Source organism: Caretta caretta, chromosome 4 (genome assembly GCF_965140235.1).
Source record: "Caretta caretta isolate rCarCar2 chromosome 4, rCarCar1.hap1, whole genome shotgun sequence".
In the NCBI taxonomy this organism is placed as follows: Eukaryota; Metazoa; Chordata; order Testudines; family Cheloniidae; genus Caretta; species Caretta caretta.
In genome coordinates this window covers 63,876,980-64,453,695 of record NC_134209.1, presented here as the reverse complement: position 1 = coordinate 64,453,695, position 576,716 = coordinate 63,876,980, and the positions used below count along the sequence as shown (strand labels likewise).

The 576,716-nt window shown below is 41.9% G+C and overlaps 5 protein-coding genes and 2 long non-coding RNA genes across 20 annotated transcripts; 3 read left to right on the top strand and 4 right to left on the bottom strand.

Moving 5' to 3' along the window:
- The first annotated feature begins 108,066 nt into the window (after nt 1-108,066).
- On the top strand, nt 108,067-116,683 carry LOC142071889 (uncharacterized). Its single transcript, XR_012668097.1, has 3 exons — nt 108,067-108,374; nt 114,264-114,546; nt 116,574-116,683. It is a non-coding gene; the product is annotated as an uncharacterized LOC142071889 (long non-coding RNA).
- A 2,229-nt stretch (nt 116,684-118,912) lies between these two features.
- Nucleotides 118,913-234,638, top strand: FREM3 (FRAS1 related extracellular matrix 3). The gene is made up of 24 exons (XM_048847009.2): nt 118,913-123,408; nt 126,683-126,772; nt 168,155-168,301; nt 172,810-173,040; nt 174,550-174,675; nt 182,017-182,268; nt 198,824-198,973; nt 204,156-204,365; nt 205,944-206,141; nt 207,203-207,367; nt 212,153-212,335; nt 212,733-212,863; nt 216,075-216,233; nt 217,689-217,992; nt 219,367-219,498; nt 223,193-223,524; nt 225,940-226,132; nt 227,022-227,126; nt 227,371-227,498; nt 228,316-228,450; nt 230,090-230,216; nt 231,274-231,461; nt 231,547-231,693; nt 232,691-234,638. The coding sequence occupies exons 1-24, from the start codon at nt 119,019-119,021 to the stop codon at nt 233,195-233,197; spliced, it is 8,730 nt and encodes a 2,909-aa protein (XP_048702966.2). The 5' UTR covers nt 118,913-119,018; the 3' UTR covers nt 233,198-234,638.
- Nucleotides 234,639-235,607: 969 nt separating this feature from the next.
- SMARCA5 (SNF2 related chromatin remodeling ATPase 5) lies at nt 235,608-279,597 on the bottom strand. Of its 2 annotated transcripts, none has more exons than XM_048847010.2 (24): nt 279,215-279,597; nt 275,735-275,809; nt 273,441-273,607; nt 272,411-272,511; nt 270,705-270,805; nt 269,478-269,657; nt 265,328-265,483; nt 265,106-265,237; nt 263,779-263,847; nt 261,664-261,773; nt 261,112-261,338; nt 251,918-252,039; nt 251,684-251,836; nt 250,352-250,488; nt 249,203-249,347; nt 248,860-248,979; nt 248,515-248,625; nt 245,440-245,553; nt 245,082-245,204; nt 242,588-242,720; nt 239,547-239,665; nt 238,240-238,452; nt 237,211-237,321; nt 235,608-235,909 (listed from the first exon to the last, which is right to left on the bottom strand). In XM_048847010.2, exons 1-24 carry the CDS (start codon nt 279,347-279,349, stop codon nt 235,844-235,846), a joined length of 3,120 nt encoding a protein of 1,039 aa, XP_048702967.1. In that variant the 5' UTR covers nt 279,350-279,597; the 3' UTR covers nt 235,608-235,843. The 2 variants fall into 2 exon arrangements, with proteins under 2 accessions (XP_048702967.1, XP_074983815.1); XM_075127714.1 differs by lacking the exon at nt 279,215-279,597 and adding an exon at nt 278,329-278,452.
- Nucleotides 279,598-295,718: 16,121 nt separating this feature from the next.
- On the bottom strand, nt 295,719-446,725 carry GAB1 (GRB2 associated binding protein 1). Of its 8 annotated transcripts, none has more exons than XM_048847015.2 (13): nt 446,007-446,095; nt 428,318-429,036; nt 352,602-352,896; nt 338,295-338,508; nt 334,477-334,557; nt 329,428-330,017; nt 324,651-324,724; nt 324,163-324,466; nt 305,186-305,275; nt 301,998-302,091; nt 301,501-301,624; nt 298,632-298,754; nt 295,719-297,626 (listed from the first exon to the last, which is right to left on the bottom strand). In XM_048847015.2, exons 2-13 carry the CDS (start codon nt 428,570-428,572, stop codon nt 297,468-297,470), a joined length of 2,403 nt encoding a protein of 800 aa, XP_048702972.1. In that variant the 5' UTR covers nt 428,573-429,036; nt 446,007-446,095; the 3' UTR covers nt 295,719-297,467. The 8 variants fall into 8 exon arrangements, with proteins under 8 accessions (XP_048702972.1, XP_074983808.1, XP_048702973.1 ...); XM_075127707.1 differs by lacking the exon at nt 301,501-301,624 and adding an exon at nt 299,376-299,451; XM_048847016.2 differs by lacking the exon at nt 428,318-429,036 and having other exon boundaries at nt 446,007-446,725.
- Nucleotides 446,726-446,784: 59 nt separating this feature from the next.
- On the top strand, nt 446,785-458,627 carry LOC125635383 (uncharacterized). Its single transcript, XR_007356246.2, has 3 exons — nt 446,785-447,222; nt 455,294-455,328; nt 455,417-458,627. It is a non-coding gene; the product is annotated as an uncharacterized LOC125635383 (long non-coding RNA).
- A 26,737-nt stretch (nt 458,628-485,364) lies between these two features.
- On the bottom strand, nt 485,365-510,155 carry LOC142071888 (uncharacterized). Of its 4 annotated transcripts, XM_075127712.1 has the most exons (5): nt 509,972-510,155; nt 493,299-493,646; nt 492,085-492,182; nt 486,887-488,450; nt 485,365-485,943 (listed from the first exon to the last, which is right to left on the bottom strand). In XM_075127712.1, exons 4-5 carry the CDS (start codon nt 487,437-487,439, stop codon nt 485,672-485,674), a joined length of 825 nt encoding a protein of 274 aa, XP_074983813.1. In that variant the 5' UTR covers nt 487,440-488,450; nt 492,085-492,182; nt 493,299-493,646; nt 509,972-510,155; the 3' UTR covers nt 485,365-485,671. The 4 variants fall into 4 exon arrangements, with proteins under 4 accessions (XP_074983813.1, XP_074983812.1, XP_074983811.1 ...); XM_075127711.1 differs by lacking the exon at nt 493,299-493,646 and having other exon boundaries at nt 486,887-489,620; XM_075127710.1 differs by lacking the exon at nt 493,299-493,646.
- Nucleotides 510,156-536,648: 26,493 nt separating this feature from the next.
- Nucleotides 536,649-569,960, bottom strand: USP38 (ubiquitin specific peptidase 38). 3 transcript variants are annotated; one of them, XR_012668096.1, is made up of 12 exons: nt 569,099-569,960; nt 567,253-567,388; nt 558,286-558,415; nt 557,921-558,022; nt 556,876-557,034; nt 554,256-554,449; nt 553,408-553,501; nt 549,734-549,840; nt 546,803-548,165; nt 540,380-540,952; nt 539,486-539,590; nt 536,649-537,075 (listed from the first exon to the last, which is right to left on the bottom strand). XR_012668096.1 is itself a non-coding variant. In XM_048847012.2 (10 exons), the coding sequence occupies exons 1-10, from the start codon at nt 569,781-569,783 to the stop codon at nt 540,791-540,793; spliced, it is 3,132 nt and encodes a 1,043-aa protein (XP_048702969.2). In that variant the 5' UTR covers nt 569,784-569,951; the 3' UTR covers nt 539,878-540,790. The 3 variants fall into 3 exon arrangements, 1 of the variants encoding a protein (XP_048702969.2); XR_012668095.1 differs by having other exon boundaries at nt 536,649-539,590; XM_048847012.2 differs by lacking the exons at nt 536,649-537,075; nt 539,486-539,590 and having other exon boundaries at nt 539,878-540,952; nt 569,099-569,951.
- Nucleotides 569,961-576,716: the final 6,756 nt, after the last annotated feature.

The following is a 576,716-nucleotide window of genomic DNA, read 5'->3' as shown; positions in this document are numbered from 1 at the left end:
AAATTTGGGTTGAATACAACCAATAGTTCTGGCTGGGGAAAAAATGAAAGAAAAAGTCTACAAAAAATCAGAACACTTTATTTCAATATTTTCTAAATGGAACATTTCAATTTTTCATTTCAAATTGTAGATAGATTTTTTTTAACCACAAAAAAGGGGATTAAAAACACAACCAAAGCCAAAATGAAATTAAACATTTTGTTTTGGTCAAACAATAAATTTCAGTAAGGAAAAACTGTGTCCACCTGAAAGAAGATTTGCAGGTTTACTCAGTTATTCACCTAGTTCTACCTTCATTCTGAGTGAGAGAGAGATTATTAGCCACATGGAAGAGAGCAACTCAGAGTAAAAACCACCAAGGAGATTGCTAGCTGATTAGTCATTACTGAGGAGACCACAAGCTGCTGCTTTTTTTTTTTTTAAGAAAATTAAATTGGAAGACTAGTGAGAGAGCAATAATATGAGTGTCAAGGCCATTCAATCAGAGCATCTGGAGGAAGCTGTTATTGGAATATAGCAGGAAGGAGAGAGGACAAATATGAAAAAATCAACTCCCCCACTAGAAAGAAAATAGACTTGCTGAGGTAATGGAAATTCTGCCACAAAAATGTTGTGGCTTAACCATGAAAACGGCAGGTTTTAAACAGAAAAGAAATTATTTAAACAATAACTGCACCTAGCTTTGATAAGTGCTATCCTAGCGTCCACAGCAATCTTTCATTTCTTAGCTGAGAAGTAAAGTTGAGCCTGAACCAAAACCATGACTGTGGATACCCAAAACTTTGTGAGGTTCAGAATAATAACTGGCAATCAGATCTAATTTTTGCTAGCAACCACTATCTTTATAATGAGTCACACCAAAATCTCAGCTCTATACACTCCTGAAATTTGGTGTGTTCAAAATTTGGATCCAAATTCTGTGATTTGAAACCACTTCTGCTGAGAAGTTCTTCTTTCAGGAAATCTAGACTTGCTTTAGCTAGGAATTCACTCCCTTTATCCTTAAGCTCTTTCCTTTCATCGCTGGTTTTAAAGATGCCTTACTATCGAGGGAATTAATCATGTTTGTAACATGTACATTGTCTCTTTAAGAACTTTTCTAGGGCTGCTATTAGGTACATGCCTTAATTAACTACCAGTCTGCATACAGGTACCAACTGCTGCCAATCTCTATTAGGGCTTTGATTTTTTTCCCCTTCTAAGGCAGTGTAGTTCACAAACAATAAGTTTTCATAGAACACCAGTTTCACTTTGGTTTATTTCTGGTGCTCAGGGAACACTCCCCCTCCCCAATAACTCTGAATATAAAGAGAATGAGACTGGTCACAAAGAACATCACTCATTTGTTCACATGCATGCAGTTGAACTTTTAGGAACAGTTGTTCTCAAATCCAAATGACTTGTTTATTTCCAGCCTAACCTGAAGTAATCTTAGGTTAATAAAATAGTTTTCTTTCCAAGTTTTTCTGTTCTGAGAGGTGGTAGAAGCTTTTATTCTCCAAGTAGTTCCTTGAGACATTATGATCAATCTTGATATCTGTAGTCAAGCTTGGGGAGCTTTAAAAGCAATGAAAGCTTTGTCTAAATAGGATTGGGGCTGTAATTAGCAGGTAGGTAGAGGCAGGGTTAAACAAAGGGAGAGAGAGAAGGGGAGAGAGCTGGGATTGAGATATGAAGAAATTATAGGTAATTATGATCTTTTTTAGAGATGTATTGGGCATTCCAGAGACAACAAGATGGAGGGGAAGGAGGAGGGTGGGCATATGGTTATAAATGAAGGCATGAGAAAGGGGAAGTGGGGGTGGGGATGTGTGTGAGAGGTGGAGAGCGTGGGGATTGAAGGAGGGCCACAGTTGAGGTAAATGTCACCACAGGTGAGGAAGGGGGGATGTAAACTCTGGATTTGTGCTGATGAGCAGAGAGAGGAGATTGGGATGGAGGGGGAGAGGAGCTGGTGAGAACTGTAGAGAGGTGAGGGTAAAATGGAGCCAGTGGTGGGGGGATGGGAGAGGAATGGAGGAAGAGGATGGATGCTGAAAGGCTGAAGAGGGGTGCGGTAAGTGCCATGGGGGAATGGCAGATGGACAAAAGGGGGAAAAATGAAAAATATTGTGAAAGTAACATAAGCGTAGCTGTTCCTGAGGTAGCTGTACTGTGTTGCCTTTCCCTGCTTTTTACTGCAATAGCCTGTGCCATGGCCCTGAACCTACAATCAGATTTGTGTGGGAAGGCCTTTGTCCCTGAGAGAACACCTCAGGATGCCAAAAACCCAAACATGGTAATTTAGTTTCCACATTGTAATTTAAGATAATAACATAACAATCCACACTATACAGTGCTTAATTTGTGCCAGGGCTGAGGCCCAGCACCTCTAGGCTTGGCAATTCAGGTGGAGCAAGCCGCAGCACCTCTGGGCTTCATAGAATATCAGGGTTGGAAGGGACCTCAGGAGGTCATCTAGTCCAACCCCCTCCTCAAAGCAGGACCAATTCTCAATTTTTGCCCCAGATCCCTAAATGGCCCCCTCAAGGATTAAGCTCACAACCCTGGGTTTAGCAGGCCAGTGCTGAAACCACTGAACTGTCCCTCCCCACTGAGGCTTGCTGCATCAGTTATGAAAGTAAAAAAATTGCTTGAGCCCTAGCATCTTTTATTACAAATTAAGCACTGACACCATATAATTGTCTGAGAGGTCATTCCCATCACCATCCCTTCTCCATGAAGAGTCTTTCCACAAGGTTTTTTCTTTGTCAGAACCAAGTTTCTGCTTCATTGATCATTTCTAGGTCAGCCTATTGAGTAAAAAAACCTCTTCATGAAAGGAGGTCTCTTATTCTTAACAAAGGTCTAAAAGGATAGGGTGTTCTAAGCAGACCTATCTTATACTGTATTTCTGAAAATCACTTCTTCAGTTTTACGGACACAGGCCTTGTAAAATTTTACCACAGTTCCAATATTTCTGTGATATAATCAAGCACTTTGAATTAAAAAAAAATTAATAGACTTTGCTCCTTAACAGCTGGAAATGCCTTGATAGAAGAATCTGATTCCTGGCACATATTAAGATGGACACTGATCCCACAGTGAAATACATCTGGATATACTGTTGCATCTGCACAGGATGCCATTGCAGTAACTGGAGGATCAAAACCTTTTTCAGCTACTCCTAAATGTGTATGTCATATCTGTATATCACCATGAACATTTCTGTTCACAGAACCAAAATGAAACTGACAGGCACTTAAAATTAGATCTTTGTTAAATCTCATTGTGTGAAATAATATCCTTGTTTGTTTATACACAGCCATTAAAGGTTTTTAGTGTGTCACCTCAGCTAACCTGCAGATGGAAGGAAGTGGTCAGATGAGGATTACAGAAAAGCCTAAAGAAAAGGAGGACTTGTGGCACCTTAGAGACTAACAAATTTATTTGAGCATAAGCTTTCATGAGCTAAAAGCCTAACTAATTCTCTGAGTGGAAATCTCATAAAAAGTTTCCTTTTCTTTGTCTCTAGCTGTTCTTCTGGTCAATCAACCACAGACATGACTGACAACTTTTAGCGGCTGACAAATATCACACTTCTGATGTACCGCCATGAAATCGCAAATACATATTCAAACCACAGGTAAAAAAATATGCAACCAGCTGGTTATGGGTATATCGGATACACAACCTCTCAGGGGAGAGGTGGAAATCCAGATAGCTGCTGTACTCCTCTTTTTTGAGACTTAAGGAGGTGACATCTACTAGAAGTCAGGATGATAGTCCATTTACAAGGATGTGACACATGAGATCAGGAAAATAGCTGTGACCAGCACGCAACAGACCCTATCCTGTTCATACACACACACAACACACATACGCAATTGTTTATGTAACAACATGTCGGCAGGACAATTTCATTAAAAATTAAAAACTACCATACGTATCACCTTTTAGGTGCTGTTCACACTTTCATGCTTTTTTTTTTAATATATATCTTGCTGGTTTACTTTCCTCGGTCTTAAATTAAAGTGTCTTGCCCTCTATTTGTTCTATCCACCCTTTCCCCTATAGTCCCCTCACTACCAAATGTTCCTTTTATTTCCCCTCTCCCGCCCAACAAGTTGCTTTCAGACAAGTAGTATAGTGGCAGTGTGAGAGTGTGGGAAACTGTACCTTTGAGGAGGCTCTGGTGAAAGCTAGTTGAAATTGATTGTTATGCAAAGGGTCACATCATGCCATGCTGCTCAGTTAGAACTCAGACCCTGAATGAAGCAGACCCTTGTCAGACTGACTCCTTTGCTCCCAGTGGTCAGTGAATACCACCAGGAGGATAGGAGATGGAGGGAGATTAAGTAGGGTAATCCCCAATGGGTGAAGATAGGGATGTTGTGGGAGGGAGAAATCCAAGTGAAAGGGTAGGTGCGGGAGACTCAAATGAGGTGGAGGCAGATAAACAGTTGCAGTAAAAACCGCTCCCTCCCTCACTGACATGAGAGCACGAAGTCCTTGTGCCTGCTTCACCTCTGTCTGCTGCAGCTGAGTCATAGGAGTAGAGAGTTTCCCTGTCTAGTGAGGGCAAAGGCAGCCAAGCGGGCTGACAGGTACTTTCAGCCCGAGCAGCAGGCTAAGACAGGGAGCAGCCATTCTTAGCTGAGCGAGGATGGATGAAGACTAATAAAAGAATGAAGGAAGAAGGCCTTCTTTTCTTCAGCTTTCTGGTACCTTCCTTTCTCTTTCCCCCAGCTCTGCATAGTTTATTACTGAGCCTACAATTCGGGGGGGTTGGGGGGGAAATAGGCCTGACCTATCCCATTTGCCATGTCAGCCACTTTTATCATATTTTATGTCAAAGTTAATGTGGAACCCCAATGAACTGACCCTATGTGTATGTGAATAAAAAATGTGTTTAAAAAAACATGATGTACAGAGACTTCCTTGCAGCTGAAGATCTTAATTCTACAAGTCCTCATGCAGTATACAGCAGGAAGTGCAAGGTTTTTGCGCTTCCACCCAAGTGTGTGCTGAAGCTACATTTAGGTACAAATGTGGTTAATCACTTAGCATAGTTATGCACGCTGAGTTGAGGAAAGTCTCAAGCCCATTTGTGCCTGCTCTAGACTGAACTTGCTTTGCTTTAAGAACTAGTAAACTCTTCAATTTTGCTGCTCCAGACCAAAGAGCAGTGTCTCAGCAGCATCTCTTACCAGCCGTACCATTCACTTGCAACTAGAAGCCATGGCTTCCAGCACAACCCCTGCCTCCTGAGCCAACTAGCTGCAGCCAGAATGAACCAGTCAGACCAAGGTTAATGTGGTTTTCTACCCACAGAGGGCATGTGAAGAGATAGGAGTGTCTGCCAGCACTAACGAGGAAACATGTCCACTGCAGTCTCTTCTGGCATAGCATCCTGTTCTCTGGCCACTCTGGGGTAACAATAAAAAATAATAATAAATAGGAGGTGAAAACTATCATTATTCCCATTTTACAGATGGGGAAACTGAGGCTTGGGGTGGTAAAGTGACTTAACCAAGTCACCAACAAGCTAGACCTAGAACGTAGGTCTCCTGAGTACTAGTCCAGTGCTACAGCCACTTAGGCTACCTTGCCTCCTATATGCCTCTTTTCTTCTCTGTCTCAGAGTGACTCAAGCAAGAACCCAGGGACTTGTACACAAAAAAAGCAGATGCCTAAATTACCTGAGTAGTTACAGGACAAAAGCTTGGATATTTGCAGATCCAAATAGCCAGTTAGGTATCTTAGCATTCAGCTATTTGTGAAAATACCTAATTTGAACATGTAATAGCACAAATGCCCCTCAGTTTCCAATATTTTCAGTCTGTCAGTGTCTTTTCAGAGTTTTACCATCAGATGTCAGCTTTTGCTTTAGTCAACTAAAATAAGTTATCAGCAATGGATATTTTCAGTGTTGTCCTAGGCAGCTACTGTATTTTGGGATTTTTCCTATTTTGCTTTAGGCAGCCATTGTAAATATAACCATCTATTCCTAAAGTTCACAGTTGCCAGTGTTTTGCCTGCTAAAATGTCAAGCTCCTAATATGTGACCAGTTTCTATTATTCCATAATAGAATAATAATCAGACTATTAGTAAGGCAAAATGTTGGTTGCCAGCTTTATTGTCCTCAGAACTTATTTTGAAATATCAAATTGGGTTTCCATGGGTTGAAGCAGAACTTGTTTTTAAAAGAGTGATGGTGAGTATTTCACAAGGAAAGGTACTAAAAAGTTTTCCACTTGTATTAAATCATGGACTGTCCTTGGTAGCTTTGCCCATGTTTTCTAACCATTGCAAAATAATGATTAAAACCTGACTTAGAAAGCTGCTTAGCACTGATGTGCTACTCATATATTCATGAGTGGCTCCCATAAAAAACACTCCCCACCTAGCCTGTGATACACACCATGAAGGTTGCAGAGTGTAGGGTCAGGCAGCAGCCAGGACCTAGAGAACCCAAGAAAAGAGACTGAAATAGGGACCCTCCATGCATCTATTGCCTTAGCTGTCCCATAGTGTTGTGGCCACCTGCATCTATTGTAGGGACCCATCTCATCGTTTCTGGTTTCTCTTCAAGTCTTACCTAATATCTTGCTCTTTTTTCTTTCTCTTCTGGATTTTCTGCATTATTATTATATAATCTTATATTTTTTCCTCTTAATAGCTTTCAGGTCTGCTTGTGTCACCCATGCCTGCTTGGTGTGGTGCTCTGTTCCCCCTTAGTGGCAGCTAAACCAGCTAGAGCTTGATAAGTCTGCTACTGCATTGTCTAAGCAAGATGTCTCCTACCTCAAGTAGAACGCTCATGCAGTAAGCTCCCAAAGTCCAAGGTTTGATTCCCAGCTGCCGACAACCAGGATTTGTTGGCGTTAGGCTTGTTTTCCATTATCTCTTTCCACCAAGGGCTCTCTATCCCCCACATTCATTTATTCTCTCCCACTACCACCTTCAGCCACCCATTCACTCACTCTCACATAGGGGAGACTGTGGTCTCCTGGCCAGAGCACTAGACTGGATCTCAAGAGACCACTGCCCTGCTGGGTGATCTTGGGCAAGTCACTGCATCTCACTGTGCCTCAGTGTCCCCATCTGTAAAATGGGTATAATGAGATTTACCTCCTTTGTAAAGTGCTTTGAGTTCTAAAGATGAAAAGTGCTAATAAGCGCTAGGTATTATTATTATTTTCTATCCTTTCCTTCTCATCTACCCCATACTCTCTCCTCCACTCCCTCCTATATACATTTGACTGCCTATGCGGGGGGGGAAGGGCCAAAGGAAGGAGCTGTCTGCATGGAGGAAGGGGTCCCAAAACTCTGAGGCTACTCTGGAGTGGGGGGAGCTTAGGTGGCGCTATCTCTCTTGGAGTGGGTAATTAGGCAGGAGAGGAAGAGGAAAAGGAGGTTGAGTCCCAGGGGATACCACCCTCATAAATGTCTCAGAGGGAGTGTGGGGCTGAAGATAAGGATACACAGTCATGGGGGTGGGAAGAGTCCGTGAAGAGGAGCTGCTGCAGCAGCAACTGAACTAACAAAGAGGCAGAAACATGAGCAACTCCTAAGGATGGCCAATGGGGACTGATGCTGTGCAATAGCTCAGCACAATAGTGCCCTGAGGAGAGGAAGTCAGCAGGCTAACTAAGCAGAGGAGGTTGGCAGTGCACTGACCTACTGCATTGGACAACTTCCCCAGCTGTCCTCCCGCTGCCAGTGCCCCAGTAGGAGTGAAGGGGAATTTCCCATTTAAACAAAAATGTTAGCTTGTAACCACAACCAAGGAAAGAGGCAGCTTCACTCAAGCAAGCTGGTGTTAAATTGCCCTGTGCTGGAAATGTTGATATTCTTGAAAACTGTACTGAGTATAATAGTGCAGCTCAGTGTCCAACTTCTTTTATTAGAAGCAGGATTTACCATTCAAAAAAAACGAGGAGTCCTTGTGGCACCTTAGAGACTAACAAATTTATTTGGGCATAAGTTTTCGAGGGCTAAAACCACTTCATCAGTTGCATAGTGATCCATCCCCTGTCATCCAGCCCAAGCATTTGGCAGTCCAAGGCTTAGGGACACCAAGGTCATGAAGTTACATCCCTTCCAGTCCAAGGCTTTGTCTACACTACACAGCTTTTAGCGACATGGCCATGTAGCTAAAAGTTGGGCAGTGTAAATGCTGTTTGTTGGCACTTTTGCTGACAAAATACTTCCACCCCCTACAAGCAGCATTCACGTTGTCGACAGAAGAGCTCCTGCCGACAACTCACTGTTTACCCTGCCACTTGCCGCGGCAAAACTTTTGTCTTTCGTGGGGGGTGGGGTTTAAGCACCTGTGAATGACACAAGTTTTGTGGCTCAATTGCCAGTGTAGACAAAGCCTAAGTATAAAAGGAGAAACATCAGATGGATACAGTCAAATGGAAGTACAAGGAAACAATAAAATAATATTGGTCAGTTGTATGGGCAGTAGTTTCAGCACACCAGCAATGTACCCACTGTCAAGTTGTTTGCAGGCCTCACAGCAAAGGAGAGTTTTGAGGAGGGATTTGAAGGACAATAGTGAGGTAGATTTTGGTGGAAGTGTATAAGGTGCTCTTCCCGAGCATGAGGGGTACCGTGGAAGAAACCACGGAGACGTCTGTTTGAAAATTTATACAAGTGAGTGATGGTAGCTGACATCATAGGCTGATCAGAGGAGGGAGGTGACCTTTCAGTACTGAATGAGAGGTGATCTGGGGATAGGCCATGGGGAGCCTTGAAACTGAAGACATGTAGCTTATAATTGATGGGATAGAAAAGAGGGAGCCAGTGGGGGGATGCAAAGAAAGGGGTGACATGGTCAAAGCAATGATGAATGGATACAACTGGAGCAAGATTGTATTTGTCAAGGCCAGAGAAAAGGATGTTGCAGTAATTGAGATACAAGATGACCAGAGCCTGGATGAGAGTTTTAGCTGTGTGTGGTTGGATAGGAAAGGTTGTATTTTGGAGGATGTTGTGCAAAAAGAATCTGCAAGACGTATATGTAGCTTGGATGCTAGGATCTACAGAGAGGTCTAAGTTGAATATGACGCCCAGGTTACGGGCAGGATGATGTTTTTGTCCACAGTGTTCAAGAAAAGAGATAGCAGGGAGGGCTTGAGGGGAAAGAGGGAGAAGTTAAGAGTTCTGAACTTGAGCTGAAGACTAGACCACTGAAAGAAGACGTTTAAACGTGATCAGGAAAATATTTAAATCCTAATACTTCAGAATATACCATACCTTGCTGTCATTGTGGCATTCCTCAGTGGTGATGACACAAAAAGAGTTACTGCAGTTAATCTTGTGTGATTGCAGTCACTCCGTATACTTATTGTCATCTTCATATTTCTGATGCCATCGTTGTTGTTGTTTTTAATTGGTTGCACTGTAAGATGCCAGTCAGGTGCATGTGCTCTTCAATTTAAAACTGTTTTCCCCTGCCAGGAATTCAAAGGAAGAATGAAACTGGTTTAAATAAGGGTTCACAACTTCAGGGTCAATTCACACTATACTGTGAAACCTGCAGTTGCTGATCCTCAAGGACAGATTGAAAGGTTGGCATGACATTTCTTGCTCAAGCTCCAGTACCCATTTGGTGTAGAATATAGCATGAGCTGGTGTATATTGACTGAGAATACTGTGGTGATCACTTGAGACCCCTGGGGAATCAGAATTTCTCTGCTCTTATCTTATCACAGCTTTGGCTAGGGCACAACACAACTTTTCCCTCCTCCTCCTATTTAACAGGGAATTTCCACTTACTATTCCCCAACTCACTCTACAAATGCGCGCGCATGTGCACGCACACACCTGCTGTGAACAGGATCTCTGTTGCACCTCTCACAACTTCTCCTGGCTACTGCAACACAGGAATCTGGGGCAGATGGGGGAGGAGGAGCTTTTGCACTGAATCTTGGGCTTTGAATCCATGCTGGCCACAGAGTTGCTTCAACTGAGACAGCCCATTTTGTGTGCGTAGTAAAAGGACTGTCATAACTGATAATTAGAATTAAACTTGCATTTTCAAGGCTGCATTTTCAATCCTACATGACTTCTAAAATTTCCAGCACAAACCCCCTTTAATGGATTAAAATTTAGACCTCTAGAATTTTAGAGGTGTGGTGGGAGGGGATCATTTTTGTTTTGTTTTGAAGTGTCGTCTCATTGCTAAAAGTTCCCAAATGCACTTTTGCTGGTGCTGGTCAATGTTGTTTTAGAGTGAGGCAAAAAGTCAGTTGGATTTTATCTGCCAACTGCCATAAAAAGAATGACCAGAAAAAATATGGGCTTATCCACTCTGCCATAGACATATCTACACAACTTCTTTCTTCAGTAACTTAATTTCTCTCTCTCTTTCCTAACAAAAGCAAAGATATGTAGGAATCTAGTTAACCTGTAGTAATCTAATCTAGACAGGAAACATCATGAGGGCCATGTTAAACTGAGGACCATGACTGTTAAAATAGGGCTGCGTATTTCTCAGCAGTAGTGTTCCAAGAAAAAAAAAAAGTGCCATTCATTCTTTAATAGTCTGTGTGTGTGTGTGCGTACGTGTGTGTGTGAGATAGATACATACATACATAATTTAAAGCAAAGGCTTAAGTAGATGTATGAATCTTGTGCTGGCTCTCTGCATTGGAGTAAATTGCACCTTTGATGTCTTGCTGTATCAGTAGTCTGCTGCATAAAGTAGAATGCATTCTTCTAAAGAGAACTTTAACAACACTAACACCTGGTTGTTTACATTTGGAAAGTGTTATTTTAGAAGAGGGTCTGACTTATTTGAGCAGCGTAAATGTGGGACTGCACAGAATGGAATCTCTTCTTGTAGGTTCAGCTGTGGCATCTTTTTTTCTGGAGAGTGGGTGCTCAGCACTTCCTGTAAATCGGGCCTCTTCAAAGTGTCTCAAATTGAGCCCCCAAAAACTGAAGCAAGAAAAATCACAAGTCAGTTTTGAAAATCTTGGCCTAGGTGCCTGTACTGTAGGTAGTAAGAGTTTGGATCAGAGAAGGTGACTAAATGGACATTAAGTAAAGGAAAAGACACTTTCAGCCCAGGATAAGTGTACACAGGGTATTTCTCCATCTTTAAAAGGTAAAATGGTGGTTGATGATGTTTTCATATATGTTGAACAGATACTAAGTATTTTGAAATGGTAATAGTGACCATAATATAATGAAATTTAACATCCCAGTGGCAGGGAAAACACCACAGCAGCCCAGCATGGTAGCATTTAATTTCAGAAAGGGGAACTATACAAAAATGAGGAAGTTAGTTAAACAGAAATTAAAAGGTATAGTGCCAAAAGTGAAATCCCTGCAAACTGCATGGAAACTTTTTAAAGACACCATAATAGAGGCTCAACTTAAATGTATACCCCTAATTAAAAAACATAGTAAGAGAACCAAAAAAGTGCCACAGTGGCTAAACAACAAAGTAAAAGAAGCAGTGGGAGGCAAAAAGGCATCCTTTAAAAAGTGGAAGTGAGGAAAATAGAAAGGAGCACAAACTCTGGCAAATGAAGTGTAAAAATATAATTAGAAAGGCCAAAAAAGAATTTGAAGAACAGCTAGCCAAAGATTCAAAAAGTAATAGCAAAAAAAATTGTTAGTCGCTCAGAAGCAGGAAGCCTGCTAAACAACCAGTGGGGCCACTGGACAATTGAGATGCTAAAGGAGCATTCAAGGACGATAAGGCCATTGCAGAGAAACTAAATGAATTCTTTGCATCAATCTTCATGGCTGAGGATGTGAAGGAGAGTCCCAAACCTGAGCCATTCTTTTAAGATGACAAATCTGAGGAACTGTCTCAGATAAAGGTGTCATTAGAGGAGGTTTTGGAACAAATTGATAAATTGAACAGTAATAAGTCACCAGGACCAAATGACAGGTTTCAGAGGAACAGCCGTGTTAGTCTGTATTCGCAAAAAGAAAAGGAGTACTTGTGGCACCTTAGAGACTAACCAATTTATTTGAGCATGAGCTTTCGTGAGCTACAGCTCACTTCATCGGATGCATACTGTGGAAACTGCAGCAGACTTTATATACACACAGAGAATATGAAACAATACCTCCTCCCACCCCGCTGTCCTGCTGGTAATAGCTTATCTAAAGTGATCAACAGGTGGGCCATTTCCAGCACAAATCCAGGTTTTCTCACCCTCCACCCCCCCACACAAATTCACTCTCCTGCTGGTGCTAGCCCATCCAAAGTGACAACTCTTTACATAATCAAGTCGGGCTATTTCCTGCATAGATCCAGGTTTTCTCACATCCCCCCCACCCCCATACACACACAAACTCACTCTCCTGCTGGTAATAGCTCATCTAAACTGACCACTCTCCAAGTTTCCACGGTATACATCTGATGAAGTGAGCTGTAGCTCACGAAAGCTCATGCTCAAATAAATTGGTTAGTCTCTAAGGTGCCACAAGTACTCCTTTTCTTCTTCCAGGACCAAATGGAATTTTACACAAGAATTCTGAAGGAACTCAAATGTGAAATTTCAAAACAACTAAGTGTGGTTTGTAACCTATCATTTAAATCAGCTTCTGTACCAAATGACTGGAGGATAGCTAATGTGATGCCAATTTTTAAAAAGGACTTCAGATTTGATCCTGGCAATTACAGGCCAGTAAGCCTGACTTTACTACCGGGCAAACTGATTGAAACTATAGTAAACAACAGAATTGTCAGACACATAGATTAACATAATTTGTTGGGGAAGAGTCAGACACTCCCACAAGATGTCTAAAAAAAAACAAAAACAGACACTCCCACAAGATGTCTAACATTTTCTGCTTCTAGTCAGACCATAAATAACATGAGATTTTCTTGGGGTATTTTGGCAATTCAGTTTCTGGTTCTAGTGGACAATTATTTTTGTTCAGAACAATTATATTCTCTGTCTTAGTTTGCTCATACCTAATTCAGATGCAATTGGGTTTTTTTTAATTATTTGATCACTGCTACAGTTTAGAGACAAGAACTAACACCTTTGTAAGAGTTCAGAATTTAGACTGAATTGTACAGCTTGGGCTCCACCTTACCACAAAACATGGTTATTTTTAGGTAGTTTCTTGGTACATAGAAGTCTTGGTTAACACATTGTCTAGCTAACACATTTCTAACTTTCTTTTAGCATCTGAAGAACTGTGCCAAATATTAAGTCCTGCTAGCTATCAAAATGGTGCCTGCTATTAAATTCAAATAGCTTCCAGATTAAGAATATAAAATTGGCCATACTGGGTCAGACCAATGGTCCATCGAGCACAGTATCCTGCCTTCTGATAGTGGCCAGTGCAGATGCTTCAGAGTGAATGAAGAGAACAGAGCAATTATTGAGTGATCATTTCCCTGTCCACCAATCCCAGCTTTTGGCAGTGGGATATTTAGGGACACCCAGAGCATGGGATTGCTGACCATCTTGACTAATAGCCATTGACATACTCTATCATCTGTGAACTTATGTAATTCTTTTTTTAACCAAGTTATATTTTTGGTCTTCACAAACACGTTCCACAGGTTGACCGTGTATTGTGTGAATAAATACTTTCTTATGTTTTGTATTAAATCTGCCTGTTAATTTCATTGGGTGACCTCTGGTTCTAGTGTTATGTGAAGGGGTAAGTAATGCATCTCTATTCATTTTTCTCTACACCATTCATGATTTTATAGACCTCTATCATATCCTCCCTTTAGTAATCTCTTTTCTAAATTGAACAGTCCCAGTCTTCTTAATCTCTTCTCACAAGGATGATGTTCCATGCCCCTAATCATTTTTCTTGCCTTTCTCCGTACTTGTTCCAATTCTAATATCTCTTTTGAGATGGGGCAACCAGAATCACATGCAGCATTCAAGATCTGGGCGTACCATGTATTTATGTAGTCGCATTATGATACTTTCTGTCTTATTATCTATCCCTTTTGTAATGGTTCCTAACAGTCTGTTAGCTTTTTTTGACTGGCACTGCACATTGAGCAGAACTACCCACAATAACACCACTCAAGAAAGATTTTGGAAACAGCTAATTTAGACTGCACCATTTGGAATATATAGTTGGGATCATTTTTTCCAATGTGAGTTACTTTGCACTTATCAACACGAAATTGTATCTGTCATTTTGTTGCCTAATCACCCAGCTTAGTGAGATCCCTTTGTAATCCTTCACTGTCAGCTTTGGACTTAATTATTTAATAATTTTATATCATCTGAAAACTTTGTCACCTCACTGGTTGCCCATTTTTCAGATTGTTTATGAATATGCAGAACAGCACAGATCCCAATACATATCCTTGGGGGACCCTGATAATTTTCTACTTTCCACTGTGAAAACTGACCATTTATTCCTACCTTTTGTTTCCTATCTTTTAACCAGTTACTGATCCATGAGAGGACCTTCCCTCTTATCCCAGGACTGCTTACTTTGCTTAAGAGACTTTGGTGAGGGACCTTGTCAAAGGCTTTCTGAAAGTCCAAGTACACTATATCAATTGGATCACTCTTGTCCACATGCTTGTTGACACACTCCTAGAATTATAATAGACTGTTGAGGCATGACTTCCCATTACAAAAGCTGTGTTGCCTCTTCACCAACATATCATGGTCATATATGTGACTGATAATTCTGTTCTTTACTATAGTTTCAACCAATTTGCCTGGTAATGAAGTTAGACTTACCAGCCTGTAGTTGCCAGGATCACCTCTGGGCTTTTTTTTAAAAATTGGTGTTAAGTTAGCTATCCTCCAGTCATCTGGTACAGAGGCTGATTTAAGTGACAGATATGAAATTGCAGAACTACTAACTGTGATATGTCACCTGAGTTCCTTCAGAACTCTTGGGTGAATCCCATCTGGCCATGGTGACCTATTACTATTTATGAATTTGTTCCAAGGCCTCCTATATTGGTACCTCAGTCTGGGTCAGTTCCTCAGATTTGTCACCTAAAAAGAATGACTCAGATGCGGGAATCTTCACTATATCCTCTGTGGTGAAGACCAATTCAAAGAATTAATTTAGCTTCTATACAACAGCCTTGTCTTCTCTAAGTGCCCCTTTAGCACCTCGATCATCTGGTGGCCCCACTGATTGTTTGGCAGGCTTCCTGCCTCTGATGTACATCAAAAAATAACAACCATGTACTTATGAACCACAACTGATGTTTTATCAATCAGAAACTCCTTCTTTGTGTGCTAAGGGGTAAACCCATCCTCCCCAGCAGACAGAGGATTCACTGGCAGCAGAATCAGTGTGATTTGACTGCTTCAAAGTGGACAGGGTGCACAATGGCTACACTGGGAATCCTACACATGATACCTATGCAACCACTTAATGGGGAAAATTGTGAAGAGGCACATGGACAGTTCTGGAGGCTCTATTCATATCCTCTCACCCTGCTCCCCTCACCAGAGGTGACTATAAAAAGGCCTTGAGAGGCTTCTCCAGTATCCAATCTCCAGTATGATAAGATTGCTCTCCTTGGCATCCTCATTCCCCACTCATGATGATTAAGAAGTATTTATTTTATGGTAGCACCCATATCCCTATTGTGCTGAGTGCTGTACATATAAGCCTAGACATTATGGAAAATGTTGGATATTTGTGATGACAGTGCCAAGCACTGGAACTTACTGTTTTTGGGCAGACTTGTGATTTCTCTAAAATCGCATTTAAAAAAAAATGTTAGGTTTGACTCATAGAACCATAGGGTTAGAAGGGACTGCAAGGGTCATTTAGTCTAACCATTACCAAGATGCAAGACTTGTTGTACATAAACCATTCAAGACAATGCCTATCCAGCCTCTTTTTGAAAACCTCCAGTGAAGGAGCTTCCATGACTTCCCTAGGCAGTCTGGTCCATTGTCATACTGTTTTTACAGTTAGGAAGTTTTTCATGCGATTTAATCTAAATCTGCTATGCTATCATGTGAACCCATTGCCTCTTGTCCTGCCCTCTGTGGCAAGAGACAACAATTTTTCTCCATCTTGTTTTATGGCATCAAGTATTTGAAAATCGCTATTATGTCCCCCCACACACACCTTAATCTCTTTTTTTCCGAACTAAAATACCTAGTTCCTTTAGCCTTTGCTCATATGGCTTGTGTTCCATCCCTTTGATCATCTTTGTCACTCACCTCTGGATCCTTTCCAGTTTCCCTACATCCTTTCTATACAACAGTGACCAAAACTGGATACAGTAGTCCAGTTGAGGCCTAATCTGTCCCAAGTAGAGCAGTACTATCACCTCCCATGACTTACATGCTTTGCCTCTGTTAATGCAACCCAAAATTGCATTTACTTTTTTTGCAATAACATGTGCATCATACTTTAGAAAGCTCTTGGGAGCAATCTAAGGCCAAAGGAAATATCCACAGCTGCCAAAAAATGCTGTCACTGAAGTCAGTGGAACTAGAATGATTTACAGTAGGTATGGATCTAATACAAATGTGAACAATTCCTTCCTTTTTATTTATTTTTTGGTTTTAAGTGTGGCTCTTGGTGTGAAATGGCTAATGCGCTTGTGACTGGGATCCCAGTGGGGAGCCTGCTGAGGTCACTCAATTAGGGTGAACTGCAAAGAATGGGGCAGACAAACCCCAAAGCTGGTGGATATTCCAATACGTAAATTTACTAAGCCAGCATAAACCAGCTCTTTATTACCTTTATCACTGGTTGTCCAGAAACCAATAACACCGTTCCCATAAAATAACCCAGCCTCTGGCCTTCATCCAGGTATCCAAGTCAAATATGATGAAGATTTCTGAAAATCTTATTTCATCATATAAAAGAAAAGTTTCTACCAATCCCAAAGGATCAGACACATTACCTCCCAGGTTATTCCAGCTCTTACCCAAATACATGCATATAGCTAATTTTTATTAACTAAACTAAAATTTATTTTAAAAAATAGAGTATGGTTAAAAGATCAATATACATACAGATATGAGTTCAATTCTCGAGGTTTAGAGTCATAGCAGAGATGGTGAGCTTTGTAGTTGCAAAAAGTTCTTTTAGGTTATAGAATTTAGTTCATTGGACTATGTCCAATATCACCTTTAGGGAATACCAGCATAAATGGGACCTTAATCTTGTGGCTCAAACTTCCCCTGATGAAGCTTAAGCAGGTTTGAGATGAATACAGCAATATCCCATGTTTACAATTCATTTAAGTGCTAGGATGTTCTTTTGATCTTTGAATTAACAGAATGCATCATAGACAGGGACTGTTGATTACTTTGTTGACCACTACCCATATACAGAAACACAAACATTATCTCCCTATTTGCCTTTCAGGGTTGAATTTGAGTCATTTATTCTACAGGATGTTTAACCCTTTCTGGCTATGCATCACAGCACTTCGAACACTTCATCTTATGTCAAATATTCAATTTCTACTTACGTTAATTTCAAAACTTGCTGAGACCTTGTGAGGCTTAATTAACACCTGTAAATCACTTTGAGATCCTCAGGAGCACAAAGTATTAGAAAGTGCAAAGTATTTATTATGATGGTGATGAGGATTATTACTAATAAGACATTTCTATTATTCCTGGGATGATGTGGACTCCCCCGGTAGCTAATTTAAAGAAAATCTTGGTTGATATTTACTCAAGAATCTGTATAGTCTACTGCTAACTTTCATAAGGCAAATTATGGGATCTAATCCTGTTATAAAGTGTTTGGAGTTTTAAAATAATTATTGTTTCTCATAGTGTGAGCAGAATTACCATCACTTGATTGTTTAGAAAACTAGAGGCTATCTGTTCAACAGAATTAAAACATATCAAAATATTCAAGTTAAAAAGATAGTCCATCTTTCTAGGGCTATCACAGTAAAAGAAGCAAGGTGAAAAAAGTTACAAGCTGAAGTGGCTACAAGACACTAAATACAAGTAGGCCCTGATCCTGTAGTTGACTGCTTGTGAATCCACGCTAGCACCCACATAGAATTCCACTGACTTCAGCAGGCTCCAGCCCCGTCCACCATGGGTGCACCACCTGGAGTCAGTTGGGAGATCAGTGCCTTAGTATTACTGAGTCTCCCTCCTCCTCTTCTCCCAGCTGTGACTTTCTAAATCCTAGGGTGAGGAAAGAGGCTCAAAGTAGCACTGATTTTTTTTTTTTATTTTTTTTTTTATTGTTTGCTTTGGCCACAGTAAGAGTTTCAGCTTGTATTTTGGACCAAATTTAAAGTGTTGGCTTTGATTCACAAGCCTTAAATGGCTTGGGGACCTTGGCACTTGAGATTTCCTCATACCATAGGGTACAGGCACGCAAGCTGGACCATTCTCACTTTGAGCAAGGGGGATGACAGTAGATCATTCTCAGTGAGGGGCCCTCAGCTCAAGATTAGGCTTTCCTCAAACCCAGGGGACAACTTCCTATGCAGGCTGTGGAGTTGGGCTTTTGACAGACATCAGATCTGTGAGTGGGAGGAGAATTTTTTTTCAGTGTGCGGTCTAATTTTATTTGGTTTTGTAATTTATCTCAGGGGCACCTAGAACACTGGATAGAATATTTTATTTTTTGCATAAATCAAATAAAGTGGGTCGCTGTACTGATCCCTATCGCAACACAGTTTCCTAGAGCTGGTCAAAACATTTCAAAATATTTGACAAACTACAAGACAATTTTTTCATGAAAATCTTTGCAAAATATTTCCCCATTTTCAATCAGCTTTGGGGGTTATTTTTTATTAACGTGGGTGTTTTGGTTTATGTTACATGTGTTTTGCAGAATAGGAGCAACCAGAAACTGGTTCAATAAATAAATATTTTTCTCTATATGTGAGATTTTATCACTTATAAAATATATGTATGTGAATGTAGAAAATTGGGGAGAGGGAAGGAAAATATGAATTTTGATATTTGATTTCCTGGAGCCCTTTTATATTACTTTACTATATTCTGTTTAAAATAATTAATCTTCTAGTGAAAACGTTTCCTATGATCTAAATCAGTAACTTTATATATATATTTATAAATCAGTAACAATAATATTTATAACTGTCTAGAGATGCTACAAGGCTAAATTGTGTGGCCTGTGTGCATGTTAATCCTGGATATGGTGGAAAATGACTAACAATGATATACAAATTAAAAAAAGATGACTGAAACCAAGAGCTGATGTGATCAATGCACTCAAAATAGATCTCAGTGGCTCAAGTGCTCATTGTCTAAACACATGCTCCTAAGTGTAACCCTTCTGCCCGTCAGAGTTGGCAGCAACAAGGGCTGGGTTCAATATCTAGGGGATTCATTCCAATAACACAATGCAAACCGGCTCGAGCCCCCACCCAGTGACCTGGGGCAAATATATACCACCCCCGCTGGGCGCCTCCAAGAGGCAATACTTCCCCTCTCGCAAGCACATAGTCTGAGTGTAGCAAAAAGCCTTTTAATAACAGAGAGAAACAATGTGGCATTATGTTGGGGAAACACCACCAACAGGATTCATAACACAACCCATGAGCAAAAAAAAACCATCCCAAGCAAATTGGGGCGTGTCCTTTCCCTTTGGTTCTTGAGTCCAGCAACCCCAAATCACCCAAAGTCCCAAAAGTCCAATGACCCAAAAGTCTCTGTCCCTGGTCAGGGCAGCCCCAGAGTTCGAAAGTTTATCTGCAGAGGTTTACCTCCCAACCTGGGTGGAGATGGGGGGGAGAGGTAAGGGGCACCTTACATGATCTGAAGCTGACCTCCCCACAGCTCCATAGGCCTTCGCTCCGCCAGCCGCCCCACGAACTGCTTCGCTCGGCTCCGCTGCTCCACCAGCCAGTCCACGAACTGCTCCGCTCCACGTCCCACAAGCAGCTCCTGCCGTCCAATGAACTGCTCCACCAGCCTGTCCACAAGGCACTCCAGCCATCCCACAAACTGCTCCACAATATATCTTCAGGCTCCCCCACTACTTAACACAATGCTCAGTGATTTCAGCTCTTAGTCAGTTCAGCTCTTTGGTGAATTCAGCTTGTAGTAGGGGAGCCTCAGTGCTGGTGCACTATTAGCCCAAAGTGAGCTCAGCAGCCTATAACTAGACTCCTAATAGAATCAAAATTAGCTCTGATATTCCACAGTGGAGAGAGGAGGAAGTGCAATTATCATGTAAGGCCCTCACCCAGGGGCCCATGCCACCAAGTATTAATACTTGTCCCCAGCCTCTCTCCATTCATAGAGTTTTGGAACCCATGACCCTTGCGTAGCGAGTGCTACTTAGTTGATGGTGAGTCCCTCCATCATAACAAAAGGCCAAGTACAGTTCCAAGCACAGTTCCCATAATCAGGGTAACAACAATTTATTCTTCCTGCCCCAATAACGGAGACACTGGGGATCCCACAGCAGCCAAAATGACCATTTGGGCAGCTATGGCCTCATTCTAGGTGGGGTGGGTGTGCCTATGCAAATGAGATCAGCCCCTGAAGTTCTTTTCCACAACTTGCCACACCTCACCACCAGATGTCGGGGCGGAGCTCATCCTGACACTGCTTACATAAGGTTGGCAGTCCAGTGAAAATGATGTGTGGGAAATTGGTGCAACGTGCTGATTATTATATGCTAATGGGGAAATCCAGATTGTTCAAATTAAATCCTAAATCAGAAACAAATCATCCAGCCTCCCCCACCCTATGCAGAGTCATTGAATCATTTAGTGGCCTCTTCTGTGACCTCAAAGTTGTAAAAATTAAACAATGTTAGGGGTTGCTGTTGTGAAGGGCTTCTGGCCGCTGAAAGCGGTGCTGATTCTCCTACAGTTTGCTGTTAATTTAAAAGCCAACAGGAGGGATCACAGCAATTAGTTCTAACTGCATCAGGGTGAATAATGTTGGAGCCTCACTCTGCTTTTTCCCATTAGAAGCTGGATACCAGCAGTTCTTCTCATTTAAAAAAAAAATCTTACTGTGGACTTGAACCAAAAAAAAGAGAAGAGACTATGCAAGACTGGAGAGAATAAAATGGGAATAAATAAAATATTTAAAAGGAAAGAACAGGTCACTTGAAGGCATATCTTCGCTTTGTATTAGAATGCTCACTGCTACTTAACCATAAGCTGCCTCCCCATTGGCTTATCCCATGTTTATGCTGCAGTGACAGTATGTGTGTGACTCTCCTTTTCCCCTCCCCTATTTTGAGCCATGGAGAAGCGTGAAAGGACCTCAATGTTTTGCTTAGGACTAAGTGAGGGCCTGGCAGTTTATACAGTAATAATCTTAGAAAATGTTTGGAATTGGTGCTTGAAGAATGAAAATAAAATAGAATTCATACCCCTCCAGATAGGAATTGCTCACTGAGAGAACTCTTATGCATAACATATACAGAAATATTCTGTTCATACAACACACACACCTCTGTCCTAGTATGTTCTCCAGTGAATTATCTGAACTCCTATGTATCCAAATGTTTCTAATATCACTGAAACATCTTGGAGGAACGAGGTAGTACTGTGAGCCACTGAAGACAGCTCAAGTACTTCTCCAGTGTATTTCTTGAATTAGAATGATTTTCAGAAGTCCCCTTTAGTTTCTCTCAAAAATTAAGAAATGTGTAAAATTTCCTTCGGTTCCATTTAATAGAGCACAGACCTGTCATTCTGAAATACACCAAGCCCTGTAGAGGGATTTGTTTCACTGCCCACAATTATGCAAATATTTAGGATTTGTCTAAGTCATCTGAGGTGATATACATCTGATTCTACTTTGTGGTACTAAGTCACAAATGTCATTAGCATCATGGTAGCAGTGATAGGTAGACAAGTAGTTTACCAAAGAATTTTCTCTGAAAAAAGAGAAATAATGATCACTTACCTAAAGTTTATGATCAAAATTATTACAGCTTCTTTAAAGGTTCTGAATGAGGAAGGGAGAAGGTTGGAGCCTACAATCAATAAACCCAAACAGAGAAATCGATATATAATAGTCTTCTGTTCATAGTATTATGCACATGTGACAAAGGATCTGTTTTACAAAATACATTTATATCTAGAAGTTTTAGCTGTGTAGTTACTACCCTGCACAGTCATTTTATTTATAGTTCCTTGCATTTTCTCACAATATACATGTAGCTTATTCATTGAATTAGTGTTATAGGGATACAATTTCCTTTTCAGAGTAGCAGCCGTGTTAGTCTGTATTCGCAAAAAGAAAAGGAGGACTTGTGGCACCTTAGAGACTAACAAATTTATTTGAGCATAAGCTTTTGTGAGCTATAGCTCACTTCATCGGATGCATTCAGTGGAAAATACAGTGGGGGGATTTATATACATAGAGAACATGAAACAATGGGTGTTACCAAGTTACTTGGTAACACCCATTGTTTCATGTTCTCTATGTATATAAACACTGTATTTTCCACTGAATGCATCCGATGAAGTGAGCTATAGCTCACGAAAGCTTATGCTCAAATAAATTGGTTAGTCTCTAAGGTGCCACAAGTACTCCGTTTCCTTTTCATATCACATTACATACAAACAGACTTTATTTTAGCTGGAAGCCCTACCTCTTATCCTCCATGTATGCAATTATGCTGCATACATCCATAATCCAATATTCTTCTCAACCTCCGCTTACCTTTTTTAACACTATTCAGCATTCCAGTTTTTTCTGCCCTCCTTATCCCTGAAAAAGAAAAGCTTTGCTTTTATTCCCATTTTATCCTGATGGGGGAAGATAGTAACAAGTGGAGTGCCAAAAGGATCAGCAATATTAAACGGTCTTTTATTTAACTGTGCTATGTAAAATCACAAGGATGAGAAAATAATTCCCCAGGATGAGGAAATCAGAGGATAGCACAGATGTGGGGCAAAGGATAAGCAAATGAGTATTCTGGGATAAGATGAACAAATCCACAAAAGGTTTGGAGCCAGACTTCCAAATAGCTCCATGCTAGGTTTCAAGAGCTCAGGACCTGGGGTCAGGTTTTTCAGAGATCAGTGCTCAGTAGCTCCTGTTGTGCTGCTTCTGACCTGATTTTCAAAAGAGTTCTGCACCCACAGTGATGAGCTCTTGAAAATCCAGTCATTTATGTTAGTGCTTACATGGGAGTTGAACTCTTCTGAAACACTTGCCCCAATTGTGGGGCTGAGCCCTTCTGAAAATTCCATCCCTAGCAATTCATTGTAATTCATTTTAGCAATAATGAGATTAAGCACCAAAAATAAGTAGATATGGTCCCAAAACCAAATCCCAGATCTGAACACCTCAAACTTGATAAAAGTTTGAGTCCACATCTGAGTTTTTCTTTTTGACTGGATCTCACAGAAACCCTGGATCTGAGCTTTGGGGAAAATCCAGATTTGTACCCAAACTTTGTCATTTAACCATGTCTTTAACATTAATCAAAGGGGCTAGTTTGATACTGAGGTCAGAAAATGACAGACCTGCAAAGAGCAACTGTGGATAACACAATGAATCCATATGTAGCATGTTTGGCAGCAAACACTCCAATGTGTCAATGCAAAGTAGAAAACTGTAAAACTTATTTTGCCACTTGATGGCACTTGGTGACAAGCAGATAGTTGGAGCATGTTATTGGGTGTGCCATTCTGTGCACCAGATTTCCGAAAGGACACCAAAGAAATTGGATCAATGCATATGTGCACTACCAGACTACATCAAGATTTAGCAGTACCAAATATTACAAGTGAAAGTTCGCTAGGGCCACATAGGGAAGCAAACTTTCTGAGGAGAGTCTCATGCTGATTCATAAGCTCTTGAAAAGCATGGAATAAACTGCCAGTCAGCTGTTAGGGCTGATAACAAAGACAAGACTGACCCCTTGACATCACTAGTCAATACTGCCTGGCAAGAAATCTATTGCCAGCAATGGAAAGACTGGAGACAAGTGCTGATGCCCGCAGGATTTAAGGAGAAGCCTAGCCTAGAAGCAATTCAGGCAGAATTTACACAAAGGTCAGTTGAAATAAGAAACAAGCTACCAGAACTGGCAATAGAAGCAAGTGGTATAAATCAGTTCAAGAGCGATTTGCACAATTTATTATAAGGGAGGAGGAAATCTGGCAACATGCTACTTACCCAGTAATAAATCATATCTATAGTGATGGGGTGCAGATGAGGAAGAGAGGAGTTGTTTTTAGGGTTAGCAGAATCATTCTTCATGGACCATTTGCTATTCTCCTGGCACTTAAAAGATCTAGCATAATCAGTAGAGTCATATCCATTACTCTGTTATTTCCTGTGGGACATATATCATCCCTCTGCTTCATGGTATATTTTGAGACAGAATTATACCACTCATTTGTCAACTCTAGACATGAAGTCTGAGCACACAGACTTTGAACAGTGTTTATTATTCTCTCTAGAGCAGCAAAAGCTCCTGGTGTGCATATATGGCAAGACTAAGTCTCGTGAACCTTTGAAGTAGTCAACATATTAGTTACTTGAGCTACATTTCGACAGCACTTAGTAGAAGTCTTGCTATAGCTAGTGTTCTTGGGAATCCTGATGCTAGGGATATTTCTGGTGTATTCCAATGTGCTTTTATGAACTTCACTAGATTTAGCATCTGGACCATACTCCCTCCGGCACCAACCTGCTTTGCCTCCTGAGGCTGCTAATACCACTGGCACTTGCCCTCTTTCTCCATGCTCTTCCACTAATCTGACTAATAGGGGAGTGAATTTTTTAAATCTCTTGTTTTCCCCACGTTTTCTTTAAGAGAACAAGAATAAATCCTGTCCCGGCTTGTGCAGCAAGGGAAACTACAGATTTTCCTGCTGCCTGGTAGGAACCCACAAGGAGAACCAGAATACAAGACTGGAGAGCATGCTGTTGAATCTCTGAGCTCAGCAAAGTATGCCCACCCTGATGATATGAAATTCTTGATGCTGACCATGTTAGGCATGAGCCCAGCTGGCTGGGAGCTAGACAACCCCCTACGTCCTATCCTGCACACCAACAGACGACTTGCGCCTGGGATGATGGATTAGGACCTGTTCTCCTACAGCTCTCGAGAGCTATAGTGAAACACCAGCCTGCTTTTCCTATAGGTTTTGGAAAGAGGCTTGTGCCCTCATTCCCTTCTGCCTCTCTTCCTTGCACACCAGTATGGCAGAGAGCAAGATTTAGCCCATAGTGTTTTCAGGAGACGTGGTTTGAGCATTGGTCTGCTAAACCAAGGGTTGTGAGTTCAATCCTTGAGGGGGCCATTTAGGGAACTGGGGCAAAAATTGGGGATTGGTCCTGCTTTGAGCAGGGGGTTGGACTAGATGACCTCCTGAGGTCCCTTCCAGTCCTGATATTCTATGATTCTATGATCTCAGAAGCTTCATTTCCACTGGAAGATTTCAACTACATTAGGATGGAGTGGCGCTGTCTGGCTTGGATGTCTTAATGATGAGCTTTTTTAGAGGAAGGATGGTTTCCATGTTAGCTTTTCTTGCTGATGTGATGTGATGCTTGACACGTTCACTTGGAAATGAAATGTATGTTTAACATCGAGAGCACCCCAAGCCTTGAGATGTGTGGTCTTTTTAGTAGGTTAGTATAAATGGGAATAAATTCCATGTGAGCCATCTAACTTCCATTGGATCGTAATGAAACAACTTTCTCCTTCTCCCTATGAGGCTTTGCTAGGTTCTAAGCAGGTAGCTAGAAGGCTCTATCAGTACCATCCCCAAGTCATCCAGTCCACTTCAGTTATATTTTGTGACAGCCCCACGGCAAGTGAGTTTTCTGACACAAAGATCCATAGCATGTTTGTCTGTTTGCACTGGGCTAGATTCAGACATAGTGTGTGAGGCAGTTAAACTCACAAAGGGCTCAATCCTGCAAGGTTGCTGAAAACTCTGGCTCTGATCCTGCAAAGCAGTCTGCTTAAAGATAAACAAGTGCTCAACTGCCTGGCAAGATCGAGCCTGGAGTGTTCAGTACCTTGCAGGATTGAGTCCTTAGCACCTCATCAAAAAATGAATGGAGTTAATGAAAAGACTCCTGTTGACTTCAATGAGTTTTGGATTAGTTCTTTAAACATACTTATATCCACTCCTCTCATGTGAAAGTTGCTTTTACCCTATGGGGCCAGAAAAATGTACTTTAATTTGCACCTTTTTCCAGTTCATTAACAAGTAAGCTACATCAAACTTACATGTGAAGAGAGTGTGTATAAATAGGTCTAAAGTGAACTAACACACATCACCTCTGAATTCAATCCACACCACTACAAATTACTGTCCATTCATTATAGTCAGGCTGAAAGATATAACTATATAACTTATTTTGCTTTTTAGTTTTTGTTTTGTTATTTATATCCAAGAGCACACTCCAAACTAACAAGAAAGATGCAAACTATGCACAGGGTTCATTTAATCTACCATGAAAATGCAGCCAGCTCTGTAGTGAAACAAAGAAGCAATTTAACAATGCGCAATAACATTGCACAACAACAGAGACAGAAAAATACCTTACCCAGCTGAAGGGCTAAACATAATGATAAAAGTAGCATAGATGAGAATACCCAAGATGGAATGTGGCCAAGACAGAGAGGTTAATACACCTCTTCTTGAAGAAAGTGCCATGGAATCTTTAATAAAATTAAGTGGCCAGGACAGCAGTTTTTCTTGTCATTGGAAAGAAAGCACCTCCAATAGCACAGTGTAACTAACATGATGTGGCACAGTAGTTTGATACTGACTCAGAGGGAAGAGTGCCACCTACTTGCTGAATCATCAAGACCTTCCCAAAGCACCAGGATTTTTTCTCTTTTAATTTCAGTTGTTAATTTGGCCTGACTGTCTAATTTATGCACATTGATTAGATCACAGCTCAAAATTAATTCGGCTACAGATTCTTTTCAGGCATAGCAATGTTTTGTCTTATCAGTGACAGAGTTCTCATCTCCATACACTGGATGAAAATGTACATACTTATCCCTGTAGCCTGCTCACTAAAATAAAGTTAATGTATCTAATTTTTAGTTATCTACAAATATACACTATATAGTATTCTCCTTTAATTCAGTGTTTTGAAACTTGGTTCACAGTTACCCATGGCATAAATAACATAACTTCGATGCCTTATCCTAAAAAGCTGGTCACTTCAAATGATATTACTAGAGCTCTGTGGGAACTAGAATTTGTTTTGTGGGAAATTGTGCAGTTTTGAAACTTGATTAGTTTTGAATCGGAACAAAAACAACACTTTAAAATATCCTGAAAAATGAAATTTCATGTTTCTTTTTGTATCTATCAAAATGTTTTTGTTTTTTAGACTAATTTTGTATAATAGAAAATAAATTTCTAAACAAAGTTATTTCAAAATGAAAAATCAATGTTCCATTCCAAAAATGTCAAAAAGGAGTATTTTGACCTTATCAAAATGCTTTTCACTTTTTTCCAAAATGAAATTTGTCTTGTTTTTTGACAAAATAGCATTTTTGACATACATTCCACTGGAAAACATTCAACCAACTTTAGATGTTTGAGAAGCTAGAATTCTGACACTAATTAAAACAACAATTAAGTGATAACCATGCTGCCTTATGCTTTGATCCCTACCATTATTCCATCTAATTCTTATCTTCATACATTGCATCCATTTTGTCTCTTGCTTAGTATTCCTTTAAGAACAGAGGTCTGATAAATTAAACGTTGACCTAACACTATCCTTCTCTTTTTTTAAAAAAATCTTCTTTTAAGAAAACCAAGTTAAATTAAAATTGGTCTTTGTATAGTTACCAATGACCCACAACAAAAATTAAGGCCTAAGTTTAAACAAAATACACTAGGGGGCAGCATCTACTGGTAATAGCTCTCAATTCTTCTTAGGCACAGAGGATTTTCAATAAGGATGATTCTGTAAAGGAGAAGAAGAGTTTGAAATTAGTTTCGGTTTCAGAAGACTAAGTAGAATTGCATACCCAATGCTCAGGGCTTGTGTACCTGAAAATGTGTTTGAGCCTTTTTCCTTCAAAAAGAAAATAGCGGTTAAAATGTCATCCATACCCACGCTAATATCCATAAGGGTTCTGTGGAATGAGGCTTCTCCCATTTCCCATCTCAATACAGATTTATTGTAACTGGTTCAAGGAATTCAGATTGGCACCTTGCATACAGCACAAGCACTGTTTTATTGGCTGTTTTCTTGGCCTTTCTTTTACAGTGAAGATTCAGACCTTTAGGTGGAAGTCTCAGCAGACAAATGGAGAATTAGTAAGATTATGATGACACAACAGCTATAAAGGAAAGTGAAATATAACTAATTTAGAGGGGAAGTGAGTCGTCCAGTTTATCAGGCATTTGAGTTAAACTGAATACTAAAATGGGTTTTAAGCAGTGTAAATAAAAATCAAACATCCCCACTCTTTCAGTTACAGGCTGAGAGTTCCCAACCACATCAGAGTTTTCCAAGAAGACCTCCAGCAAAACCATGGAACATCAGAGAGTCCAGATATTTCATTGCTCCACCCTGCCCTAACACAACTAGTGTTCATTAGTGTTCAAAGTTCATTAAATAAAAAATCTAGAACTTTATACAAGATAATTCATAAAGGACACAAAACCAGTCTTTCACTCCTCAGCTCTCCTTTAAGAATAATGGAAGGTCCAAATATATCTGTACAGCTACTTTTCTGAAAACAAGAATATTTGGGTGGGGGGGATACTCAAATCCACATTCCTGTTTATTATTGAAAATTGCACACATAGCGGTATCACAAAATCTCTAATGATTTTTGTCATTACTAAAACAGTGCCATCAGTATTAAAAATCAAGGCTATAAAACTATATTTTGCAATTTTATCAGAAGTGATGGCCAACTTTTGACTTAACCATATGCAAGAAATGGAAAAAACTATGAACTTAGTGGTCATCTGACATCACAAACAACTCTTATCTTCTCTCACCTTCTCTCCACCCACTCTATCCAATCTCCCAGTTAGGGCTAGGGGAAAGTCCAAACCCCAGCTGAGCCAGCTGCATTTAGACTTCCCTGAGCTGAGCCTCAATGTTTGATCCAACACACAGGAAGCCAGATCCTCAGCGTAATTCTCATCAGGTCAAGACTTGTCCATTACAACATTAAGCTGAGGCATCTCATGATGCACAATGAGAAGAGGGCTGGATACTTCTCTTCTCAGCCCATGCCCAGGGAACAGCTCTCAGGAAAAGGCCAGTCAGGCAGGGAAGAGACTATCAGGAAATGCTTGTGACTAAACTATATTTAACATGAACCATGTTATTGCCCTGCAAATGTGCCAGAGTGTGGCATGATTCAGGGATATGGTCTGACCGCCACCTAAAGTGCAAGACAGAATCATGTTTTCACTCTGTCAGAGAATTACCATATTATTAACAAGGTCCCATAACATAACAGGAATTAGTGTAGACAGTTTCTTAGTGATTTTAGTAATCACAAAAAAATCATGACTAGCACCGACAGCAGTGAAGCCGGGCATTCTGCTGTCATCTCCATATAGTTCTACCAAATAATGCACCTAGGTCTTAACATATAGGCTGCAACATTTACAATGTGCCTACCCATTGGATCCTCTTAAGAACGCCACACTTGTTAGAAATGTGGTTTACAGATGTGAGTAGGCTGAGAATACCAGACTCATCTCACTTGTACCCTAAACAGGATATGAATTAGAGGCTTCAGAGACAGAAAGCTAGTGCATTAACCATTTTGTTACTTTCACCCAGGTTTATTTGATTTGTTCAGGTTTCTAATTTTGAGGGTCAGTTTATTACCCAAAAATATGCAGTTCCCTCAGTTAGTGGTATTAAATAGCTGCTAAAAGCAGGTTTATTACTTCCGTGCCGGTAAATGGGCCCCAGTAGGATTGAGGAGAATATTCTTAGCATCTTTAAGTGTTCCTACACCAACCATCTTCCACTACTGTAAGTGGTACAGATATAAATATAATATGAATAATCACATCTAGACTTAACAGCCAGCACTATTTACATAAGAGTGATATTTAAGCTTTATTTTCACCCTTTATAGCATCATGTAACCCTGCCGGGATCTAGATCAGATTACCCCAGCTGCAAACTGCTGTGTAAACAGGGTAATTTTGACATCTGTATTAAAATAAGCTCTTCTTAGAAACCACCTGTCTGTGGAAATAACTGCTTTTCCCCCACACACTTTGCCAAGTCAGATTAGTTTTAAAAGAATTATCAAATAGGCAATCAAAATAACTAGATAATGCAGATTTTTATATGCCAATGTATAGGCTTTTCTGTGGCAATCACCGCCATAGCTTCTGAGCCATTCATTAATATTATAGATATCCTCATGACTCTCCTTTGAGGTAGGGAAGCATTAGCCTCATTTTACAGATAAGGAATTGATACAAATTAAGGCCCTGATTTTCGGAAGTGCCATGAACCCACAGGTCCCATTAACTTCACTTGGAATTATGGGTGCTCAGAGCATCTGCAAATCAGACCCTATGGGTATGTCTATACTGGAACTGGAGCATGCCTCCCAGCCCTAGTCAACAGACATGCTCTAGCTCAACTCAAGCTAGCGTGCTAAAAATAGCAGTGTGGATGTTATCATCTGGGCAGTGGCATGGGCTAGCCACACGAGCACAGACCCAGGGGGCTGAGCAGGCTTGTACTTGGGTGGCTAGCTCATTCCACTACCATGCTGCAATAGCTACATTGCTATTTAGGTATGTCTGACTACCTGTGCTGGGACGTTCACCCCCAGCTGCAGTGTAGACATACCCTCATGTCTTGTGCAAGATTATGCAGGAAGTCTGTGGTGGTTCTGGGATTAGAACCCAGTTTTCCTAAATCCAAGGCCAGTGCCTTAGCCATAAAAACATTATTCTTATCTAATAAACCTATAATGTTATGGATTATTCAGATTATTCAATGTGGACAAGATGTTTCAAATAGAGGTAAATAAATCCATGTTCAATTAAAATAATCTAGATGTCCAGGCACCAGATTTACAGGTGCAATCATCTTTTTAAATACCAAGCATGTCCTTGCAAAGAACTGCGTGCACACAAATAGACATATTTTCTTGCCATAACACCTAGAGACACTAACCCCATTCTGGCAGGTGCTGTATTCTTAACATTGTGTGTCTGAAAAGGGAAGTAAGTAGACAGAATGTATTAGTGGAGTTGGAGTTCAACCAGGACACCACAGACAATGCCGTTAACTCTTAATAAAAGTGTCATGGGACACTTTTAATTACCTCCGCCTTACTTCTCATGCGAATAGATACAGCTCTAGCAGCAGAGTGTCCCAGGGCATTGGTTCAGTAGCAACTTGGAAAGGCGTCGCCTGAATCAACAATACCACATCCTGTGCAATCTAGGCTGGGGTTTCCCAAGCTGCGGGGAGGTGACAACAATAGTAGTTCACAGGGTGCACAAAGAAAAGGTGAGGACAGTGAAAACTGCATCACCCTTCCTCCCTCGCACCCTGCATTGCACTTATTCCTGAGTCTGTAGGTAACATGTCAGGCAGTTCCTTGTGGGCCACACTCTTCCTTCCCGTGTCTGTAAAGTAGCCCCCAATTCCCTTGATGCAGGAGCTAGTTATGTGTAATGAACTGGGGCAGCAACAGCTTTGCAGCCCGGCTTGGCTTGGCTTTGCTTCTCTTCTCCCACAGCTCAGGCATGGGAGCATATTCAGGCCAGCCTCCCAGAGCACCACAGAGTAGAGGAATATTTAAAGAAAATGGCTCAGTGGGCATATGAGCTATTAGTACCTTCCTGTGATATTTTGTAACTTCTAGGCCCAAGACTCCCAACCAGAACCAGGAAGTGATAGATTACAAGAAAGAAAAAACAGGAAACTTAATGCAATCTTTATAAACATCTAGAAAATAGGGCTGTCAAGAGATTTAAAAAATTAATCGCAATTAATCGCACGATTAAACAATAATAGAATACCATTTATTTAAAATAGTTTTGGATATTTTCTACATTTTCAAATATATTAATTTAAATTACAACACAGAATACAAAGTGTACAGTGCTCACTTTATATTTACTTTTTATTACAAATATTTGCACTGTAAAAACCAAAAGAAATAGTATTTTTCAATTCACCACATACAAGTAGTTTAGTGCAATCTCTTTATCATGAAAATTGAACTTACAAATGTAGAATTATGTACAAAATATAACTGCACTCAAAAATAAAACAATGTAAAACTTTAGAGACTACAAGTCCACTCAGTCCTACTTCTTGTTCAGCTAGTCACTCAGACAAACAAGTTTGTTTACATGTGCAAGAGATAATGCTGCCTGCTTCTTGTTTACAGTATCACCTGTGTCAAGGTTCCTCCCCCACTCTGAACTCTAGGGTACAGATGTGGGGACCTGCATGAAAAACCTCCTAAGCTTATCTTTACCAGCTTAGGTCAAAACTTCCCCAAGGTACAAAATATTCCACCTGTCGTCCTTGGATTGGCCGCTACCACCACCAAACTAATACTGGTTACTGGGGAAGAGCTGTTTGGACGCGTCTTTCCCCCCAAAATACTTCCCAAAACCTTGCACCCCACTTCCTGGACAAGGTTTGGTAAAAAGCCTCACCAATTTGCCTAGGTGACTACAGACCCAGACCCTTGGATCTTAAGAACAATGAACAATCCTCCCAACACTTGCACCCCCCCTTTCCTGGGAAATGTTGGATAAAAAGCCTCACCAATTTGCATAGGTGACCACAGACCCAAACCCTTGGATCTGAGAACAATGAAAAAGCATTCAGTTTTCTTACAAGAAGACGTTTAATAAAAATAGAAGTAAATAGAAATAAAGAAATCCCCCCTGTAAAATCAGGATGGTAGATATCTTACAGGGTAATTAGATTCAAAAACATAGAGAACCCCTCTAGGCAAAAACCTTAAGTTACAAAAAAGATACACAGACAGAAATAGTTATTCTATTCAGCACAATTCTTTCTCAGCCATTTAAAGAAATCATAATCTAACACATCCCTAGCTAGATTACTTACTAAAAGTTCTAAGACTCCATTCCTGGTCTATCCCCGGCAGAAACCAGCATATAGACAGACACACAGACCCTTTGTTTCTCTCCCTCCTCCCAGCTTTTGAAAGTATCTTGTCTCCTCATTGGTCATTTTGGTCAGGTGCCAGCGAGGTTACCTTTAGCTTCTTAACCCTTTACAGGTGAGAGGAGCTTTCCCCTGGCCAGGAGGGATTTCAAAGGGGTTTACCCTTCCCTTTATATTTATGACAACCTGAAAGTGAGAACAGGAGTTCGCATGGCCCTGTTGTAGCAGGCGTCGCAAGATATTTATGTGTGAGATACGCTAAAGATTCATATGTCCCTTCATGCTTCAACCACCATTCCAGAGGGCATGCATCCATGCTGATAATGGCTTCTGCTCGATAACCATCCAAAGCAGTGCAGACAAGGAATGTTCATTCCTGTATAAGCAGCAAAGAGTCCTGTGGCACCTTATAGACTAACAGACGTATTGGAGCATAAGCTTTCATGGATGAATACCCACTTAGTTGGATGCATTCCTGTATGTTCATTTTCATCATCTGAGTCAGATGCCACCAGCAGAAGGTTGATTTTCTTTTGTGGTGGGTTGGGTTCTGTAGTTTCCTCATCAGACTGTTGCTCTTTTAAGACTTCTGAAAATATGTTCTACACTTCATCCCACTCAGGTTTTGGAAGGCACTTCAGATTCTTAAACCTTAGGTCAAATGATGTAGCTATCTTTAGAAATCTCACATTGGTACCTTCTTTGTGTTTTGTTAAATCCGAGATTGCTATAACATGAAATATATGGCAGAATGCGAGTAAAACAGAGTAGGAGACATACAATTCTCCCCCAAAGATTTCAGTCACAAATTTAATCAATGCATTATCTTTTGAATTAGCATAATCAGCATGGAAGCATGTCTTCTGGAATGGTGGCCAAAGCATGAAGGGGCATACGAATGTTTAGCAAAACTGGCACGTAAATACCTTGCAGTGCCGGCTACAAAAGTGCCATGTGAACGCCTGTTCTCACTTTCAGGTGACATTGTAAATAAGAAGCAGGCAGCTCCGTAAATGTAAACAAGCTTATTTGTCTTAGCAATTGGCTGAACAATATGTAGGACTGAGTGGACTTGTAGGCTCCAAAGTTTTACATTGTTTTGTATTTGAGTGCAGTTATGTAACAAAAAAACCCCTACATTTGTAAGTTGCACTTTCATGATAAAGAGATTGCACTACCGTGCTTGTATGAGGTGAATTGAAAAATACTATTTCTTTTGTTTGCCATTTTTACAATGCAAATATTTGTAATCAAAAATAATATTATAAAGTGAGCACTGTCAACTGTGTATACTATGTTGTAATGGAAATCAATATATTTGAAAATGTAGAAAAACATCCAAAAATATTTAATAAATTTCAATTGGTATTCTATTGTTTAACTGTGCGATTAAAACTGTGGTTAATTGCAATTAATTTTTTTAACTGTGATTAATTTTTTTTACTTAATCACGTGAGTTAACTTTGATTAATCAACAGCCCTAATATGCACTACGGGGAAGAGTAGGCTCCATTCCCATAAAAACTGATTGTCCTGAAGATCTAGGCCATAAAAACAGTTATTTTTTTAAAGTAACTTTACTGTACAAAATTGCTATGAATTTGGACAATGTTTGGAGACTTTGAGGCAATATGATAATTAGCATATTAGCCATGCACAATATGCACTTTCAGTTAACCCCGGACTTCTCTTTTAGTGCTGCCCTTTGGTAATTAAGCAGGGCTGCGGGGTGAAAAGCTGAGCCTCACATTAATGGCAATACATGCACTGAGTGGGGTGTGGATTTTCAGCTCAAGGGGAGAAGAGAGTAAGAGGAAATTGAAGGTGTTGGTAGACAGGTCAGAGACAGACAAGCTATAGCCTCCAGGTGAATGCAGGCTTAAGAGTGTCTCACTTATGGCAACATCTCCTAAATACGGAACAGTCTCACCCTGCCCCCATGAACTACAGTCTCCTTTTTAATAGCTGGGTGCCATCACTTCCCAGAGATAACATCTGCTTTGTGGCTGCTGGTTACCCTATAGGTCAGAAATAAGCCTCCTTTACCAACCTGTGTTTACAAAATACTTTTTGATCCTTCATGAGCCCGGCATAGCCCTAAGCAATGAAAGAAACGAATAATTCTCAGACACTGCAAATACTCCAGGGGAACTTTCTTTTTCTGTATTATTTGGAGACATGGCTTGTTGTAGCCAAATATTCATCAAAGGAAAAGAAACTTGGATTGGCAAGTTATGTGCGTTTAGAGCATTGTTAATGACTACAATGAACCCTTTCATTAGGTACATCAACAAACTATAACTACTCTTTTCCCATGGAGTGCCTAAATCAGCATTTATTACAGGCAGAAATGTTAGTACATGAAAATGTATTTGACTTGTTATGTTTAATTGTATACGTTTTGTATTTAAAAGCACAGAAGCTTCATGACAAAATTATCAAAACTAGTAAATATGCTGCAAGTAATTACTACCCATGGTTCTGACTGTAAGACCATGAGCAGAAGTCTCTCTCTGGGTTGGCAGTACTTCAGCTCATGATGATGAGAGGCATACACAAATATTTCTGTTGCTGTTTGATTATCAGCAGTAAAAATTGCAAAGAGACTGAACTCTAATCCAGAGATTATAATGCCATATGAGTGATGAGTAACAACTGCAAAGCACTGCTAAACAAAAGTAGAACGAGTGCACCCCAAAAAGTAACAAGACCAGTCCTATCATATATTAATAAATTTATTAATTACAATCTCTAATAGATTTCAGAGTAACAGCCATGTTAGTCTGTATTTGCAAAAAGAAAAGGAGTACTTGTGGCACCTTAGAGACTAACCAATTTATTTGAGCATAAGCTTTCGTGAGCTACAGCTCACTTCATCGGATTCATCCTTTTCTTTTTGCAATCTCTTATAGTAAATAAAAAATATCAAGCCACACATGACACAGCACAGCATTCCAACCCTATGGTCTTTCTCCAGGTGAACCTAAATCAGGGGAGGGAAAACTATGGCCCGCAGGCCGGATCCGGCCCATCAGGGCTTTTAATCCAGCCCACAGGATTGCCGGCCCCGTGGTGCAGTGGGGCTAAGGCAGGCTCCCTGCCTGCCCTGGCCCCACGTCGCTCCCAAAAGCAGACGGCACCACATCCCTGCCTACCTTATCCCTGCTGCACACTGCTGTCACTCCGGAGCCACTCGAGGTAAGCGGTGCCGGGACGGAGCCCAAACCCCTCCTGCACTCCACACCCCAACCCCCTGCCCTGAGCCCCCTAACCCTCAACCTTGAACCCCCTCCTGCACTCTGCACCCCCTCCTGCACCCCAACACCTGCCACACTCTGCACCCCAACCTCCTGCCCTACGCCTCCTCCTGCATCCCGCACCCCTCCTGCACCCCAACCCCTTGCCCTGAGCCCCTTTCTGCACACCACACCCCCTCCCACACCCTGCACTCCCTCCCGCACCCCAGCCTTCTGCCCCAGCCCTACATTCATGGCCCTGCATACAATTTCCCCCACCCCACAGATGTGGCTCTCGGGCCAAAAAGTTTGTCCACCCTTGGCTTAAATGATCCAAACCAATGCTGAAAACACAACTTCAAAAGGAGTGCAAAATGAAAAAAATCAATCCACTGACAGATTTATATTGGTATCAGCAGATATGCACTACAGACAAGAACAACCTCAGAGCCAGTTATGCAGTGCATGGTACTTGGGATATGAATTTTGATATCACAAGATAAGAGATTTCTAGATCACAGTACTAAACATACAGGAATTGTTAAATTCAAATGCAAAATGCAAATCTGTGCTGGGTAAATAGTTAGCAAAGGCTGAGTGTTGTAATGAACTATTGAAGTTGGGGAAGCCCTGGAGAGGGCAGCAGCAACTGCTAATATAATTATGTTGCAATAAGTAAGTATTATAGCAAATTCATTGTCCTTTTTTTATTCTGATAACCTATTTGATTAGAAAATGCACAGAAAAGTGACTCATTTGTGTCATTTTCAGGAAAGTTTGGTAACATCTAAAATCCACATAGTAACTTATACAGGGAGTTCTATGGCAGGGGTTCTCACAAAATTTTTGGTGGCCTCAGAGTGGCTCTGACAATTTTTCCTAAAATACTTAATTCACTTTAGAAAAAACAAATGAATATTCACATATACATGTCTAAATCATTGTAATTTATTTATGTAGGGTTTGGGGTTTTTTGCAGACTCAATAATAAAAATAATGTACGGTTGTCTCTATTCTTTACTGGACCTAAACAGAATAGAAACACAAATAAGGTGCTTTGCATGTTCTTGTCTTTTTTCTTATTGTTTCTTTTGCTTTTTTTGGTTGCTTTTTTTTTAGACTTGCTAGCTACTAAGTCTGCTGTGCAAAGTGGTATTAACAAACACACAAATATCACTTTTCACAGCAGACTTACTCAGCTCCAGCAAGCCCGGGGACAAATTGAGCCCTAGATGGGGAGGTGGGTATGGAGGCAATGAGAGCCAGGGGCAACGGGGCACTAGGGGAGGCAGCACAGGCCAGAGGTGATGGGAGGGGTGGTGATCTTGGGGAACGGAGCCCAAAGCCCCGTGGCTGGAGCCTGCCACCCAAGGGCTGAAGCCCAACCCCACCGCCCCTGGGAAGGTAGGAAACTTATTGGCTGTCTGCTCCTCCAGATTTTGTGTCTCCAGAGAGGGGCCACAGCTTTGTCCCTTGCCCCTCCTCCCCCTGCCCCAATAACCACCCAAGAGGCTGTGGCCGCAAGAAAAACCCCCACATTGGCCGCATTTGAGAAATGCTCAGGTCACTCTAACTAGAATTACTATACTGTAAAATTTACAGAACATAAGTAACCATGTGATTGAAATTGAATGGGAACTGTATCAGATGACGGCAACTTCATTATCTTTATCTCCTGTAAAAAAATCCAGAGTTTATATAAAGTCATTACAACAAGAAGGCATCTTCTATGTCACATGATCAACTGCCAGCCACCAGAAGTTAGAATGAAATAGGTCAGCAAAGGAATGTCATTTGACAAAGGTTGATGCATGAGATTGGGCTTGAGGCAGACATTTTGCTGTGTGGGAGATTAACATCTAGTCTACTACTGAGAATGGGCTACGTGAATCACCATGTATCAGTGACCTCACCTGGATACTGCCTGTTGGAGACTGCAGTAGGTTTGGTAGCCAGTCTTAGAAATCTCTTTAGCTGCTCAGATGCTCTGTTAGACAGACAGCCGAGAGACTGCAGTTCCATTTTACTCCAGGTAACTGTAGGTTGATGACTGTGCTGAAAGGATGCCCCCCATCCCAGAGCCTGTCACCCTGCTGGTGAATCCAAGACCCTTGGATGATAGGTCCACCCCACTTCCTGGACCTTGCCGGTCCCCAGAGCCAAAAGGAGCTGCTGCCCAATTCAGCAGCTGGTTGGTGAAGGGCCAGCTGCCTGTGTGTGGCACAACACAGAGCTGGACCTGGCCATTGTGTGGCATGCTGCATTCAACATAACACACAGTGGGATCCAGCTGCCAGCCAGCTGGGCCAGTCCACAGCAGGCTCCCTTCCAGCCTAGTTTTCTAAAGGGGAGGTACAATGGTTCATACGTCCCCCCCATCCCACCCCACCTCAATCTCTGGAACCTATGGACCTGGTTATAGAGAGCTTGACTTGGGATGGTTGTTATTATGTGGTGGGTTTGTACTATAGGAGCATTGGCAATTTGAAATGTGTACTAATTTCTGTTTAATTACTACGGCACACTTAAGGTAGAAGGCTGGTGCTATAAAACCCAAAAATAAATCAGTGACAGAGTAGCAAAATAGCAGTATTTGGCCCTTGAAATGCAGTCTGCAAAGCCTTTGCTGGTAGTCTAGAGACAGCTGGTTGGTCAGACTGTACTCTCTTTCTTGTTTCCAATTGCTTAACCCCAAGAAAAGAAGCTAAAAATGTATTAACTACCTTGCTAATGCTTTCTGGGTACACAATTGGTATAGTTAACATGCCTGTGCCATGTGATTTAGGAATGGGAGAAGTGTCCAAGAAACTTACTCTGTAGTAAGATATGGTTCATACTATGAGAATATTTGAGAACTCCTTTTTTATCCCTAAAACAATAGTTATTAGTAGATTGCTTTGCCAAATGAATGCGTAGAAGAACTGAAGTATAGAACATGTGTGGGTCTTCAGCCCCCAAAGATTTTAGGAAACTATAAGGCTTAAGCAGACAACATTCAGCATGCTGAAGAGAAGACAGAGAGGTGATTTGATCATTGTGTACACATGGAAAAGATATTTGACAGTAAGAGGCTTTTCAGTCTTACTGACAAAAGGCAAAGGATCGAATGACTTGAAATCAAAGTTCGACAACTCAACCTGGAACAAGATGCAATTTCCTGGGCGGGAGGGTAATTAACCACTGGAACAGCTTTCCAGGCAGTGGAATCACCATGCCTTAGAGTCTTTAAAATAAGATTAGATATATATCTAAAAATATGCTGTCTGTGGGCGCAGAGGGTCAGGCAGGTCCCTTCTGGCCTTGGAGTCTATGAATCCCCCTGTTAATCTCCTTTTTTCATGGGCCCTAGGGAGAACAGGATGGCCTGCGCTGCTCAATGCTTGCAGCTCTGCATTAAGACAATGACTACAATTAAATCTCATGCTTCAGGGCTTCAGCAGGTCCCTTGCAGGGGTCAAATAGGAATTTTTTTCTGCAGATGAGTAATTGCCCAGATGTATTGGGGGGGGGCGGGGGGAGGGGACGGTGTTGTGTGGTTTTGTCTGAACCCAGTTTCAGGAGGAAGATAAGCCAATTCTTTCTAGGTTACTGTTTCAAGGTGTAACTGTCCTGCAGTTCCAGGCATTCCTGCCTCAGTTTCCCATCTCAGTAACTCAATAACTCAGGTCCTATGAGTCAATAATACCCTCATTGAGGCTATCCATATCCCCTTTCGGTCCTTATATTGGACCTTGCAAACCCTTAAAAGACCATGCCATGTGGTGGGCTGGGCTGTCCTCTAGGCACTACAGCCTTTAAGGGGCAGACTACCCCATCACAGTTACAAAAGGGCGAAAGCATTTTCTCCACCCTTTTGGCAGGTAACCTTTGAGTACAAATATTTCTCTGCATGGGAGCCTGGTAATTCAAGCAATAAAGATTCTGATTTTAAAGTATTTCTTGCTATATTCTAAACTTTGTAAAATTATTCTTTCCATCCCTACTTGACCCTGGTTCTTTAGTCTCTCATTCTATAGGCTAGATGTACTATTTAGAGAAGGAGAGGGCAAGCTTTTTGGACGGAGGGCCACATCGAGGTTCCGAAACTGTACGGAGGGCCAGGTAGCGAAGGCTGTGCCTCCCCAAACAGCCTTCCCCCCCACCCCCATCCACCCCCTCCCACTTCCCGCCCCCTGACTGCCCCCCTCAGAACTCCTGACCCATCCAACCGCCCCTGTTCCTTGTCCCCTGACAGCCCCCTCCTGGGACCCCCCACCCCTAACTGCCCCCCCACAGGACCACACCCCCTATCCAACCCCCCTGCTCCTGTCCCCTGACTGCCTCAACCCCTATCCACACCCCTGCCCCCGACAGGCCCTCCAGGACTCCTATGATAATCAAGGTGGGCCATTTCCAGCACAAATCCAGCAGGAGAGTGGGTTTGTGTGGGGGGGTGAGAAAACCTGGATTTGTGCTGGAAATGGCACAACTTGATTATCATACACATTGTAAGGAGAGTGATCACTTTAGATAAGCTATTACCAGCAGGAGAGTGGGGTGGGGGGAGGCATTTTTTCATGCTTTGTGTGTATAAAAAGATCTTCTACACTTTCCACAGTATGTATCCGATGAAGTGAGCTGTAGCTCACGAAAGCTTATGCTCAAATAAATTGGTTAGTCTCTAAGGTGCCACAAGTACTCCTTTTCTTTTTGCGAATACAGACTAACACGGCTGTTACTCTGAAACCTGTCAATTGCAGTAAAGAGCAGTATAGCCCAGCAGTTAGGGTACTTACCTGGGGGAAGGCAGATTCAGGTCCCTGCCCTGAGTATCTGGCACATTCTGTCTTAGAACTGGTTTTAATCTATGTTTTTGGTGATGATCAATTTATGGATCAGGAAGAAAAGTCTAGTTTTCTATAATCGTTCTGCAAACACTTGGAGTTATGAGGATGGACCCTTTTAATAGAGAAGATACAAAATAGATTTGAAAACAAATGTACATTCTTTCATGGTTTATAATTCTTCACTACGGTATGTAACCTTGGGGTGAGTTTGTTTATTTGTAATAAAACTTCTAAAAGAGATTGTGCCACATGCTGATTTCAACTATGCCAGTGTAAATCTAAAGTAACTTTTCTGGTGTCAATGGCATTACTCTGGTATAGCTGAAATCAGGATCTGTCTCTCTCTATAAGAGGCCTAGGATATATCTCCTTAAGCCTGAGTAAATGTTCTTGCCTGCCCCCAGTGATGAGAGCCTTGTATGTCAACAGTGTGCAGTTTGAAGCGAGGTGTGTGGAATTTCAGCTGGTTGGTCTTGCTTTTGCAAGTTTGGAAAGAGTGAAAAGAGTGCACCTGAAGCAATGATGTTTTTTTAAGCCGGCTTTGCCTGTTTCAGTAAAGCGCGTGGTCTGAGAGTCTTCCCTGTGGATGGGATTGATTGTCACTTTTGACGGAAGTTAGGATATATTTCCCCAGCCCAAAGAAAGGGGTGAAAATTGTTTTATCTTCTTTTGCCGCAGTTATTCTTGGCATGTTGTATTCATTGTAACGGTTTCAACCCACTCACAGTAGATAATAAAACATTCCAAAAATGTCCTTGATCCAGTCCTTCAGTGTGGGACTTCTAACCACAGATAGTAGCATTGTATTCTTCATTATATTTTACACTGTATTTAATCTACTTGTAGGAAAACTCTGCCAGCTAACATATTAGACTGGAAACATTTTTTTCAGGAAGAGATTAAAAATCCATTATATTGTCTCTCACACTCAGAACCAACTACATTGAAGGCAAGTCAGTTTTTGCCAGCTGAAACCTCTCCAACTGTAGGAATAATTCCCATCAGTTCACACTAGTCAAGTTGGAAGATGACAATGAAGTAGAAAATGTGTAGGTTAAATTATGAGTTTATCAGCAGTAAATGCTATAATATAGCAAAAGTTTCTGTTACACCCTGTACAAGACAGCTGAGAGTCAATGTTGCTGTTGGAACCTTGGCTTTTGCATTTCTTGGTTGTTTGAGATGACGACAACATTCAGTGTGCGTTGTTAATGTAAGGGGATGGTCCTTCATGTGTTCTGCACAACTTCCATTAATTTCTGGATCAGTTCTATGCAGAGGAATGTTTCAGGATCCAACCCTTAACATAACTAATGCCTACATAATACTCTTCATCTGTAGCTCTCATAGCCTGAGCTGGTTGGGAAGTTTTTGATTAAATGTTTTTCATTAGAAAATGCCAATTTGTCAAAACTGAAACTTTTTGCAGGAAAGTTTTAACTAAACTTTCTCAGGTCCAGAATGGAATTTCTGGTTGAGGGAGACTTCAGAGTAGCTGATTGCCCAGGGGTTAGGGTATTCACGTGGGGGCAGTGGAGATTCAAGGTCCCTGCCCTGAGTTAAGCAGAGCAGGGATTTGAATCTGGGTCTCCTACCTCCCAAGTGAATGCCCTAACCACCAGGCTATCAGCTAATCTTATTGTGGGGCCTCTTGTTGGAACTATTCCACTTTATATAAATAAATATTAATTCGGCCAGAGGAAGAAAGACTGACTCTATAGCCCCATGGCAAGGGTGCTCATGTGGGAGAGCCAGGTGGGAGAAATACAAGTTTCCATAGCCTTTTCCTAGTTAATTTGAACAGGTTGAATTAGAGTGATCAGCAGTGTCACAGGCATGTATCATCCATAAAAGAGCATCTCCCTCTGTGATGTTCACCTACTTCAGTCTGAATGGTGCTAAATTCAAGCACTGCTACTGATGGAATCTACACCAAATAGAGAAAGTTTTCACTTACTTGGGGCTAAATTTTCAACCCACCATCTAGTCTGAGTATCTAGGCTAGGTGCTCAGGTGATGGGTGTCTTGCCTGAACCCCTGGAGTGGCTCCACAGCCACTTCACTGAGGGTGCTTTAGCCCAATGTATGTTCTGTGGCCTGGAGGTATGGAACTCATTGTTACTATCTGTTAAAACAGGTGGACAGAAGCTTCATACAGAAAGGAGTTCTCTGCTCCCATCTTTTGGCGAACAAGGGGAAGTGAGCTGTAGCTCACGAAAGCTCATGCTCAAATAAATTGGTTAGTCTCTAAGGTGCCACAAGTACTCCTTTTCTTTTTGCGAATACAGACTAACACGGCTGTTACTCTGAAAGGGGAAGTATGGCTACAGAAGTTATTTGCATAAGCTTTATACCCAGAAATCCTCCAAGTGACACTTTGGGGACTCATAAGACTTGGACATTAACTCTTGGTGGGGTGAGATGAGACAAGGGTAAAGGAGTTTCTACCCTGTGGCAAGGAATGCATCCCTGGTGGCAAAGACTCTGCTCAAGGGTTTTATATCCTATTGATTCTCCTCCTCCACTGCATATTTTGTGAATAGATGATGGAGACAACCTTACTATGAGAGATGATGCAGAGCTGACTCTTCACTGAAGCAACAAAGCTGAGTGAACTCTGGTGAGGCCCCATCCCCTCCCCAGCACTAATAAAGCTGAAATCGCTATGGCTAGGTTAGGTGACAGAGCCACTGGGCTGGACCAGGCAGCACTTCCCCTAGGGACTAGAGACAGAGACGCCCAACTGCTCTCCCAGACTCAGGGACTATGCTATCCACTGACACCAAACTGTGAGTGAGCACAATGGAGGGGGAAGTGATGCGTTAATGGGGCATTTGCCTATCAGATATTCACACTGATGGGTGGAGTACTGAAGGAAAGGACAATAGGAGTGGATGTTTTGCTTATAATTCACTTTACATACTGTTGTAATTTCTCCCAAGCTCATGCCATGTCCCCTGAAAGTCTTTTCCTGTTTCACACACAAACTCAGTGCTGGTGAGTGGAGCAGTATTGCCTGTTAAGAGCAACCAGGGAAGGTATTTACTTTTCCCAGGTTTCTGGGTTGGGACTCAAGCTGGTGGTGTTTGTTAAGTTTTAAGAGGAATCCCTCTTGACCATTTGAACCCAGCCCTTGTTGCTGCTGACAGCTCCTGGCAGAAAGGTTATGCCTATGTCAAAAAGTAGCTCCACACACCCTGAAAATGGCTTAACTGCTGATGGAAGACCAGGGGATTTAAATAGCAGATTCTTTGATCCTATCCCAGTCTTCCCTTGCTCCATCCTTTCCCACATTTGCATACTGACATGAAAGGGCCCCAGAGAGCTTGGCTCAGTAGCTGTTGTGCAGCATCCTTGAACCCAACCGTCTCCCATCCGAGGTCGAACCATACGGACCCTACTGCTGGAGGGAGTGCTGTATCCTTGGAGGTGGGGCTGCACCTCAGTATAAAATTCTCAGGTCACGTGCACACTAGAGAACTTGACTCATTTTTTTTTCTCCCCACATGCTTGGAACTCCCTGGATGTCCTCTGCATGTAGGAAGTTGAGATCAGCCATTAGAGCAGATCCTTGAGGGGTGCGAAATGTGCTGTTGAATGTGACACTCCTCATTAGGCTAAATTCAGCACAAAGTGCCAGAAACTTGACAGTTGTGAAGGTATAGAAGGAGCAGTGAACTGAGTAACACAGTGGGTCACAAGTAGGTAGAAGTAACATAAAAAAATTGGCTAAGCATTTGTGTTTCAAGGGGTATATCCAGTGAGAGCCTCTCAACTATATGAGATTCCTGATTACTAATATTAGCATATTCTATTTCCTGTGTCCACATGCAAATACTAGACACTGCAGAGTCACATCTTTCTCTGCAAAGATGTAAATGTTTTAAATGTTTTGCCATAGCTTTGAATTTTTAATAGCATGTACTGAACACGAATCTTTTATACGATAACAAGGAAGTGGTAACTATTCATTGATTCTGTATGAATTACTCATGTCGAATATACCAGACATAGGGCTGTAATTGCAAATTAAAATATCTTGCAGTAGGAAGTAGTTTTCACTGAAAGCTCATGGAAATATATGTTACAGCTCCAGGTAGATACCTTATGGAAATGCCCCATATCAAATACCACATTTATCCTACAGCCACAATCTTGGTAGTGAAGTGAGCAGGCAATAACTCACCCTGGACAGCAGCAGCCACTGAAAAATTTCTGCAATGAGTCCTTCAGAAGTATCTCTACAATTCACTCACTGGGAATTTAGAAGCACCATGTTGCTACATGTCCAAATCCACTTTCTTGTGTATGTATTGGTGTGTTTAGATATTCTGGCCAAGAATAATCTCCATTTCTTGTGCAGCTGCCAGAGTTTCAATTCAGCTACACCAGGGATTAATTTGGCCTGGTACATTGCTGAAGTAAACTCTGAGTCAAGCAGAATCTCTCTGTTTCCTTTACAGATTGACCATGTGGGATTGTGTGGCAAGGTGGGATCACTGTCAAATACTACCCTTCATTTTACTTACACAAGCACACTGCTTTATTTATTATATCTGTTTGCAGTAGCATGTGTGTGAGGATAGAATATGGCCTGGTGAGAATATAAGGTCCATAGTTAACAATAACATGAATACTTTCCTCATGGGTCTAGTCTACACGCAAACTTGCAGCAGTTTTTAAACCAATTTAGTGCAAACCCCTGTACGCACACTTAAATCTGTTTTAAAAGACTTATAACCATTTAGCTTAATTCAGTAAGGAACTAACTTAAACTATATCAATATAAAGCAGATTTAAATTAATTTAAGAGTATCCACAGATGAGGTTTTGTGTCAGTTTAGCCAAACTGGTTTTTAAACCAGCATTGTGAAACATGGGGCTGTTAGATTCCATTTCTAACACAGCTCATGGCTAGAGAAAGAGAGGAATGGTTTTAAACATCTTTTAACACTAATTTTACCAGAGCCACTAAACAAGTTGTAAGTCAGTGTTCCATGCAGCAACTTTCCATTAAATAAGTTAGAATCACTTTATCTGTAATCTAGCTAGACTCTCTGAAATTCAGTTAAGCCTGAAAGAATACAATCTCTTAAAGCCCTTCCACCATTCAAAAACAAACAACTAAGCAAAAACAAAACAAAACCCATCCACAATGACAAAGGAAAACAGATTTCACATCACCAGCTGTACAAAATAAATTATCTTAAGAAATTCAGCTAAAAATGAACTTCTCAGCCACATTTCACTCTTAGCAATTAATAGTCCCTGAATAGCTTCCAAAATGAGGTACCTGGTTGTGGATGCATGGTTATAGCATACCTCAGGATACTCAGCAGTGGCAAATAATTCCAAAACAGCTATTATTCCAACCGCCCTCCTTTCCTAGTCAAGTTTGTGTTTCCCCAATATCTATTATTCCCCTGGTTATCTGAAACTACAGGTATCCAAAATTAATTTATTGTCCACATTCTATCTGAATATGCAATATACTCAATCTTTGAAACTTTTTACAACCATGACAAAAGCAGAACTGCATAAAAACAGTTTCCAGGTCAATGGAAAAGAAAATAATAAAGCAAAGATATAAGATGAATAGTATTCAAAATTTAATGCAATCATTTTGCTATTCAAAGTCTACTGTGATTCTTTTGAAAAATAATTTAGTCTGCTAACTTGTCCGTGGGTCATAGGGGACATTTTCTAAGGAGCTAAATATCCCAGAGATCTGATATCCATTGTCATGCCAGCTCTAGTTTTCAATTCAGAGTGGCTTTCCACTTTGCTAGCAATGAAAGCAAATGAGCAAACTTCTATTGATTTATGTCTAATGTGACATTATGATATTTTCTGTCATATGCATATGTCATATGCAACTAAAGAAGCTAAAGGACCTAAAGGAATATCTCTGTGGACTACTTTGAAGATGTGCCATATTCTTCCATATTAATATCCAGACAACTGTGGACAATGCCAGACTATACTAATTAAATTGCTTTCTGAATTTTGCATCTCTGTTGAAGAAGAACAAACAGCATTTTATAAGTCATTAGACATTGTGACATTAGACACGGTAAAATTTTCAAAAGCACCTATTTATTAAGGTCCAGGTTTTCAAAGGTTTTTAGGCACCTATCTGCATCTTTAGGTGCCTACATATTTCAGAAAATCTAGTCCTAAGACACTTCAGAAAATGTTACTCCAGTAAAGTTCCTTTATAAAAACAAACACAAAAAACCTGTTGCAGTAACTCATTATCTGCAGTAGGAACCATGCTTCCACTAAGGCCTTGTCTACTCTTGAGAAACAAACTAAAAATTCCTCACTGTTGCAAAATTGTGCATACCTCCTTCAGCATCAGAAACATTGGTAGTCATGGTAGATGGACTGTGGGGGATTTCTGAGATGAGGGTGATGGGTGAGTTAATTGAATTGAGTGGGGCATGGAAGGTGAATGAAGTTGTGTTTAAATTGTAGGTTTGGGGAACCTTACACTGTCACTTCCACCACTGTATTTGGGGCCAGATTGTGATACCCTTACTCATGTAAAGATAATACCTTTTTCACTCCTCATATACTCCAGTTGCAATCTGGTAGAAGAATCAATGGCCGTTCTTTCATCAGCACTAGATTCATTTAGAAATAAAAGTAATCTGCATCTTCTGGTTTCAAAGTCTGGGTACTTAAATTTCCACAGTGGGGGTGGGGGGGGTTCAGATTATAGAATACAAACCCTTTTCATCTGGATGAGACACAACATGTGAAACACAACTCTACATTTTTCCTACATCCAAATGTGCAAACTGGCAAACTACAAATAAAAGAGAAGAATTGATGAAGCCAGTAGGTTGTACAGCAGGGGAGTCTTTTGGCGAACACCAGATGTGTTTTGAAGCCATAAAATGATAGCTGGCCATGGTCATGGCTCTATGAAAGTGATACTGCGTATTATTCCTCCCACTGTGTGCTCTTTTCTTTTTTTCTTTTCTTAAAGATTTGTCCTACAGAATCAGGAGATGAAGAGTATTGGAGGAAAGCTCTGGGAAATGTCTATCATTCCGGAATGATTGCTGGCTCAGGTTTCCATCTTGAGCTTCCATCACACATTTGAGAACAATCTGTCTAGCTATACACAGGATACGAAAGAGATAAATGTATAGTGATAATGATGGCAAGACAGCTCTCTAGGCGTCACTTTAAAAGCAGACAAAAAACAGCCACAAAGTAGATAACCAGGCCCTCTTTTTGAAAGCTGAAAAGAACTTGTAAATAACATGTTCCTTTTTGTTGATGTAACACTAAACTAAACAGGTTTAACATCTTTAGCAGAATCGAATTCTTGTCAGATACAGTTAGACATTGTGCTCTAATGTAATAGCAGATTTTCCTTCTTTTACTTCATTTTTTCTTTTATCAACAGCTGCTCAAAGTTCTAATATAGTGGGCCAAATTGAAACCTTGAAGGGGAAAGGAGTCCAGGAGAGCTGGCTGTATTTCAAGGAATCCCTGTTGAGGTTACAGGGACAAACCATCCCGATGAGTCGAAAGAATAGTAAATATGGCAGGCGACCAGCTTGGCTTAATGGTGAAATCCTAGCGGATCTTAAACATAAAAAAGAGGCTTATAAGAAGTGGAAGGTTGGACATATGACCAGGGGAGAGTATAAAAATATTGCTCGGGCATGTAGGAATGATATCAGGAGGGCCAAATCGCACCTAGAGCTGCAGCTAGCCAGAGATGTCAAGAGTAACAAGAAGGGTTTCTTCAGGTATGTTGGCAACAAGAAGAAAGCCAAGGAAAGTGTGGGCCCCTTACTGAATGAGGGAGGCAACCTAGTGACAGAGGATGTGGAAAAAGCTAATGTACTCAATGCTATTTTTGCCTCTGTTTTCACTAACAAGGTCAGCTCCCAGACTGCTGCGCTGGGCATCGCAAAATGGGGAAGAGATGGCCAGCCCTCTGTGGAGATAGAGGTGGTTAGGGACTATTTAGAAAAGCTGGACGTGCACAAGTCCATGGGGCCGGATGAGTTGCATCCGAGAGTGCTGAAGGAATTGGCGGCTGTGATTGCAGAGCCATTGGCCATTATCTTTGAAAACTCGTGGCGAACGGGGGAAGTCCCAGATGACTGGAAAAAGGCTAATGTAGTGCCAATCTTTAAAAAAGGGAAGAAGGAGGATCCTGGGAACTACAGGCCAGTCAGCCTCACCTCAGTCCCTGGAAAAATCATGGAGCAGGTCCTCAAAGAATCAATCCTGAAGCACTTGCATGAGAGGAAAGTGATCAGGAACAGCCAGCATGGATTCACCAAGGGAAGGTCATGCCTGACTAATCTAATCGCCTTTTATGATGAGATTACTGGTTCTGTGGATGAAGGGAAAGCAGTGGATGTATTGTTTCTTGACTTTAGCAAAGCTTTTGACACGGTCTCCCACAGTATTCTTGTCAGCAAGTTAAGGAAGTATGGGCTGGAAGAATGCACTATAAGGTGGGTAGAAAGCTGGCTAGATTGTCGGGCTCAACTTGTAGTTATCAATGGCTGCATGTCTAGTTGGCAGCTGGTATCAAGTGGAGTGCCCCAAGGGTCGGTCCTGGGGCCGGTTTTGTTCAGTATTTTCATAAATGATCTGGAGGATGGTGTGGATTGCACTCTCAGCAAATTTGCGGATGATACTAAACTGGGAGGAGTGGTAGATACGCTGGAGGGGAGGGATAGGATACAGAAGGACCTAGACAAATTGGAGGATTGGGCCAAAAGAAATCTGATGAGGTTCAATAAGGATAAGTGCAGGGTCCTGCACTTAGGACGGAAGAACCCAATGCACAGCTACAGACTAGGGACCGAATGGCTAGGCAGCAGTTCTGCGGAAAAGGACCTAGGGGTGACAGTGGACGAGAAGCTGGATATGAGTCAGCAGTGTGCCCTTGTTGCCAAGAAGGCCAATGGCATTTTGGGATGTATAAGTAGGGGCATAGCGAGCAGATCGAGGGACGTGATCGTCCCCCTCTATTCGACATTGGTGAGGCCTCATCTGGAGTACTGTGTCCAGTTTTGGGCCCCACACTTCAAGAAGGATGTGGATAAATTGGAGAGAGTCCAGCGAAGGGCAACAAAAACGATTAGGGGTCTGGAACACATGAGTTATGAGGAGAGGCTGAGGGAACTGGGATTGTTTAGCCTGCAGAAGAGAAGAATGAGGGGGGATTTGATAGCTGCTTTCAACTACCTGAAAGGGGGTTCCAAAGAGGATGGCTCTAGACTGTTCTCAATGGTAGCAGATGACAGAACGAGGAGTAATGGTCTCAAGTTGCAGTGGGGGAGGTTTAGATTGGATATTAGGAAAAACTTTTTCACTAAGAGGGTGGTGAAATACTGGAATGCGTTACCTAGGGAGGTGGTAGAATCTCCTTCCTTAGAGGTTTTTAAGGTCAGGCTTGACAAAGCCCTGGCTGGGATGATTTAACTGGGAATTGGTCCTGCTTCGAGCAGGGGGTTGGACTAGATGACCTTCTGGGGTCCCTTCCAACCCTTATATTCTATGATTCTATGATTCTATGAAAGGAGATTGCTCTCTGCCTTAGTCTCTCTAACTCTAAACTCTGTATATGATGGAAACTGATTCAAGCCAGGGGGTGTGGCAGCATCCCTAGTTCCAGCACCTATAGAATAAGGCGACAGAGAAAATATATTTCTGCTAAGGCTCTGCAAATAGGTTTTTTGGCTGCTTCCCTTAAGGTAAAAGTGTATATTTATAGCCAGCTGCTCCAGTGATGTTCATCATTTCCTCCCTCTGCTACATGGCTCCAGATTTCAAATGCAAAGTGGCAGGATCATTGAGGCAAATTGATCTCTGGTGTAACTTGCCCTTGATGAGCAGCTTCCAAATGTGAGATCTTTCATTAGCCAGTGGCTTGATAAACTCACACCTTCATAGGCTATTGAAACTGGACAGCAGTTAAGTATATTGTAATAAAGTTTGTTACTTGAGCTGGGTATTTGCCAATTTCCTAATCTAGAAAGGCCTTGTGCAGGGAAATGTATTCTCCTTTCCTTTGCTGTGTTTCCTATGGCTCTCATGGTACTATTATGTCACTGGGGGAAATTTTGCTAACATTCAGGATTGCTTTTCATTTCATTCTAGGGTCAGATGGACATAATGACAACTCTGAAATGAGTTCATTTGCTCAATCAACTAAGCATTCAGTAATGCTGCTCCTGGTAAAAACAGCTTAAGTTACTTGCAAAATATACTTCATTTGCATTCACCAAATAATGTGGAGATGGCAGGCCATTTCCAGGCTCAGCAACCTTTAAAACATGGGGCCACGTTCTGTCTGGGAATTCAGTGGGAATTGAACAGACCTATCTAAGGGCAGAATTTGGTCCAAACAAATGGTTCCCAAACCAGACTGTTCTTGATCATTATTAATGGAGTAATGCCCAAATCTTTTGCAGTCCTTTCTCAGTCCATTGCAGGACAAACAACTCCCATTGACTTCAAAGGAGATTTGGCCTTGAGTAAAGAATGCAGGCATGAGGGAAACATATTAGTTCTAGCATTGCTACTTTCCTTGGGTTGGGGAGGATGGTGTTAAATACAAAATTAGAAGAGAGGTGAAGAGGAAGCAATGGCATTTGTCAGTTTTCTCCTGTTTTTGCTTTCTATCAATTGTACTAATAAAAATAAATGTTAATATAATTGGCTCCTATACCTGAATTCAGCAAAGGATACAAGAGCGTAGAAGTTCCATTTCTTTACCTGGGCAGCCCTTTTCTAAGTGCTCAGTTGTGAGCTGCCTACATTGTGCCCACAGTAAGAAAGTAAGAGAGCAAAAGATATCACCTTACAAGGGGAAGGGGAGTACAGCTGAGCCAGCATGTTTGGGGAAGTAAGTTGTGCCAGAAAAAGGGTTGGTGCAGCTTACTTCCCCTGCAGAGAAAGTGGGAGGGAAGGCAAGGACCAAAGAGTGCTTGAGCCACAATTCAGTACATGGTGTGAACATGAGGAAGCACAACTATGTGCTGTCCCTACTCAGGGTGTCTTGTAAGGTGGTGGTGTTATCTATTAATGTCACCGAGGTGCAAGTGTAGGAAATCACGGCCTGCAGATCTTCCTCTGTACACTGGAAAATATACACAGTGCAAGGACCTAATGGGAAGTAGTTGTTTTAAGTTCAAGTGAACAGGAAAAAGCAATTTTGTGTGTGTGTGTGTAGTGACACAGAACCTGACCTCTCTATGCTACAGAGAGTTGCATTTCCATCTTGGTGCCCCATGTAGCTAGTCAGTGTAGGTGCTCCTTGTAGTATTAGGAATTGTGCCTTTCAGCAGGGGTTGTGGGGGGTCTGGAGCAAAATCTGAGACTGAAGCTTCCCACCCTTCCAAAAAGCCTTAACCCCACCCCACACCTGGCCCATGGGCCTGTAAACCCACCTCCTCCCAGAGCCCTGGACTCCCCTCGCCTACTCCTTACATTATCCCTCCCTGCTGGTGAGCTTCACTCTCCAGTGAGAGAGGTCCATCCAGCTTCCTGGCTGGTCCCCAGTGCTGAGAGAAGCCTCCATGGTTTCTGCAGCTGGCAAGTAAGGCCCCAGTGTGCTGCATGCAAGCGCTGATCTAGCTACTGTGGAGCTGCAACTCCACACCCCAGCTTGTAAAGCTACTCATGCAAATTTGGCCTAGTCACCCAGGCCAAACCTGATGCTGTGCTGTGACCCTGAGTGCCAGGTCACAGGCCCAGCCATCCACATCACCCCCTGTCATATTGTTCCACTGGTTTGGGGGCCCTCTCAAACAGAGATACTGGGGCAAAGAGCCCCTTTTGCCTCCTCCCTCCCCACAAAAGCAGCCCTGCCTTTTAGTGGCCACCCTGAGTGAAGGACAGCACTGTCCCAGAACCATGGACCCTTGAAATCTGGGTTCCCCAGCAGCCTGCATGTCAAGATGGTTGGTTTGTTTTTTTGTTTAATTTTCTAAGCAGTTGCATAGAGAAGCAATGCAGAGAAAGGTGACATTTACCACTGTTCAGTATCATGGTTCCATACTGAGGAAAGAATAGGAATAAAGGCATGAGTTGTTAAATTGATTTATGAATCCTTGAATTCCTAGTCTAAACCCCATTCCTGCAAAGGGATCCATATGGTCATGAGAGTCCTTCCACACAGATTCCTTTTCAGGATCAGAGCCTGCTTTTGGCATAGACAATAGACTCATGTACTGAGGTTCTGTGTCCTGGTGATTTAGCATGTCTTGTGGGTAAAAACTGGTGTCAGGATGAAGTGTACCTTCCACTCATGTATTTTTGTTCCAATTGTCTGAATATTATAAACAAAGCCTCCTGCTGCTCTATTCCTTGCCGTTCATAAACATTCACTGACTTCAGTGGGAGCTGAAGACCCAAAATCCAACAAATTACTTACGCACACTGTAACAGAGTAGTCTGCCCCTTTAACGGTCAGGGTGCTGCGGAGTTACCAGCTCTGTTCTGAAAAATAGCTTGGCAGGTAGGTGTTAGGCCTCATTAAACCCAGCTGGATGGCAACAAGAGATTGGGTCTGATGATTCCCAGCTGGGGGATACAAATGGGGGCCTGAGAGTGGCTGCAGCAGAGGAGTATGAAGGGGAAAGAGGCTCTGTAGACCTCTTAGCGTGGGTGGCAGCTACAATCTAGGTTAGGAACAAGATATTACCTTTTTTTTTCCTGTTGGAGAATAAACAGAGGCCTAAAGTAAGGCTATACATTGAACTGGACATGATTTTGCATCCTGTGTCCACTGGACATCTTTTGCAAGGTAGTGCTCTTGGGTTGCTGGTTTGAGCAGCTGGATTAATTTCCCTGTGTAGTTCACCATTCCCTGGAATTTTTGTACTCCTTCCTTGTCTGTTGGGGCAGGCATGTTGTGGATGGCCTCAACCTTGCCGTGATCTTATCTGTGCACCTTACTGTATTCACTTCTCTCCTGGATATGCTATTTGCATTATAAGAAATTCACATTTGTTTGTTCAGCTTTAGCCCAGCAGCTCTTGCTCTTTTCAGAGCTGCCTGGTGTAGCCTTTTATTTTATTTAAAATAAATTTTGTAATGTGGTGTTACACCACCCTGGGTTCGGCTCTAGCAGCCACAGTTTCAAGCTTAACAGAGTGAACATCACCTCTGCTACTTGCTTCAGATCTGGAGTCTCTAGGACCACACATAAAGACCAAAAGTAGTGACCACACATACATTCACAAGTACAAGGTCTAGTCTGCTTTACAAGTTTTATTACAGTTTACAATTAAAGTTATGATTACCCAAGCATATAGAAATTCTATACAGACCTATGCACAAGTTACAAATATAGTTATACTCCCAACCTTAACAACAGTGTTAGGATCTGATGGGTCCTTCATGGCTTAATCATCAGTAGAGGGATGGTCTCTACGGGAGTCTCCCATAGGGAGCTCAATTTTCCTGTTCTGGGCATCCCCTTTTTATAGTGTGATTCTGGCTATACCTACATTCTGTGCATGTCCATAAAAGTGTCAACCCTCTTCTCAGTCTGTGTCCCCTAGAAACTTAAGGGACCCCAATTTTATATAGGCTGTGTAAATTCTCTTTATTCTCATTAGCACTGATGCCCAAGCTGTATCCTGTGATTAAGACACATGTCAGAGACATATGCTTCTTTACAGTATTTTTATGATTTAATATTAATCTTCTGGGTAATCTTTCACAATATTACCACTTGGTACCTCTTTTCCCATAATCTTAGGGCATCGAGTTATTTTCCGGTCACTTATGATGTAATTTCTTGTTTCCAAGGCCTAAAATAGCTAAGCTAAAGTCTTGTATGCCTCAACCTACAGGTTCTTGTGTTTCAGCTTGTCTGACTCATGTCTAATACTTGGTTCTTCTAAATACTGATCAATCTTATACCTTTATAATCCTACAAATTAACTCTAACATACAATGAATATATGTAATATAACCTTGATTAATCATAACATCATACAATAAATGGATAACAAACTAAAATCGTTGGCTACACTGGATCTTTGATCATGCTTTTCTACTGACAACATAATCTATTTTAGAGCTTAGTACCCTCTATAGCATTTAAAAAATTGTTGTTTCTAGTGAAACATGTTGGGTGCAGAACACAATCTAAGCAATGGTCTGCGGAAATGATGTTTACCAACGGGGATGTGGAATGTGCACAAATATGTGCTGTTTTTCTCAAGGCATCTGCCTGAACCCTCCTGGCATCCGACATCTCCCCCAAAATGTCTCCCCTTGTAGATAGTGAGAAGTGTTCCTTTTTAACATTTAATTATTTTGGATTTACATGTAAGAGGAGGCTTCTGTTCTGTCTTTTTCTTTTTCTTCTCTCTCTCCCCCACCCCCTCCCCCCACCCCCGAAGACTAAGTGCACCTGTTGGTTCTTTTACTCACTCTGATTCCCAGAGCAATAGGCCTATCCAGCTATTCTTACTAGCCTCTCCCTCAGGGCGACTGGAACTTTTGTAGGGGTGTGAATTGTGGAATAGTTGGGCTCTTTTGGCTCTATTCTGTACTCTGTTGAGAGCTTTCGTTTCCCCTGGAACATATCCTCAAACTCTTTCTCAAGTATTTTGGTCCACTGCCCCTCCAATGAGTGTACCCTCTTGGTGAGAACAAGGGCTTGACACACTCTTAACCCAATAATGGGGGCTCTTTTTTTTGCCAAGTACTATTACAAGTCTTATCACTTCCAGTTGCTTTACCCATATATCTAGTTCTCCTATACCTTTAGTGAGGATGGGCTCACCCTGTGAGCCTTAGTTTTCCCAAAGAAAAAGAGTACTTGTGGCACCTTAGAGACTAACAAATTTATTTGAGCATGCTCAAATAAATTTGTTAGTCTCTAAGGTGCCACAAGTACTCTTTTTCTTTTTGGAAATACAGACTAACACGGCTTCTACTCTGAAACCTGTCATTAGTTTTCCCAGTTTACCTTTCATTACCTGTGGCTTTTCTTTTAGTGTTATTAACAGTGGTGTCTGGAAATACAGTGGCTTGTGTACCTGTTTCCAATTTAAAATGAATAAAGGGACTATTTGCTTTCAGGCTGACAGTCCAATCATCTGCAGCTGCAACAATGTCCATTGCTCCTATGAAAAATTCACCTGAGATAGTGGTGCTGCTGTCATCATCCCATTGGTCCATGCTTTGCACACTCTGCTGGTGCTTGCAAACTCTTGCAAAGTGATATTTGCATCTTTTCCCACATACTGAGCATTTTCCTGACTTGTGTTGGATGACAGTGTGCATTTCCATGTGCTGGTCTTGCTTGAGTCTGACTTTGAGCTCCACTTGTCTTGCGGCCTCAAGTCTTTTGTCATATTTTGGATTTTCAATCATGTCTATAGTGTCATCGCACTTCTATGTTCATAAGCTTTTGTTCCAGATGGGAGGACTTCCCTTGCTTGGCAAATACTCCAGGACTAATTCTGACCCAGTAGTCTCTGATTTTTATTTTATTTTTGTTCTGTATTCCAGCTATAATCTGGTCTCTAATAAAATTACAAGATTGGCTGTTCAGCCTTAGATCAACCATACACTCATGTATAGTTTTCATGTTCTTTGTGTAACCTCTGGCTAAAAATATCTTTGCACTTAATGTAAAATGAGAGCTATGTTCCCCAAATTTCTGCACTATGGTTTCATAGGTAACTCAGGCAAACAGGGCTCACTGAAAACTGTTATGCACCTCAAGTGCATCAGAACTTGCTATTGTCAGAAATGACTACCTTCTGATAGTCTTCCTTGTCACTGGTTCCCAGAGCTTGCAGATACAGACTGAAGCTCAACTTAAATGTCTTCTCACTGTCTGTTTCCAGAGAGTTTCAGCTCTGGTGGAGCTTTAAGATGCTCTCTTCTTCCATTCTAGTTATTTAATTTCTATTTACTCCGAATCATAGAATATCAGGGTTGGAAGGGACCTCAGGAGGTCATCTAGTCCAACCCCCTGCTCAAAGCAGGACTGATCCCCAACTAAATCATCCCAGCCAGGGCTTTGTCAAGCCTGACCTTAAAAACTTCTAAGGAAGAAGATTCCACCACCTCCCTAGGTAACGCATTCTAGTGTTTCACCAGCCTCCTAGTGAGAGAGTTTTTCCTAATATCCAACCTAAATCTCCCCCACTGCAACTTGAGATCATTACTCCTTGTTCTGTCATCTGCTACTACTGAGAACAGTCTAAAGCCATCCTCTTTGGAACCCCCTTTCAGGTAGTTGAAAGCAGCTATCAAATCCCCCCTCATTCTTCTCTTCCGTAGACTAAACATCCCCAGTTCCCTCAGCCTCTCCTCATAACTCATGTATTCCATAGAATCATAGAATATCAGGGTTGGAAGGGACCTCAGGAGGTCATCTAGTCCAACCCCCTGCTCAAAGCAGGACCAATCCCCAATTAAATCATCCCAGCCAGGGCTTTGTCAAGCCTGACCTTAAAAACTTCTAAGGAAGGAGATTCTACCACCTCCCTAGGTAACGCATTCCAGTGTTTCACCACCCTCCTAGTGAAAAAGTTTTTCCTAATATCCAACCTAAACCTCCCCCACTGCAACTTGAGACCATTACTCCTTTCCTGTCCTCTTCTACGACTGAGAATAGTCTAGAACCATCCTCTCTGGAACCACCTCTCAGGTAGTTGAAAGCAGCTATCAAATCCCCCCTCATTCTTCTCTTCTGCAGGCTAAACAATCCCAGCTCCCTCAGCCTCTCCTCATAAGTCATGTGTTCCATACCCCTAATCATTTTTGTTGCCCTTCGCTGGACTCTCTCCAATTTATCCACATCCTTCTTGTAGTGTGGGGCCCAAAACTGGACACAGTACTCCAGATGAGGCCTCACCAATATCGAATAGAGGGGGACGATCACGTCTCTCGATCTGCTCGCTGTGCCCCTACTTATACATCCCAAAATGCCATTGGCCTTCTTGGCAACAAGGGCACACTGCTGACTCATATCCAGCTTCTCGTCCACTGTCACCCCTAGGTCCTTTTCCACAGAACTGCTGCCTAGCCATTCGGTCCCTAGTCTGTAGCTGTGCATTGGGTTCTTCCGTCCTAAGTGCAGGACCCTGCACTTATCCTTATTGAACCTCATCAGATTTCTTTTGGCCCAATCCTCCAATTTGTCTAGGTCCCTCTGTATCCTATCCCTGCCCTCCAGCATATCTACCACTCCTCCCAGTTTAGTATCATCCGCAAATTTGCTGAGAGTGCAATCCACACCATCCTCCAGATCATTTATGAAGATATTGAACAAAACCGGCCCTAGGACCGACCCCTGGGGCTCTCCACTTGACACCGGCTGCCAACTAGACGTGGAACCATTGATCACTACCCATTGAGCCCGACAATCTAGCCAACTTTCTACCCACCTTATAGTGCATTCATCCAGCCCATACTTCTTTAACTTGCTGACAAGAATACTGTGGGAGACCGTGTCAAAAGCTTTCCTAAAGTCAAGAAACAATACATCCACTGCTTTCCCTTCATCCACAGAACCAGTAATCTCACCATAGAAGGCGATTAGATTAGTCAGGCATGACCTTCCCTTGGTGAATCCATGCTGACTGTTCCTGGTCACTTTCCTCTCATGTAAGTGCTTCAGGATTGATTCTTTGAGGACCTGCTCCATGATTTTTCCAGGGACTGAGGTGAGGCTGACTGGCCTGCAGTTCCCAGGATCCTCCTTTTTCCCTTTTTTAAAGATTGGCACTACATTAGCCTTTTTCCAGTCATCTGGGACTTCTCCCGTTTGCCACGAGTTTTCAAAGATAATGGCCAATGGCTCTGCAATCACAGCCGCCAATTCCTTTAGCACTCTCGGATGCAACTCGTCCAGCCCCATGGACTTGTGCACATCCAGCTTTTCTAAATAGTCCCGAACCACCTCTTTCTCCACAGAGGGCTGGCCATCTATTCCCCATGTTGTGATGCCCATCTATTCCCCATGTTGTCACTAGGTTGCCTCCCTCATTCATTAAGGGGCCCACACTTTCCTTGGCTTTCTTCTTGTTGCCAACATACCTGAAGAAACCCTTCTTGTTACTCTTGACATCTCTTGCTAGCTGCAGCTCCAGGTTGGCCCTCCTGATTTCATTCCTACATGCCCGAGCAATATTTTTATACTCTTCCCTGGTCATATGTCCAACCTTCCACTTCTTGTAAGCTTCTTTTTTATGTTTAAGATCCGCTAGGATTTCACCGTTAAGCCAAGCTGGTCGCCTGCCATATTTACTATTCTTTCGACTCATCGGGATGGTTTGTCCCTGTAACCTCAACAGGGATTCTTTGAAATAGAGCCAGCTCTCCTGGACTCCTTTCCCCTTCATGTTAGTCCCCCAGGGGATCCTACCCATCCGTTCACTGAGCGAGTCGAAGTCTGCTTTCCTGAAGTCCAGGGTCCGTATCCTGCTGCTTACCTTTCTTCCCTGTGTCAGGATCCTGAACTCAACCAATTCATGGTCACTGCCTCCCAGATTCCCATCCACTTTTTCTTCCCCCACTAATTCTTCCTGGTTTGTGAGCAGCAGGTCAAGAAAAGCTCCCCCCCAGTTGGCTCCTCTAGCACTTGCACCAGGAAATTATCCCCCACGCTTTCCAAAAACTTCCTGGATTGTCTATGCACCTCTGTATTGCTCTCCCAGCAGATATCAGGAAAATTAAAGTCACCCATGAGAACCAGGGCGTGCGATCTAGTAGCTTCTGCGAGCTGCCGGAAGAAAGCCTCATCCACCTCATCCCCCTGGTCTGGTGGTCTATAGCAGACTCCCACCACTACATCACTCTTGTTGCTCACACTTCTAAACTTAATCCAGAGACACTCAGGTTTTTCTGCAGTTTCGTACCGGAGCTCTGAGCAGTCATACTGCTCCCTTACATACAGTGCTACTCCCCCACCTTTTCTGCCCTGCCTGTCCTTCCTGAACAGTTTATAACCATCCATGACAGTACTCCAGTCATGTGAGTTATCCCACCAAGTCTCTGTTATTCCAATCACGTCATAATTCCTTGACATCACCAGGACCTCCAGCTCTCCCTGCTTGTTTCCAAGCAGGGAGTCCCCTAATCCAGTCCAGTCCCCTAATCATTTTTGGTGCCCTCTGCTGGACTCTTTCCAATTTTTCCATATCCTTCTTGTAGTGTGGGGCCCAAAACTGGACACAGTACTCCAGATGAGGCCTCACCAGTGTCAAATAAAGGGGAACAATCACGTCCCTTGATCTGCTGGCAATGTCCCTACTTATACATCCCAAAATGCCATTGGCTTCTTGGCAACAAGGGCACACTGACTCATATCCAGCTTCTCGTCCACTGTAACCCCTAGGTCCTTTTCTGCAGAACTGCTGCCGAGCCATTCGGTCCCTAGTCTGTAGCGGTGCATTGGATTCTTCCATCCTAAGTGCAGGACTCTGCACTTGTCCTTGTTGAACCTCATCAGATTTCTTTTGGCCCAATCCTCCAATTTGTCTAGGTCCCTCTGTATCCTATCCCTACCCTCCAGCGTATCTACCTCTCCTTCCAGTTTATGTCATCTGCAAACTTGCTGAGGGTGCAATCCACACCATCCTCCAGATCATTTATGAAGATATTGAACAAAACCGGCCCCAGGACCAACCCTTGGGGCACTCCACTTGATACCAGCTGCCCACTAGACATGGAGCCATTGATCACTACCTGTTGAGCCCGACAATCTAACCAGCTTTCTATCCACCTTATAGTCCATTCATCCAGTCCATACTTCTTTAACTTGCTGGCAAGAATACTGTGGGAGACCGTGTCAAAAGCTTTGCTAAAGTCAAGGAACAACACGTCCACTGCTTTTCCTTCATCCACAGAGCCCGTTATCTCATCATAGAAGGCAATTAGATTAGTCAGGCATGACTTGCCCTTGGTGAATCCATGCTGACTGTTCCTGATCTCTTTCCTCTCCTCTAAGTGCTTCAGAATTGATTTCTTGAGGACCTGCTCCATGATTTTTCCAGGGACTTAGGTGAGGCTGACTGGCCTGTAGTTCCCAGGATCCTCCTTCTTCCCTTTTTTAAAGATGGGCACTACATTAGCCTTTTTCCAGTCATCCGGGACTTCCCCCGATCGCCATGAGTTTTCAAAGATAATGGCCAATGGCTCTGCAATCACATCCGCCAACTCCTTTAGCACTCTCGGCCCCATGGACTTGTGCACGTCCAGCTTTTCTAAATAGTCCCGAACCACTTCTTTCTCCACAGAGGGCTGGTCACCTCCTCCCCATGCTGTGCTGCCCATTGCAGTAGTCTGGGAGCTGACCTTATTCGTGAAGACAGAGGCAAAAAATGCATTGAGTACATTAGCTTTTTCCACATCCTCTGTCACTAGGTTGCCTCCCTCATTCAGTAAGTGGCCCACACTTTCCTTGACTTTCTTCTTGTTGCTAACATACCTGAAGAAACCCTTCTTGTTACTCTTAACATCTCTTGCTAGCTGCAACTCCAGGTGTGATTTGGCCTTCCTGATTTCACTCCTGCATGCCCGAGCAATATTTTTATACTCTTCCCTGGTCATTTGTCCAATCTTCCACTTCTTGTAAGCTTCTTTTTTGTATTTAAGAGCAGCAAGGATTTCACTGTTAAGCCAAGCTGGTTGCCTGCCATATTTACTATTCTTTCTACACATCGGGATGGTTTGTCCCTGTAACCTCAATAAGGATTCTTTAAAATACAGCCAGCTCTCCTGGACTCCTTTCCCCCTCATGTTATTCTCTCAGGGGATCTTGCCCATCAGTTCCCTGAGGGAGTCAGTCTGCTTTTCTGAAGTCCAGGGTCCGTATTCTGCTGCTTTCCTTTCTTCCTTGTGTCAAGATCCTGAATTCGACCATCTCATGGTCACTGCCTCCCAGGTTCCGATCCACTTTTGCTTCCCCTCCTAATTCTTTCTGGTTTGTGAGCAGCCTGTCAAGAAGAGCTCTGCCCCTAGTTGGTTCCTCAAGCATTTGCACAAGGAAATTGTACCCTACGTTTTCCAAAAACTTCCTGGATTGTCTGTGCACCGCTGTATTGCTCTCCCAGCAGATATCAGGGTGATTGAATACCATGTGGATGTTCAGGAATCACTCTGGGGCCCAAAGTCCATGAAGGAGATACAGGGACTTAATTCCAAAATGCCTCTGCATAACACAACATGGCTTCTTCAGCATCTCTTCCCCCAGACTTTCTCTGGGAAGCTAAAACCCTTGACCACACTCCTCACCTCAGAACAGCACTTTCACTATTACATCCATAAGTAACCAAAAATGATAACTCAAAAGACCAAATGCAGTGCTACTAGACTACTGCACACCAAAGGGAAGAATGCTAAACAGAAGAATCAGACTGCAGCTAACTGCATGCAGCTCAGTATTTAAACTCTGTGTAGTGGCCTTTGGTAATGTGATCAGGTTTCCAAAGGAAAAATGGGTCACCTGTCACTCCCCACTGAGCAGGGAGCCTGTGCTCTTGCCCTCCTCAACTCTCATCACTGCTGACTGAGCCCCATTCTTGCCAGCATGATAGGTCCCACTGCTGTCAGCCTGGTGGCCACAAGCTGGTGATGCTGTCCTGGTACCACTGACAGTCTCTTCCCTGAAGAGCTGCTGCTGTCCACAGGAGTTAGAGAGAACAGCTTCCTAAAGCATATACAGCACTCCCTACCCAGACACGCTCCTGAACACAAAACAGATGCTTGGTATCCTGTTTTAAGTTCTTAAAGACTGGGACAATCAATTGAAAAATAGCCATGTACCAGAAAAGAACATGTCATGTGGTCACTTAAGTGAAGGTGAAACAAGCAGGAGAATCCTCTGTGCTAGGAGAAGTCAGTGTTTGACCTGAGCTCCTGAGATTGGAAACTGAGAGCTTGGTGTATTATTTATAAATGGTTCTGCTCAGACACTAGCTCCTGAGTATACTGTAAGAATAAAAATATCTGCAACGGGTGGGGAGATGCACTAATTTATAAAACTATTAAACCTACAAAAGTTCAAGTTTTAACTCTCAACTATATGTAGTGACATTTTTATTTCATGTTGTAGAATCAATCTGTTCTTAAAAGGGACTATCAAAACAGTTTAAATGTGCATTGGATTTTTGTATCTACAAAGGCCCTCAGACAAACCTATTTAAAGTTAAACTATTTCTATTTCATGTACTAAAAATTCTTTAAAGAGTGGAAGATGTACAATGAGGCATGAAACTTTCCTTTACTACTACTACTACTGTTCTGTCACTGAGTGGTGAATATGCACATATAAAGCAATTTAATAAAAATAACTTCCTAACAAGTAAAAGGACCATATGCTGTCCATAATCTGCATCCTCAATGGCCATTAGTTAACATTACTAGGAATTCCACATATGAAAAAATATGACTTTACAGTTCCATCATAAATATTACAATAGTAGCAATGAAATTTTTTCTATACCAAAACAAAAGCATGATTCGAGGGGGGGGGAATAAGCATGATAAACCAGTCTCCTCACTTTTCTCCTATGACTCAGTATTTTCTCTTGTATGTACAGTACTTTCCTCACCTTGAATAGGTAGAGCAGGCTCTGTTTCGTATACTGTAAGGATCAAATAGCTTAAACATAGTTTTCCAACTCCTGTCAAGTTATCCCTGCTGGAAAAAAATTGGATGAATGGATAAATAGACTGAATATAATGGATATATAGACTGAGACTGAAATAATTTAGGTGTCGAACATCTGATACATTTTACTGCATCAGATTTCTCTGATAAATACCGGGTGAGGCCATCCTGTGCCACATTTTATAAGTTTGGGCCAGTGTGTGACACGCTTATTCTGTGCATCCATTTCTCCATCTATAAATGGTTAGAGTGCTATTTACCTCCTTTGAAATCCACTGATGGGGAAAAGTGCTTTATGATAGGTAAGTGGTATTATTTTTGTATGTATTTTGACAATTATGGGATTACTTGCAGTGTAAGGTACTATTCAAGGTACCTTGTGCCGCACAACCTGGCCCTTTCGGATTGTTAGTCATTAACAATATTGTATTTCTTTTCTAGACTTTTTTAAAGAGATTTGCCCTCACTAGAACAGTGGACTGTGTTTATAATTATTCTAGAAACAGCTGGAGGAAATGTTAAAAGAGTAGAACTGTCCCATTTTCCTGAAGGTATTGAAATCCAGAAAAAAACAGGTTCCATTAATATTTTTGTAAATTGTAGTGTTTGCACTGTTTTCATGATTGGTGCTGCTTGCACCATTAGTTGCAATGTTTCACTTATGAGAAAGTTGAAATGATCGGTCTAATTTTTAAATTAGTGTGGAAAGTTATGTATGTTACAATTACAATACTAGTACTCTGATACTGTGATTTTCTGCAAATAAAAAGTCTGTGTGTTCATGGTGGTTGGCTTTTACAGCACTTATTCACAGGCTTTTCTTTGGTACTTATCATTGTGATATCTGAACACATCACAAATATTAATGGATTAATTCTCAGAAAGCCCCGTGTGAGATAGGAAAGCATTATTCCCATTTCATAGACAGGAAACTGAGGCACAAAGTTAAATGGCTTGTCCAAGCTCTCTCAGCAATTCTGTGAGAGACCTAGGAATAAAAGCAAGATTCTGGAGTCAGAGTCCAGTGCTTTAGCCCCAACAACATCCCTACTCCCTGATATCGCACACCTTTATTTGTAAAGATTTGGAATAATAAAAAGCATGACCCTCTTCATATTTAAGTATATTTCTCCCAGACTGACTATTAACATGCTAGTAGTGGGCATCTCTTGAATACAACTGTTCATTATCAGTCATCAGTGCAGCTGGACCTTCTGTCAGTCCATTTTTAACAGATTATATTTGTGCTCTGAACCTAATAATTAAAGCTCAGGTATAAATTAGACCTGAATGCTGTTACTTTGTGTACATCTGATTTCCTGCTTGATGTTGTACACGATGTCTGTTTTCTACACATCTGTTTTCTAGCAGTGGTTCAATAATCCTAGTCTATATTAATTTAGCTGAGACATTCAAGATCCCAATTATTTTCTAATTCAAAATGTTGACATGTGATGCAAATGTGTGAGGAAGAAAGTATAATATGGGGTTCTGTTCTGGCAGTTCTGAAAAGTCATTGTGGGTGAGGACAGGCGATATCTTAACTCTGGTGTGAGGAACTCCCTCAGATCTCTGAGACTGTCCCCTACCCCACTCTTTTTTCAGCTCTCCCCCAAGTAGAAGCTGGGAAGGGGGCATTTTTCAGGACACTGTATAAGGAAGGACATTTTTGGGGTGGGGGGGTAGTCTGAGAGGGTATTACTTGTTTTGTGGAAAGGAAACTGGTGACTCTCTCAGCTGGCAAACTAGGAGGTTCTCCAGCTGAAGGATCTATCAGCTTTCTCAGCTGTCAAAGATAACAGCTGTGAGAGATGACTGCACTGATTGTGCTAATGGGATGCATCCACACTGGCACTCAACTGAGACTGCCCCTACAAACTTATTGAAATAACTTCTATCACTTTTTTTTGCCTTTCCGGGAATCAACTGAATAATTTTCAGGGTGCATTCCAGTCAATTGGGGGACATATATAATACTTAGTCCTGCCTTGAGTGCAGGACTTAAATGACCTCTTGAGGTCCCTTCCAGTCCTACAATTCTAAGATTCTAACTGATCTCTCTGATGTGGATCAGCTCTTTGTGCAGGTATGTAATATGACCAGCGTGTAGCAAATGTCTATGGGAGTACAAAATTCTGCCAGCTGAAATAGGGAACAGCAGAATCTGGCCCAAAGGGAGTATTAATATCAGATTGGTAGACAAAATGTCTTCCTAATTTAAACTGTCTTCCAAAATAAGATTAACCTTTTAATATAGGAGTAAGCTTTTGTTCCAGAGTACAAATAATGCCCACTGCTGAAAGCAGGTAAATTCTGGCATTCTAAAGAGCAACCAGACAGCTGTCAACCCTTTTACGCTGCTCTTTTTTTATAGTATTTGTTAGGATAACAAATGTATTTGTATTGGAGTAAATAAGAAGTAATTCCCTTGCAGTCTAAGGCTGCAGGTTTTGATCAATAATATTGGTCAAGTCGTGTTGTGGTTTTTTTTTTGTTTGTTTAAAAAAAAAACCACATCCATTGCCTGTAAACAATATTGTCAAAGGTAAAGGATATGTGGAAAGAACCAGATGCTTTTTTTTATTCCATTATGACAACATCTTCATAATGAACTGGGCAAAATGCAACCATTTAGGCTGTTAATCCCATATAGAAATCCTTTGGCTGACCTCTCATTGCTGTTCCTTCTGAGTTATAATTGAAATGAGTGTTACAAAGACCATTTGGAATATTGATCCCCCTTCTGGGGAAAATGAAGGACTGAAGAGGGGTACCATGAAGATTTCCATACAGTAATGCCTATGGCGCTATGCATGTATAGACTGACAACAAGAGGAAGGGGAAAACATTCAGCTCAAAGCAGTTCAGCAAAGCTAATCAGTCAAATAATACAGAAGACAGAGGAAAAAGAACTGCCTTCTAAAAATGTATGTTTGTAGGATTCTTACCCAGGCCAGTGCTCTTGCAGCATTAAAATTTTGTTTCATATAAATCCTACTTACTGAAGATTGCTTTCTTAAGTAGAGACTAATGGTGCTTTCAAACCCTCAAGCATGGTAGCAGCTGCAAAACCTGGGCACCTGCTAGGGTAATATGCCCATTATTCATTCATCTTAGCTTTTGAGCAATTCCTGAAGTCGTTTTTTCTTTTGCAGTTTTCTTCAGAAATTTACTACTTCTGATTTTAATTGTTTTAAACTGTCATTTGCTATTGACTTCCTCCTTCACTTGATTAAGTTTAAGTAAAAATGTAGACATGGTGCCCTATTTTAGGATAGGGACTTAAGACAGGATCTTGCAAACATACACTAGTATCCCCACTGAATTCAATAGGATTAAGCACGTGCATTCAGGAGCTGACTCTGATAAGGTAGAGAGGGAAATCTGATTGTTCATACTCACATTTTGTTAAGTAGAAAGTAGATGTGCTTTCATCCTGCCACCTATTTATTAAAACTGTGTGTGGAAGAATTTTGGCTTTAACCAAACAAATCTTCAAAGTCAACCTTTGTTGAAGTTTGTCCTGCATTTGCAAGCCAGCCGATGTTTTGTTGAACTATTTTAAATTCATAAATTGCCCTTCAAAGTTATTTGAGAACTTTTTTTTTCTTTATCTGGATGTCCATAAAGAATTTCCTATTGAAGTGATGTTTGTTGGGATAGATCCAATGGCATATGTCAAATGGTACTTGTTCTGCATCCCTAATTGGCTGAGCCTGCCCCAAATGACTGGGGAGGTCATTTCTGCTCAACAGATGCTATTTTCATTTGGTTTCTCAGAGAGAGTGTCTGTCTGAAATACATGCACCTGTTATGAATCAGGCTTGGAAAACTTCATGAAGTTTTGGTCTTTGTGCCCTGCTTTTACTGCCTAACAGTAACAACTAAGAACTATGTGATGTTCTACCAATTCTTTCCTCTGAAATTGATTTGGCTAGAAATAGCAGCAGAACACTAGAAATGTCAAGTTGCTGGTGTTGTGAGGTCACTCTTTGACCTTCCACCTTCTGAATCTAACCTTGCCCCACACTATGGACTGCTGTGCCCAAGTGTAGTCTGTATCTCCATGGCTATTCTATGCTGTCTACTTTCACACTTGAACTCTTTTGCTTTATCTGAACGTCAGTAACATATGCTTGTGGCCAGTCTGTTTTAAAGCATGTTAGAATACCCTGGTTCTGTTTTTTCTGAAGACAGTACATTTTGTCTTTGAATTCAAATGTAGTTTTAACTGCAACAATGCTTTTGTTTTAACTAATTTTGAAAAGCAAACTGACCAGGGAAGGAAATTCCACAAATAAACTGTTCTCCCTTTTTCTAGATCTGTCACCAAAACTCATGTGTTGACAGTTCTATTTTTATTATGACTTTCGAGAAGAAAGAACACAGAAAAATCTGTCAAGGAGTCTGTGTATGTTTAACTTCTCTCAGGCTAAAAGTCTTAGAGAACCCCCCCCTTTTTTTTTTTAAAGATGATCACAACTAATTACTATCCCCACTCCCATCAGAAAACAACTCGAGGTGGCTCAGTCGTGGAGAAATTTACAAAATATATTTTTAGGTTCATCCAACATTGGTTAATCAAAAATATCCCCAGATGCTTCTGGAACTACATTATATACATAGAGCACAACTGGAATATAGCCCTCTGTGGTTAGAGTGGCAATCAACCAGGATATCAATGGAGGGAGGGGAAATTTTCTTAAGGTTCTAGGGCAACTCCTACTTTTATAGTGATTTTTTTTCTTTTTAAATCCTTTCATTTTATTTACTGTGCATGACACCGTGGTGGTCTTCACTACCATCCTAGTGACTAAATGTAGGATAAAATTCTGTCCTTGTTCAAGTCAATGGAAACTTTGCCATTGACTTCAATGCGGGAGGGTTCTGCTTTTTTCATAACATGAATAAATGTTATATCTTTGAATACACTTTATCTAGGCCTACAGTATATCCAGAATGGACTAATTTTCTCATTCAGGCTTGCACTTTCCGAGCTTAATAAACTGTTGGACGTCCACAGCAGACTTTCAACAAAACATAGTTCTATATAAAATTTCTTATTCCAAGTATACTGCAATATCTCTGACATTTTGCAATCAATGTGGACTACTGTGCTTGTAGGTAGCACTGGTGACAATGTTGGGGGGGGGGTGTTCATAAATTCAATGTAAATTTTTAAGAAAATTTTTAAAAATATTTTAACAATCTCCGCGTACAGGTAAAGTAGATAACTGGGGGATGAGGAAACAAATACAAGCTGCCAGCTAGGTTCAGTCATCCAATCGTATTTTCTTGCTTTGTTTGTGAATGTTCAAGTCAAAATCCTATCGTTCTTTATATTTTTCAAAAAATGTGGAGTTTGTTTTTTCTTGGCATTCCATTGTCAGCTTTGAGATGTAGGACAGTGACTGTTTATTACATTCTAGAATACTCTGGTTTTAATTGCTACTTTTTTGTTTTACATGGGAGAATAACTGGAACTGTGCCTAACATGCTTAAAAGTGGCCATGAGCAGTATTTAATGCACACACTTATCTGTTTAAATTGATCCAAAATGGTTTCTAAATTGGATGTAGTTTTGGCTTCTTAATTAAAAAGAAAAAAAATTAGCCTCTTCCCCTTTTTCAAAAAAAATACTAATTAAAAATCTCTAATCTAATTGTTTACATAAATCCCTTCATTGAACACTCCGATCTTCTTCAATACAAGTTGTTCTACTATAGAACAATGAGTAGCTAGCTACTACTTTTCCACAGGCTCCTTGACCTTTGCTGGCCTAAGGCACTGGTATACTCATTAACTCATGATTAAAAAGTTTTGAACTAAGGAGAATGGGCAATTCTTGGACTGTGAGCAGCTTCTTTGCCAGATAAATATGCTTGTCAAATAGCTGTCCAGTATCCCCAGCACTAAGCTCCTGTCAGAAAGTGCATTATAATAATATTAGATGTGTGACTCTGGTAGGTGACTATGTAAATAGTGTGCACTAGCCTTTGGTCAAAGAGCTGTATTGGTGAGACATAAGGGAAGTAAGATCTTGCAACACATAGTTATGGTGGGTGTGTTTACACTGCAGTCACAGGTTTTGATTGCAGGTCAAGTTGACATACCCAAGCTAGTTTTAATCAACTAGCTCTGGTTCCAGAACCTTGAAGCTGCTTCAGCCTGAATTATACAAGCCCACCTGAAACTCTGGGAAATTACTCACTGCCACACTTCACTGTTCCAAGATCCAAGCTAGCTCAGGTATGTCAGCTGTCAGGTGGTAAGAAGTGAAGGATCATTGTTGTTTCAATAGGGACATGGAAAAACTCTCTGGGATGAGGGGACAAAATCTACCATACCTACAGCACCACAGGGGAAAAAGTGCTTTAAAACAAAAGACTAGATTTCAGACCTTTTCCCCAGGCACTTGTCAGGCATGGCTCATTTAAAGAATAATGGACTAAAAGGGAATAAAGTTCAGATTCATAACTGCGCCTTTGGAATGACAGTTTAGGTAAAGCTGAATGAGAACCGATGCCAAACTAATCCTCAGATACATGGTCAGCCTAGAAGCTAACAGTTAATCATTCACCACAAAGCTAGAAGCTTGCTGAAGGAAATGGCCCTTATGAAAGGCAGTGCACCATGAGTCTAAACTCCTGATACCTAATTCACAAGGCTTGAAAAGCAAGCAATGAAGAGAAGAGTACTATGATGTAAGCAGAGTCAGGGTGGGCTCCACCCTGACATCTGGTGGTGAGGTGTGGAAAGTTGTGGAAAAGAACTTCAGGGGCTGATCTCATTTGCATAGGCACACCCACCCCACCTAGAATGAGGCCATAACTGCCCAAATGGTCACTTTGGCTGTTGTGGGATCCCCAGTGTCTCTGTTATTGGGGCGGGAAGAATAAATTGTTATTACCCTGATTATGGGAACTGTGCTTGGAACTGTACTTGGCCTTTTGTTATGATGGAGGACTCACCATCAACTGAGTAGCACTCACTAGGCAAGGGACATGGGTTCCAAAACTCTGTGACTTGAGAGAGACTTGAGACAGGTATTAGTGCCTGGTGGTGTAGGCCCCTTTGCGAGGGCCTGAAGCACCAATTGCACCTCTGTCTCTCTCCACTGTGGAATGTCAGAGCTAATTTTGGGTCTATTAAGAGTTTTGTTACAGGTACTGTGCTGAATTCACTTTAGCCTTATGGTGCACCAGGACTAAGGCTCCCACTACTATGAGCTGAAATCACTGTGTCAAGTAGTGGGGAGCTGGAAGATCTAGTGTGCAGTGGTGCTATTTGTGAGACGGCAGGGTGAGCAGAGCTGTTTGTGAGACAGCGGTTTGTTCATGAGACGGTGAGCTGAGCAGAGCTGTTCGTGAGACGGCGAGCTGTGCAGAGCGGAGTCGGTCGTGGTGGAGCAGAGCGTGGTCGGTCGTGGTCGTGAGACAGCGTAGCGTAGCAGAGCAGAGCCCTGTGGGGCAGTCAGCTTCAGGACACATAAGGTGCCCCTTACCTCTTTCCCCCACACCCAGGCACATTTTAGCCAGACTGGGGAGTAACACTCTGCAGATGAACTTTTGAACTCTGGGGCTGGACTTTTTGGACTTTGGGTGATTTGTGGATTGCTGGACTCAAGAGACGTTTGGGTTCCGGGATTCAAGAACCCGAGGGAAAGGATGTGGTCCAATTTTTCTGGGGTGGGTCGTTGCTCATGGTTTGGTTAATGAACACTAGTTGTGGTGTTTCCCCAATTTAATGCTGATGTTGTTTACCTCATGTTATTAAAGATTCTCTACTACACCAAGACTCTGTGCTTGCGAGAGGGGAAGTATTGCCTCTTTGAGGCGCCCAGGGGGTGTGTAAGATTTTCCCAGGTCACTGGGTGGGGGCTCGAGCCAGTTTTGCATTTGCTTTGATGAGAGGGAACCCCTGTGTACTGAACCCGGCCCTTGCTGCTATCAACTTGGCCTGGCAGAAGGGTTACATTTTTGGGGGCTCGTCCGGGATCGAGACTGGGTCAGTACCCCTCGCAAGCACATCTTAGATGAGTCATTAAATTGGGAAAACCCAGAATCTGGTTGTTGTTGTTTTGATCTGTTATATTTGGGAAAGAAATTACAGTTTGTATAATGGCCCTACATTTGCTAGAGGATTGGTGCAGGGGGATGAATATTAACCCTAGGAACTGTGTCCTGGTGACCGGGGTGCCGGAGGCATTCGATGAAGGCTCAATAGAGCCTACCTTAAGGGCATCCACTGAGTACCTGAGTAAGTGTAAAATGCGTGGGCGCATGTCTGTGAGGGAGGATGGAGATTTTGCTGTACTGTGTGAGCTGCCATCGGCTGTGGACCCTCTACAGGTTCCAGGCACGATAGCAGTGGAAGATGGTGAGTGGAAGGTAATAACTACTGGGAGCCAGCCCTCACCGGCCCCTACATCTGAAGTGGAGTTTTTAAAGAAAATGTCAGCCTTTTTGGGGAAAGAGGGAAAGACCTTGGCTGATATGCCGGGTCTGTTGGGCCTTGACCCAGGAGTCCCAACCCAGGAGGCTGCTCCATCACCTGATGAGTGGGTGAAGGCTTTGGGGCAAGCATTAGAGAAGGTTGTGCCACCCCACCCTGACTTAAGCCCCTATCATAAACTAAGGTTGTTTTCAGGGGGTCCCACCCCAATACCTGGGGAGGAAGCATTTGAACCCTGGCTGGAACACACCACTGAAATGCTGCAGGAGTGGGCAGTACCTGATGCTGAAAAGAGAAGGCGACTAGTAGAGTGCCTCAGGGGGCCAGCCCTAGATGTGATTCACACCCTGAAGCTTAGTAACCCTGGGGTCAAGGTAAAGGACTGCCTAGAGGCCCTTGATCATGCCTTTGGGAGAACCGAGGGCTCAGAGGATGTTTATTGCAAGTTCCTCAATGCCAGGCAACAAAAGGGAGAGAAAGTTTCTGCCTACATACAGAGGTTGGAGAAATTATTACAGAGAGCCATCATGAGGGGAGCAGTAGCGGTTGAGCAAATGGACCGGACTAGATTGGCTCAGATTGTGAGGGGAATTCAATATCAGAACCCAATCCTTCTCCACCTTCGATTAAGGGAGCGCCAAGACAATCCACCGGGTTACTCTCGACTGATAAAAGAGGTCCGAGAGGAGGAAGAGAGGCAGGCAGCTGGTGAGGTTTGGGAGGTTCAGCCACCCCAGGCAACTGCCACAACATCCATACGAACGCCCAAGGCGCTGATGGTGAATCCTCAAGAGGAACTTACCCAACGAGTGCAGGTCCTGACACAGAAAGTGGCTGAATACTATCGATTCAGCAAAGACTTCAGCGTACAAGGAACCCCCCGTTACCACGGTCCAGAAGACTACATTTAGAACCTCTGCCCCACCCCGGCAACACGGGAAAGGGCAATCCTTCTTCTGCTACCGGTGTGGCCAGGATGGGCACATTGCTGCCAGGTATCAGAATGCAGAGAATCCCCCGCTAGTATACCAAAAGCTGAGGACCACCTGGGGAAAGTCGGGAAACGGCCCCAGGGCCTGGGAAGGGAGCCGCCTAGGCCTGCAGGGTTTGGAGGCTCCCCTGCGAAGAACCATGCCACCCGAATCCCACCAGGATTGATAGGACCTCGAGCTGAGGTCACTGTAAAGGTTGAAGGGACAGAATGTAGAGCAGTGCTTGACACGGGATCCCAAGTGACTATCATATTCCAGTCTTTCTACCAGCAGATGCTTATGCATCTGCCTGTACAGCCCTTGACAGGGCTTGGCCTGTGTGGTCTCAGCATGGATGAATACCCGTATCAGGGGTATGTCATTGTACACCTGGAATTCCCAGAAGAGATCGCTAGGGTAAGACAGGAGGTGGACACTGCAGCTTTAATATGCCCTGACCCTAAAGGTGTCTCTGATGTGTCCGTGCTAATAGGGACCAACTCCAGCCTCTTTAAGGTACTTGCAGATTACTGCAGACAGCGAGCAGGGGACCAATACCTGAATACCTTAGTGATACGCACACATTGTGCCACAGCCTACAGAAAAATTGAGGACGCAAAAAGAGTGATGCCTGATTTGCCGGTGGGAGCACTGAGGTACGCAGGCCCGGTCCCCTTAGTGGTGCCTGCAATGACAGAAAAGGTGATGATTGTCATGAGTACCTGCCTGAAAGGCAGTAAGAGAACATTAGCAGTGGTAGAGCAGCGGACCGAGGGAGGGCTCCCTGAAGGAGTGCTGGTTCTTAGTGGAGTCATAACCCTACCTGCTGAAGCCCAGGAAGAGGTGACTATACTGATTGCTAATGAAACAAGTCGTGATATTTTTGTGAGGCGAGGACAAAAGATAGCAGACCTCTTTGAGCCCGAGTCAATTGTAACCCCCCAGTGTGAAACTCAAGTTCCGATGATAGACCCAGCAAAGTTTGACTTTGGAGATTCACCAGTGTCCGAGGAGTGGAAAGATCGCCTGAGGAAGAAACTTTGTGAAAGATCCAAGGTGTTCTCACTGCATGAGTGGGATGTGCAAAAGGAGTAGAACACAATATCAGACTACATGACTCTCGACCTTTCAGGGAGAGATCTAGGAAGATTGCTCTCTCTGAGATGGAAGACGTGCGACATCATCTTCAGGAGCTGGCTGCGAATGGCATCATTACAGAGTCCCGCAGCCCATACGCCTCGCCCATTGTGGTAGTCCGTAAAAAGAATGGGAAAATCCGGATGTGTATTGACTACCGCACCCTAAACAGCCGTACTGTGGTCGACCAGTACACTATGCCTCGAGTGCAAGATGCCTTAGACTGTTTGCTGGGAAGCCAGTGGATCTCTGTGTTGGATCTTCGAAGTGGGTACTACCAGATCCCTCTGGGAGAAGAAGATAAGGAAAAGACAGCCTTCATCTGCCCATTAGGGTTTTATCAGTTCGAACGCATGCCCCAAGGGATTTCTGGAGCACCTGCCACCTTTCAACGTCTCATGGAGAGAGTTGTGGGAGACATGAATTTACTGCAAGTGTTAGTTTATTTGGATGACCTGATTGTGTTTGGAAGAACCTTAGAGGAGCATGAAGAAAGACTTCTTAAAGTGCTTGATAGGTTGGAGGATTATGGTCTGAAGCTTTCAATTGACAAATGCCAGTTCTGCAGAACCTCAGTGAAGTATGTGGGTCACATCGTATCCCAAGAGGGTGTGAGTACTGATCCTGATAAAATAGAAGCACTCACTACATGGCCACATCCAAGTAACTACAGAGAACTCAAGACCTTTCTTGGATTTAGTGGCTACTACCGCAGGTTTGTGAAAAACTATGCTACGATTGTAAAGCCTCTGAATGATCTTACCAGGGGACATCAGTCCAGCAAGAACAAATCTAAGACCAAGAATAAGGGGAGGTTCCCAAAGCCTCCTGTGCAGAGACACTATGGCCCCTTTGCACCATTTGGGCCACGGTGGGATGAGAGATGTGAAAGGGCTTTTCGAGAAATCATTACTTGCCTAACTCATGCTCCAGTCCTAGTTTTTGCTGACCCAAGAAAACCATTTATCCTGCATACTGATGCCAGTTTGGAGGGTCTGGGAGCAGTCCTGTACCAGGAAGTGGAAGGCAAACATAAACCTGTAGCCTTTGCCAGCCGAGGATTGTCTGATAGTGAAACTCGTTATCCCACCCACAAGCTGGAATTCTTGACCTTGAAATGGGCCATCACTGAGAAATTTCGAGACTACTTGTATGGTGCTCAGTTCCAGGTGTGGACAGACAACAATCCACTGACTTATGTGTTAACAAGTGCTAAGCTGGATGCTACAGGGCAGAGATGGGTGGCCGCCTTGGCTAGCTATGAGTTCAGCATTCAGTACCGATCAGGGAGAAGCAATGTAGATGCAGATGCATTGTCCAGGTGTCCGCAGGCTCCAGAAGTTGCTGTGATACCCACAGATGGAGTGAGAGCTATTTTCAGTGTGAGTCGTCGAGAGCCAGAGGCCTGTGAGAGCCTTCAGGGATGTGTTGCAGAAGCTTTGGGCCTGCCCCCTGAATGCATGCCTTCTGCCTCAGTGAACTATATTGCATTGGACCAATCTCCTTTGCCCATGCTCAATGCGGCTGACTGGCAAGAAGCCCAGCGGCAAGATATTGACATTCGTGATACACTACTTGCCAAAAGGGAGGGGCGAAGCCCAGCTGCGGTTGTCCCACCTAACCCGGAGGGTAAACTACTATTGAGAGAATGGACCAAATTAAAACTGATTCAGGGAGTGCTACACCGAATGACCACCGACTCTTTACAAAAGCAACAAGCACAACTAGTACTGCCAAAAAAGTACAGAGCCCTGGCCATGAGGGCCCTGCATGATGACTTTGGGCATTTAGGGATGGAGAGGACCCTGGAACCTATTCGTAGTAGGTTCTATTGGCCCCGAATGGCTGAAGATGTTCGCAGGAAATGTGAGACTTGTGCTCGATGTGTTCAAAGGAAAACTCTGCCCATGAGGGCTGCATATCTCAAGAACATCACCAGCAACAAACCTTTGGAATTGGTATGCATTGATTTCTTGTCTGTAGAGGTAGAAAAGAGGAATTTGGGAACATTCTAGTAGTGACTGACCATTTTACACGGTATGCACAGGCATATCCCACACGTGATCAGAGGGCCACCACCGTCGCTCGAGTATTGTGGGACAAATATTTCTCAGTCTATGGATTCCCGGCTCGGATACACTCTGATCAGGGGCGGGATTTTGAGAGTCCCCTTCTGAAAGAGGTGCTGAAGATAGCAGGAATTAAAAAGTCTAGGACAACGCCTTATCACCCCCAAGGTGATCCTCAGCCAGAGAGGTTCAACCGAACCCCATTAGATATGTTGGGAACTTTGCGACCAGAGCAGAAGGCAACCTGGAGCCAGCATGTCGCATTTCTGGTGCATGCCTACAATGCCACAAAGAACGATGCTACGGGAGTCACCCCATATCTCTTGATGTTTGGGCGAGAACCAAGATTACCCATAGACTTGTGCTTTGGTGTATCAGAGGATGGAGATAGCTATGAAACTCATCAGCAATATGTATCCCGACTAAGAGAGAGGCTGCGGGATGCTTATCGCTTAGCTACCGCTGCGGCTCGGAAGAACGCAGACCGCAACAAACATCGATATGATGCTAGAGTGCAATCGCAGGAGCTCCAGCCGGGGGACAGAGTCCTGCTGCGAAATTTGGGTATTGCTGGCAAACACAAGATAGCTGACAGATGGAAGGCAATACCTTACCTGGTGATGGGAAAGCTGGGAGATCTGCCGGTCTACAAGATCAAACCTGAAGACAGTCCAGGGCAAATAAAGATGGTGCATAGAAACCTTTTGCTCCCTGTGGGGGAATTGGTAAGCACCCCTTATGAGATGGGCCATGACAGGGCAGCCGGGCAGAACAGAAGTGCTAGACCAAAGCTGCCATCCAACACAGACAGTGAGCCCCCTGCAGCTAACTTACCCCTATTCTGCACATCTGAGAGTGAGTCTGAGGAGGAAGACACAACCTGGTGTATCCTGGGATGGAGACAAGATTTCAGTCTCGACCAGCTGAACCAAATGAGAGTTCTCCCTCTTCCACCCTAAACCCTATGGCGGAATTATTTAGGTCCATTTCTGACACCCCTGTGCCGCTGATGAGACCCCCGTGTGATGACACACACAGGTTATTGGCCAGTGGAGACACACAGGTAGAGGATGTCCTGGGGACCTTGGACCCTCCCGCGTTAGAACTAGGAGTGCAGGGGCCTTCGCCAGTAGCCAAGGGACTCTCAAAGGAAGCCTCTCCATCCGTCAATCAAGAGGATGTTCCCCCTACCTCGGCAACAGAGATTCTCAATAGACGAGACAGGGTGGTAAGATCAGTAAAACAGTTAACTTATGATGCACCTGGGGTGACTAGTGAGGAGCCAATACATTTAGCACACAGGATTGTGGAAGCCAAAGTGGGCTTTCTGAGGCCCTTTGGAGGAAACCAATGAGTTGGTATAAAGGGAGTATGATTTGTCGGGACGCCAAATTCTCGGCTGGGGGGAGGACGTAAGCAGGGTCAGGGTGGGCTCCACCCTGACATCTGGTGGTGAGGTGTGGAAAGTTGTGGAAAAGAACTTCAGGGGCTGATCTCATTTGCATAGGCACACCCACCCTGCCTAGAATGAGGCCATAACTGCCCAAATGGTCACTTTGGCTGTTGTGGGATCCCCAGTGTCTCTGTTATTGGGGCGGGAAGAATAAATTGTTATTACCCTGGTTATGGGAACTGTGCTTGGAACTGTACTTGGCCTTTTGTTATGATGGAGGACTCACCATCAACTGAGTAGCACTCACTAGGCAAGGGACATGGGTTCCAAAACTCTGTGACTTGAGAGAGACTTGAGACAGGTATTAGTGCCTGGTGGTGTAGGCCCCTTTGCGAGGGCCTGAAGCACCAGTTGCACCTCTGTCTCTCTCCACTGTGGAATGTCAGAGCTAATTTGGGGTCTATTAAGAGTTTTGTTACAGGTACTGTTCTGAATTCACTTTAGCCTTATGGTGCACCAGGACTAAGGCTCCCACTACTATGAGCTGAAATCACTGAGCACTGTGTCAAGTAGTGCGGAGCTGGAAGATCTAGTGTGCAATGGTGCTATTCGTGAGACGGCGAGCTGTGCAGAGCAGAGTCGCTCGTGGTGGAGCAGAGCTGTTCGTGAGACAGCGTAGCAGAGCAGAGCCCTGTGGGGCAGTCAGCTTCTAGGACACGTAAGGTGCCCCTTACCTCTTTCCCCCACACCCAGGCACATTTTAGCCAGACTGGGGAGTAACACTCTGCAGATGAACTTTTGAACTCTGGGGCTGGACTTTTTGGACTTTGGGTGATTTGTGGATTGCTGGACTCAAGAGACGTTTGGGTTCCGGGATTCAAGAACCCGAGGGAAAGGATGTGGTCCAATTTTTCTGGGGTGGGTCGTTGCTCATGGTTTGGTTAATGAACACTAGTTGTGGTGTTTCCCCAATTTAATGCTGATGTTGTTTACCTCATGTTATTAAAGATTCTCTACTACACCAAGACTCTGTGCTTGCGAGAGGGGAAGTATTGCCTCTTTGAGGCGCCCAGGGGGTGTGTAAGATTTTCCCAGGTCACTGGGTGGGGGCTCGAGCCAGTTTTGCATTTGCTTTGATGAGAGGGAACCCCTGTGTACTGAACCCGGCCCTTGCTGCTATCAACTTTGTTGGATCATATTAAAGAAGTTCTGTATTAAAATCACAAATGAGTTTGATTCCCCATAGTTTAAATTCCAGGGTATTACTAATTAAGAAGTCTCTTGGTTTTTGGTACTGTTTCTCTCCCTCTATGTGTGAAACTTGCAAGCTGCTAATTGTGTTAGTACATTCTAAGACAGAGTCTGTTCTCAAAGCAATTCACAAAGAGAGAGACTCAAAGCAATACTCTAACAACAGAAACAACACCCAGAGACTCCCCACCCTTTTGTTGTATTAACAATTGTGATTAAAATAGAGATAGAGGATGTATGTGGATGGATGCTTGGTGTGGATAATAACTGAATGATCAGGGAGGTGCCAGCCTAAGAATCCAGTGTCCATCGGCTGAAGAAGGCGTCAAGTGGAAATAACCAGAGGACCCCCCGGAGGGCAGACTGGAATCCACCCAACAGCCTCAAGAATGGGAGAACCAAAGAACAAGATAACATCTTGGAGCCGTCAGGAATGTGCTATCTGCTGATTGATTCAGCAACAGCATGATGAAGCAATTCCCATAGACTGGCATAGGAAGAAATTCCTATAAAAATAGACTCTAAAAAGTGAGAACTTTGGGGGGGGTCTGATTCTGCAAACCAACTTCCAGGAGCATCAGATGAGCATCTGACAAGGCCCTGCTCCCTCCTCATGTCCAGGCCACCTGGCCAGTGGCTTGGCATGAGCAACTCTAAGGCTGGTAACTATGATAACAACCTTGCAGAACCTGTGTGTGTGTGTGTGTGTGTGTTTGTATGAATGAATGTGTGAATAAATATGAGATTGAATGGAATGTTATAACTAGAACTAACTGCTTTCTATGATTCTTTCTGTATTCACAATAAATGTGGTATTTTGCCTTTTTCCCTTTAATAAGATCCTGCTGGTTTTTATTTTATTGGTACAACATTTTGGTGGAGAATTGCGAAAGGGGGAATATTGGTAAAAAACCTCAGTTATTGTAAATATTGGTGTGCACACCGCCAGCTCTAGTGAGCTAGGCATTTCTATTAGGTTAAACCAGACCTGCTGGCCTCCGAGAAGGTAGCAGGAAAAACAGATTAAACCAGACCTGCTGGCCTCCGAGAAGGTAGCAGGGGACCTGCTGGCCTCCGAGAAGGTAGCAGGAAAAACAGATTAAACCAGACCTGCTGGCCTCCGAGAAGGTAGCAGGGGACCTGTTGGCCTCTGAGAAGGTAGTAGGGAAAACAGATTAAACCAGACCTGCTGGCCTCCGAGAAGGTAGCAGGGGACCTGCTGGCCTCCGAGAAGGTAGCAGGGAAAACAGATTAAACCAGACCTGCTGGCCTCCGAGAAGGTAGCAGGGGACCTGCTGGCCTCCGAGAAGGTAGCAGGAAAAAACAGATTAAACCGGACCTGCTGGCCTCCGAGAAGGTAGCAGGAAAAACAGATTAAACCAGACCTGCTGGCCTCCGAGAAGGTAGCAGGGGACCTGCTGGCCTCCGAGAAGGTAGCAGGAAAAACAGATTAAACCAGACCTGCTGGCCTCCGAGAAGGTAGCAGGGGACCTGCTGGCCTCCGAGAAGGTAGTAGGGAAAACAGATTAAACTAGACCTGCTGGCCTCCGAGAAGGTAGCAGGGGACCTGCTGGCCTCCGAGAAGGTAGCAGGAAAGAACAGGTTAACCGGACCTGCTGGCCTCCGAGAAGGTAGCAGGGAGAAATAGGTTAACTGGACCTGCTGGCCTCCGAGAAGGTAGCAGGGAGAAATAGGTTAACTGGACCTGCTGGCCTCTGGGAAGGTAGCAGGGGACCTGCTGGCCTCCGGGAAGGTAGCAGGGGAAAAACGCATAGATTAAGCTATGATTTCAGAATCTAGGCTGTGTCACTTGCTAAGTAATACCAGCAGTGACAAAGAGATTGAAATATCCATGTTAAAGATGTTTAAAAGAAAACAGGGTAAGCCAGTACCAGAGGGAGGAATGGAGTCAGAAGGAACTCCAACCTCACCTTTTGTTAAAGAAATTACACCTTTTAAACAAATCCTTCAAAAATGTGGGCACAGTCCTTGGACTAAACAAGCCCTAGCTGATGTCTGCACTATTTCGGACCTAGAGGATAGATTGGCTCAGTATATCCTCATATACAAACCTTCTAGTGCTGCCAAAAGAGATGCAGCAGCAATTTGGTTGTTGTGGGAGGCATGTAAGGATTCTTCCCTCCACTTGTCCTCATGTAAAGAGGAAAAGGCACAAACGGAAAAGGGAGCAGACAATTGGAAGGTGCTGGTTACAAATACCCAAAGCCAGCTGAAAATAGTGAAAGAGGCACTCCAGGAATACAAAAAGAGTGAAAAAGTTAACTCTGCAGAGGCTGGAGGGACGCAGGTAAAGGGGGAGAAGGCCCTATGTACGGCACCCCCAGGCATAATTACAAAGAGAAAAGAGAGTAAAAAAAAAAAAAAGTTAACTCTGCAGAGGCTGGAGGGAATTAAGCAGTTAAACGTGTATGTATCTGTCTGTGTGTGTGTAAATATGTAAAGTTCTAAGGACCAGTTAGTTTTGTTTTTGTTTTAAATAATGCCACTAAAAATCCATTTGACTCTTTAATTCAAAGTTGCAAAACTGACAGACCTTTTTGCTAGACACAGGTAATTAGTGTTGTTTGGCTTTGGGATTTGGCATTTAACCCTTAAAAGGTAACTCAATGCTTTACAAAATTTAAAATGTTTTTAAGTTGTGGCTGCAGCAGGGCAGTCAAAATCAGGAGAACATAAAAAAAAAATTTTGGATTCTTTTTGTTTGTTTGTTTTTTGTTTTGTTTTTGTAATAGCAGATGAGAGTTGTAGTAAAAAAAAAAAATTAAAAAAAGACAGTGCCCCTCTGAAGCAACAGCAGGGGTGAGGTGCACAAAACAAAAAGAAGCAATGTTAGAAACACTGAGTCTTAAAATGGCTCTGAGTAATCAGACTGTCACTTTGATAAAGGTACATGAAAACTCTGTAAGCAAAAAAAGAAATAGTGACACCTTATGTAAAAATGGATCTGGATAATGTTATAGAAGTTAAACTATGGAAGGAATGTGCATTTGCCCCAGAACATGTGCAGGGTATATTGTAGAAGGGGCAAAAGAAATGCAAACATACCATGCTACTTAATTAAAATGCTATTAGGGCTCCAAAGGGAGCCACAATATGTTGGGTTTTCTTTTTCAGATTGCTGTGTGTTTTGGAAGCAGAAGTTAAAAGTAATCAAAACTCTGGTGAAAGTTGATTGTGTCCCTTTTAAGATAGAGTCTCTGAGCTGCTGATGGCTTTAAATCCAAAAGCAGGAAGTTTCTGTGAAAATGCAAATTACCTAAATGATAAAGGAAGGAAAGAACTAGCAGCACAAAGGAGCTGCAGATAAAGGACATACCTGGTCAGCAAACAAATTGTCTAAATAAAAGGCATGGGATAACAAGATAATTTTAATAAATTTAATGATAATAAGTATCCCTGTAACAACGTATAGTGTGTATGATTTTTGGAAAAATCCTTTAAGGTTGTATGGTAATGATGCTTCTCAGTTATTACCTGTAAATAAAACTTAAAGCTTAACACAGCAGGAAAAACATTATAAACTTGGTCTGCTGTATAAGAAGGAAAACTCAGGGATTTAATGACTAAACAGTGGGATAATTTCCCCATAACCCTTAAAAGATAAAAGCCATTGAAACCTGGCCTGCCTATAGAACAAAAACAGGAAAATATGGGGGCAATTTCTCTGTTTACCTGCAATCAGCAAGGGTATTTGTAAAAGAAATATTTTAAGCAATAATCTGCCACCCCAAAAGGGGTAGAAACATGTTCTTTTTGTCTTTCAGAAAATCAGGAAAAGCTGATGCCAGCTGAAAAGCAACCCAATACCATGAATCTACTGTCACAACAGAAATTGTGTTCTGTGTTCTATGTTTTGTCTTGTGTTTTGTCTTGTTGCTAGCACTGTTGTGTGTTTAAAAAAAAATACTGAAGACCTGCAGGAACTTAAAAATAAATTAAGCTTTCTGTCCCAGCTACAGGACAGCCTGATACAAAAACAAGTACATGCCAATGTAGACTTGGTCCAAATTGGTCTGGGTAACCTAAAAGGCCGATGGAATCTTTAGTAATGGCTTAATACTACCACATGGCTTATCCATAAGAAAAAAAAAATATTAGAAATAGGAAACTATACAGCCATAGCTATGGGATGCACTGAAATGCAGATACTTGCACTAGCTACTTTGGAACACAAAATGTTCTGGGTCATATTGGGAAATATTAAGGTTTTGATGCATTTGTTAAAAAAAAAAAGAGAGAGATCATTGTTTGACACTTATCAATATGAATGGATGCAATATGTTTCCAGTACTGTAAACCAGACTTGTTAATGGGAGAAATTGTTGTCAAAATTGCACACCAACAGTCCCTGGAGGCAAAGGTATTGAAGGTTAACCCACTCCCCATATTACACATGGGATCCCTTTGGCTACCCTGGACCTTGAGCCAGTGGGCTGGGGAGGGAGGGAAGCTATTGGACACTAGAGGTTGTACCGAATGGACTCCTCAAAAGTGGGTGTGCCTCATCTTGCCTGTTGCCCCAGAACCTTGTAGTAAAGATACATCACTAGGATCATGTATGTGGCATGAATCGGAATCACAAACTCAAATTGCCTCACAGTACTTTCTCTTGAATAGGCTACATAGAAAGTGACACTGACGATTATAAATCTTAGTGTCAAAAGGGGGATTATGTTGGATCATATTAAAGAAGTTCTGTATTAAAATCACAAATGAGTTTGATTCCCCATAGTTTAAATTCCAGGGTATTACTAATTAAGAAGTCTCTTGGTTTTTGGTACTGTTTCTCTCCCTCTGTGTGAAACTTGCAAGCTGCTAATTGTGTTAGTACATTCTAAGACAGAGTCTGTTCTCAAAGCAATTCACAGAGAGAGAGACTCAAAGCAATACTCTAACAACAGAAACAACACCCAGAGACTCCCCACCCTTTTGTTGTATTAACAATTGTGATTAAAATAGAGATAGAGGATGTATGTGGATGGATGCTTGGTGTGGATAATAACTGAATGATCAGGGAGGTGCCAGCCTAAGAATCCAGTGTCCATCGGCTGAAGAAGGCGTCAAGTGGAAATAACCAGAGGACCCCCCGGAGGGCAGACTGGAATCCACCCAACAGCCTCAAGAATGGGAGAACCAAAGAACAAGATAACATCTTGGAGCCGTCAGGAATGTGCTATCTGCTGATTGATTCAGCAACAGCATGATGAAGCAATTCCCATAGACTGGCATAGGAAGAAATTCCTATAAAAATAGACTCTAAAAAGTGAGAACTTTGGGGGGGGTCTGATTCTGCAAACCAACTTCCAGGAGCATCAGATGAGCATCTGACAAGGCCCTGCTCCCTCCTCATGTCCAGGCCACCTGGCCAGTGGCTTGGCATGAGCAACTCTAAGGCTGGTAACTATGATAACAACCTTGCAGAACCTGTGTGTGTGTGTGTGTGTGTGTTTGTATGAATGAATGTGTGAATAAATATGAGATTGAATGGAATGTTATAACTAGAACTAACTGCTTTCTATGATTCTTTCTGTATTCACAATAAATGTGGTATTTTGCCTTTTTCCCTTTAATAAGATCCTGCTGGTTTTTATTTTATTGGTACAACAACTTGGCCTGGCAGAAGGGTTACAATTAAAACCTAAAACACAACAGTGCCTTCTATTGCCTTCTGAGAGGGCTAAGCAGAACACTTGTGGGGTGGGGGGGAGAGTCTTCAATTGGTTCTAGAGAGGCCAAGGCAGCTAGATGTTCACTTTGCAAAACTTTGTCAGCTGGGTTTTTGTTTTGCCAGACCAAACTAAGAAGAAGCTCATGGGATGTGGATTCTGTTTTTATCAGATGCATCGAAGTTTAGGGAGAGTTTAGATAAAAGTTCTGGGTTTGATTCTATCTCTGTGTACAGAATAACCCTCTGTGCTCTTTTTTTTTCTTCCCCTCTCCACTCATACTTTTACATTAATTTTTCACACTTCTGAATAACTTGATGGAGGGTGGTAGGTGAAGACAGATCATATCTAAAATAGGATGGAAATGAGTAATTTAAATCGTGGGCCAGGTAGAGCTAAACTAGTTAACATCATCTGAGAATGTGGCCCCATATTTTTATCTGGTGAGGTAGATTGTTACTGTATGGAGATTAAAATTTGCCTGCTAATTGTCACATGCATAAGTCTCTGAGCTTCCAGAAAAGATTATATCCCTGTATATTTGATATTTTTCCTGCAGTTTTATAATCACTATATCAACACAGTTGCAAAGAAGCACTTGGAGGGAGAGGAAAGCAGAGGAGGGACAGCGAGAAAAATTGTAAATTATCTTGCTTATATAAAGCAACTCCCATACAAAATAAAATAACTAGGAATTCCAGGCATATACCGAGATCGGGTCTTCAACAATCAACATTCTTTCTGGATCAAAAAAGAGACTGAATTGTATTAAGTCACAAATATTAAATAAAAACAATTTATCCAAATGGCTATTTTCAAAACAGCTCCTTAGTCAGTGATAAATTTGGGCAGAATTGTTCAGCCAAAACTATTTTCTGAAAAAAAATAAAAATAAAAAAAAATGCAGATTTGGCACAACAAAATTTTTTTTGTGAATTCACATCAGTGTTTCTGGTTTGTCATTTTTACACACACACACACACACACACACACACACATGAGAGAAATCAAAATGTTTCAATTTTGGGGCTTGAAATGACTGTTTCAAAAGTCTAACTTTTAATCAACTTTTAAAATGGTTGAAATTGAAACAAAACATTTTGTTTTGTTGAAATAAAATATTTCATTCAACCCAAAACACTTTTTCCCCCAGAATTTCCAGCACACTGAAAAATCTGTTTTTTGCCAAGCTCTAATCAATGGAATCTGATTTGATATGATGGAGCCAGGGTATAGGCTCTAATGTTTTAGAAGAAACTTTCAGCAACAAATTATTCAAAGTAAACCTACCAAATTTGAACTGAAAAGATGAAACTCTTGACAATGTTATAAGCAAATGAAAAAGGGTCCTTTTGCAATAAAAAGAAAAGGAGTATTTGTGGCACCTTAGAGACTAACAAATTTATTAGAACATAAGCTTTTGTCTGCTACAGCTCACTTCATCAGATGCATACAGTGGAAAATATAGTGGGGAGATGTTATATACACAGAGATGTTATATACACATATGAAACAATGGGTGTTACCATATAGACTGTAACAAGAAACACCCATTGTTTCATGTTCTCTGTGTATATAACATTTCCCCACTATATTTTCCACTGTATGCATCCGATGAAGTGAGCTGTAGCTCACAAAAGCTTATTCTCTAATTTGTTAGTCTCTAAGGTGCCACAAATACCCGATTTCTTTTTGCGGATACAGACTAACACAGCTGCTACTCTGAAACAGTCTTTTGCAATAAGAATACCTTAACTGTGCACCAAGTTATGAAATTGTATTCTGTAAAGATTTTAACAAAGTTTAAAATAGGACTTACTTTCTATCTGAGCTGCTATGTGTTAACTTGCACAAATTTGGTGACTACAGTTCAGAGGTCTGGGAAATATTTCTTTACGCTGACGTGTTGTTGCAAGGCTTTTGCACTTCACGTGGAAAAATGCTTTATGTTGACTTCACACCTGACCTTTGTTCTGTGTTGGTAGCCCTTAGTTTCCTTGCATGGTTGTAATAAAAATGTCATTGAGAGTTCTGATTTAAGCTTTCACAGTTGTCTCCAGGCTCACATTTCATCCTTATTCCCTAGATTGCTCTTAGTTGGATTTGACTTTTTGATTTATTTCCCCCACCCTTCCCCATGACTGGAAGATATGCTTCTAAAGTTTTTTATTCTCTGATTTTTAAAAGAGGGCAGGAAAAATACAAAAAATGTAGTAAGAAACTTTGGGAGCTAAAACGTTTTCCTCTACTGAGCAGAATTTGCTCTGAGGTGACTAGAATGTTCCCATGGAATGAATACTGTGTGTCATGCGGAGTGTTCAGATGGAAGAGAAAAGTCAATTTAAAGTTTATACTATCAAAGGTACTGTTTTGCATGGAATGAATGCTAACAATACTTGTTTAGTGTGTCAAGCTCATTCAGAATATTAAATTATTGGAAGAATCCTGTGCTCAAGGAAAGAGCATATGGTGCTCTTGAGTAAGATCTGGAAGCAGTGACAGTATGCTTTTTTTTTTAAGGGTACTTTTTGTCTTTCGAATTATTTTGTGATCTTAAAAATGTCACCACAAAAATGTCCTGATTTTATTTTGAAAATATTGTCACTTTCTCTATCAAGCTTTTTTACTGAGCACGCAACCTGAAACCGTTTAATGTAAGTGTATCCTTTACATTTTTCTCTGCAAAACCAAAAATCTTTAAATAATAGTTTGGCTGAGGAGCGTCTATCTCAGTCTTCAGCTAGCACATTGGTATGAGCAGCAGTAGGGTGTGTCTGTCACTTCTTGTTATCTCAGTCACATTAAATTCTCCCACCTCCCCCATCAGCATCTTGATGTCACAATTGCTCACGAAAGCTTAGGCTCAAATAAATGGGTTAGTCTCTAAGGTGCCACAAGTCCTCCTTCTCTTTCTGCGAATACAGACTAACACGGCTGTTACTCTGAAACCACAATTATCAGAGTAACTCACCTGATCAGAAGCCTGGTGTGACATTGCAACCATATGGAGTATCTTTAGAGGAATATATTGTATTAAGTTTTATGTATCACTGTGGATCAGGAATTATATGTAATTCCAGGGTGGGAGGTTGCCACAGCTCTTACAGGAACTAAAAACAATGGGGTCATTAAGGTGAATCACTTGGGTTCCAAACAGACAGGTACTACCCACTGGGAGGATTTGCAGATACTGCGTTTTCTGGAGACCAACAGACAAAGAGCTTTTGCCCTAAAAGGTTGCATTTAACTGACTCAGGACCTTCTTTCTTTCTAAGGGGGAGCCCCGACCTTTGGAAGGATTGGAAAGACTTTTTTTGGCCTACAAGAGCCCCATAAGACTGATGGGTGACCGCTGGTTATCTTTTAGCATGCATATAGGAAATTGTATTGGTGTTTTTTGTCCTCTCTGGAGGCTTTTACCTTAAAAATAAATATGCTTGCTTAGAGCTGTGTGATGAGGTGCAACTGCTAGAAATGCAGTGTTCATAGCACTGATAGAAAGCAATACACAGACACTGGCTGTTAGGCAGACTGGCTTGCTGGGAATATCCTAGTGTAAGGCAGAGACACTGCTGTGCAGCCTTAAAACTCCCAGGTCAGAAGGGAGTGGGACAATGGTCCCTGCCCAGATACAAGTGATGGCTGGAGGCCTGACAGGGTACTCCTGGATGGAACACAGATTGGGTGGGCAGGGAGGGTAGGAGGGAATACAGGTGCAGTTACCCAGAAACTGAGACACATGGAAATAAGCTATGGATTTTGGGTGGGACCCGCAAAGGCACTTAGGCGTTGGCACTGTGATACTCACTGTTGCTGTCTTTTAGTCACCTAGGAAAATCACAGGAACAGCACTGTGATCTACAGACCTAATTAGGTGAGTAGACTCTCCATACAATTTAATGGGGAAAGATAGACCCCTCAGCATCCACAAGCCCAGCACGGTAGGCATGGAGCCACCTAAATGAGCCAATGGGCGATGCCAGGAACAGTGATGAGGGCTAAGCCCCATCCCTCTCTGGGAGATAGGTGCCTAACTCTGCTTGGTGATCTATGAAGAGTGGTTGCAGGGCATATGAGTGGGACTGGTAGCGGTGCTGCAGCTGCTGTCTGTCCTACATCTTTCAGCCCAGGGATTAGAGCACTTGCTTAGGATGTGGGAGACCCAGGTTCAAATCCCCCTTCTTTTTCTCTCCCCTCTTTTCCCACCCCCCGCCCTCCCAGAGGGGAAGAGAAGGGTCTCCCTTTAGCTCTCCTGTTGAAGCTGTCCCACTTTGTACAGAGTCACTGAAGCCTGGGTCTCCCACCTCCCAGCACCTAAGTCCCTTTGTGGATCTGGGCCACAGATGTGAATGCAGCCCTGGGCCATAGTCCTAGAGTGCAGCTACCCTGGGGATGAACACTGTGTAACAGCATGTACAGCGGGGGTGCTAAACAATAAGTTAAAACCCAAATTAACTATAGGATCTCTAATGCAAAGTAAAGGGGAATTTTTACTGTAGTTAGGCAAAATGATGTAATGACCCACACATTGAATTTGGCTTGATGTTAGATAAATGGGAGCCATATAACTCCTCTGGTGGAGGCATAATAGTGTGAGGTGGTGCAATTTATTTTACAGAATGGTGGGAGTAATACTAGTAATAAACTTTTGCCTGCCCCCTTTCTCACAATTATAGTATGGCCAGACCTCCTCTTTGAACTGTAAATAAGCTAATCTTTCAGACTTTTCATTATCTATCAGGGATAATGCAGTATATATATAACACAGTACTATATTTGTTAATGCCTCGCTTTCATAACAGGAGTGGAAAAAACTTACAGGTTGTGTTGGTTTATATTTCCCTGTCTAGATATTCCCTTTTCACTTTTTTTCATTTCATTGTATAATCACTCAGAAGGTTGACATACATATTTGTACTGAACTGATCCCACTGTCCGCTCTATAATCTCTTACATATGTAGAAAGAACTAGCAGACAGATTCAAGCAACATTACTTAGTAAATACAATACTCTTATTGGCAATGGCACTTAAAGCATTTGTTTGATCTTGTTGCCCCTGACATGGCTTCTTTATGAGCGCAATATATAATCTCCTGTCTTCAGAAGACTTCCTGGATGTCTGAGTAGCTCAGCTTCACAGTTGACTGACTTTGTCATATCTTAAGCAGATGGCTTTAACAAATCCTACTTGTGCCTAATCTCTTCTCAGCCAGCCAGTGGGTCCAGTTATGCAGCTTAAAAATTTCTACAAAAAAGAACAAGACAATCCCCTGTTGTCGTCCCTCCATTCATCTTCTGAAATGACTAGTAAGGCTGCATTCCATGCTTAAGTGTGGAACCCAGAAAAGATATACCATATTTGTATTTTTGGACTATTGAATATTGGGACGCTTAATATCTATGGGGAAAATTTGAATCTGAAGCTGAATGATGGTTGCCCTAAACACTGGCCTTTACAGCCAGCCAAAGCAGTAAGTCAGTCCAGAACCTGCCTACCCTCCAAACTCTAATAAATCCCTGGTATTTTAGTGGAGCACTTAAGATGCAGGAGAGGATGATACAATCTGAATAAAACCTGCTCCGGCTCCCCAAGTTTCCTCATAGTTTGCGCGCTACTGGCCTACACTCTTTGAAAGTATCTTTTGTGTAGCTGGCTACACAAGGGTACTTGTTAAATAACACTGAGTGGGCAAAGGCTGCACTGATAGCTGAACTTGACTTCCTCTGAGAAGCTGCTTGGTTGGATGCAAACATCTGAAAGGGGGAGAGAAAAGTGTTGCAAACTCCACAGAAGAATTTAAATAGATAAACCTGTGAGACTCTCTCAACCAAAGAACTGGAAGGAGTCAGCTAAATGTTAGCTAGGAGCTGGCAAAAGTAAAATATTTTGGCTTGGAGAAGTTCCCTCATCTTCACATTTTAGGGTACAATTAGACAATGGAACAGTAGCAGGGAATAGGAAATCTGTAAGTCAAATTTTGGCCTTCCAAAATCTGAAACTAATATTCATCTCCATACACAACCCAATTGGTTAGTATTTTAGTTTGGGGTTTTTTTTTTCCTTTCCACTGAATATACTAAAGTCCCCAATTTAAATACTTCCTTGTATTCCACAGGCTGATTCCATGATGGATTTCCATAGCAGGTGTGACAACACAAGCACAGAGCAAATAATAAATAAAAGGAAGCATTTCTTAAAAGGAAGCATTTCTTCACACAAGGCATAGTCAACATGTGGAATTCCTTGCCAGAGGATGTTGTGAAGGTCAACACCATAATAGGGTTCAAAAATAGAACTAGATAGCCATTCAGATCCTCCATGAATTTATTAGCCAGGATGGGCAGGAATAGTGTCTCTAGTCTGTTTGCCAGAAGCTGGAAATGAGTGACGGGATAGATCACTTGGCTACCTCCTCTGTTCATTCCCTTTGGGGCACCTGGCACTGGCCACTGTCAGAAGACAGGATACAGGGCTAAGTGGACCTTTGGTCTGACCCAGTAGGACCATTCTTATGTTCGTATGAGCATAAGGAGATGAAGGGTTATACAAATTTCTGAAAGATATTAATATATGTCCTCAAATTTAAAATGATGTGCTGGATGCTTCTCTGACCCTTCCTATTTGGGGCACTCCCCATATCCTGTCATTCTAAAGCTAGTGTATTTTTCTTAATGCTGTCTGTAGATGTTCAAAATGTTACAAATCTGTTTTTAAAACACAAAAACCAGGAAATTCAGAGGGAAGGCTGAAATCCCCTCCTAAGCTTCTTCCTTTTATGTCTGTCTTCTAGGTATTATGGTACAAACATCACTCACCTGCAATATCTGGGCACAATGAGGTAGGTTAAGGATGGATTTTCAGTTTTAATCCTGATTTCCTGGCTTTCAGCAGTTTGACAGACTTTAACCCTATCTTCTCATAGTCCTCAATAGTAATAAAACTGACATGGTACATAGAAACAAGCAACTCACTTTGTACAAAGCTTGAAGACTCTGTTCTAACTAATTACAGAGCTTCTTAGAAATATTTGTCCACTTATTAGTAAACCAGGTGGCCAGATTGCATTTAGTCAATGTACTGACTAATAAACAGAAGTTGAACCTCTTAATGGGATTATTAGAAGATTTTCATTCACAAAAAAGGGCTCTTTTAGGTACTACAGCACTACGAACAGAAAAATCACACCACCAGTGAAAGTGCTTAAAGCCAAACAGGGATTTCTGGGACTGTAATGGGGATTTCTTTAATATTTCAGCTTCCAGTGTATATAGTGAGCCTACTGTACCACTCTAGGTGCGCACAAATTGAAGCTTAAAACACTGCCACCACCACCCATACCATGTATGCAGGGCTGGATTATGGCAATCCAGCCCTCATCAGAGCCCCGCAGAGTAGCCCTATGATCCTTGTCCCCTCTCATTGCCAATCTAGGGTAGTAGTCATTCATATAAAAGCCTTGTGCGGGGGTGAGGTAGGGGTCTGGGCCTCCAGCCTCTAGATAGAACATGGAGCAGGGGCACTCTGGCTTGCAGCTGCGACTTTTGTTGGGGTGGTGTGGGGCCTCCCTGGTCCCCAGTCTGCCACTCCCTAACTTCCTTAGCAGCCCTGAAGGAAGAAGACATACAGCTTCCACAAGTGCTCTGAGGAAGTGGAGTGATGGTGCTGCACTTTTCATGAGCTCTTGCCTGTTTTGTAAGCAGAAACTAAAAATAAAGTAGGGAGGTTGGGAGCCACCACTCACCCAGGAAGTCTCCTGCTGGCATGGGGAAAGAGTGAAGGCGTTCCTTGCAGCCCTTTCCATCCCTCTAGTACACTCACCTTGGGCCAGATGTGCTTTGGCAGACTGCCCACATGACAGCACTGGATAGCAAGTTGCTCTTCATGGTGTTTAGTGCACAAAAGGAATAAAATGTACATGCCAACTAGATGGCAAAATCCAAGCCTCTTCCTAGATCAGAGGCGGGCAAACTACGGTCCGTGGGCCACGTCCGGGCTAGCCCCCGCCCTGCTGTCCTCTTTCTTTTGCAGCTGCGGGAGCAGCACGGCTTGCGCCTGCCCACCTCCCAGGCTTTCCAATAAGCCTGTCCTGCCGCTCTGAGCAGCATGGTAAGGGTGCAGGGGGAGAGGGGTTGGATAAGGAGCAGGAGGTCCCGGGAGATAGGCGGGGGGGGGGTTGGATGGGGTGGAGGTTTGGGGGTGGTGGTCAGGAAGCATGGGGGGTTGGCTAGGGGGCTGGGGTTGGGAGGGGTTCCAGGAGGGGGGAGACAAGGAGCAGGGGGGTTGGATGGGTCGGGGTGTGTGTGGATAGGGGTCAGGGAGCAGGGAGAGTTGGATACGGGGTGGGGTCCCGGGAGGGGATGGTCAGGAGACAAGATGCGGGGGGGGTTGGATGGGTCAGGGGTTCTGAGGGGGGCAGTCAGAGGGTGGGGGCCAGTCTGTTTGCAGAGGCACAGCCTTCCCTACCCAGCCCTCCATACCGTTTTTGCAACCCTGATGCGGCCCTCAGGCCAAAAAGTTTGCCCACCCCTCTTCTAGATGGAGAATGCCAACCACACCTCCCTTCCCTCTCACTTCTGCCTCCATTGCTGTGGGCCAGCAACAGTTTGCAAGGTCTGACCAGAGGTGAAAGTAAGCTGGTACAGCGTACTGGCAAGAGCCGCTGCACCATACTGGGGCAGCCCGGCTTCTCCAGGGGGCAATTTAAAGGGCCTGGGGCTCCCAGCAGTGGCTGGAGCCCCAGGCCCTTTAAATTGCCTCCAGAGCCCTGCTGCTGAGCCCTAGGGTAGCGGCTGCGGGGCTCCAGTGGCTATTTAAAGGGCCCGGGGCTCCCCTGCTTCTACCACCCCAGCCCTTAAATAGCCCCTGGAGCCCCGGGCTGCTACTGCTACCCCAGTTGGGGGGCACTTACCTTACAGGGTGGGCTGGGGCTGGCTCTGACCCCCTCAGCCCTGCCCCTTCCTGGAGCTGGCCCCAGAGTTCTGGTAGGTCACTTGACTTACTTTCACCCCTGGGTCTGACTGATCTTTGCTGGGGCTCTCACAGCTAATGGAGAAGAGAACCAATTTTGTTGTGAGGAAATGGAAGTGCTGGTGCAGAAAATCAGTAACCCACACAAGTGGTTTAATGAGAAACCTGTTGAAAGAGAGCCTTATTAACAGTGCAGACCCCAGTACGGGAGTATGGTCCTAATAACAGGATTCAAAAGGGAGAAATTCATATACAAACATTCCCCTATGGCTATACTGATGCTCAAAAAGAAATCTCCAAAGGTGTGCCAGAAAGCCTTCCTTTGTTCAGGCCTCTACAAGTGTAAGCATGTATAGATGGAGAGGGCACTTGCTGACCCAAGGGTCAGCATAAGTATTTGTCTGTTTGAACTGCTTATTACCACAAAGATTGCAGAAGGAAGTAAGCCCATTACTGGTTCCTTGATACCTCTCTCATACGTCTCAGGTGTCATGAATGTCTCAACATGACACTGACACATTGGTGGTGTCCCAGAGAATCCCCTTCAATGCTTCTCCTCCAATAACTGCAAGGACAAATAAAATAAAACTAAGTATTTAATAGAAGAAAGGGGGGAAAGCCCCCACAGATTTCTCTCTGCCCCTCCCAAAAGGGTCGGGAGGTTAATTTTCATATCACTTTTTCCCAGTGTTTGAGTTGCCTGTTGCAGGTGCTTTGATTTCCTATACCTGGCATACCTAAGGACTGCAGAATGTGCTGTAAATGAGAACTAAGGGGAAATAACACATGGCATGCAGAAGTAATAGCATAGCAAAACATGAAAAGTTGTTAGTCAGGACCAAATTTAGGGATTTTTATTGTGTGCAAACCAGGCAAAATATTCCCTTCCCCTAGTTTATGCTTGGCCAGATAAACTATTACTATACAGCTTGCTGACCCAAGTACATTTCTGCCCTAGGTGATGACCTCCTGGATCTTGCATGGTACTGCTAGTTCTGTGGAAGGTCTCAGTGAATTTAGTGCTAAAAAGAAAATCAAGATGCTAGACTGAGGGAAGTTTGGAAACAAAGATAAGAGGAACCAGGACAACGGTATGAGGCATACGGGGCATGGAGGTGGGCTGGAGATACTTTTCGGGGGGGATATTGGACTTTGGAGTCGTGTTGCTCTGGAAAGGGGTGGACTCCTAGGGTTACCTAGTCTGGGGGCCGAGACTCTATCTACTGGAAGAGGGACCACCATTGCAGTGGAGCAACCACTGGCAGGAGATGCTAAAAATGGGGGAGGGTTGCTACCAGGGGATCTTAACCACTAGGCTGCATCACTCTTAAGCCTAGCCCAGAATATTACCTGGTTTTGCAACGGCATCACATTGTTGACTCTTATTCAATCAGTGATTCACATCAACACCCAGATACTTTTCAGCAGCACTCCTGCCTAGCTAATTATTCCCCATTTTGAATGCTGTGACGGGGCAAGGCCAGATGGCGATAGAAAAGTAGTGGGAGATAGATATATTAGCTCCAGGCTAAACTAATCCCTAGTACCAGGTTAAGTGAAATGGAAGCTGCTCCAGGTCAATTAAGACACCTGGGGCCAATTAAGAACTTTCCAGAAGGCAGGGAGAATGATGGTTGATTGGGACACCTGAAGCCAATCAAGGGCTGGCTGAAACTAGTTAAAAGCCTCCCAGTCAGTCTGGTGGATGTGCATGTCAGGAGCTGTGGGAGGAAGTTGTGCTGTTGGAGAGGCTGAGTAGTACACACCATATCAGGCACAAGGAAGGAGACCCTGAGGTAAGGGTGAAGTGGAGCTTGAGGAAGTGAGGGCTGCTGTGGGGGAAGTAGCCCAGGGAATTGTACATGTCATGTTTCTAAAAAGTCAGCTACCATAGCTGATACTATTAGGGTCCCTGGGCTGGAGCCCGGAGTAGAGGGTGGGCCCGGGCTCCCCCCCACCTTTGCCCTCTGATTAATCACTGAGACTGGGAGACAACAGAGACTGTACAAGGAAGGATAACTTCTCCTCACTTCCCTTGCTGGCTTATGATGAAAATGGCTCAGTAGACTGTGACCCTTGTCTCAAGAGAAAGAAGGGTTATGTGGAGGGTCACAGTGAGCCTCTGAGGCTAGCGAAATCCACCAGGAAATGCAGGACCCACGGAGGCAAGGACAGAGCTTTGTCACAATGCGTATATTTGATTTATCCCCCTTAAGTGTAGTACTTTGCACTTTACTGAATTTCACCTTGTTGATTTCAGATCAAATGTCCAATTTATCAAGGGCATCTTGAATTCTAATCCCATGTTCCAAAGTGTTTGCGACTCCTCCCAGCTTGGTGTCATTTGCAAATTTTATAAGCATACTCTCCACTCCACTATCTAAGTCATAAACTAAAATGTTAAATAGTACCAGACCCAGGACAGACCCCTGTAAGACTCCAGTAGATAGGACCTCCCAGTTTGAGAGCAAACCATAGATAACTACTCTTTGGCCTGGTATACACTATGGGGGGGATTGATCTAAGATACATCAACTTCAGCTACGCTATTCTCGTAGCTGAAGTTGCGTATCTTAGATCGACTTAGAATCACTTACTTTGTGTCCTCGCGGTGCTGGATCGATGGCCGCCACTCCCCTGGCAACTCCGCTTCCGCCTCTCACCCTGGTGGAGTTCTGGAATCGACAGCAGAGCGATCGGGGATCGATCACTACCTGCTGATCCAGCGGGTAGTGTAGACGTGGCCTTTGAGTATGGTTTTTCAACCAATATACAACAGCTAATCCGGTTCGCTGAGTGCAAGAGAAAATGAAACTATGGGACAGATTCTTGATAGTTGTAATTGTAGATACAATCCATTAGTGTTGTCACTTTACATCCACTAAGAATCTGTCCCCATTGTATTTTCCCACTCTGACTGTCTACATAGAACTCAAGCTGACTGGAAACTCTTGCAATGCCCTGCATAATTTAAAAGTCAGTAGCTGGTAACAATAACAATTACCATCATCTAAAGAAGTGGATTCCACTGACTTACAATTATCATCTGAGTTCACCACTACTGTAGCTAAAGAATTTCAATAGTATGATTTGGGAGAGATAAACAGAAGAAATGTATTTGATCTGTCTACAGCAGGGCATGACTCTAGGGAGTGAAATAAAGGATTTCTATGGGAGCGAAAGCCATAGTGTAACAGATTACATGATTGGTGTATTATGCTTACAGTTTAGGTATGTGTGGTTCTGTTTACAAAGGCAATGCGAGGTGACATTATTTTATGTGTGTACATTTGAAACTCAGTATTGTCTATACAGACATGATTGATTGATTGATCATGGAAAACCCAGATTAAAGGTAATAGAGAAGTCCTCCAGTTTAGGGAACTACAGGCACACTTTTGCTTAGCTTCATAAACTTCCCAATTGCTGTTAGCAGACCTAGGGCCATATCCTCAACTGGCATAAACTGACATTAGTGGCATTATGATTTCACCAACTGAGGATCTGGTCCCTATTAGAGTCTAGAGCAGCTTGTAGCTCTCTGAAACAAAAAATTACAGTTCTCAGTATGTGAAATCTTTTGATATTCATGGTGTTGTGATTGATACTATTCACCCCTGTCATAATAATTAGGCCTACAGATTTACCCTAGTTACACTGTAAAAAGTGAGTGAAAGTTAATAAGATGTCACAATAACATATAACAAATGTTGGTGGAAAAAGATGCGGGGGGGAGGGGGGGGAAGACATTGAATTAATCCAACCAAAAAGGCCTACTGATATGACTATGTGAAAATTATGGCTGGTAAACAAAAATAGTGAGAGACTGGAAACCAATGAACCAAAACTAGTGTGTTGGAAATTAGGCCTACCTGGGGGACAAAATGAAGGGTGGAATAGCCCCTCCTCTCACTGCCTTTTGGGGTGCTTTAAAAAGACTTTTGAGGGTGGGCAATAGCAAACCAGCTGGGGGAATTCCTGGATGAGGGGAAGGCTGTCAGGCCTCCATATTGCTCTGCTCCAGAGACTTTGTCCTTCACCTGAGGATGCTGAAAATCACTGCATCATTGCCAAGGCCAGACCTCAACACACCAGTGGGGACACCTGGTCATCACCATTGCACCAGTGGAGACTCCAGCCAGATACACATGCTTTTTTTTTTTTTTTCCCCCTTCTCTTGTGTGTTCCTTTCTGCCCCACTAATTTTCCTCCCGTTTGTTCGCGTGCTCTCTCTCCCCTCCAGCTTTCCATCTGATCTGATCTTGAGATCAGCTGTACCACATGGCACCAGCAAATGAGGTCAGACAGCCCATCAAGCTCTGTCCAGCATGAGAGAGACCGGGAAAGGAGGGGGACCAGACCAGACCACACTGGAGGACATTCCAGACCAGAAAATGAGCCAGAGCACTGCCATTGTGGCTGACTTGCCCACCCAGACCTGCTGCCCAGAATCGCAAGGACATTAACAAAAGCCATATTTTCTCCACCTTTACTGTCCTGTCTCTTCTAGCTCTCGTCTCTGTCGAAAGAATGATTACTTTTTCTTTCTTTCTTTACATCTCGAAACCAAGCAACAAAACTAGGCTTTTCCTCCCTACTAAAAAGAATTATCCAACTGAAAAGGGGACTGTACCTGATATCCTGTCTTACAAAAGCACTTTGGTAGGTTTTTGGTTAAGTTTGTCTCATATAATAATTTAATTTCAGACTGCTTTATAACTTGTCTTGGCTCTTTTTTTCTGTATTTTAGTTAATACACTAAGTAGTTTAGGAATGTATCTTGCTAAAAAACCAAGATCTCTGTGTATCAAACCCAAACTTTGTTCAAACTGTTTAATGTTGGACAGTTTCAGGGTTATGTTAACACCTTTGACTCTTTAGGCCCATTTATTTCATCTAAATTAATACAACGCCCTTTTCTTTAAGAAGAGTTGGTCTGATTAATAGAGTGTGACTCTCTAGTATTCTTAATATTAGAAGAACTTCCAGGTACTGTATTTGTGCTGAACAGTGAAGTTCTGACTTCACACTGGACCTTGCAAAGAAATACAAGCCTTAGGGACAACTTTCCAGCCCACCTGACCCCAACACATGTCCTCTTGAAAATCTAGCCATATATTGGCTAATGGAAATCTGCAGCACTGAACTATCAGAAATTTCAAACTGTTTCAAACCCTGAAACTGCAAGATGATCAGAATGAAATTTGTGCCCCATCTGAATCAGTCTCTAAATTGTCATAGCTCATTGATAGTGTCTATTTCTGGGAAAGAGATGTAGCTGTAGGAAGGACTGTTGGTTGTAGCTAGGAGAAATGTAGGCCCTGATTCTTCTCTCAATTAACCAGTATAAATCAGAAGTAACTCTATTGACTTCAATTAAGTTACACTGGTAAATACCAGAGTGAAAGTAGAATGAGGTCCATAATCTTTTCTTCTGTCTTGACTGGAGGCTTAGTTGTTATACTATCTCCTCTTAGTTAGGAGGAGCTAGAGAGATTTTTGTGAGCTCAGAAGAGAGAAAGTACATTGAGGGCAAAATTTTATTTCCATGATGACTTGACTAGTGATTGTATTACAGCCACTACCTAAGCAAAGAAGCTTGAAAGAGAGTTTTCGTTTTACTTTTTGTAATGAGTTTTGCTTTCCAGATGTGTTCTTAAGTTCACTGCAATTCACACAGCTGTCCCTTACAGAAAAGAACTACCAGTAAGAGCAACAATACCTCAGTTGAAAATGTATGAACTGGCCATCAAGGGCAGCTCAAATTCAAGTTGCAGGCACTCATATACCATGAAAATGAACAGCATAGAATGCCTATAAATGTATATTATTTTTATTTTTTAAAAAATAGGCTAATTTGAAACATTTACATGATTTTTTATATTCCAGGTGATTTAACTAAATTCAACATTCAGCATGGTAAATTCATAGTAGTAGTGCAGTCCAGTCACTGAGAATCAGAACAATGTAGGTCAGTTTCTGGAGTCCTGATGTGGCAGCACCCAGAGTTCCAGCACCTACGACAAGACTTGACACAACTACTAGCTGTCCTTTAACAATCGAACCTTGTACTTGATTTCCTAATGCCATGGTGACTCTTGCATAACATCACAAATTTTTAACTGCTTACCTATCTTTGATCCTCATAAACAGGTGAATGCAGCTGTTGCGCGCACAGAGCCCACGCTGATGTGTCTGAGTACAATCCCAATATGTCTGTGCATTCTAATGTGGAGTTTTTTGTGTCAACAGGTGCATGCGTGTATTTTGTAGGCATGGTTTTGGCACATAACTTTGAATATTTGGCCCTCTGAGAGATTTCTTAATTAGGATTGCAAGTGTTTGCTCTTTTCCCATACTTTACCATCCTGGTCAAAACTCTTACATGAAGAATGTGAGACTTTTCTTAAAGGCTCTGAATGCTTCTCTATAATTGTGCTGTGATCAATCAGAATCTTGTTTAATTGGCATGTAGACAGTGATAAAATGGCTTCATCATCTTTTGTTTTAATTTTTCTCCTAATTGTTCAAATGCCTTCTCAAAAATAGAGCTTTTTGGAATGGCTTAGTTTGGCAGATGTATTTCATTTAAATTCAGTTACCACCTCTTCTTCAGCAGTCCTAGAAATCTGACTAGATATTATGTACCATTAGAATCTCTCCCCCCACCCCCCATACACAAAAAGTTTGTGAAACTATAGCTTTTTTTTTTTTTTTTTTTTTCCAGATAACTGGTATCACTGACAGGGTATTAATACCTTTCTGCTTCTCAAAGGATCTAAATAAGGAGGAGATCTTTCTCCAAAAAAAATTGCGTGCGCTCTCTCTCTCTCTCAGAGAGAGCATGAGAGCAAGCGAGCACGTGCATATGTAACAGGAGATAAATGCCTACAATATATTTCTCTTCCCCCTAATTTCTCCTAACATTCTGAATTCTTTGGGCTGTGGCAGTAACTGTGAAGCTGTGAGAGGCTAGAAAAGGTAGGTATATAAAAGCTGAAAATCAGGGAAAATGTCTGAGTGCCAGCAGACTTCCTGAAGCAAGATAGCATTGCAATCATAAGCACTGCTGACTTGGAGCCAATTAAACCCTCTCCATATGCTAGCTACTGTATGCTAAATATAAACTAGATCCTCTAGTATATATGACAGAGCAAATGGTGCATACAGTAAGGGGAGCATTTGGTTTCATAGGTCCTTACCAAACATATCACTGCAGCAATGTGGCACATCACATGCCAAAAATCTATAGTGTGTTGTTAAAGATGAACTTGTGTGTAAAGACTGACAAATAAAATACAGAAGTTAGGGGAAGCCACAAGCACAACACATGGGCTGGGTATGGGTTTAGATAATCCTTTGGCAAACTGCTTCCTCCATACCAATGCAGAAAGAAAGGACAATGGGAATCACGGCCATTGGGCTTTGTAATCTTCAGAGCAACTTCAACTGGGACTCCTAATTATGCCAGTTTTGCACTCAACTCAGAAAAAGGACACTCACATAAATTTTATAAAAAAAAGAGAGCGAGAGAGAGAATGGCAGTGATTTCAGAAACTGAGCTGGCAATTATTCTGGTTTCAGTTTCCTCAGATTTTCTTCCCTTGCTCCTACAGCTCAGTTTCTATAGACGTATAACCTTCAATAATGCTATTGTCTTTTTTTCTTTTTATTACCCAGCATTCATTGAATTACAAGCAAAAATTGTCCAGTTATCCAGAAGATGTTGGACACAGTGGAATACCTGATGCAGCTGACTTTGGAGGCATTCTGACCTTGGAGGCTCAAGCTTGCATCAGCCAGCCCCTATCAGAGTAGAGACTATCCAATTCAGCATGAAATGGAAAAAGAAGTGTGATAGGAAAGCAAAATGAAAATGGATATGCAGACTACTCATGAACTTGGAGGTATGCAGAGTACTTTCATCTGGTTTCCAACTGGAAGAAGAATTTATAATGAAAATGGAAAAGATGTATTTGGGTACTTGATTTACTATAACTTCATTTCTTAAATTATAAAATGTGAAATCCTTTTACTTCCACAAGTACTTTGTTTTATGAAGATAATTTCTATCCCTGAGTTACTTTTTTTTTTTTAAAGTTATGGTAACATACACTGCATTCAGACCCAATGTCATCTAGAGCCATGTTCTCAAAGCCGGTCCACCGCCTGTTCAGGGAAAGCCCCTGGCAGGCCAGGCAGGTTTGTTTACCTTCTGCGTCCGCAGGTTCGGCCGATTGCGGCTCCCACTGGCCGCGGTTCGCCGCTCCAGGCCAATGGGGGCTGCCGGAAGCGGCGCGGGCCAAGGGACTTGCTGGCCACCCTTCCCACAGCCCCCATTGGCCTGGAGCGGCAAACCGCAGCCAGTGGGAGCCGCAATCGGCCGAACCTGCGGACGCTGAAGGTAAACAAACCGGTCGGGCGCACCAGGGGCTTTCTCTGAACAAGCGGCGGACTGGCTTTGAGAACTACTGATTTAGAGCTAGTTCAAGTTTAAACCTCAGCCTGTCCAAGGTTTCCGTTTCCTTTTCCTGAGGGCTGGTGGACTCTCATAATCATGTTTGGTACCTGCTGGCTCTCCTGGTGATGGGGTAGATCCTAAAATTGAAGATCTCTTCAATTGGGCTAAGAACCCAGGAGCCCAGGACTTTAAAACAATCCCTCTTCTTCTTGTGTACCCATGGTGTGACCATTGTAATGGCCACGCACAGAGAGAGCCTCCCAAATATGTTTGTCCAGTGTTCTATGCATTGGAGCTTCATGTCACAATTCTGCATGGAGATGTGTAAGCAGCTCCCTTAGTATACATGTGAAGAAGCACATGTTTCATAACCACTCCACCTGCTGCCAGAGTTTGGACCGGTATAGTCCAGAACTCCTGGGTCTTGACCCAATTACCCAAAAAGGCTAGCACACCTGCACAGAGCCATGAAAGTGATTCCTTGTGTAGGGTCTGATTCTGCAACCCTCTCTCATGTTGGATAGCACTTGTGATTAGTCCCACTGACCTCAATGGAACTTTTTCTGAGAGTACTACTCAACAAAAGGAGCTGTGGAATCAGGTTTTTAGTACATCTCTGAATCTATTCCTCAATGAGACCCTAGTTACATAAGAACCCGAAGGATCTTTAAGGTGGTGGTGCTGCTGCTGCTCCCACCTTTTTAAAAAAAAATACAGAAGTAAAAATTATTATGAAGAAGAATAGGCTAGAAAAGGTAGGTCCGGAGGACCAGATCAGAATGTAAGTAAACTAGTAACCTCATCCACCCCAGGCAATTAACACCCTTATTCTTGCTCAGTGCTTTTATAAAGAAAGATAGGATTTAATTATTTTTTTTAAAGGTCAGGAAATGTGTCTTACTACATAGGTCTGTGTGGGAGCGGGGAAGGGGAGCAGAAGGTACCTTTGCCATATCACACTGGGCTATGCAAGCACCGCTACATGACTGCTGAGCCATCCAATCCCCCACACAGCCGCTATATGGGACTGAAGCAGTGTGGAGGACTTTGAGTGGCACTCTGTGCCTAAGTGAATTGAACCATAGGATTATTATTTGTATTGCTGTACCTCCTAAAAGGCCTATTCAAGATTTGAATCCTGAAGTGCTTGTCATGGCGTGAACGCGCACACACAAAATTGTCCACTTTTTGGAGTGGAGACCATCTTTTAAATCTAAGTACAGCAAACTAATTGTAAGGAATATCAATACATGTAGTAGTTCCCCATTAAAGTATTGGTAATAATAATTATTCTGTAATTACACAAAATAATCTATGAATATCTATATTCTTTACTGACCTATATGGTTAAACCATTTATCCTCACTTTATATTTCCCAACATATTAATAGCTAGATAAATTTATCAGATGTTTAAAAATAATCTTAATTTAGAAAAGAACACAAGCTGAAACAGCCTTTCAATACAGCTGTATAGTGCTATCCCTATGTGAACTAACTGTAGGCCAATTATTTTAGGGAAGTTTGTCTGATAAGTAGTGCTGTCGATTAATTACCATTAGCTCACAAGATTAACTCAAAAAAAATTAATTGCGATTAATCGCTGTTTTAAGCACACTGTTAAACAATAGAATACCACATGAAATTTAATAAATATTTTGGATGTTTTTCTAGATTTCCAAATATATTGATTTCAATTACAACACAGGATACAAAGTGTACAGTGCTCACTTTATATTATTTTTTATTCCAAATATTTGCACTGTAAAAGGGATAAACAAAAGAAATAGAATTTTTCAATTCACCTCATACAAGTACCATAGTGCGACCTCTTTATCCTGAAAGTGCAACTTACAAATGGAGATTTTTTTTGTTTGTTACATAACTGCACTTGAAAACAAAACAATGTAAAACTTTAGAGCCTACAAGTCCTCATTAATTAAATTTGTGAATGAACTCCTAGTGGGAGAATTGTATGTCTCCTGCTATGTATTTTACTTGCATCCTGCCATATATTTCCTGTTATAGCAGTCTCAGATGATGACCCAGTACATGTTGTTTGTTTCAAGAATATTTTCACTGCAGATTTGATAAAACGCAAAGATGATACCAATGTGAGATTTCTAAAGATAGCTACAGCACTCGACCCAAGGTTTAAGAATCTGAAGTGCCTTCCAAAATCTGAGAGGGACAAGGTGTGGGGTATGCTTTCAGAAGTCTTAAAAGAGCAACACTCCGATGCAGAAACTACAGAACCTGAACCACCAAAAAAAAAATTTTTTTTTAAATCAACATTCTGCTGGTGGCATCTGACTCAGATGATGAAAATGAACATGTGTCGGGACGCAATGCTTTGGATCGTTGGTGAGCAGAACCTGTCATCAGCATGGACGCAAGTCCTCTGGAATGATGGTTGAAGCATGAAGGGACATATGAATCTTTAGCGCATCTGGCACATAAATATCTTGCAACACTAGCTACAACAATGCCATGTGAACGCCTGTTCTCACTTTGAGGTGACATTGTAAAACAAGAAGCAGGCAGCATTATCTCCCATAAATGTAAACAAACTTTTTTTTTTGTCTGAGTGATTGGCTGAACAAGAAATAGGACCAAGTGGACTTTTAGGCTCTAAAGTTTTTTACATTGTTTTATTTTTGAATGCAGTTATTTTTTGTACATAATTCTACATTTGTAAGGTCAACTTTCATGACAGAGATTGCACTACACTACTTGTATTAAGTGAATTGAAAAATAACATTTTGTTTTTTACAGTGCAAATATTTTATATTTATTTATTACAAGTGAGCACTTTACACTCTGTATTCTGTGTTGTAATTGAAATCAATATATTTGAAAATGTAAAAAAAAAAATCCAAAAATATTTAAATGGTATTCTATTATTGTTTAACAGCACAATTAATCATGCAATTAATTTTTTTTAATCACCTGACAGCCCTACTGATAAGCTAATTTTCTGATCTGGGGCTCGGAAATTTTTTACTCAGCTAATTCGAGAATGTACGTGGAGAGAAATGCTGGCCTTTCTGTCCTCAGCAGTACTGACATCCTTGCATACAGCAGAATAGGTGGTGTTCAACTGTGCAGAAGCACAGAATTTGGGGTGATCACCGGGTTTTCAGGAGGATCTCCACTCCTTCATGCTGCAGAGCCCAGGTCTAGGAGGAATCCCTGCACATGGCCATAGATGGACATTGAGGGTAAGACTGGTAGATCCATGACTATGCAGATCCACTAGTCACTCTCAGAGTTCTGGTTGTGGAGACTACTTTAGACATAAGATTACAAATTTAAAGATTTTAAACACTAACTTCTTACAAAGTCTTTTATCTGCACTAGTTGCAACCTTTGTTTGTCCCCTAGAGTACAATGTCCCGCTAAACAAGGGACAGCTTATCCACATGTTTAGCAGTCTTGTTTTCAATAGAGAGTTTCCCTAATGTTTTTCTGTCACTGCCCAATTGCCCCACCTTGTCAATCAAACTCAGTGGAGCTATAGGCTCCATAGTAGGAGAGGGGGATGGTAGGAAATGCCTACTGGGGCATTCCACAGAGAACTCTGGATAAAAGCTTCTGAACTGTATTTGTCCTCTGCAGCTGCAGAGCTAAGAAAACCAATATTCTTATATTCTTATATTATATTATATTCTTATATAGAAGTTGTGTGTGACAGCAGCTGCAGAGGCCCTTTAATAAATAAATTTTTTTTAAAAAGTGAACAGAGCCCTCTAAAAGTTGAGTAGTAGTTGGCCATTTTCAATATCAAGTTTGGAAATCCTCAAACTTTATCTTGTAAGTTGCAAAACTATTTCTAAAGAAAAAGCAATACACCTAGATTAACACTATTTACTTCCCTAATGTATTTCTCAATATTATTATTTTCTATAAACATGTGGCTTATGTTGGTCAGGTATTACATATATTAGCTTTTGTACTCAAAATCTTTTGATTAGGTGAACTTGTCATAGCTGCTCTAGCTTGGCTTATTTTCTTAAAAGTAAAGTTCTGTGATTGTTTCCTAATAATTCCATGAATCTTCATGCTAGAGCAACAGTATTTTTACACAAAAGAAAAGCAGCGGGGTGTGAGTGATGTATGTAAAAATATGATTTGGGAGTCATGAAGCAGCCGTTTTTACTCATGTGTAATGATAGAGGATTCTAATTCCTAATTAAAGAATGTCAGTCTATACATTGGCTTCACTAGACTTCAGAAATCATTCTAGAAAAGGACTAGTCTTACTGTTAAGCACCTCTGTACCTAATTGCTAATTATTCAGTTGCTTTGGTTTTGCACTATAATGATGAAGCCTTGAGCTCTAAAACAATGTATTCTATAGAACTTTGGTGCATTTTTTCTTTATTCCTATTTATAAAATGTGCTTATCCAGAACTCTAGACGCATATGCAGCTCAACATAAAATACATAAATACAAATTCAAATTGATCCAATGGTCACATTAATGTGTTTTCCAGTCTACCATGATCTTGCAAGGTCCCCTTTAGATCAATAGAATGTGACTCTGGTAGCCCAGGGGAGAGTAAGTTCCAAAGTCATGGGCCCTCTTTTGTAAACTCCTTCTCCAAACAAATGTAACTAAGGACCATCATCTTGAGCTTTCCAGTTGGCCTAAGTTGCACCTAGGAAGAGAGAGGTAACAGTTAAATGCAGGACCAAAATCAAAAAGGGCTTTATAGAATAATCATGCTGTCAGCCAGTTCTGTCTCTATAGCACAGGTCTAATACACTCATTGCAGGAAGTATTAATAAGCAAGTAATGAGGCAGTGAGCCAGATTCTGCACCAGCTGAAATTTCTGAGCTGCCTTCAGGAGACGGTATAAGTAGAGCACAGTGCAGTAATCCAAAAGCATGGGTAACTCTGGCAAACCATGGGGAATGGTGGTGAGGCCCACGTCCACAGAAAATACCATTCTTCTTGGCAAGAGTCGATTCAAAAGAGAGGATATAGCAGGATGCCCTAATTGTGAACTTGAATGACTAAATGTGATTTAGTAATTCAGTCAAGGAGCAGATGAGTTAAAATTTCATCTGAGTTTTAGTTTTTTCTTAAAACCAGCAGATACTAAAAATGATTTCAAGTATTTTCAAATAGTAAAGGTTTCTAAGCAGCATTTGGGAGCCCAGATTGTGAGGGTGAAATCCCCATTTAGGCATCTAAATAAAAGTAGTCCAGTTTTCAAAAGTGCTGAGCATCTTCAGCTCTCACTAGAGAGAGGAGCAGGCACCAGCTATGCCAACCAAAACATACCTGAATTTTTAAGCAATCAAAATTTAGCTGCCATGGCTCATCTTTACTGTGTTTTACACAAATCTCAAAATGGAATTAAAATTGCAGCTGGAAGATGAATAGCTCAGGAGAAGGTGCATCCAATTCTTCAATTCAGCATGTAGCCCAAATGGCTCTTTGTGCTATGAGCTGCTTCATCATGGCTGGGAATGAATTAATTCTGCTTCCATTCAGATTGCAGAATCTGGAGTATCCTTGACAGTTGATACATCCTTCCTCCATGCAAGGAAATAGCTGGTGGTAGTCCTGCATTCACTGGCCTTGGCCCTGCCTAGCCACAAAAACTCCATGTGCATTGAAGCACAGGGAGTCCCAAATCCTGTCTTCTTTCTGCAACGGAGACACTCTGGTTCGGGCCCATCCCCACCTAGAGAAGACCAGCAGGATTTGGCCTATGTACAGGCTTCATAATACTATTGAATAAACCTGGATTTAGGTTAGTAACATAGGCCCTGTCCTTAGTACTCTTACTAGTGGGAGTAATCCATATTCTCAAAGACAATGGGACTATTCATGTTAATAAGAATCAGTCGTGAGAGTTAGGATTCACAGAACTGACCAGTGTGTAGTTCTAAAATATTTAATTACCTAATTTTGTTTTAAATGTATGGATCTTGGCAATTTTGCTTCATCACAACACCTTGATTTTGTTTTAAATGTTAAAGCTGTTGAGCCCGAAATATTTGTATCAGTTGCTTTTTAAAATGCATCTACAGTATGTAGGTAGTGTGGTATACTGTAAGTGTCATCATTTTATGGACTATCTGCTTTACTTGAAACTACAGTTAGTGTAATATACTTCTATGCACATTTGGGTTTCTGTGTTGAGAGAAAAACAGCCATCTGTTAGATGAAGAGAGAAAGCTAACAGAACAAAGGGACGAGGCAGATCACGAGATCGTTGGTGTTTTGAGCAACCCCGAAAGCAAATGTAGCCTCATGGCTGGTAAGTAGACTCTGTGTCTGTGTCTGTCTGTCTGTCTGTGCTAATAAACCTACTGAACGCCCAGTGATTGAAAGCAGTGTAAAGTGAAAAGTAAATGAATGTGCATAGTGATAAAAGATGCAAACTCCCTGAGCATCAATACAAGATGTGCTGTTTATATATGTGTAGAGAAGTAGTAGTTGGGGTGAAAGAGTTAAACTGTGAATCTAATACATTCCTTCCCTGTACCAGAAGACCAATTATGAAAAAATATTAATTTTTACCATTTTGAAGGAAAAATTAAGTATTTAAAACAATTTTTTTCCAAAAGTAAACTTTTTTTTTCCCAGGTGGGAGGGAAATATATCTATTAACACAAGCTTAACAACACTGAAATCACATGACAGCTGGAGAAGTGCTTTTATAACTAGAGTGGAGAATAAGAGTATCATGAAAGTCAATTGTGTAAAAGTAAAAGCAAGCAGTGGTGGTTTCATTCTCAGTTTACAGCATAATCTTATTAGACATGTTCATTAGGTCAAGATGCTGTCAGCCAAATTCTATCCCAAAAAATCAGGGTCACCTGCACACGCACACAAGAGCTGGAAGTTCACCAAGTACCAGTCAAAATTGGCTCCTATACATGCTCAACACAGGAACTGTGCTAAAACAGATGTACTTATTCTCCACTTAAGACCTGTTCAAAATTTTTCTGTGGGTCTAAGGTGCTTGTATGTTCAGGGATCTCCTAGTATAGATGGGAGAGGTTGGGGGGGATAGTTGCATCCTCAACATCACCCCCCCTCAGAAGCCATGGAAACTGTCAACATCTGTCAGGGTTCCCTCCCCACTCTGAACTCTAGAATTCAGATGTGGGGACCCTCATGAAAGAACCCCTACGCTTATTTCTACCAGCTTAGGTTAAAACTTCCCCAAGGCACAAATTCTTTGCCCTTGGACGGTACACTGCCACCACCAAGTGATTTAACACAGAATCAGGGAAAGGACCACTTGGAGTTCCTATTCCCCCCAAGCCCTTACACCCCCTTTCCTGGGGAGGCTTGAGAATAATATCCTAACCAATTGGTTACAAAGTGATCACAGACCCAAACCCCTGAGTCTTAGGACAATAAAGAAATCAGTCAGGTTCTTAAAAGAAGGATTTTATTTTTAAAAAAAGTAAAAATCACCTCTGTAAAATCAGGATGGAAAATAACTTTATGGTGTAACAAAAGATTCAAAAACACAGCAGAACTTCCTCTAGGCTTAGTTTCAAAGTTACAAAAAGCAGGAATAAACCTCCCTCCAGCAAAGGAAAAATTCACAAGCAGAACAAAAGATAATCTAACACGCCTTGCCTGGCTTTTACTTACAATTTGTAATATGAGAGACTTAGGATGGTTTATAGGAGAAGGAGTTTTCTGACCTGATGCTTCTCTGCTTCCCAAGAGAACACACCAAAACAAAGCCTCCCCCCCTCCCCTACCCACAATTTGAAAGTATCTTCTTTCCCCATGGGTCCTTTTGGTCAGGTGCCAACCAGGTTATTTGAGCTTCTTAACCCCTTACAGATAAGGAGAAATTCTAGGCTACCCTTAGCTCTATGGTTATGATGACATCCGATAATGCTATTGCTCTCAACATTTTTTTTTTTTTAAATCCGAGATTTCCTACAGGCTAGGAGCACCACCATGGAGAGAAGCTGGGGACCACCAGTGGGTGCAACCACACACATTCCTTGGGGGTCCCACAGCCACCTTGAAGTAGGCATAAAACAGAATGGTAAAAAGTTGTGGAGGGCCATGTCTGTCTCCCCCCTCCCCATCCCACCCCCAAGGTTGCAGCTCAGAAGGTTTCCATGATAGCACAGTCCTAATGGAGCTTCAGCTGCTCCACTGGCAATGCCTTTCTCTTTTCAGTGGTCTCCTGAGGTCACCACCCTCTTCCCCTGATCATTCCAAAGGGACCAGACTCCACCCTTTTGACAGTCAGTGAGTCAGTTTCCAGTCCTCTCTGGGGGTTTCACTTCTGGGAGTTAATTTTTTCCCTCTACCCTGAGATGCCCACATGCAACTCCCTTTGATTTCAGTGCTGCTCAGAACAGCACCAATTTGTTAGGTACTGCAGTGTTTCATATTGCGGTTTTCGCTACTAGGATTAGAGGTACCTAATGCTGGTTTTGAAATAGGAAGTACTTATATGCATAATATTCTTGTCTTGCTCTTCATGTATCGGGTTAACAAACTCAGCTTCAGGAAAGATAAAGAGTTACGAGTCCTAAATCACTGACACTAGTAAATCTGACATCTTATTAAACCAGACAGAAAGTAATCTGTGGACAGCTGATCTAAATTATCACTTCCACAGCTTGTGTGTACCCTGTCACGTTACAGTGGGTTACGCATTTTCAGTTATATTTCGATTTTAATATTTTAGTCATAGTGGAAATGCTCTCAAAAGACCCAGGTCTGCATCTACAGATCTGTCCTCTCCACTCTTCTCTTTAAATAGTCTGATCACTTTTACTGTAAGATACAAAAATAATTTATTCCAATATACAATCTTTAAAGAGAAAATGGGTCGTTTTAAGGTAAGATTTGAAGAGAGTTGTCCAGAAGGGGGAAAGAAAACAGCACCCAAAACTATTGTTGTTTACTAGAACCCAATAGAATCTACTGAAGTTGTAAACTTTGGACAAAGGTATTGCAAAAGTCCCACCAGAAAGCTGCCAAATTGTCCAGTGCTCTTCAGACACCATTTTAATTATTCCCTATAATTCTGCATAGTGCCGTCAATTGAACAAAGTATAAAAGTGATGGTGTTTGCATAAGGTTTTCAGACTCAGGACTTAATTATCCAGTTTTCATGTACTGTACCATGTCCATACCAGACTCTTACACAACTATTGAATTTTACAAATAAACTCTGTTGCAGCTAATTACATATACTTTATGAGAATCAACAGCTGCTCCCAGTATAGAACACTTCAGGGGGGGATTTTAGAAGCATTCTACCAGAATTCTATACAAACTGAATCATATCCTGCAGATCTCCAGCAGCCTAATCTCGGATGCTCACCTTCTCATCAAGCTACATGGGTGGCAAGCCTTCTGCATGTAGGTTCCCAACCTATGACACACAACCTCTGTTTTACATTACCTTTTCTCATTCGTTCATATCCAGTTAGATAAATCACATGATACAATATGCCCTAACATCATGCAATACAAACAAGTGTACTAGGCATTTGTTTTTCCTTTTGCTGAAAGGACATACGCATAATGTTGCTCACACACTGAAGATTACAGGCCAAAACCCTGAGCCAAATTGAAAGCTAGTATATGTACCCTTTGCAACTTAATGGAATTGTACCTGCTTGATCCAGCAATAAATTTAGCACTCTAAGGATCTGAAATATCATCACATAAACATACTCTATACTGGATATGCAGACAATTTTAAGTACATTGCTTGTCATACATTAAAGATCAGTTATAGTTGTTAAATATTAAAATGCCCTCTTAACTCCTTCATGTGTGTCATTGCTGCAGCCAATTTGGTGACTTTCTTTGACTTATTGATGCTACACCGGAAGAAGACTTCCAGGGGGGAGGGATTTTGACATCCATATTTCTAATGATATGGCCCTTGCATGTGAAACTGTGGTATCTAGAGCACAGGCCTGTACATAAGAAAACCTGAGTTCTAGTCCACAAGCTCTCATCTGATGTATGATTCTGTGCGTGTTACTTTGCTCCTTTGTGTCCAAGTTTCCCTCTCTTTAAAAAGGGGACAGTGCTTTCATTATCTACTTTAAAGGGGTGCTAGGTGAAATGTTTGATCTCCTCAGATAAAGCTAGAAAAAGTGCATTATTTTCATGATTATTGCTCAGGTCCCCTCTTTTAAGAAAACCATATAATCCTCAACTCTAATGGATACAATGTGCATAGCACTGAAACTGTTCTACATACTTAGGCCCTAATTCTATAAAGACATGTGCACTGTGTGTAATCCCAGTGAACAGAATAGAGCTACCCACAAGGTGTAAAGTTAAATGTAAGTTTTTGCAGGATGGGGTCTTAGTCAGTTAAAGACTAACAGTTTATCAAAAATTTTATGTATCTCAGTCAGGTAACCATGCATAATTTGTGGTCACGTTTCAGATGTACACAATGTACTCCTGTTGTGAATTACACCTGGTAGGACACGCACAGTTTGAATCTGAGGCACATAAACAAAGTCCACAACTGCCGCGTTCCCAAAAAACTCCAAGTTTATTACGCTCGAGCGTGGTGCCCCCCTGCTAGCCAGGAGGGGACCCCGAATACAGACTATACAAAGGTTATATACTTTTTAGCAAAGCATCTTGCTCTCGTGCATTGGAAACCTTAGCCAATAAACAAACCCTTTTCTTATCTACCACCTATCCCTGCTTGGTGCATTCCTCGTGCTAAACTAGTATGTTAATTACACAGCATGGTCCTACAGCCATGCATCAGTAACTTTTATTATCAGGATGGGAGGCCTCACATCAAAGGCCAGGAGATAGGGAGTTTAGGGACTGACAAAGAACAGATACCGGGAGTCAAGGCAGGCTGGAGACAAGGAGGAGAATTTTCACAGGAATGCAATATCTAAGGAACACTCCTCCTGGTGCATGATGTGCTTGCTTTTAGACAATGGTGGGCCCCAAACCAAAATGGAGTCACATGTGCTAACTTTTCCTTAACACTCCTTTTAAAAACAAAAAAAAGTGGTTTGTCTAATGTGTATCTCTTTTTGTTTCAGAATTGAGAATTCAATTTTTAAAAACACTTCCAAATGTCCTGATGTAGGAGCAGGGTTAGTACTAGGAATTTGCAAACCCTATGAGAGCTAAAGTTTGCTGGGGCTCTGGCAAACATCTATAACCTGTATAGTACATCTAGGTGTGTCAGTTTGAAAGCTGGGTGGGGGATTTGCATGGGAGACTTTGCAATTAGGGAAAGAAGGTTAGGATGCATTGTAATTGTGGGGACAAGTCAAAGATTTTCATCAGCAAGGAAGGTGGGGAATGGAGGATTTTAGCACTTAAAATGGAGACTGAGCTACTGCAGTTCATTTTTTCAAGTTGGTGGTGGTCAAAGGGTCAATGTCAGTTGAGACCACTCACATAGCATGCATCAACAACCTCCTCTACTCAGTGTGGGAAAGAGAATGCTAACAAAGCAAGGCCCTGACAGCTGCATGCTTATCACTTACCTTGAGGCCCGACCTGTGGATGGAGTTTCTGGATATGTCTACACAGCAAAGAAAAACCTATGGCTGGCTCATGCCAACTGACTTGGGCTCACAGGGCTCAGGCTGGCTCATTGCAGTGTGGCCTTCCGGGCTCAGTTTTTTCTTTGCTGTGTAGGCATTAGAGTTTGAAATCTCATTTGTGCCTATGATACTACAATCAGAGGAACCAGGCTTTGGAAACCAGGATAAACTTTTTCATCTTGTCCTAATATCATTAGCAAAAAGGACAAATTATGCTCTCAAATGGCTATGTGTGGTTCCCAACTAAGTTAATATGAGCCCTACCTGCACATCCTCGGGCAGAATTTGCCTATTGTCTTATGGGGGCTATGTTGATTTTGTCCTAGTTGCTGTGAAAGATATCTCAAGTGAAAACATGTCCAGTGTGTGCATCCTCATAAAGCAATGGCTGAAGCTGCTACCCTGCATTGAGATCTCTTTGCCTATTTTAGGAACGTCTCATGTCATAATATCTATGCACCAAGATCAGCTCATACTACCACTCCCAAAAGAAGGGGATTTCATTTTTTTTAGCTAAAAAAATCTGCAAAAGAAAATAGTTCCATATTTACACTTAAATTTAGAAATATCTTTTATTACATGCCTCTTCTACCTTTTTTATTTTTCAGACTGCTTGGTACTTTTTCTATTCTGGATATCCATTAATAAAGCCTCCCTCCCTAAAACACAAATACTGCAGCAGAGCTTCATCCAACAAACCTCTTCATTACATTTTGTATAAAGAGGGATTTGATCTATGGAAAGCTTGAATGGGCCTGGAAGCTGAGTATTATCCTGATTCAGAAGACATGAACCAAGGCTAATATGGAAGCACCACTTCAATGCGCTACTCAGACAACCAGACCTTTTGATGAATGTCAGTTGAGAGTACTTCAACACCTCCTAAAATAGGTAAGGAGATGTATCTTTGGACATTCCAGTGTCCATTCAGTTTGACACCTGTGTAGCATTTGGTTTATAATCTGGAATTTTGTAGTGCTACAAAATAGCTACCTCTATTGAAAGACCTTTCCTCAGTTTCAGTGTTAAGAGGGTCATACCTACTTGTGCAACAAATAACGTTCTGTACATTCAGAGATCTTTCTGGCGATCAGCTTGATGCCTGTTCATCAAGGTGACTATGAAAAAGAATCGCAGTGTGACAACACGGTCCATTACCAGAAATCAGGTTTTGTTAAAGACCTTTCTGCTCACTTGGGCTGCAGTTTGTAATTGCCATGGTAGTCTGTTGTGAAATGTCAGCCCAGTAGTACATCAGAGTCATCACAATGGATTACTCTACCTAGCCACCTCCTAGAAGTTATTTCTGTGCAGCAATGCTTTCACAACAAAAAGCAAAATGTACTAGAGTCATAAGAAAACAACATAATTGATTCACATCAGAGAAGACTGGCAAATACTTTCATTTTTCCTGCTTAGCTTGCAAAGAACTTCTTACCACCACCCACGGCTAGTTTAACTCTCCATGGGAAGATTTGGAACACTGTGTCAGTATCTTATTTTCCTCTGACATGTTTTATCATTTACTAAACCCTCAAAACAGGTGTTACTCTTACTTCATCCTTCCTTAGAAATGATGGGCCAGACCCTTCACTAAAGTCAATGGAGCTACACTGACTTACACCAGCTGTGGATCTGACCCTGTATCTTGAGCTGCTCTAAGGGTTTTTTTTTTTTTATTGTTTAATTCCATCTGAGAACATAAAGAAACAAAAATTGTGAAGAACATAAAGAAAAAAACTAGATCCTAATCAGGGAATGTGTAGAATATAGATGCTAGATAGGTATTCAAGAAAATATAGGGGTTGATTCACCACTATGGTACACCTGTTTTTCAGTCAGTTACACAGGTGTACAACTGGAGCAACACAGTGGTGACAGGCCCTTTATATACTTTTTTCCTAATGCTTGACTAATATATATTCTGCACATTCCCTGATCACACAACACATATTACGTGGAACGCTGCTTATATGATGAATAGTAGACAACATAATAGCCAAGCCCTGCTCACCTTATTCAAGCACCTTATTCAGTGAAACTACTTGTGTGAGGACGGTGAGCAGGATCTGGCCTTCATTTTGGATCGCATTCTTAATACAATCGTTATTACAAATAATCTTCTTCGGGTGTAAACTCCAAAGCTGCTCTCTCTCACCAACAGAATTTGGTCCAATAAAATATCACCACACCCACCTTGTCTCTCTCCAAATAATTTTATGCATATATTGATGTACAATGTACAGCTTTAAGTCACTGAAAAGCAAATCCCAATAAAAGTTGATTGCTCCCAACCATGCTTTAATCTTGAAGTCTTAACTCCAAAGAACACTCCAAGGAGTGTGTAGAACTATAGCTTATCCTACTGTACCTTAAAATGCTATATCTGAGAGGAAAAGTTTTTACTCTTTACATCACCATTGGCAAATTTAAAAACTAACAGAAGCAGTAAATTGTATAAAGCTCTGGATAAAAGTAGTATCTGGTCTCCCAGTGTGCTCCCTACAGCTTCTACACGAACAAACTAGAAGTTTTTTGAAAGCTTTTCTGCTGCAAAAACCACAAATTAGACCAAAAATTTTTTTTTAAAACACAAAGACTTATAGGGACTAATCTTGGTCTCATTGCAGTCCATGGCAAATGACCAATTGATTTAAATGGAAGCAGTAGCAGGGCAAACATTAAAGAAAATAAACTGGGTTAATATTTTTAGTATTTTTTCTTCAAGCTCTTAAGAGGATATTACAGAAAGTAAATAAAATATAATGATAAAAGTATTTTATACTCTTGTCCCCTTAACAGAATAGTACTAGGATAAATCTAGTCAAAAACCTTGTTAAAAATGTGCTTTTAAAAAATGAAGACTGTGTTTTATTCCAATGGAAATTGATTTAAATAAACATTCATTTTCCCTGTAGGCAATCCTAGCATTGAGCTGGTACATGAAGATGGAAAGTGAAATTAACAAGAAACTTACTGAAAATGTAACACTGGCCAGGCTATTTTCACTATCCAAACTGCAAACAGTAAAACAGAATAAAGCATAAAACATAAATATGATTTTACAATTCTTTCCATTTTAATAATTAAGAAAAACTGAGCACATAATGTTGTGATAACTTTAGTGATCACTAAATGCATGTTTGCTTTTGATTTTTGTTATTTTAAAAAAAGACCACCATGAATGTAATTTGCGTACCAATATTTACAGAAAAGGCCCTTACAGTAGTTTGTCATGATGGTTGCATATGTTTGGGTAAGATCCTTCTTGTCTCTGTAAGAGTAGCCATTCAGTAAATTGGTTTTTCAAGCCTTCCTCTTCCCTCCCTAATGCCATAGTTTGAAAATCTCAGCCTTGTCTCATGTGGATTTGCTAGTGTTTGTTTAGCAGAACTAGATAGTGACTCAAAGATAAGCTATTACCAGCAGGACAGTGGGGTGGGAGGAGGTATTGTTTCATATTCTCTGTGTGTATATAAAGTCTGCTGCAGTTTCCACGGTATAACATCTGATGAAGTGAGCTGTAGCTCACGGAAGCTCATGCTCAAATAAATTGGTTAGTCTCTAAGGTGCCACAAGTACTCCTTTTCTTTTTGCGAATACAGACTAACACGGCTGTTCCTCTGAAACCTGTCAAAGGCAACAGAAATTTTCCAAAGTAGGCTCAAAACTTCACTTCTTAATATACACACCATGGAACTTGACACCAAACTAGGAAAGGGGCAAGTATGTTTTCTCCAGATGTATAGCATGCTGTATGGAAAGGCGTTGATAGTACCAGGTGTGGTTTTTTAAAAAAAAAAAACTGTCTGGAATGCCCTCCTGTTCCTTAAACACTGTTGGAGAGTCAGAGAAAGATGTTTATGATAATAAGGGATTTGAAGCAGGTCCAGTGTCACTCTCCCCAATTTGGACAGCACTTAGCAAGCTTAGTTATTTTCAGCTGTGGTTCTTATGTAAGAGCTTAGTATTAGTTGTATCATAGTACAGTTACATAGTTAGTTGATTGAAGGAGATGAGATGAAAAGCCCTATGCTGCTCTTAATGACACCTGTGTAAAGGTAGAGACATTGCGTTTAAACAGAGTGCAGAGTCTGGCTCTGAAAGCTGATCCAAGGAAGCATGGGGAAGCTGTAGTTCACAACAAACCATCTTATGTGAGGTGAGAGATTAGTATATCAGAGAATAAACTGAAGTCTTTGTGCCCTAGGGGGGTACACACTAACCTAGAGCCATTTGTGGTGGGACTAGAGCCCCAGTCAGTTGAAGTCACTGCAGTCCCAGAAGAGACGAGTGAGTCCCTGTAGTGGAAAATCAGAGCCCAGCAGGAGGGTTCCTGTCTCCTGGGGGCTGGGTCAGTTTGTGCAGGAGCTGCTTTCTCCTCTAGGCTGTAGGGCAGGCGCTGGGTCCCCGGGTGAGCTGTGTCAGGCTGCGCCGGGGCGGTGCTAGGAGCTGCCGCCCGCTTCTCTTCCGTACCTGCAGCCGGCTGGGGCAGAACAGAGCGCACCGCTCGCCCAGCCCCGCGTGCAGCTGCTAGAAGAGCAGGCGGCCAGTGCACCTTGCCGCGGAGCCGCCCCAGCCGGTGCAGCAGCCGGGCTCCCAGAGCAGGACACCCCGGCTAAAGGGGGCGATGGCTAGTGATCACTGCCTGGTGCTGATAGCCGGGCTGCTGCTGTGCAGCCTGGCGGCGCGGCGAGAAGCGCAGCAGGACCCGGACCCGCTTCCTCTCCTCCTGCCCCCGGGACTCGGTGGCGGAGGGCTGCTGGTGGCCGGCAGGGGGCTGCGGGTGCCCTGCGGCCGCTCCGTGGCGCTGGACCCGGCGCGGGACCTGGCGATCCGCGTGCCGCCGGGGGAGACGTGCGAGCTGACGGCGCTGGAGAGCGAAGAGCCGGGCCCGCCCCGCCGCCCTCTCCCCCAGGCGCTTCCCCTGCCGCTTCGGCCCCGGCCAGGTCACCTACACCCACTACGGCGCCCCCCGCCCCGGCCGCTACCGCCTGCGCCTCCAGCTGCGCTCGGGCTCGCCCCGCCGCCCGCGCCTCCTGCCCCTGGCGCTGCCGGTGGAGGTGCTGGCCCGGCCGCCGCGCCTGCTCCGCCGCCACCTGCCGCTGGAGGTGGAGTCGCGGCTGGGGCTCAGCCCGCCCCTGGACGCCAGCGTGCTGGGCTTCCCCGAGGGTCGCTGCCGCCTCACCGCGCGGCCCCCGTCGGGCGGCGGCGCCCCCCTGCCCGCCCACGGGCGCCTGGTGGACTCCGACGGGCGCCCGCTGCCCCCCGGCTACAGCAGCGAGTGCGGCCGCTTCCTGCGGGCGGGGATCCGCTACCAGCACACGGCGGCCGAGCCCTGGTCCCGCCGCGACGCCATCCCCATGCGGGTGGAGCTGCTGGCAGGCGCGGAGCCGGAGTACTTCCAGGTGGCGGTGCGGCTGCGGGGCGGCGCGGCCAACACGGCCCCCTCCCTGGGCTTCGCGGCGCTGCTGGTGGCCGAGGTGGGTCAGTTCGTGCTCACCGCCCTCACCCCCGACATGCTGGCGGCGGAGGATCTGGAGAGCCCCCCGGACCTGCTGCTCTTCAGCCTCACCGCGCCCTGGCCCAGCCCCAGCCCCAGCCCCGGCGGGCGGGAAGGCGAGGATCTCCGGCTGCGGGGCTACCTGCTCAGCACCGACGAGCCCGGCCGGCCCCTCACCTCCTTCACCCAGCGGGAGCTGAGGGAGCTGAAGATCGCCTACCAGCCGCCCACTGTGGACTCGGACCAGGAGCGCATCTTCCAGATGGAAATGAAGGTGCTGGACCCTGAGGGCGCCTCTTCCCAGCCCTTTGCCTTCATGGTGGTGGTGAAGCCCATGAACACGCTAGCCCCAGTGGCTACCTTCAGCCAAGCCGCTGGCCCCCAGCTCATGCTCTTTGAGGGGCAGTCGAGGCCTCTGTCTGGCACTCTGGAGATAAGCGATGAGGACAACTTGAGCGAGGTGAAGGTCTGGGTGACACGGGGCCTGCGACATGGCGAGCTCAGGGTACTGGGCGCGCCACCCGGCCGCGAGTACTTCACAGCAGCCGAGCTGGAGGCTGGGCAGGTAGTTTACCAGCACGATGGCAGTGAGCACAGCTACAGTGACAACACCGTGTTCCTCATGGAGGACGGGCAGCACCAGGTGGAGTTTCTTTTCCCCATCATCATCGCCCCTGTTGATGACCAGCCACCCCTGCTCAACGCCAACACTGGGCTGGTGCTGAGAGAGCGCCAGGCTGTCCAGATCTCACCCTTCGTTCTCAGCGCTACTGACATTGATTCTGAAGAGTCGACAATTCGCTTTATACTTCAGAAGGACCCTGAGGAGTCTGCCCACGCCTCACACTCCCACTGCCTGGGTGAGCTTCTCCTGTGCCAGGCAGAGACACCACCATCCTATGAGAGGGAAGAGGACATGGAGGAGGCTGGTGGTGCTTCCTCCTCATGGCCCTTTGTGGAAAGCGAGGGTGTGTATGAGAAGGTGGTGAGTGAATGGCTGCAGCAGGACATCCTGGATGGAAGGCTGTTCTGCAGGCACACAGGACCCCATAGCACCAGTCCTGTGATAGACCAGTTTGTGTTCCGCCTCCAGGATGACAATGAGCCCCCTAACCAGTCTGGGGAGCAAATATTCACCGTCAAAGTGCAACCAGTAGACAGTTTGCCCCCACAGCTATACCCAGGCACTAGCCTACAGATGACAGTCTTGGAGTACCAGGTGACCCAATTCAGAAAGCGCTATCTGTGCTACACTGACCTGGACACAGATGACAGCGAGTTGAAATACACCCTGCTTACACCCCCAACTGACATAGATGAGAACCACCCTCTGCTGGCTGGAGAGATCGTGCTGGCTGACAACCCTCTGGTGTCCATTACTCAGTTCACCCAAGCCCAGGTCAACCATCAGAAGGTGGCATACCGGCCTCCTGACCAGGAGCTGGGTATCACCCCAAGGGTGGTACAATTTAACTACAGTGTAGAGGACTCAGCGAGCAACTCTGTGCCAGGGACCTTCACAATCTTCCTGCAGCCAGTGGACAACCAGCCACCCCAGATCACCAACATGGGCTTCACTGTGCTCGAGGGGAGCAGCTTCCTTCTCACCACCAGTCAGTTGGATGCCACTGACCAGGACACGGACACAGACCAAATTGTCTTCATCTTAAACCAGGCACCCCAGCATGGCCACCTGCGCTACCTGGAGGGGCTGATGGTCCAGGGGGAATCTTTCCTGCTAGATGATATTGCCAGTGGGCGTATATCCTACCAGCACAGTGGTGATGAGTCCACCAATGACTTCTATCAACTGGAAGTGAGTGATGGCATTCACCATGTGCCAATCATTGTTAGGATCACTGTGCAGCCAGTGGACGATGAAAGGCCTAGCATCACTCTACCTGGTGGTAATGAGCTGCTGGGACCCTCTATTGATGTGCTAGAAAATGGTGTCACTGAGATCACTACTTCCCTTCTCCAGGGCACAGATGAAGATACTGATGATCTGGCACTGACTTTCTTTGTGAAGGATCCGCCCAAGCTGGGTGACATTCTGGTAAATCGGGTGCCCATGGAGAGATTCACCCAGCAAGACCTTATCAGTGGGACAATAGTCTATGCTCACACTGGTGGAGAGATTGGCCTGAAGAAGAGATATGACTCTTTCAATCTGACCATCTCTGACCTCTCCCATGAGTGGGTGGTGGGAGGCAGCACGGTGCAAGGGGTATGTGTGTCTGTGACTGTGCTGCCTGTGGACAGCATTGCACCTAAAGTGATTGTGGGGCCCGAGCTGTTCATTGTCTCAGAGGGAGGAAAGAAAGCCCTGGCCCAGCAGCAACTGGATGTGGAGGATGTGGATACTCCCATAGATGACATTTTGTGCACCATCACTGTTCAGTCCACTTCTGGATACCTGGAGAACATCTCTCCAGCCCCGGGGTCTGAAAAGTCTAGGGCTGGCACTGCCATTAGCACCTTCTCCATCAAAGATGTTCACCTGGGACATATCAGCTATGTTCAGAGCATCCACAAGGGGGTGGAGCCCTTAGAGGACAGATTCACTTTCTGCTGCTCTGATGGCGTCAACGTCTCCCCACACCACTTCTTCCCCATTATCATCATCCCTACCAATGATGAAAAGCCTGAGCTGTCCGTGCGTGAGTTTGTGGTGCTGGAGGGGATGAGTCTGGTTATTGACACGCCCATCCTCAATGGCTCCGATGCTGATCTTCCCCCAGACCACCTGCACTTCTTCATCAGTGTTCCCCCCAAGCATGGGCAAATTGTGCAGCAGCTGACAACTGGTGCCATACCCATCCGCAACTTCACAATGGAGGAGATCCAGGAGGCCTCCAGCATTGTCTATGAGCATGATGACTCCGAAATTAAAGAGGACAGCTTCAAAGTCCAGCTAAGTGATGGCCAGCACACAGTGGAACAGAAAGTGCTGATCATGGTGATCCTTATGGATGATGAGACCCCTCGGATGACTATTAACGATGGGCTGGAGATAGAGATTGGTGGGTCTAAGGTCATCACGAACAGAGATCTTAAAGCCACAGACATAGATTCAGAAGACAGGAACCTCACCTACATCATCCGCTTGGCACCCAGGCAGGGTCTTCTGCAGCATGTGAGCAGACGCGGGGAGCCATTAGGCAATATTACAGTGGGCATGAACTTCACCCAGGATGATATAGACCATGGTTTTATCCGTTATGCTCATACTGGCCAACAAGGGGTCCGTGACCTGGTTAAATTTGATGTCACTGATGGCATTAACCCCTTGATAGACAGATACTTTTATATTACCATCAGCGGCATTGACATAGTCTTTCCTGAGGTGATTAACAAAGGGGTAACTCTGAAAGAGGGTGGGAAGGTGACGCTCACAACTGACCTGCTCAGCACTAGTGACATTAACAGCCCTGATGAGAACCTGCGCTTTGGCATCACCCGGGCCCCTAGCCGAGGGCACTTAGAGAGCTCAGACAGTCCTGGGGTGCCTGTTGCTTCCTTCTCTCAGCTCCAGCTAGCTGGCAATAAGATTTACTACATCCACACTGCAGAGGATGAGGTGAAGATGGACAGCTTCGAGTTTGAAGTGACAGATGGCTATAATCCGGTCTTCCGCACCTTCAGAGTCTCCATTACAGACGTGGACAATAAAAAGCCAATTCTGACTATCCATGACCTTGTAGTAGAGGAAGGGAAGACCAAACTGATTACCCCCTTTGAGTTGACTGTGGAAGATCAGGACACCCCTGACCATTTGCTCCGTTTCACGGTTACCCAGGTCCCTGTCCATGGCTGGATTTTATATAACAGCAGCTATCCTGTGACCAGCTTCACCAAATTAGATTTGAATGAGAATCTGATCAGCTATAGACATGATGGTACAGAAACAAGCCAGGATAGCTTCTCGTTCACTGTGACTGACGGGACCCACACAGACTTTTACATTTTCCCTGACACCATTCTGGAGACTCATCAACCCCAGACGTTGAAGATCCAGATCAATCCCCTGGACAATGGGGTGCCACAGTTAGTGGTGAACAAAGGTGCCCCAACTCTGAGAAACCTTCCGACTGGACACTTGGGCTTCTTGATCACCAGCAAGTCACTGAAGGCAGAAGACCGAGACAGCCCACACAAACTGCTGAAGTACAAAATCACAGATAGCCCAGACCATGGATTCATCATGAATATTGGCCTTGGAAATGAGAGCATTTACACATTTACACAAGGTTGGTGATAATGGATTTATTCATTTACAGCCTTTAGATCCAGGAATATACCTTAGACAATTCACTTGCTCACCTATGAGGTAATTTAAGGTTAAACTGGATTGTCTTTTAAAAATAATGACAAAAACTTAAAGATCTTAAACCATTTACAAGGTACATGGGTAGCCTTGAAATTACAAATAAATACATTTTAAAAGGAAGCTGAAAGGCTTGTTTTACCTGCCAACACTTAACCTAAAGTTCTCTTTCTTACTTGCAAGACTTGATAACATCCCTAACGTGTGGTCAGGTCCTGGTACAATGCATCAGGAGGCACAGGGTAATATTTTCAAAAGCACCTGAGCGTTTCTCTACACAGCCCGTGCTGTGAGCCTGGGTTAACAGACTTGGGATTGTGGGACTTACATAAGTGCTCTAAAACTAGCTGTGTAGCCAGCACTTTGAAGTTGCAGGTTGGGCTGGAGCTCAAGCTCTAAAGCCTAGAGATGTGGTGGGTTTCAGAACCTGAGCTGCAACTTCAATGTGGTGTCAACGCAGCTATTTTTAGAGCACTAGCATGAACCCTGCAAACTCGAATCTGTTGACCAAGGCTGGGAGGCTTGCTGCTGGTTTGTTTCCACAGGCTGTGTAGACATACTTTATGTGATTTACAAAAAAAGAAAAGGAGTACTTGTGGCACCATGGTCTGTGTGTATAAAAACATCTGTATTTTCCACAGTATGAATCCGATGAAGTGAGCTGTAGCTCACGAAAGCTTATGCTTAAATTGGTTAGTCTCTAAGGTGCCACAAGTACTCCTTTTCTTTTTGCGAATACAGACTAACACGGCTGTTACTCTGAAACCTGTCTTTATGTGATTTAGGAGCACATGCCCTATTGACTTTCAATGAGACTTGAAAGGGGTGCCTAAATCACTCTAAATCACATTTGAAACTGGGACTTCAGAGCCTAAATCAAGTAAATACTTTTGAAAATTGTAGCCCTAGCCTCTATTCCTGTCTTGCTGTGTAAGTTATGAGAAGTCATTCCACGTTTCTGTGCTTTGGTTTCACCATCTGTAAAAATGAAAATGTCTGGAGATTTACTGATGGTGTGTATTGTTCTGTCACAGGACATAAGTAATTCCCATTGATAGCAATGTGGAGTTACTCATCTCTTATGGGGGAGAATCAAGTCTTAATTTGGCCCCAGAAGTGCTTTGACCCTAGATCTCTGGTCCACCTCCCATGGGTAGATTCCTAAACAAAGTAGGGACAAAGGTAAAAGGGGGAAGGCAGCCACCTTTGTTTCTGGATTTAGAGAAAGAAGAAAAAGCTATTAGGTTGAAAATCTGCATGATTCCAGATTTTTCGTTCTTTGTTATCACTTTACTTAAAAGTCTTTCGGTTAATCTTTCAAGCTCTAATGTAGTAAAATTTGTTTACAATTCAGCTGTAAATCATACAATCATAGAATATAAGGGTTGGAAGGGACCCCAGAAGGTCATCTAGTCCAACCCCCTGCTCGAAGCAGGACCAATTCCCAGTTAAATCATCCCAGCCAGGGCTTTGTCAAGCCTGACCTTAAAAACCTCTAAGGAAGGAGATTCTACCACCTCCCTAGGTAACGCATTCCAGTGTTTCACCACCCTCTTAGTGAAAAAGTTTTTCCTAATATCCAATCTAAACCTCCCCCACTGCAACTTGAGACCATTACTCCTCGTTCTGTCATCTGCTACCATTGAGAACAGTCTAGAGCCATCCTCTTTGGAACCCCCTTTCAGGTAGTTGAAAGCAGCTATCAAATCCCCCCTCATTCTTCTCTTCTGCAGGCTAAACAATCCCAGCTCCCTCAGCCTCTCCTCATAACTCATGTGTTCCAGACCCCTAATCATTTTTGTTGCCCTTCGCTGGACTCTCTCCAATTTATCCACATCCTTCTTGAAGTGTGGGGCCCAAAACTGGACACAGTACTCCAGATGAGGCCTCACCAATGTCGAATAGAGGGGGACGATCATGTCCCTCGATCTGCTCGCTATGCCCCTACTTATACATCCCAAAATGCCATTGGCCTTCTTGGCAACAAGGGCACACTGCTGACTCATATCCAGCTTCTCGTCCACTGTCACCCCTAGGTCCTTTTCCGCAGAACTGCTGCCTAGCCATTCGGTCCCTAGTCTGTAGCTGTGCATTGGGTTCTTCCGTCCTAAGTGCAGGACCCTGCACTTATCCTTATTGAACCTCATCAGATTTCTTTTGGCCCAATCCTCCAATTTGTCTAGGTCCTTCTGTATCCTATCCCTCCCCTCCAGCGTATCTACCACTCCTCCCAGTTTAGTATCATCCGCAAATTTGCTGAGAGTGCAATCCACACCATCCACACAAATGTTCCACACCTGTAAAGAATTAGGATTTCAGTTTAACTAAAAGTACTGAAATCAACCATGAGGCAAGCAGGTACCACTGCTATTGAAGTCCACATGAGTTAACACCCATGTATGGCAGGGTAGCATTAGATCCAGGACATTTGCATTGCTGAGTTGGGTATGAAGAAATGGGTACTTTAAGATGCACAAAGAATGTTCACTTAAAACTGAAACTGTCAACTTATTTCTTGTGTGTGAAGAAGCAAAAGTAAAAGATCTTCAGTGAGCTTTGAATCAGACTTTTAGTAAATTCAGAAATAGTCACTATAAAGTAAAATTAATTAAAATTTCCACACTTCCCACTATTTCATCTGATACCCAGTCATTTGAAATAGTTGTGTGGTACAGGTTGTTGGGGTTTTTTTTATTTTGTTTTTTTTTAAAGCACAAAACTATGGGGATCAATTTTTATTCCCCAATGTACAATTTAGGTGTAGCATAGTCATTCTCATTATAATGGGTGAAGGGTTTCTGAAAACTAGAATTTGCAATTAATTTAAACTTTTAAATACTATATTAAAGAACAGATTAAAACAAAACAGAAGTTAGTTTTTTAGCTTTAAATTAATAATCAGGTTAATTACTGCTGAACTGCAGAGCAAGGACCATGGTAGGAACTAATGCTACTGCGATAGAGTTTGAGTTCTTGTTTATACAATTTAAAGTGATACATCTTCTAAAACTGGCTTTTTCTTTGTTTGACAAAGAACATTGTTAAAATATTATTCTTCAAAAACAATTAGTAATTTATGAGAATGTTATCAAATATTGTTTACTAAATTAAAATACTAAAGTTCAAAATCTATTGGTAAGTGTTATATTCTGCAGTAAAATGCTGTGGTGATTCACTTAGCATGTTTCATTTATCAGCTGATATTGATGAAATGAAGATCAGCTATGTCTTGAAAGAGGGCGATAGTTCTACCAGTGACATCATCTACTTCTCCATTGAAGACAATGGTAAGGTTATACTTCTTATATATACTATATCTTAAAATGAGATCCAGCAACAGAACAGTATTGATATTGGAATTATAAAATACTTCACTCTATTTTACTGCAAGTTCATGAGTTTTGCATACAGTTTTATACTGAGATAATATATGAATCACTTATTAAATATATAATGTTAAAATTAATGTAAATTGCTAAGGAAAACTAAATGGTGTAAGAAGTTCTTAATGAGTTACAAAATCTTTCACCATGGTGTTGCTAATTCAAATCTTCTCACAGTTCAGTAGTAACTAGAAGATGTTACCATATGATTGCTGTTCAGTGGAAAGTGTTGGTTCTAGTCTAGTTCCTAGTGATCAGCCATGCTCATTACAAAAACTTAATATTACTATAGGTGGCTCTTGTTAATAGTGTCAGCAGAGAGACCAAGAACAGAATCAGCATGGAGACTGAACACTACATTGCCAGCACACCATCTAGGTGGTCCCTCTAGATCAGGGGTCGGCAACCTTTTAGAAGTGGTGTGCCGAGTCTTCATTTATTCACTTTAATTTAAGGTTTTGCATGCCAATAATACATTTTAACGTTTTTTAGAAGGTCTCTCTCTATAAGTCTATATATTATATAACTAAACTATTGTTGTATGTAATCAAGGTCTTCAAAATGTTTAAGAAGCTTCATTTAAAATTAAATTAAAATGCTGATCTTACGCTGCCAGCCCGCTCAACCCGCTGCCGGCCTGGGGTTCCATTCACCTAGGCCGGCAGCTGGCTGAGCGGGTCCTGCGGCCAGGACCCCAGCTGGCAAGGGGCAGGCAGCCAGAACCCCAGACCGGCAGCGGGCTGAGCAGTGCCGGCGGCCGGGACCCCAGACCAGCAGTGGGCTGAACGGCTCAGCCCACTGCCGGTCTGGGGTTCCGACTGCTGGATCCTGCCAGCCAGGGTCCCGGCTGCTGGCCCCACTCAGCCCCGCTGCTGGTCTGGGGTCCCGGCCCTGTCCACATAGAGTGGGTACCTACCTTCTCCCTGGTTCTAGCCATTCTCTTCCTCTCTCTGCACTGAGATGAGGGCGGGAGTGCACTGAGTACAGGGCTGGGGATGAAGGAGCAGGCTGGAGGTTGGGGTGCAGAGTCTGGCCAGGAGCTAGAATGAGGAAGGGGGCTCAGGGTTGGGGCAGGAGGTTTGGGTGTGGAGCTCTTACCTGGGCAGCTCCCATTTGGTGCAAGGGGTGCAGGTGGGAATGTGTGTGTGTGTGCGTGTGTGTGCAGGAACTCCCGTTTGGTGCTCAGGGTGGAGGTGAGGATGTGGGGGATGCAAGAGTCAGGGCAGGGGGCTGGGGGTGTGTGAGTAGGGTGCCGGAGTCAGGGCTGGCATTGTGAGGGGTGCAGGGGTAAGGACAGAGGCCTGGGGGTGTGTGAGGGCGGAGGGCTGGGAGTGTGGGCTGGGGTCGTGGGGGTGCTCCCAGCCACCTGCCCTGAGTGGCTCACGGCAGGGGGCTGGAGGGGATATGCCCTGATTCCACCCCCCTTCCCCAAGGTCTCCGGAGCAGAGAGCGCAAGTGCGCTGCAGCTCCGCTTTTCCCTCTCCCCCTCTGTAGCAAGGGCCGTCAGCTGATTGGCCACAGGGAGGGAGAGAAGGAGGGGCAGTAACCCAGCACGCTGGGGGAAGAGGCGGGGGGAAGGGGGATGCTTGCCTGTCCTGCAAGGAGAGAGCGGTGGGCGGGAGGGCGGAGAAGAGCGGGCCGGGCAGGATTTTTAGTGGCACGCTGCTGTCTGCTGGGGTCTGCAGCAGACAGCAGCGTGCCATTAAAAATTGGCTCGTGTGCTGTCTTTGGCATGCGTACCATAGGTTGCCGACCCGTGCTCTAGATCAAGACTGAGATACTGGTATGCTGCTGATAGGGCAGCCTGGTTAAATTTGTACTGCTGTCACCTATGCTGGGGCCATCTTTACATGATGTGAATTGTCATAGCTATAACGACTTAAACGAAATTATGACAAAGCACACCAGTCAAGGATCTGCTGTGCAGGTATCTGTTTTGAGTACTTCAGCTTTCAGTGATGTCAGTTTGGCATTATTCACCTTATGAACACTGGTAATGCATGCACTATTTTGCCCTTTGCAGTAACGATTTATCTGAATGAAATAGTTGGGGTATTTTGCTTGTTTGTTTTAACAAGGGCTCAATCCTGCAAGTGTTTTGCATTTTGAATTCTTATTGAAGTTAACAGGAGTTCTGCATATGGGCCCTAGTTGAGGGAAGACAGGAAGATTCATTCTGTGGTATTACCATAGCAGAAATTGTCCATTGAATTTTGCAGACTGATTAACATCTATCATTATATGCTTTCATAATAAGTGCTGCAAACTTCCTGGCTGATTCAATGTAATGAGGCTAATGGAAGTTCTGTGTGTGGATGGTTTGCAGGATCAGGCCCTAAGTGTAACATTCCATAAAAATTACATTTTTCTTAAATGCACCCCTTTTGAGTGTTCGCTGTCAGTCCTTAAACGAAGGCTGTAATAGCATTAAAATACTTTCTCCAAAATGGTTGACCCAAAATCAAATCTAGTTTCTGGTACAATGACTGTCACCATGTTGTTTTAGTTCAGTGTGTTATATCCTGTTCTAATTATAGGAAACAAGGAAAGCGGCCCGGTAAATGGTGCTCTTTTTGAATGGTGAGCGCTGTAGTCTATTGAAAAATGGAACTGATTCTGTTCTCGCTTGTGCCAGTGTACTTCACTGTAGTTAATAGAGTTATGCCAGTTTAAAACTGGTCCAAAATTAGACTCTGGACCAATGATCACGTTTATTCTTCGGACCGCCTCTTCCTGTCCAGAGGAGAAAACGGGCTGCCTCGGAGAGCCAGCGAGCAGCGGGGAGTTTGGGCTGCAGATCATGCCGAGGCTGGCATGCTGCACTGCTCGCCATTGAAAGGCACCCTGATATCCACCCTTCCCATTAGCACAGGCAGCGGTGGATGGAACATTTTCTTTTCTCATTGATGTCCTTTACCACCTGCCATTAGTTCAGACTCTCCTCTGGTGTGTCAAAGCCAGAGAGGAGGAGTTGCTGTTGCTTCCTACAGTCGTAGTTCACTGTGCAAGTGGCCTTGTAAATTGTGACCCTTTGAAAGGGGATTGTACCATGCAGAGTGCCTCTTTCCTCACTCCTTCCCTCTCCAGTTAGCCATACCTCTATTCGTGGAAAGCTGAGTTTGTTGACTGAGCTTCAGGCAGCTGCTAAGCAGTGGGGAGATGTTACTGCATGTCACACCCAGCCACAATCTAGCCTTGTGTAGGGGTTTCAAGATCGGGTCCATGGGCTTATAGTTACACAGAAATAGAGTCACAAGAATGACTTTGCATATTTATTGTATCATATCATATGGAAATAACATGTTATTTACAAATAGGACAAATGTCACAATGTGCAGTTGTGTTAATACAAAAATAGTTGAACCGTACATTGTTGCATGGAGACAGATCACATATTCTCTAGCGACTTCCAATAAAAATTGGTGTTTAGCTTGTGCCTGGGATTTACAGAGTTTAAAATGTAGGAAATGTACAAATAAATAAATAAAATAAATGAGCTTGGGAAAAAGACGTAACTTACAGCAGAAAAGCCAAGGCAAGTGGTCATGAGCAGAGTTTGTACTTTCTCCTCAGAGTACTCAAAAATACTTCATATTATTAAAATCAAAATGTGTTAAAATATCATTGTAGATGAAAATTCAACCTCACTAAAGCTCTAAGTTATTCCTCTTTCAGCAACCGTAGCTTGGACATTTGTACATATAGGGCTAAACTGTTGCTTAAAATTATGTGAATTTACCTCATTCGTGTTGTTTCTGCTGAGGATCCAACTTTAACATTCTGTGATTCCAAAGCGCACTGATATTTTTGGTATCACTTTAAAGTTCATTAAGACACACTGTGTAAATGAGAGAACAGAAATCTGACATAAATGTCAGTGTTCTACCCACAACAGTTTATTACACAGACCCTATACAAGGTCATCTGTTGGAAAAAAGAAAGCTGATCGCAATAAAACAAATCTGTTTGCCAGCCAGTTACTCCAGGAGACTTATGGGAATGTGGGCCATGTATGTTGGTGGTATATGTTTATATGACTTAGCAGATGGATGAAGTCTAACAAAGTGCAGGAAGGAATTACAACCTATTGGGTAGATCTGGCATCCAAAGCTTGAAAAGGAGCTGCTTTTATAAAGGTTTCTGTAATTACAATAAATGTGCAATAAAAGAGTTCCATTCTTAATGGCTTTCAGGTTTGCTCTCTGTTTAGACGTCAAAAGATGCTTAACAAAATGGTCTCATGAGCCGAAAGATGGGTGTGAAGGGCAAAGGATTTTTAGAATGAAGTCGGAAGATAAAACAAATGCAAGTAATGAAAAGCTAGTGGCTATAAAAGTGTCTGGTTAGATTTTAATATTGATCAATTACTTAGTGGAAAGCTAGAGAAATTTAATGTGATGCTGTGGTGTTTTGAAAAGGTGGGCTACATTCTATTTGCTGAAAACAAGTTTCTAAAATAAAGGCAGCATTTTAGGGCAGGGCAATTGCAGCCCATCCCTCTGCAGCTGTGGAGCACCCTATGGCATTGGAAATGGTGTGGCTATTCTGGAGATGGACTTTGGGCGATGGCTTTGGGCAAAAGGAAGGCTACATAGTAGATATGCACCTCATTTTATAACAGAGCCCAGCTCTGCAGGGATTCCTTGCCTGTCGCATTCACAGCATGGGTGGGAGTGGGTGGGGTAACGTGTGTAAGCAACAAGATTCAAAGCACTTTCAGATTGGGGAAGGATGAGCTATTAGGCTATCGTAGCCGACTCAGAATAGTTCCATAGCCTGAGTGGGGAGGATATATTCTCTTTCACCCTGTTCTCTAGAGATACCTAATATGTTGTTCAGGATGGGCCAAATTTAGGGATTCTGCCTCCTCCGTGCAGGACTCCTGCTCAACAATGTCTGTTTTTCTTACCCAACTGAATAAATACAGGCATTTCTGAAATCCTATGGAGAGCTAGTTTATTGGATGATTTTACTTAAACAGTTAAGGCCATAGGCCAGAAGGCCCTGGAGCAGTGATACTCAGACCTCAGTAGTTCAGGAGCCAAATTAGCAATCAACATTACGCAGAAGAGCCACAGTAGTGTAAATTCATTGTTTCATTTAATATAGTTCTCTCTCTCTCTCAAATATTCTCACAGCAAATAAGTTAACTTAGTGCAGGTTGATAACTTAATTGGTCAATAACATAGTAAAAGCATCCTGGGTGGCTAATAACTTTGATTAATAGTTAAATCACACAGTGTTTTAATACCATGTGCTGCAAAGAGTTGCAGGAGACACATTAATGAGCCACTGCCCTGGAGCAAATTCAGAGACACTGGGGTTTGGAAGCCAAACTCAGTACTACTTTTGCAGGGGAGCAAATCCCATCTACAGCTCCAATGAGAGAATTTGGAGGAAACTACAAGAGCTTTTTCTCAGGATCATTTCTACAAGTTTTCCCACAGGGGACTTGTTCTCCCTCACTTATTTTACATTCACTTTTGTCTGAAAGCAAAACTGCAAAAAGGAAAGCAAAGGTGCTGTCCTGTTGCTGTTAAGAGAACAGCTTTGTGTACAGATTCTTTACCCAGGAGTGTTTTTAAAAACAAAAAATGAGAGCTTTGGACTGAGCACTCAGTGCCCCACGTAAGCAGGCTAGGGGCATTTCAGCACACTTGTAATGTAAATTTTTGCTGCTTTCCTCCTTTGATATGCCTGGGAAGTGTTGTTCTTTCCCAGTCCTAGACTCCATCATAGTGTGATGTCCCATTGTGTACTTTGCAAACTCACCATCGAACAGCGTTGGAGCATGCAGACTGATAGCAATTTAGCTTAATTCCTGCCCTCCTCCCCAGGTTCCCCCAGTATTTCATGGCTTTTTAAAATTGTCAGCTGGCCATAATCTAAAAGCCAAGCTTTACAAAATTCTGTGCCTACAAGTTAGGCTTCTAAATCCTCACATAGCAGCTTAATAAGCAGCCTGATTTTCAAAAGAGCTGGGCACTTCAGTGGGAATCGTTAGGTGACAGCACTTTTGAAAATCAGGCCACTTATGCAGGGGCCTGTTTATAGGCACTGATTTTGATTTATTTAATTATTTAATTATTTAAATCTTGGCTTTAGTCCTTAGGGAGTTATTAAAACTATCATTCACTTCAATGAAAGTTTTGTCAAGGTAAGGAATGCAGGACTCATCCCAGGGTTCTTACTACATGTCCTTTATTTGAAAAGAAGATTTAGGACATCTATGGAATACTGGGAAGGGAACAGTCACTTACCTTAATCCTGTAGACAGCATGAATGCTGTTTTTCATCATAGTGATAGGCCACCAAAGAGAATGCATTACTATTGTTCTTTGTTTTACAATAGCACCTAGAAGTGCCAATCAAGATCGGGAGTAACCTCATTGTGCTAGGTGTTGTACAAACATCGAACAAATAAGCCCCAGTTAGATTTTGCATCCTGGCATGATGACCATAGTGGGAGCTGGCAGTTGGAAACACTTCTGAGACCTAAGAAATTAGGAAGACATCCTGTAAATTAACATTAAAATGTGCTTTAAATACACTCTTCTGTTTATAGGTGTACCAAGGGCTAATCTGGGAGTTGTAAATCTTGATTTGATTTTGCTGACCACCTGTAAGTAAGGGCCAGATCCTGATAAAATAGCAGAAGTGTCAATCGGCCAGATTCTGCTCTCTGTTACACCATTGTAAATCTGGAGAATCTCCACTGATGAGAGTGGAAGGTCTTTGGATTAATCTGTGTGCACCTAATTTCAATGGGAGCAGGTCTGGTTCCTGAGGTGTAGGTATAGGAGGCTGACAGCTGTGGGTGGTTGGCAGGAGGCCATATATGTTTGTCCCAAAGTGTCCTATAATGAGTGTGAGTGCAGATTGGCTGATATAGATTATCACCTACTTCTAGTTTGAGTATCATGTTGATTCAGATGCTGGATGAGTGAATCTGACAAGATTCTTACTTTCCAGGATATCCTGACACCATTGTACAAAGATTAATGATCACTTCTGGATTTCTTTTGGTTTCGAAACAAGATGACTGAATCTGATAGGAACTTTCCTCCTTGCATATACTGGAATAGCATTGGGCAAGCATTATCTTGTTCCACTACATAGAACAGCAATCAGCAACGTTTGGCCCTCCAGGGTAAGCCCCCTGGTGGGCTGGGTCGGTTTGTTTACCTGCCATGTCCACAGGTTTGGCCGATCACGGCTCCCACTGGCTGTGGTTCACCGCTCCAGGTCAATGGGGGCTATGGAAAGCGGCACGGGCCGAGGGATGAGCTGGCCACTGCTTCCGGCAGCCCCCATTGGTCTGGAGCGGCGAACTGCGGCCAGTGGGAGCTGCGATCTGCTGAACCTGTGGACCCAGCAGGTAAAGAAACCGGCCTGGCCACCAGAGGGCTTATCCTGGCGGTCCACATGCCAAATGTTACCGATCCCTGACATAGCTGAATAATGCAAGCATCTTTCTATCAGAGAATAATGCAGGAAAAATATTGCAGAATAGGAGCAATCTGACAATGGGATGGGTGGAGCAGAAGCTTTGATTCTTCCCTGTTGGTCTCCAGACACTGTGGAAACTAGCTAGGAGATCAGGGCATTGTGGCTTGTGGGATTGAAGTGGGATGGAAAAAATGGAGAAGCTCTTTGTGGTTAGCTCTCCTTGGGCCGTGGAGGATTTCCAGTCAGAAATCAACCCAGAAGGTCTACACAGACATTTCTAGTGGTCAACCACAGTAGTGCAATTTACTTAATCACTATAAGTAATTAAAAATACCCATACCCTTATTATGCAAATCTCTGTGCTCTGGCTAATAATTGCCCACAGCCAATCAGAGTGCAGGTTGGTGCATACTTGAGAAATGAGTTACTGTTATGAAAGTATCTGCACCCTGAGTGAATAAGGCAGTTCAGTTCAGTACATTTCCTGTTAATGATGGAACTAGTAGTCCCTAGTTGTACCTATTATATTTCCTCACCCAATTTCAGTACAAATCTTTAGTAAAACCACAATCACATTTCATTTTTATGCGCATTATCTTCAGTTTTCTCTTCTGTTATTGTTTCTTGATTTATGAACCATTACATCATTTTATGGAGGTCAGAATAATTTAAAATATTGGAACAATTTCAACCCTGATATAACTCAACTGATTTTAGTGGAATTATATCTGGGAAGAACTTGTCTTATGTTTACAAACAAAGATAGAATAGTAGGCAGCTTGGAAGTGTACAGCCTTCGTAGTCTGAATGAAACCAATTTCCTTTCTGGTTTAAGATGGGTGAGTAAATTATTTCATTCAGCTTTAGTCACATTGATTTTCAAGGAACTGGAAGGCCTCTGCTTCATAATCAACGAATACACTAAGCCATACTTCATAGCTGGCACTTTGTATCCTTGGCAACATTACAGCTGGAAGGATCTTCCCTTTTAGGAGCCAATAGAGTAGTCAATAGACAAAGCTATGAGAGCCTGCAAATGGCCTTTGGACTGTACTCCCTTTGATGAAAGAAAAAAGTTGAACATAAGCCAGCAGGGAAGAAATTGGCAAAAAAGAAAATATATTTCTGGAGCCAATTATTTTCTAGCCCATTTTGTAATGCCATGTAACTGGTGCCGTTAAACAACACATAGGTCTAGTCATTTATGACAGGTTGGAGATGTATTTCTTGTTTCCTTTTGCTAACATTGCACTTAGTATGCAGGAGAAGGTGCTATGAAGTGCCACCTACTTTTCTTCCAGAAGTCTTATTTTGCTGTCAGTTGATGAATATGTGAGTCCTTCACTGGCCATGGCATGACTAACTTGGCTAACTGCAAAATGATTAGAAAACCTGGGAGAGAGGGAACCACACACAGTGAACAGATGGTGACTTTCATTACTTATCGACCAGGGGACACAAGGAGGTCTGTTTAACTGGGAGCCTGTTTTTAGACATTTCATCAGCAATACTTCTAGTCTCTGCTAAACTGAGCAGTCCTATTAGATAAATTACTAGGCCATAAATGTACTATGGGATATTACTTTATATAAATAAAATGGAATAAGAAAGCTGCTGTCTGATTAAGGCAGTTGTACTGTGGGAGTAAATTAAAATGTAGCTGTGTGTATTTATAAATGAAAGTGGCTGAAGTTATTTATTATCTGGGTTTTTTGTATGCTAACATGACTGCCGTAACTTCAGGAAAAACTACATGACCATTGTCAATTAAGAGGGTATCATATCAATGAGTAGCAGCTGTCCAATGCAGAAAATAAGCAAACTGAAAATTAGAGGGAAAATAATTTTCTGTCCAGTCACTTTGGCTTGCAATAATGTTAGAAGTTACTTGTACCAATAAGAAGCAAAAGTAATTGAGACAGAAGTGTGATCTTTTAAGTTGATGGTGTTCCCTTTAAATCACATAATTTAATTTATGGGGGAAAGAAAGCCCTCTTTAATACACTAATTACAAATGTGAGTTGTTTTGATCTGCAACATAAGTATGATTTGCCAATAAGGGGAGTTACTGGGTAAGTTTATTGGTGGTGTGCATGCATGAGAGAGTATGACTGACTCAGGACCAAATTTTCAAAACGGTGGGGTATCCCTTTTACCTGCACAAACTGTACCCACTACTGAGTTGTCGGTGAAAATCTGAGTACTAGCTCCTATAATCAACTGATTACACCACAGATTGTGCAGTTAAATGCCCAAGTATTCAGATTTATGTCCATGGGTCATTTTACAGGCACAGATGTTGGCAAAAATTAAACCCACAAAAGGAGGTATGGTTCGTATTTATAAAATGTACTTTTAAATCTGAGTGAGGCAGTGTCATAATATTATGTTTGTTCAAAGAAACAATATGTAATGATTTGCAATATACTCTGAGCCTATTATTGTTGACTTTACTCTATGCTGACATTTAAATACTGAAGAAGTCATTATTTTTCCTGATGCTCTTCATGCAAAGCACAGTAGATGGAGTAGTGGGCACCAAACAATACCTCTCCAGGTTCTTTTATGTTCAGCGATGCTATGTATAAATAACTCTCTACCACCTGGAGGCTTCACCTTTTCTTTTTATAGTTATTAGTACCCTTAACCTTTTGACATCCACTATCGTTGCTGCCCTGGAGACCTCTTTTCAATTACTGTAGCAAAAAGAGTAAGGAGAGTTAACTGATGCTGAAGGCTACAGGGTTTTGCTGATATCCTGCAAGACTAGTTCAGACATCTTCTAAGCATTGCATGGAAAGCTGTTTTTACGCTTACAATTCTGTTGTACAAGGGAATTTTACTGCACTGTTTTAAAGATTGACTGCTGACCATTTAAAAAAAATTAAGAACATTTCCCTATTATCAGGTCAATGCCCAAAATAAGCCTATAGGTAAGGGACACTTACCACACTAGTAATATAAAGTATGTGGGGTTCTTTTGTTCTGTGGGTCCTGCTTGGGATAGCTCCCAGCACGCCTGGGGTGATGTTTATGGGAGTTTTATCATTGACATTAATGGGGCCAGGATTTCAACTGTGGACTCCCACCCACCATAGACTGGTGATGGTGCAAGTACACTACATGTGGGGTTAAGGAAAATCCTGACATTCTCTAAAAGTATGACATTTTCTACATTTTTCTTGTTTTATACCAATCACAAAATTAAAAGAGGAGATTCAGCTACAGAGTTCAAATTCAGGTCTGAACTTCCTCAGAGTTCAAGATGTGTGTTCTGCCCATGCCCATTGCAGTAAGAAGTCTAAACTGCAAAGTTCAGATTTAGATCAGATCCAGATTCAGACTGGTTCAAGGTTGGCATAAGAGATGGGGTCTGATCCAGGGTTCTGGTTTGGCGCCATCTCTAATATGAATGTTAAATGCTATAAAAACATTTTGATTCCCCCTACCCTCTGCTCATCTGCTGCTCAGGAGTTGCACTGATTTAACACAATGCTCATAGACTGACAAACAGCAGCCAGACACTGACTACAGTATTGTTTGGTTATTACTGATTTGGGGCCAGATTTGAAGTGACAAGAGCTATACCTGGTTACAGATCCAACACCTCCATCCAGGTACTCAGATTAATTTAATCTTGTTGAGCATGTGGAGGATTCCTCTGGTGATTTCCAGGGCTCTGTTCCTCCACTCTTTTTCCATAATATCGTCTTCCTTTCCCTTATTTAAATGTTTTATGGGTTTGACTTTCTCCATTTCTATCAAGTTATGTCATTTGTCATCATCCCAGCTATCTTCTTATGACTGGGAGATTTCCATTCTGTAGTATTAGAGACTATAACGTGGTGCCTGGTATCCATGAAAACCTAGGGGAGGGGGAGTTGTGCAGTGTCAGGGGAAGCATACCTACAAAGCCCGCCATGCTCTTACCTCCTTGATGCACCCCTTGGGTCGGATAGTGCCCTCTGGGCCTAACAGAAAGCATACTCTATCCTTAGTGGAGCATAGAGCGTGAAACTGTGACACACCCTTTCCACTTCCTTTCAGACCTCACAGAGGCCAGTCAAAATCTGGATTTAAGAAGAAGAATATAGGCTAAATTTTGCCCTCTGTTTAAACATATCCAGTAAAATCATTGGGGACATGTGAGTGTAACTGTGATCATAATGTGGCCCAATGTGTTTTGGTTTTTGTTTTTCCACTGTTTTTTATAAAAATCTCCATTAAACATTTTTTTTTATTTTTTTTTTATTTTTAAGCTTTCAGCTACTGTAACTAGCTCACATCTTTTAGAAGTGTGGCGAGTAGTGCTTTTGCTTTTTGTCAGTAGGGGATAGACTGTGAATCAAAGGGGGAAGTCTAATTGGTGCTGTGCATGCCCTGCATTATTCTGATTTGCCTTTAATCTTGTTGTCAGTCAGGATTTGCTCTCCTGTCCTGGGTAAAGAAAGAGTGTTTTAAAATGTACACTTATCTCACTAGGATAACAGTGTTGAAAAAATTGAGAGGTAAAACATAATATGACCCTATTGCTTTTCCTTATTGCAGAACCCGTATCTTCCTCCAAGAAAGCTAGCATTATGATACTAAGATTAGTTGTACTTTTATATGTATGTGCTTTTCTATAGGTCTTGAACCGGTGTGCATAGATAAGGCCTGATTACACTGATGTAGCTGATGTCTTCAGTACAGCTATTCCTAGTTTACACTACTGTATGTGTGATGGAAGAACTAGAGCCATAGGGTTTGGTGTGAATTATCTGTATACATTAGTATCAGTAGTCAAAATCAGGGAAAAATGTAAGGAAAATCAGTGTGAAATCGAGACCCCTCCTCTGTTGGTGCTGAGGGTCTGTCCTGGGTAGAATCAGCATGGTTCTCTCGAGTATGGGAGTTTGGGGAACCTGAAGTGAGGGTATGCACCGCACACAATCCACAAAACAGATTTAGGTTCAGAAGAGAGGTTGGGGGAGGGACTCATCAGCCAGCTTCTCTCCAGTCCTACCTTTTTCAGGCATAAGAGGGGCACAAGCTATTTAAGCTCCAAAGGAGGGGGAGGGGCAGGTAATAGCTGAAGAGTGGCTTTGCTGTAGCTATGCAGTCTAGTTGGGAAGATTTCTGCTCCAAGGGAGTTCCCAGCATGCAGCAGGCTGCTCAGGTTATGCACAGGAGACAGAATTTGTGTCAGGTTGACGCGTCCATGGGGAACATTAGCACCGGTCTACAGTAAGATCTAATAACATCTGTCAAATAACTGTTCTCTTTTCTTCTTTTTCATCCTCCTTTCTTTCCTATTTTATTTAACTTTCCATTTCATTCTTTCATTCTTTCCACCATGTTGTTTTTTTGGGGGGGGGCGGTTGGTTTTTTTTGGTTCAGGAGTTGGGTTGGTGCAGGGACTGCCTTTTTGTTCCGTTTATACAATGCCTAGCACGATAGAGTCCTGGTGCATCATTGGGGCTCCTAGATGCTACAGCAGTACAAGCAACAATAATAATCAAATGCTTCCTTGAAATAGTAGGACACAGTTCCCCCACAGTTTAAATAGTGTTGGAGTTCATGTCCCAGCGCTTTGGGAATCACGATTCTTGTTCATGCACATAATACACACATAAAGATGAACATCAGAATTATCACTTCTTTATTTTAAATAAGTTTTTGCTGCAGTAAATGGAAACATTTTCCCCCCAAACATTAATATTTTAAACATTCTAAACAAATTGCTTGTGTAGTAATTACTTACTCTTCACTTTTTGATACATGCATGTTTAAGCAAACCTATGTCCGTATGTGTTCTTTTTTCTGCTAACTGGTCCAAGTCTTGCCTATGATGTGTGGTGATTTTTTTCCATAATAACGTTTTCTTGTATATGAGAAACTCAGCTGATTAATCTTTTGACAGTCCAAATGAGTAGAGTTCAATTCTTGGCCAAATTCCATATCTGTGGTAAAGTTTTTGCATGACATGTAGTTAATGACAGGTTATATCTAATATGTAGTAAGCCTAAGTAAGGCTTAAGTAAAGCATTGTTCTATTGACTGTACAAGTTATCTCAAACATTTTCTTCCAGAACATTGCACTACCACATCACATGTAAAAGAGTGCTTTCTGTTGCTCAGAATTGCCAATTCTGTTGTAATATTCTTTTGTACTTGCACCCTTCTCACCCAAGAATCTCAAAATACTTTGAAGACATTAATTGTGATGTAAGTATTATTATACTTTATTTTAGAGATAGGTGAACTGTGGTACAGAGACACAAAGGCAGAGCCAGGAATAGAACACATGATTTCTAATTCTTGGCCCACCTTCTCCAGGCTTTAAATAAGAAACCAAATTCCTTCCCAAGCAAGTTAAATAAAAGATTTTTTTAAACTTATATCACTGATTTTTAATAAAAATTAGAAAGGTTAGTCAACAAAGGCATGTGATTTCTTGAACAATAAAGCTTATCAAGAAATTTGTACTACAGGAATCTTTAGAATTCAGCGGGAGAATGCAGACCTCTTTTTAATACTTCTTTTTAAATGTTCTGTAATTTTGCTTTCATGCTTGACAACATTGAATGATGTATGTTACCTGTGTTGACCTCAGGAGTGCAGAACTATGAGGGGCGGGATGCTTTATTTTGATACTGGTGTTTGCAAAGGCATTATGTTTCTGCTGGAAGGAACAAACATGAGCTTTAGTGGAATGAAAACACCCAAGTGTTCTTGACTGGCTTTGAATCATCCCTTATTATTTCAAGATACGCTGCTCGCAGTGTTGTAAATTAAAATTCTAGGGCCAAAATTTTTCAAACTTGTGGTTAGCTAAAAGTTAGTCATCTGTATAAGAGCACTGAGCACCCACCATTCCCAATGGCGTAAAGTAGTTTTGCCATTAAGTTACCCACATATATTTGCAAACTCAGCTACAGCTTAATTAACATTTTTTCCTGAGAATTTTCTTTTGTTTTTGAAAAAGTGGTGACATTTTCATGCTCCCCGGATCCCAAGCAAGTAGAAATGGGACCAGGTGTTTTTTCACTGTCCAGGGCACTCTGCATAGGGCCAGGAGAACATCATTTAAATGATAGATGCAGAAGGGAAGAGAATTATTCACTCCCAAGGCGCCTCTCTTCCCCTCCCCACCATGCTGATTGTTGGGATTCCCTCTGAGACCTGTTTCCACTCAGCTTCCCAAGAACTCAGTTTGACTCCAGACTTTATCACTCAGGTGTCTTTATTTGGCATATAGCAAAGCTGTATAGAGTTGATCAGACTTAAACACAGTGGGGATGGATGTAGGGTACACCACAGCTCCAAAGTTACCCCCTTCCCTTATATTCATTACATCTCTCATTGCATTTACTGTACATTGCATCACACATTTTAAGATTGGCTTGGTAACTTTGCAGTAACCAGTCCCTGTGCAGCATGCGCTGTCCATGGTTTGACTTCCTCTTTACCTCATCTTTACATTCCCAACTTATTTTGTCCCTTGTTATATAGTTCATAGTATATAGTTCCCTGGGTGTTCTCCATCTTATCTTAGTTAGCTCAGTCATTGTCTTCTTAAACTACTGACCTATTGCCTTACTTTATTTAGCACAAATATTGTGTTTTCAAGCTTACGACTCATTTACTTCCTTAATTCTGTCTTCCAAAAAATGAGGCCTCCCTCCATGTATTAATTACTCACGTTGGGCCAAGCCTCAGCTACACTGATGAAACTTATTGGGATCTTCAGCTGCTTGATTAGCCTAATTAGCCTCAGAATCTCCAAAAGCTCAAGTTGTCTTCTCTAGCCTCCACATCCCCTCTTCTCAGGTTCACCTCTCCATTTTCCATTGTGATCCCCCCATCTGCGGTCCCCACTTTCTTGCACCTCCTGCCCACCACTCACCATCCCAGGGGTTTGTCTTTCTGTTATCCTTCCTCTTCATTTGGTCTCCTGCCTTGCTTTTCCTCTCCTGTCTCAACTCCTCTTCCTCCTGCATCCCCGTCCTGGGTTCCCTCTTTGGTATTCTGATCTCTTCTACAGTCTTCCAGAGAATAGTAGAACACTTCTCAGGCAGACCGCTTACCAATATAATAAAATGGACTTGTTTAGCCTGATCCCTTCCTACTTCCTATGGCTTCAATTCTTAAGGGTTAAGATTTCTAACTAATTCTTGCCTCGATAGAACACACTCCTGTGCCCCATTTCCAAATGTATAACGAGCTGCATCTCTGTGTGAAGTTTGGAATCCACAGCTAGGCACCCAGATTCATAGGCCCATACAGTGAACTGCCACTCTGTGATGGTGCAGCACCGAGCAAGATGCTCTCCCCACTTTGTGAGATTTTTCAAGATACTGGTCCCTGGGGATCTCGGGCTTCTTGTTCCTGCTCCCTGCCCAGGAGCTGGACTGTGAAAAGGGGGCAGGGAGGAGTTTGGGCTCATGGCCCTGCGCTGACTCGTAGAGGATCAGTGCATGTGAAAAAGTAATCTGTTGCTCCATACTAATGGACAAATGGGACAAATGGCTCCAGTTCTTCTTCGGGAGTGGGATGGCTTCATCCCACTCCCATCTGTGGGTTGTGGCAGTTAAGCCACAATCCAGCCAATAGGCATGTTTCTTTCAAAAAAGCGGCTTAATTCTCAGAGGTGCTTCTTACCTAACACTCATACTGACACTGGAGGAAGAAAGAGGTGAAAATCAAGCCACATATTTAGGTGACTGACTTTAGCATGAATCTAGAATCAGGCCCACAGTGTCAATTTCAAATAGTTTGTCAAATATTAGTTAGTTATTATACTAATAACTCCAGAGTAAGTCTACTGATGTCAGTGGAATAACTTTTGAATTGCACCAATATAAATGAGATCAGAATCAGGCCCTGTCCTCTCCATACACATGAATGTAACCTGGAGACTCATATTTGGTCAAACTTAGCAAAAACATATCCACTCTCACTCTGAGACCAAGTTTGGAAGGAACGTTTTTGCTATAGTTATGACTTTTTAGATAAAGTGGTTTTGTCTAGAAATTACTTTCTAGCCTTAGCTATAGTGTTGCTAGGTTCAGAATAGGACTGATTTTTAGATATAAATTGCCAGATGCTTCTGTCAGTCTCACTCAGAAATTCCGTTTAATTTATTTGGAGATCTGCACAAAGACCCACTTATTTTTGTTTTAGATTCATTTAGGTGCGTAATCCCTACATAGAGAGCCAATAAAGAACTTTAAAGATCCTAAAAGATGAAAAATGTTCTATAAATATAGAGCACTATTAGTGTTATTACTGATTCATCATAGCTTGAGCAAATGAGAATAATTAAAAACAGTGTGTGCTTTTGGAAGGGATTGGTGCAATCTAAGCATGAGCTTTTTCACAATATTTTCTTGGTAGTGCAGTAATTATTGCAGGGCCATTTATGTACCAGGATTCAAAACAAAACAAAAAAATACCCCTGACCGCGTTTGCATTCAGCATAGTGAATGGTGTTTAAACCTTTGATTTGTTAACTAGCTGAGATCTGCCACATAGCTTCTTTCTCATAGTACCTAAGATAATCATTGGGGTAAACTGGGCAAGTATGCTTTTGCCTTCCAAGGTCTTCATCTGAGTCCACCCTATTGTCCTTGCTCAAAGACATGTACTGAGAACTGCTTCTGAGTGCTACTTCATTTGTCAAAACCATTTTCATGCTTGTTTAAAGTTAAATAAGCATCATATTTAAAAGTTTATGGTGGAGTATGCAACTATAAAGATAGATGCCAATAAAAAAGGAAACCTTAATTGTTTTTAAAGTATGCATTAAGAGTACACCATGGAAACTAAACAGCAAACAGATGGGAAATTGGCAAGGTTTAATATAAGTCCCACACAGAAGGGCCTCTTTACACATGGCTGAGTACTTATTGTTAAAAAATGCAAAATATTGAACATACTCATCCAGTTTAGCTTTTTTGAATTAAACATATCAAAGAATTACTTGATAGCAATTTATTTAAGTGAACTACAGCTGTAGAGAGAATCTACTCTTCAAACAAAATTTAAATACCTCTAGATTTTAACATTTCTGTAGTGATTATACTTGAATCTACCTCTCAGTCTCCATTGAGCCACTTTCTGAGTCTTTTGATGTCCAACCTCTTCCTTCACCTGTACAGGACAAACCTTTAACTTCTAAGAGTTTCTTCTTAATCATATTCACACTTTTTATCACCCTTGAAAACTCCAGTAACCTCCCCATCATTTATACTCACAGCTTTGACATTCTTGCCCTTTCCTTTTATCCTCACACCCATGCTCCCAAAAAATCTTGTCTTTACACCTCTTCAAACATTTTTAATCCACTCCTTCTATTCTGTCCCCCCCTGCAAAATCTCTAGTTCATAAAAATATCAGAACTGATAAGATTTTCTTGGGTTATGCAAGTTACAGAAATGGAGAATGGCTGAAAACTTTTGATATGGATTCGGATGCAGATTTTCCCAAAGTTCTGTAGTGTTTTTGTCTGAGAGTTTGGTTTGGGCCCACCTCCCTTAGAAAAGGAAGAACCTGATTGCAGACTAGCCCACTGATGTGAGGTTAAAACTGCACATGTGGGTACAATCAGAGTAGTGATTGGATGTTAACATAGAATTTCCCAACGTCAGCCTTCTTGTTGTGTGTCCTAGCATCCTCCGTTCATTTTGGCCTGATGTCTGTTTTGTAAAATATAGATATTTTGAAACAATAAGAAAAACAAAGAGCTTAACAATAAAGTGTAAAAGCTACATTTTGATGGCCAGAATGTACAAACTGCACATGCCACAGATTAATTGCGACTGAAAGCACCAAGAGGAGTTTTGTCTCAGGAGGCAAAATCCTCCCTCAGTTCTTCGGAGTGCAGCAAGGATGTGCACATAGCCCTCCTCCTTGGGATGGTGCCGTATTCTTCCCGCTACAAAAGTCAAAATGGTTCCCTTTGCAGGTGGTCTCATCTTCTATTCTCCCAGGCCCATTCTGTTTTGAGATAGACTGCACCCTAGAGGGTGCACAGAAGGAGGGAGACCTTGTGCTCCCCCTAATGCAGTGTCTGCATTCCCTTGCCCTTGTATAGCTGCCCAATGTGGGGGAAAGTTGAAGGGCCCTTCTCCTTGTGCTGGAGCCAGGGACAATGCTCTTTTACAGCACGCTTAAATATGTTTGACATTTCAGGTACCTCTGTAAATCCACTTGTATTAGTGGTGGGTCCTACCTGCAAAGTTCAGATCTAGGTCTGACCTTCCCCAGGTTCAGTGATATTCAAATCTGATGCTTTCATTTCTGTCCTTGCTAGCCAGTATATGTTTCATCAGGCTATTCAAGATTCGCCACAACAGGTTGGTGACAATCATGTCAGCTTGTCTATGAAAGAAATGAAAGAAATAGGTCTGTACCTAAGCAGCTATTTTTATGGACAACATGAAGATTTATCCGATTTCTGTGAGAAAGCAAGTGATAAATGAGTTAGTTATTCTTATAGTTCCCAGATAGCAAAGTTCTTCTTCACTTCCCAGAGGTGCTGTCCGTGATTCATCCTGAGCTTTGCCTACACCACTCTGAGGAGCATTCCCTAGCGACTGTTTATAACATCAGCTGTATTGGTACATTTTGACATGTTGATGTAATTTTGGGAGTTACAAATGCAATAACTTTCCAACCTGGCAGCTTCAAGCCATGAATCAGTCAGCTTGCTCTGGTTAGAACTCTTCAAAGGTCAAACTATACAATAAATCTCCTGCACTGATTCTTGATTTACAGTGTCTCTGAGAGCTCCATATAGATTCAGCACCTTCAGGGACCTGCAATGCCAAACATATTAAAATGTGTCACAAAAGAGCATTGACTCAGAGGAATAACTTAATTTAGGACTAAAGCTAATGTTCACATTACACATAGTCAACTTTATCTCATGCTAGCACACACACAAAGTCTGCCTTGGAAAACATGATTTTTTTCCTCCTTTATAATAATAGTTAGGCACTTCTGAGTTGTGGTTGCCATGTGATAATTAAATACAGGTAATATATCTTGTCTTACTACTTAATGAATATTGTGGAATGGAATGTTTTTAGCACTGTAGTAGGCATATCTTAAACAGAATAGGCTTCATTTTAAATGAGATGATGTTTGCTGTAATGTTACATACGTGCTTTTATTTCCTTCTTTTCTGCTGGAGGTGAAGGCGGGACTGTTCAGATATTGAAGGAAGGGTTCTTCCTTTTCTAGTGCAGGAATTGCCCACAAAACTGCATGATCAGTATCTGACAGAGGAACAAACATATAAAGAATACATTTCTAAGTACGTTTGGTCTGTACTTTTCAGGAATATCCACTCTGTTTGATGTTTAATTCTCTCTTATTCCATCGCTTCTGATTGTGTCACAGGCAAAGTTAACTTTCAAAGTGTGGGACTGTTCAGAATCTTGATCTAAGGTTGTGCAGATTTTATCCCATTAGAAAGGCATGACACACTATTGGGTTTTCCTAGTAGTATTGTTCACATTACTTATTAGCAGTGCTACTAGCTTTAGACATCTTGTAGAACCTAGTTGTGATCTTACTTGCACTGATAGATGTCTGGAAATACTCTATAGAAGTATACAGAGTGTAAAACTAGTGTGAGATCAAAATTTGACTCCTAATATCTAATGCTATGCCTGGCATTAGTTGCTGGAAATACTGTTAGCATCTGGTGTCCCTTACTGATAGGGCTTCTAGCATTAGACACCAACAGCCAGTTCATCTCTTCTGTAACTCCATTGACTTTCCTTTGGCTACAGATTGCCCTGGTTTGTACAGCCTGATTTTCAGATTGAGCTTTGGGTTTGTTCAAGGCAAAAATCGATCTAAATCATGGAGTTTCATATTTTTTTTTTTATCAAAACTGTAAGTTTATCATGTTTTGGCCATGGAATCATAAATCAGCCCAAGTTCACTTGAAAGGTTTATGGACCTTTCCAGTAATCTGCGCTGAGTTTTGGATTTGTAATAAAACCTAAATACAGGTGGGGAGTTTTGTAGGGTTTTTGATTTCATACATAGATCCAGTAAATAGTCTGTGTTTGTCATAGTTATGATTATAGGAATTGGTTGTTAATAAATCTTTATTTGAGATACCAGGTAGGTATTCTGCTCTGTCATTCAGATAATGGATAATGGCTACTTCTCATCATTGTTATTTTGTTACATGGAGCAGACACTCATAACAGTAACAACCAGAGCACAATTTTCTGGGGATCAACGGCCATCTGGGAAGAGTTAATGGCCCAAGGCTTAGCTGAGTGCCATTAACCCCAGCCACTCATTATCAGAGTTTTGGCTGAGACTTGTTTCTAGAGCCATTTAGTCTTAGCAGGGAGCCTGGAGCCTGACATAGACCCAGACACAAGGCTTTGTTCTGCTAGGTGATGCAGTTTCCAGTGGCTAAGGTAAAGGGCATTTATAATGAGTCAATGCACTATGCATCAGTCAGTCTGAAGAGTCACAGTATTGTCTGGAAATTCAAGAACCTGCAGGAAGGAAATACTAGGTGGAATACATCCACAGGCAGAAGACAGCCTCCTCTCCGTTGTGTGTAATACATCTCACTAGCTCCTTGCCAACTTTTCAGCAATGACAATCTGTTTAGTTTTTGGATATAGCATGTTCTGTTAAAAGTTTTCAGATAAAAGTAGGACCAGTTAGCTGTCATGTGTGTTCTATATTCAAACATCACCACTATCACCATCCATTTTTTAACACGATGTGTCTGCCACCTGTCTTTCTTCCCTGTGGTACAATACACAAGAGACTAGGAAATTGTCACACAGGGACAACCAGTTGGTTTATGAATTCCATGACTGGAGCAGCTGTACCTTCATGAAGGCTTTGATTTTTCTTCTTGGGTATCTTACTCCCTCTCTTTTACATGCGCTTTACCACAATGGTATCCTGACCAGGAGCTCTGAACGGAGCTGCTATCATAGCCCAGTCAGTGCTATTCCTGATTGTTTGGAAGATATAGTTATAAAGAGTCCATGTGTGCCTGGAGCAGAGCACGCCTATTTCACAGGACATACCCAGCACGTTCCTTTGCAGCTATCAGGGGATGTGCAAAGATCGTGTCAGAGAGTGAGGGAGCCAGGTTTCAGAGAGTTCTGGGAGGTGGAGAAACAAGAGACAGAGGGAATGGGTGGCAGTGATCTTCTGTGAGGTGCAGAGGGCATTTCAGAGGAAGTAGAAGAAGAGAAGGAAGGAACAGAGACAGGTTGCATTGAGCTTGAAGTTTAAGGGAGATGATCCAGGTGGGCAGAGATGGTGATGGGGAAGGAAAGGGTGGAAGGAGGGCCTGGGGTTATGCAGATATCACCAGAGATCGGAGGAGATAGAGCTGGTGGGAACAGAAAAGGGGGAAGGGGAGACAGAAGCGATGGAAAGTGATGCAGGGAAAGAGGGAAGGAGAAACAAAGAATGAAGGAGCAAAGAAGTCTGTCAGGCATGTGGACAGGGTAATGCCAAGTAGATAGCGGGGTAGCAGAGAAATTAATTAGCCAATGATCAATAATGCAACAGGTCGATTAATAAAGGGAGGCCACAAAACAACTGCATGGATAATCAACCAAGGGAGCAGTAATACAGAGAATTAGTGAGCAAGGCAATGAGGTGGATGAAGTACAGTGGGTTTGGTCATTGAGGGAGTCAGAGTTATAGCTGCTCTGGCAACAAACCCAGGAAGTTAAGCAAGTATCAGTGTGGTGATACAATTAGAGAATGGACCTGAGGCTGTAAAAGCCACAGAGAGCCTTTGAGCCCCTTTCTCCTTATGGGTTGTTCTGGGCCAGGAAGCACGTATAAAAATGTTTTCGGCATATAGCAGGAGATTACATTTCTGACCCTCGTTTTAGCACTTCTCCAGAATACAGACAAGGATCTGTATAGTGAACAGTCAGTCTATTCTTAAAACTGATTTATTCTTACATTCTGTATTCGTTTTACTTGACTGCATTGTACTAGCACTCACAAAGCACGTTTATCAGCCTACAATATGGCCTGTAAGGCATTTATATTTCCAGTGTTAATAAGGTCATTGTTAAAACTCATATTGTATATATTGATCTTGTGACATCTGAGACTCTTGGCAGGTCATCCGGATAGGTAATCAGACTAGTCAGCTTTTAAATGCACTGATAGATGTTTAAAATGATTGGTGCTTTGTTTAGACCCTCTGTGAGAATGTCTAAACTAAGTATGACATACTAGAATGGATTAGGATCAAACCACAGGCAGAACATAGATGTAGTAAACATTAAGTAGAGCTGTGTGAATAATTTTTAATGCCAGATTTATTTGATGAATTGTGCCTTTTTTTCTGTGTTCAAAGAGATCACAAAATGCTGGAATGTGTTTATTATTGGGAATCATTCACAAATGTTTTTTCAGTGAATAATCTTTGGTCTGCAGATTGCTCATGAATTGTGAATGTTCAGAATTTAGATTGGCAATTTACATGGATCGCCTGATATTGTTCTGGTCTGTGATTGGATGATTTATGTAATTAACCAAAACAGTGAAAAGAAGTTAGCTCTTCGGAATGCAACTTCAAATGTAACTCATTTGGTATGTAAGGAAAGAAAGGGGCGGGGGGATCAGAAGCTTCCAGACACCCTTAGCCTCCTGTTGCAGGCACAGTGAAGTCCAGCTGGTCTCTGTGCATCATTGCCAACATCTAAAATTGTTTTGCAAGGAACTGTTGTTAGTGTAAGCTGGGCATCACAGAGGGCTCTTGCGGTGTTTCCGGTGAATTGTAACACTAATATAGTGCTGTACAAACATTCAACTACTTGTCACAATAATCCTGTGAGGTATGTTTATAATACTATTGTTATCTCCTTTTTACAGAGCAGGAAGCTAAAGAAGGGAGGTTAAGTGACTTGACAAAGGCTACAGAAGGCGTCCATGTCAAAGCTCTTAGTCTCAGTTTCATGCCCAGCCCACTGGTGTAATGTTATTTTTCACCATTGAGCTGCCCCTCCGGTAGCCAGAGGTCACAATGGTTGCTCAGAAGAGAAGCTGGCTCAGTGTCAGAAGGCTGGCTGAAGGAGCTTGCAGTTATCCTAATGCTATCAGTGGCAGTCTGAGACACACTGTCCCCTGTAGCTATGAACTGATTTAAATCCCCCAGAAAATTGAGGGACTGGTGGCAATAATTTTTATGAATCTGAAAGGCTGTTGTCCTTGGACAGCTGTAGTGCAGACCATGAATAACGAGTGGTACCTGAAGAAAATTCATGACAAACTTTCAACCCTAGTAATCAGCTTACATTTTCAAGGCTGTCCTCCCCAGGAAGAGGAAAATAAACTTTTTTTAAATTTTGTTAAAATAAAAGATGAAATTAGCCCAAATCAGGGACTCTCTCAGCTGTGGACTTCCTGGGTCCCAAAGACTGACTTTGCAGACAGTTTTGGGGGATGAGGGGTATGTGGAAAGAAATGGTGGCATCATCATGACACTTCAGGTTACTGGTACAGCAGAGAGATCTTAACTTTGTTCAGACAATTTATTTTTCAATCTCATAGATTTCTCTTAGACAGTAAAGCAATCTGAGAACCCTCTAGGGCAAAAAATTAGACAGGCAATTTCTCCTTGTGAATGGGAAGAATACAACAGGCCAGATGCTGGCCTCCTAATCAGGTTGCTTTGCCTCTGCAGTGGTGCAAGGTAGTCATAAGGTTTCCCTTAAAGTACAAGTGGGGATTCCTTTGGCGTGAGCGGAATCTCTGGGTGGCATACAGACAACTACACCAGCCTAAGCCACCCCTTACTTGCTAAATCTTCGCAAAGTAGGAAGTGTTTCTAGATCATGGCTGGACCATGTTGTACTCTGGTGATCTCTGACCGTAGTAATGGCTGTTCCAAGCTGGCAAAAATTCGAGCCAGCCCTCAGCTGGCTTTAGGAACCAAGGCAGAGAAATCAGAACTACCTTTTTTGGCCTGACAGCTTATGCCATGTGGTGTGTCAATACACCTGAGCATTCAGCTCTACAACTGGTGATTGAAATGCTGCCAGAATGTTGGGCTGAAGATTTTAATTTTTATAAAAGAAAACAGCACCAGATGCAGTGTGGAGATTTTACTGAGCACTAGATTTCTTTTTGTTTTTCAGTGCGCTTTGGAAATGACTGATATCGACTGTCACCAACAGACTATGATTTCAAGCAGTTGTATGCGGCTAGGTGTTTTGGGATTTCATACTGTGGCAATTGAATAACAAACTTGGAAAGAATGAATGATCACTAAACAAGTTTATAATACATTATGATTTATAACAGGGAATGCAGATGATATTATCACATTAGGTTATTTATAACAGGTTTAATTCTTTTTATTCCATACAGAGAAGAAAAAAAACAACAACCCAAAAGGATTAGGAGACCGAGAAGGGCCTAGCATTTGACTCAAGTTTTATTCCTTGTTTCTTTTCTTCTCTGTTGTCCTGTACTGAGCACCTAAGTGAAAGCTTGGCTGATTTCCTTCAGCTGAGGATCTGGCCCAGTAAATCTCATTGTCTAACCTCCACAATTCTGTCGGTCTCCTCTTGCTCAGGGTGTGGGAAGTCCTGACTTCAGTTTTACAAGTAGTGGCCAGATATGTAGTCCCTACAAAGAGAAGTTCCTTCTGTAGCTATTCATTTGCCAAAAGGAAATCTAAAGGCCTGTCTTCAGGGTCCCCTTAGGAATCTTTGCCATACTGAGAATGAGAGTAATGGTTTTAGAAAACCTAAATTTCTCGCAGCAAGCGAGGGATAGTCCTTTCAAACAAGATCTTCCTAAACACAGATATTCCACAAGACAATGTCATACGTTAATGCTTTACTACTGTGCTAGCAACAAAGGAGATTTTTTTATAAATAGAATTGTGTGATTCAGTACAGATTTCAGAGTCCCTACTGATAAAATTTCTGATCTCAGTCTTAAAATCTACAGTGAAAAGGCAACATGCAGTGTCCTTATTAAGACACAATACACAGTCTGTGTAAAGATTTTTTTTCTTTATAATGTACTGGACATCCACACTCCTCCTGTGCTTATAAATATTGATTGGATTAAAGACCTACATCCAAATCTTACTCTCAGTTGTAAACCAGTGGCTTTAGTGGAGTTACTCTGGTTTTATATGGCCTCTAAATTATAATGCATAGAGAAAATGCACTGGAAACAGATAGCAACACCATATTGAGTTTAGAAACCTACTTCCCATCCCTTTTTAAATGCAGAATGGACACAGCTCTGGCAGGCAGTGATTGCAGGGCTAAATGTTCAAATGTGGACAACTAATTTGCATTCACAAGTTGTACATACAAACCCAGCATATGTATACATGCAATAGTAATAGCTTAGGTAATTATCTCTTTTGAGAAGCCAAAATATTCTTTTTTGTGAGTAAATGTGAATTTTATGTATGCATGAATATTTTGCAGGCTCACCTTAGACTTGGACATTTGAAAATTTTTACTGTAACCTTGTGAAGAACATTTGTATTGTTTCAGAGGAAAAGCCTCTTTTACTGTCATCTCTTCTGTTTGGCACGTTAACCCTCTAGAACTAGGAAATATCAAAAACTTTTAGATGTGTTCCAATCAAAGTTATCCATATATGTCATTGCTGGTGTTTTTAAAAAAAATGGTCTGTTGTGTTTCACTGAGTTAGTGTTTTACAAGTATATTGTGGTGACTTTGGTTGGGTAACTTACTATAATATAGAATGGGGTATTACATCATGGCACATTAGGTCAAGATTTTAAAGAAAACTTCAACTTTTGAGTTAGTGGTTACCCGAAGGAGCAAGATTGTGGATTGCTTTTTAAAAAATGTGTTCAGTATTAAGGAAACAATACAATAAAAAATCTGTTTTGGTGGGGGATGTGCTACTTGATTTAGGTGGAGAGGGAGCGGGAAATGGACTCTGAAAATAAGTCCGAATAAGGATTGTTCTGTTTTTCTTGTAAAATGGAATGGAATCAAGTTAAGTGAATGAGGCAAAAGGTCTGAGCCATACATGAAATAATATCCTTGATCAGGAAGGAGCATTGCTTTATTTCATTAAGCAGATTGGGTTTTTATAAATTGCTTGCAGTTTTTGCTACAATGACAGCACATGCAACCTTAGAGTCTAAGAGAGCTCTGGAGGAGGGAGATTGGGTGGGCAAATACCAGGGGGTGGTGTGCCTCTCAGCCTCCTACTGTACAAACTGACTTTCTGTTTTTCTGTATGCATTGGCTCATTGGTCTCAAATTACAACTCTTTCAGTGAACTTTTAGGTCTCTTGGGGAAAGAAACCTGCCTTTTATGTTAAATTTAAAATCTGGAGGCCAGGTAACTTGAACTGTGCATTTCAGCCCCAGATCATAGTTTATAGTAACACAATTTGCTACAATGAAAATAAACAACAATAGGCCTTTCCTTCTCTTTTTACATGGTTGGCCAAGTGGAAAACTGTTTCATTGTGTAAATAGTTTAAAATAAATCTATAAAGACATTAACATTTCCCAATGATAATGAACATAAGACACTTTAAATGATTTATTTTGGGTGAAATAATGCTTTAATGCCTGTCAAAAACTTTTATGTATACAACCATATGTGGCAGTACAGCTGTTGTAGAATTAGTTACTTGGACGTATCTGATCTCTGCAATGGATAAGGATCAGCTTTTCATCAGCTAACTTTTAATCAGTTGAAATCCAATACTCTTTTGCAACACTTTTAAAATGATCCCCTTTCTGCACTGTGAACATTTAATATTAGCGAAAGGTTTAATATTCAACAACCAGCTTTGTTATCCATTCTGCCTATTGTATTTGGACACTCTCTCGAAGAATTGACTTAAAATAAATGTTATTTTATAACCTTCGCATCATTTTTGTATTGATTTGCTCAATGACAGCAACTATTCTGTATCTATTCTGCAAGTGCCGGTGTATCATTAGACTGGAATTTTTGATGATATTGTATTCCATGTATTTGAGAGCACAGGTGGAGACTTTGTATATAAGAAAGTAATTGTACTGATATCTTGATGTTTCTCCAAATGTTTGTCTTTTGTTGTGCAGAAATGTAGAATGTTAAGGCTTAAGATATGTCTGTCTGAAAAGATAACCCTTTCCAGAACAATGTGACTTACAGTGACTGAGGTAGTATCTTTTTGATCATTCCAATATTTGTCATTTACGTTGTTTTTGGGTCATTTGAAGGAACAGTCCTTTCATAAGGAAAAAATCCATCCAATTTTACTTTTAATAACAGAAATATTTTGATATATCATCAAACTTTGAGAAGTTACATTTTGTGAAAACGAGGTTTTCCTTTACCTAGTGTAGTGAGCTTGCCCACAGCCTGAATGAGCGGCTAAGTATACAGTAGACCCGGGGTCAGCAACCTTTCAGAAGTGGTATGCCGAGTTTTCATTTATTCACTCTAATGTAAGGTTTTGCGTGCCAGTAATACATTTTAATGTTTTTAGAAGGTCTTTTTCTATAAGTCTATAATAAGTCTGTAAACTATTGTTGTATGTAAAGTAAATAAGATTTTTAAAATGTTTAAGAAACTTCATTTAAAATTAAATTAAAATGCAGATCTTATTAGTTTAGTTTGATCCTTGCCCTTGCTTTTCCTTACTGAGTTTTCCAATGTCTGGCACGTATTTGGATACTTTAAGCAGCACACAGGCTTCTGAGTGATCAGTTGTTAACCGGCTCCGAGAGGGACAGAGGACAGATTTCATGTGTCAAAATACCTGTTCACACAGGTATGTGGATCCAAATGCTGAAAGCTTTGCAAACGCAATTTTCTTCAAACAGTCAAATTTTGCTGGCAGGGACGTCCAGCAGGTCAGCATAGAGGCCCCATGGTCTCTCTCGGTAGCTTTAAGTGCACTCCGCATCTCCAAACTTTGATGCCCACAATTTTGAGCTTTTTAACTGATTTCAAAATCTTCAACACCCATCCACTGAAATACAGACAAATCCAAGCTTTTGTTGAACTTTTCAGGTTTAATGAGAAAAGAAAGCATTGGGCCAAATCTCTGGAAATCTTGAAATCTGTCAGAAAATTCTGATTCCAGTTCTTGCGTGTACATTCTAATCTCAATATCAAATGCAGTGTGCTGTTCCACGTGACGTGATGTAAGCAGCAAATCAGGACTTAAAAAGATCCCAGTACAGTGGCGCTGGAACAATTTTTAAAGGTGGGGGTGCTTAGCTGTGCCCCCTCTTGCCCCTGTTTTCACCCCTCACTGCCCCAGGCTGGGGCCAGTGGGCCACAGCTGGGGCCGGCTGCAGAGCCCCGGGCTGGCAGCCGGGACTCCAGGCCAGCAGCAGAGCCCCCCCAGGATTGGTGGTCGGGACCCGGGGCCGGCAGCAGGCTGAGCGGGGCCTGCAGATGGAACCCCAGCTGGCAGGGGGCCAGCGGCGGGTATCCCAGGCCGGCAGCGATGTCCCCTGGACCGATGGCTGGGCCCAGGGCCGACAGCGGGCTGAGTGGGGCTGGCAGACGGAACCCTAGCTGGCAGCGGGCTGGCGGCCAGTACACCAGCCAAGCAGTGGAGCCCCTGGAACCGGTGGCCAGGACCTGGGCAGTATGAGTGCCACTGAAAATCAGCTTGCGTGCTGCCTTTGGTTGCCTACCCCTGCAGTAGACCTTATGTGCAAATCCATGGTGAAGAAAGGAAGCTTAAACAAGATTAGAGATGCACTACAGCTGTTTTAGTTGATTTACTCACAGCGGTTACTTGTTTCTTGTGTGAGTAACAGTATGCCCAAATGTTTTTATAAAGCTTTGTGTTGTGAATAATTGACATTCAGCAGCAAGAAAATAGACCTTCCAACTGTATCCCAGGGTCTGAGCCCATTTCCTCTGCACCTTCTCCCTGATCACTTGACAGCTACCCATTTATTTTCAAGCAATGGGTTAGTATCCACTATCCTGCTAATGGAAATGGTCATCTGCAAAAATATTGGCATCCACAGAGCATGTGTGGTAAAGGAACATTATTTCATCTGCTGGAGCTGAGTAGAATGAAGGTCAGCCAGTCAGGCTAAAACAGGGGGCTCCCCAAGTCTGGTAGGATGGTGGGCCTGAGGATCCCTATATGTTTTCTTTATGCAAGTTACAGAAGTTAAATTTTCTTTCTGAATTAGATTCCAGGCTTGAAATTCTATTCCCCCTCCCACTTTTAGTGTTACACAACTGTACATTATTTAGAGTTCTAGAGTCTGAGTCTGCTCGCACTGCTCTATTTCCATGGACTTTGGTGGAGTTTCTCCTGGTTTACACCAATGTAAGCCTTGATGTGGACCTGTAATATATGCGAAATCTAGAGCATGGGAAATGAGCCTGCCCTGCTATTTGTGGGCTGCTCAGCAGCTAGATTTCTCCATTCAGCTTTCTGGACTGCAGCAGGAAGGCTGTTTGATCTTTAACGCTCCATTTACTGCTGTTTTAACAATAGTCAGTCACTGTGCCAACGTAATGCACACTACCCAGGTAGGCTTCTAGACATGTGAACAGATGTGTCCGCAACTCAGTTGTATCATTCTGTTTCTTTGTCACTTGATGTAGATCTGTGTTCAAATCATAGTTCAAGACCTAAAAGCTAATGTAAATATGAGAGAGTTTTACATCCTTTACAGCAGGGATCTCAAACTCGAATTACCATACACCAGACCTTGAAATTTTGCACTCTGATTACCCTGGATGACAGTTGCATAGCTTCAATTAGCTGAGGTACTCCATCAAGCGATTATAGTTAATAAGGCCTGTGACTCTTTCACTACAGAGCCCACAGGCCCAGGTCTGCCCTAAACCATACCTCCTAGGAATGACAGATATTGCCAATTTTACCTGTCAAGCAAAGCCTACAATTTTTCTCCTGTCAAAAAGTACTTTTGTAAAGAAGACATCCTGAGTGTCAATTAAGCCAAAAACAAGCTCTCTCAGTTTTCAGTGCTTTTTTTAGCACCATTCTCCTAGCCACTCTCCTGGTTTTGTTTTTCCCAAGTTATTTTTGCTCTCTCTTAACACACATGTCAAGTATTGTCGAATCCCAGGGTTTGGCTACACTTGCACGTTATACCGCAATAAAGCCTCCCAAAGCACTCTACCTTACTCCCCATCCACACTGGCAAGGCACGTAGAGCGCTCTGACTCCCTGGCTGGAGCGCTCCTGGTACTCCATCTCCCCGAGAGGATTAACAGCTGTTGCGCATTGGCTGAGACGCTCCAGTGTAAAGGGGGAGTAACATTATTACGCACTGATTGACCTCCGGAAACTCCCCATAATCCTTTTAACTGAAGCACCCTCTCTTGTTTTGTTGTGAACTCCGGACGCGGAAGTGCCGTTTCAAAGCTCCGTTTCGGGGGGCTGCTTATCAAAAAAACAAACACAGCTACCGTTTGCTTTGAATGAGTGAGAGGCAGGCAGGGGGGCTCCGTTTGGAGTGCCAACAGCTAATGTTTGCTTGAAGAGAGAGGCGGCGCTGGAGGGTTGGGGTCCGTTTTGGCGAGCGGCTGCTTATCTCGTCTATGAGAAAAAAAGAAACCGTTGCCGTTTGCTTTCAGTGAGTGAGAGAGAGGCGGGGGAGGGCGAAGGGTCTGTACTTACAAGACAGTGTGATGACACACTCTCAGGACCCCAAAAACCCACTCTCTCTCCCCCCACGCTCCCTGTCACTCTACTCCCCCCCCCCATTTGAAAAGTATGTTGCAGCCACTTGAATGCTGGGATAGCTGCCCATAATGCACCGCTCCCAATGCTGCTGCAAGTGTGGCCAGGACAGTGCGCTGGCAGCTGTCAGTGTGAACAGACTGCCGCGCTTTCCCTACTCAGCTGTACAAAGGCGGGTTTAACTCACAGTGCTCTACATCTGTAAGTGTAGCCAAGGCCTCAGTACTATGCTAATGAAATTAATACACTGAAAGAAAATCGAAACATTGAGCCATATTAATTCATGGTGCAACTGCACTTGACTGGGGTTACACCAGGGATGAATTTGACCAAATGTATTATGGAGGCAGTGTTGAATTTTACACTAAATCCTTCCTTTTCACTTTTTATTTTTTTGTATTTAAGGACATATTCTAAGTGAGTATAAATCAGCATAGCTTCGTTGAAGTCAATAAAGCTATGCTGTTTTACACCCGCTCAGGATCTGTTTGTTAGACTCCAAATTTGGCACAATAACTCTTCACAAAAAACCTCAACTTTCCATGTATTTTCTTAAAAAATATTTACAAACTTTTTTCCAGAGGAATTTTTAATACCCCCTTTATGAAATGCTGCCTGAGAGTCTTCAGTTTTTCTGTGATTGCAGTCTAGCTAAATAACAACAGTCCCCACAAACTGCAGACTTCACAAACACAAGTCACTTTTGAACTTTTACAATTAAACACATAGGAAAATAACTCTAATTTGTTATAACCTAACTGGTCTTCTGAATGAGTAGCCCGTGTAACTGTAAAATTCTGTCAACTTCAGTTTCCTCATGCAGCCAGGCTCCCTCCCTGACTCATCGGCTCATCTCCTACGTAATCTCTCATACACAATCTCTGCTGCTCCTAACTGTGAGGAGTCAGGAAAACAGGCTGGCCAGAAGGGTGAACTTGGTCCTCAGCCCATAAGCCTCCTTGCTTCCTAACCCCAGTCTCTATTCCACAGCTTCACTACTGAGCCAGAATTGGCTTGTTGGGTGTTTAGTTGGCTGCTTTCAAAGTCTACAGGTTGCTGGTAGAGACAGCCAGCTGGTCAGCTCATGAGCCTGCTGTTCAGAATCCCCTCCTCAGACCCTAACTGCTGGCCAATGTTAGGATCACCAGCAGAAGTCCCACTCTCTCATAAACCACCTAGGAATCATTGGAAGAGCAGAAGCAGCTCTTCTGTCTGATGAACCACAAACCCAGATTGTGTGTCTGCCCTTGAAGAGATGCAAATTGGGTTTGTCAGCACAAGTTGGTTGAAACCCTCCCCTTTGTCGGATCCCTGTTGCTGTGTTATCACTGCCTGCCATCATGACCGGTATTTCCTCATTGTTTGCTTGTACTGTCTGTCTGTATCCATCTGTTGTCCCTTGTCTTATACTTATATTGTAGGCTCTTTGGGGCAGGAACCTTCTTTTTGTTCTCTGTCTGTGCAGTGCATGTATCTGGTTCATGACTAGGGCTCTTAGCTGCTATGGCAATATAAATAAATAATAATATGGCTGAAAAGACCAGACAGCTTGTTTTTTTAAAGTAGCAATAACAAATTATGGCTTTGATTCCGTCGTCCATTTTATCCATTTGTCGCCACTCAAGTTGCAATCTTTGAAGAATTATCCTTGCACAGGGGAGTTCTGTGCTGGTGTAAAACTTGTGAAGGCAGCATAACAAGGTTTTAGTACCATTATATAAGGCACTGGTGAGACCTCACCTGGAATACTGTGTGCAGTTCTGGTCTCCCATGTTTAAGAAGGATGAATTCAAACTGGAACAGGTACAGAGAAGGGCTACTAGGATGATCCGAGGAATGGAAAACTTGTCTTATGAAAGGAGACTCAGGGAGCTTGGCTTGTTTAGCCTAACTAAAAGAAGGTTGAGGGGAGATATGATTGCTCTCTATAAATATATCAGAGGGATAAATACCAGAGAGGGAGAGGAATTATTTAAACTCAGTACCAATGTGGACACAAGAACAAATGGATATAAACTGGCCACTAGGAAATTTAGATTAGAAATTAGACGAAGGTTTCTAACCATCAGAGGAGTGAAGTTTTGGAATAGCCTTCCGAGGGAAGTAGTGGGGACAAAAGATCTATCTTGCTTTAAGATTAAACTCGATAAGTTTATGGAGGAGATGGTATGATGGGATAACATGGTTTTGGTAATTAAATATTCATGGTAAATAGGCCCAATGGCCTGTGATGGGTTTTTAGATGGGGTAAGATCCAAGTTACCCGGGAAGGAATTTTCTGTAGTATCTGGCTGATGAATCTTGCCCATATGCTCAGGGTTTAGCTGATCGCCATATTTGGGGTCGGGAAGGAATTTTCCTCCAGGGCAGATTGGAAGGCCCTGGAGGTTTTTCGCCTTCCTCTGTAGCATGGGGCACGGGTCACTTGCTGGAGGATTCTCTGCTCCTTGAGGTCTTCAAACTACAATTTGGGGACTTCAATAGCACAGATATAGATGTGAGGTCTTTTTTAGGAGTGGTGGGTGAAATTCTGTGGCCTGCATTGTGCAGGAGGTCAGACTAGATGATCATAATGGTCCCTTCTGGCCTAAATATCTATGAATCTATGAATCTATAACCACTTCCTGCTCGAGCTGCCTCTGGTGTGGGGAGCTGGTGGGGAGGTGGGCATCAAACCTTGTAACAGTGTGGTCTAGCAGTTCCTCAGCTGCTCTAACTTGCACTGGGGTCAGGTGGCAGAGGATTGGGAAGCCACAACTAATTCCCTGATGGCACCACCAGCCTGTGACAAGAGGAGCTCTGGAGCAGAAGAGAATCCTTTGCTTTTTTTATGATGGTTGTATGTCAGTAAAATATGTTAATCTCCTGGAGGTGTAGTTAAATTTGTGCATTTGAGTGCGACTTGGAGCAATTGAATGTGCACATTATGAGGTGAGGTAGCAGGGCTAGATTTAGGGGCAGGCAACCCAGGCAACTGCCTGGGGCGCCAGGCTCAGGGAGTTGTTTTTGTTGTTAACGACAAGGAAAAATAGAATGTTTGAATTAAAATGTTTCAGGTACTCTGTATGTGGATTCATTTTTCACTAACCTCCTAGAATGTTCTGTACCTTTGTAGAATCTCACGGAAACTTCCAGACTTTATGAGAACTACATTTTCCTCGAACCTCCTAGAATGTTGTCAGCCATGCCCTCATGGGTATATAGGGGGCAGGGCATCACCAGCCAGTCAGTGAGATGTAAGAATAATGTGAAGTGAGAGCGCAACTGCGATATTGTGAACCTTGTTTTATTGTGCAATTGTGAAAGTGTACTTATGTTTTAAGACTTGAAGAGTATTAGTAGCAATTAATAAAGGACATATTTAATGAGACACCAGAGATTCCTGTCAAACTCCTATCTACGCAACAATGTAACTCTCCCTAATAATGTCTGCTTTGCTCTCCCTAATAATGTCTGTTTTCCCGCATAGAAAATAAAAGATGCCCATGAAGAAGCCTTCAGGAGCTCAGTATAGGAAGCGAAAAGCTCAATTGCAATCTAATTTGCAACAAGGGGCAAATTTGATAGGAAAATATCTGATACAGAACAACATAGACCGGGCTTTAGGTAGTACCAATCGTCCCAGTGCAGAAGAAATTGAGGAGTGAAGTGTAAAATTATGGAAGTTCTATTACTAAGGAATTAGCAGATTTACCTGAAGATAAGGAATGGAAATCTGAGGAAAGTGGTGGAGAATCATCCAGTTTTCCTGGAGAGGTAAATGAGAATGATAAAGAATGATAAGCTATTACCAGCAGGACAGTGGGGTGGGAGGAGGTATTGTTTTATGGTCTCTGTGTGTATATAATGTCTTCTGCAGTTTCCACGGTATGCATCCGATGAAGTGAGCTGTAGCTCACGAAAGCTCATGCTCAAATAAATTGGTTAGTCTCTAAGGTGCCACAAGTACTCCTTTTCTTTTTATAAAGAAGAATGTGGCTCATATGAGAAGGAGAGAAACGATAAACAAGAATCAGCCTTGCATGATGACAGAAACAGCAGTGAGAAAAATTGCACACCAGAAATCAATATATTAGATCCTGCTTTATGGCTAGTGATCCTTAATTCTGCTGATATTATTGTACAATTTTGAATGGGCCGGGGAAAATTGAGGCTATAACATTTCCAGTAAATGAGCAGACTGTAAAAGAGTGCTCATGAAAGGTGAGAAACTGAATCAGCATTGGCTGGTTTACTCAAAATCAACTGACAAAGTGTTCTGTTTTTGTTGCAAAATATTTCATAAGAATGCCAAATCATTATTTGCGCTTTCTGGGTACAATCACTGGCATAACTTAGCCGATGCCCTGAATCTACATGAAAAGTTATCCCGCCATTTTACAGCCTGCTTCAAATGGATGGAGGTAGAGTCCAGGCTCAAGCTAAATAAATGCATAGACACAGAAAAACAGCACATTATTAATGTAGAAAAACAGCTTTAGAGGAACGTGCTCAAGCGTCTGATCTCAATTATCCTCTTCCTTGCAAAGAATAATTTAGCTTTCCGGGACTCATTGGATAAGTTGTTCACCGAACATAATGGTAATTTCCTTAGTTTGGTAGAGCTCCTTAGAAAATATGTCATACGTGAGCACCTACATCGAGTAGTTGGTAAAGAAGCTATGGACCATTACTAAATCAAAACAAATTGGTTGACCTTATGGCAAGGAAGGTGCTTGATAACATATTAATGTGGCTCGGCAAAACAAAGTACTATCCTGTAATAATGGACTGCACTCCCGACATTAGTCACAGTGAAAAGATGTCATTTTACAGTAAGATTTGTTGACAACAAGAATGGCTGTATCCAAGTAAAGGAACACTTTATCTGTTTCCGGTTTGTCGGCATAACAGAACTGTTGATGAATATTTTGAATGAGAATAAAATAAAGTTTCAGGACTGCCACAGCCAAAGCTACAACAATGGCATGTGCACATAGGAAAGAAACAGTGGCATCCAGGCAAGGATTCTTGCACTGAATCCAAGAGTTTTCTTCGTGCCTTGTGGCTGCCATTCCTCAACCTGGTTATGTCAGATGCAGCATCATCATCTTTAGATTCAGTATCTCTTTTCGGAGTACTGCAAAGGATATACATCCTGGTTTTAGCATCAACTATTATGTGGAAGGTCCTCACAGACAGTGTTACAAATCTGTCTGTGAAGCCACTAAGTGACTTGGGAGTCGCCATGACAGTGTAAGGCCAGTGAGGTACCAAGTGACTGAGGTTGACGATGCCCTGATGGAACTGGTGCAATCAAGTAAAGCTAAGGCTGGAATCCGACAAGGAGCAAAGCCTGGCAAACCAGATCACTGGCTTCAAATTTCTGATCTCAATTGTGGTTTGGCATGATATCCTGTTCCAAGTAAACATTGTAAGCAAGGCATTACAAACTCCGTCAATGGACATTGCAACTGCTACTACTTTGATGAGAAGCTGCCTTGATTTCATTGTGGCCTACAGAGACAACGGATTTGAAGATGCCATCACTGCTGCCAAAGAAATGGCGGAAAACATAGGAGTTGAGCCTGTCTTCAAGGAAACTCATATTCATCAGAAGAAGAGACAGTTTGGTTCCGAAGGCTGAGGTGAGGTGCTAGGAATTGCAGAAGAAAAAAATCAAGAGGGAATATTTTTGCTCACTCGTTGATGCGGCTCGAGTATCCGTTGACGAAGGTTTGGACAAATGAAGCACCACGAAAAGATCTGTTTTTTTTTTATATTACTTTAGTAAGCTGCCGGCAGACAGGAAAACACTTGAACAATTATACAGACCTTCACTGGATGCTGACACATGTTTGGACGTCAATGAATGTTCGGAAGTTAATGATAAAGACCTCTATGTCTAAATGGACAACATCTGTCACATTTTGCAATATGTGAAGCACTCTCCACTACAAGTTCTCCAATTCATTCATGATGCAGAGCTGAAGAACACTTTTTTCTCCCTAATGTGTGGATAGCTTTGAGGATTCTGTCATGCTACTGGTCACAGTTGCAAGCGATGAGCGCAACTTTTTGAAGCTCAGGCTCATTAAAACATATCTTCAATGGATCGATGGCCAATGAGAGCCTGACATCACTTGTTATTTTATCACTTGAAAATGCCATTAGCCACTCTTTGGATCTCTCTGACTCTGTGCTTCAGCTCGCGAAGGCAAAGGCGAGAAAAGCTACCTTTTGAATTGAAAGGCTAGGGTAACATTCTAAGGCTGTCACCTACTGTAACACTATTTAATACTGGTCTACCCAATGTGAGTGCACAGTTCAATTTCTTGATGTTAGTCCATTTCACTTATTCTTAAAATTAGAAAGTTTCTATAAGCTTTGAGGAAACAATTTTTTTATTTTGTTTATATATGGCATGAATAAATACAGATTTACAGATCTTAGTGTGCAAATTTACCTTCTTCTATGACAGGGATAAATCATGCATGCAAATTGTGCATCAAAGTCATGAAATGGGCTCCAAATGCAATAAAAAATAAGGTATTCAAAAGTTTAACAAATGAAGGGGGGGGGGCGAAGACATTCCTTGCTTGCGGCGCCATTTGGTCTAGGGCCAGCCCTGTGAGGGAGGTTGTATGGAAAGAGAATAGAAGTCTGTTGTAGAGATGAAGAGTCTGTGAGAACTTGTAGGTGTTGTGGTGTTTGAGAGGTAAGACATAAAGGATGAGATTGCTATGGATGTTATCTTCCCTCTGCTGGGGAGTTTCTTGATTTCTTCAATAGCATTGATGGGAAATGAGCTTGAACAACTTTAACTGTAAATTAACAGGGATTTTTATGTGGGAATTTACAAAATGTCACAGTAACTAAATCAAAGCCTGAAGCGTGCATTGCTGAAAAATGGTGTGTGCCTGTACCTCTCATGCTCTTTTATTCAGCGGTGATGACAGAGGTACAGGGCATTTCCTGGGGATTAGTGACCATCTGCTTTGGGTCACCAGCTCCTCCATTTAGTCGTTAATCCTCAAGATACGCATTGTGCCAAGGTCACTGTTGCTTTAATAGGTGAACATATGCAAAAAACACTTCTTTTTCTTCTGTTTTTGGTGTCTGTATTGTGGCTCTTTCCATGTACTAGCTGATTCTAAAGAGAGAATGTAGGTATCTTCATACCATAACAATATAAACTTCTCAGTGAACTATGCTTTTCTTTCTTCATGAATAACATTAGCAACATTAAGTGGAACAAAAATGGTTCCTACATTTGGCAAAATATTTATGTAACATGACAATAAGAATATTTAGACAGTGTTTTGGTTTTGATCAGTAAGAATGAATATGTACACCCGCCTTTTGATATTGTTTATTACAGGTGAGTTTTAGAATCCTCCTTAGCTCATGAAACCAGCAAATGCACGCTGATGTCTTCTGTCCCATATCTCTCCTGTCACACTAGCAACAAGATTGCTATATTCACATGGGAGAAAAAATGCTTTATTTAAGTGTCCATGTTAATCATGGGTGGTAAGCCGAATGTGAGTTATGCAGGTATTTCCCAACAAAGCTTTTACCAGGCTACCATGGATGTTGGAGATAAAGTATTTCAGAAATATTTTGAGTTTTAAAAATACATTTTCATTCCTGTTTTCATCTCTCTGTACCTGAAAAACCAGGCTGCCTTAATAATGCTAATGCTCTAGCAGCGTAAAGCGCCTATAAAAACAACAGCTCTCCCCACTGGCAAATATCAGTAACATAAAGGGCAACTACCAAAGGCAGTTTTTCACATGGATATCCCAATTGTCTCTGTGATATTTCTATTGTATCTATACATGTGTGTTCCTGAGTGTGTACATATGAACATATGTGATAGATTGCAGAGCCACATCATAAATTGCATTTCTAATGACTGACTGATGCAAATATGTCTGGTGTGTGGGGAATGTTGCTGCTGAAGAAATTCCAGAGAGTATTCTAACCCACCCAGACACGGTGGACACAAGTTTCTTCCCATGAAGAGTGCATGACCAACAACTTAGTTTGCTTTCTCTTTCTCCGTTCATAATGTACAAGTTGTAAAGGCCTAGGGAAGTTAGCACAAGTTCCTCATCCCATCACTAACCTCTGTTTTCCGCAGTTAGTTCAGGCGTGTGGAGAATACTCTGTTTGCTCTTTTTTGTGATTTGAAGGGGGTGAGTGCTTTAGAATGCAAACACTGACTTCAAAGAAGTCAGTATTCATGATTGGAAACAGATGTAGTCAGACATGTAGTTGCACTCTCTCTCCTCTATGTGTCTGTGTAGTGTCATAATTTGCAAATTGTACTCTTAAATTGAAACCTCTCTTTTGGTTGTAGATGCTAAGAAATTAGAAATGTTCCAGTTTATCCTATACTGGATTAAGTGCTTGAAAACTTGTGTAGTCTGTTCGCATAACTGTCACCTGTAGGAGTGTGTTTATCCCTCAACGAGTCAAAAGATTCTTTTTTAAAAGTTGTCTTTTTCTTTAAAAAACTGGCTCTGAATCACACTCACACTTCATTTGTTTCCAATCCTCCACTTCCAGGCTAAAGTAGCATTGGCAATTTGGGGCACCTAGTGCTTTTTTTTAAAAGAAATAACCCAACCCTGACAACAGTTGATTAGATAAGTAGAGAAAAAGGAAGAAAGGCTGTATCAAATAGCAACCAAGAACAACTTTGATTGTTGGCCATTAATCACACTGAACTTCACTTTGCACCAGAAATAATTATATGATTTATTGGGGTGTTTCTGAGGACAAAAAAATATCACCACCTCCACTGGCCATTGCACACCAGTCATAAAGATGCATGTGTGGATTATGTTTTCAGAGGTAATTTTTCAGACTACACATTGTGACTCCATGTCAGCCAGAGCAGTAAACAAACAGCTAAACTGAAAAGGTTGTGGATTGGTAAATAGCCCTAAGCTTCAGCAGTTAACAAAGGTGATATTCAGGATTTCTTTATTGATGGATGTTGAGTTTCCTAGGTGCCATTAAAATCTTTAGTTCAGGAGTACAATTGATTAGAAGCTGGAAATGTCAGATGGAATAAGAGGAAGGAATCATGTTAGGATTGATTATTATCTTTTACACTGATGGAGCTTCATGGATTTTTATTGGAGTTACTCCTGATTTAGAGTTCAATCCAACTCCCGCTGCTGTCAACAGAAGTCCTTCAACTGATTTCAGTGGGAGTTAGATTAGGCCTTTACTGTTGCTGTAAAGGCATTTATCTTGCCTGGCACAATGGAACCCTAATCTCAGTTGCAACCTCTAGGCACTGCCATAATACAAATAACAATATTAATGTGGTCTCCCATTGATGCTGGAAGGAAATTACATCTGGCTCCTGTTGGTTCGAATATAAGTTAGATGTGCAAATTCCCTAAGTATCCTTTCAAGAGTGTTTAGTATGATTTATCTTTGAGGTTTTTTAGCTTTAAATGACATTACATTCATAGTTCTCTCTTAGTCTCATCTATATAAAAGAAAACAGAGAATAATCTGAAATGTTATTGAAGTAAATGTTGTTAAATTATTTTCCTAAGAATAAGAAGGGACACTAACCACAACTCCTGATTATTCCTCTTGTGCAAAGTATTACTCACATAATAAAGAATGTCGTATCTCACTTTATTACTCAGTAGCCAAACATGTGGCATATGTGTAAATTCAGACTATATTCAATTTTTTGTGTGCAGATGGTATACATTGGCATAGCAAAAGCAGCATTAATGCAACGCCACATTCTGACCTAGCCATGGCTCCTTGAAAAGCCACCTTCCCAGACTTTTCCTATCAGGAGTAGGACTAATTTCTGCAAAGTAATGGCTAGCTCAGTTAGAGAGTCTGTACACTAAAACACACTGACCTCTGCCTTCTGGCCAGGCCTTCGGGTCTGTAGAGTGTGAATTTAGTGTGTATTGTGGGAGCTTGTGGGAAGGTACTCGGTTATTCCATGCTTGGGCACTTGTTTTCTCAAGTATACCTAGATGAGGAGAAAAGCTTCCTAATTTGCCCTGATGCCAAAGCAAATACATTTGAATGACAATCTCAGAGAATTCTAGCCCTGTCCTGGAATTCATGTGCTGTATCATGATGTCTGTTATTTCCATGAATCACAGGAGGAAATAAGCTAAAGGGCCAATGCTTCCGTTTGAACTGGGCTTGGATTTCACTGGAGAAAGAGTACTACATTGTAGACGAGGACTCCAAGTTCCTGGAGGTGACTCTCAAGCGCAGAGGATACCTAGGAGAGACATCTTTCATCAGTGAGTTACTTTGTAATTGTTCTAGATGTCATATGGGGAGAGCGGCAGCTTTGTTATGGAGCATCAGTAGCTACTGTTCAGCTGGTGCTGCTGTTTTTTACCAAGTCAACATCCAGGGACCACGGTAGTGACACCACAGTTGTTATTTATTGTTGGTACAGGGCTCTGTATGTGTGCAGTGTAGTTGTAGCCATCTCGGTCCAAAGATATTGGAGAGGCAAGGTGGGTGAGATAATATCTTTTATTGGACCAGTTTCTGTTGGTGAGAGAGACAAGCTTTCAAGCCACACACAGCTCTTCTTCTGGTCTGGGAAAGATGTTCTGAGCCTAAATAGCTAAATGCAAGGTGGAGCAGATTGCTTAGCATAAGTAGTTAGCATGTATTCTAAGGGACATTCAAGGAAGAGTGCCCCGTTAACACCGCTGCAGTCATATAAATCAGACACTGGATTTATGGCTTATTACAACAAACTGCAACCCACTAACCCCCTCTTTTAGTCCTGTGACTACAGAGGTGTTAACGGGCCACTCTACCTTACAATATGTGCTAGCTATTTACGCTTCCTGTTCCAAATTGGGATGAAAAGTAGATATCTCTCACACACAAAAATATGAACCAAAAATCGGGGGGGAAAAGTCAGTTTTGTTGAAACTTTTTGTTTCAATTTTGAACATTTTTAATTTAATTTTTTTACTATAATTTGTTTACATTTCTAAATTTCAAACCAGCAAACCAGATTTGTTCATTATGAAAATGTGAAAATTGTTGATGTTTAGACAATTTCTAAACTTTTGTTTCAGAATTTTTGAAATTCCTCTAAACTGACTGAGCCTTTCCTGTGAAAAGTTTCCAGTTTTGACAAATCAGCATTTTTCAACAAAGAAAATGTTGTTGAAAAAGTCCCTAACCCGTTCTGCTCCTCAGCTTTCTGTACCAGGAGGCTGAAGCTCCTATGCAGGAGCAGTTTGTGAAGCAGCTGAAAAAAGGAACCACTGAGCTAGAACAGGGGACTCAACGGGCTGACACCAGCGTAGATGATACTATTGTTGGCGTAAAAGGCCCCTAATTAAAGCCAGGTGTCCTACCCATCAAATTTCACTGAGAGTTGGGAACCTAGTTGGGTTCTTTCGGGATCTTTGAAAATCCCACAGTGAATAAAATGAATTCCAAAGAAGAAGCGAAAACATATGACAGATAATGAAGATAATAATTGTTTGTTTCTTATATGTCAATTTACTTTTTGGTTTCTGGATCCTGGCTTTTGTCACCCACATACCTGTTTATTTGTTTCAAAATAACCTCCAGACGAGCTACAAGAATGATCTGAGGTCTAGAAAACATGCCTTATAGCAACAGGAGCTTAGTTTGTTCAGTTTATCCAAGAGAAGGATAAGAGGTGACTTGATCTCAGTTTACAAGTACGTACATGGGGGAAGAGATTTTCGATGGTAGACTGCTCTTTAATTTAGCAAAAACAGGCAAAATGATTGGAAGCTGAAGCTAGACAAATTCAGACTAGAAGTAAGGTGTAAATCTGTAACAGGGAGTGTAATTAATCAGTGGAACAGCTTACTTAGGAATCTGGTGTATTTTCCGTTACTTGAAGTCTCTAAATCAAGACTGGATATCTTTGTAAAAGATATGCTGTAGCTCAAATGAAGTTATGGGTTTGATGCAGAAGTTACTGGGTGAAATTCTCAGACCTGTATTCTGCAGGAGGGTCAGACTAGATGACCCGTCCCTTCTGTTCTAAAAATCTATGAATAAATTATAATGATTTGTGTTGGCCTGATTGGTAACCTTTCTCACCGGCCTGTTATTACAACTGCCCACAACTGTAAGATGTGATGCAACAGCTAGTAGGTATTTTGACATTTTTAAATGAACTGGCAGAAAAAGGAGGAAAAAAACCCTCTTTACAAAGATTTGTTCTACAGTAAAACCATAATTTGTAATAGTGAGTATATATATAATCCATCATCCTTCAGAAAGTCAGGCATTTACACTAGCTATTGGCAACTAATCCTTCCTCCCGATTAGTGAATGCATGAAGTTTTCCACTCATTCAAATATGTAGAAATATTAACTTTTCCTCTTTCCATGCATTCTTGTACAGGAGGGATTGATTTGACAAATAGGTTCCTATGCCTGTGGTCAGGAATGAGAGAGCTCTTTGCTTTAATCTAGAAAAAAGTCTAGGTCAAGAGGGACAAAAACTCTTCCTTCTTTTTAAAGTAGTGTCCCTATGGATGTTGTGCTCTAGGTGTGCTTGCACTTCATGTGCCTCAGATCCAGGATTTTAAGTAGTAGTGTCCATTTGGCCCATTTGGTCTGAGTATTAAATCAAGCATTCCTAAATATTTCTCAAGTGTAAGAACTGGGAGTCCTAATTTGGGAATGATTTCACACTGCAGTTTTCAGGATATCAGATTCTTTCATAATCAGGTAAGGGATTCAACATGACAGGGGTTCATTATTCTCATCCCAGGGAAGTAGAGTGTTTCATAATTGCTAGTGTCAAACCATAATAAAAACAAGTCCACCTATTTGATTTGATGCTGTGTAGAAACCTTTAGACAGTAATGAACACCAAAACCCCATAGTGGGGTATAGAGCCTTGCTTCATTAAACTCACAGTTGGAGTCTGTTAGTTTGCTCACGCTCTTTTGATTTACCTAACTGTAAAATTTCTACAGCTGGAAAATTAAAGTGCAAAAACCCTTTACATTTTAAATGAAATAACTCTTTCTCTGCAATACACATCTAGGTTGGTTTATGCTATATGTTTAAAATATGGTACCTTCTACTTTGTTACAAAATGTTTCTTATTAAAAACACTGTACTTCTGTAATGCTGTTGTCTGTGGATCTCAAAGTACTTTACAAACATTAATCAGTTTAAGCCTCATGACACCCCTAATAGGTAGTCGTCATTATGAGGACCATTTTACAGATGGGTAAACTGATGCAGAGAGGTTTCAAGTGATTTGAACAAAGTCAGACAGTAAGCTGGAAGCAAAGCCAGGAAGAGAATCCAAGAATCTTGATCTTTCCACTAGACCCCAGTTCCTCAAGTCTTTAAGTACAGTTGTATGAAGCTAGAGCACTTGCACAGTCAGGAAAATGTGGGCTTCATGAATGAGTTATTTCCTTGCTGGGGTGAAATGTGTTGACACAGAAACAGGAAATACACATTTGAAGGATAGTAAATAGTAAAAGCAAAATGCATCTTACAACTCACAGATGTGGCATACTTCTCTTAGATTTCCAGCGTATGTTCAAGTTTTGAGACTATATCTCTCTGTATGTATTTCTCTCGCATACTGTAACAACTGCTTTGTCATTCTGGTTGTTTTAACTTCTCTCCTGAGTCACATATCTTTTATGAGTGTTCGCTAGAACTGTCACAGCCCTAGCCATCTGTTTTAGGTATCACTCTAAACCTTCTTAGGGTTAAATCCTCTATCAGTACAATTCTGGCTTAGGCTAAATGGATCCATGTGCAACTTCAAAGGAAAACCTTCTTAGGTGGGGGGATATCGTCTCAATGGAAGTGATGGAAACCTGAGTGCGTACAACACTTTACTTGTTTTATTCCCAGTCTAGTTTTAAATTTTCTGTAGAAAGAACCCTACAGATTTAATGACCTAGTAGGGCTTGTCCATCTCTATATTGTGTGACTCCTGGAAAAGGGTCCAGTGATGTCATTCTCTCTGGCAGGTTGGTGGCTGCATGGGTAGGTCTACAAGAGTAAGGGTCATATAAATGGGGGAAATCCTGAGGGCTCTAATAGGGGAACAAATTACATCAATGGGAAAGAATTCCATATAACTTAAACTAATACAAGCACAAAACCAATAAAAAGCAATAAGATATTACAATAAAGACGTTACTGTGATTATGTAGTGGCTAATTTGTGCTAGGATGGGACCAAATATTTTAAATGTGGATGCCTGTGTTGTGCCTGCAATGAATATGTGTGCATCCATTTAATAGGAAAAATGTGCATTTATGTGCACAAGTAACTGCTCAAGTATGCAATTAGTTCATGTAGATTTTTTCATGCGTCATCAGGCACATGTAACATTTTCTGTAGGTACAACTTGAGAGCCTAACCTAGAAAACACTTATGCATGAGAGAAATTTTGCAGTGTGAGCAGACGTGCTCAATTCAAATCTATAGTTGCCAAGAAACCGTACACTGAAGTAGTTGTACATGCTAATATAGGTTTTAGGTTCATACTGGATAAATTAGTGGAATTATTCATGCAGTAAAGTCCTTCATATTCATAAGTGTTTGCAGGGTCAGGTCCTGAGTACCACATTTAAAATGTGCCCCATAATACATTTTTCAGCCATGTATGGTCTATCTTACAAACACTTTTTTTTCCTAAAGATCTGTAATTGGCAGACACTTGTTAAAAAACCACAATCTTGTCTTATTCAATTGATTCAGTACACAAACATAAACTTTTGGGAAATCAGTAGTTTTTCCAATTTTTACTCAGGTATTGGGACTAAAGATGGAACAGCAAAAAAGGATAAAGATTTCAAAGGGAGGGCTCAGAGACAAGTCCAGTTTAATCCAGGACAGACCATGGCTACCTGGCGAGTGAGGATAACCATAGATGATGAATATGAAGCATCTGAAACTTTCCAGATCATTTTGTCTGATCCTATCATGGCTGCCCTTGAGTTTCCAGAAATAGCGACAGTTGAAATTGTGGATCCTGGTGACGGTATGTGGCATTTACTGCTCCCCTTCTTCCATTCCATAACACAAAATTCATGATCCTGAGAAGTGTGGATCACCCTATGATGGGTTGGACACCCCCCCCACCCCACCCCCGGGATGCCACCTGATGTACTAGGGTTTAACTGAGCCTCTCCTGCTCCACCAGCCTGGATTCCCTCTTCCTGTTTTGCTGAATTAGGCTCTCTGGCCTCTTGCAGCACACCCAGCTGCAGACACAGACTGAAGTCAGCTGTGTGTGAGAGGACTCACCCAGTACTCACGTCCACACCCATTTTGGGAGATAAACCCAAAATAATAATGTCTTGCACTATATAGAAAAATCTGCACAGCACAAGCTCATAACATTCACCCTCTTCCTCAATGTGAAAAAAGATATGCGCGACTTCTTGCTTCCCCCTGCCAGTTAGAAATTACATAAACTGGGTTTAATAATAAACAAAACAAATTTTAGTAACTATAAAAGGCAGATTTTAAGTGGCTAAAGGGATAGCAAACAGAACAAAGCAGATTACTAAGCAAATGAAACAAAACACGCAAACTAAGCTTGATTCACTAAAGAAATTGGCTATAAATAGTAGTTCCTTACCCTAAATGTTGTCTCCGGCAGATTACAGAGATTCTTGAAAGCCAGCTGCACAGGCCTGCAGCTTAAAACTTCAGGTATTATTATTACTCACAGGTTAGACAGCCTTCCAGCCTGGGCTTGACTCTTCTCCCCCCCAGTTCAGTTCTTGTTTCCAGGTGTTTCCCATTGTCTCTTTGGGTGGGGAGGCAGAGGAGAACCATGATGATGTCACTCCCCTGCCTTATATAACTTTTGTGTATGGTGGGAACCCTTTGTCTTCTGGTGGAAAAACACTGGCATTCCAAGGTGGGATCCAGTACTAGGTGACTCAGTCACATGTCTCTGCAGGGCCCTACCAGCCAGTACTCGCAGGCTGTTTGGAGTGTCCACAGGAAGACTAAGCTGTTTCACAGTCCATTGTCTTTGCTAATGGGCAATCAGCCCTGTCTGGCTTTTCCATTGTTGTACCTGAAGGGCTAGTTGTGGGTGACATCCAAAGTAGCACATTTGAAATACAGATACATGGTCAATATTCCTAACTTCAGATACAGAAATGATACAGGCATACACATTGTATAATCACATTCAGTAAATCATAACCTTTCCAATGATATCTCACATGAGCCATCTTGCATAAATTATATCTCTGTTATGTCATATCCATATCATAAGCATATTTTCATAAAGAACACGGAGTGTAACATCACACACCCACAGCTCCCATGGCAGTCCATGGGCTGAGTCCTGGGGTCTTGATTCAGTTGTTGTGTTGAATCCTGATTCAGGTCAAACTCCCATTGGTTTGAATAGAGCTACACATAAATATACAAGGATTTAGCGCAGCAGATTAAATCTCTCTATTGACCAAATTCATCAATGACATCAGCATTGTACTATACTCTGTCTCTTACACTTTTTGTTTTCCAGAATCTATAGTGTATATTCCCTGGCTGGAGTACAGAGTAGAGGAAGATATTGGTGAGCTGTTAATCCCTGTTAGGAGATCTGGAGATATCAGCCAAGAACTAATGGTCATTTGTTGCACATATCAAGGTATGTTACCTACTAAGATAACAAAGATATACAATGTTGTGCCAGCCCTTACATGGAGTAATAGAGACACTTCATTAATATGAATTTACATATATGTTATGCAATATGCGGCAGTCTAATGCCTCTTGAAATCAAATGGAAAGCATATTTTTATGCTTTTATGCTTTTTAGCCCTTCAAAGAAATCTGCTGGAGTCTTAAAAACTGCACCTTACCAAATACAGGTGACTGTGTGGTAAACCACACAACGTATCTCTTACTAAACACAAAAACCTACATTAAATTAACATTCTTCAGGTTCTAAAGTCAAGCAGTCAAAAGATAGGAAATGCCAGAATTAAGGTTTCCTGTGTAACCATAATTCAGCCCCTTTGTGTGTATATGTTATGATACAATCTTTAATTACATCACCATGTATTGCATTGATTTCAATAAGCTTTGGATCTGATCTTACTTTTGGTTGCAAGTTATCTATTATTTTTCATTTATCAAGTGCCCATCTTAGGGATAGTTTTCAAAAAGTCTTGTATACGCTTTCTAAGCAAGATGCTATTGTTATCATCTGTCTGATGCCTTCAGTCTGCCCAATTTCAAAAATTGTGCTTTAATTACTAATAAAATTAAATGCAGAATCTAATACTACAGTATAGAGGAAAATAAGCGATTACAGCTAACATGTATTTTGTTTTTGTCTATATTTCTGAAATTCTCGTTGCCACTAGAGTACTATTTCATCTTTCAAGCAGTGGTTTAGCTGCCCATCTTCCAAGGCGAAATTGCATGGATTCTGTGGCCTGCAAACTCTGGTCCACATGCTTAATTTTATGTACCATGAGTACTTCCATTGATATTGGTGGAACTCTTTAGTGTGTAAATGTAAGCAAATTTGCAGGAATGGGATCCACGTGGCTTAAATACACAAAATTGTAACTAGGGTCACTCATGATAAACTATTTTATGTGTGCTGAAAATGGACTGTGTTTGTGTAGCTTGTGACCATGTTCAGATCAAAAGTTTCTACAATCAGTCTACTTCAGAAATTAATTTACAAGATATATAAACCCAGAAATGTATGCTAAATGCCCCATTGACAATGCCACTGGCTAGGCAATACAGAACTGAAATTCACTGTAGTTTACATTTTAAAATATTCTTTTCAGTGATTGTAGAATCCTCTGGTGCTCTCTGCTTCGCTAAGGACATTCAGGAGTGCATAATTTGGTAGCATTGCTGACACAATTAACTGAAAGATCAGGGCCATAGGGGCTATCTCGGTGTAGGCAGACCGCTATTCCTGCATGGAGCCCTATTTGGTTTTGGTGGGACTGTGTAGGTAAAGGGATCCACCCACCCACAGTAATTTGTAGGATATGGGCCTTAGCTTGCATTTTTCATTTTAACTTGGGAGTTCATCTGTAAGATAGTTGAGTGAACATTCATAAACAATACCTATAGTACTGGGATCTAAGGGGATCTTGACCTCACAGTTATGCCCTTATTTCATGTGTATCACGTCATAATAGCTATAGTCTCATAGAATGAGAGAATGTAAATACGTTTGTGGTTTCAGCTTAGCCCTTCAAAGAAATCTGCTGGAGTCTTAAAAACTGCACCTTACCAAATACAGGTGACTGTGTGGTAAACCACACAACGTATCTCTTACTAAACACAAAAACCTACATTAAATTAACATTTTCAGGTTCTAAAGTCAAGCAGTCAAAAGATAGGAAATGCCAGAATTAAGGTTTCCTGTGTAACCATAATTCAGCCCCTTTGTGTGTATATGTTATGATACAATCTTTAATTACATCACCATTTATTATTTTTTTCACTGGGCCCCTGCTTCACTCAGTGCATAGGATGGACCTGCTTTGGGGATGAATCAGGATTGTGTAGTGAAAGAGACTATTGTCTGTAGTTTGTCAAAGTTATAAACAACTGAAAATAGATTCTTATAATGGGACATACGTTGGACAACCTTAATAATAGACTGTGCTACCAACCCCTCCTATGATAAAGGATACCTTCTTACACAGATTATACAGACCTTAGTGGGAGAGGTTGTGAACAGCATATATAAAGAGAGTTGTTGGGGTTTTTCACTTTTAGGAAACACTTTCTGATTTCTGCAAAGGCACATGCTGAAAGATTTATAGATCCAGTAAGGCAAGTTGGTTTGTGTTTGTGAAGCATGTCGGCTGTTGGGAAGGAGGAGCCTGTTGAAGTTTCAGATGTTAAGTATGTCAGCCCACCTGTGGGGTCTCATGACAAGATGCAAATATTACACTGGCCTATAGCCGTGTTACAGAGATTAGATTGCTTTAGCTTCACTAACTTTTGCCATGGAGCTTTTTCAGTGTCGTTTTGTCAGAGGCCAGCCTGCAGCAGAGCCAGTCCTGTGGCAAGTAAAATGCATGAAGCTGTCTGACTGTGCCACCTGATTGGCTGCTGGAGTCTAGAGGCTGATACTTAAGCTCAGTAGCAGCAGCAGGCCAGTGGCTGCTCAACACATTCCTTGCCTGCAGCTTCATTTGGTCCTGTCCCTGCTTCCATTGCCTCTAGCCTTGCTCCTGTGCCCAAACCCCAGCCTATATATGCTCCTGCTCCAGCCCCCAGCTCCTTCCTGACCTCTGACTCCCAGCTCAGACCCTCGGCTCCACCCTCTAACTGCAACGCCTTTGGCACAGGCTTTGGTCTTTGACTCCCAACTATCACGTTTGGCTTTGCTCCTGGACCTGCCCCATCTGGATTCAACTCTTAACTGGTAGGCAGCACTGTTGCTCCAAGTATTAGGCAGGACTGTCCACGCTTCAGTCACTGACACATTTTCACATGCAGATATGGTGGTTTAAAGTGATTCAGATTTACTGCATAGGTGTAGTTCTCGCAACTCCTCTCTATATTGGAAAATGCAATATTCTTTTAGTGTCTCAATGTATGTAGACTACATGAAAGAGGGAGATCAGAACTGTTTTATCCAAGCTTGTACAATCTGTCAGCCTGATCCTGGAAGATACCCAGCAACTTTGCTCCTAGCAGAGTTAAGGACACTCTGCACCTCAGAGGATCAGATCCAGTGTTGCACACTATTACTTTACAATAATATGGCTTCTGGGAGCCATGTTGCATTGGAGAGGCAGAAGACAAACACAAACTAGGATTCCACAAGACTGGGGGTTTCCTTCTCCATGGATCCAGGGAATCTGGGATTCAGACAACATACTTCTATCCTCCATGAACCCCCAAATTTCTCTCACTCAAGGGGAAAAGCTTCTGTGAGGAGAACCTTACTAAGTGTTTTGGCCCCCCTAAGCCTCTCATGGGTTTTCCGTGTGAGGGAAAGATGCAGTTTGGCCCTTTATTTGATTACTGGAGTGAGAATTTTCTCTTCTGCAGTGTGGAAGGACAAAAACTGACAAATTTTACCCCTGCATATTGTGCTAAGCATATGAAGGAAGCTAATTGAACACCATGAGTTTGGATGGACGCTGAAAAGAAAATGAAATCACTGTCCCGGTGACCTCAGCTAGATGGTCAAAAAGCAAAGGCATTTGGTGTGTTGAGGAGAAATTATTTCATGATCTGGAGAGTTATTAAGACATTTATAGGCAGTATATGCCACACAGATTGTATCTGTTTGTCTAAATCTTTGTGGGGTAGGGGTTTCCCCCAGATGTCAGACACATACTTTTATGCTGTTTCTTTTATTGAAAAAAAATCAGCCACTACCTTTGTATAAATTTCTTTCTTTACACATTTGCTTTTTTTAAAGATAAACAGTTTTTCATTGATGGAGAAGCTCTTTATCATTGGATCAGCTTCCCAATGAAGGGAGAAAATAGTTTTACCTCCATGAAGGGGAAGAATACATCAGTTTGCAGGGGAGAAGCCAATGACATGGACCCTTTCCACAGAATATAGTAAAACCTCTATTCCTCACCACTGTTAATGTCTCAAACATCCTGAGAAATTATGGTTGGTTAATAAGACTCAGTCAGAGGCAGGCAGCATTTTGAAAGCTTCTTTAAAAAAGAAAAGAAAGAATGAGATAGATTCAGGCAGCTTGCTCAAATATATATACAGGGGCCAGATAGTGGATTGATTGGAGAAGGGTGTCATAATCCCTTCATTACACTCAGATAGGCATTTTCCTTTCTCCTGTCCTAGTGAAGCAGAGGGATAATCAAAACTCTACCATGCCATTCAGCTTTTCTTTAGCAACAGCTTCACAGTAGATTTAGGTGAAGCAGAAATACAAACAACAAAACTTCTAGTTGAAAACATTTCACTATATATCCTTTGATGATGATATAGGTCCTGATTCAGCAAGGTACTTTAGAGTGTGCCTAATTTTAGGCACAAGTGGTCTCATTGACTTCAGTGACCTTGGACCATACTGCATGACAATGGATTCCTAATCCTTTTACTGTATAAGAAACATCATCTAAAGTGATACTTTAATAGGAATTTATATTTCAAAATTGTCACACCAAAGGCATTGGTTTCCACTTTTCTATAGGTAATGGACATAGAACATTCCACAAATTGTGTGTTTCTCAGTACTTCAAAACGTAATACTTTTTAACTGAGTTGTTACCCTACTTCATTAGAGAGGGCATTTTATGAAGAGATGGGTCTGAGCTGCAAAGATCAGATCAAGATTTTGATTCAAACTTTCCCTAAATTCAGATCCAGATTTTTGTGGGGGTCATTACAGGTATATCTGCGCTGCAGCTGGGAATGTGCCTCCCAACCTGAGCAGACAGACTCTTGAGCTAACACACTAAAAATAGTCTGAGCTTTGCAGCACCAGCAGACACTCAGGTTAGCATCCTAGCTCACACTCACCCAATCCCCTGGGTCCGAGCTCGGGTGGCTAGCCTGAGCCTCTCCCAGTGCCAGAAAGGCCACTCTTCTATTTTTAGCATCCTAGCTCAAGCCAAGCTTGTGCGAGTCTGTCTCCTTGGGCAGGGAGTCTTGTTCCCAGCTGCAATGTAGACATATCCTATAAGAGTAGATGACAGCTGCAGAATGCCGACCCAGATCCCAGCTTCCCAAAAAGTGCAGGGATTTCCAGATGCAGCTTCCTGGAATTGTGCTCATTCCTAATTTGATGCTACATATGGAATTACTTTCATAAATAGAGGCAGAGTACTGAGAATTAGATTTGTAGCTGTAGCTCACGAAAGCTCATGCTCAAATAAATTGGTTAGTCTCTAAGGTGCCATAAGTACTCCTTTTCTTTTATCACAGAGCGGTTTTTTGTTTTTAAATCTTAAATTTTCCAACAGAATTTACCTACATAAACAATGCACTCAGGATGATGCTGAAATCTCTGGATCTGTCTGTCAGAGCTGATTATTGTTGAATTTACTATAAATTGAAAAAGGAAGATGACAGAGGAGGGCAAAATGCTGCCTATTGTAATATATACCAGATAACTATTTGATGATGAAAAATAAAATGTACTAGGGGACTAGATTTCATAAAGATAAGGCAGTGACCATTAATAAATGAAACTAAGCTTAGATAGATGCTGGCATTTAGTCTGAGCAGTGAAATGTGGAGATTTTGATGAGACTCTTTTTCATGTGGAAAGAAGTCTTCTATGAGCTAATCATAGCCTGTGATATCAACATCCTGCATGCTCTCTGAGCAGAAAAATGGAAGCTCATTCTCAGTTTTGTAGCCTTTTTTTCTTTTTAACTTCTAGTTCAGAAAGTCTGTTTAAAGTCTTCTCTTTCCATTTTGCTCCTTACCTTGGCTGTCATAGTCAGAAAGCCTCAGTGACTGGCATGAATCTTTAGAAAAGTCAAGGACTCAAAGGTCATTTGTTCCTTTACGAGAGATTTGCAAGGGTTTACTAGCATTTCCCCTTGCACCGCCCCCCCAACACACACTTTTGTAGTATGCTGGAGCACAGAAAATCTCACTGAGTGATTTAGGACTTTACATCCCTGTGGATTATCAACCTATCTGGCCTTAGCAATACTGGCCATTTTACCCAAATAGGCAATCAATTACCCTAATTGCTATGTTGTTCTATTTGGCCAGCAAACTGGTTGCAAGTAAAACAGGATTTTATCCAAAGCCCTAAACGTGGCAGCCTCCACTTCACTTCTATTTTTATCCTAATGCATTCCTATCCCTGAAAGTCTCATTACATGTACCTGTCTGACACATGAAAGACCATGTTCTGCACATTGGTGACCATGGTGTCACTGCAAGATGAGAGTTTGTTCAGCCCTCTGGAGAATCAGCCAGGAATGCAAATTTAAGGTGTTTAATACAGATTTAGTTGTCTCACTTCAGGCATCTAAGTCTTAAATTTTGGCTCACAGTGTTTAGATTAAGTAAATATATTTAAGTCAGCCAGAGTGATTTTTATGTCCTAGTAAATTACAGCGAGTTGGAAGTTGAGTCTGAATTCCTACCATTTGTTTGACTGAGATCATGATCTTAAACTTCAGTGAGCGTTCTGGGTGTGCAATACAAGATCGGCCCTTAAAGGATTTGTTCATAATAAAAATGTAGCAGTTCTAATGAGCAAAAGGATTGATGTAGATTTGTCTAGATGTAGATTTGTCTACTGATCATCAACTTTAAACAGTGTGGAGGTCCAATCCAGGCACCATTTGCAGGCAGAGCACCTATGTGATTTCTCAACTTGATGATAAAATGAAATGGTCTTTTTCTGCCAGGACAGAAAGAAATAGTTGATTTATTTCATTACAGTATATTACTTTTGCATACACACTCTTGACATCCTAGTATTTGAGTATCCTGTACATCAGAGATCAGAAGTAATATTAAATATGTTATAGGCCAAAATCTGCCTTTATCTATACTTGAGCAAGTCCATTGAAGTCAGAGTCGTGCTTGAATAACGTCTGCAGGATCTGACCCATAAATGTTAGTTTAAAAAGCAATGCTGCGACTTAAAATTACTTTTCAAAGGGAACTCATTCATTCACTGTTGTGTCAAGTGTGTTTTAATAGCTTAAAAAAAGTAACTTCAAGAAGCAAAAGGTTTTTTTTTTACTCTTGTGATAACACACACATAGGAGTAAAAATGCAAGTGTCTACCCATTATTCCATGCATATTATTCCAGTCATGAAATATATTAACACTTTATGCAGTTAATTGTGAGAACTCAACAAATTTTTACCTGTGTTTAAGTAATTACTTTTAACATATTTATACTTCAGCACCAGCATAAAATACATTTAAACCATTTTTTGTTGTGTTTCAGCGCAGAAGGAATGGTTTTTCCTCAAGATTCTGATTCCCTTTCATTCATTTTCTCTCTCTCTCTTCCCTCTCTCATCTTCCCCCATGTAGGCTCTGCCACAGGCACAAATCCCTCCACTGTGTTATCCTATTCTGACTACATCTCCCGTCCTGAAGATCACACCAGCATCATCCACTTTGATAAGTATGAAAGAGAGAAAACCTGTCGCATCGTCATTATTGATGATTCCTTGTATGAGGAAGATGAGACCTTCAGTGTCACGCTGAGCATGCCGATGGGTGGGCAAATCGGTGCTAAATTTCCTAGCACCAAAGTGGTAATCCTGGCTAGCACAGAGGATGGTGAGTAGGCAGAAGTTATTTTATTCTGTAGGGGTTTTCTCTTGTAGATCTTATAGTGCTAGGTGCCTTTTTTTCACCATATTTTTCCATCACACAAAGCCTAAGGTTAAACTATTTTATGATACAAGGGCATAGGCCGAGGAGTTAACTGCTTGTTCTATTGAAGTGTAGGTTTAGGATCAAATGGTTATCTGAATCATAGATCTGGGTTTACACTAGCTATTTTCTCACTAAAGTAAAGAGTCCAGGATTACACTGAATTTTATTCCTTGTCTAGGAGTAGACTTGCAATTTTATTAACCAAGGATTGATCTATTAGATTAGACTGGCTATTGTATCACTGAAGTACAAGTCTACGCTTATTTTGAATATTTTGCACAGATGTAGGATTAGTCTAGTTTTTGGAATGCAATCCATATCTAGCATTAGACTTTTTTTCTCTGTGAAGTACCATGCCCTGGATAGAATTTTACTATATATTATTAGGTGAAGTTGAAGATTAGAAGTAGATAGTAGGCTGCTGGGAATGGCTCATTTATTTTGACACCCTGTACCCTGATATGTTTAGTTTAATCACTTTATTGGGAAGATATGGATATTATGTGTTTTTATGAGATGGTGAGAAAGAAAGAAAAAAAAATTGGTACAGAGACAGCAAAGGAAGAGCTATGTATTTTAGCTGCATAGTTTATTGGATGTATTTCAATACTGATCTTCACTGTCCATGCTAATCCAGTCCTTTTTTTATCAGAATCTAATTGTGCTGTTTTAGGCAGAGATTTTGTAAGGAGAGTCTTTAGGGTTTAGGCTCTGACTATAAAACAATTTTTCACTTGTGATAGAAACAGGATTTGAACCTTGAGCTTTAGAGGTAATAGGCTAGTGCACTAACTAACCACAGCACCTTACTATACTCCATAGTTTCAGGTGTAGGAGTAGAGCATCTATTGAACTCTTGAAGCAGTGATTTGTGTTTTTAGTGAGGCTCAAGGCCTACCACTCCTTTCAATAGTCATGGGAATTTTGGGCCTACCTTTCTATGCTCCACAATAAAAATGTATTTCACTGTGTTAAATGAAGCAGAGATGTTAATAAAACCAAGATCCAGAAACAAGCATTACTATTAAGTATTGTTTGTGTCTACCTTCTTGTCCTGTCCTGCAGAAATTCAGCTATTCAAGACAGACACTAGCAAATTGATATGTGGACAGATCCTATGTTGTTTTCTCAAATGAAGAAAAGAGGAGAATGGGTCATATTGATCGCTGGTGTAATTCTCCTGAAGCTAGTGAAGTTAAATCAGGGATGAATTTGGCCAAGGTATTTCGGTTAATGAAAATATAATGGTCTTTCACTAGATGAGGCTTGTCTAAAAGCCATTATAATTTCTGCTGACAGTGACAGTGACATCGCTGCTTCTTTATCGTATTTTGGGAACAGGAGGAGAGTATAAAGGAGGAATTAAGCCATCATAAAAAGAAAAGAGCTTTTCCAGATTTAAAAACCAGGTTTTTACCTTCATGAAAAAAAATTCATTTAGTAGCTGTAGCTAAAAACTGCTTCCCGTGCTATGTGCTTGTCTCAAGCGTAATGCCATCAAAGGGTGCAATTGAGAATTGCCACTGTTTTGCAGCATGCCTCTTATGGGTCCTTGATTTGGCGTCGGGCTATTCTGCTTGTCTCTTTTAGTCATAGAACTTTCTAAGGCCTCAGTCCATCTTAAGTATATGCTTAACTATAATTAAGTTCCATTGACTTCAAAGTGAAACATGTCCCTTTCAGATTTCAAGAGAGGAGTTTTTGAGAGCTAACAGTAGTCTGAGGAGGTGGTATTTAGGCAAAATCTGGATTTCATTTCCGCTGTGGTTTGACGTTTGTATCTCAGATGGAACTAGGGCTTGGGCTTAGGTTCAAAAATCTTGTGAATTGTCCTTGGAGGAGTTTGGTCGAAAATAACTGAAGTCTTCTGAGACTGGATGATTTCATGAGATTTCAGTCATCCTGAGCCAAATCTGAACTGGATCCAGAAAACAGGCCCCTGCTGTTGTGGGATCTGATCTGGAATCTAAAACTGCATAGGTGGTTTTGGATCTAGAGATGAGAAGCTGAACAACTTTTTGTCTCCCAAATTTTGGTAGCTGGTGTTGGATTTGAGCTTTGGACCTGGAATTAGTACTGTCCCTATGTCATGTTATTGCTTTATAATTTATGGCACATTGCCTCCTCCCGCCACCCCACTCAGCTTCATCAATATTTAGGTTTTCTTGTATTTTTATGGTGGGCTAGCTATGGCAATATATTTTGCTATCCTTATTGCTGCAGATATTATATGTGACTCTCTTTTCCAAATCAGTTGTTTCTTTAGGATAGTCTAAGTTATACTTAATCATGCCTCATCAAGGGAAGGATGGATGAGATGACCTCTTGAGGTCCCTTCCAGCATTACGTTTTTATGATTTTAAATAAAACATTTTTATCTTTTTTTTCCCTTTTGGGGAGATTACCTTTTTGTTTGTTTCAAGTTAATAAAGTTTGTCTAATAGCCATCCTTCTCCAACCTATTATTTCAGACAGTGTTTAAGGGTAAAATTGTGGATCCACTGAATGGCAAAACTCCCACTGACTTCATTGGAGTCAGGATTTCAGTCAGTACCTTTTCCTACAGAACAAAATCCTGATCCAACAAATGGACATAATGCTTACTACAGCGAGTAGTCCCTTTAAAGTCACAGGAACTTCTCATAGTAGGAAGCACTGGTAGTGTTTGCAAGATCATCTCTTCATTTGTTTTAAAAAAACATCTTTTGTAAAATAGAACACAACAAAACAGAACACGTGGGCCAAATTGACATTTCAAATTGTTACGCTTAATGGGATTTGCAGGCACTCTCAAACCAGAAAAATGCCTCTTTCCTACTGGAATAATAATGATAGCTTTTAAAAGTCAAAAACTACACAGATACAAAGAGCATGCCCAAGCCTCCCAAATAATGTGTTTAATTTCTTTGGTAACTCATCACAGAGTTCTTTGACCAAATTAATTACTCATGACTAGATGCACTGTGCCACAGTTCTATTAGTCCTCTGAGCTGCACCAAAGCCTAATGGAAGGAGCAAATGAGAGGGTCTGACAAAAACAAATGAAAGTGGACTCTGGCGCGAGTGGTAAAGTTGCTATCATGGTGCCTGCTTCTCCACTGCTTTTTACCTTGTGTGATGATTTATACCTCTGAAAAGTGCGTGTGAATGGTTCCTGTTTTGATTGAGACCGTTCCATAGCCACAATGCCCTCACTTTGTGCAGATGTAAATGACTACCCAAAGTGCAAGGCAGTGGAGGATCAGGCCCACAGTCAGACAAAATGTTTTGCAGTAACTGAACCCAAAACTTGAAATGCATTTTAGGCTTGTGGCCTTTTAAATTCAAAACAGTTGTCCTGCTACAGTACAATATCAAAAAAAAAAAAACCCAACAAACCCTTGTTGTGGCCTCAGTAAGGTAAATTGTGTTCTGGGAGCTCTAGTATACAAGCTGACCCCTTTTAAGGTATTTCCATTTGTTACTCCAGAGTTAGGATGTCAGCCTTCAGCAGCAGCTTATAAACATGGTATTGAAGGGAAAGATCCAGTGCATGAAATTATCCATTTGATAACATTCCCGCTTACTGTACTCCTAGAAGAAATGGTCAGTGTTGGGGAACATGAGCTAAGCCAAAAACAGTCCATAGTTGGCTCAAATAGAGGCACCTCTGTGTATAAAAGCATTTGATTTTACAAAAAAAGATGCTGTTAAGTGGTTGCATGGTGCAGAAGGTTGCTGCACTCCAGCACAAGTCTGAGTGGAGATTGCACTTGGGGGCAGATAACATTAAGGGGTAGTACTAGCCATAGTCCTCCACGCTGAACGGTACAGTCTCCGCTCTGAAAGCCCTTTAGCTGCAAGTGCACAGGGTACAAATGGGGTGAGATGTGAGTAGAGAACAGATGTGTCTGAGAAGACAGACTTGAGCACTCAGATGAGTGCATAATATCAGCCTGTATGGGATTGATCTGGTACCATTGAAGTCACTGGGAATTTTGCCATTGGTTTTAATGAGAGTAGGATCAGACCCTTAGAGGGGCTATGTAGGTAGAAGCATGATCCTTATCATTCTAATAAGAAACTTGGCAAGGCCTTCTCCCCCTACGCTTTAATAGTCATGCGCAACTTGGCAGCCACACTGCACTTCTCTCACTAATGCTGCATCAGGCTCCCCATGCACTACCTGTACCAATAATCATTTTTTACCGTGCACTTATATGCACAACACTCAGTAACTGCACTGTGCACGATCAAGCCCAAAGAATTTATTTTATTTTATTTTATTTTTTAAGATTTGGTTTAAAAGATTTCTTTCCAGAGAATTCCTGAAAGTAAAGAGACAAAGTGTTGGGTTTTATTTCCTGTGTCTGTTGCTTTACACTTCTCAAAATGCTTAATGGAACAGGTTTGGGTTATCGGATAGTCCATTATCAAACGTGTCAGCGCTAAGTTATATATTTGATCACTAGAGCCTTGAACTAAGGGGCCGATCTACATAAGCATTTCTAAAGCTCCAACACATCAGTGAGAGTCACAGAGCCACATGTGGTAACCAATCTAAGCTTTCTCCTTACAGCAGAAAGAAAGTGAATTCAAATGTTAGCAGTAAAAATTGCAGGTGTTTGCAGAAAGTTTTATTACCTCATTAGTGTTATTTAAATATTTATATGGCACCTTTAACAAATTAAACAATGTCTTACAGAAAATCTGTTCTAACAGTAAAGATGGTGTAGCTGAGGTAAATGTCAGCCGTTCAAGCACCAGTGCAATGATTTGAGTCCTTATTCCCTTTCTGTAAGTCTAGTATTGGGGCTAGAGAAAAGGTAAAGAGATGGTGTTCAGTCACAGATCCATGTTATGGTTAGGGTAGGTACGAGACAGCACTAGTATCTTGCAAGTAGCTCTAATGAGATTTCTGCCCAGTCTCAAAAATCTTGTGAGATCACCAGATTCCATGAGATTTTTCACTATCTTGAGCCAAAATCTTTTGGAATTTTTGGCTGCTTCCAAACATTGGCCCCTTCAGGTTTTGGTTCTGACATGGGACCACCATCACAGGAGCTGTTTCATATGCAATCATGCTCTCCTTCAGACTCTGAAGGGTTTCAGATCTGAGGTTCTAGTTTTGACCCATCTTTACTTGGGATACATATATATTTTTCATGTTATAATGGAGTGAATGTTAAAAAGAGCTTGAAATGGATTTGAATGGAGTTGAGAGGCATATATCAAGTGGTTCCTTAAAATGAAGAGCTTTATAATGAGACATCCTGTAATTGTTTATTGAAATAATATTTCTACTAGACTTTTCTGTCACTTCTCCTAGGCCCCAATCCTGCAACAGCATGTGCAGATGAAGTCAATGGGGCTCTACACAGATGCAGGGCTCTGCCTGCCAGTGTTGTTGCAGGATCGGGGCCTTCATTATGCTACTCTGTACCTGTATTGACATTAGGGTGACCAGATGGCAATTGTGAAAAAAACGGGATGGGGGAGGGGGGGTAATAGGCTCCTGTATAAGAAAAAGTCCCAAAAAACGGGGCTGTCCCTTTAAAAATGGGACATCTGGTCACCCTAATTGACATCTTTTATGTGTTATAAATACCCAGAGAAAACTCAAAATTTGGTCTCAGGACTCATGTAAAGCCTCCATAGGCACCAGTTTGATTTAACTCAACAGATAAAAAGATTTAAAGCATAAGCATATCTAAAGCTAATTAGTACTCCACATACCAGTAACATCACAGGTAGCATTTAAGTAAAGGAAACTGTTTGTTCAAATATTAAAGAAAAAAGAAGTAGCAGAAACAGGTAGTCAAGACAAAATGCCAGTCCTTTGATCTAGGTTCTCTACATACAAGTAGACAATGGGGGTTTTGTAATGGGCCCTTGATCATATCCTAGTAAACTCTAGGTTCTGTATCTTTTTCATATTATGTGGCAACATGCTGTCTGACTGTGTGTAACTGAAAAAAGGAACCAGTTGTTCAGTAATGAGCTTTGAAGAAAGAGGTGCAAACAATTTATAATTTTATAAGTAAGCAGAAATCTTCATCAGCTCTTTGGCAGTGCCTGAGTAGCATCACAAACAGAGAAGGTTTCAGGACCATAACTTTGTTTTTTCGATAGTTAAGAGAATGCCAGGTTGTCTGCGCTGAGCAAACACTTTATAGGCCTTTTTGAAAACTAGGATATGGATTTTGAATGAATGGTTTGTTTATGGCAATTCATGGCCATCAGTAAAGATTATTAGTTAGCTTAGAAGCCATTCTACTTCATGTAATCAAGTGGTTAGTAATTAAACTGATAATTACTATCATTGGCAGGAATGGAAAGGGATAGGAAAGAAGAGGATAAAAACTTGCATGACCTCCTTTGTTAGAGTTGCTTTCTTTATTAATCTGCTGCATTTCAAGATAAACTACTTTGGCTGGGATCCCTCCACCCTCTTTGACTTAATATCAGCTGTTTAAAATCCAAACGATATGTTTATCTTTGTAAATTGAGTTACCTCTATAGAAAATTCTACCCAGGCATTTTAGGGGACATACTAGCACATGTCCTCTGAATGCAAAGAATTTTTACAAAAAAATCATGGTCATTAAAACTAGGGGAATTTCTTTGATCACGTCATTGGGGACAAACAAGAAAGGTAGAGTTTCCTTCTATTCTCCCATAAGAATTAGCATAACCTTCCCTGGTAAATGGGGAATGTACCATTACAGGGATTATATGGCAAGGCCACACAGACTAAATCCTGGATAAGAGAAAAATGCTATACTGTCTATTTCTTGGGGAATTGTTCAGGACTGCGTGATCCCAGAGTCAAATGGCTTGTTGTAGAGTTTTAAGACCAACATACTTTCTTGATTCATCTGTTAGAGTTACATTGATTTTATTTGACAGCTAACAAATTACTGCCTCTTACTCATACAGATTCCAAAGTCATCAACAGGGATCAGTCTAGCAATTTTGGTATCAAATCAGAAGGGCCTTGTCTACTATACTAAAGTACTACTGTTGGTTTCTGCAGACAGCCACTAGATGGCGACATCACATGCGCTGAACCAGGCTAGAGCTGCTCTGCATTATGTTTTCTGGTAACAGCCCCACCCGTGTCAAGGAGGATCTCCAGATGTCTATTGCAGATAGGTTTATGAACGCTTTGTGCATCAGAGCAGTGCAAAAAGGCCAAAATCTGGCCCTGTAGCTCTAAGGTAGAACCACAGCATACTTTGTTGTAAGCAAACACAGTAGATCATAACTCCCACTGGATTTATGGGCACTATGGGCTGTAGGTGCTGTTTGCCGAGCTGAGCTGAGAGCTAGTGACTTCAGTACACTGGCAATGTATGAATGTTAAAATGATAGAACAGCTTAGGCTCATTGATCTTTCCCGTTCCTATACTGTGTGGTGCCCTGCTTCTTTGTCTTTATAATAAGTGTCATCACTGAAAGCATTGCCTCAGCAGCAATTTCCCCAGGCCAGAGTTAGCTACATCTTATGGTGATTTAACGAACCAGATTCTTCAGGATTTGTAAGTACCACTGATGTAACATGGGATCTGATTTGCACTGGCTTTCTCACCAACCATAGGGAAGTATGTGACCTCCATGAGACCATTTTCTTCCATAGGGTTGCTCTGGATTACCTCAGCGTCACTGAGATTGTAATCTAACTCATGGATGGGCAGCTTTAAGGTCGTAACAACACTGCTAGGTGGGGCCTGGCCAGAACCTGATTGTTTGGGAGCTGAGAGCCAATCAGCCAGTGGGGAGGCAATCACTGGACCTGGATGGCATGAGGTGGAGTTGGAGCCTGTGTTGACGGGAAGGCAGCCAAGCTAAGCAGTATGAGTCAGGAGCAGCTGTACTAAAAGACTGACTCTCTCAGTGCCTTGGCTCAATCTTAAAATAAATAAATACATTCTAGGGGCGACCCTAACAGCAGGCCAAATAAAATGATCTGATAGAGTAGATGCAGTCCTCCTGCTGCAAGCTGCCGATCCGTGATCTAACTCATTGGCTTTGATTTGTTACTGTTTTGGTTTGGCTTCACAGTTATAATTTTACAAAAAGCATGTGGCTTTAACTCAGTTGGGAATCTACTCCCTGTGTATTGGTTATCTGTTATCAAGACAGAAGAAGGCATATGTTAGATAGGCTTCTGTTCCTCTCCAATTATTTTTAAGATCAGCTTTATAGAGGGTACTGGCTGTACGTTTAGGTCCACATAGTAAGAGTGGATTATGTTTCAGAGACAAGCGATTAAAGCCCTGTAATAATTGAGGCGTGACAAGTGTCATGTTCCTTAAGGTCGTGTCTGATTCATAGTCTACTGACTAATTGTTTATATGGCTGCTACTTCTAGGAGAATAAGTGTATCTAGATTAAAATAACTGATCTAATACTGATAATGCTAAAATTCCAAGTCTGGTCTAAGGACACACAGTATGTACATAAACACAAGGAACTATTCTCTTGAGACATATTGTGATTGCATGAAAAACAAATTCATTTGAATTATGAGAAGTACATAGTTAGAAACTTACAGTAACCACAAATATTAGAAATTAAGAACAGTGTTTTAATACGTATTTTTGTTTTTCATTGTTGTTAGACTTAGGCTCAGAAGTCCCAATCTAGATCATTTTCTGATTGCACTAGGCAATAGACATATATTAGACAGTATGCGCCAGTCCCAAAAAACTTACAATCCAGTTTAAGACAAGGTTTTACAATGGGAATGACAAACAGTAGAAAGCATCAGGGGAGGAAGAACAATGCAATAACCAGATCATCAAATTTTCATTGTCCCATTTCCAAACTATAGGCTCATTTTCAATGGAAGCAGTGTTGATCCCTTAAGTTGTAATGAGTTTGCAGTACATGTATTTGTAGACACATGTGGATTAAAAGAAAATGCTACTCTTCTCTTAGTTAAGGAGCCTGACCAGTGGTGCAAGTAGGGTGATACGGTACGCCGTACCAGTAAGATATTTATAGCTGGTACAGCATACCAGAAAGACACAGGAGGAGCCCAGACCCAGCCCTCCACCAGCTGGCTCTCCTGAGTCCTCCTGCCTGGGGTCTGTACAGCAGCCCTGCCGGAGGACAGGGCTGGGGCAGAGGGTGGAACAACAGCCCCGCTGGAGGAGCCGCACATTCTGCTCCTTTTGCTGCTGCGGTTCCTGGGAGAGCCCTGCGAAAGGAGCAGAACATGGGGCTGCTGGGCAGCCCCATGCCAGCAGCAACTTCGGCGCGGCTGTACTGCCCCCAGCCCAGCCCCCAGCCCTTCCACGCAGCTGTGTCTCTTGAGTCCTCCTGCCTGGGGTCTGCACAGCAGAAGTCTCCAGCACAGGTGGAGGAGGACTGAGTCCCCCCCGGTAACGTGGGATGGATGTGGATCATGGGGAGAGTGTGGGGGCCCTGGGCTGGGGGCCATGTGGGAAGGAGTCGCATGGGGGGGGGTCATGTGGGGAGGTCACATGCTCCCCCTTTGTGTCCCTCCCATGAGTGTAGCATACCGGCAAGAAATTATTTCTACTTGCACCACTGAGCCTGACATATGAAGGTTGAGCTCAAGACAATTATCCTGGACTGCAAGAAAGTTAAATTGCTTGATCTCTTGAAATTTTAAAGGAATTTACCATTCATACTTCAAAACCTGTTAAGCCACGTGTTAGAAAGTGGACATATGGTATTTGAAAGCCAATTTCTATGTCAATAGAGCAAATGAACCAGGCTAATTTCAACTAAGTCCAGTATCTGGGGCAATCTCTTTTTGTGGCAAGAAGAGAAGGGAAGAGAAATTGCACAGCTTATTAGCTATCCTTCTAGGGCAGTGGTTCTCAAACATTTTTTCAAAAGCACAATATAAATAGTTTATCTCAACTGTAATCATTCTAATTGTTTGGGGAGCGCAATTTTACAGAAATTGTGATTTTACTGATCTTGTTCACAAAGTATACTTGTCATTGTGCAATATATTATAGTCCCTAGAACAGTGGTTCTCAACTGTGGTCCACAGCTTGTTCAGGGAAAGCCCCTGGCGGGCCAGGCTGATTTGTTTACCTGCCGTGTCCGCAGATTTGGCCGATCGCGGCTCCCACTGGCCATGGTTCACCGCTTCAGGCCAATGGGGGCTGCAGGAAGCGGCATGGGCCGAGGGATGTGCTGGCCGCCCTTCCCACAGCCCTCGTTGGCCTGGAGCAGCGAACAGCGGCCAGTGGGAGCCGTGATCGGCCAAACCTGCAGACGCGGCAGGTAAACAAACCGGCCCAGCCCGCCAGGGGCTTTCCCTGAACAAGCGGTGGACCACAGCTGAGAACCACTGTTCTAGGGACTATAATACATTGCACAATGACAAGTGTACTTTGTGAACAAGATCAGTAAAATCACAATTTCTGTAAAATTGCACTCCCCAAACAATTAGAATGATTACAGTTGAGATAAACTATTTATATTGTGCTTTAGAAAAAATGTTTATTCCCTGTCCATTCAGAGTCAATGGGTCAGATTCTGATTCCAGGGGTGTGGGGGAGTATTCTAATGGAGTAGTAATTATGGTCACCACAGTGCCCGAAATGTGATCCAGTAGAGCACCAAAAACTTCTGTTTTGAAAGCTACGGAAGTCTGCACATTTCTGAAGGGAAAAAGCGAAGTGATTACTGCCTTTTCTGTTGTAAACAAAAGCCCCTGGTTTCATACCGAAATCTCTCCTTGGATTTCTCCATCCCAAAATGTCTATATTTTGGTAGTCTTACTACTACAGTCTGTTGAGGAAGAATTTATTTTTGTTTATTTAAATCTAATCTGTCAAAAGGCTGGAAGTAAATATGCATGAAGCCTCAATTGGAACACTTGTACCTTCCTTAATAATACGTGCCAGGTTCCCTGACTCCTCTTCGGCAACCGAGAGTCTCTTGTGATTATTAGGTTTTACTCAGCAAAAAGAAAAGGAGGACTTGTGGCACCTTAGAGACTGCTCAGATAAATTTGTTAGTCTCTAAGGTGCCACAAGTACTCCTTTTCTTTTTGCGGATACAGACTAACATGACTGCTACTCTGAAACCTGTCGGTTAGTAAAGTAACACAGGAGTTCACAGTTCAGTGATTCGACACAATTCCTGCAAGTACCTAAAGATGTCTGACAGCTTGGGTGGCAAATGTTTGGACGTAGGCCAGATGGTTATTTGATTTTTCTCTCTCTCTCTCTCTCTCTGTGGGTGGGTGGCAGATACTGCCTGTGGCAAGGGTTAGTTGAAAGATGCTGCTCCCATTCTCGAAAGACACAGCTAAATTCTTTTCCTGGCTCTGCCACTGACTCCCTGTCCAGAGTTGGACAAGTCACTTGTAACCATTTTTGAAAATTTGGGTATTAGTTTGAAGTGGCTTCATTTTTGGGAGCCCAACATGATAGACTAGGACCTGATTTTCAAAGGTGCTAAGCACCCACAACTAAATTCACTGGGAGCTGTGCAGGCTCAGCACCTCTGAAAATCAGGCCCTAGTTATCACCATCTGGGTGCCGAAGACCAAGCCACCCTGCATTACTGGCCATTTATGGGAATTTGGGCTTTAGCCCCTCTGTGCCTCGGTTTACCCCGCTATTCAGTGAAGTTAATGGCACTTACGCAGCTTTCCTCTGAGAGGTACTATATAAGTGCAAAGTATTAAACTGGCATCTAAATTTTCATGCCACTAAAGTGGTTACCATTAAAAAGGTACCGGTTTCCGTGTGAAAACAGATCGTATTACCTGGATATTACAGGTGTTCCCTATACTAGGCATTAATACATACCAGTAATAATATGTAGCATGGGAAAAACTTGTCAAGCTGTAGTAACCCTGATTTCAGATAATACATGTCATAATATAAAGACAGCTATTGTTTAGATGACAGAAGTAGCTGAAGCTGTGAATAGAGGTTAGGAGACACTGTATGTAGTGTTATACTTTCCTATAGTGCAAAGTACCCCCAGTGCAGGCTTCATGCTTTTTGGTTGGGACTCCGAGGACATTGCTTACCTCCACAAGCCACCCTGATTTGCCAAAAGCTGCTAAATTACTGCTAGTTTGAAACAGTCTTGTGATGTTTGATCTCTTACTCTAAACAACAGGGTGACTGCTTAAGCCCATTTTAACTTTGACCTTTTCCTTGATCTGGATCTTAAGACTCTGTCCCCTCCCCATTAAAAATTAAGGCCAGTTTGTTATGGGGGAGGGTGGAGGGGGGAAGGATCGCAGGAGAGAGAGAAGAAAGATTAAGTTTTAAACTGCCATGTCCATGTCAAAATTTTGCTTTGATAATAATTAAAAACAGATCTTTTAATACCTGAAGTTCCATTTGCTTCCCCCACCCCCACACACGTATCCCTTTGACTTGGGATTTTTCGGGAGATTTTTTAAAAATATAGTATAATATAGTAAGTTTCAGATATGTTTCTACTTTTTTTGAGTTAAAAGAAAAGATACTGTGAGGGTCACCCCCACAATTTTACGTCTATCTTGTCTGCATATAGTACAGTTTTTGGACTGGTGTGAAGCTAACTGAGTCATCTATCTGCCGCCCTGACCGGGAAAACCGAGAAGTCTGCTGCTTGCCAGGGGCTAAGATACGCGATGTGACAGAGAGACTGCCGAGACTCATCAAGCCCTCGGATCGCTACCCCTTCCTGCTTCTCCACGTGGGCACCAATGATACTGCCAAGAATGACCTTGAACAGATCACTGCGGACTACGTGGCTCTGGGAAGAAGGATAAAGGAGTTTGAGGCGCAAGTGGTGTTCTCGTCCATCCTCTCCGTGGAAGGAAAAGGCCTGGGTAGGGACCGTTGAATCGTGGAAGTCAACGAATGGCTACGCAGGTGGTGTCGGAGAGAAGGCTTTGGATTCTTTGACCATGGGATGGTATTCCATGAAGGAGGAGTGCTGGGCAGAGACGGGCTCCATCTTACAAAGAGAGGGAAGAGCATCTTTGCGAGCAGGCTGGCTAACCTAGTGAGGAGGGCTTTAAACTAGGTTCACCGGGGGAAGGAGACCAAAGCCCTGAGGTAAGTGGGAAAGCGGGATACCGGGAGGAAGCACAGGCAGGAATGTCTGTGAGGGGAGGGCTCCTGCCTCATACTGAGAATGAGGGACGATCAACAGGTTATCTCAGGTGCTTATATATGAATGCACAAAGCCTTGGAAACAAGCAGGGAGAAGTGGAGGTCCTGGTGATGTCAAGGAATTATGACATGATTGGAATAACAGAGACTTGGTGGGATAACTCACATGACTGGAGTACTGTCATGGATGGTTATAAACTGTTCAGGAAGGACAGGCAGGGCAGAAAAGGTGGGGGAGTAGCACTGTATGTAAGGGAGCAGTATGACTGCTCAGAGCTCCGGTACGAAACTGCAGAAAAACCTGAGTGTCTCTGGATTAAGTTTAGAAGTGTGAGCAACAAGAGTGATGTAGTGGTGGGAGTCTGCTATAGACCACCGGACCAGGGGGATGAGGTGGATGAGGCTTTCTTCCGGCAGCTCACAGAAGCTACTAGATCGCACACCCTGGTTCTCATGGGTGACTTTAATTTTCCTGATATCTGCTGGGAGAGCAATACAGCGGTGCATAGACAATCCAGGAAGTTTTTGGAAAGCGTACGGGACAATTTCCTGGTGCAAGTGCTAGAGGAGCCAACTAGGGGGGGAGCTTTTCTTGACCTGCTGCTCACAAACAGGGAAGAATTAGTGGGGGAAGAAAAAGTGGATGGGAATCTGGGAGGCAATGACCATGAATTGGTTGAGTTCAGGATCCTGACACAGGGAAGAAAGGTAAGCAGCAGGATACGGACCCTGGACTTCAGGAAAGCAGACTTCGACTCGCTCAGTGAACGGATGGGTAGGATCCCCTGGGGGACTAACATGAAGGGGAAAGGAGTCCAGGAGAGCTGGCTGTATTTCAAAGAATCCCTGTTGAGGTTACAGGGACAAACCATCCCGATGAGTCGAAAGAATAGTAAATATGGCAGGCGACCAGCTTGGCTTAACGGTGAAATCCTAGCGGATCTTAAACATAAAAAAGAAGCTTACAAGAAGTGGAAGGTTGGACATATGACCAGGGAAGAGTATAAAAATATTGCTCGGGCATGTAGGAATGAAATCAGGAGGGCCAAATCGCACCTGGAGCTGCAGCTAGCAAGAGATGTCAAGAGTAACAAGAAGGGTTTCTTCAGGTATGTTGGCAACAAGAAGAAAGCCAAGGAAAGTGTGGGCCCCTTAATGAATGAGGAAGGCAACCTAGTGATGGAGGATGTGGAAAAAGCTAATGTACTCAATGCTTTTTTTGCCTCTGTCTTCACAAACAAGGTCAGCTCCCAGACTGCTGCGCTGGGCATCACAACATGGGGAATAGATGGCCAGCCCTCTGTGGAGAAAGAGGTGGTTCGGGACTATTTAGAAAAGCTGGACGTGCACAAGTCCATGGGGCTGGACGAGTTGCATCCGAGAGTGCTAAAGGAATTGGCAGCTGTGATTGCAGAGCCATTGGCCATTATCTTTGAAAACTCATGGCGAACGGGGAAAGTCCCAGATGACTGGAAAAAGGCTAATGTAGTGCCAATCTTTAAAAAAGGGAAGAAGGAGGATCCTGGGAACTACAGGCCAGTCAGCCTCACCTCAGTCCCCGGAAAAATCATGGAGCAGGTCCTCAAAGAATCAATCTTGAAGCACTTACATGAGAGGAAAGTGATCAGGAACAGTCAGCATGGATTCACCAAGGGAAGGTCATGCCTGACTAATCTAATCACCTTCTATGATGAGATTACTGGTTCTGTGGATGAAGGGAAAGCAGTGGATGTATTGTTTCTTGACTTTAGCAAAGCTTTTGACACGGTCTCCCACAGTATTCTTGTCAGCAAGTTAAAGAAGTACGGGCTGGATGAATGCACTATAAGGTGGGTAGAAAGCTGGCTAGATTGTCGGGCTCAACGGGTAGTGATCAATGACTCCTTGTCTAGTTGGCAGCCGGTGTCAAGTGGAGTGCCCCAGGGGTCGGTCCTGGGGCCGGTTTTGTTCAATATCTTCATAAATGATCTGGAGGATGGTGTGGATTGCACTCTCAGCAAATTTCCGGATGATACTAAACTGGGAGGAGTGGTAGATATGCTGGAGGGCAGGGATAGGATACAGAGGGACCTAGACAAATTGGAGGATTGGGCCAAAAGAAATCTGATGAGGTTCAATAAGGATAAGTGCAGGGTCCTGCACTTAGGACGGAAGAACCCAATGCACAGCTACAGACTAGGGACCGAATGGCTAGGCAGCAGTTCTGCGGAAAAGGACCTAGGGGTGACAGTGGACGAGAAGCTGGATATAAGTCAGCAGTGTGCCCTTGTTGCCAAGAAGGCCAATGGCATTTTGGGATGTATAAGTAGGGGCATAGCGAGCAGATCGAGGGACATGATCGTCCCCCTCTATTCGACATTGGTGAGGCCTCATCTGGAGTACTGTGTCCAGTTTTGGGCCCCACACTTCAAGAAGGATGTGGATAAATTGGAGAGAGTCCAGCGAAGGGCAACAAAAATGATTAGGGGTCTGGAACACATGACTTATGAGGAGAGGCTGAGGGAACTGGGATTGTTTAGTCTGCAGAAGAGAAGAATGAGGGGGGATTTGATAGCTGCTTTCAACTACCTGAGAGGTGGTTCCAGAGAGGATGGTTCTAGACTATTTTCAGTGGTAGAAGAGGACAGGACAAGGAGTAATGGTCTCAAGTTGCAGTGGGGGAGGTTTAGGTTGGATATTAGGAAAAACTTTTTCACTAGGAGGGTGGTGAAACACTGGAATGCGTTACCTAGAGAGGTGGTAGAATCTCCTTCCTTAGAAGTTTTTAAGGTCAGGCTTGACAAAGCCCTGGCTGGGATGATTTAATTGGGGATTGGTCCTGCTTTGAGCAGGGGGTTGGACTAGATGACCTCCTGAGGTCCCTTCCAACCCTGATATTCTATGATTCTATTCTAACCTGCTAGAATGAATACTGAGGTTCTTAAACTGACCTACTCCAGTTACAGAGGGGAAAAACAGAAACCTTAAGGAAATGTAATACTTTCTCACTCTTAAAAGCACATTTTCAAAGCATGCCCTCCACTTGTGAGGACAAAAATGTACATACATGCTTCTGCACACACTCTAGCACCTGCATGCTCATGTTCAGTTATTTAATACCTGTGAGCTCACAAGTGTCGGAATTTATACTTGCAAACTCCATTGGTATCAATGGGCTTTGCAGGTGCAGTTTCTGACACTTGTTTCCTTGCAGGTGTTAAGAGCATTGAAAGAGGGAGTACAGGTGGTAGAAGGTGGCCAGCTGTGTGCACCTGCAGAGTGCAGGTTCATGTCCCCATATTTACACGTGCACAAATGAGGCTTTTTGGAAAATTTACCTTTGTCTCCATTCTGTTCCCCTTTTTCTCTCTCTCTCTGTTTAGAACCTGCTTTATACTTCGGCGACACTGAATATCGGGTGGATGAAAGTGCTGGTTACGTTGAAGTTCGTGTCTGGAGAACTGGAACAGATCTCTCCAAATCGGCCTCCGTTACTGCACGTTCCAGGAAAACGGAGCCAGTATCAGCGAAGGGTGAGTTGCTTTCAAATAAAAAATGTTGTTCAGATTGCTTTCTGATCTGTACTCAAGTGGGGTGCTATGAGGGTTCATTCTGACACTCCTCTGATTCAATGTGTGTATGAGGCTTTTTGCAGGGTTATTGAAGTGCGCAATCTGGTGCTTTCGGCAGGCAGATGATACCCAGTCTTATGTCTGACTCAGTGCAGATGATTTCATTCACCAACATCTGGTAGAGTCTGGGGCATGAATGTTAATAAGTTGATTATAGCTCAATCCACACAAGACCGAAGTGATGAGGATAGGCTGAGGGAAGCAACTAGAACAGATGGCACAGACAATACTGTCCCCTTTGAGTATGTTGCTCTGCCGTTGGTCACCTGAGTTTGCAACTTAGGGGCGTTGTTAGGCCTCCAGTTGCTTTAGATGATCATAAGATACAGTGGCCAGGATGGCTTTATTCCTGCTGCATCTAATAAAGAGTTTATGACCTCTTCTATGGGATGCAGACCTCACTGCTGTTATCGATGTCTTTGTCACCTCGTAATAAGATTACTGCAATACGCTCTGCTTGGGGCAGAATGCCAATGTCCACTCTTTAAGTGGTGTATTTCACCAGGATCACATGTCACCAGTGCTCTGTGATCTGTGCTGGCTGTCTGTTGGTTCATGAGTGGAATTCAAGGTGTAATTATTTTTTTAATCTAGAAAGCCCTAACTGGGTTGGGATTGGTCTACCTTAGAGACTACCTCTTTTCCCATTTAATATTGCCCCAGCTGCAGGGAAAGAGGGTATACAAGCTGAATCTCCCTCAGTTATTAGAGAGGAAACTGCTGGCATTGCATTTTCCATGAGAGCCCTGGAACCTTCCCTTCCTCACTTTGATTCAAAGTAGCCCAGACCTGTTGACTGCATCTGCAAAATAGCTCATCTCTCAGCCAGGTTGCAAAGACAATCTCTTTATGAGGGATTTTGGGAGCATTTGGGTAGGATGGAGTTTTGCTGGGATGCTGTTTGTTTGAATTTAATTAAGCAGCCAGCAACATAAAGAGCAGTTGTGGTAACTGCTAGGTATTGGGAAGCAAACAGCATTTATTAAGGATCATTCATTCCTCCTCATTGGTGATCTGCTGGCAAAAGTTAATTTTGTTTCTTGACTTTAGCAAAGCTTTTGACACGGTCTCCCACAGTATTCTTGTCAGCAAGTTAAGGAAGTATGGGCTGGATGAATGCACTTCAAGGTGGGTAGAAAGCTGGCTAGATTGTCGGGCTCAACGGGTAGTTATCAATGGCTCCATGTCTAGTTGGCAGCCGGTATCAAGTGGAGTGCCCCAAGGGTCGGTCCTGGGGCCGGTTTTGTTCAATATCTTCATAAATGATCTGGAGAATGGTGTGGATTGCACTCTCAGCAAATTTGCGGATGATACTAAACTGGGAGGAGTGGTAGATACGCTGGAGGGGAGAGATAGGATACAGAAGGACCTAGACAAATTGGAGGATTGGGCCAAAAGAAATCTGATGAGGTTCAATAAGGATAAGTGCAGGGTCCTGCACTTAGGACGGAAGAACCCAATGCACAGCTACAGACTAGGGACCGAATGGCTAGGCAGCAGTTCTGCGGAAAAGGACCTAGGGGTGACAGTGGACGAGAAGCTGGATATGAGTCAGCAGTGTGCCCTTGTTGCCAAGAAGGCCAATGGCATTTTGGGATGTATAAGTAGGGGCATAGCGAGCAGATCGAGGGACATGATCGTTCCCCTCTATTCGACATTGGTGAGGCCTCATCTGGAGTACTGTGTCCAGTTTTGGGCCCCACACTTCAAGAAGGATGTGGATAAATTGGAGAGAGTCCAGCGAAGGGCAACAAAAATGATTAGGGGTCTGGAACACATGAGTTATGAGGAGAGGCTGAGGGAGCTGGGATTGTTTAGCCTGCAGAAGAGAAGAATGAGGGGGGATTTGATAGCTGCTTTCAACTACCTGAAAGGGGGTTCCAAAGAGGATGGCTCTAGACTGTTCTCAATGGTATCAGATGATAGAACGAGGAGTAATGGTCTCAAGCTGCAGTGGGGGAGGTTTAGATTGGATATTAGGAAAAACTTTTTCACTAAGAGGGTGGTGAAACACTGGAATGCGTTACCTAGGGAGGTGGTAGAATCTCCTTCCTTAGAGGTTTTTAAGGTCAGGCTTGACAAAGCCCTGGCTGGGATGATTTAACTGGGAATTGGTCCTGCTTCGAGCAGGGGGTTGGACTAGATGACCTTCTGGGGTCCCTTCCAACCCTTATATTCTATGATTCTATGAAAGACAAATAATGCTTCAGTGACTTTCCCATTAATCAAGTTGAAAGCAGTCTTTTCTTTTTTTTAATAAGTGTGTGATAAATGGTCAGAGCTGTTGCCAAAATAACAAGTAATAAAGGCAGGGGTGAAAGTAACTTAAAGGACTTACCAGTACTCCGGAGTCCTGAGCAGGGGGGCGTGGCCTCGACCGGAAGAGGCGGGGCCTTTAAATCAGCATTTAAAGGCCCCAGGGCTCCAGCTGCAACTGGGAGCCCCGGGGCCTTTAAATCACCCCCGGAGCTACCAGCTGCAGAGGCAGCTGGAAGCCCCAGGGCTCAGGGGCGATTTAAAGGGCCCCGGGCTGTGGCCGCTGCTGCCGCAGCATAGCTCCGGGCCCTTTAAATCGCCGCTGGAACCCTGCCGCCGCCACCCCGGGGCTCCGGCAGCGGGGCACAGGTGGCACTTTAAAGGGCTCAGGGGCTCCGGCCTCTGTGGGGAGCCCCAGAGGTTCGGAGGGGTGCTTTAAAGGGCCCGGGGCTCCCTGCAGCAGCCGGAGCCCCTGCCCCTTTAAATCACCACCAGAGCCCTGCCGCCGCTACCCCAGGGCTCCGGCAGTGGGGCTCGGAGGGAGCTTTAAACGGTCCGGGGCCTCCAGCCGCTGCGGGGAGCCTCGGGGGTGCTTTAAAGGGACCGGGGCTCCACACAGCAGCTGGAGCCCTGGGCCCTTTAAAGAGCCGCCTGAGCCCTGCCGCCGCTACCCCAGGGGCTCCGGCAGCGGGGCTCAGGCGGCTCTTTAAAGGGCCCAGGGCTCTGGCCGCTGTAGGGAGCCCAGGGCCCTTTAAAGCGCCAGCCTGGGGAAGCCAGTCTGGTCCTGCACGGCGTACTGGCTCTTGCCAGTACGCTGTACCGGACCAGACCGGCTTACTTTCACCTCTGAATAAAGGGCTTTAATAGGTACAGGTGGCATTTAATTAAATAACTTATGATATTCATGCAGGGAAATAGGAGAAATGGGGGTTTGTATGGAACTACTGTAAGTCAGGGAAGTAGTTAGACAACCACACATGGTGTGTGGTAAATATTAGGGCTAGTTGTTAGTTCAGGAAGAAATGGAGGCTTTTATTGCTATTGGATTCCTATAGGGCTCTGTGCTGGCTACAAAGCAATTTAATAATGTTGCACTCAGGGTGTTACATGTCTGATTTGAGGAGATGCTTCAGTTATAACCCCTTATTTTCAGACATTTACTGTTTCTGGAGAAAAAAAAATTTCCTCTAAAATTTTTCATACTTTCCAAATATTTGTAAAGTTTGATGAAATTCCAGTTAGATCTGTGTGAGATACCCAAGCAGGAAATATTTGGTTAAGAAACTTTTCAAACAAATTTTTGGACTAAAATTTTATAAACCAAAATAACATTTTATAAAGCTCAGAATTGGTGAGGACTAAATTCTCAGTGAGAACTAGTGCCTATAACATGTTTGAAGAACTGTGAGAGTGACACACTATTTTCTACTGTTGGCATGTCTCATGATGTGGAGGTCCACATATACATGTGAAGGTAAAGAAAAGTTAAGAGAGCTAAACACGTAAGTCAAATTCTGCTGAGATTTACATCTGACTGACTATCTTCAGAGTTTGCTGAAAAGATAGCCGAGGCAAGAAATGATAGCAGTTTATAAATAATAATGTTCAATCTGCTGTGGGGAGGAAGGAAAATGATTGCTCTCATTGAATTTAAGGTGCAGTGAAGGAGAAAAGTTTGGAATAAATAGTGCAAAGAGCTGTGGAATCAGAATAAAATCAGTTTGGCTATGGGATGTGCTTGGCAGGGAAGCAGTGGAGTTACCATCTATGGAAATTTTCCAGTCAAGACTTTATATTTTACCTCTTCTGTGAATAGCAAATATCCATCCCCAGAGAACGTCAATCCAGCACTGTTCACCAGTATTGAAGTTACTGTAAAAAAAATATATAGAGAGAGAAAGTCAACACTTAATGATGAGATCCTGAGGTAGAGATGTTTTGGGGATACAGTGATCCTGGCATTGTGCTGGAGATGGGTTTCTCCGGCCCTTTCCAGCCCAAGTGATTGTGTGGAATTACTGTAGGTCTGTTCCTTTATTTTTAAAAAGCTAACCTGTAAAGTAATACTTCAGAAACTGCTTCTGATCGCTGAATAATTCTGTTTAACTTTTAAGAGCAAATACGGCCCATGGGCATGATGCTCAATGTATTGGCCAAATTGTTATTTTAAAACTGTATGGACTATGGGCCTAATTCTCATTTACAGCAAGGCCACTTTATACCATTCTGGCAGTGTAAAGAGACACATTTCTAGTCCGTTTGCACAGCCAGAGTGAAGTAAAGTGGCCTTAGGGCTTGTCTATACAGGATGTTACTGCATGGTAAGCCAGGGTGTGAATCTACAGCACATCAACTGGGTGCTCAATAACATTCAGTGTGGACATTGCTCCAGCACAGTGCAAGTCCTGGAGTGCAGCTGGGAGTACTGTAGTAAGACGAACTGCCCTCCAGGACTTCGTGTACTGTCAGCTGTGTCCATACAGGATGTTACTGTGCATCAAGCTAGTGCACTGTAGATTCACACCCTGGCTTGCCACAGTAACTTTCTGGGTAAACAAGCCTTTAGTGCAAATGAGGATCAGGACCTTTATGCTTTTTTTTTTTTTTTGCTTTTTATGCTCATTGTTCGGTTTTGGTTTGTTTGTTTTTTTTGGGGGGGGGGGGAGTTGTTTTTTTTTAACTTACAGGTGACAAAAATCCAAAATAAATACTTCTCAGAAAAATAAGGCACAGATTGTCTTGATTTTGTGAACATATTCTGCAAATAAATGGTAAAATCTTAATATATGGCAAATGAGTGGCCATGTTCTTTTTGCTTCCCAAACAGCTGGAATTGATTACGTGGGCATCAGCCGGAATCTGGACTTTGCTCCTGGAGTCAAGATGCAGGCGTTCCGAGTGACTGTCCTCGACGACCTGGGGCAGCCTGTTTTGGAGGGTCCGGAGAAGTTTGAGCTGATTCTCTATATGCCCATGAATGCAGTGCTTGGGGTGCCTAGCAAAACTACCATCTTCATCGATGACAGCATTACTGACTGTAAGTGTAAAGCAAGAAGCTTTTTCTATTTTTAGTACTTAAAGTACACACACAAGGTCCAGGAAATCTTCTGGCAATAGTGTTAGCTGTTACATGTATAATTATGCACTGTAGTTCATTATCATGAAATTCTGCCTTAGCTGACATGGTGGAAAATGGACTCTATGCACAAGCTGGAGTAAGTCTATAGCACAGCTCCTCTGTGGTCCATACTGCAGCCTGTTCACTTGGTCACAACGTGGTTGAAGATGGTGTTTTTGGACAAGTAGACTTGGCTCTCCTTGTCCTTCTAGAGATACATGTAAGTTCGTTCACTGGGGCCTGCTGCACTTGGGTGAATTTGATCATTAAATGAATGTTCATGTCAATGGTACTGAGGCCTTTAGTATGAAACTGTAAAAGTGGGTGAGTTATCCAGCCTCCGTGTTAGTATAAGAGTTTGGACTGCAAAATTCAAAGGTTTCTCACGTGATTGTACAAATTGTGATGCTCAAAGGCAGCTCTATCAAATGACACGTAGTGCCTCTTCTGCTGAGGAGTAAGACTACTTCACTGTCTTGCATTGCTCACAATGAGATAACAAACGGAAAATTCATATTCATTATTTAATAATCAGCACAATGCCTTTCAGAGCACTTGGCTATTTGATAAGTAGCCAGGTGTAATCCCCTGGGGTCTCAAGTTTCTGCAGATTAACACCATTATAATAAATAAATAAATGAAGTTACATAGTTCTAGGCCAGTTTGGTCTCTAAACATGCTCTTCAAAGTTTAGTTCCAATCTTGAGCTGTGTGAAATTTGCAACCACCAGGCCCAACCCTGTACCTTTTTGAAGTTTTGACACTGACTTCAGAGGGAGCAGGATTGTGCTGCTCTATCGCTTTTGTATTAATGCCATGCCTAAATCTCCAACTAAAAAAGACTCCTTAACACATATTTACAGAAAATAATCCCATCATTCAGAAACAGACTAGATCAAAATACATCAAATTCTCAGCTGCTGGGTTAGTTTGGTTTGTTTTTTTTGAAGAAAGGCAGTGAGGTCAGTAGAGTCTAGGGGCTTGACTAGAAGGTGTGTTACTTCACACCGGAGGAGTGTACATTCTAGTGTGCACTAGTGTGTCATGCACTGACTGACCCATGTGGAGCTTGCTAGTGTGTACTAGAAGTTCCCTAGTCAAGTGAGCATCAATATAGTAGTGTTTGAAATAGACTACATTCATGTGCACCAGGGAACTTCTAGTGCACGCCAGCGAGGTCCATATGGGCCAGTTAGTGCACAGCATGCTAATGCGGACTAATGTTTACACCGCTCTGGTGCAGGCTAGTGTGCTGTGTAGACAGTCCCTGAGTCAGTGGCTGAGTCAATACAGATTGAAAGTGTTTTAATTCATCAGGAGTTAAAATCTGTATTGTTTTAAAAACACCTATTGAGCTGAACCCCCTCTGATTGCTGCAAATGGCTATGAGGAGAAATAGGTCCACGTCCAATATTTCTCTTCCAGAATGTACCCATGCCATGGGCATTCTTATCATGTGGACTCTACAATGAAATGTGTAAAATCTTCTGTTTTCAGTACCCAAAGTCCAGTTCAAGAAACCATGGTACACAGTGAATGAAAAAGATGGACAGTTAGTGGCTATCATTTATCGTAGTGGTGATATTAACCATAAATCTACCGTCATTTGCTACACTCGCCAAAGTTCTGCTCAAATCATGATGGACTACCAGGAGCGACCAAACACAGATGACTCTGTGGTGGTGTTTCTGCCAGGTAAAATCCCTCCCGTGAGAACTGGAGATCCTCATAAGGAATAGTGACTCTCGGTGCTTTTGAGGAAAAGAACTCATCGGCTAATGAATAAAAGCTGAGTGCCGGGGACGGTTTGGGCGGAGTCTCCATGTAAGTAATGCCAGCGGGATCTCACGTCAGATGAAGCTGCCGCAGCACAGGCTTTCAGCAAAGAGCTCTGTACCCACAGCTTCAGTCTGCAGCATTTTCAAATATTTTATATCCAAAAATGGGGAAGGAAGGGAAATCAAACTACCTAAGTGCGTTGCCCCTGCTGTCCTTCTGAAGCAGAGTACGTATACAGAAAAAATAAGAGGAAGGGAGATCTGATGCTTTCAGTGGAAGCACAGCAGCAATGATTGGCGAGCAGCACTCTTCATGGCTGCACCCAACACCCACAGGACCCGTCCATGAGGACCCCGGAGTCATCTTTAAAAAAAAAAAGACACACTTAATTTCCCAATAAAATGAGGTTTACCTGGTCAATGACCTCCTTCACTGCTGGTGACTATGGCTTTCTGTCCTAGTTCTCAGTGGAAAGACTAGGTCTGACATTTTTTTGTCTCTCAAAGTACATTTTAACACTGATGTTTAACGGGAATTAACAGCCCTGGAGACAGAACTTTCTTTGACCAAAGAGCTTGTTTTATGCTGCCCCACCAATATACCTCAATCCTAACTATCCTTCCCAGGGTAAGAAGGCGGCTCAGTCTATGTGATCACTCAATCCTTGGTCTCCACTGAGTGCTCCTGAGGATGCCCATTAGTGCCTGTTGTGACACTGGACAGTATGGCAGGAAAACCACACTGAAAATATGTTGAGTGATATCAAATAGAACTAGCAGAAAGGTCTGAGTTACCCTATCCTGGAACTACATTGTTTGCTTCCACTCTCTTGAGATTAGTCGTTTTTGTTGTTTTTTTAAATTAGTTAGGGAACCTTAAAGGTGCATTTGGTTTTTATCCTGGGTCTTTTGTGCTGCAATTGGTTTGTAACCACATGTGAGGGTGATCGTAATGCCTGTTTTATCCCCTCTCTGCAGGAGAGATTGAGAAGCCCTGTGTGGTAATACTGGAGGATGATGCAATTTATGAAGAAGAGGAAGAATTCAGACTAGTGCTTGGAACACCAAAAAGTACCTCAACGTTTGGTGCCTCCATTGGGGAGCAAAAAGAGACCCTGATCAAGATTAAGGATGAAGAAGACAGTGAGTTTTTAAGCATCTTTGTGTTTATTGTTAAATATACAAATTCAAAGTAGTACCACAGCGATAGCTGAAAGCTGGAACATAGGACTTGCTATTCTGGATCAGACCACTGGTCCATCTAGTCCAATATCCCATCGCCAGCGGAGGCCTGTACCAGATGCTTCACAAAGGAAGGGACAAGAAACTCTCTAGTTGACATTTATTGAATAACCCACCCCTAGGGGAAGTTTTCTCCTAATCCCAATAGTTTAGAAGTTTGTTTACATGTGAAGCAAGAAGTTTAATTCCTTCAAAGCATCTTGTTGTTTATTGTTATGTATTTACTGTTATAACTCTGAATACTCTTGCTACCCTTATAAATGATGAAACAGTTTTTGTTTCCTGCTAAGCTTCTGATGTGATGTTGTAGCAATGAGTTCCACAGGCTAATTGTGCATTTTATGAATATTTTCCTGGTTATCGGTTTTGAATTTGACACCTTTCAATTTCACTGATTTTCCCTCTGTTCTTGTGTAATGATACATGGTGAATAGCAGTTCTTCGAATGCTGGTCCCTATGTGTATCCCACAGTAGGTGTGCATGCGCTCCATGCTTCCAGAGCCAGAGAATTTTGAAAGCAGTGTCTGTTGGTCCACACGTGCCCTGGCTCACTTTGTGCCTCCAACTAAGAAGATCCAGGGCAGTGCGAATTGACCATCTCTCCAGTTCCTTTTCACCACTGCTTGGTCTGGATCGGAACCTCCGGAGTCCAAAGCTTCAGTTTTATTCTTTTATCAGTGAACATATATTTAAATATCTGCACATAGTTTTTAGAAGTTGGAGAGTTTTAAAGTTTTATCTGATAGTTTTTAGTGTTGGCCTCCCTGACCTTCGGAGCACCTCCTGACTTTTACCTTGTTTGGGTACTGGATTATGCCCAGTACTCCGGCCTTCAAAATTTGTGCTTCCTACCTGCAGTCCTTCTCAATCAGTGATGACACCCAACACTGCCTGTGGTGCTTCAGGGGGGCCCGCGTCGTGACCAGCTGCGGTACCTGCTGTTCGTTCCTCAGCCGTACCTGGGAAGCACTCGTAGCTGTAGGAAGCACCTAATGGACAGGGCCATGAGGCCGCAGTTGGACCCAGGCCGAGGGACCCCCACTGTGTGTCGGCCTGACTCAGCAAGGAGTGCATCTCTTACCACAAGGTGCAACTCAGAAGCGACGGAATCTATCCCCATGGAGTCTTGTTGGGAGAGCAGGGAGCATTCTCGTAAATATGAGAGCAAATCCTCCTCCAAATCCACTTCAAATAAGTCAGATACAGCCCTACCTAAACTGAGCGAGTCTCTAAGCTCAGCCCAAGAGAACTTAGGATGTACTAAGTCTCAGAGGCATGACAAGAAAGCCCACAAATCTAGGGCTCCACCAGCACCAGATCACAATCCGGCAGCACTGATGCCTCTGGTATCTCCCAAACACAAACCCTGGGATCTGCCAGCACCAATGAAGACCGATCACCAAGAGCATTGGTTACCCACGGTACCATATTTGTCTTCCGTGGCTGTGGCACATTCTGTCTCTACTGCAGCTCAGACAGACCCAAGAGTCAAGACCCATGCTCCTCCTGATGAGATCTTCGCTGTCCCAGACCCGGAGTTTCCTATTCCATTGGATCCCTGTCTTTCGAGAGAGGTTCTGACTCCACCAGGAGAGCTGACCTTTGGGAGGGGTCTGTCTCCTGTTCCATCTTTTGGCTATGATTTCCCTCTGGTGGCACCATCTCTACCACTTTTGGATCTGGAATTCGGCTTTCTCCTCATCAGAAGATTCTGAGCTGCCCTGTGAACCATTACTCCCTCCTCCAAAGACACACCTTCCTAGGCAGAAGGCCTGCACCAGCTTGGGACCAACCTCCACCTCATCATCTGCCTCAAAACTATTGGTACACTGTGCCATGGAGATCTCCACAACCCCACTTTGATCCATCCTATTGGCCATACTGGGGCCCATGGAACCAGTACTATCCCTCAGAGTTGGTCCAGTCTGCTAGGGAAGTCATCCCTTCTCTTCCCTTCCCTTGCAGAAGGCAACTGGACCTGTCCCCTCATCCAGCTGAGGAGGAGTATGCACCAGATCCAGAGGTTCCACCAGAACAAAACAGATGAAGCAGTGACTCCAATGTCTCCATCCCCCCCACGACGTTGAATTTTACATTTGAACAATAAATGCACCCCTCAGGGAAAAAATTAAATTCTGACACTGGTGGGAGCTTTGTTGGTGCACTGACTGGTAAGTTGGCGTGCTAGGTTATATGAGAGTAGGGAAACTGAGACAGCGGCAGGGTCTGACACTGGGTTTGAGAAGACCCTGTGTGACCTGTGGTTGCCTTGGGGTGGGGAGCACACTGAGAATGCTCAATCAGGGCAAACTGCAAAGAATGGGGCAGACAATCCCCCAACTGATGGTTATTTATTCTAATAATTACATTCACCAAGCCAGCAACAAAACAGCTTCTACAACACCTTACTGGTTACTCAGAAGCCATAAACACAGCTCCCTTTAAGCAATCCAGCCTTGGGCTCCCACCCAGACAGCCAAGTCAAATGTGATGAGGATTACTGAAAGTCTTGTTCATCATATATAAAGGTCTGCCAATTAGGGATGTAAAAGGTTAGCCGATAAACATTAGTCTTAGCGGTTAACCTGCCTTAACCATTAACCCCGGGCTCACCAACCCCGTGCCAGCCCACCAACCCCAGCTGTGCTGCCTGGCCGAAGTGGCCCCAGCCACAGTTAACCATTTAGACAAAATATTTTAAATAATTTAAAAGGTTACAAATGGTATTAACATCCCTACTACCAATCCCAAGGGCTCAGACACATTACCTTCGAGGTCAATTAATATTTCAGATTTTACCCAAATACAAACCTTCAGCCAATTCTTATTAACTAAACTAAAAATTATTACAAAAGAAAAGAGAGAGTATTGTGGTTAAAAGATCATTATACATACAGATTATTAATAAAGTTTGTAGGTCAGTTTCATAGTAGAGATGGTGAGCTGCTGAGTTGCAAAAAAAATTCTTTCCCGAATCAGTCCATCAGGTTATAGTCCAAATAGGCAGTCCATATAGAGAGTTTGTTCAAATTCTTCCATGAGAAGTAGCAGTGTAATCCAGACTGACGCTAGAGACCTCAGTTTTCTAACTCAAGCTTCCCCTGACCAAGCTTAAGCAGAGCTGAGATAACAGGATCAGAGCCCTAGGCAGGCTATCGATAGCCTCTTGACAGCAGGTATTCCTTGGGTGAAGCATTGTGACCTTGAAGTAAAACTTTGTATTTCCTGTGTATACACAGGTAATTAGTTGCATTCATCAGCATAAGGTAGTTATCCATTAAGCAGTTCATAGACAGTTTACTACAAATTTCAAAGAGAAATCTAGACAATGATATTATTACACCCAAGTTCTGTTTAAATGTTAATATCCCCGTTTGATCTCTGAATCAATAGAAAATAGTGACAGACAGGAGCTGTCTGGTTATATTGTTAACCTCTAACAATGTATAGGTGTAAACAGACCAATACAATCACAATCTTCTTCCAATTCTCTAACAATACAAGTCTACATTTCAAAGCACTAGTCTGTCTAACATGGCTTTAACTATTTATAAGGAATGGCCCCAATTACAATTTACATACTTTTCTGATATGGCTTTAAAAGTTGAATTTGGGTCATTTAGCCTGCAAGTTGCTGAACCCTTTCAGACTAAGTGTCACACCCTTTTACACAGTACTGTATATGTACACTCTTGGATAAGAAAGTACAGTGGCCTTATCATAGCCTACTGCATATTCAAGTTGGATAAACGAATTTTATTTTTTACAAATAACCATTTCTTTTTCTTTGTGTTTCTTGAATGAAAACCACAATATTATGTCCTTGTCCTCAAAGGAAACATGCACAACACCTTCAAAAGACAAACCTGGGAGCTTAAATTCCTAACTCTGCTAGACACCAAAAATCATGGAGTTAATAGGGACACTGGTTTTATGTCTCTTTACAACCATTTGTAACCCACTAACCACCACCTCTTGTTCCTATGGCTATGGGTGTTAATGGCCCACTTCATTTTGAATGGTACCTTATAACGTGTGTTAACGCTTATGCTTAACAATCATTCCACCTACCATTTAGCTGTGACCTCTGAGTACCTGTCCCAGAGCTGAAGAAGATCTCTGTGCAAGCTCGAAAGGTTGTCTCTGGGCAGGTCTACACTACAGCTGGGATCGACGCTCTGAGATCGATCCACTGGCGGTCGATTTAGCGGGTCTAGTGAAGACCCGCCAAATCGACAACCGATCACTCTCCAATCGACCCCTGTACTCGACCCCCGATGAGAAGAGTAAGTTAAGTCAACAGGAAAGTTTCTCCCGTTGACCCCCTGCAGTGTAGGCCCTGCGGTAACTTGACCTAAGGTATGTCAACTCCAGCGACATGAATAACATAGGTGGAGTTGCGTAGCGTAAGTCGACTTACCGTGGTAGCATAGACATAGCCTAAGTCTCTTTCAACAACAGAAGTTGGTCCAATAAAAGCTATTACCTCACCCACTTTGTCTCAACCACAGTACTAATCATTCTCTTTTTAAGAAAAGATACAAAACAGTTAGCTCTTTTGTTTGACTTTCCACGTTTGTTTAGCTTATTTTTCTCGTGTAAGCTGTCTATTGGCAGTCCATTAATGACTTTTGCACTTGATCCAAATGGGAAAGAGTGACTTTTTTTTTTCAATTCCCTTACAGAACCAGTGATTAAGTTCTCCAAAATCAAACACAGCATTCAGGAGCCTCAGGAGCCTGGAGAGATTGCAGTCGTAAAGATCTCCATTTTACGTCTGGGTGACAGCTCAAAAGTATCTGTTGTGCGAATCCACACAAAAGATGGCTCTGCCACCTCTGGGGAAGACTATAATCCAATGTCTGATGGTAAGGATTGTCATGGAATTATTGAAATGCCAGTTCAGGAAGTTATCATGCAAATGAATGAAGTATAGCGAGCAGCAACATTATTGGCTTTACATATAATTCCCTAATTCTTTTTTAAAAATGACTCTAGCGATTCATGTGTCTTGTATCAGATGACAGTAGACTCAAGTGTACTTAGGCTCAGTCATTCAGCAGGACCACTTCAACAGTTTAACAAGCTCCTATACTTTATAGCCCCCTCTGAATGTTTGGAACCAACAGAAAAGCCGAAGTGTTCCATTCAAAAGCCGAAGTGTTCCATTCCAACATGACGTGTCATTTGAACATCCACGATAGAGAAAACAGTGATTCTGCTATTGATTAGGAAAAAAGGTTAATTTGTTTGTCTTTAAACCAGACATTGAATTCAAAGAAGGAGAAACTGAACATATTGTTGAAGTTGAGGTCTTATACGATGGAGTGAGAGAAATGAGAGAAGCATTTACAGTCCACTTGAAACCAGATGAGAATATGGTGGCTGAGACACAGGTAACGATGGGGGATTTTTTTGTTTTGTTTTGTTTTTAATTTTGTTATGTCTGTTTGGTTTGGTTTGTATGCTTGTTTTTTAAACCCAGTCAGTGTTTTAAATATCCCTTTATTCATTAATAACAAATACTTTTTTTTATTTAGATTGCAAATTTTTCAAAAAAAATTTCCCTGTGATAATATGCAGTAATTGTAGGGCTATTTCGTGAAATATAGAGCTCCAGATTTTCAAAGGCTTCCCCCTTTCTACATTCTTTCCCCTCAGGCGACATACTTAGGGCAGTGTGTAGAGTACAGGCACTGCATGCCCAGATAACATGGGTATAAACAGCAGCGTAGGTGAGGCATGGCTTACATGAGTAGAGTGCCCTATACACCTGAACCCCCAAAATATATACCCTACACAGCTCTCTACATATCCAAACAGTGCCTCCCATATCTAATGGCTATTTTTAGCAGTGTCCTTCTGCCTTCCCCTGCCAGAGCCTTTCCCTGCCATACTGAAGGGGTCTGGGGGTGGGAAAAGACTCCAGCAGCAAAGAGCTGCTGGAGCCTTTCCTCACGGCCTGACTCTTTCCCTGCTGCCTCCCCCCTAACAGAGCCTTTCACTGCGGCATGTATCTACAAATGTGGTTCCTGTGCTCTACATGCTGCCTTAAGTGTAGATGTAGCCTCAGATTTTCAGTGTGCCTATTTAGTTGCTTAAATAGCCAATACATGCATGACAGTCTGGTGTTCATGCTTACACATGGCCAGCTAGGTCCCTAACTGGCTGTGCAGATGCACATGAATTAGATACAAATGGAGGTATCAAACTTTGAAAACTGGCCCCGGAAACAGTGAATTATAGATCCAGTGATTTCAGTGTGATTGTCAGATGGAGGGAGAAAAAGAGGAATGCAGTGATTTCCCCATCCATATGACATTGGTTTCTGCTCTCTGGCTTTATAAAATGCAAATCATTCTGCAGCAGTTTACTGACTTTGATCTCAGTTACAGACAGGGCAAACCATGACAGAGGCTGCTACAATAGTTAGGATCCAGCTTTTAATATTTGTAAAGGACAAACTGCATGGTGTGGAGGGCTCTGTATGCAACAGACACAATGCTGTTCTGACAGGAAGTTTTGGGGGATCCTGAGCAGTGTTCCATATCCCTCAGCACTGCAGAGTATGGGTCCATAAAGACTCCTTCTGAATCTCCATGGGTGGAGATTTGGGGACAGGGCTGAGGTGGGTCTGGGACAAACAGGGTAATGATGTGGAGCCCCTGGCCATTCCTTTCTACTCCATGGAAGTGCAGAAGGGAAGCACCGTGAGTTTGGAGGCTACTGCAACCCAAAAGGTCCTGGTTCCTTGGACTGTATTCTAGAGACTGGATTTGGCTTCAGCTCTTTTTACAGCTTCTTGTTTTGTAACTATATTGTGACACTTCCTGGGGGTACCTAGGGTTGTGAGGCACCTCGCCGCCGCCCACCCTTAGCACGAGGAAGTCTTGGTTGTGCCTGGTGTGGATCAGCTCCCTGAAACCACCAGCCTCTGGCAACACACACACTGCCTTACAGGCCTCACTCTCTCCGTACAGGTTAGCGACAGGCACACACCACCTCCTGAGTCCTCAGAGTATTCCCTGTAGTGTCCAGCCCCTTGTGCACTGAATGCTCTACAGATTTATCAGCTTACTGGTCACAATACACCGCAGCTTACCTTAGAACACAGCTCTGCTGAACACTCAGCACTTTAGATATATTTATAGTGAAAACAAGACTAAGTTAATTATCAAAGAACAGAGATTCAAGAGATAGTGAGTAAGAATATTGGAAACAAACGGTTACATATCAAACAAAATCATAACAAGCTTCCTAGAGACCAAGCTTAACTAACAGGCTATCCTTCTTTCTAAAAAAGCTTCTCTCACCCAAAGTTCTCTCCAGCATTTTCAACCAAGTCTGATTGAGATTCCTTTTTTTCATGAAGCAAATTTGCTGTCCATTTACTGACTAGGTGAAGGATGCCAAGGTGTGTCTTTGAACCCCTAAATATATCAGCACAGCCCTTCGAGGTGCACCTCAAGCTTGGGTTCCCTCCTCCCGCTGTTTACCTCTTCCTGTTTCTTTCCTCTGTTTGAAGGTTTCACAATCCCTCTTTTGTATTCAGTTCAGACTGGTGAGGGGAGACCTTTAGTGAACCATACAATACTTAATTTACATGTAAACAGACAGATACATAAACATTTCTTGCCTGAAAGAAGACCTGTTTTTCACTTTGCTGGTGACAAGTCCCTAGACACAGACCTTAAGAACATAATTTTCAATATATACACGTAATTCCTTACACAACATCTGTACACTCGTTTTGCAGTGATATTGATGCCCAGTATGACTCAAGCTTTCATCAGAAACCTCACAGGACATTCTTTAGGGAACTAGAATGTAAATACCAGGCCCTGGGGATTCCTGTAACCCTCATGTACCTCTTGTGCCCTTTGCCAATTGGCATCAAGAGATATCTGGGTAACGTATATATAACAGTGTGTGCATGTATTGCAATAGATACTACAATCCTAGGATACGTTATACCATTCCTATACTTCCACCAAGGTAAACTCAAAGTAGGCCAAGATTTTAAAAATTGGGAGCCTAAAATTAGGTTCTTAAATCCGTATTTAGGCACCTAAATAAGCAGCCAGATTTTCAAAAGTGCTGAGCACCCAGAAGCACTGTTGAAATCAACTGAAGCATCAGGTACTCAACACCTGTGAAAATCAGGCTGAATTCATTTAGGAACCCAAATGTGGATTTAGGAACCTAACATTAACCACCCTTTATAAAACAATCTTGCCCCTTATACTTACCTGGATTCATGCACATGCAGCTGTTGGTATCAATGGCACCTGAATATGTGGAGAAAGCATTTAGAATTAATCTTTACTCTTGCTCCCAATAATTATCTTTCCCTTCACAGGCACAGGGGCGGTGTGATATTCATTAATAGTTAATTGTGTGTGAACGGACCTTATACAGAGAGACTCAAAACTTAGGGGGGGGTTTTAACATCAGACGATCCTTTTATAGGCAGGATCAATGGGCAACAGTTGACGAACACTCTGGGGGGGGGGGAAACGAACGAATTTCAGAGGCAGAGTCCAGCTGCAGCACTACGTTTTCTCCGTTTTCAGTTGCAGTAGTAACCTTTTCGTTCTCACAATTCAGATGAACAAAGCCATTGTGTACATCGAAGAAGTGAACAGCATTGCAGATGTGACTTTCCCAGCTGTGCCCCAGGTTGTATCGCTCCTGATGTACGATGACACTTCTAAAAGCAAAGAGAACCCACATCCTCCAACTGGTTACCCTATTGTGTGTGTAACGGTATGAACTGTTCCTGCATGGTTTTGTCTAAACGATATTACTTACTAGTGGCCTAGAAGGCATTTGGTGCTTGTCAGGCTGCAAATAGAGAAAAAAGAACTCCTGGATAAGAACTACAAGTAGCAGCCAGTTACTATGGGCTATTGTTGACCTGAGTGAGTTTGGGAAGCCCTGACAATCATAGCCATGATTTTAAAAAAACCAAAAAACTCCATGTGTGCACATGCTTGTTTAGTGTATTCTACAGCAACGGCTCTGACATTGTAGTAATTTACACTTGTACAGTGTAGTGGTTTGGATGAATGCTATAGAGTACTATAGTATTTTTTTATAAGGGCAATCCTAGGAAGAACTTACAGTCTACAGTAAATTAGTTTACCTATACAGTTGGATCAAGCCTCCAGTGAAGTTTCTGCTTTCTTAAGGTCTCCTGCCAACAGGGTAACAGCAGTGCAGCTATGTTGTTGTACATAAATAATAATTATTAGTCCTTTACAGAGTGGTTTCCAGGGTCAAAGTGCTGTACGGACATTAATTTAGTATTCCGCACACGCCCCTGGGAAAAGGTGGGTAAGAAAATCAGAGAAACTAAGACTGGAAGGTCACATAGAACCAGGATTAGAGTTCAAAGCTTAATCATTCAGGCCCCACAACATCACTGTGACTTAGGTATGTAAAGGTGCGTCTACACTTACTGGGGTGTGCAGAGTACAGACACGGCACACCCAGCTAGCACAGATATAAATAGCAGGGTGGATGGTGAGGCATGGTTTAAGCAAGTAGAGGGCCCTTCATGCCTGATCTCCCACCCGCCACACCCAGGTAGTGCCTCCCATGTCTATTTTTAGCGAAGTATCCTGCTCTTTCCCCCCAGGCAGAACCTTTTCCTGTTGCTTCCATCTTTGTGGAGCCTTTCACTGTTGCATGTAGCTGCACATTACAGTGACAAGTGGTGACACAGCTTGCCTTTCACTGCGATGTGTGGTTGCTCAGACCCTGCAGACCATATAGATAAGGCCTAAGTCCCCTTATTTTACTGATTTAGGAATGAAGACACAGAGATTGACCAGAATTTTCAAACCTGGATGCCTAAAGCTAAGCACCCAACTCCATCTTTAGACACACAAATAAGTGGCCTGATTTTCAGAGGTGCTGAGCCCTGTAGCTCCCATTATGTTCCAAGGTTGAGCAGCAAAGGGAGATGCGGTTAGCAAGTACATGATAAAGTGAAGAGTTTTCCACACTTCCCCTTCTTAAATTTTGAAGTCCCAGACCTTCGCTCCTGTCTCCTCAATCGAGTTGTGTGACAGAGAACTCTAACTGTAAAAAGAAGGTGTTAAGTTCTGAAACTTTACCAGAAGTAGGTATTAGAACAGCATTTAATTGCTAGCTTTCCCAGAGCACACAGGCAACTAGAGATAACGCTGTATATTTTGTGTGTCTGTTAACGTGCAGGCATGTAATCCCAAGTATTCAGACTATGACAAGACTGGGTCTCTCTGTGCTGCTGAAAACATCAATGACACTCTGACCCTGTACCGCTGGCTTATCAGTGCTCCGAGTGGCAGCGAGGGTGTTACCAGCCCCCTGCGGGCAGTGGACTCCAACACCTTCTTTACCAACACCAAGTCCATCTCCCTGGACTCCATATACTTCCAGGCTGGATCAAGGGTCCAGTGTGCAGCACGGGCTGTCAGAGCCAATGGTGATGTGGGTCTGGAACTGCTGAGCCCTATTTACACAGTGAACAGAGAAGACGGTATGTGGTAACGTGTTGAATGAAAGGCAGGTGCCACATCAGCCCTGTAATGTCTGCATTTCATGTCTACCCATAATTCAGGTGTCATTCATATTGGGGGGGAGGGGTGGAATGGAGACAATGATTCATTTATTTGGCATCTATTTCTAGTGAACCAAACAGCCAGATCACTCCTGAGTGTGTCCTCTGCTTTACACTTTATATGTATGTATAGCAAATATGGATATTTCTATTTTAGACATCAAAACAGCACAGTTACCGACAATGAGTAGAGAGCAGTGAAGCCTGCTCAGAAGAACCGAAGGACTTCTGAACATGGGAACATTTAGAGATCTACAGACCAGGGCTGGTTTAAGCATAGACGCTGTAGGTCTATGCCCAGGGCCTCAGCTCCTCAAGAACGATGTGGCTGATTAGATCAGAATCTCTGTTTTCAGTTTTTTAAAGCATGTAAGTTACCCTGCCTGATGGGTGGGAAGAAGAGCTTGAAAACATGGATATGTGTGTAACTGATGCAGTGAGGTCTGCCTGAGTCTGCAGAGAGCCAGGAACAATAGCTCTGATGGTGTGAACTGCCCCATGCATCTCAGTGCGGTGTTATTTCCAAGACCCATTACTTTGAAGGGCTCTGTCTGCAATACCCCAGTGTAGAGCACTCTGTCTGTATGTCCCCCCTACAGGTAGGACTGAGCCTCCCTGCCCAATTGGACAGATTTGTATTAGCAGGGCTTGCGCTAGCATGCTTATAATAGCAGAGTGGTCATTGCTGCACCAGCAGAGGCTCAGGCTAGACACCTGAGCTCAGACTCACCCAACCCCCCCGGGTCCAAGTTCAGTTGACTAGCCCAAGCCTCCGCCAGTGCAGCCACGTCCACACAGCTATTTATAGCCTGCGAGCTTGAGCCCCACTAGTGGGAGTCTGTCTGCTTGGATTGGGTGGCTCACTCCCAGCTGCAGTGTAGACATACCCTGTGGCAGGAGGAGAAGAGTGGAGCAGGCTTGGACCACTCCCCCATGGGCCTAGATACCTCCTGGCTCCTGGGGTATACTGGGAGGCCCCGTTGCTGCCACCGTTCCCTCTCTGACAGTTTAGGGGATTGGAGGCCTTTGCTGCTGCTCCTGCCTCTCTGGGAGGGAGACATCCTGCCATCACTACTCCAAGTGGACATGGAGCCCTGGCATTAGGGTTGGAGCCATGCAACAGGGACAGGAGGGTAAAGCTGGAGACACAAGGAGCGCCACATTATGGTGTGCCGGGGCCCCAGATTGCCTTAATCCAGCCCTATCGACATGTAGAACAAGCTCTGACTTGCTTTTGTTTAGACTAGTGTCTCACAATTTAACAGACTCTTCATGATCTCTCCCTCTCCCCAGGTCTTTGTCAACCTCGGATCCCAGGAACGGTTGGAGCAGAACCTTTCTCAGCCAAGATTCGCTACACGGGTCCAGATGATCCCGATTACCCCAACCTGATTAAATTAACAGTTACAATGCCTCATATGGATGGTAAGCATGAAAAGGTCACAGAATTCCTTTTGTGATCAGATGCTGCCTTGGACTTTCATCTCCAGCAGCCACAGATAAGTGGCAGTCATGAGCCAAGTGTCCACCTTATAGCAAACTTGAGCATTACTTCTGGCAAAGAGGGATTTTTCTTGAAAGAAACAGCACTGTAGGCTCTTGGTTAGAGAGGTTTTCTCGTATGGTGATACATTTTTTTAGACAAAGGGAACGCAGTGGATCTAATTTACCTCGATTTCAGTACGGCATTTGATACGGTTCCACATGGAGAATTATTAGCTAAATTGGAAAAGATGGGGATCAATATGAAAACTGAAAGGTGGATAAGGAAGCGGTTAAAGGGGAGACTACAGCGGGTCACACTGAAAGGTGAACTGTCAGGCTGAAAGGAGGTTACTAGTGGAGTTCCTAAAGGATCGGTTTTGGGACCATCTTATTTAATCTTTTTATTACTGGCCTTGGCACAAAAAGCGGGAATGTACTAATAAAGTTTGCGGATGACACAAAGCTGGGAGGTATTGCCAATACAGAGAAGGACCGGGATATCATACAGGAAGATCTGGATGACCTTGTAAACTGGAGTAATAGTAATAGGATGAAATTTAATAGCAAAAAGTGCAAGGTCATGCATTTAGGGATTAATAACAAGAATTTCTGTTATAAACTGGGGACACATCACTTGGAAGTAACAGAGGAGGAGAAGGACCTCGGAGTATTGGTTGATCACAGGATGACTATAAGCCGACAATGTGATATGGTCGTGAAAAAAGCTAATGTGGTCTTGGGATGCATCAGGCGAGGTATTTCCAGTAGAGATAAGGAGGTGTTAGTACCGTTATACAAGGCATTGGTGAGACCTCATCTGGAATATTGTGTGCCGTTCTGGTCTCCCATGTTTAAGAAGGATGAATTCAAACTGGAGCAGGTACAGAGAAGGGCTACTAGGACGATCCGAGGAATGGAAAACCTGTCTTATGAAAGGAGACTCAATGAGCTAGGCTTGTTTAGCCTAAGCAAAAGAAGGCTGAGGGGAGATATGACTGCTCTCTATAAATGTATCAGAGGGATAAATACCACGGAGAGAGAAGAATTATTTAAGCTCAATACCAATGTGGACACAAGAACAAATGGATATAAACTGGCCATCAGGAAGTTTAGACTTGAAAGTAGACGAAGGTTTCTAACCATCAGAGGAGTGAAGTTCTGGAACAGCCTTCCAAGGGAAGCAGTGGGGGCAAAAGAAATATCTGGCTTCAAGACTAAACTTGATAAGTTTATGGAGGAGATGATATGATGGGATAGCTTAATTTTGGCAATTAATTATCTTTTGACTATTAGCGGTAGATATGCCCAATGGCCTTGATGGGATGTTAGATGGGGTGGGATCTGAGTTACTGCAGAGAATTCTAGGTGACTGGTTGGTGAGTCTTGCCCTCATGCTCAGGGTTTAGCTGATCGCCATATTTGGGGTCGGGAAAGAATTTTCCTCCAGGGCAGATTGGCAGAGGTCCTGGGGGTTTTTCACTTTCCTCTGCAGCGTGGGGCACGGGTCACTTGCTGGAGGATTCTCTGCACCTTGAAGTCTTTAAACCATGATTTGAGGACTTCAGTAGTTCAGACATAAGTTAGGGGTTTGTTCCAGGAGTGGGTGGGTAAGATTCTGTGGCCTGCATTGTGCAGGAGGTCAGACTAGACGATCATAATGATCCCTTCTGACCTTAAAATCTATGATTCTATGATTAGGTCCTATCCACAGTATGGAACATACTTCGTTTAAATCTGTTTTCAAACCCTGTTACAGCCTAGTATGTTATCACATGCTTTGCCGCTGAACCAGAAACTATTACAAAAATCTTGTTACACACAGGCTGTGTCTACACAGCAATAAAATACCTGCAGCTGGCCTCTGCTGACTCAGGCTCATGCAGCACAGGCTGCAGGGCTATAAAATTGCAATGTGGACATTCGGGTTCAGGCTGGGCATCTGCACTGCCATTTTATAACCCTGCAGCCAAAGCCCAAGGCCACTGACTCGGGCCAGCCACAGGTGTTTTATTGCAGTGTAAACATACTCACAGTAGGCTGGGTCCTCCTCTCATTTACACTGGTGTAACTCCACTGACCTCAACAGAGTTATTCCTGGCTTAAAGCAAAGTGAGAGGAGAATCAACTTCATGTTTAGAAACCATGCTATACACCAGTGGTGGGCAACCTGCGGCCCGTCAGGGTAATCCACTGGCGGGCAGCCGGACCGTTTGTTTACATTTGCATGGCCGCCTGCAGCTCCCAGCGGCCAGTGGGACTCTCGCCCGCACGCACATCCCCAAACTCCCATTGGCTGGTTTCTGACCAATGGGAGTGTAGAGCCAGTGCTTGGGGCCGGGGTAGTGCACGGAGCCCCATGCTGCTGCCTCCTCCCCCCAGCCTAGGAGCCGGACCTGCTGCTGGCCACTTCCAGGGTGCAATGCAGTATCAGAACAGGTAGGGACTAGCCTGCCTTAGCTGGACAGCACCACTGATGGGACTTTTAATGTCCCGGTCGGCAGTGCCGACCAGAGCAAGGCGACCCAGTGCCTTACATGCCATGCCAGTACTGGGGTGCGACCCTCGGTTTGAAAAACACTGCTATAGACTGTTTGTAGAAGGTAGCTGCTGCAGTTTGGGCTAGCATGGGTCTAAAAACCAGTGTGTTAGAATTCTGCTAGCAACTGCCTGGTTGGAATGATTGGAAAAATGTGGTTGACAGCCATCTTCGAACAAGGGAGTTGTTATGTAGGTCTAGTAGAACCATGTGTGTTAAATGTTTTGTAACACAGTTATTAGTAGCATGGCTCAAAGTAGAGGCAAGGCCTTTGCCTCTTATGTTTTCAGAACAGAGGTTTGCCATGGAAATTGCTTTCATTTGTTCAAGGGGCACTTTATCTAGACTGGTTTTTGTTAGGAAACTGAGCCATTGCTGAACATGGTTTTCCACAATAGTGTAGGTGTTAGCCTTCGCGAGACAAAATCATTTCCAATACCATCGTAGAAAGCATATTTGAGTCTCGGTAATACTCACTGAAACTATTCAAAAGATACATTCAGGCCTAAAACCTTTTCAGTACCAGTACATGGTTGAAGCATTGCTGAAAAAACTTTGGTCAGCAACGTTTCAGTTTTCTACTATGAACAAGGTTTCCATGCAGTTCTCTGTATTATTGCTATACGGCTACAGCGACAGGGATTAGGCATCTAGGCAGTTGCAGGGACGTCTGCATTTAACCCTTTAACAGCCGAAGCCAAATTTTTCTGAAATGTAAAGTTTGCTATCCGCAATGGATTTTGTACTTAGGATCGTTGTTACACAAGACATAGTGAGCCACCAAAAAAAAAAATCACCTGGAACAAACACAGCTAATATACATAGCATACTTCACATACTCATAAGCCATAGTGGAAGTCCTTCTGGAACAACATGGTGAATCCGTGACGTTCATACTGTCTCCAAACTCACAAATGTACAGAAGTGTACATATGGCCTTATAGCCTCAGAATGTTCCCATGTAGCAGAAGGGTGAAGTTTTCCCTACCCCATTTATGATGTCAGAATTGTCAGTACATTTGCAAGATGCTTAGAACATGTGACCAGTCAGTCTCATCAGCTGAGAATGCTAAATGGACTGTGTGCATTGTGTTTCAGGAATGCTGCCTGTCATCTCAACTCATCCGTTATCCAACTTCGAGCTGACTCTTAGCCCTGATGGCACTCGTGTGGGCAACCACAAGTGCTCCAACCTTCTGGATTATAATGAGCTCCAGACCAAACATGGTTTTGTTACAGATGAAACCAAGAACCCTGAAGTGATTGAGGAAACGTCACCCTACCAGTACAGCAACTCTCTGCGATCTACTAAGACCTTGCGTTTTTACCGTAACCTCAACCTGGAGGCCTGCCTCTGGGAGTTCAACAGCTACTATGCTGTGTCTGAACTGCTGACTGACTGCGGTGGCTCCGTTGGCACCGATGGCCAGGTATGTGTCACTGCGGAAGCACTTGCACAAGAGACAGAAATGTTGAAGAACCAAGTCCAAGCAAGAAACACTTCTTTATTTTATAAGAAAAGCGTTAGCCGCTATACAGATCACTTGATACAAATTCTCACAAGAAAGGTTCAGCTGTCCTGGGCGCAATTCCTTTAGAACAATTTAGAGACATTCAGAAGTCCCCAGAACCCATTCAGTTTCCTGTATTTCATTTGTTGATAAATAGCTTCTCCATCAGTTGCTCCACTCATTAAATTAGTCTCCTCTCTAATGACTAATCCAGCGAGGTGCTGAGTGCCCTCAATTTCTGCTGAAATACCATTGGGAAGAGACAGTGGGCCAGATCCTGACTCCCAGTCTGGCTGCTTTGCACCAATCGGTTGGAAATTGCAGGCTGGCATCCAGCTGGATAATAGCATATCCTGGCACCAGGTGTAGGGAGTGTGGCCAGCTCACCTTGCATCCTTCTGATTTCTGGCTGCCTTTATATTCCTTCCATCCATACTGTACTGAGAGAAGCTCAGTTGGACTGGCAGATTTAGCCCAGTATAGCCAGAGTGATTATTTGCATAACCACAAATTCCCTTTCTAGATTTTGTCTGAAGTAGTGTAAGGAGGAAATAGAGAGAGATGAAAAGTAGAAGAGCCACCTCACTCCTCTCTGACTTCCAATAGAAAGCTACTCTTTCCTGGCTTAAATAAAACAGTGCTCTGTTAATTAGTAAACCCTGACAATTAACCCAACTAGGAAGTGAGACAAGATCTGGTTTTAAAACAACTGCTCCTTTATAAGAGTGTCTGTGCTGTTTATTTTCTTTCCCCCACTGTTTTAAATACATTAAAAAGCACTTTGAGATCTACTGATGAAAAACAATACAAGAGCTAAGTGGTATTATCATTATTTATTTATTTTATTACTAGCTGGAGCACTGTACCTCTGCATGCTGCCATGATTAATTTTTCAGTGCGGGTTTTACACATACACACCTTGTGTGTGTGTGATTCCTGTTGGCTGCTGCTCCTAACCTGGGTGTGAATGTGCCTGTAGACTTCCGCTTTTTTTGTTAACCCAAAATATTTCTTTTTCCAAGTGTGCTCGCGCACACAATATCAACCAAATTATCTTTATTTGCTACATTGGTGCAAACAAAGGCAGAATTTGGCCCTGTTGACAATATATACATAACGTATTGTCAGAAGCCTCATAACTCTCTTGTGTGCACTTTTAGACTATGGAAAGAAAAGAAACCCCTTCATCAGTTCTTAAAGTGGGAGTTCTAATTATGGACAGAGTCACAGTGCTCAGTCATTTTAGCAATGACTGCACTTTGGTAGTGCTGCCAGACAGGTGACAGAACATAGCCAGAGGCCTGGATGCTGGAAATTAAAAAACACACACAGACATCCACTTTCCTGAGAATAACCAACCATGATCCCAGACTTCATTATGTATGAATTACTAGAATGTCCAGCAAAGGCCAGACATGCCAGTAACTGCACCCAGAGGTGGTTTAGAAAAGGCCTTGATATAACCGAGTTCCATTATAATCAGCCACCTTAATGAGAAGTCCAATGGGACTAGAGCTTGGGGGACTAGAGCCAAAATGTGTATGTATAGACTCTCCCACTCCAACCCCATCATGGATAAAACAGAGGAGAGACTCCAGTCTGGAATTTTGGTTCAATATACTATAAAGACACGTGCCATTTTCAAAATTGGGTTTTCGATCCACGTTCTGTTTTTCAATGCCTCAAAAGTATGTGGTTGTCAAATCTGGCTTTTGGTGCAGCCCATCTCTAACACCATGCAACTTGTAATCAATTCTGAAAGAAAAAACAAAAAGCAACAAAACTTGGCTATTGCTAATTCTGAAAGGACATCAGCTGTGTTCAGTTTGAAAAGGTGCTTTGAATAAGGAAGAGCTTAGTGTATTTCCAGAGCTTAGTTTCATTTCCAGAATTTTGGGCTGAAGTGTACCAGAGTTCACTCGTGAAGGTGAGCTTGCGAGTATCTATTCCATAATGGATATGTCTGTATATCCCAGAACGACTGTAGCGTTTGGAACAACTCTTAGGTCAGTGCCAGAGCTGCAGCCCAAGCTGATGTGCTTCAGCCTATGCCATAACTCTCTTCCGTTGACGTGCCCTGGAAGTCACTCCCAAAGGCAGAAAGTAGGTTTGTAAACACATTGAGTAAAATGTGTGGAGGGTCTGAAATGTAAGCAATGCAAATGGCAAAAAAGAAGAGACATTTCCATACATTTGACTAATTGAAGATATAAAAGTGAATTAGGTGTTTTCTTATGGTTGACAAATTACAATGAAAGCTAGAATGAAAGTTTGGCAACTAACTTCTCAGCATTAGACAGAAGTGCAGTAACCTTCTGCCCTAATGGTTTTCAGGTATTAAATCTGGTGCAATCCTATGTCACGCTGCGGGTGCCCCTCTATGTCTCCTACATCTTTCACTCTCCTGCTGCCGTTGGTGGCTGGCAGCACTTTGACTTGCAGTCGGAACTGAGACTCACCTTTGTATATGATACCGCCATCCTTTGGAAAGATGGCATAGGCAGCCCACCGGAATCAGAGCTCCAAGGTCAGTTCTTGCTGCTTTCCTTCTTATTTTTAGACTCGTCCCATCATGGCCCCCTTCCTTCCTGGGGGAAGCATACGGCAGTTTGTGTGATTAAATCAAGACTCCTCCTGGCCTTGAGAATCACACAAAAAGCAGCATCAAGGCCAATTCCCACTATTAAAATACCCAAAGAATAAGGTTGTTTGTTTTTAATTCCATATGTTGTTGAATTAGATATTTTAAAAGTTTTCCCCAAACATATAGCCCTTTAAATCTACCACAGAATGAGTAAAAACAATAGACAGCCCCATTTTAGAAATAGATAACAGAGGGTAGATAACACATTTTTAGGAGGGTAAACCCCCAGAGTGCTAGATGGATGTAGGTTTACAAAACAATGGACAAGCCCCTGTGTTAATGGAAATGTTTGAGTGTCAGCAAAAGAGCGATCCTACTGGAAATTGAGCCAGAAGCCTTTGTGTTAAAGCTTGAAGACAAACTCAGTGGACCTTATTCTACTCCCACTGGTACTTGTTTTACACTAGTGTAATTCCATTTACTTCATAACAGACTCAGTGTGAAGGTGAGGTCAGGGTGGTCAGCAGACATCACCACTGATGACAGAGAAGTACCTGTAGAAGTTTTACTTCAGCTGAGCTACCCTGATTTATATCAGTGTAACTCTTAATCTGTCCCAGTGGAGCAGACCCTTAGTTCTATTAAAGTCAGTTAGTCTGAATATCAGTCACAGTAAGGTTCTATAATGCAGGAGGGTTTAGATCACCCAGAGAGTGCCAGAACTTAGCAACCTATTTCATTTCCCCAAATACTGACACTAACAAAGAGCCTTTCTTTCAAAAAGCAAACTGAAAACCATTCTAGGTAGACACGATGGCTTTTTTCCGTCTAGGTTCCCTCTACCCAACCAGCATGCGAATCAACGATGAAGGGCGATTGGTGGTGAATTTCAGGACTCAGATTTGGTTCCGAGGACAGCTTGTAATGTCTCACCCAAGTAAGTACTTGGTCTCTTCTCCTGGACTAGTATCTCCAGGAGACATGACAGCCATCTGGAGCACCGTCTGTTCCCGATGGAAGGGAGGTGTTTTATAACAAAGACCGTGTTTCAACAGATGGGGGGGAAAGGAAATTGAAACCATTCTTCTCAGGGATGGCGGAGATTCCTTTGTGTCGGCTGTCATTGTGTGCTGATTGATGCTGATGCCTTCCAGGATATAACTCACCCTTCGCTTCTACAGGTACTTCTCTGTCATCGATGGTGCTGTCTGCTGACCGCCCCGACCTCACCTTCACACTGAGCCTGTTACGAAGTGAGCCAACCTTCCACCAGCCCGTGCAGCAGTGGAGCTTTAGCTCAGACTTTGCTGTGAGTTCCCATTCAGAGTGGGGATTTGGGGAGGCTGCAGTAGGCAGGATTGACTTCTGGTCTGGTGAAAGCTGTCCTGCTGTGGGTTCTACAAAATCAATCCGAGTCTGTTCACATAGATTTGATCAAGGATATAACAACGACGATCATTTAATGCTTGCCAGCTTCCAGCTGCTTTACTTTTATATAATGAATGATCACAACTCCCTGGTGTGGTGTATAGATATTATTATCCCCAGTATACGGATGGGGGGAAGAAGAGTAAATGATTTGCCTAAGATAAGACAGAATTTAAGTGACTTGTCCAAAGGGAGTCATTGCCAGAGAAATCTGACACGACAGTCGTGGGAGTCATGTAAGTAAATAGGTACAATCATGGCCCTGACTCTACATTGTAATCTGTGCAGGCGGACCGTGTGGATTACAATGGAGGTTTGGGGCCTAGGGTTGGAATGGCTAAGACAGGAAAATTATGGAAAAGGAGAAATTATACAATAGCTCTTTTGATATGCAGGTTCAACATACACAGCTCAGACTAGAACTCCGGTCTCGTGGCTCCCAGTTCTGACTCCTATCGATTGAACTGTCTTGCTTCCCTGAGAAAAGTATTTACAATTGGGTGTCCTTGTGTACATATGACACTGTTAAGTAGGAAGGTAACAGATAGAAGACCTATGCCTTTGAATAGACATGCTGTTTAGACTGAAGGATTACAATAAAGGTAGTGGCAGTGCCCTGTATTTTGAACTGAAGCACTGGTTGTTCAGAGACTATGGAGCAATGTTCGCTTTCTAATGTTGTGGATTTTTTTTGCTAGGTACGAGACTATTCTGGCACTTATAGTGTAAAATGTATCCCATGTACTGCTGCACCCAACCAGGAATATACCCTTCCTATCACCTGTAACCCGTGGGAACCAATCACCTTCGAAGTGGATATCAGGTTCCAACAGGTACAGCATTTTTATTGAAGGTTAACTGTTTAAATGCCGTACTTGTCTTCATGCATTCAAATTGCTGTAGAGCTGTGTTTGTCTGGTGTATCTCACGCTGTGCCATGACAATTAAACTAATATTTTTCATTTCCTTCCTTCACAATTTATTATAGCCTGGGGCTCAACTACTTCATATTTTTTACACCGTGTTTATGAGAGCTGTTCGTGGATATTAAAAATTGAGCAGGCTGAAAATAAGATCATTTGTGTTCATAACCCCACTTCTTTTAATGCTGAGGCCCTAGCTATAATGGAGTGGAAAATCAGGCCTGTACACTTGACACTTCGTTCAGATTTGTCATGGACATGTGCCTATTTAAATCAGAATATTCCTGTGCTTATGAAAGTAATTAAATGGTATGAATGAACATAGTGTCCCGTGAATTACCTCTGTTGTGTTATAGGATGTCTTATGTGTAGCAGACTCTCCCTTTCGGTGGATAGAAGGAGCATCTAGGTAGCAGTTAAGCAAGAGGATTGCAAAACTGAGCACATCTTCCCACTAAACTGCAGTGTGGCTGTAATTTTCAAATATCCAGAATTTAGGCTTGTAAAGCCTTATGTAGGCACCTAAATTAATGCATGATTTTATAAAATGCTACACACCCAACAGCACCTACTGATTTCAGTGGGAGTTGCACAGTGCTCATCTTTTTAAAAATTAGGCCCCTAACACAGGTGCCTAAGTAAGTATTTGTATGCCTAATTTTAGGCACCCAGTCCTGAAAAATCTGTGTCAGTGTAAATAGGACTCTTATTTATTACGTGGTAATTAATTATATGAAAAAAATGTACTAAATCAGCATTATGGCTGTAAGCAGACAAGGTCAAGAAACTAAAAAATATGCCTTCCACAGTAGCGTAGTCATTACTCAGCCATATAGAGGTACATAGAGGAAGTTAACACTTTGTACCATGATTTATGTGGTAAGGAAGGGGTTAGGGTTGCTGTGTGAATAATTTTGAATTATTTTCAGACCTATGCAAATATGCAATCTTAAGGTTATAGCAGTAGGGTTTGACTTTTTTCCTGAATTAAAAATAATTTAATACATGGAAGAACATGACTCAGGGGATTGGGTTGTGGCACTTGGAGCTTAGGTTGTTAGTTTGAATATGACCAAAAGTCATTACTGAGTGTTTGGCATATGTGAAATGAGTTGGTGTGATCAATCCAGCTTCACTGGTCATGGTCTGACTCCTAGAGTTGATGCCACCCCATCTGGTTCAACCGGTGGGAAACTTGATAGGCATAGGGCAAGCGGGGTGGTAGACAGCCCCAGAAGGAAGGAGTGGGGGCAAGGTGCACCCTAGAGGAACACAGGCTGAAAGAGAGAGGTTTTCAAGCTTCACAGATCTTCTTCATGACACATTATCATTCATGGGACCAGTGCCAGAGCTCATAGAGCTCTTAAATGATGATTTTATCCCATTTTATCCTGTACAGCAACCCTGCATGTATTAATTTTATGTTCGGATTTGAGATGTACAGAGTACTGAGTGATCTGATTAGCTGAACATCACAGAATCTGCAGTAAGCACTGACATTTGTAAAACTGTAGCTAGATTTCAGAGCTTCTTTTTTTTTTTGCCACAGGTCAGTGACCCAGTAGCGGCTGAGTTCAGTCTCAATACACAAATGTTCCTGCTGTCCAAGAAGGAGCTCTGGCTATCCAATGGCTCCATGGGATTTGGGGAAGGAACGGATGTGGCGTTTGCTGAAGGTAAGCACATCTTTTAGTAGCCCGCATCCCATTGTACTACATACTGCTAATCTGTTATGGACACGGAAATAGCTCTACTTTGAACAATAATTGAATGTTTCTTTTACTCATTTCTATAGCACCTATTACAGAGGCACCTGTGTGGTGCTTGTGGGATTTCTAAATGTTTATCAAAGGCTAAACAAAATAAATTATTCTTGCCCTGAATGTTGTTAGACTGTAGCTCTGGTGTGAGCAAATTCAAGACAGATAGGGCCACTTAATTGGGAAGATCCTACCACCAGAAAAGTAGAGCTCACTCTCTCAAGTAACTGGGAGCCTCACCCATAACAATCACCATCACAATGAATTGCAACCAGAAGTAGGAAGCCAGGGCAAAGACTTGAGCACACGTTACGTGTTTTCATGTTGTGCACTGACTGGAGTTCTGGATGTGCTCCAGGGATTCATAATAAAGTTCAATTATGCCAATATTACAGCACAATTCATTATGTGCGTAACTGGTCTCCAACACAAGACCTCCTTATGAAACCTAGATAGTCTGCTAGATCAGTAGGTTAGAGAGACAGGGCGGGGAAGGTAATATCTTGGATTGGACCAGCTCTGTGTAAGCTCAAAAGCTTGTCTCTCTCACCACAGAAGTTGGTCCAATCCAAGATATTACCTCACCCTTCTTGTCTCTCTAATATCCTGGAATGGACCTGACTACACCAACACTTCATAGATCAGTAGTTTGTTACTTGAGCATAATAGCTATCATGTTGGATACCTTTTTACGTGGCTATGGGTTGCCCCCTTGTGAGAAGAAGAAAAAAGCCTGCTTACTCAGGAAACACTGCTTACAATGCACTAACTACTGCAGATTAGTTGCCAGTGTTAAATCAGTAATAAAGGTACTATATACAACTACAGGCAATTGAGACCTTAACATGATCATTTCCTGACTACACAGCCATGGGTCTCATTGCATTGGTTTTATTATTACGTACCATTGTTTGTACAACGTGAAATGAATTACTTCCTGTGTGGTTACCAAGTGTTTAATTTGCTTTATTAGGGTCTGAAATTTATGGCCTAGTGATGGTGGACCCTGTTCAGAACTTAGGAGACTCTTTCATCTGCAACATTGAGAAGGTGTTCCTGTGCACTGGGGCTGATGGATATGTGCCCAAATACAGTCCGGATAATAAGGAATATGGGTGCCTGGCTGACTCACCTAGCCTATTGTACAGATTCAAGATCCTGGTATGTAAATGGTTAGTTCACATAGAGTAATTTAGAAATAAAGCTTGAAAATAGTAATCTGGCAATGTTTTATTCACTCCCCCAGGATAAAGCTCAACCTGACACTCAGGCAGAAGTGTTTGGAAATGTGAAGTTTCATGCTAAATTAGCTATTGATCATGCAGATGCTTTTCCTTTAGTAAAGCAGCCTGGTTCTGATGGTTTCAGTCTGTCATCCTCTCCTCTCTTCCAGGTAAGTTCTCTGGTATTTATGTTATACAAAAAGCTACTCATGGGAAAAGGATATTATCTCCATTTTATCATCATGGGCTACTTTGGTTCTTTTCACTCTATCATGCTCACCTGTGATCTGGAAACCAGCCAGAAGAGTCACCCAAAAAAACAAAAAACACCACATGAAAACCATAAACCTATCTCAAGCAGCTGCTGAGCCTCTGGGGATGTGATAGGTGAACTCTCCCTCCTCACGAGCGCTTTTCAGTATTTTGCTTGTGTGAATTAGCTACACTTTCTTTAAATGGCTTTCTACCTTGAAAAGCATGAGATCTTCTGACTCAACGGATCAGCTCCCTGCATGTATTTATTGTCATTTGTACTGCTTTTTACTACTGCTAGTCCTATAGCTTCAGCACAGGTAAAAGAGGGAACTAGATATTTTTTCTTCTTGTGTATCAGCATTGTGTGTGCTCTGCCACACTGTAGACAATGGGGAGGGTAAATTCCCAAGCACACAAGAATGTTGTGCCGTAACTGCCCTGGGTGGATGCTGGTGCCTGGTTCACGTTAACATGGTCCTGTTGGAAAGAAGACTGACCTCAAAGTTACTTAGTTTGTGTTAGTACAATGTCCACACAAGGCAGTTACAGCACAGTATTTTGGGGTGCTCGACAAGTCACACTGCTCCAGTCTGCACTGTGGCATACTGTAGCCAAGCCCTAAGTGTGAGCTATCTCGATGCGAACTGCTGAAAACAATGAGATTGCATGGCTTTGTGACTGGGCGCAGAAACTAGAGCCAATCGTGTTACTAATGGGGGAGGGCTAAGATTAACCTAAAGATGCTTTTATAGAGAAGCACAATTTGAAGAACCTGGTTTGAGGGTACTAACAAATGGAAAAAGTACTTTTACTTCACAGCTGTCTAGGCACAGATGTTGCAAGTTACTGTTTTTTATCATCTCCTTGTGATTTCAATGTATAGTAAAGAGAGGTTTTTTGTTTTGTTCAAAGGTAGCAGCAGGACGAGAGTGGTACATTCATACAATTTACATGGTTAGGGCAAGAGAGAATGCTAACCGAGGCATGGGCAAGAGAAGCCTAGAGCATCATGAGGCACTCAGCAGCACCAGGACCCCGAAGCGCAGTCGGAGAGCCAATCCTGATGGCCCTGCCCTCACACAAGACATAGGAACAAATAAAAACAGGGGCACAAACATTCAGCATATAGTCCTCTACCATTCCAGTAAAATCACCCAGAATGATCAGTTCCTGGCAGGTGAGCCGTATCAAAGACCAGTATTGGAAATCACTGGTAGAGACTCTGAAAACAGCATAATACCTGTTGTGGGAGGAGCAGGCGGGCTGCTGCTTCTGATCAGCACTCTGGTAGTCATTGTATTTCTGTTAAAGCAAAGGGGACAGTCCTCTGATAGGAAGAGGAAGCCCTCTGTCACCTACTCCAGCAGCAGTGCAACTATGACCACCCCTAACAGCAGTAGTGACTGTTCTGAAGTGTAGGGGGCTTCTCAAAGCCCAGTTCTCTGTCCTTCTAAGATGTCATTTGCCTGAATTTGCTTTTGCAATTAAGTGTCTGGCTGATGACTTTGCACAGATACGTAATTGGTTGGGTCATGTGTTAGTACTAAAAACAGGTTCAGGCGTGAATGATTGATTTAGAGTTCAAAACCGTTTTCCAGGAACAAGAGAGGACCCTGGGGGTTTTTTGAACCAGTGTAGGTATAGCTCTAACTCTGCCTTTATAGCCACTATGTAAACCTGATGTTTAGTTGCTACAGTATAGGTTTATTTTTGTGAAAAGGAAAAACAGCAGTATGTATAGTGAAAATTACATAAATCTCAGGAAGAAAATCAATAAATTCTCCTCTCAGATCTTAGTAGGGATATTCAGTGCCAGTCAAATCTGCTAGTCAGACCTGTGGGAAGATCAGAATTATTGGCCGCCTAGCAGCTGTGATTATCAAAGAAGAACTTAGTACCTGTTGGCTACACCACTGTAGAACAAAGACCATTCCCTGACCCCCTTGAAAAATAGTAATTTAAGGGAATGGTAAAGTTCTGTAAACTAACAGATAAGCAAAGGCTATAAACATTACTCTCAGAGTAATGAAAGAATACGTAACATGCTACTCCATAACTATTTTAGAATGTCCTTGATTACTACTAAAGACTACTGTAATCACTTGAATTTAACAAGCAAATTATAAAGCTCCTACATGAGAAGGATGTGGGAATTCTGCCTCTTGGCTGTCAGCACCTAGTAAATAACTCCAATGAAAATCACTGTCAAATCTGTGTAATTAAGCTGAGTGAAAATTATGTAGGATTTAATCAATCAGGACTTGAGGCAATGGTACTCTGGGAAATGTCTGTCCTCAAAAAAAGTTAGTTTCCTATCTTTGGCTGAAAAAGGACCTCAGGATGCATTATTTAGTCACATAGAAAACAAGCAGCAATTTGTAGCTCAATTAGTAAGTACAGAATAATCACAAAAATCCATAGCATAAAGTTTGCAGCTAAGAAATCCATCCGGTAAGTTATGTGCTCTGCTCTCCAGTTTGCAAAGGTATACTGTAAAAATTTACATTTATGATGATATATAAACTTCTTGGCCTTGCTGAAAGCAGAAACAAAACAATTTCAGGCTTTTGTTTGATGTAAACACAGTGGTGCTCTTAGCTGCCAATTTCAGTTTCGCCAGGGCGCTAGATTATAAATGTACTTAAAAGCCATATACAACCACTCCTGTTACAGTATTCAAAGGGAAACAATATTTGTAGAGGTTAATTATGGTACGACATTTCTGGGGCTCCTCTTACGTCTTTTTATGCTTTTGGAAAGTAGAGGCAGAACTCAAGTAGTAAATGCAAAAGAGGCATTATATTGTACACTTGTGTGCTAAAACAAAAATTCACCATCTGCAAGTAGTGAAATGGAAGGAACACTAAATTGTGAACCAAACCTGATGCAGTGTTGCTGTACAGTATTAAACAAGTTGATTTTGTAGAGATGTCTTTTCTCACTATTTTGCTCTGTTCCAAATTCTCAAATACCACATCCATCTTTGTGGTATTTAAGAAAGGGCTTAATCTTAGAAAACTTTGTGCAAGGATGCTCATTTGCACAAAGTGAGTTTTTTCTGGTTTTATAGAGTTAGTTTGCCAGTCCTCCAGAAAATGCACTGAATTAAAGTCTCACATTCAGAAACACCAGGGACAGCATATCGATTTCCTCGCTACATGATTGTGCCCATCCTGCAAAGTTACTCAGTCAACATTACAGAAGTGTGAGAAAGCCATGAGCTGGGCCAGAACACTGAACTCAGTTGCTTTTCTTTCACATCAGACAAAATGATAGTCACTTGTTTTTTTCCTAACCATGTAGTTCTAACTTGACTGGGTCTTGACTTACTGAAAGCCGCCTATACAAATGCTCCTAGCTAAGGCTGTTGTCATACTATTAATTTCAGTGGAGTACAGAGATTCAACAAAGTAATTTTACTTCCACACTCACTCTGGCTTGCGAGATGAGCTATTTTGGCCTAATCCACAGATTCGTGGCAAATCTGGATATCCATCATAGATTCCAATGTGTTAGGGCAAAGCAGAACACTGTAGTTATACTTCCATCACTTTTTGTTGAGTAGTTCACCAACAGATGCTGTTTGAGGTCTGTAAATAAGTAGCAGGTCAGAAAAAAAACCCTAGAGGCCTACAAAAGTTGGTGGACCACACTTACATGTCTGTTTAGCACTCTTGACTGGAGTAAGCAGTCACTCCAATTACCACACAAATGTCAATCACAAAAGGGGGGAGGGGAAATATCCACAAGAGTTTGAAGTTACACAACTCTAAAACCAGTTCACAAGCTTTCAGCTGGAGCGCTTTAAAAGAAAAAGTCAACGGAAGCCTTTTATTAATAAATGAAGCCTATTTTATTACTTTAATGGTAAAAAAAAGTTCAGCACAGCTGTTGCATTTAAAAAAGTGAAACTACATTAAGTACTATGTTTCTAGTTCAGTAAACAGATGAACCTGATGTCCTTTAATGACATAATAGTTGAGCATTGTACAGTACATCTTATGAAGACCCGTAAATTAAAGAACTACTTTTTAAAAAAATTTAGTGATTACAAAAGTTCAGCATTCACAGCTTTAACTTCTTTTTCCTGCCTCGACCATCAGGAGTACCATCCATTTTACGCTTCTGTGCCTGTAAGATAAATATATGGCTCACTACGTTATTGTCCCCAAAATTTGCTTACTGTAACAAAAATTCCCACCTATTTGGAAACTGTATAATGTTAAAAGTGGGTTCAAGTTAACTGTTTGCTTGGCCAGTACCAATGGAGCACAGCCGTTTAAAACAAAGAGTCAGACAACCCTTATTTTGCAAGGACATTAAACAGTTCAGATAACCCTGGTCAATTTCCAGTATAGGGGAGGGCTCTTAGGCTTTCCTCTACTTAGCAGAAAGAGCTATGGACTTTACATAACATGCATGCTTATTTTTTGCAGAAGTGAATACCCGATATATTAACTGGGTTGAACAGTGAGTATTAGAGACTTTAATGATGCTTTTGGAGCCTAAAGCATATTCCATGGTTATCTCCCTACTCAATCAGCTGCTGCCTTCAACTACTTATTCTGAATAAAGAAAAGGAGGACTTGTGGCACCTTAGAGACTAACCAATTTATCTGAGCATGAGCTTTCGTGAGCTACAGCTCACTTGATCGGATGCATACTGTGGAAACTGCAGTCTTCTGCAGTATGCATCCGATGAAGTGAGCTGTAGCTCACGAAAGCTCATGCTCAGATAAATTGGTTAGTCTCGAAGGTGCCACAAGTACTCCTTTTCTTTTTGCGAATACAGACTAACACGGCTGTTACTCTGATACCTGTTGTTCTGAATAAGTGAATGTTATCAGGGATAAGAGGCCTACAGCTCTTTAAGGTGGAACCAGTTTGGTATGGCAGGTCAGCAAAAGTTGAATAGCTGCATGAACAAGAGTAACACTGTCACACTTACAGAAGGGTGAATAATGAAGGTCAGAATTATCCTGTTGAACTTATACCCTAGAGAGGACTTCCATTTTAAATTCAAATCTAATGAAATTTAAGGGTGGTTCTACTCATGGCAGATATCAAATCTTCACCATATTTTTGCATAAGCTACAGTGTGGTGGCTAAACCAATTTGGAAACAATGCAAAAATAATGCCAAAAACTAGAGAACATTTTCATTTGCATTTCTTTGCCCATTTCTTATTGAAAGCATTTCGGTGCAAAAGTATGGCTTTAGGAGCCTAGCTTCCAGGCACGCTGGTTTGTAAATGTGTTAAGTAGATGGACCCATAGAATGGCACTTTAGGCACCACTTTTGAGAAGTCACACTATTTTCCAGACACTTGATAAGTACCCAGTACTTCTCAGACACCAGAGATGCAGCCTATAACTAGGTAATTTTCTTCAGCAAAGCATTTGAACAGAGATTTAAGATGCATTAAAACTCACTGAAGAAGGCTTTGGTCCACGTTTCTTCTTCTCTGCCTTCTCCTTTTCTTCCAATTCCATGTTTTCTCTTTCAATCAAAGTGATTAAGGTATTGCATCTCCTCTGTAGCTCCTAAGTTACACACAAGATAGCCATTTGATTACTCCACCTATATAGTACCTATCTTCAGACATGGTTTTTCACATCAGTTGTACACTTGGAGGGTGGGGGGAAATTATAAAATTTTATAAACCGCACAAATTCAAGACCCTAGTGCCATTTGAGTTGTTACTTATGCCAGTGTTTTAACAGACTTCTGTATTTAACAGTGCAAAGTCTTGAATAACTAACATTTAATCCAGTCTCAAAACACCCAACAAGGTTTGAATGAAACCCACAGTGAAGTCAAAAACTCCATTTATTTATTCCAAAGTTACCGCTATTTGCTGGTTTAAAACCAAACCCTTTCAGTATTAAGTGTTTATGCTTTAATTTTCATTTTTGATATTAAAAAAAAGATCCTGTATTCTAAAGAGACATTCTGTACCACACAAGGCTATATTAAAGTCTCATATGAACTGAGGCAAGAATATTTGTTTTTCCAAATGTGCAGAAACAGGTTTGTTTTACACAGTTCTACAGTCAAAGCTATTCGTAAGATTAAAAAGGAATCAGGATTAAGTTACAGATGCTGCATACAGGAACCAAAAGCCTAAACTTCATTCATCAATTTTCAATAGTGAAAACTTTTTTTATATATATATATATACATACATACACACCCCTCATCATATTCTGATGAGCTTTGCAGCCATTTGATTAGTGAATTCATCCTGCACCTCAGACTACTTGCCCCCTGCCCACTATTTCTTCTCTATAGGAACCTACGTATTTCAAAGGCCATTAAAAGCCCTGCCATGAAAATGTTCTCTCCCTGGTAGAGTTTGTACACACAGGTTTTAAAACAGAACAGACAAATATAAACTTTATGTGGATGAGAATGTCTTGTGAATAAAAACAATGAACAAAAGGATCCAAACCAACACATACCATTGCAGTTCTGGACTTCAGGAACCAGTCAAATCTGAACTGGGGAGAGTTTCGAATACACTGTCTTAATTCATCATAAACATTTTCTTTATCAAATCCTAGCTTGTGAAGCATACAGATTAGAAAGCGATCCTCCTCCTCTGTATAATTCTTCCCTTTGTTAGTACCATATGATATTCTCAGCTGGTGGAAAGGTGCTTTATATCTGCCAATCTAAAGGAAAGACAGACAAGGTTTGAGTACACAAAATTAAGGAACAACTTAGATTAGAGACAAATGTTTCATATCAAGCTACAGATCACATGCAACCAATACTAAAAATACATCATTTAAACAGTCCATGACACACAAATGGTAGTCAATTAAAATTGTAAAAATAAGTCAAGTAGATGAATCCAGCTTGTTCAAGGGACAAATTCAGGTGATGAATTTACCAGTTTAAATGTTTGAATAGCAGCACGGGTAGCTGATCCAGACATGTTTGGTGACTAGTAATCTTTTCTGACCAGCTTTAAGATTTTGACTCCTGACACCACTGTCATATTTGCAAAATTGATATTCAGATCCCACTAGCAGTTCAAGAGTAGATTTATATTAACCCAGTTGCTGAACGGTAGATATTTTTATTAAACCCTGTTACAATTAAAAGCTCTGAATATCAGTACAGGTTAATATCAAAATCAGTAACCGTCTGGACAATACCTCTGCACAAAGTAAATTTGTTACTTAAGAAATGTGTATTTTACTTAAAGAGCATTTTACCCCATGTTGCACCCCCACAGATGAAAGTAAAGTACTGTGGTTCAATTACATTCTGACAATGGAGTCAGAATTCCCTCTCTGTATAAAGTGAGTTTGGCTAAATACTTTGGAAGAGCTGGATTTTTTCAAATTTGTGTTTTTCACATCTCCCAAATCTGTGCTAGACATTCACAGATCACAGGATGAACAATTCATATCATGAAACCACAAAGAGCTAAAGTAACTAGCAACAGATTAAGCCATAAAAACACCCAGTTTGACAGATTATGGATATCAGCCAAAGCAGGAAGAGATTAGCAATTTATTGGTAAAGTAGCAAGTTATATGCAAGTATATAACTTTTTATGAAGGGGTGGGAAAGACCAGGAAGACAGTTGCTGGCAGTGAGAATAGTGTTGCTTTATCTCCGCACCCTTTTACATGGGCTCCAAACATACGACTAGTGCAGATCTCACCCCTATAAAGACTTGTAGCTAGAATTAGATCACGTTTAGCCCAAAAGATACAGGTCAATAAAAGGAAGGAAAAAAAAACACAGCAAATACCTTTGTGTCAAGTGCTTTTTTTATACTAATCCGCCTCTGAATTCTAGCTTCTCCTCTTTCAATCTGAGCCATGATCTTCTCTATGTCCTGGAGTTCATTGCATCTTTCCCAGAACACAGCTAAAAGTTAAAAAACAAACAAAAAAAAACACTTGCTAGTCTCTTCTCACACATATGACTCAAACACCTTTATATGGTAAAAACCTGTTAAATGTTATTCACTTGCAGTTTCCTTTAGTCAGAAACTAATTCCTACTCCTGCATAACAGTGATAGCCATGGCACTACTGCTGATATAGGCACAAACTTTACATAATAAAGAAGCTCCAGCTGCTGAAACTAAGCTGTGCTTAAAAACCATCTTTTCCACTTCCTTAAGTGCATGTCTACACTGAAATAAATACCCACGGCTAGGCTAGCCCATGTCAGCCAACACAGACTATGGGGCTGTTTAACTGCAGTGTACATATTTGGGAACAGGCTAGAGGCCAGTTTCCGGAGCCTGCAAATGGGGAGGGTGCCTGAACCTGAACTTCTACACCGCAGTTAAAAGTTCCACAGCCCAAATCGGCTGACATGAGCCAACCACAGATGTTTAACTGCAGTGTAGACATACCCTAAGCCAGTGGTTCTCAATCTTTCCAGACTACTGTATCCCTTTTAGGAGTCTGATTTGTCTTCCGTATTCCAAGATTCACCTCACTTAAAAACTGTTTGCTTACAAAATCAGACATAAAAATACAAAAACAGTGTCACAGCACACTATTAGTGAAAAATTGTTTACTTTCTCATTTGTACCATACAATTATAAAACAAAAACAAACAACTGGAATATAAATATTATACTTACATTTCCATGTGATACTTGAGCCTGTTTGTCACTTGTGAGCCTTGTCTGAAGCCCAAGCCCTGCCACCCAGGGCTGAAACCCACCCCCTAATGCCGGCACTGCACTTGCAACGCCCCAATAATCCCTTCCTGTGACCACCCGTGGACCGTAGGTTGAGAAACATTGATCTAAATGAGTTGAGTATCCCCGGAAGACCTTTGAGTACCCCCAGGGGTATACGTACCCGAGGTTAAGAACCACTGTCCTAAGCCACATAAAATACTATTTTGAGAGGCAGGGATAGAAAAATGGAGGCGGCCATTAACTGTAGATCTAACTGGGAACCCAGTTATCTATCGGATATGGATTATGATGGCGACTGATACACTAATGACATACTAAAAATAAAATATTTAGCACCTGGTTCATTACTTCTTAAAGAAGCTTTAAAATGCTTTACAAACACAGGCCAATAGTCCCATTTTATAAGAATGGGGCTGCAATGTTAGTTGGTCAAGATTACAAAATAGTCCCTTCTCCTTCTGGTCCGGGCCGCTCCTCACTCTCCCAACCCTCAGGGCCCCTTCTTTGAGAGCTCTCTATACAGTTGCGTCACCACACTTGCTCCCAAACGCAGCCCCACTCCTTGATATGCTCGCCTCCCATACCAACTAAAGCTTTCAAACACGTATATCAATGTTTAAAAACCTTGTTAGATGGGAAGTGAGAAGCAGGTCAGAATAAACCTCTGGTTCACCCAAGCAGAGTTAGTCTGGTGATCCACATGCAATTTGTTGCTTTGGAGCTCCACTGCTGGCCCACTTCTTCCCAAAAACCAGGGAAACACAACAGGTGGGACAAACTAAAGGGTAATCTAGGCTGTATTAGACTGGCCTCCCTATCCAGTCATGAACAGGAACATCAGCACTTCCATGCCTTCCCCCACTTGCATACCATGCAGAAGCCTTATATACATAGTTGAGAGTGGGGAAGTGATAGAACATGGAGGGCTTTCTGCACACAAGACACACGCCCGTCCCTCCAGTTTCGTTAAGTCATAACCCAAATACAGCAAGAGTTCCATTCTGGCACACCTTGTTGGATTTGTCAAACTGGGACTCCTCTCTGGCAAACCTGATGTCTGCCAGAAGATGACGATCTCCCCGAAGTGGGGTGGACAGCTCTGTGCCTGAGTTGTCTCTTCATCTGCAAGTCTACCTCCCACCATGTCCAAAGCCAGTATTACTAAAGAGGGGGTTGGTCAGAGGGAGAAGAGAAGAGAATTGCAGCTGAAGGTGCCACAGGGGCAGGCCTATCCACTCCACTGTAGGAGTGCATCATCTTCCGACAAGCCTCCTGTGGTTCATCAGAGCAAAATGAGGAGCTGTCCTGATTGGACCAATCTGAACAGGTAGTCTCCGGCATTATTCCTCCCAACCTCATTCCAAACTAAAAGAGAAAAAGCATTTCTCCTCTTCACTTCCCCCCACACCATTCATTAGAGTGAACATTCACAATAACAAAGGAAAAGAGAAAAATTATTTTGTCTGTAACAGGAAAGTGAGGGGTGGGACTTGGAACCAGGGAGCAGTTTACCTACTCTGAGCAAGTAACTGGACTAAGCAGAAGGGCCAGGGAGTCAGCAGATGCTCCCCTGCTCAGCACTGCTTGCCAGTTATGGCTATAAAAGCTTATGGGCAATCTCTGCAGAAAAGTCCTATTGCTACACACTCCCTCAGGTACATCAGACCAGGATTCTCCCCCCTACCCACAGGACACAGCTGCCTCTGCAGAGGAGTTGCAACTCAACACCCCATTGCTACTAATATGAGGTAGACTAGGATTGGGGCAAGAAGGCTGGAGGGCTGATGTCTAAAAGTGTTGGAGACCGGGGGCCAGACTTACAAAAGTATTTAAGCGAAAGATGCAGACAAGTACCTCCTGAGATCCAACTCTTAGGTATCCAACTCTCCTTAATTTCAATCTCAGTGCAGCTTTAAACTACTAAGTGGCTATACGTGACTAAATAACCCATGTCCTTTTCCAACATCAATTATTTCACCATGTCTTAAAGAGCCATTATCTAAACTTCTCAAAAGCAAAAAAAAAATGTGTATGTTTACAGGCATTTCAAACTGGAAAAGTGCCAAAATACATCAGGAACCATCCACTACAAGTTAGTTATACGTTCACGTCATTCAAGGAGAAAACTACCTGAATACTCAATGACTTCCTCTGGGGTTTTTCCTTCAACTTCACGAGCTATATTTTCAATATCATCACGGCCCCATTTTTCATTAGCTTTGATGAACTGGTTAAAATCTCTTTTATTCCAGTTGGTAAATCCCTTGAAAGCAATAAGAAGCAATACAGACATCTTTTAGTTAACTGTGTTGGGTTTTCTTCATTTAAAAAAAAAAACAAAAAAACTCATGACATTAATTTCAATTTAAATACTAAAGACACACATACAAGACTCTAGGTGCAAGTATCACAGCACACTACTACTGAAAAACTGCTTACTTTCTTTTATTTACCATATAATTATAAATCAATTGGAATATATATTCTAGTTACATTTCAGTGTATAGTATATAGAGCAGAACAACAAGTAATTGTATGAAATTTTAGTTTGTACTGACTTAGCTAGTGCTTTTGATGTAGCCTGTTGTAAAACTAGGTAAATATCTAGATGAGTTGATGTACCCCCGGAGGACCTCTGTGTACCCCAGGAGTAAATGTACTGGTTGAGTATCACTGCCTAAGCACAACAACAGAACACCAGTAGCATTAAAATCTGTTCTTGTACAGTTTGTTTCATGCTAATGTGAAAACATTTTCTCCACTAGAACAGAGGGGGAGAGAGGTTACTCATCCCCCTCTCCCCCCAATACTGTTGCACAGGAGGATCCCAGAATTATAAACATTATCCCCACTTGTCTCTCCAGTCCCAAGTCCACTTTTCTTTTTCCATTTCAAGGTCCTAATCAAACACCCTCTTCCTCCACCTTCAAAGGTTTCTCCTTATAAAGGCATCCATGGATATTCTTTGAAGGGAATAAGCTCCCTCAGAAGCTAATCCTCTTAACAGCTCCATCGGTCATAGATAGCTGAACCACAAAATATATGTTAAAAATCATCTAGCATGACCCAGTATATTTTGCAAGAATAGTCTCTACATCTCTCCCATGCACAAATGCTTTTGCCCTAACAGAAAGATTAGCTCTAGGTTTGAACTTGTGGGCTTCTGCCCACCCCTATACAGCAAAGAACGCTTCAATAAATGTCAGTAGTAAATGTCCTTGATGAGGATACTTATCCACTAGGAACTAGACTGGCTTATAAAAAAAAATACCCTGATATTCCCCAACGGCTACCAGATTATAACCTGGTGAGTACCAAATTGGTCCAGTTTTGAGTTTAAAGCATTTTTTTCCACCTCAAATTTTATTTACCATTGTTGTTTTTTAAAATAATAATATTCACCCAGACATTAGAGACAGCTCACTTGATTTGTTATTTGAAAAATTATCAGTACATTATTGAGAAGCTGAATTAAACTTGCTTTAATGAATATATCGGCTTAGTTATTTATCCTCTGTTCTGTATCTAGTTTATTTCCTTCTCACGAGTAGGACTTTACGTTAATTAATACCAAATTTCCCCTCTTTGCCTGTTGCCTCATGATACTTTGGGGAATCTATGTAAAACTTATGAATTCTGACTGATTTTATTAATTCTGTGTATATAACTAACTCTCAGTGTGTATTAAAATCAGCAGTTTGCTGACAAAAACCGTGTCATGTCACAAAGCAGCTACAGGATAATCAAATAAGTTGTTAACATGGAATGACTTTACCGTGGCAATCCAATGGACATGCTAAAGAGATTGACCAAGTGAAGGAAATTTGTTATTCCAGTTTGTCTGCAGGGAGGGAGTTGGGGCAATAGAAATTCCCCAGCAGAACAGAACAAAGGAAGAGGTGCTCACAGTTGCTGATAAAAGGCACATGTTCTCTGAGCTAGACGAACCATTTTACTATTGGACCTGAACAGGTGAGAGAAATCTTGAAGGCTTAGTAGGAGAGAAGGATCTGGGTACTCTGAATGGACTGGCCTAAAACAAACTCTTAAGAGTGGTGAGGACAATGGAGGGAAGGTTATTGCATGAGTTTGTAAGTCTCTATGCTTCCTCTATGCAAGGGAATGAGTTGGGGGTGGGGCGCACATTTAAGGCTTTGCAAACCTTCAAGTTCTTGGAAGTACTCTGGGAAAAGATGTGCTTATGCTACTTGGGAGACTGGGAATAGGGGTCAGCATTGTGGCCTAAGGCAGCTGGACTGCAGGGTCTGAGAAGGGATACTAGAGAGAGCCAGAAGCAAGAGGCAGAGCCCTGATGCTGTTCAGACTCAGTGGGCTTAGATACCCACAGGATCCAGTGTTTAGATCCAAATACAGTAGCATGGCGAGTGTCCAGCAGGGGGAGCTCAACGAGCGGCCTGCGACACCTAGGAGCTATTTTCCAAGTCTCATTCTGGTTTGTATCAGAATATCTGTTGGAGAAAGATGCTAGAACCAGATTCACAATTGCAGTTTGAGAACCAGTGGTCTATTCCACAGAGTCAAAAGGCTTTTCCTATATCTATCTGTAAGATAAAGCAAATGAAGTTAGGTACAACTGGAGGTTATTTTAAGAGAATGACCATACCTGTGTTAGTAGTTTCTCCTTCTCTTCTAACTCTTCATCATTAAGGGGATCAGCTTCATCAATTTTAAGCTGTTCTTCTTTTTGTGCTTGGGCTGCATTTGGCAAGTCTGGATTACGAGGTACCTGAGAGAGAAATTTCATCAGCTTTTACATTTCAGTTTCACAGAATTTAACCAGAACTCTCCAGATAAGAGCTGATTATTTTTTCAGAATGCAGAACAACAGTATTCCATCTGAATTATGAGTGACAAAACAGCACACAAAGTGTTATCATTAAAATATTTTTAATTGCAGTAATTAAAGTTTCTCAAGACAGAAGAGCACATACACAAATACTGTGTAAGAGCAGTTTTAATACCTTGTACCCAATAGTTTTTCTGTAATACAGAATCTCTTTTTCTAGTAGTTCAAACAAACGTGGAGGAAAGAACTGGAAATCTTGAACATTAGGTTGTTTCGGAGGTCGTGGAGCCTTAAAAAAATAAATAAAAATCAAAGATATACTTTACATTTAATTCACTTTCAAGTTTAGTATGTTTTGCTTATAGTTAAATTTATTCAGAAACCATGTAATTTAAAAAAAAAAAAAGTAAAATTGTAGTCCATCAGAAGGTAGAGCAGGGTTGGGCAAACTACGGCCTGCGGGCCAGATCCAGGGCTTTGGATCCAGCCCGCAGGATTGCCCCCTGTGGTGCCACAGGCCCCTCGCCGTTCTCAGAAGTGGCTGGCACCACATCCCTGCAGCTCAGGTGGGGGACAGCAGAGGGCTCCGTGCGTTGTTCTTGCCTCCAGGCACCACCACCCCCGCAGCTCTCACTGGTTAGGGATGGGGAACTGCGGCCAATAGGAGCTTCAGGGGAGGTACCTGGAGGCACAGCAAGGGCAATGCACGGAGCTCTGTGCCCCCCACTCATCCAGGGGCCGCGGCGCGACGTGGTGTCGGGCCAGGGCAGGCAAGCAGGGAGCCTAACCCTGGCCCCAGTGCACGCCGTTGCCACCCCAGAGCTGCTTTAGGTAAGCAGCGCTGGGCCGGAGCCTGCACCCCAGACCCCTCCTACACCCTGTCCCCCAACTCCCTGCCTTAAGCCCCCTCCTGCACTCTGCACCCCAACCCCCTTCCCTGAGCCCCCTCATAACACCCCACACCCTCCTCTGTCCCAATCCCTTGCCCTGAGCCCACTCCTGCACACTTCTTCCCCTCCCACACCCCACACCCCTGCCCTGCATACAATTTCCTCACCCAGATGTGGCCCTCAGCCCAAAAAGTTTGCCCACCCCGAGCTAGAGCTTTGGTTGCATAAGAATATACACAAGAACCTTTGTTAAGAGGTTAATAACCTTTGTTCTTGTTTCACAATGGAGACGGACACTGGCAGACCAGGAGCCAGCTGATGCCAAAGTCTTCATGTCTGGACATGAAGATACATAGCTGGAATCTATCTGGCTCACTTGTGGGTTAATATTGATAAAATAGGTATTAGAATTATAAGAAAGTGTTTAGTATTTCAACTCTATTGAATGTCTGACTTACTGCATGCATTAATCTTTTACTTGTAATATCCATGCTCCGTATTGTAATGTAATATTTGAGCAGTTGTATTGTGAGCCTCTGACACTATGAATCACCATGCAGGAAAGGGACATTAGTGTGAAGAGTTGCTCTTCTACAAAAATTGTGATGCCCCTCCCGAAAAAGGAGACGCAATACCACCAGACAGGCTACAGTTGGATCTTACACCTGGAAACTCCCTACATCTGGATTTAAATCATGAATGGTGTGGAGAAAGTGGATAAGAAAGTGTTATTTACTCCTTTGCATAATTTCATTGGGTGACCACTGGTTTGTGTGTTAATAAGCAGCAGGTTTAAAACAAACACAAGAAAGTCTTCTTCACACAATGCAGTCACCCTGTAGTACTTGTTGCAGGGAATGTAGTGAAGGTCAAAACTCTAATGGGGTTCAAAAAAGAATTAGGTAAGTTCATGGAGGATATGTCCATCAATAGCTGTTAGCCAAGATAGTCAGGGAGACAGCCCCATGCTCTGGGTGTCCCTAGCCTCTGACTGCCAGGATCTGCGAGTGGACAACAGGGGACCAATCACTTGATGACTGCCTGTTCTGTTCATTCCCTCTGAAGCACCTAGCCACTGTCAGAAGACAGGATACTGGGCTAGATGGACCATTGGTTTGACCCAATATGGCCGTTCTTATGTTCTTATGAGAAACCATCAACAAAAAGACGAAAGACTCTTATTGTTGTTCTGCTCCCATCCCCCGTAAAGATGAGTCATGAAAATGGACTCCTCCCATCAGCTGAGTTTGCAGCTCAGAGCATGCCTGGAGGGGATAAAAGCCATAAGGTACTAAGGATCTCCGTGCTGCTCAGACTCTGTGGGAGCGAGGTGTTTCTAGGCATAAGCAAGAGATCCCCAGCTGCTTAACCTAGGCTAACCCTAAAGAACAGTGCTTGCTTATTATAGAAGCCTCTATTATCTTTTGAAAGGTAAGACTGTAACTCACTTTTGTGTCTATGTTTCTTTGCTTTAACCTTGTAAATAACTCTCTAATTTCCTTTTCATATTTAATAAGTCTTCATATGGTTTACTATAGGATTGGCTACAAGTGTTGTATTTGATGAGAGACCTAAAGTATAATCAACCTGGGGTAAGTGACTGGTCCTTTGGAATTAGGAGTAACAAATATTGCTGTGATTTTTGATGTAAGGGGCCATGTATCACAGAGAAACGCTCACCTGTGTGGGATGACAGACTTTGTGATTCCATTTTAAGGCTGTTGAAGTGCCTTAAGACTCTGAAGTTGGTGGGTGAAATCTAATTTTTAACTACCAGCGAATTTGGGGTTTGTGCCATGGTTTTTAACAGGTTGGTACTCATGCTCTTGTGCACAGTTGGGAGCATCACACAGTCACAACAAAACACTACTTCGTAATACTGTATGAGGAAAGCTACTGTTCATATTGTGGAAAGAAGGATAACACTACTGCACATCAAATGTAATTTGAGTTGTTTAAGAAGTTAGAAACTAGGAGAATAACAACATTTTAAGTAGGACCACTGGGAAGGCCAAAGAATTGCTTGAGAAAAAGTTTATTTAAGGTAAATCTACTTAGGTATTTAGAATCTAATTCTAGACTTCTTACCCTCTCTTGTCCTTATCTTCCACCACCTGACTGAAAGATCTCATTCTTTTAATCTTCCTCTCCCTCCATGAGTCCTATGTTGAGATTCCTTTGAACACCAGTTTGCATCTTTAAAATGCCTTTATATACACCATTCATTTATTTTACAAAAATTTTCCACTGATGGAAATTTATAAAAAAGGGTACAAATTGATTTATAGTTGGAAGCAAGTAAGATAAGTATGTCTTCTGTACATTTCAATCATTTTCTGGTTTAAAGTACGTCAACTCACTTTCGGTGCTTTTGGTTCACTGACACGAAGAGCTTCCCTGAAGTAAGCATCGACAGCATAGTTGGCTTTTCTTTCTCGTTTAGGTGGCTCAATCCACTCTGTGAATGCCATCTATAATATTAAAGAAATAAATTAAAGTGACTTCAAGTTCTAAGGTATTTTATACAAAGTATAAATTTTACACAAAACTAGAACTAAAGTACGTGAAACAATAATGGCCTTCCACAAAGTTAACGAGCAAGGAAACCTTCATATTACGCATCACATGTTCACCAAACCAGCAACATGCAGTAAACATATACAAATACTACCAGTGAATTCTTCCAAAACAAATTCAGATATTACCTTTTGTTTCTCTCTATAATCTTCCCCCTCAAAGTTGTATACACTGGACTCCGTATCCATTGTAAAATTTCTAAGTGAACTTTCGCCCATCTTTGAGAGTTTCTCATTCATTTCTGCAGTCTGGAAAAGAAGTTATCAATGAGAAACACTTTTCAAAAAAGCTCCTCCTCATTCATGAGAGACACTCCAAAAAATGACTTGCTAGTACGGATCTTAACGCCAAAAAACACACTCCTGATCTACTATGTAAATTTTAGTCTGAAAAATTTTAATTGCATTTGTAATGTTATTCAAATTATCCATAGTAGAAACACATCTCAGGTTTCTTTAATTTGTACCTCACCTTCTTTGCACCTCTTTCCAAAATACCATCAATATCATCATCAGTAATCTCACTCTCCTTTGAGGCAAACACATGCGTAGCTCCATGTCGAATCATCTGCAGCATTTCATCTTTTCCTATTTTATTCAGATTTTGATCCACCAGTCTTCCTGAAGACAAAAATATTGGAGGACAATACCTTATTGCAGACCTTAGTGATTTTAGGCCAATCACTTGGATGTGTCAGGAACAGAAAGAACACTTCCTTTCCCTCCTTGTTTATTATGTTTGTCACAGGCCATACATAAATCAGTCACAAGAACTATTTTCAACATTTAAAAAAAATTTTTTTTAAATTGACAGAAATCTAGATAGTTAAGCAAGGACTGGTTCTTGCTTAGTAATACAAATTAATGGGGTCCATCAAAAAACAGACTCAGGATTTTAAGTCTTCCATGTAGCTTTTCATTCCTGGCCAGCATCTTCACAATTTCAAGTCCACATCTCCCCGTGCACATGACAGCAAGAGCTATGGTACTTTTTAAAAATAACTGATTTCAAGTTAGACTAGTCAAAAAGTTAGCCCTTGAACTTCAGCTTTGGCCCCCTTGCCGAGAATGGTGAGGCTCGGGCTTTGCACCTCCAGGGCACTGGGGCTTGGGCAGGCTTTGGTCCTGCCCTCCCCCCCCCCCGGAGTCATGAAGTAATTTTTTTTTTGTCAGAAGGGGGTTGCGGTGCAAGTTTTAAAACCCCTGAGTTAGGCTAATGTACAGAGTTACATCAGCCTTACTCTTTTATTCCATTACCCTAAAACTAGACACAGAAATGAAACTTTATTATTACACTTCCCTCTTTAAAGCATTTTCACTTTTTATATTTTTATTTAAGTATACGCATTCTTAGCCATCTGGGATGCCCTAGTCATTCCATAATGCAGTAACAAGTGTTATGCTGAAAGATTGCCACACAAGAAAAAAAACAAATTTAAATTTATCATCCCCTTCCATCCTAAGAACAGGATATGAAATCATGGCCCTGCTGACTTCAATGGCCAAACTCCAACTGACTTCAATGGGGCCAAAATTTTACCCAGAATTTACATGTGAAAAAAAGGGGAGTGGCAAAGGAGAGAAATAGCAAAGTACAAAGGTAGAAAAGCTGTCAATACACTTGCCTTGTTGAATGACTATGGAATCCAAACGAAGTTTCATTTCTGCTCTTTCCACTATTCTTTCCTCCACAGTGTTGTCTGTGATAAATCTGAACACTCTAACGGTTTTTGTCTGGCCAATTCTGTGTGCTCGGTCCTATGCAGAAAATTGTGAAATCCTCATGTCATTTAACATAGCACGGTAAAGTGTTTGTATTGAAATACAAATACATACAATTATTGCTTGAATTTAAATCAGGTTTTAAGAGAGTAGCTATCACCATACTTGTTTGTGGGGGAAAAAACAAAACAAAACAAAAAAACCCCTATGTTCCAAGTTAAAATCCTTTCATAAATCCAGTTGACATGGCCGCTCAAAAAAGTTGTTATTGGCACTATAAAGCTTATTTAATGAGGTCTCTTGCACAGCGAACAGTGCACTTTGCTTAAGATTCCTGCCTAAAAGACATGGTACATATTTTAAACAGATATTTCACAAATATTAAGGCCAAAGGAGATTAGATCATCTCGTCTGACCTCCTGTATATAAACAGCTCAGAAAATTTCACCCACTTATCCCTATATTGAGTTTAATAACTTGTGTTGGACTAAAGTATCTTCCAGAGAGGCTTTGCTTTCAAGTCTTACTTTGAACCATCACTGTTAAACTATCATTTTCAACTGGAATTTGTTTGGCTTTAACTTCCATCCATTGGTTCAGCTTTAACTTCCATCCATTGGTTCCTGTTACGCCTTTGTTGTGTCATTCTTTTGAACAACCTTTATTAAGCATATCTGAAAATATCTGCAGCCTGGCTGAAATCCTCAGATTTTCAACATGCCAATGTGCACACAGATATCTGGTTTGTACATACATATTTTATAATTTATACCTTTAATATGAAAGTTTTAAAAATATTGACTTTCTTGTTCTGTAACGTGTAAGTCAATACATTGTTATCTCCATAAGATCAAAGACTGAGAAGCAACATTTTTGGATATAAAGATTAAGCATGTGTGCCCCTATAATGCAAGTTAGTAACAGAAAAGCTGATTCAACTCAAGAGATAATAGTGATGATTACTCCAATGTCTTAAAATGACAGATTAAGGCTTTTTTAAGTTTTAGGCCAAATTTGACCTAAGTGCTGTGCCCTTTTTAATTTCTGTGCTCCAAGAGTAGCTGACATCAGTCTTAATTTTAAAAAGACTGCACTATTGAATTAAAATGGACCAAAGTATATATAGAACCAAACCCAGGGCACTATGAAATGCAATATATACATTTGTATGGCAGTTCTGTAAGAAAAGCAAGTTTGATATATAATGATATTTCTGACTTGGAATTCTTACCATAGCTTGAAGATCTACTTGTGGATTCCAGTCTGAATCATAAAGAATTACGACATCAGCGGTAGCCAGATTGATTCCAAGACCACCGGCACGCGTGCTCAACATAAACACAAACTTGGAGCTGTCAGGTTCATTATATGCATTAATAGAATCCTGTAGAAATAAGAAAGTAGTCAATGTAACTGTATATTTTGAGTACGCAATTTTATTTAATTTTTATTTTAATTAACTCACTTGTCTCTCATCATGAGGTGTCTGTCCATCCAATCTACAATACTCATAATTTCGCCACATGCAGTAATCTTCCAAAATGTCTAGTACTCTTGTCATCTGACTAAAGATTAATACTCGTGAGCCTATTAGAGGTGAAAAGTAAAATTGTTCAACAAATAAATAGCTAAGAATTTATATATAAACACTAGCTTTGGGGGTTTTATTTACTCTTAAACCTGTAAAAATTAATCAATGTGGGCATCTAGTTAGATTACATTTATTTCAAAATGTGACAGGTTTCAGAGTAACAGCCGTGCAGGAAATGGCCCACCTTGATTATTATGCACATTGTGTAGAGAGTTGTCACTTTGGATGGGCTATTACCAGCAGGAGAGTGAGTTTGTGTGTGGGGGGGTGGAGGGTGAGAAAACCTGGATTTGTGCTGGAAATGGCCCAACTTCATGATCACTTTAGATAAGCTATTACCAGCAGGTCAGTGGGGTGGGAGGAGGTATTGTTTCATGATCTCTGTGTGTATATAAAGTCTGCTGCAGTTTCCACGGTATGCATCCGATGAAGTGAGCTGTAGCTCACGAAAGCTCATGCTCAAATAAATTGGTTAGTCTCTAAGGTGCCACAAGTACTCCTTTTCTTTTTTCAAAATGTGAGAAACTGATAAAATGATAGCTGAAAAATATTACTAAAACTAATTTTTTAAAATCTAATCTAGATTAAAAAAACTCCTCACTTAAAATTGTCCCAGTTAACATTGTTTCCTTGTTACATTGCTGATCAATTAGAGAACATGCTCGTTTAAAGTTGCACAATACTCCCTTATAACATTGTTTGGCAGCCGCCTGTTTTATCCACTGCTTGCAGAAAGAGCAGCCCATTGAAGCTAGCTGGTGGGGGCTTGGAACCAGGGTGGACCAGCAGCCCCCCGCTCCCCCGCATCAGCTCCCTGCTCCCCTAAGTTCCCCATGCAGCAGCTGTCCATCAATTGCCAGCAGTTTAGCTGTCCCTCCCTTCACTGCCATATGCTACTCCTGCCCTCTGCCTTGAAGCCATTCCCGGGAGTCTCCTGCTTGCTGGGGGGTGTTCCCCTGCTCCTGCCCCCTGCTTACCTCATCTCCATAGAGCGGTGGGGGGAGGGGGAGGGGAGACACAACAGGGCTCAGAACAGAGGGAGCTTGCTGGCTGCAGCTGATGTCTCAACTTGCTGATCTACTTAGAGTGGGGTAAGCGTACTTAAAGGGGCAATGCGCATCTCTCTCTCTCACACAGGGTGTCTGTTTGCCATGCTGTCTCCCCTCCCTCGATTTGTGCGGCCTTGCAGAGTGTGAGGCTATGTTAACAACAACCGAGTGCTAGTTCATCTTTAGCAGTAAGGCATTCCCTGGGAAATATCCCACCCTCTGATTTCACCACCTCAACCAAGCTTCACAATCATCATTGCTGTGTACAGTATTAAATGTTAGAGAGAGAGAAAGAGAGAAATAAACTGGACAAAAGACTATTTTTTTAATATACAGATATATAAAATATAGTCTTTTGTTCAGTGAAATAAATTTCCCTGGAACCTAACCCCCTCTATTTACATTAGATCTTATGAAAAATTGGATTCGCTTAACATCATTTTGCTTAAAGTTGCATTTTTCAGGAACATAACTACAACTTTAAGCGAGGAGTTGCTGTATTAAAGAACTGACATTTAAGGTTCTAAAAACAGTTACTCACCTTCTCGTAAACGTTGTTCTTCAAGACAGGTTGTTCATGTTCATTCCAATCAGGTGTGCACATGTTGCATGGACGATCGTCGGCAAATTTTCCTTTAGCACCACCCGTTGGGTTGGCCATGGAGACCCCTTGAGTGGCACCTTTATGGCGCTCAATATATGATCCTGCTGACCCGACCCCCCTTCAGTTCCTTCTTGCTGGCTACTCCGACAGAGGGGAAGGAGGATTGGTATTGGAATAGACACGAACAACGCATCTCAAAGAACAGTTACAAGAAGGTGAGTAACCATTTTTGCTTCGAGTGCTTGTTCACTTCAATTCTAATCAGGTGACTCCCAAACTCTACCCTGGAGGTGGGGTCGGAGTCAAGGAACTACTGATTGGAGCACCGCTCTGCCGAAGGCTGCACTGTCTCCGGCGTGATGGGTGATGGCGTACTGAGAGGTGAATGTAGGCACCAATGACCAACTAGCTGCTCTGCAAATCTGTACCAGGACTTGGGCCAGAAATGCCACCAAAGAAGCTTGAGCTCTTGTGGAGTTTGCTGTAATAGGTGGAGCCGGGGCCTTGGCCAGCTCATAGCATGTGTGGATACAGTCTGCGATCCAAGACAAAATACACTTTGAAGAGATCAGGAGTCTTTCATCCGATCTCCAACTTCTATGAACAGTTGGCTCGATTTTCTGAACAGCTTAGTGCGCTCAATGTAGAATGCCAACACCCTCTGAACATCCAGTGAATGAAGCAGTTGTTCCCGGGCACTGATATGAAGCTTGGGATAAAAAACAAGCAGGAAGATATCTTCTGTGGTACGAAAACGAGATACCACCTTGGGAAGAAAAGCTGGGTGAGGCTTGAGTTGCACCTTGAAGACTGTGTAAAGTGGATCAGAAGTTAGTGCTTTCAACTCAGACACCCTCCTAGCTGATGTGATAGCGACCAGGAAGGCCACCTTCCAGGACAAATAGAGCAAAAAGCAAGTTGCCAATCGCTTGGGGAGGGCTGGGGGGAGACGACAAGAGCCCGGATAATACCAGGTTAAAGGTCCCACACGGGTACTGGCTGACAAACATGTGGGTATAACCTTTCCAGCCCCTTCAAGCAACACTCTACCATGGGATTGGCGAATACGAAACAGCCAGACGCTCCCAGGTGGAAGGCCGAGATGTGTACTTTAATAGACAACAGTGAAAGGCCTTATTGTTTCAGGTGTAGGAGATACTCTAAGATGAGCAGAACTGATGCCTGTAAGGGAGCTATAGGATGCTCCTCACACCAGCATGTGAGCCCTTTCCACTTGGCTAAATAAGTGGCCCTGATGGATGGTTTCCTACTATCAAGGAGGACATTCCTGACAGGACTTGAGCACAGGAGTTCTGTCGGATTTAACCATGAAGCTTCCAGGCCATGAGATGGAGGGTCTGAAGGTCTGGGTGGTGAAGGCAACCATGGCCCTGTGTGATTAGGTCAAAGCAGAGTGGTAGAGCTATTGGGTCGTCCACTGATGGCTCCAAAAGTATGATGTACCAATGCTGATGGGGCCACACTGGAGCAAGGAGGATTACCTTTGCCTTGTCTCTGCAGATCTTGAGTAGTACCCTGTGCATGAGATTGTCTCCCCAGGGTAGTAGGAATGCACCCAAGAGGGAGCCTGGGCTGTGGTTCTGAAAGGAGCAGAACATCGGGCATTTCCTGTTGTTCCTGGTGGCAAACAGGTTGACTTGGGGAAAATCCCCACCTTTGGAAGATGGAGTGTTTGATATCGGGTCAGACAGACCACTCATGATTGTGAACGATCTGCTGAGGTGGTCCGCTCGTTCATTCTGCACTCCTGGGAAATAGGACACCTCCAGGTGCATGGAGTGGGGTATGCAGAACTCCCAAAGTTGAAGGCCTTCTTCACATAGGGGGGAGGAACACGCTCCCCCCCTGCTTGTTGACGTAAAACACGGCAGTGGTGTTGTCTGTCATCACTGCCACACAATGGCCTTGTAGTATGGACTGGAACGCTTGGCACACCAATCGTGCTGCTCGGAGCTCCCTGATATTGATGTGAAGAGAGAGCTCATCTTGCAACCACAGCTCCTGCATCTGGCGGCCCCCCAGGTGTGCCCCCCAACCCAACGATGACGTGTCATTAGGGTCTAGGTGGGTTGTTGAAAGGAACTCCCTCGCACGCTGTACGGAGGTCGAGCCACCACTGGAGGGACTGGAGTACTTGTAGCAACATAAGTACTGAGTCCAGCCTGTTGCCACGGGCGACATACAGAAGTGAGCCACACTCGGGGTGGCCTGAGTCTGGCATGCCTGATACGTAAGTGCAGGCTGCCATGTGGCCAAGGAGAGCCAGGCAACCCCGCGCCATAGTGGTCAGGTACTGCATGAGGCTCTGAATGATGCCTGCCATGGCTTGAAATCATGTGTCTGGTAGGTACACTTTCTCTTGTACCAAGTCCAGCACTGCCCTGATTAATTCTATTCTCTGGATCAGTGATAGGGTTGACTTGTTCAGGCTGAGGAGGAGACCTAGTTTCTAAAACATGGATTGACTAGTTGGACATGAGACTCCACCTGCTCTCTGGAACGGCCCCACAGCAGCCAGTCTTCTAGGTAGGGATATGCCTGTACCTGCCTCCTGTGGAAGAAGGCTGCTACCACCGACATGCACTTGGTGAATACCCAGGGCATAGTCGATAGGCCGCATGGGAGGACCGTGAACTGGTAACGTTTATGGCTGACCACAAACCACAGAAACTGTCTGTGCTGAGGTTGAATGGCTACGTGCAAGTACGTGTCTTTCATGTCGAGGGTGGCGTACCAGTCTCCCGGATCAAGGGAAGGGATAATTGTGCTCAGGGAGACCATGTGGAATTTCAGCTTTACCATGAACCACGCAGATGTAAAATGGGTCTGAGACCCCCACTTTGCCTTGGGGATGAGGAAGTAAGAGTAGAATCCCTTACTGCTTTGCTCCTGAGGAACCTCCTCCACTGCCCCTACATCTAGGAGCGATTACACCTCCTGGATAAGAAGTTGCTCGTAAGAAGGGTCCCTGAGGAGGGAGTGAGGGAGGGAGGGAGGGAAGGAAGGAAGCAGCAGAACTGAAGAGAATATCCCACCTCTACCATGTGAAGAACCCATTGGTCCGATGTCATTTGGGACCATGCACAGTAGAAGTGGGATAGGCAATTCAAAAAGTAAGGGGGAAGATCTGGTGCCATGGTGGGTATGCCATCCTCAGGTGCACTTTCAAAAGGCCTGCTTTGAGCCAGACAATGGCTTGGTTGGGCCCTGGCCTTGCCCTGACTGGGAGTGGATTGGTTTGCACCTAAAATTTCTAGCCACCTGTAAAAGTCTTGTCTGGGATGAGGAGGGTAGAACCATTGTTGGAGCTTGAAATGTTTTGCTGGGGTATGCATCCCCAGCAACTTCATCATTGCCAGAATCCTTTAAGCTGTGCACTTAAAATCAGTCTGGTCTGAGAATAACTCTGTGCCCCGGAAGGTCCAGCGGGGTTTGCTGCACTTCTGGAGGTAGACCAGACGCCTGCAGCTATGCACCCATGCACCCCTTCTCATGGCTCGACCAGACGAAACTGTGTGAGTGGCAGAGTCCACCGCATCAAGAAAAGCTTGAAGGGAGGTCCTTGCCACTGATTTCCTTCTTCAATGATAGCCTTAAATTCGGCTCTGGAGTCTGATGGTATAAGCTCCTTAAACTTAAACACCGAGGCCCACGAGTTGAAATTATATCTGCTAAGGATAGCTTGTTGACTAGCTATCCTCAGCTGTAGGCCCCCAGTAAAATAGACCTTCCTACCAAATAGGTCTAACCTTTTTGGCTCCTTTGATTTTGGAGTCGGCCCCTGTTGCCCGTCTCTCTCTCTCTCTCTCAACAGTAGTGACCACCAGGGAACACGGCTGCTGCTGAGGAAACAAGTACTCCTATCCCTTGGACAGGACAAAGTACTTGCATTCGACGCCCCTTGCAGTTGGGCGGGGAGGGGGAGAATGGATGCCAGGGTCTGCCAGAGCATTTTTACATTGTCTGTAGAGCTTTAATTGGGCAGAGCAACCCTGGGCAGGCCCTCTGGTGTTAGGATATCAACCATAGGGTTTGATAACCTCCCCTGCCTGCAACCCCATGTTGCAGGCGATCCTGCACAGGAGGTCCTGGTATGCCCTATGATCTATCGGTGGAGGTCCAGAAGCCAAGGCCCCTGCCACTGCCTCATCGGGGATGAGGATGATGAGGCTAGGAGTGGCACGGGGTCCTCTTGTCCCTCAAACTCTCTGGCCTCCTCCTGTTTGATATCTGGGCCCTGTGGGCTGACCCACATTGCAACCGTAGCCTGGTCCGCAATCGATATGGTCACCGTGGCAACCTCTGTGATGACCTGGGCCACCTGCTCACAGAAAGTAGCAGTCTCTGATCCCTTAGGGGCTGGGCGATCCCTAGGTGGTTGGGATGCTCTGGTTTCAGAGACAACCGAATGAGAGTCCCTGGAGAACAAATCCTGGACCTGGCAATAAGCCCGGGGGTCCAAAAGGGCCATTGCAGCTGAGGCTGCCAGTGCGGAGGCCAAGCCACAGGTGTCTTGCTCCTACGTCTGTGGGAACAGCGCCCACTGTGGCAGGAGTGGAATGATTCCGCATCTGAGTCCAACGACCCCGATCTGGACCTGGATGAGCATGGCAGCACCAACCAGTATTGCACAGGGGATCAGTGCCAACGTCCCCGCATCAGGGATCGATGCTGAGAGCTGGGTGCTGGAGATCACTGCCTCTCTAACAGTGCCAGAGATCTAGATTGCCTGGGCGGCACCAGGGAGAAGTGTAAGGGGTCCCGAGATGGCTGCCAGTGCCTGGGAGATGGCGAGCGGGAGCGGCGCCAAGGACAACGGCACTGTACAGGATGAGAATGCCGCATCATAGCTGGTTTCCCTGTAGATGGTGCCAGGCGTGGAGGTAAAGGGGGCTGGTCCCTGACCACCAGGAGTTGCGGTGCCATCAGTTCACAACTCCTTGTCAGCTTTGAAAGTGTCCGGGGAGGAGGGTAACTTCAATTCCTTTACCTGGCACTGCCTGTCTGAGGGAGTTACTGGGCACCAGACTCAACATTCCCCCGTCAGGGAACCAAAATCAACAGTGCTGACTCTTGACCCTTGGGTACAGAGTGCTCCTTCCCGGGACGCACTGCTGATGCACCCAGAGGGTGAGACACCTTCGGCTTCTGTGAGTGGCCTCTGTCAGTTTTCTTCCCCGATACTGACAAGTGCGAACGGTGCCAGGTAGTCTGGAGAGCTGGAGAGCAGTGCCGAGGATCTCTGGACTCTGTTCTCACTGCGGTATTGTGCACCAAGGCCAGAGTGCTGCACACTGATTAGCTTAGCGCCAGGACCCCAGGCTCAGAGGCAGGTTGAGGACAAAGAGAGGACTCCATCAAAAGCTGTTTGAGATGGAAGTCCCGCTCTTTTTTCATCCTGGGTGGAAAGGACCTGCAGATTTTGCACCTGTCTGTTTGGTGCTCTTCCCCCAGACACTTCAGGCATACATCGTGGGGGTCACCTGTTGACATGGGCTTACTGCAGGTCCCACACAGTTTAAACACTTGATCCCGAGGGAAGGTAATGGATAGGGTGAAACCCCGGGCCCTAACTCTAAATTACACTAAACTAAGAAGTGAAACCTATGCTGAACTATAGACCTAACCAACAAACTAAGGGAAGAACTCGTGAGGCAAGTGAATGCTATTTCAATGACCGTCACCAGCAGTAAGAAGGAACTGAAGGGTGGGTCGGGTCGGCAGGATCATATATTGACCATCATAAAGGCGCCATTCCAGGGGGCTCCATGACTGACCCGACAGGTGCTGCTAAGGGAAAAATTTTAGACAGTCGCACATGCGACGCGTGCACACCTGATTGGAACTGATGTGAACAAACACTCGAAGAACCACCTCATTTAATATGGAACAACAGAAATACATATATAATGCTGACCTGCAATAGTCAGATATTGCTATTCAATATTTTACTCAATAAATGTCCATAGCATTATCATAGACATATCAATATTGTTTAAAAATTCTTCATCCTTAATGTGAAAATGATATTGATCCTTTACTGCAAGTTCTATACAAGGACATCTTAAAACACAAAGGCACACACTAAATAAGGATTTCAATAGAAACCACCACTGATTCACCTTTTCATTAAAAAAGTGTAATTAAAATCAAGCCATTCCCCCCATACCCTTGTGCAAATACTTGAAAATTAAAATTTAAAGATGAACTGAGCAATTTGGGACATTAAAGCATTTAACAAGTATGAAGATTTAAACACATTTTTAAAATAAATCCTCTGAGAGGCAAGTACCCACTTGAATGCTGGTCTTGGTAAGTAAGTCAAGAATGTGCTCTACTGCAACACAACAGAACTGCAAACTCCCTATCCTGTTTATGGTGTTCATAAATGGCAAAAAAAATTGCCACCATTATTTCTTCCATGTTCAGTTAGTTATGACGCTTACCCTTTACACTGGATAAATACCTATTCACTGCAATCCATTTTTAGTTAATCCAGATAATTTTTTCTAGGACTAAAGGCAACGGTCACATGACAGCTGAAAATGAAACAGTATATAGCAACAAGCCTCATAAGCAAAAAATGCCAACACTATCATTTTGATTTGTTAACTCCTATCTCCTGTCTTATGGCATCCATCACTATAGTGTCTGAATATCTCCCAAGGGATAAAGCAAAAATACAGGCCAAAGGGCTAAGCCTAGGTTTACTTCCTATTGCCTATGGCTGTTTTTTCTTTAACATCTTCCCTTGCCCCTAAGTTTTCTACTGTCTCCTCCTTTGCTGTGCTTAGGTCTGTCTGTAAAAACATTAACTGAATTAGTAAATTTTACGCTTTGTTCTGAAGGAAGGAATATCCGTAGTAAATCTGAGCTCCTGCAGTAATGAATTCCAGAGCCTTTACCCTGTTGCCAAGAAAGCATAGTTCCCCCACTTTCACAAGCTTCCCCTTGAGTTTCATATGTCCTGAGAATGTTGCCATTAAGGGAGACTGACATGCTCCAAGGTACCTTGGAACAATTTCATAGAGGGCCTTGAAGGTTAACACCAAGGTTTTGAATATGATCTGGTATCTTATAGAGAGCCAGTATAGTTAGCAGAACTCCACAGTGATGTGCTTTTGGCACCTGTTACTGAGAAAACAGGTTACTACATTCAGGACCAACTGAAGCTTCAGTGGCCCCCACTTAACTGAAGAACAGATTTCAAAGTCCTGATCCTGATCTATAAAACCTTTAATGGATTGTGATCCAATTACCTATGAGGCCACCCTACCCTCCACAACATCTATGATCTACAGAGAAAATACATCTGGAGATTAAATTCCATCTATTAAAATCAAATGACTCAGACAAATGATTCAAACAAATCAGGAAAGAAATAGGAGTCATACCTTGTTCTTTCAACTTCGGTAGCAATTTGTCCAATACCACCATTTTGCCACTGTTGGTAACCAAATGCATATCTGTTGTGTAAGGTGGACCAGGTTCTGCTCCATCAAAGAGGTAAGGATGATTGCAACATTTTCGCAATTGCATCAGGATGTTCAACAGTCTCATTTTGTCCAACTTCCCAGCAGAGTTCAATATATCTATATCCTTCATTAAGATTCGTGTATACCTATAATTGAAAGTGATACTTAAATTATGTAAAGGCCCTCTTATTGTATAAGTTATAAAGCAAGAATTCAAAAGCAGACCCTCCCCCATTCCATAAGAAGAGCTCACTGATGACTGCATAAACAGCAACTTAGCTATTAGGTAAAGCTATCACAAGGAAACACATTAAATTCCTTCCAGCTGGTTGCATCATAAGCAATTAAATCAGGTTCTGCACAATACAACAGCATTTTTCTGCAGAAGTTGTAGTTTAATTAGTTCAGTTGTAGACAGCAGATTTCTAGTCAGCTTTAACAGTAGTACAGACAAATGCCTGAATTACTTACCATTCTCTTTGCATTTTGCTTAGACCCACATAAATTTTAACTTCCTTCTTTGGAGGCAAACTCTTTTCTACATCAGCTTTAATACGGCGTAGGAGGAATGGCCTTAGCACCTGGAGAAGATTGAATGTTTAAACTGAGTTTCAAATAAAGCAAGAAATTAAAGTCTTTCATGTTTCTTATTTCCTAGACAAGCAAGAGCTATCAATAAAATAGAGAAGATTCACTGAATACATTTCTGAAAACGAATCCATTGGTACTTTAAAGCCATGCTTCATTGAAATTCTAGGAGGAACAAACTCCAGAACATAACTAGGTCCTCTGGAAAAATGAACACCACACAGACAGCTATCTTCCAGAGGAACACGTTTGAGTTTCCTCTGAAGGATTCAAACCAGACCATCTTGAGAGCCACAGGGAGAAAAGGAAGAAATACTAGCATGGTTAGTACCAGTATTGCTATGATCCAAATGCCCCACCTCTGTTTTTGTTATCAAGCATGGCAAGCAGTAACAGATAACCAAGCTGCATTAGGATGCCCCACAAATCAAAGTGGCATCACTGATATGAAAAGCTGCTAGAGATGCCCACACTCATTTTTGCCCATCAAGCCCTAACTCTCTAAGAGATGATCTCACAAGAATTTTGTTTTGTCGTCGTCCCCCGACTCCCGCCGAGTGGTATGAGTTATCTGTACCAGACAAGATGAGTACGAACACCTTACATTTCTGAATTTTCTTCACATTTTAGTGTTTCTGGTACTTTCAATGTATATGATTCAAGCTGGAAAAAGATTTAGATTCACCAGTTTCAGTTTCTTTAGGGTCAGTTTCATATTCTGGTTTCTCATGCACTTACATTACAACTCAAAATGGGTGAAATTTTTTTGTCAAATCTGTCTTGACAAAAAAATGATTTTTCAATTAAATAAAAATGTTTCACAAGTGGCTGTTTTCCACAGAAAATTGTTTGCCTGCCAAAAATAAAATACTTCAGTTCAGATATGCCCCCATAGTGCCTCATACTACCTATAGTTTGGTTGTCTAATGTCTCTATTTCCTCCCTAGCTGGATGTCATGTCCCACGCTGCACTGCAGCCACGGGACATCATAATGCATCACCTACCCTCATCAAAAGGGGAGACTGACGCACCATGGGAGAGTTAGTAAGAACAGAGAGCCAGGCCTACAGAGGAGAATAGGATCATAAGAATATGGGAGTTGTGCTTTGAACATATAAAATGCTAAGGACCTGATTTTTCAGAATGATAGGGATCTCAAATTATACACCCAGAATTACAGGATACTTTTGACTATAATCTGTCTGTACCTTAGTTCCCCATCTGCAAAATATGGCTAATACTCCCACATCTCACAGGGATGTTGTGAAAATACATTTACCAATATTTATGAAGCACTCAGATACTATAGAGATAAGTGCCATACAAAAGCGAGAGGAAATTAATAAATTATGTCTTCAGAACAGGGGTTTAGGAGAGTGTTCAGTAAACAAGGCATTGGGCCACATATTTGAACAGTGACAAGAAAACAATTAAAAAATTAATTAAATAGCTGCTCATTAAATTAGTAGCATCCATCCTATGCACAGAATGAGGCAGGGGTTCTGTGGGAAAAAACAGTATGTGATCTTCTAACTAAAGACTGTATCACAATATATATGCACAAGGGAACTCAATTAAAGTTGTACAGACAACCTTAATTCAAGCATTTCCTAATATGAATGCTTGACTTTGCAATCTTAATAATAATCTTTTAACATGGGGGGTGGGGTTGAACACACACAATACCTGTTTATATTGGAATTTGTATACCTTTTTCAAAATGTAAGATCTGGGCTTAAAGCTATTCAACCAGGCCTATTTAAGAACGAAATACATCCTTTGCATCACTGAAGTCAGGATGCAATTATTCTGAAAAATAGTCTAAAAGTCTAGTATATGTTTTGGAATAAGGATATTTTCTTTAATGTTCTATGAGCAAAGACATCGGAAAAGTCTTTGGAACAAGTGGACTGGTTAATGACATAATACTCATTCAACATTATATGAACGTGACACATACAAAACAAAAAACACACCAAAAAAAAACAACACCTTACCATGTGGAGACGTTCCACCAGCTTTTGATCTCCAAGACAGTTATTTGTATCAAACCATGAATCGAAGTCCTATATTAATAAAATGTTTTATATATAGAAATCATTTTATTACACCAAGAAAGTTAATCTACTGCAATAAAGAAAGTAGTTCACCACATGACCGTTACAAATTCAATTTAAATTTCACAACGTCAGTAATTAAGTATACTGATATGTAATCAGCTATAATAATAGAAGCACATTTATACTAGATACGACTGAATCCCCCCCAAGAGGTTGTACTGCTTTAACTATGTCAGTAATATGGTTATAGCAGTACAAAAACTGTATAACTCACCCTTAAGTTACAATGCTGATTTTTTGACACTATACTTATTTCCACACCCTGTCCACAAAAACAGGATGACTTCACAACAGAAGCCGATATAGGAGGAAGACAGTTTGTTCAAAATCAAAGAAGAGAAAAATACAGAAAGCAAACAGCCAAGTAAGTTGCTTTTGGAATCGAAGTGCTGTTTCTTGTTTGCTCCAATATGAAGGTCATTTTTTCTCATGGTCATTATGGAAGACCTCAGTACACTCATAGTAACATTTAATGTACCAGCTCTTTTCTGCTGAAGGGAGCAACCACAGTCAGATCTTCTAGAGTAAGAATATCACTATCCGCTCTGGCTGGATGCCACTGAGCATTTGATGGATGGAAAAGGTGGGAAGCTATGCACGCTACCTGAATACATTGCAAAGCTTCTTCTCCCACAGGGGCTAAAGCCCAATTCAGCTAAGTACTTAAGCAAAAGCACATAACCTTAAGCAAAACAACCTTACTGAATCTGGACTTAAATACACTGCTTTTGCAGCACCATCAGATGTGGGCACAAGGCACTCAAGCCTGGCAGTGAATGCACTACACAATTGCATTGGCTTTCCCAACTCATATGGAATCAAAATCTTGCTAACTAAATTTCAAGATGTGAAGACTAAATAACAAAATGATTCTTAAAATTTGATTAGATAATAAAAGTTAGTCATTTAAGATACCACAGTACAGAATCCTTCTTTAAAAATCATCAGCATGAAAATGAGTATCAAATCACAGTGACTGAAACACCCACTGTGTGTGCTAAGTGGACAATAATGTTTAAAACAACTTACAGTGGACAATATACTGGATTAATTCATCTACATACTATACCTTTCAACAACCAGAAATGAACGGACTGTCAGTCACAACATAATTAACCAGGTCTATTAAAGTTATTTGTATTTCTCTCAAGTCAGCAGATTAAAAATTAAATAAACTCAGTTAAAGAAAAATAAAAAACATTACATCAGCTGAGTTAAAGACATCTGGCAAAAGAAAGTTGAGAAGTGCCCAGAGTTCATGCAAATTGTTCTGAAGTGGAGTTCCAGTTAACAGCAGCCTATTTGTCGTCTTGAATTCCCTCACAATTTCTGACAACTGAAAAAGATCAAGACAATTATCAAGACTGTATTATTGTAAAGATCTGTAATCTATGCAAATGTCTACTTTGAGTAAATTCTAAATTACCTTTGATTTTTCATTTTTGATCCTGTGGGCTTCATCTATAACTAGATATCTCCAGTTAAATTTTTTGAACACAGATTTCTCTTTAATGAGCATTTCATATGATGTTACACAGACATCCCATTCTCCTGGCAACAGTACATCTCGGACAAAGGCAGCCTGGTTAGAAAGAAAGAAAAAGAAAAACTTAGTTCTTGAAGATTAACTACCATATCTCATAACTAAATTAAATCAAATCAAAATATATTCTGTCTAGTGTTCAAAACAAAATTTCCCCCTCACATTGCAAAATTAGGGGTTAAAAATAAAATTCATTGTAGCCTCAATGCAACAGATGTGCTTTCTAGTCTTAGAGATTCACTAGACTGAACAAGTGCCAATATCTCATTTTTAAGTGGGGAAGAAAAGTGAGCTTCAGATATCAGTCTTTACCAGAAGAGTAGGCGCAAAAGTTTTTGAATGGGTAAATTGTAAGGTTAAAAATCGTAAAGGAGCACTAACACCAGTAATGTTACAATATTTTCAAGTTGGATTAGAGCAATGGTCCCCAATCTGGGGGGTGCAGAGGAACATTCGGGGGAGCACCACCAAACTCCGCTCCTGGTCTCAACGCCAGCTACCAGCCCTGCACCCAGGGATCTGTGCTCCACTGTGGCTGCTGGCCTCGGCCCCTGCTCTGCTCCCACCCCACCCCCAGCTGTGGCCCCAGTCTCGGCCCCCTTACTCCTGTCCGTGTTCCCACCTCCTGGAACTGCGGTTATGCTCCTGGCTCTGGGGGTGGGTGCGGACAGAAGTAAGGGGAGGTGTGAGGTAAACAGTTTGGGGACCACTAGATTAGAGTATAACGGGTCTGGAGTATGTAAAGCAAATCCAAGCTGTGACTCCACTAGGCTAATTTAAAAAAAACTGAGCTACTGAGTGCAGTCATCTAGGGACTACAATACAGCCCAACAGTGGAGAATTCAAAAAGAAAGGTTATTTATGTGACAATAACTGGGCTTCGAGATGTGTGGTCCCTATCCTCTAATCCACCACCAGTGTGCATGCTCTTGAGACCAGAAGATTCTCGCTACCAGCGTACATTAATCCATGCCTAGGCCCCTCTCCTCCTCGTGCTCTGAACCAAGGTCATGGTGGAGGAAGCACAGACCAGCTGCCTCTTTAGTACCTTCTGACCACAAAATAACCCTAGGATACGGCACCAAAGAACAGGGGAAGAATGGCGGGTAGCGGAATACAGATAGGGACCACACATCTTAAAGAACTCCAGTTACTCTAAGGTACATAATCTTTCTTCTTTGAGTGATAGTCCTGATCTGTATTCCACTGTGGGTGAGTTAACAAGTAGTATTCATTGAGTAGGAGGGTGCAAGGACCCATGCTGTACCAGCTTGCACTGGGGGCATAAGATCTTGTGAACACAGCCCCATGTTGCCGCTTTAAGGATTTCCAGGAGAGGGACTTCTCAAACTGACGCTATTGATGCAGACTGAGCTTTAAGTGAGTGGGCCCTCACACTCTTTAGGGGAGGAATTGCTGTTAACTCATAACAGAGCAACATGCAACCTGAAATTCAATCGGACAGTCTTTGGGATGAGATAGCTTCACATTCTGCAAAGGATACAAATAATCTAGATAATTTCCTAAAGGATTTAGACCTTTGCAGGTAGTGTCAACGCTCAACCGACATCCAGAGAGCAAAGCTTCCTATCCTCATTGGTGACATACAGCTTTAGGAAGAAGACTGGTAAATTAATTCTGAGATCACCTTGGGGTGAAATTCGGGTGTAATCTCAGAGACACACTGTCCCTATGGAAGGCTGTGTAAAACAGATTAACCACAAGGGCTCCCAGCTCACCCACTCTTCTGGCTGTAGTGATAGCCTCCACAAATCAATAGGTGAGCTAAGGAACATATGTCTAAGGGTTCAAACAGAATCTTCATTAATGCTGATAGGACTAGACTGAGGTCCCAAGTCGGGACAGATTTCAATATCAGGGGAAAAGTTCTAACAATGTACCTGTCACAGGATGGGTAAGGATAGAGTGTTTGTCAACCAAAGGGAACAGATGCTGATACCTGCTATGTGCACACAGAGATAGCAAAGAGAAACACCTGAAGTCTTTGAGGACAGGAGATATTTTCAGGTGACAGGAATGTCGGAATCTTCTGGTGTTACCTGAAAGTATTGACACCAGACAGAAAATCATTTCTACTTTGAAATATAGCACATTCCTGTTTGACGCCTTCCTATTACTAGATATGCTCTTCTGAGCATGTCGTTTCTAGGTTTCTTGCCCATCCAAATACCAGGCTGTTAGGTGAAGGAAAGTTGGACTGGGATGTCTTTGTGCTGGGTCAATAGGTCCAGGAACAGCTGGATACGGATGCATGGACATGCTGACATTTGGAATGTCAGGAAACCAGAATGGTCTGGGCCATCTGGGACAATAAGCATCACCAAGGCTCCCACTTGCTTGATCTTTCTGAGGGCCCAGGGTAAGAGTGGAAGAGGTGTGAAGGCATATGTTAGTTGTCCCAACAATGGTAGTAGAAAAGAGTCTCCTCAGGATCCCTAACCTTGAGTCCCCCCAGAACAGTAGATTGGGCATTTCTTGTTCTCCTGACACACAGAGAGGTTCCAAGATAGGGGCCCCCATTGTTGAAATACGTTATGAACCACTGAATTATGTAGCTCCCATTCGCCGGTCCCTGGAGAAGTGCCTCTTGAGGTTATCTCCTAACTTCTTATGTATCTCTGAGAGGCGCTCTGCCAAGAGAAAATACACCAGCTCCAAAGCGTGACTTCTTCTTTACAAAGAAAGGGGGAGACCTTACTCCTTGTTTATTGATGCAGAACACTTGCCATTTCAGACGTGACTTGGACATGCAAGGTTACAATAAATGGTATGAACCACTTGCAGGCTTCATGGACTACCCACAGCTCCAGGAGATTTCTGTGCAACTGGAATTTGGCGGGAGGGGGTCCATATACTTTGTGCTACATATTCACATTGAGCTTCCCATCCTTTGTAAGGAAGTAGCTGTGATCAATCTCTCTGTAGGTGGAGGAGGGTCAAAGGGAACCACATATACACACTACTTCCTTGTTCTCCCACCAGAAGAAGGAAACTTGCACTCTGTGGGGTGGCAAGACTAATTTGTCCAAACTGTTTACTCAGTATGTAAACTATCTGCATCGAACCCTGCAGACATCAAAGGCAAAGTCTTGTGAAGGGTGTCACAAGTACATGAAGCCATATGACCTAAAAGGAGGAGGCAGGCATGAACAGACATCTGCGGGTGCAGCTGAGGTGGAGTGATGAGATTCTTATGAACTGGAATCTGTCCTGAGGTAGGTAAGCGTGGCACTAATACAGTCCAGGGTTGCCACAATAAAGTCTATAGTCCTTGGGGGAACTAAAATAGACTTTTCTACATTTGCTCAAGGTCCCCATGAGTGCAAGAGTGAGTAGGGAGCAGTTTGCTATCTGCACCTCTTTAGATTTTCCCATTAGTAACCAGTCACTGAGGTAAGGGAAACTGATGAGCCCACGCAGCCGAAGTGGGCTGCCAGTATCATCTTTGTGAACACCCATAGCAATGTTGCATGGACGAAGAGGAGCACTCTGGTTTGGTAGTAGTCCTGACCTACAGTGAATCTCCAGAATCTTCTGTGTGTAGGATGGATGTCTATGCAGAAGTAGGCACCCTTCAAATCAAGAGCAGCAAACCAATCACCCTTGTTCAATGAGGAAATTAAAGAGGACAGGGAGTGCTTGAAATTACTTTTCTTTTTTAAGTTGATTTCAAATAATAGCATCCCTTTTAGGTCTTATATTGACCAACAAAAGTCCAAGTTACTGAATAGATTTGTATACTTTTATATGTTCATTTGTCAATTTTTGTTTGCTTGCAAAAAAAAGGGGTGTCATCTAGTATCTAATACAGAGCACTTCTGAGCCTAAGTTGAAAATTCTGTGGCATCTACTTCTGGAAGCATTAGTCTTCCTCCTGAACAATCTACAGCAGCTACTTGTTGATTAGAAAACATAACAAGGTGGCAAGTTTATATGTTGGGTCTACCATATATAAACACTTTGGGGCAGGGGAGAAGAAAAATATGAATATGCAATAGTGTCTCATACTTACTCTTTGGTCTTTGTCACCTATCAAACAAACTGCTCGGAGTGTTGGTACCCATCTCTTGAACTCATTCATCCAGTTGTGTAAAGTGGATTTGGGAACTAATACCATGTGAGGGCCAGGAATATTTCTGTAGTGTTTCATGTACCCAAGAAGAGAAATAGTTTGCAGTGTCTTTCCAAGACCCTGTTAAGAGGTTAAAATTTATTTCTATTATTAGTGGGGAAAGGCTCTCTCTCAAAAAAAAAAAAAAATGTCCTTAGCAACTCAGTGGTAAACTTTAAAAAGGCAGGTGAAAACAAAACTAGCAAAAATAAGAAATCCCAACAAACAGAGATCCTCAAGATACTTTGAACTGACAGACAACTACTTTATTTTTAAAGCACACAGTGAAATAAAAAGCTTATGCTTACGCTCAAATAAATTTGTTAGTCGCTAAGGTGCCACAAGTACTCCTTTTCTTTTTGCAAATACAGACTAACATGGCTACTACTCTGAAACCAGTTAGAATTGTACTTCTACCATTTGGTATAGAAAAACCCTTGACCTTATCAAGCCAGACAGTGCAGCACACCAGGTAGCACCCTATAAAATGTCCTATTGCTACAGTTCCCATTAGGGGAAGTGCTAATCTAGAGGAAACAGGCATTTTTGCAATCAAGTCAGCTAACCCTACTCACAACACTAAGTGTCCCACAAATTGTTCTCTACAGCAATGACGACTAGAGAGGGAGTGGGGGTTTTTCTCTCACTGTATTAGGGTTCTATAGTGACTGGGGCCCGAGGAAAATGGCTTCCATCTGGTTCCCTGCAGCTGCCATTCTTTTTGCACCTTAAATGCTCCTTACCATGAGAACTTTCTGAATACCACTCAAAACAGTTGCAGCTTTAAAATAATATAAAGGGCCGTTTGTTCCATAAAACAAACTTTTTCTGGGTTTGGATTTCCTTGAGGTAGATAAGCACATACAAGTGATTCCATTTCACGAAGGAAGCTGTTCCATAGTTGACAGCTGTTGCAGTAATGTCATGCATGTAGTTTTAACAAAAATGTTGTGGTATGAATTAACCACATTTTACAAAAAAAAAATCATTCAAAGCATATCATAACAAGTAACATCTTGCATTTTATAATATAAACAGCTTTTTAAAAAAAATTAACTAGACCAAAATTTGATTACACTTCATGTCTTCTCTCCCCATACAGTCTCAACAAAAATTAGCAGCACTTACCATTTCATCTGCCAGGATACCATTGATGCCATTCTCATACAAAGAGATGAGCCAGTTCAACCCTCGGACCTGATAATCACGCAGTTTACCCCATTTTACATCTAAAAGTGAGGACATGCAAAAACAGATTAAAAGATTTGTAAAAATATATTTGAAGCCATCACAGCATTCCCTTATTGCTAACTGACAGTATTTCTTATCTAAAGGTAGGCGAATGTGACAGTAATACTTTCCAGAGAGTAATTAGGACATTGCCAGCAGAGGCTGTGGCATTTCTTAATACACGTCTCTGAGCCTGAAGAGTGAAAACATAAGGAGCATGTTTCCCTCAACATCACTAGACGTGGTAAAATTCTAATGTAATAATCTTAATTCGAATCTCAAACCCAAGCTGTAACCACCAAGCAATATCAGGTTAAAGTATATTCTCTCTCCTCAAAATTTAAGATCAATCAATCAGTTAGATTAAATTGTACTGGAAGATAGATTAGACTGTTGCTAAATATGTAGTATGCATAATCTGAAAAATAAAACCCCACCACTGGCAAGTACTGTACCAGTATGTGTCTTTCACAGTAAAATCACTCCAGCTACTGCTCTGAATCTTTTGAATAGGAGTCAAACTACATTACAGTAAACTTCACTGTGCTACCAAGGAAAGCTACTTGCAGGCAGCACTGCTGTTAATGGAAATACTCTGGTGAGGACGCAGGAAGGAGAGAGTAGAGTCCTACTTTTCTACCCCCAGCTGCAGAGAAGAAAGTCCTGCTGTTCATAGCAAAAGTTATTGAAATTACACAGTGCAAAAATTCCCGACTGAAGCACAGGTATCACATCTTCAGCATAAATTTTTTTTTTTTTTCAGAATCAAAACTCATCTTAAAAAAGTAAATTTCCAGCCACATAGCAAGTTAAAAATTTAAACTGCCAGATCCTCAACAGATTCACGAATATCCAAAATCCAAACATTTGCAAATTTACAGTTTTCCATAAACTCAGTGGTTTCCAAACTGCGGGTCACGACCCAGTACTGGGTCGCAGAATGTAAGGCACTGGGTCGCAGCAGCTCCGGTCAGCACTGTCGACTGGGCTGTTAAAAGTCCCGTCGGTGGTGCTGCCTGGCTAAGGCAGGCTAGTTCCTACCTGTTCTGACGCTGCGCCCTGGAAGCAGTCAGCAGCAGGTCCGGCTCCTCCTCCATGGGAGGCGGCTATGGGGCTCCGTGCACTGCCCCTCACCCCAAGCATTGGCGTCACACTCCCACTGGCCGGGAGGGCGGGCGGTGCCTGAGGGCGAGAGTCACATGGAGCTGCTTGCACACCTCCAGCTATGATCCGGACCTGCTGCTGGCTGCTTCCGGGGCGCAGCATAATCCGCAGTGGTGGGACAGGCAGGAAACCTGCTTTAGCATCCCCGCTGCACCGCTGACCGGAAGCCACCCGAGGTAAGCCCACACCCCAACCCTCTGCCCTAGCACTGAGCACCCCCCGCGCCACCCACACACCCCCCTAGCTCCACTGGGCCACGGGCATCAATAATTTTCTTCAATTGGGTATTCAGAAAAAAAGATTTGAAAATCACTGTTCTAGATTATGGGGATCTTGCAGGAAAGACACGCTTCTCAGGAATGCAAGAATACTAGAAATAGAAGAATTGTAGGGTCCACTGAGATTTTACCAAGAACAAAGAATGAAAGAGCAAACCATACATGATGGAGAATCTTCAAATCGAGTGCATACATTAGTTGCCTTGGAGCTTTCTGTCAATAGCTCCTCATCTTCTTCCTGTTCTGTTCTACGATGTCGATAGCTAAAAGATCAAAAGTAAAATATAAAACAAATTTCAAACTAGATTGAGAAGACACCAGACTGCTCCATAATAAAAATCTTGATACCATTCTTGATAAAGGTAAACAAGAGAGGTCTGAAGAAACTTGCAGACTGATTTCTTATAAACATTTGCAATATGCTTTGTAAGACCATGCTGTGGATAATTACTCTTTCCACAGCATGGTCTTACATGCTCATGTACTGTTTTGTGTCACTATGTTTGCTGATTTATGTTGACTGGAGTATTTAGTGCTGTGCTGACAGCTCGACTTCCAGCTGCATTTACCTGTGTGTAGAAGAAATATTCTCTCTCCTTCTGTTACTACCAGGGCTCCAATACAAGGGTAGGGAGCAAAATGCTTGGGGGAGGGCAAAAATGCAAAGACTATAGGAAGGATGCCAACATTATCCTCTAACAGGGAGGCTGTACTTTTAACAGGCAGTTTCTAAGCTTCTGCAAAGCTTCTCAGAGGCAACTGCTCTAGAGCTCTCTTTCAGGAGTTAGAAAAATATCTACAACTTTATAAACGGCAATAAAAGCAAAAACAAAATATATTTCTTGTTAGCATTTTGGTTCCCCCTACAAAATTCAGTACACGTGGATTCCCCAAGAGCCGTTAAATTTATTCCCCACCACCACCTTCTTTCTTCATTCACTTCATCACCGCAAAAATTATTTGGATTCTGACCAAAGTTCAATTTATAAACAGCCGTGGTTATTTAGCAAAATGACTCTCCATTTTATAATGCTGTATGGGTGTCTAAAAAACAAAGCCAAAACATCAGCAAGTTTGAGAAGATAAAGCAAAATACCCTCCAGCATCACTCATCTTTTAAAGGAAGCTCCTAATCTGCAAAAAAATACAGAAACATACTGCAGGCATAACTAGAAGAAGAGGTATTACTTACTCGCCAACTGACAGCAGATTCTGTTTCTCATCCTTTTTTATTCGTGGACGTCCTGGTTTCATTTTCAAAGGTGAAGTTGGAGTCTTTTGAGCAGCAGGCTGAATGAAATGAGCAAACAGCTCAGTCTGCTTTAACAGATACTCAAATCTGTTTGCTCTGTCTGTTTGCTGTTGATATAATGAAAAACAAGTCACTTGAGCAAGTGAGACATTACAATATGCTCATATTATAAAAATTTAGAATCTATGTACAATGAATGGCTTAGAATGATTCAAATTCTATTCTTTAAAATAGGTAGCTACAAAAGTTAATGGCTGTGAAATGGATAAGAGCCCATCAAATATCCCAGAATAAGTCTAGGCCAAGGTCACAGAGGACACCTGAATAAGACTGAAATCTAACTTTGAGACCAGGAAGCTCCAAAATACAAATTGCTATGTCCAAGACTGAAGAAACCCCTGTATATGAGAAGTCTGGTTTATTATGGTGAAGTACCAGTAGGGCAAAGACAACCTTTTTGTAAGTAAACCAATGTAGTGTTGTCAGTGTGCAGACTCACAAAGTCTTAGTGCAACCGCTGTCCATAATTTTGGCAAGAAACAGCAGTATTAAACTGACAAAGATCCTTAATTTTCAATATTAATAATTCAGTACCACAAGGGAAGCAGTGAACTGAGAACATCCACTTCAGTTTCACGCTTCTGCAGCTTAGTAAAGCTATAAGCAGACACAGAGTTATTAATAGGAAGGATGTAAAAAAGGAAATTTTGACAGGAGAGTAGATAGGGTGGTGGATGGCCTCATTCCCTACATACCAGCCAGAGTTTGACAGAAGATCATCCATTAACTTGTTATGAATGCTAGTGATATCCCCTCTTAAAGCAGCCAGTGACATCCCCTTTTAAAGCGGGAGGGAAAAGAGAGGGCAGGTCTTCCCAGCAGTATTGCCCCTACACCTCAGTTCTTCTATATCAGGTTCTGATGTCTAGTACATTTTGCAAGCCCTGGATTAAGTCACCAACCCAAGGTCACACTATGACTCAGAGTCAGGATTAGAACTCAGAATTTCCTGCCTCCCAGTCTAGTACGCTAGTCCACTAAATCATGCTACTTCAGAAGACTCTACCTACTTTGAAGCCTTCCCATCTCAAATCTATTTTGCCTGGTAATTAATACAACTTCAGAGAACTTTCAGCACCAACACAGAGCCTTCTGGTGCATAGCTTTTTGTTCTTCCCTCACACTACAACTACCTCTCTTTTACTGTATAGGGCAGTGGTCCCCAAACTTTTTATGGCCACACCCTCCTTACCCCTGTTGCTCGCTGCCCCCCGCTCCCGTCAGGGGGCAGGGCTGGAGCAGGGAGCAAAGCTGCAGCCAAGGGCTGAGGGTTGCAGGAGAGTGTGAAGCCACAGCCAAGGGCTGAGGCTGCAACACAGCTGGGAGCAGGGCTGGGTGGCACTCCCTCCCCACCCCCCATGCGGGCTGGCCCAGCCCTGCCCCCCCAAAGTTCCTCCACACCACTCTAGGGGTGTGGCACCCCACAGTTTGGGGACAACTGGTATAGGGCTATAGCATTTGAAGTAAAAAATGTAAGATAGTAAACTTTTTTCCTAGAGCAGGAAAATAAAGGCCGTGGTCATTAGACTTTATCTGACCCTATATTTTAAGAAAGTTATGGAGTAATTCTATGGGGTTTTGATTTAAGATACTGATGGGCTCCCTCAGACCAGATACAAGTTCCTGTTTCAGAGGGTGAATGATTATTTCTCAACTTCTCTTAAGGTGGCCTGAGTCCTTTGCACGACCAGGCACAACTGCCTCAAGAGTCTATAGACACAGCTCTGAACTAGCCAGAGGATGCATAACATATGCAAAGTGTTCCCTCCCTCCAGAAGCTCAATACATCACCACCATTCCACTCCCAACACAAATGGAAAGAATCAAGTTCTGAACAATGTGTCACAAGGCAGATCTTCACATTACACCACTCCTTGTAAACGGTACCCCCAAAATCCTAGGACATCTCACTTCATTTAGACCACTAAAAATTGCAGAAGCTTGTACCATGTCAAGGTGTGTGGGAAAATAAGGGAGAAGTAGAGGACAAAATATGAAGAGGAAGCAGCCTACAAATCTCAAAATGAGGATTTCTGCAGAAATGCCTAGTCAGAGTACCAGGAAACAAGTTAAGACGTCTCAAATAAGAGCAAGAAATTAACTTTTCTATAAAAAGCAATTACATCAATAGTGGCTATTTGTACCATATTGCACATGTGCTCAAAATTACAAACCATTTTCTCTTCATATGTAGGATCTGGTTCCTGGATTTCTTTTTGTTTTCCTGGTGATGCATCATCAAAAGCTTCCTAGGAGGGAAAAAAATTAAATACAAATTGAACTCTCCTTTATAAAGATATCCAGCCTTGCGCAGAAATCTTATTTTATTCATATTACCATTTATCCAGAGGATGAAACCTCTATCTCAATTCCTTGATACATTCAAACCAAGATCAATTTTACTTACCAAGAATTGCACTGTTTTAATTTTAGTTTTGACCTAGTGGCAGGGTGGTAAATTAATAAGGAGGTGCTATTTGATTCTCTTTTGCCTACCAAACCAACTAATTATCACTGATGATTAGATTTGGGACAGAAAAACAAGTCTCCATTCAGTAATTTGATTCCACCCCACACACATTTCCCTTTTTGGAAAGGGGGGGGGGGCTGGAACACGAAGGTATTTTCTTTGACTACCCTTTCAGATAGGGAATAAATAAAAATCCCATTCTCCCCTCTGGCAATAAAGTACTCTGTTTCATCTCCATAACCCCATCACACAAGTGCATCTCCATTAACAATTTACAAGTTTCACTCTGCTTCTGGTGCTAGGAACAGAGGCAATGTGTAGTGGAAGTGGAAATACTACTGGCATGATCCTCCCCCATGCAACTGTCCTGAGGGAGCATTTTACAACATATGTTCTGAAGGAGGTTGGGGAAGAGAATGAGATATCTACAGACAATTACCATCCACCATCTGTTTAGAATAGATGGCCTATGCAAAAAGTTATTTACCTCACTTCAGTACCTAGTGGCCAGTGGGTAATGGACAAGTAATATCAAAACAGAACAGGCAGGAACATGGCACAAAGCAAAGGATGGAAAAGAAAGAAGAGAGACATAAAAAGGAGATATAGTAAGTACTATGCCAAGGCAAGACTTATCAAAAGGGGATATGAAAGTGTAAAAGCAGAATTTTAATTTGCCAGTAAAGAGGGAAGGATCCAACAGAAAAGAGGTGGAAAATTCACTGCACTAAGGCAGTAGTTCTCAACCTTTTCTATACCAGACTGTGCTGCCCATCTAGCCAGGGTCTACTTGAAACCCTCTCCTGCTTTTTGCTAAGAGACAAGGAGAACTGTTGTGAACCCTGCACAGGAGACAGACACTTTTGACAAGTTATTCACATAAATTTATATACACACAAATGATTACATTGTACAACTTTAAAAAGACAATGAATGGGCAGCAACTGTAGACTGAATTTAGGACAAGCATTTTCCTCTTAACATGCCAATAAGATTTTGAAACCAGGAGTTCATAAAATAGTCAAGACACCATTAGACACTTCTTCAACCAAGTTTGAATTCACGTAATGCTTGAAGTTTTGTAAATAAATCAGCTGTTCTTTTTTCCTCTTTTGAACATTTATTTCATTATATGTTGCTGGCCTCCTCTGTATAAGAAGGAACTACATGAACAAAAATTCTCAGATGAAAATTACCTAATTATGGCATGTTTCCCAAAATGGAAGCTATACTTTCTATCCAAAGAAGTGTCATTGCTCTTCATGGCTTCCTAGGATGTGTCTACATTAGCATTTTTCCTTCAAGTCTCCTACCACTGATAGCAACAAGATTCCCTGCCCACCGACATTTTTATCAGCATATCTCCTCTAACCCTTAGAACACCAGCAGCTGGTCTACCCTAGCTTTTTCACCATTGTTACTAATAGAAGAGTTACATCAGTAGTGGTGCAATGGTGGGAGATTAAAAAAAATGCTAGCGCAGACAAGACCCTAGTAGCTCTTCATATAGGATGAAGGAAGTGAGTTTATGGCTGGGATCTGATTGCCTTTTTGGCTAGTTAAGCAACCTCAGGGGGGGAAAAGAGCAAATCTGGTAACGACAGCTAAAGGCCTTTCGTTCTGAATCAACGTAAACCAATATTCTAGAGGAAGGAGGCAGAGCACTCATAAATCTTCATCAGGAAACTTTCCAATCCAGTTAAAAAAAGAAATACCAAATATAGTAGGCGTCAAGAAATAATTTTAAACAAACATCCAAAGTAGTCTGGTTTCTTCTTAATAGAACTATAACTATACAAAAGACAAAAACCACATACATCAAAAATCCTTGTTTAACAGCTTCCCACTTAGCTTTTACTTTTTTTTAAACAGCCCTAACTCTGCATTGCCTTACTTTTGTAGGTTTAAATAGTATTTATTACACCAATGCTTTAGTGATTTCTTCATCTAAAGAAGCTACTTAAAAATATGTAATTTGCAAACTAGTCAGATTACGTAGGTTGACTATAAAGAATGATTCAAAACATGAAATGTTCAGCAATAAAAAAAAACAAACTGGTGTCCATGTATGGCTAAAGAAACAAATGCTGTTTCAAAACAATTATCTCTAGGCATTAGTTCAAATCCCAGGTTTTCCTAAACCCTGGAAATTTCTGGATTAGGCACGCGTTGCCAAAATAAGACATTTCAGATAACAGAAAATGCCACTGATTTATAAAACATTGCTAAATGTACTCAATTTTTCCCTAATTTAAAGAGAAAACATAGCTAAACATAAGTCTTTGTTGGGATGCTCACTTTGGAAGAGAGGACGAATGAATTCAACTGTTAACGTGGGAGGATTTCAGTGTGCCTTCAAAATCCATATTTCAGATTAATTTTTTAAAATCGTCAGTTAGTCAAAGTGCATCCCGTCGATATTTCTTGGTGTTCTCATCTTTCTAGAAGTTTGTAGTACACCAACAATGAGCGAGGGGGAGGGGACCTCCTGTTTGAATGGATTGATGTACACAGCGCCCACCGAACTGACAGGCCGGGCAATGAACAGAAAAAGAGCAACAACGCTGAAGGGAAGTTGAGAGGGAGGAGACTCTACTTTCTGCTCGAAGCATTTGTAACAGCTGCTCTTTATGCCGCACAACAGCTACCCGCTTCCCAGCCCCTTGGTAACTCGAGAGACTCCCACAGCCCCTGCACACAAGGAGACGCAACGCCCGTTTCCTGACCCCCCACCCCCACCCCATTCATTCCTGAACCCAGGGGAGGAAGGCGACGCGCACACGCTGTGCGGGGTAGGCGGTCAGCGAAGGAGGCATCTCCGCTGCCGCTCTGCGCCTCCTCACACACGCCGCTGAGGGCTCCTCATCCGCCCGCCCGCTCTATTGTCTCTGCCCCACGCGGCTCCCGCACCCAACCCTCGTGGCACGGCGCGACGGGCGGCGGGTAGAAAGGGGCTCGGGCACCGGCTACCGCGTGGCGCTACGAACAGACCGGGGGGGACTCTGCCCGGCTCATCCCCGCCCCGGGCCCCTTCTCCCCAAGTGGAGGGCAGAGGGGCCCCGAGTGTCCGGAGGGGACCGCTGGGGCCGGAGCAGGAGAACCCCGGAGTGAGAATCGGGGCACCACAGCCCAGGGCGGTCTCTCCTCGCTCACACTCCTATTCCTCGGGGACGGGGGTCCTCACCTCCATGTCAGCGTCGCCCGCGGCGGGGGGTGGTGCCCCCGCGGCCTCGCTGCCGTTGTTAGTGGTTGCGGGAGGCGCGGTGCTGGCGGGGGGCAGGGTCTCATCGGGCGGCGGCTCCTGCTGCCCGGCGGACATGATCCCGGTGCGCCCGCCCCGCAGACAATGCCGGGCCGGGACCCCGCTCCCGCTGTGCCGGTTGGGCGGGGAGGAGGAGCGACCCTTCACACAGCTGCTGGAGGGGGTGGGGGGGCGCCGCTCACAGACTCCGCGCTGAGGCCCCCCGCCACTGCTGCCGCCCCGGCTTTCTCAGCGCGCTCCCCACCAACCAGGAACCAACCCAGCCGGCTTCCAGATCTCGCGAGAACTCTAGCAGGGAGCGAACGGACCTGCGCAGCCAACACTTCCCCAGTTGGGCAACTCCCGCACCCCCGCCAACCCACGAGGTGCTGCTGCTACTACGAGTCTCCTACGAAAAAGGGGGCGGGGCTGCGCTCGCGCGAGGATTTAGGTCGGGACAACCGCAGGCTTATTGCGTCACTACTTCTCCCCCTCCCCCACGTATAGGGTGGTGTAAAAGGAGCGGCGAGGCAGAGCCTGATGAGGGAGCCCCGCCCCCATGGAGCGTCACACGTGGGGGGCGGAGTGCGCGGGGAATGGAATAAAGGGGTGAGCCCAGGCCCGGCAGGGGGTTAGGTCAGGCGCAGGGCCCGGGGGAGGCTGCTGGCGGCGGCACGCGTTTGCTATGGGACGGGCTCGCGAAGCGGCGCGCCAGGGCCAGTCCCACGCGTCGTGCAGGCGGGGGTCAGGCCCCCAACAGCCGTTACGTTATTTAAAAAAAAAATACTGTTAAAATCACCGCTGCCTCTGTTTATTTGCCGGCTGGTTTGCGCGTTTTGCCAGACCGCTGAGCAGGGCCGCGCAAAGCGTTAGGGGCCCAGAGCAAAACCTTCAACTGAGGGGGCGCCTCCATCCTTCTGAAGCGCCTGACCCCTGGGACTCTCCACCCGTCCTCTCCCAGGCGGCTCCCTGCTTGTAAGCAGCGCCCTTGAGTGATGGGTCTGTGCAGCTTCCTGTCCTGGCCCCAGGGCTGAGAGGGGCCGGTTTCACCTGGCCTCCTGCACCCAGCGCGCACCTTGGCTAGAGCGGTGCAGCGCCCGACGCCCCAGCTTGCAATGCTCCTCGCACCCTGCGGCCCAGCGCACCCTGCGGCCCAGCGCACCCTGCCTGATGTTGTTCCACAGGTTGGGGGACCCCCCCCTTTCAAACACGGGGCCTGGGGCAAACTGCCCCTTGTGCATTCTCCCCCTTGCCCTGGCCAGCCCTGTTGCTTGCTAACTACAGCTGGTTTTTGTATAAGGGCCTGGTTGCTCCTTATCGCGGGAGAGAACTCTTCCAGCCACAAAATAAAACCACTCCCAGCGAGGGGTGCTAGCTTCGTCAACAGGAGCGCGGTTCCTGCTTATGAAGTGCTGTCTAGTTCAGGGGGTGTTTTTTCACACTGTTGAGCAACAAAAGTGCCTGCGTAGACAGAGCCTGAGCCATGTAGTTTCCTAGACACCCTCCATCAACTTCCGGAACAACTGTGCAACCACCTAAGGACCACTCATACATGGCTACAGTGGCCCGAGGCAGATATTTTAGCCGTTGGCTGTACAGTGGTTAGAGAGCTAATGCCCATAGCCCCTACTCCTTGGAAAAATGAGAGGTACAAGGAACTGAAGACCAGATTTTTAAACATATGTAAGTGCCATCTTTAAAAGCACCTATGCACTTTTGAAAATGTCACTGTGTACCTATCTGCATCTTTAGGCACCTAAATACTTTTTAAAATCTTGCCCTCAGTTCTCCTGCAGAGCTGCTTGATAGCTTACTATTCCTTTTTTCCCTACCCCAGAATGGTATTGTGGGGTTTAATCTATTGAGGTTTTAATACTATGCCAATTACCATGGTATCGGGAACTCAAGCTGTAATAAGAACTGTATTTGTTACAAGAGAAAAGAGTCAGCTTATGTTATTAACAGACAGTTTTTTGAAAAAATGAAGATTCTATGCTAGTATGATTATGTGGACACACAAAGAAAGATGTCCCGCTATTCGGACTTTTAATACGTTGCTCTTACCTAAAATGTACCACTGATGCTGCTGAATCCTTTGAAGATGTTCCATTGTGATATCTCTGCACTGATAGAACATACTAAAAAAATAAAACCTAGGTGAAGATGTAGTGAAGCAGCAGAATACCAGTGGCAAAGCAGTTAAAAATATCTAGCATTAGACTTGTGCACTAAGTGCCTTGCATAACCAGGTGAGTTATACAAAAAATAAATGTCAAGAATGTAATTGTTCACCCTGTAAATAAAAAGTAAAATAAATATTGGAAAATGACATCATTCAGCTATTTGTTTTTCCTACTTTTTTCTTTTGTGAATTTTTTAAAATGAGATGATTTGAAAATCCTTGCTCATTCCGCTTCCTGCTTCTGCCAATAGGATCAAAAACAGATGGCAAACACACACTGTGAGGAGACTACCACAACTTGTGCTAAAAAAGGGAAAGAAAGCCTCTAGCACCCAACGTATTAAAACAGTCTTCTATCCAAGTACTAACAGGGCCAAAATCCACTTAGCTTCCAAGATCAGGTATTTTCTGGGTCATATAGTCACAGATAGTTATTCCTTTTAGACATGATTCTTTTATCTTTTTCACACCTACAGTTAACAGGATTGGTAGTTTTCAGTGGAACAGATGGGGGAAGTGTCATTTTGAAAAAAAACAAAGAAGTTTTTGTGTTTGTTTAAAAAATTTTAAAATTAAGACTGAGTAAATAAAATTGAAAGTAACAACCAGGGTATTGTAATTTTCATTAAAGCATTAGGCAGGTAGCAAGAGCTGGAAGGCAGTGGTTATTGCATTCAGTAATATTTGTCATTTATGATGGCTAGCATCTTCTGTGCTATGCCATAGTATCACATTTTTATATCACAACACAATATTTTGTGTTACCAGTAGAAGTTTTGAGACATAGGCCATCTCTACACTTACAAGCTTACAGAACTTGTAAGAGCACTTGTGTAGCTGTGTTATGCCAACGAGAGAGAGCTCTCCTGTCGACATAATAAAACCGGCTCATATGCCGGAAAAATTTATGTCGCTCAGGGAATGGTTTTTTCACACCCTTAAGCGACAAAAGTTTTGCCAATATAAGTGCTAGTATAGACATGGTCTCAGTGTCCTAAACCCTTGAATCTCAGTGCTTTCCTGTAAAGATAAGGGTGACAGTCTCTTTTATTTTCACAGGACCTACCCCATTTGTATATGTTCATCACGTTGTAGAGAATTATTTTAAAATGTCCATAATTTTGAGGGTTGAAAAATATAGGAGACAAAATATCTAGGTGCAGTTCATCTGCATGTATCACTATCTAGGCCCTTCTCCGGTAATAAGTTGTATACATTCATACTTCTGTGCTCCTGTGGAGTAGTTTGGAGTAGTAGCAGGACCCTAGATTTTAAACTCTTTGGGCCAAGAATGTAATGTTATTACATGGCACTGAATGATGTTGTGAGGTGCAATTTTATCCCACAGCAGGGGCATTTGAAGATGGCAACCATTAACTGTCTCCAGTGTTTCTTTCCTCCCTTATTGAGTAGCATTTTCTCTCTCCCTTTTTTCTCTGTCTTTGACCTTGAAAAGGCAGACCCATTTTTGTTCAAAACTTTAAAAAAATAAAAAAAGTTCACTTAGGTAGAGATCAAAGCTTGGTGAACGTTTGACAAAAATGATTAGCAACTGAAAACATCAATGTAGAATGGAAACAGAACCATAACTATAGTTGTCTCTACACAGTCCGGCTATATAATTAGTTATCAAACATTGATTACTCACTTGAAGCCATTAGGACTGCGCATGGGCACAGAGGTCCAGCCACATGCAGGATCAGGACCTTGGACTGGACACTACTGTTTTCTTTCATATGTACCTAAGCAGCCAGGTGAGCAGGGAGATGCTGACACTAGAAACAGATACATCAGAAACACAGTTAAAAAGAAAAGGGAAAGAGAATTTCAACTAGAGGAGAAAATGAAGAACTATTAGGTCTGGGAGCAGCATGGAGAACACAAATCATTTTTTAAAATATGATTTTAATATTTAAATAAAATAAATAAATAAACAAATAATAAATAAATAAACAAATAAAAAATATCTGAAATAGATATGCAGATCAGAAAATAAAGCAGGGAAAGAAAGCGGGAAGAGAAAAGATTAACAAAGTGGAAAAGAAGACAAAAATCTCCATGACAAGGAAACGTATGAAAGACTTGAAAATTCAATACAAAAAAGTAGCATTGTTAGATCATAAGACAATATGAACAGAGGTCTCATTCTGAGAGCAGAAGAGGCATTAAGAGATTTGTCACAGGTCAGCATACAAGCCAGCTAAAAACCAGAGCAGCATATGAACCTGCACAGACTGACTGAAAAAAACAGTTGAGAAATAACACTTACAGCATTTGTAAATATGCAACAGGAAAAAAGTACTTAAATTACAGTTTTTCTTTGTGTGAAATTTCTCAGGCAATGTCTTTCAATTTCGTTGAACACTTGTTCTTAAATATTTTTTTGTTGTTATTAAACAAATAAACCACATATGAGCTACTTTAAAAGATCCTATTAGCTGAACAGAAATGGACAACTAGAAAAAGGCAAATATTGTGCTCATATTTTAAAAAGGGAAGAAAGAGAACCCGGGGAACTACAGACTGGTCAGCCTCATTTCAGTCCCCGGCAAAATCATGGAGCAGGTCCTCAAGAAATCCATTTTGAAGCACTTGGAGAAGAGGAAGGTGATCAGGAACAGTCAACGTGGATTCACCAAGGGCAAGTCATGCCTGACCAACCTGATTGCCTTCTATGATGAGATAACTCATTCTGTGGATATGGGAAAGTGGTGGATGGGATATATCTTGACTTTAGCAAAGCTTTTGATACAGTCTCCCACAATATTTTTGCCAGCAAGTTAGAGACGTATGGATTGGATGAATTGACTATAAGGTGGATAGAAAGCTGGCTAGATTGTTGGGCTCAATGGGTAGTGATCAACGGCTCGATGTCTAGTTGGCCGCCGGGATCAAGCGGAGTGCCCCAAGGGTCAGTCCTGGGGCCGGTTTTGTTCAGCATCTTTATTAATGATCTGGAGGATGGGATTAATTGCACCCTCAGCAAGTTTGCAGATGACACTAAGCTGGGGGGAGAGGTAGATACGCTGGAGGGTAGGGATAGGGTCCAGAGTGACCTAGACAAATTGGAGGATTGGGCCAAAAGAAATCTGATGAGGTTCAACAAGGACAAGTGCAGAGGTTTCATTTATAAGGAAAAAGAAAAGGAGTACTTGTGGCACCTTAGAGACTAACCAATTTATTTGAGCATGAGCTTTCGTGAGCTACAGCTCACTTCATCGGATGCTGTAGCTCACGAAAGCTCATGCTCAAATAAATTGGTTAGTCTCTAAGGTGCCACAAGTACTCCTTTTCTTTTTGCGAATACTGACTAACACGGCTGTTACTCTGAAACCTGTCATTTATAAGGAAGAATCTTAGGAAGGAAGAATCCCATGCACCACTACAGGCTGGGGACCGACTGGTTAAGCGGCAGTTCTGCAGAAAAGGACCTGGGGATTACAGTGGATGAGAAGCTGGATATGAGTCAGCTGTGTGCCCTTGTTGCCAAGAAGGCCAATGGCATATTGAGCTGTAATAGTAGTAGCATTGCCAGCAGATCGAGGGAAGTGATTATTCCCCTCTATTGGGCACTGGTGAGGCCACACCTGGAGTATTGCATCCAGTTTCGGTCCTCCCACTACAGAAGGGATGTGGACAAATTGGAGAGAGTCCAGTGGATGACAATGAAAATTATTAGGGGGTTGGGGCACATGACTTATGAGGAGAGGCTGAGGGAACTGGGCTTATTTAGTCTGCAGAAGTGAAGAGTCAGGGGGGATTTGATAGCAGCCTTCAACTACCTGAAGTGAGTTCCAAAGAGGATGGAGCTAGGCTGTTCTCAGTGGTGGCAAATAACAGAACAAGAAGCAATGTTCTCAAATTGCAGTGGGGGAGGTCTAGGTTGGATATTAGGAAACACTATTTCACTAGGAGGGCGGTGAAGCACTGGAATGGGTTACCTAGGGAGGTGGTGGAATCTCTATCCTTAAAGATTTTTAAGGCCCGTCTTGACAAAGCCCTGGCTGGGATGATTTAGTTGGTGTTGGTCCTGCTTTGAGCAGGGGGTTGGACTAGATGACCTGCTGAGGGCTCTTCCAACCCGAATATTCTGTGATTCTATGAATGGTGTTAATGTGCACTGCTGTGCAGTTTTCAGTGTCTGTAAGTCTTTTTAGAAGCTATGAAAATAAAAGGAACAACAGTGAAAGCATAACTGTTGATGGCCATATCACTCTGAATATGCCTGATCCTATCTGATTTCAAGAAGTTAAGCAAGGGTGAGGCTGGTAGTTATTTGGGTCAGAGACTGCCTGCATAGGTTTTCTTTCACACGAGCTGGTAGTGCTCTTGAAGTATTTTCTCCAGTCTCGTCCAACTCCTTTTAAACTAACAAGTAAGTGGCAAGGCAAAGGAGAAGGTAGGGACTTTCAAATTATCCTCATTTTTTTAAATTCACATGAAAGGAATATAGGAAAAGCTAGCAAAGGATGTTTACAAGAGCTTTAGTTTTTTTCAGAAGGGGTCACAGTTGCTTTCTTAGTGCTTTGTTTTCTCCTTGTTTCCAAATAATATAAATCACAAATACTGAAATATTGTTTTTCTACATCTGGTCAGTAAGAGAGTTCCATTCATCCTTTTTCCTTTAACAGCTTTTTATATCCACTTCTTGGGAGGAAAAATTGAAATGGTATGTATAATAGACTGTCAATAATGGGGGAAAATGCTACACTCGTGAAAAAAAACAGGGGCTTCACGTGTCAGCGTCAGCCTCCCATCCTGAGAATATTTAAATTGCCTTAAGTCCCTTTCCCAGTTCTACTTTAGCATGCTTTAGTAGGGAAGCTGCCACGCTGGCCCTGCTTTCTTCATAGGGTTGGTAGGCGCCCTTCTTTTCTGTTCTTGGGTGAAATCCTGGACCCACTGAAGTAGTCACTGGTCCCAGTGATCAACCAAGTGGATGCACTGAGCATAGAATCACACTGGAAATTGAGTGCATGAGTGGGCCTGTTTTAATGATACAAATCACTATCTCCATGATCCAACAATACTTACTCCATCCTCAGGAGATCAGGAATTCTGCAGATCACAGCGGTGATAAGTCACATATATTTATTCGTAAGTATTACTGTGTCTCAATTTGACCCAGTCAGCTGAGATGCAGTCTTACAATACCAACACTATATGAACTCCAAGCTGTGGAACCCTCCAACAAAAAAAACCCAGCTTTTGTATGTCCATTTCAGCAATTCGGTGGAAATATAATGTTCACAAATAATGTACTATATATAATTAACTTCACGTCTTCTTAGGTGCTGTTAAATTTAAGTACAGTAGGCACTACTTTGGATTTATTCAAGTTATGGTATAATGCTGCTAGGAAAATTAATGTTTCATACAAAATGAATAGTGTTAAGTATGTTTATAGTGCTCACACTAAATGTCATGAACTATAAGCCTACCATATTTTAGGGCTGTGTTTGCAATGCAGACTGTAAAAACACTGCCACATGTAGGAAAATTCCAACTTAGTAGTCTTGAAACTAAAAATAAGCCATATAAAATCTGATAATATATCTGTGTCAAACTTTGCTTCTGTGTGACTCCCACTTAAGTAAGAGAGAACCACATATGCCTATCTAAAAACAGAATCTGGACATCAATTGCTTATATTTCTTACAGAGTTTCTTGGAGGATGAGTTTCTGTAACTGATTCTCTCTCTGGCTGAACAAAAATCAGAATAAAGAGCATGCTTCTTTTGTTTTTATTTACCAAACTTCTGTGACTGAAAGGCCTCATATACATGCATATTTACACTGTTTCATTGCACATACATACCTTCTCCTCAAAGTCCCAATTGTAGAAAGAAGCCTGCTCCTCTCTCTCTGTGATCAGATCTTGAGAGATATTGCTTCCTGGCAAAGGACTGGAAGCCAACAGGCTCACTCAAAGGAGTCATTTGTTAACTATGCGACATTGGGCAAGTCACTTGACCGCGTCATGATTTAGTCAATTATGGGTTGAAAAATTTTGTTAATAAAATTTTGTTAATAAATTGGACTTTACTAAAAGCAGGTGTTGCATCTGTAAAGAACTGCTAGGACCCTGCTCCTGCATGCTCATATATGCTGCATCAATGCAGCGCCTCAATGACGTCAGTGGAGCTCCACATGGATACGGGGATCTGTCTGTGCCTATGAACTCAGAGGATCAAGACCTACACCATAGCATTTTCGTCTAGATTCCTTAGTTTTCATCCTTTCACCAAGCTCAACAGTTTCCTTTTGGATCATGACCTTGGGCCAGATTTTTAAAGTTATTTAGGTGTCAAAAGAGATAGATGCCTAGTAGGATTTTCAAATTGCAAAGGCACCTAATTTCCATTGATTACGAGAGTTAGCTAATTATGTGTAGATTATGTTTGGGTTACCTATGCATTTTCCATAGGTGCTGTATATTCATGCATAATACAGTAATTCGTTTCCATAAAAATGCAAGTTATTGGTTCATGTGCAAAGTCCTAACTCCTTTTTTGCATTAGCGATTGTTTTGAATAATAATGTAATAGAGCTTTGGGGATTTTTTTTAACATGTTCATAAGAGTTTTGCTCTCTCTTCAGGAAAATGAAGTGGCAAAGTACCTGTTTTCAAAGTAATTGCTTTTCAAAGATGATAGATTTTAATTTTCAAATATAATTAATAATTTTTAATTAAGTCCAAAAACTCATGGGAAATAAAAGTGTGTCCTTAACAGAGAATGCCATGTCTAGGGAAAAATGTAATAAGCAACCTGATGTTCTAAAATCATTAGTATGTGAAAACAGGTGACTTGAAAGTGAGTAGACAAAGCTGACAGGTAAAGATGGGTCAGCGCTCATATACAGTTTCAGAGAAAGATCACAGTATCTGACACAAAAAGTAGGCAGGCACCTGCACTGAGGAGACTGCACTGCCAGAAGAACAGATGGTAGTCAGCTAAGGGTTCTGAAAGATTTTTTAAAAAGGCCCCACTTCTGTTCCCTTTAAATTAAACGGGGGAAAATTGATCCCAAGTGTGAGAAGTGGAGATACTAATGAGGATATGCAGCATAGGTGAAACTCACACTAGAGAACTTAAATGAGGCATAGACCTTGTGTGGGTCCTCTACATAGGGGTGAATTTCACTTTACATAACGAACAGCACTTTTTTTGAAGATTGCAAAGTCTCTACACATTGCCTATTTTGAGGAGCCAGGAGAGATCCCTGGAGATATAGACCAGGAATGCAATTCTACAATACATACTCCTTCAAGTAGAGCTGGGTGAATATAGCACAAAGAATTCCAATTTTGAGCAACCATTGACACATCACAAAGAGTTGAAGTGAGTTCACCAACCCTTAGCTGAAATGTTTGCATAAAATCTTTCAATATTTTCCTACAGTGAACACATTAATAAAAATCAGAGCCCACTCATCCATTAAAAATATTCATCACGAAGAGTTTCCCGATTCAAGTAAGGATAACTTGCTTGAGTAAGAGTTGGAGGGTTGGATGCCAGGTTTCCTGAATCTCAGGCCTGTGCCTTAATGGAAAAGAAAAAAAAAATCCCTCTCTCTGATACAACAAAATTTAGGGCTCTTTTATATTATACAGTATATAGTCCATTAGTGAAAACACAGGAAAAAGAACTAGGAAAGACTAACCAAAAGAATTTAATGCATGGTGAGAGGCAGTATAGCCAGCACGGTCTAGCCCTACTTAGACTGTAAGCTTTTGGGGGCAGGGAGTGTCTTTTTGTTATGTGTATGTACAGGGCCTAGTACCATGGGATCCTGGTCCCTGGTTGAGACTCCTACACTGTATAATCCAAACAATAATAGATGAATAGGTCCTTACCCCCAAAGCACATTTTATCCCATCCTCGTGTAAAAGAATGAGTACTGTATAATTTTGCTTCTACCTTTACTATTAAGGTAAAAACTTTTTTAAACTTTACTGTGTTTCCCTTGTTCGGCTAGACACAGCTCTCGAAAGAGCTCATCACTGCCCCTTCTGGCATTGGTCACAGGGTTTCTCTCAAGCAGTTCTTTCTGTTTGGTGGGCTGAGCCTGCTGCCTTCAGACTGCTGTGGGATGAGCTTGATTACTGGAATTTCTCAGAGTGGCTGCCTTCCACATACACAAAGGGGAGCTCATCACCAACCAAAAGACCCTAGTCTTATCTTGTGCTGCTCTTGCAGTGTTGCCAACTCATGATTTTGTCATGAGTCTCATAATTATTGCTTTCCTTAAAGTCCCAGCTCCTGGAGTCAAGGGGATATGCGATTATTTCAGCCTTCATTCTTTTTTAAAAAAGGTAAGTTTTTAGCCCCCATGGCTGTCAAGAAAGCTTCAAAATGTGAACCCAGTGCATCCAAAAGGCTAAATATAATTTTAGAACCTAACTGTAAGTACCAATGTTTGAACTTTTTGCCCTCAATATATTAATTACTGATAACTAAGTTTAAAACTGACTTTGAATATATACCATAGTCTTGTGTGTATTATATCATACTTGTATTTTTGAAAACGGGCCATTTTGGCTATAACATGCAACCTTGTGGGAAGCCTCAGTGGAAAGACCAAGATTGAACAACTATCTCACCAGGTCCAGATCAGGGTTGAGGCACTTGAGCAGGACAGCGTGGAGAAGCTTGCAGTTCCTGTACTTATATTGTTTTGTTAACAGAAGATGTCCTGCTCAAGGTTGTCAGTTCAGCACCTTTCATTAGCACGAGGAGAGAAAAAGTCCTAAAAGAAGCATTTGATTGGCTGAAAAAGTTTCCAGTCGTGTGGCTATCCAACATAACTACGGGTTAGGGCAGTGGTTTTCAAACTTTTTTTCTGACAACCCAGTTAAGAAAATGGTTGATGCCCGCGACCCAACAGAGCTGAGGATGAGGGGTTAGGGGTAAGGGGGAGGGAGGGTCAGGGTTGGGGTGCACGCTTACCTCGGGCTGTTTCCAGTTAGCGGCGGTGCTAAGGTAGGCTTCCTGCCTCTCCTGGCACCACGGACCGTGCTCCGCCCCAGAAGCAGCCAGCAGCAGGTCCAGCTCTAAGGTGGAGGTACTCAAGCAGCTCCGTGCTGCTCTCGCCCACAGGTACCACCCTGCCCCCCCAGCTCCCACTGGCTGAGAATCGGCCAATGGGAGTGCAGAGCCCCAATGATTGGGGCGGGGGCAATGCACAGAATCCCGTGGCCGCCCCCCACCTAGGAGCTGGACCTGCTGCTGGCCACTTCCAGGGCGCAGCATGGTGTCAGAACTGGTAGGAACTAGCCTGCCTTAGTTGGGCAGCACCGCTGACGAGATTTGAATGGCCCAGTCGGCAGTGCTGATCAGAGCCGCCGCGACCCAGTGCCTTACATTCCATGACCCAGCACTGGGTCACAACCCTCAGTTTGAAAACCACCGGGTTAGGGAACAAAGAGCCAATTTTCTCTCTGAATACCACCCATGAAAGTATTTAAAAAGTAAAGAATACATCATTTAGGAACCTATTGATTTTCAAAGTCTGTTAGTGCTGGAAATTTGGTACCAAATCAGCAAAACCAGGACATTATTTATATTAATGTCCTCCCCCCATTTTGCCAATTTAAGTAGAAGTGGAAGCAAAACAACTTTTAGCCACATTAATTAAAATTCTAACTTTCAGTAGCAATGCTCAGAATTTTAAACATCAGCACCCCTTGTCTGTAGATAAGCTTCTAAAATAGAAGGTTGAACATTAAAACATGCTTTTTAGTAAACTATTTTAGATAAAATGTTAAGTCTACACAGGCCTCTTGTTCCAAAATCAAAACTATCTATATTTCTCTTATTTTATAATGTAAGATCATTTGTAAAAGCAGTAGTTACACTTTGAGAAGTATGATTCTATTTCATATTACACTTATGTGGCTGAAGGAGTCCGGCTTTCAGCATATCTCAAAGGGCAATCAAGGCATCTGGGTATGTGGTATAACACTGCCCTTTCCCTCTCCGCTCCTCCCACATACACCACTCAAGGGCAGTTGGAAAAGAGCCTCAAACAGCATATTTTAAAACCTTTTATATAACAATTTTCAAATTTTCATGGGCCCTTTTCAAGTTGGATATACCATATGGGGAGTTCTCATTTTATTTTTTTGCAGACATAATTTACATGGGAAGGGCTAAAACACACTGATGGGTGTTATTAAATACCCTAAAATATACAGAAAATGTGCTGATTAGTTGTGGGTAATAATTTTATACTTGAAAGGTGGCTAGAAAATTAAATGTGACAGTCTTCATTCTAGCACCTTTGATGCCCATATTTTATACTCTTTAGGAGAAATTTTTCTTATTAGGCTAAAATCAATTACCTTTTTATTAATTCTGTTTTTGTAAGATTTTCTTCTTGGTTTTTAATAGAGAGGGAAAGGCACTGGTTAATGCTCTATGGTTTAGAAACAGGAAAATAGTTCTCTTGGCTGTCAAATATTGCATAAGAAACACTAGCTTAATTTGAATTTACCAAAGTGCTTTTAGTTTATTATCTCTTGGGTGTACACATTACATTGCAAAATTCATTTTAAATAGCTAGAGAACAAAGTCAACCAAATGCATTTAATCTGAAAAAGGATAGGCAATAAACTCTTTCAAGGTAATTTAAATTTTAAATAATTTTTTAATAAATCTGTTACTTCTGTGAGCAAATTCCCAAATGAAATCTTGACAGTTATGTTCACAGAGATTTTCTTTAAAGGAGAAACTAAAAGTAAAATCCAGTGCTAACAGAAGTAGGTTATCCATTCATCTGATGGCACACCTCTCCGCTAGTCCCATGTCCCACCCTCTGCTGTCATCCCACTTCTGGTATTGTAAATCATCATCAGAAATGCTGAATCACAAAAACAGATTGTGGGAAACTAGTCATGTAAAAGAAATTAATCAACACATCTCAACCTTTCTTCCTTCATTTTTATTGTCTCCCCCCTTTGGCCCTTGACAGGTTGAGACCTATACCTTGAGATACCTAGCTGCTTATTCAGTTTTAAAAAACAGCTTGGCTCTATATTTCATCTGCACCAATTAAAATGATTTTCTGCCAAGGGTGTAACTGTTTGATAGGCAAAAAATACGCACTTTTCAGAACTCGCTATCTGGTTAATATTTTCACACAATAATGAAGACAGGCAAGAAAGAAACCCTTCTAAAAGTGTTCAGTGCCACAACCTGGACCATTGAGCAAATGAGGAAAGCACTGAGGGTACACTTCCAAAGCTCACTTTGCCTTTGGATATTAATCAGTTACTCTGATTTTAAAGGGAAAAATCCAAACAAATTCAGTTAGAATACAACAGCCTTGCAAAACTGTATTCGCTCGAACACGCATGATAATTTTTTTCTTTTTTTTTTGGAATGGGCAAGTAAATATCATTCTGTTTTTCATAAACAAAATTTAATAATAAAAAAGGGGACAGAAGACTTGTCCCTGGGCTGGTAAGTTTTCAGGACAATTTTGTAAGGTTGCAATGTAACACTAACAAGTTTTGGCTCTACTTAGAGCCAGAAATACTTTGAACACAATTGACTGATGCAATCAGCAATAGCGAACCTTAAATTCGTGATAAAAATCTCACTTAGCTCAGAATGCAGTGAGAAGTCTTCAGACTTGCCTGTGGCCCATTTTAGGTAATGGAGCAATGAAATCTAAATGACATGATTAAAATGAAAAGACTATGATTTGTCTCCTAAGCCGTGTGTGTGGCAGTCTCAAAATTGCCGTAAGTGGACAGAATATTTAAAAAAGCTAAATTTAAAGTATTTGTGCAAAGTACATTTCTGAAGTGAGTTAGAATATAATGAACACACTCCACCCTTTTCCATCAGTGTCCCCTTATAGGCCTTTCACACAGATTTTGTGGTTTGCACATTTCAACAGCTTGTGAGGTCACACTCTTAATAAGCAATAGCTTGTGAAAGTATGGCCATTAGTACTTAACAGAAAAGAAACTGTTGACTTTTCGACATTCAGTGACACTGAAATACAGGAATTTTTGAAGTCAGTTTCTTAATACTCTAGGCACTCCAGAGTTTTTAGTTTGCATGAATTTCTTTTTGATTTGTCTCTCTTTTTCTATTCTGTAATAGACCAATATATACTTTTTTTAAAAACTTCCGAAATAAGGCAGAGTTCTGTTTAGTGTCTAAAGCATCTCAAGGAAGGGGAAAATTGTGAGAAGATTTGCTAGAGACAAATTTCAATGGCTAAGAAGAAATCAACTCTTACCTTGAAACTGAAAAACAGTTTTGAGTTGCTCAGATTAGATTCAAGTGGCATTTACTTTATTTTATAGATTTTGCCTTATGCCTTAAATTACCATTGTTCATTGTAAATAATGTGATAAATGATGCATCCATCCAGTAATTCACAATATACTATATCAACAAAGCAATCTATAGCTTACCTGGTCCTTGAAAAGAACATAACACATCGCCAAGACAAACTCCTTTTGAAGTCACATCTATTGAGGTCCTTATAATAGCACCCATTACTGTAGTACCTGAGTGCCTCCATAGAGTTAGTAACTGAAAATCACAGTAGGCCAGTGGTCTAGCTTTGCTTCTGCTTCCTCCAAATTTAGAATTCAGCACATTTTAAAATGTCAGAATCATAGTAACAGAACAGAGGAGCACGACAACAAATAGGCAGCATACAGTTCTACTTTAGCTATGTTATTAGAAACGAGGGACACTATACTGTATTAATACCACCCTCTCTTTGAATGTCCTTGTGGCAATACAGGCTGACAATAATGTAATGCCAAAAATGAATATGAAAAATACATTAAAATCCAACACAGTCAAGAAAACCACTCCAATATTATTTTTTAAAGCATTATGTCCACACTATCTGTAGCGTCTGGAAACTGGTGTTTGATAGTTTCTCTTTTAGGAAAACAAAACAAAAAACAAAAAAATACTCAATTTTTGCTCATTGAAACTAACATTATGGATGTTATTGAATTAAAAAGTCTACTAAAATGGAAGCTATAACTCAAGTGAGGACATAAGTGCATACCAGATACATCATTCACCGCAAACTATGCCTGAAGTCTAGTCACAGAGGGCTAAAGTTTTCAAACTTGGGTACCTAAAGTTAAGCACTGAGATCAAAAGGAGTCACAAGTGCTCAGAACCTCTGAAAAACCATTCATTTTAGACACCTACATATTGATATTGGTGCACAACTTCAGGAAACCCAGCTTTAAAAAAAAATTGGCCCTGAAGCACTTAAATGGTTGAAAGAGTCAAGGAAAGCTTCAGATTGCTACTTGTTTACTAAGCAGCAGAGTACTGGAGATAAAAATGTAATACTGAAAAACTGATAGTGCACAATCCTGACGGAGCCGCACTGTCATGGAGTGAAGGAGGAACAGAGCAGCATCCCCTTCCAGGGGATTGAGAGATTCTCTTTCACAAACACCTCTGTGACCCCTCTCACCACCCCCAAACTTTCCCATCTGAAGAGAATTAAAAGAAAACTCAATTTCAACCCCATGTTTTGAGGCCTCCTCAATGTGTATTTCCATATAAGCGTACAATTTTGGCCTCGAGCCCCCTTATGGTAGCCCTTTGATAAGTACCATATTTATTGTTCAGAATAAATGAAAGGTCTGATTCTCCACTAAGATCAGTTTAAAACGGGAGTAACTCCTCTAAAGTCCGGTATACTTGTGAAGGATTGGTGCGAGAGGTAAATCAGACCCCACCATTTCTGCTTTAATAGTACAAAAAAAAATTAGAAATTAGTATCCCAAATAAGACTACCCCATATTACGTGGAGTACCAAACACATGCTTTGCTTATAGATACTTCAATTGCAGTACTGGTGAATAAGGAAAGTTTGCTCACCAGCAAGAATAATTATGCACAGTAACATTTCAGTCCTTGAAAGTGATGTGCATGAGTGGAAACCTGATACAGTTGCTCCTTTTTCTTTCTTTTTTTTTAAAGACAGTCTAGTTATAATTAGCTCATACTTAGTTTCTCTCAAGACCATGGCAATAATTCCATTGGCTTCAACGGGACAGGAATTTGGTCCAATTTTGCAGTTTGGGGTTTTTTCTCAGCAACTTGCTTTTGAAAATATTTTTAGGTTTAGTTTTTTAGAAGTACTGTTTATTGTATCTACAATCTAGCAACTTCACAGAAAAAACTGTGTTTGGTAATTAGGCACTTTTCCCATATATCTTAATTTGTATTGTTTTGTGGTTCCATTGGACAGAGTTTACACATCAAAATTGAACAATCTGATTTATTTAAAATTCACCTCAAAATGCATTGTATTTAGTTTTTTTGTTAAAAAAGGAACATTCAAAGCATCAAAATATTACTAATTTAAAAAGAACCCTTGTTAAGAATAAAACAGTTTACATACTGTAAATTGGAAAAAAACCTATGGTAGATTAGGCAAAGTACTAAGGCCAGCATGACAGAAAACAAGACTAACACACGTATACACTCATTCAACACTTAAAAGGTCTGGACAAAAAGAGATAGTTTATTTAAAGGTATCTGTGTAAAAAAAAGTGTTAGTAAATTTTCAATCCAGATATAATTAATAAATTTAAGTCATTTATGTACTTGAAGAAAATCTATTTTCTTCCTGACAGCTAAATTATGGTTCTAAACCAGGGCAGAGTATTATTTGGAACTGGGATAGTGAACAAAAAGGATCACAGTACACAAAGCTTTAAATCCAGTACCAGGAAAAAGCAACAAGGGGATCAGTTAGGTATAGTATCTATTTTATAAAAAATAGATATAAAATATCAGTTGCATAGGGATCTAAATATAAGGCAAAGCAGGAGATTAAGTAAAATAAAGATTGTAGAAAGGGCACTATAGTGTCAAAACATAGTATTTCCATTTGAATTACTATCTAATTCAAAATCACAGTATGGTGCTAGTACTACAAACAGAGAATGTCAAACTGTCCCATTAATTTCAAATTGAAAACCAACATTAGGACTTCTAAGAAATATAAAACTAAGTTCATTGTCTAAACCTGATCAGTGTATTAGCACAACAGTGCTTGGTACGTACCTGATTATTTATAAATTCTACCTTCTGTAAATAATATCAAGGTTACTACTTGTTAATAAGTGTGAGATCACAACATTACTGCATGCCATCAGTGGTTTGCAGGTTTACTTGACAATTAATTATTCAGTCTTAAAAGTGTAAGATCCCACCCTGCAGAATCTTCACCCAATGAACACAGAACACTGTCATTAATAAAATACAATAAACATTCCACCACTAATAACTAATGTTTAAGCCATGTTGCTAGATCCTAAAACCAATATAGTTCATTATTATTAACTCACAGCAATTTTTGTTCGGAAGGTAACCTGTAGACTTCCAAATATTCTTTGCATGTATTAAATATAAAAACAGTATGTAACTAACGTTTATTTCTTGACATTTCAAGTAGATTATTAAATTGTGACACGACTGCTAAATCATTTCTAAGTTGTTAAAATGAAGTTCAAACATTAATTTCCATATCTACAAATAGCTTAATTAACCTAGAATTGTAATGTATAGTAGTGTAAGAAAAAATTCTCAAAATGAATTTGTCATTAAAATTCATTGACTGGGAATACCTGAACCAACATTTTAACTGAAAAAGTGCATAAACATAGTAATACTACAAATGTGTTAAATGAAGAACAAAAGGTTTTCTGGGAGCCAAGCAATAGCATTTTTACACATTATTTACATTTGATGAATTATCCAGAGACAGGGGGCACAATTTAAGGTTTTAAGATTTCTTTGATGTATTTAAAACGTCCTCTGACTTCGAGTTCTTTGATATATTTTAAGCGTTCTTTGACTTCCATCTATTCATTCAGGAAGCTACACACCAGTGAATTGCCAAGTACTGTTCAGTCAAGCAACATGGCAGTTATGATTCTGTATTTCATCAGAATTCATTGTGATAAATGACAGTTCTTTTGTTCTTTGAGGAACAGTAGAATTTTCATTTTACACTTTTAGTTGGGGTTTCAGATTCTGTAGACTGCCTCCCATCAGTCCATGCTTCTCGCGTGCTCTTCAGTGCTAGTGTTTTCTGTTGGTCGACCACAACATAATCCACTCGTTCATCTGCCACACTGCTCCCTGAACCACTGCTTTTTTTCTGGAAAGGGGAGAGTGAGAAAAAGGCATTAACCTATATTTACAATAAAATGAAGCCAGGTTCATTTGCAATAGAGCTATGAGTGTAATAAGTATTTTTTTAAAAATAATACTACATACACAGAGTACTACCTACTCTATTCAACATATTGCACATGTTTTTGTTGAACATAATCTTAAGCTAGAGGACAATAAAACTCTGAAAGACATCTCTGATAAAAACTTGCACTTTGTAACAAGACAGCAGGCAACACTGATGATCACGTATAATAGCTCGCAATTTTGCTGATATTTGAAAAAATACAAATGAGGGTTGAGAGCGGTCGGGGAATCTGAGGGGGAAGGACTGGGGAAGGTATAATCATAGAATAGTAGGATTGGAAGGGAACTCAAGAGGTCATCTAGTCCAGTTCCCTGCACTCATGGCGGGACTAAGTATTATCCAGGCCATTGATACAAACACAGCCTGCTTAAGATTTTATTTTAATAGCTCCCAGTTACACAAGATAAGGCTTGTATAAAATACTAAGATTCGGGATTCCAGGGAAGAAATCCCAAGAGGAAAATACTTGATCTACTGTGCAATCATTGAAAGTTCACCGAAACGTCGCTATGTGTACTGAAGTTGTAGACACAGGCACTTCCCATACTGATAAACTACATGACAGTTATGTGACGCGAGACCTGTGTAACTCTCAGAAAGAGGTGGTGAGTAAAGTTGATCAAGGATTTGACTTCTCTTACCATGTCTTGACAGACCAAGGTAAAATCCCCATGCAAATCTGTCATTAGGATATATTATAGCTTTCCCAGAGGGGTACAATATGGCTTCCATGACTGGCCACAATAGATACCTGCTAGCTAATCAGGGCGAAGCTGCTGAGCTGCTTTTCTTTTTCATTGAGTCAGAGAATCCAATCTAAATTTTCAACACCTCACACATTCTTCACGCAGCTCAGGTTTGTACATCAGATCAACCTTTTTTTAAAACAGTCATTTTGTTTACCTTACGAGGTGGAGTAGATTTCCCAGAATCTAGATCCAGATCTAAGTATTCTACTTGTTTATCTCCTTTGGGTTTTACCATAGGGCTACTTCCGCCATCAAGACTGTTGCTGCCGAACAAAATCTGAAATTATAATGAAAAATAATCAAGTCAACAACAATGAACATTCGAACATTTTGCTCAATCTATTAAATACTATCTACAGAGTCAAGATTTGGGAACTCATCAAAGAGATTTCCTGGTCTGATAAATAATTCATATTTTATAGCCTACTGTTAATGAACTAACAATATTCTAAAAAAAATTAAGTTTAACTAATGTTGATCTTGGGACACAGAGTCAAAAGATAGGAAAAAAAATCAAGTTTCAGGTAGACACTCCAAAAAGATTGTGTCTAATTTCTACATACGAGTGAGCTAAGGACAATCTATGGATTTTCTGATTGGCACTCTGTGTCTCGAGTTTAACATTACTTAAGTAAAGAATTTTGTATTTCACTGTATTGCTATTAATAGTCATTTGATAAAAACTAAGCCTTACAATACCAGTAAAGTTTTGAAAAAAACCTTTTGCATTTAATTCAAAAACTTTCATAACAACTAATCTGAAAATCCAAAAGAATTATTCAGTTGATAAAACTGCAGGATTAATCTAACTAGAAAATTTGGACAGGGCTGCCTAAAATAAACTAAATTGTATTGCATGAACCTAGTTTTCAATTAGCCCAGATTTTTACCACCTCACCTCCTCTGTCCTCTCCCAGCCTGATCCCTCCCTCTTAACAGGTGTTATAGGAACAGTACAATAGAAGGACTCTTCTCTAAAAGATAAAGAAAAAAAAAGGAAGACAGAGGGCAGCAGTCAGCAAAAAATGAAGAGCAAGGCAGAAGGAAAGACAGGGTAAGGCGGACAGCAACTTGAAAGAAAATGCTGAATATTGCTCATTTAACTAAATTAAACAGAAGTATGACATGTAGGAACAAGATACATTAAAGTCAATGACAGGAAAGGATGAGAAAATTATGGACCCTTTTTTAAATTGTAGTTAAAACAATGTAAAGTTTCCAAAAACTTTATATAATCAGTGCATTTTATAAATCTAAAGCTTTGTAGCCATCTCAAGATCACTGGCAAACGCCCCCTCCCCAATGCTTAAAGAGTTAATTTAGTGGGGGTTGTTCTGTTTTGTTTTTTAAAATTCCATTACACAATTTATTCCACTATTACCAATGTCTTTAACAGTAGGAGGTAACATGGACAAGCAAAAATGGCTAGGATTTAAAAAGCTGAGTCAATTAAGCATCTGAGTTGTTTGTTAGGAACTTCTTTGAAAGGGTTTACTGTAAATATATACTGTATTTCATTTATAAAATACAAGTTTCATTGTCTGTATCATTGTTTCTGGCATGTGTAAAAGCATATTACTCTTTATGTAGAAAAGGGTCTATATTTCACACAATTACACAAGCAGGATGTGTCCATTAAAAACAAAAAACAATGTCTTAAAATATAATTAAAAGAAAACAAAAGGGATTTGGTACCATAATCTAGAAGAATGAGAGATGTAAGACGGAAGAAAATTTTCTAAGCAATGGGCCAGTCCTCTAGATATGAAATTAAACATATTAAGTTTTAAAATTGAATTTCTTAAGTGGCATCTTGGTCTAGTGTATTGAACACAGAATCAGGAAACAGAAATGCCTGATTTCTAATTCTGATTCCGCTACTGATTTGCTGCATGGCTGAAGGTAATTCACAACCACTGTGTCTCAATTTCTCCAGCTGTCAAATGGGATATTCCACTGCTTACTTACCAGTAACTCCTTCACAAGGCTGTTGTGAGGATCAGTTAATGCCTGTACAGTGCTTTGAAGTATTACTATTTGTATTTTAATTCCTACTAAATAAGAATCTAAGCAACACTTAGATACTAAGTGATGAACACTATGTAAAAACTTAAAATAGTTAAGATGGGCCTGAGTTGAAAAGTTTGGCTACAGATATTATGAACTTTCCCAAAATTCAAGGGTGCTCTGAACTATATTTTGGTTTAGGAATGTACTAACCTTTTATTTTAAAATGCTACTGCAAATTCTTGCTTCTATTTGGGTAAAACACGTATCACTCATGATACATTTCAGTGAACACCTAAATGAAATGTACACACAACTAATAACTTCTACACTGTATCTGATGTGAGCAAGTGAAATGAAATTTAATTCACTTTTGCTAACAGTTTCTTGGATGACTATACTGAAAGCAAAATGCTATCTGAAAAAAAAAGTAGACAATATAATTATTAACATTTTATCTTGTATATAAAATGTCTCCTATTTTTTTTAAAAAGAAGTATAATAAACATATACATATTTTTAGAAAAACTTGAAAAGAAATATCAATGGAGATTTCTTATGACTTTTTTGTTCCTTCCATGTTTCTTGCAATGTTTACTTGCAACATTTTTTTTTCCAAAAGGCCTCTGGATTGGCTTGAGAATACTAGTATTATTTATTTCCACTGAAACTGATTACTTACTGACACGTAGCCCCAGGAACAAAGATTACAGAAAGGAAGAGACAGAGACCTTGGGAAAGAACATATTTTAAAACACTTTGTTCAAAAGGTGTCTTACTTTCAACCTATATTGTAGACATACTAACCTTCCTCTTTATTGAACAACTCTACTCTTAACTTTCTCACTGCCACAGTGTTAAAACAAAGCTAAAATTCTACAGAGATAAATGGTTTTTGGTTTTGATGCAGAAAATGTAAAGAAAGGTTTGTTGACTGGAAGAAGGATTTGTGTTTGCATAATTTAAAAATAAGGACTGCACAGGAAGAGAGTAGTTAAGATGTAGATTTTACATACTGGGTCTTCAGTGGACTGATTTGGATTCATGGGTACATAATTCTCTTCACTGTCATGCGAGTCACTGCTGGAAGTTGTGCTATGCACTGAATCCGGTCTGGGAGACATAGGAAACCTGGAGGAGCTAATTACCAGGAATTATTTTACAAACAATCAAACTAGAATATTTTAAAACTCCTGGTAAACAAAAAAAAAGTATATTAGAGCTTAAACTCTTATCTGTCAGCTTTACCAGGGTTGAGTTTTCTGGTTATACATTTTCTTTTTTATTTAACAAATGATACTGCACAACACACATATATACATCTGACACATGCTTGCACACATGGCTGCGCATGCGTGCGTGTACACACACACACTCTCTCTCTCTCTCTCTCTAAAAGGAAATCTCAGTCTCTGCTGGAGAGGCTGAAAAAGGAAAGATCGGAGATATATTCATTAATGCTCCAGTAAAAAGAAAATAAATCCTCTAAAGTAAGAAAAGCTAAGAGACTTACTCTCGTGCAAAACTTCGGGTGATAGGAGATCTAACTGGGGCTTGCAATTCTTCCCATTCCGGCAGGGGTTTTATTTCTAGTGGAGCTGGTTTTGCTATATAAAAAACAAACAACAATCTTAAAGCACAGAACATTTGAAAACAAATCCAAATTCAGCAGCTATTCTAAGGCTAACAATGCACAGAAATCAATATAATTACGTTTATTTTAAGTTGCCATTGAGTAAAAGATTTCCATATAAACCCCAAAATACACTTATCAGGAAATGTTCACTTCTGAAAGAGGTTTCTGAACCACTGTCTGTATTATAAACATTCCAAAATAATTATGATGTTGCTAGCAATGAGTGCTAACACTATTAGAGAATTTTGAAAGCTGAATATTAACATGTGATTCTATTCTGAAAAGGGAATCTGAAAATGGCACTCTAGGGTTCTATGTTTATTGTGCCACAATGACTTATCAAATTGGCTCAGTTCACAAGTAAAAGGTAGGGTTGATTGGTTGCTAGCCTTTTATTTAAAAATTGCCAGTCCTGCAAACTCTAGATCTGAAATATTTTCTTGGATCATAGACCTTTGTCAATAATAAAGACTCTGCAGACCCAATTCTGCATTCACTTACACATTTGCAATCCCATTGTTAAGCCTGCAGAGGTGAAAGTGAGGGCCCTTTAACTCCGGGGTGGAGAAACTTTTTGGCCCGAGGGCCACATCCGGGTATGGAAATAGTGTGGCAGGCGATGAATGCTCATGAAATTGGGGGTTGGGGTGTGGGAGGGGGTGCAGGCTCTGGGGTGGGGCCGGAAATGAGGAGTTCAGGGTGCAGGAGGGGACTCTGGCAGGGAATTGAGGTGTGTGTGGGGGTGTGTGGCTGGGGATGAGGTGTTGGGGGTGCAGGAGGGTGCTCTGGGCTGGGACCGAGAGTTTCAGAGGGTGGGAAGGGATCAGGGCTGGAGCAGGGGGTTGGAGCATGGGAGGGGGATCAGGGGTGCAGGTTCTGGGTGGCACTTACCTCAAGCAGATCCTAGAAGCAGCAGCATGTCCCCCCTCTGACTCCTATACAGAGGCAAGGCCAGACGGCTCTGTGCGCTGACCCATCCGCAGGCACCGTCCCTGAAGCTCCCATTGGCCATGGTTCCTGGCCAATGGGAGCTGCGGGGGCAGCGCTTGGGGCAGGGGCAGTGTGCGAAGCCTCCTTGCTGCCTCTACCTGTAGCAGCCAGAGGGGGGGCATGCTGCTGCTTCCGGGAGCTCCGCAGAGTCACGTCATGTGATGAGCAGGGCAAGCCCTGGATTCTGCTCCCCAGCTGGAGCTCGAGGGCTGGATTAAAATGTCTGAAGGGCCAGATGTGGCCCCCCAGACCGAAGTTCGCCCAACCCGCTTTAACTGGAATTTAGTTAACAAAATTGATGAGGCATGAGTCAGAATAGAATCCAGCTCAGTCTTCCATGGGTGATTTAGTTCTCTGTACTGCTTAACTTGAGAGAAAAGCAGAAGAAAAACATACCAGCACCATTAATCAGATAATAGGATTCTGAGTAAGGTGCCATTTTTACATAATTTTCAGAGTAGAACCACACCTTAAACTAAAACTGAAATTAAATATAAGTGATTTTGAGCCCTAAAAAAACAATGGATTTCTGTACTGCAAGACTTATAGGGAAGTCTGTTTATCAACAATCTTAATTTCTCTCATACTTGCCATTTAAAAATACAAATATTATTTTGAGAAGGTAGTTATGAAATTATTATGAACGCTATTAGAGGTTTTTTTTACAAAACAAACAAAATTATATATCAGCTACACAGGATTGTTGACAGCCCATCTGACTGCTCCAAGACCAACCTACTTACCAATATCAAACATCAGCCAGTTTAAAACTAGTTCATACACAGTGAAACCTGTCAAAGTGACCACTTGTGGGACTGACAAAAATCAATTGCTTAACAGAGGTGGTCTTATAAGGGGGAGCAGAACTGTACTCATTACAGCTAGGGGGACTATTTTGAGGCACTATTAGGATAGAACTTTATCTAAGAAGGTAAGCCCTTGGTACAGATTTCTATGTAAATGGTTTTTTTTTAATTGAAATGTTACAGATAAGTAATTATTGGATTTAATCGCACCAAACTGTTCTCTACTGCAGTTAAAATGTAGTAGCTCAAGAGGTATCAGCATACATCAATAACTTACGATAAACAAGGTTCTGCCACCTTAATTCATGCTTAGCAGCAGCTTATTTATCAGGTAGTCCTACTGATTAAAAAAAATCCCAATAATTTATTTCTGTGAACTACTTAAGGAATAAGGTACTACTCAACGTGAGTTAGGGTGGCAGAACTGAACCTTACCTAAGCAACAAGCACACAACAGGATGAGTGGCTATGATGGATATCAACACAGATCAAGTGCTTTATAAGGCATGAGGCTGAATGGAAGCTGCACTCAACAGCCCAAGTACAACTACTGTATCGTTAGAAATGTGGTAAGGTCTTGATCCAAAGCCCAATGAAATCAGCAAGAGTCAGTCTATCAATTTAAATGGACTTTTAATCAGGCCTTAAATGCACCCGATGAAGCACGATTTTTAAAAAAGAAAAAAAAAAAGTTTGACATTTGTGATTTGTCCTAGCCCATGTGAATGCACTGGATACCGACACAGTTAGTGCCTACAATAAACCAGTCCAACTCCACCTTCATAATGCTCATTTTAAAAATATAAATGAAATCACTGTACTAATAGATAGTCACAGGATCAATCTCTTTGACTGCACCTTGACATTTAGCTAACAGCAGATTATTAACTTGTGACATTTATATTATCTCTTAATTAGAAGTTATTTCAAACAACATGCTGGTAGATGTTACCCTTGTAACATGGTACCCTTGTTTCTAAATAAACAGATACAAAATTAAATCTGAAATATGAGCAGCTATAAACTGAACAGAGCAAAACTTGTATGTGTAAGTGTTAATTTCTGGTAAATCTTTACGTATACTATTCAGGATGTAAGAATGTTTTCCCCTGCATGGGAAACACTTTTGATTAGTAAGTAAAATGTGTCCAATATCTTAGATTACAACATTAGCAATGACAGTGCTTTATTAGAGTTTAACCTTTAAAAGAAACATACTTTTTTTTAAAAAACAAAGTCCCATACAACATGCAGTGCTATAGTACATACCCTTTCTTCTTGTAGCAAAGTCACCTATGGTTTGTGAATCAGTTCGCTCTAAACCATGTGGTTTAGGTCTTAAAATTTTAGGACTTTGACCTAATTGGTAAAAAGAAGACTCTCTTAATATAATGTTCATTTTATGATTGGAAAAATGGAACTCTATAAATAAGCAGCAGAACCCCTTGCAGAAAGGTTAACTGCATAAGCATAAGCAAGCTGCTGAGGGAAAGTTTTACAGCCCAGCTAGGTCTCATGCCAGGGCTTAAGCACCACGCTTTAAAGGAACAAAACACTGCATGCAAGAAGCTTGTCTGAAGCAAGTAAGATGTATCTAAAAGGTAGAAAGCTATTTAAAAAAAAAAAAGACATTTCTGTTGAATTACAATTTTTAAAAGTAGTTTTGTATAAAAAGTTGCCATGTTAGAGGAACATTTAACAAGATATGGAAAATGGTTATCCTTTAAAATGTAGGTTAAAATGAAATGGTAAACGATAGTTTAAATTAATTTCCACTACATTAATCCTTAAAAACCCACAAAGTCCCTTTATTTTTCTTCCATCTAAGTCTTTTGGCAGTGTTTTTCATACTATATTTGCTGACCTGTCTCCCAAAGGCCTGTATCAAGCTTCTTTCTGACCCTGAGGAAGCAGACATGACTTTCTCTTGGTGTCAAAGTCATTCTGTAGAGGACTAATTCCAGGTTTAATTATGGGCCATGGGCTGTGGTATAAACTTAAATCTGCATACGTCTGATCCAGAAGAACTCCCATTGATGTTAACAGGAGGTCTGCATAAAGAGCTAGAGTAGATAGACTGTGGCCTTAATGTTATAAATAACGGCAAACGTTTCAGATCTGAGTTCCGAAAGACAGGCTCCTGAATCCATATTTAGGAACGCAAATAAAGAAGTGTCCTAATTTTCAGAAGTGCTTACTACCTGCTACTCCCACTTATTTACAAACCTCACTTTAGGCACCCAGGTTTGAACAATTTGGCACAAATTTTTCCTATAGCTATTTATTATTCAGCGTCTTACTGTTGTATTCATATATATTGTTATATTCGGACGATATGCTACCCTTTATGACCACTGTATTTTTTACCTTTATTTCTCTTTCTGACCCATCTTCCTTTCCCTATTTCTCCTCTCCCAGCCTAGTCTTTATCTCTCTCCTTCTTTTGTCCCTCTGCATTGTTCTCCCTGGAGTAAATCCCAAATCTCCCCCCTCTCTCCATAGGCTTCATTACCATTCCCTTCACTGTCCTAGCAGCTTAAATGATCAGCAATGAAATAGTTAATGTTAAGCTGTAAAGTGTCACCATCAAATTAAAAGGGAATGAGATTGGTGGAGGGCAGTGACTGGAAAGCGGGGAGTTCACAGCTTTTGTTTCAGGCTAGCTGCAGACTCAAAAAGACAGCACTATATCGGTTTATAACTGCTTAACATTTAAAATTATTAGTAAGAAAAACATCCAAACATAGGTCAGAATATTGACATACTTTAGGCCTAATCCTTTCAAACAGGTCAAACAGCAGATACTGTTTCAGTGTGTTTCACACAGGTTTGAGTAACTACAACAGCTAACTAGATAGGCTTAACTACAAACTCTTGCTAAATTGTGAAGTAAATTTCTCTTTTACTTTTTTCTTCTATTGTATATACTTCAGATCTATAAATTTGAAATAGAGATACAGGAGCTCAAGCTATAATATCTGATACAGCACAGTATAATGTTATTACTAGATTACACAAATCTTAATTGACACGTTTGAGATGTAAGAAACTATATTAGAAAATTACAGCTATCTAAATGCATTCTGTAATAGACCCCTTCAAGAAAGTTTAATTGCTTAAGCAACCTGACCACAAAATACTCCATATAGTTAATACCAGGTTGTCCATTTTAAATACATATGTGGTCAATGTAATTGTAAAGAGTGAATCATCATAGAGCAGGTCTGTTTCTAGTGGGGGCTTGCCAGTATCTGTTCTTAGCCCTATACTATTTAACATTTTAAATCAATGACCTGAAAGAAAATATATAATCACTACTAATTAAGTTTGCAGATGATACAAAAATTGGGGGAGAGGTAAATAATGAAGAGGACAGGTCATTGATGCAGAGCGATAGGGATCACTTGGTAAACTGGCTGCAAGCAAACAATTTGCATTTTAATATGGCCAAATGTAAAGGTACACATCTAGGATCAAAGAATGTAGGCCATACTTCAAGGATGGGGGATGATATCCTGGGAAGTTAGCTGTGAGATGTGCTAAGTGTTTCAAGTTTCAGAGTAACAGCCGTGTTAGTCTGTATTCACAAAAAGAAAAGGAGTACTTGTGGCACCTTAGAGACTAAACATTCAGCCTACATATCACAGATTTTGCAGTCAAGAGAACTGACAACTTCTTAGACAAAGAAGAAAAGAGTTTTGAATTGTCTTGTAAGCTAAAGATTTTAACCACTATTTGAAACTTTGGTTCAAGTGGCGTAAGACCTGGTGGTACTGATGAAATTCCAAAAGAGTTAGAATAGCTTCAGAATTATTACCTGCATGTTACGTTCTGGGTTTCCTGTGTGACAGTCTTGTGCATGTATCAGTGGCAAAACTTGGCTATGAGTATCATCTGGACAAGGTAATTCAGAACTGAATTTACACTCTTTGATAATTAAATAACTTGTCAAAACTTCTAAATCCTACCATAGAATTGCTTGGTTGAACTCACGTGAGCAGTCCCATAATTCCATTGGCATATAAGCTTGATTGGAAATAAATAAGTATACCTAGTCACATTGATAGCCAAATCACCCACCCACTCATTACTAGTAAAGAACTAGGATAAAAGTTTGCCTTTATAAGAAGATTTTGATAAAACTGTGAATTAATTTAACTGATTTATTATCTCTTGAAAACTAACATTCCACGTTGTGGTCAATTTTTCTGTCTTTGAACACTAGAATCTAACCATCTTTATTTTGCTTTTTGTAATTTTTTTAATCTGCTTTAAAAGCTATTTTGGCTAATAAAATGCATCAATTTATAATAATTCTTCACTCTGTACTTATGCTAAGGAGCACAGATCCAAAGAACACTGAGAAACCTAGCAGAGGTAAGTGATTAATTAAATTATTTAACCAATGTATATTGTATAAACTATCTTTAATGTGGCTGGTAGGTGTCCAACCCACTACCATGACTTGTAATTCGAGCTCTGTTAATGTTCTATGTGGTCTTGAGCAACTTACTCAACCTTTTTATGTTGCAGTTTATGTAATACAGGGTATATACACTTACCTACGTCAATCTTAATTTATTGTTTGCAAAGGGCTTTGAAATTCTCTATGCAGCAGCAGGAAGAGCAACACAAAGAGCTTTCCCATGTCTCAAGAGCTGAACATACTGAATCCATAGTACTTTCAACTCCTGCCATCAAAGGAGATTGGGGCCAAAACAATGACTTGATGGCAACATATTGTTCTGCTACCAAACTGTCAGGATGACCCAGTCCCACTATTTCAATATGTCAGATTTAAAGCTTTTGTAGGAGACATTTTTGTACAAATTAAAAACAAAGACGATCTCTGCTCTGTCATTAAAAGTCCTCTATATTATTCCTCTCTGTCTCTCTCTAAATATATATTTCTATGCACCTATCATCATTAGTCTCAAGGCTTCCTATTAATTACCCAGAAAACATCAGTTCTATCACTATCTCAGATTTTTCTATCATGCTTCTGACTGATGCATCTTCGTACTGTAATTAGATTTCATTAAGTGTCGATGAAAAGTGGATTCCATATTGGGGTCAGCTCTTTGCTTCTTCCAAGTTGCAGGAAGCTGCTTTTAAGAAGCTGCTTTTAAGAAAAAAGATGCTTTTAAAAAGCAATTACCTCATACTCCAGTAGATTACTTTCCGAGCAGAGTGAGACTTGGTGACTGTCTTCTAAGAGATGAGGGACTGTCCTTCAGCTTTATTTATTGTGGGTGGGAGAGTAACGAGATGTGGTTTGCATTGTGCTCCAAAATTGCCTAGATTTAGGCTCATTTAATCTCTGGTACTAAGAACAAAGGAAAGGATCCGACATATTGTCTAAGGGGCATTTGTCTGGTAATTTAAGTCCAAAATTTAAGTTTTATAAATTATTTTTAAACAAAAACTTAATATAAATTTTTCATGAAAATAATAAAAAAATGAAAACAATTTTGTTTACATTTAAAACATTATGTTAGAGCCTTTGCAACTAGATACTACAATGTTGTACTAATATGCAAGAAACAAAAATTAAAAAGACTATAAATGAAATGGATTATAAAACAGAAGTGAGACTAACTAGTGGAGTACAAAAGGCAAAAAAAATGGAGAACACAGTTTTTGTTTTTAATAAGCAATGATATTTGTAACTGTTAAATAGATTTGTTTAATAAAATGCAATTTAAGTTGGTAATGTAATGCTCTATACAGATTCCACTTCATCCATACATAAATTATTTTGGGATACAAATATTGTGCAATGGGACTTCAGGCTGAAGGGTAACTAATAAAGTGTAGTTTTCTGAAAAACTGTGGTAAATAAAACTGTCAAACAGAAAGAGCACTTATGGATCTATTGTCAGAGTGTACCCCATCACACATGATTTCTCCTCCAAGAATTTCAGACCAATGCTCCTTTTGTCTGAGAAATTGTCAGGAGTAGCCCATCTGGCACATACTATTTTTGTATACAACAAAGGTTTAAACTGAAAACAGAAGTCTTAATATCAGAGGGGTAGCCACGTTAGTCTGTAACCACAAAAACAACTAGGAGTCCGGTGGCACCTTACAGTGCCACTGTCTGAACGGTTGTACTTTTTGATGCTAGCTTTCTCTTCATGCTTACTACACAAGACTAAAAAAGAGAAATGTCATTAATGCTTCTACAAAAACAATGAGGAGTCTGGTGGCACCTTGAAGACTAACAGATTTATTTGGGCATAAGCTTTTGTGGGTAAAAACCGCTCTTCTTCAGATGCAAGAAGATGATGTATCTAAAGAAGTGGGGTTTTTACCCACAAAAGCTTATGCCCAAATAAATCTGTTAGTCTTTAAGGTGCCACCAGACTCCTCATTGTTTTTGTAGAAGCATTAATGACATTTCTCTTTTTTAGTCTTGTGTAGTAAGCATGAAGAGAAAGCTAGCATCAAAAAGTACAACCGTTCAGACAGTGGCACAATCTTTCATTACAACAGCAATGACCTAACATTTTTGGTTTTTATGACACTTAAGCTCTTCAGGGCAGGGAATGTCATTAGTTTTGTGTATAGCTCAGCACACTGTCACTGAAAAACAAATACAGAGTAAATCTAAGATTTTTGTTAAAGACTGATATTTTTGGACCACTTAGTGTTGGCTGCTTGGTTTGTTGCATCAGAAAAACTCCATTTAAATGCCAGTGCCATTTATATCATAGTAATTCAGGGCTTAAAATTAAAAAGGTAAATCTACCAACATGATAGAAATACATGCCCTGTTAATGCAGTTTCCTGGCCACGACCAACAGGACTCTAATCCTCACAACCAGACAGAGAGATCAGAAGTAGGAATTCTAGGCCACTGCCTCATTTGGAGTGGGAGATGGAGGGGAGAAAGCCAGTATTCAGCAAATTAGGTGTCCCAAATGGCAGTTGCTTTGCCCTTATCAAAAAGTACTGACCAGGGGGGTTAAAAGGAACAGGAATTCTGGGTCTCTATTTTCAAAAACCTAATTAAAGGAAACGGAAATTTACATTTGTATTTACTTTGGGCCAGCTGTCTTCTGGCATTCAGGACAATATTCTGGAATTTCTACTCCTTTGTCCTGAAACACACAGCTCAGTCTTATTTTATAAACTTCATGGTTTGGCATCTCGTGATGTGTAAAACTGAGGTTAGTTAAACAGTTAAACACTTTTTCCTAAGGAGTGTCAGATCCTAGGCACGTGGTTCTAAATACACAGAACTCTGACAACTTCTAGATCTGTTTTTCCATCATGGTTTCCTTGACAACAATCTACTGCCAAGGGTGGATGTGATTAGTAAAAGGTGCTGGCCCTTTGTTCCACAGAATTTGTATTCATTTTTCTAATGGCATCGGAGACAGAATGGAGATAGACAGGGACAGATTTAGGGGCAAGCAACCCAGGTGACCGCCTGGGGTGTTGGACTTGGGGGCCAACAGACTTGGAGTGTTTTTTTTGTTATTAGGGACAAAAGGGGAAATAGAATGTTTGAAGTAAAATGTTTCAGGTATTCTGTACATGGATTCATTTTTCACTAACCTCCTAGAATGTTCTGGACCTCTGTAGAATCTTGTGGAACATGCCAGACTTTCTGAGAACTACATTTTCATTGAACCTCCTAGAATGTTGTCTGACATGCCCTTGCGGGTATATAGGGGGTGGGGCGTCATCTGTCAGTCAGTGAGATATAAGATCGACGTGAAGTGAAGTGAGAGCCCAGGTGCGATATTGTGTTTTAAGACTCGAAGAATGTAAGTAGCAGCTAATAAAGGACATATTTAATGAGATATCTCTGACATCTATTGAACCCCATCTACACAACAATATAAAAGAAATACTATCCCTTCTTTTGCCATGCTTAAAATGTAATGTTTGATGACTTTTTAAGACTGTGAAACATCGACTTTTGCTCTCCCTACTATTGTCTGTTTTCCCCCCTAGAAAATAAAAGATGCTCCCAAAGAAGACTTCAAGAGTACAGGAAGCAAAAAGCTCAACTGCAATCTAGTTTGCAGCAAGGGGCAAATTTGATGGGAAAATAGCTGAAACAGAATAACATAGACAGTAGCGATGATCTCAGTGCAGAAGAAATTGAGAAGTGAAGCATAAATGATGGAAGCCCTATTACTAAGGAATTAGCAGATTTACCTGAAGATAAAGAATGGAAATGTGAGGAAAGTGATGGAGAATTGTCCAGTTTTTCTGGCGGCGTAAAGGAGAGTGATGATAAACAAGAATGTGGCTCACATGAAAAGGAGTGAAATGATAAAGAAAAATCAGCTTTGCATGATGACAGAAACAGCAAGGAGAAAGACTGCACACCACAAATCGATACATCAGATCCTGCTTTATGACTAGCACTCCTAAACTCTACTGATATTGATCGTACAGCTTTGAATGGGCCGGGAAAAATCCAGGATATGATGTTTCCAGTAAATGAGCAGAAACAACACTTCTCAAAGTCACATTGCGAAAGAGTACTCAAAAATGGTGAGCAACTGAATTGGCATTGGCTAGTTTACTCAAAATCGACTGACGAAGGGTTCTGTTTTTATTGCAAAATATTTGACATGAATGCACTTTCCACGTACAATTACTGGCATAACTTAGCCGATGCTCTGAAGCAACATGAAAAGTCACCTGGCCATTTTACAGCCTACTCCAAATGGATGGAGGTCAAGTCCAGGCTCAAGCTGAAAAATGCATGGATGCAGAAAACTGCGTATTATTAATGTAGAAACCCAGCTTTGGAAGAATGTGCTGAAGTGTCTGATCTCAATTACCCTCTTCCTTGTAAAGAATAATTTGGCTTTCCAGGGCTTGTCAGATAAGCTGTTCACTGAACATAATGGTAATTTCCTTGGTTTGGTAGAGCTCCTTGGGAAATACGACAATGTCATGCGTGAGCACGTACACTGATTAGATCGTAAAGAAGCTATGAACTATTACTGCCGCAAAACAAAATGAATGGACTGACCTTATGGCAGTGAAAGTGCTTGATGACAAAGCTTGGCAAAGCGAAATGCTACCCGTAACAATGGACTGCACTATAACATTAGTTATAGTGAAAAGATGTCATTTACGGTAAGATTTGTTGACGACGAGGATGGCTGTATCCAAGTAAAGGAACACTTCATCTGTTTCTAGTCTGTGGATGACTCTACTAGAAAAGGCCTAACAGAACTGTTTATGAACATTTTGAATGAGAATAAAATAAAAGTTCAGGATTGCCACAGCCAAGGCTACGACAACTGCATGAATGTGACGGGAAGAAACGGTGGTGTCCAGGCAAGGATCCTTGCTTTCAATCAAGAGCTTTCTTCATGCCTTGTGGCTGCCATCCCCTCAACCTGGTTGTGTCAGATGCAGCGTCATTTTCTTTAGATCCAGTATCTCTCTTCAGAGTACTGCAAAGGATATACATCCTGTTTTCAGCATCAACTATCAGGTGTAAGATCCTCACAGACATTACAAATATGACCATGAAGTCACTAAGTGACACTTGCTGGGAGAGCCTCACTGACAGCATAAGGCAACTGAGGTAGCAAGTAATTGAGGTTGACAACGCCCTGATGGAACTGGCGCAGTTGAATAAAGCCGACGCTGGAATCCAACAAGGAGCAAAGCCTGGCAAACCAGATCATTGACTTCAAATTTCTGATCTCAGTTGTGGTTTGGCACAATATCCTGTTCCAAGTAAACGTTGTAAACAAGGCACTACAGATTTAGTTGATGGACATCGCAACCGCTACTACTTTGATGAGAAGCTGCTTTGATTTCATTGTGGCCTACAGAGACAACGGATTCGAAGATGGCATCACTGTTGCCAAAGAAATGGCGGAAAACGTAGGAATTGAGCCTGTCTTAAAGGAAACTTGCATTCTTCGGAAGTAGAGAGTTTGGTTATGAGGGCAGAGATGAGATGATGGGAAGCTCAGAAGAAAAATTCAAGAGGGAGTTTTTTTGCTCGCTTGTTGACACTGCTCAACTGTCCACTGAAGAAAGGTTTGGATAAATGAAGCACCATGAAAAGACCTGTTTTTTTTTAATATGACCTTAGGAAGCTACCAGTGGACAGGAAAACACTCGAACAATTGTACAGACCTTCCCCAGATGCTGACACATGGGGAATGTTCTGACATCAATGATAAAGACCTCTATGCCAAATTGGACAACATCCATCACATTTTGCCACATGGGAAGCACTCTCCACTCCAAGTTCTTCAATTCATTCATGATGCAGAGCTGAAGGACTCTTTTCGTAATGTGTGGATAGCTTTGAGTATTCTGCTCATGCTGCTGGTCACAGTTGCAAGTGATAAGCGCAGTTTTTCAAAGCTCAAGCTCATTAAAACGTATCTTCAATGGATTGATGGCCAATGAGAGACTGATATCATTTGCTATTTTATCACTTGAAAATGCCATTGACCAGTCTTTGGATTTCTCTGATGCTGTGCTTCAGTTTGCGAGGGCAAAGGGGAGAAAAGCAACCTTTTGAACTAACAGACTAGGGTTAACATTCTGAGGCTGTCACCTACTGTAACACAAGTTAACAATGGCCCACCCAATGCTGGTGCACAGTTCAATTTCTTGATGTAGTACATTTCAGTTATTCTTAAAATTATAAAGTTTCTGTAAGCTTAGAGGAAAAAGAAATTATTTCCTATATATGACATGAATAAATACAGATTTACAGATCCTAGTGTGCAAATTTATTGTCGTATATGTCAGGGATAAATCATGCATGCAAATCGTGCATCAAAGTTGTGAAATGGGTAATAAATGCAATTTAAAAAATGGCATTCAGGAAAGTTTAACAAGTGGCAGGAAGGGGATGCTGAAGATGCTCCTGGCCTGGGATGCCATTTGGTCTAGGGCCAGCCCTGGAAATAGAATAATTTTTTTCTCAAGTCTGGTGAGTGGTATGAGATGGATTGTACTGACCCTTTGTCCTGAGGGCATCCAACAATGCTAGAGATCAGTTAGTTATGTATGCTTGTATCATTCTGAATAAAATAGTTCTTTTTGAGATAGAGTCACTTCCAGACTCTCCAGTTCTTTTAACTGTCTTTACTTTCTCCAAATAAAATTTCTCACAGCATCAAAGATACTTTTAGATACTCCAGAAATGAAGAATGAGTCAGAAAGGGAAAAATCTGAATCCAAACTAGTCTTTTAACTGTAACTCTGATCTAGGGTTCACCGATCCATAAAATATTTGCCAAATACCACAACAACTATTCAGTGAATACCAATGAAATTAATCAAAGAATAGTATTTCAAACACTATTCGAACAGCTCTACTCTGCTACTCACACTACATATGTCCATATTTAATTAAGCCTAAAAATGTGATGAACTGAAAGCATTCAATCACACAACAATTATTTTATATTGTCCCAAGTACACAGTGCTTCAAGGGGGTGATTGGTCAATGATTCTGGAGTTTCACTGAGAATAAAGCATGTGGGATGTCAACTTAAGGTAGCTCTTTGGGTTTTATATCAATGTGTGAGATGGCAAACCTTCTTGAAAAGAGAACTTTTTCCTGAGAAATCAAGCATCATATTAAGGCTACATAAGGAAGAACATTCCAATGGGGATGTGGAAAGGGCTAACCTGCTTCATTTTATTTAAAAACCACAGACATCAAAATACCTATTTATATAAATACATTGGGAGGAGAGAGAAACAATACCAAGGGGGGAAAATGCTACCAACATTCCTTCATTCCTCCTCCTGTCAGTGTCAAGACTTTTCAGGTACACACTATAGTTTTTAACAACATTTAGTAAAATACAGCCTGAAAAGTTATGTTGTTTTTAAATTTTTTTAAAACTAGGCCTTCTTTATTTGATGCTTTTTTCTTCTCCATCCATCTAACACTTAGCAGAACTTCACTCACCGCTGGACTACATTTAGCTGGAATTAAAAAAAAAAAAATCACTCAACTTGGAACTGTTTAATCTTCCACCTTCAGCTTTTTGTAACAGAAATTAAAAGCTGATACCACCAAGCTGACAATTAAGAATTGCTGGATCTTGGCAATGAGCTAGGTAAACTGCAAATAAATTACATTTAAAACTACTCTTTAGAAGCTAACCTAGTAGTACAGTAGTGACTTTGCACCGCCATAGGGGAAACCTGGGTTCAATTCTAAGTGCTTGCTTTTGGGGCCAACAGATGCTAGTGAAAGGATCAGGGAGAAGGCAATAAATAAATAAAAAAAAGAGAATATTTTTTAATATCTCTAACAAAAACAATCCCCACCTTGACTGAACAAGTAGAACTGACAGAAACAATTAGAAGGATTAAATACTTTTCTCTACAAAATAGTCAAAAAGTTAAATGAATGTATCCTTAAAACTGTATTCCTACTCTGAAAAATGACTACAACAGTTATAAAAATTATATAATCTATATAAACTATAAGAATTGGCAGATTCTTACTCAGCTTATCTGCTCTCTGTGTGAATCTAGAACTAAATCAAAGCTGACTAACAATAATTTTTACAACTTTTTAATGCTACAGTGCCAATGAAACTCTTGGAGAACGAGATGGATTCTACTCTAGCTCATGCACCATAATCAAAATTGTTAGTTCTGAATGAGGAATTCTCACTGTTGCAGTGCTGCCACTCTGGTGATTTTACTAGAAGTCTTGTGATATTTGTCATTTTCTTAAAGCTGCAACCTCTGATGTCATGTTATGTGAGCTTTCATTTTCAAAAGTAAGTACATTTCTAGATATCATGGTTTCAAAAAAGCTTGACAGTGTGAAAGGCAAAAAACCCAGAAGTCAAACAGAGCCCTACATTAATTATTTTTTAAGTTCTTGTGAATTTTGAATGCATGGATTTTGAATTTGCGATGTATAGGTAACAAAGAATTTAGGCTTGACTTTCAGATTGAGTTTGCAAGTAGGAAGTAAAAAAACAAAGAAAAATCATTTTTTTATATGTAAAGTGAAGAGATCTGATCTTAAATGGTATTTGAACAAAGTCATTTTCAGACTAAAACCACACTTCAAGGATATTCCACATTATATTTTAGTGGTTCAATAATACAATGGCTCAGATGGTGAAAGACATAAATGCCACATGGCCACTTCACATTTTATTTTATGATGCTGCTCCTGCTATATCAAAACGTACATATTGTTCAAACTGCATACAAATATGTCACAAGGAAATTGTACACTGGGACATTTGTAACAAAGTTTCATAATTAATCAGGGTTCCAGAATTTCCTAACAGAATAGGGAGTGTTTGTGTTTTAAAAAACATATGTACTGTACAAAGCAACACACAACCATAGGTGAGGAAGACTGGCAAGGTCAGAATCAATTGCAGTACTTACAACTATCATCTATGAGAGAGGTTTCATATAAAATTCCCTTCTTCAAAGGATGACCATACACCTAAAACCACATTCAAAAAAAAATACTGGAAGCTTCTATACAGTAAATGTTCAGTGAAGAGATGTCAATAAGCAGACACCCCCACTCAAAAAAAAAAAAGAAAAAAAGAAGTTATATTGCTTTTAAGTAGGATCCTACTTCAACTTACTGTACAGTGCAGTTTAATGCTTAATTTCAGTGTCAGAGATATACTTTGCCTTTCAAATATACTCAGAAAAACTACGTAGTAGCCCACATATTTTCTGATTCAGTAAAATCCAGATTTAGATGCCAATCTCAATATAATTTTTTAGCATCTTAAAAACAAATAATAATAATATAGGATACATTTGTGCCAGCCTTTATTTAATGTTTTTCACCAATTTCTACTTGTCACATGAAATTGCAAGAGGTAAATTATCTTTCACACTTTCCTCAAGTGTAATAAAATAAAGAGAAGACATTAAATTACTCTACTTTGGCATCTAGTTTTGGTCTTGTAACTCTAGGTTCTCGTCAAGCCTTGTTAGAGGAAAGAACATGATTTCTCCTCTCAGGCGTTCTTTCCCTGATACAGAGGCATTCACTTCTCAGAAAAGGAAGTCAAGGAATAAGTTAACTACTGAATCCTCCTGGGAAGCAACAAGTTCCAGAGAACAGGACACGTCAAGCTAGGAGTCAGGAGACCTGGATTCTATGTGTGGTTCTCCTACTGCTTCAAGTGTATGACTTTGAAAAAGTCTTTAGTATTTCCGTGCCTGATTTTGCCCATCTGGAAAATAGGAATAAAAGGAGTGCATACCCCTTTGTCAAGCGCTTTGAAGTCTGCTGATGGAGAGAGAGCTAGGTATACAGCTCTGTAACTGAGTCAGTCTTGAGATTTCTTAAACATACACCCTTTTTTTGTTTGTTAATCATGTTGTAAAATCATGTCAGGTTTTTACAGATCACTTAGATGACTGTTTTCGTTATCATGACTGTAAGCTCCTCCTGATACTGGACCTGGGGTGAAATCCTGGCATCATTCAGTCAATGGGAGCTATGCCAGGTTTCCACCCCGGTCTTCTAATTGGCTTAAAAAGCCATGTACCTTTATGGCACTATGTAAATAGTTGGTTTTTTTTTAAACCATCAATTAATCTTCTCTATTTTGTGGACTATATTACTTAAAACTCTAGTACACTGTCACAATGCTTTTTGGTCTATTCAACTGCACTGAAGAGGACAAGAGAAAACAAAGTAGAGTTGTCAACAAGGAGTCATTCCTGTTTCTATTCCTAAACTTCTTTCTTCACTCTCTCTTACATTTGGGTACATTTCCTTCTGCTTTTCCTTTGTTTTAATAAATCATACTTCAAGGAAGGAGTGCTTGCTAGTCTCAAAGAATTAAGATGTCATAGTACAGCTTGAGGCCAAGCTAGTCAAATACCTTTAGATTCAGAGGAAAACCACCCAGTTGTGCTAATGGAAACAAGATTCCTTAAAGGCAAATCCCATTTTGCTAGCAATATTGCTTCCAATTTAGCATCACCACTACATGCAACTATAGCAGACTAGAGCAGCAAAAAGCACAATGACTACAAAAGAAATACAATGCGAAAGACTGGTCTTTTAAAGTAACATTTAAAAACATACTTTTCAAATTCAGTTCAGATAAGTACAGAAAAAACACAGGTGGCTAAATATTCTGGATTTTGTCCCAAAGAGTATATCACTTACCTGTTGTTACACTTCTCTGAAGGCTGTATCTTGAACTGATCCCGGCTGTTGGGTCATGAGACCTCCAGTCATGCTTCAAAAGGGCTTTCGAAGGTTCCAGAATTTATTGAAAGCTCCCCCGTTTGTGAGAGCAGCTTTGAGCCAGGAGAGGGAGTGGTGTTATATACGATGCACTATAACCCCAAACTATTTAATCCTTTTTGACCAAATAAATTTAACCTAGGAAACAGTATGACAGGCATAGCCTAACTCAGTTCACAGCTTCTTATTTGCAGAAGTGTCCCTGAGGCAAGAAGAAGTAGTCTGCAGACTGCTAGGTCCCCGGCTATCTGAAGGGGTGGATGGGTGTTCATGTGTATATTAGTATGCATATATGCTGGCGAATTTTAGGTTATTAATTTAATATGAATTAATTATCAAGGATTCAAAATGGATAACACCACCTACAACGCACCCCTTCTTCATCCTATTAAACCCTCTTTTACAACATTGTACTATTTCCTAAGAACTAGCATTGAGAAAATGTCTAAAAGGTGTCTAAATGTTCCGATGTTTATGCCTGAGAGGCCCACTCTCTTTTAGCCACTAACAGGGCCAGGTCTCTGTTGGTTAACGTGTAGGTCCACAGAGATGGTGGAACCAGAGGAAGCAATATAACATTGCAAACCTAATTTCCACAAAATAGATTGGGGGGTGGGGAGGAAGGGGCAGGGAACAGGGGTAAATATCTCAAATTACTGCACCAAACCTTGGTCTCATTGAATTCTATGGCAGAACTCTGACTCCAGTGAGTCCAGGATTTAGCCCATTACTATCCTGTAAAACCTTCTGGTTCTCAAAAAAAAGTCAAAGGAATCTGTAGACAGAGGAACTCAACAACACTAAAAAGCATGTGGCATTTTGTTATCTGTGAATTTCCATTACCTTATTAGTGTGGGTCATGACCTTAATGTTATTTTAAACACAGAATGTGAGGGAAAATGTTTCTGAACTACCCACAGATTATTTTTAGCAGTGTAAAAATTCATTGAGTGGAGTAAACACTAGTTGCCGTTTAAAATATTGTTGTTTCATCTGCACATCTATGTAAAAATTTGGGTCAAACTAAAATAATTGCCATGTGGACCAAAGAACAGGAGGGGTGCATATGTACTGAGACTCAAGCTCTACTTACCCCTCCCAAAACCAAGCAATCGGAATGTACAGTTTAAAATAGGAAATGCCTTTAAAAAATTAATCTTCCCCAAATTTAACACTCCTGATCCAGCACCACAATTCTTGGCCAGAACCAGGTATGTCAAGTCTCAGCAGAGTACATTCTTAACAGTTATTAAAAACCCATTAGAAACAGGGGTTTAAAATGGAAAGATGAAACAACCTTAGGCCTGATCCTGCAATGGTATCTACTAGCGTGGTTCCCTGTGCTCATGTGGGGGTCCTGCTAAAGTCAATTGACTCTACATGGATGTAGAGCTCCATGCTAAATATATCACTAAAGGAACAAGATTACATATATTATTGTAAAAGTTACATAAGGCAAAAATGTTTCTCATTAAATAAGAAACTTTACCATCAGTACCAGAGAAAAAGGAGTTGATGATCGGATGCTATGAAAGTTTCTCCCTATAGAAATAATTGTAGCTATCCATACACAGTTACGGCTCACAGCTGCTTCCTTAGATAGGAGAAGATGTCCTGAAATTTCTGGAGGCCTTATAACCCAACACTGTGGATCTCTGCAGTGATACATTCTTTTAGAGAAATAGTAGTACACTCCAACAGAAATTCTTTAAACAAGCACAGGTTACACATTGAAATTCCTCCATACTTAAAATGAAAACTCAACAAACATTTTATGTACCACATTCCTCACATTTTTTTTTCTTTTTCCTAATTCTGGCTGGGCTTTCTTGAAATGCCTGGCCTGTCCATTAACCTCTAGGTACTTGGAGTAACTCAAAATGGAATACTGTCAAAATACCTTTAAACTACAAGTGTAGAAACAGTGTGCTAGGAGAAGTTACTACAATAACTTGAAGGTTGAAAAAGCTGCATGGCAAATCTTTGTAATGTATGCTCGTTTCAGTTATACAAAGGACCACGGAAATTTATAGTAGTTTTGTGCTATGTTAATGGCACTTGAAATGACTCAAAAATATTCTATAGGGTGGGAATTTCATCTGTTGACATTTAAATATGACAAAATAAATACCCTAGTTATCACTATTTGTTATAACCATTCACAATAAAAGGATATGACGACTTAGAACATGGACTTTTTGTCCTAATTGGAATGTTTAAATAAGTTCATATTCAAGAAGGGAGAGAACTAGTTTATAAGACTGAATTTATTTTATGGGTTAGTAAATAAGGTAAAATTTCACAGTGATAAAATCAGACATATTATCATCCTTGGTTAACAAAATCAGGGTTTTTGTTTGTTTGTTTTTAAAGCATATTCCCCTTTTCTCCCATTTCCCTCATCTCCTAAAAGTTTACTGTTGTAAATTTTACTCTTCTGATGGATATAGTTTTACTTTACAAATAGTCGGCAGTATTTGACTATTATATAATTTTTAAATGAAAACTCAAGTTCTTTAAAAAAATAAAACTAATTTGTTTTCAAGCTGTTTTATAAAGGCCATCCTTGCCAGGAGAAAATGGGCAGAGCCAATCAACATGAGCTGTGTTGTAGAACAGTACACTTATTAGTATATCAGTAAACCTGATGATCTCCTTTCTCCATTCATTGAAGTTAACAGGACTTCTCAGATTCTTAACATGTTTAAGTGCTTTCCCAGATTCGGCTGATGATATCATTTTTTAGAATGCTGTCATTTCAAGAAGAGATACAAAAAAGCAACATCTCTTTATCAGAGATCTATGTGGTTGCACTGTATTGCCAACAATAAAGTGGCAAACTTTTTAGTATAGAGATTGACCTTTTGTGAAGGTCAATACAAGCTATGTTGGTAAAAGTAGGCAAACTAACAAGTCAAGGAAAAATGTTTTTAATTTATTTAATTAAAATTGGAAAAATATTTTCCAATATCAATTGTATTTATTTAAAAAATATTTTCCAATATCAATTTTTTTCAGTGTGTTACTGTCAAATATTTCTTAACAGTTAAAGGTAACTATTGTCGGGCAACATGAAAACAGTTAGATGTGAGCAGGAAGTCAAGATTCTGAGGAAGGCTATGTTTTGTATTCTGAACACTGCTAGTCAGCTACAGGACTTGGCACTTCCCATTTTATGCAGAGATCTTCTACTTCATCATCCTGACAGCATCAGTGTTAGTCAGATCACTGGCTGCTTCCACAAAATATACCAGTTGAAAATTTAAATTACTAAAATTTTGGGGGCATGTGAGTTTTTAAGCACAGATTACATTTCTCCCCTAAATAATACATGTACATCAGTTCAGCCATTTTTCAAGCTGGTAAATATTATTGGTTTCAGATATTTAAGAAACTCATTTTCAAATTATATATATTTAGAAACCAACCTTGCTGATATTTGATCTTATGAGCTAATGTCTTTTTGTATTTTCTTGCAAAGAAAAGAAAATTACAAATTTCAAAGTCTGAAAAAAACTATTCAGCATGCAAAAAATGACATAACCATTTATCTACAAGGCCCATATACTGATGAAACATTACAGTGAGATTGAAAATCATAAGCTGCTTTGATCTCTCTATGCAAATGTCTCACATCTACACACTACAAGAGAAAGACTTTTTATTTGTTTTTGAAGAGGGACTATTTTAGTCCCAAGAGTATAACTTCCTTTAAAGGAAAGTAAATCCAGTGCACCATAATGCTGCATGGAAATTAACATCTTATAGGAATGCTACAGGGGATTAACCTTTAAGTAAGGTAAGCGTTTGGGCCCATTTCTCAGACTTCTCTTAAATTCTGTTTTTTGGTTTATTAGTTGTTTTTGCTCATGCACTTTTGTCACTGAAGTTGCTGTATCTTCCTCAAACACACTACAGTGTCTCCCACACATTAAGTAGCTCTTAAAACCAAAACGGAAATGTTTTTAAATGTTAAGATATTTAAGATCTAGCAATCTCCATAAAAGCAGGGAAATTCAGAATCAATCCTAACTCAGTGCACTTCACAGGCATTACTTGACATTCAGGGCCACATCTTGGCATCCAGCTCTTAGTGTGAGGCAAATGCAGCTTGAGAGCCCTGCACTGGTGTGATTTAGTAGCCTCTGAGCTCTATTTGGATCCCAAGGGTTGTATTGCAACTTCCTGGCCAACAACCTAATCTGCTTCCTATGTGATTCTGTCCTACGCAAGCACTGAAGTCAAGATGATGGGCAGTCCCAACTGTGAACTGAGAATGAGCAGGGAGGGTCTAATTTCCTTGCTTTTACTGAGTGCAGTAAGGCCTAACGTTATTTATTATTTAACATTTCTAGATTTAATGTAGATATTCATGTTTTTCATTAGTTAAAAGAAAATTTAAATAAGAAATGTTCTATAACCACTGGGTACTTTTAATAGGATTTGTTAGAAGCAGCAGGACACAAACATGCAATTCATTCTCCCATGGTACAATTAATTATTGAGACATTGTAACAATAATATTTTCAGCAACAGCATATGCCTAAAATAACACTAAAAGAGAAATGTAAGAACCATTTTATCATTAAATCATGCAATGATTTATTGCCCTTTTACCTAGTAACATGTTACTATGCTTATGGAGATATATTTCATCAAAATGTTAATGTGGTCTCCCTTCATAACGAGCAGGCCATCTATATCCTATTATGTATAAGAACTAACTCACAGCTCTTAGTCTGTTTACAGGTACTTTGTAGTTTATAACAGGAAAAAATGTGCCACCTCTTGATTAATAAAAACATGTACAACTATTATCTTTAAACCTACAGAAATATTCAGTTTTATTACTCAGGTAATTTTAAATGACCAATGCTTTCTTCAGATTCTTAGTTCTGCTTTTTTTTGTCTGAATTCTTGGAAAACAATAATTTCATACTATCTTGATTTTGGTATGAAAATTTGAACCACTAAATCATTATATTATAGAGTAAAAGCAACTTCCACAGCATGTTTTTCTCACCTTTTCGGTCAGGTTTGAGGTTCCGATCCACTGGTGGTGGTTCACATTCTGCAACAGGTACTGGCCTTCTGGGAGGGGTCTTTGGACTGGACCTGAAACCCATGTGAGCGGGTGGAGGGACTTGCATTCCAAATAATGAAAAATCAAATGTGCCTGGTGTCATAGGTACATAGTTTGTGTCTTGGATGGGTTCAGTAAAGCTGCTGGAATGCTGCCGTGGTGGAGAGTTAGGATTCATTGGGACATAGTTTTCATCCAGTTCTTCACTTGAAACACTTCCCACTGTGAACGTGCTTCTGTTTTTCTAGAATTAACATACATTTCCTTTAACAACAAAATAATCAGTTATGCTAGCAGCTGTGAAATCAGATTCATGTTTTAATCTCATCTACTAAAAATACTGTGTACACCCTGGTTTTGTACTACAGAACTCAGAACATGCAAATGTTTTGTCAGTATAGTCTCAAGTCAGATCAAATCATACTTACAAAGCCTTCCAGTGAGCTAGCTCTGTCATTTGGAAATGATCGTGGAATATCATAGCAGTCTTGAGAACTAATATCTAGAGAATGAAAGGGGTAAAAGTAGGTATTTATTTTCTCATCTCAGTACCTGTCATGTACGTACATTAGACCAGTTTTCCACAGTTTCTGTAGTTGTTTACTATCTGCTATACGATGGTGCAGCGTGGTATAAAGGTTTTGCCAACCTAAGTTTGGGATGCCTGCACTACTTATCAGCAAAGCTTCTATCTACTGTATAAGTCACACTTTAAAGATCTGATACTGACATTTTCCAGGGCCAGAAACAACTGATGCATCCTGTTGAAAAGCTGGGAGGTCCCATTCTAAATGGTACAAAATATCTATATTTTGTTTGATCTATATTTATATTTGATCTATATCTATCATAACAGATTTTGAGATCTCAGTGTTTCACATGCAGTTCTACTTGGAAAAGTGACTTTAAAAATAGAATTGTGGGTCAGAGGTTTTTCGACAGAATGCTTTTCTATTGGAAATTGCTGATTCAACAGAGTTAAAATATTCCATGGAATCACGTAAATTCCATCAAAACTTTCAAAGGAAACTTACCTGATTTCCTGCCAGCTCACCTGCCTATCTCCTTGGCAGCCCAGCCTTCCAGGGCCTCCAGCAACTTGGCAGGCCAGCTCTCCAACTGGCTCGCTGGTGCACTGGCAAACCAGTCAACCAGCTAATCTGGAAATTTTCAAAAATATCCATTTTGGTTTTTCCAAAATGGAATTTTTTGAAGATTTCCACTTCATGTGAAATTCCACATTTCCAACCAGAATGAAATATATTTCCAATGAGGCAGAAATTCTAGTTCTTGCCTCTACTACGGGTTCCAGCCCAGGGACCCTACAACACACAGCCAAGGTCTGTTTTTAAATGTTGTAATTTTGAAATACTAATTAATTCTTTCCATCAAACAAAACATTAAAATTATATCCGTATAACTATATCATCAATTCCTTTTTTGTATTTTGCCTTAAAATGTTCCCTCCCCTACCCAATTCCTCTCCCCAAAGGACTTCTCTTTTAAGATCCCTCACATATAATTAATATTACACTAATTGGTTTAATAATTTATATTAACATTACATTGTTATGCTCAGTTGTCTCAGAAAGCTAAGACATCCATTAGAGCAACATCAGAGACATTTACAAGATTAATGGAATGGATTTCTCTATATTTGACTGGAGATGTAACACCTCCATCTCCCAGCCTTTCCATTGTTATTAAAAACAGAAATGTATATTGCTTTTGATATTTAATTAATCTTAGCTTGAAATAGAAAAAAGACAGAAAAACTGTAAGTAGCAAGATTTTCCTTAGGCAGAAGCAGATGGATGTTAAGAAATATCCAAAAATGTGTTAAATCTCATATGAAAAATAATAAGTATACTTTAAAGTCCAGAAATACAAACATGTTTTAATTATTATATTTCCATTTTTTTCTAGACAAACTACATTACATATATTTAATCATATGGAGGTAAAAATATTTTTTATACCAGCAGAAATAAAGGTATGGGTTTATCTAGACTCATAGGGCCTACAACAGTCCCCACAGAAGTCAATGGGACTCTTTCTAATTACCTCAATAGGAGCGAGATGGGGCCATTAGAAACTAACCTTATACTGAATGATTGATATAAAAAAAGTCAAGTGTTAAACTCCTTTAATGAACTTGATAATAACAAACAGAATTAATTCTCCACTATTTGACCCTCTTTTTTAAAAGATTTCTAGGATTTTAATGATACTTTGTAATAGAGATATCCTTAATGAAGACCCCCTATGCTTTGCTACTTTGTTTCCAGAGTTTAAGTTCTTTTATTTCCACAACTACACGCTTTTTCCTTTTGAAGACTATCTTTAATTGGAAAAATATTAGTAGTAACAAGCTTGGTGTCTGAAGACCACCCTTCAATACCTTTGTGATGGGGTGTACTCCCCGCTTTGTTTCTGAGAGGAATGAATTAGACCAGGTGAGCCCAAGCAGCCAATTAAGCAGCAAAAGAGGGAGATATAGGCTGAGTGGAAAGCCCTGATTATAGAGAAGCTCACCTGAGCAAAGGTGGGCTGAGCTAGCATAAACATAGGAAGTTGGCATCAGAAAAGGCTTCCGGGAGGAAGTTTGCAGTGACCTCCTCTTTAGTAGGAAGGGAAGGAAGGAACCCAAGGAAAGAGTACAACCCTGGGGAGGTCTGGCCCTCAGAGAAGGGTCTACACTGAAGTGGACAAGAGAGCCTGTGGGACGCAGGGTAGGAAGCAGCCCACGGAGCAAGCTGCAAGGTTGGGGACTGAACAGACCTTGGCTGTGTGTTGTAGGGTCCCTAGGCTGGAATCCATAGTACATGGTGGGCCCAGGTTCCCCTACCAGCCACCCAGGGAGCGGCACCAACGGGCAGTGAACAGGAAGACTGTCTGAGACATTACTGGAGTCACATTGCAAGGGCAGCAGACGTGAGGATTGCCTCATGCTCTTTTGTGGCAAGAGACTTTGAAAAATCACCCAGGAAGGGGAAACCGTGATTTGGCTGGAGGGCTGAGGCTGCAGTAGCTCCTGGAGCGACAGGGGCTGCAGACAGAGAGACAGAGTGCAGCTGGCAGAAGGGGAGTCTGCCTCGCAGAACTAATCCCCAGAACAGCCAGGAGGAGGAGCTATCCTGCAGCGAATAGAGTGCCCTGTCACAATCTTGAAGAGCAAGAAGTACTGGTCTAAAGAAGAAACATATATACAGCGCTCAGGTGTCAGCCATGTCAAGTATAAACTCAGCACCAGTTGAGGAGGGAGGTGGAAGAGTGGCTCTAAACCACTTTTCTGATCCCCCAATCTGGGATGGCTAAAACCAGATCAGCCCCGGTGTAACTTAGAACAGCTTCTGAGTTGCTCTGTTTTTCCAGTAGCAGCCAGCTGGATATCATGTGCTCCACCCCACTCCCAAGGCACCCCATTTGCAGAGCGGTGGTTGTGTGGGGTGGAGGGGCAGCACAGTGTTGACTATGCCAGTTTTGTGACATCCATTGATTCCCCGGTGTGAGGAGAAATCCTCAACTGCCCCTTTTTGACAGCTTTCTGGGCTGAATCCATGGCTGGTTTGGATCTACAAAGCCAGAGACGTGTTATCCACTCATCTAAGAGTCTATAATGCTCTGATAGAAAGAGGAGATGATGAGATTTTTTTTCTACCTATCAGCCATACAAACTGAATATCGACTCTAGCTCAAGCTGAGGGTTTGGGGTTTTTCCCCCCTTTTGCCTTCTCTGGTATACTTCTCTGGTATCACCACCAGAGAAAGACCCTACAGCACATTATATTTTTGCAAACACACAGTATCCAAATTCTGCCCTGAGTTACATCTATACAACTCCAGTTATAACTTGCCTACAGGATCTTTATTACTAGTGAGAAAAAGAAAATAAGATCGCTTGACTTCTGCAAACCAAAGTGAGTTTGACAAGTAGAAAAGATATATGTAAATTAAGTAAATATTTTATCGGATCACTGACACTCAAGAAACATGGAACTCAAGCAAGTCATTTTTCCAGAACAATTTTAGAACAGCCATTGACTTTACAGCTGTTACTCATGAGGATTACCACTGCTGGGCCTTGAGCCACTGCACCTTTGAACAGGAAGAGGGAACTCCACATGTGAAGGAAAGAAGCAGTTTGGTTTAGAAGCTACTCGTAGGTCTGGAACATGAGCCACTGCGCTGGCAAAAATGGTTTAGAGTGCTAACTTCCCTCTAAACTGCACGGCCACGCAGCAGGCTATCAAGTTCTGTGCAGGTGGGGAGAGGCACCTCTCCCCTGGCCCCATCCTCGGAGTTCTCTCTTCCCCTCATCCCCAGCCCCACCCAGAGCCTGCACCCCCAGACAGAGCCCTCACCCCATGCACCCCAACCCTCTGCCACAACCCTGATCTCCCTCCCACACCCTGGACCCCTCATCCCCATCCCCACCCCAGAGCCCTCATCCCTAGCCGGAGCCCTCATCCTCTGCATCCCAACCCTCTGCCCCAGCCCTGAGCCCCCTCCTGCTCCTCAACCCCCTCATCCCCGACCCCACCCCAGAACCCTCACCCCCCCACACACCTCTGCCTCAGCCCTGAGCCCCCTCCCACAGTCCGAACCCCTTGGTCCCACCCCCGCCACACATCACCTCCATATTGGTGCACTTAACAAAATTCATTCTGCACATGGATGTAAAAAATTTGAGGGCACATTGTTAGAGTGCACCAGGCAGGTGAAGCAGCGAAGGTCCATGATAAATACCATTTATCACAGGGCTACCACTACCACATAGGATTACAATATAAAATATACAGAAATATGAAGTATGTTGTCTGCAAATAATTTGGTCAATATTATATTTGAAGGCTGCGCTAGACAATCTTAATAAATTCTTGAGACTTGGACCATCAAAATTTAATAAAATGCCTATATTTTGGATGAGGTCACTAGAAGTAAGTTTCTATGCAACATATTTAAAGAAGACTTAAAAATTAATTTAAAATTACTGATGTTTAAAAAGCTTGATAAAGCCTTTTTATGGTCTGCATTTTGGCCGAGATTTTCAAAGCATTCCAAGAGACTTAGGCACCCTATTTTCAAGAGAAATTGAGTGTATAATTCCCTTAGGTCCGTTCCTTTAAAGAGCTCAGCCTATTGCACAAAATGATTGAAACAAAAGAATCATGAAAAAGCAAGGTCGAGACACCAACTACTGACCTTTACGAAATATATTCAAATCTACAGTGGAAATGGTATTACTGCGTGATGGTGGCAATCCTGCTGTAGGGATGCAATAACTACTATCAGTGTCTGAGGCAGTACGAGTAATGCTACAAGTTTCCACGGGAGATCGATCCGAAGTGTGATGTGGTTTTGGTGGCCGAGGTGGAGGAATATCTGGAATAGTCTCTAGCTTTGAAGTTCCTTCTGGAAAAGTTCGTGGAATCTGATAAGTACCTCCAGGTGTTGGGGGAATGTCATAACTAATGGAGAAATGCCTCATTTGTGTATCTAATGATGTAGCAGAAGGGGTACTGAAAACATGCTGCTCTCCTTCTGCATCAGTCCCAGATGGAGATGTTGCCTTTGGTAAAACATCCTGTGAATAACTTCTAGGCAGGTTATAAAGACTGCAGTCTACGGACACTGATGCCGCTCGAGGTGGCGGAGAGTCATAGGCACTTTGCTGCTGAAAAAAGCCGTTCACTGCATGCTTGCTCAATGATGGAGCAGAATTTTTATGGGAGGATACATTATCATTGCAGTCAGTTTCAGAACAGATGGACTTTGCTGAGTCAGCATGCAATCTAAACAAAATAAGATTGAAATTTTGATGTATAAAGAAACACATTTCAACTGTAAAGAACAACAGAACATTTAAAATGTAAGCAACTAAAAGTCATTAAATTTCTTAATTCTAAAAAAAAATTAAACAAAAATATTTAGAACAAAGATCTAAAGTAATTATACATGTACACATGCACACACACGTGTGTGTATATATTCATCATAACAGCTAGGCAGCTGGGGTTTTCACAAGTACGTGACTTTGAATAAAGTCTCAGACTGGTTTGGAGGGCTTCTTGTTTGGCTGGGTTTTTTTTTAAGAAAACATGTTGCATACTATATGAAGAGCGCATTAATGGCAATGTTAACTGTCCAGACACAGTACAAAAATTCTGGGCTTATGGTAACTTGCTTCCTCTAATAAATATGAAGGAAATACAATTTTAAAAAAAAAAAAGCCTTGTAACTTGCGACAGCTTTAAGTTGATACCTAAAGACCATACACTTTTTTTTTTAAGCATACAGAAGACAACGTATAGAGTAAAACAGGAAATGGAGGCAGAAAAGCTGAAGCAGTTAGTCTGAAGAAAAAAATTACAGGACAAGGAGAACAAGCCTGTATTCTGGTCTTGACCAGGGTCAAGACAGCATTGTTTGACTTTTTTTTATTTATTTTTTTAAAACTCTAACAGTGGGTTTTATGGGGCTTCTTTGGAAATTACGTCTCTGACGAAGACAACGCCTATCAATGAACTGTTACCTACAATGCCAAAAAAAGCAGTGGCTGCACTCACTCTCTCTCTCCCCTCTTGTGTAGAATTCCATCATCACATTGTTTGTGGCACAAAAATTCAGTTGATAAGCCTGACAGTTAGTTTAACACAAAAGTCAAAATAAACGAAAACACTAATAGGTAAACAGACCCTTAAACTTAGCATTTACCCACAATGCCTACATATTGGTATAGAATACACCACATTCTTTTCTAATTTAAGTATCACTGGAATCCACTGTTGCCTGTGTGGCACAATTTGAGCATGTCACTGTAATAAGTACAGCTTTTACCCCTACTACTCCAGTCACGTAACTGATTACACGGCAGTTTAGAAAATTATTGGAGTAAATATTTGACTAAAGATAAAACAACAACATTTAACATCTTGGATACTACGAGCTGTGAAAACAAAAAAGTTACACACTTGCAAATATACAACCTGATTCGCTAGTGCGTATTCAAACAGAACTCCCAGCAAAAGCACTGCGAGTTTTGCCTGAATAAAGATGACAGGGATCTGCCCCATAATTTTATATACCATAACAGGGACAAACAAAAGGTCTCAAAGTCATATTTTTCCATCCTGTAGAAACAGTAGTCAAACTATAGTATCAAAGATTATTAGTCTCAGTGCGCACACGCACACACCTTCAAAAACTTCAAGTAATTAAAAAAAGCTACAAAAATAAAATACAAATTAAAGCAAGAAACACACAGCATAGCATGATATGACCATAGAATAGAAATTCATGTAGCAAGCAATACAGCACACTTTAATTTTCACTCTTCCATTCATGGATTATGCAGTTATTACAATCATTGTTGTCCATTACATATTCTCTGTTTACCTATGCTCCCAAACCCAAGTGGGCTTTAAAATATTGTGCACAAAAAGTATTACAAATATCTTTAAAATCTTACTTACCAATTCTGAGCACTAAGGAGCCTTTAACACGGACCTTTGAGAGACCGCCTAATGAGGCTGTGTTGCATTTTATGTAATTCTATAAATGCATAACATGCAGGAAACAGTCAGCTAAAACCATCATTGAAAATTAGTAGTGCAATAACAGTGCATGGATGCCACTCTAGTAGAGTACAGATCCTGCTAACCTAGATACCTCTTAATATGCTAACTAGTAATGCTACCATATTAAACTTTAATTACTTCTAAATGTAACAATGCTTTTCCTCACTGTTTCTTGTCCCTGCACATTCATGAAAACTGAACAGAAGGAAACAGGGAGAGGGATCAGCTTTGGACTACTTGAGGCAGCCTAGCCATCTTTCCCTTTTCCCTAGTGGCTGCAACTTGTGCTTTGGAATCTAAGCATTTTCAAAAACTATCCTTTTCAAACTGAGTCTCTAGTCCTTATGGATCTGCATATAACCTTCAAAATGTGAACTGGCGTAACTGATCTGTGTGTGTCTAAGTTTGAAGACATGCTGCAACAACAGTGCCAAAACAGGAGTAAATTGCCCCTTTTCATTTTAGTGTGACAATCTCTGAAGCATAAATGATCATTAAAATGTCAATAACAACTTTCACTGCTGATCAAAACAGGCATGGAAGAACTGGTATAATTATGAAAATCTGCACAATGTACTGCGAATGGCATCTCAGACTGGGACAGCCAGGGTTGTGAGCGCCAGGGTTGTGAGCAGAGCTTGTGAACAGAATTAACACTATTATTTTCCCAAACTGACACTAGAAGCAGGATGTTTAGTGAAGGGTGCATTTCTTCAATTCAAGCAGAACAGCAAAATTTTATAACTTTTCCATACACTTTCATAGCAGGTCAAGAATAACTTTTCTGGCTCTGATAGTGCATCAGCAGACAGTACGGATTACTATCACTGCACTGCATCACTGCACTCCTATTTGTTTAAAAAAAAGACTGACTTAGCATGAGGAAAAAAATTAGCCACATCTGTTACCAAAGTAGGACTGACACACCAACTCCTAGCATCATGGTTGTACTACACATTGTCCTTACACGGGTGCATTACCAGTCCCAAGCACTGGCAACATAGTGTCAACCCCATTTCTTTTCCCACACTAAGACAGCCTCTCTTTCCATGGTACCATGAAGAGAGTCCTGTACATCCTTCAAGTCCTGACCTGGCTCCACAGAGGTGGTGATGGGATATAGGACCATACTCAAACTGGCTTCCACTCTCCATGTAGCTGTGTAGTTGTGGGAGTATGCATGCCCCTGACAAGGCTTTGAACTACAGTAGCTCTTCACTTAAAGTCATCCCGGTTAACGATGTTACGTTGCTGATCAATTAGGGAACATGCTCATTTAAAGTTGTGCAATGCTCCCTTATAACATCGTTTGGCAGCCACCTGCTTTGTTCCCTGCTTGCAGGAAGAGCAGCCCGTTGCAGCTAGCTGGTGGGGGCTTGGAACAAGGGTGGACCAGCAGCGCCCCTAAGTTCTCTGTGTGGCAGCCGCCCAGCAGGCTATCAATTGCGGGCAGTTCAGCTGTCCCTTCCCCCACTGCCATGTGCTGCTCCTGCCCTCTGCCTGGAAGCTGCTCCCCGAGCCTCCTGCTTGCTGTGCAGGGGCCAGACGGGGGCTAATGTCAGGGTGTGTCCCCCTCCCCCCTGCTCCTGCACCCCGCTTACCCCATCTTCCATAAAGCAGGAGGGACAAACGACAGGGCTCAGGACAGATGGAGATTCTGGCAGCAGCTGTGGTCTCAGCTTGCTGATTAACTTAACAAGGCAGTGTACTTAAGAGTGGGGACAGTGTACTTAAAGGGGAAATGCTCATCTCTCTCTCACACACGGTTTGTGTGCCTGTCTGCCATGCTGTCTCCCCTCCCTCCATTCGTGCTGCCTTATAGAGTGTGAGGCTACATTAATAATGAGTTAACCCTTGAGGGCTCACCCAATTGCTAGTTCATCATTTAGCAGTAAGGCATTCCCTGGGAAATATCCCACCCTCTGACTTCACCACATCAACCAGCTTCACAATCATCATTGCTGTGTACAGTATTAAAATTGTTTGTTTAAAACTTATTGTGTGTGTGTGCGCATGTCTTTTGTCTGGCAAAAAAAAAATTTCCCTGGAACCTAACCCCCCCTATTTACATTAATTCTTATGGGGAAACTGGATTCGCTTAACATGGTTTCGCTTAAAGTCGCATTTTTCAGGAACATAACTACAATGTTAAGTGAGGAGCTACTGTAGGTAAAGGCACATTTTTGTCCCTTTAACTAGCTCTTGGTTCCTCTTCCCAAAACTAGCTGCTGACAAGAGGATTGGGAACACAAATAATTTTACAAAAATATTCAGTTTTGAAGCAGACTGAGGATTGAACTCCCCACTTTCTAATACACTGTAAGTAGTTTGGTCACTTATCCTGCACCAATAGCTTTCCCTCCGTGAGGATCAATACAACCGGGCCAAGAGACTACTCCAGACAAGGTATAAGAGCAAAGCAGCTATTGTGTATCAGCACTCAGGAATGGTAAAAGAGCAGTGTGAGAAGCATGCATGGTAGAAATGTGAGTTCAGCCTTGATAGGTGCTGTCATAGCCCTATCTTGATTAACTGAAGTTGGGTTATATTGTTTCTTTTATTAAAACTCACAGCAGACCATGCAGGACATGTTTCAAATATGAAATTTTCAAGCAGGTTATGGCTCTGTGCTTGATTTCTCACACAGACTAAAAAACAACAATTATACACTCACTGCAGTGGAATCTTTTTACTTTCAAAATCCTCCAGTAGTAGATATTCTTTCCCTTCTTCAGAGATAAAGGATGACCCTGGGCTGGTTTATAAACAGGAAAAAATGGAGTAAGATCAGCAAGATAACAGCTGTTATTTTGTATGTATCTCTGCCAACCAGCCAAAAATTTAAAGATTTCAAACAGACTCTATGGATGCAATTTTTCTTGTAAGATCAAAGATGAACTCTCAATCTTATTTAACCCTGCAGTGAAATGTAATGACATTTTTTACCATTTAACTATTAGAACTTTAAGGATGGTCCAAAGTGATCAAGGCATAGAACTGTACTGTAAAATAAATGATGATGATTATTAATACAACTACTATCATTTCTAACATACCCCCAATTCCAGTAATTGTACAACATTTTTAAAGTATCTATAAATAAAATATATGTATGGTGGCACTGAAGATGCAAATGCCAAGAATCTTGAAAATCCCAAAAAAGAAATAACCTAGAAATAGAAATAATTAATAAAAAGATAGAAAATAATAAAAAAAAAATAGAAAAAAAACCCAGAAATAATAAATAAAAAGAAATAACTTAGAAACTATTTGCCTTTAGTCCCCCTCCCCGAAATGTACCGGGATGCACTGATTCCTAGATGCTCTAAAAAGCAATATGTTAAAGAAAGATATTTTCTCCTCATTTTTCCATGAACACTGGCCACTGTTGAAGGATGAACTAAAAGGTAAACCAACTCCCAAACTAAACAATTATGAAAATTACTTTAATTTGTAATTTTTTTCTAATGTTATAACATCTGCCTACTGTATTATAACTATTATTATGTTTTATTTTTAAAAAATATGGTTAAAAAACTTTGCTAAGAAATACTGAAGGCCAAAAGGATGCATCAATGGAGTCCACCAACACCTAGAACCTGTATTATAAAATCCAGAGATTAATTATTCTACTTCTTAAAAAAACTGCAAAAAGTATGAAAGTCTAGAAACTAACAGTAAAGGAAAGTAGCCACTTCAGTCATGCCATGTATTCCTTCTTCACTCACCACTGCTCCTGTGCGCTCATACAAGTTTCCCCTCCCCACCCAATCGTAAATATGACCCCTTATAATCTGCATAAATACATAACATAAATTGCAAAGATATTGTGAAATTCTAGTTCAGTGGTGGGCAACCTGCAGCCCACTGTTCTAGTTCCTTATCAAGGGGTCTATTTCCAATTTGCTATGGCCCCATTTCAGCAAAATATATATGCCCAACGTTAGGCAAGTGCTTCACTTGCTGAGTTGGGGCTAAAACTACCATATAACATTATTTTGCAGTAACAGTTACATATTTTATTAAAACAAGGACAAACAGTTAGATGTTAAACAGCAAGCTCACCTCAACCCACACTATTAGTGGTGCTACTGCCTCACTATAACATACCAAACAACAAGGTCTTCCAATACTCGTAACACCATATATTCAACACGTTCCACAACCCGCAAAATAATGAACCACAGCTCCCTGAGCACCTTTTTCTTTCATCTTCCCATCTCCAAGTCCAACTCGCATCCTGCCCCCCCATCTCTCTCTCTCTCTCTCTCCCCTCCTGTCTCATCCAGACCTTCAGGGAATCATGGTGACATGCAGTCCATTCATACACTCTCCACCCTCACATTCCAACATAATTATCCTTTCTAACTACTGATCAATCTTATACTTCTATAATCCTATCACTCAACTCTATTTAGCATACAATGATTATATATGACATAACATCACACAATAAACGAATAAACTAAATTCATTGGCTACCTCCCTCAATCCCCTCCCATTCTCCACGGTCCCTCCCAGACTCCTATTCCTCCACATTTCTTCCTAGTCTCCCATCTCAACCCATACTCTCAATTCTGACTCCGTTCAGCAGCTGGTGTCAGAAGATGCTCAACTTATATTTCTAAAAAGTGTTCTTCATAGCACTTACACAACTCTTTACCTGCCCCTACCACAACTAGGCCCCTTGAAATGCTGAGGAAGACTTCTTGTCACCAGAGCCAATTAAAAAAAACAATCTGGAGTTTCTAGGCCAAGCCGTTCTGGTGATACAATGAGCCAAAAGGAATTAGAATCGTATTTAGAAAGTAAACTACAGCTAAATATTCAAAACACTACCTTTAAAACTCTTTTTTTAAAATCAAACTGTTCAGAAAATCTTTACCCTCAGAAGAGATGTGATATATTTCAGAAAGATTGGGGTTTTTGGGGGGGAGGAGGAAGTTAGTAGTGGAATGTCTAAAACTAGTAGCTTGAACCTTCAATATAGAGTTACTACTACTGCTCCATATTACACAGATTCCTTCCCATCAGGTTGCAAGACACAGGTGGACATTCTGCCCTTTAATATTTTACGAGTTAGCCAGTGGGCACGCTCCACTCCAAGCACTGTTTTGAGTGTGGGAGGGCTGCCCACCATCTTCATCTTCCATGGACTGGACGAGAGCAGGCTTATTTGCCTGCCCTAAATGAGGTATTTTGGGAGTTGGTTGCAGTCAGCAACAAAAAGACTAAGAAATACTCCTCTTCTCCTAGGACCATTGTACCTTACTCTGTGGTGCTCCAGAATGCATGGCACAGTAACACTGAAACCTGGCAGAGAGTCACACCATTGACAAGGTATTGCTCTAAGTGAATGTGTGGAAGACTCAGGAAAAACACTTTCACAGACCTCTGCTTAGCCTTTAAATGTGTCCCTTTGCAATCAAGAGAATAATGAGCAAGCTTCTCTAGAAATACACAAGGGACCATTATTTTAAATGGTTACAGCAAAGCATCTCTGCTTCAGAGGTTTCTAATGTTTTCCAAGGACCATTCTGAGAAACAAAGCAATAATTCCTGGATATTTACCACTACACATTACATCCTCCTATACAGACGGCATTACATTTCCATTTAAAATGAGAAGCAGCAGTTACTTGGGTACATCAGTTACCAGAGCTGGTCAGATTTTTTTATATATATTATAAAATACTAGCCAGTTTTCCTACTCTTTAGGAGAGATAACAGAGTGGGTAAATCTATTTAATATTAAATTGGACATAATTAGATCATACTAATTTTTCTATATTATTCAAAACACACTAACAGCTCACAAAACTCAGGATGCAGAGACTGGATGGTTCAAGATAAATTGTGTCTCATCACAAGATCTCTTGTTTGAATTTGATCCAGGTCAGTAATAACCAAAAACTGATCATTTGAGGGTTGCTTCGCAGCCTGTGTTAAATGAGTTGGTGATCTCAGTACAGGTTTGGTTGATTTTCATCCCTATCACCGAGCCACCACTGTAACTGGTGGTAATTTGGCTTCCCTGATAGTAGTCATGGTAGAAGTACAAGGTACTAAACGGCCACCTCTCCATCCTAGAGCTGGTTTGAGGCACAATGGAGAGTGGTGAGAAGAAAGATCCATCTTTGCTATCCAAGTTGCACCTAATTCCAGAGATATACAGAAATATTTGGTCTCCGGGACTATTAGTCTGGTACATTTTATCAGCAAATAATTTAAAAAATTTAGAAAAACAACAAAAAAACAAAGATGCTAGCTCTGATGCTACCATTTCATATTATTAAAACAAGAAATTCGAGCCCAGAACATAGGGAGAAGAGCAAAAGTGATCGGGTAAAGAATCAAGACTTGTGCATTTGACTGCTGAATAACTTCAACAAAAAGAAATCATGTAATATACAGAAATGCTTTGCAGGAGTAACCATCTTTGGTCTATACAAATGAAACGACTACTGCAAAAAAATGAAAACACCCATTTACCTCGTAGGTTCAGGCTTCTTACTTTGACAATTTATTAGCAATAGGTAATCCTGAGGATCTTCTTGGCTAGATGAGGACTCCAGAGGTGGGATGTTAATTAGTTGATATGGAGGAGGTAGGGATGATTCTGCTTGTACAGATGGTGGTGAAGTATTGACTGCTAATGGTAATTCAGCAGATGCTTGTAAAGAACTGCCAAGTGGCTTCACAGCATCTATGACATAAGAGTACAGAGATGTTAATCATTCTTTTCATAGTTTATTGTCTTCTTTAAACTATATGATGTAATTGGAAGGTAAACAACATTAATATTAAGATTATAGCGTGCAGATTAAGCCAATTTCAGCATAACAATAATTTCTGACTCACTCAAAAACAGGTCTGTAGGATATTAGAAAAATATTTCTAAACAAAACTGTATATGGAAGATCATTTTGTCTGATTTGATGTACAAAGAGGATGGAAGAGGACCTCCTTCATTCTAGGCCATTCAAAAATGCCCTGAGACCCTGTTGTTCTTCAGATTTTTCCAGATGTCATTAGTTGCCTGACTGTCCCTTCAAAACTAGAGGTTTTGTCTTGTTAACATGATTTTTCACCCACTTTTCTGGTCACAAGCAAAATAAAGATGCCGACTGGTACAATGCAACAATTAAGCAGACAAATCTGTTGTTTTAAAACAACAGACAAGCACTCATAGGTTAAAATTATGTTATGGTTGCATGATTCCACATTTTATACTGTGTTCAATGTATTTTTCCTTGATTCCAGTCACTTTGGTATTTGATACTAGAAAACTAGGCAAAATGGAATTAAGAAACAGGAAAAAATGCACAAAAAACAAACAAAAAGGCTTTGCTCATATGGAACATTCACTGTTGCCTACAAGAACTTGTGAGATGTGCTAAATTCCCAAAGAAGTCTTTCTATTGCTACCCAATCCTGACCTGCTACACCTCTTATTATTGTGCTGCAACGTTAGATCCAGGTGGGTCTTTTGTTGTCCCACCTCTCCTCTTTATAATTCTTTTCCACCTTCCATTTGTGAATGGTCTTTCCTTGCCAAATTTAATTCTTTGGTTTCTCCAGAATTCTCCCACACACACAAACATCATTTTGTCTGGTATTCTGGAAAATGCTAGCAGCATCAGTTAGCAATAAACCTTCAACCCTTTTAGTCTGTTTTTAAATTAACCTGTTTCATTTCCTTAAATTATTGGACCATCCTTAATTTATGTATTGTTAAACGTCAAGACTCTGCATGTGCAATTTGCACATCTTGCTAACGATATCTGAATATTAGCATTGTTCTAATTAATTCACTACCCTACAATGCAACTGATCCATTAACCTTGCAACGACCTACAAGGGTAACCCACAAAACTAAGCAGCTTAATAAAGGGATGTTCCCAGAATGATGATGATGTGTTCAATGATAATTCTGAATAGGGTTCAACTTTTAAGGCATTTAAAAAAAAAAAGTGACTATGACATGATCATTTCCTGTTTAGGAACTGCAAAGACTTTATATGAACAGATTTTAGTTTTCCACATTTCACAATGCAACGAACAACTTAATTCCCTGATGTCTGTATTAAAATGACAACTGCAAAATTCTCTTCATTCCCATACAGAAGTGGAACAGCTGGAGCTAGACAATCTCTGGGGTCCTGACAAGAGAAGGATTGAGGGGAAGGTAAGGTACAGGCTCAGCTGCTTCAGAGCCTTCCCTTCTCCTTCCTTCACGACAGCTCAGAATGCACGCAGACGTCATGCCTGGGCAGAGTGCAGAGAAGGAGGAGGAGAGGTTGCTCCTTCATTAGGCAGGCTTGTGCGGTGGTGGCTGAGAAGAGAGGCAATGGGCTCTGTGGCCCCCCTTTTTACCCTTGCTGTATATAAAACCCTCATAGACATGAGCTAGGATCTTTTTGTACACAGGTAGTGCACTAATCACACACGACAAAATCCAGTATGATGTCCCTGAACTTTACAGGAAAGATGGACATGTCTAGTAGACACAGGGACAGATGTGTGATCAGCAGAACCTAGTGGATTGACAGAAGGCAGATACCAGCAGCATGTGTGTGGGTGTAGCTAAGCTATTCTCAGTGGCACTCTCAATGCCAGTGCAGATAATAGGCTCAAAGTGACCAGCTCCAAGAAGTAAACATGAGTAAGAAGTCTGGGAGATGACTGGTAGACCCTATTTGACTGGAGGAAGAAGAGGAGTCTGTAAGTCTTTGTGAACTGAGGGACCCTTCACATGTACTTTCATTCCCCCTTCCAGAGGAAGGGCAAGAGAATTCAGAAATGGGCTGAATCCTAGGGATTAGGATGAAAGGGTCCAACCATAAATGTTTATTTGGCCATTTAAACACCACACTGGACCCAAATATATGCTTGGTATTTGGGGTGGGTGGAGTGCTAAACCATGAATATCATCCAACTTATGAACCTATACTGTGAAATCTATCCTGATGTGGATGCATGGCATGCTCTAGTGAGTCCCCAATCGTTATTTTAAACCAATGTATGATTTGAACAGTGATTGAGTTACTCTGAAACAAAAGTCTTAGTTCAGCTGAAAATTATTTTTTCTTCACCTTAAGGGTGCTTCTAATTTGCCTTGCATGAGTCTAGTATTGTTAATAATTGTTTTCAATTATTATTTCAATTACTGATAAAGTAAACATTAATGTTTTAATTTAGTGTTTTTAAACACTCAAAACTCTCTTTAGCCATTTAATATACGTTGGAACCTGATGTGATGTTGAAGGTTTAGCCTAGCAGCTTACTATGATTTTAATGAGCTTTAATAATGATCTTGGTTCATTATTACTAGTAAAAAAAGCATTCAAAATCTTTTGGTTTGTTCCCAAAGCTCAGACACCAGGGCTGCTTTGAAATAACTGAACTGGAAAAGCATTCAGTGTATTTATCATACACATGAGCACAACAAGCATCCCATTTCACTTTGAATTCCTGTATTCAGTAGAGCTGGAACAAGCAGCTTTTTAAACTGGACAAGTGGGGAGATTATTTTTATTTTTTCGCTGGTTGGTAACAGTGGACAGATGTGTCACCCAGTTGAGTGTTTGTCAGTCTGGTCAATATAAAGCTGGGTATAACAGCAAAGTTACACACAAAATAGTTATGAAAATTAAACAATGGTTAAAAGGACATTTTGCAACCAAGAATAATGAAAGGCTTTCCCTCACCCTTTAGGTTATTTATAATGTTGCTGATGTGTGCACGCTAAGAATAATCTAGAAGGTTTGAATGCCTTTTTTATGTATGAACTAAATTATTTGTTATAGTGTACTTTGCAAATGAGTACAGTAGAACTTTCCACCACTTTTTAAAGTATGTAATACTTACGTGAAGTGTTTGCATAATGTGAGCAGAATATAAAAGGTTATGGGAGCCTTTATAAAAATATTGATTTAATAAAATGTCAATCGTGCTGATTTAGAGTATGAGAAAGCATTCTTCATAGGATGTAGGTAGAAGTACTGGAAAGTAAAAATGGGATTTTCCCATTATAAGCATGAATCAGCAACAGATAAGCCATTGCCTGGCTCTAAAATTCTTAGAGATGAGTCATTCAATCCAGTTACTACTATGTAAATGTTTTAATTAAAATGATTTAAAGACAATTTATCTATTAAAGTAATAACCTTGAACAAATCCTACATATACTATGGAGATGGAGCCATTTGAGAGCCTACGTACACAGAGTACACACTTCTACAGAAAACTCAAGAATTTGTGGTGGTGTACCTACATGTATATGCACACACACACCCCTCTCCACCCACCCTAGAATGTGGTATGCAAAAGGGAAAATGTATGTCGAATAATCTCAAAGTACACAGACATGTCACTAAATCACTTATCTTTCAACCAACTAATATTTTATAATAAGGGACATCATTTCTGCAGTATTATTTTAATATAATATAAATCACATCATGACACACAGGATGCTTTAACTCCTCTATCCAGCCCCAACACCAATTTCTCCCTCTCCTCTTGCATTAGTTTTCAGTCTGTTTTGAAATCAAGGACATCATCTTTAATAAATGTCTCAATCAAAAAACCTTATAAATATAAACTGAGTCACCCACTCACCCTTGGAGGTTTTCAGCTCCCTTACATAAACTATCAATATATGAGTCAAGACAGTAAATATAGCACCCATGAAATACAGCCTACATTTACGCACTCTTCTGTAAAGAGCGTAATATAGAGTTGGTCAGAAATTTTCCAATGAAGCAGTTTCAACGAACTTCCAACAAAATACAAGCAGGGTTCCACGAGAAACCTACCTGCTTTCTTGCCAGCTCCCCTGGCAGGCTACTCAGGAGCCTGCCCTTCCAGGGGCCACACCTCTAGGTCAGTCTCACCATGTGCACTTTCCCAGACTTCCAGGCTCCCTGCCATGGAGCTGGGAGCTTGAAAACTTGAAGAACCAGGTTCAAGCTGGAGCTGCCAGGGCTTCTAGGCTCCTTGCTGTGGAACAGGCAGCCTAGAAAACTTGGGAGCCACAGCTGAGCTGGGAGTTGTAGAGTTTGGGTCAATTCTGTTTAGAAATATTTGAAATGAAACATTTGGATTATTTGCAAACAATATTTTTCCAGTTTTTCCCACTATGGGAAATTGCTAAATTTATACTTGGTTCTGAAACAGAAAAACATTTTTCAGCTTTTCACAATTTCCCACATAGTAGAAACTCTGCCTTTCAACCAGCTCTAGTGTAGGATCATGAAAGAAAATCCAATCTTTACATTCTTGACTTTTTAATGACTAACTTTGAGCAACTGAATATTTCAAAAGCTTATTTTGTTTTTTCAGTCTCAAGTTACATTTAGTCCTCTTTTTCAAAAGAATTTAACAACTGTCTATTTTATGTACTGCTGCATCTCCCACTGGAATCCAGATATTAACTGTGTTTCGGGTATCTGAGACAGATACTCTTAGCCCTGGTCTACACTAGGACTTTAGGTCGAATTTAGCAGCGTTAAATCGATTTAAACCTGCACCCGTCCACACAATGAAGCCCTTTATTTCGACTTAAAGGGCTCTTAAAATCGATTTCCTTACTCCACCCCTGACAAGTGGATTAGCGCTTAAATCGACGTTGCCGGCTCGAATTTGGGGTACTGTGGACACAATTTGATGGTATTGGCCTCCGGGAGCTATCCCAGAGTGCTCCATTATGACCGCTCTGGACAGCACTCTCAACTCAGATGCACTGGCCAGGTAGACAGGAAAAGAACCGCGAACTTTTGAATCTCATTTCCTGTTTGGCCAGCATGGCAAGCTGCAGGTGACCATGCAGAGCTCATCAGCACAGGTGACCATGATGGAGTCCCAGAATCGCAAAAGAGCTCCAGCATGGACCGAACGGGAGGTACGGGATCTGATCGCTGTTTGGGGAGAGGAATCCGTGCTATCAGAACTCCGTTCCAGTTTTCGAAATGCCAAAACCTTTCTGAAAATCTCCCAGGGCATGAAGGACAGAGGCCATAACAGGGACCCGAAGCAGTGCCGCGTGAAACTGAAGGAGCTGAGGCAAGCCTACCAGAAAACCAGAGAGGCGAACAGCCGCTCTGGGTCAGAGCCCCAAACATGCTGCTTCTATGATGAGCTGCATGCCATTTTAGGGGGTTCAGCCACCACTACCCCAGCCGAGTTGTTTGACTCCTTCAATGGAGATGGAGGCAATACGGAAGTAGGTTTTGGGGACGAAGAAGAAGATGATGATGAGGTTGTAGATAGCTCACAGCAAGCAAGCGGAGAAACCGGTTTTCCCGACAGCCAGGAACTGTTTCTCACCCTAGACCTGGAGCCAGTACCCCCCGAACCCACCCAAGGCTGCCTCCTGGACTCAGCAGGCGGAGAAGGGACCTCTGGTGAGTGTACCTTTTAAAATGCTATACATGGTTTAAAAGCAAGCATGAGAAAGGATTACTTTGCCCTGGCATTTGCGGTTCTGCCTTTGCAAAAGGTTTCTGGGGAGGGCAGCCTTATTTCGTCCTTCATGGTAGGACACTTTACCACTCCAGGCCAGTAACACGTACTCGGGAATCACTGTAGAACAAAGCATTGCAGTGTATGTTTGCTGGCATTAAACCAAAATCCGTTCACGCGGTGGGAGGAGGCAAAATGCGACCTTGTAACGAAAGCACATGTGCTATGTATGTAATGTTAACAGCAAGGTTTACCCTGAAAGAGTGTAGCCACTGTTTTATAAAATGTGTCTTTTTAAATACCGCTGTCCCTTTTTTTTTCTCCACCAGCTGCATGTGTTTCAATGATCACAGGATCTTCTCCTTCCCAGAGGCTAGTGAAGATTAGAAAGAAAAAAAAACGCACTCACGATGAAATGTTCTCCGAGCTCATGCTGTCCTCCCACACTGACAGAGCACAGACGAATGCGTGGAGGCAAATAATGTCAGAGTGCAGGAAAGCACAAAATGACCGGGAGGAGAGGTGGAGGGCTGAAGAGAGTAAGTGGCGGGCTGAAGAGAGTAAGTGGCGGGCTGAAGACAGGGCTGAAGCTCAAAGGTGGCGGCAGCGTGATGAGAGGAGGCAGGATTCAATGCTGAGGCTGCTGCAGGACCAAACCAGTATGCTCCAGTGTATGGTTGAGCTGCAGCAAAGGCAGCTGGAGCACAGACTGCCACTGCAGCCCCTCTGTAACCAACCGCCCTCCTCCCCAAGTTCCATAGCCTCCACACCCAGACGCCCAAGAACGTGGTGGGGGGGCCTCCGGCCAACCAGCCACTCCACCACAGAGGATTGCCCAAAAAAAAGAAGGCTGTCATTCAATAAATTTTAAAGTTGTAAACTTTTAAAGTGCTGTGCTTAAAGTGCTGTGTGGCATTTTCCTTCCCTCCTCCACCACCCCTCCTGGGATACCTTGGTAGTCATCCCCCTATTTGTGTGATGAATGAATAACGAATGCATGACTGTGAAGCAGCAATGACTTTATTGGCTCTGCAAGCAATGATTAAAGGGAGGAGGGGAGGGTGGTTAGCTTACAGGGAAGTAGAGTGAACCAAGGGGCGGGGGGGTTCATCAAGGAGAAACAAACAGAACTTTCACACCGTAGCCTGGCCAGTCATGAAACTGGTTTTCAAAGCTTCTCTGATGCGTACCGCGCCCTCCTGTGCTCTTCTAACTGCCCTGGTGTCTGGCTGCGCGTAACCAGCAGCTAGGCGATTTGCCTCAACCTCACACCCCGCCATAAACGTCTCCCCCTTACTCTCACAGATATTGTGGAGCACACAGCAAGCAGTAATAACAGTGGGAATATTGGTTTCGCTGAGGTCTAAGCGAGTCAGTAAACTGCGCCAGCGCGCCTTTAAACGTCCAAATGCACATTCTACCACCATTCTGCACTTGCTCAGCCTGTAGTTGAACAGCTCCTGACCACTGTCCAGGCTGCCTGTGTATGGCTTCATGAGCCATGGCATTAAGGGGTAGGCTGGGTCCCCAAGGATACATATAGGCATTTCAACATCCCCAACAGTTATTTTCTGGTCTGGGAATAAAGTCCCTTCCTGCAGCTTTTGAAACAGACCAGAGTTCCTGAAGATGCGAGCATCATGCACCTTTCCCTGCCATCCCACATTGATGTTGGTGAAACGTCCCTTGTGATCCACCAGAGCTTGCAGCACTATCGAAAAGTACCCCTTGCGGTTTATGTACTTGGCGGCTTGGTGCTCCGGTGCCAAGATAGGGATATGGGTTCCGTCTATAGCCCCACCACAGTTAGGGAATCCCATTGCAGCAAAGCCATCCACTATGACCTGCACATTTCCCAGGGTCACTACCCTTGATATCAGCAGATCTTTGATTGCGTGGGCTACTTGCATCACAGCAGCCCCCACAGTAGATTTGCCCACTCCAAATTGATTCCCAACTGACCGGTAGCTGTCTGGCGTTGCAAGCTTCCACAGGGCTATCGCCACTCGCTTCTCAACTGTGAGGGCTGCTCTCATCTTGGTATTCATGCGCTTCAGGGCAGGGGAAAGCAAGTCACAAAGTTCCATGAAAGTGCCCCTACGCATGCGAAAGTTTCGCAGCCACTGGGAATCGTCCCAGACCTGCAACACTATGCGGTCCCACCAGTCTGTGCTTGTTTCCCGAGCCCAGAATCGGCGTTCCACAGCATGAACCTGCCCCATTAGCACCAGGATGCATGCATTGTCAGGGCCCATGCTTTCAGAGAAATCTGTGTCCATGTCCTGATCACTCACGGGACCGCGCTGACGTCGCCTCCTCGCCCGGTATCGCGTTGCCATGTTCTGGTGCTGCATATACTGCTGAATAATGCGTGTGGTGGTTAATGTGCTCCTAATTGCCAAAGTGAGCTGAGCGGGCTCCATGCTTGCCGTGGTATGGCGTCTGCACAGGTAACTCAGGAAAAAAGGCGCAAAATGATTGTCTGCCCTTGCTTTCACGGGGGGGGGGGGAGGGAGGGAACGGGGGGCTGACGATATGTACCCAGAACCACCCGCGACAATGTTTTAGCCCCATCAGGCATTGGGATCTCAACCCAGAATTCCAATGGGCAGCGGAGACTGCGGGAACTGTGGGATAGCTACCCACAGTGCAATGCTCCGGAAGTCGACGCTTGCCTCGGTACTGTGGAAGCGCTCCGCCGAGTTAATGCACTTAATGCACTTAGAGCATTTTCTGTGGGGACACACACACTCGAATATATAAAACCGATTTCTAAAAAACCGACTTCTATAAATTCGACTTAATTTCATAGTGTAGACATACCCTTACTGCTGTGTCTAATGTCTCAAAGGATCCCATGACTTCATGCCCAACAGTTTCTAGATCAACTTTTCTCCCATTTAAAAAAGTCCTTTTATTTAAGGTGAGTTTAGTCCACATGAAAGGAAATCTAATGGAGAACATTGGAAAATGAAGTCAATCAGTAAAGATGTTAAATAATTTCTCCTGAGGAAAAGAAATCAGCTAAGTTATAGACATTCTTCCATATGTCAAATTTATATTTGCTCACTAGGATGGGTATCTGGCAATAAAGATTAGCCAGTCAACGATATACTGCATCTTGGCAGGAGGTTAGATGAGATGACCCTTGAGGTCCCTTCTAATCCTGTGGTTCTATGATAGAATCTAGTCTGAAAAGTTTTAAGTCATGCTTTTCAGGGACTCATTTTTAGCCACTGCAGCCTCCTCCAAAATACCTGTAATTAGGTTATGAGAAACGTTGCACTCTCCTCTCTCCAATCTCTCCATCTGGCCATCGCCTTGTCTCTTTCAGCATCACTCATCTGCTCTCTTCCTCTTGCCCTATACCTAGCCTTTCTGAGATTCCCACTCCATCAATGTCAATGACTTCTCATTTGCTCTCAACTCTCTCCTCTCTTCCATGATATGGTTGTCAATTGTCTCCATGCTTCACTTTCATCTATCCTGGACTCCTTAGCCCCTCTCTCTGCTATTGCCAGGTCTGCCTTGCCAGCCCTGGATCAGCCTAATATCTACTTCCTCTGTTCCTGCTCCTTTGCTGCTGAATATCTCTGACAGAACGGCTGTGACCAAGCTGACTTCCCCCACTACAAATTTGTTCTCTCCTCCTTAAATTCTGCCATGTTCCTAACTAAGCAACTTTACTTTTCCACTTTAATTGAATCCCATGTCTGCAATCCTAGTCATCTTCTTTTACTATCTTTGACTCCCTCCTCAAACCCTTTCCTACTCACTTATCTTTCTCCTCAACTCTCACTCTTCTCCAGTTATTTCCCTTCACAATACAAACATGCTTTAGTTTCTCATTTTAACAACCCCTCCTCCGCACCCAACATGTCTCTCTAAATACTATCCTATCGCCCTACACCCTTCATCTCTAAATTCATTAAACACTGTCCACAGTCATTGTCTGGAGTTCCTCTCCTCCAGTTCTACCTTAGATCCTCTCCAACCTGGCTTCTGCCGCTTGCACTCCATTGGAGATGCTTTCACCAAAAAGTCTGTAACAGTCTATTCTTAGCCAAAGTTCAGAACTATCCTCATCCTCTTTGATCTGTCAGTTGCCTTCATAACTATCAACCATGTTCTTCTTGATATTTTGACCTCCCCCATGATCTCCATGACTCTGTCCTCTCCTGGTTCTCCTTCTACCTCTCTAATTACTCCTTCAGTGTGTCAGAGGATCCTCCTTATCCACCCCCCCCCCAGCTTTTTGTGGGGGTGGGGTTCCACCGAACTCCATCACACAGTCTCTTTCTTTTCTCCCTCTACACCTTGTCTCCGGGTAATCTTGTCTGCCAACACAAATTCTACTGCCATCTCTATGCTGATGACTCACAGATTTACCTCTCTACTACAGACCTGTGTTCTTCTGTTCAAATTATAATCACAGCTGGTTTCTCTAACATCTCCTTGTGGACATCCAGCAATCAGCTTACAATCAAGATGGACAAAACAGAGCTCTTACTCCTTTCCCTCCAAGTCCTCCCTCCTTTCTCTATCACTGGACAACACCAGCATTGTTCTGGTCACGCATCTATAACCTGGGTGTCATCATCAACTCTGCCTTCTTTCTAGATCCTCACATCAAGGCTATGTTTAAATCTTGCCAATTCTTTCTGCATAACATCACTAAGACATGGCCATTCTTTTCCATCCATGCAGCCAAAACTCTCCTCCTTGCTCACAATATTTCACATCTCAATTACTGCTACATGCTCCTCTCTGGCCTTGAGATATCCCATCTTGTCCAGCTCACATCCATTCTTTGCCAAGATTATTCTCCTAGCTTATCACTTTTACCATGATACTCCTCTCTTTACTTCCCTCCACTGGCTCCCCCATTCTCTAATGCATCAAATATAAACTGCTTGTCTTCACTTTCAAGGTCCTTCATGGCCTATCCTCACCTATCATCGTTCATATGCTATTAAGATGTCGACTCCTGCCTCTGATCAGCCAAAGATGCCAGCCTCCAGTGGTTAAATTTTCAAACAAACACTTTTGTTGTTTCGCCCAAGCTACCCCTTGTGTGGGAGGAACTCCCCATAAACATCTGCAAAGCTACCTCATTCTCCTCTTCAGATCCTTCCCTTTGCTGTGATGCCTACAAAAATCTTGGTAACAGTTAGGCTGCAGGAGTGCCGAGACCATGCCCACCATGCTGACTAGTACTATCTCACTGTTTCCTTGTTGTATTTTCTCTTATTGTAAGCTCTGTGAGAAAGGGACTGGTTTTACTCTGTTTGTATAGCACCTAGCAGAATGGGGTTCTGATCCATGACTGGGACTCTTGGGTATTACCCAACTACAAAAATAGATGATAACAACAACAACAACATCATCATCATCTGAGGCTGCCTGCCACTGTGGAAGTAGATACAACTGGAAGGAAATTCAGGGCATTCTCTTGTGGCCGGTGACTGATTATACCCACCTAGCTTCAAGCAACCTGAAGTACCTAATCATAATGCATCTGTGAACCTTAACATGATGAAGTAAATCCTATAACTTGCAGAAAATTTAAATCAAAAACAAATTGTACAAAACTGAAAGGCAACAGAAGAAAGTAAAATTGTTATTTCGTACAGAATGATTTAGTGAATCTTGAAAAAAGTTCCTTTTTTGTGTGAAGTAGAACTTTGATTCCTTTGAAGAAACATGATCAGCATTTCTGGAAAATATAATTGAAATGCTATGAAGAAAATAACCAAGATCTATGGGAGGGCAGGTGAGGGGAGGATATACACTATACCCTTCTTCTGTTCTTTTTCTCCTGTTTTCTTTCTCTTCCACTTCTTTTCCTTTATTCTTGCTACATTTATTTATTTGAATAGGCTGATGAACATACTGTTTGTATGTAGTATGACAACTCTTTTTCTCTAAAGCTCTGATTCATATACAAGTTTAACTTTAATGACTATAAAGGCAATCTGCATTTTCATTTTTATTATTTTTTTACTTCAAAATAGTTAAAATACATGTAGTACTGTAGTTTTCTGCTGAACACATACGTGTGTGTTGAGAGATATAGTATGAAGTTTTATAGAAAAGTAACTAAAATAAACCCTTACGCATTACCACTCCCCATTTTCATTTTAGATAGATATTACAGAAAGATCCTGGAAATTAGCACTTTACTGCTTTCATCTGAAGATGGGGTAGAAATTAACGTTAAACACCCACCAATTTGTTTCTGTTAATTACAAAGAATAATAACTTAAGGTTGTTAGGTAATTTGAATATCTATTTTTGGTAACTCCGGACTCACCAGGAATCCAAAATAATTTAAGATCTTCTAACTGAAACTATATGTAAACTCTGTCTTGAAAACTAAATCCCTGTAAAAGAAACTGTCCTACAATATACAGTGCTGTAGTGTACTGCTTCCTTAACTCTGCTCTCAGAAATCTGCACAGATTCAACAGCTTGTGACACTGATGATTCAGGAACATGAATCAATCTGCTCATTGTCCAAACAACAAAATGAAGTTATTGTAATTTTCCAAAATGAATGGTGACGACGTGCATAAATCATTTCTGCTTGGAAGGCCTACGCTGGAACACCACATAGCAACACTCCTGTGCAAGTCAAAGGGAAAAAAAGAAAGAAAATAACAGCCTGCCAGCACCACAGATATTCCAGTAAAGCTACCAGATAGCATAGAAGGAGCAACATAGTGATCCACTGGGATAATCCTTCCCCTCCCACCACCAGAGCAGTATTTCCCCCACCCCCAAATTAATCTTCAAAATACACAAAACAAAACAACAATCACATTCTCATGATGAAGCAGCCTATTAGCAGCACAACATACCACTGGCCTGACCCAGCTCCCCTTCATGTCAAGGGAGTTGATTTGAAGAGGAGCAGACAAAAGCAAAGCTTTCACTCAATCCTTAATCTAGCAAGGGCTGGTAATGGAGCAAATCCCATAGTTTCAAGTCCTCCAGCCAATCTGAAGAGTGGCACTGTCAGACTCTGAAGGCAACTGTCTTCAGTTTTCCTTAGGCCAGAGGGAAGGTTGCCACTGTCCCTCTGGGGAAGGATATAAATCATACTTATATCTGTTCCTATAAGGAAGTAATAAAATTGGTATACTTTTTATTTTCTGAAGGAAGAGGAAGGTTTGCCAGTACATAGATGTGATTTATCCTCTATTTAACATCCCAAAATAATCTATACATTAGCTGGGATAAAAATGTAACTAGTGCATATGATTTGAAGCTACTCTTTAACATGTGGGTGCAGAGACACATATCTTGTAAAAATCAGATGCTGAAAATTCATGCAGATACACAGTTCCTGATTTTCCAAGCTATTTAAATTTTTCACTTTGGCAATGCAGGCCAAGGTTACATCCATAAAACATGCAACAGTACCTTATTCCCAACTAGAAAAGCCATGGTATGAAATTTGAAGGACTTATGTTTGTAGAAAACTGATCCAGGACTATCAAGCCTTAGAATCCAAATGAGGATCTAGTCTACTTCTCCCTTCCCCAGCAAACACATAACATGCACACACACAAAAAACCCTCCTACCAAAAAGCTGAAGATGTAGTACTCTACCTAATTCCATATTAGTGTCTGGAATAAATGATTCCATATAGTTCCCATAAACCTCTCTATATACACATCCACATAGGCTAGCACATGCAGAGCTGGGAGAAATTTCTTTCTTTTCTTTCTTTCTTTTTTTTTTCTGAAAAATGCTTATTTGGCTCAACTGAAACAATATGGGTGGATTTTGGCTAATTGTTTTGGTATAAAGAAAAAAAAATGGGAAATGTTGGAGCAGTCCATTTAAGCATTTCTGAAACAAAACACTTCAACTTTTCATTTCAGAATTTCCCTCCATGTTATTTTTTAAACCACTGAAAAAAACCCCTCAAACTCAAAATGAAGTGTTTTCAGTTTTTCTAGAGGCAACAAGGGCAGAGCTGGGCTGCAGGCGGAGCAGAGCTGTGGTCAGAGTGGGGCTGGGCAGGTGCTCCCTCCCTGCCTCCCCTGGGGGCTGGCCCGGGCCCCGCCGCATGCCCCCTAGAACGTTCCTCCATGCCCCCTGGGGGCCACTGCACTAGGTATTAAAAATAAACAAACAAACCCTACAGATCTCATTGTCCCATTTATTTCATTTAAATAGTAAAAGAGCTACATATCTGAGGCATATATCTGCATATAATGCATTTTCTCTTTTTGCTATAAAGATAGCCATTGATCTTTAAATACTCCTTTGTAAGGTGACATAACAGTGTTTCTCAGGAAAAAGAAAAAAAATGCTAAATGTACCTTCTTCTGTAGGGTTGAACCCACAGATGTCGCAAATACAGCGAACCCACTTATTCATCTCCTCCTCGCTATCTGCCACCAAGTAGAAAACTCTGTCGATAGTGTTGATATCAAAAATATAACTATTTTCGAACTCTTTTTTGTTAAATGTCAATCCGGCATCCACTTGTTGACACAAGTTTAAGTCAATAATACGAATAGGTTTTTTGGCATGGTCATTTTTGTAGTACTCCAACACATCCGGATCTCCTGTTAGACGGCCACTGCGAAGCACAAACCACCTCCTCTTCCATGCCTAAGAAGTAGGGGGGAAAAGGGAAACGTTAATATGAGTGATATTATTTTAAAGACAATTATGCCTATTTATCAGTGACTTCCACTACTGGAACTGCATTGTAAAAAAAGGTTGAGTACAATGCAATAAATATTTCAAATTGTTTCCAAAAGATTGCATACAAAAAAACTAAACTGAGGAGAATCAGGTTACAAACTGGTGGCAGTGAACTTTTTAAAAAGGGATTTCCTTTTATATTTAAGATTTTGCTCAAGAGAATAAGTTTCAAAAGTAAGATGATACTTGCCAAATGGGAAAGGATGAATCCAATTAAGGAAAAGAAAAAAAAACTTCCAAAGAAAGTGAATACAGCCACAGGAAGGAAAAGAAACAACACATATTTATAGGTACTTAAAAGTGTCCTCTTCATTTCATGCTGTTTTATCATCAATAGTCACTTGTTTTCATAGCACATATAATACTCATTTATACATGCATGTTTCTCTGACTCTTCTTAATAAAGTAGGTTAATCAAGTGGTAGTATTTTAAGACAGCTACTCTTGTAGAAAGAGAGCTACTTTATTAGCTGGCAACACTTTACATGAAATAGTTTCACTTAGTTACAAAACTATAAGGCAGCACTGTAAGTTACTGGTTTTCTCCTTTAAACTTAAAAAAACCCATTTAATTATGTTCATGAATATATGTATTTTCTGAGTCCAGGCATTGCGACTCCTACACCAACCCCACTGCTGCAAACTTAGGAGACGTGCCCAGGGAAGGGGGCATGGCCTAGATACTCTATGCCCCACTGATCCTTAACTACTTTATCAGTGCCTTGGGGCCACTGACATCCAGCGTACTTTAGAACAGTGTTTCCCAAATGGTGGGTCCTGATCCACCAGTGGGTTGCAGGAAGAGTCTAGGTGGGTTGATTATCCCCCATGTCACTCTCCACGAGCCCCAGAAGCACTCCTCCTATCAGGGCCACAGGGGGAGTGGGGGAAAGGGGTTGTTTGCCCCAGGCCACCCATTTGAGAGTGCCGCCAACCAAGTGACATTGCAACCTTGCACATGGGGTCACAGCACTGCCCAGGTTTGCCTGGCCACTCCTCCATCATGATAGGGAGTAGGCTGGGCCAAACTTAAGTAGTCCTGCAACCCCATCCACCAGGTCACAATGCCCAGAGCAGGGAGCCAGGCCCAGCCTTGCAGGACAGAAGCTGCCGCAGCACGGTCAGTGCAGGGCAGACCCAATCTTGAACACCCCCACCACTGAGGTCTCCCCAGCCAGCTCGGGCTGCAGAAGCGAGCAGGACTGGGAGAGTGAGAGCATAAGGACTAGGCGGAGTTGAGCAACAGGTTTGGGAGCTGGGCCAGGGATGCTCTCCTCATCTTGATGCAGGTGAAGAATCGGACTGTGAGGCCCCCTTGCTGGGAGGGGGATCTGTACTGTTTGGTGTCTGTTTCAATAAGGCTCCCCAGACATAAGGATTTTTGAGAGGCCAGTTCTCTCACAGGACAGAGACTGGTCACTGGAGGGCTGTTTTGTGTTTTCCTTTGCTGTAGCCTGTCTTCCACTCCCACTTAAAGGAGAGACCTCCTCAAATTACAGGGGGTTAGCAGAAGCCCTGTCAGAGCTCTCTATCCACAAGAGGGGACAGGACTGGGAGAGGAGAGGTGCTAGCAGTGCAGAAAGCATGCAAGTTTATGTTTTTCTTTTTTCTTTGGTGTTTGAATTTTTAAAAAGTTAAAAAATAGTGAACAGTAGTTTATATTTTACACACACAAAATTATTATTATGCAATGGAGTCTCCCCAAAAAGACAAAAGGCAGTTGGTGGGTCACCTTAGTAAAAAGTCTGGGAACCACAGATTTAGAGCAACCCTCAGAACATGCTAATTCATGCCCAGGAACCACACTTCGCACACAGTTGGTTCAGGATTGCAGAATGCCTAAGTTACTTTTGCACTCTCCTCCTAACCCCCATTCAGCTCCTTAGCTGTAACTAGGGATTTGGGTCACTATATCTAAGGGAGAGGAAGTTGCCACAAATGTGATCTAGTCCTGCTTTACTTAAGGTTCAACAGACATGGCATAAGAACCTAAACAGATAGTTCTTACTCCCAAAAGAAGACCCATTGCCTTTACACTGAGTTAAGGTTGCAGGAACAGGCCCACAGCCAAGAAAGGAATAAACTCTTTATCTCCACCACTGTTTTTCCTACTTACTAGTCAAAGTGTGAGCTCAAAGAAAGTGAATGGGATGGCTCTAGCAAACACTCCTCCATACCAAAAACTCTCTTACCCCTTGCCAAAATGATTTGTTTTAAAGTTTGTATTTAGGTTGTTTTAACAAGTATATAAATCCATCACATAAAAAAATCCATTCATATTTTCTTCAGAGTACACAGTGACAGGAAGACAGACTACCATACAAACAAGAGGTCGAATGGAAGCGTTGAGACTTGTAGTGTCCTTTACATATCCACATGCATCTGTCAACCTCTGGGATCAAAACTTTCTCAGACTGGACTTAAGAAACCAGCTGTGGAGCAGAAAACAACTCACGCTGGGTCCTGAGAAGTGTAAATGTAGCTTATTACCTCAGACAAAGTGGAGGGGAAACATACTGGGGTCTGGGAATCAAAACTGTGCTACCATCTTAACCGGCTCTGGCTTTTAGCATAGTCAGCTTTTCAGTGGGTGCTCACAAACAACTCATTGTCAAGTGTGGATGCCCTTTTTTGGTATCAAGCTGAAGCTACTATGGAAAGATAATACAGAAAATAGGGGAGGGGAAAAATGCCAGACATTTAAACTGGAACTTGTGGCATATTCAGTAGCCACCATGTACTAAAAATCATCTGAGTTTGAAAAAAAGACTTTTATGCTTGCTATTCTATACAAATAATCATACCTTTTGTGTTCATTATCATATATACATATTCAGCCTTAAAATGCAGAATTATACAATTCAAGTCAGTTCTCAAGTCACCTTTCTCACTACGTTAGAAACATAGTTTCTCACTATGTTAGCTGGTGTGTGGGATAAACAACAAAATACAAGAATTAAAACTGACAGAAAAAAAACAAATGAAACACCTTAAGCAGAGGCCACATATTAAAATGTGTAAAATTCCAGAATTGATCTGCATTGTGCTATACTGTTCTGAAAATCTGACAAATTTTGTGCTGTTTTCTGCATCTCTATCAAGCCAAAAAAACCAACAGCTTAGATACTAGCATAGCAGGAGCCTTAGATATTTGCCACACAGAAAGCCCCCCAGGTTGATAATTAATTGAGAATTAGTTCTGAAAAACATACTGCAAACTGCAGCTATTTCAGAAACTGGAATTATCCACTATGTCTTCATTTCTTCAGATAAGGTTTTTAAAAAGCAATCTCTAAAAACCCCAACATACTTGCCTACAGATTTATGCAACACAAATTAGCTTGGTACAAATGAACTTTGCCTAGCTTGGGAGTTTCTGTCTAATTCTGTGTTAAGGGGTGAAACTTGTTCATATTATCACTAATAAAAGCCCTATTCAACATTAGAGAGTTAAATATGACTTTTACTCCAATTTCATAAATTAATCATCTAAAAAGAACTTGTTTTCAGCTCTTAATGCTACAAAATACCAACTATTAAGTACTTAAAACACTGAGTTTAGCCTACCACCTGCTACTATTTTTTGATGAATTTTTGCATAGTGAATATGTGAATGTTTATTTCAGTCACATAATGAGTCACTCACTGAAACTGGCACAGATTAAACTCAAAAACAAAAGCAATTCCATAAACTACACATTAATAAGGCAGATACAAAGGTTCTCTGGGTTACAGTACAAAGCACAATTTAGCAGTAGAATAAAGCCTGAAGCTGGACAAGAGAACTGACATCAGAACCCTTGCTAATCATAGTACAGAAGCGTCTCTATGTTTTGTCAAAGTGCAGAATGAGCCCACATAAATCACTCTTTGTTATCTGAAAATATCTAGGATTCTTAAAGCTTGTTCTATTTTTAACGTTTCAGTCTTTGTCGCCCTAGTGAAAGCTGTATACTGCCTCACTGAGCCAACAAGAATACTGACTATAACTAATGAGGAGAGCTTCTTCAATAACTGCTTTCCCAAACTAAGTCTCTGAAAGGGGCTGTGGGGAGGTGAGAGAGAAAATAACTATTTATGTAAATGTATCCTTCTTTATTATTTTTTTTCCCTTTGGGTATTTTTGTTGGAGGAATGTTTATGGTATTTTACAGCTGTACAATCTGTAACATGCATTGTATCCTACAAAACCGCTACAAACATAAAATTGGGTTATGCCACAATGATGTTACAGAAAGAAACAAGCTTTGTCTCTTCAATTATTTAATCAACAACACGTTCTAAACAATGTGACTTTGCTTGCATTGATAAAGGTGATTCAGATGCAGCTGAACTTCTATTGGAAAACAGATGAGAAAAATAAGCAACTCTACAGTGTGATTTGTTTTAAAACTCACTTTCCCAAATCCTAACCAATACTGGTATGAGACAGATGTTCGATATTTTAGGGGGGGGGGGGAATGAATATTCCTTCCCTAGGATTATCTAATTTATTTTTAATGCAAAATATGTTTATTTACATTGCATGTCTGGTTCCAACACACTGCCTGCAGATTAAGTATCTATCAAGTATAGATTTTTTTAAAATGTATTAAAATCATAGGAAGTACCTTAAATAACAGGGTGATGTAATTCAGCTGTCTTTCTAAACTTTTAAATATAGTTATTACAAAACAAAATTATGGAGATAAAGTAGGTTTTTAAAAGGAGTCTAAGATGTGACATGTTGCCATGTAGCTGCTAAAGACCTGAGCACACTCAAAGAGTTGTAACCAAAAAATACTGAAGCTGAGTTTTGTTTTTAACCTAATGGAGGAAGAGAAGAAAGCACTATTTTTATTTTATCTGTTGCACATTTTATGTAAACTGAGTACTGCCAGTTTAAAAGCAAACAATTCAGCCAGGCCACAGCATCAGGAAAAGTGGAAGAACGCATCACTTCGGTCTTGTCTACACGTACGAGGCTGTAGTGGCACAGCTGCCCTGCTGTAGCGCTTCAGTGAAGACGCTGCCTACGCTGGTGGGTGGGCTTCTTCCACTGAAGTAGGTACTACACTTCCCCAAGGGGCAATAGCTAAGTTGACAGGAGGGCTTCTCCCATCAACAATCAACACAGCGCTCTCTACACCAGTAGTTAGGTCAGTATAACTGTGTCCGGGGGGGGGGGGGGGATGATTTTCCACACCCCAAGCGATGTAGTTATAGCAACACAAGTTCGAAGTTTGGACATGCAGCTTCATTTTCCTGATGCATCTCCACGGTCCCTATTTTTTTTAAATGTAATTTTTAAATAAACCATGGCAACAGAGGATAAAACCTCCACAACTATCCAGGTATAAACACCTTAACAGTAATTGTGAAAGGTGGAGTGTCAAGACCTTAAATTATCTCAAAATTGTAATTTTTAGTAATACTGCTGAGAGAGAGTAAACAAATTTATGAAAAACAAGTAAAATAAATGTGAAGTGAGGAAAATATTGGATGCATTACTACTTTCTTTAAAGTACTTAAGACTTGTTTTCCAGGAAGCACCATCTTTTCTAACTGAGCAAAATAAGGAAAAAACAGTCTCAGTGGAAGTTTCCACTCTACTGGCTATCATCCTGATCATCTGTTCCGAATACACACAAGGCTAAATTTCCTGTTTTCAAACTATTGTCACCATTTTCTAGTCTTGTGCTGCTAGTTCTAACTTTAGCTTTGTTAAATAAACAAAAGAAAACACTGACAATAAAGCAGAACAATACTTCCATGCATATTTACTGCAAGCAAAATGTCAGAATGTATATTTAATCATTTGAACTAAAATAAATCAATCAATACTGAACAATTCATTAAAACATCAAAAAAAAGACAAAAATTAAAAGAAACATCACTATGTAAGGATCTCTCTCCTTTTAACAAGTCTAAAATTACAAGTTCATCATTTTTACATTCACTTTAATTTTGCACTGCATTCCTTAAGTCCCATCTATGTTAGGAGTCTAACTGTGCTAATAGGCAAGCTGGCCAAAACTCAAGATTTCCAGTTCCTGGGCAATTCTGATATTTTGAAGTTTAGTTTAGTTCTGATTTGGAAAGAAACCAAATTTTTCCCACAAACCAAAAATTTCACACACACACAAAAAATCATTTTGGAAACACTGGCATATAGTGTTTCTGAAACAAAATATGATCCTCAGAATCCCACAGCTGCTGACTGAAACTAAGAAGAATCATGTCAATTTCACTCAAGAGCTTCCAGGACTCCTAACATCTGTGGCTCTAGGCAACTGGCCTGGTACCCCAGGGCTTCCAGACTCTCAGGCCAGTTGATTTCCAAGGCTGGAAGCCCGAAAGCCCTAAGAAGACCCTGTGCTTCCAGGCTGCTGGATCCACAGCAGGCATCCCCAGACCCAACCAACTCTAGCAAACAGGTCTATAACTGGGTCATCTGATCCACATTACACCATCAGTCACACTCTCCTTCTCAAAAATCGTGAGGTTGCAGAGGACTCTGGCCCTCCTCTAACTATGTACTTACCTGTATACCCCAGACCCCGAATCTCAGCACCTCCTAAACACTAATGCATTTCTCCTCACACACTCCTGTGTGATAGGGAAATATTATCATCCTCATACAAATAGAGCATTGACTCGGAGAGACTAAAAGATTTATCCAAAGTCATGCCAAAAGCTTGTAGCAGAACAAGGAATCTAACCCAAATCTCCTGAATCCCAGGCCAATGCTCTAACCACAAGGCCACCCTTTCTCTTCTTGGTCTATATAATATTTCTGGGCATTCTTGTCCACTTACAACCTTCAAACTACCATGATTTTGCTAATCACTGGCAAGTTTACCTTACCACTCCTGACTTGTCTCCATCTGTTTCAATTCCACATCTTGACCTGCCTATCCAACATTATCTCTTCCTGGAGGTCTTGTCAGTAAGAAATGTAATGTGGTCATAAATGAGCTTTTGGTCTGCCCTCCCTTGACCTCTCCATTATTGCTGAAGACAGCACCATTGTCCCTATCACTCATGTTCATAATCTGGGGGATGGGTGCCTTTTCCTTGCCCTGTCCATCCAGGTGGTTTTCAAATTTTGCTGCTCCTTCCTCCACAACGTTTTCAAAATACAGTCGCTCCTTTCTGCCCACACCACACTAGTTCCAAGTGCTCATCTCCTCCTGTCTTGTCTCCCCCCCACACACACTTCCTATCACACCTATTCAAAATGCAGTTGCTAATATAGTCTTGTCCTTACCACCACTCTGACCACATCACTCCCCTCCTTGAATTCCTCAACTGACTTCCCTTTTCAACACAAGTTTAAGTTTCTTGTCACTAATTTTAGGGCCTTCTCATCTCTGCCCTCCCAACTAATTTACTTGACTCTCTTGTCTCTTATGCCACCTCCTATAACTATTGCTCCACCAGTGATGCCAGCTTTGTCTGCCCATTTGCCATCTTCTCCCACAACTGGCTCTGCATTTACTTCTATGCTTGGAAAGTCCACCTTGAATCAACATTTAATGCTATGAAATTTCCTTCCTTCCAATTCCTCTTTGAGATCCAACTCTGCTGTAATGCCACTATGCAATCAGTCAACCAATTACAGTCTGGTTGTGCAAAAACTGGAAATGGCTGATTTATTTAAATAAATATTTCATACCTTCATAAATCCTGCAGTTGTGGAAGAGCTGCCTAACTGTGTCATCTTATTTTAGTTACATTCATCCTTCTATTTCCTCCTTTTAATATACTCGTTGTGCTGGGCCCCAAATTAACACAGGAAGTTGTTGTGGCTAAGACTTGTCCATTGGTATGTGACTGTACTCTGCATAGGACAGGGGTGTTTTGATGCTGATTGTGACCTTTAAGCACTACTGCAGCACAAAGAACCAGCAACATCATGACTTACTAAGAATACCAAGATCAAATTCTTGAACATGCAACGATTGGGGGAGAGAACAATGCCTGATCACATAAAAATGGTTTAATTAAAAGAATTCAAAGTTTGGGTGTTATAGGGGCACAAGTGTCAGAGTAGCAGCTGTGTTAGTCTGTATTCGCAAACAGAAAAGGAGTACTTGTGGCACCTTAGAGACTAACCAATTTATTTGAGCATAAGCTTTCGTGAGCTACAACTCACTTCAATGCACAGTTAACGTAAAACTCATGGAGGAAATCCTGGCCCCATTTAAGTTTTGCCACAGATTTCATCACACATCTTACTTTTTACTTACTAGCATTACAGTAATCTTAGGCATGGTTTGTAACTGGAAGATTTGAGGGAAAAATCTTGCTATGTTTCCAGTTCATTTACTTGTACATTTACAGCATCTTGTGTATGTTCAGTTTCGCTACTGGCCTGGATAGTTCATCAATTTCCCCTGTCTGTATGAGGCTTTCACACAACAACAAGGAGAAGCAAGATCTTTAAAATTATATAAAAATGTGCTTGTAAGACCAAAAACATCAGTAGAGGGACTTCAGTCCCTAAAACGGTTTTTACAAATGTTTTTGAAACTGCTTAATATCAACTTGATGGTGCCTTTAAAAAAGTCCTTTTCCAAGGCATAACAGACTATTTCTTTTAGATTAGAACACCTACTGAAACAAAAGCTACAAAATGAATGAGAGCAGTTTAGAGAATCAAGAGTACCCAATATTTAATAATTAATGTATACATTGGTATACTTTAAATTTTTTTAAAAAGCTTCCATGTAATCGCAGCTTATTTGACAATAGTTGGTTGATAAAACAGTACCCATACTAACTTATCAATTCAACCAACAAAACATTTCTGTGGTCAACTAGACTCTCTAAGAATAGTCAAACAAGCCACCAGGATCAAGTGTTTTGCAGAATCAAATAACTACATAGGACCATTTTATTGTTACCCTTTTCTTCCCTTCACCCAGCAACCACTCTAGTAACTGATATTTAGTCTAAAAGCAAAACCTTGTAACAACCATGTAACAGTAACCTATATAGGAGCTCATGATCATATCACTGAAGATCTTGAGAGCAGACAACTCAATCCCTCAAGTATAAAATGTTTGTTTAGGATTATTCAGTACAAGTTTATTTTTACTATAAGGAGAATGCAAGTGCCATACTTTTGTCTGAAACAGCAACATAGATAAGTTTCTCAGACAATGACCAGCCATATCAAGACAAATAATGCATTTTAGAACAGCACTATACTAAAATATACGTTCTTTTGACTTAACATATCAGAACAAGACTGTATTTGCAGTTTGCGGGATTAACTCTTAGAAAAGTATAAACGGTATTCTAAACCATCTTATAGTATAAAATTACCAAATGTGCTGAATATTTACTTTCATGTCTAAGAAATAGCTCTTACAAAAATCTTTAACTTGTATACCAAACAAAAATGACATCCTTTCTAGACAAGAAAAATTAACCTAAGAAAAATATAAATCTTTCCTTGGAGAATGTATTTTTTAAAACCTCATTAATTTTCCATATGAATAAATAAAAGCACATCTTATGTCAGTTTTGGGAGCAGTTTACCTCTTTGTGTTTTCAGTAAATCCAAGCAATGTCCTAGCCATTTCTGTAGTTGTGTCTACCCCAAAATAAGCAGAGCTTTCTTTTTGCTGTCAGCTTTCCATCTCACTATACATACACCACCCTATCCTAATAACCTTTGACCAACAGGAAGTAGACACAATGGACTGAAAATAACAGCAATTGTAAGATTTAGAATGATTTAATATATAAGGGGTGGGTTTAAAATATTTAAAAAAACCTCACTTGGTCTCGCTTGGTTTCTAAACAATTTGCAAAAAAGCATGAGATCTATGTAAGATTCTTAACTCCAGGCTATTCTGAATCCCGTAACACATGCTAACTATAGAGTACATATTTTTTCATAGGAGTCTTGATGCCACAGCTCTTCTGCGGATAGGGATTTCTGCACAGGAATAATTTGGGTATATCATCTCTAACTCCACAGATCTGGAGCTAGTCTAACAGTAAAGGGAGTGGAAGTTTCCTACTACACATGTGCAAAGTTACTTTTCAATTTGTATCATTGCTGATAATAGGGTAATTTCTCTGTCTTTCCTGAAGACTGAAGACTAGTATTCTATGGAAGCTAGATACCAGGAAAATCCACTCATTTGTGAGTTAGGTATATGGAACATATGATCATGACAGATCAGATCAGTGATCCACCCTGTTTGATATGCTGTATCTGATCGTGACCCATGCAAGATGCTTCAGAGAAAGGTATACGAAACCTTGTAGTGGACAATTATGGAACAATCTGCCCATAGGAGAGATTTCTTCCTAATCCCAGGAAGTTAGGGATTGCCTTGTGCCCTGATGCCTGAGGGTCTGTATCCCCTTATACATTTCAAAATCTATTTAATTTATCTGTAAATATCCTCATTAGCCACAGAAATGTCTAATCCTGCTCGGTTTTTTTTTTTAGTATACTAAATTCTTGACCTCAGTATTTAGCGGCTATGAGTTCAAAAGATCAACTAAGTTTTCGAAAAGTATTCCCTTTGATTAGTTTGAAATTTGTGGCCTTTCATTTTCACTGAATGTTTCCCTTTTTAGGTTCATTGATTTCAAGGCCAGAAAGGAATGGTTGTGATCATCTAGTCTGACCTCCTGCATAACAGAGGCCATTGAATTTCGCCAAAATAATTCCTAAAGCATATCTTGTAGAAAAGCATCCAACTTTGATTTAAAACTTGTCAGTGATGGAGAATCCACCATGACCCTTGGTAAGTTGTTCCAATGGGTAATTATGCTCGCTGTTAAAAAAAAAATTTGCCGAGCTTCAAGTTCCAGCCATTCAAGCTCTTTCCTTGTGAGACAGGGTACGTTTGAACACCCAGTTTACCTTTTCTATACCAATCATTATTTCGTGCACCTTTATTAAGTCCTCTCTTAGTCATCTCCTCTGTAAAATAAACAATCCTGATCTTTTCACAATCTCTCTTAAAGCCTTTCCAAACCTATAGAATTGTCTTCATCACCCATACGAACTGCCATAATGGATCAGGCTGGAGGTCCATCTAGTTCAGTACCCTGTCTTGCACAATATCCAGCCCCAGATGATTCAGAGGAAGATGTATGGACTGATGTATGATACTCTCCCCCTCCCCAATTAGGTCTCTTCCTAATTTCTTGAAGTTAAAGATTGGCTTAAACCCTGAGGCATAAAGATAGGGTGAACACAGCAGAACATGATATCCCAGGTGAGGGCATAACAATTTATATCATATAATAGCTTGTAATAATTTCAGAATCAGAGGAACAGAAAGAAGGGGAAAAAACCATATACAAATCCCCAACACCCTTGTCCTGCACTTAGCATAACTTGGCCAGACCAAAGGATTCTGCCCGTAATTTTTATTTAACCGTGCTCCTTCTTAAAAACAAGTCACTTTGGGGATGAGAACAAGCAGAAATCTCAGCCCAAAATGTGAATTTGAGAAGGTTATAAGCATGTCAAAACAAAGTAATACTCATACATAACTTTTGAAGTGTTAACTACTATATAAACACACACACATTTTATCGTATATAACGACACCCATATTATTTACATTAGACTTCCCATGTTTTTAGTAGTACTTTATTAAATACTTAACCACACCAGAATCAGAAAATTCAAAAAAGCTTTGGCATCAGGTTTTACAAGCTGAGACTGGATCTAACTTGCTAACATAGTAGTTCAGGAAAGTCTGCAAATGCTAAAAATAACTGCACAAATGAGATACTAACATGATTTACTTCAATACAGAATCTATAGTAACTTTTAAATAGAGAAAACTCTTCCGTTGTGCCTGGGAACACCAGTAGAAACCACTGGTCCTTCGTCTACCACTAACGTGCCTTTTTATGTCAAATTTTAGCTGTCTTTTGAAGTATAATTATTAATTGATCATGGAGTAGGAGAATGATTTTGAGATCTTCTTCAACCGCATAACCTAAAACCACACTGTCTGCTACTTTCAATCTCCCTTCCCCTGCCCCCACTTTGAAACAGAACCTGATGCCATAACACCAAGGAATAACAGAAAAAGGATATCCTGCCTAGATATTCCATTATACAGATCAAATCATCAATCCAGAGGGTTCTTTGCTTACACATGGGATATAAGAAGATGCTTCCAACTGATAAACCCTGAAAAGGAAACAAGGTTGGCTCCACAACTATTTTTAAGTAGTTAGCACTCACACAATAGTCCAATATTAACGGCCAATTTACTGGGTCTGCAAAGTCATTATGCTGAAATAATGAAAGTCAGAGTTTTTTCAAGAACTCTGAAAAATGAGAAGGCAAAGAGTAAATGTGTATCTTCCCAGAATCACTTTACCTGACCTGTATGTTTTAAAAAGAAAAGGAGGACTTGTGGCACCTTAGAGACTAACGAATTTATTTGAGCATAAGCTTTCGTAAGCTACAGCTCACTTCCAATGAATGCATCCGATGAAGTGAGCTGTAGCTCACGAAAGCTTATGCTCAAATAAATTTGTTAGTCTCTAAGGTGCCACAAGTCCTCCTTTTCTTTTTGCGAATACAGACTAACATGGCTGCTACTTTGAAACCTGTATGTTTTAAAAGAGATCCAGAACAGACGATGCTCTTGCCTTGCATACATAACCCAAACAAACAAAAGTCATGTTTCATGTCATATTCTCTACAGTAAATTACTTCCCCAGAAAAACTAAAAGTTACTTTAAAACTGTTTTATTAACAAATATAATGGCTTTATTGTGTGCGCCAAGTAACACAAAATGAGTTGCATATCTTCACACATGTACGTCACAAAATAGGAGTTTGTTTTTTTAGCCCTTCCTTGTTGAAGGATACCAACCATGTTATAGGAGTACCATGTCATTTACATCACTAAAATTCTTAACAAAATCACTCTTCAGAGGGTCTTATTAGTTAAAAGTATCCTGCCCCCGCCCCTCCGACCCTAGCACTTTGCCAAGATTTCCTTTGACACCACCAGAGGAATACTTTATGCATCTTGATACTTCACTAACGCCAGCATCTGGGATATCATGGATTATGGCAAACAAAACTAGTAATTTAAATTATTATAGATTATTTCAATATTAAATTCATAACAGAAACATCACTTTCAGTGCCAGACATTTCTTCTAGATAAATGACTGGTTCAGGTTAATGCCCTTCCAACCTATCACTGTACCACAAGAAATGCCTAGAGTCTTAGGCAAAGTATTGACCTGAATCCTGGGGATAGGCTGAGGAGAGCCTACCCCAAATTACGGATTATACGGTAGGAGCCCTATAAACCCTGCACTGGAATCAATTAAATGCCTAGCACAGGAGAATGTGGGTCATGGATGGGAAAGTTTAATAAAATTTGAGGCCTGCCACTTTCAAATCCATGTATGTATCTGTCCTCATTTCACTGCTGTGTACACATCAGCACTGGTGCACAAACTGAGAAGAATTTTAAATACACTGGTCTCGAGAAAAAACTGTTTACATTCTGTCCCACACAACCTAACACATTCCAATTTTGACAATGTTACCAACCACTGCTGCTTTAGGAACACTGCAGAGACTGAGCAGTTTACTCATTACGAGGATCATTACTGAAGAAATGGTAAGACAGAAAACAATCCTGTCACCCTCCCTAACACTAGAAATCACTGTTGTGTAAAAGGTAGCATCTCTGCCATCGCCAACATAGCAAACATAGAACAACAATAATAAAAAAGACCCAATGTTGCATTGTTGTGTGGTTGCAGTCTAATCTTTGCTCTTCTTGATAGTCTTGGCAGGGAAGCAAAGGACTGAATGGGCACAGAGACAAAGGGCTTGTCTTCACTACCGGGGTAAGTCCACCTAAGTTACGCTACTCTAGCTATGTAGCTTAGGTCGACTTGCAGGGCAGTGAAGACAGTAAGGTACCGACAAGAGACACTCTCCGGTCAATTTCCCTTACTCTTCTCGGAGAGTGGAGTACCGGAGTCAACTGGAGAGCGTTCGGCCGTCGATTTAGCAGGCCTTCACTAGACCTGCTAAATTGACACCTGCTGCATCAATTGCAGCAGTGTGGATCTCCCCAGTAGTGAAGAGCAGCCCAAAGAACCTCTCGCTCCTAGAGGTATATCAGCATGAAAGTGTGGGGAAAACTCACTGTTACTGCCTGGTCAGACACCTCTGCTGGGCAGTATTAGAGGACTTGAGCCTTAAAATTCCAATTTGACTAAAATGGAATTCTACCAGCATAAAACTAGACCAAAGTAGCGAAGATTTAAGCCAAAAAGGTTTTGAAGAATAAAAGTAAAAGTCAATTCAAGAAAACCAACATTTATCATCACCTCATCTAGTTGCAAAAAGTGCATAAGTTATCAATATTTTTCCTAAGTTATAAAAATTAAATACAAAAACCCATAGCATATTAACAAAACATTAATACCTTGATCCTGTAAGCATTGAAGACAGTGGGACTACTCACCCTCGTTTCAGATGTTGTCTAAAACAGGTCACCTTGAAGGAAAATGGTGTTGATGATTTCAGACAGACCAAATAAAATGTCTTACAACCCTCACAGCTCTGTTTGTTTGGGTCATTTAAAAAATTAAAATAAGTACAACAGTAATAGCAAAAAGTGCTCACTCCCAGCTCTTAGCACATTTACAAAACGTATCAAGCAGAAGAGACAATACATCATAAATCAACAGCCTACACTGTGATCAAATGCTGCCATAACGCGCAGTGTAATAGTTTACTATATTATACATTTGTTCTAGTGCAGGAACTAAAGGCAATAACGTGATTATACTTCATATACTACAAAAATCATAGTTAAGCACTTTCTGCAACATCAATCTGATGATAGTCTGTGACACTGCATGTAAGGGATGCAATAGCTGAAAAATATTTTAAAAGCTGGTATGTGTCACATCATATGATATTTCTAAATTAATCCAAGTCCCTTGAATTGCAAAGTCATTTCCACTATTTAATCAAATACATTCTAATGAACTGGCAAAAGGGATAAGGAGACACAAATGGCTGCTTTTTCTTTAACTCAGAATATTTATATTGCAATTTCCAACCCAAACAAAAACACACTGGTGTTATGATACCATTGTTAGAACATGTTTATACATCTAACCTAACATTTTTGGAACCAGTCCAGAGAGTTCAATAAACATATTACAAACAAAATTAAAAAAAGAAAAACAAACAGTTAAAGACAAACATTTAGCTTTTTTCTCTCCTATTTGAACACAAAGTAGTTGCAAGAAAAATATTCTTGCAGAAAAACAATTATCCAGTAAAAGCATTTTATGAACATTAAAAGTAAGTAAATTCGCTTCTTAGTTGTATCACAAAAATGCAGTTTGCAAAGTTTTAAAAAATCAAATACTTCACTCATATATAGCAAAGTAAATTCTCAACACTTCACAAATTAAAGGTAGATAAGCAAAATAATGTAATTAATGCATTTTTAAATTATTGCAAAGAGAAAACCAAAAAGTGCAGGACTACCTTTTCTTTAAATGCAAACAAAATCTGTGTTCAAAGTACAAACAACCTTTCAGCAAGACATATCTTTATATATGGAATTACCTTTCATCTTCATAGATTTAAGAGTAGAGACCGAAAGTTACATCAATCATCCAAAATGACCTATTTTTTCTGTCCCATTAATATCTCATATCCAATTTGGCCTTCTCCAGTGGTGGTGACAGTTCACCCACTTCTACCATTCTCTTACTTCACTCTCTAGGTGCTCATAATGTTAAGAGCTCTCCACTCCACCCAAATATTTCTCTATACACCAAAGATGATGCAATTTACAAAACCTTCTCTCTCACTTTAGGCAACAAGAGGTTAAGAGTTCAGAGTTTGGCCAGTTAATTGTACTAGTTTAGCACAGCACCAGGAACCCGAGTTTACATGCCCTGGAAAAGGGATAAAAAAAACATTTGTGCCTATAGCAATTACAGACTAGAGATTTTTCAGACAGCATATGATGTGTGATGTCACAAAAAAAAGTCTGTTCCTCAGACAAAAGACAAAATCTTTAATGAATTAATGAGTTGTAACCTAGAGAGATTTCAGAGTAGCAGCCGTGTTAGTCTGTATCCGCAAAAAGAACAGGAGTACTCTTTAGTCCATTTGGTATGATGTCCATCTGTTTGCATTTGGAAAGGAAGATGATGTCTGTCTGTATCTGTACGAGTTTTTTCATGAAGTTGATGGATTTCCATTCCATACGGCTAAATTCACTGCCTTGCACAATGACGGGTTTCAGAGTAGCAGCCGTGTTAATACTGTTTTTGTGGATACAAACTAACATGGCTGCTACTCTGAAACCTGTCATTGTGCAATTTAGCCGTATGGAATGGAAATCCATCAACTTCATGAAAAAACTCTTACAGATAAAGACAGACATCTTCCTCCTTTCCAAATGCGAACAGATGGACATCATACCAAAAGGACTAAACCTAGAGAGAGTTTACTCTCAATATTTTTATTTCTTCAATTTTATAAAAGTATCTGTAGGTTTGTCTCCAATAAATCAGAGTTTACAGTAAACTAAAATTAGGGTTATGGATTATGTGTGGTTTAAACTACTGAGTTTAAAGAGAAATGGAAAGGTAATTTTTAATAGAAGTCAAATCTAAATAGTCAAGTAATGGTTTACATTTCTGATTTTGAACTATGATTGACAGTCTCGTGACTTTCAATTTGAAAAATAAAAACTTGATTGAAACATTAATGGGAACCCGTGTTACAAATCCATAATTTCATATTGGTATCAAAATCACTTCTACAGAATAGTACAGAATTATGTTTACGACTTTGTAATATATTTAGATTGAATTACAATAAACGAATTACTTGATTAATGTAGGATGTTACAGTTTCTTTAATTTGATTAGTTGGACACTGTAAACACTAAAATAGCAATCTATTTTCTGTAATTTCTTATATAATTTTAAATTGTATTTTGATTAATAAAACTTATATGTCTAAGAATTCCCAAGTCTGTACCTTAGCTTAAGCAAACAAAAATACAATATATTTGTCAGAAACATGGTATGGGACAGTGGCTAATTACATTTGCCTAACTATTGTGTGTACAATATTGTATCCTCCTAATGCTTTCTTAGCTATCTTACCTAGACATCCACATTTTTTCTCAAAAGCTCCCAGCTGCTAGCATGGACAATGGTCTCAATGGCTTAATAAGCAAATCAAGATGACAGAAGGTCTCTATTTTGTTCCAGTACTTTTCCTGATATTGCAATCAACTAAGATCATAACAACACTGCTCTGTTGTGTCAGAAAACTACGCTGACTCTGCAGTTTCCACGGTATACATCTGATGAAGTGAGCTGTAGCTCACGAAAGCTCATGCTCAAATAAATTGGTTAGTCTCTAAGGTGCCACAAGTACTCCTTTTCTTTTTGCGAATACAGACTAACACGGCTGTAACTCTGAAATCTGGGTGCATGGTATTTTCTACTAGTCAGCAGGCTGATGGGACCCATACTAAAGTTGAAGTTCCTCCCCTCACCTGAACTTGCTTGCAAGCTTTATCATTAGATACAACTTCTCCTACGGAGAAGACTGGAAATTGTGGTTAAAAAACAATTCTGCTGCTGTTCCCAAATTTCTTGCCAGGAAAGGGAAGTCCTGGCTCACAAAAGAGCCATAATGGTAATTCTGATGAGGGAAGCAGATCAGTACAAAGTGCTATATAACCACCTTATGCCCCCGTTCCATTTGTGTGACAAAAGTTTGGATGTTCTGGCACATTCCTGTGGGCGAATGGGAAAAATGTACAAACTTAAAGACACCTGTCCCAAGTTTTGCACTCCCTCCCAAATGCAAAATTCCTCTTCTGAGTGCAGCAGCAGGCATCCTTGGATGATGAAAGAAGAACCACTCAACCACTGTAACTGTCAATAAGAGTTACTGACAGAGGCCAACAAGGAGGAAGGACAAACCAGCGGGGCGTGGGGGGAGGGGAAAGAGGGGGGAAGGGATCACCATAAAACATGCCTCACCTGTAGTGCCCTCTGCTGAATTAGTATGGAGCTCCCTGTACTCCCTACCTCAGTTTCACTTCTCAGGAAGACATTAAATGCCACTTCAGGCACTCTTGACATTTGATTCAAGAATACCATTCTTAGGGCTTCTTTATTACAAAACCTCTTACAAAAAAAGACCAGAACAAAAAATCTCAAACAAACAAAAAGGTACTTCTAGCTTTCAGGGTTCCTCTGATGCCTGCCCTTTAAGATCTGTTCCCAGTCCCTGAAAGTTCTCTCTCAGTCTTACGTTTCTCCTCATGTCAGGAGCCCCAGACCTTCTCCTGGAGATGGGTAATTCACACAATTATTATCCCCAAGCCCTCCTCCTGGAGAGCAGCTTTCTCCTGCTGGTGTCTGCTCCTTGCTAACTCAGGACCCTGCAGGAGCCTTCTTACTCTTTTCCATGTTTGTAGGCATCTGCCCTGCTATGAAGCAGGAAGCAGCAGTTATGCTGGCCCTTTCTCCAAGCTTTTTCCTTATTGGATAGGTCCCACCCTCTCTGCACAGCTCCAGGTCCCAGGCCCTTAAAGATACTGTAGTACCAGGATTCACTCTAAATGCTACTTCTTCATGAGGACCCTCTTTCTCTCTCCCCATATATCCTCAGGCTTTGTGTATCAGACCACCCTAAACTCTTGAAGGGCCATGATATGTGATGGGGAGGAATGACCAGTAGGAAGTACTGCCCTTCAGGGACAGAATACCCTGTCACAGACAAAGGTAAAGAGAAACTCATTTCCAATGAAAAGGAATCTCTTGCAAGAAGCTCTCCCACAGACAGCAGAAAAGAATGTATCTGCTCTGCTTTGTGAAGGCAGACACACTGGGAATAGGAATGTTGGGTCAGCAAACACACCCTCAAAGTGAGCTTCCTGTGTCAATTAACAGATTAAAAAAAACTGGCTCTGTCCCAATGGATTGGATAGAAATACCCATGAGTTATGACTTCAGCCTAGACCAATGGATCCATAGCAGGGAAATTAAGATGGTCACTCAAGGAACTGCATTCTCTACATTGCAACAGATATTCCATCTGGCTTGGGAGCCTCATGATTTTCAGCAATGTCATGACATAGCAAACTTCCTTGTGAGTCAAAAGTATCTCGAGATAGGTACTCTGCATCAGCTATTTCACATGCTCAATAACTAGAATGGTAGATTGAACGTTTAAGATGACCAGCAAAATGTTCACATACCTACACATAATGGATACTTTACTGGGAAGTAATTAATTTCTGTCCACTGTATGCAACTATGCAGTTAAACACTGATTGACCAAAAAGACAGTATTTAGAGTTTTATACGATTTGTGTAATTTGTTTATGTATAGAATTCTGTAGAACTCTGGGAGCTGCGGGGGCCGTGCCTGCGGATGGTCAACATAAACAAAATGTCTTGCGGCCCGCCAGTGGATTACCCTGATGGGCTGCGTGCCAAAGGTTGCTGACCCCCGATTTAGCCACTCTTGTTTTGATGTTTCTTGAAGGCAAGTGCTCCTGATTATACTCATATATGAAATGTAGTCTATATGTCCTTAACATCCACTTGCATATGATTCATTATTTGGATTTTTGGTAGAATACATGTAAGAATAATAAAAAATATTCACATTAGGGTCTCTGTTCTTTTATCATCTTGACAAATTGGCTCAATGATTGTTGTTTAATGTTTGACTTTGTTCTAAATTATCTTTATACAAACAGGTTTCAGAGTAACAGCCGTGTTAGTCTGTATTCGCAAAAAGAAAAGGAGTACTTGTGGCACCTTAGAGACTAACCAATTTATCTGAGCATGAGCTTTCGTGAGCTACAGCTCACTTCATCGCATGCATACCGTGGAAACTGCAGCAGACATTATATACACACAGAGATCATGAAACAATACCTCCTCCCATCCCACTGTCCTGCTGGTAATAGCTTATCTAAAGTGATCATCAAGTTGGGCTATTTCCAGCACAAATCCAGGTTTTCTCACCCTCCACCCCCCCACACACAAACTCACTCTCCTGCTGGTAATAGCCCATCCAAAGTGACAACTCTCTTCACAATGTGCATGATAATCAAGGTGGGCCATTTCCTGCACAAATCCAGGTTCTCTCACCCCCTCACCCCCCTCCAAAAACCACACACACAAACTCACTATCCTGCTGGTAATAGCTCATCCAAAGTGACTGAAGGTGACACCCCCAACTAAAACCCCTCCAACGCATTATTAAGGATCTACAACCTATCCTAAAGGATGACCCAACACTCTCACAAATCTTGGGAGACAGGCCAGTCCTTGCCTACAGACAGCCCCCCAACCTGAAGCAAATACTCACCAACAACCACATACCACACAACAGAACCACTAACCCAGGAACTTATCCTTGCAACAAAGCCCGTTGCCAACTGTGCCCACATATCTATTCAGGGGACACCATCACAGGGCCTAATAACATCAGCCACACTATCAGAGGCTCGTTCACCTGCACATCCACCAATGTGATATATGCCATCATGTGCCAGCAATGCCCCTCTGCCATGTACATTGGTCAAACTGGACAGTCTCTACGTAAAAGAATAAATGGACACAAATCAGATGTCAAGAATTATAACATTCATAAACCAGTCGGAGAACACTTCAATCTCTCTGGTCACGCAATCACAGACATGAAGGTCGCTATCTTAAAACAAAAAAACTTCAAATCCAGACTCCAGCGAGAAACTGCTGAATTGGAATTCATTTGCAAATTGGATACTATTAATTTAGGCTTAAATAGAGACTGGGAGTGGCTAAGTCATTACGCAAGGTAGCCTATATCCCCTTGTTTTTTCCTACCCCCCCCCCCCAGACGTTCTGTATTAAACTTGGATTTAAACTTGGAGAGTGGTCAGTTTGGATGGGCTATTGCCAGCAGGAGAGTGAGTTTGTGTGTGTGTGTGTGTCCCCGGGAAAAAAAGGGGGGGGGGTGAGAAAGCCTGGATTTGTGCTGGACATGGCCCACCTTGATTACCATGCACATTGTAGGGAGAGTGGTCACTTTGGATGAGCTATTACCTGCAGGAGAGTGAGTTTGTGTGTGTATGGGGTGGGGGGGTGAGAAAACCTGGATTTGTGCTGGAAATGGCCCACCTTGATTATCATGCACATTGTAGGGAGAGTGGTCACTTTGGATGAGCTATTACCAGCAGGATAGTGAGTTTGTGTGTGTGGTTTTTGGAGGGGGGTGAGGGGGTGAGAGAACCTGGATTTGTGCAGGAAATGGCCTACCTTGATTATCATGCACATTGTGAAGAGAGTTGTCACTTTGGATGGGCTATTACCAGCAGGAGAGTGAGTTTGTGTGTGGGGGGGTGGAGGGTGAGAAAACCTGGATTTGTGCTGGAAATAGCCCAACTTGATGATCACTTTAGATAAGCTATTACCAGCAGGACAGTGGGGTGGGAGGAGGTATTGTTTCATGATCTCTGTGTGTGTATAATGTCTGCTGCAGTTTCCACGGTATGCATGCGATGAAGTGAGCTGTAGCTCACGAAAGCTCATGCTCAAATAAATTGGTTAGTCTCTAAGGTGCCACAAGTACTCCTTTTCTTTTTATACAAACACACACTGCTTATGTGATCATCACTTACACAGAAACTGATAGACGCCTTAGAAATACCTTAGACAGTATGTCAATCTCAGAGATTTCATTGCCAGACTAATAGGAAATCTGTTCTGTAGTCTCACTGCTGTTATTCATTACAAGTGCATATGTGCTTACTAACGTTGCATAGCACTTATTGTTAAGCAGCATCTTAACAGATATCAACCAGCTGCTCAAAACATGCAGTATATATTCCAAATATTATCTCTATTGAATTTTGAATAGCAAAACCACCACTTACCTCACATCTCTTTCGCTACATGTCTTCTCTGAACAAAAGGATAATTGTTGTCAGCTTAAGCAGAGAAAGGCCAACTTGCTGAACATATTTTGATAAGGTGTACAATATCAATATTGTAGCATGCAAGTTCTTGCACGACAACAAATTCTTCAGTTTGGCTTATTGCCCTAGCAGGGCTCAAATATTCCAAGTAACAATGTATAAGCCATATTTATTTTTATTTAAACCCTGCATTTTAATGAGCTCGCTTTAGCAACAGTAAACAATGGGTTAAATGGGCTCTCTGTAAGCCATCTTTTCTAGGCACATCTGCATGTGCAGCCAGCTGCACTATCCCAAAACAAGACAGCTGTGTATTGCAGAGTGCTGTCTATTATGAGCTATGTCCCTTAGTCAACACAAAACAGAGCATCAGAGGATCAATTATATCTTAGACCAAGGCTACTGCTGCCAGTGATGATACACCTGTTGCTTCACCCCTTGCTTCAGGAACACAGAATACGCAAAACAAGAATGTGCTCTTTATGGCACTCTTACTACAGAATCATGAAATGGCAGTGGCTAAGCATGGTAAATAGATTTAACACAAACAACTCAGACATCGACTTCAAAGCTAAATTCATTCCATAATTCAGAACCTTACTTTAAAAGAAGATGAAATGGAACATTCTGTATTGGCATCCAGCAGCTGTGACTTTTATCCAAAACAAAACAAAACATCACCATTTCAGTGTCATCCCAAGGAAAATGAAAGCATTCTTAGCACCAATTCCCAACTGCAGTACATCTGAAAGCTGTGCAATCTTGTAGACTCAATGAAGGTTTCAATCATCTAATGAGATGAGGTAATCTGTGTGTGGTTTCACAGTGCAGTCTCAATGGCAGCCCATTATACCAGTCCCCTGACATGCTGAAGTATCAATCACAGCACTAATCAGTTTTCTCTACTATCCATCACAGAACGAAACTACTGCAAAACAGAGAACCAAAGCAGGTGAAGATATCATCTTATCTAAAATAAGCTCCCAAGGTAGCTCATAAAGTTATAAATTCGGCCACACTAGCGTAGAGATATGTTTATGAAAGACTGTGGAAACGCTCTCTCACAGGGGCAGTGTTGTGAGTATGGGAATTTGGAGGTGTGCCCTAGAGGCACGGTTTGGGAACACCACATGGCTGTGTGCAGCAGCTCACTATAGAAGCTCTCCAGTTTGTTTTATGAAAGTTGTATTTCTTTCTCATTCACTGGTTTGTTATTTAAATGAACCCCAAGATTGTTACAACTAGCACAAGTACAATTTCTAATGAAGTCATGCCACCAACATGTATGGAATTCATTATGCTACCTGGTACTTTATCAGTGTAATTTGCTAATTAGCATAGAATATTACACTCATAAATTTCAATTAACATTCACAGTTTATAATTATCAGACTTAAAAGTTATTAAACAGTTTTAAAATCTCCATTTACCTCATTTACACATCAAATATAAAATATGTTAGTAAAACAGTGTTAAGATGGCAAGCAAAATCCTTTCTTTTCAAGTCCACAGTTCTGTTGTGTATCTTTTCAGGTACTTATCACCACAGTATGTGACTGTGTTTAAAGACACAACACTCTTATAAAGGTAGGGAAGTACTATCATCATTTTACAGGTGATGAATTGATGGAGAGAGAGATTATGTGACTTGCCCAAGTTAACTGGAAGTCTGCAGCCAAGGAATCTAAATCAGGTCTCCTGTATCCCATTCTATTGCCTTAGCTGCAATATCAACCTGCTATCTTCTCCTGAAGCACTTGAAAATATCACAAACAACCAGAAATTTTGGATGTTTTATTCACTACATTACTTAGTGATTCACAGTCTTCTCAACTGCTTCAAGAAAAAAACAGAAGCCTGAATTCAGGTGTTGAAGTAATTTTTTAAAATGTATTCATCTTTTCTTACTGTACATACAGCTATTCCTGATTTGGGTCTGTGAATGGTTTATTTGATTTGGCTTTTTTTACAAAGCTTTTCAATGCACCTTTGTCTCAGAGTTTTAAGCTGCTTTTCCCTGTAGTGTTTGAACTAATTGAGTTTTCAAGAGGCACAGAGGATGAGGTGGAGAGGGATGGGGTGGTACAGCTAAAGTCTGTAACTTTTACAGAGTACTTGAGACCAAAATAGGTCATTTTATCTAAAATTTGGAAGCCCAAATATGGTGAAAAGTAAAAATAAAAACATACTAAACAGACTTAGGCCTCATGACCCTGCTGCTCAATATCAGCCAAATTTCTCCTGAAAGAATCTCAATCTGTTGCCAAAAAGTTAATTCAAAAAGTGAATGGATAAAGGGGGAAAATAGCATGTTAACCTCATGATGACAAGATCCAAAGATTTTTTTTCCCTCAGCTAACTGCTTTGAAGACAGGTTTCAGAGCAGCAGCCGTGTTAGTCTGTATTCGCAAAAAGAAAAGGAGTACTAGTGGCACCTTAGAGACTAATCAATTTATTTGAGCATAAGCTTTCGTGAGCTACAGCTCACTTCATCAGATGCATTCAGTAGAAAATACAGTTTGGAGATTTATATACACACAGAACATGAAAAAATGGGTGTTATCATACACACTGTAAGGAGAGTGATCACTTAAGATAAGCTATTACCAGCAGGAGAGCCGGAGGGGGGACACCTTTTTTAGTGATAATCAAGGTGGGCCATTTCCAGCAGTTGACAAGAACGTCTGAGGAACAGCGGAGGGGGAGAGGGGGATATAAACATGGGGAAATAGTTTTACTTTGTGTAATGACCCATCCACTCCCAGTCTCTATTCAAGCCTAAGTTAACTGTATCCAGTTTGCAAATTAATTCCAATTCAGCAGTCTCTTGTTGGAGTCTGTTTTTGAAGTCCTTTTGTTGTAAAATTGCGACCTTTAGGTCTGTAATCGAGTGACCAGAGAGATTGAAGTGTTCTCCGACTGGTTTATGAATGTTATAATTCTTGACATCTGATTTTTGTCCATTTATTCTTTTACGTAGAGACTGTCCAGTTTGGCCAATGTACATGGCAGAGGGGCATTGCTGGCACATGATGGCATATATCACATTGGTAGATGTGCAGGTGAACGAGCCTCTGATAGTGTGGCTGATGTGATTAGGCCCTATGATGGTGTCCCCTGAATAGATATGTGGACATAGCTGGCAACGGGCTTTGTTGCAAGGATAGGTTCCTGGGTTAGTGCTTTTGTTGTGTGGTTGCTGGTGAGTATTTGCTTCAGGTTGGGGGGCTGTCTGTAGGCAAGGACTGGCCTGTCTCCCAAGAATTGTGAGAGTGATGGGTCGTCCTTCAGGATAGGTTGTAGATCCTTAATGATGCATTGGAGAGGTTTTAGTTGGGGGCTGAAGGTGATGGCTAGTGAAGACCACTACCTCAGTAGGCACAACGGAAGCCAAGATTGTGACTCTGGACTCTTTCCTTGCTCAGCAATCCTCTCCTTAGAGGACACACACTGACCAAAAGGTAATTTTGTGACATTTGATATTCCAGATAAATTACATCATCTTAAAGTACTTACAAGAGTACTTTTGACTTGATATGAAGTTGGCCTGTTGGTCCTTAAAATAAATTAAGAGAACTTATTGGCCTGATTCACCACTCCACTTTTAAGCCAGTGAATTTATAGAATTCAATACAACTAAAGTAGTGGGCAAACACTGATTTGGATCTTTCATAGCACTTTTCATCCATAGCTCTCAATGTACTTTACGAAAGACAGCCAAGCATAACTATCTCCATTTTCAGAGGGGAAAACTCAGGCACAGAAAGACGACTTACCCACTGTGACTCTAAAACTTCTTAATGCCAACTGGCAAACAGGTGCAGAGGGGTTACAGGGATCTCCTAGTTCCACTATGCACATTTTAGCTCACCAAAGAGCTACGTGAGGTCTCAACTAAAAGCCACACTGGCCAGCATGTATAGATGTTGTGTAAGGAGTTATGCATCTAAACTGAAAATTATGTTCTTAAGGTCTATGTCTAAGGACTGGTCACACGAGCAAAGGTGAAAGAGATTTTCTAAACTGTTTAAGCCGTCAAGAACACTATCCCCGATAATGTCACGGCTAACCTGGTGGCTGAACTTTGTGACTTTGTCCTTACCCATAACTATTTCACATTTGGGGACAATGTATACCTTCAGATCAGCGGCACTGCTATGGGTACCCGCATGGCCCCACAGTATGCCAACATTTTTATGGCTGATTTAGAACAACGCTTCCTCAGCTCTCGTCCCCTAAAGCCCCGACTCTACTTGCGCTATATTGATGACATCTTCATCATCTGGACCCATGGAAAAGAAGCCCTTGAGGAATTCCCCCATGATTTCAACAATTTCCATCCCACCACCAACCTCAGCCTGGTCCAGTCCACACAAGAGATCCACTTCCTGGACACTACAGTGCTAATAAACTATGGCCACATAAACACCACCCTATACCGGAAACCTACTGACCGCTATTCCTACCTGCATGCCTCCAGCTTTCACCCTGACCACACCACACGATCCATCGTCTACAGCCAAGCTCTGCGATACAACCGCATTTGCTCCAACCCCTCAGACAGAGACAAACACCTACAAGATCTCTGTCAAGCTTTCTTACAACTACAATACCCACCTGCAGAAGTAAAGAAACAGATTGATAGAGCCAGAAGAGTTCCCAGAAGTTACCTACTACAGGACAGGCCTAACAAAGAAAATAACAGAACGCCACTAGCCATCACCTTCAGCCCCCAACTAAAACCCCTCCAACGCATTATTAAGGATCTACAACCTATCCTAAAGGATGACCCAACACTCTCACAAGTCTTGGGAGACAGGCCAGTCCTTGCCTACAGACAGCCCCGCAACCTGAAGCAAATACTCACCAACAACCACATACCACACAACAGAACCACTAACCCAGGAACTTATCCTTGCAACAAAGCCCGTTGCCAATTGTGCCCACATATCTATTCAGGGGACACCATCACAGGGCCTAATAACATCAGCCACACTATCAGAGGCTCGTTCACCTGCACATCCACCAATGTGATATATGCCATCGTGTGCCAGCAATACCCCTCTGCCATGTACATTGGTCAAACTGGACAGTCTCTACGTAAAAGAATAAATGGACACAAATCAGATGTCAAGAATTATAACATTCATAAACCAGTCGGAGAACACTTCAATCTCTCTGGTCACGCAATCACAGACATGAAGGTCGCTATCTTAAAACAAAAAAACTTCAAATCCAGACTCCAGCGAGAAACTGCTGAATTGGAATTCATTTGCAAATTGGATACTATTAATTTAGGCTTAAATAGAGACTGGGAGTGGCTAAGTCATTATGCAAGGTAGCCTGTTTCCTCTTGTTTTTTCCTACCCCCCCCCCCCCCAGATGTTCTGGTTTAACTTGGATTTAAACTTGGAGAGTGGTCAGTTTAGATGAGCTATTACCAGCAGGAGAGTGAGTTTGTGTGTGTATGGGGGTGTGGGGGGATGTGAGAAAACCTGGATTTGTGCAGGAAATAGCCCGACTTGATTATGTAAAGAGTTGTCACTTTGGATGGGCTAGCACCAGCAGGAGAGTGAATTTGTGTGGGGGGGTGGAGGGTGAGAAAACCTGGATTTGTGCTGGAAATGGCCCACCTGATGATCACTTTAGATAAGCTATTACCAGCAGGACAGTGGGGTGGGAGGAGGTATTGTTTCATATTCTCTGTGTATATATAAAGTCTGCCGCAGTTTCCACGGTATGCATCCGATGAAGTGAGCTGTAGCTCACTAAAGCTCATGCTCAAATAAATTGGTTAGTCTCTAAGGTGCCACAAGTACTCCTTTTCTTTTTGCGAATACAGACTAACACGGCTGTTACTCTGTAAACTGTTTATCTATCTAGTTGTTTACTTGTAAATTAAGTATTGTATGGTTCACAATGGGGCTTCTCTCACAGTCTGAGCCAAATGCTAATGAGGAATTGTGGAAACTTCAGAGAGAGAGAAAAGTAAGAGGAAGAAGCAAACAGCGGTGGGGATGGAGGGTAACAAGGGGATAGGGATGAGCCTATCTGGAGGTGCATATCAAAGGTTTGCTCTAGTAGTCTGGAGGACAAAGGAGATACCCTGTCATCCTTCACCTAGGAAGTACACATACAGAGAATTTGCTTCATGAATGTCTCAACCAGGCGTGGTTGAAAACGCTGGAGAGAACTTTGAATGAGACAATCTTCTTTAGACAGGAGGTTAACTTGTTAGCTAATTTGGAAAGCTGGAAAGCGTGCTATGATTTTGTTCTGTACGTAACTGTTTGTGTCCAATATTCTTACTCACTCTCAATTGAATCTCTGTACTTTCACACTTCTTCTTCTTTTTACTATAAATATATCTCTGTGCTGGAGTGTTAAGCAAAGTGGTGATCTTGAGCTGAATCTTACCACCTGGTGTATACTGTTCCTTTGGGAACAGCAGGCCTGGTAACTGTACAGCGTTCAGTGGATAAGGGGCTGTATACTACAGGTAATGCTCTGAAGATTCAGGGATGGTTGTGTTCCATTCACTACCTTTCACAGAGGAGGCAAAGCCTGTGGAGGCCTGGGAAGGCAGAGCTTTTGTTGCCGGAGAAGCTGATCCACAGCATACACAGACAAGACTAGGTGAAGATGAGGTGCCTCACAACCCTGGGTCCCACTAGGGAGTATCACTTCCATGCAGCAGATCAGTGTCAGAGCTAGCAGGAAAATCCAAAATGGGATAATGCTGCTTACACACAGCACAGGGACGTGGCAAGGCTTAATTCATTAACATTTGAGAAGAACTTCAAGACCCGATGGACTTTTACTGTCAGTTATCAGCTTTGATAAAACAAAAATTAGGCAAGAACTTTAACTACAAATTTTCTTGTGGTTAGTTTATATTTAGCCATATTAACCATCAGTTATATCTTTACAGGACGAAGACAACTTCCAGTTTGCACAGAGGAGGAAACATTGGGCAGAAGGAGATGGGTTTCAAACATTCATATGTCCCTCTCAGTCTTGCTTGCTATCAGTTCATTTCAGAAAGTAAAGCAGAACCAACAAGTACATTTCTTGTTCAAATAGTCTATGGTTCTTGTAAGGAAAAGTCTAACAGTAGGTTTGCTGCAAGTCAGGATGAAAGTGCATTGGCAGAACTGTAAGGAGAAGTCTAGAAAATGCCATCCCACATAACAGGCCCAACCCCACCACCCTAACCACCCCAGGCATAGTTCCAGTGATAGCAATATAGCAGGCAGTAAAACAAAATGCTTCAAGTGAAGTATTTCCCTCCCCCTTATTTTTTGTACAAATGAAGGGAACAAAGCTATTTGCCAGAGTCATTCAAAGGGACTAATCCTGCAACCTTCACTCACACAACTAGGCCCACTGCCTTCATGAAGATATTAAAATAACTAAAATACATTGGCAATAAAAAGTAGATTATTGCCTTTTAGTAGCCTCTCTAAAGAGAGTATAATAAAAAAATTTCTACTTTCTAATAAGTCATTTGGTTTTACTGTACATACCAACTTTTGCATAATTAGCCTTCATTAGTATTAAATTGTTTTAAAAAAATCAGATTTTTTTATTTAAAGTTGCTTTGATTGTGTGTTTTATCTGCTGACCCTGTTAAGTTTGTGGCAGACCAGGCACTGGAATTAAATGTAATACATTATGGGGTCCTCTCTGTGCATGTTTTGAATGCTTGAAATTTTTCATTTGGTTACAGAAATCTTAAGCCTATGCAGCAGTCACAGAAGTCTTGTGTGGCTGTATTATGGCTCTAGACTTCATTTCTAACTGTAAATAGAGTGCAAACTTGTAGTTAGCTTCTGTGCAAGATGCCTACACTACCAACTGCTTCCCTAAAGCACATTTTTTGTTATTTATGTGTGTTACAAGCAAAAGCTTTCAGAATGTTAATTTCATTATGTTCAAACCACATTCTGTCAGCAACATCATACTGACTTGCAACACACAGTATTTGTACAAACCAGCAGATTTCCATTAAAACAATTAAGGCTGCTTCATGGTTAAACAACATTAAGAACTGGAGCAGAAAATGTTCTGAATTTTAAAAAGCAGATTATTGAATTATTAAGTTAAGAGTTCTTTATAGTTCTTTATAATAATTTCTGAAACATTCTTTTTTTATTTTTGAAAACACCGTATTTTTAAGCATGGAAATTTAAGCTGTACCTTTTAATATCTGTTACAAAGAATTTAATATTTTCCATTGATTATAGGGGGAACGCAGGGTTACATGCCTCCTTCCTTAGAGATTTTTAAGGTCAGGCTTGACAAAGCCCTGGTTGGGATGATTTAGTTGGGGACTAGGTCCTTCTTTGAGCAGGAGATTGGACTAGATGACCTCCTGAGGTCCCTTCCAACCCTGATATTCTATGCCCCCCTCCCCAGATTTCTGCCAGGGTTCATGAATGTGGCCAGCAGCAGTCTTTCGGTATTGGGTGGGAGGGAAGGGATGGAAGCTGCTTCAGAGGAGGGTGCTTAGGAGACGGAGCAGCCCCCTGCTCCCTGAGGGCAGGACCTGGAGGAAGGGGGCAGGCGAAGAGGGTGCTAAGACCTCACCCTGGGGGCTGCTGTGGAACCTGCAGGTTCAGGGTGTGAACAGGCTGGAAATAGTTTCCCACCCCCGCCCCTAAGCTTAGCTGAGGGGCAGAGAGGCTTCCCCATGCCAGCACTGTGCAGGGCTTTGGCACATGCAGGGCTCGGCTCCTCCTGGCCAGCACCCCAGGCCGGAGGGTCTTGGGCTTTCCCGGCGCTCGGGCCCAGCCAGAGGCAGTGGGGGAAGGAAGGAGCCTGCCAGCCAGGCTGTTGGTGAGCTGAGCGCTCTGACCAGGGGCTGGTTCTCCGCACAGCGCTGAGAGCGGGATGCACCCTGCTGGGAGCGATATGGAGAAGCAGTGGGGCTGGTGTGGTGAAGGGGCAAAGCAGAGAGAGAACAGCGAGAGGAGAACATGTAAAGGACCGATGGGTGGACAGCAGAGGTGACGTAACTGGCTGCCGCCTGGCACCTGCCCACACTCACCAGCCACTGCAGCCAGAAACGGGACGGGGGCGGGGCCCTGCTGGCCGACAGCCGGCATGCAGCGGGGGCGGGCATGCTGACGGATCAGCAGGAGGAGCGGCTGGCCCGCACACTGCATCTTCGCCCTGCCACCAGCCTTGCACACCCACCCCCACTGTTGGCCACTGGACCCCCCCACTCATCACTGGAGAGTGGGTGGCTAGCAAGCAGGGATCCAGCCAGCAGCACCACCTACCAGTACTGATGGAAGGAAGACAGAAAATATGGGACAATTTGCTTATTTTTAAGAAAAATCAGGACATCTGCAGGAGGGCTTAAATACAGGACTGCCACCCTATTTCCAAGGGACAGTAATTTACTTCTGACTTCATCACAATAAGGAAGATAAGGCAAGACACCGGTGGCATCTGCACCCCCATTAACAATTTCAGAACAGGGAGAAATCTGTTGGAGATGGGAACTTGCTCTACAACGAATCACATGTTTCAGAGTAACAGCCGTGTTAGTCTGTATTCGCAAAAAGAAAAGGAGTACTTGTGGCACCTTAGAGACTAACCAATTTATTTAAGCATGAGCTTTCGTGAGCTACAGCTCACTTCATCGGATGGTAATAGCTTATCTAAAGTGATCATCAAGTTGGGCCATTTCCAGCACAAATCCAGGTTTTCTCACCCTCCCCTCCCCCCCCCCCCACAAACTCGGGCTATTACCGGCAGGAGAGTGAGTTTGTGTGTGTGTTTTTTGGAGGGGGGTGAGGGGGTGAGAGAACCTGGATTTGTGCAGGAAATGGCCCACCTTGATTATCATGCACATTGTGTAGAGAGTTGTCACTTTGGATGGGCTATTACCGGCAGGAGAGTGAGTTTGTGTGTGGGGGGGGTGGAGGGTGAGAAAACCTGGATTTGTGCTGGAAATGGCCCAACTTGATGATCACTTTAGATAAGCTATTACCAGCAGGACAGTGGGGTGGGAGGAGGTATTGTTTCATGGTCTCTGTGTGTATATAAAGTCTGCTGCAGTTTCCAAGGTATGCATCCGATGAAGTGAGCTGTAGCTCACGAAAGCTCATGCTCAAATAAATTGGTTAGTCTCTAAGGTGCCACAAGTACTCCTTTTCTTTTAACTAATCACATGTTGCAAGTGGCATTTTGTTTGTTCATACTTATTTTGGTAGCTTCACATATTTGAGAGTCTGTTTTCAGAAAATACACGTGCTCCTCAGACCAACATATTGTCAAACTTCATTTATGTGATTTACAATTAATGTAGGTCAAAACAGCAAACCTCAACATATGTCACAGAGCACCACCAAGACCATGTCTACATTAAGGCTCAAACAGCCTGCCCCTGCAACTCAGGTCCAGAATATAAAAGGGTCTATACAAAAAGCAACGGACAAAGCACAAATATGGGTCAATAGCAGCAGTATATTCTAGGAACAACAGTCAGTGCAAGGAACCCAGATCTCTAACTAAAATTACCTCCACAGACTCCCATTCTTTCAGACTGCTGCGCAGTGAACAATCATTACCAGGTGGAGGACCAAGTAAAGACTTCTATGAGGTCCAAAGTGTTGCCTTACAAATAATGGCCAAGACAAGCCTTCAAAGCTACCATCCCTCCCACAAAATGAACCTTACAGCTGGGCTACTGGCCTTTCTGTCGTACATTTCAAAGCACTGTGCTATGCACTCAGATGACAAAACAAAGGATAATACCCCCTTTGGGCTCCCCCGCTCCCCCACATTTATATTACATGTGTGGTGGCATGAGAGCCTCTGCATGTGCACACCTGCTAATGTAATATAGGGAGTCTATTCCACATACATTCTTGCCCTAAAAATCTTTCACAGTACAAATAACACAAGACAGCACAACACAGTATGATTCAATACAGGACACACAGTGAGATTAGAATGAGATAACTGAACACAGAACAGATGCAGTTTTAGAAGAGCTTGAAGAAACAGAGGAAAGGAACTTGCTATTCCAGGCAGAGAAGGCAGCATGGAAGAAGGAACAGTAGGAGGTTGGCAAAGGAGACACACTAAAAGGCCCGGAGAGAAGCTTTATGAGGACATTGTATTATCAAGTAGAATGTATATGAAACTCAAGTATGGATGAATGATGACTGCCCTGTAGAGTTATGGGGCTAGACCTCCAGGTGTGTCAAAGCAGCACTCAATACACCTGCTACACTCTGCCAGCCACCAGCACCAGAGCACAAAGGCTGCCCTGGAATCCCCTTCCTCCTCCCCCACCTCCTATACTGGGGCAGGGAGTGGGGCGGAGGAAGGAGAGCAGGAAGATTGTATGGCACCATGAGGGGCTATCATAGGCCTGCCTTTGTCAGCTGACAGTTCTGCGGTTTAGGGAGTTTCCAGCTGTTTAAGCAGTTTTATGATCAATTTGTGCCTCTATTTTGAGATCTGAACTATAAAAGACTGAGCATTTCTGGCATACATCCAGCTGCTCACATGATGTAGAGGTTTGTGACACAAAAGCATTTTTCAGTCAAAAACAAAACAAATTTTCCAACTTCTTTTTGGTGTGGTCTCAGTTATCTTGTATCACAAACACTTTTATCAGATCAGGTTTGAGAAAGGAAATGAATCTTTGCTCATCCTCTAAGTAATCAGGGATGGAAGTGTGTGCACGCGCTTTCCCTCCAGCAACAAAGGGGGAGGGAGAACAACAACAACTGGCTTTTTTCCCCCTGTGGTCTTCAGAATTATACCAGAATCCTAGATATTGGCTAGCCTAAAAGATCACAGGAGGTAAGGATCATTTTCAATATAAATTATTCCAAAACATCTTAAACCAAAGCTTCAGTAATTTTTCTATATAGGTTCTGAGAGCAGAGTCCTTTCTGGCAAATGGAAGTCCTAGTACTTGGACATCACAAGCATTTATTGATTTCCCAGGCACTCCAGATACTCTCTGTGAGGTGATACACTTCTACAAAGTATTTTTAGACTTCCTGCAATCAACTGTCCTCCCTATATTGCTCAATATTACCCACAACTGTCCAAATCAGTCAGCTTTGCTGTAATTTCCTAATTGTTCTTTAATTTTCATTGCTGGGGCTTTTAGAACACCTAAAGTAAAATTTACCAATTGAAGGAAGACTACTGAAAGTCTCTTGTCAGGTTCTGGGACTGGACTAGCTTCATTCATCAGACAAGAGGGCCTCAATATGGGATGGCTTTATTTTTTTAATGGTTATCAATATATTTTATTGCTTTAGTTTCTAAACACTATCAATACATTTTGCTACTGTGCCCCTGCAGCCACAGAAAATTGTGATTGCTGTTTCTAGGTCTGCTTCTACTCATGATCCCCTCACTAACCCAATCTTAATAGGATTCATCAGCCACAGATGACTGACTGTACCAAGCACACAGAAATACAAGGAGGGGCAAGTTGTCATGGCCACCAAGAATCTGATCCAAAGTCCATTGACGTCTATGTGACTCTTTCCACTGACTTCAATGAGCTTTAAATCAAGTTTCAACTGGGATTTCAGTGCAAGAGGAAGTATTTAAGGTACTCACAGCAGAGCCTGCTCTGTGAGAGAGAGTATGGACTCTCTCTTCCTTGTGAAGAATGGGATAGAAGTCTCCTCAGTTTAAAAGTTACCAATAATAAGAGCAATGGTCTCCCTCAGCAGAAGAGGTGGTGTAAACACCAAAGTAACGAGATAGAGGAGACAGAGTCTCAGGCGTGTTAAAACTGGCTGATCCAACACCACTGAGGCCTCCTTGAAGTAGTACGAAATGGTGCAAATGCCTTTAGCTGCTCCTCCATATACTCATTCCCCATATACTCCTTTTCTCCTCTTGAGATGCTGAGGAGATTATGCTCAAGGCTGAAAACCCTGAGTTGGATGGTACAAAGGAGTTTTGCTTGGCAGCCTGAGTCATGCGGACAGCACAGAGACGGTGAGCACCAGAGAAGGTAACACACCCACACTGCAGGTCCTCTTTCTGTCTGAATGGACTCAGGAGTGGGGGCAAACAAAGACTACATCCCTTCAACGGTGGTCCTGTAGAAACAATAGGAAGCTGAGGTTGATCTATGAGAGACATATTTCAGACACACAGAATTTCTAAAGCCCTAGAAGGACTTGAGAAGCTTCTATATTTTAAAATGAAAGCTTAATACTCTAATGTACCAACCAACCATAATTCCATTACTAATTTCTAGACTGCTAAAAAATAATAAAAATAGAACTAATTAATTCCAGCTTGCTCTTCCATGATCATATTGATGCTGCAGAATTAACAGCAATAAAAACCATTTTTTGTCATCCAAACAAGTACGATTCAAGGCAGCCAATACGGAGAGTAAGAAGATGCCAACTCCAGCCACAAATTATTTTTATTTCTGCTTTAGATGACAGGGGGAGGGAGAGAATTACTTAATCAGAATACGCAAAATAGAAACAAAATTATAAAGCAAAATATTTTTCACCATCTCTTAATATAAATTGGGCAACACTAGTAATCCCTAAGCCTAACAGAAAGACAAACACATAAGATGGCCAGTGCTGAAACCAGAAGGACACAGAATAATTCTCATGCCCTTGAAGCTATGGCTCCAATAAAAATAAATATATAGACACATATGCTACCCCCAAGAGAAATTTAAACCTCTCTAAAGAAAGTTCGGGCACTCATACTATCGCTATGGGGGCTACTTATGTAGACAGTTAGAATGAGCTGTGGAAATCTCCTGCCATTCCCTGAGTTCTAGATGCTTCATTGTTTCATATTTCATTTATATTTTTAAGCATTTGGAGCATTTTAAATAAAAAATTATTATTGGTTTAGCCATGTACTACATTGGAACAAGCAACTAGAAACTTTTTTTTTATTTCACTGCAGTTTTCATTTTAAATTAGACATTTTGTGTCCAGCTGTGTAAGAATGAATTATATTTGATATGCATTACATATGTATCTTTATAAAGAAAAGATACTGTTTTACTGTTAAAAACATACTGTTTAGATTAGCCAAAAGCTATGATTTCACAGCTTCTGATGGATTGTTATGTTTACTTAAATTAAAGTTTTTCTAGAGAGTTTCAAAAAAGCTTTTAAGAACACAGTGTGGGATAACATTCATATGCACACACAAGTCCAGGAAAGTGAGTAAATCTAAAACTTGACATAGGTCCATATAGGTCCCCCCCAGCCAATTATATTATCCTTACACATGTTGATTAATAACTGATACTGATCCTGCAAACACTTCAGTGCATGCTTAACTTTACTAGTACAGTACTTAAGAATGCACATAACTGCCTGCAGGTTTGTTCTTACTATAATTCAATTACTTCAATGAATTTCAATTGGTCTATTCTGAGAAGTAAGGCACTCCCTTTGTGAAAGTTCAGGTTCAGACTAAGGCCCATTCTTGGTTTACTAGTTTAGTATATTTTACAGTTTTGTCAAATTTTCTGTGTGTCTGGTGGTGTCAAGAGAATTCAACTTGCCATACCTTCCCTAGTATACAATGTTTAGGTCTTAATATTAATTATTTGAAGAGTTACCTAAAAATTGAATATTTTTTGGAGAATACATGCTAACTATTGTGTCATACTACTTCTGCAACAGAGGTGAACAGGCAGGGGAAAAGGCAACTTACAGTTCAAACTGTACAGATATATGCAAAAAAATTTTTTTCAAGTTACCTACTCCAGCGCCTTAAATTAGGACACATCTTACTTGCAAAGATTTCAAAGACCTTGTCTCGTGTCTTAGGTACACCTCTAATAATGTGAAGACTCTTCTGTAACAGCTTTACTAAACCTGTACCTATCCAAGTAAAGAAAAACCAAGATGAAAGCTACACATAAATCACTACACTAACCGAGACACCAAGAAACCAAAACCAATGGACCTAAGTGAAGTAAAACAGTCTTTGCTCTTAATTAACTGGAAAAGGCCACAAAACTATGAAAAACTGACTAACAAGAAATCAAATACTAAAAACAGTCAAGAAAAAGAAAAATACTTTTTGGGTTAGACAGATAATGCCTCTAATACTTTTACCATAAAAACTTCTTAGCAAACTATCTGAACTATGTTTCAAAACAATATGCTTGGCCTGTTTTTATTATTTCTTGTTCTTCCTTAGGATGCATGAGCATATGTGATATTTTTCTGCGAAAGACAACAAACTAAATATTATAGAAAAAATATAAAATAGGGAAAAAAATAGGAGATCTTAAATAATCTAGTGAATTGTTTCTTTCTTGCCACACATTGCAGGTCTCATGAACTGAGGAGTGCAAATCTGCTGATGATAAAAGCCAAAGGAGAAACACTATTCTAGGTTTGTAAAATTAAATTATAATGGATTTAGACATAACATACATTTTTAAGTAAAAAATTATGTAAGCAAAAAGTTTGGTGGGTGAAGTTCAAAAGAAAACATACACAAAATCACAAAGCTAATAAAATTTAGCATGTTTCTATATTACACCAGTAATTAGTATATGCAAATAGCTACTTTACTATGACTAAAAATCTTGGCATACAAAATGTACAAAATATGCTCAGAACAACACGTTAGCCTTTGTATTATACAGAGATATTCTACTGACCTTAAATGCCAAGTCTGTTGAACAAGACTTTCATCAATGAAATGGTGTTACTTAATGACTTAATGGAAACAGACCATTAACTTACAAAATAGCGTCGGTCTGTCTAACCAGAAAGAAAGCAAAATTATCCCAGTGGGATAAAAGGGAAGCTAGCTGGGGAAAGAAGAGAGGAAACATCAAGTACCTAACCAGGGATTTGACATGCTGAAGAAAGTAAGACAAAAGCAGAAAACTCACCTTTCAAGCAAGCTGGCTCTCTCCATATCCCTGAATCACATCATCACACTGTTCATTAGAGTGGTCTTCACAGAAGCTACACACACAGCATAAACTGGCCTATGTCCAAGTTAGTGACTTCAACTGCTCCATATTAATAAAAGTAACAGAAGCAATACACAGGGGACAGAGATAGAAAATGGAGTGGATTTGATAGTTGGTCAATCCTCCCACTGCTAACAGATAGTGAAGATACTTCACAGGAACCCAAGAAATTACATGCAGAGCACTTGCACTGTTATCTCATACTGTGTCTTTAACATTGGTTTGTGCTCTATTAAGGAAAAGATTGCATTCTCTTTCAGTTATAAACACTGACAAGTACACCGCAGGATTTTATCATATCTCAAACAGAATGGCTCCAAACGACCCAACCCAGTCACAACAAATATTTCAAATTGTATTGAACAGATTTCATCAACACTTTGCCAGTAATACAGTTGATTTAAACATTATAATTAAGAAAAATAAAGGGATAATTAAAGAAAAAACTGAATGAAAAACCTATTTGAAAAGTTTCTGCAACTGATAAAATGCGTAAAATTCCTGCAAGAAATTATCTTGCATATTCTGAACTATTTTGTGATACACGAGCTGTTCAGGCAAGAAATTAAGAAAAGGTCAAATTTGCATTGATGGACTGGCCAAGAACTTCTTAAAAAAAGAAATAAGGGAGGGAGAAGGGAAAGAGAAGCACTCATGAGACCAAGAAACCAGTAAACCAACATCTACAGTTAAATAAAAGTTAAAAGCAAGATGCAATGCAGACACAGCATAAAACTTTTAGATACAAAACAATACACATTTTTTGCAAGTAATTTTCAATATATGATCAAGAGAGTAAAAAATATTTTCTCTTTCAAGTGTAGTTTGGTAAATGTTATTTTATTCAGAAAGTCAATATAGTTATTCAAAACAAGTTTTCCAAGCTTTAATCCCTCATCAGATTCAAAGACAAAGAATTTTTTTTCATAAGACCATACACACACACTCATTTCTTCTGAATAAAAGTGATATAGAACAATGCACATGTACTGCTGCCTATATAAAGTAGGGGGTAAATTCCACTGTTTAACAAATTCAAGTTGTGTCAAGACATCCGACACATACTGAAGTCTGGCAATGCTGCTGTCAGAAGAGTGACAACTGAGCTACAATGTTATGCTAAACCATTTGACGAATGAAAACACCAAATGTAATTTCTCATCCACTGAGCTGCTTCTCAAGAGTTCTAACAAGTTCATATGGATTCGTTATTCTTCCTCTTTTCCAGCAGGAGGAAGCACCCCCACCTGTTGGGATTGGTACGTGTCAAAAGGATAACTGAAAAGCTTAAGTACTATACTTTATACTCACAAGTACTCCTTTTCTTTTTGCGAATACAGACTAACACGGCTGTTCCTCTGAAACCTATACTTTATACTTTGCAACTAATCAACATGGCATTACATAAAAAAGGTCTCTCCTTCAGTTGATTGGTATTTGAGTGCAACTATGTTTGAACCAAACTTGCTACTCTACAGGCAACTCTGAAGTGAAAAGAACAAGTTTATTGTCAGATTCTGCAGGGTCAATAAAGTATTTTAAAACCAATGCCCTTGATAAAGATGAGATCTGTTTGAAAATAAAGGCTGGGATTGCAATATACTAAGTGGTAATAATAGCCATTAAACCTGCGAAAGGTTCAGTTCTGGTTTTGCCACAAGCTCAGAATAAGGGGCTGCATATGAGTGCAATACCCGGGAGGGAGATTGTGGCTCAGAGTCATGACCTACATTCTGGTTCTCCCATTTCTCTGGTAAGAAGTAAACTATGTTGGGTCCACACCAGGGCCGGCCCGCAACATTTTGGCACCTGAGGCGGGGAGCTCAAATGACGCCCCCATGCCCACTCGCTTGGGCCAAAACTTTGAAAGGCTCTCTTCAAAACTTTGAAGGCTCACCGTGAACATTTGTGTCGATGTATCTGAGGAAAGCTCCTTCCTGCTTAGATAGAAAAGCTTCCTTTGCTTTCTTTCTTTTTCTGAATGCCACCCCAGAGGGGCGTTTTCTTCTTTCACTCATGACGGCTGTTCTGTGCCAGCTGTAGTGGCTCCCAACACTCAACTGAAGGGGACAAATAAGCAGGCTGGTAGTAGAGCCTGAGTGAGGGAAGAGATCAGCGTCTTAAGGGCCTAACTGGCTCCTACTACTTCAGTTGACTGCCTGTTCTCCTCAAGTGGGTTCAGGGAAGCAGCAGGAAACAGGAAGCTCCCTGAGAAGCTGGTGTTAATCAGTCCAGGCTCTTGGGGGTGCCAGAAAGGTACACAAGAGGCTCCTCCTCCTCTCTCCCCCTGCAGCTTTCTGTTTTATTCCCTCTCACCTTTTCTCCTGCCTTCCTGTTGTCTCTTGTGCCCTCCTTTCTCCAGCACAGCACTCCACCATCTCTGTGCATCTAGAGCAGAGAGAATACATGTGGACTAGCAGCAGACACAGTTTTCTACACTCTGGGTCCTAGAGTTCGCCTCATGGTAAGGCTAGCCCTGGTCCACATGGAGCGGATCTTACATTTGCCAACACACCAGCACAGCTAGCTGCCTGTCACATGGAGTGGGGGGGGGGCGGGGAGGAGGGGGAAGAGCGCCTTGATTCTGTCTTCTCACCCATCTGGGCAAAGGCAGTTGGTGGGGCCAGGACATCTTAGCTCAGTGGAATCTGCTTTCCTTTCCACACTGCTACCATGATGCTGGTTGCTGGTGCAGGGGGTGCCTTACTAGCTGGACCTCAAATTTGGCCCCGAAAGAATACTAATATTAAGTACTTGTCTGCACCAAAGACTGTCTCTGAAATTCCTGTGAGGAACAAATCGAGAATAGCTAACAAAATTGTAACAGTTTGAGCTATATCTTTAAGGAGGGTCAAATTGAATAAATTACACTGGAATATTGAAAAAAATATCTTAATCAACAAATTCCTGTACAGCTTTTTAAGATCAAATACTTTCTTAAAAGATCAAGTAATATTAAAGTAGTTAAGTTGTGAGTAATAAATACAAATACACACTTAAGAAATACATTTCTCTCTTCTGGTAGTTTCAAGATTCTATGACATTCCCATACTAGTCCAGAACACTGTGGAGGGAAGGGAAAAGGTGCGATGGGACAGGAAATGGGGGTCAGGGGGCACCTTTCCCTTTGGCAGAAGGATGAGGCTATACAATTGTCACATAGTTTTTTTTCCCCCTCCTCAAGTTTAACTGATCCCATCGCCCCCTCTCCAATAGGTGCAGGTTCATTTCTGAAGCCCTTGTACAAACATCTCTGTCCTCAGGCATGGTCACCTTACTGTCACAAGCCAAACATTTTTTACCACCTCTAAGTTATGGCAATTTTGCCCTACAAAGAAGTAGAGAAAACAAACTTCTGTGATAGAATCTGAGTCACATCCATCAAGCTAGGAGGAACCAGCCAAAAGTGACAATTTGTAGAGATAAAACAGTCAAGACGAGACAGTTGTTGCTGTACAAAAAGATTTTTAAAGTGACACTCTACATAAGTGGCAAAGAGCTACAAGTAGGAGTGGGCTGTGTTCCTGCAGTAGGGAAAAAAGTAACCTAAACATCAAAACCATAAGCCACAACCAGCTGTGAGGAGAGATTTTAGGGGGACCACGGACTAGAATCTAGAAGTGAGACGAAGGACTTGAGGTGAGCAGCTTTAGCAGTTTAGTCTCTTTTTCCAATCCCAAACTATTGTTTTATTATTTGATAGACCAAACCCTACAAAGAAACAGCTGCTGCTGAAGATGACATTGACCAAGATGTAATAAATATTTCTAATTTTCTTAGATGTCCTTCAACACATAGGGTGACTCACTCCACCACACAGTATAGAAGATTATAAATCTTCATTCTCAAATAGTCACTTTCTGGGTGTTTTCAGACCCATCTCAAAATGATTATTCTCTGCTTTGTTAACTGGGATTTCTCCAATTCAACTGTACTTTGGATCCATGCCCCAATGAGTTTGTATTATTTTACAGAGCGAAATAGCTGTGAGAGGGATATGTTGCCATAGTTTTAAAGAAAGCCCCCTGTAGAAGCTTCTTTTGATAAAAGTCTGACTCACACTTGAGTTTGGTAATGAGGGGTCAGTATCTAATGCTCCTTTTTTGCCAAGGTCCTAAAGAAAGTTGACAGTAAAGCTTGTACAAGATAAATTTATGTCTGGAATCAGTGCAGGACAATGATTAACTCCAATGGATAAGAAAGGACTGTTTTTGTTGGTTTTATTAGATACATCAGACTTTCCTGCTCCTGTCAAACACTAGATTAGGCATCACTTACGTCCAAGCTGCAACCTCTGTATTGGGATCCCACAGGGCTCTAGTGGGCAGTAAACAATGGAGGGAACCTCCACCACTACGCAAATCTCTCCAAAGTAGTGCAATCTATATCAAAATGCAAAATTGCTTCGGCAGTCCAGTAGAGGAAGAGTAAAGAAGGGAACAATGATTATAGTCTCCTCCCTGTAACACTGGGGGTAAACCTGCAGTGTCAATCTGAGATCAGTCGCCAGCCAGATCTATGGAATAACTAAACAAACAAACAATTTCCCTAGGGGAGAAGATTCTGTTGCAAAAGCCTCTACTGCAGAGAGACAAAGAGGATGCAGGCATCTGCTCTTCACCACATAGGAGAGAGACTGGGAAAGGAATGACTAGTTCAGCAAGCACAGCAACAGGAAAGGCTTCATATTTTAACATAAATATAAGAAAGAAAAAAAAAGAACCCTGCCTCCATTAAGCTGGACAGAGAAGGAATATTCTGTCCCAAGCAGTAGCGCTAACAGAAGAGAAGAGAAGCTTTCCCAATTTAGCTTTTGAGTTTTTCCTCAGAAAGTGTTTGCTCTTTACACCTAAACCACATTAAAGAAATTCCTTCAAAGGCTCCATCCCTCCCTCCCTTCCAAAAGTTCATAAATCTGCAGCTCTAGCCATCTTGGATTAACTATTTACTACTCCATGACCGCGTTATATTTTGCAGTTGACCTGAATGCAGCTACAGCAAGAATGCCTATAAAAGCCTACGGTGCCAGGACCTGTTCTGATGCTACAGCTACATTCGCATAACACTGTAATTCAAGACTCCAAGGCAGCCTGAAGGCACAGATACAGGAAAGTGTAACTCAGTCATATACGTACCAAGAAGCTGGATTTTCCTTCTCTCCCTTGTTACTGAATTACCTATTTCTACCATGCTGAATTTGGCACTACTGACATCATGCCATGTCAGTCAGTCTGAAAAAGAGCTGCCTCTAATAGTCATCTCAGCAAAACAGGAATGGAGCCAATGGATGGTTTACAAGGGTTTTGAATTAGTAAAATATTTGTCTAATTTCCTCATCCTTTCCCCACAATTCAATGAAGACCAAATAAGGAAGAGTTACCTGCAACTTACACCAGAGGATAGACTATAATGTGGCTTTTGCAAAACCTTAAGGCTAATATGACTGCAGTGATAAGGGATTTATGGTAAGAAACAAACTTCAAAACAGTACTCTGGATTAGTGCAAGAATGCAAGTTCTTTGGCGCAGGGACTCTCTTTGTCCTGTGTTTGTCCATGACTAGGATTCCTAGGTGCTACAGGAATACAAATAAATAAAACAACAAGAGTGCTCTATCTGCTGCACAGTCTTGCTAACTTGTATGCAATATGCATTTCCAAAACGTTTTGGGTCAGATTTTGTTCGCACAGATAATGCAATTTCATTCACCTTTTGGTCTTGTATGTTAGGGTCTTTTTTGTTTGTTTTTGTTTTTAAGAAAGAAAAATATTGGCAATACAAGTTATTTTCTTACATAAAAAGTGAAAAAGTGTTGGACAGTCCATGTACTCAAAAGACTTCATTTTAGAACATTAATTTTTACAGGATTCCTAATTACTTTTTTGGTTTGAAGAGGTAAAAATATGAACTTCCAAGATGAAAAGCTTTAGATAGTTACAGGAAGCAAAGCTCTTATGAAACAACATGACAAAGGAAGTATATTTATAGGTCAGCAAAGGGGGGGGGTGGTTTGGCGGTGAAATCAGTAGTAACAGCTGCATGATTCTTATGTAGGAAACAAAAACAACCTAAAAAGAAAAGGAAAAAAACCTTACACAGTAGACCAAATGTGAGGAAAATATTTTTGCTTTCTGATATTACTGAAAAAGTATTTTCTACTTTAATACTAGCTTCTCTTTTTGCCTTATCCAGTTTTCATAAGATGCCTTTGCCAGTTTTCATAATTAAACCCATTAAATAAATAATTATATGACTATAACATATGTTGCTACGGAGAGGATTGAGATAGCAAAGATTCAAGCTTTTACTCCATCACTGCAAGGTCACATAAAAGATAGAATGAGAGAGAAAAGAAACTCTGGCTAAAAACAGGTTAATTATGTTAATGTACATTGTAGAGACACTGTTAGTAAAAAGTAGAATTCTCTATATTTGAACGTTTTCTGAAGTGCAAGAATCCTGATTTGCCCCCTACCTTTGTAGCAAGCAGTATAAAGGACCACAAGTATGGCTTCTTTCTCACTCATCATTTTGGTGTAGTGTTGTAATACACCTTCATGAGACAATGATTCAGAGAAAGTTAGACGGGTGGGTATGAGGGTCACTTGGTTTTTATCCACCTCCTAAACTGGGCCAACACCTCCTCACCTTCTCAAGTACCCATACAAGAAACAGCAGACAGAGACTCCATTAAAGACTATACGCTCAGTCACCTTTTAAGAGATGCAGACCATAATTTTCACCCTCCCACAGGTAAATGGATGTCCTCTACATGACCCTACCAAAAAGCAATGACTTAGTATGGGAAAGACATGTATTTATAGATCTTCTGTCCAACATAGCGTGCTGTACTACCAGCTACAGCAACATGCCATCAGCAACTTATTCACAGACACATCATGTTATCACTGAACTGACAACAGTTACAATGACAAAAATGTCATGTCTCATGGATAAAAAAAAAAAGCCTAAAATGAAAGGCATGACCTAATGAGAAAAGGCTACACACCCAAATTCCTGTATAGTAAATTTTTAAATTAAAAGTTTTGCTACATTTTATTAGTAAATATTCTTTTCAGAAAAATGGCTTTCTAAAAAGGTTTCAATAAGAAAGGGCAGTCAAGCATGAGTTTTTAATAAAATACATAATTTGCTACAAGATAGCAGTGGAACAGCTTTAAAGTCATTTAGTTAAGGTTGCAATTTACTGCTAGAAATGGCTATATAAAAGTTCAAATTAAGGGACGGGCTAGAAAGATTTAAAATTGGAAAAACAAAACAAAAAAAAGGAACACACCTGACCTGAACTTTCAAACCAGTTATTCCAGTTTAACATTTTGCTTCCTGAACTGATGTTGTGTAAATAAGACCTACTGAACTAATGAAATAAAAAGTTTATCCTGAAGCATAAAGGTAAAAATATTATTATTATGTTGGGCTGTACTAATTGTAGCCTTTACGAAGGGAGGAAGAATGATCATACTACTCGAACACAATACACACACACACACAAAGCTACATATTAGACCATGTTCAATTATCTCCAACTACCAAAAAAGCACTCATAACCTCACACGATCAGATCCATCTCTGCTCTTTGAAATTCAGGCAATGAGAGCAACAAGAAAAGCCTCCTACCACATCCAGTTTGCCACTTGTCTGCACCCATTCTGCTCAGATGAAGCCTTACAAACCATGATTCACACATTCACCCCCTCCGGAGGAGGATACTGAAACTTTCTTTATCTAGGATGGACAAACAAGGCCTTACAGAAATTTCACATGGTGCAAGTGCAACAAATGTTAGTAGGAGTCTTCATGGTTGCTTCTTGTCCTCCATCACTGACAGATCCAACTAAAGGAACTGGTCCTGATCTTCAAGGCAATCAGTGGGATGAGGTCAACCTAAATAAAAGACTGACCTGAACAAGAGGCTTTTTAAAAAACCAGGCAAACTTAAATAACTGAGGGACAGGAGCAAATCAGTTACCTCCAGCCACAAAGATTTGGGGGTCATGGTGGATGATCAGCTGAACGTTAACTCCCCATGCAACACTGGGCAAAAGGACTAATCTGAAAGGTAGTGAACCCAAGCAGGGGACTTGTCACAATTAGGCATGCTGTCTTGGTCACGTTTCACAGATTTATAAATCCCACGGTCAGAAGGGACCACTGTGACCATCTAGTGTGACCTCCTGTATAACACAGGTCATAGTGCTTCCCCAAAATAATTCCGAGAGCAGATCTTTTAAAAAAACATCCAATCTTGATTTTAAAAATGGTCAATAACAGCAGTGTTCCCTCTAATTTTTTACGTCTATGTGGGGAATGAATTTTGTTATGTGCACCAATATGGAGGTGATGTGATGTGTGGCGGGGCCAAGGGGTTTGGAGTGTGGGAGGGGGGCTCAGGGCTGGGATGGAGGGTTGGGGTGCGAGGGGTAAAGGCTCTGGTGGGGCTGCAGGCTCTGGGGTGGGGCCGGGGATGAGGCAATTGGGGTGTAGGAGGGGGCTCAGGGGTAGGGTGAGGTTGGGGGAGTGTGGGGGTTGAGGGCTCTGGCTGGGGGTACAGCTTCTGGGGTGGTGCCAGGGATGAGGGGTTAGGGGTGGGGGTGGGGGCTCAGGGCTAGGGCAGGGTTGGCACATGGGGGGATGAGGGCTCTGGCTGGGGGTGCGGCCTCTGGGGTGGGGCTGAGGATGCTAGGTTCGGGGTGCAGGAGGGGGTCAGGGCTGGGGCACAGGGTTGGTGTTAGGGTTCCTTCCCCACTCTGAACTCTAGGGTACAGATGTGGGGACCCTCTTGAAACCCCCTAAGCTTATTTTTACCAGCTTAGGTTAAAACTTCCCCAAGGCACAAAGTCTTTGCCCTTGGATTAGGTAAACACTGCCACCACCAAGTAATTTAACAAACAATTAGGGAAAGGACCACTTGGAGTTCCTATTTCCCCAAAATATCCCCCCAAGCCCTTACACCCCCTTTCCTGGGGAGGCTTGAGAATAAACAAGATGAGCACAAACCAGCCTTGGATTTTTAAGACCCAAAATTTATATGAGAATTAATATGGTACGCCTTAGGCTTTTGGTTTCAGGTGGGGAATGCTATGAGACAATTAACAGCTCCCAGGCGCTCTTGGACCGTGAATGGCCCTTCCCACGACACTTCCATTTTATGAGCCTGGAGAGCCTTCAAGACCATGACCTGGTCTCCTACTTGGAAGGAACGCTCTTTGGCATGTTTATTATACCAGGCTTCTTGTTCTTTTTGAACATCTTGAAGGTTTTCTTTAGCAAGGGCTAAAGAGGTTTGGAAGGTGTTTTGTAGGTTGGTTACAAAGTCCAGAATGTTAGTTCCTGGAGAAGGTGTAAACCCCTCCAATTGCTGCTTCACCAACTGTAATGGCCCCTTAACCTTGCGGCCATATACAAGTTTAAATGGTGAAAACCCTAAACTGGGACGTGGTACAGCTTTGTAGGCAAAGAGCAACTTCTGCAACACTAGGTCCTAATCATTGGAGTGCTCATTTATGAATTTACGCATCATGGCCCCCAAAGTTTCATTAAACTTTTCCACCAGGCCATTTGTTTGATGGTGGTAAGGGGTGGCAACCAAGTGAGTCACCCCATGAGCTTCCCAAAGGCTTTTCATGGTTCCTGCCAGGAAATTAGTTCCTGCATCTGTAAGGATGTCGGAGAGCCAACCTACCCTGGCAAAAATGTTTGTTAGTGCCTGGCACACACTTTTAGCCCTGGTGTTGCTTAGAGCTACTGCTTCTGGCCATCGGGTGGCAAAATCCATGAACGTCAGTATGTACTGCTTTCCTCTGGGTGTCTTTTTTGGAAAAGGACCCAGAATATCCACAGCTACTCGCTGAAATGGAACCTCAATGATGGGGAGTGGCTGGAGAGGGGCTCTAACCTGGTCTTGGGGTTTTCCCACTCTTTGGCACACCTCACAAGACTGGACATAGACAAAAACATTTGCCCATTCCCTCCCAGTGGAACGACTTTTCCAAATGGTCTTTGGTTCTGTTCAGCCCAGCATGGCCACTAGGATGATCGTGGGCTAAGATTAAGAGCTTTATCCAGTACTTAGTTGGAACTACCAACTGTCTCTGAGGATTCCAGTCTTTCTGGTGTCCACCAGAAAGAGTTTCCTTGTATAAAAGTCCTCTTTTTACAACAAATCTGGATTGATTAGAAGAGCTGAGAGGCGGTGGGTTGCTCTGTGCTGCCGTCCAAGCTCTCTGGAGGCTTTTATGTGCTTTCTGTTTGGTCTGGAACTGTTTCCTTGATGCTGGAGATATCAGTTCCTTACTGGATTGTGGACCTGAGCTTTGTCCGTCTGAAAGCGATGCAGGTGATCAGGGCTGTTTCCGCTGATGGTGAACTGCTCTTCACTGGTGCACTATGGGGTATTTCAGGCTCTGGCTGAACTTCTTCTGTAGGGTTATCTGTTGCTGCTGCCAGTGCCGGCTTGGTGGTGTCCTCTGGTGTTGGAGCTGTAGTTGGGCGCTGGACTCAGTGCTGGCAATGATTTTGGTGCTGCTTACCTCACCAGTTCCGGTTCTGGGACTGGATCCACTACGGCTGTTGCAGTCGTTGGCAGGGATCCAGTTCCACCACCTCCATTTGGGCCTTTGATAATACAGACGGGCCTCTGGTGGAAAGCTCAGAAACAGGGATACGTGTGGAAGCTTGCTTAGTCTGGCTGCCGGTGACCATTCCCACCCTCTTGGCCAGCTTTACATGGTTGGCCAAGTCTTCCCCCAGCAGCATGGGAATGGAATAATCATCATAGACTCCAAAAGTCCACATTCCTGACCAACCCTTGTACTGGACAGGCAACTTGGCTGTAGGCAAATTGAAAGAGTTGGAGTTGAAGGGTTGAATCATCACTTGGGCCTCTGGGTTGATTAAGCTGGGGTCCACTAAGGATTGGTGGATAGCTGACACCTGCGCTCCAGTGTCCCTCTACGCTGTAACCTTCTTCCCACCCGCACTCAGTTTCCCTTCGCTCTGACGGTATCTGGGAGGCATCTGGGCCTGAGGACCTTTAGAGTGACCCCAGTGCAATGAACTGTAATCTGTTGGGGTTCTTGGGGCAGTTGGCCTTTACATGCCCCGGCTCATTACATTTAAAACACTGCCCAGCTGACTGGTCACTGGAGCGAGGTGGGTTGCTGGAGAACGGTGTGGTGGGACGATAAGGTGTCTGAGGTTTTCCTTGGGGTGTAGTTGGGGCCCTGGGCTGCCCCCGGTAGTAAGGTGTGATCTGAGAGTGTCCCTTCTGGTATCCACTCCAACTGCAACCAGGGTTGTTCCTCTCTCCTCCCTCCACCCGTTTTGTTCCAGTTTGCCCAGCCTCTTTGGCGGTGTGGGACTGCTTGTATTGATTAGCATAAGCAGAAAGATTTTCTGCTGAGTCCATTTTCTTATCCCAGAAACACTCTTTTATATGATCATCGAACATATTCAGGAATTGTTCTTGAGCCATCAAATCACACACTTCTTTAAAGCCAGTGACACCCCTTCCTTTGACCCATTTAGCTAACAGATCCTTTATCTGGTTTACATAAGCCACATTACTTAGTCCAGGCCCTCTCTTAAGGGTTTGAAATTTTACTCCGTAAGTTTCAGGTGTAACTTGAAATTGTTTTAAAACCAAATCCTTGAATTTATCTTAGTCAGAAGCCTCATCAATAGGCATCTTGTTGAATATGTTCAGAGCTCTTCCAGTCAATTTTGTGACCAATGTGGTCATCTTGTGAGCATCAGGAATTTTATGGAGTGTGCACAGACTCTCAAAGGTGAGAAAATATTCAGCAATACCACTGCATTCATCATACTGTGGACACAGTCGCTCCCATTTGTGGATTGTTGGGGAAGGATTGTTAAGGTTATTCAGTATATTCTGCTGAGCCCTTGCCTTCTCTATCTCTAGTGCATGCTTCCTCTCTTTTTCCCTCTCCTCCACTTCTTTTTCTTTTGCCTCCATAGGTCTCTTGTGGGCAGCTTCTTCTGCCTCCATCTCCAAGCGCCTTAAGACCATCTGTCTATCATGTTCTTTTTGTCTCTCTTCAGCTTCCAATTTGGCCAGCTCTAGTTTAGTAGCTGTTTCACTGGTACTCATATTCCTGCTTTCTTGTGCTTAACTCTAGCTATACCCAAGAGTTAGGGGGGAAAAAAACAAAACTTGTGAATTTCCAATTCACTGTGCTGTAACCTGATACCTTTGCCTCTGATAGCTGTTCCCAGCCTACAGAAAAATCCTTTTGTTAAAAAAACCTAACATCTCTGCCTCCAGACAAAGAGACAGAGAAAGCTCTAGCTGCTTTCAAGGGAGGGGGGAACCCTCTTCAGGTCTGTGCTTTTGGTTCAAAATGATCTCTAGTTCAAAATAATCCCACCTCTGCCACCATATCAGGGTTCCTTCCCCACTCTGAACTCTAGGGTACAGATGTGGAGACCCGCGTGAAAGACCCCCTAAGCTTATTTTTACCAGTTTAGATTAAAACTTCCCCAATGCACAAAGTCTTTGCCCTTGGAGAAGGTAAACGCTCTCTCACCGTAGCAGCTTGGGGCTGGGGGAAAAGGTGCCTCTCTGGGGCCGTGGCAGTTCTGGTGGGTCTGGGCTGGGCCAGGCTGCGGGAGGGGTGCTTCTCCATGGCCACGGCAGCTCTGGTGCGTCTGGGCTGGGCCGGGCTAGGGGAAGGGCCCCTCTCCCCACCTGTACAGCTTAAAAGGAATTTAGAATGATGGAGAATTCATCACATCCCTTGATAAATTGTTCCAAAGGTTAATTACTTTCAGTGTTAAAAATGTATGCCTTATTTCCAGTCTGAATTTGTCTAGTTTCAGCTTCCAGACACTGAATCATGTTATGCCTTTCTATGCTAAACAGAAGAGCCCATTAACAAATATTTGTTCCCCATATAGGTATTTATATTGACTAATCAACTCGTCCACTAACCTTTTCTTTGTTAAGGTAAATAGATTGACCTCCTTGAGTCTATCATTAGAAGGCAAATTTTTTAATGCTTTAATCATTCCCGTGACTCTTCTCTGAACCCCCTTCAATTTATCAACATCCTTCTTGAACTGTGGGCACCAAAACTGGGCACAGAATTCCAGTAGTGGTTGCACCAGTAAAAAAATACAGAGGTAAAATAACCTATCTGCTCCTACTCAAGAATCCCATGTTTATGCATCCAAAGATCAGATTAGCCCTTTTGCCCAGTGTCACAAGGGAGTTCATGTTCAGCTGATCATCCACCACGATCCCCAAATCTTTTTCAGAGTCACTGCTCCCCAGGATAGAGTCTCCAATACTGGTCTACATTCTTTGTTCCTAGATGTACACATTTACATTTAGCCATATTAAAATGAATACTCTTTGCTTGTGCCCAGTTTATCAAGTGATCCAGATTGCTCTATATCAGTGTCGTATCTTCTTCATTATTTACTACTTCCCCAAATTTGTGTGTTAACTGCAAACTTTATCAGTGATGATTTTATGTTTTCTTCCAGATCATTAATAAAGGTGTTAAATAGCATAGGGCTAATGACTGACCCAAGTGGGACCCCATTAGAAAAGACACACGTTCAATAATTCTCCATTTACAGTTACATCGTGTGATCTGTCAGTTAGCCAGCTTTTAATCCATTTGTGTGCCATGTTAATTTTATCTTTCTAGTTTTTTCATTAAAATGTTATGCAGCACTAAGTCAAATGCCTTACAGAAGTCTATTACATCAACACTATTACCTTTATCAACCAAAACTTGTTACCTCATTTTAAAAAAAAAAAAAAATCCTCAAAGTTAGTTTGACAGGATCTGTTTTCCATAAATCCATGTTGATTAGCATTAATTATAATATCTTCTTTATTAATCAAGTCCCATATCAGCCGCTCTACTATCTAGCCCGGGACGTTGGGCTGACAGGCCTATACTTACCTGGGGTCACCTTGATTACCCTTTTAAAATATTGGCACAACATTAGCCTTCTTTCAGTCTTCTGGAACTTCCCTGGTGTTCTATGACTTATTGGAAATCACATTAATGATAGACAGAGCTCCTAAGCCAGCACTTTTAAAACTCTTGGATGCAAGTTATCTGGACCCGTTGGTTTAAAAATGTCTAAACTTAATAGCTGCTGTTTAACAAACTTCTGAGACACTACTGGAATGGAAAGAGCATTATCATACAATATGACTAACATCATCTGCTTTCCCAAATATAGAACAGATACTGTATTGAATACTTCTCTCTTTTCTGCATTATTATTGATAATTCTACCATTTCCATCTAGGAATGAACTAATACCAGTGATAGGATTCTTTTTGTTTCTAATATGTTTAAAAATCTCCTTCTTATTGTTCTTAAGTCTGCTGGCCATAGATTTCTCCTTGTGTTCCTTTGCTTCTCTTAGTAATGAATATAAATCAGAATCTAGGAATTGTAGAAAATTAACATCAATTTCCCCTTCTTTCCATTTTTTAAATAGTGATGGCCCCCTGGCACCTGATACTGTCCTTGTCCTTCCTCTGTGGTAGTTCAAAGTTTCTTCCCCATTCATTGCATGAGAGAGCATTAAAACTTCATATTCACTTCCAGATTCAGTTAAGGCCCTTGTCCTGATCTTTAAGGCACTCAATGGGATGAAGTCAGTCTATATCAAAGACTGTCTCTTCACTGATGACACTCAAATGTGGGGACTGAGCCCTGGGGATACGGCCCCATACCAGGGCTGGGACTACTTACTGAAAGAATGCAGACACACCCAACCAAAGAGGGTGCTTGTCAGAGGTGGGTGCCAACCCTGTTACAGTTGCCCTATAATATTTTAGGCATATTAAAATCTAAACAATTTATGAAGTGTTGTGTAATGTAAAATGGAATTCATCTTTCAAGAAACTGAGATTCTGAAATTTAGTTTTGTTCCAAATCAGGACGAAAAGTCAAAATCTCGCCGGGGGGGGGGGGGGGGGCGGAGTGTGTGTTATGAAATGTAAAATTCCAAAAAAAATTTCTTCTGATAAGGTTAAAAGATTGCATTAAGTATGGTTTTAACTATTATACAAAAATCAAAATATTTCAACTATCCTATTATAATTTAACATAAGTTGAACCAAAACATTTCAACATTATCAAAATGTTCCCATAAGCATTTCAATGAAATTGATACATTCCAATTAAATGTTTTGACTTTGTCAAGTCAGTATTTTCTGATGTGAAACTGTTCTGTCTGGAAATTTTTGACCAGTTCTAGCTTATTAAAGCAGTGCATGTGCGCGCCTACAGTCTAGAGAGACAAGGCACCAGGGCAAGAACATTTAAGCATAAAACAGACATTCTATTCACAATATAGCCAAATCCTGCAATCCTACCTCAAGCAAAATTGCCATTAGCTTTTGGAAATCTTCCCCAAGAAAGGACAGCAGGATTTGGTTCAGCAGCAGTTCTAGTCTTCTTACTGTACAGAGTAAACTTATTGAGTTCAGCAATGTCTGCCATTTTTTGGTAGTTTTGAGTTACCAGTTTAGGGAAAAGTGTCACCTAAATTCCTCTTCATTCAGCTTATCCTAGCCAAGAATATAAATGAAGGTGACAATTTACCCTAACAATGAAAATTTTATGCTGAGTGACTATTAGATTTCTCTTAAAGAGGTCTTCCAGTAAAATACATATGAACTACAGGAAGTCGCTACATATGAAATACAAGAAGCATCCCAATGGTGGACTCCAAGAAGTGTTATCTTATTTATATGTCTGAGTAGGAAGAAATGAACTTGGAAAATCAGCTGAAGTGGGGGAGGAGAGGAGCAGTAGATTTTAAAGAATTTACTTGAAATGAATTTTCAAGAACCACTGGCATTTTCAAATTATTTTAAACAATGCAATAATAGGGATTCAGTAACATCCATTTACTTTGCTTAGAAGCACCAATTTTTGTGGAACAGGAAGTGGTGTTCATAGCATACTAAGACTATACTGTTTTCCTGCCACAAAGAGAAAATAATGAAATCACCATTATGAGATGTCTCAGGAAGACACAGATACAGCATGATGACACATTACTGGCACATAACATTAGCAAAATAAAAAGAAGTACTTGTGGCACCTTAGAGACTAACAAATTTATTTGAGCATAAGCTTTCGTGAGCTACAGCTCCGAAATGCATTCCGTGAATGCATCCGATGAAGTGAGCTGTAGCTCACGAAAGCTTATGCTCAAATAAATTTGTTAGTCTCTAAGGTGCCAAAAGTACTCCTTTTCTTTTTGCGAATACAGACTAACACGGCTGTTACTCTGAAACCTGTCATTAGTAAAATAGGTTCTTACCATTTAATATATTATAGTACACTTACTTAGCTTTGCAGTCTTTTAACCACACTCACCTAACAAGACAGGCAAGTTTGGATTATACAATACGTAAACAAGCCTTAAATCAAATGTAGTAGGACAAGTTAAAACATTGGTCAAATTAGTTAAATCTCACTACATCTGAAGGTAGCCTCTTCATTTTCATTTATTCCCAGGAAGAACTAACCAGTTATCCCATCTCTAGCTCTTTTCTGGGTATGCTGCTGAAAGGGTAGCCACAGAATAGCTGTGGCACTATACAGCATCTGCAGATTTTCTGGATCCCTTTCAGCTGGGCTTTAGGCCCAGTTATGATATGCAAACAGAACTTTTGTGGGCTAAGATCTATTGCCGGTCCTGGCAGAAATCAAGTGTCCATGCTGAATATTTTAGCCCTATCATCAGGCTACATTACATATGTAAACCCTGGCAGGTACAGCTGAGATGCTCAAATAGATACATTCCTTTCTCTCATGAATCCGCAGGGTTGTGTGACTTCGGTTGGGCTCCCACGGCTCTCTTCTCTTCTCACCATAAATTCTGTTCTGCCATTCCTCCTCTTCAATATATATTTAAAACCGTTGGGGGAGACAGAGGCAGTATGGGCTGTACCACCACTATTCTGAGGCAACACTAAGCTCTATGTTCGTCTTTCCATCAGACCTGGCTGATGCAGTCTGTCACCTCTCCAAGTATCCAGCTGAGACAGAGGCTGGAGGGAGGGTTGGTGACAGAGGCTCAGTCTAGAGAAGATGGAGGTGATGCTAAGAGAAGCATTCAGAGGAGACAGCAGAGTTAACATATATCCACTCACTGTAGGGGGCTCTGACCCAAGAGCCTCTGGATGTCAACTGGCAGAGGGCAGTAGGGTATTTATGGGTACAGGGGTTCCCTGAGTTCACCAAAAGAATGTTACATAAGGCCTCAAATGAAAGCTTGTCACATTGATCATCAATCATTGCAAAGATGTATGAATGGTAAATATGGGAGATGGGGGGGGTTGTCTCACGAAATTATTTCAGAGTGGTAGCCGTGTTAGTCTGTATCAGCAAAAACAATCAGGAGTCCTTGTGGCACCTTAGAGACTAACACATTTGTTTGGGCATAAGCTTTTGTGGGCTACAACCCACTTATCATAGAATCATAGAATATCAGGGTTGGAAGGGACCTCAGGAGGTCATCTAGTCCAACCCCCTGCTCAAAGCAGGACCAATCCCCAATTAAATCATCCCAGCCAGGGCTTTGTCAAGCCTGACCTTAAAAACTTCTAAGGAAGGAGATTCTACCACCTCCCTAGGCAACGCATTCCAGTGTTTCACCACCCTCCTAGTGAAAAAGTTTTTCCTAATATCCAATCTAAACCTCCCCCACTGCAACTTGAGACCATTACTCCTTGTCCTGTCCTCTTCTACCACTGAGAACAGTCAAGAACCATCCTCTCTGGAACCACCTCTCAGGTAGTTGAAAGTAGCTATCAAATCCCCCCTCATTCTTCTCTTCTGCAGACTAAACAATCCCAGTTCCCTCAGCCTCTCCTCATAAGTCATGTGTTCCAGACCCCTAATCATTTTTGTTGCCCTTCGCTGGACTCTCTCCAATTTATCCACATCCTTCTTGTGGTGTGGGGCCCAAAACTGGACACAGTACCCCAGATGAGGCCTCACCAATGTCGAATAGAGGGGAACGATCACGTCCCTCGATCTGCTCGCTATGCCCCTACTTATACATCCCAAAATGCCATTGGCCTTCTTGGCAACAAGGGCACACTGCTGACTCATATCCAGCTTCTCGTCCACTGTCACCCCTAGGTCCTTTTCCGCAGAACTGCTGCCTAGCCATTCGGTCCCTAGTCTGTAGCTGTGCATTGGGTTCTTCTGTCCTAAGTGCAGGACCCTGCACTTATCCTTATTGAACCTCATCAGATTTCTTTTGGCCCAATCCTCCAATTTGTCTAGGTCCCTCTGTATCCTATCCCTGCCCTCCAGCGTATCTACCACTCCTGCCAATTTAGTATCATCCGCAAATTTGCTGAGAGTGCAATCCACACCATCCTCCAGATCATTTATGAAGATATTGAACAAAACCGGCCCCAGGACCGACCCCTGGGGCACTTCACTTGACACCGGCTGCCAACTAGACATGGAGCCATTGATCACTACCCGTTGAGCCCGACAATCTAGCCAACTTTCTACCCACCTTATAGTGCATTCATCCAGCCCATACTTCTTTAACTTGCTGACAAGAATACTGTGGGAGACCATGTCAAAAGCTTTGCTAAAGTCAAGAAACAATACATCCACTGCTTTCCCTTCATCCACAGAACCAGTAATCTCATCATAGAAGGCGATTAGATTAGTCAGGCATGACCTTCCCTTGGTGAATCCATGCTGACTGTTCCTGATCACTTTCCTCTCCTCTAAGTGCTTCAGGATTGATTCTTTGAGGACCTGCTCCATGATTTTTCCGGGGACTGAAGTGAGGCTGACTGGCCTGTAGTTCCCAGGATCCTCCTTCTTCCCTTTTTTAAAGATTGGCACTACATTAGCCTTTTTCCAGTCATCTGGGACTTCCCCCGTTCGCCACGAGTTTTCAAAGATAATGGCCAATGGCTCTGCAATCACAGCCGCCAGTTCCTTTAGCACTCTCGGATGCAACTCGTCCGGCCCCACGGACTTGTGCACGTTCAGCTTTTCTAAATAGTCCCTAACCACCTCTTTCTCCACAGAGGGCTGGCCATCTATTCCCCATGTTGTGATGCCCAGCGCAGCAGTCTGGGAACTGACCTTGTTAGTGAAGACAGAGGCAAAAAAAGCATTGAGCACATTAGCTTTTTCCACATCCTCTGTCACTAGGTTGCCTCCCTCATTCATTAAGAGGCCCACACTTTCCTTGGCTTTCTTCTTGTTGCCAACATACCTGAAGAAACCTTTCTTGTTACTCTTAACATCTCTCGCTAGCTGCAGCTCCAGGTGCGATTTGGCCCTCCTGATTTCATTCCTACATGCCCGAGCAATATTTTTATACTCTTCCCTGGTCATATGTCCAACCTTCCACTTCTTGTAAGCTTCTTTTTTATGTTTAAGATCCGCTAGGATTTCACCGTTAAGCCAAGCTGGTCGCCTGCCATATTTACTATTCTTTCGACACATCGGGATGGTTTGTCCCTGTAACCTCAACAGGGATTCCTTGAAATACAGCCAGCTCTCCTGGACTCCTTTCCCCTTCATGTTAGTCCCCCAGGGGATCCTACCCATCCGTTTATACCTGCTCCTGTATTTTCCATTCCGTTCACTTCATCAGACGCATGGAATGGAAAATACAGGAGCAGGTATAAATACATGAAAAGATGCGAGTTGCCTTACCTATAGAAATTATGTTCTCTAGGTCTATAGTTAAAGCAGGTCACTCAAAAATCCCATGTCTTGAGACAAACTCCTCCAGACAGGGTGTGGGAGACACTTACCTCCAGAGTGGACCATTGTGTACTGTAAGTCATACAATGGAAGTCTATTAGCATTCTAAGTCAAATGCTAATGAAGAGGTGATAGAGACTTCAGAAGGAAGAGGTAAACAGTGGGGGAGGAAACCCTATCTTGAGAAGAACATAAAAGGTCAGTTCTGGTATATTTAGGGATGCAAAGACACTCTGACACCCTTCACCTAAGTAGTAAACTGACAGCAAGTTTGCTTCATGAAAAAGGGATCTCAACCAGACTTGACTGAAAATGCTGGAGAAAACTGTGGGTGAGATCCCCCTGTCTGAAGAAGTTTAACCTGTCAGTTCAGTTTAGGATTTAGAATGTATGTTATGAGGTTTTATATGTAACCCATCTCTTGCACTGATTTTTATTTAAATCTCTATTCATTCTTAAATTTCCTTTTGTTTTACTATAGTTGAATTCCTGTATTCCACATTTAAGTTAAAACTGGTAAACTGGGACTCCTTTGCGTATTGGTGATCAGGGGCTGGATACCAGAGGGGGACAATTTGAAGGAACTCAGGGACAGGGGTGCATCTGTTGTTAACCTACAAGACAATGGGAAGACTGGTGTAGCCTAGAAGAGGATTCTTGAATGGCTGACAGGCTGGTTATGTTAGGGAGCGAAGACGCAGCTAGTACACACAAGACTCTCTTCATACTGGAGGCAGAGGGGAACAAGCTAACTCTCAGCCATGGATGCCCTAAGAAGGGTCACACGTGGCTTGCTCTTTTTGTTTTCAAAATGTGTAATCAGGAGATCTTCCTGGATCCAGAACTTAGGCACCTAACTCCCTGCTTAAGCAATAATGAAAATCCCACTAGGAACCTATCTGCATCTTAGGAGCCTCAATTCCTTTGTACACACTTCAGGGCAGGGACTGTGGGCCAAATTTTCAAAAATCTAGAAAGACAAGTACAGAAGCAAGGTAGGGAAAGGCATTAAACACACAAGCAGTGTAATGAGAGCAATGACAAGCATGCATCTTACTCTTTACAAGTTTGCTTGTGGATTTTTTCCTAAATAATGTTAAATGTACTAAGGTCCCTACCACAGAAATAACCACCTTCAATACCACTGCCCTAGCATCCCTCTTGTCCCTTCACATGTCTGAGCAGTTCACTCTCACAATAAATGTATTAAATCGATAAGACCAAGCAAGCTTCTTGCTAATGCCACAGAAGAAAGGAGTCTTGAGGAAAGATTTAAATGAGACAGTAGGAGGGGGTTTGCAACAAACTCAGGAAGGTCACTCCATGCTCAGGAGGGAGCAGAGAAGAAGCAAGAAACAGACAAATCTTCTGGAGCCGAGAAGATGGGAGGCAGAGCGATAAGTTACAAAGCTGAATAAACAATGAGAGCAGAGTTATGAAAGGACTTGAACATGATTGCAAGAAGCTTGAATTCAATACTGTGTAGAAGGAGCCCCAGTCAGGGTAGATAAATATTTATTTTTTAATTAAATATTTTATTTAAAATCAGATTTTATTTTTAAAGTTATGACAACCTATGTTAAGACCTATTAAAATAATTTAAATTAAATAAAAAATATTACAATAGTCTCTTTGCTGCCAAAGGTTTAAAGAAAGTCAAACCGCTGTAAAGGTGGTAGTCACTGGCTAAGCACCTGGAACCAGAGTTTGTTGAAGAGCAAAATCAGCTTTTGATTGCACTTGTCTCAGGTGCAGAGAATATTTTCTTCATTTCAATTTATGTAACTAGCTCACTCAGTTGAGAAACCAACCAGGAACGAACAAACATCCATCCATCCATCTCCAACAGCCAGTGATGGGACGCTAGATGGGCAGGGCTCTGAGTTATTGCAGAGTATTCTTTCTCAGGTGTCTGGCTGGTGGGTCTTGCCCACATGCTTAGGGTCCAACTGATACCATTCTGGGGGTTGGGAAGGAATTTTCACCTGGGTCAGATTGGTAGTGACCCTGGGGGGGGGGTTCACCTTCCTCTGCGGCCTGGGTCACTTGCAGGCTTAAACTAGTGTTAATGGTGGATTCTCTGTAACTTGAAGTCTTTAAATCATGATTTGAGGACTTCAGTAACTTAGCCCTGGTCTACACTAGGACTTTAGATCGAATTTAGCAGCGTTAAATCGATTTAAACCTGCACCCGTCCACACAATGAAGCCCTTTATTTCGACTTAAAGGGCTCTTAAAATCGATTTCCTTACTCCACCCCTGACAAGTGGATTAGCGCTTAAATCGACGTTGCCGGCTCGAATTTGGGGTACTGTGGACACAATTCGATGGTATTGGCCTCCGGGAGCTATCCCAGAGTGCTCCATTCTGACCGCTCTGGACAGCGCTCTCAACTCAGATGCACTGGCCAGGTAGACAGGAAAAGAACCGCGAACTTTTGAATCTCATTTCCTGTTTGGCCAGCGTGGCAAGCTGCAGGTGACCATGCAGAGCTCATCAGCAGAGGTGACCATGATGGAGTCCCAGAATCGCAAAAGAGCTCCAGCATGGACTGAACGGGAGGTACGGGATCTGATCGCTGTTTGGGGAGAGGAATCCGTGCTATCAGAACTCCGTTCCAGTTTTCGAAATGCCAAAACCTTTCTGAAAATCTCCCAGGGCATGAAGGACAGAGGCCATAACAGGGACCCGAAGCAGTGCCGCGTGAAACTGAAGGAGCTGAGGCAAGCCTACCAGAAAACCAGAGAGGCGAACGGCCGCTCTGGGTCAGAGCCCCAAACATGCCGCTTCTATGATGAGCTGCATGCCATTTTAGGGGGTTCAGCCACCACTACCCCAGCCGTGTTGTTTGACTCCTTCAATGGAGATGGAGGCAATACAGAAGTAGGTTTTGGGGACGAAGAAGATGATGAGGAGGAGGTTGTAGATAGCTCACAGCAAGCAAGCGGAGAAACCGGTTTTCCCGACAGCCAGGAACTGTTTCTCACCCTAGACCTGGAGCCAGTACCCCCCGAACCCACCCAAGGCTGCCTCCTGGACTCAGCAGGCGGAGAAGGGACCTCTGGTGAGTGTACCTTTTAAAATGCTATACATGGTTTAAAAGCAAGCATGTGAAAGGATTACTTTGCCCTGGCATTTGCGGTTCTGCCTTTGCAAAAGGTTTCTGGGGAGGGCAGCCTTATTTCGTCCTTCATGGTAGGACACTTTACCACTCCAGGCCAGCAACACGTACTGGGGAATCACTGTAGAACAAAGCATTGCAGTGTATGTTTGCTGGCATTCAACCAAAATCCGTTCACGCGGTGGGAGGAGGCAAAATGCGACCTTGTAACGAAAGCACATGTGCTATGTATGTAATGTTAACTTTCAAGGTTTACCCTGAAAGAGTGTAGCCACTGTTTTATAAAATGTGTCTTTTTAAATACCGCTGTCCCTTTTTTTTTCTCCACCAGCTGCATGTGTTTCAATGATCACAGGATCTTCTCCTTCCCAGAGGCTAGTGAAGCTTAGAAAGAAAAAAAAACGCACTCGCGATGAAATGTTCTCCGAGCTCATGCTGTCCTCCCACACTGACAGAGCACAGACGAATGCGTGGAGGCAAATAATGTCAGAGTGCAGGAAAGCACAAAATGACCGGGAGGAGAGGTGGAGGGCTGAAGAGAGTAAGTGGCGGGCTGAAGAGAGTAAGTGGCGGGCTGAAGACAGGGCTGAAGCTCAAAGGTGGCGGCAGCGTGATGAGAGGAGGCAGGATTCAATGCTGAGGCTGCTGCAGGACCAAACCAGTATGCTCCAGTGTATGGTTGAGCTGCAGCAAAGGCAGCTGGAGCACAGACTGCCACTGCAGCCCCTCTGTAACCAACCGCCCTCCTCCCCAAGTTCCATAGCCTCCTCACCCAGACGCCCAAGAACACGGTGGGGAGGCCTCCGGCCAACCAGCCACTCCCCCACAGAGGATTGCCCAAAAAAAAGAAGGCTGTCATTCAATAAATTTTAAAGTTGTAAACTTTTAAAGTGCTGTGCTTAAAGTGCTGTGTGGCATTTTCCTTCCCTCCTCCACCACCCCTCCTGGGATACCTTGGTAGTCATCCCCCTATTTGTGTGATGAATGAATAACGAATGCATGACTGTGAAGCAGCAATGACTTTATTGGCTCTGCAAGCAATGATTAAAGGGAGGAGGGGAGGGTGGTTAGCTTACAGGGAAGTAGAGTGAACCAAGGGGCGGGGGGGTTCATCAAGGAGAAACAAACAGAACTTTTACACCGTAGCCTGGCCAGTCATGAAACTGTTTTTCAAAGCTTCTCTGATGCGTACCGCGCCCTCCTGTGCTCTTCTAACCGCCCTGGTGTCTGGCTGCGCGTAACCAGCAGCCAGGCGATTTGCCTCAACCTCCCACCCCGCCATAAACGTCTCCCCCTTACTCTCACAGATATTGTGGAGCACACAGCAAGCAGTAATAACAGTGGGAATATTGGTTTCGCTGAGGTCTAAGCGAGTCAATAAACTGCGCCAGCGCGCCTTTAAACGTCCAAATGCACATTCTACCACCATTCTGCACTTGCTCAGCCTGTAGTTGAACAGCTCCTGACCACTGTCCAGGCTGCCTGTGTACGGCTTCATGAGCCATGGCATTAAGGGGTAGGCTGGGTCCCCAAGGATACATATAGGCATTTCAACATCCCCAACAGTTATTTTCTGGTCTGGGAATAAAGTCCCTTCCTGCAGCTTTTGAAACAGACCAGAGTTCCTGAAGATGCGAGCATCATGCACCTTTCCCGGCCATCCCACGTTGATGTTGGTGAAACGTCCCTTGTGATCCACCAGAGCTTGCAGCACTATTGAAAAGTACCCCTTGCGGTTTATGTACTCGGCGGCTTGGTGCTCCGGTGCCAAGATAGGGATATGGGTTCCGTCTATGGCCCCACCACAGTTAGGGAATCCCATTGCAGCAAAGCCATCCACTATGACCTGCACATTTCCCAGGGTCACTACCCTTGATATCAGCAGATCTTTGATTGCGTGGGCTACTTGCATCACAGCAGCCCCCACAGTAGATTTGCCCACTCCAAATTGATTCCCAACTGACCGGTAGCTGTCTGGCGTTGCAAGCTTCCACAGGGCTATCGCCACTCGCTTCTCAACTGTGAGGGCTGCTCTCATCTTGGTATTCATGCGCTTCAGGACAGGGGAAAGCAAGTCACAAAGTTCCATGAAAGTGCCCTTACGCATGCGAAAGTTTCGCAGCCACTGGGAATCGTCCCAGACCTGCAACACTATGCGGTCCCACCAGTCTGTGCTTGTTTCCCGAGCCCAGAATCGGCGTTCCACAGCATGAACCTGCCCCATTAGCACCATGATGCATGCATTGTCAGGGCCCATGCTTTCAGAGAAATCTGTGTCCATGTCCTGATCACTCACGGGACCGCGCTGACGTCGCCTCCTCGCCCGGTATCGCGTTGCCATGTTCTGGTGCTGCATATACTGCTGAATAATGCGTGTGGTGGTTAATGTGCTCCTAATTGCCAAAGTGAGCTGAGCGGGCTCCATGCTTGCCGTGGTATGGCGTCCGCACAGAAAAAAGGCGCGGAACGATTGTCTGCCGTTGCTCTGACGGAGGGAGGGGCGACTGACGACACGGCTTACAGGGTTGGCTTCAGGGAGCTAAAATCAACAAAGGGGGTGCCTGTACATCAAGGAGTATTTCAGGCAGGACTGCACGGAGGGTTCCAATAAGAAATGGTGCACCTAAGTTATCGTTGTTATTGGAACAAGGAGGTTAGCCTGGCCTCTGATTGATACATGGCTAGATTTACCTCGCTGCACCTTCTCTGTGAGTGACTGCAGTGTGACCTAGAGGAATGAGTCCCCTAGACAGGGGAGGAGGCAAATGAGTACAAAACAAATCTGGTCTATTTCTTGTTTTGACCCACTCCATCTATCTTTTACATCTTTGGCTGGCAGCAGACGGTGCAGAAGGACTGCATGCCATCCACATCTCATGGCTGCTTGGCAGAAGATGGTACAGTACGCCTGCTAGCCATCCCCATCTCTTGCCTGCCTGGCAGAAGATGGTGCAATACGACTGCTAGCAATCCTCATCTCTTGCCTGCCTGGCAGAAGATGGTACAGTACGACTGCTAGCAGTCCGTATCGCCTGCCTGCTCACCATAAGACGGTTCAATAGGACTGACTGCAGGACTAAAGAGAATGACCTGGTCAAGTCACTCCAAATTTAGTCCCTGCGCCCATGTCTGCCCAGGCGCTCCCAGCCGACGCGGCCAGGAGCACCTCGGACACGATGAGGACGACTACCAATCGTATTGCACCGTCTGCTGCCAGAAGGCAAGGGGTTGCTGCTACTGTGCAGCAAAGCCGTACCGCGTCTGCCAGCACCCAGGAGACATAGGGTGACGGTTACCTGAGCGGGCTCCATGCTTACTGTGGTATGGCGTCTGCACAGGTAACTCAGGAAAAAAGGCGCGAAATGATTGTCTGCCCTTGCTTTCACGGAGGGAGGGAGGGAACGGGGGCCTGACGACACGTACCCAGAACCACCCGCGACAATGTTTTAGCCCCATCAGGCATTGGGATCTCAACCCAGAATTCCAATGGGCAGCGGAGACTGCGGGAACTGTGGGATAGCTACCCACAGTGCAACGCTCCGGAAGTCGACGCTTGCCTCGGTACTGTGGAAGCGCTCCGCCGAGTTAATGCACTTAATGCACTTAGAGCATTTACTGTGGGGACACACACACTCGAATTTATAAAACCGATTTCTAAAAAACCGACTTCTATAAATTCGACCTTATTCTGTAGTGTAGACATACCCTTAGCAAGAGGTTCTGGGTCTATTACAGGAGTAGGTGGTCAAGATCCTGTGGCTGGCAATGTGCAGGGGGTCACATTAGATGATCATATAATGATCCCTTCTGACCTTAAAGTTTGAGTCTAAACAAACAAAACAGGAAACCTTGTTTTCCTCTTCCAATCTATGAATAAAATTCAAGTATGAGAGGATGAGACCTACCAGTTCTAAAACCTTGAAGGACATGGTAACTAGAAACAATCAATTTAATTCACCAAGTACCGATAATATTTCCTTTGATTAATAAATCAGTTACTTGTAAATGCATAACATGTTCTGATAAATTTCTTATGTATCCTGCACATTTAAATTAGTTAGTTAAATAATGAAACAATTTTAGAATACAATTTTGTGCATTTTTAATTGAATTCTAATTTCCATCCAAAGATAGCTCAACACAAATCACAAATAAAAAATTAATCTAGGAAATAAAAATCATTCACCATTTTCTAAACATCATAAAATATAAATATTAAGAAATTTAAGTTATACAATGCTTAAATGTGTATAGATACAGTGTATCCTCCTGGTGAGCAAAAGCACCAAATTTAGTGTAATTGCTATACTGAGTTGCAAATCAACATGTTTTAATGACAGGTTTCAGAGTAGCAGCCCTGTTAGTCTGTATTCACAAAAAGAAAAGGAGTACTTGTGGCACCTTAGAGACTAACCAACGTGTATGTTAAACACCCATTTTTTCATGGTCTGTATGTATATAAATCTCCTCACTGTATTTTCCACTTTATGCATCCGATGAAGTGAGCTGTAGCTCACGAAAGCTTATGCTCAAATAATATGGCTAGTCTCTAAGGTGCCACAAGTACTCCTTTTCTTTTTGCATGTTTTAATGATTACCAACCAAAGGTAATCTTTCTTTAGGAAAATAACTTAAAAGCACAAATGCAAAACATATTACATTGATAATTTAAATCAAGGTTTCCTTCTTGTTGATTTAAATTATGATTAAAAGCAGTGATTTTAAATTAAACCACCCTGCTGCCAGTGGTGGGACTTAGGGTGGAGACTTATGACATGGATAGCAAGATTGGTAAGAAAGAGGAGCTGTGTTTTGTGTGGACTAAAGGGGCAATGTGGGTGACAGGAAGGCCATCAAGGAGGTTACAGAAATGAAGGAGAGGAGGGCCAAAATGAAAAATTTCGCAGCATGGACATAGGAAAAGGTTAGGTCTTAGGAAAAACTGTGAATGATCAATTGACAAAAGTTAGATCTGCCTTGACAAGGGCGAACTAGATGATGACCTTATCATCTAGTTCTAGTAATGGACCATCTAGTAATGGTCTCAAGTTGCAGTGGGGGACGTTTAGGTTGGATATTAGGAAAAACTTTTTCACTAGGAGGGTGGTGAAGCACTGGAATGGGTTACCTAGGGAGGTGGTGGAATCTCCTTCCTCAGAGGTTTTTAAGATCAGGCTTGACAAAGCCCTGGCTGGGATGATTTAGCTGGGGATTGGTCCTGCTTTGAGCAGGAGGTTGGACTAGATGACCTTCTGAGGTCCCTTCCAACCCTGATATTCTATGATTCTATGACCCTGGGTTCATGGGCCTCGTGACATGGAAGATAGTGGGATATTCAAAAGACAGAGAATTGGGACAACAGAGAGGACGTTAGAGGAAAGACCAAGATAAATTTAATTTGATGGTAAAACATTCACAAGGACACATCAGAGGTCAGCTCAGATTTGGGATTAGATGGCAGGTCAGGAGTGGTGAGGTAGATGTGTGTGCCACCAGAACAGAGATTGTATCTGAAACCATGTGAGCAGCTAAAATAACCCAGACATGGAAGGGGGTGGGGAGGGACAGACGAGAGAGATTCTCCCCCTCCCCCCCCATGGACAGTGAGAGGAGGAGGAGGAAGTTAATCCACTGGAACAGACACTAAAGGAGGGACCAGAGAAGTAGGGGGAGAGGACAGATGCCACAGTTGCCTACGGAGGACAAAATGGAACGAAGAAATGTGATAAACCAATTCCAAAGAAGCAAGTATGTCAAGGAAAGAAAAGATGAAGTACTGACCCAGAGATTTAGCCAGGAAGAGGTCACTGAAGACCTTGGTGAGAGCAATTACAATAAAGAAAAGACAGCAGAAAGCTGAGATACTGAATCTAAGAGCCATGAAATGTAAATAAAGGGGTGGCTAGTGGAAGGGAGCTTTTAGGAAAGAACTCTCAACACTGGAACCCCCATTCTCTCATCCCTCTTGTTCTGAGCAACTCACACATTTGTTGACTTTTTGGGCACACAGCAATGTCTATTTATTTACTCAGTTTCACCTGAAGGATATGGGGAGAGGTTTGAGGTTTTTCTTTGAAGGAGGGCAGAGCCAGATTCTTTTGTTGGCATGCTACTAATGTCTAAATTGTTGTCTAATTGTTTTAATTATTGTACACACATGCCAAGAGATTATTTTGGTGAGCACAAGTTGTAAAATATACATGCTGCCCCTTTTCCATTTTAGAACTGAAGGTTTTAGAATGCTTACATATTTGGAATCTGAGGGAGTTTTATCTAATTTGAGTTTTAACAAAGCATTAAAGGTGTTATTTGTAAAATGGGTGTAGGAAGTTCAGTGTCTAGCTGCCATTTGTGCCTTTGAAAATCTGTGGTTTTAACACAGAGAAACTAGATAAAATGCCCGACTGAAAGCAAATTGGTTATTTAATAGTCAAAAAGATAAACAAACATCCAATCCTTAAAGTTGTCACAGAACCAATTTTATCAATTACAATGTCATAGGCAATGGCTCCCAGCTGACTGACAATGATATAACAGATGTAGCTAGCTCAAAGACCTCACTTGCCTTTCTTTTTATACGATTATTACAGTTGTAGGAGAGCACGTTTTTTAATTTCTACAAAATTTGCTTATTGTGTTTACTATTAAATAAAATAACCCATGATGAAAACCTGAAGTATGCCATATAAATGTTAAAAATTGGTTGATTAGTCCATAATCAGTAAAATGTGTCCCTGAGCAAGACTAGGAACTGCAATTTACCCTTCTTGAGCACTCATAGGCCATAATCCTGCAATCAGATCTGTATGTACTCCCCTTTATCTGGACACAACTGCAGGATTAGAGCCTTTGTCAGACTGTAGTCATCAGTTACTGAGCCTCACAATATTAAGTGTCCCAGGAGAGGTGGCTATCTGTAGGTAAAAATTATAAGTGGTACACTGTGTAGGCCTTCTTAATAAAGTATGCAGTCCACAGACTATAAGCAAAGCAAAAACTAATCTCAGTTGTCACAGAATTATAGATGTTCCCTATTAACACAGTTGAAGCTAAACACACATATACCCTATATAAATAATTCTGTTTTATTTTATTAACTATTTTTATTTACATTACAGGATTATTTTAACACCAAGAGTCTTGCATTTCTTTACAGAACTTTGGTGCTGCTGGATACAAGATAGAGGTCTCTAATAGTATGATCTCAAAATAGGTTGGGGGGTTTTGGTAGACTGAATACGGTTCTCTGCTTTGTAAAATGGGAGAAAAAATTCTGGAAAAGTTAGATTATTTTCTCCTTGTTTTGGTAAGGCAGACCCTCCTTTTTCTGCAGAGCTGGTCAATAAAATATTGTCAGTGATCCTCCAATAAAAAATGCCTTTTCCACAAAAGCCAAACTTTCCATGGGACAAATCAAAATGATGGCTCTCTGGCTGGTGCACAGAAGGCTCCTGTCAATTTCACTTTCTGCCAGTGAAACTGACAAAAGCTTTCCCAGGGGGCTGCTGGGTGCCCTGCCTCTCAGCCTCCTGGCCAGCTCCAAGGTCAGAGAGACATAAAGCCATAACACTCTGCCTCAGCAGTGCTCCAGGAAATGTTTCTCAACTTCACTTTCTGCTAGTGAAATTGACAAGAGCCTTTCAGGAGGACAGTCAGGAAGCCAAACAAATTCTATTTTGGTTCTCCTAAAATGGAGTTCTTATTTAAATCCCTTCCTACGTGCGGGGTAGTGGGGGGTGGGATTTCCATTTCCTAGCCTGTTCTATTTTAAATGACAGCCTGTAAAGCACACTGTTTATCTTTAAAGTTTTATAGATGGAGAATTAGAGGTGAAGGACATGTCTTCTACTGATTCCTGCCTCTATCTCTATGTTCAACTTACTCTCTTTTACCTAAAAAGAAAAGGAGTACTTGTGGCACCTTAGAGACTAACCAATTTATTTGAGCATGAGCTTTCGTGAGCTACAGCTCACACGAAAGCTCATGCTCAAATAAATTGGTTAGTCTCTAAGGTGCCACAAGTACTCCTTTTCTTTTTGCGAATACAGACTAACACGGCTGTTCCTCTGAAACCTATCTTTTACCTCTACATCCAGTAGTTTTAAGATCCATTTAGAAAATAAATTAATCAGTGTAGGGTGTTTCATTTTTTCAAGGATATCCAGGAGTCACATACTAAGTCAGCAACTTCTGTTTTAAATAGCTTTATTCTCTAATTAGTTGACTGCTTCCCCCAAAAGATGTGAACGGGTGCCTTTTATTGTTTGAGCCAATTCAGAGGCTGATACCGTTCTTCCTTCCCACAGCACTGGTTTATTCTGAAATCTGCTTACCTTCTCAGTTAGTTGCAAAGACACTGCAGTCACATTTAATATAATATACTGCATTAAATAATGTAATATATTGCAAAATTATGGTTGCTGGATCTTGTATTTTGCACACTACATGACTCTACCGTCGACAGTCTTCCTGAGCTGTACCCACTTGCCACAAGTTTTGTATAAAGTTTAGCAAGACTGTTTTTCTTAATGCTCAAAGTATTTACAACAGATTTATAAAGCCACGCCTGTGGTTTTATTGGCCAGGAAGCCAAAATTTAGTGCATGAAACAGGAGTCTTAAAAGGAAGTGCTAGGGAGCTCACGGAGACACTGTTTAGCTGAAGTGCTATATCATAGACCCTCCACTTTAATACCGTTTATACTTTAAAAACCAACCCTTCCAAAAGTACAAGACTGTCATTCATTCTTAATAGATCACATATGATGTAATTACTGAAATTCAATGCAAGTTTGCTATAATTTAATAACTTCAATTTAAAATGGAAAATTAAGTTTACATGCTAATGTGATATTGATTGACTAGAACTAATTAACTATTACCATGAAACACTATGGCATTATCTTAAGATAGCATGAAAAAAAATTGACTAAACAAAACCTAATGAAATCGGACTTCCAATGCTATCTTTATTGTAGTTAGGGGGCCTCAGTACTAGAAACTGAACTTGAAAGAGCCCTAAAAGGCACATTATGGTAATAATAATAATAATAATAATAATATGGTAATACTATAATAATTACAGGACTCAACGTACACATTTTTGCTTGAGATTCAGGAAAAATCTCAACATGCAATTTTAAAAAGACACTTAAGAAACGTATAGATTCTTTAAGTGGGTACTTATCTTAATCTACACTCCCTTTATATCATAACTAAAAGGATAAAATCTGTATGGGTAAAGCCATTTTCACATAGTTTGCTTCAGGACTTAGTTCCCACTTATTGTTCTGTTCTCAAAAACCAAATCACTATAATTTAAAATTAGTTAATATTCGCAGACAGCAATGCCTTGTGTCGCACCTCACCATGGTTAACCATGTTGTGGGTTTAGATTTTTGAGCATTCTCCCAATGTTACACCTTAGAGACTAACAAATTTATTTGAGCATAAGCTTTCGTGAGCTACAGCTCACTTCATCGGATGCTGTAGCTCACGAAAGCTTATGCTCAAATAAATTTGTTAGTCTCTAAGATGCCACAAGTACTCCTTTTCTTTTTGCGAATACAGACTAACACGACTGCTACTCTGAAACCTCCCGATGTTGTTCATTATCCAACTGGGTAACCCGAGTGAATGTTACATTCTCCTTGTGAAAACAAGAAATCCTGGTCCTCCCAAGCATATAAAGTAGGACCCTCTCTTCCAGAAAGGGAGTGGAGTGCTTAGACACAAGAGAGGGAACAAGAGACAGAAAAGGAGCTCTGGCCACTTAATGTGAAATTTCCAAAAAGGTTACGTGGGCTCAAATCTTCTGCCAGACTTCCCTCTTCTGAGGATCTCCCTCAATATCTCATGACATTTATCAGATGGAAAAGAAGGACATAGCAAAAGCTTTTTTACACCTGTGGAAGCATATTCATTAATGAGGAAATCAGCATGGGAGATGTGTTCATTTCTTGGCTGGTTACCCAATTGTCAAACCTAGCATAAGCCTTTTCTCTGCCTCTTCCTCCATTCTTCCCACAACTGATTTTAAGCCAATGATATACAGGAATTCCATTCTAATGTTTCAGTTTGAGTGGCACAGCCATAAAGGAGCTAAAATCTCCCCTCAAGGTCTAAACTAAACAGCTTTCCCAAGTGATGAATGTGAGAGCAAACAATGCATCAAGAGACACTAACTTTTGAGAAGTTCAGAACAGAGATCATTCTCTTTAATAGCAACCAGCTGCATGAGAGCTTAGTATTAGGTTCTCTCCCCACCCCCCTCATCTGACACTCTCTGATGGGTCCTGAATGCATCTGCAATGCTCCCCCCTCCCCCAACTTCATCTCAATGGGTGAGGGGGGCTGTTGATCAAACAGACAGGGATAGACACACAATGCCCGGAAGAAAAGCAGGAGGTGAGAACACATGCTTGACAGATAGAAGCCAGACTCTCCTTCTCCTGAGGTCCTACACCTCCCATTTGTTGAAGAACAGGCCAGGCTGACTGGCTCTCATGCCCTCCCCCATTCTAGTTCAGCCCTGCTCAGGTTTTTCAAGGGTCTCTTGCCCAGGGCTTAATTTGTGGCAGGGCTTGCCAGTTCATAGGCCCAGCACTGCTGGGCTTGCTACATCAGTTATGAATGTAAAATAATTGCCTGAGCCCCAGCACCTCTTTCATTACAAATTAAGCACTGCTCTTGCTCCTTTAGCTGCCACATCCTATCTCCACTTAGCTGTAGTGTAGGAGCTGTATTTTTCAGAATGCTGCAAGTCTGATTGATGGTCTGTTTTGGGATCAGGAAGGAATTTTCCCCATTGGGCCAAATTGGCTAAGGCTTTCTTGCCTTCTTCAGAGTTTAACAGAGGCCCAGGTAGGTTGAAAATGATCACTTGAAAGTTTAATATAAGAAAAGGTAAGACTGTTCAGCTTGTTTTAACTTGTGGCTGATGTCCAGTGCAGATAACAGACAAAACAGCCAGCTCTCAGAGGTAAATGAGCCCTAAGATTTCACTGGTGGACCTTGTACCTATAGGATTCATAGATTCCAAGGCTGGAAGGGAGCACTGTGATCATCTAATCTAGGGGTTGGCAACCTACTGCATGCGTGCCAAATAGACGCGAGCCAATTTTTAATGGCACGCTGCTGTCTGCCAGCCCGGCCCGCTCTTTTCCGCCCCCGGCCCACTGCTCTCTCTTTGCAAGGCAGGCAAGCTTCTCGCTCTCCCTGCCTCGTCCCCCACCGTGCTGGGTTCCTGCCCCTCCTTCTCTCCCTCCCTGGGGCCGATCAGCTGACGGCCCTTGGTATGGAGGAGGAGAGGTAAAAGCGGGGAGAGGTAAAAGCAGAGCCGCAGAACGCTCTCTGCTCCGGGGACCTTGGGGAAGGGGGTGGAATCAGGGCATATCCCCTCCAGCCCCTTGCCGTGAGCTGCTCAGGGCAGGGGCCTGGGAGCAGCCCACACTCCCAGCCATCTGCCCTGACCCCTGCACCCTCCTCAAATACCCCCAGCCCTCTGCCCTAACCCCTGAACCCTCCTCACACACACCCCAGCCCCGTGCCTTGACCCCGGCACCCCCCCACAACCCCAGCCCTGATTCCGGCACCCCCCACACATACCCAGCCCCCCCAGACCCGTGCCCTGACTCTTGCACCCTACTCACACCCCCCCAGCCCCCTGCCGACTCCTGCACCCCCCACACATACTCAGCCCCCCCACCTCATGCCCTGACTCTTGCACCCCCCAAATCCCCACCCCCACCCTGAGCACCAAACGGGAGCTCCTGCGTACACACACACACCCATTCCCACCTGCACCCCTTACACCAAATAGGAGCTGCCCAGGTAAGCACTCCACACCCAAACCTCTAGCCCCCTCCCTCATTCTAGCTCCTGGCCAGACCCTGCACCCCATCTCCCAACCTGCTCCTTCACCCCCAGCCCTGTTCTTAGCACACTCCCACCCTCATCTCAGTGCAGAGAGAGGAAGAGAATGGCTAGAACCAGGGAGAAGGTAGGTACCTACTCTATGTGAACAGGGCCAGGACTCCAGACCGGCAGCGGGCTGAATGAGGCCGGCAACTGGGACCCTGGCTGGCAGGAGCTGGCAGACGGAACCCCAGACCGGCAGCAGGCTGAGCCGCTCAGCCCACTGCCAGTCTGGGGTCCCAGCCACCGGCCCCACTCAGCCCACTGCCGGTCTGCAGTTCTGGCTGCCTGCCCCTTGCCAGCCAGGGTCCCGGCCGCAGGGCCCGCTCAGCGCGCTGCTGGCCTAGGTGAACCGAACCCCAGGCCAGCAACGGGCTGAGCGGGCTGGCGGTGTAAGATCAGCATTTTAGTTTAATTTTAAATGAAGCTTCTTAAACATTTTGAAAACCTTGTTTACATACGACAATAGTTTAGTTATATAATGTGTAGACTTATAGAGAGAGGCCTTCTAAAAAACATTACAATGTATTATTGGCACGCGAAACCTTAAATTAAAGTGAATAAATGAAGACTCAGCACACCACTTCTAAAAGGTTGCCAACCCCTGATCTAATCTGACCTCCTGTATAACATAGGCCATAGAACTTCCCCAAAATAACTCCTAGAACAGATCTGTTAGAAAAAAACAAAGTCTTGATTTAAAAATCAAATCTAAAAATTTGAATTGAATTTAAAATGAAAAAATACACTTCAATATTGGTAAATTTTTCTTATGGTTATTTACTCTTACCATTAAAAATGTACCATTACAAATGTACAGCTTCAACTTCTAGCCAGTGGATCATGTTATGCCTTTCTCTGCTAGATTGAAGAACCTATTATCAAATATTTGTTCCCCAAGGCGGTATTTGGCTGTTCTCTGACCCACTCCAATTTAACAACATCCTTCTTTAATTGTGGGCACCAGAACTGGATGCAGGATTCCAGCAGCAGTCACACCAGTGCCAAATACAGAGGTTCACAGCTTTAACTCAGTAATGAAATGGACAAAAATCTTGTCAATTTCACAGTGCTGGTCTTTCCAAAGTTCAGCAGCAGTCACTGAAGCAAACTTAAGAGAGATTCACAGGTATGCCCCCCAGCAACCTCCCCCCCCCCCCCCCACACACACACAAAAAGGCTAGTTGAGAAGTATAACAGAGACTCTCACACACCCCATGTGTAATGTAACAGACTAATCTGCTCAAGAGTTAGGAAGCTCTGGAATGGAAAATGGTTGGATGGAAAGAGAAAGTTTATCTTTCTTTCCACCCCTCTCCCCTAGCTGCTGGAATATGCTTCAACTTTGTGAGACACCTGCTAGATAGAGATGGATACAAAAGATACAGCCCATGAGCACAGTCCAGGAACAGCATTGTAGTAGGAATCACATCACCATCCATCTTCCAAGCAGATGCTGAAAGCCTTCCCCCTTCCCCCACCACAAAGTCTTTTCTCTGTCTCTGTCCAGCAGGCATCTGGTAAATTTTTCAAGTCCTGGTTAAACACAGTATTACTGATTTTTTTCTATTGTTATTATTTTAGGAAAATGCAAGAATGTAAAATTCTGAAATTCAACAACAGGCAAAACAGAGGCCTTGTGTGTCAAGGCCAGATATGACTGTACTTTAACATTATTATTAGCACATAAGACTATTCAACATTATATAATCTCTTATTTACACAAACATTAAGGAGAGGCTCACCTCACTTGTAGGAAAGAGAGAGACAAGGCAAGTGAGGTAATATCTTTTACTAGACCAACTTCTGTTGGTGAGAGAGACACTTACACAAAAGAGTGCTCTTCAAGTGACCTGAAGTAGAGCTCCGTGTAAACTCGAAAACTTGTCTCATCAACAAAAGTTGGTCCAATAAAAGATATTACCTCACCCACCTTGTCTCTCTAAATTCATGGGTCCAACATGGCTACAACAACACTACACACCACAATTGTTACAGAGAGGCATTTGCTGATTCAAGCACAATTCTTGTAACTCTTAGGGCTTGGCTACACTTGCGAGTTAGAGCACATTAAAGGAGCCCCGGGCACACTAGCTCACTACCCGGCCACACTGGCAAGACACATAGCGCGCTGACTCCATGGCTAGAGTGCTCCTGGTACTCCACCTCGGCGAGTGGAATAACGTTTTGTGCGCCCCCGCTGGAGCGCCGGGGCACCAGTGTGTTAGTGCACTCTGACTGGCCTCCAGAAGTGTCCCACAATGCCTGTTCTAGCCACTCTGGTCAACACTTTGAACTCTACTGCCCTGCCCTTAGGTGACCAACCATCAGACCCCCGCCCTTTAAATTCTCTGGGAATTTTGAAAATCCCCTTCCTGTTTGCTCAGCCAGGCGTGGAGTGCTCTCAGCGAATCTTTCCAGGTGACCATGCCTCCACGCATCAGACGATCCCCAGAGCAATGGCGAGGTGCTGGACCTCATCAGTGTTTGGGGGGAGGAAGCTGTACAGTCCCAGCTGCGCTCCAGCCATAGGAATTACGATACCTTCGGGCAGATATCAAGGGACATGACGGAAAGGGGCCATGACCGGGATGCACAGCCGCTCCGGTGCTGTCCCTGCAACCAGCCGTTTCTACAAAGAGTGGGACACGATACTTGGGGGCGACCCCACCTCCACTCCGAGTACCACCATGGACACTTCAGAGCCCAGTTCAACAAGGCAGGAGGAGGAACAGCAACAGCAAAGTGGGAGTGAGGGTGCTGAGGCGGAGGAAGACATCCCGGCATCCGTAGATGCATGCAGCCAGGAGCTGTTCTCAAGCCAGGAGGAAGGTAGCCAGTCGCGGCGGTCGGTTCTTGGGGAAGGACAAACACCAGAGGAGCTTCCTGGTAAGTGGCTTTTATTTTGGGAAGGAAGTTATTCGGTGCGGGCTCTTGAGGCTAGGAGGGTTAGGGCTGCATGCATGCCTAGATGCAGAATAGGGTGTTGATGTGCTCTCTCTCATCGTGGTAATCGGCCTCAGTGATCTCTTCAAAGGTCTCATCCAGAACTTGGGCAATGCGCTCACGCAGGTTTCTCGGGAGAGCCACTGTGGTCCTTGTCCCATTAAGGTTAACTTGTCCATGCCACTGTGCCGTGAGGGGACCATTGCTGCACACAGGCAAGCTGCATATGGGCCAGGGCGGAAGCCGCACTGTAGTAGAAGACCCTCCCTTGCTTCCCAGGTCACCCTCAGCAGCCAGATATCTTCCAGGATGAACTCCTGTGGAAAATGTAGGGACAGTGTTCAGTATAGGGGCCCGCTGCACCTGTTAGCTCTCCCCAAGGCACAGAAACCCAGAGGACAGTACAGCCATGAAACCATCAATCACGCTTGACCCTGTGCTTACTCACCATTTTGGTGCTCCCGTGGGTTATGTGCGCTTTGGGACGGGCAAATTATGCTATTGTGTAGACTGTGCTCGCCCTTAAGTACGGGGGAATCATTGCTCTGTCTGGTGTGAACAATGCTGCCTCTGTTAAGTGTTGTATTTTGCTTTTACAGCTGCAACTTTGAGATCTCAACCGTCCATGTTATCACAGGCCGAAAGACTCCAAAGAATCAGAAAGAGGCCACGTAGAAGCAAGGAAGACATGTTGCATGAAGTAATGCAGCATTCAAGTAATGAAAATCAAAAAGTACAGGAGTGGCGGGACAGTAAAAGGAGGATCTGCCACAGGATAAGGAGCGCCGACACAAAAGCGTGGTGCTCCGGCAGCAAAGCACAGATCGGCTGATAAGCATAATGGAGCGCCAAGCAGACTCTATCCAGGCGCTTATAGCCATGCAGGCAGATCACTACCGTGCCCACCTCTCCCCCCCCCTCCCCCCACAGCCCTTGTCCCAAAACTCTTTCCCTTATGCCCCCATGTCACCTCCAACCCACTTTCCCCAACATCTGGGTTCTTACCGCCACCCGCAGCTTCACCACCCAGCCCTGAAAACTACGACCCTTACCCACTGCACTCACCCCCATCACCATGCAGTATAGCCATCCTGAAGTGCAGCACTCATTGCACTGCACTCCAGACAGGAAGGCTGAGTATGAGAACAGGACATACGCAAATCTGTGATTGTACCATTCCCCATCTCACCCCCTTGCCCTTTCCCTTTCCCAAGAGGTTGTGTTTCTTTTCAATAAATGGATTTTTTGGCTTTGAAAACATTCTTTGTTATTGCATAAAGTAAAAGATACCTTCGTCCAGGAAAGAAACAGGCACTGCAAGTCAGCGTAGCAAACAGAGATTCCTACTAACATTGGAACCACTGCACTTCACTCCCGTGCAGAGCACCAGACATTACTGGTGGCTTTCAGCCTCAAATTGCTCCCTCAAGGCATCCCTAATCCTTGCAGCCCCAAGCTGGGCCCCTCTAATCGCCCTGCTCTCTGGCTGTTCAAATTCAGCCTCCAGGTGTCGAACCACCAAGTTCCATGCCTGAGTGAATCTTTCACCCTTCCCTTCACAAATGTTATGGAGAGTATAGCACGCGGATATAACCGCCAGGATGCGGTTATCGGCCAGGTCCAGCTTCCCATACAGAGAGCGCCAGCGGCCCTTTAAACGGCCAAAAGCACACACCACAGTCATTCTGCACCGACTCAGCCTGTTGTTGAACCGCTTCCTTCTGCTGTCAAGGCTCCCTTTGTAGGGTTTCATGAGCCACAGCATTAAAAGGTAAGTGGGGTCCCCAAGGATCACAATGGGCATTTTGACTTTCCCTACAGCGATCTTCTGGTCTGGAAAAAGAGTCCCGGCTTGCAGCTTCCTGAACAGATCAGTGTTCCGAAAGATGCATGCGTCATGCACAATTCTGGGCCAGCCTGCATTAATGTCAACGAAACACCCATGGTGATCCACAAGCGTCGGGAGAACCATAGAGAAATACCCCTTCCGATTAACATACTCGGAGGCTAGGTGGGCTGGTGCCAGAATTGGAATATGCGTCCCATCTATCACCCCTCTGCACTTAGGGAAACCCATTTGTGTAAAGCCATCCACAATGTCATGCACGTTACCCAGAGTCCCGGTTCTTCAGAGCAGGATATGATTAATGGCCCTGCAAACTTGCATCAACACGATTCCAGCAGTCAACTTTCCGACTCCAAACTGGTTAGTGACCAATTGGTAGCTGTCTGGAGTTGCTAGCTTCCAGATTGCAATAGCCACCTGCTTCTCCACCGTCAGGGCAGCTCTCAATCTTGTGTCCTTGCGCTGCAGGGTGGGGGCGAGCTCCTCACATAGCCACTTTCATGGGACTCTCTCATCCGAAAGTTCTGCAGCCACTGCTCGTCATCCCGGACTTGCATGACAATGTGATCCCACCACTCAGTGCTTGTTTCCCAAGCCCCAAAGCAGTGTTCTACGGTGGTGAGCATGGCCATGAATGCCACAAACAAACTCATGTCATATGTGTTACTCGAGTCGATATCATCGTCGGACTCCTCACTGTCACTTTGGATCATAAGGAATAACTTGACTGTAAAACATGACGTGCTGGTGAGACTCATCAGCATACTCCTCAGCAGTTCGGGCTCCATTCCCGCAGACCGAAAGGGAAAGGGAAGACAGAGCATGCAGTACAAAAAACATTGAAAGATGGTGCCAAATGTGGACGGAAGCACAGGGATTGCTGAGATGCAAACAGATGCATCACGGGGCGTTGGGACAGGACCCAGAATGCCCCGCACCCCCTGCCCTTTTCCCACAAGCCACAGTGCCAGAATGGGAAGAGGTGCTCTGTGGGATAGCTGCCCCAAATTCACCGCTCGCAATGCCCTGCAAGTGCCGCAAATGTGGCCATGCTAGTGCTCTTGCAGCTGCCAGTGTGGACAGACTGCAGCACTTTCCCTACTGCGCTCTACGAAGGCTGGTTTAACTCAAAGTGCTCTAAATCTGCCCTTAGGCATCACAGATCAGCCATTAGTGACTGCTGATAGTCATCTGATAACGAAGAACTGCCAAAATTATTTTTCCTAGCACTGCCAAGTTTGCTATTTAGTTTCATTTCTGTCTAAAGAGAAATGCATATTCACTGTATCATAACTAAGAACATGACATTACCATGACTTTGTACTTTAAGGACATTATTTCACTTTGCCAAATTTATCATAGTATGGTGAAAACAATCTGAACTAGAAATAATTGTTCAGAAACAGTCTACAACAATTTGTTAGTGTATGTAGGAGTCCTTAGACACAAATAAATGAGTTTATTGCTTTAAAAAAATTGTTTTTCAAATTAATAGCTTCATGGTACATTTTCCAAGTGCTCCACTTAACTTTGAAACCTAGGAACATTTCTCAGCTTAAAATGTTAATTCCCATTTTAGGAATGGATTGTTTTTTTGTGGAGAGAGATGCACACATCATATAGACACACACACACGCACGACATTAAGAGGTATCTTTAAATTTCCAGTTTGTCTTAATGCTAAAGTGTGGAACTTCACCTAAATACAGTGCACAACTAAAAGCAGAAAGTATTCCTTCAGCGGAAAACACAAATTAATGGAATTACACAACTAATATACTCAGAAATAACCAACATATACATTTCATCTAGTACACATCTGACAATATAGACTGTTACCATGTAGCTGTTTGGAGTTTAAAGTCAGGCTCACACAAACATCACTGGATCAGACCCATAGTCTACCTAATCCAATATCCTGACTCTAGCAGCAGCCAGCACTAGCTGCTTCAGAAGAAATGGGATAGGCAGATGTGGGACAATCCGCATCCCAAGTGAATCCTAAAAGAGAATGGCTTAAGCATGAGATTTTAAATCCCTAATATTTCTAAGTATTTATTATATCTCTGGATTTTTTTTATCTACATATGTGAACCCTCTCTTTAAATCCTGCTAGATTATTATTGTAATGACATCTTGTGGGAATGAGTTCCACAATCTAATTAATTATGTGGCGTCTGAAAAGGCAATTATTTTATCAGTTTTCAATTTCACTGACTGTCCCCTTTTCTTTTACTATAAGACAGGGAGAATAGAAGTTCCCAATCCACCTTCTCATTACCATTAATTATTTTACATATTTTTATCACGTCTCCTCTTATTTGTCTCCTTTCTAAAGTAAACAATCCCAATCTTTTCAATCACTCTTACTATGAGCGTTTTTCCATTACCTTGATCATTATCAACATTCTTCTCTGTACCCCCTCTAATTCTACAATATCCTTTTTGAGATGGGGTGGACAGAACTGAACACAGTATTTTGGAGGAAGGTGAACTACTGGTCTCTGTGTGTACAATATTTTCCATATTATTCTCAATCCCATTCCTTATGCCTCCTGGCAGTTTGTTTGCTTTTTTGACCACAGCTGTAAATCACCTCCTGAATGCTACTTAGGACTAAGCTGAGAATAGTCTTCTCTTATATGCTCTAGAACTAGCTGTTTCAAGATCATTTAGGCTATTTAGAAAATGCTGCTGTCCTACTTAAGAAAAATCTATGTGAAGACACAAATGTTGTAAAACCATAAAAGAATTATACATTAAATTTTAATGGCAACTTTTGTCCTGTGCAGTTAGTGGCTCAGTGAATTCTTTCAGCAGATACATAAAGGGCAAATGGTAATGTGAAGCTTACTGTTTTCAATTTAACACTTTTTATACTTAAAGCACACATTACAAATCTGAAAGTTAAAAATCTACATTAAGGTGTATCTGCTCATTGCTCATTTAATAACTAACCCAAATATAACATCAACACAGAGTCACAAGCTACAAAAAGTTTCTTTGTGGATGGAAGTTGGCTATTGTATTTGAATAACTTCCTGCATTCTTATCTCATTCCCCAAAACTATACACATCAATTCTTATATTCAGCAGTAAGAACCTACTGACAGCTACATGAGACTAATTTTTAAACAAAAGTCTTTTAGACACTACACAAGTACAGATGTCAGACCTTTAGAACAATGGAAAACTTAACATTGTTTTTCTATAGAAAAAAATTCAAATTTGTGGAGTTAGTTCTACCTCAGCTGGCCAGGCCAGTTTTAGGGTCCCACTATTTGGGGGTAAGTTAGTATTTTGGAACCTCTGAATGTCGCTATTTAAAAATAAACAAACTTCCAGGAGCTATTTAGAAGTCTCGAAAATCAAAGATTTTAAGAGTAAAAAAGGTAAATTTTGGCTACAATGTCAGTATTTTCCTGCTATTTATAATCTATATAAAAGATAAAACTCTCCAATCTGCTGTTGTTCCATTAGTCTGCTCTTGCCATGGCTTAGAAATCTTCTACCAGCACATGACCTGGTCCTGCAAACACTTACCTGTGCGCTTAACTTTATTACCATGAGTAATCTCTGAAATCAGTGGGCCCACCCATGGCAGTAAAGTCAAGTAGGCTCATAAGTGTAGAACACTGGATAACTTTGTACATATTTTGGCCTGACAATAATTTGGGGCACCTTGAAGATCGTTGGGGGGAATGTCACCTCCCCCCGGTAGCACCAAGTCTTTCTACTGGTGCAGAACACACTTTCTTACATCACTGAGATTCACTGCATTGATGAGGAGACAATTCCACCAGCATCCTGCCCCAAGAGTTATGTCTGGAGGTGCATGGGAAACCAGCTTTAGTTTGTGACAGTCTTCACTACTGTAAAGTTGGGTTGCTTGTTTGTTTGGGGGGTATTTTACATCAAGATAAACAACACATGATTCTTATCACACTATAAAATCCTAGTGAAGAGAAGGCACCTGCAGCTTTTACCATGAGGTAGCTAGGCAAGGTCAGAACTATACCTTCGCAGAGCCGATCTCACAGTAGGACTACAGTGCCTTATCTCTGTTATGTTTTTGCAGCACGATATCCAATGTGTTAATTAACTCACAGTTTAAAAATAAAGAACAAAAACAAACCACCACCATCTTTCTTTTTAAAGCAGAGAAGACTAAGCTTTAGGTTAAGTCTACACTGCAATTAAAAGTCTGCGGCTGGCCTGTGCCAGCTGACACGGACTCAGGTTAAGGGGCTGTTTAATTGCAGTGTAGATGTTCGGGCTTAGGCTGCAGCGTGGGCTCTAGAACCTCTGAGGTGGCAGGGTCCCAGAGCTTGGGCTCCAGCCTGAGCATCTACAGCGCAATTCAACAGCCCACTAGCCCGAGCCCCATGACCCTGAGGCAGCTGGCTCGGGACAGTCACGACACACCCATAGGCTCCACAAAAGGGCTATCAGAGGAGAGTGCAGAGCAGATATGGGCAATTAACACTCTCTCTGCACATTCTGTCAACAAGCCAGTCTTTTCAGGATAAGACTTCCAAAACCATTTTCACTTATGACCAAAGATGGGCACTGAACCCAGATTTCCAGAAGTGGAAGAACAGTACGATATCACATCACGCCATTTACCAGGACCACCACCACTCTCCTTATTTTGTCAACCATTCTTCTACTGCCTTTTATATAGCCACGTTATGATGTATAAGCATTTTTTTAAAAGCACAAGTCACACTGGCCATAAGTGGTAGATTTTAGAAGTGCATATGATTATTCCATTAGTTCATGTGTACTGACCACCAGGTTTTAATTGCTCCAATTTTACCCTGGCAAAATCTGAGATGGTAAAATGAAAGAAAAATCTGACAACTGTTGAGTTGTTGGTTTAGTAACTGTAGCTAAGGTATAAAGATGCAATTGGATCTATCCCTTTGCATACTAACATCCACAATAATTTAAAAGAACTCACTTAATAGGTTTTCAAAACCGGGGAATTAGAGGATTTAACCGTTAATTCAATCCCAATTCTGTTGAAAATGTACCCATTCATGTCTCACTGCTGGATCATGTTGAGAAAATGTTTTTAGTCATGGTACATAAAGTGAGATTATGCTAAAACTGAAAGTATTCAGGGGTGCTCCAAAAACCCTCAAAAGCTAACCAAAAAGAACACATCAGCGAGATGTGAGGGCAAAAATAGGTGTTAATATCAGAGCATATTCAAAATTAATCTGCTATTTCACTGAAAGCTAGTACAAAAGATTGTAACACTGGTATAGCATGCTGAGAAACACTGACCATGAATTAACTGCAGAGCTTGTATTAAGAAGTAAATAATCCAGAGAATTTGGGGGAAAATGAATTGCAATAATCCAGCCAAGAATCAATAAAAAAAGAATTAAGGAAGTATCAGGTTTAGCAATTAAGGATGAATCAGCATCCTCCTGAGACAACACTGTTTGTACTCTTGCTGGATTCCAAGATTATGATTTTTTTCTAAAGTAACATGGTAATCAAAAGAGTATGCTGGTTTAAACACACTAGTTTATAAGCTTTAGGAGCTGGATTCCCTTTGTAAGGTCACAATCAAACTAGCAAATTCAACTACACACACACACACACACACACACACAAATTCGCTCTTCACAAAGCATTGCACACACAGCTGGAATTCAGAGCAATGAAAGGCGCATTTTGAAGAAATGCCTTGCTGCAGATTGGTACAGGTTAAAGTGCATCTCTTGATAATGAGGGATGACTATTCATTACAGCAGATTGACTTTACAGGGACACTGTTAGTTTAAAATAAGAAAATCAGGTGACTATTTTTAAACCTACCGTTGTCAAAACATGCAATATTACTATGAACAAACGAGTAAAGAAAAACATTTTCCTGTTTTTTAGTTTGTTTTCTCTCTACATTTTCCACACTTTGTGTCTGCTGTTTCACTGTTTCCCCTGCTAAATGTCTGACTTCTAAAACAAAAACATGCTCTCAAGAAAAAAGAAAAGGAGGATTTGTGGCACCTTAGAGACTAAAAAATGTATTTGAGCATAAGCTTTTGTGAGCTACAGCTCACTTCATCGGATGCACTCAGTGGAAGTGAGCTGTAGCTCACGAAAGCTTATGCTCAAATAAATTTGTTAGTCTCTAAAGTGCCACAAGTCCTCCTTTTCTTTTTGCGCATACAGACTAACACGGCTGCTACTCTGAAACATGCTCTCAAGAGACACTCATGGACAGCTTTCGTACTGAAATTACTTGACTTTTTTTTTTTAATGACTAGATTTCAAGTTGACAGTGTCCCTTTAATCTCTACCACAGGCTTTTTTTCAAAGCAAAAACAATGAGAGAGAGGTGTTATGGGTCTATGCTGAGAAATAGACCACATTTGACTCTGATCATCTGACCCAATAGTCATTACAAAGACATACTTTAAAATTCAACAGTGAAGCTAGAAAACTAAAAAGCAGAAAGCGATCCAGCAATCACTTCAAGATATAAATTTTTAATTGTTAAAAGTGCATTGTAAACAAGTTACTGGCCTTTTTATAAGCAGTAGGCTGATGAATGCAAAAGAAGAAAGCCAAAAAGGGGTAGATCATACCCCTAGGAATTTCCTTCCCTGAAAGGTTTCAGAGTAGCAGCCGTGTTAGTCTGTATTCGCAAAAAGAACAGGAGTACGTGTGGCACCTTAGAGACTAACAAATTTATTTGAGCATAAGCTTTCGTGAGCTACAGCTCACTTCATCGGATGCATTCCCTGAAAAACTCCTTGTCAACTAAAGATGGGAAATGGCATTACTGGCTGTTTATGCTATCTGGGTGTCATTTCAAAGGAACGCAAGATTGCAGCTCACTGACAATCAAGGACTATATAATACAGGGAAGTGTTATGGTTTTCCAAGTCACGTTCCTCTTCCCACCAACATCACTTCCATCTTACTTACATTTAATTTCATCCAGCTGCTTCCCTCACTCCTGTCCTGGAAAATACAGGTGATAGGGTTCTTTTTTCTATCTTTCTGACATGAAGGGGATGCAGAACTAGACATCATAGGCATACAACTGGAATTTAAATCTATTACATTTTGTGATCTTCTCTAATGGTATAACATACATGTTAACTAGGATGGGTGATAAGATTGTGCCTTGTGAGACCAGGGCCAGGTCTAAATTATGCTGGCATAGCTATGTCAGTCAAGAGAATGAAAAAACCTCACCCCCTACTGGACACAGCTTTGCCAGCAAACCGCCCCCCTCCCCCCCACACACACACTCCACCCCCCGTAAATGCAGCTATGCCAACAGAAGAGCGCTTCTGTCAGCAAAACTAAAGTTGTTAGGGGAAGTAGTGTTACTATGCTGACCAAAAACCTCTTTCTGTCAGAATATGCTGTGTCTATACCAAAGGGTTCTGCTGCTTTAACTATCCCAGAAAAGCATTTGTAACATAGAAAGACCTTTGTAAGTGAACGTTCAAGGTGTAGGAGCAACTGCTGTTCAGCATCTCAGAAGAAAGACTGGTACCAGTACTATGCTATTCCATCCACCGCTGCTAATTCTTAGGTGACTCAGTAACCTCATGTGGTCCAAGTGTGTCATACCTTGTTAACAGACCTGGCAGTAAGAGGATCAATATTCTCCACCAGGCCAATTAGTGCCATATCCTGTTTAAAACCCAATTGTGAGTGGTCTAGGACACTGAAAGAAGTCAGAGATGTCTGTCTCTTCATCTCCTCAGAAACCTTGCTAAAATAGGTAAATTATACATGACAGCAATTGCCAAGATAAAACTGTTCCTTGATGTGAATTATCATCCATCATCTTGACGCTGCTTGCTTCCTGGTGCCTAGATGATTGTTCTCACTGAAAGAGGCAATGACCATATTGGTAAGCAAAGGTCGCTAGTTTTCATCAGTCACTAGGAGCAGGAGGCAAAATGGAAAGACAGTACAGTGGCTTGAATGCTAGCCTAGAACTCTGGAGAGCCAGGTTAAAATTTCTGCTTTTCACAGATTTTCTACTTGAACTTGGGCAAGTCAGTTAGTCTCTCTGTGCCTCAGCTGTCTTTCTGTAAAATGGCAATTATACTTTCCTACCTCACAGGGATGATGTGAAGATAAACACATTAATGATGCAAGGTGCTCAGATACCATGGTAACTCAGGCTATATAAGTACCTTAGATACATAGCGGTTAGAGCCACACAGGGTGACTCAAGTTTCCTTCAGTGTTCAAGGACTTCTGTTTGTGTGAATAAGCTGAAATCTGTGCATGGAGATGCAGGTGTTGTTTGGCAGCCTTCAAGTCCTGGGATCCAGAGAGTTTCTTAGATTTAGGCGATTTATTCATTAAGTAAGGTAAAGCCTTACCTACACACTGGGGTGAAGTCCTAGGTCCACTGAAGTCAATGGCAAACTTCCCATTGATTTGACTGCAGCAGAATTTCACCATGAAGTTGCAGCAATTTAATCAAATCTTTAAAACGGCAATTTAATTTGACCAGTGCAAGCCTCTAAAGTAGAAACTAAAATCTGTTTAAACTTGGCTTGAATTAATTTAGTTTGTCAGTCACGTTAGTAGTTGATTAGATCTTTGTCTAACTTGTCCTTATACTAGTAAGGTATAAAACATGAAGACTAATGGTATATGTCAGTGTATTATATTACATAAAAACTGAAAGACTTTTCAATGGAGAAAAATTGATAGTAAGTGCTTTTCTATCTCAGTATGTGCTTGTTGGGCTTCTTTAGCTTGCTTTGGACATCAATCCCACTCTTCTGACTCAGGAAGACACTTGACATATCCACAGTACACAGCACTGTATCTTTATTTTGTGCACAAAACAATACAATTCTGTTTTATCCCCAAAGGAAATATTTGAAATTGTTACATTTAGTTTGCTTTCGATTGCATAGTTGGGGACTCAGCTAGTTAGTATTTTCTTTTACAGACATCAAAATGCAACACACTGACTTTTCTACAGAGCATATGATAAGGGGAAGGAGGAGGAACAGGCCTTGGAGCTGGAATAGGAGTTTTTAACATAGAAAGTATTTGACTATAGCTGGAATGTGGAAATGAGATTATTTGCTAAACAATATACAAAAAGAACAATGTGTGTGACATTCACTGAAAAAAGACAAAAGACAAAACAATGCATGACCTGTATTAAATCACAAATGGCAACTGAGAAAAGGTTGACATGGTATTGTAAAATAAGACTTTCCAAATTAGGACTGACTGTTAGCTTAACTCACCAAGTTGCGCCTGAATATGGCAGAGGTTAACAACTTAAGGTACTGGGAAGGGCTTGTCTCATTTATTATCTTTTCTCTGTTCTCGTATACAGTTTTCTAGAATCTTAAAGAAGCTTTGCTATCTACAAGCGTTAAACATATAAGATGTACCAAACATGCAAATGGAGGCTCATTTGAAGAGACTGTATAGCAACCACTTCCCAAAGCATATGTTGGTATAAGCGTGCACAGAACAAACATACACAAAGAGATAATGTACCAGTGGACTGCCAAAGAGAATTTCAAATTATACAAGCATAAACAGCAAACAAAATACAAAAGCATAAACCTTCTGAGCCAGTTATCGTCTAGACCAATGTATATTAATGTCTGTATATTATGCATATATATTCAAATAACCAAATATTTCTTTTTAGAGTGGATACAGATTCTGGACTGACTTCAGCCTGGAACTGTATTTTATAGCAGAACAGACATACACTTTGTAGACAAAAGCTTATATTGGACGTGCTTATTATGAGGCTGTACTACCTGCCTTATATTATAAAACACTACACACTGCAATCCTGGGGCTCAATCCTGCAAGGTGTTCAGCAGCTCCTAGAAGAAGACTGGCAGGATCAAACCCAAAGTATCAAAACATCTCAAAGAGTTACTAGATTACCTCAAGATTAATAAATATAATGTGAACACTGATTTCTGACATCACTTGCAAATGAAGGGCTGCAAACTTATCTGATCTCACTTACTCTAGTTCTACACTGGTTTAACTCCACTGACTTCAGTGGATTTGCTCTCAAATTATACTGCAGCAATCATCAGAATAGGTTTTAAAGATGTATTCCAAAAATAAAAAGTTCTTCAGCTGCTTTGGTTTATATCTTATCACAACTGTTATATGTATTTCCAAAACTTTTTTTCTGATGAAGAAGTGTTCCTTAACTCTCAAATCTTTGGCCATCAAAGTACTACTTAAGATGGAAGACTAGCATTGATCACACATATACCTAGAGAATAAGCCAATAATAAGATATTCCATTTCTACTGCCATCAGTACTTACACTATCTTCGAGTGGCATTACTAATTACTCTTGGGGGAATTCTGCACCACTGCGCATGTGCAGAATTAATGTCAGGCACAGAATTTTTTCGCTGCAGAAAATACATCCTGCCTGAGAAATGATGCAGTTCTGCCTTTCACCCACCAGAGGCTGCTGTGGCACCAGAACAGCCAGAGGCAGACTGCATTTATCACAGTGTCCTGCCTGCGGAGTCAGGTTAGGACAGACAGAATGGGGCACACAGGGCTGCTGGGGGGTCACAGACTGTGGTTCAGAAGGGCTAGTGGGGGGGATGACACGCTGGGGTGCTGGTTCGGGAGCTAATGGGGTGACAGCATTGAGCCGGGGCTGAATGGAAGGGGTGCTGCATGGCCACATGGGGACAGGGGAAGATGTGCCTGACTGAATGGGAAAGGCTCGGGGTCAGCCAGGGTCAGGCTCTCCAACTCCCTAACAATCCCTTCCCTCTCCCCCGCCAAAAACCTGTTCCATACTTCTTCCACCCACACCAACAACCCTCCACGTTTTCTGCCAGGCTCCTTCCCTCTCCCTCTGCTCCATTAATATGCCTAGTAAGGAATCTGTCCAAAAAAAAAAAAATTACCTGAATATTTTTGTTGTTTGTATTGTTACAAACATACTTGCTGACAGGTATTTTGAAATAAATTACAAAAATAATTGAAATTGGTGTGATTACATTTTGTTATGTTGACAAATAAAATAAGCAGAATTATAAATATTGTGTGCAAAATGTTTAATTTTTGGCGCAGAATTTTTTGGCACAGAATCCCCCAGGAGTAAATAATTCATGAATATAAGGTAATGCTTAATCATCCATCCAAGCTGCCTAAAATACAAGACGTTAAAATCAGAAATGGATCTGAGATACAAAATTTGGTCTGGATCAAAACTTCCTCAGTTATTTGTTTTATCGGCAAAATTTTAACTACTACAGAACAGCAAGCATTTTACGCAAACTGGGATGCATTAAAAAAAGGGAAAACTGAACTACTATTTAATTCTCACTTTAAAACAGCAGTCACTTTTATACAAAATGTAGAATAACTCACAACAGAAAATCTACGCTAACAACTCCACACTGGATTTTAAATAATTGAAAACACCAAACACGGTAATTTACACCTGTATGTAAAAGGAAGTATCAGGAAATGCTACACAAAGATTTCTGATTTTCAGCAGATTTAATTAAGGAGTTGCCACACTGAACCCTAAATTTAGGAGCAATGGAGAGAAGTGAAACTGTCCTTGTAGCCATTAAACTAATGAAAAATTTAGTTACCCTTGCACAATACTCATAAAAGATCCTCCCCTCACGCCACTCCACCCTGCAAACTGACAGTTCTCCTCCCCTACATCTAACTCGGCTGACTTGTCAACATATGGATATTTAAAATCCTCTATACTGCTACCACTACACAGGCTCACCTGATGTGTGAACTGGCACACGAACAGAGAATCCACAGCGAAACTGCAGTGCAGCAGTAAAATGATGAACGCTGATATTTTTAATCTTTAAAAAAAAATGGAGCTGAGGAAAATGTTCTTTGTGTGCTTTTAAAATTGAAGAAATGGGAAAGATAAAAATGAAGTGAACAAAAGTAGTTTCAAAAAACTTTTATAAAATGAGAAAGGTAAGTCAAGAGTGGACAGAAAGCAGCACAAAGGAGAACAAAAGGAACAGAGCTCAGCCTTCCTCCATCCCAATCAGGAACCAAATCCTACTTTATCTTATTCATACAAGTAGCAACGATCATAAATTGAACAGGATTTAGACCCATTCTCTCTGATTCTCGCTTCCTCCTATATGTTTAGCCCCTCTCCCCATTTTGCAGAACTTAAGCAGATGACTTAATGCATGTTAAAGAAGTAAACAGAAGGGGTGAGAAATGCATCCCTCTAAAGCCGTATCTACATCAGGTAGGTGGCCCACTGTTGACAACTGCGGTCAGCAGTGGGTCTGCCTGAATGAGCAATTACGCTCTTTGCAATACTGCTGAAAATGATTATCTCATCTACGCGAGCAACTAGACTATTTCCAATGCCAGTTCAAGTGAATCCACTGCTAATGACAATAGCTATAAGTAAGGAGTTTAGTTTCCCAGCAAAGACCTGAACTAACAATAAAAACATTTCTGCTTTTTTATGGGGAAAGACACCTGCATCCAAGAAGCTGATTTTCCATTCCTAAAACAGTTACTTCTTGTTAGGACTTCAAATGCTTGGAAACTGACTTTAGTACTATGTCAGACTCAATTTTTTTTAAAAAGAAAAAAACCCCCATGGACCATATGTCTGTACACTAGCTTCAAAGTGTTCTTTCTCACTCTCCCTAAAGCTTAGCACTAAAACCAGATTTAACATCTGCAATTTCAGACTTCCTATCTCCCTTCCCAGATGGACTCTTGGATTTGCCCCAAGACTTGTGTGTATTAACTAACAAGGCATGAAGTTACAGTGTTCCATAGATATGTGAAAAGTATGTGTTGCAAAAACATACTTTTCCAGTGAAAATGTATTCCTTTCTCTTCCTTCTGAGGGAGCCTTCTGAAGTGTCACCAATACAAAACGCAGCTTTATATAACTTTTTTTCATACTGCTTCACAAAGATTTAGTTATAGTGAGGATAGACAAATCTGCGTCAGTCATAGAGCACTTAGGTCCAACTCTGTGAATTTCTACTAACAGCCTTTTTATTTGGGCAAAGAACCTTGATCATGATATCAAGGTTACAAACATGGACTTGAGAATCTTTAATCTACAATTCACCAGGCACCAGAGACAAGCAGAAGGAAACTTATTTTAACCTATCCCCTAGACAGTACCTCCCCTTCTGTTGCTGTCATGTCAGTGAATATGGTTGTAGGATCTAAACTTATGGCTTTCTGTCCTACAGTCCAGGCAAGAGTGGTACCAACTGAGCTACAGTAAAGTTACTGGAAGCTTGCCTTTACCCCCTACATTCCATCTTCACTCTGTATAGCCTCAAAAAGCTGATCTTAAATTTCTAAGTGATATTAACTGAAAACACAGGGATGACTACTTTTCAGGAACATATCCTATTGCTATATTTAATTAAAAAGAAGAGTATAATCACTACAAATATCTTGAGTGATCTTTTCATTAACTTAATTTTCTAAATAGTTAAATTAACCAGCATTTTTTACAACAATATGGAACTTACATCAAGTCTTAAAGTGAGATTTACGTTTTTTTTTTAATGCCAATGGAAACTGTTTCAAGCCTACTGTAGATTAAACAGAGTTTCTGTTGGACAGTAGGATTAAGATGGCAGATCCCCGAGAAGGACAACAGTCCCACTGACTGGAGAGTCTGACACGTATGTATATTCAGTTATAATACATTAGACAGCTAAGTATTTATTATTCACTGGAGTTTTCTTCTAATGCAATGTGCATTATTTTAATTTAGCAGTGCAGCCACTAGTGCATTCAAAAAAACCTCAATAATATGGAAAAGTACAACCTCTTGAGTAGGATTAACTATGATTTATTTTATCAAGCTCTTAACTGTTAATAACTTCTTCCATCAGGAGACAGTGTGTGTGTGCGATTTTACTGTTCCTGCAGAAAACTAGTCAAACTTAAAAGATTTATTAGATCACTTGATACCTCAATCACTGCCACTGAAATAATTATGATACTATACTTTTACCAGTGCCCTAACAGTACTTACAAATATGCACACATTCAAAAAAATGAATACCTGTATAGACCCAGTGCCCAATTCTGTAGGAAAGAGATACAGGTTTTATACATCACAACAATATTCTCATTGAAAATCTGATCCTGCAATACTATAGTCAAAGGGGTTTTTGCCATTCACTCCAGTAGGACAGGACTGGGGCCTGAAATAGCTTTTATTTTAAAACACAGGAAAGTCTTGTTTAATCAACTCCTTGTCATTTAAAAACTCAATGACAGCAACTAAACTTCGCTTCTGTCTTTCCTCTTTGGAAAGTGGTCATGAAGACATCAATAAATAAAATAAATATTCTGACATGACAACCTGTGTTTGCTGATTCTCAAGTAGTTTGTCTGCTTCCATAGAAGTGGCACGTTCAAAGTCCATTTTCTATTTAAATGAAACCTAAAAATGGCTAAGTGAAGAAATAGCGTCTTGTACCAATTATGCAGATACCATGCAAGCCACTTTGGTGCCATGGTAAGGACTTCAAGAAAGATCACTTCTGGCACCATCCATCCCTCCTACGTAACTTGACAGCGTCTCCGAAAGCCTATGGAGCTGGGACAGCATTGCTGTTCCTGTGTCAAGAACTTCGCCCTCTCAGCAAACAAGCACCATTTTCATGCAACTTAAATGTCATCTCTGCTATAGTCTGTTAGAATATTTACTGATGAGCAATGGCAGAATTCTATAAAAAAGAAACACTGTTTTTCTTTTCAATTTGTAAGCCAGGGGTTTCTGAAGGGGAAAGGTTCCCTCATGTGAGCTGTACTCGGGAGGAGAGGAAAAGTGTTTCTCAGATACCTGTAGGAAAGATCACAGTTGCACAAACTGGGGCAATTGCTCTGCAAGGAACAACTTTCTATTTGTAATATCAACCGATGAACTAGGGTTTTATCTTCCTCCAGCCCCACTGAGTGAGCTGTACAGCGGCTCTTGGAAAAGGCTGGCCAGTGTTTACATTTAAAAGACGTAAGTTAGAGGATCTAAAGGGAACAACTCCGCCCCACGCTCCCTTAGCAAGGCAATAAAATCAAGATAAAAGATCTGGCCGCTCAGGGTCCTTTCTTAACTGACAGCAAACTGAACTGCGTACTTGGCAGTTAAAAAAAAAAAAATGTGGTGTGAAAGCCAAAGAGGCTGTGCGGTGCCAGTCGACAGAAAGTCTCTGTTGTCAACACAGCAACTCCACCATGCTACAGCTCGGGAGAGAGCAAGGGCAGAGGGAGGAGGGCAGCGAGGAGAGGTGCCGGGCGGGGAGGAAGGAGAACCGGGCAGAGAGGGGCGAAGGCAGCCGGGACTGGAGAGAGGCGCGGGGCGTAGGAGAGCGAGGCAGGGCGAGGAGGGGGAGGGACGCCAGCCCGCCAGGGGATAAGCCGTACGGTGAATGCACTCACGTATCGCTTCAACTTCTTCTCCGGCGGGGACTTTCGGAGCCAGCCCGAGCAAACCACCTCCCCGCCGCTCATGGCTGCGCCGCCTTCCCGCTGGGGGGATTCCTCTGTCCGTAGCAGCGGCGCGGCCGTGCCGGGCCGAGAGAGCCCCAGAGCCACAGCAGCAACCGCACCTCGCCCGCTCCGGCCTCCTCCGGCTCTGGGGAAGGGGAGGAGGCGGCCGGGGGGAGGGAACGAAGGAGGAGTGGGTGTCTCCCACACAAACAGCCCGAGCCGGGGGAGCGGAGTGGGAAGCTGGACGGAGGTGGGCGGCTCTCCCTCTCCGGCCACCGAGGCACACAAACAGCAGGCAGAGGAGCAGCAGCGGCCGCCGCCCCGCCTGGGCCACCGCAACTTCAACGCCCGCGTCCCGGGGAACAACCCCGCCGCAGCGCTGCCAGGCTCGCTCCTGCGGGCTGCCGCAAGAGCCGGCTCGCGAGGACGGACCACGGGGGCTTCCCTTGCTGCTCTTCCTCTGCTGCCTGCCTGGCAAATCTCAGCGCCGCTGCCTAGCGCGCCTCCTTCCTCCCCCTCAGCTGCTGCGCTGGGAGGGGGGCGGGAATCGGCCGGGCAGCGCTTGTGTCCCTTGCTTCCCCCTCCCGGCTGGGCTGGAACGTGGAGCCCGGCAAAGTTCCACCCCGGCAGCGCTGGGACTTGAGAGGGGCGGGAGGGTTGGAATCTTGCTCCCAGCAGAGTTCGACCGAGCGAAGGCAGAGACTTGGAAGGGAGGGGGAACCCCGGCCTCAGCGACTACTGGGCACGGGTGGGAGGAGGGGTCCCTCCCTCTTAGCCCGGGTGGGAGGGATCTGCGCTGGTGTTCAAGTGTCCTGCCTCTTCTACCCTCACCATCGGCCTTTGCTGCTGTCAGTTGAGCGCAGTGTCCCCACCCCTTACCCTTTTCCCTGCCTCCCCACCGGTGGCCTCTGCGGCCCGCCCCGTCCACAGTGGAGGAGCTGAGACCTTCTCTGAAACTCAGCCAGAGCCTTTTCCTCCAACAAGGGCAGGGAGGGGGGAGGAAGGTTGTTGGGCTTTGGAGAGGGATCCTGGGATCTGTAGTTCGGAGGATGGTACAGCCTATGTCTGCTTTACAGGCAGCCTGGCTAAGGGGAACTACGGGGGTGGATGCATAGCTGCCAAAGGAGGTGAAGTTGGAGGAGGCCCTAGAGAGGAACCAGAGAGGGTAAGAAACTTTCTTCTTGGAAAAGTCTTCTGCGTGAACACTGTCCATTTAAAGCAAAACCCAACAAGAAGTTTTGTGGAAAGTGTGTGTTGTTGTGGGGGTTTCTGGTCGGTTGGTTATTTTTTTGCAAACATGGATTTTAGAAGTTTGATTTTGCAGGCGCAGAACAGCAGCTGGAAGTTGAAGGAAATAGAGTTGTCTCTGTTGGTTTGGAGGGGACAGCTTTCCTTTCAATACTATGTGCAGGCTTGTCAAGTTATGGCTATTTGAATAAAAGCTATAAAAAATGAAATTTTGCCTGTCTCTTTTAAACCCACAGAAAAATCCTTCACTGCTATAACAAGAAATTATAAAAACTGCATTGAATTTAACCCAACGGGAGGATCCTCCTTGCAAGTCTGAAACTGTCCTGACAAAATAAATAAAAAATAATTAAAAGTTTTAGTGACTAGCTTGGAAAAGTTAAAGATAAAGTTCACCTCTTTCAAGAGTAAGCAGTGAGCTGTAGCTCACGAAAGCTTATGCTTAAATAAATTTGTTAGTCTCTAAGGTTCCACAAGTACTCCTTTTCCCTTTGTGGATGAGGAGTGATGTATCTTTGGGTTGAGAAAGACGTAAATATGAGTTAGCATGTGACAGTGGTATGAATTAAAATTAGGTGGAAGAGTATCAGAAGGATTTTAAATGTGATAAATATATACAAACTCTGAAAGAAATATATACAAACAAACAAACTCCTTCATCCCAAGAGGGAGAGAGACTTTCTAAAAACAAAACACCTTCTACATGAGAAAGTATTCTCCAAAAGAGTAAGTTTTCAAGATTTGCTGTTTTACTTATGCATAATATTTCTCATGATGACTTTAAATTTGTTTTTTTAAAATTGAAATATCCCATAATTGTATTTTAGGGGAAATTCTAAATAAGTTTTTTTAAATAAGTGAATAAACAGGTATACTTGGTCATCTCTGTTGGTAGTACTAAGGTTTGTGCACACAAAAAAATATTTACTGCTTTTTAGATGGCTTGCTTAAATCTGTTTGTAGGACCAATTAGTTGCAGCGTAGGAAAGGGTCAGTACAATGTGTTGCTATTTTTTAACATTAGTGTGCTTCCACAACAGAGAAATAGTCCCCCTAGTGTGCCATTGCTGTAGAAAGCAATTGTGATATTTGTTGTGATTCACTGAGGCATATTATATTTAAGTTACAAAAAAGCATATGAAGGATTTCCACAGAGCTGCTTACAGAAGTAGCAGAAAGAGGAAGGGTGAAATTCTTTCCTCATTTAAGTCAATGGGAGTTTTATCTTTGACCTCAATAGGGCCAGGATTTCACCCTAAATTTTTACATCTAGCCCTTTTCTAAAATGCTTGCAGTTTTGCTTTTAAGATAGGTGAAACATTAACAAATATTATGCAATGAAAAATCATCAAGATCCAGAGGATTTTAACATAATTTTTAAAAAGAAAATCAGTGAATACTTGTTTTTACCAATCTCCTGTAGAGCGCAAGTCCTCCTCACCTGGTATGCACAAATAGCCCTTTCATCCACCTCAGTGGGAGTACATGAGAGAATAAAGTGAGCAAGTAGCTTTTTATGTATCATGTATAGAGATTATCTCAAATCCTAATATTGGGATTGGGTTTAAGATTGCTGTTTTGGTTCAACCCATTATAAAGGTGTTGTCCAAGAATCCCAAAATTCTAAAATAATTGCCTAGTGAAAATTGAAAAGATCATAAGATATTCACGCTTCTTTAAATATCTTGAAAGTGAACCTGGTATTGTGATAGCCAGTGTGTAAAGACCAGATGTGTTTAACTGAGTTAATCAAAAAATACCCTTAGGTATAACAGTATATACTCCCTAAGGGTGAAATTTATTCACCTCTGTACAGAGGATTAGACCAAAACCTTTGTATAGGGCACTACCAAATTCACAGTCATGAAAAATGCGTAACAGACCATGAAATCTGGTCTTTTGTCTGCTTGTACCCTATACTATACAGATTTCATGGGGGAGACCAGCGTTTCTCAAATTGGGGGTTCTGACCCAAAATTGAGTTCCAGGGGGGTTGCAGGGTTATTTTAGAGGGGCTGCGGTATGGTCACTCTTACTTCTGTGCTGCCTTCAGAGCTGGATGGCAGGAGAGCAGTGGCTGGTGGCCAGGTGCCGAGCTCTGAAGGCAGCACCCCACTAGAAGCAGCACAGAAATAAGGTTGGCAATACCACACCCTGCCACCCTTACTTCTGCACTGCTGTCTTCAGAGCTGGGCGGCCAGAGAGTGGCAGTTGCTGACTGAGAGTCCAGCTCTGCTGGCAGCAGCACAGAAGTAAGGGTGGCAATAGCATACCAGGCCCTCCTTACTTCTGCGCTGCTACTGGCAGCAACTCTGCCTTCAGGGCTGGGCTTCGCTGCCCAGCTCTGAAGGGAGCACCGCCACCAGCAGCACAGAAATAAAGGTAGTAATACTGTAACCCCCCCCCCCCACGATAACCTTTGCGATCCCCCCACAACTCCCTGTTGGGCCAGGACCCCTACAATTACAACACAATGAAATTTCAGATTTAAATAGCTGAAATTGTGAAATTTACAATTTTAAAAATCCTATGACCACAAAACTGACCAAAATGGACCCTGAATTTGGTAGGGCCCTACCTATGTATCATTTAAGTCCCACTTAACGCCTATTTGGGGTCCTAACATTTTGAAGAACTCCAAAATCCAGTTGGGTCAAGCGGTCGGTGGATGATACAACTAAGCAAGTTATCTGCCCCAAAGGAGCAAAAGTGGCCATGGTTTCAAATTGCAACTGATCCTATAAATGTAACATTTGCATTAGAAACATGCAGGGTCCTGCACTGGTTTGCTCTAACACTTCAGAAACAATACATTTTCTTAAAAGAAACCACAATCCAGAGAAGTACTTTTTGTTCATATAGTGATCAAACATAGCAGTAGAGAGATCTGGGAAAATAAATTAAAAGTTAATACTGGGGATGGCACATGGCAAGAAAATAATGAGAATATAATAAAACGTATTGCACAAATTATTCTTATATCTTACCAGTGTACAGAAGAGACATAAAAACTGGACACAACAATGGCTTGCTGGATTGTTGTATTTAAGAAAATGTAAAATACTATGGCAGGGATTTTCAAATGTTTTCCATTGGGTAGACCATATCTTATTAGAGATACTGTCTTATCTCCCTTTCTGTTTATGATCATATGGCCCACCTCTCTTCCCACTCTCATGGATCACCCACGTATAATTATGTGAAATTTCTTGGGGCAAGTACATCAATCATCTACAGTAATCTTAAAATAGATACAAATACATGCAATATAATCTTTTAATACAATTTAGCAGCTGGAAACAACTAGAGCCAATACCATGTAAACAGCTGAGTCACTTTGGGAACCTCTGTATGAGGGCAAACCAAAGAGTTTAAGAGCATTGATGAGGTGCATTAGCAGCTCCATAGTTAAGATTTAGTTTTAGGATTTGTCCACATGGGGAAATTGATAAGCATAGTTACAGTGGAATAATTATTCCCCTACCCTCATGTGGACATTATTTCACTATAATGTCCACATGAGGGTAGGGGAATAATTATTTAATATTATTTCACTATATTATTATTATTTATATATTATAATAATAAAAATAGAATCCACATGGAGAAGTTATACCAGCATACCTATAGTGAAATAATATTCCACTACAGCTATGCTACTCAGTTTCTCCAAGTAGATATGGCCTCAAACTTAAATAAAGTAGGGTTTAATTTCCTTAAATTATCATTAAACAACACAAAGGTCTTGACCAAAGCTGTCTCATTTAAAGAAAGGTAGAAAATTTTAGTTTTTTAGCTAGTTTTTCATATTACACTAAGTTGTGCTTTGAAAATTCTAGGTAATTTAAATTCTGTCTTTTCTGAAGTGTCCTTAAAATACGGCCTGCCCATGAAGATACAGGACCAGTAAGGATACAGAATATTCTGGCAAGGTTGCTACTCAGCCATTGGGCCACGCTGTCATTGATCTGATGGACTTGTAGAACCATTAACATATGTATGTGAGCAGTGGCACTTGGACACCTTCTTCACCAACTTTCTCCTTGCAGATCATTACTAAACAAATGTGCTGTGACAGATGCTGCTTAGGGGAGAAAGACCTGCTTTGAATTTGATTGATGTGCACCATGGAGGATTTGTGTTCCTATGCTAGGTCAGTGGTTAAGGCAAAGAGAGTTTTTCTCTCTTTTGACCCCTGCATCTGTGATATCCCAAAAAAGATGAACAGTCTGCATAGTGGGCAATTTAATTAACCTATCAACTCACCGATAGTCAATATTTCTCACTATGATGATTTGTTGACTTATTTAGCATGTAAAATTACTGAGTTCTGGACTGACCTGACTACTTCTCTGGTAATAGTATGAGAACAACTCATTGTCTTCGGTTGGTTTTCATTTCCTGAAGTTTTGAATGTGTTTAGATGGCTGTGATGAACCACCTGTTAGCTATATGGAGAACGGATATGGAATAATGGATGTCATTAGAGGCAAAACGGCATCCTTTAAAATTTGGAAGTCAAATCTTAATGAGGCGAATAGGTGGAGAAACTTGGGCCAGTAAAATGTAAAAGTATAATTAGGCAGGCCAAGAGAGAAGTTGAGAAGCAACTTGCTAAAGACTCAAAAACTAACGGTAAGAATTTTTTAAAGTACATCAGAAGCAGGAAATTGGGGTACTAGATGACAAACATGTTAAAGGAGCACTCAAGGTAGACAAGGCCATTGCAGAGAAACTAAATTAATTCTTGGGTCAGTCTTCATTGCACAGGATGTGGGGGAGAAACCCACATCAGAGCTTTTCTTTTTGGGTGACAAATCTAAAGTATTGCCCCAAATTGATGTGTCCATAGGAGAGCTTTTAGAACAAATTGATAAACTAAACAGAAATAAGTCACCAGAACCAGATGGTATTTATCCAAGGATTCTGAAGTCCTTCACCAAAAGCTCTTCAGGAAACTAAGAAGCCATAGGATAAGAGGGAAGGTCCTCTCATGGATCAATAACTAACTGAAAGACAAGGGAAAAGGGAAGAAATAAATGGTCAGTTTTGACAATGGAAAGAGGTGAACAGCAATGTCCCCCAAGGTTCTGTACTGGGACCTGTGCTGTTCAACATATTACTTAATGATCTGCAAAGGGGGTGAACAGTGAAGTGGCAAAGTTCGTAGGCAATACAAAATTACTCAATATAGTTAAGTCCAAAGCAGACGGTGAGGAGTTACAGAGGGATCTCACAAAATTGGGTGACTGGGCAACAAAGGGCAGATGAAATTCAGTGTTGATAATGGCAAAGTAATGCAAAATGGAAAAAAATAATCTCAACTGTACATATACAATGATGGGTTCTGAATGAGGTCTTACTATCCAAAAAAGAGATCTTGAAGACACCATGGATAGTTCTCTGAAAACTTCCACTCAATGCGGTACAGCAGTCAAAAAGGCTAACAACATGTTATTAGGAAAGAGAGAGAAAATACCATAATGCCACTATTTAATCTATAGTGCACTCACACCTTGAATATTCTGTCTAGTTCTGGTTGCCCCATTACAAAAAGGATATAGTGAAACTGGAAAAGATTCAGAGAAGAGCAACAAAAATTATCAAGGTTATGGAAAGACTTCCATGCAAGGAGAGGCAAAAAAGGTTAGGGCTGTTCAGCTTAGAAAAGAGATGACTAAGGGGGGATATCAGAGATGCCTATAAAATCATGAATGGCATGAAAAAAGTGAAGTGTTATTTACCCTTTCACACAATACAAAACCTAAGGGTCACCTGATGAAATTAATATGCAACAGGTCTCATAAAAACAAGAGGAAGTACTTTTCTTCACTTTGCACAACTAACCTGTGGAACTCAGTGCATTGGGATGTTGTGATATCCAAAAGTATAACTAGGTTCAAAACAGAACTGGATAAGTTCACAGAGGATAGGTTCATCAATGGCTATTAGCCAAGATGGCCACGGATGCAACCCCATGCTCGCGGCAACCCGAAACATCTGAGTACCAGAAGCCAGGAGTGGAAGACAGGGGTGGACCACTCCATAAATGGCCTGTTCTGTACAGTCCCCCTGAAGCTCTGATATGGGCCACTGTCAGAGACAGGATACTGAGCAGGATGGACCAGGGTCTGAGCCAGTATGGCGGTTCTTATGTTCTTATATAACTATTTGTTTCATGGAAGGTTAATGCTAATGGAGAGATTCTTGACCTATGTCTAGCTGATATAGAGATGTGGATAATGAAGCAATTAAGATGGAATCTCCACTAACTGAAGATGTTGCTAAAATGATTTATAATGTTGGCTCTCAGCTGCATCCATCACTGCTTCAAGATTCTCAGCTAGCTGTGGTGGCCCACAGTATTTTTTATTTGGCACTCAGATATCATGGAGATGGATGCAGTATAGAAACATGAATAGAATTTAACATCTGTGACTGACCAGCCAGCACTACTCTCTGCTGTAGATGTGATGACCATATGGACATAGTGCTTTTGTCACCTTCCAGCTAGTTGACTGTATTGTGCTCAAACCTAGGGCTACCCTGATGATCACTTCCTAGACCCCCAGTTGGTGCAGAGTGCATTTGCTCTCCTCTTGAATGGAGCAGGCTACTATGAGCACATAACATGATGCGCCGATCTCTTCACTGACTTTTCTGTTCATTTGTGGATGCAATCTAAGTTGTGTTAGAAATGTTTTCCAAAATTTGGGACAGAATACTTGCAGGTGTCGCCATATGAAGTATATAAAGCCAAAATCCAACTATAGCTAGTTTAGTTTTCCAGGTGGGAACTATTGGGCAGAAGAGGAGATTAAGTTCAAGCATGGGTGGCAGGCATCATAGGCCGGGGGAGGCTGAGCCTCCCCAAACAGCCTTGTGTGGCCCCATCCACACTCCACCCCCGGAAGTGCCTGAGTTCCTGCTCTTTGTGGTCTAGGCTGGGGCTGGTGCTAGGGCTGGACAGCCTGCCGCCTGGGACTCAGGGAGGCTGGGGCTGGCTGGTGTCCGCCCCGCGTTCTGGAGCTGGGTTGGGGGCTCTGGGGCAGCCCAGGGCTGGAGGGGGCGCAGGGCCAGCAGCTGTGGTGACTGTGCTCTGGGCTCCGGCAGGGGAAGGGCCTGGGGGAGGGGAGAAGGGAAGGGAAGGGGCCAGGAGCTAGCCTCCCCCAATGGCCAGTTCACCCACTGCCCATGAGTTCAAGATCGGTTTGATTTTTTTATTTTTCTCCATTAATTTTCCATTCAAATGGTTTAGCAATTCTCCTGTTGCATAACCTTACCACAGACCTTGAGGTCATCGTTGTATCCCTTATCACGTGAAAAGCTTGACTGTATCTTTACAGTTTCACATTGCGAGCTGTAATGTTGCTGAAATTCTTGATGCGAATCTTTAAAACATTTGTATGTCTTACATTATATTTTAGAAAATAACTTGTACATAAATATGAAGAAAGAGGCTTGCAAAATTAATGAAAGTCAGATACATTGTGTCAGATTATACACCAAACCCCATGTATAGGTATTTATATTTCTCCAATGAAACAGTGCAAAAAACCAGATTATTTTAGACATGAAAAAAATGCTACAGGTAGGTATGTTCTCACCTTAGATATTTTTCATCTAAGTTCAGAAATCTTCCCAGGTGAATTTCATGTACAATTGAAAAAGTTCCTTGGTTAGTTTTGGTGACTTAAACAACCCAGTGTTTTTCAGATTCCAAATAATTTAGATTGTCTGACAAAAAGATTGAGTAAGAAGTAATACAAAACAGACATTTAAATGAGACATGACTTCATGTTCATGGACTTCAGGATTGTTTACTGGTTGTTCATTTAAATTCTGTCCTTTTATATCATTCTTTTTATTTTGTGTTGGTGTTATGGGCAAATAAAGAGAAGGGTATAATGTAGCACTTATATAAACAGGCACAATTTTCATTCCAGTATTGGTGAAATGTTTAATACATTGTTTTGTGATTTTTGTAGGAGGCTCTCCTCAGGTATGAAGCTGAAATTTACAGGTAAATACTTGCTCAGCCCTCTGATTTATGCCAGCAGGATTTGGTTTACACCCTGATTTCATGCAAGGAAATTCCCCTTCTCTTCCAGATAAAGCAATGAAGAAGAAGCAGCAAGTTTCCTAGCCAGTCTTGTAGAAACTCCCATGTAATGTTCTACAGTCATTAACATATGCAGAAATAAATCAGCAGGATGTCCCCCCACCCTCTCCAAAGACAATAGCTTTGCACCTGTTGAAGACAAATGAAATTGGGCAGATTTTTCTTTTTCTCGCACTGTAAGCATTTTATAAGTCAGGCACAGTGGAAAATCAATGATCCAAACCAAACTGAAATGCGTGTTGTGTTGCTTGACTTGGTCATGTAACTGATTGAAATTAAAAGTATTCTAGGGATAACCTTATGTTCTAGTGGCAGTGCAATGCACAGTCATGTAAGAGATCAGTATTTAGGGCCAGATCCACAAAAGGATTAGGTGCCTACAGCTCAGATTAGGCACCTAAGTCCCTGTTGTGGGCATCACTGTGATCCACAAAACCCCTGCTCAGCTGCTGCCTAACCCTGTAGGTGCCTAAATTCACTTGGTGCCTACGTTTTTGCTGTAAAAGTTCCCTAGGTATCTAAGTTTCCGCTACTGAACATGCACAATGCTGCCTTTCTCTAGGCATCCATATGCCTGTCTCTCACTGAAGCTCCAGGGCAATCCAATGCAATCCAGTGCAGGAGAAGATAGGCATTCCTCTGCCAGGTGTGCTCTGAGCGTGTCTCACTCCTCACAAAATGGCCAGGAGAGAGGAGTCCTCCCTTTAGCCCACCGTTTAAGGTGTTCACTCAGGAGGTGGGAGACCCTGGTTGAGTTTCCTCCTCTGCCTTATAAGAAGGCATTTGAACAAGGGTTCCTCGCTGCTCAAGGGAGTGTCCTAACCACTGGGCTATGGGACATTCTGATGTGGGGCTTTCTCCATGGCTTGAAGTCGCTCCACTTTCATTAAATCATTCAGTATTAATTGGGCCAGAGAAAGAATGAGAATCACTCTATAGTCCAACAGTTAGGGCTCTCACCTGAGAGCTTGAGAACCCCTGTTCAAATCCTTTCTTCTGATCAACCAAGGGGAGGGGGTAAATTGAATCAGGATCTCCCACATTCCAGATGAGGGCCCTAACTAGTGGCATAAAAGCTGTAAGGGAATCTTTCTCCCACTCCACCCTCAGCCATTTTGTGTGGTGCAAGGATGCACTGCTCCCTAGAGACACCAGCTGGCAGGTAAACAATGCTCCAGAAAAAGCCATGTCCAGCCATGTTCACCAAACAGAAGGTTACTGCAACATGGGGCACTGGGTGAGAAGTAAAAAGGCCAAGAGTTAGCAATATGAAAACAAACATCTTGAGGTTTTTCTATTTCAGTATGAAAATCGTGTGCGTGTCAGAGAAGGTTGGTCACAGAACCTTTTCATATAATAGAGCAATTTGGATAATTGAGTTTATAATGTAATTATACTCATGTCCTTTGCCAACTAGAATTTTTGTTGCTATTTTCCCCCCTACCTTCTACACCTCCATGCTTAAGCAATGCTCTGTGTAACTGATATTTTGAAAATAAAATGAGGAATTGAAAAATTAACTTAAAATGTTCGAAGGAAGGGGAGAAGGTGTTAGAATGCCAGGATGGGATAAGATGCATTTATCTGAAGGTCATTTATCTGAAGGTCTCACTAACAGATTAACCCAAAAAACTAAGCTACAAAAGCTATGCAACTCACATAAAATCATGTAAATAGGGAACAACGACGAATTAAACGAATTTGTTCAAAAAATCTGCAATGACTTATTGACAATGCAATACGATTCAGCAGTCAAACTCCACAAAGAAAGAAACCAGTAGAAAGATGTTGGTTGGCAAATATCTATCTAATGACCCCAAACAGGACTGAAAATTCATCAGAGATTCTACCAGCAAGAGACAGTGAGAACATGTGAGCAAATGCCCTTTCCAACATGGTCTTAAACTAAAACTTCACACACTAGAATCCACGCTCAGCAATTCATGGAGCTTGGCTTTGTTAACATAGAAATTAACATTACTACAACATAGAATCATAGAATCATAGAATATAAGGGTTGGAAGGGACCCCAGAAGGTCATCTAGTCCAACCCCCTGCTCGAAGCAGGACCAATTCCCAGTTAAATCATCCCAGCCAGGGCTTTGTCAAACCTGACCTTAAAAACCTCTAAGGAAGGAGATTCTACCACCTCCCTAGGTAACGCATTCCAGTGTTTCACCACCCTCTTAGTGAAAAAGTTTTTCCTAATATCCAATCTAAACCTCCCCCACTGCAACTTGAGACCATTACTCCTCGTTCTGTCATCTGATACCATTGAGAACAGTCTAGAGCCATCCTCTTTGGAACCCCCTTTCAGGTAGTTGAAAGCAGCTATCAAATCCCCCCTCATTCTTCTCTTCTGCAGGCTAAACAATCCCAGCTCCCTCAGCCTCTCCTCATAACTCATGTGTTCCAGACCCCTAATCATTTTTGTTGCCCTTCGCTGGACTCTCTCCAATTTATCCACAATGAAGTGGATTTTAAATGAAGTGCAGTTTAAAGTGTCTGTCCATGCTTGGATGCTCAATGGTCCTTCCCTCAGAACTAGATATCCCACACAGTTTTTCTACAGAGAGCCACACTCACTTCCCTCATATCTAGGTGGTACAATGAACTACTTGATTCTGTCATGAAAGGGTTAACACCTGCTAACAGGCTGGGGTATTTCAGGCAAAAACTTTATTTAATTAAAGAAAGATTTCTTCAGTGTGCTTGTGCAGTCAAAACTCTTGTCCCTATCCCACACCATGGATGAAAATCTAATACATTTGTTCATAAAGATTAGGTCAGCCAATCAGATAAAAGGCATTATGCTGGTCCGTCACACAGCTCAGATACTGAATATTGACAATGTGAATGAATACTCACAGTGAACAGTTTACTAGCAATCCATAGATTGACATTTGTTTGCACAAAACATTTATCAAACTGTTGCAAATAGCGAACAAATCAGTAAAAGTCTCAATCTGCCCATGGACAATTTGTGATCGGACATGAGGGCGAAATCTGGCAAATAAATGGTTTCTGCAATTTGATTCACCGGCCTCCACTGGAGACCCTTACACTCCACCATGAGGGATTTCATTTCACCATGTGTTCTGTAATACAAAATTATGTGCTCATTTGAATTTTATTCTGATTTCCTAATCTTTTGCCTCATAAATAAGTTCCAATCATTTGTGCAATAAATTGCAACAGTCTTTTGGTTTTCTTCTTGGATCAAACTGTGCAAATACTTTAAAGTGATGGAAACTTCAGTCAGCTTTGTTAAAGATAATATGTTTGTGGAATTTACAGGAGAACATGAATTGCCATTCCAATAGTCTTAATAGAGGTCAAGATGCTTTAAAAGGGTGAATATTACAATATAGTCTTGTGGCAACAGATGCTAATGTTCTACACATTGAGATACAGGAACTCCTCACTTAACGTTGTAGTTATGTTCCTGAAAACTGCGACTTTAAGCGAAACCATGTTAAGCGAATCCAATTTCCCCATAAGACTTAATGTAAATGAGGGGGTTAGGTTCCAGGGAAATTTTTTTCACCAGACAAAATACTATATATATATATATATACATATATATATGGGGCAAAGAGTCCTGTGGCACCTTATGAACTAACAGATGTATTCGTGGGTGAATACCCACTTCGTATAAGTTTTAAACAAACAATTTAATAATGGTACACAGTGATGATGATTGTGAAGCTTGGTTGAGGTGGAGAAGTCAGAGGGTGGGATATTTCCGAGGGAATGCCTTACTGCTAAATGATGAACTAGCAATTGGCTGTGCCCTCAAGGGTTAACTCTCACACTCTACAAGACAGCAGGAAGGGAGGGAGGGCAGACAGAGACACACACCCTGTGTGTGTTTGAGAGACAGAGATGCACATTTCCCCTTTAAGTATGAAGAGTCGGGTCAGAAGTACACTGCCTTGTTAATTAGATCAGCAAGCTGAGACAAGAGGGCAGCTGCTGCTTAAGGCAGCAGCTTCCTCCGTCTGTGTGTCCCCCCTGCTCTATGGAAGATGGGGTAAGCAGGGTGCAGGAGCAGGGGGGAGGAGGACATTAGCCCCCCTCTTCTTCCCCTCCCCCCACACAGCAAGCAGGAGTCTCGGGGAGCAGCTCCAAGGCAGAGGAGCAGCACATGGTAGTGGGGGGAGGGACAGCTGAACTGCTGGCAAGTGATAGCCTGCTGAGCAGCTGCACAGGGAATTTAAGGGAGCGGGGAGCTGATAGGGGGGCTGTCAGTCCACCCTGGCTTCAAGCCGCCACCAGCTAGCTCCAACGGGCTGCTCTTCCTGTAAGCAGTGGACAAAGCAGGCGGCTGCCAAACAACATTCTAAGGGAGCATTGCACAACTTTAAACGAGCATGTTCCCTAATTGATCAGCAACAAAACAACGTTAAGCAGGATGACTTTAAGTGAGGAGTTCCTGTATAAGAACCCAGGATGAAACTCACATTGCACCCAAACAAACTGTTATGGGGATTGTGTAGGATAGGCAACCTTTGGTTAGGCAGTGAAACTTTTTCTTGGGTTTCTTCCTGCTGCGAAGCAGCTGCACAAAAAGAGGGATAATGGCCAGACCATCTCTCCAGCGTATGTAGTCCTAGGTGAATAGCTTGGGTTACCCAGGTAGAAAGGCCAGGGACTAAGGTAGGGGTAAGGAACAGTCTGTTTAAGCAGAATGAGAGTCTAAGGGAGTCAGAGGCCTAAGAAAACAGCTTCTTAATGAAAGGACAGTACTGTAGAGTGTTAGCTGAAGTTTCTGTAAGGGGAAATTGACAGTGTGAGGTTTGTTACTACCTCTGTTCAAAGAACCAGGACTTGTGTCCACTGTAAATAAACAGGCTACCCTAGAAAATATCCTGAGTCTGCACCACCAATTTCTGTTGAGAGGAGAAACTGTTCTGCTGTCAGGCTCCAAAATTTGCTATTATTCAACATCCAGGCAACAATGCTTTTATTAAAAAAAATACAGAGGTGGCTTGTGCCTTCATACTGAAAGTATTTTTAGGCTGAACTTAGATTTCAAAAACAAACTCCCTCAAAAGAATTTTCTAGAGCTTTGCAAAATATTCTATGCAAAATGAAAAGACACTCAAAACTTGCTTATTTTTGAGTTTGCAGAGCTTCCACAAAGTGAGTGATAGATAATTTTCCACAACAGCACAAATTAGGGCATGGCATTTTCTGCACTCTCTAGATGTCTACAAAATATTGGAGGCATCTTTTTACAACACATTGTGAATTTCATCTTTCAAGGTGGAATCACAGGGTACTTCATATCGGTTAGTATAAAAATTCTAACCTTTGACTATATTTATCAAAAATGAACTAAGTTGAGCCATTATTAGATTTATTTGTAGTTTTGCTCTGTTGAGACTGACTTACTGTGTACTTTTACACAAACTAGTAAGGCTGGATTATTGGTAGGGCATGTTCTTACATGTGTCTTGAATATGTAAATGAAACATTAACATGAATGTTTGAATATGTAACATGAAACATTATTTATATTTAATTCTCCTTATGGTATTAGATGCAGCATAATTACTATATAAAAGGGAAAAAAGAGAGTTAGTAGTACTTCAATATGAAATCCATAATTGAGCAGAAAATTGCATCCAGTATGTATTGTAGCCACAGATGGCTGTGTGGAGCTGGTAATGTGCGTTCAGTGTAGTATACAGTGGTTGCCAACACACATTTAGCGTGGAATCCGGAGGGACAGCTCAGAAGACGAGCACAGCTGGGTTGAGAGGTTCAGGGAAGGGATACCCCTGAAGAAGAGCAGTGAGAGTTCCCTGGTCAAGCAGCGGAGTCAGACCAGGCTCGTGAAAACGAAAGGCAGAACGGCAGGTGGTGGGAAGAAAGGGGGTCACTTGTAATCTTTCCCAGGCCAGGAAGTGTTGGAGAGGGCTGAAGGCTGGGGAATGATGAAGAAATGAGTCTGCTGATGTCTCTGGGCAAGAGCTGGAATGATATCTGGAAAGGAAACAGCAGGGCAGAGAAGCACCCCATATGGAGGTGGGCAGGGGTGAGGTGTGGGAGAGCTGGAGCGTGGTGAGAGGCAGAGAAATACCAGAAAGCTGGAGTGCGGTGAGAGGTGCTGGAGCTGGAGCTGCCGTGTTGATGGACTGTTGGGACTTGATAGATGGAATGTATGCTTCGAATTGTGCTGGGAAATTCCAGATTGTGGAATTTTTTTAATACATTAACCTCATCAAGGACTATTTATATTCTGTATTGGAGTTACTGGGAACCGTTGAAGGGGAAACTGAGGTGGGCATGTTGCAGAGTTTTAGGAGGCACCCCAGGAAGGGACCATCTTCTAACATATGGTGGAGAATGCAGGCAGGTGATCAGCCCCTGAGAAGATGGTAACTGTTCGTGTTCAGAACAGGGAAATCGAGGCAGGGGGTGCTTGGAAGGCAGTCACCCTCTGATGGGGGCATTGGCAGAATGAGAATATTTCTACTATTGATTATAATGCTGAAGCTGAAAGCTGAGAGCAAATTAAATGTAACCCACCCAAAACACCAGGGAAGATATTGGGGAAGTAGTCAAAGAAGGGGGTAAAAAGAGAAATCCCCAGAGTAAGATGGATTTCCTTATGAGTTCTACTTTCAGTTTAGAACATACTTTTCTTATATTTTACAGAAACATTTTAACTATCCATAGCAGCCTGCCTGAGACTGTACATAATGCAAAGGCAATTTTCTTTAGGAAAGGCAGGATGGTGGAGGAGAAAGGGGGCTACATCCATAGGCGCTATAGGCAAGTGTCACTTATTAACCCTGACTGCCAATTATTAGCCAACATTCTAACTGTCACAATCCAAAAAAGCTAGGAAATCCAGTCCAAGGAGGTGTCATTGAGTGGATTGTCTGCTGCCTAAAAATAGAAAAAAAAAAGTCTAAACAATTCAAAAAGCAAAATCATCTATAGCCCTATGTCAGTTTTCTCCATGGATACAGAGAAAGCTTTGGACCAGACAGAACAGGTCTATGATTACAAACTTCTTGTGCGCAGAGGACTCACTACCTTGCAGAGCTCAGACCTGGATGTACACGGATGCCAAACGGTCCAATACTTTGTGTGTAAAAGCTAATCCTGTGATTTGTTGAGTGCCCTTAACTCCGACTGAAATATATATATATATATATCACATGGTGAGTGTTAGGGGGCTTATTCCTTCACCCACTTACTTCCCTGGTCCTTCTCGCATGAACAGAGAGCAACAATACCCGAAGTCCAAAGATGCAAACAATTCGATGTTTATTGGGGTGAACTTCCAGCAAGCATGATTCCAGTTTCCTTCCTTAGTATCCTCCTTCCCAGCTCTGACACCACAGAGCCTTACACCTGTGTCCCTGTTCCCATTCCTACCCTTAGCCAAACATGATTCCAACTTCCTTACTCCCATTCCCTGTTCCCATTTCCCCCTTTAGCAAAACATGATTCCAACTTCCTTACTCCCATTCCCTGTTCCCATTTCCCCCTTTAGCAAAACATGATTCCAATTTTCTTACCCCCATTCCCTGTTCCCATCTCCCCCTTTAGCAAAACATGATTCCAATTTTCTTACCCCCATTCCCATCTCACACACCCACATGCCCACCCACACCCACCCCCAGTCACTTCCTCATTGACTACAGATTATATAGTAAAACTTGAGTTCTGCTTAGCTATACCTTAACCAATCATTTTCCTGAAATTTAACTAACCAATCCTAACATATTGTAACATGATTATGTAACCAATTATATCCCACCACCTTAATTAGTTTACACCCAGCAAAATTAATTATACAGTAGACAGGAACAATCACAGAACCAGACAGAGATTATACAGACAAACAATAGCAAAGTGGGAACTATAATGACAAAACAATACAGAAGTGAGGATTTCACATCCCAGCTATTGATAAGTGAGTTCTTGCCAGACAGGATGCTATCAAACTAAGTTTCCTTTTACATTTTCTAGGCACTTCCCTTTCTCTGGAGGTGATAGGAATACAATCCTGTCCTGATAGTGCCTAACAGCCCAAAAGCACCTTATTTCAATGTGACTAGTTTGGAATGTGAGGATGTGACCGGTCACTTCCCAGCTTATGGCTGCCTCTGCTGCTTAGCCAAAGGCCTGAGCCTAAGCACAGGGCCACAAACTGTCACAGTAAGAGAAGGCCCTTACACTGGCAGACAGTGGTTTTGATTCTTTCTTTTATACCTCTGTCACTAGCCAAGTGATAAGAATACACCTAAATTCTTAGAGTATAGGCCTTTACAGACAGGCCTGAATATCTATATCCTAACAGTGAGTAAAGACAGTTTCTGGGAGTGATGCTCTAATTAGTGAGGTGACAAAAAAGGCGGGGGGAACTGCTCAATGGACCTTTGAAGATCTGGGCTTTCCCATTTTAGCCATTTTATTTTTTGTTTCTACAGGTTTACTATAATTATCACAACATAATTTTGAACTGAAAATGATTGCTTTGTTAACTATGACAGTGCTGAAATTTCTTTCAGACAATACAACAGGCAGTTGTCTCATGCCATTCGTATCTGTTATACTCCTTTTATAGCTACAAGCCAGGCTAGGAAGCGCATAGTAGGCTATTGGTGTATGGCCTTTTGCCTCATGCTTTCAACCTCTCACAAAGTGCTCTAATACATTATACCCTGGAGAAACCTACTTCTCTGAATCCTTAAAAAAAAATGAATCTAAAAACATAGTTTTATGAGGATTTATGCAATGATCCTTCCACTCTGAAAGACAGTTCCTAGTAAAAGGTTAAGAGAAAATACTAGGAAAAACATCAATAACTTTTTTCTACTGTTTTGAATATATTTGTTTGTTCCTTTTTTTTCTCTAACTCCTCCTCACCACAGTGTTCTCTGGACTATTTGGACCCCTTCTCCCCCACACACTCCCATGTCCCTAGAAGAATGGATGTCTTGTTAGCAACAGATGGTGGCCTAATGGCCAATTTAACTTATTTGCTTTTATAGAAATTAAATTTGAAATATTGAATAGCTCCCAGTTTAGATTCTGCACTAGAACGTGAGTTAAGAGTGGCTAAAAGAGTCATAAACTGCTGCTTAAGTGGCATTTGGAGTGGTGGAAGGGAAAAGGGCCATTTAAAAATATCTGGAGAAAGTTTCTAAAGCACCTAAAAGATTTAGGGGCACAAGTCCAACTGAAAGCCAACGGGTGCTTTTGAAAAATCTCCCCGCACACTTTTCCCCCAGCTCCTGATTTTGACCACCTCACTTGCCATTCTTAACCTCATAGACATAGTGTTTCTTATTATCGTCATTGTTCCCCTAGTAAAGTTTCCCCTCCACCTATGGAGGAATTTTGAGTGCATTTCAGTGATGAGGTCCCAACTACACAATGTTGGGAGATGGTGAACGGCTGTGATACCATCAAAAAGGCACAAACCATCTACTTAGAATGTGCCTTTGGACCAGGGGTGGGCAAACTTTTTGGCCTGAGGGACGCATCAGGTTTCCAAAATTGTATGGAGGGCCAGTTAGGGGAGGCTGTGCCTCCCCAAACATCCAGGTATGGCAAGGCCCCCACCCCCCTTCTTACCCCCTGACGGCCCCCCCAGGACTCCTGCCCCATCCAACCCCACCTGTTCCCTGATGGCCCCCCGGGACCTCTCCCCATCCACTCCCCCCACTCTCTGTCCCTTGATCGCCCCCGGACTCCCCGCCCCTAACTGCCCCCACTGCCCCTTCCAAACTCCCCTCTGCTTCCTGACTGCCCCCCTGGGAACCCTGCCCCATCCAACCACCCCTTCTCCCAGACCGCCCCTGGACTCCCACCCCTGACTGCCCTCTGCCGCCCCATCCAACCCCTCCTCTCATTCCTGACTGCTCCCCTGGGACCCCTGCCCCCATTCAACCCCCCCGTTCCCCACCCTCTGACCGCCCCAACCCCTATCCACACCCCCGGCCCCTGACTATCCCCTGAACTCCCCTTCCCTCTATCCAACTCAAGCTGCTCCCTGTCCCCTTACCGCGTTGCCTGGAGCACTAGTGGCTGGTGGTGCTACAGCCCCACCACCCGGCTAGAGCCAGCCATGCACCGCGCACCACAGAGCACCAAGTCAGGCCATGGCTCTGCAGCTGCACTGCCCCAGGAGCTCGCAGCCCCACTGCCCAGAGCGTTGCACCAGCGGCGCAGTGAGCTGAGGCTGCGGGGAGGGGCCGGGGGCGAGCATCCCAGGTCAGGAGTTCAGGGGCAGGGCAAGAGGGTCCCTCAGGCTGGATGTGGCCCATGGGCCGTAGTTTGCCCACCTCTGCTTTGGACTCTGTTTTCAGCCAGACTCTAACAGCAAGCAGAACACTTCCAGTGCCAACTCTTAACACAACTGTTATGTGTGATCAGCAAATAACAGCAAATAATGTTAACAGAATTACTGAAACATACTTTTGGTTTGAACACAAAACATTTCCTTCCAGCTCTCTCTTCTACCAAACAGTTTGTGAACATGTCCTCGTAGGACAAGGTGAATTCTTACTGACCCCTTTGTTCTTCAAACTTCTTATCTTTAGTATTAAAGGAGACTGGTTCAAGTACAATGTTGTATGTGAAATGTAGCACTTGATCCTGCTTCCAGTTAGGAACCCTGAAAACTTCCCATGAACTTAAGATCAGGTACCGCAGTCTACATGGAGGCAACCCTCCCACTGAAATCAATGAGAAATATCCCTATTTATACAATTTACTTTCAGAGGGTGCATTGTGGATAACAAAATTTACTATTTTATTTGTTGTTCCTAAAGATTTGTACCATTAATTTTCAAATGTGAATCTTTTAAAGTTGTTGTTTGCCACTCATATTTCATTGAATGTGATTATCTCTCTCGTAGACACCACAGCTCTTCATACACAAACGAGCAGAGAACAGTAAACACTGTGAGATCACAGTGAAATTCAACACAACAGAATTTAGATTGCACTAATTACTGTGGGACAGTTCATGGAGTCATGCTGTCTTTGTATCCCTGGTCATGCCTTGCTCAAAATCCCTTCTCTGAGGATGTGCATAGTGGCCCATTGGCCAATGGGCAAGAGCCCACTGAAATCATCATTGATTCCCCACAGGTCTTTGCCTACAGGCTTGCCTGGCTGCTCATCCATGTCCCCATAAAATCTGTAGAGCCCTAATTGCATAAAGTCTGACCTCAGTGCTGCAAATATATGTACTTGTGCAAACTTTTACATTGGTGTGGATACTGTTGAATCAGTGGGATTCCTTGCAGGTATAAAGCTCCACACCACTGCATCTACTGGCATAGTTAGGACCACAGAGAGGAAGGGGTCAATAGGCATGATGTGACATACACTCAAAAGCCTAAACATCTACCTGAGAGCGGAGAGGTGAGTCTATTTTCTGCTCCTTTCATTCCCTTGCACAGCCACTTGTTTGTAAGACTGAGCTCCTAGAAGCTAATACCATGCCTTCTATCCTATCTGGAAAGTTCTGATGAGATCATAAGTGGTTAGAATATCTATTAAAAACAACAGCCACTCTCAAAACATGAAAGAAGTCAAACCTGAGAAAGTATAATGGTCTGTCTTAATAATGGAGATTATCTCGTCTGCTTACAACTTGATTGTCCAGGACTCTAGACAGACAAGTTAATTGAAAGCAGTATTGTTTTCAAATGAGGAAGATCTGTCTGCACATTCTGGGAAGATGTACCCTGTCATTATTAGCAAGACAATGAAAAAAGCACTACCAAACAAACAACAACAACCCTACACACAAAAAACAAAGGCGACGTAGATGGGGCAAATCACATCTTCTGGGAGGAGTTAAGAGCTTTATTTATTATGCCAAATAACCCCCTCCACCAATATCTTTCAATTTATCCAAATAAATGTGAATGAAATCTATGTTTTCTATCACTATATCAATAACAGGAAAAAATCATATTAATATTTCTTAAATTGGTCCATTTTCTATGGATACAGTAATAAAAGTTCCAATGCAATTGATTCATTTAAAATATATATACTGTACCCTGTTTGTTCTTGAGATATATTGTACCCACATATATTTTTAGTATTTTTGCATGCATCATGCTCAAAGTGTTACAAGCATACTGTACAAGTAATAACTGGTGTTATCAGATGGACTTTGTTGGTTTTTAATAATAATAGTTGAAGAAATGTTATAGAGCCTTTCAAATACTATTTAAAAGTTAAAGTAACAATATATATATATACACACACACACACACACACATCTCATCCTGCAAGCTTTTCTGCACAGGCAGATCACCTGTTTCCACATGGAGCCCTATTAGATTCTAAGGTGTTCTGTGGGCACAACAAACAGCAATGACCTGCAATGAGAAACTTGCAGGATTGGGTCCATGAATATGTGTATAACAAACAAAGCATACACAATACTGTGTATAATAACTGGGGGTGCAAGTAATCGATGCTAACACCAGTGGACACAGATGTTTGATCACACACACAAGGGAGCACACATTTTACACGCATGTATGTGTGTATTACACACCCACCATGAAAAACACATTAAGATAATATTAAGGTTGCATAGTTAAAAGCACTAAAAATTTAGGAAATGCATGTGCAACCTCTGAGTGTATGCATTATGATACAATCGTATGATATGACCATACATGAATATTTCCACAGGACCTCTGCCTCATTCAGTGTGCAGGATGGGCAGTAGCTAGTGAGTGCTTGATCCTACAAATTGCTAGAATCAGTGGGCATTGAGGTCACTTAGCACCAACCAGGCTTGAGCACTGAATGAGGAAGGTGTGCAACATTTTTTTAAGCAACTTAAAAAAAAATAGAAGTGCAGGTTTAAATAAAAGACCAAATCATAATGCAGAGGGGCAGAGTTAGTGTTTGTGTGCTTCACTTGTAACACAGCTTTTTCATAATGTAATTTCCCAAGGTTCTTTGAGGAAAACAAACAAACAAAAAACCCCACCCTACCTTTGCTACTTCCTAGTCAATTTGTCTAGACAGCTTCCAGAAGGGGAACCTAGTTTACATGGCAAAAATATTATATAAACATACACATAACTCACTCATGTGCAGACGCCAGTTAGATGCCTGCGTACAGCTTAGTCACCTGCAGCCCTATTTTGAGGGTTTAGGTGCAACCTATTTCTACAATTTTTGCACAGGCTTTGTACTAGCACTCTGAATTTCACCCCTTTTGAATAACTGTCAAGAGCAACAGATTTCCAGTGTGGCAAATGATAAACAGTCCTTTCTCATTCAGTGCACTGTTACTGTAATGGATAGTAGGTAAAGTAACAACCAGTGAGCAGCAAACAGCCACATACTTTCCATAAGTAGGAGGAAAATTGCCACCGAGCATAAGGCAGAATATCTAGGATTGATAAGAATTCAGTGCAAACATAAGGATGCCAACCTGTAAGAACCCACAAACACGTAAGTATATCCACACCAAGTTGTACTCTAACTGCATGGAACTTGTGACCTTCATCTCCAGAAACTTGGACCCAGTAAGATAAAAAAAAAAGCAGCTCTGTAGATTGGGAACTGATCAACACTTGAGTAGTTTTGACATTCCATTTAACAGAGTGCAGGAGTACACGTGAACACTATAAATATATTACAGTGTAACTCCCACTAATTTTGATGGGTTATGGGCACATATTGATGTGAGAATACACCATCTTATATACCATACATAGTTATTTCCATACATCGCCATGACCCACAGCACAACTTCCAGACTGAAAATATCCATATGTAATGGGAAATGGCAAAACACCATAATGTCAGTAACTTTTTAAATGACCATTTTAGATGAAGGCAGTTTTGATTTGTAAGCCATCAAAACTGTAGTGAACACCATTTAGGGGTATGCATGGGGAAATCAATAATGGATTCCTGTAATCTAATGCATTACAGAAATAACTCCATCCTATATAATTTTATATGCTTAAAAGCATTTTCAGCAGCCATAGGCATAAGGAGCTTAGAGGACTGGAATTTACAGTACGGTTTATTGAATACTTTTCTTATACTTTCAAAAAATTACTATGGGTTTGCAACACCTCTTTGGTCATGCTGTTGTACACAGAGACTATGATCCACAACTGCAATCAAGGCATCACAACTTCCATAAAAAGAGAACTGCAAACCCACTTCTGTGGCCTGGCAGCTGAGCCCTGAAAGAGGGATTAATCAGGCCCTTTAGCACAGATCTCTTTTCTTGGTGTGGAGAAAAACTCAGCTCCTTCTTCTGAAAGTGGCCATCTAACAAATCTCCACCCTCTTTATAGCTACCTCTTAATAAGCCATAGCTGAAGCCCCTTCCTTCCAAGCCTGACAGCTAATGCAGTCTTAACGGCCATGGCAGGATTTCGTCTTTCACCCGAGTGAAATACCTTTGAGGATCTGGCTCTTACCACCTTTACTCTCCAGCTAGGTAAAGGGTACATAAGCCCTATCACAGACTAGAACATAAGCCATACCATCGGTCCACTTCAGAGCAACTGTTATGGTTTTATGTACCCTTATTCTTCTCTGTTAGTTTTCTGTAGCTCTTAAATTTTGCTGAACGAACACTTCTCATACAATGCAAAGTTCACCTAACGGCTGAAAAAACATGACAGTTTCTTAAAATAAATTTTATTGAACATAAAACATTTATATCCCAGCTAGGAAAGAACAAAAACAAACAAACATAAAACAACAACCCAGCAATAATGGTTAGTACGGTGTTGTTAAGTGCTGGCTTTTATATCTATCATATTCAGTTTGCTAATGCATGCACAGATTGCAGTGGTTATGAAATTATTACATTTCCAACAATCATTCCTCTATGATGGATCTAGTTTCAGCCTGATTCTTTTCTCATTAAAGTCAGTGACGTAACTCCCTTTGAAGTGAAACAGGGCAGAATCTGGCTCTTTGTGTTTTACTTTAAATGGTAAATGTCCAACCCAATGTGAATCTTCCAAAGCTTCTGACATCGGGTCTTCTAATGAATGAATACAGCTACCCCAGTTTGGAGAGCTGCCACAAGTAGGAAGTCAGATATTTTTCAGGAGAAGAAATAGTGTGCTATAAGGAAAGGAAAGGTCAGAGGCAATTATTTTGTCTACACCATCATGATTATTTCTTTTCAGAAGGAGCATAATAATTTCTGGGCTGGGTCCTCTAACTGAATGAAAACCTAACTTGAGTAGTCTATTTAGTGTACATTTCAACTGTACGTTTTTATTTTAGAGCATAAATTCTGTACTTTCAATGAGGAATTAATGGTCTTGCTTGCTTTTGAAATATGCTAAGCAATATCTGGTCCTGCAGAATTCACTTATATTTAGTTTCACAAAAGTCAAAGTGTTTTCATAGCCTTACATTTGAAAGAGATGGTGTATTTTGTTTCCTAGCTGTCAAAATAGTGGTAAAGATAATAAATGATAATAATTATTAATACTTATCTCAGAACACACATTTTCTATTTTTTCTGAGGAGGTATATATATATTATTAATAAATAATATACAGTATTTTATTTATTATGCAACATTATATATTCACTGAGTCATAGATTTTAAGGCCAGAAGGGGCCATTATGATCACTTAGTTTGCCCTGTATCACACTGGCCAAAGAACTTTGCCCAATCATTTCTGCATCAAACCCATATCTTCGGTTTGAGCTATAGCATATCTTCTAGGAAGATATCCAGTCTTGACTTAGAGACAGCAAGTGATAGAAAATTCATCATATGCCTAGGTAAATTTGTTCCAGTGGTGAATTACCCTCACTGTTCCAATTTTGCACCTTACTTCTAGTATGAATTTGTATAGATTCAGCTTCCAATCTCATTATGCTTTCTTCTGTTAGTTTAAAGTCTTTTCCCCATGTAGGTACTTGTAGACTGTGATCAAATCACCTTTTGAACTTCTCTTGGTTAAACTAAACAGATTAAATTTCTGTAGTCTCTCACTATGTGGCATGTTTTCCAGACCTCAGATCATTCATGTAGCTCATTTCTGAACTCTTTCTAAACTGTTTGTTGTGGAAGGTGGAAATATCTTACATTTTACAAAGAAGTTGCCGTACGTTTGAGTATCATTCTGTCTTGAAGTTCAATCGAGTTCAAATGTGGATACCTAACTTGTTATTGCAAAAAGTGCATATGCAGCCATTACAGGTGCAAAATTAAGTTTGCATTTATGTGCACAAATCAAGTAAGACCATCTGCCCATGCAGTAGGAGCACTGCAATTAAAAAGGCTGCATTTGAAAATCTGGCCTGCGATGCCTAGCAGATGGAGATGGACAAAGAAGCAGCTATTGCAGAATGTGTCTCCATTGTTGCTCAATAGAAAAATAAGCTTATGACTCTTGTGTCTCTTACTTTTGCATGCTAACTCTGGTGAGCTAATCTATCAATTCTGATGGGTAGAATGACAACACTGATGCCTTTCTGTCCCTTTGGGATTTTTTGGTTTTGTTTGTTTGTTTTTTCTATTGCAACTAGTAGTCAATACATTGTAATAGCTATGTTTCTTGTCAACAAGGGCGAGGGGGAAGGGATCCTAAGCACCTCCAATAAGAAACCTGCTGCGGAATGTTATAATGCAGCTTTACCAGTGGATATCCCTGCAGGAAGAGCTTGACGGAATAACCCATTCTTCTCTTTTAATGGGACCTTACCCATAACAGTAAATGAAGGAATTCAATTAATTAGATATGCCAAAAACACAGAATAAGCAAAGTGGTGAATGGATATGCATCCCCTCCAGGACCTCACCCGCATCCAACACTTCCCTACTGAAGCTCTTATTCATGCTCTTCTCTCCTCTTGTTTTACCTGTTGCAGAGTAATTCCTTCCTGTATGGGCTTCCTAACCCCTAATTCTCCATATGTTAATTTGCTCAAAATGCGGTGGCTCATCTCTTCATCCATCCCTAGAAATAGGAACACATCAGCCTCATCTTCAAGCACTTTCATTGTCTTCCTATTTCCTGTTCCAGTACAAAATCTGCCTCCTAGCCTTAAACATGCCCCATGGATTTGTACCACTTCTACCATTTAGAAAGATAGAGGCTAGATGCACAAAGGCTTAGGCATTGTACCACTCAATGTTGCAACACCCAACTTTTAGGTGCCGTGCCATGCCACCCAGTGGAATCCACAGCTCTGAGTTAGACGCCTACAATGAATGGGGAGAGAGAGGCACCCAAGAATGAAATCCACAAAAGACAGCATGCTGAGCAGTGAGCTAGCCAATGGGAGATAGGTGGGTCCTAAGCTCTACCCCTCAAAGGGACACAGGGGCCTAGCTTTGGCCCGGAGGAAGGTGCCTTATTCCACTTGGGATTCACAGACATGAATCCTCTCCTAGAGTTAGGCACCTGAGCTGTTGCTGTCTTCATATCCTTTAGCCCAATGGTTAGGGCATCAATGTAGAATATGGGAGCCTCAGGTTCCACCCTCTGGAAAAAGGATTTGAACTTGGGTCTCCTCTTTCTCAGGTAAGCACCCCTAAACTACTGGACTACAGACTCTGTCTCTCTCTCTTTGAGGCTTGTGGGAGTGTTTGGGAGTGAGGCGGAGAGTGGGTGTGCCTTGCTGTTTTCTTTGTTTCTTTCTCTTGGGGAAACAAGGGTTTTTTTGTGTGTTTGTTTAGTTTTGTGGTTGTTGTGGGTTTAATTTCCAGATTTCTTTTGTTTGAGCAGGCTTCTGTCTGCCCTCATGGCCAGCCCAGAGGACAGGGACCTCAGTTTGTTGTTGATTCTGAGGGTTTAACCCATGGCCATGTGCCTACTCAGTTTTCTTCAACCTGGAAAAGAAACATGCAAAGCAAAAGGTGATTGGCCATTTCAAGACATTGTGGGGCCAAGTGCTTTCACATCCTGGGGGGATAAGGAACTTTTCTGTGAATTTTTTCTTAGACCTGTATGCCACAAGTCTGTGTGTCCATCTGAGTCCCGGTTCTCCTGGAGGATCTTCCTAGGAACTCAATGTTGGATGTGGACAGACTTGAACGGGACCTGACACTCAGAATTGACTACTGCTCTAAATGGTGTTGCTCCAGGGAAGGCACCTGGTATTAATGGTTTGACTGTTGAGTTTTATAAGGCCTTTTGGATCCTCCTTTGGCCTGACTTGCTCCAGGTTTTTCAGGAGAGATGATATTGCCACTCAGTTGTCATCAAGTGGTTCTTACCTGTTGCCTAAGAAGGGGGACCTTGGAGTGGTGAAGAATTGGAGACCTGTGTCCCTGCTTTGCTCCGACTATAAACTTTTTTCAAAGGTCTTGGCAAATAAACTGAAAACTGTGATGGGTTGGGTCATGCACCCTGATCAGACCTATTGCATCCCCAATAGGTTCATTTTTGATAACCTTTCCCTATTGTGGGATGTAATTTCCGCCTTGAAAATGTTTGATTTGCATGCTGGGTTGATTTCCCTGGATCAAGAGAAGGCTTCTGAACATGTGGATCATGGATATTTGTTTTGCACCCTTTTTTGGTTATGGGCCCAGGTTTATCTCCTAAATTCAGTTACTGTATAATTATATATATACAGTAGTTTACTTAAGGTGAATGTTGTTTTCAGCGCCCCCTTTCCAGTTTTCCATGAATCAGATAGGGTTGTTCCCTGTCTGGGTTATTGATGCTCTTTCTATCTAGCTACTATTGTGCATGTTGCGAAAGTGCCTTTCTGACCTTTCGCTTCCTGTTCCAGTTGTACTCCACATATGCTGACTATATGACTGTGTTTATTATTCATGACTGTGATGTCCAGGTTTTGACTGAATGTCAGCACTCTTTTGAGCAGGCTTCCTCAAATTACATAAATTGTGGGAAGAGTCCTGCTGGGGGCTTGAATGATCTCCCACCCCCTGACTTTGCTGGGGGTGGTGGGGCTATTGTGGAGCAAAACTTGCTTTAAGGCACTGGGAATTATTCTGGGATTGGATGATATTTTGGGATGGAATTGAGAGGGAGTCATGATGGGGATGTTGCAAAGATGGAAGTGGTCTTTGCCTCGACTCTCCTTCCAAGGACAGGTGTGAGTCATTAATGATTTAATAGCCTCTATGTTGTGGCATAAAAGTGTATTGTGTTGGATTCTCCTACACTCTTTTTTGAAAAGGTTCAGAAGTTTATTTTGGACTTTTTCTGGGCTAGCCATCATGGGCTAAGGCAGAGTATTTTGTATTTGCCCATGTGGAAGGTGGTCAAGGTCTCAGTGACCTTTTGAGCACAGTAACTACTTTTCAGTTATAGTCTCTGCAGCAGCTATTTGTGAATGAGCCTGTTCCTTGGAAGCACTGGTGCTGGAACTAGAGGTGCTGGGGGTGCTGCTTGCACCCCCTGGCTTGAAGTGGTTTCCATCATATCCAGGGTTTACAGTTTGGTTCAGTGGGTCTCAGCTCCCCCACTATACAAATTGTTCCAGCTCCCTTTGCTTGGAATCAACTCGCCTTTGGTTTTTTTACAGCTGGTAAGGGGTTTGGGTTTTAATTAGGAACCTTTTTTTGTTGGATCCTGGGTGACTCAGTTTTGAGGTGTTACCCTGTTTTTATCAAAGCCTTTTTAACACTTGAAGACTTTTTAACCTGAGGTCACAGAAAGGGTGGCTGGAGTTCCCAGGGCTGCGTGCTGAACCCTTTGTTTATAACCCTGCTGTAAGGGTTCCTAATCTTGTTTCTAGGTGTCTTCTCTCTTCCCTTACTGCAGCAGGTGTAGCAAAACTGGTTCATTGATTTTACTAATTTTCCCTGGGTATCTAGGCTGTCAAGCTTGGTTTTCATGCTATTCGCTGGGTTTCTCAGTTTTTATCAGAGATTGACTCAGCCCTTCCTACGGGCAGTATCAGCCCTTGCCAGGATAGACAGTTGCCTCCTTGAGTGAGTCATTCCTGATTACACCCATGTTTCTATTTTCTTGCCTGTTTTTCCTGCTATCGAGTGGAATGTTAACAAGCCTGGCAGCTTGCTTGCCTTCAGTGGGCCTTCTGAATTTTTTTTTAATAGCTTAAGCCATAAGTCATTGTATATGCTTGTGGTAAAAATTTGTCATTTTCAAAGACTCGTTGATTATCCCGATACGATACGAAGAAGATGGTGATGGACTCCAGCCAGCCAGCCTGGTGAACTGTATGCAAGCTTCTAATTACAAAGAGGATGAGTGATCTCCAATAGAGAATTCTTCACGGGGCTATTGCCATGAGTGTGTTTTTGCATCATTTGACTCCAGAGGTGTCTGTGTCATGTCCTTTTTGTGACACAGAGGAGACTGTGTTTCATATGTTTCTTACTTGTTCCAGGTTAAAGTCATTATTTGTTTTATTTCAGGGTATTTTTTGATTTTTCCCTTGATTTTTCTCCTACTGTATTTATTTTTACTGCTAAGTATAGGTTCACAAATAGACCTGTGGTATGCCTTGCAAACTTTATTTTGGGTCAAGCAAAGCAGGCTATTTTAAAAAGTAGACGATGTAAATTATTTGGTATAGCGGTTGCCGATATTCTTTGGGTTTTTTAGATTTTTAGTGGTTTTATGCCTTCTTTTGTGTAGATATACTCATAAGCAATTTGGATCAATTTATTCAGCAGTGTGCTATTGAAAAGGTACTTTGTACTGTTTGGGACAGGCAATTAGTTTTGAATTTGTAATTCCTTGTTTTTAACTGTGTTTCTGTACTGATTTGATTAAAAGTGTTTTTAAAAAGTCTCTCTCTGGCCCAAAATACAGTAAATTATTTTTATACAGTGGAACATTTTCAGCAGGAAAGATTGAGAGAGACCCACTTCAGAATGCCCCTGATAACTAGTGGTTAGGGCACTCATCTGAGAGATGGGAGACCCAAGTTCAGATCACCTCTCCACGTTAGGCAAAGGGGGAAAACTGAATGAGCATGTTCCACACCATGGATGACTGAGTGCTGTAACCACTGGGCTAAAGATTATAATGCGGGCTGCTGCTGCCACCTCCTTTCTTCCCCGCCTTCCTCCCACAGCTGTTTTGTGCCAAGTTAGGTGAGCTCTGAGCACACCCATTGGATTGGGCACCACAGGCAAGCTAGGCAAGGGAATACCTAGTATGAGGATCCCACTGGGGCTTAGGCATGAGACAGGCAACCAAGCACTTAGACTAAGGCAGCTATGTGCATGCTCATCAGGAGAAACTTAAGTTTCTCTAGGGTGAGACAGCAGCTGAGCAGGAGTTTTGAGCCTCTCACTGGCACCTGAATGTTGGACTTAGGGAACTGAAGTGGCAGTTAGGTGCCCAAGTCTTTTTGTGGATCTAGCCCTAAGTCTCTCTGACTACGTTTTTCTTTGCTCTCCCCACCCATTCCCAAAAGTGCACAATACTAGACTACAGTGTGTGGTACCGCTGATTCCCCCAGCATGAATGCTGCCCTCGTCATCTGGGCTACACTACATAAATACATAACTCTTATATAAAACACTTTTCATTCATAGATCTCAAAACACTTCACAAAAGTGGGTAAGTATTAATACCCTCATTTTACAAGTGGGGAAACTGATGCACAGAGACAAAGTTTGTTTGTCCTGTGGTGTTTCTGGGCTTTGCAAATGAAATGACTGAAAGGACAAATGACATATGTACATAGAAGGCACCATCAATGTAGTATTTAGGTGGCTGCATTCCCCACACACACATGAAAAGGTTGACGTGCCAACTTGCATTTGTGCTAGGTCCAAAATGTCCTCCCTCTCCACTAGACTGTTGCATGTTCGAGTGGACAATAGATTTTTAGGGAAATCACATGAGAATAGAATTTGTTGCACCCAGGCTCTTTTGTGTGCCAGAGCTTGGGATAATAGATGCAATCACTTACACTGCAAAGAATATCTCCTCAGTGCAAACGCTTAAAAAAAATGTTTTACATTCTGAAGTCTCAGACACTGTAGAAAGATCATAAAACTGTGGCATCTGCAATTTTTTTGCCCCCAAGTTTTCCCACTGGCTTAGTCAGCAATTTATATAAATAATGCTTTGCATAGGAAGTCACAGAGGGAAAATAGTACTATTCAGTGAATTGTGTGGTAGACAAAACCTAGATCAGTAGTTTGCATCAATGTGTAACATGTGACAACTCCTCGGGGTATCATAAACTTTCTGAATCATACACTTCTTGACAAGAATTGGGAAGAGACAGTACAGATTCTGCTCTAGAAATAGTTGCAAAGAGAAAATATATTGTCCTGTGCTTCCCCTCTTTCACTGTTTGGTTTTCTTGTGAGAAGAGCTAGATATGGAATATAACAGAATAGGAACGAAACATGAGTGTTGAATTGAAGAAAATATAGGCATTTTTCTAGTTAGATCTCTGGATGAACTATAGATTTAAAAGACATTTGGTCATGTTCAGTAGCTTCCTTATAAGTGGCACAATGTAGTCAGATATCTTAAAACAAACTCTCTCACACTCATTCTCACACACACAATCTCTCTATCCCTCTCTCTCTCTCAGGTAGAACTAGAGGAGCAAAATTGTATCAACCAAGCAAAATGAAGCAAGTCAAAAATAATTTGATCAGCAACATAATAAAATGCAGAGGGGAAGCTATGTCATGGACTAAAATCATGGAGTTAGAATATGGGAAGGCAGCCTTGATAAAATCTATCTAGAATATATCTTCATTTCTGACATTAAAATCATTTTCATGCACAAATCAAAGTTACAGTTCCAACCGTAAGGCAACACTTTTATACCAAAATACATTTTGCCTGGGTGTTTCTCAAAAGCCAAATACAGGGACTGCTAAAATCCTTCACAATTCCATACTCTTGTTTTCTGCAAGAGTTTTAAGTGATGAATTACTTGATAATTTTAATCTGCACAGAGCAGCAGCTGCATACCAGAAGAATGGCTGAGCAGCCTGTGGCCTGGATCCTGTGAAGAAGTAGGAGGAACCTTCTTTACTTTGTTTTCCCTTTGTTTTAGAACCCTGGTTGCTCAGCAGGGTCATTTGGACACAAGGGTGTTAGAGGGCCAAATCCCCTTCACAGAGAATATTCATCTTTGAACTTGCAGGGAACTGCTGGGTGAACCAGGGCTGTTTTGTGGGCTGCAGAGTTATTTCGTTTGCACTTTCCATTTTTTGACTGCTTTACACCTAGAAGGGGTTTTGCCACCTCCCCAAGACTAAGAGATGTAGGACCACACTCTGAAGTGGCTTTATACAACACCTACAGCTAACAAAGTACACCTGTGATGAGAGAGGTGCCCACCCTCACCCCACCGGGGTGCCATAGAGGTACAACCTATGACAGGCTGCAACTTTGTCTAGCCCTTATATGCACTGTGCAAGGGGTAGGGATTGCTGCTTATGCCATCTCTCAGCTTACTGCACTCACCAGTATAGGGGTCAAGTATAATCTGACCCATAAGGAGGAACCAAACACAGTAGTATTTATTTATAAGTTTTTAAGAGAGGTTCTGAAATAAAAATCTTTACAGTAAACAGCCTCTTGAGTCCCAGAACTCATCACTAGGACCCTACCAAATTCATGGTCCATTTTGGTCAATTTCATAGTCATAGGTAGGACCCTACCAAATTCACAGCCATGAAAAACACGTCACGGACCATGAAATCTGGTTTATCCCCATGAAATCTGGTGCTTTTACCCTATACTATACAGATTTCATGGGGGGAGACCAGAGTTTCTCAAATCGTGAGTCCTGACCCAAAAGGGAGTTGCAGGGGAGTCATAAGGTTACTTTAGGGGACTCGTAGTATTGCCACCCTTACTTCTGGCAACTGGAGAGCTGGGCAACTGGAGAGCAGCAACTGTTGGCTGAGCACCCAGCTCTGAAGGCAGTGCTCCCTCAGCAGCAGCACAGAAATAAGGATGGCAGTACCATACCACGCCCTCCTTACTTCTGCGCTGCTGCCTTCAGAGCTGGGTGGCTGGAGAGTGGCGGCTGCTGACTCAGGGCCCAGCTCTGCAGGCAGCAGTTCAGAAGTAAGGGTGGCAATACCATACCGTGCCCTCCTTACTTCTGTGCTGCTGCTGGCGGCGGCTCTGCCTTCAGAGCTGGGCTCCTGACCAGCAGCCGCCGCTCTCCAGCCGCCCAGCTCTGAAGGCAGTCCACCTCCTGTAGCAGTGAAGAAGTAAAGGTAGCAATACTGCAAGCCCCCACTACAATAACCTTGTGACCCCCCACAACTCCTTTTTCTGTCAGGACCCCTACCATTACAACACCGTGCAAATGCAGATTTAAATAGTGAAATCATGAAATTTATTATGTTTAAAATCCTATGACTGAAATTCACCAAAATGGACCATGAATTTGGTAGGGCCCTAGTCACAGGATTTTTAAAATAAAAATTTTTATAATTCCAGATATTTACATGTGAAATTTCACAGTGTTGTAACCGTGGGGGTACCGACTCCTGACCCAAAAGGGGGCTGTAAGAGGGATCAGAAGATTATTGTAGGTTGGTTGTGGTATTGCCACCCTTACTTCTGTGCTGCTGCTGGTGGTGGCGCTGCCTTCAGAGTGGGGCTTCCAGCCAGCAGCCATGGAGCTACCTGTGCCCAGGGGACTTTCCTGGAAATGGATCTGACCTGGCCTCGGAAGTGGCCTCTGCAGGGAAAGAGGAAGTTCTGTCCTTCCCTAGCCTGTCTGGGACTAGCATCTGGAGACTGGTGCACAGTAAGAGCTTCCAGCCCTGCTCCTCCCCTACCCTAGCCAGATGTCATGGGTGACACCAGATTTCATGGGGGAGATCACATTTCATAGTATGTGACGTGTTTTTCATGGTCGTGATTTTGGTAGGGCCCTGCTCACCACTATATTTTAATGCAGGCAGCTCCAGCAATATGAACTCATGGGGTTTCCCTTCCTCAGAGACACTGTACCAATCACAGTAGCACAGTAGTACAAGAACAACTCTGACATCATAATCAAAAAGGCTGACAAAGGAGGTGCTGTTGTCATCAGGAATAGGTCAGAATATGAAAGAGAGGCTGCTAGGCAGCTCTCTAACACCACATTCTACAGCCCATTATCCTCTGATCCCACTGAGGCTTACCAAAAGAAACTACACCATTTGCTCAAGAAACTCCCTGAAAAAGCACAGGAACAAATCTGTACAGACACACCCCTAGAGCCACAACCAGGGGTATTCTATCTGCTACACAAGATCCTAAACCTGGAAATCCTGGGCGCCCCATCATCTCAATCATTGGCACCCCGATAGCAGGATTGTCTGGCTATGTAGACTCTCTCCTCAGGCCCTACGCTACCATGACTCCTAGCTATCTTCGAGACACCAGTGACTTCCTGGGGAAACTACAATCCATTGGTGATCTTCCAGAAAATACCATTGTGACCACTATGGATGTAGAAGCCCTCTACACCAACATTCCACACAAAGATGTACTACAAGCCGTCAGGAACAGTATCCCCGATAATGTCATGGCAAACCTAGTGTCTGAACTTTGTAACTTTGTCCTCACCCACAACTATTTCACGTTTGGGGACAATGTATACCTTCAAATCAGCGGCACTGCTATGGGTACCCGCATGGCCCCACAGTATGCCAACATATGCTATTCGACATTGGTGAGGCCTCATCTGGAGTACTGTGTCCAGTTTTGGGCCCCACACTACAAGAAGGATGTGGATAAATTGGAGAGAGTCCAGCGAAGGGCAACAAAAATGATTAGGGGTCTGGAACACATAACTTATGAGGAGAGGCTGAGGGAACTGGGATTGTTTAGTCTGCAGAAGAGAAGAATGAGAGGGGATTTGATAGCTGCTTTCAACTACCTGAGAGGTGGTTCCAGAGAGGATGGTTCTAGTCTATTCTCAGTGGTAGAAGAGGACAGGACAAGGAGTAATGGTCTCAAGTTGCAGTGGAGGAGGTTTAGGTTGGATATTAGGAAAAACTTCTTCACTAGGAGGGTAGTGAAACACTGGAATGCATTACCTAGGGAGGTGGTAGAATCTCCTTCCTTAGAAGTTTTTAAGGTCAGGCTTGACAAAGCCCTGGCTGGGATGATTTAATTGGGGATTGGTCCTGCTTTGAGCAGGGGGTTGGACTAGATGACCTCCTGAGGTCCCTTCCAACCCTGATATTCTATGATTTTTATGGCTGACTTAGAACAACGCTTCCTCAGCTCTCGTCCCCTAACGCCCCTACTCTACTTACTCTACATTGATGACATCTTCATCATCTTGACCCATGGAAAAGAAGCCCTTGAGGAATTCCACCATGATTTCAACAATTTCTATCCCACCATTAACCTCAGCTTGGACCAGTCCACATAAGAGATCCACTTCCTGGACACTACAGTGCTAATAAGCAATGGTCACATAAACACCACCCTATACCGGAAACCCACTGACCGCTATACTTACCTACATGTCTCCAGCTTTCATCCAGACCACATCACATGATCCATTGTCTACAACCAAGCTCTAAGATACAACCGCATTTGCTCCAATCCCTCCGACAGAGACAAACACCTACAGGATCTCTATCAAGCATTCATAAAACTACAATACCCACCTGCTGAAGTGAAGAAACAGACTGACAGAGCCAGAAGAATACCCAGAAGTTACCTACTACAGGACAGGCCCAACAAAGAAAGTAACAGAACGCCACTAGCCGTCACCTTCAGCCCCCAACTAAAACCTCTCCAGCACACCATCAAGGATCTACAACCTATCCCGAAGGATGGTCCCTCACTCTCACAGATCTTGGGAGACAGGCCAGTCCTCGCTTATAGACAGCCCCCCAACCTGAAGCAAATACTCACCAGCAACCACACAACAAAAACACTAACCCAGGAACCTATCCTTACAACAAAGCCCGTTGCCAACTCTGTCCACATATCTATTCAAGGGACACCATCATAGGACCTAATCACATCAGCCACATCATAAGAGGCTCGTTCAACTGCACATCTACCAATATGATATATGCCATCATGTGCCAACAATGCCCCTCTGCCATGTACATTGGCCAAACCGGACAATCTCTGCACAAAAGAATAAATGGACACAAATCAGACATCAAGAATTATAACATTCAAAAACCAGTCAGAGAACACTTCAACCTCCCTGGTCACTCAATTTCAGACCTAAAAGTGGCAATTCTTCAACAAAAAAACTTCAAAAACGGACTCCAACGAGACACTGCAGAATTGGAATTAATTTGCAAACTGCACACCATTAAATTAGGCTTGATTAAAGACTGGAAGTGGATGGGTCATTACACAAAGTAAAAACTATTTCCCCATGCTAATTTTTCCCCTACTGTTACTCACAACTTCTTGTCAACTGTTTGAAATGGGCCATCCTGATTATCACTACAAATCTGTTTTTTTTTCTCCTGCTGAAAATAGCCCACCTTAATCGATTGGTCTCGTTACAGTTGGTATGGCAACACCCATTTTTTCATGTTCTCTGTGTATATATATCTTCCTACCATATTTTTCACTGCATGCATCCAATGAAGTGGGTTTTAGCCCACAAAAGCTTGTGCCCAAATAAATTTGTTAGTCTCTAAGGCTATGTCTACACTATGAAATTAGGTCGAATTTATAGAAGTCGGTTTTGTAGAAAGCATTTTTATACAGTCGATTGTGTGTGTCCCCACACAAATGTTCTTAGTGCATTTAGTCAGCGGAGTGCATCCACAGTACCGAGGCAACCGTCGACTTCCGGACCGTTGCACTGTGGGTCGCTATTCCACGGTTCCCGCAGTCTCCGCCACCCATTTGAATTCTGGGTAGAAATCCCAATGCCTGGTGGGGCAAAAACATTGTCGCAGGTGGTTCTGGGTACATATTGTCAGGCACCCTCCCTCCATGAAAGCAACAGCAGACAATCATTTTGTGCCTTTTTTCCTGTGTTACCCCCATCACTGTATATCTCCTGGGTGCTGGCAGGCATGGTACTGCATTGCTACACAGCAGCAGCTCATTGTCTTTTGGCAGCAGACAGGGCAGTATGACTGGTAGCCATCGTCACCGTACTCCAGGGTGCTCTTTTAGCCGACCTCGGTGAGGTCGGTTAGGGGCGCCTGGGCAAACATGGGAGTGACTCAGCCAGGTCATTTCCCTTTTAAGTTTCATCTCATGGAGATTCAGTCCTGCCGGCAGTCCTACTTCACCGTCTTCTGCCAAGCACCCAGGAGATGACAATGGCCAGCAGTCGTACTGCACCGTCTGCTGCCAGCAAGATGTATAGAGATAGATGAAGTGGATCAAAACAAGAAATAGACCAGATTTGTTTTGTATTCATTTCCTCCTCCCTTCATGAAATCAACGGCCTGCTAAACCCAGGGTTTTGAGTTCTATCCTTGAGGGGGGCCATTCTGTTTCTCCTTGATGCAAAGCCACCCCTTTTGATTTTAATTCCCTGTAAGCCAACCCTGTAAGCCATGTTGTCAATCGCCCCTCCCTCCATCAGAGCAACAGCAGACAATCGTTTCGCGCCTTTTTTCAGTGCAGACGCCATAGCACTGGGAACATGGAGCCAGCTCAGATCTCCGCAGCAATTATGAGCACTATAAACACTGTGCGCGTTATCCAGCAGGATATGCAGAACCATAACCTGGAAGAAAAGCAAAACCAGGCGAGGAGGTGACTGCAGTGTGGTGACGAGAGCGATGAGGACATGGACATAGACTTCTCACAAAGTACGGGCCCCTGCAATGTGCACATCATGGTGTCAATTGGGCAGGTTCATGGTGTGGAACGCCAATTCTGGGCCCGGGAAACAAGCACAGAGTGGTGGGACCACATAGCGTTGCAGGTCTAGGACGATTCCCAGTGGCTGTGAAACTTTCGCACGCATAAGGGCACTTTCATGAACTTTGTGACTTGCTTTCCCCTGCCCTGAAGTGCAAGAATACCAAGATTAGAGCAGCCCTCACAGTTGAGAAGCGAGTGGTGATAGCTTGCAATGCCAGACAGCTACCGGTAGGTCGGGAATCAATTTGGAGTGGGCAAATCTACTGTGGGGGCTGCTGTGATGCAAGTAGCCAACGCTATCACTGAGCTGCTGATATCAAGGATAGTGAGTCTGGGAAATGTGCAGGTCATAGTGGATGGCTTTGCTGCAATGGGATTCCCTAACTGTGGTGGGGCGATAGACGGAACGCATATCCCTATCTTGGCACTGGAGAACCAAGGCAGCAAGTACATAAACCGAAAGGGGTACTTTTCAATGGTGCTGCAAGCACTGGTGGATCACAAGGGACGTTTCACCAACATCAAAGTGGGATGGCTGGGAAAGGTACATGACGCTCGCATCTTCAGAAACTCTGGTCTGTTTCAACAGCTGCAGCAAGGGACTTACTTACCAGACCAGAAAATAACCGTTGGGGATGTTGAAATGCCCATAGTTATCCTTGAGGACCCAGCCTACCCCTTAATGCCATGGCTTATGAAGCCATACACAGGCACCCTGGACAGTAGTCAGGAACTGTTCAACTATAGGCTGAGCAAGTGCAGAATGGTGGTAGAATGTGCATTTGGGTGTTTAAAAGCGTGCTGGCGCAGTTTACTGACTCGGTTAGACCTCAGTGAAACAAATATTCCTATTGTTATTACGGCTTGCTGTGCACTCCACAATATCTGTGAGAGTAAGGGGGAGCCGTTTATGGCAGGGTGGGAGGTTGAGGGAAATCGCCTGGCAGCTGATTACGCGCAGCCAGACACCAGTTAGCCAGAGTGGTTAGAAGAGTACAGGAGGGCACAGTGTGCTTGAGAGAAGCTTGGAAAAGCAGTTTCAGGAATGGCCAGGCTATGGTGCGAAAGTTCTGTTTGTTTCTCCTTGATGGAACCTCCCTCCACCTCTGGTTTCACTCTAGTTTCCTGTAAGCTAAGCACCCTCCCTTCCCCCCTTCGATCACCGCTTCCAGAGGCAATAAAGTCATTGTTGCTTCACATTCTTTATTTATTCATCACACAAATAGGGGGATAACTGCCAAGGTAACCCAGGAGGGGTGGTGGAGGAGGGAAAAACAAGGCTACACAGCACTTTAAAACTTTAAAACTTATTGAATGCCAGCCTTCTATTGCTTGGGCAATCCTCTGGGGTGGAGTGGCTGGGTGGCTGGAGGCTCCCCCACCAAATTCTTGGGCGTCTGGGTGAGGAGACTATGGCACTTGGGGAGGAGGGTGGTTGGTTACACAGGGGCTATAGCAGCAGTCTGTGCTCCTGCTTCCTTTCCTGCAGCTCAACCATATTCTGGAGCATATGAGTTTGATCCTCCAGCAGCCTGAGCATTGACTCTTTCAGCAAGCTGACGCCACCTACCATCTTCAGCCCGCCACCTCTCCTCGTGGTCATATTGTGTTTTCCTGCACTCTGAGATTGTCTGCCTCCATGTATTTTGCTGTGCTCTGTCAGTGTGGGAGGACAGCATGAGGTCAGAGAACACTTCATCACGAGTGCGTTTTTTTCGCCTTCTAATCTTTGCTAGCCTCTGGGAAGGAGAAACATATGCAGCTGGTGGAGGGGAAAAAAGGGAGAGTGGTAGTTAAAAAGACATATTTTATAGAACAATGGGTACACTCTTTCATGGTAAACCTTGCTGTTAACGTTACAAAGCACATGTGCTTTCATTACAAGGTCGCGTTTTGCCTCTTGTTGAGGGTATGCCGGTTTGGTGTGAGAGATCATTCCCACAGGGCCGGGCAGCAGAATTCGGCTTGCAGGCAGCCATGGTCAGCCACAGTCTTTTGGCTTCTTTAACCCTCATAACATGTGGGAATGGTTTCAAACAGCAGCGACCTCATTTCCCATACGAAGTAGCTGTTGGGTTGGCCATTAAAAATGGGTTGGCAATTTAAAAGGAGGAGCTGCAGTTTCCGGGTTCACGTGCAGCAGAAACCCAACTAACCCCCGCCGGTCCCCCCTCCCCCAATTCTCTGGGATGATGGCTTCACCCCTCCCCCCACTGCGTGGCTAACAGCGAGGAAGATTTCTGTTCAGCCAAAGGCAAACAGCCCAGCAGGATCGGGCACCTCTGAATGTCCGCTTACTGAAACCACCCCATTTCAACCCGGTGACCATGAATGATATAACTCTCCTGAGGGTAACACAGAGAGATAAAGAACGGATGTTGTTTGAATGCCAGCAAACACCGGGACCATATGCTGCAATGCTTTGATCTGCAATGATTCCCGACTACGTGCTACTGGCCTGGCATGGTAAAGTGTCCTACCATGGAGGACGAAATAAGACTGCCCTCCCCAGAAACCTTTTGCAAATGCTTTGGGAGTGCATCCAGGAGAGCTTTATGGAGATGTCCCTGGAGGATTTCCACTCCATCCTCAGACACATTAACAGACTTTTCCAGTAGCTGTACTGGCCGCGAATGCCAGGGCAAATTAATCATTAAACACGCTTGCTTTTAAACCATGTATAATATTTACAAAAGTACACTCACCAGAGGTCCCTTCTCTGCCTTCAGGGTCCGGGAGCCCGCCTTCGGTGGGTTCGGGGGGTACTGGCTCCAGGTCCAGGGTGATAAACAGATCCTGGCTGTTGAGGAAACCGGTTTCTCTGCTTCCTTGCTGTGAGCTATCTACAACTTCCTCATCATCATCATCCTCCTCGCCCCCAAAACCCACTTCCATGTTGCCTCCCACTCCTTGGATGGAGTCAAAGCATAGGGTTGGGGTAGAGGTGGCTGCACCCCCTAAAATGGCATGCAGCTCATCATAGAAGTGGCATGTCTGGGACTCTGAACTGGAGTGGCTGTTTGCCTCTCTGGTTTTTTGGTAGGCTTGCCTGAGCTCCTTAATTTTCACATGGCACTGCTGCGCGTCCCTATTATAGCCTCTGTCCTTCATGCCATTGGAGATTTTTTCAAATATTTTGGCACTTCGTCTTTTCGAATCGAGTTCTGCCAGCACGGATTCATCTCCCCATACAGCGATCAGATCCTGTACCTCCTGTTCAGTCCATGCTGGAGCTCTTCGGTGATTCTGGGACTGCATGGTCTCCTGTGATGATTAGCTCTGCATGGTGACCTGTGCAGATGAGCTCACCACATTGGCCAAACAGGAAATGAGATTCAAAAGTTTGCGGGCCTTTTCCTGTATAGCTGGCCAGTGCATCTGAGTTGAGAGCGCTGTCCAGAGCGGTCACAATGGAGCACTCTGGGATAGCTCCTGGAGGCCAATACCATCAAATTGTGTCGACAGTACCCCAAATTCGACCCGGCAAGGCTGATTTCAGCGCTAATCCCCTTGTTGTGGGTGGAGTAAAGAAATCGATTTTAAGAGCCCTTTAAGTTGAAAAAAAGGGCTTCGTTGTGTGGACGGGTGCAGGGTTAAATCGAGATAACGCTGTTAAATTCGACCTAAACTCGTAGTGTAGACTAGGCCTAAGGTGCCACAAGTACGCCTCGTTTTCTTACTGTACTATGAGTTATTCTAACGGCTCAGTTGGAATTTTTAAAAACAATGACAGAGAAATGAACAAAAACCCAAGAAGAAAGTGAGCAAAAAAATATAGAGATGTGAAATTGTTTTCCAAATGTAGGCCCAGATGTGAAGTCAGAGAAGTCTCTTTGGGTTTACACTGGCAGAGCTGACAGTAGGATTTGGCCTGGGAACACCCTCTACTACAGATATGGATTGTAGATTTGTAACAGAACTGGAAACTTCTGAGGTTCAATTTCCATTTGGCTCTGACAAAATATGAGTTCTGGACATGGTCCCAACAGGGCTAGAATTATTTTCAAACAATAATCTCTTTTGTTTGCACAGCATAGTCTTCCACTTAGTTATACATAAATCTTTTAAATTAAATTTCCCTTTAAAAAACCCAGTGTTTAAAGGCATAAAGTGGTTTGCTAAATTCAAAGAGGTTTTATGAAACCTAAAATTTTGGGGGAAAGGGGTGTTGTAAAGCCCAAGCCAACTCTAAAGTCTCCCATGCCTACAAAATAGGTGAATCTGTCACAAACAGAGGAGTAGTTGTTGTTCTGGTTTCCTTTGCTTTTCCTGTAACAAAAAAGAACAGACTGCTACTTTACAGTCAGCAATGGAATCAGTTCTCTTTCTCTCTCTCTCTCTCTCCCTCTTGAGTCAAACAAGGCAGGCAAACCATGCTTTTCAAAACACAACTGCTGTGGACCACACACAGAGCCCGAGGTTAACATTATTACTGCTCCTGTGTCAGGCCTTTCCTGGTCTGCAGTGCCAAACCCACTGCTTATTTCTTTATTAAATAAGATTTTTTTTCAGTAGCTGTGTCTCCCTCAGCCTTAGTACAAACTCTTTCCTTAGAGGGAAAAGGTCAGCATTGTGCTATCTCCTTGGTAAAATTGCAGAGTCAGCATTGCACCAGGGAAGTTGCAGACAGTTCCCATCTTCTCTGTCCCAGTTACACAAAAGGCAAAAAAAACCCAAAAGAAGTAAACATGTTTCTCTTTCCTTCTTTCATTTTGTGTTTGAAGAGGAAGTGTGTGATTCCGTTTAGGAGCTTCAACTCTGATTACAATAATTCTTTTGGCTTGTCTCAGGGGCATCAGATTCTTCCAAATATACCTCAACTTAAAATTAAGATTTGTCCTGTGATGTTACTGACATAAACTGTGACCTTATAGATCACTGTTGCAACCAGGGTTCGATGGTGGCACCAGTTCTTATACAGAGGAGGCCAAGTGGCGTGTCTATTTGAAGGTTGTAGTTTGCTGGTTATGATTATGCTGTCTGTATGTGTGTATCATTTTTGTTCTTGAAGTTATGAATATTGGCTATGTATTTGTTTAATTCTAAGTAGCCTCAGTGAAGCATTTGGTCAGCTTCTTGAGAAAGAATTATTCTCAGTAAGTGCCCAATCAAGAAACACTTAACTGACAATGGACTTTGGGAGACGCCAATCCACATCTGAGCTTTCCTGGGTTTCCTGGGTTCCTGGAATGTTCCTGGGGAACATTCAAATTAACATGTAAACAATGGCGTCGGCCTGCAAAAAGCTGAATCATTCATAGACATGTGATTTGCCCAGGTGACTGCAAACTCCATCTTGTTGAGGGGATTTTACACAGAAGAACAAAGGGGTTTCCATCCACAAGAGAAAGACTATATAAGGCCCTGGAAACCCCTCCACGTTGTCTTCAGCTGGCTCAGGAGATAGCCTCTCCACCCCAAAGGGACGCCTGAAAGAAACTGGAACAAAGGACAGTAACTACTGGGGTGTGAGTGATTGCTGGACTCAGACTAGGAAGGAGTCTAGTCTGTGAAAGAAGCTTATTGGAACATCTCTGAGGGTGAGATTTACCTCCATTTAGTTTCCTACTGTATTAGGCATAGCCTTGCATGTTTTTGTTTTATTTTGCTTGGTAATTTATTTTGTTCTGTCTGTTATTACTTGGAACCACTTAAATCCTACTTTTTATATTTAATAAAATCACTTTTTACTTATTAATCAATCCAGAGCAAGTAATTAATTCCTGGGGGAGCAAACAGCTGTGTATATCTCTCTATCAGTGTTATAGAGGGCGAACAATTTATGAGTTTACCCTGTATAAGCTTTATACAGACTAAAATGGATTTATTTGGGGTTTGGACCCCATTGGGAACTGGGTATCTGGGTGCTGGAGACAGGAGCACTTCTCAAGCCGTTTTCAGTTCAGCCTGCAGCTTTTGGGGGATGTGGTTCAGACCTGGGCCTGTGTTTGTAGCAGGCTCGCGTGTCTGGCTCAACAAGACAGGGTACTGAAGTCCCAAGCTGCCAGGGAAAATGGGTAGTCTCAGCACATCAGGTGGCAGTCCCAAGAGGGTTTCTGTGACTCAACCCATTACATGTCCTTCTATAAAACATGAAGTTCTCCTTAATCCAAAATGTGTCTCTGTGACATGGGACAATGTTGATAATAAAATCTTCCCACCACAATAAATCATACACATCCTTCAAAGGATAAGCAGCCATTTGGGGCTTATTTCCTAAAATGCAGCAGTCCCAGAGGGAAAAAAATTGAACTTCTGCCCATGTGCTCAGAATGGCTCGCATTTAACACGCCCTTTGTCATCACAGCATTATCAACATGCATTCAAGCCATTTCAAATACATCCAGGTATAAAAGATACTCTCAACTATCTAACAGATCATCATTATTTACTTTTACTTTACATTTACTTATGATGGTCAGTTTCAACTCACTGCTCTCACATTACATTGCTTCATCTAGCTTTTTTATAGGCAGAGCTATGAAGAGATTTCTGAGCCAGGGGATACATCTCTCTTTTACACTCTGTGTGCTACCTTTCCTCCTAGTGAAGTCTTTCTTAGTCCTTTCTCTGTCTTTCCTGTTCTCTCTGTCCAGCACAGTCTTCCTCCCTCCATTCTGTCCCTCATTCACATTCCCTAATACTCTTTTGTAGCTCATCCTCTTCTATATGTCTTCTCTGAAAACATCCACTTGATGTACAACAGCAGTCAAAAGAGCAAACAGAATGTTGGGAATAATTAAGAAAGGGACAGATAAGAGGAAAGAAAATATCATGTTGCCTCTATATAAATCCATGGTATGCCCACATCTTGAATACTGTGTGCAGATGTGGTCGCCCCATCTCAAAAAAGATATTTTGGAACTGGAAAAGGTTCAGAAAGGGCAACAAAAATGATTAAGTGTATGGAATGGCTTCTGTATGAGGAGAGATTAATAAGACTGGGACTTTTCAGCTTGGAAAGGAGTTGGCTAAGGGGAGATATGATGAGGTCTATAAAATCATGTCTGGTGTAGAGAAAGTAGATAAGGAAGTGTTGTTTACTACTTCTATTAACACAAGAACTAGGGATCACTCAATGAAATTAATAGGCAGGAGGTTTAAAACAAATAAAAGGAAGTTCTTCTTCACACAGTGCACGGTCAACCTGTGGAACTCCTTGCCAGAGGATGTTGTGAAGGCCAAGACCATAACAGTGTTCAAAAAAGAACTAGATAAATTCATGGACGATAGGTCCATCAGTGGCTATTAGCTAGGATGGGCAGGAATGGTGTCCCTAGCCTCTGTTTGCCAGAAGCTGGGAATGAGCGACAGGGGATGGATCACTTGATGATTACCTGTTCTGTTCTTTCCCTCTGGGGCACATGGCACTTGCCACTGTCAGAAGACAGATTTCTGGGCTAGATGGACCTTTGGTCTGACCCAGTAGGGCCATTCTTATGTTCTTATATCTCCTCCCCCTTTCCTCCTTTTATATGTTCTTATATCTCCTCCCCCTTATTCTCTCCACCAGCTGTGTGCCTCCCATTCTGCCATGTGTGTCTCCTCACCCTGACATCCCTGGCCTTTGCCCTCTCACCACAATTAAGAACATTGAACTGGCACCTCAAGCTAGTAGCAAGGAACCCAGGTTTTGGGAGCTCTTCCACTTGTAATATTGGGAGCAGAATTAATGGCCTTGTTCTAATCAGTGCTCTGATCCCTCCTCTGCCCAGAACTGATTAGAACAAATATTTCACAAGCACTGTAGCAGCTGGGGAGAGCATCCTGTTCAAGGCTGGTAGGCTCCCTTTATGAAGCACATGGGCTGTCTTTATCTTTCCCCATTCACAGTAACTTTGCTCAGAAGTACTAATACATCATAGAAGCCCTAAGATAAGACAAGATCTAGGTAGTTTCTTACTTGGATGACTGGATAGTGAAAGTCAAATTCTTCCCCCACAGACTCATTCAGTGATACAGGAATCATTTTTTTATTCTCCACCATCTAGGATTGATAATCTGCAAAAAAAGATATCTTCATATTTCTCACTGTATATATCATCAAGAAGTATGGCTTCGTCCCAAGAAAAGATAACCAGCAAACAAAATTCAGTTAGAAGCACTGGGCTACTAAAGAATCCCACACCCAATTGGCTTCATTACTTATTATGGTTAATTATGTTGTGCTTCAAAGCTTCTTCTATAGGTTCAGCTTCAAAGCCATCTTCCTCTGCCTATTACTGTAGAAGGATCAGCATTAATGGTTAGAAATCAGGCTTCATCTCTGTAAGTTCTCCTTGCTAATGGACATACACGCCCTTTCACGGATTTGACTAATCACTAGAAGATCCAAATTGGGTCATAATAATATTAAAATTTTCATCTCAATTATTCTCTCTCTTCTAAGACTCAATTATCCAATTTGACTCAAGCTTGTACGGTCAGAAATAGAATAGCTCCATCAGAGATTTTAAAACAACAGTGATTAACTGAAAACTATTCAAAGGTCACAAAAGCTTGAGTATAACATTGAAAATAAGACTTGTTACCTCCTGTGGTAAAGTCACATAGAGTTTAATAGGAAGGAAGTCAATTGTGTTCGATAGAAATTACTCTATAAACCTGTGGCATTTAATAGAATTTTATATCAGAAATTAATTCTTTACAGGTGAGTTTGTGTTTTACAGGAAGCTATATGACTTTTCATAAGTGGAGAACATTGCTCTTCTTTCAGAACTGCCATCAGTCCTACATCTGGTTGTCAAAAAGTACAGTCATATCAGAAAAATCTAACAGGTTTAAAGAAAAAGATGCAGAAATACTGGATATATTCTCCTTTCCCTGAAATCACAACCTGGGAAATACAAAGCAAACTTGAGCCTACGAGCATCTCCTTGGCAAAAATACCATTGGCTCTTAATATTGTTCATTCTTACATTGATGCCACTTTCCTGTTCCTGGGTTCTAGGGTTCACAGGCCTGCTGACAGGTTCTGTTATTGAGCATGCATGTGAATGGAGGCACTTACTTGATTTTTTTCCCCTCCCAGTTATCTTCATGCTCCTAAATTTCAGGCATCTGGTCACATCACAGACCTGTAATCAGACTTGAAAATATTCTCTGAATGCTACTTACATAAGCAGATTAGTGCCAAGAATGGTGCCTCCAAAGACAGAAAAATTCCTACATTTTGATCAATCCAATACTCCCAAGGACAGGAAAAGCCATAAGTCTGTATAGCTGGAGCTACATTAGAGAATCCCATTTCCCATGGAGAAAAAAATATCACTTTCCCTCTCCTGCTCATTGACTTTTTTATGCATTTCACAGGACAATTGGGACTGCAGCTTCACATTTTCTCTCTTTTCTTCTTAGAGTATTTTAATAGTTTCCTTTGGTGCAGCATAGAAAAGTAAAGTTCAACTTGTCTGTCGTTTGGTTTACAGAGTTCAGGATTTTAACTGTCTCCTTTTCCATGATAACCTACAAACGTATGATTGTGTTAACTTGTGCTTGGGGACAGCAACAATTAAAACATAACAATAACTTTTATGCATGAAGTTTAAGCTGGTAACACTTTGTATGTGTGGAGATCACACAATGTGTGGAACAAGGATACTTAAAGATGGTTTGAGTAATACAGAAATAATACAACCAACTTAAAAATAGCATATCTGGTTGTGAATATGAGGGACTGGCCTAGCTAATCAGTTCCTAGCTATTAGGACAGAAAATTGTGTATCATTACTAAATTGGCAAACTCATCTCTTGACAACAATTAGGCTTCTGATGTGCTGAGACCACTGCCTATCATGCTAATCAGCATTGTTTCACTGTTTCCTTGTATTTCCCCATCTGTATCAGTCTGTTGTCTCTTGTCTTATACTTGACTGTAAGCTTTTCGGGGCAGAGACTGCCTTTGTTCTGTATTTGTACAGCACCTACCACCATGGGGTCCTGGTCTATGACTAGGGCCTGGTCTACACATAAGATTTACCAGTAGGTTGACCTTGTTATGTCGTTCAGGGCTGCAAAAAATGTCAAACTAGCTACCCCCTCTTAGGGAGATGGATAACCTGTATCAATGGAAAAAGCCGTTCCATCTATGCAGGAAGTGTCTACATTACAATAGCACAGCTGTAGTACTATGCCGCTTGTAGCAGCTGTAGTATAGATATACCCTAGGGCTTCTAGGCAGTGGGGAATACAAACAAACATAATAATCCCTGACTGATACATAAGCAAGTGTCATGCTGTAAAGAGATGTCTCTTCCCCTACCAGCCTAGGGATAGAGGACCACATGCAGCATGACCTTGTATGACTCAGAATGCCCAATGCAGAGTTTCTTCTCTATTCCCTTCCCTATGACTAGGCCTTCAAGCCTGGGGTTCCTCACTATTCTTTCCTTTGGTGCTGACCTAAGACTGGGGGTCCTAGTCAGAGGAGCTCCCCTCATCATTAAGCTCCACTTTGACTGCCTAGTGGTGAGGAGAGTGAAGAGGTCACCCAAAGAAATGCAGATACCCCAGAATATTTCTGTTAAAATTTGGGGCTAGGTTTGGGAGGCCCAAATCACCAGGGAACTGTACAGATTCTAGAGAGCTCCTGCTTGCTACGTTGCACTAAAAAGGTAAGCTCCACATACCGTCTTTTGGGCCAGAGGTTGTGAAGTCTTGAGAACCCAATAGGCCCTGGCTCACCCATGGGTTTTCCAGGTTCCATATTCATATTTGATTTCTAATTGGATTCAAATTGGAATTCAGGCCTGATATTTGTTTATTTGTTGGGTGGTAGCACCAAAATTTTAGATATATTCCTATTTAGACTTAGGAAAGGCCCTCCAAAAAAAATATATTGCTCTTCCCTGTTAGATTTTTTAGCTATAATGGCAGCAGCAGACCTGCTCTTATTCCTATTTGAAAACTATTTGAGTGCTGTAGAATATACCTGATACATGGAGCATGGGGTGTGGGGGGCAAATACTAGGAGGAGTACTCTCTTTTAAAAGCTAATTATCCAATTCTCTGGTGGATGGAGTTCAAGATCAGAGTACTCACTAATAATGTGGGTGGTCTGGGCTGCTCTGTGGTGAAGCTGAAAGCTGAACTCAGTGTAAGGGCGTGGACTGCACAATGGGAGAAAGAAAGGGTGAATTTATTATATTTTACTTTGTGTAGGTTAGAAATTGTTCATGGAAATACCAGTGGTGATAGAGTGTTGGGAGAGCTAGAGAGCTTCATTTTAGTTTAATAAAGTAAGATACTTGACAATAAATTGAAGCAAAATTAAATTAATTTCCATATTCAAAGTGGCCCTGAACCAAAACCCCAGCTGCAAAACAGCCCTGAATTCAGGAAATATCAGATCTGGAACTGAACTTTGTGGTGCATGCTGGCCCAACTCAATTTCAAAAATATGAGGCTATTATTATCCTGACAATTTGTTTTTAGTTTATATCCCCTTCTCCCACCATAAGCCTCTTTTTCCATAGACTGTAAACTTTTTTGGGACAGAGATTTTGTCTTCCTTTGTATATGTACAAAGCTGAGCACAATGGCTCCCCCAATCCTGGTTGGGGTTTTCAGTCATTACCACAGTGCAAACTTTTGGCCACAAGTTAAAATTCACCTTTGAGTAATAGATTTGAAAGGCTCCACATCCTGTTCCTGTCTTCTGAACAAAAGATTTTCAGCCACTCTTGTAGTCAGGCTTGCTGTTTCTTTGTCAGAGAGAAGATATTTCCCTTCCCAAAAAATTACATTTCTGTACTCCATGAACAAAATTATGCCTGAGTTATTGATGCACCACAGATAGGGTCAGGTGCACTGCCTGAGCAGCTGTGTCTAAGGACTTTGGGCCAAACTCTATGTGTAAATGGATAAAGCGCCATTAACATCAACAGAACTATGCCTATTTACACCAGCAAATAGTTTGGCTCATTATGCCTGTGAATGGTGTAACTCCTCCAGGGTCATTGGAGAAAACAGATTGGGAATCTGCTCTTGCTACACTCTTGAGACAGTACCTCTAGCATCCCTTCTAGGGCAGCTCTGTTGAAGCAGAGAAGTCAGAGCCATGGCCCTAAACTCAGTCCCTTAACTCAGTCCCTTTGGGCCTGTCTGTGCTGGATGACATCTTTTCCTGCATTCCCTCACTCTGCAGCCAAAGGATTGCTGCGCTTCGGTTGGGCGTACTAGAGAAGAAAGAGATCCTTCTATACTTTCTCCATCTAATATACTCATGCAGGGCCAGGCATAATTTGGCCCCAAGACTTACCCTACTTGGGACAAATTTAAGGTGAGGATTTTGTTAAGAAAAATAAGTGGGCCTTTCATGAAATTCTTGGCAAAACATCCTCAGCTGTTTCCTATTTTCTTTAGATGATGTGAGTGAGTTATTCTGAGTGATTATTGTGAGCAAGGAGACTTCCTTCCTCCATGCTTTAAACATTATCTGGAGAGTACCAATTTCAAGGACTCTGGAGTGTCTTATGATTGCACCATTCAAGAGTTTCATTCCTTATTACTTTAGTTTTCACTTTATTATGATTTATTTGCTTGGGCCAACTCACATGGATTCTCTGCACTCACTGCATTTTTTTCCAATTTTCTTCAAAACAGCAATGCCCACCATATTGTTCAGTAACTTTTTCATTACATTTTTCTAATGCATCAGATCTCTTTAGTAACTCTGTAGTGGTATTATGCATTGCCAATAAAAGCTGCAGCTCACTGGCATTACACATCTTAATAGCTCCATTAAGCGGTTATATACAATGGACCAGTTGACAGAGAGTCTGTGTGATACAGCAGTGGGCTAAGGTCAGACTGGTAAACTGGGGTAGACTGCTCCTTTGGGAATGGAAGATCTGGGCTTTCTGTGAGTATCCAATGATCAGGGGCTGGATACCACGGGGAATACTCTGAAGGGACTTGTGGGCTGGGGTGTAACTATTGTCAAACTATAGGGCAAAGGCAGGTCTGGTATAGCCCAGAGGAGAGTGCTTGGGTGGCTGATGGGCTGGTTGTGCCAGGGAGCTAACAACCAGCTGGCATAGGCAAGCCTCCCTAGTGCTGGAGGCAAGTGGCAACAAGGTGACTCAAGAAGCATCACAGCTCCATTAAGTGGTTACGTACAATGGGCCAATTTCTGATCTCATTTACATCCCTCTAAATCAGGAGTAGTTACTTTGGATTCACAAGGGTACACACACAAGAATACAGAAATTGACTCAAGGTATTCTTACTGTGCAATACTATAATACACTGTATTAGAGCCAGGCTGGGGACATTAATTGCCCAAAGCCATGATCAGATTTGGTGACTGCATCTTTTTAATGTCAAGCAGACCACAACTCCCAGAGGTGCACTGGTGGGAATTTATCACTACATAAAGGTTACCTGCGGAACCTTAATTCTGCCTCCTTGTGTGTTATGCATATACAATTTTAATTGCATGATCCCATGTTATTTTTTCTACAGAACCTCTACCTCTACCCACAGGATAGATTGTGCTCAGGAAACGAGATATATTTTTTATTTTCAGCATTCAATGAGGGCCCCTTCCATTATTTACTGCACACTATCCAAAGCCTGCAGCGAATAAAACAAATATTAATTTCCTGGCAGTCTTTTCTAGGGTGCTCATCATTGCAGTATCTGAGTGCATCCCAAAAATTTTAAAAAGTTATCTCCACTGAAGCATGACAGCACTGTCCCCACTTTACAGATGAGGAGACTGAGGCCTGGTCTACACTAGGTGGGGGGATTGATCTAAGATACGCAACTTCAGCTACGAGAATAGCATAGCTGAAGTTGACGTATCTTAGATGGACTTAGAATCACTTATTTCGCATCCTCGCGGCACGGGATCGACGGCCGCCGCTCCCCCGTCGACTCCGCTTCCGCCTCTCGCCCTGGTGGAGTTCTGGAGTCAACAGCAGAGCGATTGGGGATCGATTTATCACGTCTACACTAGATGCAATAAATCGATCCCCAATAGACTGATCACTACCCGCTGATCCGGCGGGTAGTGTAGACTTGGCCTTAGATAAAGAGACTTCTCTGAGGCCACACAGAATCAGAATTTGAACTCAGGACCGCTTGACTCCCAACTCTGTATTTATGCCCCAGACAATACTGCCTTAAGTACTGAGCTGTGACAGATATGGCAGTTTCCTCGAATATCTTTGGCAAATATTATTGAATTAAGTTTAAATAGCTTTGGAGTCCATTGTATTAAATGCAAAGCTTAAGTATTATTGTGGATGATCAAAGGACTGTAGTGAACAATGTGGCATACAAAAATGAATTTTTGGGACTGTGTGTGCGAAGTAGATTTCCTGAGAAAAATCCAGGGGGAAGTGAATGCAAATTCCCATCCCCATCCCCAGCCTCTGATTATGCAAAAACTCAGGCTTTTGAAATTATGCCCTGAGGAGAGGGTGATGGTCTGCTGATTACCCATTCCCAAGGTCCCAAGATCAAAGGCCCAAACTGCATAAAGGAGTGACTCACAGATTCATTGGTGTTCTTATTCGGAGCTGAAGCTGTTGTGAACCTGTGACCCCAGAAAAAAACCTTCCTGGGGTTTGAAGGACTGACTGCTTCCGCAGCCCTTGCTTGAGGGGGTGGTGGTGGAGTGATTTCTGTTAAGCTTACTAGTGTGTGTGTAGCTTCTTTTATTATTTTAATATGTTTTCTCTGTAATGCTTTCATTTTAAGAATAAATGTGGTTGCTTAGAAAGAGCTATGTGGTAAATTATGTTGTTTCTAGCCTCTGAGGAGAAAGCAAAGCAAGCCTGCTTAAGCAGTCACTTATTGGGGAAATTCAGTGTAGGCAGGGAACTGTGCAGCCTGCAAAAACTCCAGTCAGGAGGGAGAGAGTTTTGGGTCTCCCTGCATAAGAGCTGACAGAGGAGGTGGCAGGAGCCTAGGTCAGTACCCTTGTGGATCACGAGGAAGGGAATGTAGGTGCAATTGCACTGAACTGTGACATAAGCATCAACAGCTCTCATTGGCATCATTTGCAGCTGTAAGTGCAAATCAAACCAGAGAGTTTCAAGGTAGGCACCCAGAAAATGAGGAACATATACAGGAACATGTGAGAAGTTTAGCTTAAATGATTCACTGAGCATCATACAGGAAGACTATTGTTGAGGCAGTTATAGAACTGAGTTCTCCTAGGTGGCGTTTACTTGCATTTATTACAAGACCATCCCCATCCTCTAATTCTTCCTCAGTTCCCTACTTATTCTCCATACGCCTTCCAATTTCTAGAGCAAATGTAGCAGGGATAGTACAAACAGCCTCACTATTTCGGAAATCTTAAAGCATTCCCTGAGCACCGTCAATCATCTGCACTGAATGAACCAGAGGGCCTGTGGAAAAAATAGACTAGTATGCGATCATGTAACTGAAGACTGTACCATAATGAATTCACATAAGGGGACCAAATTAAGGGTGCACTGTGCAACATGGATTCTATTATTTCCTAACGTCCCAGTGCTTGACTTTGCAAAACATTCTTTCAAAGTAGTTTTTTTAAAAATGCTGCTTTTCCTACAGTCTTGTTATTAAAAAAATGTAAAACCAAATTCCCATCACAGCTGCCTCCAACCCCATCACACGAACCCTGATTTTTCAGCACTGCAACATACCTTGAACTACCAAACTAAATTAGTTAGCACAGGATAAGACTTATCTCATGGGAAAAAAGGTCACTGGAGACATATGTGGGGTCTGGAAGGGTAGGAGAGTGTCAGGAAGAGCCCTGCCTGGCTTTCTCCCTCCCTCACACTGGAGAGGCTACCCTTGTTTCTGGAGTTCCTAATGCTGTGTATGCTGCTGCTGGGGCCTGGCCTTAGATGCTGCCAAAATTTTGTTCACAATGCAAGCAGCAGAAGGGAAGTGATGATTTTAAAAAGTTTAAATCTCAGCCAAACCTGAACAGAGTTTCGTGACACGGATAAACTTAATTTTGGCATCTTTGAAGTTTTGAATGCTTCCCTTTGCAGTGTTAGTAGTTTTCTCTGAAACATAGTTTTTTTTTTCTATGTAATATTCATATAGAATTGTCAGCCTAGAGATAATTTTATATCGTGTAAATTAACTTTTTTCAGGGTTTTAAACAAGTATTTGGGCAGTATAGGTAAACATTTTGTAGTAAAATAGTTTGGCTAGCAATATAATCTTTTCTATGGTCTTTCTGATATTTTAATGAACAAAAAAAGTGAAAAAGTGACTGCTATATTTAAGTTTGAAAAATAATCACTGATTGCACACTAGTAACTTTATATCTTTTTTTAAACAAAGACGTGATAGAGCTGTGAAGATACTGATGTTTTGAAGATGTGAAGAAACATTCCATTGTGAATCATTATGCAGTAGTCGCCTGTTACTATTTGGCGTGAGATTACAGCCAGTTATTTACAAACCTATTAAACTCTGAATTGGAACAACGAAAAATGCTGATGACAAACTAAATGGGACAGTATTAATGCAAGTTAACAAAAAGATAAAACAAAATACAAAACATTTTTTTTAAAACTTTTGCTGTTCTAAACTTACAAAGCAAATTATAATTAAGGTAGACATACGGTCTGTAACAGAGTACTGCTAGGCCAGTCCTTGCCTACAGACAGCCCCGCAACCTGAAGCAAATACTCACCAACAACCACATATCACACAACAGAACCACTAACCCAGGAACCTATCCTTGCAACAAAGCCCGTTGCCAACTGTGCCCACATATCTATTCAGGGGACACCATCACAGGGCCTAATAACATCAGCCACACTATCAGAGGCTCATTCACCTGCACATCCACCAATGTGATATATGCCATCATGTGCCAGCAATGCCCCTCTGCCATTTACATTGGTCAAACTGGACAGTCTCTACGTAAAAGAATAAATGGACACAAATCAGATGTCAAGAATTATAACATTCATAAACCAGTCGGAGAACACTTCAATCTCTCTGGTCATGCAATCACAGACATGAAGGTCGCTATCTTAAAACAAAAGAACTTCAAATCCAGACTCCAGCGAGAAACTGCTGAATTGGAATTCATTTGCAAATTGGATACTATTAATTTAGGCTTAAATAGAGACTGGGAGTGGCTAAGTCATTATGCAAGGTAGCCTATTTCCCCTTGTTTTTTCCTACCCCCCCCCCCCAGATGTTCTGGTTTAACTTGGATTTAAACTTGGAGAGTGGTCAGTTTGGATGAGCTATTACCAGCAGGAGAGTGAGTTTGTGTGTGTATGGGGGTGGGGGGGTGAGAAAACCTGGATTTGTGCTGGAAATGGCCCACCTTGATTATCATGCACATTGTAGGGAGAGTGGTCACTTTGGATGAGCTATTACCAGCAGGATAGTGAGTTTGTGTGTGTGTGGTTTTTGGGAGGGGGGTGAGGGGGTGAGAGAACCTGGATTTGTGCAGGAAATGGCCCAACTTGATTATCATGCACATTGTGTAGAGAGTTGTCACTTTGGATGGGCTATCACCAGCAGGAGAGTGAATTTGTGTGGGGGGGTGGAGGGTGAGAAAACCTGGATTTGTGCTGGAAATGGCCCAACTTGAAGGATCACTTTAGATAAGCTATTACCAGCAGGACAGTGGGGTGGGAGGAGGTATTGTTTCATATTCTCTGTGTGTATATAAAGTCTGCTGCAGTTTCCACGTATGCATCCGATGAAGTGAGCTGTAGCTCACGAAAGCTCATGCTCAAATAAATTGGTTAGTCTCTAAGGTGCAACAAGTACTCCTATACTTTGTACTGTAACCGACTGTTTTTATACTCCCTAATAAAAGATCATATGGGCTGCAGTTGGTAAGCACAACAAGACTAAGTTAAATATACTCTGGCTGTCTTAACTCAGAATTTCCTTGCTTTTGTGGATTTATGTTAACCCTCTAATGTTCTTTTTAATGTTATTTTATCAGTAATCTTATTATTATCCAAAAAACTAGCTGAAAATTAGTGCTATAAGGACCAGCAAGCACATTTGTACAGCTTGAAATGTTTAAATGAAAACATGTTGCTTACTTATAGGAACAGACCGTCCTTAAATTCTATGCTTGCAAGAAATACTCATTTTTTTGTGTTTTCTTTGGCTTTACGGATTCTACAGAGAAAAGAAAATAAGATTCAATAGTTTTACACTTGACACCTTCTATTACCACCGAATCAAAAATTTACTAAATAATCAATTACACTCACTAAAAGAGAATAAAGGGCACCGAGTACTTTGCAGGATTGGACCTCTAGTCAGGACAGGAATTAGTGCAAAACTATTCTGATTTCTCATCTCTGGAATTATCCCCAGGTAGGTTCTGCAACAGCTGCTTTAGAAGCTTCTAAAGTAAACTCACATCACGAGCTCTGCAAACCACACTATGGGGATCCAAGATGTTTTAGTTGATAGCACTGTGACCTCATTTTACCCTCAACGAGAGGAATCTTTTTTACCTCTCAGCCAACTCTTTGTATTCCTTTACTCTGTATTGTGAGATACAAAGTATTATAAGCCAATGTAATATGATGTTTTAAAACATTTTCTTCTTCTGTACAGAGGACATGTTGAAGTAACCAGTTACCCTGGCCTACCTTCTATAAACTAAAAGATCCTAGTTTGGCAACAAGAAGAATTATAACTTAGAGATTTCCAAACATATTTTTTATCATAAAAATAAATAGGTAAATAATAATGCTTTGCAGTAAGGTAGCTCTTTGTGTTTTCTATATATTTATATGGTCTCTACTGCCATAGTATCAGAGCGCCTCTGACATTAATGAATTTATCCTTACACAACCCTCTGATATAGGGAAGTATTATCCCCATTTTACAAATGGAGAAACTGAGGTAGAGAGAGATAAAGTAACTCTCCAAGATCACACAGGGAGTCCAGCAGAGCTAGGAACTGAATTCTAATCACCTAAGTGAGTCCCTATCCAGTGATATAAAAACCACAAGATCAACCTTCCTCTTTTGTTTCACTTATGCAGTGTAGGTGCTATAGTTCTGACCTGTTGCTTACATTACTCAATTGTTGCGTGCATGTTTCCCTAATCCTCCCACATGAACCAAATTTTAGCCCCCTATTCCCATCATCAAAGGCCTTAACAGCTTTCTTCCTTCGAGGTGCACGTTACATGCATCCTCACTAGGAAAATATGTGAGGAGAGCCTAGGGTCCACCACAACCTGCTAATGTGTGAAAACAACAATCTGTTTTAGCCATACTAGGATTCTACCTTGTGTGAGCTAACACCTGGGAAAGAAATATCTATTTTGTCAGTGCAGACACACCTTTACCTTCCAGCACAGATCTCATTAGTGATTGCATCTAACTCAACAGTCTCCTGTCATGGAAAAGCCACTCTATCCAATGTCTCTTCTTAACAGAGTGAGCACTTTGAGGCTGCTGCACCATTCCCAAGCACTAAGCAAGCACATGTCCACCTAAGTTATATTAATGCCTATCATTTCTGTTCTACCACAAATAAGCTCACTTTTGTAACTATTCTCATGGTTGTTCTAGTTTTCACTCCCAGTGTACAGTGCTGATAATTCATAACAGCATATGCCAGCATTGCTCCAGCCTGCCTCACAGCAGGAAAACCTTACCGTTTCTGGCCATTACCGCAGCCTCATGACTCAGTTCAGTGTTCCTTTCTTCTTTCATTCTCTCTTAGGCCCACTTATATAGGGCCTAATCCTGCCACCTTTACTCAGGCCCATAGGCACTGACTTCCCCTCTTTCCTATGGGTGCTCGACCCCCATCTTCCCCCCAGCCCTGCCCCCACTCCATCTCTTCCATGAGGCCCTTACCCTGCCCCGCCCCCATTCCAACCCCTTCCCCAAAGTCCCCGTCCCAACTCCTTCCCCAAATCTCTGCCCCGGCCCCGACTCCTCCCCTGAGCGCGCCACATTCCCGCTCTTCCCCCTCCCTCCCAGAGTGTGTTAACACTGCCAAACGGCTGTTTGGCGGCGGCCGGGTGGGAAGCGCTGGGAGGTAGGTGGAGGAGCGGGGACACGGCGTGCTCCGGGGAGGAGGGGGAGGTGGGGCGGGGGGTGAGGGGAGCTTGGCTGCTGGTGGGTGCAGAGCACCCACTAAATTTTTCCCGTGGGTGCTCCAGCCCCGGAGCACCCAACAAAGTCAGCACCTATGCTTAGGCCTTTAATTCCTACTTCCCCAAACTAAGAATTGCGACATTTTATGGCTTAATTTGAAAGCCTAGCAGACTGAGGCCTGGCCCACATTACAAAGTTAGGTTGACGTAAGCCACCTTGTGTCGATCTAGTTGTGCATGTGTCTACACTAAAATCTGTCTCCCACCTGTGTAAATACCCCATTACACCAACATAGTAACACCACCTCCCCAAGTGGTGTGGAGCCATGGTCAATGTACTGAGGTTGTGGCAGAGCAACTGTAGACACTGCATGACCTATCTCGACTCTAACAGTCCTCCACAGCTGCCTAACACTGACTGCTCTGCTCGCAATTGTGAACGCCACTTCCCAGGGGTCCTGTAGTCCAGAAGGTCCCCCCTGGTCCCCCTTAAAGACCCTTGAATTTTTGAAATGCTTTTTCCTGATTGCCCAGTAGGGTGAGCACACCTAGCAGCTCTTCATTGTTGTGTATAACTGCCTAGCTAACCATACTGGCCACATGCTCCAAAGACGCTCCAGCTTGAAGTAGACAGGAGATATTGGATCTCCTGGGCCTGTGGGGAGAAGAGGGTGTGCAAACACAGCTACGGACCATCTGAAGAGATGTTGACATCTACAAAGAGATTGCACGTGGGATGCAGAAGGGGTGTGATAGGGACCAGCAGCAATGCCACGTGAAAGTCAAGGAACTGCAGCTAGGCGTACCAGAAGGCCAGGAAGGCCAACAGTCGATCCAATGCTGAGCCGCAGACCTGTGCTTTTACAATCAGCTGCATGCGATACTTGGTGGAGACCCCACCACCCTCCAGACCACTGTCAATGCCTCTGAGGCGCCTAAGCCAAAGGCCCCTGGTGCGAACAATGAGAGGAAGAAGATATACAGGCGATGGAGTGGTCCAGTTGTTCAAGAAACCAGGACCTGTTTCAGACTTGACTGCAGTCCATTCAGGTCTGGCAGTTGAGTACTGATGAGCTTGATGTCGGGGAAGTATCTGTTTGTAAGCGTGAAAATGTATTGTCCATTATATTGATGGCATCCCCAGCAAAACAGTTCACAGCAATCAACTTTTCATTAATTTACTTGTACTAGCAGAAGTAGCAGTACAACCAACAGAGGTAGCCTTATCTGCTTTTCATTGCCCTGCAGAGTTAGGCAAGGGAGACCAGGCAGAGCAGTTAGTTTATGTCCACAGGGATGTCCCTTGAATCCTCCTGAGCAATCTCCACGCTACTTTCATGGAGGTACTCTGCAATCTTGTCCCAGAGGTTTCTAGGGATGGCAGCCTTATTTATTTCTTGAGGGTAGGACACTTTCCCCCACCAGTCAGTGATCACTTTGGCAGGCACCATTGTAATAGACAGGCTAGTAGCATATGGGCCCAGGTGGCTTCGGGACGCCAGCAGCTGCTGTGATCTCTCTGCCTTTGTTACTTTCAGGAGTGAGATCAGCTAAAACCACCACGACCTGTGGAAAAGTGTCAGTATCCAGTGCCACTGCCCTCTATTCATAGTTCATGCGACTGAGCAATTCCCTCTGCATTTCCCTCACCTCTGGTAGGCCATGCTCATCATGGCTGGTGCAGTGCGTGGTGCCGTTTACAGGCACTCCCAAGCAGAAGTGTCAATGAACAGGTCTTGTTTAAAATTTTAGGACAGCAAGCAAGGGGAGTTCGGAATCTAAATTCGCTTTCCATTATGACTATACGGACAGTGGTACACCTCTGTGTGTTTTATCTGCTGCGGCTGCTTTTTATGGCCTCCCCCTCTAACCCCATGAAATGCCTGAACCAGCTAAGGAGGAGAAAGACAAGGACTTGGGATGATATGTTCAATGAAATCCAGCAAGTCAGTGCTTTATCAGACTGTGAGCACATGGCCTGAAAGGTAAACATTACAGACAGCCTGGAGAAGGAAAGGAGTCCTGATGCACTTAGCAGCCATGCTCCAAATTGGACAGAAGCAGCCCTGAGTTTCTGCTGCCCTACCTGAAACTAGGTTAGAAGGGCCCCCATATACAGTGACAGAGGTTGAGGTTTTTAGGAGGGGTGTGCACTACTTAAATAGGAGCTTTAGAGATTTCACAACAGTACAAAGAAAAGAGGCGCAGTGCACTTTCTCTATGTCCCAACTGGAGGCAAAGATGATAATAATATCAATGATATGCATAGAGCAAGTCAGAGAGCTCTACCTACATGCTATTTAAAAACGTACATGTGAACAGGCTTAAAATAGCTCTTCTGGATTTAAGATGAGGAAAGTAAGTAGCAAATTTTTTATGGGCAACTGACTAACCCAGAAACCCAAACTCAGAACATAAGTGCCCCAGCCTGTTCTAGCATGGTTGCCCTTGTGATCACTTGTTTTGAATGTCCATAGGCTCATCTGGAAAATAACAGTCCAACCTGACTCCTCCATTGAATCTTACTTTAATATCCAGTATTCAGTTACAGTAGTGACACATTTCCTTAGGCAGTCAGAAAAAGTTGCCTTTTAAAAAGCCTTTTATTATGGAATATGTCCTGCTGAGAATGGAATTCTTGGAATGTTTTACATAGAAAGATTCCATAGATCACAAAATGTGCCTAACACCTTTAAAGATATACTTGCAAACGGAGTCAGACTTCAAAGACGTATCATTCACACTTTGCATATGTTGCAGCTGTTTTCTATGTCCAAACTGCCTAATCAGGTTTTAGTTGAGGAGCAATTACTAAATACCTTCCCCTATCATTTCTAAGAGAAGCTATGATATAAGCATAGGACTGGGAGCCAGGAACTCCTGGGCTCAAAACCTAACTTTGTCACTGACCCGCTATGTGGCTTTGGTCAAATCACTGCATCTCCGTTTTCCCCAATCAGAAGACAGCTAAATATTTACCTCTCTCCTGCTTCAGGGTGTTTTGAAGATTAAAATCAAATCAATCATAGGACTGGAAGGGACCTCCAGAGGTCATCTAGTCCAGTCCCCTACACTCACTTGTAATGTTCATATAATACTTCAAAGATGAAACAATGTAAGTGCTTAGTATTATTAATTGAGCAACTCTGCCAAATAAACGGTTTTCATACTCAGACCAAGCATGGAAAGTGTTAGTCTGAAATTATTATTTTTACTAAAGCAATAACAGCTTGAAAACAGGAATTTTGTATAGAATCTGTATCATCACTAGTGAAATAATACTAACTCTAACCTAGTTTAATGGTTTTGAGTCACTACTTATCCCCACTAAGGACTCTGGATGCAAGTGCATTTATATTTGTACATGTACCTTAGACTGAAAGTCTGCTCTTTGTTGTTTTATTAGTACTCTGCTGGAGTCTCCTTTCTTCTTGTTTTTAGCAGCAGGGCTAGTTCTAGTGCAGCTGCCAGCCTAGGATTCCTCAGGTTTCTAACCTTCACTTGATCTGTTTTTCATTTCACTGTAAATTGGTTTTAAATTAGACTTTTCTGGTGCTGTACTTTAGGGTATGCATTGCTCCAGTCAGACAACAGATTTGTCAGATAGTGCTGTTTGAGGTATTTCTGGTTTTTTGGGTGGGTATTTTTGTTTTTTTTTTTAATTCTAATTCTCATTTTAAACAAAACTATTACAAAGATTAAGCAAAATTTAGAGAGGCCACTTACAATGAAGTTATTCATACAAAAGACAAATACTATGAGAAGATAACCATATTATCATTATCCTTACCAAAAAATGAGTAGTTCTACTGTTCACTCAGTATCCACTTGTGATGGGCAGGGCAGCTGAGACAATTTCCTCTAGTACTGAGTAGTAAGTGATCAATTACAAGTCTCTCAGGAGCCCACTGTGGCAGAGTCAGAGGGTTACATTGTCCAACTATTCATTTATTGATGGGTTTTGATTTGTAAACTATTTTTATTCAGCACTTTACAATCCACTCTAACAGTAACAACAGAGCCAAAGGCCACACACACAGACAATTAAGAGTCAAAGTTAAGTATTTAAATCAGGGCTTATGCTTTATGAACAACAGATGACAGTCAACATTTTACTCAGTGGCATACAACATGGGATCTAAAAAAATAATTCTACTAGTTTCCCTTTTCAGGCCAAGCCTAGAAGTTCATCTTAACCATTTCAGTTTGGTGAGCTTCAGATTCTTCTCAAAAGGCGAGGGACAATCTCTAATGTTATTAATGATCTTTTCTAGAGTCAGACAAGTGTTGATTCCATTAGCCCTATGGAAGAAATCTTTGCTAAAATTTGTTAGTCTTCAAGGTGCCACAAAGACTCCTCGTTTGTTTTTTTTTGCTGATACAGACTAACACGGCTACCACTGAAACCTTTGCCCCAGTAGTACATGATGAAAATTCTAGCTACTGCGAGAACAATGGTGAAGAACATTTTCTCGTATTTACTCAGGTCATGTGAAAACAGGCTGCTTAGAAACAAAGCTGCAGGTGTAACATACTCTGTACAGTGGCGGATTAGCCACTGGGCCAACAGGACCCGCACCCAGGGGCCCCTGCAAATTGGGGAGGCCCAGGAAACATGGGCACCACCACACCCTGACCTGCTCCGTCCACCTGGCACTCCTGCTGGGGAGCTGTGAAAGCCTCCACACCCAACCCCACTCCCTAGCAAGAGTCCCAGGTGGGGGGCGGAGGGGGAGGGCAAATCCCACACCCTGACCCCATTTCCCTGTCAGGAGCGCTGGGGGTGGTGGTAATCCGCCTCTGACTCTGTACTTCCAGTAAATCTTCCAAGAACCTTGAAACTTTCTCTCAGAAAAACAGTTCCCAATTTCTGTCTTACCATATATCATAATTAACATTCCTTTAACATAGCTAACTGTTGCTATAGAAACTGAATAAAATTAAATAGAACAAATCAGTGTCTTTTATTAATTGAAGGTTCTTTTCTTAGTTCACCAACCCCAAAAGGTTCAAAAATCTTGAGACAGTACCCTGCCAAAATCATGAGATTTTAAAATATATATATTTTTCTGCCTTCTGATCTTTGAACTGGCCCCACCCATTCCTGTGTTTATGTGACTTTTGGTGCTGCCCACTCTCACAAAGTTGAGTATGGTGATTTTAGCAAGAATGCTCAGTCCCACATCTGTCCGCAGGGGTGGACTTAGGGGCAGGCAACCCAGGCTTGGAGGGCACCCCTGGGCTCAGGGTGCTATTTTTGTTGTTAGTGACAAAAAGGGAAAAGAGAATCCTAGCATGCAAATTTATCATCTTATAGGACAGGGATAAATCATGCATGCAAATCATGCAAAGTTGTGAAATGGGCTACAAATGCAATAAAAAATAAGGTATTCACAAGTTTAATAAATGGAGGGGGGGCTCTGATGACACTCCTCACAAGTGGTGCCATTTGGTGTAGGGCTTGCCCTGTCTGCCCATCCCCCTCTCCAGCAATTAATTTTGCACCCCCATCAATGCTATCCCCCCATTTCCCACATCAGTTCTGCCTCTAAAATCTGCTTGCCACATCATTTCTGCCTGTTCCTCAGAACCCACATCTTCCCCTTGACTGAGCCTCACCTCTGTCCGGGGGCGGCAGATGACTTTTTTGACAGCTGAGGCACAAATCACAGAATAGTTATTTCCACCCCCAGCCAATGTATAATTTAATAACTATTAAAAGCTTACCTTAGTTTATAGTGAAGCAGCTGGAGCTTGAGCTCAAGCCGCCACCATTGGCTCCTCACACACAGGGCCCATCACACAACAGCCCCAGCCCCTGCAAGTCCTCTGCAGCCCAGGCTTAATTGCTACAATCCTGCTGTGACCTCACCAAGCCATAATTCCTGCAGCAACACCCCTATGAAGTGACTCCTGGGTATGATAAATTGCTATGGTAACAAGGCAGCTTCATGAGGCACTATTAACTATACCAAGATTTGAGTCTCAGGCAGCACTACAGTCTTCAAACTTTCTGGTGTTGCCTTTTGTTACTGGAGGGAGAGAGAGAGAGAGAGAGCGCGTGTTCGCAAAAAGAAAAGGAGGACTTGTGGCACCTTAGAGACTAACCAATTTATTTGAGCATAAGCTTTCGTGAGCTACAGCTCACTTCATCGGATGCATACAGTGGGGAGATTTATATACACAGAGAACATGAAACGATGGGTGTTACCATACAGACTGTAACAAGAGCAATCAGGTAAGGTGAGCTATTACCAGCAGGAGAAAAAAAACAACCAACCTTTTGTAGTGAATCAAGGTGGGCCATTTCCAGCAGTTGGCAAGAACAATAGAGGGGGAAATAGTTTTACTTTGTGTAATGACACATCTACTCCCAGTCTTTATTCAAGCCTAAATTAATTGTATCCAGTTTCCAAATTAATTCCAATTCAGCAGTCTCTCCTTGGAGTCTGTTTTTGAAGTTTTTTTTGTTGAAGAATTGCCACTTTTAGGTCTGTAATCGAGTAGTCCCACTCTTCACTGGCTAAGTCCTAAACTACTGGGCTCTTTCTGCTCCATCTGCCCTCTTCGCCTTCTGTGGGGATGGGGTTAGCTCCTGAAAGGACAGGGAGATAGCTCTGCCTGCTTCCTGCAGCAGCCCCGTTGGGGTCACTTTCAATCTTCAGCATCATCTTGTGGCGAAACCAGGTGATATGCAAGTTTGCCTCAGTTTCCCCTCCTTCAGTGGGCCAATCACTATCTCGCTTGCTTGTTGATTTTTTATCATGACCTCAGCCCTCTGGCTGAGTCGCTGATAGTCGTTCCCCATCTCAAGGTGGTATAGAGTCCAGTGTATCAGGAGGTTAATGGCTCTAGGTGAAGGACGTACAGTCTCTGGCCTCTTCAAGTTTAGCTCGCTTGTTCAAGGCTCCATAAACCCGCTTTGCTGGGTATGGGAATCTAGCCCCGCCACTCCGCCAGGCTCCAGGCCAGGGACCCTGTATGAAGCGGTTAGCACCAGTTTTTCCCAACCGATTACTGTTTCCATGGCCTGCTTCCTACTGTGCCTTCTGGAGGTTTTCCCTCAGAGTCACACCCTGTGGTCCTCTCTTAGTGGCAGTCTAACTTCTTCTCAATGTGCAACTAAAGAGTCCTGCTCTCAGCCTCTCTGGCAGTCACCTCACTCTTTTGCCCTGCAGCCTTTTGTCTCTCCAGCTGTTGTGAGCCCACAATCAGCTCCAGCTGAGAAGGCAGTTGGTTTCCATATTAACCATTTCACAGCTAAGACAGCATGGGGTTTGTACACCCGGTGGCAGCTCTTCCTCTTTGGGGTAGTAGAGAAGTTAGCCAACCTGAGAGGTTTTCTCCTAGGCAGAGCTAAAATTCCCAAAAGGACTGGAGCTTCTCACATCATTGCTACACTGGCTCCAGCCCTGGCCAAACTAGCCATTTCTTCACATGTCACCCAATACTGTAATTGCTTAGGTAAACTCCCATTGAATTCAATGGAATTTTTGGATGAGTGAATGAGTGAAAATTAAGGGTCTATTCAGAGGCCCTTCATACGCAGATCTCTCCTTCCTGTCAGAAAGGGGCTTAGCTACCTTTGTGGCAGCCTAGTATAGGGTTGGGTTCTACATGGGGGGAGGGGCTAAGCTGACATGCTGTGACAGAAATGGAGCTGCCCTGTGATAATTTATAGAAACTTTGGTGACTGGTTAGCAGGGTTGTGTATACTGTATGACTATTCGACAGCAAAAACCACATTAACACAGAGGTAAGGTTGCTTGGTGGTATGTCATCCCATGCAGAATGCTGAGTTGAGCAAAACTCAAGTTTCTAAAAACCAGGAAAAGCACAGCTAAGGTTGCCCATGCAACCTTAACTCTGTCCTCTTTCAGCAATGCCCCAACATGCCCTATTAACACACATACCTTTACTCCGCCAACCCCATATTTTCTGAAACGTACAAGCTCTTCACCTCCTTTTACAACCCACTCATTCTCACCCACAGGATTCCTTCTAACACTACCAAAGGACAAAAATGGGGGGGGGGAGGGGGAAATAGTGGTCTATGCCACTTTACCTCTATTTTCTTAGATAAATGCCTTAATATGTCCCTGCTCCTATCTCCTCCCAGTCCCCCTGCCACTCATCCCCCATCCTCCTTCCCACTGTCCCATCTCTCCACACCCCCTAATTCTCCCTCACTGAGCCCCCAACCTCTCATCCTTCCCCTATCCCCCCCCAAATGCTGCAGCCCCAAACCCCTCTCCCCACACCAACTCCTCCACCCCTTCATATCCTTCCCAGGAAGCATTAATAGGTCTTCTTCCCCCCTCAAAAATATTTTGATTACCTGCCCCCCCCCAAATAAAATTGCCACCCATGACTCACCAATTGTAGCAACCTCAGGGGACTCAGTCCAAAACTCCATTTGTTTTAGGTGGGGGCTTCTTATCAATTTATCCATAGTTATGTTAATTAAAGGGTGATTTCACACCCATCAGTCTCAATGAGGTCTGTGATTCATCCAAACATTAAAAGAAAAGGAGTACTTGTGGCACCTTAGAGACTAACAAATTTATCTGAGCATAAGGTTTCGTGAGCTACAGCTCAATTCATCGGATGCGTGCAGTACTCCTTTTCTTTTTGCGGATACAGACTAACATGGCTGCTACTCTGAATCCAGTCATTAGTACCTCTCAGTTTAGGGTTGCCAACCCTCCAGGATTTGCCTGGAATCTCCTGCAATTGGCATTGATCTCCCAGTGACTATTGAAATCAATCCAGGAGATTTTAATAGGATATTTTAAGAAAATGACATTAAGTCATGTTGGGGGAAAATCTCTCCTGGAATAGCTTCAGTCAGAGTTGGCAACTCTATCTCTGTTTAACAGTAGAAGGTAGCAGAAAAACTATTTTGGGAACCCCACAGTCAAATGACTCCAAATTTGGATTACTAATACAAGCCCCTTTTCCCCCAGGAGGCACACCAAATTTCAAAGCAATCCAAGTCACCGTTTGGATTTTAAACCACAAGAGTTGAGCTTTTCAAGCGTATAAAATGGCAGGAATGGAAACCCTCTGGCCTCTAGCCATTTTTCTATACTGGCACATGTGCACAGCAAAAATGTACATTTTCTTAAATCCCAGTCTCAGTTTGGGCCCCCCAATGATTTAGTTGGTGCCATGCATTACCCTGAGATTGAGATCTTTTTTACCTGCATCACATTCATTGTTTGATCTCTAGCTCTGAGCCAAAAAACCAAAAACAAACAAACAAAAAATACTAAAACCACAACTGTGCACCTAGAATCATTTTGAAAAATTGATATTTTTTCAGGGCTTTTATATTATACCGCTAGCCCAAACGATCCCAAACTTGGTCACTGACCCTACTCTGCACTCTTCAGAGGCATGCTAAATTTCAAAGAAATCCGACTAAGCACATCAACTTTAGGGGACTCAGCAAGGTCACCTTTAAACAGAAGTCCTGACACTATAATATTGGCTGAACTCAACTGGGGTTTGTTTGGATACAGCAAGGCAGTAAGGAGAAGAATGGCTCAAGATAGTCACCTACCAGCAAACACTTAACAACTCTGTCAAGGGCAATGCCAGAATTATTAGCTTTGATGACGGTTTCCGATTGGTCAGCCTAGGAAACTGGTTTAACCAGGAATGACCAAGGCAAACAGAAGAGAACAAAGAATGAGGGCAGGTTTTAAGAGATACAGTCTCCCAGTGGGAGGGAGAGCAAAGTGGAAGCGGGCTGAGACACTGCAACCCACTGGATGTGTCTGGAGAAGCTAAGCCTATCTAGGTCACCATCAGGGGGTAGTATGACTTTAGGTAAGATAGCCACACTTGTAGATTGCTTGTTGTTTTAAGATCATTTTTCTCTAAACATTTGTTCCTATTGCTAAATAAAAATACTTTTGTTTTAAGATGGCTGTTTGGTCACTATACGTTAGTGGTCAGAGACTCTCAAAGGGAAGAATTGCAGGTGCCTGAATCCAGTCAGATCTGCAGAGTAAAGTGACAGGTTTCAGAGTAACAGCCGTGTTAGTCTGTATTCGCAAAAAGAAAAGGAGTACTTGTGGCACCTTAGAGACTAACCAATTTATTTGAGCATAAGCTTTCATGAGCTACAGCTCACTTCATCGGATGCATACTGCGGAAAGTGTAGAAGATCTTTTTTATATACACACAAAGCATGAAAAAATACCTCCTCCCACCCCACTCTCCTGCTGGTAATAGCTTATCTAAAGTGATCACTCTCCTTACAATGTGTATGATAATCAAGGTGGGCCATTTCCAGCACAAATCCAGGGTTTAACAAGAACGTCTGGGCGGGGGGGTAGAAAAAACAAGGGGAAATAGGTTACCTTGCATAATGACTTAGCCACTCCCAGTCTCTATTCGAGCCTAAGTTAATTGTATCAAATTTGCAAATGAATTCCAATTCAACAGTTTCTCGCTGGAGTCTGGATTTGAAGTTTTTTTGTTGTAATATCACAACTTTCATGTCTGTAATCGCGTGACCAGAGAGACTGAAGTGTTCTCCGACTGGTTTATGAATGTTATAATTCTTGACATCTGATTTGTGTCCATTTATTCTTTTACGTAGAGACTGTCAGTTTGACCAATGTAAATGGCAGAGGGGCATTGCTGGCACATGATGGCATATATCACATTGGTGGATGTGCAGGTGAACGAGTCTCTGATAGTGTGGCTGATGTTATTAGGCCCTGTGATGGTGTCCCCTGAATAGATATGTGGGCACAGCTGGCAACGGGCTTTGTTGCAAGGATAGGTTCCTGGGTTAGTGGTTCTGTTGTGTGGTATGTGGTTGCTGGTGAATATTTGCTTCAGGTTGGGGGGCTGTCTGTAGGCAAGGACTGGCCTGTCTCCCAGGATTTGTGAGAGTGTTGGGTCATCCTTCAGGATAGGTTGTAGATCCTTAATAATGCGTTGGAGGGGTTTTAGTTGGGGGCTGAAGGTGACGGCTAGTGGCGTTCTGTTATTTTCTTTGTTAGGCCTGTCCTGTAGTAGGAGACTTCTGGGAACTCTTCTTACTCTATCAATCTGTTTCTTCACTTCCGCAGGTGGGTATTGTAGTTGTAAGAATGCTTGATAGAGATCTTGTAGGTGTTTGTCTCTGTCTGAGGGGTTGGAGCAAATGCGCTTGTATCGCAGAGCTTGGCTATAGACGATGGATCATGTGGTGTGGTCAGGGTGAAAGCTGGAGGCATGTAGTAGGAATAGAGATCAGTAGGTTTCCGGTATAGGGTGGTGTTTATGTGATCATCGTTTATTAGCACTGTAGTGTCCAGGAAGTGGATCTCTTGTGTGGACTGGACCAGGCTGAGGTTGATGGTGGGATGGAAATTGTTGAAATCATGGTGGAATTCCTCAAGGGCTTCTTTTCCATGGGTCCAGATGATGAAGATGTCATCAATATAGCGCAAGTAGAGTAGGGGCGTTAGGGGACGAGAGCTGAGGAAGCGTTGTTCTAAGTCAGTCATAAAAATGTTGGCATACTGTGGGGCCATGCGGGTACCCATAGCAGTGCCGCTGATCTGAAGGTATACATTGTCCCCAAATGAAAAATAGTTATGGGTAAGGACAAAGTCACAAAGTTCAGCCACCAGGTTAGCCGTGACATTATCGGGGATAGTGTTCTTGATGGCTTGTAGTCCATCTTTGTGTGGAATGTTGGTGTAGAGGGCTTCTACATCCATAGTGGGCAGGATGGTGTTATCAGGAAGATCACCGATGGATTGTAGTTTCCTCAGGAAGTCAGTGGTGTCTCGAAGGTAGCTGGGAGTGCTGGTAGCACAGGGCCTGAGGAGGGAGTCTACATAGCCAGACAATCCTGCTGTCAGGGTTCCAATGCCTGAGATGATACACATTGTAAGGATAGTGGTCACTTTAAATAAGCTATTACCAGCAGGAGAGTGGGTTTGTGTGTGTGGTGGTGGTGGTAGTGGGGGGGTGAGAAAACCTGGATTTGTGCTGGAAATGGCCCAACTTGATTATCATACACATTGTAAGGAGAGCGATCACTTTAGATAAGCTGTTACCAGCAGGAGAGTGGGGTGGGAGGAAGTATTTTTTCATGCTTTGTGTGTATATAAAAAGATCTTCTACACTTTCCACAGTATGCATCCGATGAAGTGAGCTGTAGCTCACGAAAGCTTATGCTCAAATAAATTGGTTAGTCTCTAAGGTGCCACAAGTACTCCTTTTCTTTTTAGAGTAAAGTGACTGGCACAAATGGGGTGCTGTTCCCAGGTCCCAGTGGAAGAGTGGTGGGAAGTACAAAATTCCAACTTGAGACAGGTGAGAGGACGCGGCCTAACATGAGAGGATGCCCTCAAAGATACCAGAAGGAAGACAGAGGTATGAACAGCCTCATAAGCGTGCAACATGCCTTTGCTCCCTCCCTACGCAAAGGAGCTCATAGAAGAAATGTAACAGCCTGAGGCTGTAGCTGAGCCTGAGCTGCAGAAATAACATGGCAATGTAGCTCCTTTGGTATATTGCTCAGTGCAGGTGACCATGGCCACCTACCAATATCTTGTGGATCCCAGAGGCTTTCTGGGGGTTGCAGTAAATCTCATGTCCTGTTCCACTGCGGGAATGAACACACACACCACCTGTCTCAGTGGAACAACTGGGGGGAGGGAAAAAAAAAAACCTCCATGAAGAAATCTTGTGGAGATTTCCTCCCCTCTAGCACCTCTTGTAAGCTTTCCCACAGAAGCAGGTGATCATGCCCGTAGTAAGGACCTCAGGAGTTTGCTCTTTGTTTGCTTGCAAATATCCCTTCATTTATCTTCTGGGTACTCAGAATTAGCTTTCCCTAACTTGACTTTCACGCCCCCCTCCAGACCAGTATATTTGTCCAATATAAGAAGGTGGTATAAATAAGAGATCTTCTTTTTCAGATGCTCTGTATTAATTTGATACTCAAACAGATTAAACTCCGATTCTATTAAAGAATTAGTATGTAATTTTTCTAACAACAATATTGATGTTATTTATTCTCTGTACCCACAGAGTGCTAAAAGTAGGAATGGAAAACATGATCCTGGAAAGACACACTCACCTTGTTCAGTTTGTTTCTAAAAAGTGACAGAATATGTGGCCTGTGGAAGAGGGGGAAATAAAATCCTACACCAGTAGATAATGCTGAAGAATCTCTGGAATAAGAGGATAAGAACATAAGCCAGCAAAATCTACCAATTTGTCTTGATTCAAATGTTGTGAGACACATCGATACTACGATGCCAAGCATCCTATACATATCTAGATAGGCTGACAGACAGACTAGAGTCCAGGGGTGCTGGAACAATTTGTATAGTGGGGGTGCTGAGAGCCATTGAACCAAACTGTAAACCCTGGATATAATGGAAACGACTTCAAGCCGAGGGGAGGTGGGGTGTGCTGTAGCACACACCCCCAGCACCCAAAAGTTCCTAATGCTAAAGTCTAAAGAATGGAAACACCTTAGAGCAGACTGCTAAGGTTTAAGGATTTTTTTTGCCAAGTAACAAACGCTGCACAGTGAGCACTGTCCTTTGTCAGCAGCATTAGCTCATTTCTATTTATCACAGAAAGAATCCTCTTGGGCTCATATGGGTTGTGCAATTTACATGGCATATTAAAAATGCAGAGACTTTTTCCCTGAAGCCACGTCACCAGCAACTGGAGGTGAGCAGCCCAAAAATAATATTTGAGAGCAAGTGCTGCCAATCCACTACTCTCATGTGGAAGAAGTTACAACACCAAACGGCTCTGGGCAGTCTTTGTGTCCTGGTGCTGCCTGCTTGTATTTTTCATAGTTCATTTTAGTCTGATGTGATGTCCTCTGCTATTTGCCAGGCTGTTGCCGAGCTTTGCTTTGATTAGAGTATTTACGCATGTTGTTGCTGGGCTGTAAATATTCATATTCCTCCCACCGCTCTTTTGGAAAAGGTTATTCTGCTTTTTACTGTTGCTGTCAACTTTTTTTTGCTTGTTTTAACTCCATCAAAATGTTTTGCATATTCTTTCCATTCTCTTCCCTTCCCCATGTGTCAGTCATTCCTGATATGGAGTTTCCTTTTGTTTTCACCGTTTCTATATAGTACCATCAAGTGAAGACAAAAATTCTTCCTATATTCAGAAAAACATTGTCTTCATTGTCTTGATGTGTTCCATTAGCTAGATCTATTTTTACTCCCTGTTCTAACACTACCGTCCACTTCTTCTAGGGTATAGGTCATTTGGTAAAGGGAGCATTCTTGGCCTCTAGGATAAACTGTCACTGCCTCTGTCAAATGCCCTATAAGGCCTGGGTTTCTTAATTGACACCGTCCCACAATACTGCAGGAGAGCTAGAATGACTGACCGCTTGAATGAAACATTACATTGAGGTCCCCTCTGCTGGTCTCTGGTAACTGGCCAAAAAGACATTGATGATGCTGTGGTCCCTTTTGAAAAGAGGAAGGAATAAACCCATTGACCTCTCCAACACCCCCTTCCAGTAGAGCAGGTCCTGATAAATGAGGACAGCTGCTAAGTGAAGAGGTGACTGTGCTGCTGGAATTCATATCCTTTGAGTCAGAGTCAATCAGAGTTGTAGCTTTCTGCTAAGGTGACCAAATATCCTGATATTAGGGGCTTTGTCTTATATATGCAAGTATCTCCCCCACCTCCTCCCTAAAAAAAAAAAAAAAGTGTCCCAATTTTTCACACTTGCTATCTGCTCACCCTGCTTTCTGCAGACTAAATTATTTATATAGATATTAGGAGGAAGTAGCTGCATTAATCAAGGCCTGTGGGTAGATGCACTAAAGAGACCTTCTGCTGTGGCTGCTCCCATAGCAAGAGTGTGTTATAGCCTACTATTAAAATGAGGTGAGCATTGACAATTGGTAGGCTGCAATAAGGAAGGCAGTCAAAGCATATGAAACAGAAGAAGGAAATCAGTACACCCAGAACAACCCCATCTCATCTATTAAGCCCTAGTGCTCTATACCTGAAGCCTGTAGCCCAACCTCACTATCATCAGGTAACTTAAAAATGCCTGCAATCAAGTGATTGGCGCTGCCAACTTTCCTAAAGCGATTCAAGTTCAGTCTCTTAATTGTGATATGACCAGTGCTAGCCCAATTCTAACAAACCCCATCAAACCTACAGTTCTGGTAAATCCAACACCTTTTAAAAAGGAACAATTCTACAAAAATACAGCACGAGAAAAGAAACCAGTTTTATTGCATAAGAAACACCAAGCAAAGCAATTTTCATCTCCCATACTGCAGCTCAGAGAAAAAACAAACGTACGTTCATGACCTTCAATATATAACTGATGAATGGATTTATGGGATTTTTGTGTATCAGCACCATGCATCATCTTATCTTGATAAATCACTGAGAGTTTTATTATTGACATCAGCTGGAGTGAGAGGAGACCCATTTTGTTATTAAAGATTTTTTATTATGGTGCCTTATCAACTAATGCAAGTTTTCACATCTTGTTGCCCCCTCATCACTTCACTATGTGACAGGGATATGTCCACCTCCTTAGCACAGTTGCCAACTTTCACAGTAAATAAGCACCCCAACTTTCACAATAAGCCAAAATCAAGTTAATCCTATTTCAAAACAAGGCCAAAACCAGCCAATCCCTAAGAACCCCAACACTCTATGTGATTAGATCCCCCCGCATCCCTGGCATGCAGTCTGGGACTGTGGTAGGCCCACTGTGCAACCCTAACTTTCTCCCCCTTGCCCCCGATTGCCAGAAGCAATTTAAAAAAAAAGAAAAAAAGAAAAACAGCAACAGCAGCAAGGACAAGCCAAAAAACTAGCCATCAAGTAACTCACAAGCCAAAAACAAGCCTAATTTCTGCTTTTTCCCCGCAGGTTTGGCATGTCTGCCACCCACTATGTAGTAGGATTTTGCACCCCTCTTTTATGGGTGTGTAATTTTACCCTCTCAGACAACACTACTCTGATCCAAGAAGATTAATAGTTTCCTATGAATAAGACTTTAGAGCTAATTGTTCTTTAGTTCACAAAGATTATTTACAGCACCCATCTAATTTTTAGTCAGTAAGAACAGATCCCACAAGTCACTTATTTCCAAGATGCTTTCACTGTCCTGTACAACACTTAACTAGAAAAATGACCCAACTTTCTATCAATTTTGATACCAATAAACAATGTATAGAAATTTCAAAACATCAAAATACTAAAATATCCTAGCAACTTTGTTAAGATGACAATTAAGAAGTAAGTATTTTTCTTGATGTATTAGGCTTCCTACCTCATTTTAGGGTAGGAACCTTAGGGTGTTGCTGGACCATAAGCAGCTCCCATTGACTTCACCTCATAAATTTGTCCAAAAGTTATTGGGAAAGGATGACTGAACTAAATGAATCCAACAGACTCCTAAGGCTAATTTGGAAAATGGAGGAGACAGAGTACTGCGGTGAATGATGCATGATGGGCCTTCGGGTAATAATAAGGACTGCACAGTATGCAGAGTAGCTTTCTTCTGTTCCTAAAAATGTTCTTATAGAAACTAAACCATGATTTAGACTTAAAAAGTAGTAGCCTGTTAAGGCTTCAATGTCTGCTGCTGGGTTACAAATTATTCTTTTATAGCTAAAATACTGAATTTGTGATTGTTTTGCCAGCACAACAGATTCTATGCACAGAGAATGGAAGTCTACTAAAAACTATTATACGATGATCACCATTGTACATGAAGTAGAACTTGGTCCCTGACCCATGGAATTTACAAACTAAAGGAAGAAAGAACCAAGATTATAATATTCATATGAAATCATTGAAGCCACACATTAGTCAAACATAACATGCACAAACTTCCAATCTCTGTGTTAATCATGCTACAAACACTGAATGAATTAAAAATGCATATAAAATGTGATGCAGTATAAAGTTTCATTCACACATTTTTAGTGTTACTGGAGTACTCAGGGGTGGTTGAGACATGAGTAAGCTCTGCAGGTGGTTTATCTAGTTAGGCTCTTGTCTGGCACCCATCATCACAGCATCTGAATGCCTGGCAAGAGTTTAAACAAAAAAAACAATAATGATCTCTCTCCCCCTCTCCTTTCTAGCAGGTAGGAGTAAATTACTTTGGTTAGATAATTGGGGGAAGGCAGGGAGAGAAGTAGAGGGACTGAGGAATTTACTGGAGAAAAACCAGGTAGAAGAAATGAGTTTTGCGTTTAGTTCTGAATGCTGTGAGCCCTGTGGTCATCATCTCTTTTGATAGTGAGTTCCATAGTCTAGGTCCAGCTCCCACAAAAATTCTGTCTCCTATACTCACTAGACTTCTATTAATTGGGAGTTTGATAGTTGCAGTGGAACACAGCTGCTATGAGAGTAGAGGCAATCCCGTAGGTAGTTCGGGCTAATCCTGGAGGGGGCTTTGAATATCAGGAGCCAGTGCAGAGGATGGAGCATCAGGGTGATGTGCTCACAGTGACCGGTATTGCTAAGCAGACTGGTTATGGGATTTTTATAGCAGTTGGAGCTTTTTAAGGATGTGTTCCTTCATTCTGATTAATTTAAATACTCAAGACTGGAGTCCCAAGTGCATGGATCTGTGACCAGATCAGTCTGGGATAGGATGAGATTCAGTCTTCCTGCTGCCTGGCTATTTGGCATCCATAGCACTGAGAAATCCAAAAGGACTTCAGTGCTGCAGACTGACTTAATCCGAAGGCATACACCCTGGAGAATGGGGAATGTTACACAAGACACATTTCCTCCCCTCTTCTTACTAGTATCACCTCAGTCTCATCTGTGTTCAACTTTTGCCAGCTGCTTTTAATTTAGATGTTCTCAAATAAGAATCACTAATATTTTAAACACACCATGCTTTGTTAGGAGAGAATAAGCCCATAAAAACCTATTAAGAAAACTTTGCTTTATTTTACAAAGCATGAAGTGAACTGCAGCCCACAGAATTGTATCAGCCCTTTTGCACGTCACTAAGTTCCATACATTCCAATGTAACCAGGAAACAATGTGTGTGTTAAAACTTGATTACAGATATAGGGTAAAGTGTCCACCTTTACAGTTGTTTCAATCAATCCTTCACACTTACACAGTGCAAATTCAAACAATTGTTTTAAAAATAAGATTTTATTCTGTCTTGCTATCCCAGGATCAGAAGTCATATGCCTGATCACCAGCTACCAGTTAAAAATATGATTAGAAGATTGGTAATTTTACCTTTGGCAGATATCCACAAAGGTTCCTATATCACACTGCACAGGTTCTTTGCCAGCTGTGAAAATTATCTATTGCCTCTTCAATCCATTACAAAAACAGTGCTAATGTGAATCTCTTTTGCTATTGCCAAGATAATGCCAGTTATCACTGAAAGTCGTGCAGTGGGAAAATACCAGACTTAGTAGGAGCTGACTAGCACCAGCGATAACTATAGGAATTATCTTCCACCATGGGTTCTATTTGGGATATATCAGTTTGTGTTCTCATCTTACCTTTACTGAAAATTGGGATTCTCCTTTATTTCTCCCCATAAGAGGTTATTGAATTGAAGACATTTAGAAGATATTTGTTAACTACATTTTTTTTGAATGTGGCACTGGTGAAGGAGTAGAGATTTTTTTAATAACAAAGAATTAATATTTTGTCCTTCTAGAGCATGCTTTACCCAGGGAGCTCAAATGCTTTACAACTAACACCGTCATTTCACAGATGGGGAAGATGAGGCACAGAGAAGTAAAATGACTTGCCCAAGGCCACCTAGCAAGTCAGCATCAGAGCAGGAAACAGAACACTGCAATGCTGGCTCTAGCCCTTTGCTCTAATTCATACATCGGTCTGTCAGAAGAGCTGCCCCACGTTCTTTCTAGATGTTTACATAGCTATAATACCGGCTTTCTCAGCTATCGACTAGAAGTGAGAACAATAAACTCTAGTTTAGAGCTGTATGTTACTAATTTTTTAATGGACTGACTCCTCAGAAACGTAACTGGTCAAACACATCCCTGGAGCAATGCCACTGATGTCAGTGGAGTTACACCTGGGATTTATTTGGCCCCATTTTTTTTTCTTAACATGAATACATGCTAATATTCATTCATATTCAGTACATAAGTTTATACAAACACACTATCTCTTTGCCACGCCCTGAATAACAATGGTCTTCCCTATGAGAAGCAACCCGGGGGTGAAATACTGCCTCCACAGAAGTTAATAGCAAGACTCCCACTGACTTCATCAGGGCCAGGATTTCACCTCAGATTGTTACCACAGGGTAGATTTTTAGGACTCTATGGGCAGGTCTGACATACAACTGAATTTGTATTATTAAAATTTACCAAGCACCAATCAACATACAACTATCTCCTCAACACCTATAACTGGTCCCCTAGAAATACAAAGACTGTTTGTACTGGCAAAAATAAATTTGTGATTCCTCTCTCCAAGAAAAATGTTCTTGCTGAGTGAGAAGTGGATTTTTTTTTTTTAGTATACAAGTTTTAATGTAAATATTAAAGATTTGGCTTTAAAGAACTCAGTCACTAGGTTGGAGATATTGTTGAACTGTTTAACTTGGCAGTTAATGTGCAAGCTTAAGTCTGAATGAAACATTGTGGTTGATGACTTCCCTAAAGCAATACACCAAATTTAACTTGGAATGTTTTCTTTGTTATTGCTATTATTTTTAAATGAACTTTTAGATTTTTTTAAGCTGACGGATTTGTCTACCTTAGCAGTGAAAGATACACATTAGCTATTGATTTAGACTTGCATGAAATATGCTCTTTTTCCATATTGTGACAAAGTTCCTGCGCTACCTTGGTGGGTCTTGCGCTTATTGGCGGATTTGCTCCCCTTGGAGCTTCATGGCAGCCCTCAGCTTGGCCGTTTTTCTGAATTCACAGTCCAGGTAGACTCCTCCTGTGTCTGACCAGGAGTTGGAGGATTTGGGGGGAACCCGGACCCGCCCACTGCTCCGGGTTCCAGCCCAGGGCCCTGGGGAATGCAGCTGTCTAGAGTGCCTCCTGGAACAGCCGTGCGACAGCTACAAATCCCTGGGCTACTTCCCCATGGCCTTCTCCCAACACCTTCTTTATCCTCACCATAGGACCTTCCTCCTAGTGTCTGATAGTGCTTGTACACCTCACTCCTCCAACAGTCCACCTTCTCACTCTTAGCTCCGAGTGCCTCTTGCTCCCAGCTCCTCACACACACACCACAAACTGAAGAGAGCTCCTTTTTAAAACCCAGGTGCCCTGATTGGCCTGCCTTAATTGATTCTAGCAGCTTCTTGATTGGCTGCAGGTGTTCTAATCAGCCTGTCTTAATTGTCTCCAGAAGGTTCCTGATTGTTCTGGAACCTTCCCTGTTACCTTACCCAGGGAAAAGGGACCTACTTAGCCTGGGGCTAATATATCTGCCTTCTATTACTCTCCAATAGCCATCTGGCCTGACCCTGTCACAGTATCTAGATATTGACACTAGGAATATTTTTAATTAATAGGAAAGCAGAAAGAATAAATATGGGGAGTTGTGAAGGAAGTTAATACTCTCAGGCACCACCCTCAATCAAACCCCACTCACTTGACACCTCAAAACAAAATGCCACTCGCAATACATTGTGCAGATCTTCATAATAGGATTCAGAGTAGCAGCTGTGTTAGTCTGTATTCGCAAAAAAGAAAAGGAGTACTTGTGGCACTTTAGAGACTAACAAATTTATTTGAGCATAAGCTTTCGTGAGCTACAGCTCACTTCATCTGACACACGCAGTGGAAAATACAGTGGGGAGATTTTATATACACAGAGAACATGAAACAATGGGTGTTACCATACACACTGTAATGAGAGTGATCAGGTATGGTGAGCTATTACCAGCAGAAGAGAAAAAAACCTTTTGTAGTGATAATCAAGGTGGGCCATTTCCAGCAGTTGACAAGAATGTGTGAGGAACAGTGGGGGGGGGGAGGAATAAACATGGGGAAATAATTTTACTTTGTGTAATGCCACATCTACTCCCAGTCTTTATTCAAGCCTAAATTAATGGTGTCCAGTTTCCAAATTAATTCCAATTCAGCAGTCTCTAGTTGAAGTCTGTTTTTGAAGTTTTTTTGGTTGAAGAATTGCCGCTTTTAGTCTGTAATCGAGTGACCAGAGAGATTGAAGTGTTCTCCGACTGGTTTTTGAATGTTATAATTCTTGACGTCTGATTTGTGTCCATTTATTCTGTTATGTAGAGACTGTCCAGTTTGGCCAATGTACATGGCAGAGGGGCATTGCTGGCACATGATGTCATATATCACATTGGTAGATGTGCAGGTGAATGAGCCTCTGACAGTGTGGCTGATGTGATTAGGCCCTATGATGATGTCCCCTGAATAGATATGTGGACAGAGTTGGCAATGGGCTTTGTTGCAAGGATAGGTTCCTGGGTTAGTGTTTTTGTTGTGTGGTTGCTGGTGAGTATTTGCTTCAGGTTGGGGGGCTGTCTGTAAGCAAGGACTGGCCTGTCTCCCAAGATCTGTGAGAGTGATGGGTCGTCCTTCAGGATAGGATGTCGATCCTTGATGATGCGTTGGAGAGGTTTTAGTTGGGGGCTGAAGGTGACAGCGAGTGGCGTTCTGTTATTTTCTTTGTTGGGCCTGTCCTGGAGTAGGTGACTTCTGGGTACTCTTCTGGCTCTGTCAATCTTCAGCAGGTGGGTATTGTAGTTGTAAGAATGCTTGATAGAGATCTTGTAGGTGTTTGTCTCTGTCTGAGGGGTTGGAGCAAATGCGGTTGTATTGTAGAGCTTGGCTGTAGACAATGGATCGTGTGGTGTGGTCTGGATGAAAGCTGGAGGCATGTAGGTAAGTATCTAGCCATTCAGACTGCAGGCTGTCAGTCAGCTTCTAAATAAAAGACCTTCAACTGACCATTGAGTATCCACCACAGACAAGCCACTTGATCTCCTGCTGCTGCCCCATATTGCACGCAAATATTAATATCAGTATTAATCCTGCTGTTTTGTGTTCAATTATTTTTGTTTCAAAATCTACTTAATAAAGTCTCAGAAATGCATTGATTTGGACAGGCTAGACAACTTCAATCCAAGACCCAGCCCAGTGTTCCACATCCTAGTATTATAAACTTTAGAAATACAAGCTGTCAGAAAGGCAACACAAAATAGTTAAGGAATGTGGCTTCCCATGTTAATTAAATAGGTAAGCTTTAAGATAAGGCAATGCCAGTAGTGCTCTCTACTGGAGACACATGTTATTACTACAGAATCAGTATTTACTTTCAAAAGTTTTAGAGGGGCCTCAATCAATAATAAAAAATAAAGAAATAAAAAAATCTAAATTAGTAAAGATATCTCGCTGGGGACTGAGCCTAGATTTAAAGCTCGTGCAACTGGATGTGGAGTGAGTGGCTGAAGTAAAAAACAACACAGGGTAGATTCACATGTTTGAAAACAGAACCCACTTAACACAGCAACTTTGAGATCTACAAATTGGGAAGCTTAGTAAGTCAATCAAGACATGGAAAATAATTAGAAAGCTGCACAAGACAACCATTTAATTGACTGAGATTTTAATCTGATGCATTCCCTTCTCCACACTCCTTGCTGTTATGCCACCTCTGCATATTTACAGCTAAGATGTAAGAACTCTCTCATTCAGTTTTTCCCTCTCTATTTGGGCCAAATGCTGCCCTGAAATATGCTAGTGTGCCACCTAGATTAGAGGGCATAAGAATTCTTTTACTTCTCTCCACCCCCATTTCCTCCAGGCAGCAGCAGAGCAAGATTTCTACTTGGCATTCAGCTCACCATGCAAATGGCCAGCCCCTGCCTGACATGGTGAGAAGATGTGGACTTGCCCTCCAGCTAGCCAGCACTCCTGTTGTAGTTCCCAAATTCTTATTACCAGAGCCCATGGTTCCTTTTTAAAAAGGAACAGTAAATTGAACCCATTAAAACATTTCACTCCAGCCAACTTTGAACCATCCAACCCTGCACCAGCAGAATTACACAACTGTCACTGCTCCACTTCCTTCTGACCCCACATACAGCTACATCTATATACATCTACATCTAACAGCAGGATCTGAGGATGTGGTGGAAACAAAGCATAGTAGATTACACCAAGAATGATTTGCCTGAAATGTTACATACTCGTCAATTACAGACTGATTTAAGAGCAGGCCATATTTGAACTGTATAAAGTTTACACCTCTTTTAATGAGTCTTAATTGTAATTTTCAATATATTTCTGTTAGAAACCATAGGAGTCCTCCTGTAAAATACCTAATGATGCTAGCCAATGACTACTTGCATCAAGTGTGTGCTGCTTTATAATTCAAAGTTGAAATCCTGTCATGATTTGTTTTTTAATTAAAATGTCTATTAGTCTTTAATTGCTTTGATTGTGAATACAGTGTTTTCCCCCAAAAACATTTCACCATCTGAAAAAAGGAAAGCCACACACACACACAAAAGAGAAGTGAACCTCATTAGAAGTTAGCTAGCTGTTTAAACAAGCAAGTTATACTAATCAGAGCTAAGGTTTACTTTGGTCCACACACACACTTGCCTAAATTCAGTGCTCCCACACACAGGTTTATGTAATTTAGGGAGGGAAGGAGTTAGGTTAGCCCCAACGATAATAGGAGCACAAACAGGTTGTGCCTCGTTTAGCTTGACCAATTATTGAGGGGGTTTTTAAGCATACAAAACCTTTTAGTTTGGTGATATTTTAGTTTAAATATCCTATTCTTTAGTCAAAAAAGTTAAGCTTTGCAAACCCCACCACACACATACTTAAGAAGAGCATAGCAGACACCCCCAGAGTCAAAGTGTCCCACTCCATAAATCTGTGGAGTCATTCTGGGAAGGCCAGAGATATTCCACTGCAACCACAAAAATGTTTTAAAAATACCAAGATCACCAGCACTCACTCACTCAGATCGTCTCCTGCCTTTCTCCCTATGCTACAGTCCAAGGAGCTCTCTTCCTGCGCTGCAGCAGCCCTCCCCTTGCTGTTAACCCCCACATCTTTCCTCTTTGCCCTTCAGGCTTCTCTCCACATGAAAGTCTTACCAGACTCACTTTCCCTTCTCTCCCCCCCCCCCAAACTCTTGCAGTACCGTCTCCTACACACACCCTCTCCAACCCCATTTCCTCTCAGTCCGAGCTCCCAGTCTTGCTTCCTTCTCTGTGAAGTCCTGCCAGTTTCTCTTCCCCTTCCCCAATTCCCCTTCATACTGACCTCATGCCCTCCTCCCGCATTGCTGACCCCTAAGTGTGTGAAGGAGGGGGAGGGAGGAAAAGATGCCGCTGCCTCAGCCACTATTGTTTCCTCATGTCCCACCCAGGTCCTTCCAGCTCAGCAAACCCTTAAAGCTGGGATGGGAGGAACTATGCAAGGTGAATGTGAGCTAACCCCACAGATCTCCTGCCTCCCCACCAGAAAGTCACAGATACCCCTGCTGACAGGAGACTACATTAGTCTCTGACTCCTGCACTTCAAGTTTATTATCTAAACAGTTCATCGGGGCAGGAAGAGAAAGCATGTGCTGATCAGTTCAGCTCCAAGAAAACCCAGGCTCTCTTCTCAACACTATTGTCTGCCTCCCTTCCAAGCTGGGGGAGGGAACAGCACCCCCAGGTTGAAAGTTGGCTGGGGGAAGACATTCCCTGTCTTCCCACTAACTGTGTAAGGAGGGAAATGGTCCTGCTATTGTGGGGAACTTTCCTGTCTTATACACTACCCTGGTGAAGTGGGCTAGCAAAAGGATCTGAGTCCTCGCTCCCATTTCCTTTACCCAGAGGCCTCCCTGACCTCAAGGGCTCCCCTTCTACTCTTCTGTGTGGCAGAGTCCTCGTAACCCCGACAAGATCGGGCCCAGGATTCCTGGGGGGCTCAACCCCCAACCCTGCTGTGGTCACTTAGGGCAGGGGCTAGAGTGTCCCCACTCCAGAGTGCTCTCCCTGCCCTGGATGCTTCCCTGACCCACTGATCATTACATACAGTTCAAAGCAAATACAATTTATTAAACAGCAATCAATTTAAAAAAAATAAGAAAAAAAATGGGCAAGGTTAAAAGGAAAACACGTCACCCCGCTCTGTGGTACAGGGACATCACAGCCAGCATCTCTGGAATGTCAGGGAAGTTTAGTCTGATCCTCACACGTCCCAGACCCCTTCTCAGACTCTGGCTGTCCTGCAGGGATGCTGCGCGTCAGATACTTGCTCTGATGGTGGCCACATGCCCTCAGGCTCTAGATGGCAGGACCCTTCTTCCCAGCGTCACCCCCGCCTCGGAGTTAAGATCCCCCTCCAAATCTGGCCTGCAGGGCCTCTTGGCTGGGGGCGTCTCCCTGCGCTGGGCCCACTGCCCAGCGTCCCCCTCGCTCTCCCCAGCTGTTCACCACACCCGGCTTCGGACTGCTCCAGCTCCACTCTGCCTCATCACAGCTGCTGCTCTGCCTCCAGCTCCCTGGGCTTCTTCTCTGGCCCCTCTGGCTCTGGTTGCTGCAACTCTCCTCCCAGGACAGGTCTGCTCTGTGGGCTGCTTCTGTGACTCTGCTCCCAGGACTGCTTTTCTAGCCCCTCTGGATCTGGTACACCTCTGCTCCCCAGCTCAGCTTGGGACCCTGCTCTCTCCTTAGCTCGGCCCCACTCTGTCCAACCTAAGCAATTCCAGCTCACAGGGAGGACAGCCCCCCCCCACCCCCCGGCCTCCTGACTCTCTAATTAGCCTGCCCCCCATCAATCAGGCTGACTTGGAGCATTGACCTCTCCCCATTGTTCCTGGGGGCTGTCAGTCTCAGGGTCCTGATTTCCCATCAACCCTTCCCCTTTCTTTTGGTATAGGGAGCTAGCCAACCAAAACACCTCCACTGAGTTTGGGTAACGGGACAACAGTCCCCTTACACTGCATCTATGTTTATAGAGCACTAGGGGAGAAGGCATTTCAGTTGTAACCTACCAACCCATCCAGCCGTTGCTGTTGCAGACTTTCCATCTTCATTTTACATTGACACTGTGGACAGTGTGTTGTCTCTGGATCACGCCCCCTCATGGCACAACATGGTACTTAATGCACCACTCCCAGTTCCCTCTTGCTTTTCCAGAATAACTTGTTCACAGCCCAAATAATTTAACATAACATTCCTTCTTACTGGGGGCCAATTTACTAAGTATTGATAAATACACAGCTTCCCTTGATTCCCTCAGCCCCAAATCCTTTGAGCAGGTTAAGAAACTCCACATTCCTCCCTTCTGAGGCCATGCAGTGGTTAAGGCCAGCTTCCACAGCCTACAAGTCGCCAGGTTCCAGGCCTGCTTCACATAGCCTCTCTTCTCACCTGCCCTTTGATTCAGGGCGCCCCCCCCCCCAGCCTCCTTCTCACACAAACAAACATTCTCCTTTCCAAGCTAGCTACCATCTCTCCCCAGACTCATCTCACAGCTGGGTTTTTACCCTGCTCAGAAGGGAGCTCCCTGATTACCATTCACCAGCTTGTCTGGTGCTCTCAAACATCTGTTTCTTTAAGAAGCCAAATCATGGAACAGAGTGGGCTGGCCCCAACCTCCCTTCCTTCCTTCAAGAGCCAGACTACCTCGTTGCATGCTGCCTCTCATGCGCTGCCTGCTCTTCCCAGACTTTCATACGCTCAAGTTGAAGTGCTCACACAAGGTTACCTTGCGGGTTCTTGTAGCCCCTCGCTCCAAAGCACGGCTCTCATTTCCCTGGCAGGTCTCCTGCTCACCATTCCGTTACCATTGCTCTCTTTACAGCTGCACCTGCTGCAACTTTCCTGCTCATTTGTGCCCTGTGCATCCAGCTCCAATTCCCCAGATCCACCCTGATGACTTTCCCAGCAGATCTTTCTGTTCTCCTCCTCAGTCCCAGCTGCAACTATGGTAGAGGCACCCAACTGTGCCTGGTGAAGCCATTCAGATGGTTTTCATTCTTGACTACTGCAGAGCCCTTTTCCCCGCTGAATTTTGTGTGGCTGCTCTGCTCATGATCCCACTGATACAACAACTCTGTCAGCTTTGAGATTGTGCAATGAGATGACTATCCAGCAGCTTCTACTGAAGCCAATGGGAGCTGCTGGCTTGTCAACACTTAGCGTGAGGTGGAGGTCTCAAGATATATTATACAGTCAGTGGTGCAAGTAAAATCCATGTCTTACCAGTGGAGGGGGAGGGGGAGCACCAGCTAAGGGGGGCATGTGAACTTCCCATGTGACCCTCCATGTGACTCCTCACCGCCCCAGCCTGAGGCCCCCACGCTCTCCCCATCCCATCCCCACATCCATCCCATGTTACCTGAGGAGGAGGGCGGGGGCTCTGTCCTGCTGCTGCTGGGCTGGAGACAGGGCTCGGAGGGGGTGAGGCGGGGGCGGGTGGTAGGTACAGGCACCAGAGGAGCTGCTGGCATTCTGCTCCTTTCCCGGCTGCTGCCTCTCCCAGCAGGGAAAGGAGCAGAACTCCCAGTTCCCCCCTCCCCCGCCCTCTTCTCCAGCGGGGCTGATACCGTGGTACACAGCTGGAGACACAGCTCGTTGTAGACTGGAGTATATAGAAAGTGGCGCCTCCAGCTCCCATTCATATCACATGAGTCTTTCCATTTATGTGACTGGATTTTGGATCGGGGCTGTCGAGCCTCCATAGATTATTCAAATACACAGTACCAAACTGTTAATGCAGGGCCACCTAAAGGCAGCTATCTGTTCAGAGATTCAAAGGCCAGAAAGGTCCATTGTGATAATCTAGTGTGACCTCCTATATACCACATACCATCGAACCTCCCCAAAATAACTCCTAGAGCATCCAGTCTTGATTTAAAAATTGTTAGTGATGAAGAATCCACCATAACCCTTGGTAAATTGTTCCAATGATTGTTACCAATGCCAGAAGGAGACATTAGTAGACTGCAGTAAGAGGTTACGCTTCATAATCCCTATTTGTAATTGGAGGTTCGCCACTTCCTTTTTCTATCATGTACTCCTTCACTCAAAAGCAATTTATAACATATTAACGGTTGACAGTTCAAGATCTGTTAATTGTTTGAATTTCCTACATGCTTGTTTCTCTAATAGGTTTCCTGCAGTCAACTTGAAATTAAAGGCGACTTGGACAGAAATAAAAACATCCAATCTTGAGTTAAAAAATTGTCGGTGATGAAGAATTCACCGTAACTCTTGGCAAGTTGCTCCAATGGTTAATTACTTGCATTGTTAAAAAAGTATGCCTTATTTTCAGTCTGAATTTGTCTAGCTTCAGCTTCCAGCCATTGGATCATATTATGCCTTTGTCTGCTAGACTGAAGAGCCCATTTTTTCCCCAGGTAGGTTCTTATAGACTGTAATCAAGTCACCACTTAACCTTCTCTTTGTTAAGCTAAACAGATCGAGCTCTTTGAGTCTATCACTAAGGCCTTGTCTACACTGGCACTTTACAGAACTTCAACTTTCTTGCTCAGGGGTGTGAGAAAAACACCCCTGAGCACCGCAAGTTGCAGCGCTGAAAAGCGCCAGTGTAGCCGCACTCCCAGCGCTGGTAGCTATTCCCCTTGTGGAGGTGCAGTTTTTATAGCACTGGGAGAGAGCGCTTTAACATTGAGTGGCAGCGCTTTAACATTGCTAGTGAAGACATATCCTAAGGCATGTTTTCTAATCTTTTAACTATCTCGTGGCTCTTTGAACCCTCTCCAGTTTATCAACAACCCACTTGAATGAACAAGACACCCGAACTGGACACAGTATTTCAGCCAGTGCCAAACGCAGATGTAAAATATCCTTTCTACTCCTACTTGAGATTCCCATGTATGCATCCAAGGATTGCATTAGCCATTTTGGCAGCAGCATTGCACTGGGAGCCCACGTTCATCTGATTATCCACTGTCACCCCCAAAATCTTTTTCAGAGTCACTGCTTCCTAGGATAGTATTCCCCCATCCTGCAACTATACATTTACATTTAGCCATACTAAATGCATATTTGTTTGCTTGCGGCCAGTTTACTGAACAATCCAGATTGGTCTGTAAAAAGGAAGCTGGAGACTTTGAGAACCTCATTATTTATAGGAGGCCAGAATGTTCCTGTGCATAATATTTACACTGGTTTAGTTCCATTTTCATTTGGACTGCTGCATTTTCACTGGTGATAATTTTTTTCTGTAGCAATTTCATGAAATCTCGAGAACATTATTTTTTGTGCGTACAGCTGTAGATGCAAGGAATTGTTTCTCACACCAAGGATGTTATTTATATTTTCACAAAATGTAGTTTTAAGATTTATATGCGTTTTTCCCCCCCCATGAAAAGAAATGTACAGTAAAGTTGCCAACATAAACAGGGAAAGCATTTAAATTAAGAAACACCAAAACTGCTTTTAAATACAGTTATTCTATTATTCACTGTGCCATAGGTAAGATGCAGCAAGATAATACAGCTAATGCAACATCATTTTGATTCAATAGACCTGTAGGTTATTTAGTTTGAAGCTGCTATTTATTTTCTGTAAATTTAGATGTGCTAATGCACAACGAGAGCTTTGAGAACATCACCACATATATACTTTTAAAACTGGATGAAAAAAAACAGCTGAGGAAAAACTGTCAGTACTTTCCTCTATCTGAACATCTATCCTTGAACTCCTTTATCTGAATGGCTGAATGCCTTGAACATGGTACCGAATACACCACTCCCAGTTCCCTCTTGCTTTTCTAGAATAACTTGTTCACAGCTCAAATTATTTAACATAACATTCCTTTAAAAATAGTCTTGGAAGTAACTATTGAACCAGGAACAAAGGAAAAATTCTGACCTCTACCTACTTGTGCCTTTCAACATTTCTGTAATTCATTAATTGACTGCTTCTTGCACTGTTCTTTATTTTTCTATCAGGAATAGGATAAAAGTATTTTGTGTATGTAATGCTTAGCGCTTACTTATAAGAATGCACATTGAATCCATCAGTACATTATAAAACAGGACTTACAAGAATCTCTTGTCTAAGCCACTGTACCAAATAGAAGCTATTAATAAAAAATTGAAAAGAATGTATCATTCTTTTGGAAAATCCAACCTTGAATATTAATTTCTAGCCACCATACTGGTTTCTTGAGCAAGAACAGTTGGGTTTTTTGTGTGTGCAGGGAATCAGTGAAATGAGGACGCACAGTGGGGCTTTTAAAGAAGTGGGATATTAAATCAGCTCTTGCCACAGAACAGTAGGGTGCTGCAATCTGCCATAATACAAATCAGACTGACATTTTTCTTGACATTATCAAACCAGCTAATATACAATGCATTTGGGGAAAATGAGCTGTAAAAAAGTGAATAGTGCTATCACCAAGAGGTCTAATCAAAGTGACACTGCCCAACAGGATAATCTTTCGTACAGTGCAGTGGTGCGCAAGCAGCACGGTGCCTCAACATGCACTACTCCTTGGGCAGAGCGGTTTTGCCTATGGGCAGGCTAGTGCATGCTCTTGCCACTAAGAAAGCCTGCTCTGATCAAGATGGAGACATGCAGGTCAGGACATATCCTCTTCATGAGCTGCAGCAGGGCTCAAGAGGCAGCTGCAGGTTGTACTTTGGACATGCCTACTTCAGTGCTTTTCCAGCTAGTTCTTAAGAATGGACTAGATCACATTACTTTTGTTCAGGACTGGGATGTAAATAGGAAATTGTGATGTTCTGTTCCCACAGGCTCTAAGATGGGGGAGCAATGCCCATCTTGCGTAGACAGTGGCAAGCAGCAGTACACACTAGCTGTGCTAAGTTCATACCCCTTGATTTCAGGTGGATTTTGTACTGAGGGCAGCTAGCCCACACTACCACTTGCCTCAGCCATGCTACCATGGCTATCCTACTACAATGACAGCTAGACCAAGTAGGTCTATGTGAGCTGGGAATCATATCCCTTAGTTCACAGTGTAGACGTAGCCTAAGTTTGTCTAGAAACCCCAGCGTAACCTGCTTTAGTTAGGAGAGAAGCTGGTATTTTCTCTCAAAAATTTTTCCTTGCTCCCAGCTGTAGGTTTCCTTTATCATCTCCTTCACTCTCCCCTTCCTTCCTTCCTGCTGTTCTTCATTTTTCATTTCTTGTTGCCCCACAGACCACCACATCTTCCACTCAAGCCCCAAGGAAACTGCTGTTGAAAAATATTTAAACCACACAAGCTGACACTATGCTGCACAGATTCCAGATGGCACGCAGGAGACCACAGTCTGAGCCTGTGCATGTGCTCAAGGGCCAAGTCAAACTGACATTACTATAACAATTTTGCTGGAGCAGGACTGTTTCAAGTTTGTGTACTTTGTAGCTCTCAAGGTTTCCTTACAAACAGGATCAGAATCATCTCATTGGTTCATTAGGTCATCTAATCTGATCTCCTATATATCACAGATCATTAAATGTACTGAGCCCAATAACTTGTTTCGTTAAGGTTTATCTTCCTGAAAGGTAACCACTCTTGGTTTGAAGATGTCAAGAGATGGAGAATACACTGCTACCCTTAGTTTATCACCCTCATGCTTAAAAATGTGTGCCTCATTTGAACTTGTTTACCTTCTGCTTCCAGCCATTGATTTTTGCTTCACCCTGCTCCACTAAAGAGCTCTTTAGTACCTACTATTTTCAGTGTATCATCGTTGTATGCTCTTAAATCTATATATTTAGTATGCTCTGCTCTGGGGAAGCAAGGAGACATGAGGAGAATCCAAATCATAATGAACCTTTAAAACAAGAGACTCCTGTGCCAAAGGGGGAGAGTAGCAAAGAATGCTAAATGAAGTCTTATTACTGCAGAAAACGGGATTCTGCCAATGTGAAGGAGTTGTTTAATGGGTGCAGACACAATAAAATGGCTCATCCCTGAAACTGAAACAGAAGTAACTGTTCAAATGAGATTCCTGTTTAATTTTATGGAGTAGCCTGTGCAAGAGAGGGGGAAAGAAGAGCAAGCCAGAAGAGATAAGTGACTTGGCTTTCTTCAGTTACCTATTCCAAGCACCCACTCCCTCATCTTATAGTAAGAATCAACTCAGTATCCAGTACCACTATTTATTAGTCAGGTGATATACGTAACAGTCCAGTATTATACTCCCTTGGTGAGAAATACACAGGATTAGATGCATAGAAAAAATAAGTCAAGGTGATAGCGACACAATCCATTAACAAAGACTAACTGCGTTCTGCGTTAAAAAATGAATTTTTTTTTTTTTTTAAATGGGAAGGATAATCTTGAAGACTTAGTACAACTGTGCATACTGCACTGAATCAAATAGGTTGCAGGCCTCAGGAGAAATGTCCAAAGTTTTGTATCTTTTCGATAAGGTTGACTTTAATAAACATGGAAAAAAAAGCACAGGAACAGAGCTGTGCAGACTTCTGAATGTTTATTCATGGAAGGAAGAAGTCAAAGTACTATATGTATACTGCTCTACACGGCAGGTCTAGAATAGTGTAGCAGACAGTAATATTACCATCATTTCACTCATTTTGACAAAGTTAGATACTTCGCTCTTAAAAGGCAGTTCTACGCTGTAGTCTTTAGTTTTAAAGATAAGGCGTTTTAGTCCCACGTACTTAGATGTTAACTTGAAATGTTGGTCTTAAGTAGTTTTTTAAAAATGAATCTCCACCTGGGTTCACAAAAGGTAATCGGGGATAAGTAACTGAGTCTTATTCGACGTGAGGTGTAACTTCATTTTATACTTAACCAGATCCATTCCCATTTCTGTTACGTTGTTTAAAACTCCAAGGTGTAGGCATCCAATTCAGAGTAAGTAAACAACAATGTGTAAGCCTTTCAAAAACGGACAAAACAGATATTGTAGAGCAGCCATATACAGCCATAAATTTTTAGAAAGTCAAGATTTATATTTTTACAGAACAGAAGAACACAACTGACCCTTCCAAAAATATTTTTAAACAGCCACTTTAAAAATAACATCTTCAGTTTTTTTTTCTACCTAAAGTGTTTTGAGTTATCCAAGATCACTATAAACTCATCCAGAGAAACAAAACATTGCTCTTTTTGTTTACTTTGTGCATTAGACCGCATTACATGTAATCAGCCAATCCCACAGGCAGTCAGTCAATTTCCTGTTTGTGTAGGTTTTTCCACACACCAATGGGAGAGAAAAAAGCCATCTAAAAATATTCACCAGATGAATGCAACCGTAAAACAAAGAAAAATTGCCAAGGAGACATAAAGGTGGGTGTAGTTTCTTTTAACCCATTTTCTGAAGGTAACTAGATTAAGTTTTTGAGATGTGTCAGTGGCAAAGTGAACTAGTCATTTAATCTTTAGAAAACCTATTGCCAAACCTCAACCAGATCACAAGTGAAATTATTTTGTTTGATCATTCTAATTTGTTCACATCCTTTGGAGAGTGTGGACTTTTTCTGTATTTCTATTAATATTATCTCTGTTTACCTGCTTGATATTATTCTGTATAACTGCATGGAGTTAAGTGAAAGGAGTTTACGGGTTTACAAAAAGGACACTAAACACTGACAGATGTAAGACACCTCCGGAGAGAATACCAAGGATCCTCAACAGAACTACAGAGATATTGAATGGGAAAGACCTGGCTCCAAAAGAGAAATCCCCCAAAAGAGAAGGTTCTTGCAAGGGAGCCAAACCAAACTAGCCCTGCTAAATAAGCCATAGTGAGAAAACAGAGGTGTTGAAGCCTAGGGACGCAGCCTACGAGTGATAGGAGGACTCCTTGTGCCACATAGACGTCCAGGGCCTATCACTAATAAGGTGCATTCTTGAGACTGCAGAAGGCATCACATGCTTTGTGCTCCATGAAGCATCTCAAGTCTCTATGACTGAGAACCTGATGCAGAGGCCTAGGATGGAAATAGCAGAGGTACTGCAAACAAGCCAAGATATTATAAGTTGTCAAAAAATTGTTAGGAAGCTTAAATGGCATCTACTTCCACTTTTCAAGGATCAAGATAGGTTGGTCTGACTTTCATGAGCACTAGTCATTTAAAAAAAAATTAGCAAAGAAGTTTTCCTGATCCACATTTGCTGCTTTTAGTATTTATTTCAAGTCTTTGCTGTTGTTCACATAAACACCTGAAAGGTGCACATTTCAAGGACCTGGCGCTTTCAAAGGAGCATTTTATTAAAACCAAGCAAAATATAAAGAAACGTTAACTAAACAACAAAATAAATAAATAATAAATACCCTAGTTCTTACATAGTGCTTTGTAGCAGGAGCTGTCCAAGCACTTTACAAAGGTTAGTATGACTATCCTCATTTTACAGATGGTGTAAATAAACTGGAACTTACACTTCTAGGTAAAGTGTATATTTTAAAAGACAAACGGACCCTTGATTCAATTGTGCAACTGCTTTACCGCTATGCTCCTCTTCACTGTACACTCAAATTTATATTTCTCTGGCAGAAGTTTGGTACTTGTTTATATTCTCACATTATATCAACTTATTTGTTATTAATATCAAACTAATTAATTATGCAGATATTACTTAAATTGATCCTACAGCACTTTCTACACTGTGCACCTGAATTTGGATTATTCTGTGTATGCTCTCTAGCAATCTTAGAGGTATGTGCGCCACTAATCTATGCATAATTTTAAAGGATGTCACGTATAAGTATAACCAGGGGTAGAGATTAAGCCCCAGATCCACAAAGGTATTTTAGGCTCCTAACTTCCACTGAGTTCAATGCAAAATGGGAGACTAAACACCTTTAGGATCTGGGCCTAAGACACCAAGACACAGCGGTCTTCATTTAAAAAAAGATTCCTGAACTGCAACAGATTTCAGTATTAAAACTAAAACCCTCCTATCAAGTTCTCTTTAAACAGAGCAATGAAACCAGAGGCACATTGCTAGCATGACCTACAAGAGGACTGATCATTCTGCCCCATTGTCTCAAGGCACAGATTGAGGTACTTCCCCTGAGCCAAATCTTCCTTTGGATACCAACACAACGAAAGGGGGAATAAAAAGGGTACTTTTTTATTGGTGTGAGACAATGGGGCAGAAACCTTCAAGAAGTTTCCAAGAACATTTTAGGTCCCCAGGTTCAGGACAAGATGCCTCGGATTGTCAACAGAATGTTGGTGCTGGTCTCTCTCAAACATCTTAATCTGCATCCGTTTTATCAGAGAGCTAGGAGACTTAATACAGAGAATCTCCAAAAGGTCAGACTAGATAATCACAATGGTACCTTCTGGAAGATGGCCCGTAAAACGGATTACCACACGGATCAGCACAGCCAAGGAGTCAGTATGTCACTGGGATAAAGAAAGTCTTCAGATGTTCCTCGGAGAGGCTGGAAGTGCCGAAGAGGGACAAACCATAAGTAACATTATTAGTGATTCTCTTCCAAGGCATAAAGTTCCTATTGTTAGACAATCACAAAAGAAAAGAATCTGGATACTGGGAAGTCAAGGCAGTCTGAGACACCTTAACCCACTTGGTAAGAATCAACTCAGCAGCTTTTTGGACAAAACAATTTACAACTATGAATCAGTGTTTATGATCAACTTCTTAATAATGTAGGCCAGAGAAGTTCAAAAACTGCCCCTACTGAACTGTAAATAATGGACAACATGAGAGTTTTAGAACCATCAGATTTTACTTCTGGAAAATCTAATAACTTTCCAAAAATGTATTAATTTCTAATATTAACACAAAACAATTTCTAACATTGTTCTTTAACTCTTCCAGAGCCTCAAAGTTTTGTATTTAAGTTACAGTACTGCAAGGCACATACAGAACCTCCTCCTTTCAAATACAGAGCAGATATACTTCCTGAAATAATTTAGAAATCCCCAAAACAATTAGAAATACTACAAATTTAGTTCAGTTAAAAACTTTGTTCCTACGAGACCATGCACATTTCTTGAAAATGATTTAGCAAACGTGTATAAATGACTCTTTACATTTGTACTCAAAATGCAAATATAATGAATCTGAATAACTCCCACCCTGGAAAGTACTGTAGCAGGTCATGTTTTAAAATTTAAGTTATTGCCTTCATTATAAAGGTGCATCCTCTCTGCCACCATTAAGATTTCCAGACTTATGAAGGAAAAAATGTGTATGCAATTATGCCCACCTGAAAGCATTCCACTATTGAATAACCATCTCTCTTTTAGAAGAATATGAACGAACTCTCTCCTCTTCCTTTATTCAGTGGATTGAGATGGTACAAACTGATTTAATTGCATTTATTAAATGTTATGCAGCATCATTAGGGATTACATACAAATCTTTTCTTCCCCACTCTTCTCTTTTTTAGCCAAGCACATCTTGCTATTAAAACAATAGGATTTAAGAGGTAGTTTTCTCCATGATGTACTTATTTATTTCAAATAAAACCAAAACAAACAAAATTAACATTTGTTTTATGAACAAGGATTAGGTCTCAAAAACAAAAGCTTGGTATGATATTTGAAGCAGTTCAGTGGTTTAACAGTCTTAAACAGCCGGGGGAACTGTTTTGGAACCAATGTATTCTAGGTCTTCCTCAAAACACTAGTCTACCAATAGTACTGAATCCTCCTCCACCCCCGCCACCTGTGGGTCCACAGCTTCCTGGGGGATCATTGTCATCAAATCCATTGGGTCGAAAAGAGCATGAGGCCGAGGCTGCTTGTAATGCTTGTGTTCGAGCACTAAGTTCTTGCTCCTGAAATTAAAGAATACAGGCAGTTAAAAACTCCAAAATTGAAACTTATTTCATTTATCTAAACTTGTTTTAAGCGCTACTTCAGTAAGAACCAGGTACATCACAAACTAGGAAAAATAAGAAAACTACAAACCATACAATGGATTCTCTATTAAATTGTTTTACTTTTTTGTTTTCAACTTGCAGTGGGACAGTATCCAGGGTCTATTTCAGAAAGCGAACCATTACTGAAGATGAGCAAGGATATCAGAATCTGGCCCTAACTAACTAACAAACATGACTGAAGACAGAGACAGTCTCACCAGGATTTGAGTTTAGAAGTACGGTACAGAGCTTATCTTGTCACAGAACCTCTCATGTTCAAAAGCTGAATGAAACCCCCTTTTTTTTAAGCTGCAACTGACACCTCTGACATTAAACTGTTGCAGGATATTGGAATTGCACTGGCACAAAAGGCAAAAAACATGGATGATGTATTAGTGCCTATTCATTCAATATGGTTTATCCAACTTTTTCTTAAAGAGCTGTTGTGTGGTAGCTCTGTCAGTTATAGGATATTACAAGTCTCATGCAGGCTGAGATACTGAATCAGAGTAAGGATGGACATTGCTAAAAAGAAAAAGGTTCCAGGGAACTTCCTTCTACCCAGCTACTGGGACCACTAAGCATATCTTGCTAAAGCTGAGGGAATTCAGACAATTTCTTTTGCGCATCACCTAGACCCTTATAATGCAAGAGCATGGGACAGAGCCAATGATTAAAAAAACCCTTGTGTTACAGCACCTGTCTAACATTCATATGATAGTGTATGTGTAATTTCTGTGATGCTAAAAATAGCTTGTGCATATTTAAGTTACTCGTACGGCCAAAAAATGCAGCCTTAAATTTGAAGCTATTTAACTCACTCCCTCATCATTAAACACGGACAGAAGGGCCTACTTAATTCAGATTTACTTTGCTTTTGGAATTTGAAGGCAGACACTTAATATGAATAGGCAGAGCTTATGCTGGCTATGTCTGAGTGACAACAGTAAACTGTCTCCAGTCACAGAAGGACAAGAATGCAATCCAAAGTTCATAGGAAATATTAAATTCCACATAACTTCTAGCTCAAGTGTTACTGAGAGATACTAAAGGAATGGTTCCAATATGCTGTTGCTAGAGCCTTTGTTTTAATACAATTCAAATGTAATTGGAGTTTCTCATTATGAGCTGTAAATTTACTATAGATTAGCTATCCAAACATTCAAAAGTAAATGTGAAACTCTAATTTAGATTGCAAAACTTCTAGGCTAGTCATGTTCTCTGAATTGAATACATTTATTGTGTTTTAAAGCTTTAAACTAGAAAGTTCATTATATAGATTTATAACTAAGGATTTTTATTACAGCATTATGGCAGTCAACTAGAAGCATGAATATATGTTAAGTTGTCCTACTGCAGAAGTTCCTATAGAATTTGAGTTTGACAGGTATATAATATAGCTAGTAGTTAAACTGGTCCAGATGGGACAAATTTTTTTCCCCCTCCCACAAAAAACCCCAAAACATCTGCTTAATTTAAACTGCTTGCGCAAGCAGGTTAACACTATGCCAAGTGTCGCATTACTTTAAAGCCTTTAGTACATGTACAAAGTAAGTTACAGTCATGAGAACCATAAATGACTGACTTTTAAAAATCTCATCCATAACACTGTATTGCTGGTATTTTGCTCCCTTCCCTCTGTGGCTGTGGAGGGAGAGGGGATAAAAAGAAGAGAAATTAGCGGTTTGCCATTCCTATGCCATCAGTAACAGTAAGATTGTGCCTTTACCACTAATGCTCCGTATCATCAACAAAGTGTTTTTGTTTTTTTTTTAACTGTGGTGTTTCTTGGGAAACACTACTGGCAGCAGCAGAGGTACAGTGATCTCCTTCAGGACCATGAAGTGAATTGTGTATAGGGGACTCTCATACTAAACTGGAACCCCAGAACAGTGCACCGATTTGCAATAAAGAGTATAGAAGAGTTAAAAGAAAGACTCCCATCAGTGATCTTGGGAGATATTGTTTAGCAGTAACTACAACAGGGCAACCTAGTTCCATTCATGATCATAGCTTAGTTACTACAGCATGTGCTAAAAAACCTTTGGTACAATATATGTAAGATATATGTACATACTATAAAATTACCCTTCTATAGAGGCACAAAAGTATTTGAACACTTCTAGATAGAGTACATCTATTTAAAAAAATAAATGCTTTCTAGTGTCTCCAATGCTAAAAAATACCTCCAAAAGAACTGTATGGTTTATGTTCCAACAAAACACTTCACTATGTCTTAGCAATTTTAAGTGTTTGCCTGAAAGAAGAAAATCTATTGGCACAAAATTCTAAATGTAACAATGTTACAACTTGAGAATAGAGCTCTATGTTGAGCAAGTCATCAATACATATTCCTCCTGCTTCCAATATGAGATAGACAATACAGAGAAACAAGTCTCATTAATGCAGTTGTTCCCAGATTTTAATAATCCATCAGATTTTAGTGAAACATACTCAACTTAATTTTAAATAGGAAAGCAAGTAACATATTAACATCCCATACAGAGTTAAGTACAAATAACTGCTTTCATTCCTCTTTCAGATAATCAGAAGCTAAATTCCTAAGCAAACTTTTTAATTTTGAAGTAAGACCTCTCTTGCTAACATATACTCAAAACATGAACTGGATTTAAATGGACAAGTTTGAACATCCACAGTTTAGAGGATAGCAAAAGGTTATCCTTCAATCCTTCTGTACACCATCCTCTTACATTGAATTTAGAAGCCTAGGCATTAGTTTGAGATGGATGGAAACTCAACATTGAAGAACATGTGTTTTTGTCAAGGAAAGGACATGATCTTGGCCTTAACAGGATACAACTTTATGAAAAAGCACAACTGAATATTGAGAGGTTGGAGTTTGAGGGAAGGATATAAGAGAGTAAAATAACCTCTAAAAATGGTAAAGATATGAAAAGAATAATTTGCTCTTTTTATTCCAAAGGGTAAGTTTTCAAAAGAACCATAAACATGGCTTCCATCTGTACACTACCAACTATGTGCAAAACTGATAGTTTACATGCACCAAACTCCATTTGCACACAAACACTGCTCAAAGTCATCATTTGGGTGATTGTGAATGTATATGGAAATCCTATTTTGACAATCTAGCCATCAGTTTATAGCAGTAGGTTTACAAAGAGCTTTCAGTGCCTGAAATTCTGTAGTATGGTTCAAAATCCCCACAGAAAAGATAACACTGTATTAAATTCTATTCATTTTTAGAGTAACCTGTAGGGTTCTAACACATTTCAACCCTATTAAATTCTACAGAATTTAATAGCAAGGATCTCATGTTAATTCTGAAACAAAAATAAGTGTAAATGTAATGAGATTATTCAACTGCTGATCATTTTAGCAAGAACATCCAGCTATTGGGTTTATCCCACAATCCTATACTGCCTCTCAGACCTCTGCAGGTGAGAAAAACTGCCCTCATCCAGCTACCCAAATCACCTGCTTCCCCCTCCCCCAAAATTTTATGATGCAGTTGTGTAGATAATACAAAAAACAAAAACAAAAAACCTACGACATAGCAAAAATGAAAGTGTGGACAATGTCAAAAACCCATGAATTTAATACCAAATGAACAGCAGGCTACAGTACTCAATGTATTCATTTTCATAATTAAAAGATTCTCTAAAGAAGCTACAACAGAGTTTCCAGTATGTCTCATTGGAGTGCCAGAGTTTGGGACCACTGTGCCACAGAATACACAGGACACAGATTAGATAGCTTCCATCTCAGTGACAGAATACTTTCAGACTTGTTTAATGCAAGATTCAGTTGCTTGAGACTGCAAGAAAGCTTCCAGCTAAGATTGCCATAGCAGTCTGACTCCACCATGAGCAGTTTTACTTTCACATGGAAATCTCCAGTTACGTAAAAATGTTATGGCTACAGTATCTTAAAAGTCTAGAATTTGCAAGTGCTAAGGCCTGAGTTTTACTATATTACATCCTTGCACTTATTGCTGCAGCACTGCTTTGCTCCAATAAAGGAGAAGTCTGGAGACCTGGGACTTAATTCAGTTGCAGTTTGTCCAGGAATTTTATGTCAACATCTATAAATAATCTTGTAGAGGTTGCCTAATTATGATCTTACTTGTAAGATATTTTACTTTATATTGTCAACTCTACAGAGCAAGGACAGATTTGGGTCTCTGAAGCAACTAGCACACTTCTGCACACTCAAAACAAAATATTTGTTATCAAACTATATCTGTACTAAAAATGGTAAGATTCATAGTTACATGTCAATAAAAAAATCTTGGAACAAAATGTGCTAAGGTAGACTATACCCACATGGTTGGTCTGTTTTGTCGGAGTTAAAACTATTGCCTATCCTTAATGTTATAAACATTAAGAAAGCAAACTGCTTAATTTTGTCATCCTGCTTCTGGGGCTGGCAGTTGAACTGGACCTAATACGAAAAACACATGAACGGGAGTGGGCAAAGGCCTTGTCCATCTACTGTGGCTAGTATTTAGTTTTGGAACCCACCTTTGCTCCCATTATTTTATGAAGCTCTATTCGTAACCTGCTATAGTTAAGGGCTTTTTTCCCTTTTTTCTGTCGGGCTAGAGAAGAAAGGACATGGAATTATAATTCAAAAAGGATAAATACTTGCCGTTAGAAAATTAGTAGGAGGCTTTCTTCCAAATGTAATTGTTTGTCTGGTACAGCTAGGAACCCAGACTAGAACAGTGGGCCTGTATTGCCAGAAGCTTTTAAAATATGTCTATGCAAGTCACACAAGAAAATATCAAGATTTCCATTTTACCTACATATTGTTACTATGCAGATTAACTTAATATTCAATAAGTACCCATTATAGATTTACAGTTAGTGAGATTTTATTTTTTCCTCACTGCTGTGAAACAAATTAAAAGGAGAGAGAAAGGTAAACAGATTGATGGAAGACAGGGCAATCTTGATTCAAAAGTGTCACCAACTATATCTCAGGCAGCTGTAAGACATTTAGAAGCTATATTCTACTCCTCTGTGCTTACTGAGCAGACAACAATCAGCATGTAAACACAGACTGTCAATTTGTGGTAATGCTTTACCACACAAAGTTTTAAAAATAGCGAGCCAAGAATAGGTTACAACATAAGCCCACAATTCTCTTCAGCACCTGGAGGTACCATAATAGTTCTTCACAGTGAGGGCTAGTGGGACTTTTCTAATTTCAATTTAGGTTTAGTAAACAGGATTATACTAAAATAATTTAACCCACTGTAAAAAGGGTATAAATAATAAAACCTTATTGTACTATACAAATAATCAGTGAACCCCAAAATGCAGGGGTTCTGAAACGCTCATAGCATGGACCATATTTATGGTATCACAAATATTTCCCTAACTTTCCTACATAATATATTTTTAGCTTCTTTTAATGCAATTTAGCAGGTAGCAATAAAAAACCCAGTACTGTTTGATCATCCAATCCTGGATTGATTACTAGTGGTCAAAGGACAGTTTGAGAGTCTCTGCCCTAGAAATACAGAAGGAGGTTAAAACATGAGAGTTCTTCCTATAAACATATTTCACATAATGCTGTGTACTGGTAAATTTGATTAAAATTTTACTATGTAATCCAACAGTTACTAGCGTAAGGGCAGCAGGATTTATGAGCTACAAGATTTTGAGATTAATCCCCAGAATGTTTAGAAGTAACCATTTTAGAAACTGCAAGCAAGTTGATCCACATTTTCCAGTCCTCAGGGGACTGTCACTCTTCACATTAGTTATGTTTTCATCTTACCTGTAAATACAGTTTATTATCTTTTGTAATAGCATCCATAAGCTCTTTCTGCAGAGGAGGGTCTCCGTTCACCCAGAGTCCATTTGCTGAATTGGCATTGAAACCACTACTACAATTCTGTTTTTTGTACAACAGCACATAAGCAGTGTCCTTTGGAAACCTACTGGTAATTTTCTGGACAGACTGAAATGAGGTAAACGTCACTCTGCTGTCATTAAATAGAAACCACTCTTTTGACATCTCATTAGCGTCCAGGTCATTTTCTATAACTGCATGGGAAATCTCCCCTGCCAACAAGCTGCTGTGGGAAGCTAAAGCCATAGTTTTTGATTGATGGCACAGCCCTAAGGAAGGCCCTGAACCAGTGATATTTCTGGCATAAGAATAATAATGCCCACTTTCAGAGGATATACCAGAGTGCACCACAACAGAACTTAACACATAGGGTACCAATTCTGGGCAGCACACTTCTTCAGCACCCGAAGGCTTCAGTTTTTTAGCAAGATTTTCTCCAGTGTCAGAGAATTCAACATCCACAGACCAGCCCCTTGATACTACACCTAAAGAGGATGCAGTTCTTTTGACCGGTAGTTCCAAAATAAGTGGTAGAGACACATTGTCCAGGATTTTGCGCCTTATATGACACTTTGGATCATATGAAAATCTGAGGAGAGTGAGAATGAGGTATTCAGGTTCCTCCATGATTTGCATAATTTTCTCTGCGTTCTGTAGAGAGGCACATTTTTCACAATAATACTTGTTGTCTCCATTTAGAATCTCAGGTGCCAGAAAATAATTCAGTAAGTCAGTAACTGAGGGAGTATTTTCACTTACTGGCTTCTGAGACACATTCTTACTATTCTGAACTTTGTACAGATCAGAATCTGTAACGTTCTCAGAGCTCAGCTCAGCAGGAAGAAGGTCTTTCAGAATTCCCTCATTCATAACTGTTTCACAGCCATCACTTACTGCCAGAGATGTATCAAGTGCTGATTCTTCAACAGGACTGGATGCTACAATACTAGTTTGCACCATGCAGTCATCTTTCACTTCAGAAGAGTGTGTTATGCTTTGCATGTCAACATTTTCCAACGAAGTGGGAGGACAAAATGCCAGCGATAGATCCGTGAAGGGTTCTTCTTTTTGAGAAGTACTTTTGCAGTTCAAACAGCATATACTGGTCTGTAGTTTCCCTCCAAACATTCTCTCTATCAATGTTCTTTCTTCACCTCCTGTGCAAGGTGCCTCAGTAAACACTTGTGCCTTGTTGGCAGTTTCCTGTGCCAAGGACTCGTCACTCATCATAGTCTCAGATGGCTTTGCTGAAGACAAAGCTTTCAAGGTTCTCTCTTCTTCATGCAGTCTGGAAAAAAAAATCCAACAGATGCATTGTTTCCAAATATATTTCTGAACGTCATTTTATACAGCTCTTAAGGTTTTTTCCCATCTATACTAAATGTACAGTAGAATAAAAAGCTTGGCTAGATGTTGCTTAAATTATGAACATTTGGGTCAATATTTTACATATTAACTTAAAACTCAAATGTCAATGCCACCAGAAAAGCAAACAGATTATGCCTATTACAGCACAACTCTGTACGCAGACAGTTTTGGATGAGAATTAGAATATTAAAGAATGTACTCATGTCACCAAATACTAATCAAGAGACATGCTAATCAAAAGACGTGGGATGTTGTGAAGGCCAAGTCCATAAAATGGTTCAAACAAGAACTAGATAAATTCATGAAGGATAGGTCCATCAATGGCTATTAGCCAGGATGGGCAGGAATGGTGTCCCTAGCCACTGTTTGCCAGAAGCTGGGAATGAGCGACAGGGGATGGATCACTTGATGATAACCTGTTCTGGGGCACCTGGCACTGGCCACCGTTGGAAGACAGGATACTGGTCTGACCCAGTAGGGCCATTCTTTGATATATATTAAAATAAATAATTTTATTTATAAAATATAAAATAAATAGTCATTTCTGATTGAATGACTTCTGATTCAGTAAGAAAGCTAAAAAAAGGTATTATTTATAGTGCCATATGGCATGCATAGCATTTTCATGGCTATAAAATTTATCCCATTCCCAAGGAACTTAAAGTTAGAATGAAAATGCAAATATGAAAAAACAAAAAAAGAAGAAGAGAGCACAGGTGGTCCTTTGGGGACACTACTGCACATCTGGAACAGTTTTCCACAAAGTGAGAGGCAAGAGCTGGTTTCATCATAGCTTAAGTATCTCTGCTTGATTCAGAGGAGAGATCTGAATCCACAACACCTACCTCTCAGGTGAGTACTTAATCACCAGTGCATAGATCTGTTCTCTCTCTCTTTTTGGCCCAATGAGCATTCAAGTGTTTATATAAAGTGTAAGCTTCCACAGGGAAACAGAGGCCCATCCAAGAATAGTCTTATCCTTGAGGTCAGGGTGCTCACCTGGCAGTGAGATCAGAGTTCAAATCTCTTTTCCAGAGTGGGGACTCAAACCTGGATCTCCCACATACCAAATGAGTGTCCCAACTACTGGTCTAAAAGAGGGAATGGATGGAAACGTACACGTTTGCTGGCCCTGAAAAACTTTCCCTGGGCCAAATCTATTAGGCCAAATTCACAAATAGTTGTGAGTCAACCATAACTATTTTTTTTTGGGGGGGGGGGGGGGGGAAGGGAAATCTGTCTGAAAAATTTCACCCACCTCTAGTCACAACATCTATGAGGTAGGTAGGTATCCAGATTTACAGTGGATACACTGAGGCATAAAAGTTAAGCGGTACACACATCATGCATCACTTAAGTAGCGGAGTCAGGAATAGGACCCAGAAATCTTGACTCCCAATCTTGCACTGTAACAATCAGATGACCACTCAATTAAAATTAAGCATTCTACAAGCCTAAAGATTATCATTAACTTAATCATTACTGTACCTGTCTAGCAGAAACCTGAGATATTCTGAGCAGTCTTGCTGGGATCTAGGAGTAAACCATGGTGGCCTGGAAGCCTCAAAGAAAATCCGAGGCGCATATGCCTCCCTCTGTCGGCAGTAATAATAAAACAATAAACCAATATATATATATAAGTCTTACTAAATAACTTGGCTAAATTGTCTCATCACCTTTTTGACATCTGAACTTTGACTCATTTTAAAGGAATTGAAGAATATTTAACATATGGAACACAACATTTCTTTGAAAAAGAACTAGAACTGTCAAGTGACTAAAAAAATTAATTGCACGATTAATCACACGGTCAATAATAGAATGCCATTTATTTAAAACAGTTTGGGATATTTTCTACATTTTCAAATATATTTATTTCAATTGCAACACAGAATACAGAGTGTACAGCGCTCATTTTATATTACTGATTGCAAATATTTGCACTGTAAAAAATTCTCTTCAATTCACTTCATACAAGGACTGTACTGCAATCTCTTTATCATGAAAGTTGAACTTACAAATGTAGAATTATGTACAAAAACTGCATTCAAAAATAAAACAATGTAAAACTTCAGAGCCTACAAGTCCATTCAGTCCTACTTTTTGTTCAGCCAGTTGCTAAGACAACCAAGTTTGTTTACATGTGCAGGAGATAACGTCACCCACTTCTTGTTTACAGTATCAGTTGAATGTGAGAACAAGCGTTCACATGGTACTGTTGTAGCCGGCTTCACAAGATATTTATGTGCGAAATGCACTAAAGATGCATATGTTCCTTCATGCTTTAACCACCATTCCCAAGGACATGCATCCATGCTGATAATGGGTTCTGCTCAATAACCATCCAAAGCAATGCAAGCTGCTGCATGTTCATTTTCATCACCTAAGTCAGATGCCACCAGTAGAAGGTTGATTTTCTTGTGGTGATTCGGGTTCTGTAGTTTTCACATCAATGTTCTTTTTTAAGACTTCTGAAAACATGCTCTACACTTTAGATTCTTAAATCTTGGGTCGAGTGCTGTAGCTATCTTTAGAAATCTCACATTGGTACCTTCTTTGCGTTTAGTGAAATCTGCAGTGAAAGTGTTCTTAAAATGAACATGTGCTGGGTCATCATCCGAGACAGCTATAACATGAAATATATGGCAGAATGAGGGTAAAACAGAGTAGGAGACATAATTCTCCCCCAACAAGTTCAATCACAAATGTAATGAACGCATCATTTTTTTAACGAGCGTCATCAGCATGGAAGCGTGTTCTCTGGAATCGTGGCGAAAGCATAAATGGGCATATGAAAGTTTAGCATAACTGGCATGTAAATACCTTGCAATGCTGGCTACAAAAGTGCTATGCGAACGCCTCTTCTCACTTTCAGGTGACATTGTAAATAAGAAGCGGGCAGCTCTGTAAATGTAAACAAGCTTGTTTGTCTTAGCAATTGGCTGAACAATAGGTAGGACTGAGTGGACTTGTAGGCTCTAAAGTTTTACATTGTTTTGTTTGAGTGCAGTTATGGAAAACATTTGTAAGTTGCACTTACACGATAAAGATAAAAGAGGTTACATGATAATGTAGTTGCACTACAGCAGTGTTTTTCAAAGTTTGGGTTGCGACCTAGTGTTGGGTCGCAGCATGTAAGACACTGGGTTGCCTTGCTCAGTGACCCAGTGGCTCTGGTCAGCACTGCCAACTGGGAAGTTAAAAGTCCCGTTGGCGATGCTGTCCAGCTAAGGCAGGCTAGTGTCTACCTGCTCCAACATTGCGCTGCACCCTGGAAGCAGCCAGAAGCGGGTCCAACTTCTAGGCAGGGGGCCCACGGGGCTCCACGTGCTGCCCCCGCCATGAGCACTGGCTCCACACGCCCATTGGCTGGATCCCAGGACAATGGGAGCTGGGGGAGGGGTAACGGGGGTGCCTGCGGGCGAGAGCCACGCAGAACCACTTGCGTACCTCAGCCTAGGAACCAGACTTGCTGCTGGCCGCTTCTGGGGTGCAGCATGGTCTGCGGTGCCAGGACAGGCAGGAAGCCTGCCTCTGCAGCCTGACTGCGCCACTGCCTGGGAGCCACCGAAGGTAAGTCTGCGCCCCAATCCCCTGCCCTGAGCCCCCCCAACCCAGAACCTCTTCCTGCACCTCAAACATCTCATCTCAAGCCCCACCCTAGAGCCATGATGCCCTGCCGCACCCCAACCCCCTGCCCAAGCCCTGAGCCCCCTCCAAACCCAGAGCCCCTCCTGCAACCCAACCCCCTCATCCCCGGCTCCACCCAGGGCCCGCACCCCCTGCCCTGACCCCCTCCCACAGACCAGAGCCCCCTCTCACACTCTGAATCCCTCATTCCTGCCCCCTTGCCCCACATCCCAGCCCTGACCCCTCCCATACCCCAAACCCCTCATCCCCTGCTCGATAGGGTCACCGGCATCAACAATTATCTTCAATTGGGTCCCCAGAAAAAAGTTTTGAAAACCACTGCACTATAGTACTTTTATGAGGTGAACTGAAAAATACTATTTCTTTTGTTTGCCATTTTTACAGTGCAAATATTTGCAATAAAAAAATATAAAATGAGCACTGTCAACTTTGTATACTGTTGTAATTGAAATCAATACATTTGAAAATGTAGAAAAACATCCAAAATATTTAATAAGTTTCAATTGGTATTCTACTGTTTAACAGTGCGAATCAAACTGCAATTAATCGCAATTATTTTTTTATCATGATTATTTTTAATTTTTTTTTTAAAAGATAATTGTGAGTTAACTGCGATTAATCGACAACCCTAAAAAGAACTAATTTTGTATAGTAGGGAAAGAGGCAAATAGTTCATGAATACTGAAGAACTGCCTTTAGTACAAAAATCGAAGTTCAATAGGCTCTTTATAGGTCCAAAAAAGTTACAACTACTTATTTAATGTTCTACTGTTTGCACTTTTCGTGAAAAAACTATTGAATAAGACCAAAGAGATTATACCTATGAGCCCTATATTTTAAGCTTTTCCCCATTAATAAGTTTGCAGTACATTTCATCCATGCTTCAGGACAAAAAGACATGTTCCTCCTTTCTTTTGCTATTTATCTTAATATTGCTTAAAGTAATGCGCTTTTTAAATTAAGTTTAACTATATAAGTGGCAGAAAGAAAATAGCTATTTTCTTTTCTCATATGTCGTTACTCTATTAGAAAAGTCATTTCCTGAAAAAAAAATAAAAAATAAAAAATTTAAAAATTCACCTGCAAGAGAATTTAAAGATAATCACAAATTTGCATTGCACCAAATTTTACCTATGCAAGCTACATTATCCAGTTTGAATGTTTAACATTATTTAGGGTCTATTTTTAAGGTTACAGTTTCTTAAGATATATCTTCTTAAGCCTCGTCTCACCTCAAAAAAGATTGCCACAATGAAATTTCCCTGACTGAGGAAAAGAACATATGGGCTTCTTTGAGCATATCAATAATATTTGTTCATTTGGTGGCACTGGGTACTAAAAGATCGAGGTAATTTACACTCATTCTCCTCCCAGGTCTCAGCATCACATCTATATTTCAAGACAACCCTGATCTCTCCCAATCCAATTACCACCTCTGCACCATCAAGCCTCGTCAGTCTTGAGTATTACAGCTAGTCTTAAAAAAGCAGATGAAGTTGACCAACACATACCTGAGTATGAGCCAAAAATGCAAAGAGATGCTGTAATTTTCTCATTAGTGAATTGCACCCATTTAGATTCAAAGATAATACATGTCTCCTGAAACTGCACGGACAAAGACAAGAATTGGTTTCCATATTAGACTTTTTAAAAATGACAGCAACAAAGTCTCATTCATGCAAGGAGGATGGAGTTAATTTGACAAAAAAGGGCAAAATGTATACCATCTGGTTAAATGCTCAGTGGTTGTTTCTCTAAGAATTTTGTTTTATAAACAGAAAAAAAGACAACTCTAGAACAAGAGCTGACCTCTTGCAAAACTCTTTAAATAAAAAAAGTTTAAGAATGGAGGAGCACACCAAAAACATTGTCTGCTTTAAAGTATTATAGTTAGTCTCAACATTTAATAGAGTACCACAATTAACTTCAACCCTGCATGTGAAAAAAAAGACTTCTCTTGGGGCTGGAGCTTGAAAGCAATATTGCAGCCCTAACCCAATTTTAGATACTGAGGAAACTGACAAGTACCAACTAAACTGCTACTAAACAGGGTACCTCACTACAATTTGATACTAACACTTCTCTCAAAGGAACATAAAATATGTAACTTACTTTTATGACCACCAAAATTTTAGACTGGCAGAACTGTATTTTAACACTCTTTCCTAGACGTTCTCACTCAGTACACTATTAGCATTTAAATGCAGGGAACTCCTATAAGGCTTTATTAGGAAACATGTAGCACAGGACAGTTTTAATCATTTTGCCTTTCACAAAGTGTAATGTGGATTAATTTGTAATAGATACAGGTTTTTAAAAGGCCGATGGAATATCAAGGATTAAAAGGTTTTACACTTACTCTGTGGCCATAAAAAGTGCCTGAATAACACTGTTCATATAACATGTATTTCCTAGGTTAACTAGACCCGTTTTCCCAGTTTCAGATTTTCCAGAAAGTCTAGACAAACAAGATGGCAACGAACTGGATTGAGAAGTCCAAGCACTCTGATTGAGAATCAACTTAATCTTCTCTTCACTGGGTTTGGGCAATTCCTACAAGGGAGAAACATTTAAACACCATTGGCAGTATGTTTATTTGTTTTCACAACACATACTTCATCCAGCAACAGTCTTCTATATATTCCCATTACCTGCCATTCTGCATTTCCCCCTCTGGCTCTGGTCCCCTGGTAGCCTAGAACATGTCATGCAGTTTCCTTTGAAACTACTGACAATACAATTGTTTGGCCAGTCAAAGGCTCATACTGAGTGGCATGGCCAACATAAACTCTTCCTGAAGGAGCATTCTGTCAACTCCAATGACACTGCAGACCCATAGCTTTGGAGGTCACCTTTGATCTGTATGTTCCTGCTCTCTTTGCCACCAAAGACTGCCTCTTAAGTGTCATGTTAATAGCATAAGAGAACATCCTCTGTTCTGTTAAGTTAGAATCCCAGACTCAAATGAATGAAACTTAAAAACAAAACAAAACAGCAGTCTTACACTTCAATGTTTATCTCAAAACAGGAAGGAATACGTCCATACATACTTATTTATTAATTGCAGAGCTGTCAATACAAATTATATCTGAAAGTGGTTTCTACCAACTTACTTAAAATTCTGTATGCTTTCATGTTTTTGATGTAAAGTGTATAATATAAATTATGTATTTTAAGTAAAGACTGCGTAACACAACAATCTAGGCACAGAAGCATCCAAATTGAAGTGTCTTAGACAAATGTCCACTGTATTCCCCCCCCCTCCCTTTTTTTTTGCTAGCCAGAGATTAGTTAGCATATATTCCTCCTTTGTCCTACAATTAACCTCAAAGCTGAGACAGACACTTCCCTCAGATCAGCAAAGAAACCCACATGCTAGTGAGGAACTTCCTCTCCTTTCACACTCATTCTTCCTCCATATTAAGTAGTTCCCTTTTTCTTCCACCAACAGTCACTGCTTTCCTGATCTCTTTAGGGCCTACTTAGTATTTCAACTCAATTCCCCATGTTCAAGAGAATGCCCTGTTTAATCACATTCTGTATCTTCCTGAGGACACTAGCAGATTGCAATGCTTCTTTTCAGTACCATGAGCAATCGAAGTTGAGTAACTGGGTTAAACTGGATCGCAACAATGGCATTTCATCTGGTTGGGCAACACAAAAAACCTTACTTGGGCATGTCTGTCCCTCAGGGAAAAAATAATCAGCCAGCAGTATGTTTCACCATCTAACATAAGTGAATACAAACTGAGGCATGACTATGAAAGAGTGAAGTCTAAAGTAAAATAGCACACAATGCATATAAAAGAAAATAAATGAATTATAGTCAAAAGGGAAGCTAACTCCCATGTCCAGAGATTGGGCAATAAAAATGAGAATTTAAAAAGTTATCATTTCTTGCATATTTTAGTTACTCTAGTCTCTTCAGCCTCCAGATGAACAGGCTTCACTCTCCCCCAACACCTCATCCCACTAAGTACTTTCAGCCAATCTTAATAGCAAAAATTGCTCAAATTAGACACTGGAGATTCCATCTGATAATTTAAAGTTGGGCAATCTGTTGATTTAGAACCAGCTTGATTACTTTTGTTTAAATTTAAAGTCACTGTTTCTGTAAAGAAAAGTTTGAGAATGGCATGGAGATGGCACACTGAGCTCTTTGAGCAGTGTTGCTGAACTTAAACACCTTAATGGTAACTGTGAATGGTGCTAAGTGAGCTCTGGAGGCAGAGCAGTTCCTCTCTCCCACCTGCAGGATAATCCATTTAAACATGCAGCATCAACACCATGGGAAAAGTGTTTGCACTATGAAAGAGAAAGAATTCAATGGAATCATAGGCTCAACCTAGATTTCCTTCTAATAAAATAAATTAGAAATAGGCATCTCTAATTGGCGTTTCCTATCCCCTGCGAGTGCAGGATGCACTCCCCATAAGAGACAACATATCAGATACCTGATTTAAAAAAAAACAAAAAACCCAATAACCACCAAAACCCCTATCCATTCTGTTTTGAAGGGCAACTGTCTGTGTGTGCTGGAGATGGGGTTGTACTAGAGCGGTGTGATAAAGAGCAGCAATGTAGACTTAAGACTCCCAGTTTTGGGGCTCTTCCATATGAGCTTGCAATGAGATGCTCAACACTGACATTGGAACAAGAGAGTGTATAGAGGTGGTTAAGTGAAACAGAAGGAATTAAATAAGCAGATAAAGATTTTCAAAAATTGGAGTTAAAAAATAACCTTAAGTTTAAGACCTTTGTCTTAATTACTTCACATCTTACTAACCACTGCGGCCATTTTTATTTTAAAAATCATCATCACACAATGCTCAAGATAGAATTTCTCTCGTACAAGCACATCTGCAGGTCATATACTAATGATTAATTACTTTCATATTTACTAGTGGTCTACAATCAATACTTAACTCTATTAGATCAAAAGGTTTCATATCTCAGAGAAAGCATTCCCATTACGATACCTTAACAGCTTCCAGAATAGGTTCATAGAGTTCTGGAAATCCCGAATAATGGTACATCATACAGTGTATCAACTCAGTCAGCTGCACTAAGAAAGTTGTACTGGAAGGCAAGCCATTGCTTTTAAAGGAGTGAACCAAGTTGACCACATGTGGAACAAGCTACATACACAAAAGAAAAGAAAATGAGTTACAACAATTGCAGCTCCTATTTTGGATCTTCAAGAAAAGAACTTTTACTATTTAATGCATTAGACAGCTGGAAAATATTGACCAGAAAAAATATAAAGTATTCTATCCCAGCCCACCCAACATTTTAAAACAGTATTGTTTATTCTTCAGTCTCCTCTTAAGCACATTTGGTTCAAGTTTTGAAGCTTTAAAAGCAGGCGTTCTGGAGCATCTCCACATTGTAGGTAATCATTTTAGCAATAAAAAAAGATACATCTTTAGGCTATATTTTAAAATGTTATTTCTTGAATGATGAATACTTTATTAAGGGTATTATTACTTAAGGGTATTATTTTTTTACATGGTCATTCTTATTCAGGTTTTCCACCTATATGTATCCTACATCTCAATCATTTTAGTAATGGGAGTTTTTACTACTTTTTTAGTCTGGTGCTGCTATCCATGGTCAGTCAAGGATGATACAACTGGAAGTAAAGTCTGGACTCCACCCCCTGCTCCCCTTCTTCCTTCAACATCACTGTTTGCCAATCACTTGAGTCCAAATTCTGCCCCAAGTTTAAATCGGTCATACTACTTAAAAAAAAAAAAGGTGACAAAGGAGTAGCTAAAAACAGAGTTTGGCCTGCAGATTCTTTATGCATGTCAGTAAAAACCTTACATGAATCACAGATTGAGTTTTCAGGGCCAGAAGTTATAAAACCTGTTTACTTGTGAACAGAATAAATTTAGTCCAGAAGCACTGAAATAAACATGAAACCCTAATCATGAATTTTACAGTCATTTCCACATAGAACCACACCATAAATATTACAGGTGGCCCACTTTAACAAAAGACTTACACAATTTAATAACTTACCACGTGAAAAGCCTCTGGAGAATGCTGAAAACTAAGCAACATGTGAGAAAGGACAGCCAGAGCACCAGGCCTCACAAGAGGAAACCAAAGTCGATTAAAAACCTTAAATAAAACAAGTCAGACATTTAGTTGAGCAAGTCTAAAAAAAAAAAAAGACGACTCTTAAAATAAGCAGAAAACTTCCAGGATTTACAAAGAATATTTTGAATAAAACAGGTTTGCTACGCTACAGCCAATGTCTACAAGAGACATTTATACTCTACTACACTGGGTATAAAGACATAATATATTGTGGCACAAAGAATGCTCTGCAGCTGCACAGAAATTTAAACAAATCCCCATCACAACATTATCATCCCACATACCAGTTCTATCTTAAGTAGAGTAACATCGATAAGAATAGTGAATTTCTGGACTGCAGCTAGTCCTTTCAGCAATGCAATCACCCATGTCTCCACATGCTGAGCCAGGGGCCAGGACAGCCAGTCTATCATTCTGAAGGGTGAAGCAAAAGGACAAACACACATTAAAGGATATTTCAACTGTTTTTCTGATCTCAGGTATTCTACATACATTTATATTACTTATTTAATCACACCAGTTACACAGGGGTCTAAATGAAGCAAGCTGGGGCAGGGGTTGGGGGTTAAAAAAAAGCCCAGATCAATTGAAACAGAACTCCCTATTTAGCTACATAAGGAACTGTGCATTGTTAAAATAGGCACATTAAATTGTAATTTGACATCTAATTATGAATATAGCTTTTGCAAAAAACATTCCTGTTAGCATAATGATCTCAGTCAGTTTGTGGCTGAAGTTCACTTTAAGAGCTAAAAGAAAGCAAACTGATTATACGGGGGGAAACCATTCTCTTCCAACTTATTACTGAGGCTATGTCTGCACTTATGGTGGCACAAAGAGTTCAGGCACTATACCCATAGCTGCATGGTTCAATGGAAAAAAGGCTGTGCCATACTTGCCACTGTACTGGGTAGCTACATACTGCAGGGAAAGACTCTGGTGGTGGAGGCAGGGGGAGCAGCAGGATATTACACTGCTAAAAACGGCAGTGTAGACATGGGAGGCACAGCTTGGGCACACAGAGAGCCCGAGTATATACTCTGGGGATTTAGGTGTGTGGGACACTCCACTTGCCAAAGCTCACTGTCTACACTGTTATTTATACCCACGCAAGCTGAGCGTGCGGCATCTGTACTCTACACACTGCCACGAGTACAGATGTACCCTAAAACCACACCAGAATTGCACCCATGTTGAAGTAAGTTTCTAAATTAATAGGTAGCCCTTGCGATCTCATGTGCTTCTGAATTACAGGAAACCAGACTCCCTCTAAGTAGCGAAAGAATGGGAAAACTGAGGATGGCTGCACACTCCTACAACAAAGTAAAATAAATGTCAAAAACAGTGTTCTTTGAAGCCTTACATCAGCTATATGCTGCCTGTGTGCTAATGTGTCTTACCAGGTTCAGTCACATAAATGGTGGAGAATCATAGAATATCAGGGTTGGAAGGGACCTCAGGAGGTCTAGTCCAACCCCCTGCTCAAAGCAGAGCCAATCCCCAACTAAATCATCCCAGCCAGGGCTTTCTCAAGCCTGATCTTAAAAACTTCTAAGGAAGGAGATTCCATCATCTCCCTATGTAACGCACTCCAGTGTTTCACCACTCTCCTAGCGAAGAAGTTTTTCCTAATATCCAACCTAAACCTCCCCAACTGCAACTTAAGACCATTACTCCTCGTTCTGTCATCTGCTACCACCAAGAACAGTCTAGATCCATCCTCTTCGAAACCCCCTTTCAGGTTGTTGAACGCAGCTATCAAATTCCCCCTCATTCTTCTCTTCCGTAAACTAAAAAGCCCAGTTCCCTTAGCCTCTCCTCATAAGTCATATGTTTCAGTCCCCTCATCATTTTTGTTGCCCTCCACTGGATGTTTTCCAATTTTCCCACATCCTCCTTGTAGTGCGGGGCCCAAAACTGGACACAATACTCCAGATGAGGCCTCACCAATGTCGAATAGAGGGGAACGATCATGTCCCTCGATCTGCTGGCAATGCCCCTACTTATACATCCCAAAATGCCTTTGGCCTTCTTGGCAACAAGGGCACACTGTTGACTCATATTCAGCTTCTCGTCCACTGTAACCCCTAGGTCCTTTTCTGCAGAACTGCTGCCTAGCCATTCGGTCCCTAGTCTGTAGCGGTGCATCGGATTCTTCCGTCCTAAGTGCAGGACTCTGCACTTGTCCTTGTTGAACCTCATCAGATTTCTTTTGGCCCAATCCTCTAATTTGTCTAGGTCCCTCTGTATCCTATCCCTACCCTCCAGCGGATCTACCTCTCCTCCCAGTTTAGTGTCATCTGCAAACTTGCTGAGGGGGCAATCCACACCATCCTCCAGATCATTAATGAAGATATTGAACAAAAAACTGAGAGAAGACATGCAAAGGAGTTTTGCAGCATCTAGGTAGTGTGATAAAGATTAATGGAGTAATGAAAAAGTACGTAAGTAACATATGTTTTTCTAAATCAAGGTCTTTTCTATAAAGGAATTGCGAATTAGGTTATTTTCACTGGAAATTAAGGATACAAAACATGGTGAGAACAGCTACACTGATTAAAATAACTATGGTCTAGATTCATTACAATGCACTGCCTCCTGAAAGATTAAAATTCAAATCTTACACTCTGAGGAACCTTACTCTATGGTCACTAGAAGGAAAATAGATTTTTCTACTGCTCTTAAGCACCCCTCCCTTTGGCCAGATGGAAGATTGCTGCAACATGGGGGTAGTTTTTGTGGTGGGAACAGCAGAGGAGAATGTTAAAGGCACACTTCCTCATTTCTCTAATTTTTTTTCTTAAATGGCTCCCTGTAATATGGATTTGGCCCCCTCATGAAAAGCAATTTTGCTGTTGCAATCATTCATTGTCAACAAGCAGGTTAACTTCATAGGCTTCCTCTGTATTAGATCGACATTTGACAACATATTCCAAACCAGTCAGAACGTATTTTACATAGGGTGCTGTACAGTGGTTAAGGCTTTATGCTAGCCCTGCTCTAGATACTATGAGCTTTCAAATACTAAGAAACAAATCAAGTATGGTTCAAAATGTAATTTTAATATTTACAGATATTCTCCCAGTTTGCCAACCAAACACTGCAGAGTTGTTAGTGCACAAGAACAAGTAAAGCAATAATTTTAGAATAGGTATCCCATACTTTCAAAAATAGCATAGCCAGTGACGCAGTACTTTTTACAACAGAGGACCAAACACACGCCTGTCGAGAACGGTGTAGCCCAGGGATCTCAAACTCGAATCACCATGAGGGCATGAGGACTAATACATTGGCCAGAGGGCCGCATCACTGACACCCGCCCACACTCCACCCCTTCCATGAGGCCCCGCCCTTTCCACCCCCTCCCCGCCCCCAATCCAACCTCTTCCCCAAAGTCCCCATTCCAATTCCACCCCTTCCCTGCCCCTATTCCAACCCCTTCCCCAAATCCCTGCCCCTGCCCTGCATCCTCCCCCGAGCACATGGCTCCCTGCTCCTCCCCCCTGGAAAGTGCTAAATGCTGCCAAACAGCCTGGAGGTAGGCAGAGGAACAGGGATGCAGCGCACTGGGGAGAGGGGGAGGGGAGAGGAGCTTTGGCGGCCTGCAGAAAATAACTCCGGGGAGGGGCAAGGGGGGTGGTGAGGGGAGCTTGGCAGGCTGCAGAAAATAACCCCGCGGGCCGGATGCATGTTTGAGACCCCTGGTCTAGCCAATATTTAGTCCTGCCATGCATGCAGAGGACTGGACTAGATGACCCCTTGATGTCCCTTCCAGTCCTACTATTCTATGACTCTATATTAGATCAGCTATAATAAACTAAAACTAGATCCTGCACTATAATTGTAGAAAGAAAAATGAAATTATACAATTATATTATACAAATTATAACAGACCTTAACTAACAACACCTACCATTTAATTTGTAAGACATTTCCAAAGGTTTACACAGTAATTATAAAAAGTCACATCTGGCTAAGTTTAGTGTCCAAGGCATCAGCAGTTAGTTCAGATACCTTAACACCTGAAAACTGGCTGCAGTACACACAGTATGCTGTTCATAAAGTTTATAAACATGCACTGAAAGGGCAAAGTGTATGCTCTTAGGCACTACAGATAAAAAGGATGATTTAAGAATATATCGCCCAGCTCTTTCCTGGAGGGCTTGCCATCTGTGGGGAACAGAAATGATAGAGCCTGAAACCTGAGCTTCAGGTCTCCCAGCCTGCAGTTGAGGACAAAGACAATATTGAGGCTATGTATTTGTATGGGGTCCAACTTCCTACCTACACACCCTACTCTACAGCACTCTAAGAGCTTCTCTATGCTAGAAATGCTACAGCAGCAAAGAACTCTTCCATTGACCTAGTGTGATCTATGCTAGGGGTTAGGTTGAATTAACTACATCACTTGGGGTGAATTTTTAACAACCCTGAGTGATGTAGTTAAACTGACCTAATTTTCTAGTGTAGACCAGACTTAAGTTTCCTTTAAAATAAAGAACTCCATCAGCATTACCACATTGACGATATTGCTCATCAGTAAATATAGTTCAGAGACGTCTCTGTACAGTCACATTTTTTGTGACAGGCTTCCTCTATGCTACTTAAATAAAAAAGCCTGCTTGAAAGTAGGCATTTCAGACTTGCCCTAATAGCCTCCCAGGCAAACGTCAAAGCTGAGGCCTGGTAGACAAAGACAGATGTTAGGACCAATTTTAAGCTATTGAACCTGTTCTGTTGTTAAGGTTCACACCCGTACCCACCTAAAGAAGTAGAAGCTGGGAGATGATAGGTATGTCTGGTATCAGAAACAAGGATGATGTAATGTTACTCTTCCTATGACCAAGATAAGTGAGCCTCAGCAGCTCCTCAGTGCATCTGGTGTCTCATTTTCGAGACCCTAAGGATCTTGTCTTGTTTTTAAGATGAAAAAATCTCCCCACACATATACACCCTGCTTCAAAGGAGAAATCCTTCAATCCAGCTCTATGGCCTCAACTGTGAAGCCAGAAGGCTTCAGCCAAGAACAACACTGCCCAAGCAGGGGTGTCATAAGTATCATAGCATGCACAGAAAGCAGATTTGGACACCATATTTCCCTCTGCAACAGTACCATTCACAATTTTTTTTAATCACACCAGGATGACAGCATAAAAATGGGAGACATTCAGCCCCCAAACTGATACCAAACCATCAAGGCTTAGAAGTTGGTGACAAGTCCCCATAGTAGCAGAATTCCGCAAAATTCAACTTTTTCCACATCCTTTCCTACAGGGAAGCTACTGTCACGTTTACAGCCCTTGACCTTCTCTCTAGCCAAGGATCTATAGATAGGGAGGTCAAAACAATGCTAGACCCCTTGCTGAGGTACGTACGCCTTGCTGATACAGGCACCCAGCCTTCTTTGAGCACACTGGAGCTGATGCTGGGAACAGCTACATGTCCTGGGATAGGTCTAGTAATCCTCAACAGGAGAGTAATTTCCCCTTTATTATTGATTTCTATGGTGTCAAAGAAGTAACGAGACTTCTCCTACATTGCTAATCTCCAGCTCCAAAGATTCTGCCATGTGTCCCAAACGTTCTCAGAACTCTGCATTATCTGGTGGTGATAAAAATGAGGCAGCAACACTGTCCTTAGACACGGAGTACTTTTCAATAGCGTTTTGATATTCAGAAGAAGATTTCTCTAGATCAGTCACTACATCTCTTCCCCCTTTAAAGTCAGAGAAGATATCAAATGCTGGCTAAAGGTGTGGAAAAGGAAGAGAAGCCAGTGCTAGTTGGGGGTAACAAGGGAGAGGAACAGAAAGGAGACTATAGAAAAAGAAGAGGCAGAAGGGGGAAGAGCAGCAGGGTTAGGAGTTCTCTTGAAAAAGTGTCTAGATACACAGCTAATCACCTAAAGGAATGAACTGAGACAGCCTTTTAGCAGCATGAACATTTGGTACGTTATGAGTGTGCTGTGCAACCCTGAAAGGTACTGCTTCTTAGCTTACCAGAGCTCAGTAGTGCCTATTCCACAAGTCAGAATATACAAAGACAATTCTCAAGGTATTACTACACCATCACATTGTGTTCAAACATTGCAAGCATTGCTGAAACAGGTGACCCTAACAGATGTAATACCTAGGCATAATATGCAAGTTATAATCACCTAGCACATTGTTGGAAAACTATTAGTGCTCCTAAAGAAGCTTCTTATTTTAACTTATTTCCTAGCTTTCAGTTTTCGACTGGACACATTCTTTTTATTTTAAAGTTACTTGCTGTTTACAAGCACAGCAGAAGTGCAGCCAGGTTCTTTTAAAAACCTGAAATCAGCACACCAGCTCCCAAGGAGTAATAGTTTAATATACTGTATATACTCGTTCATAAGCAGAATTTTTTTAGTTAAAAACAGAGGGAGCAAGGAGAGGCAGCACAGCCAGAAGAGAAGAGGCAGGGCCAGAGTCTCTCCTCTTCTGGCCGCCCCACCCCAGCAGGCTGCGGCCAGGCCAGAGACATCCTCCCCGGCCCTCCCCAGCTAAGGTGGGGTCATGTGGGGGGTGGGTCACAGGGGTTATTCCCCTGACCCCCAGGTTCTCCCCCGCCCCCCCCAAAAAAATTCCCCACCAGTTGCTGTCCCGGCCCATCAGGGTAAACAGGTGGTGCACCGTGGGACACTGTTTACTTAGGTTTATCTCCATGCCTGCGGACACTTGAGGTAAACAAACAATCTCGGCCCACCAGCAGCTTATCATGATGGCCCAGGAGCCAAAGTTCACTGACCCCTGAATTATGGGTTGGCTTATGAATTGGTCATAAAAATTTTCCATTTTTACTTACCATCTTGAGGGGTGGGGGTTGGCTTATAAATGAATCAGCTTATGATCAAGTATATACAATATGAAAAGGAGTACTTGTGGCACCTTAGAGACTAACCAATTTATTTGAGCATGAGCTTTCGTGAGCTACAGCTCACTTCATCGGATGCATACCGTGGAAACTGCAGCAGACTTTATATATACACACAGAGAATATGAAACAATACCTCCTCCCACCCCACTGTCCTGCTGGTAATAGCTTATCTAAAGTGATCATCAGGTGGGCCATTTCCAGCACAAATCCAGGTTCTCTCACCCTCCACCCCCCCACACAAATTCACTCTCCTGCTGGTGCTAGCCCATCTAAAGTGACAACTCTTTACATAATCAAGTCGGGCTATTTCCTGCACAAATCCAGGTTCTCTCACATCCCTCCCACCCCCATACACACACAAACTCACTCTCCTGCTGGTAACAGCTCATCCAAACTGACCACTCTCCAAATTTAAATCCAAGTTAAACCAGAACATCGGGGGGGGGGGGGGTAGGAAAAAACAAGAGGAAACAGGCTACCTTGCATAATGACTTAGCCACTCCCAGTCTCTATTTAAGCCTAAATTAATAGTATCCAATTTGCAAATGAATTCCAATTCAGCAGTTTCAACTTCAAATCCAGACTCCAGCGAGAAACTACTGAATTGGAATTCATTTGCAAATTGGATACTATTAATTTAGGCTTAAATAGAGACTGGGAGTGGCTAAGTCATTATGCAAGGTAGCCTGTTTCCTCTTGTTTTTTCCTACCCCCCCCCCCGATGTTCTGGTTTAACTTGGATTTAAACTTGGAGAGTGGTCAGTTTGGATGAGCTATTACCAGCAGGAGAGTGAGTTTGTGTGTGTATGGGGGTGGGGGGATGTAAGAAAACCTGGATTTGTGCAGGAAATAGCCCGACTTGATTATGTAAAGAGTTGTCACTTTAGATGGGCTAGCACCAGCAGGAGAGTGAATTTGTGGGGGGGGGTGGAGGGTGAGAAAACCTGGATTTGTGCTGGAAACGGCCCACCTGATGATCACTTTAGATAAGCTATTACCAGCAGGACAGTGGGGTGGGAGGAGGTATTGTTTCATATTCTCTGTGTATATATAAAGTCTGCTGCAGTTTCTACGGTATGCATCTGATGAAGTGAGCTGTAGCTCACGAAAGCTCATGCTCAAATAAATTGGTTAGTCTCTAAGGTGCCACAAGTACTACTTTTCTTTTTGCGAATACAGACTAACACGGCTGTTACTCTAAAACCTGTCTATATACAATATATATCACATGAAATCTAAGTTCCCAAACAAAAGTAAATCAATCCCTGAAACCTAATTTCCTCATAATGAAGCCAATTAAGCCAATATTAATCTGATTCCTCCAAATAGCACCCAATTAAATTTATGATTAAAGATATAGCCAAAGAAACCAGAAGGACTGAAAATAATTAAAATGAAGTATCATATTCAAGTGTTTTCAGAAATACAGCCCTTCACATTAACTCTCTCAGCTAAAATAAGAAGGATTTTAGACATACCCATAATTCAGTGTCTTTCTGACCTGCCGGGTTAGACCTTGTGAAAGAACACATTCAGAGGACTATTTTCTTACAAGAGCTGAAGAAGCCCTTCTATAGTTCTGGCAGTTATCAAGATCACGATTTACATTTCTGTAACTACTAACCAAGTCTGCAATTCAGTAACATGGCAGGTTGACAATTATAGTCCTGAGGATCCCCACTGCTTAAACTGGTGACAAGAAACCTGGTGGGCAAATGATTCATGACATCCTTCCTTCCTCCCTCCATTGCTACAATACCCAGTTAACCCCAGCTGCACAGTATTTGGAGACTTTAAGAGGAGGAGGCCAGGAGCAGCCCACTTTAAATCTTCAAGAATTTTCAAACAGGATATCACAGTGGAAGTCAATTAACTCATCCTCCAAACTGTCTGTCCTTCTCAAAAGGGGACAGGCCACAGATGGGAATGGGAAAGAGAAAGCAGCAATGCATCTAAAAGAGCCAATCTGCTACTACACAAGAGGCTGAATCCAAGAAAATGAAGCCTATGCCCTGTGAGGTTTCCAGGTTTAGCTTCTTGCCCCCAAATCTAAAAGGAACGCAGCAAGCTTCCTCTCATAATTTCCAGCTGAGATTTCACCCTCCTCTTGATTTTGCCATGGCGAAGTATGATCAGGCCACATTCGTGAATAAGGCAACAACATTTCACTGAAAATTTGATAGTGACATATCTGTGGCATTAGAAATACAAATTCATTTAAAGTTCCAGGTAGTGCAACATAGGATTCAGAGATTCTCAGTTTAGATTTTTATGGAATTTAAGTGGCAAATAACTTTACAAAAGGCATGAATTAGAAAAAGGGGTATCCCCCTTTTCAATGAGAAACAGTACCTGCAAAGAGCTTGAGTCATACTTGCATCTTTTACATTTGGATCTGTGGTAAGGCTCCTGATGAGTACTGTAATCATCTGTAATGGGATATGCTGCACAAGGCTTGCCAGTGCAACAGAAGGCTCAAATGAAGTATCTATAATAGTTGAACATGACATCTTGTAAGAAACAAAAACATGAACACAGCTATATTTTACTCTTATCCTAGGTAAGTGTTTCTGTAAACTGTTAAAATTGCTGCCATGCCCTGCACAAGATAAAAATCAAATTGAAACTAATGTTTGAGTGGAGGAAACACTGACCCTGTGAGAATATTTATTTACCTGATAGATATGTGCAGAAAATTGACATGTTGCTCAATACATCATTACAGGCCTACTATATTTTGACAGGCTAAGACAATTGAATCATGCTCTTCAGTCCAAGAATAAGCCACAGAACTAGTTTAAATGAGGATTTGTTGCACCAGGTGTTAATAGTTAAGAGTCACGTCAAGCAGGTACTCTGCAATATGTTGCATCAGCACTTCTCTGGTGGCCACACCAGTTTCTGATATTTTAAGAGTCTGGTTTTTGCAACGTTCTAGAACTTTAAATTGCAAACACAACTTCTGCATGTGAGCCAATACGCATGCTCATTAAAAAAGTACTACATTAAGTTTATAGATTTTAAGGCCAGAGGAGACCATTATGATCATCTAGTCTGATCTCCTGCATAACACAAGTCATTGAACTTCACCCACTAATATATGGCTCTGTGTATGTATAATACTTTGTGTATGTCAAGCTTTCTTTGATGAGCATTCGCAAAATGCTTTGAACAGCTTTATGACCTTAGCTAACAGAAACCTTCAGATAAACTAGGATTGAAGACATATCTTGAGATGAGTATTAACACTTTTCATCCTAAACTGAATTGTGAGAGGTAACAAATTGTTAAAAGTTAAGCCACTTAGTTGTGGTTTGTAAACTGTTTTTCAGCAATTACCCATAGTATTTAAAAAAAGACACCACAATGTACCAAGCCATATTGACCATAGTAATGTTACATTTCTAAGAGGGTGTATGTGTGCTAGGGAAAAGGAGTTTCCTTTTAAATTTTTGGGCAGAGGATGAGCACAAGCTTTTTACATTAGAGGTTGTCACTTAGACACAAGAGGGTAAGCGTAAGCTCAGTGTCAGTAAGTGACCAAATCCCAGGCACATGTGGGCACATGATTGTTTCTCCACATTAATTCTGCTGGTCACTTCATAAGAGATCCTCTTATTTCTCCCCCACCTCTGCTATGACCACCCACCCCGCAGACTCCATTATTCTAAGGCAGACCACTTTCCATAGGCAATCTCTTCATTTTGATAAGTGGGTCCATTACTGTGGTACCCAAAGCTGGCAATGCATGATTGTTATGAATCATGATAATTACTATTTTCTTTAAAGTCCCCACTCCTGGAGTCAAAGGGATGTGTGAGGACTTCTTCCTTTGTTCTTAAAGGAAAAGTAAGCTTCTAGTTCTCATTGCTCTGGAGAAAGCTTAAAAATGTGACCCCAGTACACCCTAAAGACTCAAAAAGCAGTAGGCAAATAAAAAACACCAAATCTATTATTTTTACATAATCTTATGATTTTAAAGCCACTCATGATTTTGGTGAGCCTGACTCATGATTTCTGAACATTTAGGGCTGGCAATACCAGGTATCCGAGGACTGCCATGGCAGCACCAGGGAAAAGCCAGCCTCCCTGTGGTGCCCAGCGCTGAGCAAACAGATTGTGTGTGAGGACTTGCAATAACCATTCCAGTTTCGTAATGTGCCCGTGCGCCAATCCTCTTCCACAGCTCAGCTCTCACCTGTGGAGGAGATGACAGCAAAGAGCTCCTGCAGGGAAGACAACAGGGTGTCGGGCTCGGCCTTCCAGATACTGCGCAGGAGGCTGCTGACCTGGGTGACTTGGGAAACGTAGAGGCGCAGCTCGGGCTCCAGGCTGCCCTGGCTCTGGAAGTGGGCCATGCTGCGCACCAGCTGCTGGCAAAAGGCGAGCGAGAGCTTCCTGCCGCGGGGCAGGCACTGCGGGAAGTCGCCCAGCAGCTGGCACAGGCGGGCGCAGAGCGGGGGCGCAGGCCGCTCACACACCATCCGCAGCGCCTCTACCTGCAGCAACGCGAAGAGCTCCAGCACCGAGGGGCAGCTGATGATGAGGCGCAGCCCGGCCTGGACGTAGTCCAGGATGGCGGGGTCGCGGCTGCCCAGCCCCCCGTAGCCGCGCTGAAGCAGCCCCAGCACCAGGCCGCGGTTGAAGAAGGCCTCGAACTCGTCCCGGTGGAAGCGGGCGTAGGCCTCCAGCACCTGCCGCCCCACCTGCCGCTGGAAGGGGTCGGGCCCCTGCAGGATGAGCCGGGTGCTGAGCGCGAACATGGCCCGGCACTGGGCCTGGCTCAACGGCGTCTCCGCCGACTCTACCACCCGCCGCACGATCACCCGCTTCACCGGCAGCGGGTGCGACGAGCTCACCAGCCCCTCCAGGATCTTGTCCATGACGGGCGCCGGGGCCGCATCGACCGGGCCCAGACCGCACCCGGGGCCGGCCGGCCGCCCGCCCCCCGGATCCCTCCCTAAGCCCCGGGGCAGCCGCTCCCTCCTGCCCCCCGCGCCCGGCGGCTGCTCGGCATCGGGCTCCCCGGCTCGGAGGCCCTGACCCGGAAGCAGAGCGGCGCAGGCAGGAAGTAAGAGTGAAAAGGCCACAGGGGCCTAGCAACGCGCACGCGCCATCTTGCCTATGCGTGCGGCGTCATTGCCGCTGCGCTGCCCAATCACAGGGGACAGAGGTTGGGCGGGGTAGAAGCGAGGGTGGGGAGGTGGGAAGAGCGTGTAGGCGGGGCTGGGGCTGTTGGGGGAAGTCGCACGTGCCCTCGTCCATTGCTTGGGGCGGAGCCAGCACTCAGGTGCTGCTGGAGCAGTTGTGCAATGAAGTCACGGCAAAGGTGCCAAGCCTCACCCAGCCTGGGCTCTCTGCCCGGGTTCACAAATCGCTGGAGCCAACTGAGGCCAATGTATTATTTTGTAAAACGGCAACGTTTACGCCTCCCTTTAATTTTCCAGCAAAAAGTGGTGAAACGCATTGGTGTGGACGAAGCTCCACTGTCAAACACAGCCAGGAGTGAACCCAGGCAGAACAAAATCTAAGAAAATGTTTGTTCAACAGTGGGAACTAATCCTGCCAACTGTTGCACAACTCTGGGTGCTACATCACTAAAAGAACTTACAATTTTTAAGGAGGCAAAGAGTCCTGTGGTACCTTATAGACGAACAGACGTATTGGAGCATAAACTTTCATGGGTGAATACCCACTTCGGCGGATTCACCCACGAAAGCTTATGCTCCAATACATCTGTGAGTCTATAAGGTGCCACAGGATTCTTTGCTGCTTTTACAGATCCAGACTAACACAGCTACCCCTCTGATACTTGAATTTTTAAGGACTATCTGATTTAGTTGTTGTTTTTGGTCTGTAAAGCATTAAGCCCATAACATCAATAGGAATGTAAAAATAAATGATGGTGACAGTGACATTACTTGTTTCAGAGTAGCAGCCTTGTTAGTCTGTATCCGCAAAAAGAACAGGAGTATTTGTGGCAGCTTAGAGACTAACAAATTTATTTGAGCATAAGCTTTCGTGGGCTACAGCCCACTTCACTGGATGCATAGAATGGAACATATAGTAAGAAGACATATATATATATACATACAGAGAACATGAAAAGGTGGAAATAGCCATACCAATGGTAAGAGGCTAATTAATTAAGATGAGCTATTATCAGCAGGAGAAAAAAAACTTTTGTAGTTATAATCAAGATGGCCCATTACTATTATTTTAGAGCACCAACCCACCTCCTAAATGAGATAGCGAGAATTTGATCCTACAAGAACTCTGCACAAAGTAGTGTAGACTTTATGGGCCCAATAAGCATAAAAAAACACAAATGATTTTTTACGATGTTTAAACCAATATTTTATGCCAGTTGGCTGAATCACCATTTATGCTAAGCCCACCACTAAATGATAAGCTGTTCCATAACTGCTTAATTCAAGCTGCCAAGTGTTAAAACAATCTAAACAGTTTTCAGAGTAACAGCCATGTTAGTCTGTATTTGCAAAAAGAAAAGGAATACTTGTGGCAGTGTTACTCTAGAAAGCACAAAATTCCATTAAACGCCATTCTTACCCCAAAAAACAAACAAGGAGGACAAATTATTTTTTATGTGAATTGAATGTAAATAAACTATTTTTCTTGTTAAAATCTTGATATTTTTCAACAATGCGTAGCACTGAGGTCTGGTTTGTTAGAGCACAGGATGGAGCCACAAATAGCAGCATTTTTTAATCCTGTCTCATCCACTAAAACTCTGTGGCTTCCAGCAACTCACAAAATGTCTCAGTGTCTGTTTTTCCTGGTCTGTAGAATGGTAATAATAGGGAAATATGAGGATTAATTAACTGACTGCAGAGCACTTTGAACATATATGTTATTAGTAATATAGTACAGGAAACCAATGTGACTAATGTTCTACATGACTCCAAGTTTCAATGATGTTACTAACCTTTTCAGCTTCATTCGTTGAGTATTGTAGTGTCTTCAGAAACCTGTGATGTGGGTGAAGTGCTGTATATCAATATGTAGTGTGTGTGTGTGTATATATATGTGTTAAAAGAACATAACAGTTGCAAAGTCAAGCACTCACAAATTAGGAAATGTCAGATTTAAATTTACCCATTTACACTGTCATGGGATAAGAAGAAAGATCCTTTTGTGGATTGAGAACTGGTTAAAAGACAGGGAACAAAGGCTAGGAATAAATGGTAAATTTTCAGAATGGAGAGGGGTGACTAGTGGTGTTCCTCAAGGGTCAGTCCTAGGACCAATCCTATTCAATTTATTCATAAATGATCTAGAGAAAGGGGTAAACAGTGAGGTGGCAAAGTTTGCAGACGATACTAAACTGCTCAAGATAGTTAAGACCAAAGCAGACTGTGAAGAACTTCAAAAAGATCTCACAAAACTAAGTGATTGGGCAACAAAATGGCAAATGAAATTTAAAGTGGATAAATGTAAAGTAATGCACATTGGAAAAAATAACCCCAACTATACATACAATATGATGGGGGCTAGTTTAGCTACAACTAATCAGGAAAGAGATGTTGGAGTCATCGTGGATAGTTCTCTGAAGATGTCCACGCAGTGCGCAGCGGCAGTCAAAAAATCAAACAGGATGTTAGGAATCATTTAAAAAGGGATAGAGAATAAGACAGAGATATCTTATTGCCTTTATATAAATCCATGGTCTCCTCATCTCAAAAAAGAGATATTGGCATCAGAAAAGGTTCATAGAAGGACAAATAAAATAATTAGGGGTTTGGAATGGGTCCCATATGAGGAGACATTAAAGAGGCGAGGACTTTTCAGCTTGGAAAAGAGGAGACTAAGGGGGGATATGATAGAAATATATAAAATCATGAGTGGTGTGGAGAAAGTGAATAAGTAAACTTATTTACTTGTTCCCATAATATAAGAACTAGGGGCCACCAAATGAAATTAATGGGCAGCAGGTTTAAAACAAACAAAAGGAAGTTCTTCTTCACACAGCACGCAGTCAACCTGTGGAACTCCTTGCCTGAGGAGGTTGTGAAGGCTAGGACCAACAGGGTTTAAAAGAGAACTAGATAAATTCATGGAGATTAAGTCTGAAGAAGTGGTTTTTTACCCAGGAAAGCTTATGCCCAAATAAATCTGTTAATCTTTAAGGTGCCACCAAACTCCTTGTTGTTTTTGTGGATACAGACTAACACAGCTAGCCCCTGATACTTGACACCATAGTGGTTATAGCTCTTTCTCACTTCATGCCCCTACCCTGTCTCTGTACTTGTATGCACCTATCCATCACAGCTCAGCTCCTATCAAAACAACCCCATCCTGGTTCCCACATCCCTTCTCCTTCTCCTATCCAACCTAACTCACCTTGGCTTCAGCCCCACCTTCTATTGTGTTCCTATCAAAACCCTCTCATCTCTGCTCTTTCCCACCCTCCGCTTCTACTTTCCCACCCTTGAGGCTCCCCTCTTCTGTCTGGCTCCTGTCCCTCTCTTATTCCTCTTTTTCCCCACACTCCCTGGCTCCTGCAATCCCCACTTCCTCCTCTGCATTCCAATGTGGCTGCTTTCTCCTCCTCCAGGGTGCCTAAGTACCAACAGGGGAGAAATATTGAGAGTACAGGAGAAATGGGTTTCCTGATCTCAGTTCCTGTGTCTGGCACTACAGCAGCTGCGAGGAGTAATTGCAGAGAAAGTCCTGCCCACCCCCAAAATGAGGCATGATCAGTGCAGACAAAATCTACAGAGAATTTAGTTGCAAAACTATAGCAAGTCTCTACTGAGCATGTGTAAACTGAGATTTTTTTTCCAGAGGCCTATAACGTGGCCAAATGGGAGTGAATTGTTCATGAGGACAGCAAAAGGCACAACCCTGACACTGAAGCGACTTCTATGTTTTATTTCAAGACCTTGCTCCAAAGCAAGTAGCACAAGAACTTCTCAATGAAAAAGTTGCAAGAATATTTTAAATTGATAAAACAACATATTTCTCCCTAAACTTGTTCTTAGAAACAGCTGGACTATTTTATCTGAAACTTCCCAATAAAATTTAGCCTGAGGCAGACACCCAGCATGGAAAATTTCAGCCCAAACAGCTAAAATTTGCTAAAGTTATAAACTGAAAAAAGAGTCTTATAATGACAAGTGTTAGGCAACCATTAGGTGCACTAGCCGCTCTGCCTATACTAAGTTTATCAACTTTCCATCACCTGTGACACCCTTCCTAGTCAATGTTATATCGTCAGTCTCCAGATGTAGGATGTCCATCCACTAAACCTTCAAACACAAGAACCTTGTCCAATTATTAGAAAAACATTCTCAGTCAAGGTTTCCTTCACTAGTATTTTTCTCTCATTGGTCTTTTATCTCATCTGCTGTTGAAAACTTTGCTTCTTAAAAGAATATCACTGTCCTTTTAAAAGACCATCACCATGATAGTATAGTGACCACCTTAATATCTTCAAAACCTACTCTTCCAAAACAATCTAGTCATCTTAGATCTGAAACTGTTCTCTGAATAACCTTCTTTCATCTGAATCTTGCTCGTAATCTCTACATGTCCGTCTTGACCTCACACTGCATTTAAGACCATTGACTATGACATCCATGTTGTTTGCCTAGCAGCTGTCTCCTGGGTCTCAGGCATTCCCCCCCTCCCCTCCAGTTTTGCTTCTTCATCCTGTCCTGTCACTTCTTTCATGATGGGTAATTTATACCTTTTATCACTAGTTCTTTTCACTAAGCATACAATCTCCTTCTATTGTTTTCGCCTCTTCCCTGGCCAACTCTTTCCTTCATTCACAGCTTATGATATATGTGGAAATGATACCTGAACCTACCGTGAAAGTATTCCAATTCCCATTGCAGCCAATTCTTCACTCTCTCGTCTGGCTTATATCAAATTTTCAGCTTCAACTTTTTGTTTAGACGGCTTGTATTTTCAAACCAGAATATATGGCAGCAGTGGAAAAGAAAAGGCTGTACAGCCTGAAAGTACTGAGAATGTCATCTCCAGAGAACCACTTAACAAAGTTCATAAACCCACTGATTAAAGATATCTCCAGTGTTAAACATCCTAAAAATTATACCCCACCTCCTAATTAGAAGAAACTAACTCAGGCTGACTTATTAGTCACTCGGTCTGCATACACCAGCAGGAGGACTTCTATTTGGCTGTGTACTATTCAGTATGACCAGATACATTCCACAGTGTAGCTGAATCATGCCTACATTTATCTAATCAATCTCTTGGCAATATCTGCAGTGCAACCGGTGCAGAATGTAAACTGGAGTTAAGTCTGAGAGTAGATATCAGTAACTTAAGGGTAAAGGAAACTTACAATAATGCTGTAGCTATCAAAAAACAAGCATTATGGACCCATGAAATTCAGAGTTAAGGTTAACCTTTAAAGGAGGTCTAACATTTATAGAAATATGGATATGCACAGTTAAGAAGCTGAAACAACCTAAACTCTGCCCTTCCAGCCTCCAAACTTCCCTTTTTGGTTCCTTTCATACTTGGAGCCAAATTCTATAAACCATTCTACACACAAATGAGAGTTTGCAGCATCATTCCATTCCATTACAATATGTATGGGTTTTAGATCAAGGCCTTTTTCTGGAGGACTTTATGAAGTTCACAGACGATGGCAGTGAATACCTAAAATATCTTATATTTGTAAAATACACTGTACTGGAACAGTGACCATACCACCCACTGCTATCCCTTTGTCATCCTCTTTTCAAAGGGACATTGAGAAGTTTGTAGTCTATGCCTGTAGAAATCTTAAATTTGAAGAAGATACTGTATTGTACATCTATATAGAAAGTACAAACCATGACAGTTGCAAATGTGATACTTTGGCTCTATGCTAAAGCTGCTTATGTAAGTGCCATAATTTCATGATGTGGAACTAGGAATTTTGTATTCTATAATACACTTGTTTTGTATTTACATTTAGAACTATTCATGGCACACTAGGAGGAGATGGAGACATCAGGGCCTACAGTAAGAGGGGGAGCCAGGGTCCGGGGTTTTGGTGTCAAGGAATCAGGGTGTCAAAGACATATTGGAACAGAGGCACATGGGGGAAGAGGCATGTGATGACGGGGGAGTCAGAGGTACATGGAGTTAAGGGGAGAGGAACATGAGGGATGGGAGAGGTCAGAGGCACATAAGAGAATTGGGGTCATGGAGGAAAATGTGGTTTATAGACCCATGAGGACACTGCAGGGGAGGTCAGAGGCAAATGGGGGGTTATAAGCACATGGGAGGATGAGGTACAGGTCAAGGGCACAGGAAAAACATGGGTGGGCAGAGGATACATAAGCAGCTGCAAAGCAACAAGTTGTGTAAGATCACCTTGATCGATAGCTCAGTGGTTTGAGTATTGGCCTGCTTAACCTAGGGCTGTGAGTTCAATCCTTGAGGGAGCCATTTAGGGATCTCAGGCAAAAATTGGGGATTGGTCCTGCTCTGAGCAGCAGGTTGGACTAGATGACCTCCTGAGGTCCCTTCCAACCCTGATATTCTATGATCAGTCCTCACAGAGAGTGTGCCGATCACAACCCATCACTTGTGTTGTTCTGGGCAGTCCTTCAGCCACCCTCTGGTCAGGCTGTCAGTGGCATCAGACACCTGATTGGCGTAGTGCACCGCAGCACAGAACCCCTGAGCAATCCACCAGTCTCAGACTCCCAAGTAGCTGGGATTACAGGTGCATGTCACTGCTCCCAGTGCGGGTAAGATAATATCTTCTATTGGAACAACTTCTGTTGGTGAGAGAGACAAACGTTCAAGGTTACAGCGCTCTTCTTCAGGTC

Bases quoted from the DNA above. Each gene is read 5' to 3' on its own strand.
- FREM3 (XM_048847009.2), top strand. From the start codon at position 119,019: ATGCGGGTGGAGCTGCTGGCAGGCGCGGAGCCGGAGTACTTCCAGGTG. The intron at 212,336-212,732 runs GTAAGGATTGTC...TCTTTAAACCAG, and splicing joins CTATAATCCAATGTCTGATG to ACATTGAATTCAAAGAAGGA. The intron at 227,127-227,370 runs GTAAGTACTTGG...TCGCTTCTACAG, and splicing joins GCTTGTAATGTCTCACCCAA to GTACTTCTCTGTCATCGATG.
- SMARCA5 (XM_048847010.2), bottom strand. From the start codon at position 279,349: ATGTCCGCCGGGCAGCAGGAGCCGCCGCCCGATGAGACCCTGCCCCCC. The intron at 275,810-279,214 runs GTGAGGACCCCC...TTTCCCTCCTAG, and splicing joins CGGGCGACGCTGACATGGAG to GAAGCTTTTGATGATGCATC. The intron at 248,626-248,859 runs GTAATATCTGAA...TTAATATTATAG, and splicing joins ATTATAGAGAGAAACAAAAG to ATGGCATTCACAGAGTGGAT.
- GAB1 (XM_048847015.2), bottom strand. From the start codon at position 428,572: ATGCATCTACGGATGCCGGGATGTCTTCCTCCGCCTCAGCACCCTCAC. The intron at 324,467-324,650 runs GTAAGTATGATT...TGTTAATTCTAG, and splicing joins CTAGCTCACTGGAAGGCTTT to AAAAACAGAAGCACGTTCAC. The intron at 297,627-298,631 runs GTAAACAAAATG...TCCCCTTTCCAG, and splicing joins AATCTACTCCACCTCGTAAG to AAAAAAAGCAGTGGTTCAGG.
- LOC142071888 (XM_075127712.1), bottom strand. From the start codon at position 487,439: ATGCAGTCCCAGAATCACCGAAGAGCTCCAGCATGGACTGAACAGGAG. The intron at 485,944-486,886 runs GTGAGTGTACTT...CCCCTCCACCAG, and splicing joins AGGCAGAGAAGGGACCTCTG to CTGCATATGTTTCTCCTTCC.
- USP38 (XM_048847012.2), bottom strand. From the start codon at position 569,783: ATGGACAAGATCCTGGAGGGGCTGGTGAGCTCGTCGCACCCGCTGCCG. The intron at 558,416-567,252 runs GTACTGTTTCTC...TTCACCCTTCAG, and splicing joins ATGACTCAAGCTCTTTGCAG to AATGATAGACTGGCTGTCCT. The intron at 557,035-557,920 runs GTAAGTTATTAA...TTGTGTATGTAG, and splicing joins CTCCAGAGGCTTTTCACGTG to CTTGTTCCACATGTGGTCAA.